Source organism: Colius striatus, chromosome 1, assembly GCF_028858725.1.
Source record: "Colius striatus isolate bColStr4 chromosome 1, bColStr4.1.hap1, whole genome shotgun sequence".
NCBI classification, from domain to species: Eukaryota; Metazoa; Chordata; class Aves; order Coliiformes; family Coliidae; genus Colius; species Colius striatus.
Genome location: NC_084759.1, coordinates 150,626,064 through 151,202,779, shown reverse-complemented (window position 1 = coordinate 151,202,779; position 576,716 = coordinate 150,626,064). Strand labels below are relative to the sequence as shown.

The 576,716-nt window shown below is 39.8% G+C and overlaps 1 protein-coding gene and 1 pseudogene across 2 annotated transcripts; one reads left to right on the top strand and one right to left on the bottom strand.

The window, feature by feature from the left end:
- The first annotated feature begins 245,916 nt into the window (after positions 1-245,916).
- On the top strand, positions 245,917-543,495 carry LARGE1 (LARGE xylosyl- and glucuronyltransferase 1). Of its 2 annotated transcripts, XM_062011860.1 has the most exons (16): positions 245,917-246,915; positions 248,934-249,020; positions 335,170-335,356; positions 393,599-393,900; positions 401,185-401,267; positions 411,465-411,588; positions 433,819-433,990; positions 476,779-476,883; positions 495,386-495,498; positions 496,955-497,080; positions 506,680-506,835; positions 518,554-518,717; positions 523,118-523,396; positions 530,854-531,000; positions 536,121-536,316; positions 540,324-543,495. In XM_062011860.1, the coding sequence occupies exons 3-16, from the start codon at positions 335,251-335,253 to the stop codon at positions 540,519-540,521; spliced, it is 2,271 nt and encodes a 756-aa protein (XP_061867844.1). In that variant the 5' UTR covers positions 245,917-246,915; positions 248,934-249,020; positions 335,170-335,250; the 3' UTR covers positions 540,522-543,495. The 2 variants fall into 2 exon arrangements, with proteins under 2 accessions (XP_061867844.1, XP_061867852.1); XM_062011868.1 differs by lacking the exon at positions 536,121-536,316 and having other exon boundaries at positions 540,324-540,442.
- On the bottom strand, positions 256,204-257,690 carry LOC104554106 (uncharacterized; annotated as a pseudogene).
- Positions 543,496-576,716: the final 33,221 nt, after the last annotated feature.

Below are 576,716 nucleotides of genomic sequence, written 5' to 3'. Positions count from 1 at the left end.
GTTCAATATTTGGTAATATAAATAGATGCTAAAAAACTGACCTAGTTATCAGATACTGTTACAAAGGTGTTTGAAGAAGAGTCAGCGTTTAAATGAAGACATGAAGGAATATATACAAATAAAGAACAGTTTAAGAAAAAAAGAGAAGATAGGTTTTCTGCTTTTGTGATTCATATGGGATTCTGACATAGCATGGCAGGAAGTAGAGATTGGAACAAAAGGCAAGCTTGTTCAGGCAAGAGACATGTTCCAGTCCTGGTATGAGAGCACCCGCTATGCATGCACACATACAGATCACCCATAGCATCACTCATTGCTTCCCCATGGTCCTACATGTACTCCTTCAATATTTTTCACTCCAATTCTGCTGCTTCATTTTCATGCAGCCTTCCAACTCTCCAGCTCCTCATCATGGAGCTCCCAGTTTCACCAGAGAAGTTAACACTACAAACAAGTATCTGTGACAGAATGACAGCAATTAGTTTATTAAAAAAAAACCAAAACAACTGAAAGCTATCTAATTAAAACATTGTACAGGTCAGCCCATGTGAAGCACAAATTTTAGCAAGCCAACAAAAATATTCCAAAATAACCCCGTATACTCATTATGCACCCTTTCTTTCTGTAGAGAATAAGAGCATAGCAAACTGCATGTCATGTCTTCTGGTGGGCCACCAGGAAGGATTTGGATATTACTGTTCAGAGGGATTTAAGAACTGTTTGAACTGGAAAGCAGCTGCCTAGTTTTCAGGAGATTCTATGTCCCTAGGGTTTGACCCCACTGATCTGCACTGTTCTTACTCCGCTGATTCATTATACAGAACTCCTGCTTCAGCCTGCTCCATCCAGGGTGTTAAGAGGGTGAATTTCTCTTTGCCCTCCCTTCCTCTCCCACGTAAAGCAAATCTACTTTCATGCTCCCTCTAGTTCTGGCTACTGGCTTTGAAGCCTTCTCTTCTCTCTTTCTTCCTTCCCTCTCCCTCCTCCTGAGTTTTACTGACAAGAAGAAAAGACGAGAAGAGGGATTTTGCAGTAAACAGCAAGAGAGTTTTGTGGCACTAATCAGCATTTGCAAATGAAGATTAACAAAAGTGCAAACAAGCCTTCGTGATAACTCCACAGCGTGACCTAATCTTAATGAAATCTACAAGATCTATTTATATAAATAATAATGAATTTTCTTGCTTTCAACATGGTGCAATTTGCGCATGTAGATTACAAGTGACACACACTATTGTTTGCCTGCCTAAGTTCCCCAACTTTAAAGAGCTTACTGACAGCTCCCTGCAAAGTGAAGACATGCAGCTGACAGAGTTGTCTCAACTTTATTCAGCTCCAGCGGGAGGGCTCTCTCTGATTTTCTTTAAAAAATACATTCCATTTAATTCTTTACTTCCCTGAGGACATCAGGCAAGACTGAATGCTGAGAGGAGGGGGAATCTCTGAAAGCTCTCCTAATGGGATGTGTTGGAATAAGGACAGAGAGGGATAATTTTGTCTGAAAAGCCTTGGGATTCTTCATAGGGAAGTGTGACTTAGGCTCACAATTTTTTTTTGTGTGACAGCTGAGAACCCTGCATATAGAAATACTTGACTTAAAAACAGGACAATCTAGCAAAGCACTAAACACCAGCCACACACTGGGTAGCAGGACCACAGGGGAGAAGCCTGTAGCTGAAACATGAGACATCAGCTCTAGGACAGGTTCAGTTGCTTTGTGGACAAAACAATTTCCATCTCACCTTGAGGGAAAACAAAAGTTGCAAACTGAGAACAAGGAGGTGTTTGAGTACCACAGCATGTATGTATCTGCAGAATTCTTTACATCACTCTTCCTCACAGTTCTTCCACAGCTATAGGATAGCCAGACTTCCGTGAGTACTCAATCTCTATTCCAAGTATTGTGTTACAACTTTAACTATAGCCTGCTTATCAGAGACAGGTGATAGTGTTAAAAGTGTTCTTTAAGGTCTACAGAAACAAAAAAAAAAAGGACTTTATCCTTTCTTCTGGCATATCACAGCTGACAGGTACCAGCAAATTAAGTAGGAAAGAGATTGAGGAGTAAATAAGGCTGTTGTAGCTTTCCTCAGCAGTTGTTCTTGGCTGCTGACACTTTAAAGTCTTATGAAGTGGCAAATGGAGGTCAAGGGGAAGGAGAGAGTTGTAAGAATACCAGGGAAGGCAATGATTTCACTGCAGACATTTTAGCGTCTTGCCTGCTTTTCTGCCTGCTCATACTCGGCAGACTTCCGCTAATTTGGTTTGACAATAAACTTTGAAAGCTGTCAAGTGCCGAGATACCCCTGCATATCTGCATTCATGTTTACTTATTGTAACCCGTCAGATAACTTTCCATCCCAGAGGTTAAGAAGAAAAGAAGTAGTGCTGGATAGTTTTCCGCCAGGTATTGCCCTTGCATCATTCATGATGGGCTTTCATGGCAAATTAATTTTTGAAGAGTCACAAGTCATTTACCACGGCATTTGCCCATCTTTCATAGACAGCTACTGCTTATTGCTGTGGGCTATCCATCTGTTTCTCTAGAGATTTGCCTGCCATATATTTTTGCCATAGCTACATCTGCAATATTTATGCTTACCATTTTTGTGCATTTGTTTATCTATTTCTATTCCCTCTGCCTTTTTTGTGTATATATGTTTATGTAAGGAAGCAGCAGTACGTTGCTATCTGTCTTCATGCATCAGCAGAACCAACTTAGTGACTTGAGATTAGAAACACCAGCACACATGAAGCCTCAGAAATCATAGATACACCCTAGTCACACAGCATATTCAGACACTCATTACAGAGACCAACTGTGGCCCTCAAGGAAAACCATGTGTCCAGGTGGTGTTGTGTTCCCATGAAAATATGTTGCAAGATCTCAGACTCTTGCTCTAGGGACACCGGGGGCCTTAAAGCCTCTATCAGTGAAGAGAAATGTGAGCACCCGCATGTGCTGCTCCACAAGACAGGAGAAGCAAAAGCGGTAGTTGGACAGGTGTACCCCAAGCACAACAAGGTGTGGAGAAGACACTTAGATTCATGTCTTTTGAGAGGGGTATTTCATCTATCTTTTGCCTATAGGGATTACAAAACAAGCAGAAAGTTGATTAACTGACAAGAGCTGCCTCTCAAAATCCAAAGTCAATGCTCAGACTCAAGTCAGCAGAAGGAACGGAACTGGAAAAAGCCACTGGCAAGGACTGAGCTGGTCACTAACAGCATGAAGGGAGTCTCAGCTACGATGAGCAGTACTATTTCAAGTTTATTTGTTGTGATGGCTTTAATCATGTGCTGACTGTTTACAGATATAGTGGGATTCTTGTTTCTGCCTGGAGGTGGATAGGACAAAATCAGTGAAAAGGAGAAACAGATTTTTATTCAAACATATTCCATAACAGAAGAAGACTTTAATGAGAGGAATTAGAAAGAGTGAGGCCATAGTCTTTTGGAAGAGTTAAAAGAAGATTTTGGATGTATTTTCCTCCTTGGAGAAAACAGAGAAGGACGCAAACTAGTGAGTACCAGAAGAAAAAGGAGGATACCTGAGCCTTCATGTTGTTTTTTTGGTTGCATCCTGGAGTAGTTTATATAAAGCTATTTAGACCTACAGATGGTACCTTCTACTCATCTGCTTCCTCAGAAACCATGGTTTTCAAACTGTGGATGTATGATCCCTAAATATGCTATATTGAATTTAGCTAACACCTCTGTACAGGGATGTAAGATTTGCTTATTCACCTAAAAATAGGCCAGACATCACAGACTACAGATTGAGAGCTACTGCACAAATACATACTTATGTATCCACCATCACTAGTTTGTAGAAATAAGTGTTAACCACTATCCCTGACAGCTCCACAGAGTGAAAAGAAAGCATTTAATTGTTGCTTCCAGGTTCTCAAGAAACGGAATGTAGATTTAGAAGACATAGTAAGCAGCTATTTCAGTGCAAAACCAGAAGAATTCTGTTATATGAAAACTGCAAGTTACTGCCCAGGGCTCGAGAATCTGACATATCAGCCTCCAGAAATAAAAACACACTCCTGAGAATTAAAGCTTTTTCTGAAACATATGTAGAGAAATCTCTCTATGTAGCTAGGATAACCAACATTTCTTTTAAGCTTAAGACATGACAGAAGTAATCACTTGCCTTGTAAAGAGAATTTACACTAATTCACTACAAGGCCACTTCTCAGTAATTCGCTACTATGGATGCCATTTTGTATCAGTCTACACTAAATGGAGTGAAAATATGTAACATCAATGTAAAATTAGTGATTAACTGCTCCAAATAGCACTTACTGGCAATTTCTGCAGAAAGTATTGGCTGTCTTTTCGCTCAACAATTGGTGTGTAATTTGAGGCTTTCAAAACATACCTTCACATCATCAGATTTGCAGAACCATTAAACAGGACAGAAAAAAACCAATCACCTTTCTTTCTTTTGCTGAAGAGTAGAAAAAAATAAATCCACTTTGGTTCATTTACTGTCTGTTTTCAGCATCTCCAGGTTGCTGAATGGAAGCATAAAAATGAGTAAGCGAAGGCTGATGATTTAAAGACAAAGTTCAAAACACACATCAAGAGAAAGGCTTTGGAAAACTTCTTTCTGCCTCCCATCTTCTCATCATTTGACTGAAGTTCATGAGGCTTGTATATATTCTGGAGTAGTCAGGAGATTCCTGTAAAAATGCAAAGCAAAAAATCCTCCTGTTTTTCATTAGGGAAAAAAAAAAGCCAAAGGCGAAAGCAGTTTGGCACAAACCCAAACTGCATGATTTGCTAATGCTTTTTTTGCCAAGTTACTTAGTTTAGGTCCCTGATCTTTCCAGCTTCTGTGTAGCAAGTTCATGTTCGGGACAACACCTCAGTATCCATTATCTAGTATCTGTAGTTGTGGAAGTGTAGGAGCTTTACTTATTCCACAAGCTTCTTTTGTGAATAATGTGATGACAAATGGAAACTAACTACAGCATGAAATATCACAGCAGACTATTCAGGCAAAATACGAGAGAAGTCAGATTTGAAGTATTTCATACACACACCTGGCACACTCCCGGAAGCAGAAGTAGGCATTCTTATAATTGGAGCGCCCATTTTTCTACTGAAAAAGCATTTTCAGATACAATTTTGACCATCAGTTTCAGACGTTGAGATGAGTCATTCCCTTCATACACAATGATCTATTTATATTTAAATATATAGGAGAATTTGAAATGTTAATGAGCTGAGATATATGTAACAAGCTTGTATTTACTTTTGAATGTGTAGACGACAGAAGAACAATGGAGACAAAACCATTATTGTTTGGGGAGCCCTAGCTTTATTTTTTTGCATTCTTCCTCTGTTTTTTCTGGTTTTTTTTGAGTGAGAATAGAATAAATTTTGCTTTAATACTATCCTCAACCCCAGGTATTTTTTTAAAAGCTTATACTCTTAAATTTTCAATGTACCTTCACAAATGTGTATGCAAATAAGTTTTCCTATTCCAATGTAATTAGTTTTAATGAACATTGTATGAAATTCACATGTGCAGCCCTGCAGCATAAAGCTTTGTAGTTATCTCACAGCCACTTTTCAAATTTTATTGCATAAACTCCTTGCTAAAGCTACAATCAGTTACTATCACTGCTATGCTCTTTGTTTTGTTGCAGTGAGTTTTTTAACCCTGGATGGCATCGGCAACAACATGATGACAGTAGAAGATACATCTTAAAGCAAAACTCCTTTGCTTCTCTCCTAAACGTTTCTTGAGAGCTCTCATGATGAGAGACTGGGAAATCAATAAGAATGAATGATAAAATGACAGTGTGTCTCAGGGCATGGTGGTTATGAAGCTAACAGAGGGGTCACAATGTTAGAAGCTCCATGAAAGTGTGCTGTTTGTGTGGGATGGTGATAGTGGTATTAATAATCCCTATGTAACCACAAATCGTCTCAAACTGTGTCCAGTTCTGGGCCCCTCACTACAAGAAGGACATGGAGGTGCTGGAACGTGTTCAGAGATGAGCAACAAAGCTGGTGAAGTCTCTAGAGAACAGGTCTTATTAGAAGTGGCTGAGGGAGTTGGGGATGTTTAACCTGGAGAAGAGAAAGCTGAGAGGAGATATGATCACTCTCTACAACAACCTGAGGTGGAGGTTGTAGTGAGGTAGGCATCAATGTCTTCTCTCCAGTAACAAATAATAGACCATGAGGAAATGGATTTAAGTTTCACCAGGGGAGATTTAGATTGGACATTAGGAAGAATTTCTTCACTGAGAGGGTCATTAAGCATTGGAATGAGCTGTTCAAGAAGGTGGTAGAGTCACCATCCCTAGAGATATTCAAAAGACGCATAGATTAAATACTGAGGGATATTGTTTAGTGTTGGGCTTTGCAGTGTGAGGTGACTGGTTGGACTCGATGATCTTAAAAAGGTCTTTTCCAACCATAACTATTCTACAATACTATGATATGGTTTACACCAATTTTTTCAAACTCCAGGTTTTATAAGCTGCTTCTCTGCTTTTATTTTAGAGTATCAACAAATGAATTATCCCCTTCTGCATACTACATACGTGACAAACTCTTCAAAATGTGACATGACTGAGACAAACTATAAATTCTCAGCTATTCTGCCAGTGAATACTACAGAGGAGCCTTCATCTTTTATCTAATTAACAGACTTTTACTTTTAAATTAAACTGTCTCAGAATAAATAAATTCTGTCTACAGTCTTAATTATGCAGAGGTTACTTCTTTCCACTAATCAAAATCTTGACTGAAGCCCAAGCCTTCACAATAGGTCATCATGATCTGAATTGGTGAGTTGTCACAGGTGGGATGCTAAATTGTCCTGCCTTCATTACATTTAATGAAAATGTGTACGCCAAGGAAATTGCTTTGAATAGAGATTAACAATTAACAGAACCAGAAGTATATAGGGAAGATGGGAGGGAAAATTGTTGCTACTGAATGTGTTAGATGTGTTTAGGCATGCTTCTCATTTCAAAGCAAAATTCCTCTGTCACCTTTTTTGTCTAGATTGCAACCCCAGCAATTCTGCTGAGATATAGACCTCCAGGGAGGAAAGGATAAGAAAGACATTTCCAAGAGAAAAATGGGAGTAGGAACAGGGAGAAAGAGATGCAAGCAATGAGTTGCAGGAAGTATGTAGGAGCTGTGAGACAAAGAATTAGAAGAGGGAGGCCAGCAAAGTATCACAAAGAGGAAGATGAGGGGAAAAAAAATGCTGGAGGACCATAAAGTGATTGCAGTTTCTGCTCTCTGAATTGGGAACTTCTTTGTTTTATTCTTTTTCCTTAGGTAGACAGTATGCTTATAGTCAGTCTGTTCATGTGACTTTGAATCCTTTCCCCACAACTACTGTTGAATTTATGTTCTGATTTCAATCCAATTTACTGGAAAGAGAAAAGATTTAGAAGATAATTAAACTCCTAATTTTTAATGCAAATAGCTGTCTAGAAAGAAGAGACTTTGAAAGCCACGAATGTAAGAAAAACTGCAAGAGGAGGCCACCTTTTACTTCAGACTATAGAATCCATGCAGAATCCATCCTGGATCGATACCCCAAACACAAGCAACACTTCAATCAAAAGCTATATTCCCCTGGAAACTGCAGTTGAGCACACTATACAAATCCATAAAAATCTGGGCTTCATTGATTCTGGTGTTCACTTCTTTGCTGTTGTCAACAAAGGCTCAAGTAACCTCACTGGGATTTCGAAATTATGTTAATGGGCTATGTTTTTCAGTGTCATGGGCACTGCAATGAATGTGTAGCCCCAGGAATACTCTCACAGATACAGAATTGGCTTCCTTACCTTTTGAATATGATTGCGACTGGCATCACACAAAGAAATTCCACATACCTGTGTTTAGGACTGTTAAAGCAAATATCTACTGAAAAATATAGAAAGTGTAGAAAATAAAATAGCCCCTGTAGCAACTGACATTTAAATGACTAGATATAAAGGAATATATAGCTTAACACAAAACCAGTCAGGTCTTTCTGTTCATACATATATATATACACTTCCATGTATACATACAACTTTAGTTGATTCCAACTGAATTACATTATACTTATTTGCAATAAACTTGTAAATTTTAGTCAACTGCTACCTGAGCATAACATGACATGAACTTTGCACTAGTTTGTTTAATGTTGTTAGAAGAGATTTAAGCACTCTGGATGAGATTCTGAGGTTGTGAAAGCCACTGATTCTCTGCTGATTTTCACTAATGTTGACAATTAACATTAGCAGAGAAGCTACCTCCTTTTGCTGATTCTCCATGTCCAGATGAGGGATTTCATTATCCCTTATCACAGCTCCTAGTATGGGTACATTCTATTAATTAGTATTTAGTTCATACAAAACAACAAGAAGAAACCTACATACCCACTAGCTGCTTTTCTTTCCCCCTACCCTCTATCCAGCTTTGCTTTCCTAAAAGCAAATAAACTATCAAACACTGGACAGTTTCTACAAAGAAAACACTGTTACAAGCATACTGTACAATGGCTAGATAATTCATTTAAACTTTCAAGGCCACAAAAGTATATTGGTCCTTTAGCTCCAGAAAAACATAGTTCATCATTCTCTCCTTCCTCAATTTACAATGCCCTTAATCCATTTTTCCCTCTATAGTTTTCAAAATATGCTTGTAATTACTATTCAAGTCCCTTTCCTATTTCTAGTATATTGTGTCTAGGGTTTCAAAGACATATGGGAGTTAGATGCATGACTCTATTAGGCTGCTTTGAAACTTCAACTTGTAACACTAAGATATTATTTATTATGCAGTGTGTGCATTCATCCTATATAGGCTCATAAACCGCATTGTTAAACACCAACTCCCATACATGAGCTGTCCCCGGATTATATAATCTACACTTTTCATAATACAAGTGGATTGATCACTCTGATCCTAAGAGCTAAACTATTGTTCTGCTTCACCACATAATACCGGTTCAAAACCTTATCATCCTTTGGAATAACCAAAATAATCCTGGGATTATAGTTTGTTTAGAGCCTTTTGCAGCATGTTTGAGAAACCTATATTAAACCTGCAATGTAAGCCCAGTGTTGTGTTTCTATCAAAACTAAACAAAGAGTAGAAGAAAGATTATGAGACAAATAAATGAAGAAACTGTGATGGTGAAAGATGCAGGATAATTTAGTAATGGAGAACATGTCGGCAGACTGTTAACTATTCATCTTCGGCAATTCCAACTTTTTTGAGTAGTAAAACTTTTATAAAGAAGTTAGAATAATGGCTTTCTGATCATTAGCTGGACTGTAGCAAAATGCATTTCAGCCATAACTCTCTACCAAAGAAGCTTTTTGTTTGGGAATAATGCAAATTATCCTCATTACAATCAGATAAGTTGGTTGTTAATATCTTTGCATAATTAGAAGCTATTTTCCTTAAATACAGTTTATGCATGAACTTTTCCAAGGAGATCTGTCTACTAGGGTAGCACTGAGTCATTTTCATCTGGAGAGACATCCTGAAGGTTACACAAGTCAAAATTTAAAATTAGTTTTAAGGATGAAACAATTCACACCCTACATATGGTAAGAATTCTGGTCCCATCCTAGGTATGTGCTAAAGGCACTTTGCTAAATTCAAGTGCATGAATGGTCTCAAGGACAAACATGCCTAAATGAATTTCAAGGCCATGAATGTTCAGCACCTAGCAGGAATTATGCTCCTTCACAGCAATAACAAGGTGCTTCCTATGTAAATGTGTTTGCATAACTAAGTATCGGATAGAGGCATTTTCTTATTTTGCAGATAACCTCCCTTTGCTTTCAGAATAAATCTCTCTTAGGACTAACTATGAAGAATAAGCACTTACTGATGAAAGAATATCTTAAGAGCTTTGATCTGACCTTGGCTAAAATATTCCTGTGTCATGTCATGTCCACTCTAGTCCCAGCAAAGCCAGTGACACTAAACTATTTTCAAGGATCTGTGAATTGTTTACTGCCCCTATTCTGCATTCAGGCAAGACCTAGGACCAGAATTTGCACGTCAACTCTCTGCCTCCCTGGCTTATGACCAGTTTCTATGATTTTTGAGCAGAAAAGCACAGTTCTGCCTGGAGCCCCAGAAATGCCAAGACCTAGGGAGGATGTCTACACCCAAGCAAGTATATTAACTTCAGTGATGTTTCTAAACATGAGATGGGAGTCGAAAAGAGATTTTTGATTGAAATGAAGGATGTGAGTTTAGTATAAAACAACAAATCCCCTGGCATAGGCTAGATGGAAAGAAAAAAAATTAAGATGAATACATGTTCTGAGTAAAAACCCAAGCAGTGAAATAGGCAAGACTGGGGACAAATTCCAATTGCCCCTACTACTGGTCTTAAATTATGAAATCAACAGTTCTCAGTTATACTAGTGAGTCACTTCACAGCCAGGACTAACAAGATGAGTGTGTTTTTCATTGGTTTTGCATTTGTTTTGTGGCTGGAGTGTTTTTTTTCTTTTCTCATACAAATGGTTTCAGCTTTCCATCAGACTGTGCTTATTGTTATTTTTCAGATCTGCACACAGCTTGTGCCTAAGTACTTTTAAGGACAAAAGAATGCCTACCATAAGGCAGGAAGATAAAACAAAACAGTGTTCATTGGTCTATGAAATAACAGAAAAAGCTTTAAATAGGGCTTGAGATTTGATGTGAAAGCAGCGACCTAAACTGTGAACCCTGCAGTGAAGTGTGCTCTTGATAAGGGTGGCTAACACAGTGTATGACTGTAAAGGAGGGCTGGTCTGCCTGCTTCCCACAGAGTGCCTCGGGTGGGTGAACATGCTGCTGCAGACAAGTAACAAACATTATTTGATATGTGACAACTGGCCATTTCTGGGAAATAAAATGTCCCAACTTGAGCCCCAGAGGAAAATACTTCCTTTTGTAGTGGACCAAGAACAGGCCAAGGAGCTTAGCTGAGGCACATTAATTCTTTGCACTCCATGATGAGCCATGCCAAGAAAAAAATTGCTCTTAACTTTCTTTTTTTTTTTTTTTTTACAATTTTTACTTTCTCAAGAGTTGAAAAAGATAAAAAAAAATAGGGAAATGACAGCAATTAAGAAGGTCATACAACTTCAGGAACATGAAAGGAGAGAATTAGCTGGAGGGGTTTAGGTAGCTACTGTGAGATCCTGAACATATTACCTACTTCAGGAATGTTTTTCCAGTCATTTTCTTGAGGTCATTGATATCCCTGGATATCCCTTGGCACCATAGTGTCAAGTAGCATATATGCTGCTTTCAAGTTTTAGGGAACGAGAATTTTTGCTACTACTTGGAGAAGGTGGATTTTGTCACTGGCAGTTTCCTCACAAGGGTCCTAGCAGGAGAGCTATGATGTGGGGATTTCTGCCACAGGGGACATGTCATGTCCCATCTCTTCCTCTGCAGGGATGCTGATGGGGATGAGACATTTTTTGGGAGCAAAGCCCCTGTTATGATATGACATGACTAGCAGGACTATAACATAACAGGACTATATACATAGCAGGACTAACCCTGTTATGATATGAAAGTGTTAGAAGCTCCTGCCTCCTCTTTAAGCTCTTGAAGGCACAAAGAAGACATCCAGAGGTGGGAGAGGAAAGGATTACTCTCACAAAGTTCACAAAGTGTAGTTTTCCCAGTGGCCCTAGAAGGATGTTTGAACCTCTGAGCTGGAGCATTAACTGTCAGAGCTGAGGTTGGATGAGATAACGAATTGGTACCATGTATTGAAGCCTGTCTTTTCATATTTCTCTGGACGTAATATAACTTCATATCATCATCCAATAAAGCATCTGAAGATGGCAACAGAAATAGTTTCCACAATGCTTGATAACCCTTTTGGTGATTTGGTTTTGTTACATTACCGCCAATCTGAACCTCCCACAACTTGAGACCATTTGCTCTTGTCATATTATCCATAATTTGGAAGAAGAGAACAGCACTCACCTTACCACAACCTCTTTTCAGGTAGCTGTAGGAAGCAAACGTGTAATTGGTCTGCTCTGTGAGTGGTAACAGTTAGATATAGCTTCCATGTGTCTGCAATAATGGGCAATTGTGTAATGTATATTGAAGGGAAAAACTGCTCTGTTCATGTTGTTTAAACTAGATCAGTACCAAAGCAGTCTATCATTTTACTTAATGACATGTAATTAACTGCCAGTCAACTATACATTCGGGATCAATATCAGCAATACAATGAATAAACCAAGAGACCAGAGAGTTAAAAACCACTACTGTACACAAACAGATTTTGCAATATCTTTTTCCCACTACTCTAAATTTCTGAATCCCATATTCAGAAGTAGGATCCCACATCACACAAGGGAAGTTGCTCTTCTGTGGGAGCTGTGAGTGCTTGGGGTTTAGGCGTACCCTTATGGCTTCCTGTCACCCACTAGTGCCCATGCTTGTGAGCAAGCCTCCCACAAAGTCACACACTTATGCACCCTGTACCAGGCTGCTCAGAGGTGCTGTGAGGCTGCAGCTCTTTCTGCCATGGGCTGAGGTCATGAGGCTACAGGGACAGCTGCCTGCAAAGTCAGTCCAATTTGTTTTCCTGTCAGCTACAGACTGTATTAGGTGTTTTGGTATGGTAAATATGTAACAAGTTTGCACTTAGTTGTTTTGCAGGGTCAACTGGAAAATTTAATAGAGAAAAGCTAATTTGGCTAGCACTTGTTTGTGTTCTCTCTTTGTGTCTTACTGGGTGTGCAGTGTCTGTGTGAAGGGAAGAATTCGTGTGGGAGAAAAAGCATGTTTCTCTTGCAACGGAGAGGGGATTTTGTAAATCATATTGTTGTATTTTCATTGCCTGCAAGAAAAGATGCTTCTTTCTGTTACAATTCTTCTTTCATATGAATTCATATGAATACTTAATTCCTCAAAAGCTCGGTAGCTGCCTTTTAAATGCTACTTTAATAAAAAGATATTTTCCTCCAAGTAGTTTGTTTAGTCTTTAGTAGGAAATTAAATGGATGAGATACAGAAAATAGTAGGATAATGATTTTAAAATAGCCCCATCAAACCAGTTATTGCCCTGAGGTGTCATAAATAAATGAAAATGGTCTGACTGTGTAATGATTATGTTTACTCTCATCTTACTATAACTGCTAAAGGTTCGTCTGACTCAAAATTACACTTGTATTTACCTGTGCTCTTCTTATAACCCACTTTGACCCCCAACTCAAGAAAACAAATAAAAGCATGTTTACAGAAAAGGAGGCACTTAAAAAGCCCAAAGCAATGAAATTGTATAAACAGGAGAAAAAGGGAAGGGTCTCTATTGACAATAGAGATAAAACACTGGGGGCAGTGACAGACTGCAGGGGAAACGTGCTGTTCCCCATATTTACAGGATCATGCTCCACAATGAAGTCCTACAGCAAAGTCCGTTTATCACACACATGTAGGGCTGAACGGAGAGGGAAAGAACACTATTAGAAGTACCATGTCTCCCAAGTCAATAAGCCAAAGCTGCCTTTTAGCTATCCAAGGAGAGAGTTACAGATGCAGTGTGTGGAGTGGTGTTAGGCTGCTTATGGTGCTATTTTGGGCACATGGGCTGGGGTTTGTGTTGAATGGTGCTTGCAATAGGCATCTCTGAAAGCCAAGATGCAATCACTTTGTTAAATTAAAGCTAATTTCCTCCACTGTTAAAGACAATGTACACGATCAGTGCCACCAAGTGATTATATTTAAAGTGAAAGGATGCAGAGGGAATGCCAATTCCTTTGGTCTATATTCAGTCACAGCTGTGAGGGATTAAGGGTTGTTTAAAAATCTCTTAAATGCCTGCCAAAAATTGCCAATCATTAGAACCAATAGGTGCTTATCATTCCAGGGCATTGTTTGAGATATTGGAAATTACACAGCCACAGGTGACCACATTCATCATACAAAAGGAGTGTGTGGGAAGTTTGGAGGAAAAGATTTGGGTTCCTTCCATGCACTTTCAATATATTCATTGCTGGAAGCCTCTTCATCTGCATCTTCAAGAATCTCAGCAGAAGTAAATTTCAACTCAAATCACTAAGTTGCTAGACCCTGCAATTACGCCACGTCGTAGAGTTTAACCTGGAGAAATCTATAAAGAAAGTAAAGAGCAGACATTAGAGTCACTTTCCCTTCATGCCTATACGTATATATATATATATGTATATTTTTGTGTGCCTGTGCATTGGGCTGCAGCGCTGTCGTATTTTCTTCTGAACTCATTTTCCAAAATGCATAATTTTGAGGCAGACCATCACTTATCTTTGAAAAACTATGTTTCAGTGGTAGAAATTAAATTTCTTCTTTTCGGCAAGATGAAGTGAAAATGGGTAGTTTTGCAAACTAGATTAGCTGAGTAAAGATACACAGCATCAGAGTATCTGGCACCACTGGGTAGAAATTACAGGGTTCATCTGAAGTCAATCACCAGACTCCAGGATTCAAAAGAGTTTCCATTTCACCTCTCTCTTTTCACTTGGTTAGTGCTTTCCATGACAAGCTGAGTTTTCAGGTGAAGATGCTTTTCCACTTCATTGTTAGCTGACAGGTGTGGTTTTGTGAGAATGTTTGAGGAAAATCTGTTCAATTTTTCTGTGCTCCAGGAGCAGAGCCCTATTTACTCATCTCACTGGATTTTGTGTCACTTCCTGCAGCAGGCTGAAAAGAAAATTCTCACAGTTCCTTACCCTCCCTAGACACAGATAATTAAAAAACTCCTAAATCTGCAACTCAGGGTGTCTGTTGTGAAGTTGCAGAATGCACATGTCTATGTTCAGCCTGCACAGAATGGGTTAGATAATGAAGTTTGAAAGACTTAAATGTCGCTCACAGTCAATCAGCATCAACCAGGAATTTCAGCAGACCTAATCGACCTTTTGTGACGCCACAATGAAGATATGCTCTGCCCAAAATAGCTGCCTCTGGGACAATTTGCATGAGAGATACAGATGTATTCACATCAATCTAAGCAGCTTCAGACACTGAAGCTTAAAAGCTCAAGTGGTGAAACTTTTAATAACTCAGCTCCCTGCCCCCAACTTTTCCATTAGTATTCCCACATTCTTTCCCCTTTAAATAGGAACATTAAGTGCAGATAAATAAAACATTAGGTTGATAAAATTACTTACATTGTGGTAGCAGCTGGAGGCCCTGATAAATACCTTGTGATTCTAGGTCTTGTACAAACGGGCAGCACTGAGACAGTGCCAGCTTCAGAGACAGAAAGATGAAGTTTCTGACAAGAGGCAATCAGACAATGAGAGTATGGTAGAGACAGATGTAACAAAACAGGCATTTGGTTTTGCTTCGATTAATAAAAATCAAATACTTCAGGAGTTCTCGGTTTATGTTCTTTATTTATATAAGTAGACACAAACTATTATATATTGCACTATATATTGTAATTGAAGGTTCTTTGAGCATGCTTGATGTTATGAAAAATTACTTTTCAGAATTACAGTGAGGATGCCAGAAGCTTGTTGCTACTTTGGACTCCTGTTTGTTGACAAGGGATGCTTATAAGTGTGACTATTCAGAAAGGCTGTTAAGATAACCTTTGGACTATGTTTTTAATTATCCAAGCAGAATTTGCATGAACAAGCTGGAGAGTCAGTGAAAGAATTGTCACAGTAACATAGGTCACAGCTTTGCAGCAAGATGCTATCCGGGGTGCTGGGATCACACAGGCAGCGTTGGTCACAAAGTCTGACAAATTGTATGTGTAACTCCAGGTTCTGTTGAAAACATGGAGCTAACAGAGAACATTTGGCTTTTATGCAAAAATAATGCTCCTGTTGCAAAAGAAGCCTTTGAATATACAAACACTGGAAAAAAAATGTATGTAGGAAGGTGATTGGACTAGAGAAGAATGTATCAGTCCTTCTGTGTAAGAGACACTTTTCTATAGACAATTGATACTTGACAATTGCTACTCCTATTTGTCCAATATTAACACTTGCATCAATCTTTGGCCTACTTTCTTAAATAAATCTCACTGATCACTCTGTTAGTCCACCTATGAGCAAATCTGCTATGTAAGCCTCATGCACCAAAGTATACCCTTAACCATGCCCTCCAGGGCAACAAAGGCTCCAGCGGGAGCTTTCATCTTGTTAAATTCCTGGAAATCTGGTCACGAGGCACAAATGAATGGAAACCCAGGCTCTGTTAGCCCTACTGATCACAGAGGCAACTTGATTTTTAATATGAGGATCAAAAAAGCTATTAAATGCCTAACTTCATACTCTGAAATTGGTTCTTTTCTGTGCTGCGTGAAAATTTGCATGTGGTTATGCTAATCTGGGCTTCCCAGTATGGGAGCTGACTATCCTGCTTAATGGTAACCATACTTAAGAATGAGACTCTGAATGGCATCTCCTCAGTGCTGAACTCTTCTGAAAAACAAACCCCACAGACATTTATTTTAGGAACCTAATAAAGACTTAGAAGCCTGACTACAGGCACTTCTTTGCGCAGATCTTTGTTTGTCATGTGTGAGTTGTAGCTGTGCTTGGGGGCTCTGTCCTGTGCTGTCAGGATATTATAGGTAGGCACTGCATGTGGCTTTTCATGCATGGTCCCCTTGATGTAATTTCTCCAGAAAGAATTTCAAGGCTTGGATAGAAGATAATACAGGTGCTCTAGAGCAACGCATCTGCCTGAGGGCAGTCTGCTGCAGTTTTGCTCCTCAGAGCTTAAAGAGTGATATTTGCAGGGACCCTGCCTCCCCGTGCTGTGAGGATTCAGCCTGGGAAATAGGGCACTGCATGAACTTGCTCAGCCCTTTCAGTTGGATTTCACTTTTGCCCACAGACGCTTCTGGACTGATCTCTCTGCGTTAGCATACTCCAAGCAGTGTATGACAGCTGAGCTACTGAACTACCATAAAAGGCCTCTTAGGGAAACTGGCCCCTCATTCCCTGTGCTCCTTTCTGACCAGAGACACTCATTAGTTCAAGTAATACTGTGAAGTTTGTCAGTTTAATATATTTCCTCCTCTTTAAGTTGCAGTAAGAGAAAATGATGGTATTATTATAAGTCTATCCATTAAAAGACCAGTGGAAAGGTCACTTTGGAAAAACTACAAAAAGAGGGGTTTTTTTTCTTTTTCAGATAAATTACATTGTGATTCTCAAATATCAATAGAAAGATGAGACTTAGATAAAGCATTAGAGCAGATCCATTCCCTTAGTTATTCCTGATTCTGTTATTCTTATTTCCTGATATTGGAAACACTTCTTCATGGCATAAAGCCTTTTGTAGGCTGAATCCCCTTTCTGTCTGCAAAACTAATCCTCTCTCTAACTAGATGCATGTTACAACAGCATTTTTTGTTTGTGGGGTGGCAGAACAGCTGGGATTAGCCAGCTGTTTTCTAAAGATCCTGTTGAAATCTTGTGGCATTGCTTATAGCAGACAAGTCACAAGTGAAGTGGTTTGGACCTCATCTAATTTACAAGCTCTCCTTTCAAGTAATGTAGTGACAAGGGGCAGGATGTTACAGCAGTCACAATGTGTTTGTGAAAGGTCATCTCACGACGTAAGGAGCAACCTGAATGCTTTGTGAATGAACTTAGCAGGCCTACAACATGTGAGTGAACTTTGCAGTCATGCAACAATGGTATAAAACAATGTAAGGATTTGTGCCATAGCAATAGATACTGATAAGTGTCATTTTAGAGATATTGCACCCAGAAGTGCCAAAGACTGCTACCCCGAAGAGGGAAAGCTCCAATTTTAAACCAGTACTGAGAAGCTTGCTCAGCCTTGAAAGTTGTCTGTGTCAGCAATAAGCTCAGAGAGAGGACAGAAAACATTGAGATATCTCCTACTTGCAATTCACTTATAAATAATGGGGAACAGGGAGAATGAAGTCCTGTCCTGGCAATAAATCTTAAACTGTGGATGAGTGAAAAAAATGGAAAGTAATAGGAAAAAGCAATATATGCAAGCATAGTATACTAAAGAAAAACCCCAACAACCCTGGTGGTAAAGGAAAGGAGAAAAAAAAAAGAAATTTTATTAAATCTAAATTAACTCCCAACTTTCGATCTGGTGGTTTTCCAAGTTCCTAATATGCCAAGACTTGATCTTTCTTGAACATCAGTACAGAAGGCCCCTCATTTGTTAAACATGACACGAAAGTAGACTGCAACAAGTGGCAAATTCACTGCCTTTTATACCTTGCTCAGGTATCCAGGCCAAATAATATTCATACTCCTTAGAATAAGGTTGTCCAACATGTTTTACCCTCACTAATGTGCTGCTAACAGGCTAACATGATAGGTCTTGAGAGCCTGATCAAGGGAGTTAATATGGTGCCTATGATATCAGGCAATGAGGCTCCCAATGATCCAAGGCTAAGGTCCGAATATTCTGGTGGTGATATCTCTTACTTCTTTCCCTCTCAATATTTAGGAAAACAGGAGGCATATCAGCTGACAAGAACACTTCCAAGAGATATTTTCCCTGAAATAGAGCTTCCACCTTGAAGGACTCAATACGTTAGCTGGAAGAGAGCACTTTGTATTGAAAATGATACTGAATTTCTGTTTCTGGTGGAGGGAAGCTGTAACTCAGCTGGCACATAAGAGATTACAGTATGTTGTTCCAGACTGTTCCAGCACTAAATTAGCTCTGTCTTTCACAGTAATTAATTTCCTTCCTAAAGGTGGTTTCAAGTTTCATCACATGTACTCTTCCCCATTACTGTCTCCATGGGAAAGACTGAGCTCTTCCTTGCTCACTCTGCTCAACAGGACACTCCGGGAAGTCCTTTCTCCATCACAATCTCAGTGAAACTGTCAACTGAAAGCAGATGAAGCTGAAGCAACAACTGCAAGTTTACAAAGCTAAATTACCACATTTTTTCTTCCCCTGCTCATCATTCATGTGAATGACTGTTTCAAGAAGTCAGAGAGGAAAAATAAATGATGCAAAGGCTGAGAGGATGAATCAGGGGAGTGAAGGGGACAAGATTTAAATTTTGGAAGGAAAATAGTTGTTATTCAAAGGAGCTGACTAGTTGAAATCTCCTCTCTGCCACATTTCACATTCATCTGCTGCTTTAAGAAAGATGTAAAGTGCATTTAAGCTATTTTACGAGCACTAAGCTGACAGCACTGGAGACCAAGGCCTTCTCTTTATCCCATCAGCGCAAAACAAGCTGTGGCTCTGCAGCTCGTCCCATGTTCTGTCAAATTGTCTTTCTGTGTCTCTCTCTTTCCTGTACCCCAAGTACCACCCATAATGTTTAGTGATGGCTTGAAAACGTTAGATTTGGCTGCTGTGGAATTTGTGCCTAGTCTCCTTTTCTTTTTTCTGGGCTTTTTCTATTGTAACAGTGGCTGTTATGACCATTTTTTAGTAAATAGAAAGCTTCAAAGGTATGAAATGTAGGCCTTTCCTTGACAGTTTTTCAATGAAAAACTTGTTTTCCAAAACTCAGCGTACTACCTCATGAATCATGTCTTCTGAAGAGGAGAAAGGAAAGTGTTGGTATTCCAAAGATTTTAAATTAAAACAGACTTTTTCAGCTTCAAAGCATCCACGTGGTGACATGAGGTAGATGTAGTCCAGGACCCTATGCTTTGCACTAGTCCTCTAGACTGGGCTCATGTGGGCCAATTTCCCATATTTCCACTAGGATAATGCAACTGACATGGGATCTCACCAGCCCCTACCAAAACAGAGATCATGATGCATTATATGAGATGTCATTCCTGTAGGAAGCTCAGTCTGAAGTGAGAATGGGGAAGCCAGGAAGTATCCAAACTACAACTTAAGTAATATTTTATAAAGCAAATGTTTGAATTTTCAAAATAAATACTTCATGTTTTGATTTATTGGCATGTGAAGTACTACATCTCTGTATACTTTTGACAAAGCAGACTTGTTTGTATTCATGCCAAAATTTTCTGCTCTGTGTTTTCCATTCAGGCCTGGTAAAAGACAGGCCATGATCTCTTCTCATGTAAGCTACTAAAAAAATCACAGAACCTCTCAAGAAGTAACTAGCATGTCAAACTAGCCAAAGCACACGGCTGATTTTTACTGTCCTTAAAAAAGTTGCCATTGAAATTGGAAGGAAATAATTATGATGCTTAATAAAAGGACATTTTTGGTTCAAAATGTTTCCTGCCATGGAAGAGATGCAAGAGACTTCATTGAGGAATGTCTATTTGGGCAATTTGCAGAGAACTTTTTGAGCAGAGAATGGCAATTCAAAACACTTCACTTTTGGCTTATCCTTCACTGTTTAATCCTTGCCCACATGCATATGTTCATATGCACACTCATAAACTTTCCTCAGATGTGGACGTGCTTTAATCTTGGGCCTGATTCACTTCTCAGCATGAAACTGATTAAAAAAACCCCAGGGATGTGGAGACTGTGAACGGAATGAGCAAGTCAAGCTTTTCTCACTGTTAAAGTGCCTTGGCTTCACTCTGTGACTCGTCTTTACTTTTAAGGAGTAGTGCCCAAGTCAGGAGCTCTGAAACAGGATTTCACTTTAGGCTCTTCCATGATCATGGAGCACAAGCTGTTATCTTGCTCTGGCTTAGACCTGAAGGAGTAGGGTCTTCCTCTAAAGAACAGAAAAAACAATCAGAACTTCCAGCTATGCCTTCATGGTTCCCTCTCATGGACATAATGCCATTAATCACATGGCTAGGGGCAAGAGGGGTCTTAGGACTCATTTTCAGAATGAGCTGGTTGTCCACTGTTCAACGACCGTGCAACTTTCCTTTTTTGGCCTGAGTGTGAAATAAGTGGAGGATCACACAAGGATGCAGCTATTTACAGAATCAGGATCTATGATGAAAGGTCATATCCCCAAAGTCCCCATGACACTTTGGAAAACTGATAAGAAAAAGACATGGAATGCCTCTCTGGAGCAGAAACTGGTGCATGAGATATCCCCTGCCCTAAGCATGTCCAAATCATTGGATTAGCATTCTTACTTTTGTTTCCTTACTTTATTCAGCTGCAGTGTGCCTCAACTGCCCATTGACTTGGCAATGGAAGAAGTGGTAAATCTATCACTTCCCTATCCATCTCAATCCAGAATAGCTTGAAGCTTAGAGACCTCTCAAGAAAGGTTCAATTCCCATCTCTGTTCAAGTTCCTTGCTCTAAGGGATCCAAAGATGAGTTTGGAATGGTAAGGAAAAGGTTACTTGCAGTGGAACAGGTGCAAAGAGAGGGGTAGACTTTAGGATGCACCAGTCCTAAGTATTACCTGTGACCTAAATCTAAGTCTGAGCAATGTGGGTTTAGCTGTCATCATGGCCAGCAAATAATTTTTTCTGTTTTGAATTGTCTCTTTTTCTAAATGTGCAGCTTTAGATCCAAGGCTTAGACACCTAGATGTTGGCCTTTTCTAGACTCTGCTTCGGTTTGTGTCCTTGAATCCTTCCATACAAAGTATGGGTAATAACATTCCTTTCTTCTTTCTTTTTTTGGTTTTTTTTTTCAAACCAAATACATGAGAAAACCTTGTTTCATCATTCATTTGGTGCACTGTAAATAGAGTGGAACATCACAAACCTTGAAACTCCAAATTCAGATGGCGGCTCTTCCAGATTCAGAACTGCACGGGTGGGCACTGAGTAGGCACTGAGCCAAGGGACAGCTCTATACCATGCCTTTGTTTATTCCTGGTATTTAGGACCCTTGAATAATTCACAGCAGAATTATGAGTCACCAGTGTAACACGACAATGCAGACATGGTCTGTGAGAAATTTCCTTGCTCTCTGGCAACCTGAATTAAACAATATGAAGCATTGGGGAGGCATTCTTGCTTTGTGGCTTTTGTTTAAAGTGAGATTACGCTGAGGAAAGTGGTGATAAAAATGGCACTTCATGCACTAGGTCTCCCTGCTTTAATGACAGCCCTTATTTTTACTGATGCAAATAAAATCTTACTAGTGTCAGCACTGTAGTCAGGCAAAAGTGAGCTCTGTTCCATGTTGCAACATCCATCATGAAAACACACCTTCCCTCCTCCTTTGTGACCCCAGAATCATTGTTGTTAGTGATGATGTATGAAACAGAAAGAACATAACTTGATTGTGAGAAATTGCTTTGAACTAGTGTTTGCTGGCAGGTGAAAGCCTCATTTTTGAGTTTTAAATGAAGTGTGTTTGGTATGGAAGTCACTGAGAGGGAATAAGTAGGGAATGCTAAGAATTCATTTTATAGACTCACTTTTCAGATCATAACCATACTTTAAAAATGAAAATGGGCTGGATTTAATCATTGATGAAGGGTCCTGGACTGACAGTTCTGTGGAAAAATGTTGTCAAGATGCTGTACTCATCGTTTCTGCTACAGTGGGATTTTCCTGCTAATTACCAGTCAGTCTGAGAGCTACGTATCCCCTCCCTTCAGGCTCCTCGCTCATGCCAGAACACCGTCCTCAGCATCATGAAGTCCAGAAGTGTTGGTAGGCAAGGCCAAATGACTGTAAGTGGGCATGTTAACCTATCTGTCATGTGCACCTATGGTGCAGTAACTTCGGGTAATAACAACAGCAATCTATGCCTCTCCAAAATGGCTGTTTGAGCTGACAGGTGTGCTCAGTGTTAATGTAACCACATGTCTGTCTTGCTCTGATCTGCAACCTGTGCTGGTCAGCTTGTTAGTCCAGCAACTATATGCTGGGAGAAGCAGAGCAATCATTGTATTTTCATCCTGTTTCATCTCTTTGTCCTGATTGCTTCCATCAGAGCACATGACAGGCTCTTACTCCCTCTTCTCTCTGTTTGTTTTTCTGAAACTTGGAGGTGATCTTTTTGAAACCTCTATCCCTCTCTCAAACGTAGTCAAGTCCACTGATGGGTCCAAAGTTTCAGAGGAGAAGCAGCAGCGCAGAGGCATGTCAAGTGGTCACATCAACCTTATTTCCATTGTAAATCAGACTAAAATGTGTTCCCAATACAGAGCATTCCCTCTACTCTGTGGACCACTGCAAGTCTCTGCCAGTTGCTTTAGTGGAAGAGAGTCAGTCAGCTGAAGACAGAGACATGCCTGAAATTCCACCAGGTCCATTTGCAGCTTCATTGTTCTGACTGCTATTAGATGAAATGGTGGTGGCACAGTATTCTCACACACATGCAGACACTTTTGTCAAAGTCTAAAAGGGGACAGGTTCCTGAGGGAGTTATCAAAGGTGTGAGGTATGTGGTTCTTCCAAGACAGGCAGGCAGCCAGTCCATCTGGGACTTAATCCTTCCAACCCTTCCAAGGTAATTATGTGTTGCTTCATAGTATTGCCCTTTTTACCTTCTTTCTGTTTTCCCCAAGGTTTAACAAATACTCTTTGTGACTTTTGGATGAGAGGTGTTTTGCTTATTCTCTGCTAGTCTGAGGAAGTGTAATTTGAATGCCTTTTCACATTTTGGATACCAGTGGGGGAAAAAATACCTCTTCCTTTCCCCTCTCCCCCTCACCCCTCCCATGATTTATATGACTTGTCTCCTCTGGGTTCTAGCTGTGCATTATGCCTCTCATTTTGCACTGCTGCTTTATGACCACTGAGTCTGTTTGGCAAGTGTACGCCTTACATTTGTATATTATAGCACACAGAGGTCTGCTAGCATTATGAATCTGCATGGAGATCTGTGGCATCCTACAGTCTTTTACAATGTTTAATAGGCTCTTCCCCAAAATTTGCATCTTTGTCTGCTGCCTGGGTGTCACAAGTGTTTTTCAGATTTCATAATATTCTGACCCGCTGTATAATGTTCTCATGGAAGTGGAAGGATAATGTCTCCTTTGAATGTAATCCTTGTTACTGCAGTCCAATGATCCCCAGGGATCAATTGCTCTGAGGCTTGTATGTGGCTTTGGAAGGTGAAAAATTAAGGCTAATAAGGAATAATAAAGTGCAGTGTTGTCTAGGATATGCTCAGAGTTGATGTAGCACCACCAGGCAGAGGGTCCTGCCCTAGAGCTTTGACTTAAAGAAAATATCTGTTGCTCTCCTTGATGCAGGAGCCCAAACATTTTTTTTCTTTCAAGATGTTCGGTATCTCAGGAGACTGAATCTGCTCAAAATGCAAGTGTCCCTGCAGTTTACCACTAGCTTGAAACTTCCTGGTGTTTTCACTGGGGATTTCAGAATACATAGGTTATTTTCCTCATAAAACCGCCAAGGTAAAAGCTTGGTCCCATTTGTAAACTGTGACTCAATTATCCTGATTTTCAACAGGGAGACAGAATGAATTCTCAGAAGGGTGATTTTACTTAAGAGCAAATGGCAGAAGCTTTGTTTTTAGGGCAAGAGCTGTTCGATGTTAAGTGAGCAAGTTCTTCATATCTAGATCCAAGAAATTTGAGTTGAAATTGCATGTTGATCTTAATTTTTTAATAAGCTTTTAGCTTTCAATTTTTATCTTCTTCTTATTATCTACTATTGCATTCAAGCAGTATCCCAGGTCTGTGTACTGGTTTGACTTTCTAGCAGAAACAGGGACCAGATGGAGCCTATTTAAGAAAGTTTGCGAAGGGGAAAATTATGTCTTCTTTTTTGTGGGAAGCTAGGGGGGATTAAAACCTTTGTTAATGTTATCTGTAAGGTGAAGGTGTTGTCCATGGTTTGTTTTTCAGGAAGGAAACTAATTTAGCTGTTATTAATTATGTTGTTAGTGGCCACAGACGGTTTCATCTTTTTTGGAGTAATAGTCTAGGGGAACATGTTTTTGAAGGAAAAGGACAGGATAGTCTGATCATGTAGCTATTAATACAAGAATCTACGCAATTACTTTGCTTGAGAGTATCTCTGCTTGCATATATTGGGTAAATTAGTCTGCCGCACTGTATTTCTGAAACATGTTAGGGCTGAAGGCTTAGAATAAATAAATTCTGTGTTTATTCAGACCCACGTTTCAAAAGCTCGTTTGAGATGTTGCCAACATCACATAATTTTCAGAGTTTTAATTTGTAGAAGTTGCCCTTTTGATCCTGTAATACATCAGTGGTGTCAATGAAGACATGACAGTCATTACCGGTCTTTTCAAGCTTACTCTTTTTCTTATGAAGCTAGATATTTTTCTTTCGTGTCAGGATTCTTGTTTCACAGGGGCCCTTCAATTATTCTGTCTTGATTTGACCATTCCGGATCTTTCCTCATATAAACTCTCCCCAGCTCATCTGAATTTGTGCTGCTGCAACAGGTAGAGTGTTGGTAGTTTGATAATATAGGATTGTATGTAATTACACTTTTGGAAAAGAAAAAAATTCAGGCAGAATATAATTGCTCAAAGTAGATTTAGAGAAAGTGTTAAGGTATTACTTTTCACTCACAAAACAGATATTCTCAGTAACAATGTATTTTTCATTGGAGGTACAGGAGTCACCAGGCTCTACTGAGGGAGAAACACTTTAAAAACAGGTGCAAAACCTGCTTTTTACACTTACATGTAATGATTTTTAAAGTTCCTGACTTGAACAAGATTAAAAGAGTGACAGAGGTTTTAAATAATCACAGAAATCTTTCAGGTGGGTGTGCAATTCTTTTGCTTGCTGTTTGAACTGGCAGATTGTTTTTACCTCCGAATGCATTTTTACCTCTCACTCAGCTTAATGAACAAAAGATCATAGTAACATTTGTTTTCTGCTTTGTGTAGTCCTTCAGACTGGCTCCTCTCTTTTGCTAGGAAGTTTCTTAAGCCTCGTGTTCTTCCTAATTTTCCTGTTTATAAAATTGTGCTGTGAGAAAACAACAAATGTGAGGAAAACACATTAAGGAATGACAGATGTGCAAACAAATGGTAAAGCAACACATTGTAAGCTGCTCTGACAACTATCTTCAACAGGTGTTTGAGAAAGAGATTTACAGCTTAGATTAATATTGCTCAAACAATGGTCCAAACAACAAATTTGGTGCTAAATAAGTCTCTCTGGATCATCATCTTTCTTTTCCTCTATCTTGCACTGATGTGTCCAAGCCAAGGTAGTGGTGGTGGTGGGAGTTTGCGTTCATGTAATTTCAGAATAACTCCTTAATCGAGAAACATGCACCTTAATTTTGAGCAACATGCTCAAAAATATTGTAAAGGACAGATCACAGGCAATTCCAGTGCACAAATCAACCAAAAGTTGCCTGTGTTCTTGCAGGAATCTGAGGGAGGTTCACACTGTCAGTAGGAATATTTGTAAGTTTTTGCTGACTTAGGATAATGATAAACTTGAAGATTTATTGCTCTATACATCTGCATGGGCCCATTGCTAGGTCTGCCAAGAATCTCCAGTAAAGAAAGCATAAAGGCCCTGGGAAATGCACATTAAAACACTGCTCAGCTTGTTTGCACGTCTGTGTGTTCAGAACTGCCAGAATAACCAGTTATTGCTTCTCATAGCCATCATGATGCAAATCCAGATTCTGAGTAAAATCTGAGAGGCCCCTGCTGTGACAAGATCCTACATTTGCTGAGGCTGCAGTTTACTTGTAGGCTGAAAAAAGCCTGGCCACACCAGGAAAATAAAGCTCAATTGACATTTTCCTGCTGGGACCATTTGCTACCCCTTTGGGCTGCTGAACTCAGGAGCTATTTCTCTTTGATCCTGTAATAGCCATCTGTTAATAGTGTATTTAGCACATTGCACTGGAAACAAGAGGGTGATGGGGTGGTAGCTGAACTGTATATATGAGGAACATGTGCTTCCTGCTCTCCAGAGCCTGATAACAAAACAAAACAAAAATGCCATTGAGAGCTGTTGTTGCAGTGGAACAAAGCGTAATAAAAGCTCTTCAAAGAGCCATCTGGACTGTGCTAAGGATGCTGCTCCATGCTAAATACCCATCCTTTGGCAAGCCTACCTTATGATCAACATCTAGGGTTCTTCGATCTATTCCAGCAGCCTCAGGCTTGAGAGCTGCATGAGTTGATGATAACTCTGACATCCTTGGAGGTTTGATTGTAGAACCATACTGACAGGCTTGGGCTTGCTGTGAGAGGAAAAAGTGTGTTCTTAATGCCTTTTTTTACTTATTTATTTTTGCTTTTTTTTGGGTTTTTTTTGTTTTTTTTTTTTTTTTTTTTCTGGAGGAAAAGCTGCAACATCTTTTTCTATCCACACAACTCATTTTCAAAATGAGGTATGGTCGTGAGGAGAGTTTTGCTAACTCCATTGGATGGCAGACTACTTCTGTTCAGCACGGCAGTGAAGGTCACACTGATGGCAGCGAATAAAAGGTTTTACCTCTATTTGTAAAGGTCATCAGAAAGACCAATAACAATAGAGAATAAATCATCCTACGGTTTTGTTTTTCTTTCAGTGGTGAAATCCAGTTACTCTATAATCCCTGTCTGCTGAAAAGTGACATTTAAAACATCATTATTCTTTCCCTGTCTTGAAATCAATTGTCTAAAGCATTTGTTGACTGTTCCTATTCCCAACAGCAAAAAGAATATATTAAATAATATCCAAAGTCATTACCCTTTTACTTTGGGCTAAACCATCTTCCTCTGTGTTTGATAGTAAGCATTCTACATTGTTCATGGAGTTCTCAGAGCTGTAGTATTAACCCTCTCATTCATGCAGCATGCCACATCACCATGAAGAACAAAGACAAAGCCAATGGGACTGGAGTGGCTGTAATATCCCTGCATCACAGCAGCTCTTGTCCTACATATGGATTTATTGGAGTTGCTGGCAGCCGATATAGACTGTAAGGCTGACCTAGAGTTTCCAAGAGAAGTTGGATATAGGGCAAAGAAAGCTCAGGATAAGGAAGACCTGGGAAAAAGTTTTTGCCTTTGAACAACTTATTCCTCAGATGATTCTTTATGTCTGCCAGGTCAGTACTAGTTCAAGTATAGGTGTGTTGCCTGGGAGGCAAGAGAAGATGATGGTGGGAATGGTTTACATTAAGTGTCCTGGATGTGTACAACTAGGAGTGAAGCATGCACAGTGTCAGTTGCCAAGTGTGAAAAAAAAGAGGACGCAGGTTGCCTCAAAGATCTCTTTCTTGAGTTTGTAACATTAAAAGAAAGAAAAATATTGTTTCTTTTATTCTCCTTTTGATTAAGTGAAGTTGGTTTACAAATCATGTAATTACTGGTTTGTTGTTTGGTTTTTTTTTTCACATAGAGCCTCCCTTAAAGGGAGACGTTTTATATGTGCATCTCTGAAAGCAAAATACTAGTTATGAAAAAAACCCAACAAATTAAAAACATTATTAGCGTGAGAATTAATGAGCCTAGAGCCTTTGTTAGGTCTCTCTGACATCCAGAAACCCAAAGGGTATTTGCACTGACAGGAGTCAATGACCTGAAAAGATTAGGCATTACCAACTAATCATGATGTCCTTATAGGAGGGATTCTTTGCATTAACACTGGCATTTAGTTTTTTAATATAGAACTTTTGTGGACCGTCAGCCCTACAATCAGTAAGCATATAGATAGTGGCTTTTCTGTTCGATGAGATATATTACATCCCTGTGCCAGTGGTAGTAATTGCCTGTATGGGAGAAGTACCATTACGAGAACACTTAAATGTATTTGTAACTATTTCTACCTCATCTGTAGCTGCTGGAAATGAAGAGAAGGAGCCAAAACCATGTAAGCAGGCAGCTGCTGTTGGCAACCAGTCCCACATGCTCTGTGGGACAGTCTGAGAACCTCTGTGTTGGAGCAGAAGACTAGGTTGCAGCTGCAGTCTATGTTAAAAAAATTGCCAGCAGAGCTTTCACAATGAGGTGTTGCCAGAGGAAAGTTACAAAAAGCTGTATGACTATTTTTTTTTATTATTATTACTCAGTTGTGCACCTTCAGATGCCTTGAAACTTTAGTCCAGGGCTTTCTTTTTATTACAGTTAAGTGATACCTTCTAAGTCACCTGTAATGAATCCACTCTGGAACAGATGGTGAATCTGATAATTAAAAGAACTGCTGTGTTGTAACAAACCAGGTAAAGATTTTTTTTGGCACAGGGTCCTATGTCCAATATTGCCCTATGATGGATGGAAATGATATGAGAAACAAGACACACAGAAGGCAATCCTTCCTCCTGACATACTCCTCACTCTTCCAGAGAAAGGCAGTTTGGGAACTTGAACGGTCAGCCATTAAAATCCACCAAAAATACACCTTTGGTTTGGGTTTGACTCCTCTGCTGTCAGCAGCAATTGCCTCTGTCATCATTCAATTATGCTGGAAAATGTCAATTTTTATTGAATCTCTTGTTGTATTCTACAAAGCTTTGCCCTGATCCCAGAAAATTTATTCAAGCTTCTGTGACGTTGCTGCTCCAGCCTGAATGTCACAACATTCTGTCACTGTGTTAGTCTGACATGCACGCTCACCTGCATTTCCCTTTCCAGCAGGACTTGCTAGGTTAGTCACACATCCTTGCCACAAGCACCAGGAAATCCTATCAGTACTTCTTTTACCAGTAGTTGTCAAAACTGCTAAATAGGGAGACTTTGAACCAAATAGAGTGTCCATTGTTTTTTAGTAGGAACTTCTCTGTAACAAGACAAATATAAGTGAACGTGTGCATCACAGAATGTGCACCTCACCCTCAGAAGCCCACTGGAATACCAAATGAGAGAGAAAAGCAGTAAGCTCAGTAATAAAAGTTACTTCCCAGCTCCAGAGACAGGAGAACATGATAATACAGACACAGTTAGGAAGATGTTCTTGTATATGCCTGGAACACCATCACAATACAAAACTAAAACAAATATGCAGCTTTTGTCAAACTAATCTTTTAACTTTGGCATAAGCAAAATCTTGCTCTGTAGCTCCCTGAAGATACCAGACTCACACAGGATTTTACATTTCTTTAACATGTATTGGTTCATTACATATTCAGTCATCCTGAAGCTACTTTACTGTTCCAAAGAGTTGTTATCACTCCACAGAAAGAGTATCTCATGGATGCAGTAACTCTGCAGTGGGTCTCACACCCCTAAGGCTTCTTCAGGGAGCAATGCAAAAGGTCAGAAAAATCAAGAAACCGTTAAAGAATAACCTTTTAAAAAGAAATGGCTCATATTAGGAGTGGATTAGAATTGTCTCATGAATGTACAACAACAGTTGCACCAAGTTACAGCAATGCAAGAACTGTTGTAAATGGTGGTCAGAAAACAGACTGTGTTTCCCAAAATCCCTTGAATGCCCCTTCTAATCATGGACTTTATCCGAGGATGTATGGAGCCTGGGATCTGGACCCCTTTTGGAAATGTTGGGCTTGTTCCTTGAAGGCATTAGCAGTCTGCACAAGGAGTGCTCATGTAAAATCTGTCTTGAAAATGGCCAGGATGGGGATATAGTGAGAGAGAGAATTCTCTTTCCATTAAGTTTCCTAGAAGCAGTACAAGGCAGTGTTGGGAAACAATGAGAACACTAACCAAGTAGAACAAGATTATAGATCAGTTGTCAGATTGGCAAGGAAATCTTCCCTTCTTTGGACAGATTGCTTGTTGAGGCTCATTAAACATTTAGGACATATATTTTGTTTTTCTTCCCTTAATTTTTTTTGTTGCCATTCCTTTCAGACCTAGTGGTATAAATATGAAACACCATTATGACAAAATAATATCCCATTTGTTTTCTGAAGCTAGTCTTTCAGTTCTGATTAGAGAGAAGAGGTGTCTTGTTGGAATTTAATATACTCAGTGACTGTGAGAGTAAACTACTCTGTAAAGGCATTTCAAGATCTCACTAAACAAGCAGAAATGTAAACAGTACTCCTACCACTTAAACTTTAAGATAATCTTACATTTCCAGGCAAGGATGTGCTCAGGTTTAGCAAAGGAATGAAAAGGAGAGAGGGATCCCTCTCTTCTCCAGTGAAATTTCTCCAAATCTTGGGGCTAGGCTTGGTCTGGTGAGTTCATTTATGTGCCCATTTCCTACTTGGTGCAGGCGCATGCCAAGTGGTCAAAATAGAGCTGTCATTTCCACCACCCATCTATTGACAAGCCCTGTATTCAGTGTCAGTAATGATTTAGTTCTTTTTGCTTGTGAATGCTATTTTTCTTCTACAATTGCTACAGTAACATAGTCCCTAGAATGAACAAGCCCACAATGAAACTCTGAAACAGAGTAGGATTATTTCCATCTGTACAAAGGGTGGACATCCTGAAATGGATTTCTCTGTATCACCATGAGAAAAGTAATATCATTGTGGTGACTTTGAGAAGGGGTTAAGTTGCCTAAACATGGACATTTGAAACTCTCAGGTATCTAAAATGGTATCTAGTATCCTTGCAAGGGGCTGGGAAATAAGCCAGCCATTCCCCATGACATTCGCAACTTTCTGGAGTCATGGTTAGAGAGCAAAGCTTGGGCAGCTTTGGAAACTTGAAGCAAAGCAATAACATCACAAGGCAAAGTCCCATCACTGAGGGGGGTCATTGGAGTAGGTGGTGTGAAATATGGGAGAAATGAAAGGATGAGAAGGGAAAAACTGGGAAAACAGAAGATCACTGTTGTTTTGAATGTAAAGAGAAGACTATGTGAAAGTCAATGAATCACAGGCATCAAGATGCAGGAGCAAGCATGAGAGCTGATTGGAAAATTGGTTTATTATCCATGTGTTTTCTGGTAGAAAATGAACAAACTTTGATGGGGGTCATTGTTTGAAACTTTAACTGGAAAATAAAGAAAGAAAAAAGGAACCATCTACCGTGCTGGCTGTCACCACTGACAATAAATAAAAACTGAAAAAGCATCTGCCTCCAGATTTGACAAGAAATGGACTTTTCCATGGAAATATTTGTGCTAACAGAAAAAACTAAGACAAGGGAACAGATCACAGAATCATAGAATCTTAAAGACTGGAAGGGACGTCAAAAGATCATCTAGTCTGACCCCTTGCCAGAGCAGGACCACCTAGAGTAACTGACGCAGGAACTCATCCAGGTGAGTTTTGAATATCTCCAGAGAAAGAGACTCCACAACCCATCTGGGCAGCCTGTGCCAGTGCTCTGTCACCCTCACTGTGAAGAGGTTTTACCTTATATTTTTTGAAAACTCATGTCCCAACTTGTACCTCTTGCTCTCTGTCCTATCACTAGACATCACTGAGAACAGCCCGGCTCCATCCTCCTGCCACTCATCGTTTACATACTTGTAAACATTCATGAGGTCACCCCTCAGTCTCTTCTCCAAGCTAAAGAGCCTCAGCTCCCTCAGCCTTTCATCATGAGGGAGATGCTTCACTCCATCATCTTTGTGGCCCTGTGCTGAACTGTCTCCAGCAGCTCCCTGTCCTTCTTGAACTGAGGGGTCCAGAACTGGACACAATATTCCAGATGTGGTCTCATGAGGTCAGAGTAGACGGGGAGGAGAATCTCTCTTGACATACTCACTACAGCCCTTCTAGTATACCCCAGGATGCCATTGGCCTTCTTGGCCATGAGGGCACATTGCTGGCTCATGCTCATCCTGCTGTCCTGGTTTTTTATTTTGCAATACTTCTTGGGACTGAGACCAGCTAGTCCCTAATCTTTGCTGACAACCATCCAGAGCACAGTCGGGACTTAACAAACAGCTCTAGTGATTTTTTTGTGCACCACTGATCACTTTTGTGCCCCTGCACTGGATGTGCACAACACATATGCTCCACAGGTATTGTGCAGGCACTTAGGAGTTTCATGGGCTCTCTGAAACCCACAGCACAATCAAAGGCGCCTCAAAGCTAAGGCAAAGCAAAGGTGCAATCCCAACATTTCACAATGATGATTTCAGTACCCAAGGGTCATATTTTGCCATTGTAAACCTTTCTCTTTCTCAAGCTAAGTGTTTTCTAGTGAGGGCCAGGCAGGTTATGTTCACTATTTTAAATGTATGTATTAGACAGTGCCCAGTTAACATATATAAACAAGTTATCTTTCCCAGTTCTCTCCATTTTCTCACCAATGAAGTGAGATGAGAACATCCAGAGGTGGCTTACAGCACGTGTGAACAAGCTTACAAAATGAGCAGAAGGAAAGCCCTGTTGAGAAGCCTTGACATAGTTTGCACTGCACATGTTTACATAGCAAAACCCTGCTGAGGTTAACCCCACAAGTAGTGCTGACTATGTCCTTGTGTTGTCACAGTTTGCGGTCTCCAGACTACCCTTCCCCATCTCTGCAGCTCCACCACATGCTTCATGATAGACTAACTCATTGGCCATCCCTGTAAATGGGTTGTCATCCCACTAACCCTGTGCTGAAGGGCCTGGTTCACCCATGTAGACTGGATTTGCAAATGCTCGTGCTCCTCTGCTGACTTCTTGCATCACAATTAACCTCCAGTTTTCTCAAAGAAGGCAGGTTAAGTGCTGCACTTGTTATACACACTTGATATGTGCTGCATTCTTGCTCCTCCTCTGCTTCCAAGTGCCCTTCTGACTTGGAAGGGCTTAGGTCTGAAACACATCCTCAGCAGCATACATCCTTCCTCACGAGGGTGAAAAGCCTACCCTATCGCCAACAGCAAGAAAGGTTATGTATCCTGCAAGCATCCGGTGTGCTGGGCAGAGCAAATGGGAAATAAAAACCCTTCATGCTCCCCACTCTTCCAGTACATCTGTGCCCAGCAGGCACGTGAAGCAAAAGAAGGCGTTGGACCCTAATTTTCCTCTCACAGCAACTATACAGGATGATGAAGTTATTCTTGGTCACAGTAAGCAAGCAATGTATTGGTCCTGGGGCTTGTGACTGAGGAGCACTCTGCAAGGATGCTTTTTTTTTAATCACTTCATTGTTAATGAGATGTGTTCAGACTATTCTTGTATACAGTGGCTGAAGTCTCATTATATATTTAAGTGCAATTACTGGCTTAGTTCCGTTTTCACACAATATCTCTCCTCAGCACTGCATTTTCTCCATTCTGTCTTCCTACATTTGTTGAGTGAAATCAGCAGAGGCCAAACTTGTTAATACAGTCCTTTACAGCTCAAGATTCCTGTAAATTTAGCTTGGTGAACCCCTGCCAGACACAAAATCTCTTGTTATCTCAGGTTGAGTACAACTCCTGGAGAATGGAGGGTAAAAAGAAACAGCCATGACAGACAGAGGAAAATAATGAGGGAGAAGGTGAAACATACTGATTGACACTTGGGAGCAGTTACGAGAAGAGCAAAGATAGATAGATATATTTATGTATTTCTTGCTGGGGGAATCTCATGACTTTAAGACAGTTCTTATGGACCATGCATGTAGGTGTGTTTCTAGAAGAGAGACACAGAAAGAAAAACAGTTTGAAAGTGTTACAAATGGTAAAAACCAGCAACTCTGCAGTCGACAAGAGAGAGATAACCCCATAATTTTTGCTTTATGTTTACTAATTGTCTTATGTAAAATGTATCCTTTAATTCCAAGAATTAAACTTTGAGCAATATAAAGTATGTAAGAGAACATGTTTTTCTCTGGTACACAACTGGAGAGACCCCAGCAATGTTTACCATACGTGTAATTCCCACATCTTTGGAATTGCAATGTTGCTATAACAACACCATACATTTATTCTTATGTAGCTTTCCTTTGCTTATTTTTTATCATCACTTTTTAGAATAGTAGTTGCCATAACAACAGAGCATGGTATCTTAAATGCCATTTTCCATGTACATTTATGTGATATAATTAAAGGTATTGGATGTGAAATTGGGGCTAAGTTTTGGATTGGATTAATTCACATCTCTCCCATGAAACATTCTAATGTTACCACTGGAAGCAAGACTGAATTCAGATAGGATCAGCTTTGTGGTGACACTGCTTCTTGCAACTGTAAATATACTTAATTTTGCAATGCTTCCGTTGTTAATTAATTGCTGATGAGTCTTCTAAGTTATAAGCTATCAGCATGGCTCACTCTTTGGATCTTTTTCTAAGCTGTGATTTCTATTAATTACAGTTGTGTTTCTATTCTTATTAGTTAAGCTGATCACTCTCAGAGGAATATGAGACTCTCCTGAGTGGAGCAGAGAGCTGAGCCATCCAGCCTGCTATCCTGCCTTTTGAAAGAGATTGGCAGGCAGGTTCTTGGCTCTGCATCCATCTTTTTCCACCGCTGTAGTGCTGTGACCTAAAATCAGCCTGCATCTTTTGGAGTGTGAAGTCATCAAGTCAGTAAGTGCTAATATTCAAATAGCATAACACAGCACTGATGTTCCCATTGATCCCTGTGCTCGTACTAATGCTCCTATATGCTTGTACGTCATTTCACTTGTTTCTTTGAAGTTTCTTTCCAGTTTTTAGCTGGGTACTAACTTCGCGGTCTGTGGTGTCTGCACTAGGCAGAGACTGTATCCCATCTCTGAAAAACAAGGGAAGCCTTACGGGCACAAAGATAGATAGTTATAGGAGGGCACTAAAAGCCCTGATATTCTCTGGAGAAAATGCTCATGACAAGACAGTTTATCGGGAAGAAAAACATGACATCTACCACTCTGTCTCAGAGAAGTTAGTGGTGCTAGATATACATCCTGATCCTTTACAAGAAATAGTTTAGGAATAAAATACACAAAATGTTTGCTTTCTGTAAGTACAGAGCTTGGGTTGTCCAAAGACCAGAAGCAGCAGAATCCCATGAGTCCGTTACGTGCCCAGTGACTGCCTTGCCAGGGCATTAGGGTCATACTAGGGAAGGATTCCAGGAGTGAGAACAGTCCTGAAGGTCACCAGTTAGTTTGCCTGACAGGAGAATTCTCCAGAGCCCATTGCAGGGCAGATCTAAAAAAAATATTCAGAAGGGGGAAGCAGGGGTAAGCAAGGAAGACACTGTGATAACTCTGTCTTTCATTATTACTGTGTGGACAGTCACTGCAGGAGCAAAGCAGGGATTTCTGGTTTATGGCCAGTAGCAATACATTTTTATGGAGAACATTGTGTGAACCAAGGTGTCTTAAGCTCTGATACAGGGCAAGAGCTATGTGAAAAATGGGGTATGGAAATGATCTCTCTGGCTTCGATGCTAACTGTTCATAAGAGCATGAAATTAACCATTGAGAAGAGGAACAGTAAAAGGTATAGGTACTGATACTTTAAATTTCAGTCTTTTAGCACTGATACAGAGTCATAAGGGTAAATTACTGCAATCACTGTTCTGAGTGACTAGGTCAGGTTGATGCCACACTATTCACATGTACTTCTTTAGAGAGAACTGTACTCTGGATGCTACAGATTACAAGGCATCACAGACTATCAGCTCTCTGCATGCTTATCAGAGAGATCCAGAGTACCTGCAAAAACCCAGCTGGAGTATTCTGTGATTATCAAATTGCAAAGGACCAGTCTCTATTATTCTTATGCTACTCTTACTCAATAAGCCAGTAGGGCTTCAGCACAGATAAGCCAGATATCCACTGCTGCCAGCCCTTCAATCCCTGCTTCAGTGATTTTCTGTGTTCTCCTTGACACCTCCAGGTTTCCCATGAAGCTGGAGTTCCAGTTGTTTAGCAAAGACGGTAGATGTGGTACACCCTCAGGAATACTCTCACCTTCATGAGTAAGACTTTCTTTAGTGTAGAGGACTCCATTTTAGCACCACAGCTGAACATCTGGCCATTTTGGGGGACTGTAGCTTCGTGAAGGAAGACTAGAAGAAATAAACTCATAACAAACCCGGGAAATACTGCAATCCCATAAAATGGATTAAATAAATGAAGAAAAATTTCTTCCTGATTCTGAGAGGTCATCAGTTGTATATGGATATGTGACCACTGTTTCTTAGGATATGACTTCTGGCAAGAAGGGTGAGGCATAAAAAATTGTTCATATGTTTGTGTGGTCTATATAGCCAATGAACTTCATACATTTATGTAGTTCATATATCTAAGGAGGATGTATATAATTCAATTTTAAGAGAATTCAGAAGGTCATCTGGTCTACATTTGAAGTAGGGGTTAACACTGAATTGTGAGCAGGTTGTAATATATATCCTCTGCTTTCTCTTCATGGGGTTGTCAGAAGTCTGGTAAAGATAGTTCACCTGATAGCTCTTTAAACTTTGCATTTCAAGCAACTGTTTGTTCAGTGCAACTCCTTGGTCACCTGTAGAGCCCCAAACAAACAACAGGGTAGTTGTTACACTTCAGAAAAGCAAAGTTAAACTCTCCTCAGCAGCAGAAGATTCTGCTGTAAAAACGTTATTTGTCATTCAACTTGTCCTCTCCTTCACAGCTTGAGAGAGGAAGGGAAAGTAAAGGTGGGGTGGACGATGCCAGGCTGTGCGTTGTAGCTGATGAGATGAAAATGACCTTGTCATCATCTGGATTCTGCTTTGAGCAATGCTATGTATCCCTTAGAGGTGGATTAGGTTTCCACTGACAGGTTCTGGGAGATAGAATTTCCATTAGAATTAGAGGAAGAATATCTATTAGATAGATACAGCTCCTTATCTGCGCCTTGTCTCCTTCTCAAACTGTCTGTGTGCTATCTCTCCTACTCCTCATCGGCTCTTACCATTTCTCTGCTCGTCAGATTTCTCTTGCTCTCTTCACCTCTCCCTGGGCTCTTCCTGCAAAGATAAAAAAGTTGCTTTTGCCAGACATGAAGTGCCATTGCTCGTCCTTCACTTTCTAACTTCAGCTTTCAAACAAGGGGCTGCTTCTATTGTGAAATGACTGGACCAAGTAGCACATACGCTGTGTAAACCCACCATGTGCCTCTGCTTCCAGCCAGCACAGCACACTGCTAATGAGACTCCTTGTCCTAAGATCATCCCTGCTCTCTATCCATCACCATTAATACTTCCTAGAATGAAGTGAGCAGGTAAATGCAGTGAATTTGTACTCTGCTATCACATAGAGCCTTGTCATAAAAAGGACACCTACTGATGCTTAAGCAGAAAAGGTTTTGAATCCTTTTAAAATGTAATTGAGAGCAATACTGGAATAACAAGAATGTCCACAAGTGAATATGTGGCCATCACACGAATCTGTATTCTTAATCCTTCAGTGTGTTTTTATTTTACCTGTGAGATAGGCGTTCAGTCTGCTGCACAGGTAGCTCTGGTACTACTTCTTTGAGAACCACTGTGCTTCCAAGCACCACTACTTAAAGACAACTGCATCGCAAAATGACACCTTCTTTGGGAGTCCGTTTCAACAGTCAATGCCTGAGGACTGATGCCCAGGATGATGGACATGTCATGACTATTTCAAAGACATTAACTGTTTTAGACTGCTATATCCCATCCTGATCTTAAAAAAATATTCTGTTTACATAGATATGCTTTTGCTAATTCAGGGGAAGAGGTGGTGATACATCCTTCCTACCCATGATGTATCTTATTTGTCTCATATATGTTATATGACCAGTAGCTAACAAAATAAAAAGCATTCACAGTATAATGGTGCATTTGCTAATACAGTTGATGATTAGTGGGAGGCAGTCTGTAAAAGGGAAAGAAAGGATATATAAGATTTAGTGGGAGGCAGAGCTTTGATGACCACCCATTTTATTTGATCTTATGCAGGCTTAAGAATAGAATGCAAAGCCTACAGAGAATACCACAACACATAATGGAAGCTTGAATCAGATCCACCCTTCCCGCTCAAGGAGACTTTTACCAAGGAGGAGAACGGAGACTCTACTCAGTTCAAAATGGTTTTTAAATCCTGGGAAAAATTAGAAATTGTCACACTAACCTGCATTGTTTGCAATGGCTTTTCCAAGCATGTCAGTAGATACCTCCGCAAATCATTGTCTATTTTAATCAGTTACTTATACTATTCATGCAGAGGGAAGCTGAGAGATTCGGGCTCTACACAGCACTGATATACCAGAGTTCAGATAGGACATCAGTGTTAGGCCTGCATAGTCATAAACATTTGCTTCCTTGTTGGACTCTTTTAGCTAGGAATGTTCTTCATGGATTGGATATTCTTTTCAAAGTCAGAGCATTGTGTTGGCACCAAACCCAGGAAAAACTGTGATTTTATAACAATACCCACACTTAACCCAAATGACTTAACCTTCAAAATTTCATTCAAATCAAAAAGTGTAATTTTTGCTTCACAGCAAGCAAAGTAGAAGTGAAAATTAAACCATTGCATTGCCTTTTAAAATGTGGTACTAAAATGCAAAAGAAAAAATTATATTAAATAGAAAAAATTAATCTTCATTCAGGAAAAGGCCAGGGGAACATTTCACACATATTTAAAAAATTAACTCTCCTCCAAATTGAACCTCTTTCTGAAACTTTTAGCTTTTGATCTGCAGCATTTCCAGAATTTAAAAAAAAAAAAAAAAAAATATATATAGTAGCACATTTGCCATGATTCCTCCTTTAAATTGTTCTTGTGAGCAGGGTGACAAACGCACTCATGTCCCCATGAAAGTAAAAGTGCACCTTCTGGCATCATCAAGTCACAGTGTGAATTTCAAGACCTTTTTGACAGACAGCACCATACTCCAGTTTGCACCTTCACCTCCTACACACATAGGACTCTCCAAAAGATCTGTTATGCTCAATAGAGCAGCGGGTAACAGAATAGCAAATAAGAGCAGTATTGCTTCAAAACACAACATGTTGTGAAGCTTCCCTGCTGGGATTGGGAACTGTAAGCATAGCAATATTTTTATAATGAATATCCACTCATGGATATTCATGCGTGGTGATTCTGACAAGCTGGACAGTTGTTTTGCATTTGTGTTCTCCAGCCACTCGCAAAACAACGTCTACTCTCTCTGACATTCATGTTTTCATGACTAAGATTCACTTCTGCTCAGCTGTAACAGTCCCTCAAGGCTCATTCCACACTGATCTCTCAGACTTGTTGTCTTTTGAGAAATGTGGGCTCTTTGAGAAAAAAGGTATTTTGAAGGAATATCGATGATGCAAAAGGTTGGAAACTTGAAGGCAAAAATAATTCCCTGTGAGAGAGAACATTGAGGAAGTTCTGTGATAAAAGTGGCTGCTGCATTAAACACATGGCATTGAAGCCTCCTTTCCAAATACAAGCCATATCATATTGCTTTCTCTTTTGTACATAGACATTCAAAATTCATCAAAGTTTTCACCTGGGAAACCTTTCTAACATCTTTCTCCTTTACATCCTTCCCTCCCTCCCCATTTCTCCCAAACAAGCATGGTAATACTGGGTTTGGTAATTGGCCCCTGTCTCCTGAGAGGCTTTTCTGTCAATAAGATACAATTAGGGATGTCTGTTAACCCCTCCTTGCAAAGGGAAACTAGCAACATCAGTGACAGCTTTACATGTCATGTTCTTAACAAGGCTTTGCATCATCAGCTGGGTGGACTGAAAAAAATTCTGCAGGGAAAAATATCCACCAGGTCATTTGTGCTGTCAACATTGTCAACATAGAGATAAGCTACAAGGGAGGGTATTTTATGATGTTTGCTTTAACTGTAATGTTATTTCTCTTGCCCCCTTCCCCCAGAGTCCTATTGGTAATACAAGTTAATGGCTTATTTGTGAGGGACAGAACAATGATACTGTTTTTTAAGCACATGTAAATTCCTTCTCAGAAATCTGTCAGATAAAGAACATAATTGAGCCATTATACAGATTTCAGGGGATACATCATGAAACTCACAGGTAGACTTTACAAATAAAGTAGAAGACTTACCTGTAACATGCTGAGAAGGCACATCTGTCTCAAGATGCATTTATTGATTTGCTACTGTGTTCAGAGGAGCAGGAAACTCCACTCTGCCTCTTGTCCATTTTCAGTGCCTCTATATCAAAGGGATGGAGTTTTTGCTTAAAGCTGTGCACCTGGAAAAGGAATGCAAGAGCATGTGGTGCTCATAAGATTTTAGTGGGCAATGCTAACAGCAAGGACATCTCTGGAGTATTTTGTACTTTTCAGCATTCCAGATCTCAAAGGTTGATGGGTCTCCCTGACAAGAAATTCCTTATGCATGGAAGAGTGACTCAATATTCATAGAGATCAGCATTCAGCATCTTCTTCTGCCACCTCTGAAGCCATGTGATGGAGTCGATGCATGTGGCATCCTGAATTTAATTTGCTGAACATTTCTTTCATTTGCAATAGACTACCAAAGCTTTCCAAGGCCATTAAAGAACAGGATGGTGTAATTTTTTCTTCCAATAGCAAGGGGAGAAAGGTGTGACCAGTCCTTTCAACTGCCTTAGGAAATGCCAGGCATGACAGAGTCTGGCTCAGTTACCTGATTAAAGTGCCAGTCTTTCAAATATATTCTTATCCTGCAGATTTCTCCCAGAATTTAAAGTATGTTACAGTAGGTAAAAGCCCAACAGTCCTGCAAGAGAGGATCTGTCACTTGTGAGAGATGGAAGTGCTCTACTAAAAAGCAATACCAAGAAATATGGCTTAACATTATGACCTCACCTACAGTTTAAAACAGAATCTAAATCAAGATTAGGAACATGTCTGTTCTCAAAGAAAGAGGCAAACAGAAGGACAAGATAAGTGCATTCTGTGTGAGAGCAAAAGGGAGCTGACAGGTATAACCTAGTCCTATGGGCAATCTCTAGCCTTGCTGATTTTGTTTAAGAGATTCAATTACTCATCCAGGAAAAATATATTTGAGAGCTGCTATTGTTTTATGATCTTGTTTATGTCTGTTTTAACATGCCTCTGAAAATGCAGAGTTATTTCCATTAGAATATACCATGAAGATGAGGAAGAGCTAAATGTTCTGCCCTCACTCACCAACTCCAGGTTTTAGCCATTAAGTAGTGAACTAAAACAGAATACCACAGTATCCTTGTCAGATATTTTATGTACATAAGATCTCCAGTCCATGAAGGGATAACCACTGAACCTGAACATCTCTATTTCTATATGTGTCCCTTAGAAGCATGCTTAGGAGAGCTTACTGATTCCATCATCATTAAAGGTTGATAATGTTGTGATGCTCTTCTCTCAGTATTTGTAAATCATTGTTCATATTAACTATGTCTTTCTGGCAGTGAAAAACTATAAATTTGTTTTAACTTCAGCTAAGGGCTTCTTGCCTTATAGAGACAGCACAAAGCAGCCGGAGGACACTAACAAATCTGGCCTTGTTTATTAACTGAAATAGATGATTTAAGGTCTGAGCCTAGCACAAACATGAGTGCTATTAGGTACATCTCTGCTACTTTAAGGTTAAAGATATTACTATTACAGATTTTGTCCATATCAGTCTCCTTGAGACCAGAGCCTCCCTTGCTGCTGGGTGAGTTCAACAGTTCTTGTCCAAATGCTAATATCAGATGAAGATTCAGCACAGAAAGCACTGAGGTCTCTGAGTTCCCATTAATGGTTTGTGAAAATGAACAGTGCAGTATGTAGACAAAATTAGCCCAGCAAAGCCTACACTACGTTCTCAAAATATAGATTAATATTCTTTTCCGTTAAGACATAAATCTCAGTTCAAGAAAGCATGAACTGTTTTCAAAATAGAGTTTAGCTCAGTTTAATTCAATTCAATCAACCTGGACTAAAACAGAGTGCTTTGTGTGGTAGCCTAGTGTGATGATTTATTTTCTCTACTGCAGCACTACAGACTGGAGTTTACACTTTGGCATCTGCTTGCTACCATCTTTGCGCACCCTGACCCAGGATGCGTATCAGGTTAATATCACATTAGTGTATATCAGCCTCAGGCTTAGTTAAGATTCATCTCTAACCTCAGGACAGCTTCAGACAGGAAATTGCATTCTCCTTCTCTTCTTTCTTACCATCACTCTTTATGCTCCTATATGCCCCCTGAAGGTGCTGGGGGAGGAAGAACCCCACCAGCTGTGCAGCAGTTGGTGGCTACAAGCTATGTCCTCAATGCCCAGGCTGACAGCAATGTACATTCTGCACTAGAGTCTTCACAAAGCCCCAAAAATATGATGCCAGGGTTTATAGAACGATCTAATGGAAAACAAAAGACTGAGATAAAAGTCACCCACTACCCGTCCTAAAAGAACTCACATTTCTGACTGTAGTCAGCCAACATCTACTGCCTGCCCTTTTATCCAGTTTCCATAGGCAGATAATTTTCTAGTAGATTTCTTTTTTTTTTTTAAAACTAACCATAGTCTGAACAATTCAGGTTATTTCAAGCATCAGAGTTTGAAGTCTGAAGATGAAAGATTTCATTGAGATCACATGGTATTTGTGAAAGCAAGGAAAAGTAAATCCTGTCTAATCCACCAATAATTCCAAGGACTTTACTTTGTTTCAAGAAGCTCTGTTGGTAAATTTCACTGCTAACAAATGCTGGGAAAGAATATAATTATCTGTACCACAAGGTATTTCACAAGGTTTTATGGTGTTTGTTTGCCTAAAGTTAAGGAAACCAAACAACATATGAAGTGCTACATAAAAAACCATTCAGGGCTTTTTGTTTAGTCAAAGCTTTTCTTGATATCATCAGAAGGTTTTTTTTGTTTTATGCTGAATATTTTTAAACTTGAATATAGCAAGCTCATTATTCATTTTTAAAATATAGCAATTCAATGATGTAGAGCTATTTTCTCACTATTACAGCCTAAATTCTTAACAAAAAAAATAAGCAAATTAAAAGAGGGTTCAAAATGAAACATTGAAATGTTACGTAAATATTTCTAAATAAGGGCGTTTTTTGCCTTACAGAAATGTCTTTTCATTCCCTATTTTTACCTCTCTCCCATCAGATGATGTTCAAATCTGCATTTTCTAATGAGAAAATGTTGGATCACAAAATTCCTTCTAGGCTCTTTTGATTAGACTTTCATGCATATAGTTCAGTTTTGTCATTTGAAAACTGAGATGTTTACACACCTCTGCTATTCAGTTTTATCTTGCTGGGGAGATTAAAGGAAGGTAATGAGTCAGACAGACAGCAGGAGGAGTGGAAATAATTAAATATAACCCTACCATTTTAACCATATTTGCAGTGGGTTTTAGAAATTCTGGCTCAGTATAGAATACCATGTATTTTAGGATCATGTGTTCCAATAAAAATGAGAATTAATTTTTCTACCCAGTCTGTGCTTCTCCCGTCTCTTTATTTTCATTTTGATCAAAGGAAAAACATAACTGTGGTACAAACCAGGAATAAAAACTGACAGATTAAAGCATGTCAAACAAAATACACAGCACAAAATATTAGTAGTGAGCTTACATGTGGCATTATTTCCATATTATACACCACAGCCTTTTGGAAATTAAGCCATCTTTTTGATATATGTCCTTAAGCAGTAGAGCAGGAAAATGTTATATTAACCAGCATTTGCAGAAGTGTGAAAGATTGCTGGGGCAGCTGGGGGCATCAGGCGATTGGTGATGTTGAGTTTTGCAGAATAAAGTTGTAGAAAAGTGGCTACACTACACGGAAGACTCCCGTGTAATCCCTTCTGACATCAGTTAACTTTTCCATTAGCATCACTTCCAAACATCCTTTCAGTCTCTTTCTTCTAGACATAGAACTTCCTTTTGTTTCCAATACATTGCAATTTCATGTCATGTTGCTTCAAACAAATGAGAAATCAATTCTGTGGTGTCCAGCTTGTAAGCTCCTTTTTGTTGGGTGTCAGCAAAACCAACTTCAATGTCAGTGTGAGTCACTCTCATTTAAAATCTGCACCGCTTAGAAATCATACCAAGCTCTGCAAAAGAGGTGGAGAATGTTAGTCTGGAAGTGGTAAACACATTGGTGTATCATCTGAGTGCAGTTAAGCAGGACTATTAATACTACAGAAGTCATTCCAGACCAGACCAGATCAGGAGAATTACTACAGTGAGCACCAGACATGCTCCAAAGTACCTTAAATTGTGCTATTAGACATAAAATAGATTAATGTATGGTGTGAAGAATAATGTGGTGTGAAGAATGTTTATTTATGGTTGATACTGTCCCTGGCAAATTAGCATGGCACTTGTCTTTGGTTTTTAGGCCCTTTCCTGGACATCATCATCCAGTTGATTGCACGGGAAAAGACTCAGCAACAACTGCCTTTCTAGTGACAACCAGAATGCAGGGCATCTTTACCTTAAGGTAAAGCTCATGCTTCCTAGGAGTCTAACTGAAATTTGGTTTATTAAGAGAAGACAAAGAGCGTGAAAAGATTGTGTGCAATATAACCAGAAGTCAGAAATATAAGTCAGAAATATTACATGTGGGAATGTCAGACTATTCAAGCACACCAGCTTTACAGGACAGGATGTCTTGCATCTCCCACAATAGAAGGAAGTAATCTTTTGGCTTTTTCCCCCTTTTAAGCCCTGTTTTTTCAGGGGAGGTAGGAAGTTTCTGTGAGGTTCAGGTCTTGAACCATTGGGTCTTCAGTTTTCTTTTTACTTTCTAAATTCATAGTTTCACTTTTGTTAACATAGAAAGCTGCGAGTGCTTGTTACCCTCTCCAAATACTCCCTTTGTCTAACACACATAAATACCTTTTTAATATACTTGGCTTTTCTACACTGACACTCCCATCACAAAGCAGGCAATACTGAGTTCCTCAGCTCAGCTTTGATTTCTATCACTTTTTTTTTTCTTCCTCCTTTTCTCCAACACTGGAAACCATTTCCTGAGAAGGCCACAGACTAAGGACTTTCCTAACTGTTCTCCAGCTGGGGAAATTACTGAATTTACCTCCACTCTTAAGAGATGGGTTTACACAGTTTTCAAATCTTCATTAACATTATTGTCCTTTATGCTAAGCACATGGTAGTGGAAAACATCATATCCATCATGTTTAATATAGAACAGTAGAAAAAGCAAAACCACTTTTCTCTGATTTACAGGATATTGAATATACCCAAAATTTAATCAAGAGCACATTTGTAATGAGGCTGAAAATGTCCTGACAAATACTGGCTGATGATTTCTTAATTAAAAACAATGATAAATCTTCTATATGAGAGGGTAAGAATATTTTTTTAATGTATCAGTGTGGGATTATGTAGAATACATAAGAAAATTAAAAAGCAACTTAAAAAATAAAAAAAACCCAACCATAAAAATTCTTATCTTCATTCTATTTTTAAAATGTGCATGAATACCAATCTAAAAGTGATAAATCAGCCATGACTAGTACATTGGAACGACTGTCCAATACATTGCTGAAAAAATATTACAATTCCTGAGCTGATGCTCATTGCTAGAGTTCAGCTTTTGTTTTTCTTGCTTTATGCCAGCAATATGCAAACTCAGTGATATCCTTCCTTTTGAAGCTATTGACTTAGTCCTTTTAAAAGTAAAATGTTCCTGAAATTCTCCCAAAGACCGAAAATCTCAGTAAAGTCCAAACTGCTTAATTCAGGAAAGAAAAAAGACTAGGTAGCTTGCACCAGTCTTTAACATTCTGCCCATGGGACTTATTACAGATTTGAACATTGTGTTTTAACCTCAGTAGGCAGCTAAGCCCCATACAGATACTGCCCCAGTGGGACAGGGAAGAAAATTGGAAAGGTAAGAGTCTGAAAACTTGTGGGTTGACATAAAGAAAGAGTACTAGGTAAAGCAAAAGCTGGGCACTGTAAGCAAAGCAAAATAAGGGATTTGTACTCTGCTTCCCATGGGCAGGCAGATATTCAGCCATCTCCAGGAAAGCAGAGCTCCATCATGCATAATGGTTACTTGGGAAGAGAAGCACCATCGCTCCAAGCGTCACCCCTCACTTCATGTTCACCCAGCTTTTATTGCTGAGCACAATGTCATATGGGATGCATCAAGAAGAATGTGGCCAGCAAGTCAAGGACGAGTTCTGCTCCACCTCTACTCTGCCATGGCGAGGTCTCATCTGGAGTCCTGTGTCCAGTTCTGGGCTCCTCAGCTCAAGAGGGACAGAGAACTTCTGGAGAGAGTCCAGCTCAGGATCACCAAGATGATCAGAGGACTGGAACATTGTACTTATGAGGAAAGGCTGCAGGAACCGGGGCTGTTCAGCCTGGAGAAGAGGAGATTGAGGAGGGATTTTATTAATATTTACAAATATCTAAATGATGGATGTCAGGAGGTTGGACCATCCCTTTTTTCTATTGTATCTAATGACAAGACCAAGGGTAATGGAATGAAGCTGGAAAACAAAAAAGTTCCATTTAAACATAAGAGAAAACTATTTTACTATGAAGATGATGGAGCTCTGGCACAGGCTGCCCAGGAAGTGTGTAGAGTCTCCTTCTCCGGAGGTTTCCAAAGCTACATGGATGTGTTCCTGTGTGACCTGATCTAGGTGGACCTGCTTTAGCAGGAGTGTTGGACTAGATGATCTACTATCCTTCCAACCCTTACCCATTCTATGATTCTATGATATGCTATCAAATTTCCCTCTGGTCAGTTGGGGTCAGCTGTCTTGGCTGTGTCTTTTTCCAACCTCTTATTCTCCCCTGGCCCACTCACCATCAGAGCAGTCTGAGAAGCAGAAAAGGCCTTGACACTGTGTACACATCACTCGGTAATAGGCAAAACATTACTATATTATAAATACTATTTTCTTCACAAATCCAGAGCATTGCACCACACAAGCTACTAAGAAATAAACTCTATCCCAACCAAAACCAGTACAATTAATTAGCTCTTTTCCTTGCACCCAATGAATTATGTTATTTATTTATCTTTCCCATAGATGTCTGCTGAAAGCAGGCACATTTTCCCAAAGGAAAAATGCTTAATCTTGACTATACTTCCCATACAAATCTAATCTAAGCCCCACTGGGGCTGTTCTGTTGCACAAGGGAAAACATAATATATAGGTAAGATTTGTCTTGCAGAGCTGATTCAAATTTACAGCTACCATATAACTCCCACAAGCATGAGCTGTGCATGTAGAAACAAAACTCCCCAGGCCCTAGCCTCCTCAGTCATACCCCTACACTCTTTGTATAGAGTGGGAATTGCTAGCTCCCATTTTGAGCAATCTTCTAAACTATAGCCTACCCTGCAAGACCCAGGAGTTCTTTCTGAGTATCTAGCCCCAGATGCCTCCAAACACCATAAATTAGTAAGACTGGGGACATAGACACCTCTTTACTTCTCTGTCCTTGTTTCTGTAAGAATGAAGAGTATCCACATTGTCTAAATGAGATTGATTTGTGGTACAAGTCAAACAGGTCTCCAAGCTATGTAACAGGGAGGTGGATTTTACGTGTCAGTCCTGAGTCTTCATTTAGAGCATTGTGTCCAGTTCTGGATCCCCTGTTGCAAGAGAGAGAGTGCAAACTAGAGCAAGTTTAGCAGAGTGTTATGAAGATGGCTATATGATTTGGTAATGTGCTGTACAAGGAGAGATGGATGTAACTGGGTTTCTTAAACCTGGAAAAGAGATAGTGGAAATGGATTTAATTTCTGCCTACTACAACTGAAAATGGATTTATGGGGAAGATAGAGCCCATCTCTGAGGGATACAGAAAAAATAAAAGAACCAATGGTCAAAAGTCTCACAAAAAGTAAGTCTGACTGGATATAAAGAAAAAAGTCTTCACCCTGAATGTGGTTAAACAGTGGGACACGGGGCCAGAGAGGCTATGGACTCTCCATAACCAAACCAGAAAGATATGGACCGGGTAAATGGTTGGTGAAAGGGTGGAAAATAGTTTGGTCTCACACAGTGACAATCAGCAGTAACAGGTCCAGTTGGCAGACTGTTACTAGAGCCAACCCTTAGGAACTAATATCCAGTATCATTTATCATGATTGTTAGCAGCCAGAGTGATGAGATTGAATTTACTCCTGGCAAGGCTGCAGATGATACCAAACCAGCTACCATGCTGGAGAGTACAACTGCTATTCAGAGGGTCCTAAACAGTCTACAGGACCATGAAGTTCTAGAGAGGCAAATGCCAAATTTCCCGCAAGGGACAGGATAACCCCATGCAACAGTGCAGGCAAGAGACTCCCTGTTTGGAAAGCAGTTTTGCACAGAAAGACTAAGAAATCCTAGTCAACGAGAATGAAACATGACTCAGCAGTGTTTCCTTGTAGCAAAGAAAGCCAACCATGCACTAGGCTGTATCAGTAAGAGGGCAGCCAGCAGGCTGAAGAAAGTGATTATTGTCCTCTGCCTGGCACTTCTGAGACTGCCTGTGGAGTACTGTGCTGAGTTTTGAATTCCCCAGTACAAGAAATTGACATACAGTAAAAATTAAGGACTCTACTGGGAAGGGCCCTGAGGAACCTGTATTGGCATTGTCTAAGAGGGAGATTGGACTAGGTTATTTCCAAAGGTCCCTTCCAATATGGATGGCTCATTGTTTCTACCTCTTGAAATACACAAAAATCTGATAAATGACCTGTGATCTGATCTAATTTTGAAGCTGCTCCTACTCTGAAACAGTGACTGGACTATTTCCAGAGGTTCTGCTCAACCAGTGTTAGCCTTTGACCCTTCATTCTAGTGAATGCTTTTGTTCATTCAACTGCACAAGCCCAGTGCCATTCAAAATAAGCCTGTTAACAGGATACAAAATCTAACTAGTGTATAAGCAAGTCTATTTGCTGCTGACTTCCAGTGGCTAACCCCATTTATACTGAAGAAAGGACAAAACACCTCCATACAACATTACTGTAATTTTGACTACTGTACAGTACTCTGAAAATCTTCCAGTTGTCCTTCCAGAAGGACCCAGATCTTCTGGATATTTTTTGCCATATCTCCCATCTCTGTGCAGATTTCTTGCATGACTGCAAGCACAATAACAGCACCGGAAACCTGAATTGAACTGAACTCCAAGTATCCTAAGTTTGAGAAGATGTCAAGCATCTCCCTGTTGACTTATTTGCTATTGAAAACCAGGCCAGTTACTGAGAGCCCACTACCTTGGGGAGAATCAATTTCAGCAAAAAGAAGTTTCCTTTTTATTTCCTCAGTTTCTGCTGGGCAAAATTTTCAGCAGCACTCTCCACCTATTTTCAGTTGGATGTACCTCCTTAAGCATCTTAAAGCATTCTGAAGCTGTTGCATTTGGAAAGAAATTCAGTAGCTCTGCAAGACAAGGCAGAACAGGTTGATGAGCTGGCAAAGATAATCCAACCAACATTATGTTAAATCACCTCCTTGACCGCCTGCTTCTTTAACAATGCTGAAAAAGATTCAGTATCCTCTTCAGATACACTGCTTGTGACCTTAGCAAGATCCTCTTGCTGACCAGGAATAATTCTCCTCTTATCATGGCCCTGCACAGGTAATTGGAAAGAGAAAGACAAGCAAAAAGACAAAAAAAAATCATCATGGAAGAAAATTTGAAGGTGAAATAGGGAGGGGAGATGGGAGACTAGGCTGAAAAGATGTGCAAAATTGTTTCAGATGGTTCCTGGTTTAACATGCACTTTATAAACCCCCAAAGGCTGCGCTAAATGGCACACTGGAATTGTTCTATCCTTTACTTGTGTTGCTTTCTCTTATGTACAGTAACTGTTTACCCACATTCTACATGCAGTCCTGACAAGCAAGTCTGAGGCATAATTTCCAAAGCCATGTGCTGCTTCCAAATAATTTATACAAAAAGACTTTATAAATATCCAGAAATGTCACTTCTCTGCTATGCACCAAGAACGTATTTGTTCAAAGAAACAATTAGGGTGCTCAGGAGAGACAAAGATACAGAAGTGCAATAAATCCTGAAGGCTGTCAATGCTTAACAAACTATATAATGAAATAATAATATATTAGGTAGGGAGTCCAAAACAATGACAGTAACAAAAAAAAAATAAGCTGCAAATAAACATTTTATTATAACATACATAAAAAAGAGACTGCCACATGGCTCACTGATGCTTTGTAATCCACCCCTCCTGGAAGTCCTGTGTGAGTCTGTGGTTTTTCTCCCATGAGCAACTCAAGCAAATAACACAGAAGGAAGGTCCCCATGCAATCTTTTTTAATATCAGTTATGGTTGTTGTCACCCTCTCTATAGAAGGATAACATATCACTCCTCAGAAGGCCAGTGCAAAGCTACCATGTCATTTCAGTACCTCTTAGGCCTGCAAGATAGGTATTGCTGCTCTCTGACTGGAGTCTGCTTGGGAGTAGTTGGAAGTCAACTGGAGTTTAGCTGAAACAGGAGCTCAAATCACCACTTTTCATTCTAGAGCAAGTCCCATAGCTGGCTCTTGAGGACAAGTTGTTTGGTTTCTGTGAGCCAGGCAGGGAGGCTTGGTGATAGGTCAAAGAGCAAAACAAGAGGTACAGTGAGAGGGACATACAAGAAGTGAGAAGCTGTGTGGAAATGCCAAACTGCATAACCCAATGTGCAAGTGTCCCAGATGGAAAGGCTTCCCCAGTAATGACTGCAGCCGAAAGTAACTGGGAAAGAAGCTTTGTTTGTCTTCAGTGTTTTTGCACCAAGTCCTTCCAGGGACTCAATGTCAGCCTTCATAACTGTGCAATAATTCCCATTTGATAACACAGTAGGACTGGATGGAAGTATGAAATAAGGGCAGAGGGATTGAGAAGCAGCAGAGAAGGCTTTTATTTTGTATCAAAGAATCTTTTCATGGGCAGTGTTGACCACTGATTCCCTGGGATATATACCTTTCAAAAGTCAGCCAAAAGATAAGTCCAAAGAGGAATTGTCAACAGTCCTGCCTCTCCTCTGAGCTGCAACAGGCAAAGGCTGAGTGAACTTCAGTGAGCCTCAACTACTCACCGCAAATGCAGGAAGTATAACAGAGCGGAAGGTAGGGGAGCCTGAGAACAGAGACAGGCAGCAATTCTTCCATGGACTAGAGACAGCCCTAGCTGAGTATCCACCCTGTGAACTGATGTCAATTCAGGAGATGATAAAAGAATGATTTCCTACAGGATGGTCAGGATGTTGCTGAATTTTCCTTACTGCTGTATCTTCCTCTAACTTCTTTTATGGTACGTGTGGACTCCACCCCAGCAAATGGGTAAACTCAGCTTATAAAGGATTAAGAGATTTAGCTCATCCTAGCCTTTAGACGGGGTTTTTTTAGGCCAGGGTGCATTTCCAGGTGCTACCAGCTTTTGAAGAGTATCCACAAGCAGGTGAATCTCAGCACCACTTGGTCTCTACCAGGATCCTACAGATGGGCTCTGTGTGATTGAGAGGACAGAAAGATCTGTCACCTAGACACAGGATGACTGTTGCACCGTGTGAGGGGGTCACATACTCCACTAAGCTGTGCTGTGAGAAGAGGATGTGGTCCTCCAGCTCCCCTGGGAAGTCTGTTTCCATGTTTACAGTGCTGTTACAAAGAGGAGCGACAAAGTACTGACACCACTAATGGCAGTATTACAGGAATAACAGACTCCATAGGTAGAAAAGTGAAAAATCTACCCTCTTTCATCTTTCCCCCTTCTCCCAAATAAACCTCAACACTCACTTTTTATTTTAGCTTGACCCCACTGTCACTGCTACCTTTCTTGGGGTAGGCACTCAGCCATAATACCGTCAGCTGATGCACATAGTGGAGATGCAAAAATGTCTTATATGTCTGATTCCCCCCACTCACCACTGCCTGTTGCTAGATTATCACAACTTGACATTATTGTAACAATGTTTTGGAAACAGAGGATGGGATGCATTTAATTATACACTATATTTGTAGGCTGTGAGACTGACAGCTTGTTTTTAATATCCAAACACTTGGTGATAATCAAACAAACCTTTCGAGTTGAGCTGAAAAAGTGCCAGCTGGGAAGAACGTTGCAATGCAAAAGATGTAGGGATTTGTGCAAGCATGGCAAAACCACCCAGCCACCAGCCTGACTCCAGGGCAAGGATCCCAGTGCTGCACTACCCAGCAAGCTCAATAGCCAAAGTGTATCTTTAAGCAGAGCTCTGCAACAGCTACCTACCAAAAGACTGTAAGGAAGATGTAGATTTGGAAACTATCTTGACAGATAACTGAGAGATAATAGCTCCTTTTCCTTGCTTTTGTAAGACCTCCCATGAGAGCCTTCTGTATTCCCCAGCATCCAAATGTTCTCAATGGTGTTTTTTACCTGGTAAAAACTGAGCAAGGACTGTCATCCACAATGATCGAAGGATTCTTTAAGATTATGACAGAAAGGCAACAGCTCTCTCTATAGTGATATTTCACCTTTATATGATCACCAATCTCAGATAAATCCCACACTAGGGTTTCTTTCCCAGACAGCTCTGAATTTACCCACCCCTCTTGCACTGCAGTGCTTGTAAAAGTAGTCTTTCCTTTTTCACAAACCCTGCATCCTTTCCAGAACACAAATCAAAACTTATCCATGTGTCCTAAGAACTTTCAGTGCATTCATGGTCCTTTTTGCAGCCCTCATAAACCTTATCCTCTCTGGTGACCAAACTACAGCTGCAAAACCCCAGGCTTTTCCATCAATACCCTTTTTCCTCCATTGACAGTCAAAGCTCCAGGTACAAACATCTTCAGTCTCTTGAGAAACACAGCCAAGTTTGCAGCACTGGAAAGTCTTTGGAAATAACTTTAATTCTGTGTACACATCTCCATTGGACAGGGAGGTTGTGGAGTCTCCTTCTCTGGAGGTCTTCAAAACCCTTCAAAATCCTGTGTGACCTGATCTAAGTGGACCTGCTTTAGCAGGGGGGCTGGACTAGATGATCTCTAAAGGTCCCTTCCAACCCCTACCAGTCTATGATTCTATGTCTAGTGACCTCTCTTATATGTCCTGGAGCAAAGATCTTCTGTGATACATCCCACATGGCTGGTACTAGTAGTACACTAGACAGTACGATTCCTGTGACTGCAGACTGTGATGACTGCTGGATTATTGCTTGAAAAGGATATTACTCACACAGAGAAGACTCATTTGAAAGCATTATGATCAGTTTCTCCCTGTTCCTGTCACCACCTACATAAGAAACTGGTTATTTCATTTCTAAGAAGGAAAGAGTGGCTCTGTGACTGCTAAACAAGAATAATAATCAGAACAATGAATGACAGAGAATGGTTTCTAAAGAGGGGGAGAACTGACAATATTACAAAATTATTTGTTCTTCTTTATGTAAAAAATAGATAAGATAAAATCCTCTACAGGAATTAAGACTCTTAAAATCCTCCCTGGACCTTCCAGCTCTCTAGAGTATCATTTCATTGTTCAGTCCAGATGGACCAGCTTTCCTGTGTCATTGAATTTCACTCTTTCCTTCTGACAGAGGACAACACTCCTGCATGACTTTTCACTGTGTATCTCCTGATAAACAGCCAAGTAACAGGTCATTAAACCTTGGTAGAAAGCCAGAGGATGTGAAGTCCAGCTCCATCTTTTTGCATCCTTTTCACCCATGTTACTCACAACTGGGCAAATCATCCCTCAGCCAGCTATTCCCAAATCCTCTTAGAGCAGAAAGTTCTTAAAAATTCTGGAGGGCTTTCCATACTCACTGCCTTGGCACCAGGCAGTGACGCAGACATGGACAGGCTGAGTAGTTTAGAAAGCTACAAGCACAGTCAATGTGAAGCTCCCCCACTCAAAGTCTCTGCATGCTCGTATTGTACAGTGCATGCAGTGCCTCTGATGAGTGGCCATGGTAGCCTTTCTTTGAGTCACCTTTCTTCTAGTCACAGGATGCTCAATGCTCAACCCTTTTACACAAAATTTGGATCACAGTCTCCAGTGGATGACTCATTGTGAAGTCATCTCTTTTTCCAGTTTTCCCACTATTCAGGCTTAGAGTTGTGATAAAGATGTAACTATAGCATGAAAAAAGTACAAATTTAGCAACAGTCCAAAAAAGTGTTCCCATGACAGTCCCACTTTCAGGGGAGAGGAAATAAGACTTAGGTACATGTCTTGCACTTACCTTGTAATTTGCCAGCTTAGGCCTCTTTGTAGTACAGCTGTGGCAATATTTAAATATAGTAAGTTTGCATCTGAATGATATTTTGTTCTTTAACACATCTTCATGGCTAAATATTTATCTTTTCCTCTTTCATGTGTCTCCTTTCATTGGCAAATTTCCAGTTCTCTCTACATTTCTTCTCTCTTTTCAAAATACTGCATTGAATAAGGATCTCTCTTCATCATAGCTTGGCTCTCTTTCACCTGGCTCCTGTGGTGAAAGTAATTAAGAGCAATTGGTTGCTATAGAAATATTAATATTTATTATTGGTACTGCAGTAATATCCTGAAGCTTCAGCAGCTGTAATACAAATCTGTATGAGATTAATAACTATGATAGTGCCAGCTGAGGATTACTACTTTGACCACAAGGTTAAGAACCCTACCATCATGCAGCTGTGTTCTGAAAAAAAAGTGAAGTAGGGAACCTTCCAGAAAAAAAGTGTAAAACACTATTGCAATCATTTGCATGCAATACAAACACAGTTATTTTAAGCCCTGTTTCTCTTGAGAGGATCTCTGGAAACTGGTGTCTGCAAATTGGTCTTTTGAGAAGCTGAAGAACATGGATTGAAAGAAAAAAATGTCTCCATTTAAACTTCTTTACGATGGGTCAGCTTACCTTCTGCAACTGTACTCTGTACTTCATTCTGCTGAAAGTTAACTGCAATAATCAGGAAAGGTTTTCATGACACAAGCACAGTAAAGGAGCTTTTTTATCTTGATGTGCCTAGCCTAACAAACCACTGTGCTGGAGTGGTAACTGCTAATATTTCTCACTAAGTGTATCATCCCCACAAAAGGCTAATATCTTCCTTTAGAGGCAGAATATAAAGGTGAGATTTGTGAAAGCAGACAGCATCCATTCCACCACGCTACCGTTGCTGACTGCAGTATCACTGATTTTGGCTAAGAGTAAAGCAATTTTAAATGCTTCCACTCCAACCTGTTATTTTGTCCTGAAAGAGAGCCAGCATGACAATCATGTCATTGCAGTAGGTTCCAGCTGATATACTTTCAAGATATCACAACAGAAAGGCTACAAATAGAATTCATACCTTTTAAAAAAATAATGGTTCAGGAGTGTCTGTTTTTTCAAATCACATTATAACATTCTGAAGATCATGAGACATTGTTTCATGGAAATTCCTTTGCCTTCAAAAGACTTTTATGCAAAAAGTATTTTCAAAGAAAATTTTCACCCACTTTAGTGCACTACCATATTCCTACTTAGGTACACACAGATTAAGAGAATACTCACACCGTGTATGTGCCTGAGTGAGTTTCCAACAGCTTTATGTATTTACCAATGAGTCAAGATGATTGCGGTGAGATCATGGGAAGGAAAGATAATGCACTTTAAATGTATAAAGGGATTTCATGAAAATGACAAGGGCTAATCATTCTAATTAACCAACAAAGAGAGAACAAGATGTAATAGGATTAAAGGGACCCTGTCAAGCTACATTTTAGAAACCATTTAACTGCAAAAATTACATATTCTGACAATTTACACTTTTGTCTAGCATGTCCCAGTTTTAAGATTATTTGAAATTCTCTTCAGAAGGAAATTTCAAATTTATGCTCATTTTTGGAAGAAACTAAGAAAAGTGAAAACTGGATTTTATACACAGAGATCATGTAAGAGATTATATGTCGAACTGTTAAAATATATTAGTCATTTAGCTTAAATAAAAATTACTTGCTCTGAATCAATCATTTAAGTATTAGCGTGCAGAAGTTACAGCACAATTTTGTGTGATTTGGTATACTGTTTCTTCAGCACTGCTTACTTAGCACAGCAGCTGGATTTGCTGAAGCCTTGGGCAGCAAGTTTCGAACTTATCATCTAGATATGCTGAACTTTTACCTCATTAAGCAAAAAAGGACCTTCAGAAGATACCAAAAGTATAAGAACCAGAAGATGAGGAGGCTTTGGCCATCAACAGAGGCTGCAATTCAGTAAGATAGGAATGGCCTGCCTGGAGACAGAGAAGGGATCCAATAAGGTGTTAGAAGATCCTAGACCAGAAATCAACATTGGACTAAAAGATGTACATCAAGTGAGCGTGAGGGGCAGGTGTATGTGTTGTAAGGGTATAATTGCCCAGGATTTTTTTTCGTTGGACTCTGTCTTTAGAAGAACCCAGTTCGAGCTGTTTCTACTGTTATACCATTCAAAATATTTCTTTTTAATATCTGGTGACTGAGACTCTGCTGTGAGAAACCTGGAGTCCAAACTGTGAGGATGACACCATCTGAACATGTTTGTGAGTTTGTGTCAAAGAGTCAACTGGAGCACCCACTAGTTCACTGGAACTCTGTGAAGGCGCTTAAGTTCTAGCAGTAAAGTCTCGGTGGAAAAGTAACTCACTGAGTCTGAACTGGACTCCTGACTGGTGCAAGTTGCCTTAACATTAATAATTAAGTGGGTTTTACACAAATAAACTAGACAAAAAGAACATCTTCTAGTCTTCTAGCTATACTCAAGTTTTCATTTTACTTCATTTCAAACATACAATTTTTTTTTAAACAGATGTGGTTATTTTTCAAATAAGAGAAATACGAGAGTACTGCTTATGCTGCATTGTACATACCATGCTACTGCCTGTTTCCCAGTGATACAATTTAGGACAAGTTTTCAAAAAGAAATGTTGGCTCTGGGTATCTCCTTTTGCAATCTCCAATTTGAGACAACTAAAAAAGCCCACTTTTCAAACTTGCACTACTTAGTTCTTTCTGAAAATGAGGTTCTAGCTCACTGTCTCAGAAAATGGAATGGTCATTTTGAAAAACTCTGTTAGTTTTTAAATTGCATAAGCTCTCCAGAAGTAACTTCAGGAAGTTAAGAAGAAATATTCCCTGTTTTGCTGTTTTCCTTCAAATCTATCATTTGGTCATGGTAATTTTTCTGAGGAATGATGGCCTGGCTATGGTATGCTAACACAATTGTAAAAATCCTCTTTTTTTAACCTGCATAGATACAAATCTAGTTTAAAAATTCTACTATGTATTAGCTAGTGTGCCCTGAAAAGGCAGTCTGAAGTGTCGAAATATTTTTCAGCTGCATCACACATTTTGTGGATTATTTCTTGTGTCTCTTTAATCATTTTGTTTCTTTTTTTTTTTAATAACACTGAAATATTTCACATTTTTAGTTAAGAACAAAGATAAAATATGAACCATTTTTTAATTGTTTTTCTCAAGAAAAATACCTGCTATTCTCTAACCAGCTGAAATGTTTTTCCTAGATTAGACTTGCTGTGGGATGCTGATAGTTTCTGATAAGAACGACTTTCCATTCCAGGCACTTCTATTAAAAAAAACCCCCAACTTATTGACAAATATGAAGCAGTGCAAATAAAAGCAATAGAAACCATTTATGCTTAGGGATGAGAGCAAAGGGTCATGTTAGGTAATTCAAGGACTAGGTGATCTGGCTTACAAAGAAAGATGACACAAGCTATGCATGACTAGGTTGTTTAAGCAAAATATATTGCCAATGGCAAAATTAACTATATGTATTCATAATAAAGAACAATTAGACATACTATTTATGATGACATAACTGGTCATGACTTGACAATTGTCAGAGCCTGAAGATTTTGACAACGTAAGAGGTGTTGCAATGAAAACTTCCCGACAATGAGATCTGCAGGTTGTTCAAAAGTACAAAGCAGGGGAAGGAAGTCTCGTTGCCTGAGGCTAGACTAGACAATAGTCCAACCTCCTCAGTACGTGTTTTATGGTTGCTTGAAATTCATATCAGAAAGTTCTAGGAAACATTGCAGATGTTAAAGCCAAGGTACAAAGATATGTACTTTAGTGTTAAAATTACTGTCCCTGTTCCACTACAGCTCTGCAGAGAATTTCCAGGAAAGGACTTTTCTCTCTCAACTCCTGTCACATGTACCAGTAGAGAGTGCAGGTATCATGCCATTGGAGATAAGATGAACTAGATGAGGCAATAGATCTTTTCCACCTCTAATTTTCATGAGTGAACAAACAAATATTCATGCCTGGGGACATTAATCACTATTGGGTAGAGATCTAAATCAAAGAAGCGAAATAATGGTTTGTGCATGCTCAGCACACAATGTTTTAATGTTTATAACTATGCAATTTCCAAACCAAATTTCTTCAAACAAGGCAATGCATCATTCAGGAATACATTCACTTTCAAGGGTGATGTTTAAAAATGAAGTTGGTTTGAGTTACTGGAGATGAAAAGCATATGAATAATACCTTAAATGGTGAAAATCACTTTTCACTCCTCCTGATTGGATAACTGTGAAAAAAATACAAACAGTTGGATTGATTTTTATGAAAGTTTCTAAAACCAATTCAGTCTCAGACAGAAATCGAGCATGAAAATGCAAGCCCCAAAGGTAATATTTTTTTAAGAAAGTTATAAATTTCTCTGATTTAGAATTGAAATGGCACTTTCAAGCTTGGTAATATCATCAAAACTACAATGCTACATTAACTTGTTTTGTGCAAAACTATAGTGCTAATAGAAAACCAAATTTTCCTGATTTCTACTGACCTGCAGCAAGTTACTCTCCCAGGGAATCTCTCAGACAAGTGGAAAATGGCGTGTAAGAGAAAGAAGATGGTGAGTAGGACTGGAGAAGAGAACGAGAAAAGGAACAGGAATTAATAATATCTTGGAGGCGGGGTGGGGGGGTGAGGTGTGAAAAACAAAAAGTAAGAGACAGACCAGTACAGTCTTTTCAAGTTCTCTGTTTCCCTATGGGAAGATGAGATATGTACAGTCAATGTTGTTATTTTTAAATTGGTTGTGAGCAACACAATACATGGAGATGGTAAAGAAGAGATCAAAAAGAAGTTAAAAAGTGGAGTGAACTTAGAAGGAATGGATAAATAGGGAGATTAAAAGAGAAATGATCAAGAAAAGTGATTTTGGTGTTATTGCTAGAATTTCTAGAAGGGTCCTGTAATAACTTTCTCAATTACCATTCAGTGAGAGCTCCACTTAAAACCATTTTTAGAAACCTGCAAACACAGGACTAAGCTACAAGTAAGTTGTGTTTTCTTTTCTTCTTGCCATCTAGAAGAAACCCTGGTTGGTGTTTGCCAGCAAGAATGCCCTTCTAAAGCCAAGACAGTTCCAGCTACAGTAGGCTGATGAAGCTCTGGTCTCGCTGAGATTGCCTCAGTGTGAATGGCCTCAGATTAAACAGATCTTGACAGATGAGTTATCCAAATTTACCAGTTTTCCTTAAATTAATTATCAGAGATTTTGCATAAACATACTCCTTTCTGAAGTTTCTGTACCTTCTCAAATCTACAGTGGTTGTTGTGGTTGCTGATCCTGCTCTGCAAGGTTAGGTCCTGCACTACAAGACCTAACTCAAAAACATTGCAGGCAACAATCTACAGTATAGATCTGGAGCCTTATCAATTGTTCTCTGCCACCATTTTCACTCCTCATTTTCACTGCTCTCAGATGCAAACCACATACCCAGTATTCCCCATTTTTTGCTTGTCCCCAGGTAGTATTCAATAAAGGATTTCTTCATGAGTTCCTGCCACAGGTCATTCTCTTACCTGTTTCCAAATCACCCCCAGAGGTTGAGCAATAATCCCATTTTTTCTGCATATAATCCAGTCACCACATTACGAACATAAATTCAGCTTCTGATTTGTCAAATTAAAGGTCAGCTGTTTGCTGGTTTATATCCATAACCTGACATGGACAGGCAATAGCAGGAAAAACAGCCTCTCTCCTTCTGATGACAGATATTTTCTCTCTTTTCCATACTCTTGTTTTAAACTAGCTATCCTTGCTCCCTAACCAACAGCAAAAAAAAAAAAACTTTAGTGACTCCTCTCATCTATTCTGGTTTTGCTGACATTTAGAGACAAATGTCTGGTTGATAGTTTATCTGGGAGATCAGAGAGGGGCAAGGTCTTCTGTTATTCAAAGAACCATGGTACAACATTCTTAACCTTTTTTTCAATGTTCTGCATATTACAACAATATCAAGTTTTACCTCTATTTTTAGCAAATCCTGAGTAGGTAGTAAAAGTACACGTGGTAGGCACATTAAGGGTATGGATAATAAAACTGCTAAGAGAGTGCTTTGATCCATAGTTTCCTTCCTCTCTGGGAATGTTTTTGTATGTTAGTATCAAGGCCATCTTAAACCACATACAAGGAGCTTCACTTAACCCTATATTTGCCTCATGCAATGAGCAAACCTTTGGTCAGTGTGAAGGTGACTAAAGGCAGGTAGTTGGCGGTACTGAGTCAAAATTCAGCTATTTGAAAAATATCCTTGGGGATTGTTCTCCAAAAGTAAATATCTTAGATCAATGTGTGCATATAAATATTTAAATCTGGAAAAGTGCTGATTCTGTAGAGAAACAAAGCTCTTTAAAGAAAACATATCTATAAATCTCAATCTCTATCTACGTCTAAATAGTCACAATTTTTGGTGCAGCCATACATCAAATCCATAAAAATGCATTGTGGGAAAGAGAGTTTGGTTGCTCGAAGTTCATATTCTGCATATTAGTTGAAGTTCCCTGGAGAAAATGTATCATTTTAAGTGGTGTAAGAGACTGTGATGCATTCTAAAGGCAAGTATCTATATTATACTTTATACTGCAGCAACTGTGATATGGCTCTGCTTAATGCATCTCCGAGCTGAACGTATTTTGCACTAAAATCATAGAATCGTAGAATGGTAGGGGTTGGAAGGGACCTTTAGAGATCATCTAGTCTAACCCCCTTGCAGAAGCAGGTTCACCTAGATCAGGTAATTTTTCACAAATACTTATCAACTTACTTCAGTGAGTAAGCATAATTTTCAGCTTAATTTTTTTAGAAAATACTAATGAGTCAGGCAATTGTATGCGAAAAAGCAAGAATAATCGGCAATAAGGATGCCTAGTATGAATGTTGGGCTGGGGAATACGCTGTACCACTAAAGACAAGGGGTAACAGGGCAGAAAACTTAGCCAGACTGTGGCACTCATTGCCTTCCTGGTATGAAGAAAGACTGAGAACCATATCTGAAGTGCAACTTGTAACATAGTTTTATTATTTTAAGGGGAGCAAAAAATTCTAAGCATGCTTTATACTGAGAGATATTTAAGGCTAGGATGGAATTTTACCTTGGGGGAAGCTTTTAGGGATCATTAAATCATCTCTGACATAATCTAGGTGAATGGCTTAGGCAGGCAATTAGAAATGTATCCCAAGCTCAACAGTTCCATGACAAAATATCCAAAGATAAAGTAGACTTAATTACTTGCTTTTTCCACATTAAAAATTCTACCAGAGATCAAGACTAAGAAACATTAAATACTTTGTCAAAAATGTCCACAAATTTGATGGAAACACAGGCACAATACCTGACATGGGTTCTATAAGAAAAATACTGTATGCAAAGAAAGTATATCTTCTGGGTATTGATCACAATGGCTCAAGTCTCCCTTGATCAAAGCTAGGGTCTGATCACAGAATCAGACCTGACAGCCTCATATTTAAAAGATTTGAAGACTGAGCAGTTAAAAGGTAAAATGGTTATCTACAGCAGTGGGATCTACATATCTTGGAATGAAAGCAAGGTCTGTAATGACATCTAGTCACTTCTGGTTTTAGTGAAAGCCAAAATAGCTAATCCTAGACTTTCTCTTCAAATGGGTGCATACACTTTTGATCACAATTAAAACAAAGAGGAAAAGAGAATGTAAAATACATTTTTTTTTTTTTAAATGCCATGCAATTTAAACTTCAATTTAGATTTGTGATAAATCACATGCCAATTATGGACTGTTTGCTAGTGAACAGTATTATATAGTGTCAGCTCACTTTGATGAGTGGTTTGGTACTATATAAAACCACTTTTTCTAAAGAGGTACAAAAAATCTAGGTGTTTTCGATCAACTAGTAAAAGAAAATGTTCTGGAAATACTCAGAGTAATGTTCCATGTGGCAGCCTTCAGCATGAAAGACTTTTTAAGATCTTTCTGCCCTTGACTTGTTTCCCTTCCTCCACCACCTCCCATGCTCTCCTGGTGCTTACCAGCCCCTTCTCAGTGCTCTATTCCATCTTGCATCTGCGAGTGTAAGCTTACTACAAGAAAGCAATTTCTTATTTGGAGTTTTAGAGTAAAAATATGTTTTTCTCTGTGTGTGTGTGTGTGTTAGATTGTTTTCCACATCTTGAGACCAAATCCACACAGATAGTAGAATGGATGGAAGTGAACAAGTACCTTTTGGCAGGATGTCTATCACTTAAACTAGCTCTGCCACCAAAGGATTCATATCGTGAAAAAGCATATTTGTAACACTGCTTACAAATAGATTAGCATTTTCCAGTCTTGCACAAAACATATGTCTTTCCATGCAGATTGATAGATTTTTATTGAATTTTCTGATTGTTCTATTTTATCACTACAGGCAAGCAACAAACCCATGAGCACTTTGTTTTAATTGTCTATCAGGTACAATTGCAGTCTTTCACATCCCTTTGTGCTACACCATTTTTAATTAATATGTTATGGATCTGCTTACACCCGTGAGAGTTTGTTAAATGCAGCTGCATGGTACATAATGCTTGCTGAATTCCAGCACAAAATGTTTGTCTGTAAATGCACCGTCTTAAGACAGGCTTCACGTCCAGTCAAAATTCAATGAAAAATTTAATGAAGCTTGTCAGCTTGTCTTATAAAGAATGCTACCACTCTATACAGAACTGGAAAGCACAGAAAATTTTGTCACAGTCCTTTTGTCAGACATCATGAGCACTGAAGCCCAAGCTAAAGTGTAGACTAGGAACAATTGCTTTTCATTTGATCTAGTTTTGTTGCTCTCTTAAAGAAATTGAGAAAGCAATGTGTAATAAATGCAGAGAAGGGAAAGCCAAGAGTCTGGTAGTAAAGTGGGAGAAAAAGGGAAGTGTTTGCATTTTGGAATAGACAGATCAGTATAAGGAAAAAAGTCCGTGAGTTGTGAGTGTTATCACACAAATACGTTATGGTGATCAGAGTTGGAAAGGCTGCTTTGTTAGAAACATCCTTCCATTCATAACTGGGTTCTTCTGCCCTGTCGGAAACAGTTGTGTTATGGGGTGCTCATTTAACTTCAGTTGTATGGTTTTCATTTCAGTTTGAGAGAGTCAGGTGTTAGAGTATTTCAAAATGTCTATTGTAGGATCCTTGACAATACTACAAACCTACAAAACTTGTTATTTTGCTCATTTTTTCTCTATTGTAATCTGATGCTATTTAATGCTATTTTTCACACGCAAGGTACTCTTTACAGTTGCTTGGTTTGTGAAAGAACATGTGGTTGTGTTGAAGGTTTTGAATGTGATTGCTGTAAAATGCATTTCATTTATAATGTTGACCATGATAACTGGAAAGTTATGAAATCCAGGGACAATTTAATGGACAAGTATCTGATAATAAATTGATGATGAATATTGCTATAAGGTTCTAAGGTTTTAGGTCAGATGAAGAAGTCATTCTCCTACAACATAGTTGTCCTACTATGTTCAACTCCTCATAATCCTCCTAAACCAAGATTTTCCTCTGATTATTATTCTTTCAAGAGTAACTGCTGATATTTGTGCATACGAAATGACGAAGGTACCGGGAATAAGAAATAAATGAACTATTTTACAGTATTCCTGGCTTTAAAATTGGAATGTTTCCACATTTGTCTAGGTAAGATGGTGATGGTATAGGAACTTGGTATAGTGGATGATGATACTTAGAATGATGACCAAATTGAGAAGTTTTTGAGGCACAGTTTGTCTCAGAGAAAAAATGCAAAAAATAATGTATTCTTAGTGGAAAGACAGTTTCTGTGTATCTTACTCTTATTAGAACCATGGTTGTATCTGATGATGTCTACCTGGGCTCCTGTAATCATCATTATTAGGAAATGTATAGAAAATTATAGGGAACATGGGTGGAAATAAGAGAGCTGGTAGTGCCGCTTTTTCTTGGGGTTCTCTGAGAAGATGAGATTTTGAGATTGAAGACAGAGAAGTGTATATCTTTTTTCCATGAGTTTTTTTTTTTTTGGTTCTATCAGAAAATCACATTTGTATTGCTTAGAGTCTCATTGTTTTCAATGAGAGGTAAAATACAACTTGAATGGAGATTATTGATTACTCTCATCCATCTACATGAAAATAAGGTCAGATTTGGGGCTTTCAGATGTGTGATTTACAAAGAAATCTAATTTAGAGCTTGAAAAGATGAAAAGGGTTTAAAACTAGAAAAGATTATTTTAGAGGAAGAAGATATTGATATAAAGATGGGAGAGTAGAATAAAATTTGTTTTACCATATAAGTCCCACCATTGAGACTGTCAGTCACACAGTATGAGGGTTATTAGGTCATCCAGCCTCATTTATTCCTTTCCTACCAGTAGCTGACTGCAGAGCAGGGATCATCTCAGATGAGATAGAGGCCACAGAGTTGGAGGAAATTCCCTATCTACCCAGCCTGTGTAAACAAAAGAAAATGTGACGGAGATGCAAGAACTAGAAGAAGAGAGATGGGATGGCCAGTTCCAGCTTCACAGGAAAAATAAAAGTCACTAGAAATAAGACAGAAAAGTGGAACATCATTGTTCAAGAGTAAACAGAGAAGAAAAAGAGGTTATGCAGAAGGGAAAAAATGGAACAGAAGGAGAATAAAGCAGCAAAAGAAATAGTGATATTTGTTTCACTGTGGTATGGTCTGGACATCTCACTTTATGTTTGTGTACTCTTCTTCTAGTCATTATTTCAAACATTACAGAAATATAGCCATTATCCTGTGAGTGTAAAAATAAACAAATCCTGCAAGAAACAGGAGAATCAGATTTACTATTGGAGCTCTGAAAATGCTGGTAGCAATAATACATGTTTTATGGGATGGGTTACATAAAAGAGGACTGTGCAGCTTCTTAGTGAAACCTACTTAGATTTCAACAACATTCAAGTCCTGCAAGATATCTTTCAACTACATCAAAAGCCAGGGAAAAGAATTGTCCTGATGGAAAATAACTTCTGATGGCACAGAAACTCTTCTAGAGATTGAGACTCAACATGCCAAAACATGATTACAGGACTGTCTAAGAGAGAAGAAGCTGGGTTACCCTGGCAAAAGTGTTTGACCATTGTAGGATGTGACAGCATGACAAAGTCAAAACCATGCAGCCTCTTTTGAACTAGCAAAATGAAAAAGATTTTGAAATAAATGCTCCTCCTTGAGATTTTCCCCCATCTCTTTGTTTTCTTGGCTCCTGATATGCAATACCCCGTGAATATGCATGTGCTGCTGGGGCAGAGATTTCATTCAGCAATATGCCAGCTTTGGGGGTAAAAGCAGGAGGAAGGACTGAACATCTGCCAGCAGCTGTGCAAGGATCACATCACAGACAATGCTTCGGTCTTTCCAAGCAGCTGGTCAGAGTTCAGCTCCACTCTGCTGACTCTTTGAAAAATGAGCATTGTGCTTGCTCACCGGAATTTTTAAGTGTCTTTCCAGGAACGTTTAGCTGTTATATGCAAACATGTTTATCTGAAAAGCTGCAGGAAACCTCTTATTTACTCAGAAAACTCTGGATGCAGCAGGCAAGAGCTTTTTAAATGCATCTGTTAGAGTCTCTAGGAAAGACAATTAGGGGGAGACTGAAAGAGCAAATAACAGATGAGTCTAAGGTTTAAGAAGTAACAGGAAAACCGATGCATGGTGCAGGTACTAATGTACCAATGCCCATGTAGTAAACAGTAATACAATCATCTAACAGACAGAGAGAGCAGTAATAATCGTTGCTAAAAGTTAAGTACCGGTTTCTGTCCTATGTCTGCATTTTCTTTTTTGTTTTTAGAATTTTACCAGACTCTATTCATGTAAAGTAATATACTTAATGACAGTTACATATTTCCTTTAATTGCAGGAAAATATATTTCAACTCTTTTATGGAAAGTGGTAAGGGAAAATAGTATTTTTTTCTTTTTTTCTTTTTTAGCAGATCATCTAATGGCTTTGCACTTTGCCACAGAGATATGACATTTGTTTGCTAGGAGGAGTTGGGGAAGAAAAATTCTTTGTTATGACTGGCAAAGTCTAGTACTTTTTGTACAACAGAGTTTTTATGTTTTCACTAGAAAATCTTTGTAGCAACCAAATGCTCTGTACACATTCCTTATGTGTTGTGAATATTTCTAGGCTCCCCTTAACTAAGTCTCCTGTGTTTTTTGATTGTACCATAACCATAAACCTTACTCCTTGTCAGAAATATGGAACAGCATCCAGAGGTCTGAATTCCCCCAGTGCAGAGACCTGGCCCTTCTGGCATAAAGTTTGAGTCCACAGCAGTGAAATGTGTGTTATGTTCCTCTCCTATATTTAGTTCACATAGACAATGAGAGTCTGCTGACAGTATCAGTTACTCCATTAGCTGAAACAACAGAGGCATGTGTTGGCACCCAGCCCCCCAGGGCAGGAAAGGGACTTGTTCCACATGAGACTGTTTTGATAGGGGAGTCAGGGTTCCAAGTCCAAGGAAAATGTGACATAATGTCAATATTAAAAGTTGCAAAGTCAAATTGTGAAGGTGTGGAAATATCAAAATTGTACTCAACAACCACACATTGCCTTCTCCCACAGGGTTCTTATCTTGTTCTGTACATGTGATTGGCAATGAATGAGGCAGAACCTAGCAAGAGCAGGAGTGTTCTCTGTTTTAAAAGCTGTTCTGGGACCTAGAAAGGTTGAATTTTGTTCCAAATTCGCTCGTCACCTTTCTACAGAACACTGGATGGAAGCGTAAAAATAATTAATGTAATATATACAGGAAAAATGGATTTTCCTGTACAATTCAGCTTAAATCTGTTATCTCTTGGTTGTTGTTTTGACCTTAACCTTCTCTCGATATACCTTTTTCTAAAAACATTTTGTTACATGTTGAAATGGGTCTGTTTCCCATACTCAAGAATGCTTTTTAGCAGGCTGTTCAGTCTTAAACTATAGTGTACAAGGGGCCCAGTTATCCCTTCTGCTGCAGCCCTGTCTCCAGGAGCCCTGTCATCTCAGTATCTCAGTCCTACACTTACACATATTCCAATGTGTCTTGATGACCATGTGGAGCTGTTCACAGGCAGGCAGAAACCAAGCAGGTTTTAAGTTACTGTAGCCTATGTGAAGATTTGAATCTGCTCCTGGGTGGCTCTTCATCAAAAGAACTATGAAAATCTTATAATATCCTCCTTAGCATTCATTTGAGACCTTGCATAAACAATTTTGTCAGGAGGATGTGCCACCAGGAGAGGTGTATGCATTGTTTAGTGGTCTAATATGTGTATGGATGATATATCACAGGCTCACGTCACAACCTGTTACATAAGAACACGCTGCTTGCAGTTGACTGCTTGCAGTTGGCTGGGTCTTGCTATTTTGTAGTATTAGCTAAGAGGAAAACACATTTTTCTTGCATTGTTTTTCCCCTCATGTTTGTGAGAAGGCTGGTATCCTCACTGACCTGTGCCTGATGGGAACCACTAGCCAGAATGCTACAGTTGAAGTAAACGACCTTTGCCAACACCAAGTTTGTCTTGCAGAAACCAATGGACAGGGAAAGAGCAAGAGAGGGAGAGACAGCTCCGACAGTAATGGGCTGTAATTGAGTTCTCAGCCTTGCTTTAACTGCCTTGGTGCGATTGCCTGTGAAAATTGCTCTGTTTTATGTTCTTTGTTAGGTTCTGTCAAGCCCCATTTAAAATAATGAGGCCTCTTCACTCACTTTCTCTCCATAGAGTTCGGAGCAGACAGGAGAACTTTCAAAGGAAGAACAAAAACTCATCTGTGGAGAAAAGGGGGATGTTGTAAATTACTGATACCCAGGATTCTTGCAGAGGCAGTTAGCCAGGTGTGACCTTGACAAAGGACAAATCAAATACATGTTATCCATCTCTTTCAGCCAGCGCCTTCTGTTCCTAGGAGATGCAAACTCATACTGGATGTGGGATAAAGCTGCTGCTCTCTAACAGCTGATCCATCCCTTTCATCAAGTGTATGAATCCACAAGACACATCACAGAAGCAGGATAGATACAAAGACTAATGAACAGATCTTAGAAGGCCCTTTACAAAAGTCATGTTTGAATCAGGAGCAAAGGCCACGTGTAGTGAGGTGCCAAGCACTCACAACTCTGCATTTCTACGGTGGAAGCCAAAATGCCTACAGATGTCCTTGCATGTGGGACAGGACTACCATGAAGTTATTGATCTTGTCACCAGGTGTGCTCTGTAACTATCCACAACTGTTTAGAGTGCAATAATCTACATGTCATACAATATCTATCAGCAAATCGTGCAACTACAGAGATTAATGAAAAGATATTTTGCCCTCATAGAACTCTTTTTAATCACCCTTGATAAAAAAAAATCCAAAATGTTAATGTTTTGGTTTACAGGAAAGCAGTCTTTAACCCCTTTTAATGAGGCAAAAGGGTTCAGAGCTATTTATTAATATCCAAGCGGTTTAGAGAAAGCTTTCACATGAATAAATTGTTTAAAAGTGCAAAATACTTTCCTTACTTAAAATACCAATACTTATCCTCTTAGTAAAAATATTGATTTAAAAAGAGTGTTTCCTTTACTGCATTTTTTCGTATTAAAACTGTCCCACTATCTGGTGCTGGACTAGGCACTGAGACAACCACTATTGGGGCAAAGCTATCTCTTGAACATGGGAGTTTCCATTGTGCTGTTGGAGGTAAAATGCATGCAAAAAGATAGTTTAATTTGAAAACATTGGAAATAGCTCCGAAAGAGTGTGGAGAAAACCATTTTTCTCATAAGTCTATCTGAGTCAAGATTTTGATCTTCTTGAATACAACCCATTTGTCAGTAGAGGAAGGAAGCTGGGAAAATGAAGTGAGATGAGTACATGTCTTTCCAACGTGTCAGTTTAAACTTCTTCAATTCCAGTTTCAAAACAAGTCTTGCATTGCTATGAGATGATCCACAAAACACACTGTGATTTATGGGAACGCCCTTAGGAACAAGGCTGATGAGGACAGACCAAGACACTCCCTGGTGAATGATTCCACAGAATTTGACTCAAGTCTTTTTTACCATGGGGAGGGGGGAAGGGAAAGAAGGTTATTTTTTTATAGAAACAGAAATGAGAAAAAGCAAATCTGAACACAGGAGCCCCCCAATGTCTGAGTTCCTTAATTGCCTTTGATAGATACTCCATGAAGCCTTATGCATGTGGTGTATTTCTCACTGGTGTGAAAAAATACATACTGTTGGAAATGCATTGGGATTTTTTTCCAGTAGTTTTTATATGGCTCAAACCCTTTGTTCTGAGACAAAGGTAGTCATAAGTTTAAACACTGCTTCCTTTCCTTGTACTAAGAGAATGGAAACAAAACATATGTCCAGTTGACATCAGTATCCTTGCTGATGAAAGTAGGAGCTCAGGGCTTAAGGTTGGAGTGGTCTGATACTTCTGGGCTGAGAAACAAAGGGCTGGTTGATTTGTCTCTATCACAGCAGCAACAAGTGTCTCTCACTTTATAACCCTGTTTTGAGAAAGGGATTGATACCTAAAACTCTGAGATACAAATTGCTTTTCTTCTCTGGAATGGGAACTCAAAAGAAATATGCTGATAGACTGAAAGCTTTGTAGAAAAGACCTAGATACCTGACAAAGAGAGGTCTGGAAGAATCCATGACATGACACCAATTCCAGCACCAGGCTTGCTTGCAATGTATTAACAAACCATTAGATGTCCCTTTGTGACTTGCAAAACTCCAGACAGGGCACAATCTTTGGGAAGAAACAAACAAACAAACAAAGCAAACCAAACAAAACAAAACTAAAGTTCAATCTGCAGAAACCTTTCTGCCTTTTTGCTTGCCCCTCTTGTGGTAGTGTTTAGTAAATTCCACCTATTTAGGAAGGAACACGGTTCTGCAGCTCATGATGTCAACAAACTACTGGCATTACACTCTCTGTGTTAGTATATCCTTCTGTGTATGTTGGCCAGAGTCATTAACCTTTGAGGCTGTCGGTGCAGTATGTGGTGTGGCTGGTAGACAGTGTGCACTTGCAAAGTTTAAATGAGAAGTCCATCTCTGGGATGAATTTTACCTTGCCCACACATGGTAGGAAAAGATATCCTAAAATGCTGAACCAGTAACAGCATATGAGGCTGCCAGAAAACATGACAGGTTGTATGTGTCTGGGAGGGTTTCACAGAGCTACCATGGTCAGAAGGAGGGACCCTCTGTAAAGTAGTGAATACCCTTTTCTCCCAGGGAGGAAGAAGCTGAGTTGTCTCTGTTCTGGATGCTTGCCTCTTAAGCCATCTTTGCCTGTGTTATCAGCAGTTTACCACATTCACCATTTCCCTTAGGTAGAAAGAAAGGAAGTGCAGTTTATTATTTAGTCATAAGTGGAGTTTTATGATCTCTTAATTGGTGAAGAGAGAAGAATTGTTTGCTATTCCAGCTCTGACCACATGCAGAGCTGCAGAAAGAGACACAAGGCTGAGTCTGCAAGAAACCTTGTGATAACTCATTGCTAACAATCCCCAGAGCTGCTGATTTTCTTCCATGCTATTGCTTTTCAGGATGCATTACACTTTCTTTCTTCCCCTTTGTACACTTTCCTTTTGCCTTTTCACAAAGATCCCATTACCAGTTTTCTCACCTTGCTCCTCACTATCTCAGAATCATGGTCATACATTTTTATGGTTTTTTCTGCCCTTCTGTCCATAAATTTGTTCTTCTGTGTGTGAGAAGGCATAGACAAAGCATTGTGGACTCCATCCTTTTAGTATAGTGTTTATTTCCTTCTGGATAGTTTTATCCTTACAGCTATTTATTATTGGCTGTTTTCTTTCCTTGGCATTTCTCAATGTTGGCACTCAGCTTCCTTTATTATACACACCAGTCAGTGAAATTTATATTCACTGTCCTCTTACAATAATAATAAAAAGGAGGGAAGATAGCTTATTGTGCTATGTGTCTTGTGCATTTATTAGCAGCTTGGAAGATCTCTTTGGCAGTGGTGTTGCTGATAGAGTTCCAGAGCCATCAGATTTGATGCAGAAAATGGCATTTGTCCTGCAATGACAAAGAATTTACATTCCTCATCTTACTGACTAGCTTATCGTCAATTGCTTGGTTGCTTTTTATTAAGACAATGTTTTGTGCTATTATTTTTTATTTCACTTATATTGCTCGTGTACATTTAGAACTGCTGTACATCTTGCTGCTCAGGGCTTTCTGCAGCACAAGATGTACATGAACTAGGACTTAAAGATGTGTATGGAAGAACTGGAGAGCTGAGAACTCTGTGTTCACATAGCTTCATCCATTAAATTTTAGGGACTTGGGTTGAATGGTACTGTAGAACTCTACAAAGATGATGTGCTAGTGGTACAGGCTGTGCACGTATTTGCTCGTCTCACAGAACAACACAACAGAGGCTGCCAGCCAAGCAGATAGCCCACGTTAAATTAGGAAAACCCATACAGAACAGTCAGAGGAAATTCTTGCAACATAGACTGCCACACAAGTCAGTTAAAAGTTACATTTAGCAAAAGCTCTCCGGGGACTGGGATGAGGCTGCCAATTCCATTTCACCTGAGCCGCACCCTAACTTGAGGCTTGTCTGAAAAGCTGGCAAAGTAATGTGCTCTGCCACGAGTCTCTGACATAATCTTCAGTGTGAGTGTTCACTGCAGTAGCCAGGCAGGAAATTAGAGGCTTAACATATCTGTTTGCTGCATCATCTCCTAGGGGAGAGATCCAATAGCACATTATTACTCTCGGACTTAACTTAAAAGCCACTTTCGTTTCTCCACAGTCAATTATTTCTCTGAGGTGGCTTGACTTTGTCCATGTAAGAGCCAGTCCATACAGGACTCATTAGCACTGTAACTGCAGACAGATTGAACCTTTGTCTTTGTTTGCTTAAAGATTTGTTCTGGGAAGAAGGAGGTTTGCATTTTAAAAACTCCGCAATCCTCCTTCATCTGGGATCATCATTTCTCCTTTATTCTAGCTAAGTCAGTAGCCAGAAAGCACAAATTAGGTGACCGGGCTATACTAGCAATTGAATGGCATTTGCAGAAATATGAAATGAGTGCTGAGCTCCACATCCCAGCCACTGAAACAAAGGAAGTCTCTGCTGATACTCTGCGATCTCAGTTATGGCTTGGGACCAGAGCCTCCAGATATGTAACCTGTTGCTCAAGCTGATTTTCTGACTCCTGAGCCAGTGCAACATTCAGACAGACCCAGAAGTCCAGGCAGAGCTCTGAGAAGAGAGAAGAACAAGGGCAAGAAATCTTTATAAGGAATACACTTTAACTGCAATTCGGATTTCAGTTTGTTTGACTTGGACATTTGGGGGAGACATGGAAAGAATGTTCTTCGGAAAGAACATTTTTGTTCCCACAGCAAAACCTTGGAAGCAGAAAGCATCTAGGGGAAAAGCTTTCTTATACTTTGCTACAAATCACTTGGCACAATCTTCTTTACATGCCAGCCTGAAAGAGCCTGTCTTTCACGCCTCTGATCCCAGTTTTAATTAAACTCTGCTCAAAACTCAGTCTCAGTAGTCCTCACGGGAAGCAATGCAGCAGCCTGCAAAAATGATTCAGGGGAGAGGTGAGGAGCGGGAGAATGATGGAAGTCTTGCTTCTATCTGGGTTATTTTTGTACTGCTCTCATCAGCACAGTACCAGCATGCCTTCCGCTAGCACAACAAGCTGCACAATTAGCATCTTGTAACTGTGCCTCTTTCTACTCCCTCCCACCCCCCATATGCACAGGGGGATTTTGTTTTTAGCTAAATACTCTATGCACGGAACTATAAGTTTATAGATCTTCAGTACGTGCTACTGAAGATGGTGTGTTGCTAGCGGCTAAGCCAGAAGCGTTCTGGCAACGTGAAACATTTTCACATGTAGCACTTATTTCTTCTTTGGAAAAAAAAAAAAAAAAAGAAGAAATACTGAAAGCTACCAGCATAGTCAGTGCCAGCAGGGAAGATACAGGAGCCATTTCCTAATGGTGCTGCAGGAAGAGCAAGTAGCCATGTCAGTACGATGGGTGAGAGGTAAAGGCCAGATAGGTGTGTTTGATGAGTGGTGGTGGCAAGTCTGCTCCCAAGGACCCAGTGTTCCCCACAGCAGTGTAGCAGATGGGGAAGTGAGGTCGAAATGTAGCAAAATGAGATGTGAGACTACAATGTACAACTAAGCAGAGCTTTTTTCCTGGGCTGTGAATAGGGGGAATACTGTAGGCCTTGCATGCCTGCCTCCTTTGGTGCCATTTGATCTCTAATTGCTGCAGCAGCTTTGATGGGCTATGATCCCCACTGTGGCTTTGAAACAAAGTAAAATACGGTCAAAGCAGGAACTCATCGATTCTGGTACATAATTCATAAAACTTCTGTATAAAAGATCCAGTTCATGAATTCCAACTTGATGAAATATTCAAAGGAAGATAAATATATTTGCAGGTATTAGACTTCCTGGCACTTAAAATCTCTCAGGACATTGTGCCAGAGAGTTCCCAGTCACGTTAATCATGCTGTTCTGCAAGTAACCCACTGCAGAGTGCATACTCTGACAGCTGAGGAGAGCTAGGCAAGCAGGCAGAGTGCCATGGACAGCACCAACACCACCACACCACAGCTACAAGGCTGGGGGCTAGCAATAGGATGCAAAGACTCTGAGTTAGACATGTTTTTCTTCTGAGGGTCTAGTTCCCAGTGTCACCAGGGTCCAAGGACAGCTTGGTACATCCTATGCACTGTTTTGTGAGAGGACATATGACAGACAGGGATGTCCAGGGAAAGTCCCTAGGAAATGGTTCCTCCCGAGGGGAGCTGCTTGCCTGTCCCAGGGGTATAGTGGAGTGTGTGATACATTGGAGATAAGGCAGAGAAGGCACTAGCAAGGTCCTGAGTGGGCAGGGCAACAGCCACCAAGTAGGCATTTTCTATGAGTGATCTCTCAGGTATATTCTCCCAGCTGTCATCAAAGGCCCTGCGAGGAAGCTCTCAGGAAATGTAGTGGTGTAATCTCTGCTCCTCGTGCACCAGAGATCTGGGTTGGCTGCGGTCACTATTGCTCTCTCTGTGCTCACATTTCCCAGACCAGGAGAGGTGCACCTAGGTCCCACTACCCTCAGCTCCCAAGGACATCACCCCTGACATTGCAGAGTCCCTTGTGGCATCAGCACCATGCTGCCCTCCCCCCCACCCCGTTCCCCCAAAGCATCATTATTGAAGACATAAATGCATACAGTTTCTCTTTTCAAGGAAACATAGTTTTTAAGGTACTGCCATGATAATCAAGTCCACTGTACCTCACTCACCAGGAGACTGTAGCAGGGTTTAGAAAGTGTCTACTTGCTGAAAAATGAGGGAAGTTTGAGCTGATAGTGCTTGCAATCATCTCTCTTTTGTGTTGGGCTAGGCAGTCTCGTTCTGTGAGCTGGGGAAGGAGTGCTGTGCCCTTTCCAAAACTCTTTTGGGACACCTGGCCAAACATCCTGTCTGGCAGGGTCTGAGAGATCTTTTGCATGCTGGACGGGAAAGACATCCAGATGCAAGATGAGAGGGAAGAGCTGCAGCCTTTGAGGAGCTAGAACACAACATGTCAGAAAAGTGCCAAGGTCCAATGATCCAAGGACTCCTTGGTGATGTTCAGTTTATGAACTATCCTACTCTCAGAGACGTATGGGAAGGAAAAATTTCGATCCTCCTTTGTCTGAAATAAAAATTCTTTCCTCTGTCCAATTTTTGTATTCTTTTCAGCCTTACAGTGCAAATTCTCAAGAATCAGAACAGCTTATAGCTGTTTTCAGATTGCTCATTTTGGATGGGAGTTGAAACTGAGGAATATATGATGTCAAAATGCAAGGACAAGCCCCTGCAGTGATGATCTCAATGCAGTAATATCCTAATGGTTATAATAAGCATGAACTTCGAGTCATTTAAAAAACAGGAGTAATAAAACAGAAACTATGGATATTCAGCAACACTACAGGAAAAAAACAGTTGAAGAAACTCTTAAAATAGTTTTGCAGGAAACATCACTGATTGGTAGCTTGTTTCAATAACATTTAAGGAATAGCTTCTTTGTGTGTTTCCTAACTGGTGCTGGAAATGGCTTTCCACTGGATTCTACCAAAGACTTGTAGAGGTGTCCATATGCTGACAAGCAATCATAGACCTATATATGTAACTATAAAGCTAAAACAACCACATTTGGTGAGCCAGGGAAGATGTGCTCTGCCTCTAACAGCCACCCAATGCTCAGAGTGATGAGAATCAGATCATTCTTTCTTCTCAAGTTCGGGGAAACTAAACCAGCTCTTTCTTGGTGTAGAAATAGGATGAATTTCCAATAAATTCACTGCGGATTGGGAAGATTATAAAATCTCTACAAACTTCATTTTCCACATTTGTTTCTTGAACTGTGTTTTTTAAAAGTTAAAATTTTCATTAATCTCATATTAAATATCAATCTTCCCCAATTTTCAGATTCCAGCCCTTGGGAGAGGAAAAGCTTTTACAAGGTCAAGAATCAGCTGTAACAGAATTGCAATCAATGTCTTCAGGAAGACAAAGACTGTCTTAGTTGCTGTTTTCTCTTTCATTATTAATGCAGCTGATGGGCCTAGGGTAAAGACAAATAGGAGCAGAAAATATTGTTGCCAAACATCTTAAAAGGTTTTCATCTGGAGTACGGAGAGTTATTACATTTCCAGAGAGCACAGAATAATTTGTTTATCTCTTCAGTAGTTAAACTATTTCATTTAGTGCAGTTGTAAGTTGTTTTATATTATTATACTAGTGCCAACAGATCCATAGAGAGACTATTTACTTTCCAAATGTAGTAACCTGCATGTGTATATTAAGATATTAACATGCAGACTGCGGGGTACTCCTAAAGGCTAATTTAGGTAAAAATAAAGGAAACCAGTCTGCTCAGCTTTTTTCCATATTCAATGAAGGGAGAGAGTTCCTCTAAGTAAGCCAGCTCAGGGCACTGAACATTAAGTATAACCATTTTCTCTCTACAGGCTGGCTGTAAAGAGAGCCTGGCCTGCCCCGTATTAGCATTATTCTTGTATATACCCCCATGACTAGACCATTTGCTGACTCTGTGACTTTGAGGAAGGTTAAATCCAGCTTTAACAACCAAGTGCATTTATAATGGATTAGTTAAACAGCCTTAAATCTTCGCACAGCTTCAGGAAAATGGAAGTGAGTAAGCTGAATTGAATAAATGCTACACTTGTTCTGAAGAAGTGCCCATCATCAAGTCTGAATGCAGTCAAATGGGCTTTAGAGACAAACACACATTTTAATTTTTTATTTTTGTGAATATCACTGTATGGACAGTACTCCTACAAGCATTAGCACAAGGAAAATAGCTTGCTGTTAAGTTTATACTCTGCATTGCTATGCACTACTTTTTCCACAGATAGATCTTGAAAGTCTAAAGCCTCCGCCTGGAATTGCTGATCTGATATCTACAAAGCCCTAGCTATTACAGTGAAAATTGCAGAGGGATCTTAGTTGCAGGACCTTGCTGAGTAACCTAGCAAAAGACAGAGAGGTAAATCAATTATGAGGACAAAGTGGTCAATTTTTTTACCTCTCTTACTATATTCAAAAGGAAACACGATATCCTTTTGTTTGGAAAACTGCACCAGGTTGTTTTTCTGCATTTGTCTCAAAAAATGGATTTCACTTTAGCAAAACTTATACTTTGTTGGTCTTCATATCTGGTCTGGAAACTTTTGTAAGGTGGAGACAACAGTTTATCTCAGTATTTCACTTGTGACTTTACAAGATCACTGTAGGTGGTGAGTGGAGAAAGCTATTTTAGAAACAGACCTAGCCTGGTATAACTGCAGAGGCTTTACCAGGTCAGAAATGTGGTGCATTATCAGAACTATAAGGCATTGTCGCAAACCTGGAGAAGGAAGTTAAGTGCTAGGCACTGCCAGATTATGGTCTCAGTTACTTGCTCATAGTCTGCTTGATGGTATTCATCATTGTCTTTCCTTTCTTTGGCAATCTGGCCATGGAGAAGCATACAGATGTTCACGGTAATATTTACAGAAGACTTGTGCTCATCTTAGTCTTCTTTGAAAGCTCTCTAAATTGTTGCCGAGAGAAGAAATAGTATTTTAATGGAAAAAGATTTAGAATTCTGAAAGTTAGACATTCTTCCTAGTGCATTCCACATCCCATTACCCATCAGAAAAATGTGGTCCATGGATAAAACACAAAATACTCCTGCTCACAGAGCAGAATTTGATAGAACGGATATATCTACACAAGATTTCAGGTAGTGAGGATATCTCCAGAGTTGAGAAGCAGCATTCAGGAAAGTCTTATAAAATTCAGTACTGTTGTCTGTCTGACACATGAACTGATCTTTGTGGCCAGCATCTCACCCACAGATGTGCAAAATGCAGCTCACAACTGTTCACTATCTGTTGCAGATCTGAACTTAACCTGAACAGAGAGAGACTTCCTGTTTCCCATCAAGTGCTTTAATTCTGTGACGGGCACAAACAAGGTTTAGGATAGAATTGTCAGTCTGACACAATAGGATATAATGGAGGATTGAAGCCAAGTATCTTGGGATTATCAGCTACAGCATCAAGGGTCCACACTGTGTGAAAGACCTGTTCTTGAAGGAGATTGTTTGAAATTATCTGAGTTTTACAAAACAGAGCACTGAACAGTTGCATGCAAATTAAAAAAAAAAAAAAAAAAACAACGATTTTTTTTAAAAAATAGATTGGTAACATGAAAAAATATTCAACAAGGCAAATATGAAAAGTTTTAAAGTGAAGGGGAAAGGCAAGTTATCACATGAATGTTGCTGCAACAGCTTAGCTCTTTCACTTTCACACCAGAGATGTCTGTCTCATTAGGAAAGGGCAGAGGAAAGTGTCTATACAGACTGGAGGAAAGAATATTTAATAGGAAGATAAGTAAGAAGAAAAAGTGTGACCAGATGAACTGTGTAGTTAGACAGGAAAATAATATTTCTGAGGAACACTCACATCAGTGGATCTAGTAGTTTAATATCTTCCCCCTCCCCATCCCCAAATGGCCCAGGTCTCTGTATCCTCTGTCTGACATCTTGTGGCACATTCACAAGTGTGGCTGTCCAGAAATAGCTAGATTCACAGACAAAGCAGAAATTACCCAAAAGGATCAAACAGGGCCTTAGTTTTTGTGCCAGCCCTGATGATGTGGTTTTGTTTTCAGAGTCGCTTTGTTATAACCTAGGGGAATGTCATGCTACTTCTAATTCCACACAGGATCGAGATGAGCTGTCAGTTTCTACCGCAAGACACCGTGAATACCTTTAAAGGGAAAAAGTTCACACTGCAAATTTGGAAAATCAACCAAGTACAAGATCTGATGTTTTATACTTAGATACTGGGGAAGGAGATGTTCTGGAAGAATCCATATCACCTAACTTTCATTTGACTACGGAGCAGTGCCTATGATGCAGTTGGATATATCTGACAATGACCTTGGCATCCCTTTGTAGCTAATCGAGACCTAGTCAACACAGCCAGTGGAGATTAGATAACAACTTTGCCTCTTCCCACTTTTTCCCAAAGTATTTTCCAAAAAAGTAGTCCCAAAAGCATCTTCTATGAGGTGCATTGGCTATTCCAAATAGATATGTTAAGAATCATTTCTTGTCCCAGAGAATTTCTAGTTCAGTTAATCAAGACAGAAAAAAGTGGGAGAAAGGCATTATTATCTTGTAGTACAACTGTGTTATTTCTTTCCCCTTGTTCCTAAGTGACGCAAACTGCATACAAATTAAATTCAAACCATGGAGCATCAGGAGGATGTGAAATAGCATTATTTGGAACAGAGCTCTGAAGGAAAGTGTGCAATGCATCACTAACTGTGGAGAAATACAGTAAGACCTTCATATCACCTTTCTTTCAGGAGTAAACTCACATCCAGCTTCTTCATGGAAAAACATGATGCCTTTCTTTCCAGCAGAACACATCAATGGTTCATGCAAATGGTCACTTTTACGCAGTGTAAAAAATACTGTGGCATGACAGGCATCATAAAAGTGTGTACTTAGTGTCACTTGTGTACTTAGTGTCACTTGTGTACTTAGTCTTATGGCTAATCCAATGAAAGTTGACTGAGCTCCATCATGGAGTTGCATTTTACATAAGGTAAGGACATACACAGTTACTGTGACCCTCAACTGACAACTGTCAGTAAACCAGCAGTAGTTGATCGTGTACCCGAAAATACGGATTTATGAGAAATCTCATTTTTCCACTCTTATTTGTGTTTCTTACTTTTACTTTGTGCAAAGTAGGTCTTATTCCATGAGTAATCAAATCAGGCTTAGGTGAAAATTTTGCTCCCATTAGAGCAATATATGCAAAATACAAGCAGAACAATAAAACCCTCCATGCTACTGGGCTCTTGTGGAGAAAGTAAAATTGCTTACACAGAAGGTAAGACAAGATGTCCTGACGATTCCTAATGGCCTTATAATCCATGAGACCTGAACATCTGAGAAGGATAAGAAAGATAAAAATCAAAAAGTAATATCAGTCTGCATTTCTCATCAGTCTTGACAAGTTTAATTAATTTTTAAGTTTGGATGACAATAAAGTCTGATGTCACCATCAGATAAATTCCACTAACACAGTATTTTTTGCTACAGTGAAGGTTGTTTGTAGCTTAGAGTATCTTGGCTGGACTCTGTCAGTAAAAGTGTCAAATTGACATTCTTTTTCAGCACTTTTAATACATCTTTCCTGAAAGTCACCAAACAGAAGCAGAAATAGAAGTAAAGATGGTAATCCCACCCTCTTTTGGCCACAGGTAAAACTAATCTTTCATGAGTTTCTTTCTGATGGAAATGAACTTAAAGAAAATATTTTTTACTATTTAATTTCACAGTAATAAGATAAAGTGCCAGACATCTAACAGGAAAAAAAAATGTTAAGAACAAGAAAAAATCTTACAGGTATGTACTTTAAGTATGTTTTTTGGTTTTTTTAACTGGAATTAGGGGTACAGGAGAGTGTAGCGTTAAACCAAAACACCATGCCCTTAGATGGTGTTTTTGAGATCAACTCTCTGCTTATTTCTAGGATAAGTCTTTGTTACGTTCAGATGAGCTATAGTTATCTAGAAGAAGGTATTAAAAGGCAGAGACCAGAGTTGTCTGACTTCACTCCATGAATTTATGCCTTATGAATCAACTAAAGGAAATCTTTTAAAAATAATCAAGTATGTCAGCACAAACATTATAACCTGAATGTCTTTACCAAGAGTATTCAGGAACCTCTGTTCCCTAGTAAAGCTGAATAAAGCTTGATTTCTTATGTGTTTGTTATTTTGAAAATGGGATCCTCAAAGATGTTTAGACCTGTAACTTCTATTCACTTGAATGGAAATACTTTTGAGGACATGAACTCTAAATCTAAGTGAGGACAGATGAAAATATTATTTTAAATATCTAGAATTATTGACATATCTATATCTGAGAGTTAATTCAGATTAAAGTAGCTTATATATCTGAAGTGTAGGAAGTATTCTGGAATAAATGTGTGAATGCAAGCACATAATCCACAACCTGTGATTGTTTAACAAGTCACTGGCTTTTGGTCAAGCCACATAAAACCTCTGCTGTAGCAGTTTGTGCTCTTGTTGCTTGCAAGGTACTGAGGCTTAACAGTGAGGATTCGTGATATGAAAATGACTGTTTTTCTGCCCATAATCTGTGTGAACATGCTTATTCAGCATCGACATAAAGTGCTTTAAGTAAATCCACTGTCCATGCAGGTTGCATTAAAGTGAATTGAGGCACTATTAATCCTGACTAGGTCTGTACCTAAATCAATCTTTCAGGTAAAACTAGGCAGTTCAGCTAAGCATCTAGGCTAACTAAAGTTTCTTCTATAGCCTGTAAAAGTGGTGGAGAGATATAGCCATGCCTAAAACCAAATTTGTACTACTCTAAGACAGCATCTAAGAGAGTCACTATTGGCTAGAGAGCAAATCTAGGCAATCAGAGTGCAGAAATTGCTTAATGTTTAAAAGGAAAACATAAGCAAGATTAATACTATCTTAAATGTCCAAATACAGCCCTATTCAGATATTGTGGGATAGGTTTTCCTGGGTAATTCCATGCATGGGTTAGCTTAAATCTTCATAAATTTACCACAGTGATATATGGAACACCAGGTATGACATCCAGTGTATTTTAAAGGAAAGGAAAGGAAAGGAAAGGAAAGGAAAGGAAAGGAAAGGAAAGGAAAGGAAAGGAAAGGAAAGGAAAGGAAAGGAAAGGAAAGGAAAGGAAAGGAAAGGAAAATGAACTAGTTCTGTGCTCTTGCCTATCATATAATATTTCAGGAATAAAAATGAAGTTTTAAAAAAATCAGCATTTCTGATTCTAGATAATGTAAATATTAGAATGAGGAAGGTGAGATATGCTAGGTTCATCTCTCTGTGGTTTTCTTGCATGATAAAACATTAAATGTTGGAATGGAGTTTCTGAAAAGGTGGTTGAAAATATCATTATATGAAATTATTTACTTATGATATTTTTTCATTTACACAGTGCTGTATCTCATGTTTCAGGCTATGAGCCTATAAATGGATTTTACTGAAATGTCTAGTTTGTGTCACGTTTTTATTCCAGGATGACATGCACATATTAGTTACTTAACTGAAAAGTGTGTCTTTCATTAACAGTTAAGAAAGGCTAAAAGCTCTAGAATTAAGATCTTTGTTTGAGAGGTCAAACAAATACTTAAACTAATCACCATTCATTACAGTCACTGTCTTTTTGCCATCATATGAAAACCAGAAGTCAATTCTTTTAAATTCTGCTCATCTACATGCAATGCAGAAGGGAATTTATCTTAATTTTATCACTAAAATATCATCACTGTGTAATGTAATGGGACTGCACTGAATTTCACAGTGACTCAGTAGCTTCTATCACACTGTCTTGGAGCAGTTAAGGAGCAATCTAATGCATTTGGCCACTTGCATTGTGCTGTGTATGAAAGGCCAAAACCCTTCCTGACCCAGAGCCAATGACATTCAACCTCCCTTTTATTGGGTTAATAAAACTATAAATATTGTCAAAGACTGTAAAAACATTCATTCCTTTTTAAGATCTACTCGCTGCATTTGGTTTGATGACCTTGTCTGGCGATAAACTAAATCTGCAGATTATTAATAATTACTGGGAAACATTTGTTTATGATTTCAAAGGTATGAATAACATCTCGCAGATAGGAAAAACACAAGGAGAGAGATTCTGGCCTCAGGATTTCTATTCTTTTTTTCTTTTCTCTCATACTATGCTGCAGGGAATACCTCACAGAGAGGGAGACGAAATCCATTTCCTCTTCAAAGTTTTGATACCCATAACGGTACCTTTGGGGAAACATATATCTCGGGGGGCATGTGTGAGGCACATGTGTGGGTCATCAATGCTGCAATGAGGCTGGTGGAGACTGTATGCTGGTAATATAAAGCTCTCTAGCTGATATCAAGGGGCAAGTGCTGGCTCATCATAACATCAGAGGTGAGTAAGTAGATATGAGATGCAGCTGGCTGGCCCAGCTGCTGAGGACCTTCTTTGAGTCAGGCTAAGTAAGAGGAACCCCAGGAGTAACAAGCTAGTAGTCTCACCTAGCAATCTTCACAGCATCATGGGATGGTAAGCTACCTTTGCTGGAGACTGTGTGGAAAATCCAGCCACTTTTACATGGGAAGGTGCAGCACATTAAAAGTCTGGGAATGTTTAAATCTACGTGTTACCTCCTGGCATTAAGTGACCTCCCTGTCACCCTGCAAGCTCTTCAGCATCTCCTGGGATCATGAGCTTTTCCCACTAACCAGACGTACAACAAGGATTCTCTGGGTTACTGGTGGTCGTATGGTCTCTGAGTGGTTTTTCTCCTTTATCTGCTCCCAAGCCAAGGTGAGGAAGCCCTTGGTGAAGGATCTGGCTAAGCTTCTGGTGTGCAAGGCTTTCCATTAGGCTTACTGGATACTCTGAGGTTGGGCAGGGAACCAGCCTATATGGATTACATCATCTCTTATGGTTCACATTAACAGACCACACTGATACTGTGAAGTTACCTTGAAGTCACTTTCAGCTCAAAGCAGGTCTCAAAGGCAAAAGCAAAAAAAATCCAAAATTATTTACAAAATCCAAAATAGACACAACAGTTACAAAGATTAATAAAGACACAGGTGACAAAATGGAAAAAAACCTACATTTAATCTATTTATCCCCAGATTAAATCTAAAGCTTCATCTCCTCCCTTGTATCTATCTGCCAAGCTGTTAGACAGTTATTTAACCTATGTGGTTATGGAATCAGTCCTTGGGGACAATCTATATCCTAACTTACATTTATAGGACATATCCTTGAGCTACAAAAGTATGTTAGGTTTTATATCTAATTATTCCCCTCAGGCTTTCTTAGAGCTACATGTAGATTCATAACTCTCTCTTAAATTCCTCTCCTCAAGGATTATTGATCCTGAATTTATTTTCTTTCATATAAATATGTTAAATGACATCTGCATTTTATACAAACAGACTTTTTTTGTTCCTTGTTGAGCCTAGTCATAAGGTTATGTAAGTACAGAGCAGTGGATAGTACCTCTGGCTGATTGATCTCCACCTCTGTTTTTTTGTAATAAGGAATAGACCCACTTCCCTTCTTCATGCAGCTTCTATTCTGCTAGTTGGGCTGGAATAGAAGCACTTTTTCTTTTAGTTCAGTTCATGGGAGCTTGAGCCTACTGTATTCCTGGTAACACAAACTACAAGTTTGTGGCCAATTCACTGCATACATTATGAGTGCTCACCACTCCTGCTCAACCCACAATTCCTTTCTAGTGCCTCTTTACCCTGGCTTTAGGCTAGACTAGTCCTCTACAACGAAGTTGAACTTAACACTGCAAATTACAACCTTGATTACAATATTTTTTTGCTTTGAATGGAGGTAGCTAAAGGCATATGCAAAAAGGAGAGCAGGAAGATAGAATAGTGTACATCAGTTCATTGTACAGAGGTTTCCAAACCAGCTTAAGGAGGAAAGGCTCCAGGACTCTGTTATTTTCTCTCACTGCTAGCATCTAAAACCATCTGGGATGCCCTGCTATATTCTGCCCAGCTTCCAGCTGCTGCTTCAGGGCGTCCCATAGGTCCTGTACCACGTCTGCCAGCTCTCTGTGAATGTTTCAGATACTCCTGGGGCATTTGAAATGTTCCTGAATGCTTATGCTCAGGAGGAGTGAGTTAAGTGTTTAATATCTATCATCATATGCACTCACCCAGAACAATGCCTTTTATTATCTATATGCCCCTCTCATCCCTGTTGTTTTGCTGTTATCCAAGGACCTTCACCAAGATCAGAGCCTGTGTGTGCCAGGAGCTCTGCACAAAGCTAATGAGAAATGGTCCCTAGTCCATAAGGATGGAGGAAACAAAAGGTGCTATATCTTACCCAAGCTTACTCAAGGGATCTCTTGCAAAAAAAAAGAGCCAAATTCACATCTTCTGAATCCAGACAACAGCTACCCAGTCCAGATTGCCCTTTTGTAAGCTGCCTTTTCTGTATCTGTGTTATCTTGTCTGCAAGAAATCTAACACCTTGTGACCCAGCAGGGTTGATGAAAGAGGGTTGAGTCTGGGTTTGTAAAATATAAGCTGAATTAAGACAAAATCAGTCCTGAAGTGCAGTTATCCCCTTTCTGTTCCTTGAAATATCTCTACTCTCCCTGCCTTTCCCTAGCTTCATTTCATGCCACTTGGAGTAAGATTTATTTTCAAGCAGAAGTAGTGAATTATGGTGACAATGCAGCAGCCTCTCAGACCATATATATCACAGAAAGCTCTTTACCAGCAATGTATTGCTAAGAATATTTTTGCAAAAACTTCAACTATACTATGGGGGTTTCTTTACACCACTACAATGCAAGGAGCCCTTCAATGTTATGGTGCTTGTGTAGCTGTGTGTCTCTTCTTGTTCCTGCTCACTATTAAGACTACAGAATGTATTTCGTGACCTAAAGATGTCAGAGTGGATTTCTTGGCAATGACACATAATCCCTGCCAAGAAGGAATTTTGAACAGATATTTTTTTTTCTACTTTGAGAACCATTTGAGCCCAATCTCAAATAACTTTAAAAAGTTCTTCTTGGACGCCTTTGCTGTATCTTTGTGCCTTGCTTGAGGCAGAACTCCTACCAATTAACTTCCCAGTTTCATAAGGGAAAAAATGATGTGCACATAAAATGATGTACACATAAGGTACTTCCCTGTTGGGCAGCCGTGACATTCAGGTCTAAAGCTGTTACTGTCAGGGTTGCTTACCTGCTGGCAACCACTTTGCCCTGAATCAACTGGCTTTTGTGGTGCGGATGGTGAAGCTCAAGGAAATGTTGGCCCTCTCCAAGGATCTTGTCTTGCCTCACATCACATCAGGTACTCAGATGAACTGGCAGCAGTAGCTGAGCACTGCAGACTAAGGGCCTTGCCCAGCAGAAACCTTCCCAACACCTAAACCCATCATATCCACAGCATGTAGTGTACTACACAGATGAACCATGTGACAGAGATATATCATCTTGGTCTGTTGACCCTTTCCCTTGACTGTTGAGGCTTCACGTGCTTCTGATCCCATTTCCTTCTCAAGCTATGGGCTTGGAGATGTGACCTTTGTCTTGCCACTCCTTCACAACTGGGAGATATTCACCCATAGGTCTGGCTACCCAGCACATCCGTGCAACCACTGCTGCCATAGTGAGAAAGAAAGGAGATGAAAAAGAGACAGAAGAGAGGCTATGGGGCAAATGTGGAGAAAATGCTTCAGAAAAACATAGAGGCAGGTAATAAAGGCTCGGGATTTTCAGGTGTGGGATACTTTTACCTTGTATTGTGCAAACCAAGACTTTTCTTACTTTTTGCAGGCTGTAGCAGAGTGATAAATCAATATCCCGAGTTTCTAGCTACTACCAACTAACAAAGCACTTTCTTTCACTTCAGTTTAATTAATAGCAGTTGATTTAATGTTCTCAGATATTACTTTTCTTCATATTGAGAAGAAACAGAGACAAGGAATAACCTGGGGAGTAGAAATATAATGTCAAACCTTTTACCTCCACTTTGTTTTGGTTTATCACCACTTTTAAGTAGCTCAGTACTGCAAGGCCTAGGAGTCAATGCCAATAGCTTGCATTGCCCCGGTCAAACTTGTAGCAGAAACCTTGTTACAAAAGACCGTGATGCAGGTTGCAATTCTTCTGGGTTCTCAGCAGAAAGAAGCTGTTTTTGTAGCCTACTGATTCTGAGAGATGGTCTGATCAATGAGACATTGCTGAGGCACGCTGACAAAGGGATTCTTGCTCTGCATAATGGAAAGGACTCTATGGACACAGCAATTAGCCTGACATCTTTACCAGCATGTGACTGCCTAGAAAGCACAATTCCAAAGGACTTTGGCTGGTTTTGCACTGCAGCTTTGTGAAGTTCTGGCTATTTGTTGTGGTATTTTAGTGGGAAGAAAAAAATCTGGTCCTATAGATTCAGCACTTTGAGTATTTGATTATATCTCTCAGAAATATATGTAAGAAAAAAAAAGAAAGGAAAAGAGATTGTCTGATGATGCTGCATAACTGGAGAATGTCCAGCAGTGAGTTACAGAAAGAGGCAGATCAGTTTCTTTAAAAAAAAAAAAAACAAGAAAAACCATTAAAAGAAAGATATTAATAATTGCAAACCAACCTTGAAAAGCCAAATTGAAAAATCAACCAGCTGCAAATCAGTTACACACAAACGGATAAAGCAGAGACAGAAAGATACTGGTCGGCTGGTTAGTTTGTTTTGCTTTACTGTCTCCTGCCGCAGTGGATATGACACACATTAGCCTCAGATGAATTCATAATGATCGAGACAGTCATTACATGACATGACAAATGAATTATTAATGACAGAGCACAAAGTAGAAAGCATCCCCTGAGCCAGCTGGTGAGTAAGGAGTTCAGCACGCTGCATTGCTAGGAAGAAACAGGATTCAGTTAGTGGTCCCAATCTCTTGCTCCCCAGAGATAATCAGAAAGAGGGACCCAACATTGTTTGGTTAGCATCTGCAAGAAAGTCAGCTCTTGCCACTGTATAGAAGAGCCCTCATGACTAACTGAAGACAAGCATTTTGTGACTTCAACTAGTATCTGCATCTTCATGATTCAGAAAAATCCCTTTGAGTTGTAGAGTGTCACATAAAGGAAAAAGATGGGACAGGATCTCTCAACTCATTCATACACTCAGACATATCAGTGGCTCTAGAGTTAGCTCAGGAAATGTCCCCAAGAACCATCAGGCAACAAAGACAGATACATTTTCAAAACAAGCAAGGACATGTAGAAGGCTGGTAGAGACATATTGAGGAGTTTTATTCTGTCCCAGCTGCTAGTGTGTTTTCCTCCTTGGATGAGACCTTCTTTCTTCCCAAAGGAAGAATTAGGGGTGTTTCAAGAACACTGAAGGAGGAGCTAAGCACTTCTTAGTTATTTATTTGTTGAAGAAGTTTCTGATGGGGCATCTCCTCTGCTTTCAGTAGTGCTTGTATAAGGTGAGGAAAGTAGAGTTCTCAGTAAGCAAATCAGTCTTTCGGGTTTTTCTCTTTTCCCATTAGATCAAGAAAAAAAAGATAAAACTCAGTGTGTCTGTAGTGCATGATTTTCAATAGGTAGCAAAGGCAGTCGATTGAATTTGCTTTATTAGCCACATACACACAAAAAAAAAAAAGGCAATAGGTGATGCTGTGCCAGGGGCGCTAGGATTGATTTTGGATAATGTAAAGGAAGGGAGAAGCTCAGAGGGCTTGGGAAGGGAAGGGGCAATCTGTGCCCACATAGTGAGGAAAACAGAAAAGCAATGGCAGGGCCTGGGGGTGGGGATGAAGACTGAGAACTGTGGGGGAGCACGGCTGCGTCTGTGGCTCAAAGTCCTAAATGAAGGGACTCACATGTTTCTCTTAAATTGGAGAGAACAGCAGTTCTGTTGCCATTTAACTCGATACAGACATACCGTCAAAGGAATATTTGTGCCCTGGTGACGACTGCAGCTGCGTTTTTAAACAGGGCTCTGTTTCATCGTAGTGAAGGCTGGACTCTTCATGGAGGGGTGGCATAGGCAGGGAGGATTCAGTTCAATGGCAGAGGTGCCTCCCACTCCCTTTCTGACTTGTGCCTGGCTTAACCTGTGCGCAACACTGTGGCCTGTGGTCACAGGCAGCTGCCTCATTCTTCCTCCATGCAAGAGTGCTGCACCCTGGAGAGTTACAGCTCAGCAAAGAACAGCTTTGCTTTGATTAATTTGCACCCCACTGGCACTAAGAGTGTATAATTTAGATAGAGAGTTTGCAGTAGCTGGCCTCCAAACCATCTCTGGGGCAGAGGAACATGATGTGCATGGGGTATCACATGACCCAAGGTGTCGGGATTGGACAGTGACACAGTCAGCCTAGGCAGCAGGTGAGCGAAATCGAAATGGGGCAAAAAGCAGCACTGTTCAAGCGGACACTTCTCTGATGTGGCTACCACTGCTGTTAGCTCAGAAGGATGGATCTATCAAGAGAGGAGAGGAGGGGTTGTGCAACTACTCCCTTGTCTCCACATTCCATGAGAAGAGGTGAGATGAATATGGGAGACAACTTAAAATCCTCACCTCCTCCTCCAAATCCAGACTGATGTATAGTGTCTTTTGCATTTTACAGCAACAGTCTAACTGCTGTGGTCTTTCCTGTGGCTTTTACACACCCCATGCATGGGCAATAAGAGTTACTAAATGGTGGGAAAGCATGCTCCAGCACTTAACTCTTCTGACTGTACTCCCACCTCCACACAGCAACAAGAAAGGCAGGTCTGGAGCAGGATTGACCTGGCAGATTTGAGGCCCAAAAGCTGAGAGTTTTCCTGGGAGCCACATGAGCATTTGCTCCTGTGATAGGGGTCTCATAGCTCAAATCTCACATACATACAATGTGTTTTCCAAGAAGGAAGACTCTGGACACAGGCACTTACAAGATGTACTGAGTGGCTCAGGACACTTCAGGACATGTGAAATGTTTCTTTTCCATTCTCTCTTTAGTTCTGCCACTGCTGTTCCTTGGTGTCCACCTTGCAAAGACCAGCTGTTTCTGGGTCAGTTGTTGAAGGAACGCAACAAGAAGATGCCAAAGACAAAACAGATTGGACTCCCTTAGTCTTCTCATGGCATCTAGAGCCTTTCCAAGTAAGGGAAGGTGAGACATGAGCTAGGTCAGGCTCACAACACTCCTGGGAAAGTTCAAGGGACAATCCTGTGTCATCTTGCTCTGTCCTCAGAGCTCCTGAGAAACTAGCTGCTGCTGCAACCATGTGTTCTGGCCAGACCTGGAGGAGTCTCCAGCTGGGCAGAGACAGGAGTCCTCTTAACAACAGCAGCCAGTCCTGCACAACAAGGTCAAAGAAGACACTCAAAATTACTGCCGTTTCATCTGCAGCTGTTTTGGTATTTGTATTTATTTCTTTACTTTCTTTATGTCTTTCTCCCTACTAAAAAAAAAAAAAAAAGAGAAAAAAGAAAAAGGGGAATAAAAAGGAACAGCTCTTCTATTACATTTGAAGGTAAGGGAATCAGGATGCAAATTAACACTAACACATCAAAACAGAAATTATGATAACATCTAGGTAAGACTCTTAAATTGCTCCTTCAGCTCTGGGGGTAAGAGAGGAGTGTGGTAGTTCAGGAGTCTGAAAAGGAGATAAGATTAGTATTTAACTTATAACTGAAAAATAGCAGAGATAAACAACCAGGAGATACTCAACTGCACCAGTGGAAACGTATAGTAAGCGCTTGAGCTTAGGAAGTGACAAGAGGGGCTGAGGGATGCCCCTCAGAGTGGACTTTCTGTGGGTACCCTCTCTTCTCCCTCAGCGAGAGACAGTGAAGAGAATGCAATTTTTTTACTGTTCAGACTTTCAACAGTAATGGGGAAAACTCATGGATCTAGGCAGGATATTTCACCCTGTCGTGAGCTTCAATTAAGGTTTCTGTCCCTCCATCTCTCTGTTGTTCACCCCGTGCAGTGTGCATTGATCTGGGCTTCAGGTGTCGACAAATGATCCCTCTGCCATCCCCAGCAGCTAGCTGCTGCTGGTGCCAGGGCTGTCTCATTATTGAACTCTCTTTCTAGGTGTTCAGAGACAGCTGAGTTGCCTACTGCACCATTATGAAAGCCACAGATCTTGAAAAATTATTGTGCTGAGTCATTTTTCCATCCGTTAAGACCTATTTTCTCTCTTTGTTTCTATCTGTCATTTACTTCAACTACTACTGAATTAGCAGTACATTGTCTCTTTCCTGTTGGAGATAATCTGCATTCTTATGGAACTGTCTGTTTCTTTCCGTTTCACATTTATCACTTTTACAGCTACACGGTCAGCAAGAGAAACGTTTCCATGGCCAATATCTAGAGCAGCAGTTTTCAACTATTTGCCTTACAGATCCATAGCAGTTCACCAGTAGCTGTACAAACTGCTTTATAAATTAAATTAACGTACAGTTCCTCCACATCTTTCTTTGAATGCCTCTGGAACAGTCTGCAGAAAAAGATTTTGCAAAACATAGTTGAAAATTGCCTCTCTAGAAAGGCCTAAATCTTCATCGGGCCTCTATGTTTCATGTGTTCCCTTTTTCTTCTCATATTTTCCTCCCTTTTCTTTTCTTCCTCCTTCCTCCACTTGGTTCTGTTTCTTTTCTCTCTTCCACACATTTTCTTTTCCACATCTACTGCTATCTATTTCCTCCTCTTAGATTCATTGTCAAAATGGTGGAAAAAGTCTGCAAAAGTGCTATTACTTTGTAGGTGAGCGTCTTTAGTCATTGCCATGTCAGTTCTCCTGCTGCTCTGAATACATGTTTTCCATGCTGTAGGGAGAGATTAGTAAAATCTGCTGAGCCTTGGTGCCTAAAGCAGCCCGGAACACACTAAGCACTGCTGATCTTGGAAGGTCAGCAACTCACACCATTCAGTCCCCTATGCAGAAACTGGCCAAGCAAAAGGGTTTCTCTTTGGGAGGCATTTTTAACAGGGAGATTGTTTTTCTTGGCCCAAATGACAACCATTTATGGGATTTAATTAAGCTCAAAAGCAAGACACAGATGTAAGAAGAAAGATTTAAAAGGAGAATCACAGAATCACAAAATGGTAGGACTTTGAAGGGACATCTAGAGATCATCCAGTCCAAACCCCTGCTAAAGCAGATTCCCCTCTATCAGGTCACACAGGAATGTGTGCAGGTGGGTTTTGAAAACCTCCACAGAAGGAGATTCCACAACCTCTCTGGGCTGCTTGTGTCTTGCCTCCCTCACTCTCACTGTAGTTTTTCCTCAATTTCAAGTGGAGCTTCCAGTGTTCCAGCTTGTGCCCATTACACTTTTTCCTTTCACTGGACACTAGAAAAAAAAAACACTGGCCTTATCCTCTTGACGCTTGCTCTTTAGATTTTTTATAAGCGTTGATAAGGTCCCCACTCCACCTTCTCTTTTCCAGGCTAAACAACCCCAGGTCTTACAGCCTTTCCTTCTAAGAGAGATGTTCCAGCCCCTTAATCAGATGTTCCCTGTCTCTCTTGAACTGTGGAGCCTGGAACTGGATGTAATACTCCAGATGTGGCCTTATTAGGGCAGAGTAGAAGAGGAGGATGACGTGATTTGAACGTGTTGTAACCATAAACACCACTCTCTCCGACGAGGAACGTGGCAGCAGCAAGATAGTTTTATAGCTGAGCACTAGATTGAGGCTAACAAGGGATTCCCAGAGCCAGGGATGACTGAAGAAGAGAGGAGAGCCCCATCAGCAGCTCTTGCAAGGGAGGCTGGCATGTCAGGAAGTGATGCTGGGACCACTGCAGAGGATTTAAATGGCCCCAGGGAGCGCCAGCAACCAAGACATAGTGTGGCAGCTTATGCTCAGAGGACTACAGACTGGGGAGTGCTCCAGGTTTCACTCTACCAAAATGATGGTTGCTTACCTAAGAGCTAAACCCAAGGTCTATGAGGAGAAAGCTCTGGAAAATTTGATACACTAACCCAGAGGCAACTGGATAGCAAGGATGTGTCAGTAGTGATTGTCCAAAATCATCTCCACGTGTAAATCAAGCAGTGTGCACACAGTTTGAGGAGCTGCAACTTCTGATTACTGCTGAAGTTTCCTGTGAAAGGCTTGTATGCATTACTATTGCACAGCTTTCAGTTTATCTTCCCGGGTAAATGTGGATCTGTATTGAGGTCCTGAGAGTTTTCAAGCTGGGAACTTCACAGTAAGAAAGGTTAATCTAGATGTAATGTTGCCAGTCCAAAGCATTTGGAAAAATCTCATCAGTCTCTGAAACTACAAGGTGAAGCTTAAAAAATTAACTTCCAAAACAATAATAATTTTCTGGGTTTTATTCTGTTGAATCACAAACAAGAAGTAGGAAGAAAGCCCAGACATCTGCCTATCAAGACCCAGTGTGAATAAGAGTTGCTCAACAAATCTGCAAATGAATTGCCTCTCATAGAAGAATGATGCAAAAAGGAATTTGGCACCCAAATCTCTACCACTGCACTCAACTGATGCCTCATGTCTCATCATCATCTCATAACCTGCGTACAGGTTAGGTCTGGAGAGGTAGATGTATACATGTATCCAGGATTATATCAGGTCAAGACCAGATCCTCATTAATACAGCTATGTAGTTTTGAAACTGAAGTTAGTCTGCGTCCACACCTTTGGACAGGACTATGTGATATGTTCTTGTGTACTTCACTCCCACCTTCTCACTCCTTTGTGTATTTCCTCTTCATCTCTGCTTTTTTGTCATCAGGTCAGAAGTGATTTTGTTTGTTTCAGGGGAGCTCTCCAAAGATCCAGAGATCCACAGCAAAGGGAATTTCACAAGGCTGTAGCAATTGGCCCATGACTTGTCAAAGACTTACCTGCATGTATTTAACTTCAGGCACTCTGAAGGCGTATTTTAGGCACTACTGAAGACAGCTGAACTGCTCACAGAACACAAAGTGCAGTGTATGCTGAATGCATTGCATGATTGGAGCCTTAGGCTATAGACACTCTGGGGCAGAACTTTTCTCCTTGCAGTTGTTTCTATCAGAATGATATCCCACTCCGACTCTATGTTTCCCCTGTCTCCAAATGTCTTTACAAAGGAAATGAGTACCAGTCACATTTTGCAACTGGAGAAGCTGAGAGTCAGGATGAGCATGAGGTACTTACTAGTTCTGTCATATATTTGTAATTTCTCCTGCTTTTGTCTGGGATGCAGTTAATTTTCCTCCTAGTAGCTGTTATGAGGCTGTGATTTAGAATTGTCCTGAAAACAGAGGAGTGTTTTGGTTATTGCTGAGCATTGCTTGCACAGCTTCAAGGACTTTGCCATTTCTCATCCTGCCTTGACAGCAAGTAGGCTGGGGGGGGGGGGCATAAGAATTTGGGAGGGACCATGGCCAGTACAGCTGACCTGAACTAGCCAAAGGGCTATTTCATACCACAGAACTTTGTGCCAGTATATAAACTGGGAGAAGGTGACAGGGAGGTGCAAATTGCTCCTCAGGCATTGGTCAGTGAGTAATGAGTAATTATAATGCACAACACTTGCCTTTTATTGGTTTTGTTTTTCCCTTTGTTTTTTAAATTATACTCTTTTTCATTAAAATCATTATTATATTTAAATATAATTGCTATTATATGTTATTTATTACATTGTTCTTAACCTATGAGTTCTGTTTTCTTCTCTAGTTCTCCTTCCCATCCTATGGAAGATGAGAGAAGTGAACTGGCTATGTGGGGCTTAGTTGCTGTCTGGGGTTAAACAAGGATGTGAGTTAGGCCTGTCCTTGCAAAGTACCTTGAATTTTGGAGGTACAAGGTGCTCTAAAAAGTTGTCATACTTCCAGTCTCTCTTTTTAATGTGATAGGTGCTCTAAAGCAAAACACGGTCTTTCAGGACAGTGGTTTATGCCACTAGTGATCCAGCTCAAGAAGCAGACCAGTGGTCTGGGATCTGGGCCTTCAATTTTGCCAACATTGCACACCGTGTCACTGCAAAATGGCATCTGTCACTGATAAAGCTTGGGAATGTCTGGGTAATTTTAAAAAATACCAATTATTAGACTAGATTTCATAGTCTGTCCAGGAGACAAATGTTACTTATCTCTTTTGGGTTTGTTTCTTTCTTGTTGGTGTGCCTCTTTTTTTTTTTCCCAGCAGAACAACCTTACAGCTGCATTGAGCAAAAGGTGATTAAATTCTCTTCTATGTTTTACTGCTATATAAATTGACAACCCCTTTTCTCCATATTCCATTCCCCCTGTGAATGAATTAAATAAAAAATAATAAATGCAGGAGGCAAAAGTCCTCCCTAGAGATACAGGAGTAGAGATAGGGGAGTAGAGCCTGCCTTTTCCTTTGCAAGTCCAAGCAGATGGTATTATCTGAACATACAAATCAGAATTATTATGCACTTTATAAAAAGGTACATCTAGTCTATGAATAAATTTAGCATAAAATTTTCTGTTCTCCTGTGACTTCAGGAATTAGTAAAAAAGCACTTGCTAACTCCAAACAAATAGTTATGATGGGTTTCTAAAGTGGAGACCACATTCTCTTGGTGAAGTGCCTGGTGAGAAAAATCCAACTTTTCTGTTCTGCTGATTGGAGTGATAATATTTCTACTTCACTAAAAACCTTTTTAGGAAGGAATTTGGATGAGAGTTAGACTCTAGGTATAATTTCATACACCTTCAAGAAAAATGTTTGTGACATTGTTATGAAGTTAATATTGCCAAATTCAGGTAACTTCAAGTCTCAGGAAGCCCCAAAATCATGGATCAGATTAAAAATACCCTGAGATTTTTAAAGATAAAAATAATTTTATATTTTGTTGCTTTCTTTTACTATCTGTTTCTTGAGCTCTTCAGGTTTCTTCTTTGAGATTTGTCTCAACATATATGACTTTTTTTGTATTACATCTAAGATTCACATGTAAAATGGCAGTTCAAGGAGATAGGATTTGATAGAAAACTGCAGGTTTACTCCAAAATTGCCACTGCCCTGTCATTTTACAAGCTTTGACAGCAGATTGAGGAAGATGATCCTTCTCTACTCAGTCCTGTGAGGCCACACCTGGAGTGCTGTCTACTGTTCTGTTAGAGCTGTCCAGTACAAGAGAGAGAATGATATATTAGAGAGAGTCCAATGAAGGGCTACTAGGATGGCTAAAGGACAGAAGTATCTCCCAGCTTTCACAGGGAGGTTGTGGAGTCTCCACTTTGGAGATAATCAAAAGTCATCTGAACACAGTCCATGGCAGCCTACTCTAACTGATCAGCACAGGTTGAGCAGCAGGGTTGGACCAGATGATCTCCAGAGATCACTTCCAACCTCCAACAATTTGTGATTTTATGACTCCCTTCTATTTTTTCAAGATTTGTTCAGTGGTAACCATGCAGTATGCTGAGTCTCTTTTCTCCGATATCTTTTATTCAGACAAGGCTCATTCTTATAGAGGCTAAAACTGAATAATTGTCTGTTGGTTCATGCTAGAGAAAACACTGATATATACAAAACTACTAACTCTTACAATCATAGAATCATAGAATGGCAGGAGTTGGAGGGGACCTCTAGAGATCATCTAGTCCAACCCCTCTGCCAAAGCACGTCCACCTACATTAGGTCGCATAGGAATGTATCCAGGCATGTCATGAAGACCTCCAAGGAAGTAGGTCTTCACACCCTTCTGGGCAGCCTGTGCCAGGGCTCCCTCACCTAACCAGTGAAATGGTTTTTCCTTATGTTTAAATGGAACTTTTTGTGTTCCAGCTTCATCCCATTACCCCTTGTCCTGTTGCTAGATACCATAGAAAAAAGGGATGTCCCAACCTTCAGACACCCACAATATTAATAAGATCTCCCCTCAGTCTCCTCTTCTCTAGACTAAACAGCCTCAGTTCCCACAGCCCTTCCTCATAAGAGAGATGAGGCCTCACCAGGGAAGAGTAGATGGGGAGAAGAACCTCCCTTGACCTGCTGGCCACACTCTTCTGATGCATCCCAGTATGCCATTGGGCTTCTTGACCACGAGGGCACATTACTGGCTCATGGTTAGTTTACTGTCAAGTAGGACTCCCAGTTCTCTCCCCACAGAGCTGCTCTCCAGCAGGTCAATCCCCAGCCTGTACTGGTGCATGGGGTTGTTCCTCCTCAGATGCAGGACTCTGCACTGGCTCTTGTTGAACTTCATGAGGTTCCTCTCTGCCCAACTCTCAAGCCGGTCGAGATCCCGCTGAATGGCAGCACAGCCTTCTGGGGACTCAGCCAGTCCTCCCAGTTTGGTGCCATCAAGAAACTTGCATAGAGTACACTCTGTCCCCTCATCCAGGTCGTTGATGAAGGTGTTGAACAAGACTGGCCCCAGAACCAATCCCTGTGGAACTCCACTGGCCACAGGCCTCCAACTCAATTCCGTGCCATTGATTACCATCGTCTGGTCATTCAGCCAGTTCATGATCCACCTCACTGTCCACTCATGCAGGTACAATTGTGCCAGGACAGAAACTTTGTAGGGGGTAGTTCTCCAGTTGCAATAAGAACAATACTTCATATCATAGTTTTTTAAATTCTCACTTCTCTGCCATTTATGCATAATGTTAAAAGGATATCATACACATTTATTGTTCCAAGTCATTCTGAATTCTCCCAGCACTGACAGCTTCAATTTCTTAATCAAAATGAATTCCAAACAGTTTTGAAGCAACTAGAATCAAGAGGAGAGAAATAGAAATACTGCATCATTAAAAAAAGGACAAAATTTCTGATAAATAAAAAAAGTAATACTGACTAAACAGTCTTGCACTGCGGGATCTAATAGCTGCAATCCCAAATTCAATCAAACAGCTCTGAGAGAGAGATCGATATAACAAAACCTTTTCTAGCTCTGGGTTGATGTCACTCATGACATATTCAGTGTCATGGTTTTGTGTGAAGCTGTTTCTGATAATGGGGAAGGGGCTGAAATGATGGTTTCTGTAAGAAGCTGATCAATACTTTCCCTGTATTCAAATTGGGCCCACCTCTGGGGCTCAGCCAATTGTGTGCCTGCACAATCAGTTTTTAAGGAGAAATAGCCAGAAGAAGAGGGCTGTTGCCCTTTCTGGGGGGTGGTAGGAGGAGTTGGATCAGAAAGAAGCAATCATGCAGACTCTAAGGTCAGTGAGGGAAGAGAGGAGGAGGTGTGGTGGAGCAGAGACCCATCTGCATCCCATGGTGAGACGACGGCTGTCCCTCTGCAACTCATGGAGGGCAACGGTGGAGATGAGATCTGTCAGCAGTTCACAGAAGACTCCACGGCAGAGGGGATGGCTGTGCCCAGGGGAGGCTGTAACTTTGTGAGAGGGAAATGTTGCAGCAGAATGTGCCTGGAGTTGTGCTGCTGTGGAGGAGTTCCACACTGGAGGAGTCTGTGAAGAGCTGCAGTCCTCTGGAAAGACTCATATGAGTGAGGTTCGTAAGGGACTATATCCCATGGGAGAGACTCGACGGAGCAGGGGAACAGTGGGAGGAGTCCTCTGAGAGGAAAGAAGTGGAAGAAGAAAGATGGTCACAGAGACCATCTGTGAGGGACTAACTGCAATCTCCGTTCCCTGTCCCTCTGCAGCACTGAGAGGGAGGAGGTAGTGACACTGGGAGCAGAGAGCTGAGCCCAAGAGGAAGGGAAGGGTGGGGAAGGGGATCTTAAAGTGCTAGTTGTATTTTCCTTATCACCCTGCTCTGGTTTTGGTTGTTTTGGGTTTTTTTTACTTTCTGTCCAGTTTCTTGTTGGTACTGTTCTTGTTTTCTTTCCTAGATCAAGTATTTAAGCCTGTTTTGCCTGGGACTATGTGGCAGCGAACCCTCCCTGCCTTTGTCTTAATTCACAAGGCCCTTGGTTATCTTTTCTCCTCCCATCTCTCTGGGGCCTCCACCATACTAAGGAGGGTGAAGGTAGAGGGGGAGGTGAGCAAGAGCCTGCATGATGCCTCATCACTAACTGGGCCCGAACCACAACACATGGCCACTCATAAAATGAAAATAACAGAATAATAAGGGGTTAGATTTGCTCTCAATCAGAGAGTAATTCAGGTTTACTTAAGATTTATGCTACTGGTGGGAAGTTGAATCTGTGTCCTAGAAAATAGGACTAATGAGAAATTCTATAATCCACGTGTTTGCTGTGTCAATGATCTTATAAAAAGCTCACTGCTTTCCTATGGACATACCTCTCACTGATGTCAGCAGACTGCAAGAGGATATCACTTTTGTGTGCTGTTCATCCACTTTTTATAACAGTAATTCTACCAGAGTCAACAAAGGTACCCAAGAGAATCCACAGAAGGATTCTGTAAAAATAGGACTTGCCTGTAACCTCTATATTACAGATCTGTTTATAATCTCTATCCTGCAGACTTTTCCAAGAATTATGAGGACAAGCATAACAATTACAGTATGTTGAGAAGAACTGGCAAGGGAAGACTAATTTTAGAGAGGAAACCTGAAGATAGGTTTAGAAATTCATGTTAATGCACAGACTGTGCACCGTCAGTGGAGTCCATTTATACACCACTTGCCATAAGGGGATATGGCTCAGAGGGCTTACTGGCTCTGGGAAATGGAACTAGAAAATAGATGCTATTCTTGCCTTTCCTGCTTTTCCCTTCCTTCCCTACTCCAGCTTGCAACATAACTGAAACTATCTTAATAGTGACAGAAAACTCATTGAGAAAAAAAAGTAAGTATCTTTCAGTTAGTGAGCTTGCTGATGGCTCAGGAGGAGAGGTCATGAGGGAAGGGAATGGGCAGGGATGAGTGGGACCATCCCTTTGGCATAAGCACAGCCCTTTTTGCCTGCTACATCTTCACTACAAATCACTTATCTGCAACCCTGGCTGCACTGATACCAAAGCACACTCAATGCATATTTCTAAGGAACCCATCAGTAACTTGTGGGTGGGATTACCTATTACCTAGGAATAGACAGACTCATCCTTTCACCTCTGCCACCATGCTTACTGGGAAATATTTACCACAAGTGTCACACTCAGTGAGCAACAAGCCTACTATTGTAGTTAGTTGGAAATTCCCTGCTTAGTTTACTTTTTCCTTTCTGCAGATTTCTGCCTATTTACTAAAAATAAAGTTCTTCTTTGAGACTGTTAATTACAATAAAACTGCTGTGAAGCAACAGATACGCTTCAAAATCTGCCTGAAAACTTCACCTAGCTTCCTACCAGCCCACCTTTCTACCTAGAAGTCAAGAAGCCCCACTTTTCAGACTCTCTTCTGCTTCACAGTTTGCTTTCCTAGCACACTGATGAGGGATAGAGAGCACAGACCCTGTCAGGATCTGAGCTTCCAAGCTTCAAATTCTTCAGGTCCTCAGCTTCTGCCTGTCACAAGGTGTTTAGGCTTTCATTGCTCCTGGGCTTCAGGCATGCTGGGTTACAGCTTAGCAGTGAAGCTGCCAAGGAACTGGGAATCTGTCAGTTTCCAAACTCTGGGGCTCCTTATTCAGCAAATGCTATGAATGATTTGTTGTTGCTTCTCCCCAGCAGAAGTCAGATTCCAGTCAAAGCAGGATCATTCTGCTTCCTAGTCCACTCACACACCTCATAAGTTTGAAAACCTTTGACATTCTACATTTAAAATGAAAGCAGCATCCAAACGCTGACGTATCATTTGTGTGTTGAGGTCTACCTATTAATATCCTATGTAACTAAACAATACGACAGTATAAACTCCCAGTGCCCTTCTCAGGTCTCCAATATGTCAGTGACTCTTTTTAGGAGTATTACAGTCTCCCAATAATAATAACAACAATAATCTTAATCATCTATTTAAAGAAGATAGAATTCCTTCCAGAACCCATAGTTATTTTCTCAATAACTGGCTCTTTTGGTGTTCCTCCATGATACTACTTTGCATTGATGTTTGTCTCAGTACAACACTGTTTATTGCAAGTGCATGACTTAGAAAAAAAAAGCCAAAACATGGCTTTTCCAGTTACTTATGGGCTTAATTTATCTTATTTTCTTTTTCTTTCATATCACTGTGCTGTTAACACAAATATAGTGTTATTGCAGCTTAAGTGAGACTCCTCTCCACAAGTTCAGTAAACAATAGCAGACACCTCAGATGTGTTTAGAGAATATTTTACCTAATTACTGAAAAGCTATCCTTTTATGAAAATCAAGAGGATCAGAGCTAAGCATGTGCAATCTGAGCACTCCCCAGAGGGTTCCCTTGCTTGAAAGATGTCATAGTATAATGCAGAAACGTGTTTCTTCTGTAATGGAAACTCCATTTTCAAGTCTTTAATGTATCCAGAGAAAATATCTGCACCTAGGAAAAGTGTAATCAGATCAACATACAATCCAAGTGCATACTCAGCAAAAGAGCTGAACCAATAAAGCCTTTGTTATTTCTATTCCTTCCCATGTCAATAGCCCCTAAGACATCTGGATTCATAGACAACTAGAGAATTCCAGCCTAGCCAATATCATTGCTTGCATGAGGTTGATTACTTAAGACATCTTGAGAGTCGGCTGCTGTGAATACCAATCAAGTAGTGACAACTGAGTTATGCTGCTGACAGCAAATGCTTCAATATAACAAGGACTGAAGCATAATGAAGCATTTTAGAAGACTGAGTTTGAACATAAGGCTGACACAAAAAATTTATAATGGAAGAAAATTGCAGATCAGACTCAACACATCAGAAAGGTTAATATAGTAAGAACAGAGAAGACTCAAAAAGTCCTTCTTCTGGGTCTGAGAACAATTTCACCTTTGCCGTAACTTCTTTTTGTAAAGAAAATTTCCCCTCCATTCAGACTTTGCACTGTGGGCCAGAGTAACAGGTTTTTCATTCTGATGCCTTAATTGTGCTGTTTCTCATCTTTATCTAAGCTTTGGTTTTCACTGCCACATCAACTTTATCATTTAAGAAGTAGGCCGTGTACTATGTAGAGAGTTACTGCCCTCTACTAAGACATATCCACATTGTGATATATTGTGTGATATATGTTAAGCATTCTTGGTCTGTTATACAGAAGGTAATACCAGAAGACAGTTGTGCTGCTTTTGGCACAACTTTTCTTCACAGTAGTTGTTATGGGGCCATATTTTAGATTTGTCCTGGAAACAGTATTGATAATAAAGGGATTTTCTAGTTACTGCTGAGTGGGGCTTGCACAGCATGAAGGACTTTTCTGCCTCTCCCTCTGCTCCATCAGCAAGTGGGCTGAGGCTGAACAAGAAGTTTGGAGGGGACACAGCCAGGACAGTTGACCCCAACTGACCAGAGGGATATCTCAGACCGTATGGCGTCATGCTCAACATACAAAGCTGAGGGAAGAAGAAGGAAGGGGAGGACATTCAGCATGATGGTGTTTGTCTCCCCAAGTACATATTACACACGATGGAGCCCTGTATTCCTGGAGAAGAATGAACACCTGCCTGCCCATAGGAAGCAGGGAATGAATTTTCTTTGCTTGTGTATGTAGCTGTTGCTTTACCTATTAAAGTCTTTATCTCAACTCACAGATTTTCTCATTTTAACCCTCCCAATTGTCTCCTTCATCTTACAAGGGGGGAGTGGGTCAGCACCTGTGTAAAGCGTAGTTGTTGGATGAGGTTAAACCACGAAAACTGCTGATGCAATTGACTGGAAAGGGTGGACAACAATCTGAGGGGCTGACAGTAGCCTCTGTAGCTAAGAGCTCAACATATGAGGTGTCTGAGATCTGGCTGCAATGTATTGGAAGTATGAATTAATGAGACAGGGGCATTGACCATGATGACTAGACAAATAAAACATGTTAGTACAGGGCAGTTTAGTACCATCAGAGACATCTAAAAGTATACCTAAACCATCAGGTGAATTGGTCAATCATGGGTGTGCACATTCAATTCCAGTGACACTTGCTTTTGTAACTTGACCCAAACTCAGCAAAATTTTCTATTTTCTTGAATAATGACAGTCTCACCTGAACCAACATGCAAATAACTATTTGAAAATACAGTTAACAGTGGAAAGTGGGTGGTAGTTTAGACATAAATCTTAATAGCTGAAGAAATATCTGCAACCTGGTGGCACCTGAGCCTGCCTTGCCTAACCACCAAATGACCGCATGTGGATCTGAGAGGCAGCAAAGACAGTTTACACCCATGGTATCTCTGGCCACTGAGCATGGATCAAGTAATGGAGAGAAGCACCATCTTTGCAAAATCCATTGATACTATGTCCATCAAAAAGGCTGGTAACCATTGAATAAAGATGAAGAATGGGAACCAATGGTGACAGAGAAATGAGACTGGATCATTTTCTGCATTTTCTCTATCAAGTTCTATACTTGCAGCTTGTCTCAAACTAACTGTTCTGCAGAAAAAAAAGTGAGGATTTGCAGAGGAAGAAAATAAAGAAGTAAATGTTGAAATAGAAATTTCCATTATAAAAACACCAGTGTTCCTATGAAAGTTTTATCAGGAAGGTTTCCTCAGTCCAGGGTAGGATTTTAGGTCAGAGCCAGGAACTGAGACAGAGACAAAAGCCAATAGTTGTGTCCTGAAGCAGGTGAGGAAATAAAATATGTATCTTTGATATTATATGATCTTTTATGACCAAGTTTCCAGTTCACTTTTCCTGATGCATTTTTAATATCTCCATAAAATATAACACAGGAAAAAAAAAAAAAAGAAAAGGAAACTGACTTCGTTCTGTCATTCCTATTTTGCTGGATTAGTCCAGATTCACGTCAATATTCTGAGCTGGGTAGGAGTAGAGGACTTTACTGTCAGTGTTCCGGTTGCTGGTGGCTTGGGGAAATTCTGTTTCTCAGAATGTTTTCTGAGGGGCAGACAAAACAGTCATGGACCACTTTGAGCATCAACACTTTCTCCTGGATAAAACTGGGACTGCACAAATAAGTTTTACAGACATGGTATTATTAATTGCAAATTAACTTTTTCCTGAGCACTTTGATCTCTGCACATCTCAAAGGTGAGCTATGAAGGCTCTGAGAAGCATGACAATAACATCAATTTTTAATTCCTTAGTGGAAAACTTGCTTCATAATCCCTGTAAATGTTAGGTAGTGACTATGTGAAAGAGCTATAATACTATTATTATTTTAAGAGAGGACACGATACTTCTTTGTTGTGTCCTATCACATAAGCTGTACTGCTGTGAGAGGCAGTCATGTTACCATTATCATCCAAATGTTGGAGGAGATCCTTTTTAAGAACACTGGTCAGGTCCTTAAGCTAAATCTGCTTAGCTTGACCCAAATCCTTGGCCATGAATCGTTTGCTCAGATACAGAAATCTGCATACTAAAAACAGAAGGTTTTTCCACTGCTTTGGCTTGTTAAACAAAGAATGAGAGAGAATAACTACTTCTCTGTCTCCAAGAAGAAAAGAATCAGATCCCTGTTGTCATCAAGGATTGGATATACTTGGTTCACATCATGATACCTTAGGAAGTCCATTCCAGCTCCTTCAGTGTGGTCCTCTGAAGACTGTAACCTGTTACACTAACACTGCCACTTCACTCTGTGGAGACTTGCTCACAAGCAAATGATTTACATTCTCACCTTCTCTTCAGCAGGTAGAGCTCATCATCCCTGCCATTTCATCCTCATTAGTATTACCTTTTGTTAACCTTGGAGATATAAATTTGATAAGGCTTCAGGAAGATGTTATGTCACAGATATGATTAAAACTTGGACAAAGCTATTAAAAATATTAAGTCTTCCTCATGCTACTTGCTATGCTCTGTGCATAAAATTTGCCCAGAGCCTGGCCCTTTGACTAGGAGAGAAGATGTTCTCTACTGACACCAGAGTCAACCTGTTCCGTTTCATAGCTGTGGTGGCTGCCAAGAATCCTTTTATTCAGAAGGGTATATTTCTCTCCCCTTTGATGCCTCTGGGCTGCATGTTCATAAACTATAGAAGTAAAATGTGTCTTGGTCCCTGGAAAAGGTTTAAAGGAGAGATTCATGAAGTGTTACTTGTGGCTTATCTCCATTTATCAAAAGAAAGCTGACTCCATGGCAAGCTATTGCAGCATGGGTCATAGCTGAGCAGAGGTATGTGAGACATATATAGCTCTTCTTGTGAGCATCCCTCTGCTCTCCAGGTGTAAGAAAGACTGGGGCATTACCAGAGCTGCCTCAGATTCTCTCATAAAGACCAAGGATGTCAGATGAGCACGTGGCTCTCCTCTCTCTGTTTCCTATGACAGGAGGAACTGACATGGGTCTCTTGGTCTCTTAGCTTCTATTCATGGGTCTCTTGGGTTTTAAGCACTGAATCTAGTTCCCTTGAAACTTAAGCCTTCACTTTTTTGGCAAAGCAAGTATTTCCAATGAAGATTACACTTACTGTCATGTTAGAATAATTAATGAGGTAAACAGTGGGAGATAAGTTATGCAAAGGGGATCATTGTATCAGTCTAAGGAAATCAAGGAAAACGTGTTGCTTCTTAGACTAATAAAACTTGAAGTATTTTCTGTTATTGTCTTTAAATGAATCTAATGAACTAATTTTTACCTGTCTTAAAGAGGCTTTCCTTTGAAAATCTGCACCCCTATATATATTCCAGGAAATGGGTAACCTATAATTCATAAGTTCTTTGTATCTTATAAATACTAATTTTGTGTGATATAATGAGGTCCTGACTGGGTATTTACATAAAGCCCAGTTCTGCCTTTTGGCACCTCTACATAGTAGTTTACATTAATGGTAATGTAAGCCCTTCACATACATTCAAGACCTTAATATAGCCCTAGGTAGTATCACATCATTTCATGGTAAATTATTTCTCTCTTTTAAGGCACAGAGCAAATTGCAGGTAAATTATTAATAATAATACTTAGATCTTATCTTCAAAGCACTTTACTAACATTAATTAATTCCTACACTCCTCTGAGGTAGATAGCTGCATTATTACTTACATTCTTTACAAAAGGGGACAATTAAGACAAAGGCAGGATAAGATTTGCTTGCAGCTGTTGCTGGCTGTGGCAGAGGCAGAGGAGCATCCAGGACCAGCTAAAATCCTTTGCCTTCAGCTATTTGCTGTCTTCTCCTACTGTAGGTCACTGTTTCTGTGGCAGACTGATAGGGTGCAAAGTGATACCCTGCTACAGCCCCTTCTTTTTCAAGTCTGGCACTTTTAGTTACACCTATCAGTGAAACATGTTGAAGAAGGGAATAAAGAGGTTAAGTTTGTTGAACATTGGTCTGAGAATAGTTATCTCCATCAGTAGAAAGAAGACAGCTGGGGCACTGCCGTTTTAAACCATTACGGCGAGATTTTTTGAAGGTTACTTACCTGCAGGCTCAATTTCAAATATGGAAGCAGGTTATCAGCCAAAAGAAGGAAAAAATAGACTTTCAAAACAAATTTATTTGGAATTTTTTTTAAACCTTCCAGCATTTATTATCTGACTTTCAAAAAGAATTCTGAATTTTATGTAGGTTTTAAAAAGTATTTATATTATTAACACCATATAACGTTTTTTGCTACTGCAATTGGTATATCAAAGTACGACAGCAATTAGACATTGAAATATCTTAGTATCTGTCTGTTTTCAATTATTAGGGGCAATTACATCAAGCTAATTAGAACCTTTTATTGTGATTCAGATTGTCTCCTAGTTTCACTGATATCCAACAGATTGCTTTGTTGTGCTAAAATTAGAATGTGAACATTTCAACAGTGATGTCATGAAAGAATACGTACACGAAACAGAAAAATGAAAAATATGTAGAAAAGTAGTACAGACACAAATTTTCAAGTTTCAAACTGAAATTTTGAAATAGGATCCTAAATCCCATTTTTTCTTAAAACTCTTTTTCTCCTGTACAAATTCCATAGAACTTGATATAATTTCACAAAAACTAAAAATGAGCTTAATACAAAGATCTTTTTTTCTAATGAGCTCCATCTGAGGAATGTTATTTAATGAGTCTGACTACAGATAGCTGCCAGGATTCTGCTCACACCTCTACAGAAAGCTTTGTTCTCCTTTGAAATTACATCACCTTGTATCACCTCCTCTCATAATGAAGCCTCTATTAAACAGCCTTAGGAAAGGAAATCTATGCAGCAGTGCCCTCAGAGAACTATAATATGCCCACAACTCAGAGCTAATCTACTGGTGGGGCTCTATTTATCCCCCCCAAATTCATCTAGCAACAGGCACAGAAGCAGAACTACTGCCTTCTGCAATCAGGAGTGCTGTTGCACCAACTGTCCTCCATAGTCCAGTCTGCCTGCATCCAAACCATGGATTGGAGGTATAGTGAAAGAAGCCTTGGACAACTTTAGTGGCCCAGTTAAGTGCTTAAAGCTGGGGCAGCTTCACTGTAGTAGCTGTACAACTGAAGCCGTTTGACTCTTGGCTGTGGCCATGGGGGGAATTTGGAAAGTCTTCAAGCTAGGAATGTGGCTGACCTGCCTAAAAGGCTCAGAAAAGTGTTCCAGAGACTCTAATTGCTGATAGATATCTGCTAATTAGTTATATTTTTGAAGGTCAGCAAACCCAGCCAAAATAAATGGAGAGGTTCCCACTGGAATAGGAACAATTAAGGATGTAGGGAGTAGCTTTCTTCAGGTATTATTGCTTTGTGGAGTGTGGTCTGCTAGTTTTTCCATCTCTAATTAGGGAAAGCACCAAGCATATGCTTAAATCTATCCCTCTCCCAGTCAGACTTCTGTCCAGGCCCCAAAAATAAAGAGCTATCTGATTGAAAGGAGGTGCAACAAGCAAATCAGTAACAGTTAGGGAGACATCCTTCACCTCCAGTGTCCCTGGTCCAGACAGCACCCCAGGACTGGAGACTCATTACTTTCAGCAGAGCAAATCCAGGGATCTGGGATCAGGCCAAACCATCCCCTATCCCATCTACCTGCAAGTCAAGAATGACCTAGTAGTGAAACTGAACTGTGCATGATCTATAAGCAATTCTTCCAGTCCCTATTTCACTGGAGTCCAGGCTGCTGTTATTCCACACATTTTATTTTATGGGTTTTTTTTTTCTGGTTTTGTGGGGGTTTTGTTTTCTATTTTAAAGTTTTTATGCACCAGGATATCTTCCCATACTTTTTATTCCCTCATTTCAAGAGGAGAGTATACGACTATGTGCTTGAATATACACTCAGTGCCTATAACTACCACTAGAAAAGAGATAGGAAGAAAAAAAAACCCAGCACCACAAAGTTTTAGTTTCCTCACACTCTGAAGCATACTTTAAGAAGTATTTTTATATTACAGGATTTAGGACTGTTTAAAGCCATCAGCTACAGACTGTCAAACAAGGGTAGTGAAATTTCATTTTCCTCATGTGTCCTGCTCAGGCCGCTGTTGTGGGAGGGCAGCCACCCACACAAGGCATTTTATGTCTATATCTGCATAGGTGATTCAGACATCAGATGAACATAGTTTTCACATTACTGCCTTTCACTAGTTCTAAAGTTTAGTTTCATTACATGCTTTTTGCTGCTGTCTACAGCCAATCACACTATTGTCACCCCTTCTCCTTTCCAACAGTTTTTAAGATGATGAATATGTGTTTTCTTGGTGATTGCACGAATGGGATGATTAAATGATTCTTCTAATATTGAAAGTGGATTGTTTAGCTCTGAGTTTCTCATAACACCAGCTGAAATGAAAATCAAGCTTGGTAATGTGTAGTCCAAATTTTCTTTTCATTTATTTGCCCAATAGCTTTAAGATTGTGCACAAAATCCATAGTGGATCATATTTACCTCTCTGCAGGTGCTGAGCCTCTGAGGAGTGTGACAGATCCCAGTCAGGCAATTCAAAAGCCTGACTAGCTGTCCACCTACATACTCTAAGATTTTTTAGAGAGAGGAATAAAGAAAAAAAAAGACATCCATCTATATTGAAGTTGAGGCTATGTAAAAGCTTTATGAATCTATGTAGCTATCCCTCAGAGTAACTTCAGATTTAGTAGTACCAAAGGTATTAAAAGCCAGATTGGTACTTCAAGTCTTAAACCAGGCAGCAAAATATAAATTGCCAAGATGTGAATCCATATAATCTCCATTTGATGCCCAGCATGTGGGCTGCTCTTGCATGGCATTGGAAAGAGAAATAACAGTCAGAGAGAAAGAGAAATAGAGGTACGTAGTATAAGGAAAGTAAAACATCATTCCAAACCATACTTCAGCTTTATGTTTATGTTTTGGGGGTCCATATGCATATGGGAGTAAGTCTGACTGCAAAAAGCCCTATTCTTGACCACCTCCTTCTGTGTAGCAGCTGCCAAAAAGAGTAGTACAGTGTCAGCTATCCTACATTGTAAGCTGTGGTCTGAACTCTAATTTGTCTCCTATTCCAAATCCCAGTCCAGGCTTGAGTGCTCTATCTCTTGCACAGACAACCTAAACCTCCCTGGTCAGCCCTGCTTTATCAAATGAAGGTGTGTGAGAGAGAAGAAAGGGAAGGAAGGCCAGGGTCCCACCACACTTAGGCAGGATGCTCTGAACTCCTTCCCAGTAGCTGCCAGCAGTTTGGGCAAAATAGCAGGATGTGTGGAGCCAAAGCACAGGGCTCAAGCCTAGGATGAAAATGCAATGTAAATATAACTGTTCAGAGCAGCTGAGCATCTGGTTTGATTGGGAAATGCCAATGGCACTGTACTGTGCACAAAATCTCTGAGTGCAAGTATTGGAAACACTTCAGGGACGTTAGCTGTGCTCATGCTGTAAAAGCAGGGGAAATTAGGTCAAGTAGAGCTCCTGTTAGAATGAATGTCAAAGTCAGTATAGGCATTTCTGAACTACACTGTGCTGTGCTACATGATGTTTTGCTGTCTTGTTGAAGATGCAGCCTCTTGCTAGCAGCCCATCAAACCTCAACAGAGCAGGGCAGCAAAGCATGAGAATCCCTGAAGGCATCATAGGAAGAATCCTTTTCTAGTGATCCTATAGTCTACAGGACTTTCAGCACTGGGTTTTAGAAAACATTCCTTCAAGTAATCTGGACAAAATGCAGCCAGTTAGTGTCTTATTGGCTTAGATACATTAAAATACATATTTGAATATATATGACCAGGCATCATGAATCCTTTCCACAAAAGCTTAAATCAAATATTTTTATCAAGGGTACTCAATACATGATAAAAAAAATAAAATAAAAAGGTACAATATTATTCCCACTAGCCCCACTTTAAGACAGGTAAATGAGACAAAGATTGATGACAGGACTTGGTCCAGGACACACTGCAGGCCAGTGACAAAGCTGAAAGCAAAGCTATGCTCTCCAAAGTCTCAGTTGCATCTGTCAAACCACAGCATTTGTCTTGCTTAAACTAGGAAGACGGTCTCAAGTAAAATGGCCAAATATTCTGTCTCAGCATTAAAGAAAAAAACAAGAAAAAAAGCTGCTCTGCAGCCTAGAAGAAGAGATTCACCCTATCATAAACAATGAACTTTCCCAGAAAGCTTGGCTTACCCAGAGTCACTGTTTCTCTCCAGTCTTTCCTATGCCTGATCAAGAATACAGCTTTCCCCCCCTCCTTTCTTCTCTTGCATTTCCATTTATATAAATATTCTTTTCAAATGTCTTGTGTAAGAACTTATATTTTAACTCAATCAAGGTCCTATTTTCAATCATATTTGGGTCCTTTCACCACCGTAAAACCGCTCCGATCAGAAAGATGTTAATAAAGCTGCCTTCCTTTGGTTTGCTTTTCTCTTCTGGCTCGACAGGGTGCATTGAGCTACATGATAAACACTTACAGCCAACATTAGAAAAGAAATGAGGACTGTAATAAAGTTTTGCTTTTGTCTTTCACTCACATTTAAGACTGTAGCAAATATAATCCTGTCAGCAGGAAAGAGAAACCAGAGTACTTTAGTGGCTTGAGTCCCCAGCTAATGTTTACTTGGTCTGTAGCTAAGGTCACTCCCATAGCGTACCTTCAGTGGTACAGAGACCCTGTAGGCAATGAGTAAAGTGAGGGGAGACATCCATTTCCCACCTCTTGTACACGTTACCTTTATTCTTCTGTTCAGTCTATCCACCTCTATTGCCACTTGGACTTCCATGACATTTCTCAAGTTTCTGAATTGCCCTCAGCTTCCAGGTTTTGTTGCACAGAAGCCTCAGATGTAAAAGGGAATCAATAATGAGACACCTGTGACATTCACAGCTGATATCAACACCTGTGTTGTAAACACCAGAGAGGACAAGCAATGACAGAAGGGAATGGTGGCAGGTACTGGCAGTGCTGTCTGCAGCTGGCAAAGAGTCAGTGATAGTTTTCCCAATGCTCAGCACCCATCATCACCTCCTTCTTCAGCTCCTGATGAGTGTGAAGGGTCAGGAAATGAAGGGAGGCAGGGGAGCACAGCCAGGAATCCCCTGTAAAAGCAGTTTCTGTAGCTTCACAGTAGATTCAGTTCTAAGATGACGAAGACTGTATCTAGCAGTTTATAAAGCTGTAAAAGGGAATTGAGTCATCTCTAAGCATGTCCCCTAAGCTTTCAGAAAGAAGCTTCATTTAAGGTGGTTTAACCTGCTTTTTTATTGCTGTGGGATATTGTGAGTCTCAGTATTTGGTGAAAAAGAATGAGGAATAGTCAAACAACAATACAATTAGCCCTAACAGGGAAACTCGGGTGATGATGGTAGGACAGAGAATCACCTGGAATGTTGAGAAAGTGGTGGAGAAAAGAAATAAGGGAAATAATAATGACAAGTGAAGCTTAACAGGGACAGGGGAGTGTGGGTGCCATTAGCATACTGAGGAGGGCTCTTAAAAGTGCTAAAGGACCAAAAGGTTTGCATTGGTGAAGTGGGAAAGGGCTCTGCAATGTGACCAACTCTACTGCTGTTAATAGGTGACTTTGATAGGACAGCTTCTCAGGTTAGCTGGGCAGGTTGCATCTCAGAAGATGATCTAGCATCTGTTCTGTTTAAAAAACTGCCTCTCAGTGATGGACACTACATTAATTTCCTTCATTCAACAGTAGAGTTGGAAAGTCTGTCCTAACTGTGAAAGAGCTGTATGATACTGTGAGAGTGGGAAAAAATTCCCACATCTTCCAAAGATCTTAAAAGTAGGAAATATCTGAGAAGAGATTAAAAATCCCACATAAAGCTCAAGGTTTCTCTGTCATTGTTGTACTCTAGCAGAAACTGAGAAGAAATTTCACCTGAACTGAAGACCAGAGACATTATATTATGACTCTTTTTGTTTATTTGTGTTTTTTAGTTATGAGGAAGTCATGAGGAAAATAGTAGAAACTCTATAATTCAGAACTACTTGAATAAGTATTAGTTAATGAACCTAGAACAATCCTGCATTAGGAAGATGTACTGGATAATTATTTAGTTTCTCATATCTGTCTTTTACAATCTCCTTGAACAGATCTGTTTTTTCTTTAACCTCTCTTGGCTCTACAGAATCAGCTCTCTACCTCTTTTAAGCTGCTGTATTATTATTGACTTCAGTGAAATTAGGACAGTTTTTGCCATCTCGATTACCCTGTGGTTTACTCTGTGGTTACTTTTGAAAAAGAACTTCTTGTCTTAAAGAAAAAAAAAAAAAAAAAAGAAATCCATCCCAGGATTAGTTTCCAAAAATAGTTTTTTGTCATCTGTGTGTTAGAATCATGTGTTGCTCTCACCTTGACAAAGAGCAAGGATGGGAAACAAGTCTGTATATGCACAGTTTAATCAGTGTTACAAAACCTACAGGGCAAAATCGGGAGTGTAATAGTAGCAGAATCCCATTCTGGCATAGGTAAAGACAGAAAGGGAACAAAGATACTCTTAGACCCATGTCTGTAACAGCTGCACAGTAAGAGGCTGCTCTCAGGCATACTTGCAGCTGTAGGTTATCAAATGGTGGGTGAAGTATGTCCATTAACTTGGTGTCTTGATCTTTAATTACAATCCATTGGCTATTCTCCACCTGTCCACTTGATTTCTTTTAAACCCCAGTGGAGGTGGAGTGATGGCCAGCATTGAGACAAGGATGTGCAGACTTCCGGCAGAGATAAGAGAAAGGGCTCTGCAGGGCACAATTTCTGTGACATCAGAGGCAGGTGTAAAGACAGACTGCTCAGCTGCTCCCTGTACAGGGGTTAAAGCTCATTAGACCTTTAGATAACATTAAATTTACATGATTTAGGAATATATCTTTCTTGGCACACAACATCAATGAGAAAATGAAATAAGGAGAGGCTAAAGGCACTCTTAAAGGACTATTTAAAGTCCTGAAGCCGGATCCCCTATGGAGAAAAACTCTTTAGTTCTTGCTCTGACATCTGTTCTAGAAATTCCCCTATATTTCCCAGTTTTCTGTAGTGAACTTGTCTTCATGGAAAGCCTTACTTCATGGAAAAGACAAGCTGCAAACAGTACAAACCAACCCCTGACAGGCCCAGAGAGTGCATAGGAGCCTGCACCATCAGTATGTAGCAAGGCATACTTTCAGTTAGTACATACCAATCCAGCTAGCACTATCTTCTCCTTCAGAAAGAAAAAGGAGGGGGAAATAAAAAGACAGGAAGAAGAAATAGCTCTCCTTACTGGAAAACAAACAAGCAAACAAGCCCATGGCATTTCAGAAGGTTTCAAAACCTCCTTAGAGGCACAAAAGAATTTCTTTGAAATTTCAAAGCAGAGATGACTCCAGGCTGTCACCTACTATTTACACGTAGTAAATAGTAGTAGTACCTGCACATCCCACCAATGCAGATAGTGAAAATTCAGCATATAGTGCTCTGTTATAAAGTAGAACAGGCAGCAGACTTCCCACTGTTGGGGAGCTCAATTTTGTTGGGATTTTCCATGAGTATAACACACAGCAAAGGGAACCTGCACACAGCACCAAATGCAGAAGGAATACAACATTTCAAAGGAACACTCTTCTCAGGGTCCTGTCTTCTCTAATTCACATCTTTCCTTCCTGTGTTATATCTTCCATATCATAAGAGCAGCAAAGAAAAAGCTATTATATCCACCCACAGAATTGATTCCTCTGGTTTGGGGCTTCTTAAATGCAATGAGAAAATATTTTTACTGTATTTACTTTAATAGAGAGGTCAGATATTACATGGCATACTGGGACTTTGTTTCCCACTTGCCCTCTGATGGGCAGTGGAATAAGAGAAGACATAGGAGATTTTACTAACCTCTTTAGGTAAACCATTCTCCAGTGTTATTAAGACAGTACATTTCACTGGAAACAAATTCAGGAGTTCATAAAGTCTAGGGTTTTATATCCAGCTTGTAGTCATCTTTGGAGACTTGTTTTGTATTTTCAAAAGAGAAGCCCTATTCAGTAAAGGTAACTTTCCAGCTTACCCTTCCCCAGCCTTTCAAATTCTGAACACACTACTAGCACCTCTTTGAAAGCAACAGTCCCAGGCATACCGTCATTTTCCTTTATCAGAGAATCATAGGAGCACTTAGGTTGCAAAAATATCATGGATTCTGACTGTAAACCTGAAATTGCCAAGCATCACTGCAATTTGAATGATTTAGACAATGCAGTCAGTTTTGGGAAGGTCTGACAATAATATTTGAGGAAGTTCATACCTGAGATCCCCACCTCTGGGGCAGTCGAAGAACTGGGACAGGGTGAGGAGTCTCACACAGGTGTCTCAGATGCCTGCACGTGCTCTTCAGGCCTTTAACTCTCCTCAGTCATGTGGAAGCAGACTAAATTTACCCTCCAAAAACTTTTAAACCTGTGCTACAAAACATAGTACAACTGTATCATTAGGTTTTCTCAACCCTCTGAGGTGCAAAAACTTCAATTCAGACCTGAGCTCTGATGCACTATGAGACACCTGTCCCAGGATTCATCATTTGTGTTTCTTTTCCAGGTTTTGCTGTGCAGGTTCAGACACACAAACCCACGGCAGGTCAGGCGTGTGAACTCAGCAATTGCTATAATTTCCACATTTCTTATTCTTCTGCCTCCATGGTTGAAAGTAATGCACTATTTAAAGTTTTCACTGAGCTTATGGCAAAACAGGCAGAGACAGACACATTATCAGATTTAGGAGATTCTTCTTGTTTTCCTTCTGGGTCATTGCAAGCAGGAAATTGAGCTGACAAGTAGATGCAGTCTTATAAATGGCTCCCTTACACTTTTCTTCCCTGCTGGCCAATTTTGGGTCTTTTCTGCATGGACTGAAATGTCTTCCCCCAAGTAGTCAAGACAACCTCTTGGAAGGTCATTTTGTAATTGTAGCTAACAGTGAATCAGGTTAAACAGACCAACAGGGAGGTGGCTGCATCTGACTGGGATTCTGAGGCAGAAACCAACACGGAAGTCTATCACAGGACTGAAATGATAATGTAATCTCTTTTAAGATGTTTTTAAACTGCTATTCTTTGAACTGATGGGCCTTTTGGCCAAGTTGAAATAGGTTATAAATTTATAGAGAGGGATATGCGGGGGAGAATGATTTATTTACTGCAATGCAACAAAAGAGACATATCTGCAGAGACTCGCCCCTCTGTCGTGTGGGAGTAGTGTCTACAAGATAATTCACTGGGAAAAAGAGCTCTTGGAAGTGGACAGAACAGAGTTGTCTCCACAATTTATGTACGACCTGGAAGAACAGATCACCATAGTACTGTAGGCACATATAGTGAACACTTGGGTGCATTTCACAGTGGGGTTTTGCACTGTGCAATCTCACTCTTGTTCATTTCTTTCTTGCCCTATTTTAATATACAGCCCTCTACCTCCTCTCAAAGAGCTGTCCATGAGGACTGAATTGGGATCTCCCATAATAAAAAATTGTGAGTGAATCTATTAGTGAATAGGAACTAGTGTGCCTCTAGTGTTAACATTAATCTCCTGTTTAGGTCACCAGAGAAGAAAGGGAAAGACCTTCCCTGTGTGGTAACACTTACTGCCTCAGGGACCCAATTCTTCAGGTTGCTTTATGCGCCTCTTGTATGCTTATTCAGTCTAATGGAAGTCACAAGTGCTGCCTGGGAAAGTGATGGACACTCATCCATGGAAAGGGCTGCAGTATCAACCTCTTTGCTGTTAATGCACTGTTGGAATCTGATGGACTTTTCTCTTTGCCCTGTTCACCATGAGATCACCACTTTCAAATGTTCCTCTCTAATCAAGAGAAACAATGCTGTAGCAGTTAACACATCAGTCTATAATTAGACCACTTTCAAAGCCTTGCTTTTCCTTCTGTTCCTTTCTCATCCCTTCCTGATAAACCCACTCTCTCCTTTCTCACTGAGGGGGACCAGAGCTGTCCTCCAGGCACGTATTACTCCCCATTAGTGTCAGTGGGAGGCACAACAGCTCATCAGGGGAGGAACAAACCCTTAAGGGAAAGAAACCTTTGACAGTATCCAGCCACTCCATGCTACAACTCAGTATGAATTCTAAGCAGTTGGATCTAAAGGAAATGAGGGCATATTTGCCCAAGAACTTCTCTGAAGTACAGAAATGTCTGTTTTACGTTATTGGTGTTGTATGTGATGAAAACTTCAGATAAAACTTGCTTATGAGCAGTAGCCAGAAAAAATGGCAACCTTATCCTACTCCTGTCAAAAACTGCAAAAACTGTAAAAGATACAATTTATCCTTTTCCTAGGATTTTGTTTTATTAACAAATTTAAGTAACAGTTGAACTTCTCATCTTGCAGTCTTACCTGTTCCTATGGTTACTCTAAAAAGTCCTCTGTGTACTAGACTATTTTTCTTCACCCAGACATTGATTCCCCTCTGCTATAGCCAGAATAAAGTTTCCTAGTCTCACCAAATCAGCAAGTAACAGGCTATGGCCTTTTCATGCTTTGGCTCCCCTGAAGGAGCTCAGGCCACAAAAGCCTGTGAAACATTAGTTCAAGCCAGCATTGAACTAATGGAGAAATATGTAAATAGTTATGGTCAAGGGAATAGTCCATTGAAATTTGTAATTAATCTTGGAATGGAAAAAAAAAAGTTATTTAAAATCAATGTATTGAGTGCATCCCCAGTAAGTCTGTAGATGACATCAAGTTGGGTGGGAGCGCTGATCTGTCTTTAGGACTGGAAGCCTCTTCAGAGAGACCTGGCCAGGCTGGATCAATGGACTGAGGCCGCTTGTATGAGATTCAACAAGGCCAAGTGCCACATACTACACTTGGACCATAACAATCCCATGTAATGCTACAGGCTTGGGAAACGGTAGCTGGAAAGCTGCCTGCTTGAAAAGGACCTGAGAGTGTTAATCAACAGCCATCTGCACATGAGACAGCAGTGTGCCCAGGTGGCCAAGAATGCCACTGGCATTGTGGCTTGGGTCAGAAATAGTGTGGCCACCCGGACCAGGGAAGTGATTGTCCCACTGTACTCAGCACTGATGAGGCCGCACCTTGAATACTGTGTCCAGTTTTGGGCCCCTCACTACAAGAAGGACACAGAGGTACTGGAGCATGTCCAGAGATGGGCAACGAAACTGGTGAAGGGTCTGTAGAACAAGTCGTAAGAGGAGTGGCTGAGGAAACTGGGATTGATTAACCTGGAAAGAAGGCTACCTGAAGAGTAGTACAGTAGTGCAGGTTGCATAGTGGTAAAACCTGAAAGATGTGGGGTGGGGTTTGTCAGTCTCTTTTTCCAAGTAATAAGAAATAAGACAAGAGGAAACTATCTCAACTTGTGCTACAGGAGGTTTAGATTAGGGTTTTGGTTTGGGGTTTTTTTTACCAGATGTGTTGTCAAACACTGTCACGGGCTGCCCAGAGAAGTAGTTTAGTCAGCATCACTGGAGATATGTAAAAGATGTGTAGATGAGGTACTGAGGGACAGTAGATTTGGCAATGTTAGTTTTATGGTTGGACTCAATGATCTTAAGGGTATTTTCCAACCTAAATGATTCCATGAATTAGCAAGCTGGCGTATGGATCCCAAGAAGCACCACTTAGGTGTCCATGAATTATTTTGCATCACCAAAATGATGCTTGAATTTTGAGTTGAGGTTTCAACATGTATTCTGACAGTACCAAAGAGGTGTCTGCAGCAGCATGAACATAAGGCAAGGGGGAAAGAATGGTTCTCAGTTTCAAAACAATGAGGAAAAATTATACAAGAGAAAAACTATGAGTCTTGAAACCTTGGAAGCAGGAATGTTCTCTTTTCATGTGCCATTTATTAAAAGGATAAATCCTGTCTTTTCCCTGTGGAAGACCAAGCCTAAGTTGGCCTAATGAGCAGGTGAAACAGAGTTTTGTAGGCAACAGCAGCCCAATTTACAGCCCAATTTGTGTCTAAGTGTAACATTCACTTCATTTATGTGTGTTACTAACTGAACACTGAAGTGATCCCATCCCCCTAATTATTTCTGGTTTCCCAATTAACAGAAGAGTAACATCCTCTGTAGCGAATGACATGGGAACAAGGGTCTCTTACTCAATACTCCACCAGGAAGGGGCAATGATGCAAGCAGGGGAACCTCATTAGCTAAACCACACATTCATGTCAAATACAGGGACCAAAAGGAACCAACCTCCTAGCCTCTCTCCTCCCAAGAGAGAGATCAGTCAGTACTTTCTGGGTTTCCTTACTGCATCATATCTCTGCCATTTTATGCTGGAGACTGGGCAAACCCCTTGACTTTGGGCTTCTTCCAGATTTACGCCACACAACTCTGGATCTCAGAGCTCATTTTCTGGATTAAATGGAACTCCACTTCTGATATTTGTTTGGTTCCTTCATTTAGAAAAGGATAGCTTTGTTGTGTAAGTAACATGCCAGTAATTAAGGATTCCAAGATGATGTACTAATTTCTCTCTCATGCACATACACTCTTTCAAAATGTTATCAGCAGTAATCACATTAACATCTTTTCTTTTCCTGTTCCCTATGGGAGTTTATTAGGCTTTTATTTAGTCTTTTTCCTCATTTCACAAATATACATACATTTCCTTTGCTTCTCTGAAAATTTGCTACAGACTTGGAAATTTTGAGCAGCTCGACCCTGTCTGTGTGAACACAGGGGAATCCTCAGTGCCCTTCATTTCTTCAAACTGTTTAAAATAGAAGATAAAAACTTGGAAGTAATCTCTATTGTTTTTCCATGGACGCAAATAGGTCTGGGTAATTCTTGTGACAGCAGGATCATTCATGTAGATATACCAAGTCAGCTGAAACTGTGGTGGATTTAGGACTGCGGATTACTACCATGGAACAATAAGAAAGTCTTAAATCATGGTAAGGACAATTTATTGCTTGCTGAGATCTTCTTTTTAGTGATCTCAGCTTAAACTGTAGAGGACTGTAAAATAACCAGTGAGTTTTTTTCCAATGCAATGAAATGCATAAAACAAGGTAAGTTAGGAGACAATGAAGGATGATTCATTTTAGTTTTTATTAATTTTCTGTCTATAATTTGCTTGGTTTTTTTAGAATATTTTGTTCCAAGACAAAAGTTTGAGCTCTGTGTCTGAAAGTTACCATGCAGAGCTTACTCTGAGTTGCCAGTGGCTTGAGAAGCTGAACCATAAGCCTGGGATTTTTGTATTCAACCTTACATCAGTAGTCCTCCAACCTTTGTGTCTATTCAGTAGCATTGCTGCAATGTTTATAAGTCAGAAACAACATAGTCTTTTGTTCTCATTGTTCACTTTATCTTTCTCTCTTTTCCAGCTGTAACACGTGCCTAGGACATCTATGTTAAACATCCTGGTGAATCCTGGGTAGGCAGTAGGGCACCTTCCTCTTATAAGATCAGTAAGATGTAGCCTCACTATGTTTATCACGGTTTTAATATCTGTTACTCATTTTTTAAATAGCCCTAGTTTCTAAGCTGAAAGATAACTATTTAGTGTTACCTTACTGTCCCTGGATTTTGGGGGATCAGCTGTGGAGATGGATGAAGAAACATGATGCAGACATGGAATCATAATTCTGATTCAGGTATTGACCTTGACCTGCAACTTCAGCTTGTCCAAAGACAATTCTCAGTTCCTGCCTGAGACTGAAAATAATAGCTACCTATTCATCACCAAACCCTGACAAGAGTACTCATTCTTTTTTCCTATACCTTCACTTTCTACTGCATTTTATCTTTCATCTGCATTTATTAGCCTGTCTCTCTTTCTCTGAGGAAAACAAATTTGCTGAAATCTATGACCATACTGGTAAAATCAGTGTGTTTGGTTGCAAGCCAGCTTGGTGCTGTTTAAATGATAAAAAGAGCTGAGAAAGAAACTAGGTTTGTAGCTCCCTTATGTGCCTAAGCTTAAAAAGGAGTAAATCTGCATTTTTCCTCCTCTGTGAGTTTAAATTGAGCCTGAGACCACAAAAATGATCACTGCTTGTGCTCTAGGCCAGAAGAAAGAAAGGAAGAGCATCTAAAGGCTGCTGTCACTGCCAGAGCAAACCCAGGATCCCGTTTCTGGGAAAACAGATTTTACTGTATAGCTGGAAGGACAAACTTGATGCAGCTGTGGCTTTAGATCTTTGCTGAGAATGCCTATCCTGTACAGTCTGGTGGAACATAGACATAGACAAGCTATTTCAGGGTTGGAAGTGGTCCAACTGTGGTAACACAGAGCTCCAGACAGGCTAATGCATGCTATACGTTGTCTCTGCGCTTGAGATAGGAAATAACTCATGCTGTGGTAAACTTGATTACAGAAATATTTATGCAAACTATTTCAAGTGCTTAGGCAGTAATAAATTGCTATCGTTTGGTCTGTTAGAGCCCGATGAACAGTCTGTTGTTTTGTCAGGCTAGATAACTGGTGCTGATGCAAACAAGAAAAATAAACCAAAACCTCTCCTTGCCCATACTGCCCGATGGTGATGAATCTTTCCACTTCCACTGACAGGATATAATGGGAACTACATGATAAGCTGATACTTAGTTGCTACTTTTTCACATCCAAAAGTTGCATCTTCAGGAGCAGACATGTCCTTGAGACAGTAGAAGGATGAGACATGTAGTGTCAAAATATGATCTTAACTGAGCTACACTAGGTACCTGTAACTAGAGGAGGAGATTAGTTCTGGGTCATGGTGAAACCCCAAAACTGGTATAAAAAAGCTGTATGCATCAAAGGAACACAGAGTTTGTAATAGAGGATTAAGCTATTAGTCCTGTGTTTTCTGTCATGTATTTTATGTTAGTTGTCGAGGTCTAAGACTCTTTATGGGGTTTAGTCAGTTTAAATAAACACTCAATGTAGAATAAGGGATCTCTCGGCTGAAGTAGAGAGGAGGAAGGGAGAGTAGTGAGGTCATATGGTTGTTCAGTGTGAACAGAAAAGGTAGCCCATTGTTTTTGCAGCAGCCTTATTTTGTTTACTTTTATGCAAAGCACAATGTGCCATCCGTTAATCTGATAGGCATTGGAGATTTCCATGGAAACAGCAGGACTCCATTTCATTTAAACTCTGATGCCTGATTTCCTTGTCAAGTGGAAATCAATGTGTTGGTAACAGGAGAAGCATTCAGAGTATGGTTTAGAGATGTTTCCTGCACAAAGGGAGGAGTGCAGTGATCTGCCCTATCCCATCACTGATCACGTAAGCATGATCCAGCACTCCACACCTCTTTCCTTCCTTTCTTCTGTTTAGTCAGTACTTGCCTTAGTTTCACTGCTCATTTTCTCAGCCTGACCTCACATGCAATTATTATTCTGCTTGTCTGTGGGGTTCTACACAGAGAATTGGTATTGCCTAGAGAAATGTTCCAGCTCTCCAACCAGAATCAGGGGCATTCATGCAATTAGGAATTGAGACCTATTAAAATATATATACATACATATATATATATATATTTTAAAAAAGTTCTAAAAAACTGTGAGATGCAGACAGAATTATTTAGAGAGATACTTTTTCATGTGCAGCCATTAAAAAACCCAAAAAATTAAAAAAGGACTACTAATTCCTTGCAGCACATCATAGCCCAGCTCTTTCCTCAGTTTGTGTTCTTGCATGCCTTAAGCAACCATCCTTTTTTGTCCAACAGGAACTGGTCAAGACCTTTAGGGGTATTTCTGTGGGGGCCACTAGGTAAAGGTGTACATGATCCCCTGTGTTCTCCCCACCAGTGCATAGATAGATTGAGAGAACACTGGTCCCACATCTCTCTTCTGTCCACCACCCAGTGAGGCATTGGAAGGTGGCCAGCTCTCTGCACTATGACTACCAACCTCCAGATGTCCAGGGTCAAACCCTACTAATGTTCTTTTGTTCCCAAGGTATCCTCCAAAGCTTGAAAGAGTAGGTGTCAGGAGGATGCAGCAAGGCTGTTCTCAGTGATGGCCAATGATAGGATCAGGGGAAATAGGTACAAACTGGAACATAAGAGGTTGCAAAGAAGTAAAAGGAAGAATTTCTTCACTGTGAGAGTGACAGAGTACTGGAATGAGCTGCCCAGATGGATTGTGGAGTCTCCTTCTCTGAGGACATTCAAAACCCACCTGGATGAGTTCCTATGTGACCTACCCTAGATGTTCCTGCTCTGGCAGGGGGATTGGACTAGATGATCTCTTGAGGTCTCTTCCAACCCTTAAGATTCTACAATTCCGTGATTCTGTGAAAGGGCCAGGGAAGCAACAGAGGCAGAATTAACTGTATATGTATAAGAATGGGAAGGGTCTGTGAGACAGGTCTGGTGAAGGTGTTAATATTCTACAGCATGAAAAATATCCCCTTAAGAAAGTCCCATAGATTTGTAAGAGGAGGTTCTGGGGAGAGTAACATTGTGGTGTTGCAAGAAAACCACCACCTCAAGTTTTCTCTCCTTGAAGTGTTCTCTCTGATGGCAGAAGCTGAGGACACAGACTTAGCATGGCTCTTCCTCCAAGGTGATGAGTCTTAGTGTCATATGGGGGCATAGCAGCCCCATTAGAGACTCATCTCAGTAGCTTCTGCACATGATGCTCTCCCTCCAGCTAGATGTTCCCCTGCTACCACCTCTACGTATGGCGTGAACTCAATCCTTTTCTCGTGCCCTCATATGTGCTCTTGACCCACACCCCTGTAATTCCAGAAGTAGCATAATACACATGTATATTTGTAAGCGACCTCTGGACTCTGCAAAGGTGATGCTGTACAAAACAGCACTTTTTGGCCTTCAAAGCCTGTGAGGACGAGGTTATTTACTTAGAATAGCTTCCAGAATGATACTGGGGTTTGATATTTGGAGTGTGAGCTTTTATAGTAATGTAGTTTGTCCAGACCTTGTCATTGGGTTTTTCTTTTTCTATTTTCTGAGCTTTTTCCAGTCTTTAATATATATTTTTAAGTGTGACCATCAGTGAAAGGTACAAGTAATTCAGACAACGGTGGCAGAAAGGGAATTGTTTTACTGGGAAAGGGAACATAAAAGGAGATAGATGTGTTAGGCTAAAGGATACACCTTAAATTAAAGTAATTCAATATAGATGAGTGTAGGACCCCGGAGTCTTGTATTCCTAGTTCCAGCGTTTATCCTAGTTCCGGGTGTGTATCCCTTCTTGTCTTAAACTTGAAACAAGTCTTAGACTACAGATAAAGGTTCCAAAGTAAGGTTTCAAAGTAATCATAAATTACTGTCTGTGCTTCCCCTTTGGCAGGGATAATGGCACAAGTCCACACATCCTAATCTTCCTAAAGGCTTCTTTTAAAAGGCACTTACAATTTAAAACCTTGTTAATCTTCTCCACATATGTATCTTACATCTTTCTTTGTCTGCTAGCTAGTGGAACCTCAGCTCTGATGGTGTACTGTGGGAAAACACAGAAGTCTTTCTTCTTGCATGGCTATACCAACGGAGAAGCCAGATCAATTTATCTTCTAACATAGTTGCAAAGCAAAAATCAAATTGCTAGTTTATTCCTGTCAATCTGGCTTAAACATTACAAATTACGCTTTCTGCCCAGCTGGTCAATCAGGAGCTGTAATGCATATAGAAAGATGCTTCCTCATGATGAACAAATATTTTCAGGATGGGAGAAAGTGGGAGGAACCTGACCAGCCCCACAATAGGACTTGGAAGGTTTTACCCTACCAGAAATTCATCACCTGAAGAAACTGCAGTGCCAAGGGCAGCCAGTGACAGAACAAACTGGAGGTAATGCTGGAGGTAACTCCAGGGAGCCTACTGCTAGAGTCCAGCTGTGCTTTGTACTGCAGAAGACCACTGCATTTGCTTACTGCAACCACTTGCAGCACTGCTAGGGAAAGCCCGATTGACCTTCACATACCCTGTCCTATCCACCCTAACCCCAACACCACTGCATGCAGCTCTCCAAGCTCATCCCAGCAGTGACACTTTCTCTGTTGAGAAACATGCCTCTCAATATTTTCCTGACACTTGATGTACCTCATTGAATCAAGTTGTAGAGAAGGGACCATTGTAGCCTCTCACATGAAACAACTAAGCTCTGCTCTGTCGCGAGTCAGTTTTATCTTCCTGATAAGGGGGGAAGGGAAGAGAGGGCTCTATGTAATGCAATAGGGCTCAGTGTGTCCCCAGTATCATTATTGAAGGCACCAGAACCTTTTGCTACTTGCAAAACTTTTCTCAAATAGTGCTATAAAGTCTGAGGTATTAATTAATTAATTACTAGGATTATAAATTTTTAATTTTTAATACACATTTTAATCTAGTTAAAGTAAGCTCCAAGTAAGAATCCAAGTGGAATCAGGCCTTTCTGTTCTGGAGACTGTGCTGGGAGTCAGAGACAGGTCTGTGCCAAAGGAACTTTTCTTAAAAAGCAAACTGTGTACAGGGAAACCCCCATGTTTCAGTGATGACAAAATATCATATTTTCTCTTAAATTTGTCTGGGTCAAATGCAAGCGGAAACAAGCAGTGAATGTCAAGAAAAACTTCTGTGGGTCTCTCTAGATTAGCATCAGACATGTAGAGTTGACAGAATTACTATCTTTAGCACTAGCGTTTTGTTAGCTTTGCACTTCCAAGTCATTTTTGAGCTGGAGCTTTTGTGGGATAGAATAAGCGTCTATCCATCCATTGAGCCAAGATCTGAAATATTGAAACATCTATAAATTCTCTGCCTGATGGAATGGATTTTTATTTCCCCTATGATTCTATGGTATTTTCTTTTACATGGAAAGGCAATGCTGGTGAATTCAGACCCATCCCTCTGAATTCTGAATTCCAACCCAATCTTAAGGGTTGGAAGAGACCTTGGCACACCTGCTAGTCAAGACTGGTTAGCAGGAATTATGAGGAAGTGGGATAAGCCACACTATCCCTTCTGAAAACCAAAAATCTTTTCTTCTCTTCCCTAGACACTGAAACTGGCTATGCCTGCTGCTACCATCACAGAACCATCACCCCTAAAGAAGTCTGTTTCCCCTGTCTTCACAGGCAATGAAAAAAGGTGGGCTGATGTGCTACAATACACAGGATTGTCAGACCTGACATCTCATTAGTCTGGTTAATTAGGTTATATTAAGAATATTAAACAGATGTTTCAAAGAAATCACTACATGATTTTCTGAACGTTGTGCTAGATTCCCAAAACTCTCAGAGGAGAGTCACAGAAAATGCTTTGAGGGGTTGTCTTTTTGTGATGCTTTCCTTGAGGGATGGTTCCAACATCAATCTCAATAAAGGATGACTTCCGACACTTGATGATCCTTTCTCTATGTGTGTGCACATATGTGTGTGCAGATAATCCAAAGATTTTCATATTAATGACAACCCACTGATAGACTCTGAACACCTAAGGCATCCCTAAACTAAATGGCCATTTTCCAGAACCATGATTGCATGAAACTTCAGATTGAGAATGTTGTGTGATTAATCTTGAAAGTATTTCTCTGCACATTTCCATTTGAATTTTGCATGTAACTGCTGTGTCATTTTGATACACACCAGGATGTTTTTATGTGACCTCTGTTGGCAAAGCAGAGATATTGGCTACCATCAGACCATCTGTAATTTGAACAGAATATCTTAATGAACACCAGTGTCACCTTTGATCTGGGAATGGCTGGCACCTTGCTATATCTGGCATTCAGATGAAATAAGATGTTTCAGCTGGTGCTGATAATGCTAGGTTGTGCTTATAGCTGGCAGCTAACTACTGCTTTCCAGTGTGTTAGATAAAGCTCATAAAGCTGATGATTTATTTATAATGGTTTAATTAACCTGATAATTAGATTGTTTTTATTTATATTGAAATAAATTAAAGTAAATTGGGTTAATATTTATTTTATGTTATGCTTTTGCTTAATTATTTGATTTAGCAATTAAAGTGCATAAAATTGGAAAACTGGAGGATGGTTTGTTTTTTTTTTTCTCTCTGGAAATCAGGACCAGTCTCTGAGGAGTTCTGGAGTAGATAAGATCAAGCAATTTTGTGCCCCAGTGACTGCAGATACATTGAATTTTTGGTTATTCTAACACTTGTGATACCCACCTACAGAGGAAAAATAGATCAGATTTGTAAAGGTGGTTTGGCATGTAACACTGCACAATGAAATTGATCTTTATTTTTCAAAACTATGTACACTTGTCTGCATCTTTAGACACATTTAAGGTGCCATACCTTTAGAACTCAGACCAAACAGCTTCCAAGAACAGTATATCTCAATTAGAGAAGGTAAAATTTGTCACATTCTCAATGACATTTTTAATTTTGAAAGAGGAAAAGGTTTTCCAGCTTTCGTAACCTGAAAGTTTTGGCAACTATCCTTTTTTCTTTATTCTTTATATCAGTTGCCAAATAGGCTGAATATTTGAAGTGTTGATACTTTGGGGGAAAAAGAAGACTGTTTATATTCTCAGCCAGCTTTGATGCAATCCCACTGGTACAAGGGTGCATGTCTGCTATATTTCATGTTTATAACTTCCTCCCTTGTACTGATAATGATTATCAATATGGGTTTATATATAGATATATATACATATATAGAGACTCTTTAGATGTATATGGATATACCTGCAGATGTCTAAAAATATATATGAATATGTTTCACAGTCTGCACAAGGGAAATGAAGAAACGCCCACAGAAATAAAGGAAGAACACTCACTCAGCAGCTCCACCACGGTTTGACATGACTACCTTTTCTGGTAAGGGGGAAGGGGCTGTAAAGATGGCTCCTGTAAGAAGTTGCTCACAACTCTCCCCAGCTCTGAGCCAGACTCACTTCTGGGGCTGAGCCAATTAGACTCCTCCATGATCACATTTTAAGAAGAAGCCAGAAGAGGAGGTTTCTTCCTCCATCTTCTTCCTTCTTCTCTGCCCCTTCTTTTTTTTCTGGCTGGTGGTGGTGCAAGGAGTAGGAACAGTGAGAGAAACAACCATGCAGACTCCAAGGTCAGTGATGAAAGAAAGGAGGGATGGGGGCGGGAGATCTTAAAGTGCTGGTTGTAACTTTCTCATCATCCTACTCCCTTTTTGCTTTTATTCCATTTTGTTTCTTGTAGAACAAACTTTCCTACTTTCCTCTCTAAGTCGAGTACTGGAGTCTGTTTTGCCAGGAACCGTAATTGGCAGTGAGCCCTCCCTGCCCTTGTCTTAATCCACAACAATCTTGCTTATCTTTTTACTCCCATTTCGCTGGGGCCTCTGCCATCCTAACGACGGTGGGGGTGAATGGGGGCACAGAGCGAGAGACTGTCATGGTGCTGCTGTGCTAGCTGGGCCAAACCACGGCAACATCTAACACAACACACCCACCAATGCGCTCACCTTCTCTGCTCCTCAACAGTCAGATAAACTACATTCTTGTCCAGCACCAGGGTGACCCAAGGAACTGGAGGAGCTGGTGGAAAGCTATTGACAGAGCTCATGACAGTGCCAAGAGCAGTACTTGGTCTCTTGGACCTGACAAGGCTGTTGTCCTCTCCCAAAGATGGATATAGTTCCACAACAAAATGAAAAAAAAGCTCATGCAAGTGGTAAATAAATGTTGTATGACCCTGCAGGTATATGCTTTGCCTACTTTCCAGATAGGTTTGAGTGATTTAGTTAGTAGAAATGTTCTGCCAGAAAGCTGCAAGGGGATATTACATAATGGTTATGAAAAGTGAATTTTGAGCTCTCTGGTGACCTTCATCCTCGAGTTATATTTGCCTAGCACAGGAACAGAAATACCCCTTCATTAACAACAAGACTAATAAGTGGTGGAATTAGTGTTTCTTTGGCTGATTTTAGACAAACAAGGAGGTGAAGGGAGGAATTGCATATGTACCTGGACAGCAACAGAGCTACAGTTGGGAAGGAGTTTGAGCACATGAGGCTGAAACCTGGGCAGATGTGTAGCATGCTGGGAACTCAAGCCAAAGGGTCCCAGCCCACATGGCCAGCAGCAGATGGAGGTGAAGGAGACAAACGATTTGGGACTCCTGGGAGGCACCAGGGTCCTGGCTTGCAGACTGGACTCCATGTAGCAAACACAGGGTGCATCTGGCACACAGCTTTGGTTTTGAATGGTCCCAAGGGAACTGCCTGAGCAAATATTCAGGGCATAGTCTATGGCTTTGAGGATTACTTGATTGGTTCTCAGTCTAAGATTATGGAGGAAAGGAGAAATATTGGTGAGCCATTCATCATAAAACACGTTCTCTCTTCCCCACCAACACACACCAGGATTTATCCAGAAGATGGCTATTGCATGTGCAAGAGAGATAGAGGCTCTAAGGCCTTTCATCAATGCCGGGCTGCCTTATTGAGTCATCCTGATGATGAACGCTCAAAGTCCGCATGAAAGTGCAGTGCAATTACTGCTGAGCAATAGCAGCGGGTGGAGCTTTTCAGCTCCAGCTGGAAAGCAAGAAGTGTTAGTGAATCAATCAGTATGGAAGGGACCTTGGTTTAGGAGGAAGGAGAAATATGGGGGAGAGTTTTTCCTTGAGTAGCCCCTGCATTTAGAGAAGAGAGAGCTTAAATCGGTTAAGAGTGTTATGGGTGACTGGAGTTCAATTTATTATTCACTAAAGCTGCTCGTGAAAGGAAATATATCCAAGCTCTTTGGAACAAAGTGGTAACTATATCTGATTAAACAAGCAGGGTATAAGAGCTCTGACAAGGCAAAGAGAAGAAGTGACAGTTTACCATAGATACTAAAATAACCCCATATAATTACAGCAAGTTCTGTCTGCTGATCTTTCCAAGAACTCTGGGACTTTTGGGAAGTCTACTTTGGGTGGTATGAACTCTGTCAAGCCACAGCAGCAGAGGAGGTGGAAGACTAGATCCTGATTTTGTTTCAGCCAGGGCAATATTGTATGCTGTGTGCTGTTTTCTTCTGCTTTTATGGAGAACATGCCTTAACAGTCTAGGCTCCAAAAGCATACTACTGCTCACAATGAGAAATTCTTGGATTTCAAGGCTTGACTGATTCTTTCATGATGAGGAACTCATGTAAGAACTGACTCACGCAGATGTACCAGGGAAGAAAGGAAATAAAAAATACTCTTGTTTGGGACAAGATGAGGGGATTTTTATTATACATTTGAGATAAGCACCGAGTTCAGGCAAGGTTGCACACAACCAAAGAGCAGGTGAAGCCCAGTCTGCAGAGACTGGTGTGTTGAGGTTGTCCTTGCTCCTTTCCCACCATGCAGCATCTGCTAGAGAACAGGAGCAGAGGTGAGCTAAAACTAGTGGGCAGAAATAACCCCTGAGCTGCTCTACCTTTCATATGCTGTGCCAGAGGAACAACCTGTCCCTCCTTTGCTGGTAGCTGACACACCATGTGTTGGACAGGCTACTCTGGAGAGTGACAGGAAGCTTGTCAAAGTCATGTACCAGGCTAAACGATAAAAACATATTCAAGGAGGGAAGCAGAGAGACTGTGGATAAAATTGATGCCAGACCCTGTCAGTCTTCTGCTTCAAAATGACAGGTGGTGCCTAAGAAACTTACTTAAAGTTCCTGTGTTTCATAGGGAATATTTTTCCAGAATCTTGAAAGAAATTGGACAATTACATATTTAAAACAGATTCCATTTCTGGTCACCTGTGTTTTAGATGTCTGAGCCATGAATGTTAGATGATATATCAAATTGAAACAGCAAATGGATTATTTATTTCCCAGACGGGAAAAAGTTTGACCAAAAGCAAAGGAAACAGAGACTTCCCACTGCCATGGTGCTGACTGGAAATGAGGAATTAAGTCCCACTTTTCTACTTTGCCTGTCGGTGGCTTTGTGGTGACTCTGTGCTCAAAGCACCAGTTTTAGAGCCTAGAGAGCTGTGTATTAGTCCTGAGTTATGCTGCAGGCTATGAACAACTTTGGGAAAGTTTCTTCAATGCTCTCCTACACTGCTTTTCTGTATGTAAAAAAGGAGGACTGATAAATACTTGCTTCAGAAGGTTATTCCAAGGTTAAACTAGTCCTAGTAAATCACTTCAGTACCTTATGATAAAAGTTATTATCATAACCTCAGTCTTCTTCAAAGATTAATACCGGCAGAACATAGGGAACTTACCATCAAGAATCATGCTGTTCAAAGCCTACTGAAAGATCAGGTTTGCATCTTGCATTAATTTTTCATGAATTTCCTTTTTTTTCCCCTTTTGTCAATAGGAAAGGAGTAAGAGATGGAGGAATGAAGAAAGAAAATCTCTTCTTTCTTCCCACTTCACTACCCTCTTCACTTTCTCCTCTCTCCACTTGCTCCTCTCTTCACTGTCAGTCTGATACGTTAAAAAAGATGTGCACAGTGATCTATTTTTGAGCATATTTTCTAACTCTGAGGAAAATACATAAGATAACAGGAATACAGGAGCTCTCCAAAGTAATTTCATGCAAGGCATGAAGATGTTTATAATGGTACAATTAATGCATGTGGAGGGAACCAGTTATTAATCACTAATGTTTCTCTGTCTCTCTAACATGTAAATAAGCCAGATATGCATTAATAAGGGGATAAGTGAGAGAACAGGCCAGATGGACAAACTGGAATTTTAATGATACACAGCACATCTGACTGTGGCTGACTGGAAAGACTCCTTAGACTTCATGCTGACACTGGAGGAATGTAAAGCAACTTTATTCCTAATAAAAATGTGCTAGAAAAAGCCCAGCAAATTCATGATAATGACAAAAGTTTGAATTGCATGGTCTCTCTTAAAGTGAACTGGGACCCTAAGTCACTGACCTTTACCTCCAAATTTGCTGGAAGGAGAAAGCTCATTCTGTCTGGCTACAGTCCCACACTCATGTGAAATTCCTTCTTGACTACTACCTTCCTGGGAAAAAACAGACCAGAATAACTCTGATATTCAGTGAAATGAAAAAAGAAGAAGAACAACAAAAAAAGTCCTACATAAGTTTGTGTATGTTTTGTTCCTATGTTAATACTCATTGTGGGAATGGATAGAAGAGGATTAACAATGGCTATCTTCCGCTCAATCAAATCCCCTATTGACTGAAAAATATCACATAGGGATGTCTTGCAGGAATTAACACAAATCCTTTTAAAAATCTTCAGTGTCTTCTCTCTTTCCCTCCCTCCTCCTCAGCCCCTTCTCTCTGTGCCTCTTCATGACAAATTTGTATCAGAGGATGTGGCCAAGGAGGATCATGGGTAATCAATTAAGATGCAGACTTTTACCATTTGAGATGCATTATCATGGTCCCACTGACACATCCCGAAACACAAACTCAATCTATCACATTACAAATGAATTCAAAGTGGAAGATTAAAGAGGCAGAGAGGCACACAGTCTCACCATAGAATTCAATTAAAAGAGAAAAAAAAAAAAAAAGAAAGAAAAAAAGCATGAAAGAAGGAACAACAAAGAGAAGGCTGACTCATCTTTAACCAAAATTTGTCCTCCATCCTATAATTCTTCCAATGGAGTCAGATCGGCAGGGATAGTTTGGAATAGTCTTGAGTGTAAGCAAAAACGGTTTTGTCAATTTGAGATGTGATGGAAGTACTTACACACAAAGACACTTCTTTACTTTCTCAGGAATGTCTCAGGATCAAATGGATTTAATATAGATGTATTTATTTGCTACCTGTGGTCATTCCAGGCCAGCAAAGCACTTCATCAACAGTCAGTCAGCCTTGAGCAGCAGGGAACTACTAATATTCAATGCACCTCATCTTTGGTGGTCATGAGTTTCAGAAGTATAAACCATCTAATCCTCTCCAAAGTGGGCTGGTGCTTGTTAGGACTCATGTTCCTGGCTTCAGAGAAGGTAAATCCACCACAGACTGAAAGCAGAGGTGTAACTCTTGTAATTTCTTAGAATTAGAATAGATGCTTTCTCTGCCTTGTTGCTTTTATTTTCATTGCCCCTTTGCCCTCCTAAAAAGATTGAGAGGGAGATCTTTCTCACTCTAGTCAGTACTCTTCACAAAGAATAGTAGAAATTAGCAGAAATTTTAGATTATGCAAGGCATTTCCTTCTCTCGATGTTTTCTGCAATTTTTCAAAAGTCTTTGTAGTTCTGATACCAATACAATAAAGGCACAAATCTATATGATGAAAACAGAATTCATTCAAATTAAAACGTAAATACAAGTAGGCCTGGTTAATATGTAGCCAGTCCACAAGTAAGAGCCCACTGATCACATTATATCCTTGCTCCCTGAGCCAGTCCCTAGGGCGACTCCAAATTCTGGTTGTGGAAATCAAAGGCCACATAAGATTGAAGGCAGAGAATCAAGCCGAAGTCATCTTCTGGACAAGCTTTTACCAACTCCAACAAGGACTTTGACTCCTACCCTGGAAAACCACTGTCTCCTGATACCTATCTGTCATTTCTAACTTTATAAGCAGCATAAGGAATGTTGGCGGGTCTGTCAAGGAGCTACACTAATTACACAACTGCCAGAAACATACGTGTCCTCTTTCTTTAAAATTAAATTGTCGTGTAAATCCCACTGTTGGGAGCTTCCATGTGTGAGAGCCTAGAGCAGTTGAGGCACCAGAGGGAAAGAGGACTGCTACATTTGCTTGCTTCCCATCTGTTTGCTCATAGAGAGCTAGTTAAGGAGCCCTTCTAACAGAGAGAGGAGACAGATGCACATAGAAGGTAACAAGGACAAGTTGTGGAATCTTTATCAGTCATGGTTCGATTTGAGATTTATTTTAGTGCTGGGATTAATTTAATGCTCGTGAAAGGGACAAGCTGTCAGCACTGACAAAAGCCTGCCTGACAGCCAGGAGGCATGGAGTGAATTTTATGTACACAGCATTTGCCTGCACCCGTTGTTCCTGATGTGCAGCATCACCTGCCCTGATTTCTACCCTGCTGCCATGCAGCTAGTGCGAGTCCTCACCACCATGCAGGGCAACAGGCTCTCTCCATGCAGTACTCTCACCCATTTCCATGCAGTGCTCTGACTAAGCTCACAGTGCCAACATAGCCTATGAGCTGGGATCAAATTACAGATATAGTTGAGGCACCTCAAAGAGAAAACAGTGTGGAGAAGTCAAAAGCTGAGCTGTATTATCAACTGGATTTTTTTTGTTGTTGGTTTCCTACCATTTTCAGGAACTTGCTTAACCTTTATTGATGGAAAGAGTGGAAGAGGGGGGAAATAAATAAAAGAAAAGGGCTATACAACCTGGAAATGAAAAGAAACAGTTCTTCTGAGCTGACAAGGAAGTTCAGCAGTCCCAATGCCTTTACCTAGGGTTCCCAGGTTATTGATTGGATGAGCTTTCAGTTATTTTGGGCAGTATAACACCATAACTCCAAATACTCTGTTTTGCTGGGGCTTTTCGCTTAGAAAATGACACTGACTTCCTGGCATGAGCTCTTCTGAAAGAAGGTGCTGAGGAAAGACATCTATGTACGTGCTGTCTGAACTACAAAGTTATTTGTGTTTCCTGCTTTCTCCTGCTTCTACTGTAAGTAAATATTTCTACACTGTACAGGGCAAAACATTTTTGTTGACTTTTTGTAAAAGTAATTTCTCATGTAATTCTATTTCAGAAAGCCTAAAACACTTTATCAGGTAGATCTAGTTTAACCATTTTAGAGTGAATTTAAAGAGCTTACAACCTTGCAAAGTAAATGCAGTGCTCAAAATTAGCCTGAAATATTGTGCTTCCTATAACCCACTTTGGAAAGCTCGCTTACTGCTACAAGAAATGGCAGTGCCTTTAGGGGCATATGCAAAATCTTAAACAATGTGCAGCATGTAATGACAAACGGCGATTTATAAAGACTCCAGTCAAAACATCAGTTCTTATTCTTCTCTAACATCCCCTCAAGGACTGATTTTACTACCTTTACTTGTGGAGAGGGCAGAAAATACTCTCCTAGTGACTAGTCTCATCAGTAGTGATTTATGGATTAGGGATCTGTGAGGAAAGAACAAGTGTCCTCACTTCTCTGTCTTCTCCCAGACTTTCTGATTCAGCCCCAGTAGATTAAAGAGAGGAATATGCAGTATTTTTCCACATTTTTCTTCCTAAATTTCACAATTATTACACAAATCTGTGGAAGATTGTCACCCACTGCATTTTTATTTTTAAACTTCTACCAAACATGACATTCTTTGTTTAATAGTTTAGTTGGTCAACAAGAACTATTATCAATTAAAACCTTAACTGTTTCTGTTAAGCATCTGTTGAGATCTTGGCTGTGAATCTTTGAGAGTAGGGGGGAAAGAGAAGAAAGGGGAGAGTATTTTCACCATGCCACAGCAAAGCAACAGAAAGGAAATCCTACTGCAAAAACCCAGGCATAATCCAGCTTTTTGCATTTGCAGTGATGCGTCTGAAAAATAAAGTGCCAACAAATGAATTTCTTTGAAATGGGAGCAATTCATAAGCCAGCCCAGATGCAGCCCTGATGTGGAGGCAGCGGCTGTGTGGCAGCGCGATACCTCTCCTGTCTCACCATCAGGAGCACACATATTTCATCAGGCAGCACTAATGAGCAAAGAGAGAGCTACATCCCATTTTTATTCTACTGCTGTGAATCTATTCCCAGGTATACTGATGACCATCCACAACCCTGAAACAAGCATCCTCTGGACAACAGAGAGGGGAATAAACATGCAGGAATGAGAAAAATAAAACCTTGAAAACAAACTTAAAAGCTTGAAATACATCAGATCCCTGCCACACTAGCACACAAGGACATCCTGACTGCAGAGCTCTGTTTTCCTGTGGTGGAAACTGTAGAGCACTGAAGTTTGGATTTCTACCTTCTGAATGCATTTCCATTTCAAAACCGGTACCCTGGTACTTTGTTTTGTTTTCTCAAGGAGACCTTCACACACCTCAAATCATTCCATCGTTCCACAAGTGGAGACAGAAGGAAAAGAGTTGCAGGATACATGTTTGGATCAATCCAGGCCCGAGCATGCAGATTTATAGTCAAATAGACACAGAACTACACAATACATAAAGCTGAACAGCACATACAGAGAACACAGTGATGTATTCCTTTACTTTCCTCCTCTTTTCCTCATACATGTGTCTCCTCCTAGTCATATATCACCTTCTGATGAAAGCAGATATGTAAGAAGGATCTTATCCCTATCAAAGCCTGTGATATTATGCTAAGTCATCCCCCAATTCTTTTTTTTTTTAAATATCCCATGCTGTCTCAATCTGTCATTTCTCTCAGCATGTAAAATGTTTTGTTTCTTGAATACCTGGCTGCATTCTTAACTCAGAAACCAGCCTTTAAATAAAAGAATATCAATAAATAAATTTAGAAAAAAAAAAAAAGAAAGAAAAAAGAAAGTTAGCTTGGAGATTCAAAACACTACAGAGGTTCAAGATGGGATTTTGAAGTAAAAAATACTGAGAAGTAGACTATTGGTTTCAGAAAGGCTGGGAATAATGCCAGCTGCATGCCGAAAACACACACATGCATGTGGAAGCATCATACTGAGACATTCAGTCATTGAGCTGTTTTGAAAAGCCTGCTTCTAATTTAATTTTTAACAGAAAATGCTTCAAACTAACTGACTTCTATAAAAAGTTGGAGCCACTGAGATGGATTAATTAATTTTCCTTCACAGATTTTAGATGTCAAGTGCCCTGCAGAGATGACTGGAAGGTCTGCTGTGACAGATAGGTAAATAACCATGAAAATGTACCCTTACACCTCGTCCCCAATCTCCTATTCTAACTAGTCCTCCTGCTATTCTTTCTTTCTTTTGACTTTCACACCTATACCTTTTACTAGCTGGCCAAAGACCCTTCCTTTAGAGTCAACTTGATATCCTCCTTGCTGCTGGACAAGTCAAGGTAGCAATAGTAACTTAAAAATAGCTACCAAGGGCCCATTTCAGACAGAAAAAAATCAATCACTTAAAAAAAAAAAACAACACAAAAGTTTTTAAAGCTAGAAGATTATCTATAACCTTCATAGTGCCAAGCAACTTTAACACTTTTGACAACATTGTAGTGGCCACTTCTCAAACCTGGTCTCTCTGAGATGCTGTGCTATCACATTTTAGATTTCTTTTTTTGCTGACTGAGGAGTCACAGAGAGCATCTCACAAAACCAGACATCTCTTGCTGATCAGAGGACTCATCCATTCTATTTACATCTGACAGCACAAACTCCTTTTTATGAAAAGGCTCTACCCTTTCCATTCTCCTGCTGTGAAGTTATCACCTCTCCATGGTGTTTAATGCTCCCCTTACAACATAACATTACCTCCCAGCCTCAGCAGCCAGTCCAAAGCATCAGAGTCTTGCAGGTGGTTGTTGTCAGGGAAAGAAACATTTGGATGATGGAGGCCCATGTCTTTGAACACAGTCTTGTAACTACAGTAGGATGCATAACAGTCCTGCTGCTTTAGAGACGAGAGGATGCAAACGCTGAGTTTATCTGCTTACTGCACTGCTGCCATTCAGCTATGCACTTTCTCTCAGCACATCCTGAGCTCTTTCCTTTTTCCCTTTCACTTTTCCTGTAGATACTTGTTCTTTAGACACATTTTTTTGTACCAAGAGACTGTGCTTGATCACTTCCTGTGAGTTTTCCTAAACTCTCCTTGAGCTGCTCCTCATAATTATTTGCCTGTACCTGCCCTCTCAGCAAAGCCCTTCAAATAAAAGAATTCAAAATTCCTCAGGAGTTTTGCATTTCCTCTGCTCTGGATAACAACGTGTGCTTGCCTTTCTGGCTTGGAGATTGGTATCATTGCCAATGCTCTCTGCTTTGACAAGAAGGTTTAGAGGTCCTCTCAAGCAAGTAATTAACCAGTTAGACAAAAGTTTGATAGATGAGCACTCAACCTGTGACAGTATTTTCCATTTTAAATTTCCAAAGGATTTAGTCATCCTAAATAGGTTTCTAATCCCCGTGCCTTTCATGATCTTAAATTGAGTAGAATGTATATTATGATGGAGAATTAATGAAACAAAAGGGACAGCAATTGTGTTCTGCTCAAAGCCTAGAAGGAATAATACCCATTTAATGGAACTTTTAAAGTTTCCACACAGGCACGTTTTAGAAATAAAAAAGAAATGAGACAAAGCACTACTGTTGAAGATATCTACAGAAAAAAAAAATATATATATTCAATTTTCAGAGTTAAAATTAAATGCATTTATAAAGAAACAGATATTTTATTTCGAGAAAGTTATATCCCCTTTTATCCTTCTGAAAAACAAGAAAAACTGCAACCTCGTTACATATCTCTTTTTTTTTTTTTTTTTTCCCTAATGAGGAAATTTATTCAAAAAGAAAAATCCTCTGGTTTGGTCCAAAAATCACTTCTCATTGGAAAAAGCTTCACAAAGAAAACCCACTAATCCCATTTACATTTTAAAACAAGTAATGCCACTATAAATCCATTATTAGTTACAGCAGACTTCTCAGGACAAGCCAGTTCTCAGGGTTGAATTTAACCCTATTATGAACCATGGAATTTAAAGAGGTGAACTAAAAATAAATGTGGAATTAGTATTTGCTTTGCAATTTTTTTTAGAAGCAAGACAAATGTCATGAATTTGTACCTGGCTGTCATTAAGAGATGCAGAAAGATTGGAAGTGTTTAATTTTATTTTTACTGTATTTTGTACTGAGGAGGCAAACTATTTTTAATCATAATTTCTCCCACAGTCCTTTTTTCCTATTTTAGGAAGGACTGACATTTTCCAGTGCAGCCCCTCTCTCGAGGTAGCCACAGGACACTTCAGACCAAGAGTTCAAACATGCCACAGCCTGTGCAGTGACCAGCTAAACGAATTCTCTCCTCCCACAGAGCCAACACCTTTAAAAGCATGTATGAAACCTCTGGCAACTCAGTGCTTCAGACTGTGAGCTTTCTTCAACATTTGCAGGGCTGGGACTGTCAAAGCACCTTTCAGAGTTTTTTCAAGTAGCCTATTGACCTTTTCCCAAATATTTTCCCAGCTTCCCTGGTGCTGTGTGAAATAAAACTGTGTCCTTGTAGATTCTGCAAGCCCAGGCTCAGAGGGGGTTAGAGAGCACACAGCTCCACTCCGGACACAGACCTGCACAGCACTAATGTGCCAACACAAGCTGTGATAACTTATGATTTTAGGTGCAGTGATTCCCTGGTTCAATTTGCAATGCGCTGAGCAAGATCTCAGTTGTCATGAGAGACAGGACTTCCCCTGGTGACACACTGATTTCAGGCAGCAACAGGCACCCAGGTTTCAGTCCCATAACAAACGCAGAATGATAACTTGCTAGGCAGCAGGAGAATATTGGAGATCAAGACTTACAGATTTACCCTGGACATGGGAGGGAAGTATAACGTAAAACTTATAGAGAAGATTGAGAACACCATGGTTGATTTGAAAGACAGAGACCAGTGTTAGCTAAAGCAATCTACAAGGTGAAGAATCTATGTTGGACTCCCAACACAGCCTGAAATTACATTATCCATAAAATGACTCCACAAGACAAAGGGTCTGCCTGCTGAGCAGGTTTGGAGATGCAAGGCTTTGCTCAACACAAAAGGCTGCAAAGGGCATGGAATTAAAAGGAGCAATACATGGAGGTATTAACCACTCAACACAAGACACGTTCATTACAGCATTCTGGATGGGAGCTCTCTCTCTGTTGTGATTGTAAAAGCACTACCAGCCTTACTGACGCTGTGGGATAAACAAGTTCATCAGTCAACCTGTGGTCCTTTGGGCAAAACACAGACACATGTGAGGGAGTTTGTCATTCAGACACTTTCCCAGCAGTTACAAGAGATTTATAAGAGCATTTGTATAGCTGACGTACTTCTATGTCTGCGTAATGTGAATTCACACACACTATGCTTACTCAATTGCAACATGCAGCTAAATTTGGTAAGTCCCTTGAAATCCAGAGTAATGCAGTGATGTCCCTTTAGCTAGCCTGTTTTTCTTTCCCATCACCTTTGTTCTATTTTCCGTTTCAAAATCCAACGGTCTACGATTTTATGTATGTACAGCCAGGCCTCAATCTGTTGTACTACTGCTAACAAACACAGGCATTTGGCTCCCACTGTGCCCAAGGGGTTCACTCTTGTGCTCTTTGAGGGAAAGAATCAGTAACTCCACTCATCTCACTCCCTGGAGAAAAGCAATAAGCTCTGAAAAAGCACCCAGAGCCATGGCAGCCTTACATTGCCTGGGCAGCAAGCCTCATACACAGGCTGTGAGGAAGCCCACTCCCATGAAGCACTAAATGCTTTAATTGACAGAAAGGCCCCATAAGACAATTTAGAAGTAATTTGGCTATCCTCAAAATGAGCAGTCTCTTCTCACACTTATGTGCAAAGCCTCAGGAAAAGCGATTGCAGAGAATTGAGTGCCAGTTCTGGGTACTGGTGTTAGGACTTTGGGGACCAGCTTCTACCTGGAAGACAGAGTTCAGATTTATAGAATCATAGAATCATGGAATGGTATGGGTTGGAAGGGATCTTTAGAGATCATCTAGTTTAAAAGGCATTGAAACTCAAGGACTTTTTCTATCCTTCTTTACCTGTAAATGAAAGGTATCAGGAAGGTCAGTCTTATTTTCTCCAAACTAGTTAACATAATATGCCTGGAATTTGACTTTGACGAGGAGTTCTAAAGAATTTGTGTGTTTAACACCAGCAAGCAGGTCCTGACTTTTCAGATGTGCAATTCTTACTCCTATTGCCGTTTTGCCATGGGGAAAATTTTATTTCCAATGAGTTTTACCCATTAGCTACCATTAGCCTAAAATATTCCCCTAACTATTCAGCTGACAGGCAGTTTGGACTGAAAGTACACAAAGCTATTCCCCTAAGATGCTGGGATTAAATACTCTGAGTATGCCTGTGTGCCAGGAACAGCAATGTGGCTCTATGAGGAAGGATAATTGAGAGGCCCACTCTGTGCACATGGTTTGTCAGAAAGGGGATCAACCCACCCATGTGCTCTAAGACAGCAGGGACATAGCTTCTCAAACTGCTATGCTTCTTGCTTCCCTTAGACCTTTTGAGATAAAATGGACACCGTAAGGCTGCTTATCTCACTTGCTTTTGGTCTGCAGAGAAAGGTACACCAACTTCTTTATACGTGACCAAATGATGGGGAGGATGATTTACACAGCTACAAGGCTACTTCTGCTTCCCTTGCACTGTTTCCCTTCAAGACATCTGCAGTATCATGCCTGTGAGGCTGTACTCAAGCTTGAGATCTAGCTCACAAGTGGGTTTTATTTTTCCGCTTCTCTCTGACAGCCCTCTGCTTTGTCACCAGTGTATGTGTGATTACACTGATGATTTTGTTTTCTGTCTTTAAATTCTTACAGCCAAGTGAGAATAATCCAGCAAAAGAAAAGTGGTATATAGTTTTTCAGCCCATACAAAACTGTGCTGACTCTAATCCATGGATTTTTTTTCTCTTTTTTTGGAAGTACTCAATGTGGGCTGTCTTTAAATTGACAGATATTTCTCATTCGCACGCCAGGTCTTTGTTTCTACAGTGGCACTGATTTTGAGCTCTGTATAAAGATATCTTTATCCCCTTTCCCGAATTTTCTGCTATGTAACTGCTTGTAGTTGTGTTTTGTTTTTCTGTGTGACCTTAGGAATCACGAGCCTGGTACACATATTCCACCTCTGCAAGCTGCCTCCTACACTGGTGAAACAAACAGGATATGTCTTGTCCTAGGCTCCTTATTCTAATAGCCATATTTATTTTCTCCAGGATTTCATCCTGAGCAGCAGGGTCAGCAATCACAGTCTGTCTTTCATCTGCCACCGAACTGATTTTAGTCTGAAAAAACAGCCGTGCTTACGTAATCACACTCTACATGTTGACGTGTTTATTCTCTGCATGTAGCTATCACACCTAACTTTTGCACTCTCTGGTTGACTTCAGATAAATTAATGGAGGATCACTCACCTGAAATATTTTAAGCTCATTTAAACTGCTGTTGAACTGCTTCTTGGAGAAAGATCCTGTAAGTATCTAGACAGGAGAGAAACAGGAAGGGTATCACCTTTAAAGAGGAAAAGATCAATTGACCTCACCTTTAGGACCCAAACCACAAGTTTTCATCGGTACCCAGACTCCCTCTCATTTGCTGCTCATGGAAAGACTTACTGAAAGGAGACGTGGCTTTACCTCCCCATGGAGCTATGGGATAATGCCACCAAACTTAAGTCTCCCTGTGTGCCCTTTACATTTACATCCTTAGTCTATTGTGAGAGCAGGGTTCTCAAACTGCAGATTCATGTAGCTATGCCAAAGATTAGTTTTCCCATGACAACTGACTCACCCAAGAGTCTTCCTAACTTTTTGGGCCTTGCAGGCTTGCAGGCAATGATTTCAAACCACCTGTATATCTCACTGCTTTAGCTTTCCTCTGAGGCTAGAGACTTACAGAAAGCTTCCCTCTTTTTTAGTTAATTTAGGCTTTTTTGAGAAGCTGTAGCCAGGAGCTCTGTCTCTCTCTGAAGTTGCCAAAGGCCCCTGGCCATACTTTTCTGCTCTTTCTCTTCAGATCTAAATGTTATCAGTGTGTAACAGATTTTATTGGAGAGTCTGTTTCTCAGGGAAATGCCCTGAGTGTCCAACACATGCCAGTTGTCACTTGGCCAAAACCATACCCTAAGGCAAGATTTAAATGTGGGCAAATGTAAGTGCCCTGAGAAATTCAGGCCAGAAACAGAGCTGATACAGCAAGCAGACAAGAAAATATTTGATGCAACCAAAGATGTGATGGGAAGTGTTTCCAGTTTAATGGAAACTTGGTTTATGTGCAGATGTAAATCCCAAAGAAGACACTTATTCCTCCCTTGGTGCTTCTGCTCAGCTGAGTTTAAAACCCTTCCAGGATTGTTTGGCTTTACAGGAGGAGAGAAAAGAGTCTAAAAAGCAATAATGGTGGGGCTTTTGGGATGCTTCAGCTCTAAGCTATGCTCAAACCTATACTCAGAACTTCTCTGTTCCCTGAAGACAACCTCATGTGTAACCATTCTGGCCTCCTGCCCTTGCCAGTATGATCACTCACACATTTACCCCTGCTATTAGATAATCACCATCTGGTATCTTAACAGGGACATCATTACTTCCTGGAAATTATAAAAATATCTCTCTAACCCTCAGTCTTCCAGAGATCTTTCACCTGTTTTTTTTTGTTTTGTTTTGTTTTTTATTTTATTTTTAGGTAAAAAATAGAATTACTCTTGCATTTTATTCTTAACATGAGAATATGCACGTCTATACTGCAGTCTCATAATTAACCAGCTCTTCAGTTCTAGAAGTGTTAAATGTTTGACAACAGACTATTGTCAAAAATACAGTAATCACGTATTTTTTATCAGTTTTTTGTCCATTGCTATATGTAAAGCAAAGCAGAAGCCAAACCTTTCATCTACATCAGTGCCTTTCATCTACAATCCCAGTATTTTAGCACTGTAGTGATTTTACCTGCTTCACTTCACAAAGAAGGACACATCTCTGTTTTGTTTCAGATGTGGTATTCAGAAATCTCTCAGCACTGAGCCTTTGGACAGTTCTGTCACTGTTCTGGGAAAGCTCTGTGAACTACGTACCTGTTTTTGAAGTTTAACAGATCAGCATGTCAGAACTTAAGCTCAAATGCACTTTTTCCCTGCCAAGGTCCTCTTAGAGACACAGTGCTCCCATCAGGGTCATCTTTTCTCATGCTTTTGCAAAAACTATGAAGCATTCCCCAAAAGTGATGTCTTTTAGTCTTTCTCCTACCAAGATAAAAGGAAGTCCTGGAAAAAGAAATCCACTGACTTCCTCCATTTTTTCACCTAGCTCAGTAGTCTTTAAACCCTGTATCTCAGCATTTCCAATTCACTGAATTAAAGATTTTCATACTATCTTTCAAAGTAGTGAGTAGGGAAACCTAAGGTTGTTGTCAGGTCTGGGTTGCAGTCTAAAGCAACTGAAGCGTGTTCCATCATACATTTTCCTGTCTCCCTGGACTAATTCTACCTTTTCCTTTGGTCTTTATCCACAATCTTCTTGAATCCTTTGACCATACACACTAACAAATCACATCTCAGAAAGGTAATTCTTTATCCCCAAGGTTTTATGTGTTCTTGGCCTCATAGCTCTTCTAGCACTGTCCATGGTTCCTATTTCAGGGGTGGATGTTCTGTTCACTAACCAACCTCACCAACAGCAGCCCACAGTCCTGTCTCTCAAAGATAGTTTCCATTTTCCCCAGCCCACCACTGCCTAGTACCACCCAGTTTTCTGCAAGGACAGGGATTTCTGTTGAAGCACCTCTCTCTTGTAGTTGTCTCTGTTCCCTCCACTGGATCAAATGCCTAGGGTAAGAAATCCCTCTAGGTACAGTCGGGCTATACCATTAGCTTCTGACAAGATTTTCAGTTACCACTCAGCTCCACAACTCACTTCAATATAATCCTGCAAATATCACTCCTTTTTTCACCATTTCAAAAATTCAAAAACACTCAGTCTAAGCAGATGGACCTGTGCACTGACACCAGTGAGCTGATCCTTGACCACCCTGCCAGCAAAGTTACCATTCTGCCATTATTAGCATTGAGCAGTGAGGAGGCACCCCCGGTTAAACACTGAAAAACTAATATTGGGCTTTCAGAAAACACTCCTTAATGATCTTTCACAACCCTCCAGAAAAATCTCATTAGCAGCAGCAGAAACCCTGGAGCTGTGCAGAACACATCTAGGATGTGTCGAAGGAGACCATTAGCATGTCTCCTGATAAAAGAGGCCCATGAGTCATAGTGCAGGAGTCACTTGGGGCCAGCAGAGATTTTGAGAATAGTGAGAAAGGACATCTAAGCAATCTAAGTGGAAACCCAGCAGCAACAGAGAAGTCACAGAAGGGGTAGCTGTAGACATTCTGAACTGAGAACAAATAAGATGAGTGTCAGATTTAATATTTTTCAGCTTTTGAGGCAGAATGCCAGTTTAAGTTAATTTGGACAAAATATCAGCATGCAGTGCAAAACGATTTTTGCTACATGAGACTTATTCACAGAGAAGAGTTCAGCACCTTTGGTATGAACTTGGCTAGAACTTGTTCAAAGTTATTCTCTTTTGCAAAAGCAATGATTTTACTTCTCCAGTGAACAAAGTTCAAGAAGGAGTCATTCTGCCCTTATCCCCTCAGTGGAAAACTAAAGCATCCAAATGAATAGATTTTAAAATATCTTCAGGATGTTGTAAATACTTTTGAAATTCTTCAATCTCAGACTATATCCAAATAATGTAGCTAGGGATCCTGCACCAAGAAATTGGCTTTTAGCTCTGCAAAATCCCTCCTGAAGTTCTAACCTCAGTGTCTTTTATGTTTACATTCCTCAGGCACCTTTTTTTTTAAATAATGGTCAGGAACATTTAAGAGATTCATCTGCTTGTATCTATCCATTCTCATCCTCTGCTTCTCTGTCAGAGTCAGCCTTCATCTTACCCAGGGAACCAATTCTTGCCAAGTGCCAGGTATGCTCAGTTGACATTTAACTGAAGAGAAATAGGGGCTGCTCAGCCTCCTGAAATATCTGCTCAGACCTTTTCAAGACTTGCCAGATGTACTGATCTATGATGTGTACTGATTGGAAATGAGACAAATCCTCACATTGATTTTGTTTGAGCTAAGCTGGAGCAAGAACTAAACTCTTCAGAGATGATGGCTATCCTGAGGGTCCTTGTTTCTGATTCTCTTGTCAGTCACATTTCTCCTGATATCTGGTTATACTTTTTTTTTTTTTTACCATAAAAGCTGCCTTATCCCCAGTCAAAAGAGTGAAGTTAGGTCTGAATATTGCACTGACCAGTGTCAGATTTTTATAAAAGTCTAGCATTCTGGGTTCTTGTCATCTTAGATTTCAAATAAGAGAAAAAAAAAAAAAAAAAAACCTTATGAAATCTAAATGCCAAAAAGGCAAATGAAAGTAAGCTCCACCTTATTTTTTTCCAAAATTCAGCTATTATGTTTATCACTGGTGATATCTGTCAGTCTTCCTTAGCTGTTTCATTGTTCAGTCTGTCTCCTGTAAGCAAGCAACTTTACTAGGGATTCACAGAAGTTGTCCGCAGTCATTTATAAAATGATGCTTACCTCCCAAATTTGCCTGTTTGCAGATGGATAAAGTGAAGGAAAAGGATGTGCACAACAGGCGCAGAATGTGTATCATCAACACCATGTCCTCTTCATCCAAAGAGAAGAGGGTAAGATACAAACTGGATGGGTACTCTCTCCTGTTTTCATTCTGATAACCTATTTGAAAGCCCAAAGGAGGGACTTAAATCTGCCAATGGTAATTAAACATCTTCTGACTCCATGTGCACCTCTCTCTATGCCTGGTGAGAAATATCCCTTACATTAAGATAGTCTTTCATATTACAATGTTGTTGTAAACATAAGCACAACTCACTCTTTCATGAATACACTGAGGCCATGACCTCAATGGGTCAGACTCCCCTGAATGCCATGAACACAGTTATGCACTTACCAAGATGTCAAGAGAAAAAGAGAAGACAGAGTAAATAATGGAGACAGAGTAAATAGCTATCTCTGCAGATGTCAGGGTTCCTTGGACACTTTGAATGCCTTACTCAAGCACGGCTGACATGACTTTCATGTGCTGATAAGGGCTGAGGGCTGTACAATGGCACTTTGTATCCACTCTGTAGGACACTTCTGCCAAACAGAATAGAGAATGTTTCACTGAAATGTGAATGATCACTGGTACTTCCTCCATGAACTCTCTCAAACTCTCTCTCCCTGGCATCCAAGCTCAGTTTCCAATGTAAAGCTTCTGACAGGATCATTTTACCTGATTGTCACAGTTTTGACTGAAGCTGTTTCTGGTAATGGGGCTGTATGATGGCTCCTGTAAGAAGCTGCTCAAAACTCTCCCCACTGTCTGAGAAGTGACAGTGCCATTAAGAGAATATCCTCTTTGTTGGAAGAAAGTGAAGTCTGGGGCCATTTGCCTGAAATGTCTTCTTCTGCTTCATTATGGAGTTTTCAATAGCTGCCTGTAACACAAAGCTTCAGAGTACAGAATGATTTTTCTTCAAATGAAAAAAATTAGCTAGGAACAGACTGAAAGTAAAAATAGAAAACTGAAATTCACAGAAGGAGCATGGAACTAGTTTAGAAATATTTCATTAGAAGTATGGGAAGTGTGTGGTACACATATCAGTAGACATGGGGAAAAACCTTATTAATAGTATGTGAACATATATGTAATATATGCATAAACATCTTCCAAAACCAAGACCAGACAGGGCTGGCAGAATCAATGAATGAAAATCACAGCCAGCATCAGGGGAAAGCATTGTGGTCTAGATATTACTCCTATGCTGTTATGAATACAGCCGTACCTAAGCACATATTTAAGTGTTTCAGCAAAACAAGATTAAAACCTTGTCATTTTCTGTTCAAAGACTTTCTGAAATTAGAACTGGACTCTCAGGATAGCTCATAAGCTTGGAAAATGCCCTACCTCTTCTTTTTGTTAACATTTCTCTTAAAATATTTACTCAGAAGAGTTTCATTTACATGCCACAGACAACCTCATCTATATTCAGAAAGAACATTATGTCCTCCTCCTCTGATGTCAAAATAATATTATTTCTCAATCTAAGTTGGGAGTCACTTATAAAGGATGCAATGCACGTGGCTCCCATTAAAGTGTTAATCTGTAACACCTGCAGCTCACAGAAGATTCTATACTTTGAAATAATCTGAAACTTTCCTTTCCTATTCCACTGGTGTGCAGTATTTACTTGCAAATTGTTTTTCTAACGTGCCTTCCCAGTTTGGGAAAAAAAAGCAATTTAGACTTGCTACTTAGGAAGCTTAGTTCAATTTCCTGCTCCATCACAAATTCCCTGTGTGTCTCTAAGGAAGCCATACAGGTTGAGATTTAAAAGATAGTTTGGAGCTTTGCTTCCATTGAAAATGCTTTATAGAATTGGTGTTAATGTCTACAATTATCTATAATCAGTCCCCTTGGAAGTAGCTTGTAGTGGATTAAGATTTTCCTGCCTATCAGCTATTCATTATGGGCCATCTCCTGTCTTTGTAACCAACCTGCATTGTATAAGCATTTATAGTCTGCTTCAGTACAAAATCAGCTAGTTTAGACTGAATTGTTGCTGAAGGTGATGTGGGCTATTGGCATAGCTCAGGAAGCTGAGGGACAAATAATACCTGAAAGAAGGTAAATTCAATAATAAACAGAAGGAAGAAAAGATGGGGCAGGTAATAGATTGATCAGTTACACTTCTACAAATATGCAGAGAACATCCCTGCCTTTTAGACATAGTTATGATCCTCAGTACCAAGAAGACATAAACAGGATGAGGATAGACAGGTTCAGAGTATGGTACTCTAGAACAAAATACAAGCAAGTTGATATCTGGCCAGGAGAAGATGAAGAAGTATCTATACAACAATATCAAGAAGAGTCACAGTTAGAAGTTACTCTGTGTGTCAGGGTGCAATATGGAAGAAGACAAGCATAAACCAAACTAAAGCGCATGGTAAGAAGATAGGCAAGGACTGGGACAAAGATGAATAAACAGTTGCAGTGATGAGAGGGAACCACAAGGACAAAAACCGTGGCTAAGAGTACATGTTGGGCAAGCAAGAGCAGATTAAGTGGCTTCATACAACCAGGCTTTTCCTTCAGTGGGTCTTTAGTCTCCTGGAAGCACAGTTACTACCAGGCACCAGCTGGAGAACTTGATGACCTCTGCAAGCTCTGTTAGAAGAGTAGCTCAGCACTACAGCAATGAAACCTACATAAACACTATGCTGGAAGAGCTGTTGCTTTCCTAAGAATGAAACACATTACTGGGAAAAAAATAACTTCTGCTGAGACTCTGCAAAATAAAGGACTGTATCTGAGAGATCTTCCTTCTGTTATCAGCAGCCAACTCTTTTACTAAGCTACTCAGAGCTATTTGATAAATATATGAGATTGTTAGATGGTGCAAAAAACGTCCTTTGTGGGATGTTGCGTCAACATGTTAATTTTCAAAGCAGCAACAAGTGCTCCAGAAGTGGAATCTGTGTTAGAAAATCAAACAGTAGATATTTCTCATCGTAATACATTGGGTACTAAATATTTTGGATATCAGGAACTCAATATTGTGTGTATCTAAGAGGCCTCTGACATGTTTCTGACATTTTAGTTAGTCTTCTCCCTCCACTCCAGAAGATAAGATGTGTTTAGGGTCCCCATATTACAAGCAGGTGGTCAGCTTTTGCTGACAAATCTGACATCCAATGAACTCTCATACTAGTAAGCTATGTTTTCTTGGATGAGGTCCTTACACTAAGCTTAGGGACTGCTTATGAAAAGGGCTTTTAATGGAGTAAGTATTATCACTTGACGCCTCGTTGATCCTGTGGAAATGTAAAAATGAGCTGTAGTGTTGCAACATTAGCAGACCTCTTGATACATGTCACAAGTGTCATGAAACCCGCTGTCTCACTTCATCCTGAGACATTTAATTTCCATTTAAAACAAACCGGTAATGGTAACAGGAGAACTAATAACTGGTTTTCTACCTACTTACACACCACAACTTCTTTCTCTCTGCTCCTACCACAATTATCTCAGCTACTCCTCTGCATATCCCCAATTCCCTTCCATGTCTCCTAACCTCATGGCTCTAACTGTGTGCTGTGAAACTACAGTGTGGTTAGTTTGGCCCGTGCTGATAGATCTTGTGCTTGTGCTGAAGCTTTTGCCTCAGCAACACTATTAATTTGATGTTTCCCCCTTTTTTTTTCTTTTTCCACAGTTGCTATTTTTGGTCAAACTTGTCAGACCTTTGTAACTTCGGGATCTTCTATGCTGACTGTGGTACAACCAGCCATCTTGTTCAGGAGAGTGAGGCAGGCAGAGACTGATGGGCAGTTTTCAGTCATACTTCCTTAAAAAGCCAAACCTTTAACAAGCCATTATGACCATCAAAGAATGCTCATAAGATCCCTAAAACTTAAAAATTAAGTTGCTAAACAAGCATCTCAAACTTATTTCATAATATGAAATTATTCTGTGGACAAGGTTAATTACATATTAATTAATATGTAATAACATGTAAGTTAATAAATATTAGTTACATATTCAATACTTGTGCAAATCTATGTGAATAATATGTTTTTCTGACCTCTTTTAGTCTTTAGGATGGCTAACTTTCTGCTGGCCCTTTTTTTTTTTTGAGAGACGTGGTTCTTGTCGGTGAAAGCTCATTCTTGTTAATTTGTTTCAAAATCATTCTCCTAGACCTGAGGAATTGTTTGGCTTTGTTCTCCCCATCACTTCCATTTATGCATTAGTGCTTGCGTTTGAAATAAAGAACTTGCTGTGAGAAAGGGCAGTTGACTTTTCCTATTGATACAGCTAGTATGATGTCACTCTTTACCCTGACTGCCTCTCATGTACTGGCACACATGTAAGAATACACACACAGCAGCTTATCCTGCTGTGGAGGATGTTTACAGCCATGCCAGGGATCATGTGAGTAGCTTGTCACTACTCCTCTGGGACAGATGAAAAGTAAGCCCAAGAATTTTGCTACCACTGGAAGAAGATTCTCCCTTAGAGTTACCTTCATAAATCCCACTAGGAAAGATGCAGTGTATGAGAGCCTTAGGGGCTGGTCTACACTGTCCTGGCGCTCACCCATATCCGCCCCTGCACACTACATATGAAACCATAGGTGTATATGAACCTATAGGTGTGCCTGCATAGAATATTTTATCTCAATTCTAGACTTAGTCACGTGTGAGTTGGAAGCAGCAGAGGAAGGCCAACAAGCTTGCAAGAAAAACCTTCTGCTCTTCCCTGTGACACCAGCCTGCAGCTTCACATCCCATTGCTGCCAGCCCAATCTCTGTGATTTCTTCAAGCTCCCTGCACCTCTTTTTTATGAATGAATTTCTTCTCCACACATTTACTCCTGGAATGATCACTGCCTACCAGGAAATTCAGCCCTGCAAACTAGCTCAAGGCTTTGTGCTCAGAGCCCCAGGAAAACTGCATTAGGACTCCTTGCCTGCCCAAACAAAACAGTGACTCTGCCTGTGCAAAATTCTGCCAGATACTCGCCAGACACAAACCAGAAACAGTGTATTCTCCTGCGTCTGTGAAATTAGTCAGTTTGAGTCTCATATGTTACCTCTGTCTAACACCAGCTGCCAGTCCCATAAATAAAAAAATCAAAACAACTCAAAACCGTACTAAAATGACACAATTACTTTATAAATCTTGATTTGCTTTTTACACATTTTGAGTCAATTTAGGTCTTAAAGTCTTTGCCATACACTGATACGTTTTCCAGCTTCTCCTCAAAAACTAAAATAATGAGAAAATCTGGGCTTGCCAGTGGCACCAAAAGGGCTGCCAAGGTTTCTGTTTTTGGTTGGCACAATGGACAGATGAGTTGCTGCTGTCATTTACAGGCACATGCCTGATATTTTATGGCAAAGCAAAAAACAAGCTATAAACTTCAATGGTTCAGGATAAGCTTCATGAGCACTTCAGCAGGAATGGGAGGTGGCAAGATGTAACCTCCTTGGCAGCAGCCTGAGGGAACTTGAGCAGACTTTCTGTTTCATTGTCTCTTATTTGACTAAAATTGGGGGGAAATCAAGTAATTGCAAAATTTAAGAGTTTGATATGAGGAGATGAAATAGCTTCAGACAGTTACATGGCTCTAAGATTCACAATACTCTTTAAATTTTGAATCTCTTGCTACAGTCATGCTCTCACCTCCCTGATGCATGAGAACCGCCTCTAGCCAGGAATCAGGATAGGGTTATTCAGACAACACAGTGTTTGAAGAGGCACACAATGCCAGTGCCTATTGAAGTTTTTTCCATGTGATGTCTATGCATAAACTTTCATCATTCATTTTGACCTGTGTATGTGATAGATATACCTTGAAAAACTAATAAAAAAAGAGGTGGGTTTTTTTTGTTGACCAAAAAAGAACATCAGGTGTCAGAAGCTGGTGGAAGAGTTGGTAACTTTTACAAAGCATTACCAAAAAAAAAAAAGGGTAAGGAAATTTAAAAGAAGAGTTCTACTGAAAAGCTAATAATGAGCAAGTTACTCCTCAAATTTCATATTCTCCAAAGTATTGTGTTTCAGCTACTTGGAGAAGATATGTCCCTTTTCCATTTTTAGTATCTTTTTTACCTAGGAGTAAAAAATAGAGCTGAATTGCCAGTTGCCCTGGAAATGGAAACGTTGTCCTCAGAAGGCATGGAAATGGTGTGTTTCCCTGAAAAGGCAGTAAACTCAAGGCAGAGTAGAGACCTTGCTGTATCTGAGTGTCCACAGTGATGTGGGGGACCAGCTCTCCCCTCCAGTCCATGGATCTGCTCATACAGATCCTGCTCTTCCCAGGTTTACCCTCCCTTATGCCTCTGAGCTGGGGAGTTCACAGGAAAACATGAACATGAACATGCTTGGCACTGGGGTTAAATTGCATGAGAGAGCACTGCCTTAGTCTGTATGTCTTAGGCTGAGCCAGTGGTGGGCTCACAGCTAAACACAAGAGCTGGTAAAGCTGGGGTTAAGGCTTTTCAGACATTACAGATTCTTGTAGAAGTCAAATACAGAAAAATCCAGAAAATTTACAATGTCCAAAACTTACATGTACTGCAAATACCTTCTACTATGCAGAGCCTGGCAACTTTTAACAAATGAAGTATGATCTAATGATCTATAACAAGACAACGTGTTCATATCTGAGGACAAAGTGGCAGGATGATGCTGCAGAAGGTTTCCACTACACTTTTCCTACGAGTTCGGTCTTTTTTCCACTTTCTACCTGCAAACACTTATGTGATATATTTCCTTGTCAAGCTCCGAGTTCCAGAGGTAATTAGGAAAACACTGCTTTATTCTACTGTCTATAAGATATATATTCATTTTTATTGTGCTACTCTGTATCATCACTTGATACTTACACCATGGCTGTCCCTATCTTCTTTACTTCATATGCTAAGAAGTCCAGGTTGACAGCAACTTAATGGGAGTTAAGCAAGTACTTAACTGATCCCTCAGGAATCGTATCTTTTAATGTTAAAGAAGAAAGAAATAGATCAATAATAATGATTTGAAGTTCCTCTGTTTCTCAGTGCCATTCTTGAAATACTTTAGATAGGCTTTATTTTTTTTTGCTGCAGTTTCAAACCACAAAGCAGAGATTAGCATATATGTAAATCCTCACAGAACTGGAACCTAAGTAGGTTACACAATGGATAAATGTTTTGTAGTAATTTAGAAATGTTTCATAAAAAATAATTAGAAATTAGCTAATATTCCATCGTGGCTTTCCTGCAACTGCTATTAGAATCTTTTAAACACAGCAGAATATGAGATAAATGTAAAAAAATAACTCAAATTGGAAGATGGCAATGAAAACTGAACAGGCTAATGCAATCCACCTGAGACAACAAGGTCAAATTTCTTGCTGACAATAATTCCATACAAGAAAAAAACCTATATGTGAAGGAAATACGGCAGTTGCAGCACAGGGCAGAGTGATTAGCAGCAGTGTAGCTGTCTCATGTTCAAAGCAGTCATTGGAATGATAGCTTCCAATAACTGTCTAGGCATACTCAAAGGAAATAGAGCATGTGGACCCAAGATCCAAGACTCAGCGGTGAGAATTTTCCTGATGAAGGCATAAAGCTGTGCTACTGTTACCTAGCATTTTACAGAAGATCATTTTATCTTGCAGATTAGAGAAGGAATGACTGCTGCTATTGCCGTCAGAGAGATTTTAGTTTACTGTGGAAATGGTCTTCTCATTCCTTGAAGTCAAGAGGAGTTTTAGAGTCTGTTGTAGTAGACTCTGGGCCAGATGCTAAAGCTTGCCAGAGTCTGATTGAATCCTTGTTTAGCAGAGCTGGGCAGAACATTAAAAAGTACTTGCAAAATATCTTGCCAAGGCCCACTTCCAAACAATGAAACCATAATTGTATTGTTATCATCATCATCATCATCATCACCATCATCATCAGTGTTACTATGAATATCCAATTTTTGCAAACACCCTACAAGCATCAGTATTAGAAAAAATGTTGCTGAAATTTAACATATTTTCAGTGGCTTTAGTAAATTCTTACCAGTGCAAATGTCAAGCATGTCTGTATCAAGAATTCAAGAGTATATTTTCAACATACAAACTTGTACTGTGTGTCTAATTTAAGACGTTTCAAAGGACACGATTTTCCAGATGACCAGGACTCAACTCTTCCTCAGAAATGCTTTAGGGTGTCTTACACTCACTACTCACTTTTGAAAATGCAGCCACAGATTCCAAGAGTTAGACTTGTTCAATCAGGGATTAGAAAGTATTTTTAAAGCATTTGCATTTCCAAATTCTCAATATCTAAAGTTAAAGGCCTGTTTTAAGTTAATATTTCAAAATCATTTTTGGCCACTCCACAAATTGCCTAGTTTACAAAGTCTTCCAGTAGATGTGGGATGCTTTGTCCTCAAAATGAATCCAGAGACCATCCTAGAAACAAGAACCTTCCAGTTTCTCTGTGTAAATTCAAGAGTGTATTTCACAGATGGAAATCAGAACAGAGATGTCATTTCAACTCTACAGACCTCAATGGATATTTTTGTTTTGTCTCCCCTCCTTCTATCTCTTCCACTCCTTTTCCTTATTCATTTTGCTTATTCCTTTCCTCATTCATTTTCCTTATTCCTTTCCTTTAATTCTCTCTCATTTTTCAGGATATGCTCTCAGTTGAAAAGCCGCTTTGTACTCTCTGAAATAATGGTAATATTTTAAAGGAGAAATATCAAGACCCTGAGGAATTTCTTAATGAATTAAACTTGAAACAGTATTTTGTCAGGCTAATTGCATGCTGTAAGAGATTTCAGGTTGAATCTGAAAATATATGTGTCTTGAGGTTGCAGTGTTATGGATAAAACCACTAAGAAGTTCGCTCTTCATTATAACGTGGCTTATTTCTTTGAGCAAATAATAATAGTCTAATCATTGCCCTTGGATATATTCATGCAAGTCACTCTGAAGACAACAGGGCTTTTGCATGGATATCCCAAGGCAAAGTTTTGCCCTATATTTTCAGTGATAAAGAGAATTTTAAGCCCATTTGTAATTAATAGTGCATAAACTGGTAAAAATGTCTAATGTAATAGTGGAATGTGTCATTTTGGCTAGCAGCAAGGCCAGTTTAGCAAAACTGACAAGCTGTTGTTCCATTTCTTATTTGTCATGAACGTGAGTCTGGGTGCCGTTCATACAGGCCTAGCTGTGTGGCATGGGCACAGTGTGATGATATCTTGTTGGAATAATTTTGTTCCTTGAGTATGTAACAAAAATGAAAGATTTAAATTGTGTGTAATGAATCTGTGCAATTTCTTCTTGTTGTGCAAAATAATTTCATAGTAATAAGAGATTCAAAACCCCTGTTAGTCATTTCCTCACCTGTCTATCCTTGAAGTATACTCCACAGTGCATTTGCTGAGGCTTTGATCAGCTTAACTTTAGATGTCCCAAGTTACAGGACATCAGCACTTCCCCTCTGCCATAACTGTTCTACAGTGTAAGCGATCCCAGTGTCAGGAACTTTCTCTGGTGCAAAACAATGTATTTTTTTATTTTCAATTGTTTAGTAATGTTACATGTAGATTCAGTCCCATAAAGCCCTACTGTCTGTGTCACTACTCTTCAAATGCTTCTAGGCTGTAACTGTACCATAACCCACCCTCAGACATAGCTTTGTATATCATTTGAATGCACACCCTGGCCCATGGCCCATCCCTGACTGTGGTTAATGTCTGATGCCTGGGTCTGGGACTGTCCCCAGTGCCCTATTCCCTGGTTGGAGCTGTGCGATGGCTCTTAGATGTGAGATCCTATCCTGCTTTATTGTCAACAGGTCTCTTCATCTCACAGGTTCAGTCTATCTCTGTATATTCTTGTCCTGCTATTGATGCTAAGTATAAGAGAATGGGATAGTTATTATATTGGAATGAGGCTCTTACACGGGTTTGTTGACTTGTTTTGATCTTCACATGAGATAATGAGGCGACAGTTGCTGTTGGACAGAGCCCTTCTGTGGGTCATAAATTACAGAAGCAAATCAGAAATCCTGGGTTGACAACATTGTCAGAAAATAGCAATACACAGAGAGACCAGGACTGCTGTAACTGCAGTCTGCTCCCTCACACTCACAGCCCAGAGGGATGTCTGCTCCTGGGGAGCAGAGCTGCTCCAGGGCTGTGCTGCTCTGAATTTCATGAAGACATTGCAGGAGCAACTCAATTAAGGGAGGAAATTAATTACAGCATTGCCCTGTAATTACACTTTCTGAGACAGCTGCACTCCCTTTAACACGGCTACAGCCATTCCTTCACTCTCTGAGGTGGCAGAAAAGATGGTTTTACTTCTCACACCACTTCCAAACAGGCCTTCAGATCAGGTGTTAATCAAGGAACACAGACAATGAATCGGTTCCACTATATTGTGTTAATATTAGATACTAGGAAAAGAGGCTGAACGAAACAAACTGCAGTATTGTCTAACGGAACAAAATATTCTAGTGGGTACAAGTTAAGAAATTTTGAGACCTATCAAACTGGAAAAATTGACATCACAAGGGCAGATTAGATTCATTTTAGACAAGTGCAAGGTAATGAACACTGGAAGGAACAGTTTAAACTATTGATATACACTTATGGCTTCAGAATTAGCTGTTACTTCTCAGGAAAAAAAAGTCTTAGACATCATTACAGATCATTCAGTGAAGACATCTACTCTGTGTGCACAAGCAGCAAATAAGATGTTTGGCTGCCTGGGAAAGGAGCTGGTGGGTAGTACAGACAAAATGACATAATGCTATTGTATAAAATCTACTGTAGATTATGTCCTTACTTCGAATGCTACATTTGCTTTTGGTCACCTCAGCTCAAAGAGGCTGTGAGAGAAACTGGAAAAGAAGTTGAGAAAGGCAAATGAGAATTATTAGAATCACAGGGGAATACTTCAAACAAGGACAAAATAGAAAAGAATCAGATCCATTAATCTGGTTAGGAGAAAAGTGAGGTACGGTAGGAGAGAGCTCTCTAAAATATTATATGGCATAGAAAGAAAGGCAGGCATATATCACTGCCTTCACTTTCCCATAATGTAGGTATACTCAAAGAATGGTGAAGAACAGTAGGTTCTGAAAGGACATGGTGAAATATCATTGTATACAGAGTAAAGTAGTCTGTAATGCCCTGGGATGGAGGATGAAATTGCAGTAAGAGGATTCAGGCCCTTATTAGCTGTTAATGATAGTGACTATCATTTACAGGAGGATCCCATAACCACTGAAGGAGTGCTCTGAAAGTGCCATGCTATGAATAAGAGTAAGTCCTTTATAAGAAAAGGTGAAGAGACAAATTGGGCTAAAATGTTCTAAAATCAGATAAAATATCAAGGTGTATAATGCCTCAGGCATTTGCACTAACCTATTGTTGTTGACAAAAGGGAGAAGATGATACTGTGATACATCAGCCCTTCTTGCTAGAGTAGCTTCTGGATCTATCCAGATGTCACCAAGAAGCCCATAGCACCTCTGCCCCTTCATGAACAGTACTCACTAATCTACTGATAATCTAAATAATACTGTGGAACATCCTTCCAATGGGAATCAGCTTCATGCACTGTACTTTAATCCACAACTTAATTTAGATAGTTCTCTCCCATTCCAAAAACTGGCAGAGGACAGTGGCTCTGCAGGATTGAGACAGAGAAGACAGAGAATGGGGAAAGAGAGGAATATCTGTGACTTCACAGAAATGGTGAAGAAGAAATACAGGAAGAGACACGTGCATGAGACAGGAAACAAAGAAGTGCAAGCAAAAATCCTCAAAGGAATGACATAGGAAGTAAAGGGTAAAACATTTGAGAGAGGGGAGGGTACAAGGAAACAAAAAAGAAGTTGAAGACAAAATGGAGTGGAAATAGAATGCAAGAAAAGTGGGATAGTAGAAAATATTATAGCATAGGTTAATCAGAGGCCACAAAGAACGGGGAATATAAAGATATACAAATAGAATGGAAAATGAAGATAAGATAGTACAACGAAGATGCAGAGAAAAGAGAAACAGAGAAAGGAAACTTGAAAAGAAAACAAGAACAATACCAAGAAAGAGATATGAAAGGACAACCTGAAAATTGCCACATAATAAGTAAGAAAGACTGTTTACATATAAATTAAAATTTCAGCAAAGGATGCTGAAAGGCATCTAAATGTTAGAATAATAGGTAGGTAGAATGGATTGAGGATGCATGGAAGGTGGAATGCGAGAGTTAAGCCCATGCAAATGCACTAACAATGTATTATCAATGTCTTCCAGTGTGGGACAGAGAATGAGCTCTGTACCAGCAGCTACCTCTGACTTCTGGGTTTTCTGTGCAGGGTCAAAGTCTAAGATAGATGAAAATACAACACAATGGAAATACATTGGTGGTATAAATGTTTGGTAATTCATAACACTGTGGAAAAGCAAATTCTGTTAACCATCTTAGAAGAAATAATATATTTTCTACATACTATTGCTAATTCCTGAGGAAAATGTATGCTTTGCAGAAATACTAGACAGTGTGGACCAACCTGTAATTTGTGTTTTTTCTCATACACAAAAAAAAGCTAATGGCCTTGTTAAAGTAGTTCCATCACACTGCTTTCTGGGAAGTAAATCTATCATTAATTAATTTTAAATAACTCTCTGAATTCTTTAAAACAGTTTTCTATACCTACAAGGAAATGCTGCCAGACCTGGGGCTGTTTAGCCTGGAGAAGAGAAGTCTGAGGGGTGATCTTATCAACATTTACAAATACCTAAATGTCAGATGTCAAAAGGATGGAGTCAGTCTTTCTTCTGTAATGCCCAGTGACAGGACAAGATAATAATCCCAAGCTGGAACACAGGAATTTCCAATTGAACACAAGGAACAACTTCTTTACTGTGTGTGGTCCTGTTCTGGAGGTTTTCCAAACCTGCCTAGACACATTCTTGTGTGACCTGATCAAGGTGAAACTACTTTAGCAGGGGATTGGACTGGATGATCTCTAGAGGTCCCTTCCAAGCCCTACCATTCTGTGATTCTGTAATAATGTTTTGTTACTCAGAGCATGAGAACAAATTCTGTAATCTCATTGGATTTCCACTCCTTCCCAACATGTTGTTTTACAATGCAGTTCACAAACTTGATGTCATTTACTTTGTCTCATACCCCTAGGAGAGTGAGATCTAAAGACAAATAAGCCTGATACCTGTCCTCCTACCATTTGCTTCAATAGGCAAGCAGGCTGGTAGGGCAGTAGGTCTTAAGCAGCAGGTCTTTGGATTTTGGCCACATTCTTAGGACATGTCACTGACTTTTGTGAGTTTTTACAATGATCACTATTGCTGTTTTCTCCTTGGCCTTTTGTTTGCTCATTTAGATAGAGAACAGTTTAATGCAAGGTATTCTATAGGATACAATGTACAGTGTATAAAGACTTCATGCTGTTCTATAAGCCAACTATAATACTCTACTAAACATAGTTACAGCACTGTCCTTGACTGTTTGCTTAGGTATTCATAGCTGTCACTACATATCCCTGTTCTGGTCCAATAGGAGTACAAATATGATAGGTTTGATATTTTCCTGTGCATTTAATCTAAAAGAGTAAGCATTTGTTTTTTTCTCCTGTCTTTTAGTGAGCTTTTGATGGAGACCAATATTGTAAATAGGATGTAGTTAGCAAGTTGCTATGAGTGTTTCAGCTTTTAACATTGTCTTTCAGGTTCTGTCACTGTTAAAACATCACTTTCTAGAGATTATTCTTTGTTTCCTTCATTTAAAATTTGTAAATAATTTTCAGACTGAAACAATGAATAAACTTAGGACTGGGAGTGATAATAAGGGTTAAGAGGCTTTTTTATTTCTATCAGATCTAATTTCTATTCAGATTCATTTTCAGAAGTAACAATCCCTCTTTGAATTTCTAATGTTGATGAAAAGGAGAAAAAAAAAGAATGGAAGAGACGAAAAGATAGAACAGTTGGTTTAAAGGACATATTAGGAATATCTATAATTCAATATTACTTAGTCTTTCTGCTAACAAGTTTGGAAGAGTGATTTGGTCTAGGCAATCATAAGCCTTTGCCTGCCACATCAGAGTCAGGATTTTACTAATGCTTATCCATTTCATCTGGGTCTGCCTTTTAATTCCCCACTTTTACATTCTGGACAGTAACTCTGCTTCCCCTATTCTCTTCCTTACCTTGGCAGAGCAGCATTTAATGCAAATAAAACTGATAATGAGATTTACCTCCCCTACAATGTTTATTTATCCATGAGACCTACAGCCAGACTCAATTCCTTGACCATCTGAATTGAACTGTTGGATTCCCATCATAGCAGTTCTGCATACTGTATTCAGCTTAGAAAGGGATTTCTGTTACTTCTTCCAGCACTGGGGTATCTGATGCCCCATGAGTCCCGAATCATGCTTACCAGTGGGGTGGGAAGCCCAAATCAAAGCAAATCCTCACTAAGAATAAATTCATATCCACTGAAGCTAGAAGAGCTGCATTCACACCTGTGACTTCCTATCCTTTATCTGCACTTCACTCTTACTGTTACATTATGACAACTGGGTTTGTAGCTCATTTTATATATGCTTGTTTATCATTCCCAGGAACAGTTTGATTTCATTCTTGTAAGACCACTCTCCCCTGGCATTTTCTCATTCAGATTAGCCATTTAGTCCTCATGGCTTCAGTTCAGCAAAGCACTTAAGCGTGTGCTGAAGCAAATGCATTTTAAATGTGTGGTGACGTTTGTTGCTGATATATCATTAGGAGTTAATATTTATACAGACATAGTGCCTAGCAACCTAGCTCTGTTCCAGGAGTTCTGCTCCTGCTGTGTGTTGCATTGCCACACAACAGAAAGACAAACATTGTTCCCAGAAGCTTCCAGTCCTGAGTTTTATATATTGTACATTCCCTGAATGTGCAATGAATATTAACCTGTGTAATCACTGCATTATGCTGAGGGTTAGATGAGCTAAGGTAGCTCCCGTTTGTTGACAGAGAAAATTAAGTAGCAAAACAATTGTCAGTGTCAGCTTATCCCATAATCCCTCATAGTCTTGGTACTAGTCTAGATGTCCTTCATATTCTTCCATTCTTCTGGATTTAGGTTTGGCAACTATACCAAAGCTCTGCTTCCAGGCTAGACATGTAAATCAAACAACTGGTCAATCAAGAAAAAAACACATGTCTATATGCTATATTGATTGTGTGAGCATAAAGGATTTGCAAGCTTTTAAATATGTGCACCAGCAGATAATGATCCAGTGTCAGAGACAAGACCAACCATTATATTAAAACATCCTTTTACATTGCAGCATAGTTTTGCTCTTGCATGGTTTGGTCTACAGATTTCTACCACCTTTTTGTCAGTTACTCAGTCTCTTCTGGGTTTGACAGTCTCTCTGGAAAGCTTTAATTTATTTCTGCTATGAGATGGGTTGAAAAAGTCACGTTTCTGTTTTGCAAATAGTCACAAACTGGGCTTTAGAAATGCAAAATTAAAATCAGTGTGTGTCATGTATGTTTCATTTTGTGCTCTCCTGACACTGAAACAGCAGAGAAATAATTTTAAATGCAAGATGAAGGGTGGATTCCTCCTCCCACTCTTCTTCCCAGGTTATAATTAATTATTGAATAGAAATGATTCTGCAGGGCCATTATTTTAGGACAACTCAGATCCTAATTCACAATGTCCAAATTGCCTGATACACTCCAGCATTAGGTCTGTCTGTAATGATTTGAAAGTAGGCTGATACCAAGAAGAAACTCTGCCCACTCTGGAGACCTCCACACATCTCTCTGAGGTCATTATTACAAGCAAATAAGGAAATTAGAAGGTTTATGGATTTAATCCATAAACCCCCATATTCAAGCACAGTGATTTGATTGTGCCCAATCTCATGTGACAATCTCCCATGGCCCATCTACTTGGACTATCAGGGTCTTTGCCTAATCATGTCATTCCTAATATACACTTCTCTAGTCCAGAAATCAAGGCAAATGTCCTTGTTTTAGCTTGACCTGCAGATATTTTTCCTTAGATGTCCTCAATATATTGCCTATGTCTCTGTGTATACTGTGACAATAAAAGGAGTATACCTCATGAGGATACTTAAGAAAAAGACATGCTCCTGTGCCTAACTGGAAGACAGTGTTGCAGTGTCTCTGCCTCACTTTGCTTCAGGTGCCAAGACAGTGACTGCTCCCAAATCTCTGTTTGCAGAACACCAAAAGCTTCTTGAAGATTCGGTAACTCTCCTGCATCAGTATTAGCACACACAATGAGCCATAACACTGGTTCTCACGCTAGCCCACATGTGCATGGGAAGCAGAAAGTCATAGAAGCATAGAATCATTTTGGTTGGAAAAAAACAAAGAAATTATGAATTCAAACCACTCACCTCACACTGACAAGTCCACCACTAAACCATGTCCCTCAGCACCTCAACTACACAGCTTTTAAATATCTCCAGGGATGGGGACTCCACCATCTCCCTGGGCAGCCTGGGACAGTGTCTGACAATCCTCCTGGTGAAAAAGTTCTTCATCTTCAATCTAAACCTCCCCTGGAACAACCTGAGGATGTTTCCTCTTGTCTTATCACTTGTTGCTTGGGAGAAGAGATCAACCCCCACCTCACTATAATCTTTCAGATAGTTGCAGAGCATGATAAGGTCTTCCCTCAGCCTCCTCTAGACTGAACATTCCCAGCTGCTCCTCTTAAGACTTGTTCTCTAGACCCTTCACCAGCTTCATTGCCCATTTCTGTATACGCTGCAGCACCTCAGTGTCTTTCTTGCAGTAAGGGGCTCAAAACTGAACACAGTATTGGAGCTGCAGCCTCATCAGCACCAAGTCCAGAGGCATAATCACTTCCTTGATCCTGTTAGTCACACTATTTCTGATATAAGCCAGGATGCCATTGGCCTTCTTGACCACCTGGGCAGACTACTGGCTCATGTTCAGCCAGCTGTTGATCAACATCCCCACATCATTTTCTACTATGCAGCTTTCCAGCCACTCTGCCCCAGGCCTATAGCGTTGGGTTGTATGGGCCTGGCACTTGGCTGGCTCATGTTCAGGCATCTGTCAAACAAAACCCCTGGGTCATTTTCCACCAGATAACTTTCCAGCCATTCTACCCCAAGCCTGTAGTGTTGCATGGGATTGTTACAACCCAAGTGCAGGATCTGGCACTTGGCCTTGTTGAACCTCAAGCAATTGGCCTTGGCTGCTCCACTCACCTGCCAGGGAGGCTGCTTTCTGTGCTGGCACCAGAGGCAGATGCTGTGTCCTTTGCATCACTCTTCCCAATCAGATCTGCTTTTGTAGACTCAGGTTATGTTTTACCAAATGCCTGAACTCCTAACCAACCTTTGGATCTCTGTAAGTACATGCTTCTGTGGCTAAAGTCAGAAGTTAAAGCAAGACAACCACTTAGGGCAAGTAACATTTAAAGTGTATAATTTTGTCATATCAACACTGTCTTTTCATGATACCTCATGGTTTGTTTCTTTTTTATACTTTAGAAAAGAGGACCAGATACTTTTTATAGTTTTTAATGCTGACATAAAGGTAAGAAACTGATGGTGTGTGAAAACAGTAAGCAGCTCTAAGAACAGAGTCTGGCATTGGATTCTGTCATGGTTTAAGCCCAGCAAGCAAAGAATACCACACTGCCACTTCCTGCCCCCTCCTCCATACCTTATGTAGAATGACAGAGGCCTCAGTAAGATGAGGAGGGGAAAAGATAACCAAAGGCTTTGTGGATTTAGAAAAGTACAGGGCTTGCTTGTCAGTTACGTTTCCAGGCAAAACAGACTCTACTACTCTACTTGACTGAGGCAAGAAAACAAAACCAGTTTAATCGACTACCAACTAGAAGTAGAACAGAAAACAAAAATAGAGTGGGATCTCTTCTTTTCCAGGCTCAGCTGCCTGCTCCCAATATCTCTACCTCCTCCCCCTCAGCTGTGCAGAGGGACAAGGAATGGGGGATGTGGTCAGTCCCTCACAGATAGTCTCTGCTGCTTCTTTCTCCTTAGAGGAGAAGGACTACCCACACTGTTTACCTGCCTCAACAAGGGGTCCCTCCCACAGGATACAGTCCCTAATGAACCTCTCTGGCTTGAGTCCTTCCCAAGGGCTGCAGCTCCTCACAAACTCCTCCCCATGGGTCTCCTCCATGGCAGCATAACTCCAGGCCTATTCTGCTCCAACACCACCTCCCCACAGAGTCACAGCCCCTCCAGGCACAGTCATCCCCTCTGCCACGGGGTCCTCCACGAGCAGCTGGCAGATCTCATCTCCACCATTGCCCTACGTGTGAAGCAGGGGGACAGCTGTCATCTCACCATGGGAGGCAGAAAGGTCTCTGCTCCAGTACATCTCCTTCTCTCTTCCTTCACCAACTTTGGGGACCTCATGGTCACTTCTCTCTCATCCAAGTCCTTCTACCATCAACCTCTCTTCTTCCCACTTCTTCTCACAGAATCACAAAATCTTAAGGGTTGGAATAGGCCTTGAAAGATTCCCCTCAAAAAGTGATTACAGAGGTGCCCAGTTGGCTTAGCTCCAGAAGTGGGTCTGACTTAGAGATGGAGAAAGTTTTGAGCAATTTCTTACAGGAGCCACCAGTGCAGGCAGCACTCACTGTTACCAGAAGCAGCACCACACAAACCCAACACAAAATAGAATGTGATATAAGAAGTGCAATAAGAGCATCCAATTCACCAAAAGACCTGTCCTTCAATTTTCCTTTAACTCAAGTAAAGCCAGAAAAGCAAAGAAGGCCCAGAGAAGTATACTGACTGCAGCAGCCAAGAATCCCAGGGAATATTTTTTCAGAAATGAAGATGAATTTAATGCCTCCTCTTTAGCCTTTCTTTACAAAGCCTGAGCCATGGGCATTTCTCAAATGGATAATTATCTGCTAACTAAAAATGCAGTTTGAAAATCACTCCAGCTGTTTGCAAATTCAGGTTGGCTTTGCAGACTGATTTACACAAAAGTAATAAAAGAAATACGTAGTGTGTTAAGCTGAAATGTTTCACTTCAACAATTTTCCCCCTCAAAAAAGAATTTGCTTTTTCAAAATCTTGAAGATTGCTTTGAGATCAAGTTATAAAAATTATTTCATTTCCCTAACTTCCTTTTAAGTTTTAAATAAAATGACAGCTATTGAACATTCTACCTGTGTGGAGAGGAAAACTAAGAGCATATTTTGACAATAATTTTTTTTTGTTAGTTTCAAGTTATCATCCTTAGTGAAGTAGTTTCCTTCCTTCTTTCAGCTACAATATCAAAAATTTGCACTAGGCCATGGGAGCAAACCACAAGATGTTTTTGTGCAATCAGCAACTTTGCTTGTCAGAGACAGAGGATTAGAATAGCAAATGTACAAGTGTTTACTGATAAAGTTCTCTGGGGCACAATGGTGTCTGGGATCTGAACTTTGGGAGCTTCGGAAACAGTGGTACACACAGGAGAGACAATACTGGTGTGACATAAGCAATTTATATCAGATAGGGAACACTAACAGTGCACTAAATCAGAAGCCAGTATAACAAAAGTCATTCTGGCAATCAGGATTATGATGCACTGACAAAGCTGAACCAGATCAGCTGGTGTAAAACACAGAGATAATCGAAAGTAGCTGTATATTGCCAAAAAAGCCTAACATGACAAGCCTAACACCACTTCTTTCAGACTTGATCAAGGACTATGAAGGTTTCATGCAATGTGGAACCAGTATCACCTGCCCCTTGTTTGCCTTGTACCAAAACAAGCTTACTTGCTCCCTGAAAACCAGAGGTGTTAGTTGTTTGGTCCAGAGCAACAGCCTCACTCCTTGTTGTACAGTCAATAACTCCTGTGACATCATGAATCAGGAGGTTGGGGCATCCCTTTTTTCTATTATATCTAGCAACAAGACAAAGAGTAATGGGATGAAGCTGGAACACAAAAAGTTCCATTTAAGCATAAGGAAAAAACATTTCACTCTTCGGGTGAGGGAGCCCTGGCACAGGCTGCCCAGGGAGGGTGTGGAGTCTCCTGCCTTGGAGGTCTTCAAGACCCGCCTGGACATGTTCCTGTATGACCTGATCTAGGTGGACCTGCTTCTGCAGGGGGGGTGGACTGGATGATCTCTAAAGGTCCCTTCCAACTCTTACCATTCTATGATTCTATGATTCCAAGATTAACTGTCAGTGCCATCAAGCAGTAGTGAAATCTGTGCCTGAGAACTGCTTTTGGAACAACTACTTGTCCCCTATCAGGAAAGGTTTCAGACTCCACACTTTGGAGCTTCTCTCATGCATTTTAGATTTTTAATATCTTCTCCATCTAATAGGATGTGTTTTTAAAGTCTTTGTGCCCTCTTCCAGGGCTTAGGGATGAGGAGATAGAAATGACAGAGGTAGGTATAGAAGTTAGAATAGAGGAAGAGAAACTCTGTGTGATACAGCAGAGAATGCTGAGGCACATATTTCCACACTTGCCAGCTGATGACCAGCACAGCTGGGGACAGTCTACTTGTTTGCATGCACACAGTACACCATGAGCAATATTAAGATTTCAGACGGTATAGACAATTTCAGCAGATAAACCTTTCCATGTCACTTCATGCTCAGTGGAATTTTAGGATAACTCTAGAGCTAACACTTCACAACTACCACAGCTTCTCTGTGTTCAGCACATGATTGGCTGTGCCCAGACCTGCACCCAGACAGGCATCTCAAGGCACAACTCTCCAGGTATAAGTGGGAGTGAATGCACTGCATATCCCTGCTCAGGAGCCTCAAGTCTTTGTAGGTTTTACTCCTAGTGATGACTTTTCCAGCTTAGGCAGAGGGGAACCTCTTACAGTTAAGTATTCATATGACTTGAGAGGGAAAACATTGTGGGTCTTTGCACACCTTAGACTCATCTTTTCGATAAAGAATGGAAAGAGAAATGCTCCAAAATACTAAATAACTTGCCTTAATACCTTTATCTGTGTTAACACATGCAGAACATGAAGATTCAAAGATTCATTGAGACTTTTTCAAAATATGTACAGATTGTTCCTGAGTTTCTGTAAGAAGGTCTACTCAAAGAAAACTGTATAACAACTCTGGTAGGAAGCCTGTATACTTAAAAAATAAAAAGTAAGAGAGAAACCTTATGGCTTCAGCTTAGCAGATTCTCTATGTTAACTATGTGGCTGCATTTAACACTGATATAAATTATGGTTTTACTTCAGACCCTTGTTGGGACACTGAAGATGAAAAAATGGGCTTCGCTTGAGAAACAAAACCCAGTTTCTGTATGCAGCTATGATCCTGTTGGATTTACCACAACCTGGAATATCACCTAGGTCTTTTAGCCTAAGCTTCTGAGATGGTGATATCCTAGTCCCAGGGGTCTTTCTGATCCTTCCAGGGAGACACAAGAAGGATCTTTTACATCAGCCAGCCTGTGAATTTCTCTAATTAGAAATAGTGTGAAAGGCATACCATGAGAGGGAGACAGAGTGCCATATGAAATGTGAGTAGTTTCAACTTATTTTTCTCACTTTTAATATGAACCCAAGGATTTCCCTGCATATTTGCCTACTGTTATTGTTCTGACTGCATACTGACATTCAGCTGACAGAGTTCTATTTCAAATTTAATAGGTGATGTTTCCTTTGTTGTTACCTTTCATCCTGCCAATAATAGGTCCAGATCAACTTGTCATTGAGAAAATGAGCTCCAGTATTTCACAACTTGTGAAACTGTTTCCCTTCCTTCTCCTTTTAGCTCTTTCTACAGCACCTCCACTCTTTTGCTTTTGCTTTTTCATTTTCATTTCTGACATATCCAGGAAGGATGAAGGAGCATAAAGGAGTTGGTGAAGATAAATTAATACGTGGTTGTGAGCCTGCCTGCATTTGATGATGATGAGATACCAGGAAAATCATCCACATACAGCAAATCTGACAGCAGTAGAAGTCAGCTAAGCTTCTCCAAAATCATCCAGGTCTGCATTTGGCCTATCAACATTATCTTTTGGCAAAGACGCATCGTTGCATTTAAATTAATTAGGTTGAAGAATGGAATATGAGTGGCATTTATCTGTACCACTGATGTTTAGTTAGTCAGTCTCAATGTTGGTTCATCCATGAGAGGCAAAGCCCAATTTGCATGATGCTCCCATCTGGCAAATGGCATCCAGGGACCTCTCTGTAGTATGAGGCTGTGATTGCTAGGGAGTATTGTTCAAATAGTCACTTAGCAGGCTGGTGATGGGACAACTGTAAGTTCATGAGCCCAAGGAGATGTGGGAGCGTTATTGCCTGCTGGTGCCTGCTGGATGAGAGCAGGAATAGTTTTGCAGTTCAGACTACAGTGTCATCCATCCTTGAGCTCTGCTTTGACTCTTTTCCTTCCCACGGGTGGTTTCCCACAGCCTACTAGGCTGACGTTTCTTCTCAGTGCCGCTGATGGCTGATTCCTTTGCTGTTTGGAAACCCCAACAGGCATTATGACTGAGCCACGTCAGTGTGATTGACAGGTTTGTACACACAGCATGCTGGGGCATCCAAGAAGCACTGGTGACAGCTCACAGACATGTGAAGGCAAGAGAACGAGTAGATTTGGAAGGCTGAGAAGCAAAAAACCAGGCCTTGGCTTCAGCCCACAAGTTTTGGGGAGGCAGTGGGGCCAGTCCAGAGTTTTAATTTGGTGCATGGAGTTACTGAGTTGCCTGAATGGGGCACAAATAAGATTGAACAGATCAACAATCACTGAAATAGAAGGACATTCGATAAGAGGGATGATATGATGGAACAGGAAGAAGAAAAAAACCCACTGAACAAAACCAGGAAACATTATATCTGTCTCATCCAAGAGATTTGCTGTGAGCCTTGTTCTCTTCTACTCTGCACTACCACAGAAGAGAAATTACATTTTTCTTTCAAGCTGTTACCACTAGTCTTCACATAAGGAAGAATAGCCCGTTGAGTTTTCAGATTTGTAGAGCAGGCCAAGTCTCTTTCCTGGCTCCATTAGGAGACTCATACCACTCTTGCTAATCTTCCAAACAGAACAGAAAATAACAGAACAGCTCTTATATAAGTCTTATATTTACTGCAAGTCTTTCTTTAAGCATAAACAGGAGGTCCTGCCCAGTCATCCAAGTGTTCACTGCCTTAATACTATCCTACCAAGTAAATGGACAACATAATTGACCCTCTAAAATCAGGAGGATGTGCTAAGTACTCAAGTCTGCCAAAGGCCGTATGAAAGCTATCGATTCTTTTTGTTTCCGTTCCCCACTGTAAAATGGAAAATAGTGACAGCTGTTTCCTTCCTTCGTTTGACGGGACCATGTGCACTGTTAGGCCCCAAAAATGCAGTTACTCCTCTTCCAGCTCTGAAACTGTGGAATGGAAACCAGAAATTTCAAAATGCCTGTTCAAGGGTAGCCATGAAACTAGCCCAGGCAAACGTTTAATCTCAGTGGGAGCAAATACTGAAGGAGCAGTTCAGGCAAAAGACTTTTCTTCCATCTTATGTCATTAGGCTGTAATTTCTTGGATGAAGGGAAAGGCTACTTGTAGATGCAGGCATGGGTAACTTTAAACTGATAAGTCAGCCCAGACAGAGACTCCCAAAGGGCTCAAATACTCTGTATCAACTTCAATGCCAGAATATGAGAAAATGATATGATGGACCAAATGACCAGAGAAGGTGTTCACAGCCAGGCTGGGAATGAAGGCATCACCATAGACTGGTTTATGTTGGTCTGTGGTGACATGAGAAAGGAAAACAAGGCAATGGCCACAGCACTGCACTGTACGTGCACAAAATGCTTGTTTGTCTGTGAGGAAGGGAAGCAGAAGCCACTCCCTTTATGGACTGTAATTGATCTAGCCCTGCTCTACCTTTGACACTAACTCTTCTTTGAGTATCTTCTGACCTAGGTTGTTTCCCGAGCCTCTGGTTACACCTGCCTTTCAGTGAGATTGGCTGTAACATGCAGAATATCAGGTAGCCCTCATTTGTTCTGCTACACTTTTCAACAGGAAAAGTCTAGGAGTTTCAAAAGTCCATGACCAAAGTTTGGCTTTTACATTACAGTCAATATATATAAATAGAACACAAACAACTAAACCATCTGTTACCGAAGCAGTGAATCAAGGCCTCTTATTTATATATTTCACTTTAAGCACCCATTTTGAAAATCTTAGTGTCTTTGAATACAAGTGCTGGAGACACAGCTGTTACTCTCTTGCTGTTGTCTCTCAAAGTTCTTTCAACCCGATACAACACCACAACACAGCTGAGGGCATTGCTGGCAGTAGTAACTAAGTCTTCTCAGCTCCCCTCTTTCTTCTCATGCTGTCAAGGTCCAGGTGATTGCTGTACATGGGTTTATGATGATGCCTGTTAAGGAACTATGGTAGGTAGATGCCCAAAGAGAGTAGATTCTACTTTAGGCTTCCTTATTTAAGATATGCACCGACTGCAGTTAATTTTGGACCTACATCCATATTGAAAACTCAACACACACCTTGAAAATTTATTCGGGTCCAGATATCTCCTTTTTAAGCCATTTGGATCCAAACTATACTTCCCCCCAAGTTTAACAGCTGTCTAGATTTACACACTAAATAGTGAGGGAGCGGGTATGTAGAGTCTGAGAGACTATAAAATGTGGAGACAGAATTCTAGTTCCAAATCGAATGTCTTTCATGGTTTAGTATGAGACAACTCAAGGGGTGATAAAGTTCAGATTTCTGTGTTCAAAGAGAGAAATACTTCACTGATACTACCAGTGACATTCCCCTTCTTCTTCCATACTGTATGCAGCAAACCTCCAGGATAAGGCATTCTGTTGTCCAACTGGAAAACTACCAATGGACATTTTAACACTAAGAAAGAAGAAAGTGCCAACCTAGACAACAGAAGATGAAGGAGGGAGACAGAGAGACAATGTAGTTTAAATTTTGCAATGAAAATTGAAATAAATATGTTTTAAAATACTTTTTTTTTTTTTAATGTTTAAAAAGCACTGGAACAGGTTTTTCTCTGTGCTCCTTGACATTTCCCTGTTCCTGCAGGAATTCCTATTTAGCCTAATTAGGCTTTGTTTCTCCTTTTTTTGGGCTCCATAACTCATTAACTTCCAGCTGGGCAACTCACGATTCTAGGATGTCTAATTACCTTCTTCTAGCAGATATCCTGATTGCCTCTGGTCAAAAAAAAATGCTGATCCAGTCCCTTCAGCTGATCTGCACTAATCTCAAAATAAGTTGTGTCATTAGCCCCTTCTAATTTCATTCATTCTTTCTACTTATTCCCCTTGGTCAAGATCAACATCATATGTGATCTGATATGACAGAGAACCAAGAATATAATACAGTCAGTATCTTAAAGGGGTATACTCACCAACATAATCGGTCTGCATTATTTTGGTAATATCAAGAAGTTTGGTTTGAAGTTCTTGAGGCACACAGATGGATAAGTATCTTCATCTATTTCAGTTCACCACAGAGGCCAACTCTTTTTCTGTTCTTTCCAAGGGTGACATTAAATCCATTTAATCAGGTATGAAACCCTAATTCAATTGTGACTCTTTTCTGGGACTGTATCCAAAGTTAATTTGTCACAGTCATGTTCAAGTTTAGCACAGTCAGATTCAAAGCAAAGTTTATAATTTTCCTGTGAATTCAGATAAATACATCAATGTAGCTCCAGATTTTAGTAAGAGGTTCATTCAACTCTTTTCTTTTTTTTTTGTGGTTCTTTAAATAAAAAACTTTTCACTTGCAAGCACTGACCGGGATTTAATGGTCTACACAGATCATATTTTTTGTGTATAATAAATACCCCAGTCACAACACATCTACTGTAGCAGGAAACAATTGCACAGTTAATACTGTTAAACAGATCAGAACTGAAGTATTTTGTTGGTTATTAATGAGAGAAAGTTAAAAGCGAGGCAGAAAAATGTACTTTCAGGATATAATGTCAACAGTACAGCAGATAAACTGTAAAACCAAACTCTTACAAAACGCCAGTTTACATCTAAAAATTTCTAAATAACCTTTTGCAACTAGTACAAAACTTCTAATCCCATAAATACACACACACTGAATTAATTTTCCAAATGTGGGCTGTGTGGGTATCTCCACACTCAACTATCAGAAAGCAACGAATTATTGTTAGGCGAGATACCCACAACCTGACCTCTGATATTTGTTCTAAATTGTACTGAACTGTGTACTCTCCTTCCAGTAGTCTCTTCCTGTCTCTCCCAAGCTTTATACTGTAATTTCACTTGAGCTGCAGAGAACTTTGAAGACACTCCATAGAGTCAATTCCTTATTTCTCATTGCTGACTACTGTTCCCAGACTAAAGACTTCACCTAAGTGTCATTTTTCTATGTGAAAACAAGAGATTTATCCTCTCCATAGAATAAGAGTGTCTGCCTATTGTCTGTCATCAATAAAGGCTTCTTTATTCCATTATACCCTCACTAAATTACAGAAAAGTTCTGTGCTGATATTCTGCCAATCACCAGCAGCATGCTACACACTCTGGTACTTCAGACACCTGTAAGTGATGGGGATTTGACTTCAGCTGTAATTGAGACAGTCCTTCTAAATTGCTGCTCGGTAGTAGGTCACTCTGAATACTGAACTGTTACCCTAAAATCCCTGTTCTGATTGAGATGCTTGTGGATGCAAGAGGCTGAGAATGTGGTTTGTGTTACTGTTACCAGAGCAGCATTAGTATTTCAGGCAAAGCTCTGTATTTATGTAGCACTGATATCTTCAGCATGCCAGGGACGTGAGCGTGAATTCAAGCTTGTGGTGTCACCTCAAGCACATCAAATCTGCTTTTCAGGTGTGGAAGTTGATACCTGGAAAGGAGACTTGCTCAAGGCCACAAAAAGTAGGTCAAATAAGGGATTAGACTCTAGAAAATGTGTTTAACCCAAGGGACTATGCTATTTTTCTCACCAGGATTCTGGGTTTCCAAACTGCAATACATTGAATAGATGAAGTTCTAATTAAAGTAGAGAGGCTGATGTTAATTTTTAAGGATTTCCACACTAAGGATAGTTTATTGACTTCATTTTCTCATTACTTCACCAAATATTTTGATATGCAGTTGTGAAATTGAGTTTCTTTTGAGCTGTAACATTTCCCCATGAAGTGACACTTTTTCATCTGTTGTTAAGTGTCATAAAGTCCCTGGCCACGAAATAGAAAGAAGATGCCATTCTGAGGATAAAGTCCTTTGCTTTTGCAGCAGCTGTGTTGTCAAAAATCAGTTTTCTCCCCTCATAACACTTTTGATGGAACATTTTTTTCTCTTTGTCTATAACTTCTGCCTTGGTTGTTTTTTGTTTTAATGGAGGTGGTTTACTGCCTGGATTAGGCATGGTGGCCACTTTATGTATGTGCACAAGAGTTTGTGAGGCATGCAATGTTATAAACTCTTTTTCCTGACATAGATATAATGTGATGCTTCTCTCTACAAAAACAATGATAGAATTTGCTCTTAAAAGGATCAGCTGATGCAATACATTTTATTATTTTAAAAGAATAATAACTTCATAAGAATAATTTTCTTTCCAGTAAGTTGCTGCTGCATATTTAGATGCACGTGCTCCCTCCCCCTCTCACTCAAAAACTGCATTAACTGATATTTACCCTGATGTGCTAACGATAGCATAATATGATAGATGAAACCAAGGCAGTCACAATTAATTTCTAAACAGTTCTAATTTAATTTTTCTTTAAAATAAACCAAATTTACTTCTGTGGAGGTGTCACATGTCTGATTATATACAGAGACACTGGGAGCAGCCATGGTTGGAGAGGTAGAGGGAGGGAGAGAGAGACAGGAGTGAGCTCTGTGCATGATGTGATAAGAGATCAAAGCTAACAGAGCTCCTCAATATTTCTATTAGCAATAATTCAAAAGAACCTGCATTTCTAATGTCCCTCTGTAACTGCTTTAATTGCAGAGATAATAACTCTGAATCCTGGTAAAGGAAAAGAGTCAGAGGTCAGTCCTCTAAGCAGCAGAAATTATGGAAATTAGAAAAGCTAGTTAAGGTAAATAATCCTCACAGCCTCCTGCTTCATCCTGGTTTCAGAGTACTTGGTTTTCAGCTCTTGTGAGAGTAGCTGAGAGTGAAAGGTGACGTGGGTTGGGCCTCTTGCAGGAATCAGAGGCAGGTTTTAGGATGTACTTCCATGAGGCTCACATTTTTCCTTCCTTTCATGACCTACTATAGCAACTCCAAGAGCAAACTTCCAAAGCTTATTAAAATTTTCCTTTCCCTTGCTAGTGTAGGCTTTTTTGAGCACTGATGTATGTTGATGCGCGTGTGTGTGTGTGTCCCTGTGAGAGCCCATTGCTTTGTAGTGATTTCTAATTCTTCAAAAGCTTATGGGCCACCTTCCCAAAGCACAGTCTGCTTAAATCATTTCACTCAACTGGAATTAAATATTTCAGAAAATTAGGAGATTTAGCAGCAATGGCTTCTTCTAAAGATTTTAATGTGTTTGAAGACAAGATCTTTATTTTTAACTAGGTTTACCCCACGTGAATTTTAAGCAGGTGGTAAAGCACAGCATACAGTCTGTTCCTTGGCTTTTAATGGCACCTCAGAGTGAGGGTTAGAAGGCAAGAGACTAATAGTCATATGAGGCTTTAACTGTCCAACATGCATAGCCAGTCCAAGGGCATGGCATTGTGAGAGACTTGTTGCTGGAAGGAGAAAAGGCTTGCACAGGAAAATAAGCACAAAAGTGACACCCAGGCAGGGATATGAAATCAGAAACCAAATGGGAAGGTTCATCAGTGCCAGCATCCTAACAGGTATGGGGAAACAACAACAATTTAAGATACTGAAGAATTTAGATCCAAAAATCAGACTTCCAGTCTGGCACTGTGCCTGCTCTTATATTCAGAGCTAAGCCTGTGTCACACTGCAGCCTTGTTCTCATCTGCACTAGGTGGCTTCAAATCCAACCACACTTTCTGACAAGTACCTTGAGTTATTTGAAGTGGTTTTGTCAGCCTGAATGCCAGGGAGAGAGGATGGCTTGCTATGCACTACAGCTTTTCTCTGTCTCATATTCTCTCTCTGGGAAGGAAGAGCAGCCACAGTACTGTTCCATCACAGAGCAGAGCCTCAGGGTGCCCCTAGGTAGTTTTAGGGGTATAGAGGAGAGCAAGTTATTTTGAAGACATCATCACCACATACCTTCCACCTTTTCTCCATATCTCACAACTGTAGGAAGGGAAAGCCCTATCATCTTATAGGTGCCTGATTCCCACTGAAGTGAGTGGGAATAAGGCACTTGAACACCTTGGGGAATCAGGCACTGATAATCTCTTTGCTTGTTTTCATCTGTGTGAAACATCTGTGTGCATTTCTTTGTCAAGGAGATTTCTAACACCCAGTTTACCAAGTTTAAAGCTAGCTCAAGCAGCATTACTCAGCACTCAAGTCAGTCTTGTGAGCACCATGTAGACAGTGTGAATGAAATCCCAATCCAATTAAAATCCATGCAGTGGCTCATACCATAGATTTTTAAAAGTCAACTGTCACTAGGACACAGTACAATGCTTTGAAAGATGTCAGACACCACCCCAGAAAACTTGTAGTACCTAATGACTACGGTCAGACTGTCCAGTTCCACGATCAGGGCCACAAGTAATGATTTGCTGGCTTTGAATTTGATCATTTCTGAATCCAGAAGCTTCACTTAATTCTTGTACTTCTCTTGTGCTTTTCATCTCTAAGCAGTAACCAGGACCAGATCAAATTAGGGATGAAACCTTGGGTCTATTTGGCAAAGATAGAAAGGTATAGTTGTTCTCTTTCCAGTTATCCCATAAAAATTTCTTGACATTTTAGAGATAATTGCACTGATCCTCAACTTTCTCCATCCAGACTCCCATGAATGCATAGTTCAGGTTGGATGGAGAAATCTTTGTCTCATTGATCCGATTTCTTTGACTCATGCTACTGATCTAGCTTAGATCAATTTTATTCTTAATAATAAAACTATTTTTTTTCTACAATGCTTTTTGGGTGGCTGTTGAGTATTAATTTGCCTGTTTTCTCACATATTTCATTTTTCTAGACACTAGGAAAAACCTGCCTTTGTTGCTTCTGTGCTAATCACCCCGCACTATGGTTTTGTTCATTCAGTTCCACCCTTTAAATGTGTTCTGAAAAGCTGAAGGTTGTGAGATACTTAATGCAGCTTTTCCTTGAAGCAGGGTACATGTTTTGGTTTTTCTTTAAAGGCTGCCTTCAAGAAGAATGCCAAATGTTTTATCACATTTGGATTTTGCTTCACTTTTGCTATTTCTATTGATGTCTCTTTGTTCAGGGAATAAGTTATTCTATCCTATTTCTGTGTCAGTAATGTCCATCCATCACACTTGACTGGCATTTATCACTCTTCTCTCTTAGAGCCTTGCAGTCATCTTATGCACCTCCTAAGCAAAGGAGAATTGGATTATCCTGAGACAAACAGAAAAGCAGTGATAAAAGCAGAGAAAAGAAAATGAAATACAGGGATGCCTACCCCATTCTACCTCCTTCGGGGCCATTTTTCAGAGCCTTGAAGATGTATGAAAGAATCTTCTTAGTGAATTATAACAGGCTGTAATGAAATAAGGTATTTAATTGGCTTAAGTACCTGAATTAACAGTTTGAACCCAGAACTCCAGTTCAGAAGGTCTCCTTCAAGTCACCTTTCAGAATCTTCAGAATCTTTGCTGACTGAATTGAAAGTTTAGAAATCCATTTGGACCATGAAAATTGTCCCCAGAAAGCAGACAACATCCTTTTTCAATATTGTGTTATTATGACATCCTGCCCTTTTCATTTAAGAAGGCCAAATTTTCTCGTGGATACTTTTGTAATGAATATTTTGCTTAACCAATGCCAACTTTCCTAAATTCTCCCAGTAATCCTTCCACTATGAGCATATGCAGGCACAGAATGGCCTCTTAATTCATTAATCCAAGGCTTGACTTTTCTTAATTCTGTGGCAAAATTCTGCAATTGAATTCTTGAGGAAATCCCAAGGGCTTTTTCTGTTCTTTTTAAGACCAGATGTAATATTTATGGCTCAAATCAATAGCATATGGCCTTCAATAGAAAGACAAATAAATGCAAAGTATATTCACAGCATTTGCATCCAGAATTCTGAATGGGAAATAAGAAACTTGAAGGTAATTAGTTGTAGGGTCCTATGCATCCTTCACTTTACAAGGCTTGGCTTTCTGTTCCTTTAATGAATTTGTTTGAAAGTTTAGAGAAACTGTACGTGTGTTTGCCTCATGCTACATAATGGGTAGCAGTGTTTAGTCACCAGCTCTTATGAGCAGAGTAAAGGGTACAATTTTTTACTGAGTATAGGAGCTTACTAATAGCAGGACCATCATGAATCTTAGGCTCAGAGACTGACCTCCCGTGAAGGTAACCAAGCTGGTGATTGGATGCTCTTAATTATAATAATTATTTCCCCATTAGACATTGGGACTCTGCTGCCTTCAACACTACACAGTAAGGCAACAAGGTGACCCTTGGCTCAAATAGCTGTCTAAGCTGTGAAACAAATGGCTGCAACATGCACAATAGGGAGCACAAGATCAAATACAGACTGCTGGGGCTGCGTGACCAGACATAAGCACAGGACTTTCACTCAGGTTTCTGATACTATCCAGTGCTGTCCAGGCTACCTCTATCCCCGCCTACTGAAAGTCTTTTAAGTATATGGAGATGGAGTTTCAGCATATCCCAGCACTGCTCAGCTCGTTTATTATTGCTGCCACACGTGGAGCTCCTGAGGAACACCAGAGAGAAACCGAGACGTGGTGCTGCACAGTGCAATATGCTCAGTCATCTTCTTTCCCAATCTCCAAGTACTCTTACTCCTCAGTAGTCACCAAAGAAGATTTTCCACTGGTACTGCAGAGCTGTGTCCATTTGGTGTTGTTACAACAGATTCAAGATGGGATAAAGAAGCTGACTCTCTTTTTCTACCGGAATTGGGACAGTCTCATGGAACGAACGGGAAGTTCGTAGGTGAGTATAGATATAAGAGCAAGAGAAACATCCCTTGGAGAGTAAGAACGAAAACTCTTCACTTAAACAGAGGCTGTTTAATGAGTAAAAACCTAAATAGGCAAAGCGCTAGCAGCTCCCAAACACCAAGTTTTTTGCTCCCTCTGGTGGCTCTGACGTTGCAGATCAGCAAGGAGAGAGGCTGCTGGTGGGGCTGGGGCACCGGTGTGCAGTCTCGGGATTAGCTGATGGCTAACACTGATGGTTGACACTGTAGCCTTCTCCCTTTCAGAGGAAGAAAGAAAAAAAAATAACAAAGTCACAAAAAGAACCCCTAATGAATATGGAGTTTTACAGTGTGCATCAGGCTTCAAAATCTAATCACTTCTCACTTCAAGGCAAAATTAGTAAAAAAAGACATTTACCCTCAGTTCACACAGAAAATATTGTTGTATGGCAAGAACACAAACCTAAGAATCTCAAGTAAATAAATACTACCACTAAAATAATTTCCCTCTTATGAGGAAATGCTGTGAGACCTGGAGCTGTTTAGCCTGGAGAAGGCTGAGGGGAGATCTTATCAACACTGATGAATACCTAAAGGATGAGTGTCAAGAGGAAGAGGCCAGTCTTTTTTCTACAGTTGGCAGTGACAGGACAAGGGGTAACAGGCACAAGCTGTAACACCAGAAGTTGTACTTGAACACAAGAAGCTTCTTTATTGTAAGGGTGAGGGAGCCCTGGCACAGAGAGGATGTGGAGTCTCCTGCTCGGGAGGTTTCCAAATCTGCCTGGACACGTTCCTGTGTGACCTGATGGAGGTGAAACTGCTTTAGCAGGGAGTTGGACTGGTTGATATCAAGAGGTCTCTTCCAACTCCTACCATTCTGAGATTCTGTGTGTCTTAGTTTGGAGATTTAGTCTATTCAAATTGCACCACGGCCATTTCTTTCACTGAGCAGTTACATCTCTGATCCAAAATAAAGAATCAGCTAGTTACATTCACAGGTGATACAAAATCAGGAGGTGTTGCAAATCCCAAAGAGAACAGAGAAGTAATGTAGAATGCATTTAATTCCATGTAGCTTCTTGTACTTGTCCCGTAACTGTCAAAGCTGAGAAAGGAATAGAGTTGGAAAATAAAATAAAATTAGATTCAGTCTGAGAGTATGCACACAGAGGAAAACTCATCTGAAACTAAATTTTTTTGGAGGAAAGGGAAATATCTGAAGAGCTGAGTAGTGAGAGATGGATGGTGAGAATGAATAAATGACTTAAGAGTCTGCAGTGCAATGTGCTGAAGGAAAAAGTCAATATGATTACAAGTTTCTTCCCTCTGAGGTTGTCCAGTCATGCCAGAAAGATTAAAAGATCTAATTTGGTCAAAATCAGGCTGTTGGTTTTGAAGAAGTCCATTTTGGCCCAAATGTGTGTCCCAGCATACAAAGTTTGGTTAAACTGTAGAGAAAGCAGCATCCATCAAACATGGACAACTCTCCTGTTCCTCTGCATCACACAAAGCTTTAGGTTGTCACTATCAGGAGGACATGTAATTTGTACCTTTCAGAGCATAGAGTGGGGAAGCACTGTGAATGGAACATGGACAGATAGTGATTGCTAGAGTTTTACCAGACATCTTATTGTGCCACTGCAAGACAGAGGATAAGTGTAGACCAGGCTCCCTGATCCAGAATGAGAGGTAAATTTGAAGTGCGTAAGACATGCAGGTTGACTACACATGGCTAACGTATCTCTAAGCAAAAATACACATTGAAAAGAGAGGGAGAGCTGGATACAAGGGATATGTGGCTTTAAAGAAATGACAGGTAGGCAAGCAGAGGTTTTGAAGAACAATTCATATAGTTAAAATGTCCTCATAATGAGTTCTAATAGACTGTTGAATAATCCCAAGGGAAGCAATAGAAACAGATATATAAAAATCTCCAGGTGAAAGTGTTAACAAACAGAAAATAAAGGACAATTCTGTGATAGCTGCAGATAGAAGACAGTGCAAGATGATACCATCTCTAACTCACATTATTCTATATCAAAACATCACTGAGCACTCAGGAAAAGGAGTGGGGCCAAATTTAGCCCTGGAAAAGCAGATTAATCTGTTTAGAAGACAGGAGATGGTATATCATGGTGATATACACTGAGCTCCTGATAAACATTATCTGCCAGTAATTCCTGAATCAGACACACATATTTTAGTTGCTTTTGAGTATTGACAGAGATGTTCAGAATGCAAGATGCCCCTCAGTTGGTGGAAAATGTGTTATATCTCTTGATAAGATAATTCAGCGGTTAATTATCCTGATTCTTTAAAACATGCACTTTGCTTCTAGTTTGAATTTTTTTTCTCTGTCTTCTAATGACTGGGCTTCATCATGCCTTTGCTAAAGAGCCTTCAAACGTTTTCCTCCCTGCATAGGCAATGCAGCCTGCAAGCTAATCTCCATGAAGTCAAATTAAGGCATTCAATCCCCAAGAGAGACGTGATTTAAAACTCATCCCTCCTGTTGTTTTCTCCTATTGGCTAATTTAAGTAGCTCTCTTCTCAGCATGCTGGCTCTAGTGAATTCTGTTCCTTAGCACCCAACCCTCCAAAGTGTCATTAAATCAGCAATGAAGGGTTTGAAAGCCAGGCACTGCAATGTTCAGTGTTGCAGTGGAAATACTTGTGAATCTGTGCCCCAGGCTTTGTAACTCTAAACAGAGCAAACCCTAACTGTACATATGGATCCTCCTACATGGATCATGGCATCTTCACATCAGTATTTCAGGAGTGCTGTATTACCTCTGCTACAACTTTCCTTTAAATCTGAAACTTTGGTCTACTCAACATCCCATTGCAAGCTTTATAGAGAGTATTTAAAACCACTTTTAACAGATGTTCTAAAAGATGAATAGAAGATGACCCATAGACAGAGGTTAATGGATTATGAAGAGAAGGTTATGAAGTGCATTCTGACATGTTATGAATGTTTGTAGTGGCATTTGTTTTGCAGAAATTCAGTTTTAAATCAGTAACAAGTTTGATTTCTGCATATTTAGTGGATGCCACTAAGATTTGCTGTTTTGCGAATCACCACAATGTGTAGTAAGCCACCAAAAATTGGACACGTCCTGCCATGGATCTGCCAGATGGGTCAAGAGTGTGTAATTAACTGAAGCAATATCATCTTCAAGTGAAAATACCTTAAGAGAATTATTTAACTGAAATCTACTAGGAGAACTAGTTCCTTCATGGCTTTTCTGGAGGATGAGGCAGACAGCTGCAAAACCTTACAAGTAAAATTAAAGAATTCATGGTATAGTATGCCAAGTCAAGTGGTTCACCAGCAAGCCAGTGAGCTTTGGGTTAGAGAAATGGCTAAGAGAAATGAGGGATTTTTTAGATAAGGTTTTGATTATCTGTGGGGATAACCAAGCTCAAAAGGAACTAGTTTGGATGCAGTTCAGAGGCGCTGCATTCTTAGGAAGACTTAGCCAAATAGTCAGATAGACAGACAGCTTCAGAGAGTGATTCAGCCCAGCTAAGATCTGATTCACCCTCTGAAAGTGACAAGCTTTTGATTTAGATCTTAGCTAAGACTAGCTCGCTCCCTGAAGGTGCCTTTTTTCAAAGGCTATAGAGGACCTGCAGCACAGCAGTGGGCTAAAAGCTGACTGGAAGAACTAGATCTGGCCACTACTACTTTTTGTTGCAATCTACCCCAAAGAGCTAAGCCCAAAGTCATCATCTGCATGATGTGACTCTGGGAAGGTGCATGTGCAGGTGATGAGCCAGAGAACGAGATGCTTTCCTGTGAGACAAAGCCATGGCAAGGGCAGAGAAGCTAGACTCCCAACAGAGGGAAGTATGTGATGCCAGTTTGCTGGTACCTAAACAAAACAGCCTGCTGAGAGTTCCACTAAGAGCAGATTACAAAGAATGCATGAATACCAAAATCTCTGTGTATGTTTAGCAATTTTATAGCTATTACTAAGCACATGTATTTCATCTGGCTCTGAGAAACCAACCTATAATAGGTTATAGTCCCAAAAAAATTAAAGACATTTCTTTTTTATTGAAGGAAATACTATTAAGTTGGTTTTAACTGTTTAAGAGATCAGCATTTTTTTCCTTTACATACCTTTCTCTCTTGATGCTAAGTTTTCGTGAGAGTTGTCAATTTAAGTACTGCAGGATGTGGAAACTGGATCTTCCTACTTCATCCTACTCTTACTACAGTCATGGTTATCTATTTCTTATTGCTGCTGTGAAATATGTTTTGTTATTGCTCATGATGTGCCACAAGACTTTTGGATGGATAACACAAAGACCTTGTAAAAATTATTGTTTTGATGATATCTAAAGTATACAGATGACAGTCGAGTCACAGGATTAAATATTGCCTTTTACCTGCTCCATGAGGAGGATAACCACACAAAAACTATTTCCTAATTATTTCTACAGATAAAACTCATTATGACTTTCTCAATTCTTAATCAATACTTTAAAGGCCTTCTGTTTTATAGAACAGTTCATCAATATTTTATTTATTTTAATAATTTATCCTTTAATACAGAATCAGATGGAGCCTGCGGCACACTTGTCCTCAAGAAACCAGAGTAAAGAGAAGGTGCCCAGATTCCACATCACCTGGGACTAAAGATCCACATTTTTATCTCTACTGTCCATATGTCTACTGTGTCTTGTGTTCATTCACAAGGGTTAACCATACCCAGTTACCCTGGAGCTGCACTGTAACCTTGGAATGGCAGGATTGTGGGTAGGATGCTGATTGCTAACTGTGAGAGATGTGATTCGTCTCTATTGATAGACCCACAGTTCTCAGGAGACCTTGACATCATTTGCCAGGATATTCCTCTGCGTGGTCTCCAGACACAGGGAAAAGGAGTTTAATGTTATAGTGAATGGGTCCATTGCATTCTTTTCTCTGGGAAGCAGAGTTGTGAGTGATAGGCATCTCTTTTTTTCCATTCTATCTAGTGACAGGACAAGGGGTAACAGAAAGAAGCTGGAACACAAAAAGTTCCATTTAAACCTAAGAGAAAACTATTTCACTGTAAGGTTGAAGGAGTCCTGGCACAGGCTTCCCGGGGAGGGTGTGGAGTCTCCTGCCCTGGAGGTTTTTAAAACCCACCTGGACACATTCCTGTGTGACCTGATCTAGGTGGCCCTCCTTTAGCTGAGCAATTGGACTAGATGATCTCTAAAGGTCCCTTCCAACCCCTACCATTCTGTGATTCTGTGTGATTCCGTGATTTCAGCTGAAGGGTCCTGAGTGCATGGCAATGCAAAACTGCCCTTTACCCTCCTTATTCACACATTTGTAAATATTTATGATCCCAGTCAAGAAAGGGAATTTTTTTATCCAAAGTGTAAATCTGAGTTGAGAAACAGGTACAACTGGTAAAGAAACTACTAAGGTGCTTTTACTGAGATATAATTTCATCTCATCAGATCCAGATGATATAAGATGGTATTTCCCAGATGTCTAGTCAGGACAGTAGTGGCATAAAGGTCACTTTACTAATACTAGTAGGTGGAATATCATTGCAGATAGCAGCTTGAGGAAAAGGTTTTTCAGGATCTAGAATAGATATCAATCACCTTTGTTCCCATTTTTTTGTACTGTTCTGGGAAAAACAAAGAGCACTTTTGGATTTACGATTATTGCTAAAAAACTCTGCTAGCAATGGTGCCTAGGAGCTCTTTCTTTCACTCAGTGCCTGGCTAAGAAATGTGGCCTTTCTCTCTGGAAGCAGTCTTTGCCTTGGCAATCTGTTCCTGCTTGCTTTCTAGACTGTCAGGTGATATAGGACATGCTGGGAAGCCTGTTTCATTGCTTCATCCATGGGACATGCATTACAACATTCATAGATGAGTCTATCTGAGGCTTAACACTTAATGCTCCTTTTCTATAACTATCGGCTTCCTTTTTACCCCCAGTTGCAGTTCAAGTCTTTGATTTTGTTTACCAATGTAGGCCTCTTGGTTTTGGCTGTTTGGGCGACCATCTTTCATCCTGTGATGTACCATGGTAGATAGTGTTAGCTAGTTACTCAGTCCCTATTTTTAAGTACAGATTGGGCTGGTGGCAGGATGTTATCAGCAAAAAACATCTGCTTATACAGTTCTTTCCCCTATTTTGGCTTGACAGAGCCTCCATTGTCCTTGAATATCAATAACAAAGACTACCTCTCTTCCTCCTACCCTAGAAAACCATGCTGATGGGAGAGAATTGTTCAATATATATTTTTACCATTGATAAAAAAAGTAAATTACTGTATGCATCAAGGGAATAAAAAGAAAAGGGATCCAGACCTCTCAGTATCTGGACATGTGTGTAGACAGGGAATTAAGTAGGAGAAAAGGTAAAGCAGAATAATAACGTAAAGAAGAGCAGGAAAGCAAGCAGAGATGATAGAAGAGTAAGAGGAACAAATGCAGAAGATTGTCCATGTAGGATAAACATGAAATGTAGAAAACCACTGAAGACAGAAGAGGAGAAAAGGATTAAACCTAAACAGAACAGCTGGAAATGGAAAGTGTAGAAGAAAACAAAACAAAACAAGACAGATTGCTAGAGGTAAGAAGTTGAAAGAAATATGTTCAAACAATTTTATATCACAGGGAAGTCAGATTAAATATAAAGACAGTAGGGTAAGGAAGAACTAGTGCAGTATATAATGGAAACAGACATAAAGAAGGAAAAAAAAGAGAAAAACCTAAAGCAACTGAGGCAGAATAAGAACATCACTTTTGATTGTTTTGCAATACAGAATAACTAATGTCAGTTCTTTGTAAAACACGCAGATAGGCAGACAAAAGGGTAAGGTTGGAAAGACAGTTTGTTTCCCTCTCAGGCTCAGATTCATCCCACTGGTAGTTAGATACCTGACTGTGCTCCCTAAAGGTTGGAATATCATTGCCTTAAAATCACCCTACAACCAATGGCTAGTGAGAGGATACCTGCAGGAGGGAATTTGAATTATCCATCTCCTGTTGTTGACTGAAAATTGTCCAAGGTGATGAGAAGCCAGGTCTTTGCAACATATCTACCTCTTAAGAAAAATTTCTTACTACTAGATAAGCCTTAACCTCCATGCCAGATTATTTGTGCACAGAGACCTAATCTGCACATGCACACCATTTTCTCATCCTCAGAGCAAAGGTCACTGTAGAGCCCTGTAGCAGAGCGAAATAGAGCTGCTCATGCTGTTGTTGCCGCTGTTGAACCTTTTTTGTGAAGAAAAATAAGGTTGCAGTAGGTGGATCTACTGATACATCTCAGTCTCAGCCTAAGAGGTTCCCCTGTTTGACCAATTCAAGGCTTCTCTAGAGCAGAGAAGGTCACATATACCCATCTCTGCTGTGGCAAGAGGGTTGTAATCAGGACTAGGAACAGCAAGTCAGCCCCTTGTGCTTTCTGAATTTGTTCAGGATTTAAGCAAATTCCAAAGGTGGAAAAATGTAGCTGCCACCAATCCCACTAAGATCGGCTATTTCACATATTACACATTTCCCCTTCAACAGCTCCATCCTTTTTGACAAATAGCTTCATTTGAGTTATTGAGCTTAGCGGAGCAACTCAGTTATTCTTTCACTTGTCCTTTCCCTATCCACTGCCTGAGCCTCATGGCGTTTTGAGTCACAACACATGAGACCAGTCAGATACTGACATGGTTTGACAAGCTTTGCTTCTGTGGCATCTCTTTTGTTTAAAACCCTGTCGATTACATTTTCTTTTAAAACAGAGGATGATTTCCAACTTTACACCCACAGAATGATTCATTTGACTTCTGAGCTGTCTGAAAGCTTATGAAGATCACTTCCCAGCATCCTTTCAAAGGGAAGAGGGTAAAAAGGGGGATGAACATCTTTATTTCTTTTGCTTCCAAAAGTTAAGGACATATTCAAGCTTGACAAAGGCTCTCCTTGTGCTTAGTGGAGAGTTATTTAAGATGGAGTAATTGAAGTCAATGTTCAATTTAGTCTTAATAATGCGGATGTCTTCCAGCTCCCTTGAGACCTGTCATACCAGATGCAGATGATAGCAGTGGTTTTCACAGCACTAAGGGTAAATATATGCAAATCCCTACAACATTCAGATTAGTCCAGTGCTGAGTGGAAGCCAGATGGGTTCTTCTAGGTCTAATTCTCATAGAATCAAAGAAAAGACCCATACAGACAAAGGTTCAGTTCTAATAAGAAAAAGGCCTGATGACCCAGTCAAGATTCACAGCCAACCACCTGTTCACCCAACTGTTCACCTATAGGTTTACCCATTATACATAGAAAGGATTCCTTTGCCTTAGAGAAGAAGAAGCTCAGAGGATGGAAAAGATTCATAGGCATAGAAAAGCTTGTGAAACAGAACTAGCTAGAGAATATCTGATGTTTACAAAAATAGTTGGCTAAGGACAGTACCCAGACAGAAAGGAAATTCCTGCCCCGAAGAGCCTACAGTCTAGTATTGGTACTTTCATGGCTAAATAATTTTTTAAAAAATCTCTATGGTAACAGAATTTCACAGCTTTAAAGAACACAGTGAAAGTGTAGTGCCTAAATCTATTTATAGAGATGTGTAGGAAACACAGTTAAGGAGAGAGACGGTATATTAATGGGAATGGCTTGGCTATTGAATTTCTGGAATTCAGCAGTGACGTGAAAGAGTCTTGAGGGAGAAAATAATCAGTAATGCAGTAACTACTGAAGAGTTCAGAGAGAGATGCAAATAGTACTTTTTCTTAAGGACAGATTTTATCCATGTTGAAACTCATCCATACTAAGACATATCCACTCCAAAATTTCCTTCCCTAACCTCACTGAGCTTCTGAAATAACACTTTATTCTCTTGTTTGGCAAGTTAAACACATAAAGTGAGGAAATAATACATGGCTGTTCTTCAAAGACCTGCTTGGAGAGATCATACAGGACAGGATCCTTGATGGTAAACGTGCCCATGACAACTATTCAATCTTCAAGCTCCACTTCCTCCAAGTAGAGGATCAGTGTGTCTCTACAAGTAGAAAAGCAGAAAAAGGAGGCAGGAGGCCTCCGTGGATAAACAAAGATCTGCTAGGACAATTCAGGGAGAAAACAGACATCTATGAGAGGTGGAAACACAGCTTGATTTCTTGGGAAGAGTATAAGAATGTTGACAGAGTATGCAGGGGCAAAAACCAGGAAGGCTAAAGCCATTTTACAATTAAACCTGGCCCAGAAATTCAAGGAAACCAGAAGGAGATTTTTAGGTATATCAGCAGCAAAAGGAAAATTATGGGGAATGTAGGCCTGCTGCTGAACACAGAGGATGCCCCGGTGACTGAGGGTGTATAGAAAGCTGAACTACTGAATGCCTTCTTTGCTTTGGTCTTTACAGACAAGGACGGCCCTTGGGAAGCCCAGTCCAGCAAGGATAGTAAGATGGTCTGGACATCAGAGGACTTGTCCTTGGTGGATGACGAAGGGGTTAAAGACTTGTTGGCCAAGCTTAAAAATCATAAATCAATGGGATCTGATGGGATGCATCCAAGAGTGCAGAGGGAGCTGGCTGATGTGGTTGCTAAGTCTCTCTCCATCATTTTTGAACATACATGGAAGACAAGCAAGGTGCCTGAGGACTGGAGCAAGGTCAATGTTACTCCAGTCTTCAAAAAGGGTAAGAAAGACAATCCAGAATACAACAGGCTGGTTAGTCTCACCTCCATCCCTGGAAAGGTGATGGAACAATTCATTTTGAATGTTGTTAATAAACATGAAGGAACAGATGGTTTTCAGGAGGTCTCAACATGGATTCACCAAGGGGAAATGCTGTTTGACCAACCTGACAACCTTCTATGAGTGCATAACCGGCTGGCTAGATGAGGGGAGAGCAGCAGATGTCATATACCTTGATGTCAGCAAGGATTTTGACACTTTCTCCCATTACATCCTCATGGAAAAGCTCAGACAGTGTGGCTTAGATGAGTAGAAAATGAGGTAGATCAAGAGCTGGCTAAATGGCAGAGCCCAGAGGGTGATGATGAATGGTATGCAATCGAGTTGGAGGCCCGTGGCCAGTGGATTGCACAGGGATCGGTTCTAGGGTCAGTCTTGTTCAATATCTTCATCTACAACTTGGATGAGGGGACAGAGCGTACCCTCAGCAAGTTCACTGATGACATCAAACTGGGAGGACTGGCTGATGCCCCAGAAGGCTGTGTTATCATTCAATGGGATCTCAAGTGTCTTGAGAGTTGGACGAAGAGCAATCTCATGAGGTTCAATAAGAGCAAGTGCAGAGTCCTGCACCTGGGAAGGAACAACCCCATGCACCAATACAGGCTGGGGATTAACCTGCTGGAGAGCAGCTCTACAGAGAGAGACCTGGGAGTCCTGGTTGATAATAAACAAAACATGAGCCAGCAATGTGCCCTCATGGCCAAGAAGGCCAATGGCATCCTGGGATGCATCAAGAAGGGTGTGGCCAGCAGGTCAAGGGAGGTTCTTCTCCCCCTCTACTCTGCCCTGCTGAGGCCTCATCTGGAGTCCTGTGTCCAGTTCTGGGCTCCTCAGCTCAAGAGGGACAGGGAAGTGCTGGAGAGAGTCCAGTGCAGGGCCACCAAGATGATCAGGGGACTGGAACATCTTTCATACGAGGAAAGGCTGCTGGAAGTGGAGCTGTTTAGTCTGGAGAAGAGGAGACTGAGGGGGGAATCTCATTAATATTTACGAATATCTAAATAGTGGATGTCAGGAAGTTGGGGCATCCCTTTTTTCTGTGGTATCCAGCAACAGGATAGGTAATGGGATGAAGCTGGAACACAAAAAGTTCCATTTAAACACAGTGAAAAACTATTTCACTGTGAAGGTGACTGCACACTGGAAGGGGATGTTGTGGAATCTCCTTCTATGGAGATTTTCAAAACCCACCTGGGTGCATTCCTGTGACCTGATCTAGGTGACCCTGCTTCTGCAGGGGGGTTGGACTAGATGGTCTCTAAAGGTCCTTTCCAACCTCTACCATTCTGTGATTCTACCATTCTATGATTCTATGATTCTATTATGTGGTTTGCTGATTTTCTGTATTTTTAGTACTGATAGCCATTTTCAGACTATGTGCTGTACATACATAACTTACACATTACAACTACCTAAGCATCATTTCAAAAAAGAACAGAACAATTCAGACTTGCTGTCATTACCCAGGGCTATTGAAACATGCCTTCCTAAAGACTCAAGGAAGTACAGAAATTCTAACATATAACTCAAGCCTTTTAAAAATCCAATCTGAGTGTGGCCCCAAGGTTCTGAGATGTTCTGAGCTCTCAGGGCTACCAAATGTTTAGCCCTCAGGGTGTCAGTGACTTTACTTATACTCTTAGGAAGATGACATAAAATCTGAATCAGAAGGAATTAAATCTATTGGCTCTAGAAGGAGGAAGATTTTCAGTCTATGAATACTCTGAACACAATTAAAAAAAAAACCCAACAAACAGATGACCTTCATGTTCTAGATGAAGATGACACCTATACAAGTTCATTCATGTGAGTTTTGGTCACAGTGATACCGCTCTCCTAAGATCTGACCTTCAGGTTCATCTTCAAGACACACAGTAGAAGTAACATCATATGAAAATTGGCCATAATCAGAATTTCCCAACCATCAAGCACAGATGTGGCAGTACCAGTCACATGTGATGGACTGTTTGATCTTGAGCAACATGTTGTTCACAAGTAGTTCAAACAGGTCTTTGTCAGGGCTATATAACTAACAGGGAGAGGCAGAAGAGAGAAGTACTGACTCTGGCTTGTGGATTATCTGAAAAAAGAATAGAGAAATGAAGCCGGTATCACTGGTCTACCTGGGATCCAGCTCACTACCCATAAAGAAATGGTGAGATGCCCTGTGAACCACCCACCTGTGGACTGCTTTTCATGTACCTTTCTAAGCCTCTCGGTCCTCTGTGAGCGGTAATGTGTATCAGGACTTAACAAATCCTTGTTTGCAAGATCAGTGAAGCTGGCCCATCTCTTGTGATCTGCTCCACAGAACATCCTCAGGCTCTAACCCCTCCTGTTTCCCTGGACATAATGCTCTTGTAGTTGGCAAAAGGAATTAAAATTAAGAGGATTTCAAGGAGAAGGTGCAAGTTGCACAAAGGTAAACATGATTTCAGGAGAAAAAGGGGAAAGACTAAAAGGTTATAAAAACAGGACCATGAGAGTCTAAGAGAAAGAAAAGTAGTATGTCTGTGGTGGAATTGGAAGAGGCTGCCACTGCCTGGAGCTCACTTCATACCCTCTTTGGGGTCTGGTTGTCTGGACTCAGGGCCAATTTTGATAAAGCATTTCTCTGGCCTTGAAGTTGTTAGAGAGCTGCTTGAGAATCCTTTCTGGGGACCTTCTATAGCCCAGTGTCATGTTCATTGTGGTCACAATCTTACTGATGAGGTTGGAAAAGTCACTTTACCGTTTCTTCTATAAAATGAGACAAATGATTGATTTAATGATTCATCTTCCAGGCTGGCAAAAATGATTTCTAAGTATTAGGTATGTATAGACAAGGGTAAATTTGTCATTGAAAAACCTTTGATGGAAAGTACTATTTTCATGGCAGTCAGAAAGCTTACCTAAAGAATCACTGATAATCAAATTCTCTTAAAAAGAAATATAAGTCAACAAGCTAATTTTTATTCATATAAACTCTCTTTTCCAGTGAAAAATGTGTTCCTTTTTTTCTAGAAAACTTTCATTTAGCTTGCTTCTGATTCATTGTTTCCAAATGATAAACTCCCTCTCCATAGCAGAAATTCTTATTAGAACCTAAGCACATGATGTTTTATTTCAGGGTAGTGACTGTAGTCCTTTTTCTATTATTTCAGCCCTTAAGGTTAGCCACTTCTCCCTATAGAATTGCTTTCTTCTGTATATTGACAATATATCCCAACTTCATATCATTGAGAATTTTCTCCTGTAAAACAGAAATTCATCACTCTGGAACAATGGAGAATGACAAAGACTAATGTGATAAACCAGTCACAAGGTAGCCATGCCTAACAAATGTGATCCTCTGGTACATTGGTTGCAGTTTGCCCAGTAAGGAGATGGAAAGACTTCTGCCATTGTACACGAAGGTGGTGAGACTCTGTTTATCATCTTCATTGTTTTGTAATGAGCTGTTAAAAAAAAGTTAAGAGACAGCAGAAGAGCTCTGCTGTTAAAAGGTGTAGTATTGAGTCTTCTTTATAAAAAATGACTAGAACCACATGAAAGAGGGCCAGTAAAACCAAAGGCATCAGATAGGGAAGGGAGGAGAGAAGATGTTTCCACAACCTGTGAAAAAAATATACGTAGGAAGGAAATAGATGTGATGGAAGAAAAATAGCAAAAGGGGAGAGAGAAATAGCAAGGGAACAGTAAGATTTTTGATGGTTTAGGACTGCATCTACTCTAACTTTTTTCTACAAGAAAGGGTTGTTTGGGAGTAGCATGGAAGAGGCAAAATGCTGCCTTGGGAGAAGAACACCTGGGGTGAGCTGGGCCTGCCAAGGAGGCTGCAGTCTACAGCTGGGTTGAGCAGTTTATAAGTAGAAAATATCTTCTACTTACATTGGGAGTAGGGCACAGAGATATTTTTCATTTGCAAGTTCTTTTGTTTTTCCCCACTGATTCAGTTGCACTTCAACGTTTCACAAAACCACTTCAGAAAGTAAATACAGAAGCAAAAAGTTGAAGCAGAGTGTCTTGGCATTTTGTGAACCAATTCTTTGAGTTTTTTTTATTAAATTCAAAAATCACTTTAAAAAAAAAAAACAAATTCATTTTATTTTTCCCTAAAAAGGAGAGAGATTTGTCTACCAAAGGCAACATGCAGCTCAATCTCAGATAAAATTTTGCAGGTCTTTTTTGGCACCAGTGGTAAGCCCGTATCTCATGCTGTCTCAGATTCACATGCTGTGTGGATAGCAACATAGCAGTGAGTGCTTACAGGGCTGCATGTCTTCTCAGAAGCAATAGTACATTTAGCAAAGAAGTGCATTAACAGCAGACAAGCCTTCTCTTCAGTGCCAGGAATATGGTCCCTCTACATGAAAGCAAGAGACAGAATTCTTAATAAGCCACTCTCCTCATCTAATCCCAGTTTCCTTTTTTATAAGCTCTTTCCATCTCAGCACTATCACAAGAGACTCGAGTCTTCACCTTCCTGAGACATTTCCTTGATGACACGTAATTTGACAGCTCAATTTTCTGTAGTCCCCTCACAAGTATCTTCTGAACCTGAGAAACTGTAGATAAGTGAGTGGAAAGACAAGGAAACAGCTTGAGTGGCACGGACAGAGGTGGTGAGTGGCTTCAAACATTTTCTAGTGCTCTTCAGGCAAATTTCAGGTTCAGGGGCTGTTAGACTTTTTGTGTGTGTTTTTCTCCCTCTGAGTGCTCTCCTTTCTCCTATGGTAGCAGATGCTTACTCTAGTGGGCACGTAAATTAGAAAGCTGTCAGGACACACTTAGACAGGTTAAACAGGCTCTGAAATCCAAAGGGGTTACAAATGGAGATATCAGGTGCATCTAGGCAGAAAGAAACTTTCTCCCAGGTCCCTGCACTCTCCCCTATCACATGGCATGCAGAGGGGCATTGTGTGTCCTACCCCTTAGCATGCAGACACCGTCTTTCCTGGGGAGGAGGTAGCTCCAAACATGTTGTGCTCACACCCCCAGGGTCTGGTTGGCAGAATAAAGCTGCACCCCATAGGTGCACCTCTTTTCCCTCCCTGCTCCTGCTGATGTTACCTTCACCCCAGGCCCTGGATTCTCAAGAGGGGAGACAAAATTGCCTTTTTGTTTGGTTTTTTTTTAAAGCCATGGGTGAATGATGTGGTCTATGCTAAAACCAGACTGTTCCTGCAAAGAAACTGAGCCTAGGGCAGAAGGTGAGATGAGACAGAAAGCCATGGAGAAACACGCTTGATTTCTCTGGCTGGAAGAAGTTAGGAGCAGTGGCTAAGTGGCCCTAGACTAGGTTGCTCCATCTTGCAATATAAACCCTTAGTCTTTCCTTTATGGCAACAGAAATGGCCAGATGAGATCTGCAGATCTCTGGACTTGCTAAAATACACAGAGGGACCATAGGCAATAACCATTATTGTCTGTGACTGGAAACCGTCCCGTGCCTTACTTTCTGACCACATCATACATGAACAAAGAAATTTTTCTGAACCTGGGATGCATCAAGAAGAGTGTGGCCAGCAAGTCCAGAGAAGTTCTCCTCTCCCTCTACTCTGCCCTGGTGAGGCCTCATCTGGAGTCTTGTGTTCAGTTCTGGGATCCCCAACTCAAGAAGGACAGGGAACTGCTAGACAGAGTCCAGCGCAGGGCCACAAAGATGAGCAGGGGAATGAAACATCTTTCTTATGAGGAAAGGCTGCAGGACCTGGGGCTGCTCAGCCTGGAAAAGAGGAGACTGAGAGGGGACCTTATGAATACTTACAAATATTTGAAAGTTGTATGTTAAGAGGATGAGGCAACTCCTTTTTCTGTAGTGTCTAGTGATAGAACTAGGGGTTATATACAAAAGCTGTAACACAAAAAGTTCCACTCAAACACAAGGGAAAACTAATTTACCATAAAGGTGAGGGAGCCCTCGCACAGGTTGCCCAGGGAGGATGTGAAATCTTCTCTGGAGGTTTTCAAAACCCCCCTGGACACGTTCCTGATCTAGGCAGACCTGCTTTAGTAGGGTAGTTGGACTAGATGATCTTTGAAGGTCGCCTTCCATTCTATGATTCTCTACACAACCCGTTCTGTGGACTTACCTAAGGGTCATAGAATCATAAAATGGTAGGGGTTGGAAGGGACCTTTAGAGATCATGTAGTCCAACACCCCTGCAGAAGCAGGGTCACCTAGATCAGGTTGCATAGGAACATGTCCAGGTGGGTCTTGAAGACCTCCAAGGAAGGAGATGCCACAGCCCCTCTGGGCAGCCTGTGCCAGGGCTCCCTCACCTGAAGAGTGGAATAGTTTTTTCTTATGTTTAAGTGGAACTTTTTGTGTTCCAGCTTCATCCCATTACCCCTTGTCCTGTTGCTAGCTACTATAGAAAAAAAGGATGTCTCAACCTCCTGACACCCACCCTTTAGACATTTATAAATGTTAATAAGATCTCCCCTCAGTCTCCTCCAGACGAAACAGCCCCAGTTCCTGCAGCCTTTGCTCATATGAAAGATGTTCCAGTCCCCTAATCATCTTGGTGGCCCTGCGCTGGACTCTCTCCAGAAGTTCTCTGTCCCTCTTGAGCTGAGGAGCCCAGAACTGGACACAGGACTCCAGATGAGGCCTCACCAGAGCAGAGTAGAAGGGGAGAAGAACCTCCCTTGACCTGCTGGCCACATTCTTCTTGATGCATCCCAGGATGCCATTGGCCTTCTTGGCCATGAGGGCACATTGCTGGCTCATGGTCAGTTTATTATCAACCAGGACTCCCAGGTCTCTCTCTGCAGAGCTTCTCTTCAGCAGTTCGACCCCCAGCCTGTACTGGTGCATGGGGACCCTTCCCAGGTGCAGGGTCGGATGTAATCCAGTCCTGACAATAAGGGAAGAGGTCTGTTCTCTCCTGACCCCAGTCTCTACCAAATGAGACCATCTTGTTTCCAGGGCAAGAGGTAGAAAACAGTTTGCACACACTTGAGGCCTCCAGAGTACTTTGTAGCATCCCGGTGCAGATTTTGCTAGGAATGCATATTTTTCAATAGATTAATTAATTTCATCTCTTCTAGGCAGAGGAGGTCACCATAGAAAGGATGTTGTCACTGTTGATGCAGACACACGAACACGTTTCAAAATGGGAGACAAAGTCACAAATGAACATAGGAGGAGATATGAGGGAGGAAGATACAGGATAATGGGCAGCCATGTGTGTAGAGTATGAACTAATGCAGAACACTGAACAGAAATACAACAGCTTTGTAGGAAAGAAGCTGAGAGTTATAGTAGATCACAAACTGAACATGAATCCACAGTATCCTGCTGTTGTGAAGAAAGGAAATATCCTGCCGAGCTGTATAAACAAAAGGATAGTTTGCCAAGCCCACGAAATAATCCTTCCACTTCGCTCATAGTTGTCAGCAAGCCAAATTCAAGAACCACAGCTATGTGTACCACCTTGGGTGGCAAATTCTAATAGAGCTTTTAGAAAATCTCCAGGACCATAGACTTTGTTTAGATACGATAACCTCCACTGAATGGCAGCTTAGTTGCAGTAATTACGTTCTTAATGCCAACAGCCTCCCCACTGATGATAAACGTATTTTTGCACTCTAACACTTTACATGTGCATTATGTATTTATTAGACAAAGGGAGAGTTTAATACAAGGCACCTAACAAATTATGTTCGCTGTTCAAAAGCACTATAATCACATAACATAATATTGTCTCTTGGTTAAAGCATGTAGATGCTTTAAAAATTGAGGATATATATTACAAGCAATATATTCATTCTTCTCTTCTTACTCTAAGTCTTTCCTGAAGTGACGATGAATATTTTTATCTTCCTCATGAATTTTATGGCCAGTGAAGGTTTAAAGCTAGCACATCTCTCAGGTATTGCATTCAAGTATACTCTCCTTATTATCAGAAAACAGAACTCTGTTAAATTTACTAAGCCCCAGAATTCCTGGAGGTGTTGGTGACCAGACTATCCAGCCCACATTCGTTAATATCAGTTGTTCCCCCCCAACTCACAGTACCGTGAACAATAAATTCAGAGTGCAGAGATCCTCATCAAAACAGAATCACAGAATCATAGAATGGTAGAGGTTGGAAGGGACCTATAATGATCACCCAGTCCAACTCCCTGCTAAAGCAGGTCCACCTAGATCAGGTTGCACTGGAAAACATCCAGATGGGTTTTTAAAAACCTCCAGAGAAGGAGGTTTTACATCCTTCCTCGGCAGTCTGTGTCAGCACTCTACCACCATTAAGTAAAGTAGTTTTACCTTATGTTTAAGTGGAACTTTTTGTGTAAAATCCTCCCTGAAGGTTTGCACACTGTGCATGCTGCATTTGTGCTGTATGGTGAAAGCTGAATTGAGTTCCATCTCTTTTGACACAAAAAGTCTGCTAATGGTACTCACAGACATCAGTAACTCTGTTTTTAAAGTCAGCAAGGCTCCCTGTCACTTCTGAAGAAACTGGGCACAAAGCTGCCATGCTTCTACAGTCTCAGGGGGAAAAAAAAAAATAAAAGTCCATTGTTTATCTTTGTTCTCTTCACATAAATACTAAGTGTCACAGATTCACCTTGCTTGCAAGTATACCAAAAATGTTGCTGCCTGGTTGGGAAATGCAGACCAGTCAGTGGTCTGTGTTTACAAGCCTTAAAGATTGATGCAGCTTTATCTGTGCAATTGAGTCTCATTCCAGTCTGTGTTCCACTTTTCCACTTCATTTTTTGAGGGAGACTGCTGTTACATCAAGTTAGTCCAGAGAATATCCATCTTCTGTACCAGTTAGAACTGGTTTGTACCTATCGTTTGAAGCAAAAATGAAATGAGAAGTTACATTTCTTCAACAGTAGATTGAAGGAATTTGGTTTATTTATTGTAAAGAAGAGAGGATTGAGCAAAAACGTAACTGTCTCCAGGTATATAGAAAACTGCTGCAAAGAAAGGAATCAAGTTTTGTCCATGGTAGCTAGGTTGAGAAATAGTGTGGGGAAAAAATAATGCAAGGTAATATCAAATTAAACATTAGGGAAGTTGCTAGCAGTAAGCATAGGAAAGCATTGCAATAGATTTCCTCCTTCACTGCAAATTTTCATAAAATTATTCTGTTCTCCAAGAGATGTGGAGAGGACTTTTCCAATCCTGGAACTTTATTGGAAGACTAAGAAAATTCATGGTTCAAAGTCTTTCTTAACAAGAGACTGAAGTTGGAAGACATGGTTTTGGCTTATTTATTTATTATGCATCAAGAAGGGTGTGGCCAGTAGGTCAAGGGAGGTTCTTCTTCCCCTCTACTCTGCTCTGGTGAGGCCTCATCTGGAGTACTGTGTCCAGTTCTGGGCTCCTCAGTTCAAGAGGGACAGAGAACTTCTGGAGAGAGTCCAGCGCAGGGCCACCAAGATGATCAGGGGACTGGAACATCTTTCATATGAGTAAAGGCTGTGGGAACTGGGGCTGTTTAGTCTGGAGGAGATTGAGAGGAGATCTTATTAACACTTATAAATATCTAAAGGGTGGGTATCAGGAGGTTGGGACATCCCTTTTTTCTATAGCAGCTAGCAACAGGACAAGGGGTAATGGGATGAAGCTGGAACACAAAAAGTTCCACTTAAATATAAGAAAAAACTATTTCACTGCTCAGGTGAGGGAGCCCTGGCACAGGCTGCCCAGAGGGGTTGTGGAGTCTCCTTCCTTGGAGGTCTTCAAGACCCACCTGGACATGTTCCTATGCGACCTGATCTAGATGACTCTGCTTCTGCAGTAGAGTTGAACTAGATGATCTCTAAAGGTCCCTTCCAACCCCTACCATTCTATGACTCTATTCTATGATTCTATTTGGAAGCCTTTCTCCTTTACGAAAGTAAGATTCCTCATTGATGCATTTTATTTGAATAATCACCTCCTAACTTGTCTCAGACAGCACTGAAGGCTACTTAGAGTGCTCTGTGCCTTTGAAAATTTCTTCCATGGACAAATGGTCCTGAGGTCCTTAGCAGAATTGAGGTGCTTAACTTGCTCAGTCTGAAATGAATGTGGCCTTCAGGCATGCAATCTCAATCGATGCCAAGTGACATTCATCTCCCAAAGTTCAAATTACTAAGGGCATGTAGGTTTTCTAACAGTTTTACACAATCCAAACGACTGAGGCACCTAATGCTTAATTATGAAATTAATTTAAAGTCCTAAATCTAAGGGACTTTGAAAGATCCTTTAGGCCTATTTCCTCCAAAATGAGATGCATTTAATCTCCAGTGATTTCACTGGAATGAGATGCTAAATGCCAATAACATCCTCTACCTGAATGTCTTTTCCAAATAATATTGTTTACTAAATTGCATATCTGCTTTTGAAAATACGTCTACTGAGCTTTGTTTCAATGCTTTCAAAATATCCTCAGAGTGTTTTATTTTTATCGGTCTACTCTGCTAAAAACTGTGGAGCTTGCACTATCCTGGGTAGTAACTCAGAACACAATACAAGATGTTTAGTGTTAGCTAGAGTTTTGGGCTTTTTTCTTAAGCTTTGTTTTTTCTCCAGGTTTTATAGAATATATCATGATTTATGTTCTTCTACTCGTAAATAAACACCCTGCTGCCATGGCAGTAGATGGTCTATAAATCAGGGAAATACATAAATACAATAGGCTTGATTTACCAGCATGAAGGCACCATATGAAGCTGCTGAATGTTTTCTCTAATTTCAGCATATCTTTTGGGAGCATCAGTTGAAGCATCTTGCGTTGCCTTAGACACTGAGTCTAAAGGGTTACAGCTACTCCTTTCTTTTTCTTTTCTTTTTTTTTATGTTCTGGTCTTTTCATAGCTTTGGAACATCCTCTTGGAATTATTTTGAAGCACTAAAACTTACAAGTGGCCTCGAAGCATTAGTGATGACATTCTTCACCTGAAGTATCAGTCACCAAGAACACAGGTGCAGGAGTAGAAGTGCAAAGGACCTCATAATTTTGCTGGTGCAGTAACTTCCAGCATGGGGTGTCCGGTGGCATCTCCATGAATGATGACATAAATTATCACAGTCTCAATTTCAAAAAGGTTATGATGATTTTCACCCACTGCATAACTATTTTCCTATTCACTTGTCTGTGTTCTGTCTAATCGAGGCTTCTTGCTACCTCCCAGAAGTTATTTGTTCCCATGTGATCCCTTGAACCTCAGCATCTCTTCCAAATGTGGGAAACCATCAGTGTGATTGTTCAGATACTCATGCTTGCACGAAAGCAGTTGTGAACCAAAAACCCGTTGTAGTGGTGGTTTTGTTTTCTGTTTGGTTGGTGTTGTTTTGGGCTTTCATTTTTTTTTAAAACAGATGTGATTATTAACTCTTGTGGAGGGCAGATCACGTAACTTGAATGTGGGAAGGGATTTACAGTTTCCATCTACTCATTACTGTAAAATGCTGACCTGCAAATTTTGCAGGCATTCCCATAATCTCTGAAGAACTGCTCCAGAAGGATATAAATACAGTTGTTCTCTATGCTGTCCGCTGTACTGGAGTAGCTTTTCAAGCTTACCAGCAAGGAAAGCAATGTACATACTGGGGCACTGGGAGAGATCTCCTATCTTCAAAATTATACACACTTGCATGAAAATAACCTAGATCAAGACTACAATTTAAGGCTTGTTTCCTAGTTGTGCTTCATCTATGTAATCCAAAGGTTTAAATGGGATTTTGCTGATTCTTTGGTGTAGAGAAACTTTCTGTGTGAATCACTTATCTCTGCTAGCAGGGGGTTTGTCCTCCAGATACTGAGATTTATCTTATCCATATTGTCTCAGGTAATGTGTCAGATTCATGAGATGCTGGTGTTAACATCCTCATAATGAGTCTTGACATAATAACAACATGCTTGAGCTAATCAGAGGAGCAAAACCCCCTTCAGCAGTAGCAGAGTTAAAGTCAGACGGGCGGCATGGTAACTGTCTCTGTTCTTTTAGTAACACTGGTTTTTTTCTGCCTATGTTATCATTTCTGGTAAACACCTTTGCACTTTTCACTGTATGGCAACCTTCAATAAGTTCCCATTAAAATCCACAGCTACTCTTACATTATTTTCCCTCAAAATCACATTAAGGCCATCAGTGCTGTGACACTCCCAAAATCCTTGACTCTGGCACAGCAGTTGCTGCATATGCTCCAGCTGTTGTTATTGAGCTCTTCATTGCTGTCTCACAACCCTGCACACTTGGGGTAAGAACCGTGGTTTTCTTTTGTGTTTTTGCAAGACTTAGCACAGTGGGGTCCTAGTTCAGAATTTGGTACGATGGATAGATCCTCCCACATTGCAAAAAACCCAAATAATAATGACATTGAAAAGAAGGAAAATGTACAGCAGAAATAGCTACATTACCAATTGATGTAAGTCAGAAGGATGGTATTAAATTTAACCTCCTACAACACTCTAGAGTTAATTTAGGGTCTGTGGGATTCTTAAGAAGAAACACGGCCTACTTTTCTGAATAATTAGACAAAAGCACTCTTGCTAAAATGTACTAAACATGAATAAAGAACAAAAAAATTCAAATATTAAAAGTTCTCAAAATTAAAAGCCTGATTAAGCATTTGGAGGGAGAGGACAGTTTCTCTGCTTCTCCTGAATTTGCATAAAATCTTTTAATTAGGCTTTTTAATTAAAGCCCCAAGGTAACTCCAAACATTTTCTTTGGGAGAATGGAAGAAGTTAAAGGCTAGATTCTGGCACTGTGGCCATCTTTACTGAAATTAATCCTGTTTTTTTATGACAGAGACAGCACACACATATACATAGTCGAGCACAAGGAAACCTGAAAGAGCTGAGAAAGACTAGACCTGTCATATCTGAGGGCACTTCAGGGATATACCCTGCACTGGACACTAGGGCAGCCCCTTCACTCATCCTTTGTGTCCTGGTAGGCCTTTCCAGATGCAAAGAGGAACAATTGGTTTTGCCCTGGGATCTTTTTTTCAGTTCTCCTTTCCTTTTCCCAGTGCCAATTTGAAAAGTCACAGAATCACAGAATCTTAAGGGTTGGAATGATCCTAGATGAGGGACAGAGTGTACCCTCAGCAAGTTGGCTGACACCAAACTGGGAGGACTGGCTGATTCCCCAGAAGGCTGTGCTACCATTCAGCGGGATCTCAACCAGCTTGAGAGTTGGGCAGAGAGGAACCTCATGAGGTTCAACAAGAACAAGTGCAGAGTCCTGCTCCTCAGGAGGAGCAACTTTATGCACCAGTACAGGCTGGGGATTGACCTGCTAAAGAACAGCTTTGCAGAGAGAGACCTGGGAGTTCTGGTTGATAATAAACTAAATATGAGCCAGCAATGTGCCCTCATGGCCAAGAAGGCCAACGGCGTCCTGGGATGCATCAAGAAGAGTGTGGCCAGCAGATCAAAGGAAGTTCTTCTTCCCGTCTACTCTGCTCTGGTGAGGCCTCATCTGGAGTCCTGTGTCCAGTTCTGGGCTCCTCAGCTCAAGAGGGACAGGGAAGTGCTGGAGAACTTCCAGTACAGGGCCACCAAGATGATCGGGGTACTGGAACATCTTCCTTATGAGGAAAGGCTGTGGGAAGTGGTGCTGTTTAGTCTAGAGAAGAGAAGATTGAGAGGAGATCTTAATAATATTTTTAAGTATATAAATGATGGATGTCAGGAGGTTGGGACATCCCTTTTTTCTACGGTATCTAGTAACAGGACAAGGGGTAATGGGATGAAGCTGGAACACAAAAAGTTCCATTTAAACATAAGAAAAACTATTTCACTGCTCAGGTGAGGGACCCCTGGCACAGGCTGCCCAGGGATGGTGTGGACTCTCCTTCCTTGGAAATCCTCAAGATCCACCTGCATGCATTCCTATGCAACCTGATCTAGGTGAACCTGCTTCTGCAGGAGTGTTGGACTAGATGATCTCTAAAGGTCCCTTCCAATCCTCACTATTCTATTATTCTATGAAGTCCTTGAGATGAAGAACCCTGTTTTGGCTTTTGGGGAGCCACCCTAACTAAACCTTGTGGATGAAACTGGAGTGAAAAGGACTTCTTCCATTCTTGTCCTCAAGTATCAGGCAGCAGTGGACAGCAGGATCTTCCCAGCAGTGTCTTCTCACCAGTACTGCGCTGGTGAGACAACACAGTACTCGCCAAAGGAGAGCTCTGAGCTTTGGCCTCTGTCTGAATTTGGCAGAGAGGTGGGGAAGCAGAAATTGTCTTGTAAAGATGCCACGTGGGCTTGTACTGTAGATCATGGGACTGATCTAATGACTCCTAGAGAGGCTGTTATTTACTGTTCCTATATATAGGCTGTGTTCAGGCTTTTCTGGGTTGTACTATGTTTTATTTTTCTATTACTTACCTGAGCTTTGTGTAAAAAACTCAATGAAGCAGAAACTGAAACTCCAAATGCTCCTGGCTTCCACAACAGAGAGTTATTCTTTTCCATTGAGTATTTGAATATATTTCCTTATAAAGGAAGCAGACTCAGAAGAGAGTCTGTGAGAGTAATTCGTGAATACTTTGTAGTCTTGGTAAAGGCTGGGCTGAACATCCTGATCCTGGGGATCAGAAAGTCTTGAACATTCTCCTGGGGATAGAGAACATCCCTGAAATGCATTTCCTTTAGGAATTTTCTATTCACTGAAGCGTGGAAGTGAACCTCCCTTCATGAATCCTGTTAGATTGACTCCATTTTGTAAGAAATTATATCAATAAATGGAGATTCAGAGCACATGTTCAGGCCTGGTGGAAGGAAGACATATTCTAGCCTTACAGCTGAAACAGCACATTTGCATGTCTAGCTTGGTGGCAAATCAAACCCATGTCACCAAAGTTTGTGGCTAGAAGCAGAATGTACACTGGCCATGGGTAGCACTCCTGCTGAACCTTCAAGAGATATACATGCTGTCCCAAGAGGCAACTATTAAATTTTCTGTGTCTCAAGACACAGAGCCCTAGCATCTGCTAGGTTAGGTCCTGAATTCTCTGCTACAAGAAATATGGTAAATGTGGTCCTAACTCTGTTTTCTGTGGCTAGACTTTTCTGTGACACAAGCTATCATCCCTATTAATGATCACTCTGCTATCTCTACCCAAAACCACCAGCACACCAGTATCGACAGTGTAAAGATAACTTCTGTAGCAATTCACTTGCAGAATCACATGCTATCCAAACATTAAATTCATCTTCCTTTAAGTACAGCTCTGTAGTGCCATACTTGTCTTCTTATGATAGCCCAAATTAGTTCCATCTCACACAGAGATAGATATGAGAACTGTGTTCACATCAGCTCAAGCCCATGCAGCAGGATAGCCAGATGCACCCAGCACCGTTCCCAGGCTGAGTGGCCAGTTTCTCAGCTGTCTCCAGCTCTCTCCTGCTGCTTCCAAATCCAATACTGGCTTGGAAAGTGCTTGCCCTGCACTCCACTAATTTGTGTACACATCTCCTATGAAACACTAGAAGAGAAAAAGGATCTAAGTATGCAAGAAGATGTTGTTTCTCAAATGAAGCTTTCACCACAGCAGAGACATCACTAACAGCTTTCTTCAGTAGATTTATTAAGAGCTAATAAGAGAGGATGGAGGATCCAGAACTGTTGCTCTTGTGTGGTTAAAAAAACAATCAACCTCTGATGGAGGAGAGAGCTGCTGACCAAGGCACAAGGAGACCTGTGACCAGCACAGAAGCATCACTAAACATGCAAGTGCTGAAACACAGCTACCATGTCTGTAAGTACACATCCAGGGCTATAAGAGACTCAGCACCTTCAGAATGGGATCCTTGGATTAATCTAGCATAGGGATTGCTGGTTTGTCCACCAAATAATGTGGGGAAATACCTTGTAATGCTTTGCCCCATTGCTCCAGCTGTGAGATATGCCACTAGAGCAGATTGGATGGAGGTTGGTAAGGCAGAGCATGGTGTTTGCCTGCAGAACACTAAATTACTGCAGTATAATCATCTGATAGAAATACAAAAAGATGCTCTTCTGTCACAGCAAAGGGGGAGGGCATAATTGCACCAGAGGGACACCTCTGGGATCCAGCCATTTGTAGTTAATCAGAATTACTCATTTATTTGGTAACCTTTATTTCTTTTATGACAAGAGGAAAAATTGGCTAAGAATGTGTCCAGGAAATACAGTAAACATATCAGCCTGGGAGGCCTGAGGACATAAGCTTAGGAGCATGCAAAGGAATTATTTAGCAAGCTTGTTTTCAGGTGGAAATGCTGAGTGCAGGAAGTTTGCTGCTGCTCTTAATGTTGAGACTGGTCAATGCATCTCTCACTATGTCCCTGAGATGGATTGTATTTTAATAGGCTTGGCTTCCATAGTGAGGAGCTTAATGCTCTACCTGACTGATGATTTTTCAGTGGAAGGCTGGCAGCTCCTGCCAGGGCAGCATCTTGCTAAGGTAGAAGTGTGGTGTCAGCATCAGGGAAGAGTCCAGCTTAAAGCAGCTCAAGATGTCCATCTCTCTTGTATACACACACACACACACAAAGCCTGTCTTCTGAAAGTGTTAGCGGAAAGGAGGAGGAAAAAACTACTTAACAGGCAGAAGTGGTGCTACAGATTTTGCACTTTGCAGCCTAGCTTCTACAGTTGGACTTTCAACTTTAACTAGGATCATGGTGGAAACTGGCTTCCTCTCTGTTCACACGGGCATTTGTAGGAGTGGCTCAAATCGGGACAAAGCCAAAAGTAGAAGGGGCCCTAGAGTCTCCAACTGCCCTGCAGGACATCACAGACAGTTACCCAGTTGGACCTATTCTCATTTGGAACACTTTTTCTGAACTGATGATGGAGCTCCCTCAGTGGTAACCTGCTGTATCACACCAGGAGAAATATTGTCTCATTACCACTGGAGAGAGTCTCCACAGACCAAAGGGAATAAGTCTCTGCTGAGAAAGGAGGAGAGGTTGTTGATCCATCATGTGGCGTGCATGACCTGCAGCGTGAATCACAGGTATATGAAAGACCATCACTCTCTCCTGCCTGCTGGGCAGCAAATACAGTGTTTATTTCCCCTCCCCAGAACTGAACTTCCTTGTTCCTGAGAGAAACAGCCTCCAAAGGCTGAAAGTAGCAAAGAGAAATCCAAGAGTTGTCAGGTGAGCTACTTTTTGTATTCTTATGATAGGTTTATGAAATACTTCGAGATATCTAAGAAGTCCAGAGCATGGCTCTTAACAATAAATGCTATTATTGGGGGGAGGAAAAAAGGTAAATTAATCTCATTCATATAATCAGAGACCTGCAGCCTGATTCTCAATTATTTATTTATTATCCTCATTTCCTAAGAACACGAGCCTTATGAATCTGTCCTTTCACCTGCTGCTTTCCCACTCCCTCCTCTACACAGCTTTGCCTAATTTCTGCCAACCTTTAAGGAGGCTTCAGAGGTATGAAACTCATACCCTTGTAAGAATTGGGGCTGAAGAGAAGAAAGAGATCCAAATCATTGTTACCATAAAAGGAAAGGTTTCAAAGGGAGCTCTACAATTATTTGCTGTTCATGCAGGTCTACTGCAGAGCAATTTTCCCTCTGCCTAGCAGCTGAATTTGGGACATGGGAGGGAAATGCAAGTCCCATGATGCAGCCAAGGAGGTGAGCAGGCTACAGAAAGCTCTGCAAACAATGACATTGTATAGGAATTGGGATGACAAGGAGTTGGCGAGGGATGTACAGCAGTGAGAGTAGAAATGCAGGTGAAACAGGGTTTTACTAACCCTCCTGCTCTCAGGGCATATTTGTGGTGGTGTTTGCAGCACTAGTTGCATCCCAACCATAGAAGCATATGCTGAAACACAATCTCTACCCCGAAAAACTGTGCACCAAAAGCTTGTCTGCCATTTTTGTGGAGTCATTTAGGACTTTTTCTACTGCAGGGCCCAAGTATGTCACCGATCAATATCATCTGAAGAAACCCATTGGCTGCAGCTGGGCTGTTTCCCAAATCAGGCACAAGGCTGCATATCTTGTTGAATTAAAGACCTGCAGAGTGAAGAGTGATGTGGTTTTGTGGTAATTACCCCGCACAGGCATAAGCGGCCATTAAACCTATTTGGACATCTTGGGTAGAGAAGCAAGACTGTGCAGTTAAATGGCATGTTGATAGTTCTAGTAACAATTTAGGGGAGTACAGGGCAATATTTTAGATAATGAGGCAATCTTATCTTTTTGTCAAAAGTAAAACCTGAAAATTTTAAGGACCCTATTGTGTTTTGCCTGAAAGAAAAAAAGGAGCTTGAAGAGACTTGATTGAGGTATTCATAATTATATGAGAAATAGTGAAAATTAATCAGTCTGTGCTTTTTATATTGTCACATCATGCAAGAACAAGGGGATTCTTAAAATGTAAATTAATAAGCAGTACATTTAGTGTTCAAATGCATTTAGTGAATCATGTTACAATTACAATATATATAAATAATCCACCAATTTCCATAAAACTATCTGATAAAATTCACCCATAACAATAGTTCATTTCCCAATTCACTTTTCATTATTCAAAATCCTTTAGAAACCCAAGGGAAGCTGTGGGCTGGGGATTGTAAAAGGCTGTATATTTAGAATAAATCTGAGGAGCGCACTGACTTGTGCAGCGTATATTCCCCTTCAGAAATTCACAGCCCTAGGAAGTTAAGGACAGTAATATAGAGGCTGGCTAAAAGGAAGGGGTGGGGAAAAAAAAAAAATAGCCCACTGAATAATTTTATGACCATTAGTAACATTTGTATCTATACAAGCTAAGACAATTATACTGGTAATCATATCTCATGCTTCAGAGACTAAAATGATTGCCTGCAGAGGCCAGGGGAGCCTCGGAGAATTTCCATTGAAAAGAAAATTAGAAATGCCTAAGATTATTTAATTTGGTCATATTGGACATAGCAGAAAGAAGATACTTATTTCTCTCTTTAAAAGCTTTTCCTTTTCCTTTCTGAATCAGTTTCTTCCCCGTTGGCTTGACCTGTAACCTCCTATCTCCATTGGCACCTTTTTTTGCCTTTCACATCTATGTTGTGCCTGAATCCTGCTGTTTTCCCCGGGTCTGTTGCCCAGTGTCTCAGCCCATTCCTCTCTTGTGCTTGTCTCAACTGCTTTCAAGGATATGACCCATCCAGTGCAACAAGGCTATCCTTGCATCCAACGTCCTTGACCAGACTTCATTAGCAATGCCAGATCTGACTTTGTTGCTCCTTGAGACCATCAGCCTGTTTCTTCTCTTTTGCTTTGTGAGCAACTCCTTCCATCATGGAAACTTTTCCAACCAAGTTCTTCAGGATATCACTATTTCTGTCTGCCAGTCTTTCCACTAAAACCCATATGAATAATATTACCAGTATCACAAAGGACAGTCTCATTTTACTGATTTTCCACTGCTTAAAAGCTGAAGGAAGTGAGTAAAGAATCAGAAATGCTTACATTGCCCTTTAAACACTGCAAAAGTTGCAGTGGGATCTGGTTAGCTGATCTCCTACCTTTTTACACCTTCATTGCACAATGATCCCGTGTGGGGCCAGATTCAGATAACCTCTTGCCAAGAATTTTAGCTGTCTCCCCAAAGTGAGGAGATTTCAGTGAACCAATATGTGTAATAACAGGTGTGAGATGATATCAGAAATCAGCCTCAGGTGAAGAAGACGTGGCCATTCTCCACACCTAGGAAGAAATGAGATAGGAAAGAAATGTTGTCCTTTTATTACTTGGTGCCACATGCTCACAACAACACAGTGAAGAATAATTGACAACAAAAGGCTGCTATTTTCCTCTTTTCATGCAATAAAGATGGAAGTATAGGCAGAGATTTTACTTTTTCCTGCTACACAATATCCAAATTCTCAGAGCATGTTGTAGAAAATGCTATTTGTAGGAAATGCCTGTCACTGGTTACTCCCTTGCTGAAAGTAACAATCAAGCTGTGACTTTCTGAGGTTTTGTGTGTATAGCAAGACAAAGGAGCAGGCCATGAGCACGCTCATCCATTTGAACTATTTGCTTTCTGCCTATGACATAGTTTTTAGCTAAAGTTTCATGTGAACTCAAAGGATCAACTGTGTTTCGGAGCAGAAGGGCTGTCAATGGGCTTGGATCATGCTTCATGCACTTAAATTTCCTGAAGAGAAGCCTGGGGACACACTGAGTTGCTGAGCATGTCTGGGGCTTCTCCTCTGCAAACTGTGGTGTCAGCCTCTTCATGCAGGTCTGCAGGTGTGGATGATCAGCAACGCTGGTCTGGAAAGAGAGCAGAGGTGACTGATAGCATATACATACCCTGGGATGTTGCCAAGCTCTTGGTTTGCTCCTGAATGCATCGTTCTTGATCTGGAGTTTATAACAAAGCTGTGTCTGAGTCCTGAGACCAGGTCTTTGGGAGAGCTCTGAGAAATCTATTTTACGTGTGAATGAGGTAGTTCACTTTAAGACACTTCAGAAGAAGGAAAACAACAGTTTGAGAACTAAGGATAGATACAATAAAGACATAGAGAATTATGAATGGTAAAATGAAGGCCGAGGAAACACTGCTAGTCAGACCTTTTGGTAATAAAATATAAATTGTTGGCCATTGAATGAAATTACGAAGCAACAGATTGTGAGTGGGTGAAAGGTAATGTTGTTTACAAAAGGTATAATTAAACCATGATACTCACTGCTCCAGAGATCGAGAGGGATGGCTCTCTAGGTTCAAGAAGTGATTCAGCATTTATATAAATAAAAAGAACATTTGCAAGGACAGTAGCTAAATACAATTACAAGGGCTATCAATCCTCATGCTTCAGGGCACGGTTACCTGCTGAGGTCAGGACAAAATTTCTTCGTGGTATCACACTAAGAAGTAAAATGCATTATTGGACATTAACGGGTATTGGATACCTTATTAGAATGGTCCTTTAATCTATTCCACTATGCAATTCTTTTGCTCCTCCATATCACAAATCAGTAAAGCATTTAGGTGTGTGCTTAAATTGCATTTTGAAATCAACAGGACTTACACATGTCCAAAATGTAAGTGCATGATTAAGCACTTTCCAGAATAGATATATCAAGCAGCTACCTAAATTTTTAGATGTATTGGGGTGGCTTTTGGGTTCTGGATTGATGTTGGAGTACCCAAATCACACAGGCAAAACCCAATAGAATGTACCCTATCTAATATATTGTCAACTGACTTTGCAAAATATTCCATACAGCGTGCTGCTGGTTCTAAGAAAGTCAACATTTCATCTCAAAAACCCATGAATTTGAGACTATAGCTGTATAGTTCATTTGTACAGATAATCCAATATGTATCTAGATATAATCACAGTGGTCTGGATAGTTAGTGTCTTCATCTTTGGGCTGTCTTCAGTGTGAATAAAATTACCTTTGCCACCTGCTATAGTCTCCTCCCTTATATTTGCACCCTACTGGTTCATCTTGTGGTTTTAGATAAGACAGCAGCCAGTGTTGAAGATTTAAGTTTCCCTTCAAACTTTGAAGCCTATCCCTTTTTATCCTCCTTCCTTCTTAGAGGAGATATCACTCAATCTAGACAGTCAGTGGCAGGGCTCTGAATACAGAGGAAACAAAGTGCCAATCTGATCTCTCTATAAAGTTGGGACAGAGTAGACAATCCCCGTGTGGAAAGGGGTTTCATCTGGGAAGGGTCATGTGAAGGTATACACAGTTATTCACAGTCCTTCTCAAATGTTGCTGCCAAGTGGTTAAAGATTTTTGCAGATACAGGAGATCAGAGCAACTGATATGCCTGAAGGATAGATGTTACCAAAAATCCAGGTTCTTGCAACCAATGGTGTTGCTCAGTTAAAAGGCTACTTTAAATATTGCCATAAGGGTGGGAGAGGTTCTTCTCCTGTGGGTCTATCTTCCCTGTTTTTCTCACAGGATCAATTGCTCCTTGCAGAGAGGCCACAGCAACTCACCAGGGGTGGCTGGGAGACCCTCAGCAGTGATTGCAGTAGGCAATAACCCTTTCTTCCAGAGGCTGAATGTTCAGCCTGAGCAGAGCTCGTAGGGACCTACACGCTGAAATCAAGGGAACATTTCCAAAGCCTTATGGAGGAGCTGGAACTAGGCCTTTACAGAATACTAAATAATTAAATCAGACCTCATGTAGAGGAGAAATGGATCTCTAACACTTAAGAATCAGCACTTAACAGCACGCAGAAAGGCATAATTTTCAGGCTATATGGGCAAATATTATAGATCTGTGCTAATAAGAAAAACCATAAATTGAGGGATTTTTCTTAAACATCTCTTTTCTTCCCCTGATTGTTAAACATAAAAGTAAAGATGTTGTCTGGTGTAGTCAGACTTATGTCTTGAATTGCTATTTGCTTCCAACTCCATTTAAAATGAAATTTAAACTGCTTAGTTTAAGTGCACTATCTTAGATACCTATAAAAGATTGACTTGCAGGAAGCGTCAAGCAGATGCTCTCTGCAAATCTGTTCTATTTAAGTAATTTCTTGTTCAGTGTTCATAAGGTACCCAGCCTAGTGCATGACCAACCTAAAAAACTTCAATGATGAAACAACTGCTTTGGTAGATGAGGAAAGGGTAGTGAGAATTTTCTACCTAGACTTCACTAAGACTTTCAATTCTGTCCTGGTGTGGCCACAACTGGAGTACTGTGTCCAGTCCCGGGTTCCTGAGTTCAAAAGTGATAGAGAATTTCTGGACTGAGTCCAGTGCAGGGCTAACAAGATGATGATGGGACTGGAGCACCTCTCTTACGAGGAAAGGCTGTGAGACCTGAGGCTGTTTAGCCTGGAGAGGAGAAGAGCGATCTTATCAATACTTATAAATACATAAAGGATGATGTCAGGAGGATAATGCAACACTTTTTTCTGTAGCACCCAGTGACATGACAAAGGGTAACAAGCACAAACTTGAACATGAGGAGAAACCCCTTTCCTATTCAGGTGATAGAGCCCTGGCACAGGCTGCCCAGGGAGGGTGTGGAGTCTCCTACTCTAGAGGTTTCCAAACCTGCCTGGACACATTCCTGTGTGGCCTGGTCAAGGTGAACCTGCTTTAGCAGGAGTGTAGTGGTTTTGCCTGGGCCAGGTTTTGGTAGCAGTGGGGGCTACAGGGGTGGCTTCTTTAAACAACGATCTGCCAGAAGCTTCCTCTGTAGCTGATAGGACTGGGGCCAGTCAGTTCTAAGCTGGACCCTGCGCCTGACGCAGACCTGGCCAATCAGTGATGGACGTAATACCTCTGTGAATAACGTATTTGAGAAGGAGAAGAAGTTGCTGCACAGTTGCTAAACTGCAGCAGCAACAGGGAGGGAGAATGTGAAAACATCTCCATAGGCACCAAGGTCAGTGGAGAAGGAGGGGGAGGAGGGTGCTTAGGCCCTGAAAGAAAGACTCCTCTGTGACGTGCAGTGAGGGCCATGGTGAGGCAGCTGTGCCCCTGCAGTCCATGGAGGCCACTGGGGAGCAGAGATCCACTCACAGCCCATGGAGTACCCCACACCAGAGCGGGTAGATGCCTGAAGGAGGTTGTGACTCCACGGGAAGCTCACCCTGGAGCAAGTTCCTGGCAGGACCTGGGAGCCCATGGGGAGAGAGGAGCCCAAGCCTGAGCAGGTTTGCTGTCAGGACTTGTGATCCTGTGAGGGACATAGGCTGGAGCAGTCAGTACCTGAAGGACTGTTCTTCTGCTGGATGACCCACGTTGGGGCAGGGTATGAGGAGCTGCCCCTGTGGGAGGCCCCATGCCAGAGCAGTTCATGAGGAACTGTAGCCCATGGGAAGGATCCATGCTGGAGAAGTTTGTGAGGGACTATCTCCCATGGGGAGGGACCCCACAGTGTAGCAGTGGGAAGTGTGAGGAGGCCTCCCCCTGAGAAGAAGCAAAGACAAAGTCCATCTGTAAGGAACTGACCAAAACTCCCATCTCCCATCCCCTGCGCCACTGGGGGAAAGGAAGGAGAGTCCTGGGAAGAGGGAGGGATGAGGGGAGGTGTTTTAAGATTTGATTTTATTTCTCATCTCCCTGTTCTGATGACTCATTAAGAAATCAAACCCTTTGCTCCCCAAGTTAAGTCTATTTTGCCCAGGATGCTAATTGCTGAGTGATCTCTCTGTCCTTATCTCGACTCACAAACCTGTTGTTATATTTCTCTGTCCCCTGTCCAGTTTAGGAGAGAGAGTGATAGAATGAATTGGTGGGCACCTGGCACCAAGCCAGGGCTAAACCACCACACAGGAGGTTGGACTGGATGATCTCTTGTGGTCCCTTCCAACCCTTGCCATTCTCTGAAAAGCCAGAGACACAATTGCCTGTCTTAGCCTAGGCCACCAAAGAGGTGATAACACCTTTTAAAATAAGTTTCCATGTACTTTGTCCTTTGGGAAGCTCTAGTAATACTACGCTGGGAGCTTCCTCACATATGTAATACTCTCTGTCATCTTAATAATGTGTTCTGACTCAGGATTTCCTGAACTTCTAAACTATTTGCATTTCCTATAGGATAGTATGTACACTTATTATTTCCTTTTAATATGGGGTTTATAAGACAGTATCAAAATGTGTACTCAGAGCTTCTACAGCCTTCATGTTTCCACATCTCTACTCTGCTTTAAGCAGACAGAGCTCCACACTCCTTTCCTCCTCAGATCTCAATTTGTAAGACAGCTGTAGAGGTTCATCACTCTCTGAGTTAACTCTCGATGCAAGTGAAAATCTTTATCTCACAGTGTGTGGGACAAATTGAACTTGAAACAGCTACAGAGGATCATCAATTCTTCAAATGGACATAGCATGAGTTTCCCATAAACTGAAACATAGCCAATGCTTCACAAATTCAGCTGGAGAGGTTTTTATCAGGAAACTGGGGGTGTTTTCAAATGCAGGGTTGTAATTTATCATGACTAGGTTTTGTTAGCAAGGAGTTTAGGCAGTTTCTGTTACTGCAACCTAATAAGTCATTTTATCAGCACATTTATTTCCTTGGTTGCAAACACCTCAGCAACCCTCATACCCTTTTAGCATCACATGGCAGGAAAACAACTGACAAATAAAGAGAAATCATTGGTTGTGAACTCACTGAAATTGCATATTGCATCTGGGAAGCTTGGATAATGCAGTTCAGTAATAAAGCAGAGTCTGTTAAAGGTATACAGGTCTCTTGCTCTCTCACTGTATCTCATATTTTATACAGAAGGAAGAATCTGTAAATTAAGGGAATACATCACAAAATCCTACACAGCTGCCTAGCCATAGAGGAAACTGGCAGCAATGTTTTTGGGCACAGAACAGGCAAGGGAGGAAGTCCAGGGTCAATGACAGCAGAGCTGGGCCTACCTGCTTTACTGTCTCCTCAAATACTGGAAAATTTGCACAGATATTTGCCTTACCCTAATTAGACCTCTGCTTAACCTGGGGTTGCAAGCAGCCGAATACTCAGAAAAATCACCTCCAATTAGTTCTTTGCAAGATCAGTTTCTCCTGGTTCAGCTCATCTCTGCTATTGCTAAATAATTAACCACTTATTTGGTGAGTTCAGTAGTTCTTCTCCCGTCCCTGCATGTCCAACCACACATACAAACAGAAGGGCAGTTAAAGGTGCATTTACCTATGACCCTCAGGGATTGCCACATGCTGTGTTAGTCAATGTATTCTCCTTCTATTAGACTAGCAGAGAAGCAAATCCCCAGGTTTAAGAACACCACAGAAAAATAATATGTCGCCAGAATAGACAGATTTCCAATCTGGAGACTATATGCAGAAAAGCCCAAGCTTTTTTTTCAATTCTTATAATGAACCAAAACAGTCTGAGGAAAGGAAACCACAGCCCACAGCTCGAAGGGCTTTGTAACTCAGAGACAGTTTCTCCAGTTGTTCCTAAAAGCTATGAAAAGACTGCACAAGTACAGAAGGGAACTTCGGTTTCCTCTGACAACCACAAAGGAGTTCACAGGCAACCATGCCCTGTCCCAGACAGAAACAGTTTGGCAGGTTAATCACAAGAGCAGAAAAGGGAGAATACCTGTTATAAACACAGTCTCAGATGTGTGAGGAGGTGGTACTAGGATATGTGTCAGACAACTATCCTTCCTGCCCCTCTCATCACTCCTCACATGCTGCAGATCCTGTCTGAAGATGTCAGCTCCTGTAGGACAAGGTGGAAAATTTCCACTTAAATATTTTTGTACTGGAAAAATCACGGTTTGCATTGGTTTGATTTAGTTTATTTTACTGAAACAAAGAGCATGGTTAGAAAGTGAATGCTTGCTTTGAGTTTTACATTTTATAGGTCAATCAAGCTCCAGGAAAAATAAAGCCTAGCAAGGAAGGAATTTTGTAACTCTGATTACTAAAATGGAGAGGAAAATATTGCCAAGGAGAAGAAGAGATTTATTTGTTTGTTTGAGTCCTAGGAAAATACTCATTTTTGGAAAACAGATCTTTGGAAAGATAACTAGAGGTACTTTTACAGCCTAGCACATCTGCACTACAGCTGTCTCACATTCTGTCAGATCACATACGCAGAAAACAAGAGGGACAAGCCCGTACAGCTGGGGAATACCCCTGAAGGTCACTGACAGAAATGATCAACTGCCTGAACCTTCCTTTGGTGCTTACAAGCAAAGAAGGAAAGGAGCTACTAAAGGACAGCACCTGTGCATTCTTGTCAGGATCACAACAGGATCTCAACAAATCAGTGTAGAAAAAAGATCTGCCACCTCTATTAAGAGACAATAAATCAAACAAATCAATGAGGTCTCAAGTCCTGAAAGCTATTTTGCAAAGGGGAAAAGATTTGCAGAACCTTGAACAGCACCCTGTCCCCTCCTTCCATCTCTTCCTTCATCTTTCCCACAGAGCAAAAAATCCAAGGGCTGAAGGGTATGCATATGGCGTCAGTATAGATATACTGTGAACAGTCTAATCTGCAGGCTACATCACTTTCCTATTGTCTAAAAACTTCAAAAGAAGACAGAAGGAAATTCAGCCTCAAGAAGAAATTAGATCTTTCTGCTTTTTCCAGAGACAGTCCTTTCATGCCCACTCTGAGGCTACATTTTCCAAGACTTACAACTGTATTAGAATAGTGTCTGTTTCTTAGAGGCAAGTTAAGTATTTCCACTGGTCAAAGTCTCACAGTGCTTATGGCCATCAAGGTGAAAAACTCTTCTTAGTCTTGAAACAGTCAAAATAGAATATTACCAAGCATTGCACCCAACCCCTTTCTTGATCTGAACATTGCTCTGTGGAACACAATGAATAGATGAGGAGCTCTTCTGGGTACCAGGCTCTCTTGATCAGCTGGAGAGATTCTGGTTAAACACCAGACTTAGTTTGTTCAACTTCGTTGACTACAGTGATCTTACTGCTGGTTTTACACCAGCAAAAGCAGAGTTGGAGGCAGTGTGAAAGAAATCAGCAATAATGGGAAGTGGCTGATCAATCTGCCATTCAGAGGGTATCTACCAACCAATGACAATTTTGTACACAGGAATGCTCTAATACAGTTAGCAACACCATTTACTACTAATCATACAGTAGTAGTTACACTGCAATATTAGGTATTCATAAATAAGAAATTATTTTGCTGTACTTTGAAGAAAGCTTCTTGCTTTTCCTTGCAGGTTGACTAATCAGAAATACTTATTTCTTATCATTAAGCTCTACTGGACACTCTTGGTGTTCTTTCAGTTTTAAGGAAAATATCTGTGCTAAGCTACATTGCTCAGGCTACAGAGCAATGTCAGAGAGAAGAGAAGAGAAGAGAAGAGAAGAGAAGAGAAGAGAAGAGAAGAGAAGAGAAGAGAAGAGAAGAGAAGAGAAGAGAAGAGAAGAGAAGAGAAGAGAAGAGAAGAGAAGAGAAGAGAAGAGAAGAGAAGAGAAGGAAACAAGTGGGCTGAATAGGTTATATCCATCTGCCAATGTAAAAACTAACCCTGAGCCAGCCTTACTTGTTTTTTCAAACCACTTTATGTCAGATGGCACGGCTGTGTCAGAGCACAGGACCCCTACAAGGAACAAACAACGGAAATAATATTCTCTGTGTGGCAGGGATGGAAAAGGGTGATGTGGTATTTGTGACAGCTTCCCCTTATCCCTGGGAATTCACAGCACAGGTTTATGTCGGTTCAAATGAAAACTAAGAACAGTAGGAAAGGTAGGGCTAAAAAGAAGCCTTGGCTTTGGGTGCCCATATCTGAAGCCAGGATATTGTCCTCTCAGAATATTTACCATGTACATAATTAAACCCCTAAGTGCCAGCTGAACTGGAAATCATGCTGTGTGGTGTCTCTCCTACTGTCTGAATGACTGTTAGACAGTTGGCTCTGTTTTGACACAAAATGCAGTCCATCATAGGTGCATTCATCTGTCATCTGTTGCCTTCTTGTCTCTTTTCCCATTTAGTTGTGTACAAAATGAAATGTTTTCCTCCTGCTGCTTGTCTGGTTTTTTTACACTTCATTTTCTTTGCTGTTTTTCATGTACCCACAATAAAGTAGTCACACAGAGTCACTTTGTCGGCCATAGTTGTGGATGGAAGCTCTATTAGCTTAAGAAATAAGCAACCATCTTCATATTTTTCCTTTCTTTCTCATTACAAAGCTGAAATTAACATATTATTAATTAGACTTCAGTCTCTGTCTCCCTCTCTTCATTTTAAATAACTCGTAGAAGAGCAGGGGAAAAGTTACCAGGCAGTTATATGTTCATTACTGTGACATATTAAGCACAGAGCCAAAGTAATGATAGAGTAATGCAGCCAAAGAAAATTACCTGTATTATGTTGTCAGAGGCGACTGAGACACAGTCAGTTACGTGTATACAAACCACAGGAATTGTTTAAAGAGCGAGTAATTACAGGGCCAGGGGACAGGGATTTTTAGATACATACTCTCATGATTTATGTACTGTAAGACTGTGGAAGATTTTTTTCCTGAAAGTAATTGCAAAAAATAGCCACAAATAAGGCTGTTTGCTGATCTGGTCTAAAGTAACAAATAAACACATATGTGTTTCTGTGCTGGACTACACCAGAGTTGTGTGATCCACTCTGGCAATGACAGAAATTCTCATGTTGTCTAGTTTTACTCCTCAGTGCTGAAGTTTATGAAGGAATTTAACCTCTATGTGACTCTTAATTTGCAAGGACAAACCTTGGAATATTGCCTTCTGCCCTCCTGGTGTGTTTTTACATACCACATGACAGCTCCTAAAGCCTGTCTCTTCCTATAAAACTTTCTTCTTTTCAGACAGCAAAAATTATGAAGAAACTTTTGAGGTCTCCTAGAGTACTCATGATTCATCATGAGTCATGGTGCCTTAATTTTGGAGTACGATAAATATGAAGGTTAAACTTATCTTTCGTTTCTTTAAGGAAATAGCAGGGACTGGATTCTCAAATATTTTTAGGCATAGGGAGATTCAAGAAAATGCTTAACAGGATTTTAAGAAGTTGTTGATGTGGTTAGGCACAGGATTCCTATCACAGACTTTTAAAAATTAGGCACCTAATTTAAGCACATCCTCCCGTTCATTCTGTCATAGATGGAAACAGAGGGCTCCCTTCTGAGGAAAATTCAGTTCATTAAATGAGAGGGGAGAAGAACGTTCCTGTCTCTCCAATAACTGGAGATACCCATATTTCTGTGAGATTAAGTGGGATGAGTCCCACCATGATGGCTGGCTCCCATGGGAAACTCTGCCCCAAGGCTACCCTGAAGCAGCCAGTGTTCCCACCCAGCTATAAATCAGACCCATGCACTCATCCTGTACGTATCACCCTGTGTGGGATTAGTCTTGGAAAGAAACGGGAAACATCCAGCAAATGTGTATTATGGGATGTCCTTCCTTTAAAATCACTCAGCATAGTTCCCATGCCTCGAGGACCCAGGCACAGCTGCAGTGCTGACAATGTGCAGCTCCCATCTGCATCGTGGATGAAGCCAGTCCTAAGCAAAGTATTTCTGCACAAACCAGTCTTTGCTATCTCTTGTTTCCTCCTCTCCAGAACTAATGGCATTAGAGACCTCCTTTGCGGTATCTGGGAGGCACTTGAGAGGTAGATCTCCGGCAGGCCTCAGTGAGCACCTTGATGGGCACCTCCTAGAACAGATTGGGTTGGGAGGGACCTTAAAGATCATCTAGATCGAATACCCCTCACATGGACAGGGACACCTTCCACTAGACCATGCTGCTCAAAGTCTCATCCAACCTGACCTTGAAATAGTTGAAATACATACTCTCTTCCCTCCAATCTCTCAATCTATCACTGAAATGATACTTCTGCAAAATAACCAGAGTATCCTCCGGACGAAAGTGAAGTAAATCAGTAAAAAGATGAATAATTGAGATTGGACACCAGTAACTCCTGCATGCTCAGTGTGCTACAGGCACTGACTTTCTGGGGAAAATCTGAACAAAAAGATGAAGGTGCTGTCTCTTTGAGATAGTGTGAGCAAGGTTCATCAAAGCTTGAAAAGCCACTATATTGCTACCAAAATTTATCAGACTGTATGCCAAACTCCCACTGGCTCTCACCCAGATTCCAAGCTACATAAGGAATTATTAGTTTAAAAGGTTCTTCAGATCTTGGCAGCTGCATCTAGCTCACCATGTATATAGATAAGATTCACAGTTCCTGACAAAGGAAATGGGAGCTGACTCCAGGGTTCCCTGTCCTACTTTAATAATGCAAATTGTTAATGGCTATAATGACGGTTAGTCAGGGATGAGGGGTTTTTGCTATTAAATATATTGAACTGAAAATTATCAGAAAATATCTTTTTATTTTTATAACAAAAGTGCAAGTTTAAAAAAACAATGTTTAAGAAGTTTTCAGTGGAGGAGTAGGGTCACAACACCAGGGCTACAAAAAAGATAGGGCCGTCAAATATTTCTTTCTCATTTGTACTAGTTTTTATGTGTTGGGAGAGTTTCTTGCTATGAATATTTTCAAGAGACTAATTTCTCTGTTTTTCCTGAGGTTAGGAAAAAATCTGAAATTTCAGAAAATATTTTGGGATTTGAAGGGTTTCTCACTCACAACATCAGAGATTTACTCATATGTAACATGAGCAATATAAACTTCAGATACGTCTGTCTGCACTGATCAGAACACTAAAAGAGTGATTTCACCTCTTCTGTGTATTATCACACAGTTTAAATTTACCCAAAATGGTGTTTAACACCCTACATGGGACCTTGCTGATTGTCTCGATTAGCTGTCCTCTGAGAGTTCCTTGCATTCACATTGACACTACCTGTGACACGACATTTCAGGCAGTCAAAATATGACTTTACGAGACAGTAAAAAGGAAATTCTGTGGCTATGTGAAAGAACAACAAGCTTTTAACTTTCACCGATTATGAGAAAGGGAGAAAAAAAAACAAAATAAAGGAAAAGCTCTCTAGGGTTTGTCTAACAAGCCTAATTCAACAGATAAAACAAGTGCTCTACAAAGGGAGCTGTGTTCATTACAGTGTTAGTTCATTAGAGGTGAGGTGGCAACGCCCCTGCCTCACGCAGCGGAATCACGCCCCACAGCCTCCACAGATAGCAGGCAATTGCTCACTCATCTGCCTCTTCACTGATGAAGCCGACAGGCTGACATTTGAGATTGAGCGTCTGGTAATGTAAAACAGGGCAGCTCTGCTCCACTTTGAGATGCTGAGCCTGTCTGCTGGTCATCTTCTTCTGCCATTTCACTCTTTCCCTGCCCAGCCCGTGTCACCACATTTCTGTGGTCACTCTGACCTGATCCCCTAATGGTTCACATTCTCCTGGGCTCATGGGATCTTGCAAGGGCTGCCTGGATGGTTGCACAGATGTTGATCTGGAGAGGCCACATTTCAGTGTCTTCAGTTTTGGGTCTCTCACTACAATAAAGACATTGAGGTACTGATGTCCAGAGACAGGAGGAAGAGCTTTTTCACCGAGTTTCACCATGTTGTTAAGCATTGGAATGGGCTTTCCAGGGAGGTGTTAGAATCCCCATCCCTGGAGATATTTAAAAGACACATAGCTGAGGTGCTGAGGGACATGGTTTAGTGGTGGTCTTGGCAGTGTTAGTGTAGTGGTTGAACTTGATGATCTTGGGGGTCTTTTACAACTGAAGCAATTCTATGAGTCTATGTTGGCGTTGTCCTGCTTCTCCCCCTCCTGACGGCTAAGTTGTCACAGAGGGTGTTCGTAGCTGCTTAAACACTCCTTAATCCATTAGGGACACTTGAAGCACAGGCTCATAATGCTGTTTCTTTCACAACTTCTGGTATTTTGCAAGCAGTGTTAGAAACATCCCTTACCAGAGATTTCCTGTCACTTCCCTTTCTAAGTCTTTAGTATCAACTTTTTATCACTTCAGCTGCACAGATGTTTCTCATGTGGGATTTTTATCTCAGAATGAGAATATACATTTTTTAAGTTTTAACAGAAATGGTTGAAAAATTCCCTCAAATGAGACTAGGGGAAAAGACAACACTATTTTGCCATGACAGCAAACAGGTAAAATTTTATTTTAGAAACTTTAGTGCCCCCATCCTTTGGAGGATGGACATAATATTTAGTAGAGGTGGCTCTTCCTCCTTCTACTGTTGCTACAGAAAACTGCTTTTGCTTGGCAAGGTTGAGAGTTTGAGACGTTTTATTCATGCTCATTACAGCCTTGTTTGAGAGGGTTGTAGGGGCTAGCTCAGTCCTTTAAGCACTGCCCTTGAGGAAGACCTGGCTAGGCTCCCTCCAGGGCAGGAAAAGCTGAACAGTGGTCCAGGCAGATGGGCATGAAAGCAGAGGGCTGGAAGCCTGATTTTCCTGCCTTCCCAGCATGGAGATTCCTCCATCAAGGAGAAGGAAGCAGTGTGGCACAGAGAGCTGGTTGTAGAGGAGTTTATGGGGCTCTAGGGGGAATAAATGCACAGAGGAGCCTGAAAGCCAAAGAGAGAAGAGATGGAAGTTAGGAAAGAAAATGGGAAAAAAAAGAGAAACCTCCCTGGTCCTCTTCTAGCTACTGTGAATGCTACTGTCTTTTGTAAACTCATCATGCTTTTCTTTAGGCTGTGGAGGAAAAGTTCCACAATAGCATAAGGTAAGGTCAAACACTTGCTCCAGGATAACAGTAATATCAAAAAACATATGGTGTGCTGTGTTATCACCAATTAGCAATTGCTTCCATTATGACAAATGGTCTCTGAATCACCACACTTTCAGGGTAAGGGATAGGTAGAGAGTAATTGTGAGTTACATACATTGGAAGTGTTTATGTAAATGCTTATTGTTAATAATAACAACAATAATGACAATAGAGAATCTCCTCTTTTGCATGGTTGTGGGTGCTCAGAACAGATGTTTTAATGAGACATCTGCCAGTGAAACAATTTAGCCTGAGGATAATGAATAACTGTTACTTAACTGAGACAGTATTAGCATAAACTCTGCTTAATGGAGACACATTTGGCCAGTGAATAGCGATTTCTTGGTACTTATCTAGGTGTTTAATAGTGAAAATTACGAGCTTGTGGCAAAAATAAATGAACGAATGAATAGTCATATAGTGTATACTGTGATTTTTCTGGCTGCTTTAGTTTGAAATACCTTAAAGAGATCTTAGCAGAGAGTGAACTTTGAAAACTTTGGGAACTTTTGTAATGGTGCTTGGAAATGCTGAACACCGATGATCATTGAGAATCTCAGTCTTTGTCTTTTACTACAGAAATTATTAAATTATGAAGACTTACTCATGTGTATCCCTATTTTATGGCATGGTTTTATCTCATCTGAATCTTTCCCTTTATCCATTATGCAGGTATAAGTGCATATGCATGTTTAACTCACCTTACTCTGAGTTGTTTCAAAGCTGCATAAACCAAACACCCAGAATGGCATTTCAGGTAGGGAATTCTGTTCTGATAGACTGAAAGAACTCTGATAGGATTGCTAAAGTTTTCTAGTTCTTATATTGTGTTCCTATATCCTAGATGTGTTGTGATCAAAGTTATAGACATCATTTTTGTAGGCTACTGATTGTCCATGAAAGAAGTGAAAGCTTGCTTGTAAGTGGTAATGTTATTTGCTTTCAAGGGAGATGGACTCTATGTGTGTCTCTCTCTGTGTATGGGCTGTTATCCCCTGGCTTAAAAAAAAAAAAGAAAATGTTAGCAAAGACTGTGTTCTTTATGAAGTAAACTAGAATAATGAGGTTAAGTGAGAGACCAGTGCAATGTGATTCAATTTATTTGGCCAGATCTATGAATAAAATGAATATGAACCATGGGACCTTTGAATGCCGCGAAAAGCTATCTGTTATTTCCCTTGAGGAAACTAAATGAATCCTTTCTCGGAGAAGTTAAGAGAAACTGTTGCCATATTAGTGAAAAAATTTACCAGATTTAGAAGAATGACAGATAGTCTTTCCTCTCATATTTACAGCTGTCTTTTCCTGGATATAAAATTGCATCTCCTACCATGTGGAGACTCTTAAGACAGAAGAGAGCCCTTGGGATCTGGAAGATGAAGAGGACTTTGGTCACCTATAAGTGACTGATGTCTGGAGGTCTCCAGAGAAATACACACTATTTGGTGGGCAATCCTAACACTTGCCTTCATTTTGGAACCCAGAAATTATGAAATTCCCATCTGGGAAATGTTATGAAAAAAATGACAATTATTTGGAACGTATTGAAATTTCTTGTTTCATTATATTTTTTACTTGATGTATTGAAATAGCAACATACATGTACTATTCCTATAGTGGATCTATTGTTCAAAATGTCTGGTGAGAATCATTCATAATACAGACACGTATGTTTGAGCAAGGCAAGTAGACTCACTTTTAAACATGAATTTTAGGCTGTGATTCATTTGACCTATTTTAGACACCTACACTAACACAAGATGAATCTGGAGATGTGAATCATACTCGTCGTGTCTATATTGCTCTGGACTCTTGTTGAAACTGCAGCAAAGTTTCTGGGAGCTGCTCTAATTTCCTCAAGTTAGAGCACCCTCTGTAAGGTTCTCCAACAAGTAACAAGAATCAGACACACTTTTGAAGTCTGTTAGAATAGCAATGTTGCTTGGAAAAGGAAATCTTGCTGCCAATAGTTTTTCTGACAGCAGTTTGGTAGGACAGTGATACTGATTTTGGAAAGTATGACAAACTTTACAGTTAAGAGACTTCATTTACAAGCACAAACCTTTTGTGTGTACACTTAGGGTCCATCATGACCAGGGAACCACTTGAGGTGGGACTGAGGAAGCTTTAAAATCTACAGGAAGGAGACGTTTTTATGTGGCTGAACTTAGACAACTGCTATTTCCCCAAGAGCAGAAATCAGCAGTCATAGAGGATAGTGTCTCCACTCCATAGCACTTCTTGTCAAACATTTGTGTGAGTGAGCTGGGGCAACATTCTTTGGTGGCCTGGCCATTTCTACCCCAGCTCTAAAGAATCAGGGCAGTCTGCTTTTATTCCACTTTACATTGTCCTCATTATCATGCTAGGTTTAAGAAAAATTGCAGGAAAGCTTAGATTGGAAGGAATATCAGTACTTCATGTAGTCCAACCCTCTTGCTCTAAATTGTCTTGAGGTTTACATTAGGTTTCTCAAAGCCTCGTCCAGTCAAATTTTCACTTTATCAGTGGATGGAGATTTCAAGCAACAGCTATATTCAGTATAGAGAGAGTGCTAACTTTGCTTACCTCCATGCAGCCACAGGCTGATTTCAGATAAAGGGCTGCTTCATGGCCTAGTGCAAAACTCACAGATGAAATATTCTGAGGTACTTTTAGCATGTTACATAGCAGTAGCAAAATGCTATACAACTAAAAGTTGGACAAATTAAGAGAAGGACAAATTAAGAGAAGGTGTTGCCCTGTGTAGAGAAAGCACTAGGGGAACTTGTACAATACATCTACTTGAGGGACTGTCATTGAATCAAACTCTTACTTGCTCCCACTTCACAAACTTATTCTTGGCCAGATATCTAAACCATTTGTCTCAACAGCATTCCAGAAACAGCCACATTTTCAAACTGGTGTCATAGGAAAATAAGTTGCCTCTATTATGTGAAAAGCAATGGGTGCCCAGCCTCTGAGAAAAAGGAATTTTGTGAGTAAGAGATTGAGTTTGTCTTGTAAAATTCAGAGATGAATAAATACAGGTGATTGTACCTGCATTAATCATACAGGCTTGTGCACAAAGTTATATACAGACCACGCAAGTATTTCATTACAGCTTGAGGATTCTTTTAAGAGTTTTGAATTTCTTACTGGAACTTAAAACCTAAAGCTATGCTGGCTGTCTCAAAGGACAGCAAGTCAGACATACATTGTCAGGGTTGGTATGAAATATTTTAGCTTTAATTATTTTAAGAACTAGAAACTATCATTTAATTGATTCCTCTTTTGCCTAACACCCCACAGCTCTTCTGGACCTTTCAGAAACACCAAAGAGAACTGATCTCGTCAAACATGTGATAGTTACTTTGTTGTGTCCTAAGGTATATGTGCTTGAGTCAGAGGGTTTGTACTAATAACTATCATCATCCTTGCCCTTGGAGGGACATCAGACTTTTGTGTATGCTTTTGTACATAAAGACTCTACAAAGGGGGCTGTGTTCTCAGAACCAAGCTTCCACCCATAAACCTCTTGCTCCAGTTGTAGAAAGATCATAGAGCTGGTCAAATTGTTTTGGCCCTCCCAACCTCTGGCTGACACAAGGCTCATGTACTTTGACCACACTACTGAAGACCATTAACAGCCTGCTTTTTCACATTCTCTCATCCCTGGGAGTAATAACCAGAGAGGTACTTTCTCTGTGACTCTTCCCACTTGAGCTCTCCCCAGAGCCAGAAGGACAGTGTTTATTCATATTCAGGAATTAAGATCAGCCCTTCATCCTCACACTGCATTTTCACAAGTATTGTTGGAGATAACAGGGAGAAACCTTCTTCATAAATTTAAAAGAAACATAAAACCTTTAGTGAGGGGTCAATGGTCTCTTATTCTATGTCCAGCCAAGGAATATACTCATTGTGTGATCCTCTTTGTAAATGAGAAAGGAATTTTTGGCCTGATGTTTGCTGTGCATGTTCTCCTGAAGAGCTGTAAGGTCTCCTACTAGGGGGCAGCATGGGATTATTTCTGACAATTGCTAAAAAAAAATGGGGTTCTGATCTAGGAGTGGGGGTCTCAAGTGTGCTCATGTTACTACTACAAACTATAAGAAAAGTCATATAGAAGGATTGCTGGAGGCATCTTAAAGGAGTTCTTTTTCCATGTCTCTGCTTATGAGAAGAAGGGTTTCACTTTCTAGATGCACACATACAATTTAGGGAGCATTTTCTTTTTCTTTTTTCTTTTTTTTTCCCCTGATTGAAGTAACCTTTCTGCTACATGTGCACTCTGTAAGTCAACAATCATTCCTCTGCTGCAGGAGCTCAATTCATTGCTTAAGGGAAGAATAAAAAAGAGACATGCATTAGATCAAAAAGAAACAAGACTGCAGGTCTGAGAGAGACTTGCCCTTGGCATTTCCTCCTGCCCTGCTCCCTCAGACAAGCAAGACTATAGGGGCCCTCTGTCAGTCTTATGGAAATACATTTCATCTGAAGTAAATGTTACCCTAGTCTACAGATGCCATAAAGAAAAATGTTGATCTTCTAAAGTTTAAAGGAGTGATCTCAATTGTGGAAAGGGCAGTGGCAAATTTGGAGAAGTTTTGCTTGACCTCTCTTGATCTGGACTTTGCTGATAAATGCACACGAAGTGGCCAAACAAAGAATCCAATTATAAAGCGATTAAGAATGCTGAACTCAACAGTCCCCTTGCCTGGACAAATGTGTGTGCCCTGGATGTGTGAAACAGAGGGGCTCTTGTGCACTCTGTGTTGCAGGTGAATGTAAAACAAGATTTTGGGGACTTCAGCTTACACTTCAGCAAACAAGAGGCTTCTGGTAAGAGTTATGGCCATTGTACAGTCAGTACATCACTCAAAGGAATCCATTTCAGAGATGAGTTTTAAACATGTCAACAAATTATAGCACCAACATGGGGTTTTTCTAACGTTGTTCATCAGTTTTTCACGCTCTATACATTGTCAGTACAGAGTGTTTTATGATAATGGGAAATCAGGATTGAATGTGCACCACTCATTCTTCAGCAACTCCGTCTCCAACTATGTGAGCTAAAGGAAAACCTGTGTAAACTACCAGTGAGACAAAATTAACACACATATGATCTGTGCACTGCTTAGGAAACTTATTGAAAACTACCTGTCCATTTACTATAGTCCATTCACTATTTATGTACAAATGCAAATTTCTCACAGGAGCCCTCATACCTCAGTTTATAATTTTTAAAGTGTTTTTAAAGTATTTTTAATGCAAAAGATTGACTTGGTTTTGACTTCTTTTTTTTCCTCTCAAATGTATATCTTCTTAAGCATCCTAGCTGGGGCATTTGTGACCCAAAATATCTAGGTCTAGGCTGTTGGCACTTCTAAGATTTTTCTGAAAGGATGAGAGAGTCTTGGAAAATAGGGAGAGCTATGAAAACTCCTGTCCATCTCTCCACAATAAAAACAGTGGAAAGAAAATATTTCAGTAAATATTTGCTGCCTTTCTCCTACTCTCCCTCTCATCAGTCATCACCACATGGGAAGGCCTTTCTATTCCACAGGCAAATATCTCTGAAAGGTAAAACACTGCAGAAATTCTGTATTTTAATGGACAAGACCCCAGATTCTCATACCTTAGACAATTACATACCTCTAAAATCCCATGAGATTACAAGAGCTCTCCAAAGTTCTATGTCAGAGTAGCCTGGACTTCAGCTATATACCAAGTACCCCAGATTCTCTGTGTTTGTTAACCCCACCAGGGCTCTGGAGCCTGTGGGCTGACAGAAGACTTCAATGGAGGCCCAGCTGGAGATGACTTGCATTCAGGGTGTGAAAGAAACAGGCTTAAACTGAACCTGAGGAAGCATGTTCTGTTGATAGCAATAAGCAAGAGATATACCCCGATGCTTCCATTGCACAGGAACAGTAGAGGCAGCTCTGCTTGCCAGAGACACTTACAGAAGCAACACAGGCTTGCTGGAACACAGGCTTCCAAGGAACAGGATGTTTAATGTAGTATCATCATCAGTATCCTGGGGCAGGAACTGTCAGCAAGATCTCTCCACAGGTAGAGGGATCAGTGCATGAAAAAAGGATAGTACTAAACAATGTCATTTGGAAAGCAATTTTATTGTGTGGTTTCCAAGGTGTTATTGCTCTTCCAGCTAAAGGAAAAAATATTCTAAATTGATAGCATCCTTTTAATCCTGTATCTTAATTGGTTGAGAAGACTATCTGCCAGTGTAGATAGAAGCAACAGGCTTTTAGAGTAATAATGAAATTACCTACCCCTACTGCGCTTTTGATCAGTAGATCTCAAAGTACTTTACAAGAGGAAGTCAACTTCACTAGTCCTATTTTATAGAAATAGCTTATGCGGTTGATATTACATTTGCTTTTTATGCCTCCATACACTACGAAAGACTTTTGTAATGGAACAAACTGTCTTTTGTAATGGGTAAATCACTAGCATTTAATTAAGGCAGCAATGGGATGGTGCTCATCAGCAGTTTTAAAATATTCCTGACTCCACACCTTTGGGAGTATCACTTTTATAGTCAAATAAGAAAATACACAAAACATAAGATTTGCATGGGAGCTTTATTCTCTCTTTTATTTCCATAACTACCACTAAAACCTCTCCTCCCGCACAAGGAAGAATAAATACATTCGATACAGAATGCGCAGAAGTTCAGTGAAGTGGCAAAATTATCTAATGGTTAATTTAGGGATGCACATAACCAGAGCAAAGAGGTAAGAGTTCTTTATACCAGCTGAAGTTGCATTTCCTGAATTTCTCTTCAGAAGCATGGGGGTGTGTGTCTTTGACCGTGGTATTTCTCTGAGTCTCTGATTCTACTGGGGCAATGATGTGTGGAAAGTCTGACATTTTCAAGCACAGAAGAAAAGCACATTGTTGTTAGTATTGCAGAATCACAGAATGGTAGGGATTGGAAGGAACTTTTAGAGATTATCCAATCCAATCCCCTGCTAAAGCAGGTTCACCTCCATCAGGTTACACAGGAATACATCCTCACCCCTGACAAGGTTTGAAAACCTTCAGAGATGGAGACTTCACATCCTCCCTGGGCAGCCTGTGCCAGGGCTCCCTCACCTAAACAGGAAAGAAGTTTCTCCGTATGTTCAAGTGGGACTTCCTGTGTTCCAGCTTTTGCCCATTACTCCTTGTCCTGTCACTTGGTGCTACAGAAAAAAAAGACTCCTCCCTGCTGACACCCATCCTTTAGGTATTTACAATTGTTGATAAGGTCTCCTCTCAGCCTTCTCTTCTTTAGGCTAAACAGCCTCAGGTGGCTCAGATCAGCCCCAGATCTCTCAAATTCCAAGTATTATCCACATTTGAGAACATAGGCTTGATTTGTACATGTGCCTGATACTGTATGGTATGTATGCACTCAGAGAATTTATTGATCCCCATGTGCAACTTCTTGGTTTTCAGAGAGCATATTTACAACAAGCATCTGGAATCTTCAATAGATAGCTCTTCTTCTTGTAGGATGGCAACAGCTTTCTCTTTCAGTTCACGTTGTTCAACATTAAACAAAACCCAAACCCAAAACCTGAAACAAATACCTACAGAAATCATCTGTGCTTTATTGTGAAACACTCTCCTTTGGCATTTCTAACATGTAAATATTGTAATTAAGAAACCTCCTGACATATATTTTACTGTAGGTAAAATCACACTTAAGGTAATCTCACAAGTAGTCACCACCTCTTCCGCTGTTCTCCTAGGCAGCCTCTCTAAACACAGCACATGGTTCTTTCCCCAACGTCCAAGGTTAATTCGTGCAAATCAAAGGGGAAAAAAAGAGAAAAAAAAAAAAGAAAAAAAACAGAGAGAAATAATAACTTGCTGGCTTCATTAATATAGTTATTAAATAATGTTTTTTAAAAAGCCCTACATTTGGTTTTCCCATCTTTTGAATGCACTGTTTCTCCTATTTAGAGAGTCTCAGAGAATGATTTGTTCCCCTTGAATGGTAAGATCTCATACAGGCATACCCATGCTATCTGTGGACTCTACCTCTCCAATACCCACGGCAGCACAGAACTCAGCCCTGAATAAATATTTGAGCATGTGGTATCTCAGACCAGTTTTACTGTCTGCTCTAAAGTTAGTGCTACTATCGCTACACTGATAAAAGTTTCAATGGATCTATGTGAGCTGTATTGTAAACTCTTACTTTTTATTTTTTCTCAAAACTTGTTTTGATGAATTGTGTTTTCTTATTTTTTACTTTTTCTCAAAACTTATTTTCATCCAGATATTTAGTTTTCCTTGATGAGGTTTTTATTTGAGATTTTCTTTCTGTATTGCTGGGGCAGAAACAGAGCAGAACTGCTTTACAAATCTGTATGACGTGTCTTCTAGAATATTTTATTCTCTAATTGCTGGTGCCACCACATCTTTGTGATTTCCATTGTGAGTCTATTAGTCACGAATGATGCTGCTGGGGAAGAAGCTCCAGATGAAAATGGCACAGAGTGGCATTCAAGGAGGACAGGACAAGAGAGGTTGCTTCAGCAGTCATGTAGCTCTCTTATTCCTCTGCCAAATCTGCTGAACTAATGCCAGCAAACTATTTCCTTTGGCATTGTCAGTAACCTCCAAAATGCCAAGAGAGCACGCAGGAGCTGTTCCACAGAGCCCTGTGATTGCCAGCCCAGAGAAATGTGTGATGGGATATGGGATCATGAGTCCACGGTGAGAAACTGCAAGGATGTATCATTCATTACCACCACCCACAGCATGCCTGCAGATGTGGGACCTGAGAACAGAGTGCTAGCGTGGAGAATGTCAGGATGCAGAAGCGTGGTAGGCTGCCGTATGTTGGCAAGCGCCAAGATTACCTAACCGATGGTTAGCATGCAGTGTAGGCAGGTTTTATTAGCGAAGTTCAGACCATGATGTGCTAATTAAAGAAGAGGTTGTCCTAGTTGCTAAGGAAATGAATGCTTTCTGTATTGCTGCTTCTACCCCAACAAAGTATGTTTTCAGCTGTCCCTCGGGTTGAGCTTGACAGAAAGAGGGGTCAGGACTTGATATTGTTACTTCAGTGATTACAGTGCTCCTGTGAGCTGACTTTCAGGTCAAGAGCTATAGGTGAAACGGGTTCCAGGGAAAAGTAGTTTAAAACACTCCTTTATTGGGTACTTCTCTAGTGACAAGCTCTTCTTAAAACTAGCATTTTCAGGGTATATTGTTTTGGTTTTTAAGCTCCGTTCTTTTGGGAAAGACGCAGTCCAGACTAGGAGATTTGTATACTTTAAAATCAGTCTAACTGACAGCTTTTCTGTAAGGCGGAGGCTGACTGAGTGTTGGAGTCAGTCCTAGAATGAAGGAGATGTAATGGTTTGAATTTTTTATTAGTAAAGAAGCTGGTTACTACCAGACAGGCATCCTGCTTAGCCAAGTCTCCTGAGAAAGCATTCTGTTTGTTATTCCTCTACTGTAATACATACAGTGCATAGGCAGGTGCAAGAAACAGGATACATCAACATCAACAGGACTGAAAACTGTGTATTGTGAAGTTAATGTGTAAGTGAAAAACTGTCTTCATGGGGTGGTCCATTGCTGGCTGTTAGTCCCACAGCAACTCTGTCATCCATCATTCTGCTTGCAAGATTTACGTTAGTCCCATCTTTAAACTTTAATGATTGTGTACAGTGTCTTCCAAACATTTTTTTCTTTCTCCTCTGCATCCTCCATGGAAACCCTGTCACCAGAATTACAAAACTTCCTCCTCTGTCACTCTCTGGGACAATGGTTGTCTGGCTGTAATTTAGTCTCTGTGAGATCCCAGAGCCACAATCCCTCTGTGTCACAGAGATGGGCAACAATAATAAAATTCTCATTAAAAGAAAATTGTCTTTGTCTTTGGGAGAAAATAGAGCTTTACATGAATGTCCAGTTTCCAGTACACTGGAGCACTGTGGTTTTTTCTTGTTATGCTTTTGTTTCCTGAAGTTATCTTCCTCTAGCTGTCTATTATACTGGAACACATTCCCTTTACTTCATCTACTTCCCTCCTACCTCAATGCAGATGCTGCAGCATCTGGCATCACCCCTCCCTTCCAGCTGGTTCATTGCTGCATTCTCCAAGGAATAAGTTGCCGTTTTCCAAAGACCCTTGAAATCACAGAGTTCCACTTCTAACTTTCTCTCTCTGAGGACTTTAACCCCAATATGACATTTATTTATCTTAAAAAGTCTCCCTCTGCAAATTTATCTGGTCTAATTTTGCATTGCAAACTCTGTAATAGCCTTTTGCTAATTCAAATGTTTCATCTGCATTGCATTCTGCAGAAAAGGTCTGTGAAAGCTTAATAACACAAAAATCTTTAGCTGAACTTCAACTTGGACTTAAACGATCAGGAAATCTCTTGCTGCCCCAGACTAACAGCAGAGATTGGAACCTGCCAGAATCTCCTGCTGCCTGCTGGAGGCAGATGTGTACCATTAAGACTTTGAATATTTGGGAAAAACTTTTATGAGAAAGCAAGCCAGCAACAGCTGAGCTTAAGTTCTTGCCCAGAGTTACTCTGCTTTGGTGTTTTGGTTGTTGATGTAGTTGAGGTTTTTTTTTGAACAAACTTTCTATTAATAAAGTCGGAAGCAGAAAAAATGAGACCTTGGTGATATGATGAAGACAGCATTTTCATTTTGGTAAGAGCTTCAACAATTTAGAGGAAAGGATAAAAGCAGCTGCAAATATTCTCTGTGGTGTTTGAAGAATTGTGAGTGCCTGTGTGGGAGAAACATTTGCCATAATTAGGTATTATTAGTCTCAGTGGTCAATGTTCATCAAAAGTTCATCCTGTCTGACACAGTCTTGATCTGTGACAAAGCTGAGTGCTCAGTCCTTGCCAAATTAACAGGAAACCAAGATAAACAGACATCTCTAAAGACTTTTGCTGCATGTAAAATGTACCACTCATTTAAAAATCTCCTGGAACAATCTGCTTGAATAAGATGTTAATGCATTTATTGAGATGCTGACATTTTGCAGAGGAATTTGCTTTCAGCATGATCCATATTGGATAGTAAAAGGTGACAGGAGTCCTTGAAAGATGCAAAATCTTAAAAAAAATAGAGATTGTTCTCTACACTGTATCTATAAATCAAATGTATCAGTTCTTGCTTAAATTCTAAGTTCATTTGTACTCAGTGTAGATATTCATAAAATGCCCTCTCCTTTTTATGAGATTAGATCAGGGATAGACTCAGCCCTTTCATCTTAACTTTTGCTTTGGTATGCAACATTTGGAGACTGACTGACTACATCTCTTTAGTGCACAAGTTCAGAGTGGGCAAGGGACAACATAGCTGCTTTATCATTCCCATTTAACTTCTATAGTATTATCATTATTTTACTCATTAATGCTCCACTGCCTGTCATTGCATTCACTGGTCTCTCTATTCAAGTTGGTTACTGATGGACCAGTTGTGCTCAATAGTTAATTACTTGACCAATTAATCAGTTTCCACTTATGAGACACATCTTTAGTGGGATAGAAAGTATATTTTATTTCCAGGAAGGAGTTTACAAAATCAACTGAAGGTATTTTGAATGTTCTCCAAATTGGATGAGGTTTGTTGAGCCAATCATTCAGTGGACTGTGAAATCTGTGGCCTGCAATTCAGAAGATGTTTTAAGTCTTCCCTGCTTCTTCTCTATGATTTTCTCTCAGAATTCATTTTAATGATTTCCTTCAGCAAAGTCACTTTTTCCTTTACACTTTGCATTTACTTTTGCATAGGTCTCAGCCTCCATTGTCCACCTCCACCTTTTCTTTCACCATGCTGCAATCTCGTCTGCCATAACCACACACACCCCCACCGTTTTCTTTTTCCATCCCATGTTTTTAATGCTTATTTACTCACTTTTGGAGACTTGCATTCAAAGATTATCTTCTTGCTCAGACACAATCAACATCCTCTGGAGGCCAGGTCAGTGTTCCTAATCCTCCACCAATCTGTCCCTGCTTATGGCTGAAGCACTAGTTTCTTGTAATAGATGCAGAGGAAGGAGCAACAGTGACTCTTACTGTTGACAGACATCCTTCTTTCACTCTCATGAGTTCCTTCTCACCTAGCAATATCCATCACTTCTGGATGACCCATAAAAAAGTCATCAGGCTGGCAATTTTACATTTTCTAGCATGTCATTACCACCAGTATTTTAGGAGTTTGAGTACAGAGTTTGATCCCAAAGATGTCAAATGTGTATTATGATTACAAAACGTTCTAATCAGGTTGTGTATTTTTTTGCTAAAGGCAAAGAACCTCTTACGGGTATTTCCTAAGGTTTTTTAGAACAGCAGCATTAAAAAAGGTTGCGAATTTTCAGTGCCTACAAAAATATGAGCATTTAAATGTACTTATTCCCAGATGAGAACCAGCATTAACAGTGAGTTAAAGCTTTTAAACTGTAAATCCCACCAACACAAGCCATAAAGGGGAAAAAAAACCAAACCAACAAACTCAAAACCAAACCAAGAAGTATGCAGCAAAGTTTTTCACTGTCTTGTTTGTGCTCCACACAATTGCTCTTTGTTCTGGCTACCTTTCACTCCCTCCCACTGCCCAGATGTTTTCACTTGCATCCATGAATTACTGCTTTAACAAATCAAGGGAATCTAGAAACATATGAAGTGAACAGATCACAAACTCTTTTGTTTCTTACAACTACAGAAGTACAGAAATCAGTCCAATTTCTTTTTTCCCCTCTGAAGAGAACATACATCAAACTGAAAAAATATCTCTGTATCACATAGAGATTACTACTTGAGAACTGATTTCCCAAAACAATGTTTTCATAACACCAGTAGTAGGTTCTGCTTAACTAGTTCTTCTTTACTACTGCATCTTTTGCTTCTCTCTGAAACACTTGTTTGATAATCAAATCAGACAGTTTAATTTTTTTTCTTTTCCAAACAGAGGGAGTGGTAAGCACAGGGGAACAGAGCACATTCCAACCAAAATCAGTGCCTGATGAAACACTTTATGTGTATTTTTAGTGGAGACCCTGTAGTTTTAGGAGAGGATTCTGCATCACTCATTCACTAAGCCTCATAGCTCAGAACACAGCAAGACCTTTATTTTCTGTTTATGTGAAGCCAAGGTCAGATTTTAAAGAAGTTATGGATTTGTCTACTTGGGAGGTAGGGTTTTTTGGACTGTTGCTTTAGAAAGGCAGCAAGTTTAGTTGTATGGAATGTGAACAATGCTGTAGGAAATTACTTATCTCACCCAAAACTACTAAGAGTAAGACCTTTAGGTAGTATTTGATAGAGAAAAATGTAGTAAACTTTCCTAGAATTAAAAACTAAAAAGCATTTAAGTGTACAAATCATGGAATCATAGAATGGTAGGGATTGGAAGAGATATCTAAAGATCATCTAGTCCAACTCCCCTGATCAAGCAGGTCCACCTAGGTCAGGTCACACAGGAATGTATCCTTGTGGGTTTTGAAAACCATCAGAGAAGGAGACTCCACATCTTCCCTGGGCAGCCTGTGCCAGGGCTCCCTCACCCTTACAGTAAAGAAGTTTTTCCTTAAGTAGAACTTTTTGTGTTCCAGCTTTTGTTCATTACTTCTAGTCCTATCACTTGACACTACAGAAAAAAGTGTTGCACCATCCTCTTGACATACACCTTTCAAATACTTGCAAGTATTAATGAGATCTCTCCTCAGACTCCTTCGGGCTGAACAGCCCCAGAAATATATGTAGAGATCCCACCTAATAATCTCTAATATTGATAAATGGTTCATGCGCATTTGATTTCCACTTGTCTTCCACTTCCATATTGTCCCAGATTGGGTCACATCTCTTAAGAAGCTGCCTTTCTTGTTTGTTTGGTTTCTGGTATACATGTAAATCCCAGTACTGCAAAGTAGAGCCAGATCAACACTTCTTACAATGTGTGTAAAATGCAATGTTTATGCCTCAAAGCAGAGGGACTAAGGATGGAGTTGCTGTTGCTATGGGAAAGGAATTGGAAGAAGACAAGCTGTAGGCCATGTGGAAAATGTTCACCTCCAGCAACTCTGAGAAAGTGGGTAGTGACACAGCACTGCTGAAGACGTCTCCAAAACCCAGCACTGGACATCACACCAGACAACCTACTTGATCTTTGACTAGTATCAGCTGCAGTCACAACAGCCAACCTGTTTTTCCACAGCTCTGACATAGACAAAGCAGTCTGTGCTGAACCACACTAGGGTTGGTCTGCTACAATGGTTTCCATATTCCATATTCCTTCAAATGCTTTATTGATTTCTCTGGGAAAACTGGAAGCATGCAGTGTTCAGCATGTCTGCATAGCTTTATTGGAGTTGTGGTCTCAGCACTCATATTCTGGTGAGGCTCAAAATGGGATATTTGTTCTTGTCCCAAAGAGTCTCAAACCTGCACAGAGCCACAGCACTTACAACAAGCTCTGGAAAAATCCTGAGCTCCTGCAGCTTGACATCTCAAAAACATGTAAATATAAAGAACTTATTTGAGATAATTTGCAGTCACTGCTAAAATTAACTTGTAATTTCCTCTCCGAGTCCTGTTCATTTGGACTCATGTTACACAGTATGTTCAGAATCCTATGTAATTTCCGTTTCTTTGGGGCATAGTTTTTAACGTGCACGCCAATTAGTAGCTATGTAATTTTTCTCATTAACAGGCTTAACCAGTCAAAAAGATATTTGTGCCCACATTTCCACCACTTACATTCAATCCCGATGGATTGTTGTGTTCATTTCACCTAAATTTTATAAGTACATGATTCAACTCTTTGGTTCCCTGCTCTTCGCTCGCTCCCCCTCATCCCTTGTACACTCTGTAGCGTTATTTATGGTGTCTGGTTTGCTTTGACACTGTCATTCCCAGGTTTAAATAGCCAATGTACTGCTGAAGATTTGGTGCTCAGTACCCTGGAGACAAAGTTTCGAAAGTTGAAGATGAACATTTCTTTTTTCTCTTCCCTGCTCAGAGAGGAGTAGGTGTGAATTTAAACTGGTGGGGACAGGATATTTTAAGTATTATATTTCTTAGTAATTTCTATTAACTACTTATCCTCCTGCATTTACTCTTCTTACTTCATCCAGTTTTAGAAAATAAGTCCATATGTTTCTGTGTCTGCTGAAATGACACACATCTAATGGAAGCATATATATTGCTTTCAGACTCCTAGAATTAGTAGCCTGCTCAGAAGCTGACACACTGTTTTGAGATAACCATCTTCAGTTTCCAGAGAAAGGCTGATGTCCTAGTGTCTGCAAACATTCTTTTCTGAGTTTTCAATTTTTGTTTACAAAAGTAAGGGAAGAAGACTACATCAAAAACAGAAAAGGTATCTGCATGCTTGCATCAAAATTAATTGGCAAGCACAGAGTTGTGGGATCACAGCCCTCGTTTTGTTACCCTCTCATTCAAGGGAAGAGAATCCAGTATGTGTTAAAATTCTAGTGTATAATGTGTCACTTTCTCACTAGACTTTGTGTGGAACTACACAAGTACCCTGTGGACAGGCTGGAGACTGGGTTTAGTGAAATCTTCTTCAAAGGATGCCTTTGAAGTAGCACGTTAGCATTGGTTATCTCAGAGATGTAGACTCTGCTGAAACTCCATTGCACTACATAATATCTGAGGGATAATTGTGAAGTCCCAAGTTCTTTGGCAACCACAAACATTTTGTGACAACTGGCTTCAAGCATGTCCTTCTTCTGAGGCTATTCTTTGCAGCAAAGGAAACTGAAAATTAGTATTTTCCCAGAGGCTATCTCCTTTCTTAGCAGAAGGCATGTAGGCCTAGAAAATCAACTGGAGCATGACGCTAATTCAGCTGGTGTAATTTCTCTTTTAAGTCAGCCTTCTAATTCTTAAGACAATATGCTCTGCATTCACCTCTGCTGGATATGACATTTTGTCAGATTATGGTTTAGATTTTGTCAGAGAAGTTAGTTATATGAACATTCTGCTTACTGCAGGAAGGGTGCAGGCCACAACTTTGTTCTGAGTCTAAATCTGCTCAACATCATCAAAAGAATCATTGTGTGCAACCGATTACTAGTATATAAAATGACTGATTTACTAAGTTAATGAGGCAAATGGATAGAAATCAAACAATGACAGCTGTATCTTCTAGCACACTATTTGTCATGCAAGTGTCACTTGCATCTAAGCCTTTAACATGTCTATGCTGGTGGGCAGCACTGTCTTCCTGTTCATGCCCTGTTACACTGATGCTGTCAAAATATTCTTCAAAAAATGTAACTCATTAGTGCCCCTGTTCCTTCAGAAATGCTCAGGATGTGGAACACCTGTTGGATTATCTTGGGGAGCAAACCCATATCTGATGGCAGAACCCTGTAGCCTAAACCAAATACAAATGGTATGGAGTGTCTTAACATTCTGACACCTTCAGTGCATAAAAAGACATCTAGGCATCTGACTCTTACTGGTGCCTGATAGGGCTTTTTCCTAGAAATGCCATCACTACCAAGAAACTGGGAAAAAAGCTTCCTGTTCATGTGGTCACTTGTTAGCAATGCAGTTAGCACAAGCTTGAAGTAACAAAACCTTCATTAAGACTCCATCTCCTCTATTCTTTTTCAGTAATATCCAGCTTTACACACACACACACACAAAAACCCCCATAATAGAATACCGTTATGGTTGCAAACTCAAGTACACAGTGTTAGGACTCAACAATTAAATTCTCATATACAAAGAGAATTTGATACCTCCTTTTTCAGATTATTATACCATTCCTAATTACATGATCCCAGATTTATTTTCTGCCAGACTCTTACTTTATGTACAAAAAAGTCAGTTGCACACTTCATGGCACTCTTTAGCATCCTCATCTCTCTTTGCAAGACCGGATTTGTTCATACAGACAATCCTGGTTTTCGTCTTGTATCCCAGCTTCCCATCAAATCTCTTTTGTTCTCTTTCCATCTCCTATAGAACAAATAAACTCCTTGTTGCCAATTCCAGTATCTATCCCTACCTGGACTTAAGTGGAGAAGGGTAATCAGTTTAGAAAAACTCAGTTTTCCTTCTGCAATGGTGGGTAGAAAAAAGGAATAACAAAAGCATTTGCTGTCAGGGATTGGCAGATGCAAAGCCTGGTAACAATTCAAAGGAGTGTGAGCTTGTTTAGCTGCTGTGTTAAACTAGTCAACAAAGAAGAGGTCTGAGCTCACTGTATGGGTATACATTAAAAATACAGTTTTTCCCTTTTATCAACTCTCTACTAGTCACATAAAGACTTTTAAAAACATATATAAAATCTTTTTTTTTGTATGACACACTAGTGGCACTGCTCACTAGGAGAGTTCTAAGAGGATTTCTTGATCTATCACCAGTTGGAGGTTCAAATTGCTGACTACTCAGTAATATGTGGCCCACTATCTCTCCAACTTGTCACAGATTACAGTACAGAAAGACGACTTGCAACTAGTCCTTTTCATTGAGATAACTGATAAAAATTGGACTCCTGTATTACAGACCAGTAATTGCCATAGCAAAGCTAACACTGTGTTTGTGACCTGATGGAGGTGAACCTGCTTTAGCAGTGTGGTTGGACTGGGTGATCTCTAGAGGTCCTTTCCAATCCCTGCCAATCTATGATTCTATGATTTGGTATAAAGATCATTCTCAAGGAGTGTCATCTTTTTCATCTTGATCTAGGAGAAAAAAAGTACAGTACCTCCTGCTGATGATCACTTGTCTTGGCTGCATCTATTTTGCATTTAGTTATGCTGGGTTCAAGAAGGTAGAAAAAAGTCTCAAAAAGCCATTGGCATGTCTGGTACAGGAAAAATCTCTCCAGTTATTGCCTCTCATTGGAGCTGCTGTAGTATCAAGCTGGCATAGAAACCATAAGGCAGCATATTTTGAAATACTGTCAACATGGGCAAAGGGCATTATGCCAGTATGATTTCAGATTCCAGCACTGAGATCTTGTGTGTTGTTTGGAGAGAAACGTTTAAAATTATTTTCACTCTCTGTAGATGAATTCTTCTTTTTAACTGACTTTATCACATAGTGATAACTGGAAACTTTGCATCGTCTGGTCATTTCTGTTAGGTGCTGCAGGAACTGTGAATTCTGATGCCATTCATCGTAGTAAAAGCTTATTCCTTTCCTGAGTACACAATCTGACACAGACTGCAATTTTAAAGTAAGCAGTGATGCCAGCACCTGTGCGGTTGCCAAGCTCAGAAATGCAAGTAGACACACAGAGTGTAAAATACTTATTGAATTGGTTGGGCTTTTTTCTATCTGTTGTTAGATTCTTTCAAAGTCACCTTCAGACTTTGAAGGGCTGTCCTTTTTCTAGGTCCAGCCTTGTTTGCTTGGCCTCTAGTATGTCTAATAGCTTTAGTTTCTCCTAAGAATCAATAGAAAAAAACTACTATATGTCAAGATACAGTCTGAAGCACAGAATATCAAAGTGTTAAAGTACTTCTCTGAAAAGAGGTGTTTAATGTTGACAGGTCCATTGGCACTAGTATTGGTCTGGCCTTGTTGTTTGATCTTAGCATCAACTTCCCTGCAACTGCTGCCGTGACTGAGAAGGATTATCCTTTGTTACTGACAGTTTCGCGGCTGAGATGAGGTGACCTTTCCTATTCTTTTGCCAACGCAGCAAGTCCAGATCATAGCTCACAACTTCTCAAATGCCAGCAAGAACATAGAAACTTCCTTTAGCATTGACAGTCTTGGCTAGAGAGCTGGATGCAGTTCACATGCACCTCGGCCCTGGCAAAGTAACATTTTAGTTTATACACAGTACACTTCTGAGATCTCTTTGGCCACTACATAAGTTCATATTTGTATGCTTGGCTGTTTGTTTATATTCAGAAGCATGTACATATATTTCTATTGTGCTTTTGTCTGATAAGGACATGAAAATGGACTTTCTTCTGTCAGTTTTGTTAAACTGCCAGAAAAGATTCATATTGCACAGTCTTATTGTTGCAACGGCTGAAAAACAAATAAGCTTGAGTCATTAGATGGGATCTGGGGTTTATTTGACCCTTCCTTCATTGGATAGTAGCAGCTATAAAGCAATTCTGCTTCATAGAGAAATCTTTTAGAAAATATTTAAAAGAATAGCCCACATTGGAGGGAAAAAAAGTTATCTGACTGATAACTATGGTCATTACCTTGTGGTAAAAAAAAAATCCTGTTTGACTCATTAGGTCAGAAGTCTTTCAAGTCAATTCGGGGTAATTTCCTTTCCCACAGAGTCTATTTTTAATTCAGGTATTTTTTAATACAGATTCTAAAGGACTGACCACTGATACAAAACTTACAATTATTTTAATAAATCTGGACACCATGTGTTAAATTGTAATAGGATTTATAATTTTATCATTCATCTGTCCAGTTTACTTTTGTTGACATTTTATATTTACACTTATTTTTAGTACTGTGTAGACTTTTTAGGTCAGACCCACAAGATATTTTATCTAAAATTACCATAAATGTGATGAAGGACATATGTGTTATGCTGTCACTCTGGCTGCCTAAGGAAGCAATCCAAGCATTCAGACCGCACTCTTCAAACATGCCTAACCCAATGAGTTGCAGACATCGGAGCTGACAAGTTGATGCTGGCCATAAAGGACAATCCTTTGACCTCATGGAACTTGATGGACATAGAATCATAGAATGGTAGGGGTTGGAAGGGACCTTTAGAGATCATCCGGTCCAAACCCCCTGCAGAAGCAGGGTCACCTAGATCAGGTCGCATAGGAACATGTCCAGGCAGGTCCTGAAGACCTCCAAGGAAGGAGACTCCACAACCCCTCTGGGCAGCCTGTGCCAGGGCTCCCTCACCTGAACAGTGAAATAGTTTTTTCTTATATTTAAGTAAAACTTTTTGTGTTCCAGCTTCATCCCATTACCCCTTGTCCTGTTGCTAGCTACTATAGAAAAAAGGGATGTCCCAACCTCCTGACACCCACCCTTTAGATATTTGTAAATGTTAATAAGATCTCCCCTCAGTCTCCTCTTTTCTAGACTAAACAGCCCCAGTTCCCTCAGCCTTTCCTTGTATGAAAGATGTTCCAGTCCCCTGATCATCTTGGTGGCCCTGCACTGGACTGTCTCCAGAAGTTCTCTGTCCCTCTTGAGCTGAGGAGCCCAGAACTGGACTCCAGATGAGGCCTCACCATTGTTTACTCAATCATTATTAAGCTTACTGGTGCTGTCCGTTTGAAGAGGCTATTAGACTGTGGGAGTAACTCATTTGTCACAGGTATTCTTTGAGTTCATGTAACTGTCAGTTATTCCTACTTTCTGGCAGAAACACTCTTGTCAATGACTGAATGAGCCTTCCTGCTCTCTTAAAGAAGACACAATTCTCTAGCTACTGTAAGGGCAGTTTTCCTTATAATTAGCATCCTGGTTCAGGGGAGGCCTGTACTGGTAACACTTTCAGAAGTTAATGAAACTATTCTGAAAACAATTAAACCTTCCATATATAAGATGGCTGATTCTAATGGAAACAAAAGGTCTTGTTTTGATCAGGTAGAGTATCCTCATTTTCACCAGTAAAAGGTGTGCTTAGATGAATGAAAATTTACATGTGTGTAAGGCTAAGAGCAGAGAAGTGATACATCTTGTGCTTTAATACTTCTAGAAAGGATAGCAGATAGTCATTGCACTGGTCTACAATTCATTCAAGGCTTTTCAAAGTCTTATTCAGTATTCATATTGCAGGGCCATAAATGGAGAAACATAATCAAAGAAACAGAGTAGAGACACTATGTCTACCATTTGCTTGGAAGCAAGGTGAAGCAGTCAAATAGAAACAATTACTAAAAAAGGACTTAATAAAAGTGTGTGTGTGTGTTTATGTATATATATATATTTTTTCCCCAACACAGACTGGGATAGAAAACAGTTTAGACTGAATACCACTGAAATCAGTGCAGTTGTGCCACTGACTTCAACATACCTTGAGTTAGGCTTAAGAGTACTTTGATCAGTTTCACCTTTGTAGACAGTGAAGTTTAAAATTATTTTAAAGTTTGTGGAATGTAGCTTTTCTCTCCCAGAAGATTCTGTAAATGGAATCATACATGTTAATACAGAACAATTATCTAGAATTCCACTGCAAACAGCATAGCTGTGAAGATTCCTTTGCGAAAACAAAACCAACAAAAAACCCATCTTCAAACACATAATTTTGTTACTTTTTTGAGGCTTCAAATAATGCATTACTTAGAGCTCTGGAAACATTGGTGTTGACTTTATGGAATAGGTAATCAAGTCTTTTCTGAGTTATATGAGTCATATTAGTAAAAGAGTACCAACTATTTCTGGAAGTAGACATACAGGACCAGCTTGTCCTTGGTAGGTCCAAATTTAAAGAATTACTTAATCGACCTGAAATCAGATTAACTTCATAATATTAAAGTTGCACCATATTTATTCTGCATATCTTCACCAACCTAACAACCAGTCCACAAAACACCAACTATTTTCTAACTGACTAAGTCTCAGCAAATGAAAATTAGTAATTGCCAGCAATGAAAGAAAAAGCTACAGAAAGATTTGTCAGAGATACAAAGTAAACAAATGGGAAAGTACCCCTTTCCTTCAAATTTTACTTTCTGTAAGGCATAACACTGCCTAAGACTCTAGTATGGACGTTTTACCTTTTTACATCTAGAAGTACAACTGAATTCTGGGAGAAATCTGTATAAAAATCAAAGTAAGTTAACAAAGAACAACTGGTTTATTGTCTGAAATCTGTTTTAGCATAAAAGAATTTGTTTCAATAACTAATTTCCTTTGCATTCTGAAAGTTTTAGGTTTTCATGATGTTTTCTAGTTTTATTTAAATACATTCAGATTACCTTTTTTGTTTTTCCAGTTCCTATAACCCCAGAGAATCTGGAATCTTGCTGACTTTCTTGGGTTTAGTTGATTTTTTTTCTTTTTTCTCTTACCTGCACAGGAAAATCCCCATTCAGTTTTAATTTACTGCCCATTGTGGACAGCATATGTAACAGAGCTTCCACTCTGCACTAGAACTGGAATTCACATTTCCAGAGTAGATTAAATTTCACTTATTTCTTGTCTGAAAGTCTTTTTCTACTATAAAAGAAGTTAGAGAGCTTGTTCTGCAGTAGTTTTATATTAGTTGCAGTGGCAGATGATAACAAGAATCTCAAGGGTTAGGACTTGCTTCAGACTTTTGGTCTTGCTTTTCATGCTCTGATACAACTAACAGTTGTTCAATTTAGCATCTATAAATTAAGAGCGAGTCACAGCCTTCTGTGTTGAAGTGGATCAGTTAACACAATCCAGCCTGCCTGATAAATCAAATTTGAATTTCTGTTCCCCACAAGAACACTATGAATGGCTGATTTTAGGCAAAGTAGCTCTTTCACCAACTCCACAGAAGAGCAGATCATGTAGAACTTAGCTTTATCCATGCATATCCCATACACATCTTGAGTGACACAGCAGCCTCACTAGGTATTTAAAATGTTGATTCAGCACAGAAGTGTGGATGGAGGAATGGGGACATAACACCTTCTGGTTTTTCAGGAATGTTTTAGCTGCCATTGCATATAATGCACTGTTATAGTAGTAAATCACTTTTCAGTCACCTCCTGAACAAAGCATTGTCTTTTTCCTCAAAAGACCTCATGGTGACTGAATGCAGTCAGAACAATGAAGCAACTGTAATAATGCAGAAAGGATCTCATGTTAAATGAGAGATGAACTTCATGCACTTTTACAAGTTTGCATACTTGTGGGCCTTACATCTCCCGTTCATGTAAAATGGTTATATTGGAACTGATTTTGTTCTTTTCATCAAAACTCAGATAATCTGTGTTTGGGGTCTTACAAACAGACATAATCCTATTGTAGTTACTGACGTTCTGGTGTAGTGAATTTAACATAACCTGATTGAAGTTGTACAGTTATACCTCTGTCTCTTGTTACAATAAGAAAAAAGTGAGAGCAAACATTTGCATGATCATTTTACATCAGTATAATAATAGGACTGTTAAATGCTTTGAGACTTTTCAACCTTATAAAATAGTCATTTTTTTTAAAACTATGAGGTTGACACTACTCTGAAGTTTTGCTTTGTTGTGTTTTAAAAAATGTAAATGGACACCTCGTTCCAGAAGTTGTGTAGCTTCTGGAGAAAGCTTCCTTCTGGCTGAACAAAATCAGAAGTGCAAAAATGTGCATCTAATTTTTTCTACCTGCCCTTAGCATAAAGATCCTTTTGCTCTGCTTGTTTACTCTACGTCCAAAGCAACTGTCACTTCAGGATTTTCAAGGACAAAGACCGATGGAGCAATTTTATGATGAATATGAAAGGATTATTTACTTATAGACACTATTTCTGGGAAAAAAATCTATCTTTGTAGGTAGTTTCTCCTTTTGTTCCTGTTAGTTTTTGTAATCTAGTGGTAATGATTTTCAGCTAGAGCCTTTGACAAACGCTGCTCTGGGTTTGGACAACTGTTGTCCGTTTTGTAAGCAGGTCACCAACCTGACGGATACAAAGAAATTTCATTTCAGTATGTAGTTCCATAATTTTTTATGTATGGTGGTTCATTAGATAATCCTAATAATCCATGCTCTTAAAAGCTAAGGCTTTTTGTGAGTGCCGAGAGTTCCCTGCCCTAGTAACAGATAAGAACATTAAGAACCTGCAGAAATTGTTCAATATTTTGCAGGATCGGACTGTGATAATTTATTGTTTTTTAAGGCACAGCATGAGACTACAAAAACCAAAACTGCAGAGAATTCCAGTAACAGACAGTAAGGCAGTAGACAATCTGTTTTTATTAATAATGAAGTCATATACACAACCCCGTTTCCTCCTTCATACATCCCCAGCAATTTATTCATTGGGACTGTCACCAAAGCAGTTACAATCCTTCAACGGTGCAAGAAAACATTATTACGCAAAGGATGATCCTTTAGCTTCACTGAAGTGAATGGACAGAATAAGTCACTTCAGTATAGCTCATTTCTAACTTTGATGTGCTCATGAAAATAGCTAGCACAACAGAGACCAATCTGTACGTTATTGTAGCTTCTACAGAAAATCATCCATATCAGAATTAAATTCTTTATATGGATAAGCAGAGGAGCTGGATTTTTTTTTCCCCAAAATGCTTTCCTAGTTGTCATAACATGTCAAAATTTACAGTTAGTAACGCTTGTATCACTGGCACATTCTACTTCATGATTTACTTCAGTTCATCCAATATCACTCTTGACCTGACTAAAGCATCAGGAAGTGGCTGCTGCTGGCAGCAGAAAACTAAGCTTGATGGACCAATGCCTTAATCAAGTCTGGCAAATACTGTCTTGCCATGAATAACTCATTCCAGAGTTCACACTATTTTGGTGCAGCACATTGCAAAACACAATTTCTGCCCACAATAAAGCAACTTCTGATTAAGTTGTAGGATTTAAGCAGTGGACATAGTAAGAAATTAGCATCTGTGGTATCTTTTGTAGAACAAGTTCTTTTTCTCTTAAATTATTGCCCTCAGGGAGAAGAATCACAGAATCTTAAAGGTTAGAAGATAGCAGTAAGTACTGAATAGTATCCCTATTATTTCTACTTCTGATTATTTACATTGTTACTCAAAGCACACGTATACTTTCCTTCCTCCTTCCATTCTAAGAAGGGATCAATACCTTTTAAAAATCGAATTTTATCACATTTCTCTTCTCTAATTTCTGTTCCCCTTGCACTCCTCTTGAAATTTCAGGCACCCTCTCCGCCCACACACGTAGTTTCTCATATGGTCTTCTTAGTATGCTAATGTATTGCAACAATTCACTTTACACCGTTAATGAAGTGAACGAAAGATGATGAATAAAAATAACAGCAACAAAAAAAGCGCTGATGCTTGTTCTATGCCCACGGCAAGGGGAAAGGGAAAAAATCCCCACAAAATAAAAAGAAAGATGCATGTATCACTTCAGTCTCAGCAGTTACCAGCAGGCAGGGAAACAAGGCAGGGACAGGCTCCTCCGCATCTAGGCGAAAAGACGTGGGTATTCATTTCTGACGCGACAGCGTTGGCAAAAAGCTGGACGTCCATCCTCCGGGAGCCCACGTTCGAAGGCTGGGCCGCCCTGAAGGGGCACCCCGCCGCCAGCGTCCGAGGCCACGGCCGGGCCGCGCCGGGCCACCGTGGCCGGGGTTGGGGCTGCCCCGCGCTCTTCCCTCACTTACCACAGCGCGCTCCGGCGGCTCTCTGGCCAGGACAGCGCGTCGGGCGCGGCGCTTGGGACGGCGTTAGGTAGGCGGGCAGGCGTCTGGCCGGCGGCCCCCCAAGCGCGGAGCCGGCTCTCCCCGCACAGCCCCCTCCCGCGGGACGCGCTCGCTGTCACAGCGGCGGCGGCGGGGCGCGGGCGGCGGTACGGCCCCCCTCCGTCCGTGCCCAGGTGTAGCGGCCCGGGCCGCCGCGCCGCGCCGCGCGGGCGGGCCGCGGTGGCGGCCGCTGCTGGTTGGGCGCTCGGCGCCTGTCGCTGGGCGGTGTGTCAGCGGGGCTGGCTCCGCCTCGGCCCCGCGCCTCCGCCCGCCCATGCACAGACATGACACAGACACACAGTCACTGCAGCTGCTGCTGAGCCCGGGGCAGAGCGGCGGCGGGCACTCCGCTCTCGGCACCCGCGGAACGGCAGTGGCGGCCACCCTCGTGTCCGCCTCCGCCTCGGTCCGCCGGGCGTATCGCCGGCGGCGGGCAGCCTCGGCACCGGGACCCGCAGGGGGCAGCCTGGCACCGGGCGCCAGAGGGACCCGGCGGGAGAAGGCTGGCAGCGGGGAAGGGGCGGGAGGCGAGGAAGGAAGGAAGGAAGGGGAAGGGGGCAGCCTGGCACTCAGGCTCGGAGGCGGCCGCCGGGCACCGACACAGAGCGAGCCCGGGCGGAGCGCGGCACCCAGCGGCCGCTGAGGCTGGGCCGGCAGCAGTAGCAGCGGCTGCGGCGGTGCCAGAGGGAGCCTCTCTGTGCTCGGCTCCACGGAGCTGGTGACCTTCTCGGGGCTCCTCGCCGCCCGCCAGGCCGGGGCAGGGCCTCCTCTCCCCGCGGAGAGCGTGCACCAGGCCCCGGGCAGAGAACAGGAGGCCGGGCCGGAATCCCCCGTCGCCCCCGGGTCCTTCTGGCCGCCGGCGGGGCCTGTGCGCCGCGCGGCTAGCCGCCGGGGAGGAGGGGCGGGGGAAGGCGAACGGGACGGACGGACGGGGCTGGGCTGCACCTCCGGACAGCGCGAAGCGAGGAGCGGGCAGGCCCCGGAGAGATAGAGCTGGGCGGAGGAGGAGACAGCCACCTCGGCGGCGCATCCCGGGAAGAGTGGGGACCTCCCCGCCGCCCTCCTCCCGCTCTTCCTCCTCCCACCATCAGCAGCTCCTCGTCCCGTGGAGTGGAGCCGCCGGCGCTACCCCGGCTGGGACCCGCCGGCTGACACCTCCGGAGCGCCGGGCTCGGAGGACGGAGCTGGAGCTGGAGCTGCCCGCCCGGAGCGAAGGAGGAGGAAGAAACGCTTGCCTGCGCGGAGAGGCGGGCGAGCGCCCGTCCCGACGGCCCGGGAGCCACCCGGGGAAGGTAAGTCCCTCGTCGGGTTACTGCTGCTTTTAGAGGCGGGGGGGGGGGGGGGGCGGGGGAGGGCGAGAAACAATCGGTGAGTGTCTTCCTTCCAGCAGCCCGAGGGAGGGGGGAATCCGAGCCCGGTAGAAAATGGGGTGGTGGTTTTAATCTCCTGGAATTTAATCTCCATCAGATCTGGAGTTGAAAAGATGCTGAGGCGGAGGGACGCCTGCCGCTCCCTTGCCACAAAGGGGTACATCCCTTCGCCTCTCCCCCGCCGAGGGAGTTACTCCGCCTGGCCCGCACTCCCTTTCCCTCCCGAGTCCGCACGGCCGCTTGTTTACACCGCACCTCACGTCCTCCTCCGGCCGGGATATGTTCCCGTTCGGCGGGGGGGCTCCAGCCGTGGGGCGGAAGGGGGGACGGGGCCGCCGTCCCGCCAAGTACCGCCGGCAGCGCGGAGGAGTGAGTTGGCGGCAGCTGCCGTGCGGGTAGAAGGGTGTCACGCCGTGGGGCGTGAGCGCCTTTGCCCCTCGGCGTGACTGCTCCGGGAGGGCAGCCTTCCCGCACGGCAACCTGCTCGCCGGCTCGTGGCTAAGCCGGAGTTTCGCTGGGACGCTGAGGCTGGTTTCCCCATCCCCCTCCAGCCTTCTCAAGCAAACCTTCAGCCCAGGAAGCTCTTCTTCGGGAAGGCTTCAGCTATCATCTCCTATCCGAGAATTGTGTCATTTAAATCATTACTCCCTGCTCACCAGGGGGGGAAAATAGCAACTTGCGGCCTCAGTGGAGGTGACGTGAAGTTTGACAATGCCTTATGTAACACTTTTTGGAGAGATTCCTAGCTCTTCCACTGTGCCCAGTTTTGTTTTTTTAGAAAGCAAGTGATTACCCTTCTTTGTAGAGCATCAGACACGCGATATTTATTTGTGTTTTCACCCGAGTACAATGTTTTCTGCACCGTTCAACTTGGAACAGGGGTACTGCTAGACAGCAAATAATACTGTTTTCTAATATGTAGTTTTTGAACCAAAAATTAGGCTGTGGAGGCATCTGAACACTTGTTATAAGGCCTCACCTTTTTGTGCATGTATTATACTTGGTTTGTATAGTGCTCTTAAAATTACTACAGGAAACATTTTCACAGCACTGATTGTCATTTATGTGTTCTGGAAGGTATGGATGCCAGAATGGAAATGACAGTGAATCAAACGTCTTTTAAACACTGTTAGCTTTTTTTTTTAAAAAAAAAAAAAAACAAAACAAAACAAATATATTTTCAGTGCTAGAGGGAAAAGAAAGCCCCCGGCTAAACAAAGTACCATGCTAAAACCTGACCTGGCAATTACCAACAGGTCAGCGCATTTTATTTAATGAAATCTTCTAGATACAAATTAATTTTCTTTGTAAAACGTTTATTTTTTTATTAACTTGTTCAGAAATAGCAAGAGTGGGAAAACAGATAAATTAATTGAGAGGTTGCCTAGTTTCCCTGTAGTTTCTCTAAGTGGTTATATCTTGGACTGAAAAACAAACCGCAAAAGGCTATCTTCACACACACAAAAAAACCCAGGGTAGTGATTTGGCACATATTCTTTAGACTCCTACTGCAAAGGTACACTAGGGGGACTAGTTTGCATTGTTTTTTTTTCCCTGTTCAGTGGGGAGAATACACAGACTGTTGTAGTGAAGACCTCTGATATGAAGATTTTTTTTTTCTCACCTTATGAATCTCCATCATTATACTGTAAGCTTAGAGGAAAAATCTCATGTATACACTCAGGTGATGAGGTCTGGGCAGGAGGTATCTTCAAACAAAGCCATCCAAAGAGATAGATTTTCAAAGATTAGTTTACTTAAAATGGAAAAAGTTAACAAAAAAAAATAATCCCCTAAATGTCTGCTCTGCCTTGCATTTTTCTCTTTTTTTTGTATAATGGAAAAATGACCATGGTGGAACAGGTATCCGTAAGCTTACCGAAAACTGGAAATTGCTGATAAGTGTTCCAAGTTTGACATGTGAAATTCTTATTGCTTAGGTGTCCTGTGACAGCCCTTGATCAGCAAAGCTGCAAGTCATGTAGAAGCTGCAGTGACTCCAGAGTCTCTGATGGATAATTGGATTGGTAGGTTGTTTTTTATTTGGATTTTTTTTTCTGTCTTTTAATTGCCTGCTGTGGTAGCAGGTTCCTTTTCTCCATGCTGTTGATGTTTAATTCTCACAGTTTTTGATTTATGTTGTGTGTTCCATCTTTCCTGTTCAAAGTACATGCCCCCTTCTCAGTTGCTGGTAAGGAAAGCATAGCTTGGAGGCATTTGGATGACACTATATAGCAACATATTTTATTTTTTAATATCTGAAAGATGCATTAAAACTTTTTTTTTCTTCTCTGTTTGGATTGGAAAAAAAGAAAAGTTTTCTCAGATCTGGAGAAATATGCACTGGTTTTCTTTGGAGGAGCACTGAAAATAGTGTTACTAATATGTTGAATTCCGTGTGCCAGCTATTCAGCTTACAGGAATTCCAAAATACAGTCCTCAGAAAGCCAAAGTGCAGTGCAGTGGTGAATGAATGCATGTCTGTTGGCAACAGTCAGATCTGTCAGAGGGCTTGATCTGCAATTTCAGTCTGTGGGACTTAATATTGACAGATGTAGTATTCCTTCTGAATGAATTATTGTAGAAAACTGGGAAAACTAGGCATTTCCTATGTGCACTTAAATTGCTGTAAGTGTTCTTAAATGTAACAATTCTTAAAGAACAATCCTCCCAACTATTCCGCATGTGACTGTTTCTTTCTCAAATATGTGTTTTTTCGTTTTACCTGGAATAAGCAGTCAGTTATCAATAGACTTACAGAAATACTCTCTTCTTTTATCCTCTGATTTTTTTGTGTCCTTGCCCTTATAAGAGTAATCTTAAAAAACAAGCACACATGTATACAAACCCAACAAAACCCAAGCCATTTTGCGTGATGTTTATAAACCACTTAGAAAGGTATATAGTTGTTTATAATGGGTAAAATTTATAGTCTGACTATAAAGTCTTTACATTATATGCTAAACTTGATCTACATGCAAACTCCTTTTGATACTGATGGGGGTGCTTGTCTAGCTCCAGAACAGCATTCTTTTATTTTTTGTCCCTCTTTGTTTTTTTTTCCTGATTCGTATGAAAGCCTATGTTAATCAGCTCTTGTCAGCTTTCATTGAAGACTTTTCATCATCTGCATTGGAATAAATTTTTAAAAAAACCCCTCAGTTTTAAGGACACAAGATTTCTGCTGTGTCTGTTTTTCCTATAACCTCTGTGTGTTGATAACATTAAGACTTGTGTGAGAAGAGAGCGTGATGGCCATTGCAAGTTTACAGCTGATTATTCTTCACGAGTTTGTCTCCATTCTCTCCAGAGTTAGATGTAACGGTTATTTGCCTAATTCTGTGGCTAAGGAACTTACTGAAAAGTGGGGTTTTTTGTAAGGACATGTACACACATGAGCACAGGCACTGTTTTTTCACTGTTAGTTGTCTAGGTCTGGCTCATCTTCCTGTTTGCTGTGATTGCTAGTTTAAAGAAAATATCATTGTTCATTATGCTACAATTGGTGTAATTGAAGAGCTGGAGAGTCAGAACAACCATCAAGGTAGTTAATTCTACTTTTACTTTCTTTTTCTTTTTAATTGGATCACTAATGTACTCTTCTTTGTGGTACACTTACCTGAAGGTAACGGCTACAAAATGAGCTTTGTATCTTTTAAGGATTCATGGCTCTCTTTGCTGCCACTTGACTCAGTATTTTAAGGTCTATCCTGTGTCTTGTCAAAGCTTGTTCAATGCATGACTGTAGAAGGGGGGTAGCAGATAGCAAATTCTATTTTATACGGAAGTTGGTGGCTCAAAAATCATGGAGAAAATTGCTAGAAAGGATTATCCTTGCCTTGGCACTGACTTTGAAGCAAAACTGCCAAGGTTGGAATCCTTGTTTAAGTTCTATCTGTGTCAGAAATAGAAGCAAACTGTGTAAAATAGTTTCATTACCTGTTTTAATTGGCAGATCAGACAAGGTCTGATCTAATAATGTGTACACTAATATCCACATCACTGTTCTTTCTAGGATATAGCTGCTATTTCCACAACCAGGAAGCTGACTGAGTAGAAGCTAGACTCAAAATTAGCAAGAGGAACCCCACCAATGTCTATCCAGTGCTGTAGCAAAAAGCCAGATCTAATCACATAAGCCTGATGATGGAGGAAGCTGGAGATCTCAGACGGTGCAGGCAGAATGCAGTCTTCCTCACTAACTGCCACATGAGATAGGTAGGCTTGAAAGTAATAAAAAGCTGACTTTTCAAGGATAGAGTTCATTGTCCTTACGCCTCTTGTCCAGTGCTACGAGGAGATAGATCCTACCACTTTTCTCATGCATTTTTGAGCACTGATGAGTCATTTCTGTTACTCCACATCTATACCAATTTTCTATCCTCAGGGAACAGTTGCACACGTTGATGCAGACCCTGAGCATGCTGCCTGAGGGGCAGCTAGTCAGGGGTCATATCAATTAGAAAGTGGTTAGTTTTACCATTTTTTTCAGGCATCTGTGGAAATGATAGAAATGGTAATAATTCTTGATACGCTGCTGTTGAGCAGAACTGCAAGTAGCAGTACTAACACCACAGCTATAACTTCCTTAAATCGGAAGGACAGCATGCGTTTCAGTTGAAACTTGTTTTCACATTCTGTCACTCATAACACTTTTACAAGAAAATGTATATTCAGGAAAAAAATAAAATCTTTTTAAGCACTCTCTGCTTTCACCAGAAATTTTCTGCTGCTTAAAACTTCTAGGAAAATTAAGTTGTCACTTTCAGTTACAGCTTTCAATAGTTCCTCTAAAATTTATCCCAGAATGTAATATTTACATGCAAAGTGCCATCATTTCTGTTGTATCATTAGCTTTTGGATTTTACCTCCTGGGAGACATTTGACAGCCAAGACTTAGGAGCAGGAGAAACTAGAAAACTGTGTTATTGAGCAGTCTTCATTTTAAATAAAGAGAAGAATAATGAAGAGTTTTGTTTTCAGGAGAAGGAAGAAGACAGAAAGGGCAGAGAAGTGAAGGAAAGGAATTGTGAAAATAGACTTAAATAAAAAAAAAAACAGCACTTTGGTTTCTTACAGTTTCCAGATGGACTTTTGTAAATGTTTAGAGGATCGGCAATTAATTTGTCTGTTTGGAGAAAAGAATGCTTCTCATCCTGGAATAAAAGGTGTTACTGAATGGTGAGATGGGGGTAGCAATAACATTTGTGAACTGCTCAAATGAGATGAAGTGTCCAGCTCAGGCTTCTCAACCCAGCTCCTCCTTGTCTAGGTTTCATCCCTCCCCTGCTGTGCCCGTGAACCTCAGTCACCTCAGTGCTAAATTTCCTTGGCAATTTGTTTTCTCTCCTGTCTTCAGTTAATGCTGCTGCTAATCAATACTGCAGATGAAATTTTATGTTCAGAAATTACTGGACTTCACTGTATGAATCTGCTTAATCCAAAATTTTTCAGGCTGGAGATACTAGAAAGATGTGTGCCAATGGATAGAAATAAGAAATGAAAACCAATTATTCTGGCATTGGTAAATCGCCAAATTTATGTTCCTTAGATCATGTTGTTCTTAATAACATTATCTTTTGTGTGCTTTCTAACACAAGAGAGAGAGAGTCGTAGGCTTCCTGGTTTTTTTTATAGAAAATGAGCTGACATCAACTCTGTGGCTCTGCAGGCAGCAGTTAAATTCTGTATATTTTTTCAACCCAAAGACTAGTTCTAGAGTGTGACGTAGATTTAAACAGAGAGGTTATCATTCATGTAAGACAAGTCTTCTGAGAATTCTTAAATAAGATAAAGACGATACCTACTGCTTTAAAAGGGTACGATTGTATTTTTTGATTCTTCAATGTTGATTGTACCATAGGACTAGATGCAGTTTTATCTAAGTACAGAATCAGAGCATTGAAGAATGACGTCCCTGTAAAGCTGGACATTTTCAGCTGTTACTGTTGGAATACTTTATAACTATTGTCCTTGATCTTGGTCTTCCAGAGCTCTTTAATACCAACTACATTTATGAGAAATCTGTTCCTCTTCAGTGACTGTTTCAAGTAGTTGAAATCAGTAGGTTATGATGTCGTAAACAATTTTTAGTACAAGGAAAGCTACACGTTGACATGAACTTCTGTTACAATCCCCTGTTGGTTTTAATTTGGCAGAAGTTAAACCCCCTTGCTTTCCAACCCACCTCAGACAATTCTAGGTGGCTGGGCTTAACTCCTGAATGATGTCCAATCAGATTATCGTGATCAGGTTTCGTATATTCTCGGGAACAGAATTAAGACTCAGAACAGAGTCAAGTGCTAAACTACTTTATTTTATCTGCAAAATCAACAATGAAAAGAGAAAGAGGCGAAGGAAAGAAAAGAGTGTGAGAGAGAAAAGCACAATAGTGACCATCGCGAGTCTACATAGAGCGCCCCCAGCAGTCGCTTGTCTGAAAGCTCTGAGAATCCGCCCGATCCAGTGAAGGGAAGAGGAAAAAAAGAAACCGCTGGTACTTGCCTCCCCTGGTCCCGCTCTTATATAGCTTCTCTCGCTGGTGCATGCCCAGTACGGTCTCTGGAGGGTCCTGGAAAGTTCTGGAGGGTCCAGGAGGGTCTTGGAAAGTCCCCACAAGTCTGGGAGGCTCACAGTCCCTTGACCCTGGCTTTAGCACATGCACAGAGGTGGTGTGTCCTGAGACAGCGTGACGTACAGTGCAAAGCAACAGCGCCTCTAACAGGCAGAATCCTTGGTGGCTGGAGCAATGTGGTTTCGGTGGTTAACTATGGTGCCAGCAATGTTGAGGTATTATTACTAGGACCTTACATTCCACCCCATGACTCAATGGTGGATGCAGAGATAATGAAAGAGGAAGGATAGATGAGAAAAGAGAGAATGAGAGAAAGGACAGAAAAAGGTTCATCCCCACAAACATTCCAGTTTCCATTTTCATTACAAAAACTTCATATCTAAACAAATGCTTACCCAAATAACACAACAACAGTATAACTATTTGCTGTTTAGAATTTAACATGAAAACAATAACAATTGAACTTTTAACTGTAACATATTTCAAGGGAGAACGTAATAGTCCACAAGGACAAGCAGTCCAAAAAGGAAAATCAAAAGGAAAAGCATTTTGCTCTCTTACAGCTCCGAAGCAGTTGTTGCATGGGCTCCTGGTTGGCGCCAATGGTGCCCTGGTCTGTTAGAGGGAAAGCTTCCTGTTCAGAGAGCACGTATAGTTTGGGTCTTTGGGTCTATGACAGTTAATGAAAACCTTAATCTATACCATCTGAACTGTGGATGAAATACATTTATGTACAGCTCATATCTGTTTAACTCCATCAGGTGAGACAGTCAACACCAACTGCGTATCTGTGACAACATGCTGGACCAACTGAATGAAACATGGAGTGATACATGGCAAAAATAGCAATGCAGCTAAACCACACAGCACATAAGATTTGGTTAACCCAAGGGCCCCCTGGAAGCCAGGAGAACATGTCAATATTCCAACCCTCCCAAGTTTGTACAGGGACATGGGCTAGTTTTCTAATATCTGTGGCCAGCTAAAAACCTGTTGTTTGTACCAGGCACAGGTGGTGGTGTTCATCCACTGACAGGTTTGATTACAAATTCAATTTCTGGACCATCAAAGTACAAAGGTTGCCATTTTGTTTGACCAAAACCCTTAAAACCTTGTGTTTTGCCCAGTTTCATCAAGCCACATCCATATGTAAACATCTCTCCATTAATCAGTTTGTGAGTGGTCATTGACACCTGCTTTTCCCCACATCAGCTCCTTCCCAGTGATAATTAAGCAACATTTTCCTACAGTAGGAAATTGAATTGGGCATTTTTCACTACCATCCCAAACAGTGTTATCAGTTTCTCTGTAATTACTTACAATTTGCGGTGGGGTGAAGGGTATGAAGGTCCAAGGCCAGCTAAATAACCTTAGAGGTCCTCCACAAACTCTGGCTCAGGTTAACGGTGTGGTTTACAACTCTTGCTAACAAAACAAATTCATTATTTTCAAAAGGATCATGTGGGTGGGGGGAAAGGGAAAAAGATTGGGAGTTTTTTTCATTCTTATAAATAAATCCCCAAACACTATGATAAAAAAAAAATAACATGCATTTTAACCAAATTACATTGAAATTCATGCGTGCTTTGTCCCTTCTGTGGGCATGTCTGGATTGCCCCTTTTCTCCTGAAAATAAACCAAATTTGTTTCTCGGGTTAAAAAGAGGGAACAATCCATCGAGTGTTAATTTTGTGTTCTCTTCCCCAAGCATCCTTAGCCTTCCAGGCACGTTAATTAAGGGATTCAGCAAGTAAGAGAGGGGCAGCCCCAATGGTTGGCATTTCTACCAACACTGGCTGTCCAGATGAGAATGTTTGCTTTCTGGGAGTGCTAGGAGTTTGAAGCCTTGAAATTAAAACCAGGAGTTTGGGATAGAAGGCATTTAATTGGGGCCACAAAGATGATGAAGGGACTGCAACATCTTTCATACGAGGAAAGGCTGTGGGAACTGGGGCTGTTTAGTCTGGAAAAGAGGAGACTGAGGGGGGATCTCATTAATATTTACAAATATCTAAATGGTGGGTGTCAGGAGGTTGGGACATCCCTTTTTTCTGTTGTATCTAGCAACAGGACAAGGGGTAATGGGATGAAGCTGCAACACAAAAACTTCCATTTAAATATAAGAAAAAAAAATTTTACTGTGAGGGTGAGGGAGCCCTTGCACAGGCTGCCCAAGGAGGGTGTGGAGTCTCCTTCCTTGTGGAGATCTTCCAGACCCGCCTGGACATGTTCCTGTGTGACCTGATCTAGGTGGACCTGCTTGTGCAGGGAGATTGGACTAGATAATCTCTAAAGGTCCCTTCCAACCCCTACCATTCTATGATTCTATTCCCCTTATGATGTTTCAAAGATCGTTTAAGAACCCATTAATATGTAGAATGGTTTTTAGCCCTGACCATTTCTGTACAAGTTTTTCCAATATCTGGGTTGGGAGTCCATCCATCACTTCCTGGGGAATGCCGTTCTGAAGTCTGAAATGCCACAACTCTTGTCGAGTTAGGGGTTTCAGCCTCCCAGGTTTATTCCTATGGGATGTCCTTAAATCTTGGCCCTTCACAACTGCCAACTGCCAATTGTTAATTTGCTCTGCAGCCCGTACAACCTTAGTTTCAGTTTTTTGGCTACCAACAAAGCCATTATTTTATCTCAAAATTAATTAATTCTTGTGCTACCTCCCCCCATGTCCATAATTTTCTCCGTGTCTGCTGATGGTCAGGGGTTACTATCCCCTCCAAAGCAGCCCAAATTTGTTCTCCATTAGGGGTGTTTTGAATCCTCCTTTGTAACCAAATCCCAATGGTTTTCGGGGAGTCAGGAAGTCCCCATGTGAGGGGAGTCATCCCCTCTGGGTCCACTGGCATTATCACTGGGGAGTCCTGGTTGGGCTTGAACTCCCAATCATGAATCATCTGCAGACAAGCTGCCTTTTTCACGCTTTCTATGAACTGATCCACCACACCTGTTATGGCAAGGGGATCTCCCATCTTCAAGGGGTTAAGTCCTGCAGCCCAGTACACAGGTCTCTGAGTTAAGGACCATGGGGCTCAGCGGTCGAAGGTAGTTAGAAACACACCTGGACCCCAATGCCTTGCTGCTTTCTCTGACAAAAAAATTCCATCCCCTCCTGACAGAGATACTCTCCACATATACTCTGTCTCTGATTCCTTTGCAGTCCTTGCAAAATGTTTTCTCAGTTTTGCTAATTCCGTTGCTGTAAATGGGATTTCTTTGGTGATAATCTGAAGATGGTTATCACCATCATTTTCATATACATACTCTTTTTCAACCAACGGATACATATTCAGTGGCCTTTCTACGGCTTCCTTTGCAATTCCTTCTGGGGATAGATTTGCCGTATCCCCTTCTCCACAAACCTTACTTCTATTTCTGACTGTGTATCCACTTCCATCAGAAACTGATTTCTCCTTTAATAACACATTTTGATTTCTTTCCTCTTCCATGTACCTTTCTTTAATTGTTCCTGCAAGGTTTTTATTACCATCTGCAAGGAGTCTACTAAAGTCTCATTTTTACAGGACTCCTGCTTTCTCTTAGTACATCTGCCAGACTCGCTCCCAACGCTGCACAAATTATAGCTTTTCCTTTCCCCCTCTTAACCTTCCTTCTGCAATACTTTTATCCTATCCACCACACTCTTGAGGTTGAAACCAGTGGGGTTTTGCCCAATCTTGTCCCTGGAGTGGGGGATGGGATTGGTGTGCTTCTGAAAGGTCAAACAATTTGTCAACTCCTTCAACCCATGAGGGCACATAATCACAAGAATCCTACAAAGGGATTATCATCCTGAGAGGGCCACACTTTAATGTCTAAATTGCCCCTATATGCTTCCAGGAGGTCACACTTTATAATAACAATAGTCTTAACAAAAGGGGTTATTGTCTTCAGAGGGTCACTCCTCAATGCTCAATGTCCACGTTTCCCCTACATACTCCCAGGAGACCACACCTTATAATAAAGCAAGAGATCCACAACAAGGTAATAGTCCTACAAAAGGGGTTATTGTCCCGGGAGGGTCAAACCTTAATATGCAGATTTCTCCAGTGCACTACTAGGAGGTCACCTCTTAACTGTGCACTTTCTGTTCTCTGAGAATCCTGTCCATGACGCCAATTTAATGTCACGATCCCCTATTGGGTTCAGTTTGGCAGAAGTTAAACCCCCTTGCTTTCCAACCCACCTCTGACAATTCTGAGTGGCTGGCGGCAGCTGGGGTGAACTCCTGAGTGATGTCCAAGCAAAGAAGTAGTCGTGATCAGGTTTCATATATTCTCGGGAACAGACTCAAAACAGAGTCAAGCGCTAAAGCACTTTATTTTATCCGCAAAATCAACAATGAAAAGAGAAGGGGAGAAGGAAAGAGTGAGAGAGAAAAGCACAATAGTGACCATCGCGAGTCTACATGGAGCGCCCCCAGCAGTCGCTTGTCTGAAAGCTCCGAGAATGCCTCATCCAGCAAAGGGAAGAGCAAAAAAAAGGGAGAGCGCGCCTCCTCGTCTCCCCGGTCCCGCTCTTACATACACTCCTGTCGCTGGTGCATGCCCAGTACCGTCTCTGGAGGGTCTTGGAAAGTCCCCATAAGTCCGGGAGACTCGCAGCCCCTTGACCCTGGCTCGAGCGCATGCACGGAGGCGGTGTGTCCTGAGACAGCGGGACGTGCAGTGCAAAGCAACAGCGCCTCTAACAGGCAGAATCCTTGGTGGCCGGAGCAATGTGGTTTCGGTGGTTAGCTATGGTGCCAGCAATGTTGAGGCATATTACTAGACCTTACAACTTCCACAAAACAAAAATTGATCAGTTTAAATAAATGATAGAAGCTTTTAGTTTGGGATGTCTTACTTCATTGAGATATATGTTGACAAAATGCAGGACGCTACAAACGGAGAAAGAAGGGAGAAAAATCAGATGAGACCTGCTAATGGCTAAATCAAACCATTTGGTGATGGGCAGGAGAGGGAGACTTTTATACTTGATATTGTTGCTTTTATACAGTTTTTCAGTCTACTGTCCAGAATGCAAGCAAACCAGTATTTTGGTCCATGCTGTTACTTCAGAGAGCAACAACAAAACGTAAGAACTGAGAACATTTGAGATGCAGCTGTCTTTAGCTCGTTGTCCAGCAACCATCTTCCAATTTAAATGACTTTAAGAAAGAAGCAATGCTTATGAAAATAAATTCACATCTTTCCATAGTTGCTCTTAGCCTCAAGTTCAGTCTCAGATTTAAAGAGGAGAGTATGCTAACAGGTGCTTAAGTTACTACATTTCTTTACAAACATTGCTGTCTGCCTCTCTTTTCTCTTATTCTCACTATAATGCTAGTGCAGCTTAAAGGCTGCTAGATTAAAATAGTGGCTTCTAGCAAGCTTCTGTGATCATTCAAACTCACATTGTATTGATTAGCAATGCCTCCTTTCCATATAAAGGCTTTTTTTTGGGGGGGGGAATAATTCTTCCATAGCCAAAATCAGATCACTTTCCAGATGGTTTGGACAGTGGAGAATCATGTGTAGTACTGCCTTGCAAATTGGTTATTAGTATTGGGATTTATATCTCTACTGTTGGTACCCAGATCTGTGCCCCTTGTTTTTGCATGCCCTGCTGGGGTAAGTGGACATAAAATCTCAACTTGTTCATAATGCCAGTGGCTACTGCTCTCGTGCTTGTGCTGACACCTGAGGCATACCGAACTGCATCATATACTTGGAAACATCTGAAACACTGTTCAGTAAGCTTAGATCTTGATTTGTGTTACAATCGCAACGTCAATAACTGTGCCTAGTCAGTGAAGAGCCTGAGAAGAAGGATGTTCCTAACTTTGGGTGGTTTTTTTTCATCAAGATTAGCAAAATTATAATACTGTGCTAGTACTATGTAAGGAACTGAAACTGATGACAACAACAGTATTTTTTGTGCATGGAATAACTTTGCCAATTCTTTAGCCTTAAGCAAATTGTGGAAATAAATCCATAAGTTCCTGAGTGCTTTACAGAGCAAGTTAGGGTGAGGAAAATGACACTGTAGAAAGATAAACTGGTGCACTGCAGGTGTTTTGAACAAAGTTGCCCAAGTGGTTAGACAAAAGGCAAGGAGCATGTGAAAACACCATTGCTTTTAGCAAGAACTATTCCTTAATGTAGTTGTGCCTTAGATGGTAAAACCAAGTCCTTGATGATACTGGGCATATAACAATTATTTTTATGTAATTGTTGCATAACTTTATGCATGAATTTATGCATCTTAAAACAAACAAACAAAAGTAATTGGCAACTGAATAAAGAATTCACAGATGCTCTGTAACCTGATGCCGTCACCAAAGGAAGAAGAGACTGTGTTTTACTTCTCAAAAATAAAAATAGTATAATACTAAGGGAGAAAGAAATAGGTTAATGCTTGAAGGAATAAGTAAATGCATCTTGATCTTTAAAGGTTGTGTAGGTTAGTCTTCTTTAAATATGTGGAGTTTTGTCTATGTCCAGGTGGTGTGAATGGCCTGGAGAAGCAAACTGGCACATGCCACTACCATTTAGCAGAAATCACTGTAAATGAACATGAAGAAGACTAGACTCTCCACTGAGTTATTGCTCATGCTAACTGGGTTAAAAATGCAGCACTTTTATTGATGACATCATTTAATATGATTTTATATCATTTACATCAGCAATAAGCAGGGACAGGCACAATATCTGTCTGAATAGAAGGCTACTGCCATGTTTGTATGGCATGTATCCCACTGTGCTGCTAGGCAAATTTGTTAAGAGTGAAGAAGTGGAAAGAAAGAGAGAGAGAGAGAGAGAGAAACAGCACCGAGGTAAATCCGTATTCCAACAGGTATCTGAAGGTGGTGTAGTGTTCTTTTTTCTTTTAGGCCTAAATCTAACAAAATTTTTAGTAGGTGAGATTCTTCTGTTCTCAGACTAAAAAATATTGTTTTATACATCAGTAATAAAGATTTCTGGACCTGCAGTTAATATCAAGAATTCTTTGAAATATTTAATTTTGCAGTATATTTCATTGGGGTTTTGTTCCTCAGTTTCATTTGTCCTGTGGTTGGACATTGGTATATTAAGAAAGCATCAAGTATTTTTTTCCTTCTTTCTTTTCCTTTTCTCTTAGACTTTCATATTTTAAGTTGCTATATGTGAAGGTAATATGATTTGGGAAAACATCTTTACTTTTCTGGTTGAAATAGTGGAATTGTGACTATAGTATAGAAGGCAATTCATGTTACTAAAATGCCTAGAGGCCTTGGTTGAGAGATGGTTCGCTTCACGGTGGGTGAAACATAAATACACATACTCTGTGTGTATCTTTATGGGTACTTTATGGAACAGAAAAGCGGATACAAAACAGCAATATAAACACTTGTGTGTGGCTGGAACTTTTCTGACACAGCAGTGCTTTCAGACAATCACAGAATGGTTGAGGTTGGAAGAGACCTGTGTCGGTCATCTGATCCACCCTGCTCCTTGCTCAAACCTAGCAAGAACCTCGCAGGTTCTGCAAGACCATGTCCAGATAGCTTTGCGTATCTACAAAGAGGGAGACTCCACACCTTTCTGGGCAACTCGTGCCATTACTCAGTCACCCTCACAGTGAAAAAGTGTTTCCCAACGTTCAGAGGGAGTCTCAAGTGTTTCAGTTTGTGCCCATTGCCTATGGTCGTGTCATGTCTCTGAACACCGAGAAGAATCTGGCTCTATGTTCTTTATGCCCTCCCTTCAGATACTTATTTTTGACATATCTCACCAGTTTCAACTCCAGGTGGGCTTTGGCATTCCTAACTACATTTCTACGTGCTCAGGCAGCATCTCTGTATTCCTCCCGGATTACCTGTCCCTGATTCCACTTTTTGTATACTTTCTTCTTGTGTTTGATTTTTGACAGGCTCTCCTTGTTCATCCAGGTACACCTCCTGGCATTTTTGCCTGACTTCTTGCTCATTGGGGTGAACAGTTCTTGAGCTTGGAAGAGATGGTCAATGAGTATCAACCATCTTTCTCAGACCCCTCTTCTCTCCAGGGGCCTATCCCATGGGATTCTTTCAAGCAGACCTCTGTTTTTTCCCCTGCTTCTTCCTCTCAGGATTCTGACACCACCATGGTCACTGTAACTTCAAGTTGCTTTTGATCTTCACGTCCCTAAGCAGCAGTTCGTTGTTTGAAAGTATAAGATCCAGAACAGCACATCTTACTGCAGATAAAAGGGTCGTTTAAGCTCCCAGTGAGGACCAGGACCTGTAAATGTGAGGTTGCTTCTACCTGTCTGTAGGGGGCCTCATCCACTTGTTCTTTATGGTCAGGTGGCTTAGAGCAGATGTTTACAATGTCACCCATACTGGTCTGCACTTTAATCCTTACCCATAAGCTCTCAGTTAGCTCATCATACCTGCCCAGGAAAAGCTCCATGCATTTCAGCTGCAAATGCACTTAAAGAGGGACTCTGCCTCTTTGTCTTTCCAATGTGTCCTTCATAAAGAGCCCATGTCTCTCCACTGCAGTACTCTAGTCATGCAAGCTATCCCACCATGACTTTGTCATCCCAACAAGATCATAGCTGTGAAACTGCACATAGATCTCTAGTCCCTTACATTTCCTTTATAGGTGTTTATTCATGAAAAAAAACATAAATCCACAGATGATGGAAGCAATTCAGATAAAAGCACCGTTTTTACCAATATAGCTGTGACTACTGTAGCAGCTTCTGCTAGCCAAGTTACGTCAGTCAGCTGGAGTGTCAGAAATTCCCAAAGAGAGAAACCATTCCTGCCCAAAAGAGGTTACAAAATACAAAAGGAAGAGTGTGCTGAAGTGTTTGAAAACTGGTACTTTATGCTTTCCTCTTTTTTTTAATTTTTTTTTTTTAATCATGCTTTTTATCTCAAACATTTATTTTTCAAATAATAGTGGCTTATTTGTGAATAGCTGTATTTCTTAAAATTGCTTTAGAAAAAAATCTGTATTCCTGTGAGATCTACTGAGAACAGCAACATGGGGAAAAAATCACCATAGTTGTGGGACACAGCTGGTTTTCTCTGTCAGATTACATTGTTTTTAATTGATGTGCTACTTTAAGTATATTCTTGTATTTGACTGAAAGTGCTAAAATAAAATCTTAAATAGTATATAACACCAATTTTTTTGACTAGACAAACAGAAAGCTTTAGCAGGATAGAGACAGATCCCACTGCACCTGCCATGTGATGGTAATTTATGAAGGTGAAATGCATCTAATGTGGCAGGAACTGAGTCATTCATCACAGATAGCAAGAAATCCAAGTTCCCTTGTGTTTTTGTGTCTTTCTTTACCTGTATTCAGTGTGCATATCTGGGTTTACGATATAGCTTTTTTGATCACCAAGAATTCATTCTGTTTTGTCTGTTTTGAGTCAGGTACAGCTATACTTTTTAAGACTTAGTATCTTTGATTAATCAGAGCCAAATGGAATTTCTGGTGAAGTTTTAGTGGAATGAACACTGGTGTTCTGTCAGCCCAGAGATAACATTATTGAGAGTGAGAGGCATTTGCAGGAACTGTTTGTAATGCCAACTTCAGTCTTTGTAGTGAGAAATCACTGTCCAATTGTTCAGGTTGTCTCTCATTCATTTTCTAATACTCTCTCCTTTTAGCCAAGGAGATCATTAGATGATACCCTCAAATGTTTTCAGATAGATATTGCTGTCAAATATTGACCTGGAAGCCAACTTTCATGCTTTCTTTTCCATGCTAACTCTTATCTGACTTGACTGTAGAAACCCAGTCCAAATCCTGGTGGTAACCAAGCCTGCTAAACAAGGCTAATCAATGGGAGGACAGGAAACCTGTGCTCCTTGCTCCTAACTTGCTTCTGTTTCTTTCTATATCAAGTTCAAGACCCTAATTTTTCAAGGCTCTAGTCAAAACCCTGATGGGAATGCTGCTGCCAAGTTTGCAGGGCTTCAAGCTGTGCGTTTAATGAGCTGAACATTAAATACCAAAGTGAAAAACTTTGCCATTCTTGCTTTAGTTTTCCTATGAGCTGTCTCACTGAAATCAGTGCTGCTAATAGTGGAGGGAGAGAGATACCAATATTGATGAGAATCTGTCAGAGTCCTGCTCTTCAAGATTGGCTTTCCATCCTTTGCCTACTGGTGTTTGTTGTGGAATACTGTCCATCATACAGTGATGCTTCTGAATGGCATGGAGTTTTCAGATCCCAGCATTGATCTACATTAGTAGTATTAGACACCCCAAATGAACATGAATGTAACAGATAATACCTTGTGATTAATATTTTTGCATAAATCTTTCCTGTTAGCTGTGTCTAAAGAGCCCCAAAGTCCCCTAAAAAGAGAAAATGGAATTCAGCAGGGTATGTAATAGATGAATTACAGCTTTGTATATAGTATCTTGACTGCACTGGGCATATGTGCCTTTGGAAATGCAGTAATGGGAACATCAAAGGAAAACCATGTTATTCTTACTAAGGATATAAAACCTTTTCTTACCATGGTATAGAATAAAAAAAATGTGCAGCCTTAATTTAAGAAAAGGAACAGAAATTTCAGTTGGAAAAGTATTAGTGTTGAAAGTAACCTAGGTCTACCAAGATCTCTCAATATACAGTAATGTAGTATTCCTTTGCTCCAGAACCTGTTTTGATGTTTGTTGAAAATGAGAATGAAACCATGGTATACAAAACTGAAGAATCAGCCCACTATCTGCCCATTTTGTTACTGAATTCTGCATCTTGTTTTCTTTCTTCCTTTGACTGAAACAATGGTTCTTTGATATCTTGGCACATTAATATTTCCAGAGTAGTTTTGAAAGAGGAAATGCACCAGAAAGGTGCTAAGTATTCCTGCTTTCATTTGGAACTAATTTTCATTCAAGATGTTCTTGTCATGGCTTATACGTGGTGTGAAAACTGGAAGGGATGCTGTGATTTTAAGAATTTTGGGCTTGCTTGTTTTGCTGGCAGAACACAAAATATAGAAATGTGAGGTTTTGCTCTAATTCTGTGGCTCAAGAGTAGCTGTTTGATGCAGGTGAGGACCTGTATTCTAGAAGCGGCTTTGCTAAGGGTGTAAAAGTGTACCTGAGATTACTTGTTATATGTAGAATGCAGATTGGGATGTGCTCTGTCCATTTAATTCATCTTTCTAAGCATCACTTGAATGTCCAAGGTGCTGTCATACTTGTAGGGTTTTTTTGTTTCCTCTCCCTGCATGCCTGTAGCTGAGAGGCAGACTGAAGTTTTGGATTCTTATATATTTATTTATTTATAAACACTGAAGTCTCTACCCAGACTTTGAACAGTTAGTGCAAAATTTCTTGCCATCAAACTCCAGACAGGAGTAAGAAGTTTTGTGAGAACCAAATTAAACTCTGGCTAGGAAATGCAGACTCATATATGTTATTGTTTCATCTGCGTCTGCTTATGCATCTGTAAAACATTAAGGGGTTCACAAACTGAAACCACTGATTTGAAATAAAGAGTAAAATGATACAGATCTAATTTCTGTAAATACAACTTATGAAATTGTATTAGGCACACTGCAAAGTCACTGAAGCTTGCTCCATCTATATAGGAATGTAATGGCATGATGCCCGTTGACATGGATTTTGGAACAGGACTTGAATACATGATCCTAAAATGCTCCAAGAACTATTTTCTTTGGCTGTGATTGGTATTCATTGCCTCTTAAGTTTTGCCTTCAATAGTTGTCTTTATACAAGTGCATATTTAGTTACCATAAGAAGTGATGGCTTAACTCACAGGACAAATGAAAGACTTAGATGATATTATATCTCTGTACATCTTTTCAGTATGATGGGAAATTTCATGTCATAAGAAGCACATTTCCCCGTGTACAAATGTGAAATTGTGTTGTAAATGAAATCTCTTAATTACTGCTCAGCTTTGCTAAGCTTTTTACTTGAGTAAGCAACTGCCTTGCTGAAAAGTACTGATTTTGAAGCAGAAATTTGAGACTGAAGATTTTAAACCAATTTCTTTCATCCTCATCATTAAGAGAATAGTGGCTTAGCAGTCAAGAAGAACAGCCTTCTGATTTTACAAACAGTGTTCAAGTTCTTGTATTAGTAGATGAGAACAGCGTGTTCATGTTTCTCCTCTTCACTGTCTCATGTGCTTCTGGTTTTGTTTGTAGTGTTTGGACCTCACCTTTCACTTTGGAACTGCATTTTTGTACTAATCAAGTTTTAGTCCACGTTTTAGATTAAGTATATGTATGCTTCTCTGGGAGGGAGGGATTGCCTTGATACCAAAAGTTGGCAGTTGCTGACTGTAAAAAAAAAAAAAAGAAAAGAAAAATAGTTGATGCTAATGTAGGTGCATGGGGAGTTTTTGTTTATGCATGAAAATGTATTCTGAAAAATATTCTTAGAAATTGAGAAGTGCCTGAATGTCTGTAGTGATGTCTGTAATTTCAATAGAGGTGAGGTGGCATGATGACCTGCATAAGATTTTTGGGCTACTTAGAGAAATCCCTTAATTGTCTGCTTAGGGTTGCCCAGAGCATCAGTTTCTCATTTTATCTGGAATCCAAGTGAAAATCCTTATTTGTACTATATGCAATCCTCATTTCCATAAACGGAACAATTTTCCTTAGCTCTAGTCTTCCTTTTGAGTTAGACTTACACACTGCAGTCTACAATGAATCTTCGGAATATTGTCAGCGAAACCAGTGGTGTTATTTGAAAGTGATTACTCCCTTGTTACTTCACTAGATGTGTAGTGGCTGCTTATTGCTATACTTGCCCAATTTCCTCTATGCTTCAGCTATATTTTCCTGTTTTAGCCACTCACTTTCTTTAATTGTACCTTTGGATTGTGTGAGTACCTTGGGACAGGCATAGTTACTTTGATAGGTATTTGCACCATAGTTAGCACAGCAAGGCTGTGGGGTCATTGGTGGTGCTTGGCAACCATAGTCCATAATGTCCAGTATAGTGCTCAATAATTAAAGCATTACACAGTAGGATGAGACTGGCAGGACTCATTAAAAACACTTATCCTAAGGTTGCTGAATGTACCTTTAAAGCATACCCTAGATTCTCTCTTAATAAGTGAGAAGGTTTTTCTATTTGCTGTTCATAACTACGGGAGACTCTAGTCTTTAGGTAGTACTGGTAATAATAGCTACAATAGTAAAATAAAGATGGAGGTACTAGAAGAAAAGAGCAAGGATGCAAAAAACAGTCTGTAATCCTCTGGGATAATGGCCTTAAGCTACATGTCCTTGTGATTTATGCGCTTGTTTTTATTTGTCCTCTTCGACAGAAAGATTTGTCACTAAAGAGATTTGATAATAGCCTGTTCAATATGATTGTGGTCTCTTGTATTTATGTAATAAATAATTTTGGACTATTTATGGGTTTATTCATTGTTGCTGAATGCATTTCACCTCTGATTTCACTTTTAGGAACTTAGATGGAGCTAGATAAAGACTTTCTGCTCACTTAGTTCTGTCCCATTGTGATACTACACAGAAATGTTTCCATTTTGTGCTTTGATATATCGAAAAACTAGTAAGATATACATGTACTATGGCTGCAATGTATATACATGTAGTTGATATGTGTAATTATAGGTTAGTAGAATTTACAACTGCTGTGTACTTTCAACAAAGATTGCAATCAGTAAAGGCATATATTAAGATAAGTAATGTAAAGTGGAGGAAAAAAACCAGAAATTGAATTTATTTATTTAACTTGTAAACTTTACTGCAGCTTCAGTTTTACAGTAGTAAATGTTGCAGTGTTAAAACCTATAAAGGATGGAAGTGAGTTTCATATTTAAGACAGGTAGCTTATTCTAAGAGCCATGTGCTCAAGTAGCTGAAGAGAGCATACATGGAGGAAAGGTAACATACTGGAGCAGTGAACTGAGGGGTTAAGCAATTGCTGACCTGTTTTGCTGGTTTTGAGGTGGAAAATCTGAGAGGAATTTTTCTGGAAAGGATTTTTTTCTGGAAAGAAACTTACATTAGTGCTTTTACAGTGGTTCTGTGACTGCGCATCTTCTCATTACATTAAAATGTTGTCTTTGTTTTTTATCCGTGACCTTATAATGAAAAAGTTGTTCTAGAGCTAGTCTTTTATCTCCCCTAAACCGAGTTGTCTTCTCTGCTGTGCCTTCAATAATGCATTATTTTGTTAAGTTCAGAGGATTTAATGTGTTTCATGTGAATTTGTGAGTTTCTGTTAGATGGTTAAAAGGAAAGTAGCTATAATGGATTGGATGCAAAGCTGCTTCCCCGGCTTCTTTTCCATCCCGCCCACTAACGTGCAGAAGCATCTGTCTCTCATCTCCTCTTTGCCTGGTGCTATGTGTGAGTGCATTTCAACAAACATCTATGAGCAGAGATCTTTGGAAAACCTATGAGACTAAATAACGGTGAGAAATGCAAGTAGTTCTGTCTTGCTAGATAGCTACGTGTGCAATAGAGGATGATACTGTAGCAAATAAAAATATTTCTGTAGTAAATGTTCCCACAGCAAATGAACCTGTCTTCTCTAGCTCTACTGAAATACAACATCTCTAAATTTATAACAGTTTCTTACAACTTAAAAAAAAATGCAGAGGATTTTGGCCTATATTCGTCATAGAATAGAAGTTAGAAGAGGCTTTTCTTTTTCTAAGTTTTCATGAGTATATATTTTGTCTTCTGAGCTATCTGAATGCTGCAAAGGAAGGGTTTTTTTCAGTTAAGACACTTTGAAGATTATGATCATGTTGTGACAACTTAAATGTCTTTATTTTCAAAATTTCAGACTTTGCATGTTTGCAGATAGGAATTATTATGGAAATCTTTTCCATATCTGAGGAAAGACTGAGGTTGTACAGAAATTCATTGTATCTTTGAGTAGTTTTCCACTTATGTGTGCAATACATGTATTGCTTCACTTCTTGGAACATGTGTCTATGTGGTGCTTCCAACACAAAGACAAAAAGAGTTTTAAACCCTACCTTTTAGTTTGTCATGTGAACTTGCTGCAATGAGTTTATTTGTTATTTACTCCACTGGTGTAAAGAGTTTTTTAGGTAATGTGCATGACTGGAGAGAATGAAATAGTGTGCTCTGAAAACACCCTAAAATTTTTATAAGTAATGCTACAATTTATAGCACAGATGAAGCCTTAAATGATTTTTCTAAAATTATGCAATTTGAAGATTGTACTCAGTTGAACTGGATCTAATAGCTGTCTGTGTCTGGTAAGAAACTAGCAAAAAGAAGAGCCAAGCAGTACTGGGGCATTCTGAAATGATATCCAAGTCGTAACTCAGCTTTCTGTTGGGTGCTTAGTTTACACAAGTGGTGAGAAATGCATCCCTGGCCCATACAGGGTAAACCAGTGTGAATTCTTACTTGTTTATTCTGTACACACTTGGTTTGCCCATCTGTCCACATTTTCATATTTTCAACATCTCATAAACAAAAAAGTTTGTGAATGCTGGGAATATTTTGTATAGGTTGTGGATATGTTCTGCAAGTTGCATGGTGCTTGCTTAAGAAGGGGTTTTTGGGCATGGAAAATAGTAAACCAGTAAAAGGAAGGCAGTCATGTTAAACCAAATGCACTTTTTTGTTCCTTGATGAGAGTCCTTTTGTATTTATATACCAGAAGTATATAGGTAATATAGGTATATAGGTATACCTATAGTATATAGGTATATAGTATTATTCTGTTTATATTTTAAACCAACTCTTTGCTTGTTTGTACTGTTAAAGTGCATCTTGAGGTTGGAGATGCTATGTGAATTCAATCACGCTTCAACCAAATGAAATAAGTTAACAGCAATAAAACTATCCTTTGTCAGGTACTTGGTAGTTTATTGTGAGAACTGTGTTAATTTCTTGGGAGGGTTCTCTCTGTAACAGAGCCTCCCATTCAGTAATTACAACAGGCAGTAGAGTTTCTAGTTGTATGGCTTCTGAGGAACCAAAAAGGGTCCAAATAGATAGGTGAGCTTCTTGAAGCTCAAACATTTCATTTGACTGGCTTGGAGATCTATCAGTTTTAAAAAACTTCATTTACAAATGTGTCCAACTCCTCTGTGGTTTAGTAAAGTGACTCTCCTTTGCTTCACTGATGTAATTGCAAGGTTCTGTAGTGTATACGTGAGTCCTGATAAGAAGAAACCTTGCAATGCTGCTGAACCCTGTGCAGAACATTTTGTGGACTTCTCTAAAACACTAGTACTGGTTTAGTTTAATTGGCTTCACACTTCTATGGTAAAAAAAAGAAGACAGTTGTCTAAAGATCTGACCACAGGAATGTGATTAAATTTTGATTGATTGAGGGCAACAATTTGGTAGGCTTCCTTGTTGATTTGTGATTTTTATTTTTTGCAAAGGTACCTCTTTACTATTGCACCCATGTAAGATGCTTTTTGGTTTTATTAATTTATTTTACTTATTTTCTTGCATACAGTGTTATACAAATTGATCCACTTCTGTTTTTTTTCTGCTTCTTTCAACTTTGATATTGGAACTGGCTTCTGTCCAGAGTTTTTTTCCTTTTATATTGCCCATTCTTCAAAATGTTAGCTTGACAGTAGATTGTGCAGTGTTTTGTTTTCCCTCTAGGGGTAGTTGCAGAGATTATCAGGATAATGAAATAGTATGAGAAAGCATCTGGAAAATAAGACTTTCCAGATGGATATCCTGTTGTGCTTGGTGTTTTTTGTTGTTTTGTTTTTGAAGATAATAGAGTGTAAAAATTTTGCTCTTAACTTCCTAGTCTTTCCTTTTCCTTTTCATATAATGAGGTGTTTGCTAATGCCGGAGGAATTAATCTGATCATCTAGACTGATGGAATCAGGCTGCAGAATTCCAGCAGCTATTCCTGGCTCCAGGAACTAGGAGTCCATATATAATGGTTAAGATATATCTAACACTGAGATTTTCAATCTTTATTTTTAAGATTTTGAACCATAAAGAAGCTACTGAATTTCATGGTTTGACCTACTGATTGTTTTATCTTGTATTGTCAGTTGCATTTCCTGGCTTCTTCCCAAGGTATTTCTGTAGGAAGCCAATTGATAAGCATGCACAGACCATTCAGAAAATAAAGTGCACAAATGCCTATCTGACCTTGAGAAAATATTTAAAGAGCATGAATCAAAACAGAAATGATGAGAGCTCAAAAAAGTGGATAATGATACCAATACTGAGGTTAGAAGTAGCAAATCTTGAATGGCACGAATGATCACAATTTTGCAAAGAAGCTGAAGAATATGGTAGGACGTTTTATAAGTAGCTCTCTGAATACGGTAGGTCAGTTTGAATAAGAAAAACTTTGCATTTCTTAACAAAACAAAAGATAACTATATCCAACAGGTGCTCGAAGAATGTGAACCAGCTAAATGTTTCAAATTATCTTCTCTTGTAAGATTAGAACCTACTTGGAACTCTTCTCCTGTCTGCACTTCTAAAATTCCTTGTTACTTTTTGTCTGGCACAAGATTCAGTATTGCCAGAAAATAAATGCTGTCTTCCAACAACAGATGACTTCTAATTGAAGGAAAACCACAGGTGATGTTTCAGTGAGGGTTGTTGAAGTCTCTTTTATCAAATGTTAAACTAAGCTGTCCTATCTCTGGAAGCAAGCAAATTATTTCCCCTGTAAGGCTAACTGATTTCTTCTCTCACCCAAGCAATAACCTGATATTTTGCTGAACAAAGTAGAAATTAATTATCAAACTCAGACAATCTGCTCCCTTGATAACTGCAGTGTCTACTGTAACTTCCCTGCATTGACAGCCTTAAGCTGCAATACAGGTCATTCTCTGGTTACTACAGAAGATCCTTTATAATTTCAAGTGAGTTTTCAGGGAGATCTTATGATAATTGTTCACTTCATCTATATGGTTGCCTGAATGATTTTTATAGAAACATGAGATTAATGAGGGGAGAGGAGAAAGAAGGAAGACTACAAGACTGGCTAGATCCCAAAGCATCTCAGACTTAAGTGTTCTGTTTTTGGAGTAGGCATCTGACTAGAGCCACCCCCAGCTGACATCTGTGGAGTGTGTAATCAGCTTTCAGCTATCCCTCAAACTCACTACTGAAGCATGGATCTCAGTCAGCGTCAATCTCAGAACATCATCAGTACTTGTCTTTTACCCTCAAGAGATTTAGTAGTAGGTAAGATTGCACTAACGTACTTTTCTGTGGAATTCTCTTCGGATCCACCAGTGCTGTTAACTACTTCCTAGCACTGTTAAAAACTGTAAAATATAGAGAATTGAAAAACCCCTTGAGTTCTTCATGGAGGGATGTATTATGAAGTCTTTTCTGTGTCCATCTTCCCAGCAAATGCATGATTTTTTGTGATATTTGTGAACCTTGTCTAAACAAGCTGTGTGTCTTCTGAGTGGCAGTGGATGGTACTCTCAGATGGAGATTTTTTTTTTCAAAAAACTGATCTCCCTCTGATCTAAATAGTTGCACTATTTGTGCTGTAAAAAATTTTGGTTAGATCTGTCTGTATGCAAACATAAAACATTGAAATGGTTTCTGTATTTAAAAATTTAAAGGACTGACAAAGGAATAAGTTTGTTTCAGAAATGGAATGACTCCTGCACCAAGCCAAAAAAACTCTGGCATATATCTCATCTTCATACATTGTGTGCTAGAGCCATTCCATGTATCATCTCTGTCATGAGAGATGGTACACTAACATACAGAACAAGGATTACTTTGCACTTTCTCTATTAAATATGCAAATGCAAACAAGAGGTTAGAGGGGGAAATTAGTCATCTCTTCTTAAAAGAAGTTTAGATCCTCAATGGCTGTAAGTTACTGCTTTTTCTTCTTCTTTTAACCTGATGTAGGCTTAAAAATCTTTACTTAGTTCAGACTTGTGAATTTAAGAACAGACTGCTGCATTAGCGTATTTGGCCATGTTTTGCTTTCTCTGCCAAGAGTTGTATTTCTGTCTATTAATGGGAGCTGATGCTGTGCATGCTAAACTAATAGTGATTTTTACATGCAGAACCAGCATACCAGTCAGTAATTGGCTGCAAGTTCAAAGTGCTACTCCCTAGTGTGTTAGTAAAGGCTCATGACTAAAGCACTGCCTTCATCTCATGGACTCTATTTCCATTTCAAGTTGATATTAGAAGGGGGAGATAATTCATTACTATAAATTCCCTTGCAAGTGGATATTAGACCCAAGTTAATAAGCATCATACCTTAAAGTGGTCTGTGGAGGTGACAGCTGGCTTGGACATAGAGTGTGTAGATGTTTCTTATGTTCCTGAATGAAAATGTCTAAAGGATCCTTGTAAAACATAAAAGAAAGAATATATTTAGTTAATTGTGCATTTTTGAACTACTGATAATATAAATGTCATAAAGATTATACCTGGTGCATCAAATTGTAGACTGAGTAGATTTTATGATACTCTCTGAATGACTGAAGTGTTGTCTTCTTGGACAAGCTGTCTTTAGTAATTTACTCAGGTCACTGGGATTGCTGCAGGTGAGAAGCAGCAGTTTACACATGTATTTATGTCCAGTGGAAATCTGAAGACAAAGCAAAATGGTTACAGAGTTTGTACACTTTAAATTACTTTAAAATCATGGCTAAGCTGCCTTTATGATGATTTCAGGGTTGTTAAAACCCTGGATCCATCTGTCAAGACTGATAATGTATCAGTGCACGTCCAAAAAGTGATAGGTAATGGCACCCTTAAACATACTTGATCACTGCTGGTGTAGAAGTAGAAATTTGTTAAAGAAATACTTGCATTTTATGCATGAATGGAAATGTATATGTGTGTAAGCACCAGAAAAAACAGTCGAATAAAGCAGAACAGTTGAAAACATGGTCTATGTTGGCAAATGACACCATTCTCAGGACAACAGTCCCAGCAGAGGAATTGAGGAATATTGTTTTTAAGACCAAAAGACCTGTCCTTTGATAGAGCCATCCATCCTAGCATAAGGAAGATGGGAAAAGGGTTTTGACATACCATGTATTCTCTTCATCTTCCTGTTAGATCACAAGGAAAAGAGACATTTCAATTGAGGAAAAAAACAGGCAGTGCGTAGGAACTGGCTTAATATTTTTTGAAATTGAGTTTTACATGACTTTGAGACTGAGAACCACCTCGTAACAGTCAATGATGCCTAAGCGGTGTAAAAGAGTCTATCTGAAAGCTGGCTTGTCAGTAAAGAAGAACCCCAGAGGCACAGTATGAGCTTGACAGTTGTGATCTCTTGTCTTCTCTATGCAGACTACTTGGGCACATATATCTTGGTGTTTGTGAGAATGTGGTCTTGAGCATGTAAATGAATTAAATTTGTGAGAGAATGAGTGTTAGTAGGTAAGCTCAATTCATTTAGAGACATTGTAAATAAATACCGCCTTCCCCTTGCATGAGTTCTTGCATTTTACAGTAATTTCCCTGTATAGAATGCATGGCTTACCATTTCTCAAAATTTCCATAATCATAGTGATTGTTTTGTACTGGTTTATTAGCTAAAATATGATGTGATAAGCCTGTGCCAATAGAAGAAGAAGAGTCTGGGGAACTTCTTATTTTGTAAAATAAGTACTACATTTGATAAAACTGGATTGGTTTTCAACGACAGAAGCAACCTACTTTGATGGATACTATTATTGTCTTGAAATTTGCTTTGGAAGCTTTTGCTGATTTCATCAGAATTTGTGTTTTTTTTAAAGTTGATTTCCTTTTCTCTTCAAGAAATTTAAGTTTTTGTTTATTTTCTCACTTTTGATCATTGTAATCAGTCCAACTATTTGTGAACTCGTGATGGTCCATAATATGCAAGGCAGAAAATACGGCAGGTAAGGGGTTGTTGTGTTTGAATAGCTTGCTTTTGTAAATTTTGTGTGTGTCACTCAATGTTTTTTATCTAATCTTTGGACTTTTCATACTGCCGGTCATTGTCATATGTAACCATTCTTCAGTGCATCTGTGTAATGAATCACACAGAATCACAGACTCTCAAGGGGTAGATGGAAGTACTTCTGAAATTTTTGTGCCTTGACCCTTCCTTAGTAGGATAAAGGGGTTTTGTTGTTTGGTGTTTGTGGTTTTTTTGGCTTTCATGTGTATGGTTTTACATGTACAGCCCCTTTTCAGGCATCTTGGGAAGTGTTATAAATGATACGGATCCTAATGGTGTGGAGTAAAGGCAAAACCCATGCAGTCTCCTTTGGATGCCTTAGTACAGAGCCGATTCCCATGAACTTGAGGATGTGTTTTACTCCTGGCTGTTGTTATCTAGGCTCTCTTTTTGAAATTTCCATTGGCTGGAGGAAATCCATTTTTTGGGGTAGACAGCTGGATAGCTCAAGGATGATGAAAACATTTACTGATGGAATTGTGTTTGCCCCCCTCACAGTCCTTCAGGGCCCCTGAGGTGAGGTTGGGGTGCTCTGTGAGACATTCCTGTGCACCTGGGCTGCAAACTGACAGCGGACAACTCTTTTGCAGGCAGGAAGGCTGCTATCTTATGCCAAGCTGGAACAGAGATTTTTGAGAAATTGCTTCCATTTTCTGACCTAATTACAGTCAATTACGATCATTCTGCCTGGAAGTGGTTGATGCAGGGATCAATGTGATGTGGCCATGTTCTCATTTGGGAGAAAAGGCTGACATTTCCTAGCACACTAGAAGTCGTAGAAAAGGTTTCTGACAGCTTCTGTGCTTGACTGGCACACTCTTTAGAAATTGTTACTGTTTCAGAACATGAGACCCCCTGCTCCAGATAGTAAGGGTTTTTTTTGCTAAATCTCATCTTATTTTGCAGTGGTTCTAGTATGTGCTTTATTGGAGTTTTCTTAGTTTATTCCTTCAGAAATGTAGACACAGGTGGTGGCAAAATACAGCTTTTTTTGTTTGTTTTTTTCCCTTTAGGCATTTTAAGAGAGGGCACCAGTTGAGCCACGGGACTAAATACAGCTTCAGGGTCTTTGTTACCTCACATTTCATGTTATGTGACAGTGATATACCCTTGTGTTGCAGAAGAAAATAGGTATTCCTCAGCTTTATATAGCAAATTTGATTCCCTCCAGATTCCCACATGGGACACACAGAGCTTGAGAGATTATGTAGATCCGTGTTATGGACCTCTGAGATTCGAGTGCTGTGGCTGACAGTCTAAGACAGCATTGTGCTTTACTGGTACAAACTGCTGTTGAAAAAATGCACCAACGTCAAGCTTTGAGAGAAGAAAAATCAGTTAAGTGAAAGAGGGAAATCAGTGTTGAAATTTCTTGGGTATTTTTCTGTTCTGTAATTTATTTATTTAATTGATATGTACTGAAATTTATACCAAATAGAGTAAAAATGACAGTCCCTTTTGTCTTGGAGTGCTTCTGTTGAGTTTAGCAAGGTGAAATTCTTATCTTTATTACAACACTTTGGTGCCACTAAAAGCAAATTAGAGACACGGTAAACATAGGTATTGAGGAATCAATTAGTAATAGAGGTAGTGCTGAGCTGTTAAGTTGCTCAAAGATGCATCACACAGAAATCATATAAGAAATCATAAAATTAAGAACAGAGCCCTCTAAGAAGTGCCAGAATTAAAGTTGCTTATGCAGCTGTTAGTTAAACTCGTTGTGCAGGCATTTCCTGGAGGAGATAACAAGCAGATATTTTACCTTACGATATTATTTGACTTGAGAGCTTGAAAATAGAATAGAACACATTGTTCTAAAGAATGTTTTAACATTTCAGAACCAACTTCTATGGTACTTCTCAGTTGGAAATCAAGTTTCCTATTTTACGCACTGAAGTATTTCATTTGGGGGATTTGGATGTCTGTGCCCCTAATCCATGTCTTCCCTTAAAACATCCTGAGACACCTGAAAGATAGGCGTGTTGATTGACCTCATTTTTTAGATTGCATGTTGTGTGATGTGAAGTGGTCACACAGAGGCTTGTTGCTTAAGGATTCATGACAGGAGATGAATAAAGCTCAGACAGTAGCAATGAAATAATAATAATAATAATCTTCTTGTGCTAGATTTCAAATTGCAAAGCATGGTGTAACAATTTGAACAAAATCAGTGAGCAAGGAGGCAGATAACACAGAAGGCTCCTCAGATATGGGCATTTTTGCAGAAATATAAATGAGTGGAAACAAGACCTTGTGTTAGAGGCTGTGTGATGCTTTCCAACCTAAGAGTCGCCATGTATGCTCTCTATAATTAGGTAAGAAAGTTTTTATTGCTGTCTTGCAAAAAAATGTTATTGTATTTATTGTGTTTTCTCCTCTTATTGTTTTAAACACTGTTTAAATGCATAACACTGCTTAAATACAGAATTAGAATACTATTTGGTCCTGACTGGCCTCAAGACTCAGGCCTCCTCATGGGTTTTATCTAAGCCATATAAATGACTGTAAACAGTGTGCAGAATATATTGCTAACACTGGGAAAGGGGTAAATAACCAGCTTGATAATTCCTACATAAAGAAAAAAAATTTCTTCTCTCAAAGATATGTAAAAGTTGTTCATAACTAAACTGAAATATTTTTTCATTGATGATAATGGTGGTAGGGTGAATAGGAAAAGAAGGAATAATGAAGGTGTGAAAATAGCAGTCAAGGTAGCTGTTTAGGAAGGGCTAAAGTTTGTGATCATCTTGATCTACAGGGCTGCACTTGACAGTTGAGCTTTTTTTCAGTATTAAATGTATATAGTATTTTGAGTTGTCCTGGAAGATGCATTGGTGACAGTGGGAGCCCATTTAGAAAGGAAAAGCTGAGTCAAGACTGTAAAACTTCAATGTATATATAGGGAAAAGTGGCCCCAAAACATCTAAAACTTTTAAAGATTTTGGGCTCTGTATAGTGGGGGTTTCTCTCAGCCACGTCAGTATCTAAGTGAGTTCTGATGCTAGCACTTGTGTTTTTCCAGTTAGTAGGAATCAGCAAGCATCATGCCATCTTTTTTCATAGGCAGTTGTAACAGGGATTCTTTGCAGTTTTTGACGGTGTTTCTTGTAAGAAGCGAATACACCAAAAGGTTTTAGCTTATGTCCTGGAGTAGCTTCTTACATCTCCAGCAGACTATTAAAGAATTATTGTTATAATTCCATTCAGTTTGGCCATTTTCTGGTTGGTGATAGCTGTTTTCAGTGAATAAGAAACACTGTTAAGTTGGGGATTTTTTTTTTTTTTACTGTCCCTAACTCTCTCAATGGACAGCTGCCAACTTCATCTATCCTTTAAGTAAGCTAATATGTAAGCTTTAAAATGAGTCTCTACGTAAGTGCTGAAAAGAAGCTATTTTCCTTAAAATAAGAAGTACAAAAGCCCATAGAATTGTAGAAGAAAATGTGATGGTGATAAACTTAGAGGACAACAAAATTGTTATTGCCTGAAACCCAAACACTGCCACACTGATGATATGAAAGTTAATCTGACTTGACTGAGTTTTGCTATCCACCTTCAGAGAGGAGCAAAGAGCAAGACATGGACTTTTAAGATACTTTAAAAAAAAAAATCTGTCTTATGAATTGGCCTTAGACTAAAAAATTTGTTTGCAACAGATGAGTAAGTCAACCTCATCATTTTAGTTAGACAAACAAGTCAGTAGTTGTGCTGATTCTGTTGTTCCTTTATGGCTTCCTGAGTATAAAAAAATACTGCTCTTAAAAAGTGAGAAAGAAACTATATACCACAATTTTGTGTCGTATTTGAATATACTAACCATTACCCATGTTTCCACTGTCTTTCCTGATGGCTGATTTTCATGACTTGAGGCTCATGTAAGTCTGTTCCCTTTCTCAATGAAATGTCTTTACCTTTGGTGGAATTTCAGAATCCCCTGAGTCTTTGCTCTGGGCTATAGAGTTGCTGTTATTATTCCTTCTTAATCACTGAGTAGAGCTAACTTCTCATACTTTGGTTCTTTTCTTGAGAAATACATGACCAGCAATGTATATCATGTCTTAAAAAATTTTAAGTATAGAACAAAAGTAGAAGGCAAAAAGTATTTTTAGAGTAGTCATCTGCAAGCCTATTTCTTGTTCCTCAGCATCATATCTAGATAGATACAGCTTTACCAAGCTATATCAATCATTCTGTCAATGTGGTGAGACTCCTGGAAGAGCTTCCTCAAAACTGCCTAGTCTTTTCTTGCTCCTGCAAAGCCATTTTGATATTGCTGTAGAAATGTTGATTGCCTTGTTCTCTCAGGTCTGTAGTTGTCCAGCAGCAAGTGTTATGACTCCCTGTCATTGAGTCATCAAATAATTTGGGTTGAAAGGAACCTCAAGAAGTCAACTAGTCCCACTTCTTGCTCACGGTGCGACTTATATTAATCCAGTCAGAAAAAAACAGTCTTTTTGCTAATTCACTGCTAAGTCATGAATGCATTAGAAATGAGGAACATTTTAACAACAAAATCCCTGTAAACTTTTAAAACATATCTTAAAAAGTGTTTTACTTTTCCTCTGTTGTATTTTATGTGCCTCTTTTTCTTCCCTTCCTTAATTTTCTCCACTTTTAAGCAGTGCTTTCTTGAGTGTTCTATTTCTGTGATGGATTACTCTGTTTGCAGCAATGGAAAGACATGCTTTTGCCTAAGGACTTACTATTAAGTTGCAGGGCAGCTGGAACCATGGCTGGCTTTCTCTGACAATATTGATGAACAGGGGAGGGAAGTGTGAGACATTGTGGAAAATGAAACAAAGGAGAAAGGAGATACTGAACTCACGTAACATCGTTGTGCATTGCAGTGCCTTAGACACAGAATCAAAGAATCATAGAATCATAGAATGGTAGGGGTTTGAAGGGACCTTTAGAGATCATCTAGTCTATTTGGAAGAAGTACAGTCAATAGTGGTTGCTGAGAGAGTGTTTAAAGAGCCTCTAAGATTAAAGATCTAGGCTTGTAGTACCACAAGTTGAAGAAGATAACTCTAGCAATGAGGGAATGGGGAGTGCTGCCAGCTACAGGACACGAAGCAGCTGTCTAAGAAGGTGGCACTAAATGAGCACTAAATGAGCACTAAAACTTGCTTGTGCTTTAGAGGAAACAAAGTGAGGTGTTTTAGTATTTCACTTAATAGGCAAAAAAAAAAAAAAAAAGTTCATAGTAAAGAAACAGCTCCCACAGTAGTTTAAAACGAAAAATAAGGAACTTGGATCATCATCTGTGCCATTGAAGTGATGTTTCTCAGTGAAATAGTTCTAAAAAATTCAGTATTTAGTCAGGTAAGCTGAAGTGAAAAGCAGTACCTGTTTATGTAGCACTATGAAGCTTTACAGTAAAGCAAATAGGAGCAGAAATAATTACTGATCTTGGGGTAATATGTGGCATATATAAAAGGAGTATTTAAATCATACTCTATGATTCATGGCAGTGGCAAAGGATGGAAAACTAAGGAAGTAATTGTGGGAAGCTTCCTAATTTAGTGGATTCTTACAGAAGCATTAAGTTTAACAAAAAAAAAATCCCAAAGAACTGTGTTTTCTGCTATTGGGGATGCTATGCAACCTTTCCTCTCACTGGGGCTAGGAGATATGAAATATTGATGCAGTGGGAGATATTTCTGTAACACCTTTGACAGAGTACCATGGGGTAGACACTTTCATCCCTTTTATGTCTGATGTGAGTTCTAAAGTTCTGACCTTCAGCCAGTCAAATTGAGTTCTCTTAGGAAATGGAAACTTCATCAAGTACTGATGGCCATTCTATTAAACATTCTTATCTAATTCAAGGGACCTGAAGTTTTGTGAAAGTTGTAGGCCTGTATCTGATTTGAAAAGGCAAAGCTAGGCTGCTTCAATAAACCAAAAAAAAATATCCCCATCTCTTTATATTATCTCAGGTTGCCTTTCTAGTTTCAGGGATTGACAGTCTTACAGTGAGGCTTAGAGTATCTTTGCAGCCTTATGATGTATGTAGATAGGTATGTAAATTAAAGTTTTAAGATTTACAGAAGGCAATAAATCTTGTGTCCATTTGCTTTGCAAAATTTCCTATCCACAGTTGGTGAGTGGGAGCGCGTATTTGTTACTGACAGAGCCTGTCAAATCTGTAATACACAATTGTTTTGAAGAAAGTGATATTGTAATCCAACTTTCTAGAATGTTTCCCAGTACTAGAAGTTTTAAAACAAATACACTTAGTTTAGACTGTAGATTATGCCAAGATCAGTTTTCCTGGCTGGGAGCTGGTGGGGTTATAGCTGTTTAGATATTCATTATACTGACAGTGTAATGCACAGTTCTTTCAGTCACTGAAACTATTTCTTCTGATCCCTTTATGTGGAAAATTTTGATCTGCCTTTCTATCTTGCCAGTCTTAGCAGTACATGATGTAGTATTTTTATTCAGATCAAAGACAACTTTCTGGATCTTTTCTTTTTATGTATATATATATATATATATTTATTTATTATTATCTTTATATTCAGTGTCAAATTAATTTGGGGAATGTGCGGTGATCCTTGTTTTCAGGATGAGCTGTTATTCTTCCCTCCTACCTTACACCTCCAGTATGTATGACTTGTGAGTAAGCTTCCAATTCTGCCCTCTCTTCTTTAAAGTTGGCAACCTTATCTCTGCTTCGTCCTATGCATATGTACGTAGCTGCTGTGTGTGTGTACTGAGAAGCTGTTTATCTCAACTTCTTCCAGGGGAAATTATTTATACAGATGATATACAAAACATCAAGGAATTGTCTCACAAACCAAAATTTCTTATCATATATACCTATCAAATATGATTGTCGCAGATAATCAGAGTCACGTGTTGCAATTCTTTTTCATTAATGTGATGATTTTGTGTTTATTCCTTGCTGGAGGAGGGCATCAGTGTATTTTCAGTAAGAAAACTTATCTCATTCCTGTACAGCCAGAAATGTTTAGAAATTATATATAATTTTACCATGCCATAGCCTTCAAAAACAAAAAGACATTTGTTCTTCTGAACTATGTTGACTCTGTTACATCTTGCTGAGTTTTATTATGACTAAGGCATAGTAGTCAGCAAGTAGATTGCCTCATTTTGACCTATTTCATTGATTCCTAGAGGAGGAAAATCTAGTCAGTAATTCTGCCTGACTCTCAGGATTTGGAAAGGTGCCTGGGAAAATAGTTGTATACTTTGGACTACTCATATGCCTTCATAAATGCTCATATGTTTTGGTTTTGCCTACTCTGCTCTGTTACTATTCCTTATCCTATTTAGTGAATAGGAAGTTTTACATAAATTGTATTTTTGTTTAAATAACAAAGAGCTCGCTTGAGTGTGTTTTCTTGTTTGTAAAGGCAGTATCAACATGTAATTTTGCTTCAGAATTTTCTTTTGATAGTGGTTTATTCCAAATGAATGCTCCTATTAATTCTTTGTCAATGAATCCAAGTTGCCCCATGGCCTTTTCTCTTCTCCCCCCAAAAAAAGGATGCCTTCATTATAGAAGGCCTGAGAGCAGCTGGAGAGGGAGGAGGAATTTGCTCTTACTCTGATAATACTCCAAAGGTCTGCACTCAGTTCAACAGGAAGAGGACAGATAAATTTAACTGTCCTTTTTCAGCCATGGGTGAATTTTTGAAGAAGGACTGCTGTTTTGAATAGTATCAGTCCTTTTGGCGATGTATGTAAATGCCACATTTTTAGTAAAATGTTGATAAGAGAATATTATGGGGACTGCTTAGGTGTTGGGGGAGTTTTCAGCCTTCATTTTATGTAATGCTCAAAAGGTACAAGTATCTCTTAACATAAGCTCCAAAACCGGGTTTAGACAGAAAGGATTCTTTTAGAAGGATGTTGGTATATGCATATATGCAAAATTCACTTCTTTAAGATGCTCTACCATATTTGGAACTGTGTGTGAATATGAAACAAATAAACAAATGCTGCCATGATTAACTTCTTGATGCAAATGGTGGATATGCCAACTAGGAGAGAAGCACTAGTGGATCGTGTACTCATGAGTAAGCAGGCTCTGGTTGAAAGAGTGAAGGTTGAGGGCAGCCTTGGCAACCATGAGATGGTGGAGTTCAGGATCTCATGCAGTAGGAACAGAATATCAAGCAGGATCACAACCCTGGACTTTAGCAGGGGCAACTTCAGCCTTTTCAAGCAATTACTAGGGCATATCCCATGAGACAGGGGATACACATCCCTGGTGACAGAAGATACAGAGAAGGCAGAGTTCTGTTCAAAGAATGCCTTCTTTTCCTCTGTCCATACTGCTAGAGACTGTCCTCAGGAGCCCCAGACTCCAGAGGAAGTCAGGTTAAAGGATCAATTTTGTTTGGTTGATGAGGACTGGGTTAAGGATCAGTTGAGCAGTCTGGATGTGCATAAATCCATGGGCCCTAATGGGATGCACCCGCAGGTACTGACAGAGCTGGTGAAGTCATTGCTAGACCATTCTCCATCATCTTTAGTAAGTCATGGAGAACAGGAGAGGTGCCTGAGGACTGCAGGAAAGCAAATGTAACTCCAGTCTTCAAAAAGAGCAAGAAGGAGGAGCCAGGTAACAACAGACCTGTCACAGCCTCACCTCTATCCCTGGAAAGGTGATGGAACGACTTATCCTGGGTGCATTAGGGTCATTAGAGCAGTCAGGTTGGTTTTACCGAAAGGAAGCAACGTTTGGCCAATCTGATAGCCTTTTATGAGGATGTAACCAGGTGGATAGATGGTAGTAGTGCAGTGGATGTGGTTTATCTTGATTTCAGTAAAGCGTTTGACACCGTCCCCACAACATCCTTGCAGCAAAACTGAGAAAGTGTGGGCTAGATGATCAGGTAGTGAGGTGGATTGTGAACTGGTTGAAGGAAAGAAGACGGAGAGTTATGATCAATGGGGCAGGGTCTAGTTGGAGGCCTGTGTCTAGTGGAGTCCCTCAGGGGTCTGTGCTGGGACTGGTACCATTCAGTATATTCATTAATAACCTTGATGACACTGTCAGAAAGTTTGCTGACGATACTAAACTGACACACCAGAAGGCTGTGCTGCCATTCAACGAGACTTGGACAGGCTGGAGGGTCGGGCAGAGAGAAATCTGATGAAATTCAACAAGGGCAAATGTAGAGTCTTGCATCTGAGAAAGAAAAATCCCATGTAGCAGTACAGGTTGGGAAATGAACAGTTAGAGAGTAGTGTATGAGAAAGGGATCTGGAGTTCCTGGTGGACAGCAGGATGAGCATGAGCCAGCAATGTGCCCTCGTGGCCAAGAAGGCCAATGGCATCCTGGGGTGTATTGGAAGAGATGTGTTAGCAGGTCAAGAGAGGTTCTCCTCCCCCTCTACTCTGCCCTTGTGAGACCACATCTGGAATATTGTGTCCAGTTCTGGGCCCCTCAGTTCAAGAAGGAGAGGGAGCTGCTGGAGAGAGTTCAGCACAGGGCCACAAAGGCGATGACAACTAAGTCACCAAGTACAGTCAGTGGTCCAAATATAACCCTTAATGCCTAGACTAACGCTGACTGAACTAGATCAGTGCTTAGACTAATGTTTTTCTAGGTTCTCGCTTAAAAATATTCACTGAAATTATGTAAAGATACGTACCACACACAGGAGACTATTTCCCAGTAATTTTCAGTAGTAGTTAAATTCCTGATTTATATCTGTGCATTTGAAAATTCCCTATGTTCAATCTTAAACATACAGTGTCCCATGGATGTGATTTTTTTAAAAACTACTGAATCTAATTAGAAAAAAGGATAAATCACTAAAATGGAAGTGATTTAAAATAGTGGAAGAGGATAATTAACAATCAAATAAGAAACTGTCATTGTGGTAGTTGGAAATAAGGAATAGTTGAAAGAATTTCCTTGTGCTTTTTATTAACATAGAGGAAGAAAAATCAAAGTTTTTGGGAGATAAATTTGATTAAGTCTGATTCTTTGCTCTCCCTTCCAATAATTGGCCTCATTTGTGAATCTTGGATATTCACAGAAATACAGGGTTCATTTATCATTTTGATCATATTGTGAGGCTTGTAATTTCTCTGGGAGGAAAAAAAATTATACAACTAAAGATGTGACTGTGATGCTATGCCTTTGATTATGTGTATACATACATAAATAGATAAAATCTAGGAGTGTACATATTTTCCAGTCTTTCACATTCAAGCCAACATATGAGAAGATATTTTGGCTCTTCTGGACACAAGCAAAAATTGCTGGGCAGAGCTTTAAAGAGTGTGAAACTTGTATAAGTAATTGCATGAGTGGAGTTATGCAAAGCCATGGCAGATATAAACTGAAGTTACATATGAGCTATTCCCTAACCTACAGTTAGGAGATGTGATCACAGCTTCTGCGAAGAAACAAAAACTATATTTAACTTAACTGATGTAGGAACTAACAGAAAGTAGTTCATAGGTCAGAAGTGATGGCACTGACTAGCCAGTGTACTTGGCCACTAAAACCTGAATGTGCATGTAGCTGATGAACTCAGCCTCTTTGCTACAAGTGTGTTCTATCTGTTTGCAGGACAGTTAAGGACTGTTGCAAACTACATTGACATTTTTTTGGTGCAATTTTTTTTTCTCCTGGTGATGCAGATCTTTTTTTTCAGCTAAGCATGGTGGCTGGGTATGAATTTTACTCCTATTTCATGAGTTCAAGTTCCAAGTCCTAAAGCAGTGAGCAGTAAAGGTTAGGCAATTAGCTTGTAAGTATCGAATCTCTCTCTCCCTCACAATTAGTTACTCACCTGAGAGTATCTTCATATAGTGGACTGCAATTTGTTTTAATTTCCAAGCAATGAGTGAGAACACTTCATTAGTTACTGGGGCTATAAATTAGAACTCTTAATACATGAATTTAACAAAAGGTATTCCCTTGAGCCACAACTTCTATACAAATTTTGTATATGAACTCAAGGATTACATACATGGAGACACTGGAAAGCTGAGCACTATTATTAAACATGTCAATTTTAAAGAAGTTAGTTTAATTTGAATGTCTTTTATGTGGATATTTTCTCTTCCCAGTTGAATTATATCAAGACAAGTAGAGCTCTCTTGATTCTGAGCAAGAGTGTTCACACAGCCTCTAAGTGTAATGTAACTAATGTACTTGAATTCCACATATGTAGTTAAGGTGGATTAATTTTCCCGAATGTACTCAGGTAAACAAACCAGTCTTACTGACTCTCATCTGCTCACTGCTAGCTCTGATTCTTGAATGCCTGCCTGACAAGTGCTGAGGAAAGTTAGTATTTCTTCTGTACTCTGTACCAGCTCTTGTTCACAGAAGTTAACCAAGTGAAAATGAGTTACCCTTTATCTTCTTGCAGCTGTCAAATTTGTCTTTAATGTGATGCTCAGCCAAGAATACTAAATTTGCTCCCATGCTCACTGACCTTTCCTCATCAATTTACCAGGATAAAAATGCATGGTGAAAGGCTAAATGGAAGATGCAAAGGAAAAATTATCCCAAAGTAAATGTACCTATCAGGTAACGATCTTCTTAATGGACTTCATATAAGTGTAGCACATGCTTTAAAAATAAATAGCATGAGCATGAGAGATTCTTTGAAGCACAAAGAGAAACAAAATCATGTTTGCTATATATTTACAGAAGTATGATTTGCAGCCTACACAATACCTGATTGCTCTGGGACTGAAGGCTTCCCATATGGAAGCAGGAGGGAAGAACAGCACAGACTCCTTTTTGCAAATGTTGCATTTATGTGTTTTATTAAACTGTGCCTTTTTTCTTTTCAATAATGGGCTTTTTCTTCTGCAGTAATTCTAGATTTTTATAGTGATATCAAGGGCAGAATCTATATATGAGCAGGAAAGAGGAGAGGATTTGAAAAAAAATGTTTTATTTATAAAGATCTTCTAAAATGGCCAGTTTTGGAAAAAACCCCACTATTTAGTATTTGCATCTTATACACTGAAGTTTGTCAGATTAACCCTTGGAAGATTGTGCTTTTGAGAAGGAGGAAGAAGTTCGGGATTTTCTTTTGTTATTATTATATTTTAATTTGTTTTTAATTCTTTTCAAGTGCTGAATGTAACTTTTTCTGGGCTTTGTTGCATTTCTGTGTTCTTTAACTGAAGGTTAGTTTTGGTTTTAAATTTAAAAAATTAAGACTACTATTTGTCTTCATCCAGTGAAGTCAAGATAAAAATTTGGACTTAGACTTGCACAAAATTATAACATGCAAACCAATTTATACTAAGCTTTGTTAAATAAAAGTTATGAGATGCTGAAAGCCAGAACTCTATAGCACTGGATATTGATGTCTGGAATTGGCAAGAGAACTACAAACACCGTCACTGTCCTTACTGGCCTTCATTTATAATGCTCTTCTCAGTAGTATAAAATAACTTTTCCCACTTTTTTTCACTTCAAATTGTGTCTTTTCCTCATTCATTTGACACTGTTTCTGACCCTTAAAGGTTTTATCTGGAATAGAACTTAATGTAGCATACAATGTGTTTATGTTTGCGTCTTTTATTTCCATGCGATAATTGCCAACTATCTCAGCAAAGATCTGGGAATAGTTTCTTAGCTGCAGCTGCAGAGGAAGTAAAGAGAAATGTATTTGCATGTATCCTATGTAAACGCACTTTAAAAAAAGTCCATTTCTCAGCATCTGTAATAACAGAAGAGAATTATTTTATTTTAAAAGCAGATTTCTGGAGTTTGGAAAATTTTCCCCACTGCAATTTTTTTCTAGCTCTTACTTACACCATTTAAAAGTGATGCTGTTTTAGCCAGTGCTTGCCATATTAGTTGTTAAAGGGAAAAATTAATCAGTGACAACTGTAACAAGCAGTGCTGTCTGATAAATACAACTGAGCACGAGTGAGCTGCAGACTTGTTGCAATTAAAGCATTGAACATCTGAACATGAACATTGAACACATCTTGACCAGCTTGAGAGTTGGGCAGAGAGGAATCATGAGGTTCAACAGGGCAAATGCAGAGTCCTGCATCTGGAAAGGAACAACCCCATGCACCAGTACAGACTGGAGGTGACTTAATGGAGAGCAGCTCTGTGGAGAGAGACCTGGGAGTCCTGGTTGATAACAAACTAACCATGAGCCAGCAATGTGCCCTCGTGGCCAAGAAGGCCAATGGCATGCTGGGATGCATCAAGAAGAGTGTGGGCAGCAGGTCAAGGGAGGTTCTCCTCCCCCTCTACTCTGCCTTGGTGAGGCCTCATCTGGAGTCCTGTGTCCAGTTCTGGGCTCCTCAGCTCAAGAGGGACAGAGAGCTTTTAGAGAGAGCCCAGTACAGGGCCACCAGGATGATCAGGGGACTGCAGCATCTTTCTTATGAGGAAAGGCTGTGGAACCTGGGGCTGTTCAGCCTGGAGGAGACTGAGGGGGACCTCGTTAATATTTACAAGTATTTGAAAGATGTATGTCAAGGGAATGGGGTGACACTTTTTTCCTGTAGTGTCCAGTGATAGGACAAGGGGTAATGGACAAAAACACAAGAAGTTCCACTTAAGGAAAATCTTCTTTGCTGTTCAGTTGAGGGAGCCCTAGCACAGACTGCCCAGGCAGAGTATGGAGTCTCCTTCTCTGGAGGTTTTTAAAACCCACCTGGACATGTTCCTGAGTGACCTGATGGAGGTGAACCTGCTTTAGCAGGAGGTCCCTTCCAATCTCTGCCATTCTGTGATTCTATGAATATGTTTTAGTTTTCATCTTAGTGATGGAGATGTAATATATTGCTAATTGAACTTTGCATTCTTCAAAGGACTGTATTCCCTTCATCCTACTGATAGATGTAGCAGTACTGGAATTATCTTGCTAGGTTGGAGAGGGAGCATCGGGTTGGTTTCATCACAAGTAGATGTTGATATCTGATTTTATTGAAGTATTTGAAATGTTCTTTCAAAGGTTTGAATTACCATTGAAAGAGTAATTTGATAGATCAACTTTTGTGTCTTCTAAAAATAATTGCATAGTTGAATAAGAAACGGTTATATATATAGCAATATATATAATATAAAGTATAAAACCATGTTGATCTCAGGTCTATGAAGTCAGCTTGTGGAAACCGTAATCAGGAGATTCTTCGAACTTTTTTGTTGAGGCAGAGACTCTCTAAACAAAATCGCATTTAAGTAGTGCCATGCTCTGTGCTGATCCCATTTTTAGACTGAAAATAGAAGAGGAAGGAGAGGGAGAACAAAATGGTAATAGCATAGATTGCTTCTCAGCTCCCTCTGTTATGATTGGTTTGCAGACAGATTGTCATTGTTCTCTCTGTAACATAGATGAAGCTTATTGATCAAAATCAGTTGTGATTATATGTGTGGTCACCCTTTCCTCTCAATTTCACTTCCAAGTAATATTTAGATTTTAGCAGCCCAGACTCTTTTGGATCATTAGGGCCACAGTCAACAATTTATTTTACTACCAGTCTTTTAACTGTGATACACAGCTTGAAACCTGCTGATCGTAACAATCTGAAATCCCAAACAAAATCTGCACTGTCCCTCTACAACCACGTTGTAAAATCAGTTGTTGCCTGGAAAAGTTCATGACCTAATAAAAATGGAAATTGGACCAAGAATTAGGAGAAAGCTACTTTTACCTCATTATATAGATGAGAATATGAAACAGTTGTGCTTTGACCAATATGTAGGTCTGATCATAACCCATTGCTTACTGTAGAACACCGTCACTGTTTCTGATCTTGATCTATCAGTTAAGAAAGTTAAAGAAGAATTTCTGTGCCACTGAAAGCTGCACTGAAGTGTAGTTGTAAACAGTATGGAAGATGAAACCAAAGAAGGAAGTGCCATTTTACAACTCTTACTTGAATTCGTTTCTTGATCATTGTAGAAATTTCTATACTTCAGTGCCCAAAGCCATGCTTGTTCATTCACCTGGTCAAGCGAGCATTTCTATAATCACCATTGTCCTATCTAAGTACTAGATCAAAGAGTAGCGGTGTAAACCTTTTAATGTTATGTTTGAAATTCATTTTGTCTTTTTTCATCAGAAATCCCTCCTGATTGATTACACATTTCTGAGTGTTTTAAAGCCATGTACTAACTTGTCTGTATAAATACTTCCCATTAGAAAGTGCTTTAAAAGTTCTGAATTATGTTTGTTGCCATAGCAATACTTGGTTAAACATTCATAGAGTGTCTTTTTATTTTCTTCCTACCACAGGAATTCACAAAGGAGATTCTAAATCTGTTTCAAATACAAGGGATTCGGCAGGACTATGTGCATGGCAAACTATGGGGAGAAAGAGAAGGGAAAAAAAATTATCCAGAGTTTAAATCTATTTCTGGAGCACTGAAGGGATCTCCAGTGATGAAAAGGCTTATGGCTTTTGGTTGTATCCTGTATTCGAGTTCCAGGTGGGCTTGTCTAAAAGCTAAAACTGATATGGAAAAGAAGTGCCTACAGAAGTCAGTTTTCTTTGTCCATGCTTGTTTTTCAATCTAAAATACTATGTGCATTTGTGTTTCTTCCTTTCATCTCTAAGAGGTTGAAATGGTGCCAGTCTTACGATTGTGAAAGCAGAAGGGGCAAAAACTTAGCCTTCACAGAATCACAGAATGATAGGGGTTGGAAGGGATCTCCAGAGATCATCTAGTCCAACTCCTTACTAAAGCTGGTTCACCTCGATCAGGTCACACAGGAACACAACCAAGAGGGTTTGAAAACTTCCAGAGAAGGACACTCCACACCCTTCCTGGGCAGCCTGTGACAGGGCTCCCTCACCCTTACAGGAAAAGTTTAATCTAAGGTGTCTTCCCAGTTTCCAGACTAGTAGGAAGGCTTGGAAAAATTTGTCTAGAGTGTGTTCACACTTTTTTGCTGAACATTCTGGACATGTTCCTATGTGACCTGATCTAGGTAAACCTGCTTCTGCAGGCGAGTTGGACTAGATGATCTCTAAAGGTCCCTTCCAACCCCTACCATTCTATGATTCTATGATTTCTAGATTTGGCTGGTCACAGTAAATTGCAGAAAAAATCTTGATTAACTGTGTGATATTTCATATTCTGTTATTGTAAACATAATTTGACAGGTGTAATAATTTGCAATGAAATCTGGGTATTTTTATTTCTTCCTTGGAGAACCCCACCTCTCAAAGCCTAAATGTGCTGTTTGAATTTCATGTGGTCACAAAAGCAGCTGTTCCCACATGGCCAATATACTGTAGGTGTGTAATGAAGTAGGGACAGTATTGGATTTAGTTGCTATATAGGGTAATGTATGCTTTCATTCTTTGATTATAAGCATAAAAAATGCTACCATAAACCACACTTCATTTTGCTCCTGTTCCAGCAGAGTATTTTTTTTTCTCCTTTTAATTGGAAAAAGAAATACAACTTCCCATTGTGCTAGGGAATTCTATTTAAGATTTTGTAATGTCATGTATATTTAAAGGGTTAATGGAGAAAATATTAAATGCTACACTTCATGGAAGTTCCCCAGCTGCTATCAGAATCCATGTACAAACTGAGAAATGAGATCAGTCCTTGCAGCATATTCTTGTGTCAGTTTTAAAATCAGAGTGTTGCTAAAAAAACACTGAATTTTTAAATAGATTTTTCTTATTTACATCTGGGGTTTTGAGCTGTTATGGTTCAATTCTTCAAGCTCTTAAAGCTCTTGTGATTTGGAAGAAGAAAAACAAATATCAGGCAACTTGTAGTAATTGCAAGAGCTGCAATACTGAGATAACAAAGTATTCCAAATGCAATTCCCCTTCACATAGGCCATAGTTCTGCAAACACGTAAACCATGCATTCACTTTAGTAAAGCAAGTAATCTTGTAGAAAATGTACTAGTGTTGATGATTAATTTGAGCATTTGAAAATGTGGTGCCAGGATTAAAGCTGTAGCTCTCTAGCCTTTGGTTTCAAGGACTTGTAGATATTTCTTGAAGATACCAACAATTTAGTGTACTCTGAACTGATGGAAGACCTGTTTTAATGTAGGAAATGTGAGGAATCTGGTATGTGGTTTGTTTCAAGAAAGTCCAGGAGGACCATTAAACAATATTCTCATCTAAGAATGTGTAAAAGAATTGTGAAGAATAAATGTTACAACGTGCAGGCAAATCTGGAAAATTACTGTAAAAGTGATATTAATGGGTTTATATTTTCCCCCTAAGGAGTTCTGAAACAAGTTTGTTGAGCTTGGTAGGTAGTCAGTGTAAAATGCAGAAAAACTCCAGGGTAGGATCTCAAAGCTCGAGCTGTGTTCTTCCTGATTCATGTATAACTAGGAATTCAAATTCTTATGGTTTCCTAAAGTCAACAGTTGGAACCAAAGCTCCTGTCCTAATATAAACACTCTGTGGTCAATTCCACAGTGCATGAATGGAGTCTTATTTATCGGTTTCCCTCTGCCTTGAGTTAGGCAAGAGTACAGTTTGCTACAAAATAATTATCCCTGTCACCTAAGTGGAGATTTAATTTTTACTGCAAGGCCGAAGTAGCCTTGATGAGCTGAAAGGTTGCATTTTTCTTTTTACAGTGTTACTGTCAGTTCCAGAATTGCAGATCAGAATTGCATCCCGCTTTCTCTCCAAAAAGCAAAGATGATATTCAAAACCAAGGAAATAAGTACTAGGCCTTTACTATTTGCACTGATTTTGTAATGGTTTAAGATTAAAATTTAAATTTTCTTTGCTACGGGAAAAGCTAGAAGTTACTTTTCAAAAGTTTAGGTCTTAATTCAGTGGTTTTGAGCAATGTTTGTTTGATTTATAGAAATTGAAGGTCAGGGTTGAGTTTCACCACCATCTAGAAAACTTAGGAATGGTATACATCCTTTTCTAAGTACAACACTGGAGATGTCAAATAGCAGTGTGACCTTTAAAATGTAGGTACTTCCTTGTTTCAATTGCAGCTCTTCCTTAAGATACCAGGAAGGATGTTTTTGATGTTTTCAAGGCCCATGCTTGAATCTGAGAACCTGAAGATAGAGAGGGAGGAAGAGACACTGTTGGGAAGGGAATAAACACCTATCTGGATTCTGGATGTTTCTGTTCTTGTCAAACCCCAGGAATAAGTTAAGTTTTGACTCTTCTCAGGAGTGAGAAAACACTGTTGCTTATTAAGTACTTCTAGCAGACTTGTGGACATAATCTTGGAATGGCTAGGGGAGGTCAGATGAAGGAAAAGATAGATGGGAGGGTGAAACAAGGAGGTAAAAACATGGCTATACTGGGCAGCAAATCAAAACAGGAAAGGAGAAGGATAGAGAAGGGCAAATAGAAGGCACTTTTAAGTTTAGCAAGTAATTTTCCTTCCTTCTGGTGTCCACAAATTATTTTTGAGAAAAATATGTGATCTGCAGACCTCTCTTGTTCTTTATTCTTTTAGTCCTTGGGGCGGCTGTCATGCATTTTTCCTACATTGAGCTGGCTTAGAGGTAACGTTGTTATTTTGCTAGGCTGTGTGAACTCCTTATCAGCTGTTCCTCATGCAGTGTCCTACACCAATAAACTGCAAAGGTAGAATTGGTCAGGAAGATGATGGATTTTAGTGTATTCAAGACTAGTGTATTCAAATTGTTTTAAAGAAATTTCTCCACTAACATGGCTTGTTGTGAGTTTGTGGTGTTGTTTTAAGGAGGTAGACAACACATGATGTTGGAATGGGATTCTATGTTTTATGTATCTCCATGTTCTAAACAGTAAAGGCTTGCTTAGTTATAGGTGCTGTGCAGTGTATAAATGCTTATGCTAATAAATGTTACATAGAAATTAAATTGCATCAATATCAATAAAGTAACCGTTTATATCTTGAAAAATAGTCTAAGTTGAAACAACATAATTTTAATGGGATAAAATGTGTGACATGGAACGTCATGGAACCTATTTTGAAAGCACAAGCAGAATAGGAAATACTTTTCAGTTTTAGAAAAGTTTTAAAAGACTATTAAATGGTCTCAATAGCTATACTACCTAATTGTTGTAAACTGAAGCTGAATATTCTTTGGATTCCACATAGTGTATGCAGGTACCTGTCTGTGTGTGTGCTTGTGCGTGCATGCATATAATGCTTGCTTGTATGTTTATGTGATTTTCTTTACTACATCTCAGTTGTTGAAAAATTTTATGATTGGATCATGGAAAATAAAGCTTGCTGTAACAGCTGCACAAAATTTATGCTGTGTCTGCTCGTGTATTTAACAAATGTGAATTCTAGAGCTATATCACTCATAGAAACAGGTAGACATTAATTGTTCTGTGTTTGATACAAACATTTTTTTAAAGTGTGAATGAGGAAGCATATCAAATTGAGCTGAGTTAATTTCAATTTTTATTACAGATACTAGAGAGAAAAATAACTTTGTCAAAAACAGACGAATAAAAGTGGTAAGAGAAATAACCACTTGCATTTGAGCCTTTAAAGCTGATTTATGACTAGTGTTTCTAAAAATCTGGATGCTCCTGTTTTAGAAGTTTGTCAGAGTATCCAGTAGGCGATGGTATAGTATGGCAAGGAGCTTTGACCTATTTGACCTCAAACTAAGTTGACTGAGTCTCAGCTTCCTCAATTGGTGACTGAGACAGCAGTTTGTTGGCAGTTGGTGGCAGCAACTTTGGATGCAACTTTGTCAATCAAATTGGTCCACCCATCTCTGTCATGTCATTTTCTTTTGAAGTGTACCATGCCAAACTTCTAAAAGGCATCCTTGCTTCCATTAACAGAAGTTTTGCAGAAATAGGAAACCTGAAGCAAGAAGGAAGGCAGTAATGCATTTCTTGTTGACACTTCAGTTTTAGATTGCCTTAAACTTATTAAAGATTGCAGATAGAATTACTGTGATAACTGCTACAGAGCAGATTGTTTCTCTTTGCTGTATCAAGAAGGGTAGAAGGTCCTATACCTTTGTATTTCTCCACAGTTTGTGTTGCTCTTTTCTGAGGTGGGATGCCTAGGTTTTATTTCCTACTTGAGTAGAAGATGAACTACATATGCAAAGAAAAACATCTTCTACGTGGAATACTCTGGTATATTAAATAGCTGTGTGCAACAGGAGCTGAATGGTCAGATTGCTTCAAGTGAAGGAGCAAACTGAGAGCGTCTGTAGCATCCTGTGTGAATGCACTGGGACACTGGACGAAAAGGCTCCTTTTTCTGATCTTCTACAAGTATTCAGAAGCCTCAAACTTACCTGCCATTCACTGTGACCATTTCATGTTTGTGGGTTTTTTTTTTTCTCAAGTGAACTTTTTTTCTGAAGCTCAGATACTTGACTAAGTATTAATTACTCACACAAATCTCAATACCAACACCATCTCCTGGGAACTTGTTCTGGGGAGTGCACATAATTTCTTTCTATGTTGCTGGCATGAGAATGTTATGTGTGCACAGAAGGGACCTTGGCAGTCTGATTCTCCATTGGTAACAATTGTTTTTAATTTTTTTTTGTGAGAAACAAAAAAGAATAATTCTTCAGCTTGTTTACAAATACAAGAAAAATGTGATGTTAAGAGTAGGAGAGATGGATAGAGAAATGACTATTTCATCACCTAAAACTTTCTTGAAAAGTTGGACAAATGAGCAAAATCTAAATTTTATCTTGTGCCTTGATGGTTTTGCATTTGAAAAAATGTATTTCAGGATAGAAGCTGATTCTGGGAAGCTACATGATTCTGGATAGCTAGGCAGGAAAATAAATGTCAAGCTATGTCAGGTCTTCCTTACTTAATATTTAGTTATAATACAGCAATACTTACATGGCACATTCAGTCCATCCAGGATTTCTGGGGAAATCTTTCACTTTTCTTAATGTAGGTATGGTTTTTATTTTAACCTTGGGAAAAACAGCTTTCTCTAGAAAGTCTTTTTGCTTGAATAGCTGTAAAACTAAATAGTACAGAGCTAATAAAAGACACTATTATGCAGAACAGCAACTAGGGGCCCAGCTATATCTTGGAGTGAGAAGCAGAATTATTTTGGGAATAAAAATTAGTGGACAAGGAAAGGACTTGTCTGGCTCATAAAATGATAATCAACATAGTCAGTAAAGTGGGAACTAAACCACTGTGGACATGCCCACAGTACTTTGTTTTGACATTCAGTAATTTGAAAAACAGAGCTTACTTATTTATCACCAATTCTGTCATACTGCATTCATTTAGCAAGAGAAGGCAATTTGACTTTCTCTTTTGCATTGAGTTTCCCTGCCAGATTCTGGATCCAGGAGTCCTACTTTCCTTTCAGGGGGATTTTCTGGTATGCTCTTAACTTGTTTGAAACCATTGAGCCAATTACTACTGTTGCTGTTTATTAGATCTGCTGTTTGTGTTTTTAATGAGGATAGTCAATGTAGTGCATTTTCTCCACGTTCAGCACATTATCCAAATTCTACTATAATGGGGATTGATTTTGAACCAAAAAGCTAGGCACGGGGATTTCTTGTTACTGTCAGTTTATCTAGTAATATTTTGTGATATTTAAGTTTATGATGTACTAGTTTATAAAGTCTCTAATAATTTGGTTTGTAAATATTATTGAATCCATTATAGCATTATCAGTAATGCATAAGATAATAAGGGAAGGAGAACATTTTAAACATTGCTCCCTGTGTTCAGTTACTCATACATTTTCAGGAAAACATGTTTTGTTCTAATTGCTTTTTATTGAGTGACAGTTCTTAAAATGTTTCAGTTTTGTGACTGTTTTAATGTGTTGTGAGTGGACAAGGTATTGGGTAACCTCATCTATGCCATCTATGCTCCCTTGGACAAGCTGATCTTTTGAGGTCCCTTCCAGTCTCGACTGTTCTATGACTCTGTAATGCTATGTAAGTCTTAATAAAAACATAGTTTTTTCTCCTTGTAAAAAAGCAGAGTAGAAAGTAGACAATATTTTCTTGTTTTCTGTATAGGTAACAAAGAGACGGTAGATATTGGCATGAAGTTAGTGCTTGTTGAGTTCTGTATACTATAACCAAATTTGGAAAGAAGAGATATAATAAAAGAATGAAAAAAAGGGAAAACATGAAATAAATATAGAATATTTTTAAAGTATCAATTTGGGGTTAAACATCTTTTTTTTCTTTTCCTTTATTCCATGAAGCATAAATACAGGCTGCAAAATATGTAGCATCCTCCAACTAAAGATTGTCAAGGTATTGGATTTAAGAGCCCAATTTAACCTTCCTTAAGAGCATGATCCTTTCAAAAAACAGCTCAAAAATTGTCTGCTCTGTGGCTTGTACGCCAAGAATTTTAGAACAAAACTGAGCTTTCCAGCAAAGATTGGACAGTGAGGTCTGGGAAAGCAGGAAAGAAAACTCCAAAGGGTGAGAAAGAAGATCCCCTTAGGGTGAAACATCCTACATATGCATCCTGGCTTGTGTGAATAAGTGCTCTTTAGGATAAGCAGAGGTTGATTATCTAGAACTTTGGCTTTTACCATCAGCAGGCAGGCAGGAGAAATATACTAAATTTGCTCAGAGGTTAAATTTCTGTCTGATCGTTGAGTCTGTTTTGTGTCACTTAAAGCAGTTTGATCCAAGTGGCAGCTCATGGGACAGATTTGGCCTATTTCATTCTTCCTCCCACCTTTTCCTCAGAGAAGATGGACAGTGACATTTTGGGGCCTGATGGCCAAATGACTGTCTTTGTATGTGGGCAGCTACTTGGAGCAAGGCCTGACACCACAGGTACTCTGCATAAGAAGTGATGGGAATTAAGCAATGGTGTGCCTCTCCCTATCCACATCTTGGTTGTTGCAGTTGCAAGTTTGCCACTGACATAGCTCCCAACTAGGGCATAGGAGTCCTGTAGCTGTGATCTGACTGTATAGTGACAGAATTTCGGTAGGGGGGATGTGTTGTCACAATTGGACATTTGACAGCAGTATTCCAGGATGCTGGCAATAGTCTTTGCCAGTAGCTTTAGTCTCTTTTCTCCCCGTCCCTGCATTGCAGATGCCTTGTAGGTTCTTGCTTATCTTCTTTTTTCATGCTGACCATTATGCCTAGAATTTCCTAATGGATCAGAAAGCCATTCTTATACATACCTGAAAACAGTAACCTGTTGGTTTTTTTCTTTACTGAATCCCTCCTTAAAGCACTCATCCTCTGGACCCATATCACTGTGTGCACAAAATAAAATATATGTTACATGTATAAAACTGAAATATATCGATTTCACTGCCTGTACTGAATACTTAATTCCTATTCCCTCATTTTATTTAATATTTTTAAATTTGCTTGGACAGCGATCATTTCTTTCAATGGTTTGCCAAATGGTTTGATTGTTCTTAGTAAATAGTAATGGAATCCCATTAAATTTTAGCTTTTGCCTTTAATGCTGTAACTGTCTTCAGACAGCAATCAACACAGCAATGTTCAGCTCCAAGAGGGGCTCCAAGTGAAAGAGTTAGGTATTTGTATCCTGATGAACCTCTTTTGTCAACCGTAATCTGCTATGCTGTCTGGCATAACTGAGGACACCTTTTCAAGGAGGATCTGTAACTGAAATGGAAGAGTTATTGCAGATCAGGACAGAGGTGGCTTGGCAAAAGATTAGCATACTGCAGGCTTTTTTTTTTTTTTCCAGCCAATGCTGTGGTTTCCTCATTTTGCATAATTCACAAATCAATTTAAAGATAAATAAAGGAAATCTTTAAGTCTTGGTGATTATGGCATTGTTTTTAGAATAATCTTGATGAGTACTTGCTGGGAATTTTGCACTTTTTTCAACCTGTTTTGCGAAATTTGGGTTGTATTAGCACTGCTGTATTTCTCACTGACAGTATTTCTCCTCAAACAAGTAACTTTTAAAAGGCAAACTTAAGCTTCTAGACAGTATGTCCATTATTTCCCATTAGTTTCTTTGAACTGCTTCAAATTAGTTCACATGTTCCAGGGGTGTCTGCTAGAAAGTATTTGGATGACAGTGTGAAAGGCAAAAGAATTTTTCTTAATGGTACTTTCTAGATTGTGAAAGATATTTTGGGAATTGGAAAAAAAAAAAGTTATACTGATTTTATATAGATTTTCTCTTGTTTTTTGGGATCCTCTTGAGTAATTATCCTGCTAAATAGGGCACCATTTTTTTTTATTTGCCAAGTGTAGAGTCCCAAAGACTATACGATTAGTGTATAAAGCTATTATGTAAATCTTCTTTGTCCCCGTTTAAGTTAATGCTCTACATATGGTGTTCCTGGTAGAGAGAAAATTCATGTACACTCCTTACCAAAGCGATGCATAGCAGTGCTGCTCATGGTGTACTGCTAGGATAGGAGAGCTGGTCAAGGGGTTTATAAAGTACTGAAGCAATCATTTTAGTTTTTCATGTGCAGGATGCAGATGACTCACTCCTTCTATGTTTTAGCACTGACATGAGACTGTTCTGTAAATAGCACATGTTCAGAAATAGGACACCTCCCACCCCCATTAACTATGAAATCAAGGTAATGTAGATATTTGGTTTTAAAACAAAAAGCAGGAGAAAATTTCAGCACTAGTAGCAATCTAGAATAGCATTCTGAGAAGGGATCAAATGTATTTCTGCTTCCTAACAATAGGCCAAATTACTAGTCATCATCTAGGAGATAAAGGGAAAATAAAGAAATAAGAATTGCTAAGATACAATGCCAAGAAGACTGCCTAGTAGATGGACAGAGGATTCTCTTTTTTTCTTTCTCCTTGAACAGCAATAAAATCTTGAGAGTTTCTGAAAGGGAAAAGTAAGATTAGTAAAAGTTGACTACAGGGCAGTGTGCTGATAGCTGAAGAGTTTGAAAGAAGTTATATTACACTGTATGCATTTTTTAATAAAATGATCATGTTTTGACTAAGAATTCCTTGATTATAAAGCTGAGAAAGGAAAGGGTCACACCTCAATCTCTCTGCTGGAAATTCTGGATTCCTACCATATTTACTTGTGGCTCACAATCTGGATGTGGAGTGGGAAATAAGAAAGAATCCAAAACAAGAAAGAATAAGGGAAAAATTAAAGGCAGAGTCACATGTCTGTCATGGAATTAACCCATGCAGTAAGTACAGGCTGGGGGCAAACTGGGTAGATAATAACTTTGTAGAAAAAGAGCTGGGGGCTTTGCTTGACAGCAAATTGAACATTAGTCAAGAATTTGTCCTTGAAGCACAGAAGGCCAAATGCATTCTGGGTTGTATTAGCAAGAGTTCAGCCAACAGGGTGGGGTAGGTGATTATTCCCCTCTATTCAGTGTTTCTGAGGCCACATGTACAGTACTGTGCCTGGTTTTAGTCTCCCTGGCACAAATAGGCCACACTTGCATGTGTCCAGAAGAGAGCAACCAAAATGGCTGGGGACAGGGGAAAATAAGCTTGTAGATTTAGAGGATTCTGATACTTAAGAAGATCAGTATGGAAAAGGAGATACCATATGCCAGCTGCCTGTGTTGATTGCCCACACAATCAATTCTTACCTGACTCCATCACAGAGTATCTGTGTGATGGCTCCTTCCTTTTTCAAACTGAGGGGTGAAATACATCACACCTACTGTGTTTTAGCATAGGATACAAACATGAATATTGGTTGTTTCTCAGCAGTTGATACAAGTTAACTTACCTGCCTCTTGATAGCCCATGCATACATCACAATTGAGAACCTGTTTATTTGCACCTTGCAGTGATACAGCTACTTTCTGAATCGTTCAAGTTAACCTTAGTATTTTCCTCATATAGTCACTGCAATGAAACAATGACAAAAAAAATCTGTTAAAAGCTGGCGATATGAAGGTACAGTTTCATGTGTGAAAACAGACAATGGATTTAAAAGCTCCACGGCTACTGCATGGACCTCCTTTGTTACTACTTTACACAAATTTGTACTAGATCTCCATAGCCCAATTTTCAGGCTGAAGGGTGTACCAGTTTCACAGGTTCTTAAAGTTTCTTCTCTTTTTTGGGGATTAATTCAGTCATTCCCACTGGTGAATGAAATTGTTCCTATTTATAGAATATCCTTCAGCACACATTCAGCGCTCAAGTTTGTCACCAATGCAGAAGAGCAGGTCTCTTTTTAAAGAAAGTCAAAACACATAGTAAACAGCTCTGTAGCACTAAATGTAATGAGAGGATGAGAAAGGAAAAATGAAAACACCGTACAGAAATGATTGGGTTGTGATTAAAGGTAATCTGCATCTGTCCTGAAAGCTAAATGAATGCTTTGCTGTTGTTTTCAGTAAAGATGATAATGTAGGGCGTGTAGGGAAGGCAGGATAGCTCTTGGGGAGAGGTATATATAGAAATGGAAATTACCATTTCTGAGGTGGAAGCAAACTGTGAAGAACTTAATGTGTTGAAACTTAACAGAGCTGATAATCCCTACCTTAGAATATTGAAGTAACCAGCACATGAAATTGTAAATCCACTGGTTAGGATTTTTTTTGTAGAATCTGTCAAATGGGAGGTTGTTTTACATGCTAGAAAAGGGTACCTGTGGTGTCTCTTTTTAAAAATGGGGCCTAAAATGAGACATGTGCCTGACTACAAATTTGTTAGTTTTATCTCAGTGCATTAGTTTAGAACATACTTTGAGGGACAGGATGCCTACTGGCATGGAGGTGAACAGTAAATGAAATGAAATGCATCCTGAGTTTACCAGAGAGAGGCTGCAATACACTAACCTTCTATCTAACATTACAACTAATATTTTAGAAAGGAGTAGGAATTCTTACTTATCTGGATTTCAGTAAAACACTTGATGCACCGTGACATGTGAAAATACTAGGCAAGATAAAATTAAGTTTAGGATAAGGAAAGGTAGGCAAGAGACTGCACCAAAACAATAAGTAAAGCTGAAGGGAATGCTATACAGGAGGGACAATAATGCTGGAGTACCTCAAAGATCAGATGTGAAAATATTTTAAGTCTTCCCTGTTAAGGAAGTTGGCATAAAAAATAAGAGATTAAAAGTTGCTGATGATGTGAAGCACTGGAATAGTGAACAGGAACGCTGGACAGAAAAATAAGGTGCATAATATGTAGTGAAAGGTCATACCCATAACATGCAATTGTTACACACTTATTGAAATGCTGCAAATGCTGTTGCTTAAGAATGACTGAGGGCAACATAAAGAATGGGTTATGACTGTCAACTGCAAGGTGATTATGAACTGTGACTGTAATATAATCCTAAAGGAAAGAAAATGTGATCTTAAAAAGAATCAGGAAAGGCAATTTTGCAAAATTGGGAAATACTAAAACCATTATACTTCTGTAGGGCAATATTTAACTATACATCCAGAACTCTAAATAATATGTTAGGAAAGGTGAATGTATTTTGTAAAATAAGCAAAGGGGAGGTACTGCTTTGGCTTGTCTCATTATTGAAATAGAGGCAGAGGAGTGGTACACTGCTTTCTGTGAAAATATTGTGGAGAGAATAGTCACAGCACTGGGAAGAACTTTGTATGTTGAAAGGAAGTACAGTGTCGTTGTTGAGGTTGTACTGGGTTTATGTGGTGGTGGAGGGGCTACAGGGGTGACTGCTGTGAGAAGCTGCTAGAAACTTCCCCAAGCTCAGCTCTGGACAAGGCTGAGCCAATAAACAATGCTAGTTCTGCCTCTGCAATAACGTATTTAAGAAAGGAGAACCTGCAGTGGAAGGAGGAGTGGGATACGAGAGAAACAACTATGCTTAAACAACTATGCAGATAATAAGGTCTGTAAAGAAGGAGGGGAGGAGATGTGCTGGAGCAGATTCACCTGCAGCCTGTGGTGAGATGACAGACTGTCCCCCTGCAACCCATGGAAGAAGTTAACAGTGGAGAAGAGATCCACCGACAGCCTGTGGATGACTCTGTGCCAGCTCAGGTTGCTATGCTCAAAGAATGCCATGACTCTGGGAATCCCATACTGGAGCCATCTGTTCCCAAAGGACTGCAGCCTGCTCATGCTGGAGCATATGGGAAGAACTGTAGCCCATGAGAAGGACTCACATTGGAGAAGTTTGTGGAGGACACTGAAGCAGAGGAAGAGGGTGAGGAGTCCTCTCCACCTTGAGGAAGAAGAAGAGGCAGAAGCAAAGTGATGAACTGACTGGAATCCCCATTCCCCATCTCCCTGAACTGCTGAGGGGAGGACGTAGAGGAATCAGGAGCAAAGCTGAGTCTTAGAAGAAAAGAAGGGTGGGGAGAAGGTGTTTTTAAGATGTAGTGTTATTTCTCATCATCCTTCACTGATTGATTTGCAACAGATTAAATTGATTTTGGTTTTCCCTAAGTCAGGTTTGTTTTTCCTGTGGCTGCAATTGCTGAGTGATTGCACCCTGTCCTTGTGTTGACCCACGAGTCTGTTGTTACATTTTCTCCTCCCTATCCCACTGTGGGGGAGGAGTGAGTGGCCATGTGGTGCTTTGTTGCCAGCTGGGTTTAAATCATGACAGAGGTTTAAAATATGTTGCGCAAAATATTTTTGTATACTATGAGACTATTATTTGATCCTTCCCATCAAGTCAACAAATTAATCTCTAAAAGAGTCAAGATCATATTTTTCAGGTCTGTTATAAAGACTTCTTTCACCTTAGAGAACTCAGGGGTAATGTTGCATGTTTTCCTAGAATGAATGAACATTGCCACTCTTGGAGAACAGGAAGTGTCTTACTTTTTTTTTTGCATTTGATGTGATAACAGGAAAAATTAAAGCTACAAAGTTATGATGGTACTTGGCTAGAAATGCAAAAAGTAGATGTTTAAAGCATTATCTGGATAGTTGGGTTATATAATTTGATGTGATTGAGCTCATTTTTGTAAAGGAAACATCATCTCCTAAGAAGGTATGAAGGAATCTGTTTTACATCCTAAACTGTAAACAGAACGAAAAGAGTTATTGAATCCCTTCTTCCTGACGTTCTGATTTGGTGCTTATTTGAGACACTGAGGAAGCTCTGATCTCCACTTTCATAATGACCTCCTCAACTAGTTGCTTTTCAGACTGCTGTCTGAGACCTCTTTACAGATCTTCTGGGTTTTATACCACTAAAGAGTTGTCATTCTGACTAAATTTTCTTCCTCTTTTTCAGTTTTCAATCTCTTCTAATGTCAAAATGCTATTTGTTCTGCTAACCAAAATGCTCAATAGCACACTGAGCATAGAATTTAAATGTAAAACAGGTTGTTTCATAAACAGCTGAACTAATGAGGACTGATTTTCTATTGAAATGTATCCTGTAATCCTAATTTACCTCTCTACAAAACATTCTCAGATCCCTCTTACGTCACCAATTTACTTGGCTGGAGAATTTACCACAGACAAGGTGGCTAGTACAAACCCATTCACATGCTAAAGTGATGGATAAAGATTGAGGTGTAATTACCTTCCTTCACTGGGAACTCTCACTTTTTTTCCTCTTCCTATGCCTTCTTAGTTGCTGATTTCCATGAAACTAGACAGAATTTCATCTATTGAAATTGCTGACACTCTGTCCAATTTAGATGAAATTAGCCTTTGCACAAGGATGAAGCTAAAGGCCTTTAGAAGAAACATACCTGCAGTCACTTAGGGTCTCAATCATACCTGATAGATAAGGTGAAAGCTTCTGTATTTTTCCATCACAAATAATTTTAAAACACCAGTTCTCAAACATCTCATGAGAAAAAAAGGTGATGCAGAAAGCTGTGTTGCAGGAGAGACAAGTCCTGATTATATTTCTCAAACTGAATCTACCTAAAGGTGGAACTGTCCTTTTGTCTGTGCTAGATATTTGCAGGGCAAAAAGAATTTTGTTGGAGACATTCAGGTGTGTCTACATTTGGATCTTCTTTCGTGGGATAGGAGTTGAGGACTGACAGACCTGTGGGTATTCCTAGACAATTTGAAAAACAAATGAGACTGGAGATATATGAAGATTTTTTTTTTCCTGAGTTGGAATTAAATAGTCAGGATCTGTATATTTTCTTACATTGCTACTAAAAACACTGATTTGATGGATTCCACTGGATTTACTCTGCAATTGGAGAAAACTAAGATAAGATGCAGGTACTGTGTCAGGATTCTGGTCAACAGAACATCAACTGATCTATCTTTCTCTAACCTAATAGTATGATAAAAGGAATGACAAAGGTTTATATAATTGTTCTCAGGAGGCTTGCTTTTTCTTTTACTGCCCCCACAGAATGGACAAGCTATTGATGTTCTCTTAAATGTGCTCATGATAACATAGAATACCTTTTTTTTTTTTGTATTGGGTTTATGTGGCAGGATTTTTGGTAACACGGAAGGAGCTGAAGGGGTGGCTCTTGTTAGAAGCTGCTAGAAGTGCCTCCAAGTGTCCCCTTGCTTACACTGGGGCAGTTTGTGAAGAACTGTAACTCATGGGAATGACTCATGATGGAGGAGTTTGTGGAGGCCGGTCTCCAATGGGAGGAACCCCACACTGGAGCAAGGGATGAGGGAAAGGAGTCCTCCCTACCTTTAGGAGAAAGAAGGGACAGAAATAACATGCAATGAACTGACTGCAGCCCCCATTCCCCCTCCCCTGCACAGCTGTGGCAAAGGAGGTAGAGAAATTAAGAGTAAAGCTGGGTCTGGGAAGAAGGGAGGGTTGGGAGGAAGGTGCTTTTAAGATCAGGTTTTATTTCTCATCATCCTTCTCTGATTGATTGGCAACAGATTAAATTGATTTTGGTTGTCCTCAGCTCAAGTTTGTTTTTCCTGTAACTGGTGAGTGATGGGTCCCTGTCCTTATGTTGACCCATGAGCTTTTTGTTATATTTTCTCTTCCCCATCCCCCTGAGGTGGAGGAGTTGAGTGGTGGTGTGGTGCTTTGTTGCCAGCTGGGCTTAAACTATGATAGTATTTTGGAATTATCCTAAAAACCTCACCATGTGGTTGGTTGGTGTGTATAGTGTGTATAATTTCAGATGCTAAGCCATTTATTGACATAAGGGTGAATACACTAAGCTTAAACATGTTTTATTTAATATGAATGCAAACTGTGTATACACAGAATATGAAGTGTGTATGTTTTTGTGTATCACTGTGCATAATTCAGTGATTCAGTAGGTGGAATGGATGGTGTTAGAGGCACTAATGCACAAACAAAACATTAATTTGTGTTATGCTCTCAAATAATGGGATGCTGTTTAAAAGATTCCTATTTCTGAAAGTGTGGACTATTTGGAAATGAAAATATTTAAGATGCACTTTGGTTACTTGATTTTTGTAGGCTATGCCGCTCAAAAATATTTTTCATATTAGTGGAAACCAGTTATAACAGCAACTAAACCCTTTTCCTGCATGTTTTTTACATATTGAAATTACCAAGTGATTTGTACTGATTTAGACAGTTTGAGGTTTGGTTTCTGGTTTTTTTTTGTTTTCAACTGTTGGTTCTGGCCAGAATCAGGAAACTAGGAAAGGAGAGGGAATATGAATAAACACAGTCCTCATCCTTTTGACTGGGTGGGAACTGGGTGCGAAACAATTGAACAAGGAGAGTCTGTGGTAGTCTTCCTGTACTTGCCTTTAGAATTCACATAATTAATGCTATTGGTAATGACAGTCTTATTGGCTATAAAGAAAATAGATGTGGTTTAAGTACAGTGTTCATAGGACACAATTCTTGTTCTCCTAAATTCGCATTCCACCTCTGCTATAGATTCACTGATGATCATACATGATCTCTGCCTTAGGTTTCACTTCTTTATGGAAGATGACACTGCTTTGAATATGTCACGAGCAGTAAACAGGGGAGGGTAAACAAAATGGTCTTGGTGGTAAGCAGAGGAACTGAAGCTTCATTTTTGAGGCTACATGTATTTTACAAGGAGAAAGAATCTGGGTTTTGTAGTCTTGTATAGAACAGCTGTTGCAGAAAATTAATCTTAAAAAAAATCACTTTTAAGATGCAGGCAAGACAATCTTGAATGTGAATAGCTCTAAACCAGTAGCTTTGGTTAAAATACAGACTTAAGATTTTTCTTCTGTTGACTTTGTTGATATATGGAGAAAAATCATAGACTTTGGTTCAAGACACTTTTTCTTTGGAAAAGAAAACCCCTTATTATGAAGGAGTTAAACGAAACAATATTTAAGTTTAAAATGTAAAGAATGTATATACTCATTGCACTGTGAATCTTATGTGCTTTTTCATATTTTCCCTTTAATTTAATGGACAGCTCTGAATGGATGATTCTAGGAGAAGGGCAGTTAAAGGGTTAAAGTTCTTAAAATAGTCATTGAACTAGGTATTTTATGTTTCTAATGGAGAACTTCAACTTGCAAATTAAGATTCAAAATGAAGTATGACTTTTGGAATAAAACTGAGAGCAAAATGTTCCTTTCAGAACAATAATTTTTAAGAGTTCTCATTATTCTGTTTCCCTCAAAGTCAATAGCAAAACTATCATCCTTTTCAGTGAGAAGAAAGCTGGGCTGGTACTGGGCATTTCTGAAGATCTTACTTTAAATGTTATCTTAAGAAATACTAGGGTGAAAAGGGGAGATTTTCATATAAGGGCAAAACAAACAAACCATCTCTTTATATATTTTGGGAAACTGGCCAAATACAATGAAGGCTACTTGGATAACCTTTACTCTATCAGTGCTGCCAGCTTCTCACATCCCTCTTAGCTGATATTTTGGACCTTGTTTTGAACAGCAGTTCTCCAATGGATGACTTTACAGAGCCTCAGATATTTTTTATAAAATTGCAGATTTCTGTGATTGGAAAAGTCACTGTAGTTTTTGTGCCCTGTAGGCAAGAATTTGTACCAAATATATATTAGTGATACATGCTTTTTGCTTTCACTGTGCTTCACTACCTGCTTCGTGGTGCTGTTTAATCTCTGTACCCTAAGAAGTGTGTAGAGACTTAGTAGGTACAGAGCAAAACCTTTCCTAGTATGATCTTATTAAAATCATAGAGTAGGTAGTCCAAAAATTAAAAAATAAATGGTGTGCTAGACCTTTTCATGACTTCCAAAAGCAGGCAAGACTCCCCATGTAGGGACATGCGTGTATCTTGGTACTTCTTGATTTTGAATGATATGAGAATGAGTGAAAGATAATGTTCTTTGAAATTTGATAGAAGTTGCCTAACAGGTGCAGTAAGTTATTAGAGGCAACAAAGAGTAATTGCACAGCTTTGTTTCTTTAGAAAAGCCAATTAAAAACACAGGTGAAGATTAGCTTTAACAAGATAGCACTGTGCATTTTGCTCATGGCATGTTTTTTTCTAAGAAGGATGAAAACATTGTATTACTTTCCTGAAAGTGATATTATAGTTGTGTTGTCTGTTTTGTTCTTTGAAAGTATTTTTTGTCTGTTTGTTTGTTGAACCTTACACTATGACTTTTTTTTTTTTTAACCCCCTGAGAATATCTTTACTGTTTTTATAATTAGCTAAATTTGGCTTCATTTGTGCTAGTTCATCTTTTATTGTCTTTGTGGACTGGAATGTGTGTTAAGCTTGTAAACCCTTTGGATTACACAGAGACCTAATTGTTTATGCAACCAGGCTTTTTAATCATGACACTCATTTGCAATGAATATGTAAAAATACACACTATATATAGTCTATTGCCAGAGGCAAGCTCATGCTGTAATGTGAAAGGTGGTTAATAACAAAATTATTTATGTGTACTTGTATACAAAGTATTTTCTCCTTGTTAATATTAATTCTTATTCTTTTGTGCTCTTAAACTGGTTAAAATTCTTATCTTCTGACAGACCAGAAAGTTGAGTGCTTTTGCTGTGAAATACGAGATTTTAAGTAGGCATTGATCATACCACTTTGATTAGATGTAAATAATATTATTGGATTTCCCAGCAACTTAAGATTTGAATAGGCACATGAACATAACTCAGTAATGATCAGATAAATGCAAACAACCTACTTGATTCCATTTAAAAACAAAAAAGAAGAAAGGCTAATAAGAATATGGATTGCATCCTCCCAGCTCCAGTACTGAGATTTATACTGTTGGCTTTAGAGGATTTTACCCCTTTCATATGTTACTTCATTGTTTGAAAAGCAGAGAAAGAAGGATTGAGAGCTAAGTATGCAGCCCTTTCATTCTCCACTTAAGCCTCAATATTTGTGTAACAAGTTTGGAGGACTAGACAGACATTTGGAGGGAAGACAGTAACTACACAGACATTCTTTTAAGCCTTTTAGTATAGTGTCTTTGAAGTACAGCAGCATCTCAAAGGACTCCTGATGCTTTTTATGCATGTATTAGCTTTGCTGAACCTTACTTTGTTACGGCTTTATGACTTACCAATATTCAAGCTACTGTGGTAGCAACTGATAATTGCTGTAATGAGCCATTGCTAGGAAGTATAGTAATACTGATAGGTTTAAAACCAAGTGACTGCAAGGGCAGTTGGATGGTCATTTATCTGGTCTTCAGACATGGTAAACAATCTCTTTTTACCCCCAAAATAACCCTGGGGCAGCTGCTGCTGTTTCAGTTGTTCATCTGGCTGCTACATGAGAAGCTCTGGGGTTTTTAGGGCGTGTTACTTTAACTTGCAGCACCAGGTACCTCCTACTTAGGCTTAAAACCACTGTATGTTAATTCTGTCAAAGACAGAATTTGCATGCCCGAAATCTGACTGTAGGGTAGAACAGGTTAAAATTAAACCTATCTTTAATTAGGACAAGGTGAAGAAGAAATAAGCACAGGAGTGTGCTGAAAGTAGCTGTTTTACACCTCTCCTCCTTCTGTTAGCAGTGGAGTAATATCATTTGAGTCAGGAAAGTTTATCTTTTTTCCTCCCCTGTTCTAGATGGTATCCTTTTGAAAGAGAATGCTCCCACCCCACCCCAAGCTCCTCAAAAATAATGTCTAGGAGCGTCTTGACTGTGGAGTGTGAGAAGGAACTCTTCTATTGTGGACAAAAATAAATTAAGGTTAATAGGTTTCCATATGTACATTATATGTATTTATTTTTAGAAAGTTTTGTAGAAACAATTGTAATTGGGTAAGTCATAGTCCTGAATGGATTTTGTGTCTTGCAGAAAAATTTACTGATATGAAGCCATGTTTTCTGACTGGAAAAAAATTTCCTGAAAATAAAACCTCAAAAATTAGTATTTTCTCTAAGAGGACTTCTGTTTTCCCACCACTAGCAATTGTGCTTTACTGACATCCTAGAATCATAGAATAGTAGGGGTTGGAAGGGACCTTTAGAGATCATCTAGTCCAACATGGTTATGAAACCTTAAGGAAACTTCTGCCCAGTGAGCTGTGGTTTTTCAGTCTTCTCAGACTGAATAAATGTATTAATTGATGATAGTTTGTATCCCATTTGATCTACTCTTTAGTCAGCGAACCAACTGTAGCAGTTATTCATGTAGATTCTTGGCTCTCTTTGTGGCCACATATAAATAATTATGACACGATTTCTATTCAGTACATCAGTTTGATCTTGGAGAGTGCATGATAGTTATTTATACTTTCTTGAAAACTGTAACAAACGTGTCATGAACTCTAGGTATATTATTTGTTTTTTGTGTCTAGGTGTGTTGATAATCTGGTCATGGCATCAGCAGCTTGTCTCTTCTGGTTTCAGCAGATCAAAACTTATTAAAAAAAGTAAAATTCTGTTACCTGCTGCAATTCTAAGATCCTGAAGGAAGGACTGAGTTTTTTCAAGGACTGGTCTAAGTCTATGGTTAGATTGTTGGAAAGTGTAGCTGTGTAGAGCCATATCTAGTGTACTTGCAGGCTTATTTTGATGATACATGGTGAGTTTTGCTCTCTTCTTTCAGAGCTGATGAAAATGGCTACATTGACAGTAGTTAATACTAAGCCTTTTATTTTAGGTAGCAAATGGAGAAGACACATGCACAGTTTTATTTGCAGGTTCAAGGCCATACTCTGAACTGTGTTAATAATGTTTGAGAGGTAGTTGCTCTTTCCACTGAAAGTTTCAACAGTAGTTGGTAAAAATTGCCGTAGGATACAGATTGGATCAATTCTAACAACAGAAGATTATGGACTTCATATGGATCAAAGACTCTGAAATAGAAATGTCTCTACTGTTACACTGCCTGTATTCTTGCATGTTGTGTTATCATCCCCATTCAGCACCCACCCATGATGCACCAACATGCCCCATAGTTTGCACTTTATGGTTCATGCCCCCTGTCTCAACACGGAATACAGAAACAAGATTTTCCTATGCTTAAAGGGCTTTGCATTTCAAATGCTGTTCTGTTCCCTTTAGATTAAGAAGGACAGACAGCTCCAGCCATGCCAGAAGTACTTTGTTGAATATATCATCTCTGCAAGACACATTTTGAAAGGGTGCAACCTTAAATACAGTGCTGTCAAGGAGAATTATGGCTCCAACATTTGTTACTGCTACTTGCAAGAGCAAAGAGATAAAGCACAGGAAACATGCAATAAAGAGGGACAAGAAGTTCTGCCATATGCTAGTGTAGCTGCAGCTACTGATTTTTATTACTAGAAGGTGCTGCTCAGAATATATAGATTTACCATAGTCAAAATCCTGTTGCAAGATACTTCCACTATTTTAAAGCATTGTTGAAAAAATACTCTTAAACGGGTGTTTGAAGTATGGCCAACTGAACTGAACTGGTAACGATCCATGATCTCCACGATCGTTGTACTGTCTGCTATCCCACTCAAAGCAGCAGACAATTTCTCCCAGAAGCTGCTAGCTGCAGAATGCACCATCTTCTTCTCAGCAGAGACTTTGTGCAGAGAAGTGGTAGGTGTCTTCTGCTCAATGCACAAACCTGCCTGCTGTTCTCAGTGCAGTTGACATAACAGGAGACGTGGTACTGCAAGTTGAAACAGTTGTCTCCATTATGCATTTCTCTTCCCACTGCTTTGAAAAGAATTTGAAATACATTGAAAATAACTGTCTGGAATTCTGTGATACTGTCTGGGGCTGTTTTAATCTCCGTGATAAACATGATGCAGCCAGCTTTCTAAAAATACAGATCGTGCAAGTTAACCACATAATATATAACTGCAATAGATAGTATTAGATGTGAATTTCCTAAATTTAAAAATTTGGTGTTAAGACTCTTACCACCACTGCAACACGATTTTTAAGTCTGCCCTTTGAGGTTGTTACCATATGACCATCTTGCGTCAGCATCATACAAATGCTGAACATCACCATAAGTGCTGTGAGACAGTATGTAATTTCTTTCTTTGCTTAGGCTAGACAGATCTGAAGGTTGAATAAGAAATGCAGGAGCTACATGTGACTGGATGGCATTCAGACACAGGCAACTTAGACTCCTAGGAGCTTACCAATACTAAATGCTGGGTGATACTGTTCTGTAATTTCTATAACATTAGTCTGCTGTGTGCTCCTGGTGCCAAAGATTTCACCACTTATATGAGACCTAGTTAATCCTTTAACTCACTGTGTAAAAGTAACAAATATGCTGGTCCATTCCAGTGTGTTCCTCCAAGGTGGAGGGCAACTATGCCCACTTCAGTGAAGGTGGCTAGAGTGGGATTGTTATGGCTCTGGTCTGTCAGTGCTTATTAATTCCCAAAGAGATGAGCTTTCTTTGATAATGATCTCTTATTTTCTGTGAGATCACAAAAGATGGACTGTTTGAAAACTCACTCTGTCAATGCTCTAGCTAGCTGCAGTGCTCATGTGTTATGTCTTAGGTGATCTTGCCCCCCAGTTTCTGTACCAAAGTGGGACTGCTAGTAAAAGACTTGTGCATCTGTCAAGCCCCTTTCAGTATGCTAGTCCAGTTCCTTCTCTCTTTTGCCTTATTGCTCTCTCACCCGTGTTTCCTTTGACTGCATGATAGGAATCGAGAGACTACAAATGTTTGATTATGTAAAAAAAGAAAAGTTAAAAAAAAAAAAAAGTGGGATTATTCTCAAGCAAATGACCAGGTGGTTACAGCTTTTTCTAGCCTGTAAATCACCTGATTCCTAGAGTACTTCATTTTCCTTCAAGTTTTCGTGCTGATTTCTCAGTGGTTGGTTGGAAAGAAACTTTGGCTCTTCTGTGTATTTTAATATCTGTATGCGTGATGTTCTGCAATAAAATGGATTGTGATATAAAAGAAAGCAGAAATCAAAACAGATACACAACGTACAGACTCAAAGTGATCAAGGATAGGGCTTAAGCTTAACATTTTGTGACCACAGTTCTGGTTTAGTGGCGTACCATGTTACAGGTGCCAGGCATCTTCTGTCATCAACAATGCAAGTGTTCTGCTTTGCACAGACCTCTAATTTTCTTGCACTTGTTTTTATCCTGTCAGGCATGAGAATTTAACTAAGCCTGATGTAGAGCTACAAATTTTATCAGTTAGATTTAATACCATGGTGTTTTGCTAGAGATTCACTGAGTGCTGTGATAGGTAATGAATTGATGCAGATTTTGGAGTTCATCTTTGAGACATACGGAAGTAATATCAGATCAGTTTTTAAACAACTGCATATGAGGCTTCTCAGGAAGCCTCTTATTCATGCAACTTCAGATTTGGACTAAATGCTGTTTCTCTAAGAACAAACATTTGAAATGTCTTTTGTCTTCACCGTGTCAAACTGTTGTCTCAAGCTGTATGGTGGAGCAACCTGTCTGGTGCATGTTTTCCTGTGAAAATCAAAGGCCCGTGTCAGCTTACTAGAGCTGGAAGTTGGCATCAGTCCCAGGTAGTAAGGGAGTAATGTCTGTTCTGATAGTGTTCTTCTGGGTCATGGAAGGAGACCTACGCCCTGTGTAGCACAGTATCCAGTTTTTGTTGCCTTTAGTAAAATGACAAATTAAAGGACGCTCAAACTGGTGATGTCTAGCACAAGTGGGAAGAGGCCAACTGCTATTCCACAAAAATGCCAAGAACTTTGAATAATTGTGGAAAGCTACTTAACATTATGAATCTGGTATTTATAAGATAAGCAGGTCTAGAAGAAGCATGAAAGAAGTCAAGACAACCTCATTTCCAGGTTGGCCTAAACTGGCTCATTTAGAAACAGAAATCTGTCTTAAACCCTTAAAAGAACTAATACTGCATCATAATATGCTTAAATGACCATTTCTCATCCAATCTGTGCTTCCTTCTCCCCCACCCAAAGTCATTGCTGCTAGGGAGCCTGAAAAGGGACTGCTTTTCATGGAATATTGAATTCTACATTATGAAAGCGGGACTTCCTGCTAGGGTGCCTCAAGTTAGATGCTTACAAGCAGTGACTCAAGGCTTGACACCTTAGGAACAGTATATCTCTTTACTATAGAATGAACTAGCAGAGAATAGTAAAGGCTAGACAGAGGTAAGGTAGTTGGTGTAATGTGTGAAGAAACACACAGAATTGCTGCTTACAGAGGATTTGTGCAATACCATTAATCACTACACTGCCACTTTCATGGATGTTAACAACCTAACCGTTATTTGAGATTAAGACAACACAAACAAATAGCCTTAAAAACACCAAGTATTATGAATAGGTGGAAGTTTGAAAAAATGATTAGTATTTGAAATGACTCAGTAAGTACTATCAGGAGAACTCTGGAATAATCACAGCATAAGAAGCAAACAGAAATTACTTATATTCATAGGCACTATTGCCGTGTAATTATCAAAAGGCTGAGTCAAAACCGAGCAAGTATGTAAAAATTCAGCATGTGTCAGGAAATATTTCCTAGCTAATAAATAATATGGCAAAAGTCTCCCCCGAAGAAATTACCAGCTCCTTTGCATATCTGAATGATATGTAATGGGAATAAATGAATACAGAGTCAGCAATTGTGTAAGGAAAGAAGCCACATTACTCCTTTTATTTTTGGCTATGCCTGAGGTCAGAAGTTCTTTGTTCTTTCTTTACTTCCCATTAGAGCAAACATAGTCTGATTCTTTTCTCTTAAGGCTCTTTTTTTTTTCCCTGTCTAACTTTTTTCTTGTTTAAATAAAATAAAAAATGTCTGTCTGTGTCGCAAACTGTGACTGTTGGCTTATTATTATTTTCAACACTTGCATGTTAATGAAATGTTGCCTTATCCTACATTGTAATACTTTTCTAAGAAAAAAACCCTCTTTAAAAAGGCAGAGTAGTGGAGCTATAATTAAGTTACAGCTTCAAACAGTAATACTTAGTGTGCATGCTGTTAAAATACTAACCATGCATTGAGTTATTTACAGTGTATAAGGCTACTAATGTAATAACACACTTTATTTATCAATGCATACACAATTTTGCATACTACTGCCTTTCAGATATGGAAAATTGACTCCCTTTGACTTTCAGCTTTCAAGCTCTTTGGGACCAGCAATACTATTCCATCAAGTGCGATGGAGAATGAATCCATTTGCTGTAGGTGCTTACAGGAGGAAAAAGTTAAATAATAACATTGAGAGTGTGTGTGATGTTATGTTTGTATGCATTGTTCCTTCTGTGGAGAGTATGAACTGGAAGGCTGAGCAGAAGTGTTTCTGAGATTGCTGTTAACCAGGGACCGAACTGTAACAAATCTGTGGCTGATTCATGGTTGTCACTCTATCGTTCACCATGACCATGTGGAATTTTACAGCAGCAGCAGGGGTGGGACTTGGATCTGCGTGCATCATAAATTTTAGCCTGTTGCCACTGGAGGAAGTATTCTGCCTGGCTTTGGTATTTACATATGGGGGTCTACTAGTGGAGACAACTGTCTGTCAGAAAAGGCAATTAAGTACTGCATTAGTACCAGTAATAACAGTAGAAGTGGTGGCTTTTATTATCTTTAGGGCATTAAGTTGCTTTATCTTTTCCTAGTGGTTCATTTTACAGAAAACAGAGCTTAAGAGGTTCCAAAGAAATATAAGGAAAATTTTCTTCACTGTGAAGGTGATGGAGCACTGGCACAGGCTGCCCAGATGGGTTGTGGAGTCTCCTTCTCAGTAGATATGCAAAACCCACCTGGATGAGTTCCTGTGTGACCCCACTCTAAGTGGTCCTGCTCTGGCAGAGGGTTGGACTAGATGATCTTTTGAGGTCCCTTCCAACCCTTAAGATTCTGTGATTCTGTGAAAAGGCTTGCATGACAAGGCTGTTGTTTGAGTGACACATAGGTCTTTCTTCCTGTTTATGAATAGATTTCCCCAATTATTAAAATCTCAGCATGTAAAATGCTTTAGGGGTAGTTGTTTGGTCATATGGAATATGTTTTCACATGAGACTATGCAGTAAGCATGTGTTTGTGAAGGAGGACAATACTAAGCTTATTGCTGCGAGCTGTGACTTTTTTACACTGCTGTGGCCTTGGATCACAAATATTCATAATTTTTTCAACTAGACTAACAACATTTTTAATCTGGAAGTCCTATAGAAGATGATTTTGCTTTCACAAAATGCATTTTTTTTATCTTATGCTTCTTCTTTCACTCTTACATATCCAGAAGCACCAAGGCATGTGGCCAAGTGATGGGGCTAGCTCTACTTGCAGTGGCAGGAATGGTAAAAGATACCAGTTAAGTCCTTATCATACCTGCTGTTCTTTTCTTGATTGGTGATCATGTGGTGCTTCTTTGACTGTACCTTTTGTACTCTTTAGGAGTTGGCAGTGATTGCAATCTTAGCCTTTTCATTCTCTACCATCTCTGTAAGTCAGTAGACAACATTTCTGATTTCCTCACTGTCCTTTTGCCACTTTGGCTGGGTGGTTTATAGCTCTAATCCTGTTCTTCATCTTCATGTCACCTTCTCTTAGGAATTTGATTTTGGCCTTTATTTTACAGATGCAGACCTCTCGAGAAACTATGTACAGAACCGCAATTGATAACTGATGTGTTTGAGGATTTCTGTCAACATATTATGTTTCTTATTCCTTCCTCGATTGTTTCTTTTGGGGCTTTCAAAACACATGCATTCCCTTTACTGCTTCATTCAAACTAGTCTTCATAGTCCTATTACAGATCCCTACTTGTTTAATTGATTGGCAGGATACAACAACATTCTTTGCCAAAATACAAGTGAGTTGCATAATCCTTTTGGATTCTCTAGTCCTTGAGAAGAAGAGATATAGCACACAGGCTGTAGGTACATGCTCACTTTTGTTGTATCTCAACCTGAGGAGTCACAACAGTGTTCTGTCCTCCCTCCGGTTAGAAAATACCACTTTAATTGTGCTTGTCATTGAATGAACTGATGAATCCATGTTGCCTTATAACAAGCACTGCCCTTTGATAAATTCCTGTGTTGTGCTTTGTATGTTTATCTTTACTGTTCTTTTTTTTTTTTTTTTTTTTAATTGGACTATTTGCCAGAAAAAATAGGACCTTTATGCTCCTTGTAAAAACATCATGAACTAAGAAAAAACTAGAAAACACTGACTTCATTAGCTTATATTGTAATTAAATGGTCTGGGAGACAGAGGTAGAGTGTATGTGTATGTATGCATAATAAGCTGGGTAAATAATGTATTGTATGGAAAAAAAAATGCTTTTTATTATAAAGATATTGGAGGATGCTTGTTTATTTTCCTAAGAGTCATTAGCAGTGCTAGAAATGTGAGTCTTAATACCTATTCTACAATAACAGCTCATCCTTTGAGAGCAGCTGGCTCACTCATTTACAGTGATGTGATTTTTTGACTTTTTGTTGGGGTTGTGGGTGTTCTGTTTCTTTGATTGATTTCTGTTAGCTGGTTGATTGTTTTCATAAAGAAATTTGTGATGTTGAAGTGAAATAAATTGAATTGCTGCATAATTTTTTTTAAAAAAGGAGAAGGGGAATAGTTTAAAGTTAAGTTTCTTTTCATAAAGGATTTTTTTTTTTGTTAATATATGTGAGTGATAGTAGATTTTTTTGTTCTATTTACAGAATCTTGTATATTGTGATTAGCCTTTGCTTTTCCAGGGCTGAGATCACAGCTAGCAAGTGATGAAGCAACCTTTATTTTATTAGAGTTCAGGGAAGGGAAAGGTCTTTCATTTCCTTTCCCAAACTCTTGATGTTTGCCAAAGAATACCAAGGTGATTGAAAATGGTTTGTAAAAAAAAAAAACAAAAAAAAAAAAAAACCAAAAAACGAACAGCCCACTAAAATTAAAATAAAATGGTAAAAGATTCTTTTAATACTTCTACAAGCACTGCCTTCTCTTTGTTGAGAGGAGTGGCTCGTTGGTAAGACCTTTCTTTCCCTTCTGGAGCCTATTTTTGCATTATAATTTAGGTCATAACTTCATAGGACCTACATATCTGAAGCTAGCTGCTAATTCTGGCTGTATTAATTTTAATTCTGAATATGAGACATTATAAGACCTTGTCTTTAAAAGTATTGAGTATGCATAACAGTCAAGGTTGGAAATGACCTCAAAAGTGGATTTATTACAGGTAGACATCCCACAATGGCAAAGCCAGTTTAAAAAAAAACCCAAATTTAAATTTGGGCTTCAGGCAGTACTTGCTTCTAGATTACAACCTTTAAAAAGTAGTAGTTCATTTTGCAGCTAAACTATATTACCAGCCAAAGAATGACAAAATGAATAGGCATTTTTTAAGGTGTTATATTTTAAGGATTTTATAAAAGATAGCTACAGTAATGTCTTCAATAAATAACTAATAGTCTCTCTTAGATAATTCGAACCTGCGTTTCCATCTGTCTTCTGTTTCTTATTTTGGACTTCAATTTTTCTGCTGGTTTCCTAAAAAACATTGAGGTATCTGTCAATCATTGTTTTCTCTCCGTGAAGGATTTGAAGGTAAATGATGCTCCCACTGGTTTGGATAACGCTTTCATGTGAGAATCATGGGGATCTAAACTAATAATCAGTAATATTATGGTCAGACTTAAATGTTAGTGAGGGAAAAGTACAAACTGAGTTACTGCGTAAGGACGTCTCTCAAATTTGCAGTTCTCAGTTACTAAGGAAAGCGGTGATTTTTAATATGTGGGCTGATGCCCACACAAAGGAAAGAAGATTATTATTGTAATATTAATTTTTAAATATTGTAAGAATGTGTGTCGTCAGTGGAAAGAATATGAATATAGGCCAGAAAAATCTAGGTCTGTATTGGCCTCTTACGTAACACTGAGTAGGGGTGGATAAGAAAGGGTCAGACCTCCATGATCCTTATGGCAGAGGCTGTCTAGCCTGTAGCCTTGCCTGTCTGCCAGTACAGAAAGAACATGTTTCTTTTACTTTTCAAATAACACCATGCAGAGCTGTTTTTTAGGTGTTTTTGATCCTAGAAGATTTTTGATTTATTTTTTACTTTTGTGTTTGAACTGCAAATATAAGATAGTGTTGCAGTTTCTTGTCTGGATGGACTTTGACCAGCTCGTTAAAGCTGAAATTTATCCCTGAGTACATCTGTAAACTGCTGTGAAAATTGTCATTTCTTTTGGAAATGATGTTTCGTTATTTCCCAGAGCTGTAATTCAGCACTGAGTACTGGGCACAAGCCAGATCCCAGGATTGTGAAATAGACTTTTGAAAATTACTTAGACCTTTCTGTGTTTTAAAATATTTGAAAGAAAAAAAAGCTATAGTGACTCTTTTAAGTGTGATACTGACAACTTCCAAAAAAATTCATCCCTAAATGGTCATCTCTTCAAAAAGTTAGATGCAAAAAGCAAAGGAGGATTAGGACAAGGTATCTTCTCAGTTGTTAACTTTTCACTCTGTGTGGTCTCTAACTCGCTAAAGAATGCCTCGATAAGAGAGAAGGCCAGAGCCTAGAGATTAGCTTGAGTGTTGAACTGGAAAAGAGGGTCTCATCATAGTATGAAGGGTTCTGTGACAATATTTCTTTTAAAGAATAACTTCCAGTTAAGGTGGTGGACTTTGTCTTTCAGACCATGGCTCATGTTTCAGATTGTGTTTTAGTCTGATTATAGGTAAGGCACATCAGTCTGCCTTGATACTCTCTGTACTACAGCAGATAAGAATAATTTTCTTTCTGAATAATTTTGGATTGCAAGGTCTATAGGGGCAAGAACTTCCTGTGTTTCCACACCGCTTATCAGACATGATCCTCCCATGTTAAGGCCCACAGGCATAACTGTGTAAGAAGTTTCTGCACTGCAAGGAGAAAAGAAGTAGAAATCTTGCCATTTCGACTGCAAGTGAGTTTTTGTTTGCACAGTATTACTGTACTTGCACTGTGTCATTAAGCCAGCCACTCCCTTCTAGGATTCAGTGGGACTTTTTTTCCACTGCCTGGCTATTGTATGCTTTTCTGCAGCTGGCAAATGTGTGCCATTACTTTTTATTACCTACTGTTGTTGGAGAAATTAATTCATTCTTGCTCACCTCTCCCCTTTTCTTGAGGGATCAGGGATGAGTCTCCTCTTGTAGTAATCTTGCTAAACAATGTGACATCTGCTGTCTGACTGTGGCATTGCAACACTTCAGTGTGCCTTGCTGAAAAATGTAAACGCTTTATGGAATTATATAGCTGACTTTAAAATGGAGCACCCTTGTCGTTGAAAGTCATTTATTTTCTTGGAAACATTTAGAAATACAGCATCAGGATGTCTAATTTCAGTGTGTCTAGTTAAAAAATGTCTCTAAAGCACTAACAGAGTACATGCAATTCCTTTCATTGCCACCTTTGAGGAAATAACTACTTAGAATTGTAGATTTGAGGAATAAAAAAGTATTGATGTTAAATAAGTAATTTATCTTTACCTCCTTTGCCTACTGTAAGTGCAAAAGCAGAAAAATGCCCCAAATAACCTACCTTTATCAAGTACCTAATTAGCTGAGTTCTTATGCTTCTACATAAGACAGATTATGAATGGGATGACAAAAAAGGAATTCTTTTATAGCCTAATTTTTAGATGAAGAAAAATCTTGCATTTGATCACAGCTGTTGATTTTCCTGACAGCCACAGCCTGTGAATTGTTTGTCATTAATAAAGCTATATGAAACTGGATGTTTTCAGTTCACGTCACTTTTTTTGTGTGGCTTTGGATTTTTCTGCAGCTTGATGTGGTACAGCAAATACTGAGGCACCCAGCAGGAGTGGATTTATAGAGTAAAATAGTTGGTGCTGAGGACCTGATATATGGGTGGCATTCATTCAAGGTTTTTTACAGTAGGCTGGTTACAGTCTTGTCCCGGCAGCAGAGTATCTGTAGCATCCTTTAACATACTTCCTGGAATGCGTCTTCTGGTTTTGTTTTATCCTAAGGGTATCCAGTTTTTGCCCTCTCAGACTCCTCAATCATATAGCTCTGCCTAGAGTAAGCAGGAGTGCTTGGAGAGATTGTGTCAAAAAGGATGAAGGTATTCCTCCTCTGAATTAAAACACTGATATGAACTCACTCATTGACTTCTCTCTCGGTTGCAGCTGAAGCTCCCTGTTTTCCTGGGTTATGTGTTTTTTTTTTTCCACATTGATTCACCAAAAGGAATGGAGATTGAATTTCTAGAACATGTCATGGTAGCTGTAGGGTTTCAGTTGATAATGCTACTGCCATTAATGTGCTGATTTAACTTTTTTCCCCATAAACTTTTGAATTGTTATATCTCCAAGTCTTTTGTATTACTCACATAGTGGCAAAAAAGAAAAAAAAGAGATGCCCCTACCCAAAATCTCTTAACCTCACAGATGGCACTAAAAACTAAACAGAAAATCCAGCATGTCATTATGGAAAAAAAGCCCCAACAACACAACAAAAAACAAAACCGCAAAATGTATAGATCTGATTCATTAATCTTTGTTAGTGGCACTTAGACAATATTATTGAGCTACTGTGGTAAAATATTAATGAGGTATTGCTTAGATTAGATATTTTCACTGCAGTTAGACTTTTTGGATGTATCTCCTAAGTTTATCATTGACTTGCTGTATAACTAGTAAATCTCCTTAAATTCTTGATGGGTTTGTTTTGCTTTAAAGAGACAGAGTCTGAAAGACATATAAATATGACATTTAATTTAGAAGTTTTGGTATCTTAATATCAGAGTACATTACAGGACTGTTAGAAATGCTAAAAAAAAACAAAACAAAACTGAGACCTTCCTTCTATATATAGCTACAACCCCACCCTTCCTGGTTTATCCTGCTAAAGTATTTTAGTATCACAAGTATAAAATTATATTCTCCCAAAGAGCTGTTTCAGGGTTTCATAATTTTTCAAGCCAGATAAAATCCTAGTTTCGTATCAGCACAGAAACCAGTTTTCCTCCAGAACTCTTTTGTGCAATTATTTGCCAGCATCACCTTAAGTATTAGAAGAATGACGCGTACAATGTTTGATCATATTATTGAACATAGCTTTGAAGATGACAAAGAATACTTCAAGATGTATTGCGCATTCAACATTACTTCTGAAGTGTTCTTAGACACTGAAAAGACACGATTCAACCTATAACATTCTGCTTTACTTTATACTACTGGTTTATAATATTAATCTGAGAAGGTTTTAACATGGATTCTTATTTCCATGGGAATACTTGGTATGGTCTTCTGAACAGTTAAAATTTTAAGGGACCTCTTCTTTGATTGAATACAAACTACTCCAGGCATCTGTTTATTAAAGCTTATAAACATTTTGTCACCACAATATATATTTGGAAGGCAGCAACAAAGCAGACCTAGACTCAGAGATTTCATGAGCTGCATGATAACAGCTGGAATTTGTGATTGATCCAGTATCCATTTTCAGTAATGCCCAGAGCAATAGTGCTAGTCCCTATGATTTTCTCAGGAGCCCTATGGAAGTGGCATTTTACGTCAAGTTTAGTTCTTGAAATCATATTAGAAATTCACCTTTCATTTAAAAAGAGAAAAGTTCCAGATTTTTGTCCTTGCAAGTATAATTTGAGATTTGAACTTTTAAAGCTTTCTGGTCTCAAGGTGATATGTAAGAAAACGAGAAGAGCAGTCCAGTCTTCCTCTCTCTCAGCTAGTGAGGCCTCTTTTTTCCAATTCTGAGACACCTGAGCTTGTCAGGCTGATAGTGCTTGTTAAAATGGCCACTTAGACAGAAATAAGACATATTACCATAGTTGAAGGGACGTTTTATGGGAACACTATTTTCTATAGCACATTTTTCACTCAACTATACATTTTTATAGTCTTCAGCTCTACTGTCCAATTACCTAAAGCTTCAGTTTGTTATTTAAAACAGTACTTATTGTTGCTTTCATTTTTTTTTCACTGTCTCTTTCTTTCAAAATCAGTTTGTACAAGTCTTTACCTGTAGAGATGAAATATAATTTTAAGGTCAGCTGTAACAATCAATATTAACAGGTTTCTTTATTAATGTCCATTTAAAAAATACTATAATCTATTTACTGTGTGTGAGCTAGAAACCAATATATTTCACAAGTTTTCAAATGTGGAACATTATTTTCTTATACTGTGCCAAAAGTGTGCGTAAACTTTACAAAACACAAACAATTAACGTCTACATTTAGCATTTTATCAAGTTGAAACCCTTCGGGAATAAATGTATTTTCTTTAAAAAATATATCTCATTTTGAAGAAATTGAATCAAATGCCGAAAATACAAAGTCAATGGAATACACTTTAAGGCTAATGCATATTAGTGGTATACACTTTAAAGCTAATGTATATTACTGAAACCCCTTAATGTGTTTTTCTGCTTTCACATGCGTAGACAGGAGATCAGAAATACAGTTACGGCAAAAATATTGGCTACTTAGGTCATGATTTACCCTGTAATTACAAAATTATGTCTAAGTATCAGCAAACGTAAGATCATGCTGTTCTTAAGATGGTATAAGATATTTTTTAGCATATTGTAGAAGAGGTATAAATAGACTTACACAGTGGCATAAGGCTGTTCCTTATGTCTTCATCTTTGTCATTCTTAACAAATTCAAAACATGCATTTGAGCTGTCTTCACCTGATGTACCAGAGAAACTTCTGATAACTGGAATACATTTAAGTTTCTTTTAATAGCATGGTATGGGAAATATAGTCACTACAAAATATATCTTGACATTTCCTTAAAACAAGACAGATGAAATAAGTCTTAAAATTTGAAACTTTTTGCACTCGCAAAGCAAAGTGATTAAAAACTTAACTTCAGAACTTTCAAAATCAAAATATAAGTTGCCTGTAAAATATATGTAATTTTTTAACTCCATCAATTAGCACTGAAAAAAGTACTTTAATTTTCTACTACCTTGAGTATCGCAAAGGCTGCAGTAGTACTAAGAACTGCGAATGGTGATGTATCATCAAAGTTCAAACCATTTCTTTTAAGCATATTCTCTGTATTTTCAAATATACCTAATGTGATTTCCCTGTTGCATGGGAAATAAAGGATTTACCTTCTCTTGCAACTGTGAAATAATAAGTAATAACTGCAAGGATTTTATATATCTATAGTTCTAAACCTCAGCAGCCAGGAAAAAAAAACCAAAACAACAATCTAGCCCTTTTCAGACTTTAAAAAAATCTTTCAGACAGTTGAAAAAGTAGTTAATACAATCTTGGCAGTAAACAAAACTTGTCCTACCAACATGTATCCTCATAGCTCTGCATGAATTTTGGAAAAACAATATTATGTAATTTGTTGTCAAAATCACCCAATTGGGGTGAATCACTGTAGCTAATAATAATAATAATAATAATAATATGGTGCATATTTGATAATACTTTGGACTACTTTTGCTGTCCTTTAAATAACTGCATTGTTATGTCCTATATTTTTGTATCTCCTAGCAACAACAAAAATGTTTTTAAAAGTTTTATTTTTAGAAATGTGTTAGAATTTCTTTCACAATCGTTTTATTTCCATATTGTCTTACCGGCAGTTTCCCAAGAACAACTGAGAATTCTTCTGCATAAAATGCAGTGATCTGTAGTGATTATTGCTATGTCTTGCAGTACATATTGTGGTATATCTTATCTTACGGATGAAACATTGACCCTGGGGTCATTATCGTGATCCCTGTCTCTGAACTGGTATAACTGATTTGATACTCTTTAGTTGGTGATCATTTTATCTGCTATGTCCTGCAGTTTGCATGACCTGTGGACTCTAAATATTGTGCCCCATATGGTTATGATAAAAAATAATGCTTATGATACAAGAACAGGGTAGACCATCTGTAAATAATAAAATAGACATTATAGCAATGACATTTATACTGCAAAAGCACTGCCTCCAGAGAGCACATCCTGATCTGCAAGCCAAGAGGTGGAGAATGGCCATCATCCACAGCACTTTGCCCTTGTAGAGCAGACTACCTGCATCAGTGTTGTATACCATGTTTTGCTTAATCCCAAAACATTCTTATTTTTCGTTCTTTATACAGTTCAGAAAAACTGCAACAGTTCACCCAAGTCATGAAAAGATGCAAAGGGTATATGTTGTATTTCTCAAGGCATCACATGATGGCAGGGCCCAAAGAGGCAGCGTGGCAGGGATTGTTACAGCACTCAAGAAGCAATCTCATCCATGCTGTCTGCATGGAATGTTTGCTGAAGTGAATCTTCTTCAAAATCTCCCCTGAGATTTTGTGTGTCAGAAAGACCTAGCTGGTTCACACTGTTAAAGAAAGCCCAGGGGCCAAGAGATGTGTGTAGAACCATAGCAGATCACAGATCTGACACAAGCAAGGGAGCAAAGTTGTTCAATGGTAGGGGACTTATGGAGAGAGTCCAGTGAATGGAGCATCTTCTTTATGAGGAAAGGCTGCAAGATCTCAGCCCGTTTAGTCTGGATAAGAGGAGACTGTGGGGAGACCCCATTAATATTTACAAATATCTAAATGGTGGATGTCAGGAGGTTGGGACATCACTTTTTTCAATTGTATCTAGTGACAGGATAGTGACAGAACAAGGGGTAAGGTAAGGAAGCTGGAACAAAAAAGTTCCATTTAAACACAAGGAATAACTGTTTTACTGTTCAGATGAGGGAGCCCTGGCACAGTCTGCCCAGGGAGGGTGTGTAATCTCCTTCTGTGGAGGTGTTCAAAACCCATCTGAATGCATTCCTGTGTGACATGATCTAGGTGGACCTGCTTTGGCAGGGAGGTTGGACTAGATTTCTAAAGGTCTCTTCCAACCGTTACTGTTCTATGATTCTGTGATCGGTACATGTTTGGGTTTTTTAACTACAACACTATTGGTTAGATTATCTTTTCTTTACAATGTATTTCAAATTTATTATTTTGTCTTTGGTATCAGTTGAAGTTATATTTGCAAGTTTGTATACATGTATTTGTATAAAGGATCTTTTGGGTTCAAACTATTATTAAGATCTAACATGCAGAATTGTTGTAGAAAAAGTTCTCAGTCTAGAGAGCTCAGGTGTCTTTCAGAGTTCCATTTAAAGATGTGAATATTCCTAATATGACTTTCAGTCATTCCTGATTGATTGTCTCACTCTGGTGAAGTACTTCCATCCAATCAACAACAATCTCAGACTAGAGAGTAAAAAACCTTAACTCTTCTCTGAGACTCTTACCTGTCATCCTACTCTCAGAAGACCCGATAAATTAGTAGAGATTAAAGTTAGTAGAGGTTAAATTTACTTCTACTCTGAATTTCTATTAATGATTCCTAGGTCAAATTGTCTTAAAAGATACTATAATATAGAAGCAGAGTTAGGAGAGACAGTAAGTGTTCCTCTTCTCTTTCCCTCTTCTAAACACACCAGCAAAGCATGCTCTTGTGTCTTCATGTCCGTGGCTGCACAATCCTGTACATCCTTTGATGATCCTCAGCATTATCATTATCCTCTTTTCCTTCTGTTAGAAAAGATCTGGCATCCTCCCCTCTGCCCTGAAAACAATGAATTATAAAATTTAAAGTGGAAATGTTAATTATGTGCATTTGAATAAGGTCATTCCTTTCAGTATATTCATTTACTATAAAAGGGACTTGCTAAATATTTTATATTTATTATTTCTGCACCTTCATCTAATTGCAGAATTACAAGAACTTCAGAGAACAATGATGATGATAATGAGATCACTAAGAGGTTACAGAGACTGAGGTTCTCATGCAGACGAACAATGAAACATTCAGTGAAAATCACTACAATTTGAGGAAATTGAGAGAACATAGAAACCCTTAGCCCACTGCCCTTTTTCTCTAGGCAGACCAGCCTCCCTCAGATAATAGTTCTTAAATGAAGAGTAAAAAGCGATCTGAATTACAGATCAGCTTGAAAGAACAGTATTCTATCTGCTTTGTGCAAAGGATTGGACTAGATTACCTCCAGAGATCTCTTCTAACATAAACTATTCAATGATTCTATTAAAATGCTACTTCCACACATGGAAAATTTGGATTCTTTAGCAAGTGCTTTTGCCAGTGTCTCCTCTTGAGGCTAGTTTCTACAGCATTGTTTGGCTTTGATAACACCTTTCATACTCCTTTTGTAATTGCATTGAACTCACGACGTTATTGTCTAATAGCCACATTAGTCTGAGTAGTGCCAAATAAGAAGCCGTCAGAAATCTGTATTTATAAATTCTAGTTTATAAAGAAACCCTTTTCTAGTGTTCTAATATTCAAGCAGAGTCCTAGGTGAAAAATCCTATATCTGTAACTGCCTTCCCTACTTGAAAAGGTGCTTGAGACTAAATTATTTGCCAAGAGCTTTGCTTCTATATCAAGTGAAAAAAAGTAGTATAGGAGGGAAGCACCTTTCTCATCAACTTGTATCAGCCTTGTATCATCAACCTGCTCAGTACTGGGAAAGCCTAGGGAAATGAGTAGTCCTTATAACTTTCCTGATTGGTATTGTATTTAAGAACAAATAAATACTGAACCTTGACACACAAGATATTCAGCAGGAAACAATTAAAATAGTAGCTCACAAGTATGATGCTCTTTGATGTTCTGTAGTAGCATTGAAGAACTATTGAGAATGTGTAATGTGCTTAGTAAAGTAGCACTGTAATCATAGCAAAGGATTTGTCAACTACTTTCATACATGGCCATATATATAGTGCTTTTTTCCTTTTTGTTGATTCCTTGATTGTTCAGATATGAAACAGCAATTTTCATAATTTTTGTTACATTATTTGTTTTAATTTTTTGTAAACTTGATAGAAATATTTGTGGAGTTTGTATTATTGAAGCAATATGTAGTGATGAGGTGCTCATATGAAAATTTAACTTGTTGTCCACTAATGTGAGAGACTTAGTCCATATTTCTTGTGAATTTATGCAGGTTAGAGCTTAGTGGAGCTATATTCATCGAACATAGAATGGTTTGGGTTGGAAGAGTTGTTAAAGATAATCTTGTCCCAACTCTTCTGCAATGGGCAGAGACAACTTCCAACTAGACCAGGCTGCAGCCTCATCCAACCTGTCCTTGAACACTTCCAGATATGGGGCACCCACAACCTCTCTGGGCAACCTGTTCCAGTGCCTCACCATCCTCATGGTGTAGAACCTTTTCCTTATATCTAATCTAAATCTCCTCTCTTTCAGTCTGAAGCCATTAACCCTTGTGCTATCACTACATGTTCTCTCCAGCTTTCTTGTAGGCCTCTTTTATGTTCTGGAAGTCTGCCGATGTATACTAGCTAAAAGTTGAACCTGGGATTCTCTGTGTGTTTAATTGTTTGTGTGTATTATTTTATGTGCATAGTAGAACAGATGTTAGAGTTTTGTAGGATTTAAATTGAATAGCCACTGTATATCTTTTGACTGAGTACAAAATTGTAGACTTGTGGAACTGAGTTTGGAAGGGATCTTTGGAGATCGTTTAGCTCAACCATCTGTTCAAAAGCAGAGTAAACTAAAGTAGGTTGCTCAGTGCCATGTCCAGTTGGGTTTTTAATGTGCAGGGCCACCAAGATCATCAAGGGACTGGAGCATCTTATGAGGAAAGGCTGTGGGAGCTGGAGCTGTTCAGTCTGGGGAAGAGAAGGCTGTGGGGGGAACTCATTAATACTTACAAGTATTTCAAAGGTGTGTGTCATGGGGATGGGGCAGCCCTCTTTTCTGCAGTGTCCAGTGACAGGGCTAGAGGTAATGGACATAAGCTAGAACACAAAAAGTTCCACTTAAACACAGGAAAAAACTTCTTTCCAGTTCAGGTGAGGGAGCCCTGGCACAGGCTGCTGAGGAAGAGTGTGGAATCTCCTGCTCTGGAGGTTTTCAGAACCTGTCTGAATGCCTTCCTGTGTGGCCTGATCAAGGTGAACCTGCTTTAAGGGGGTTGGACTGGATGATATTTAGAGGTCCCTTCCAACTTTTACTATTCTGTGATTCTACAGTATCTCCAAGGATGAAGGCTCAATCCCTTCTTTGGCTGTGTCTTTGTCCTGGGAAGCCCAGACCTGGACACAGTATTCCAGATGTTTCTCAACAATGATGACTAGAGTGGAAGGATCCCAAGGAGAGCTCCATGCATTTCTGTAGCTTTCATGTACAGAGCATTTCCTAAAGAGCCTGTGTACATCCATTACCTGATTGCTTCATATGGGTGTCTCTTGTCCACATCATTCAACATCCTTTGCTTACTGACTCAGTCCACTTCTTTCTCATTTCTTGGTGGAGTATCTTCTCCCTCTCTGATGCTTACAGTTTACTACTCACCAGTTTGGCCCCAGCCTATTGGAAAACATGCTTTCATCCCATGTGATCAGGTGGATCCTGTCTCTTCTTAGCAGTCCTCCATTCTCAGAGAGAATCCCATGGTTATAAAATAAAAATATCTCCTTTAATACCAACTGTGGAACTAATAGGATCCTTACACTCCTTCTCAGCTCCTTCCTTCTCACTGTCAGGGTTGAGGAGAGAGCCACCTGGGCCCATTTCTCTCTCTTTTTTTCTTAAGTTTAATACAAGTGTTTAATAAAAAGCAATTTGCAAGTATGATGACAACATCTATTTCCATCTGACAAGTAAATAGTTGCTGTGTGTTACAAATCCCTATGTAAAAATAACTTGTAATTTGAGATCTATGCAGTAAAACAAAGGATTCCTTTTTTTTTTTTAATAGTAGGACTTCTCATCGTAGAGGGATGTGAATTCTTTTGTCAGGGAAGAACACTTCAAGCAATAATTGTTTTCTCCTGGGCAAAACTTTCTTATGAATCTTTAATCATTTTCCTTGTTAGAGCAGCTTTGTACGTAGATGATTCTAATGAAGATAAATGCTGCTTTTAAACAAGCAACCAAGAACTTTAGTTGAGAAGAAAGGTATTAGCATCAAAGTTCTTGAGAGGTGTTATGGTATGTTTCATGTAGAGCCCTACTTGTGATTTAAAGAGCATTTTTTCTGTGTGGTTACACGCACATAAAACCTAAGAAAGGGAATTAATGAATGGACAAGCCCATGACTCTTAAATATTTGATTATGAAGGCGAAAGATGAACTCTTATAGAGGTAGAGAGAGCAATGATACAGCAATATACTGATATTTTCTTCAAGACAAGACCAGGTTACATGTTACTTTTTCCTCCTGTCATTGTTTTATGTGGAAAAGCCTGGATTTGGAAAATGTGGAGCATTGGCCTTTTTTTAAGCCTGAAATTCAGATACCTAATTATGGTGTGGTCTGAGTCTAAACTGTGATTCTGGAGCAGAATTGCTTTACTATGGAAATATTTTCTTTTTATCACAGTTATTTCTTCTGGTTGGCCATGGTGTCTAGTATATATATTGTCTTGTTACACTTCTGCCATACACAGGCAGAGTCAGGCTCTGTTTCACTTTCTTTGAACTATGCCGAGTCCTGAAATAAACTCAGGAGTCAGGAAATACCGGTGCTGTATGCCCATATAGGCAGTGGAGTAGAGTGAAGTAGAGTTTGGAGAACTCATTGAAAAACAGGCTGCTTTGAAAACAAGTATCCTTCTTTGGTTGCAAATGAATGTGCATAACAGGCAAAATTGATCTTTCTGTCATGACTGTGTTTAGTTGCTGCTATCTCTTCTCAACTGAGTCCTCCCCCCCATTAACAGTGACAAGAAAAGATACTTATCCTATTGATCTTAAATTATGTTATTCTTTGATAGTAATTTTTAAAGTTGCAGGCTTTATTTTTTTGAGCAGTCTACACTTGAAAGAAAAAAGGAATACCATTAAAAATATGCATATAAAAATACATACATATACATACCTATAAAAGAATACATGGAAATGAAAGAGGAAAAAATGTGAAAGCATATTATTTATTTACTTCTCTCCATCTTTGACTACTCTGCTCTCAGGACAGGTTCCCATTCCTGTGGTGGTGTGTTGCTTATAGCTGGAATCTCCTAGAAAACTTTAATTAACTGGATACTAATAGAATTTTCCTTGAGACATGGCACACACTGAGTGAAGATATAAAAGAAGATGTCAGTGCTGTGTACCTTCAGAACAGTTAGCACAGTTCCAAGGCAGAACACTTTTGTACTGTCAACTTACTGGCTATTTTCTCTCTTACAGATAGAACTATTTTCTTATAACTAGTTTCAAGAGTAAATTGGGTAGCATTTGGAAACTCCATTGTAATCTGTTCCTTTAAAGTGACTTCACAGAACTTCTAAGGTGTACGCCAAGTCTGAGTTTACTCCAAATCCTTCTTTAGAAGTCATGATACCATAGGCTTATGAAGTCCTTTTTTAGGGAGAAGATCTCCAGTGATAAGAAAATTCAGAGTTTGAGAGCAAAGGGAGTAGATTTGTTTCTGTAGCATGTTATTCCATGTGGGAGAAGAAGAGGAGCTTAATGGGAGAGGAGATGGCATTTTGCTTCGAAATGCTATTTCTGTTCTAAAAAGAAAAAGTAGAATAAATTAAAAAATAGATGTTTTTTTAAATAAAGTTTTACTATTTAATGATTTAATCTTTTATTTCATAATGTTGGGATTATTCCACACCGTGCCTTTATGGTACCAAACTTTTCTCTAATATAACAAAAAAAATCTATCACATGACAACTAACTTCCATAAAAGGAAGACCACAAAGCTGCAAGATAAAAAGCTAAGTATCAAGGAGTAAACTCACTATAACCCCAATTCTGCAAGATAAAAAGCTAAGTATCAAGGAGTAAACTCACTATAACCCCACATTAGCAACATTTTAAAGAAAAACAGAAAACTACGGGCTAAGATACTGCTGCTTTCTTTAGGTTATTTATATTTTGAGTCTGGCAAAAAACTGTGAAAAATCTCTCTTAAGGGATGGATGCTACATTGACACAGTGCCAAAGGAAAAGCTTTACAGTAGAAATTGTTCATTGCCTCTGTGACTGAAAGTGTGGAAATTCAGAAAGAATTAGATAACATTAATTCAAGAAACACAGCAAAGCCAAGAAACGGGATTGGTGTATAACAGCTTTAACTGTATATATTCATTTCAGTGGTTCTGAAAACAAGTGGAAGATTACTGGGATAAGATTAACTGTAACAAATGCAAGGAAATGTATGAAGCAGTTGGAAAAGCTTTTTATAGTAGAGCAGTTAAATCTAGTTAATTGTGTTTGATTTTTGTTTTCATAATTACTTCCATTGTTCCACTGAACTCCTGCTGAATGTCCGACATAGTTGAGCTGTCATGCCATAATTAAAAAAATAAATGAATAGAAACTGAATACCAATGTGATTAGTGTTGTGCTTCATGCTTTAATATGTGCTGCCTATCCTGTTTGAGAGCTGCTTCACACTTAGCTGAGTAGATAATCCTTGATTTAAAACAAAGCAATCTCTCTGATAAGGTAGTTGATGGAAGCATTTGAGCATATGAGAAGTTAACAGAGGTAATTCAGTTTACTGTTGCCATGTGCTATGAAGGTAAGGAGTAAGTCTTTGCAATGAGAAACCCAATTTATTTTAATTCCCACTGTGACTCCTCACACAGACATTGTCCAAACTTGTAGCCTTTTATAGCACCATTAACAGTAATAAAGGGTGAGCTGGCAGATTGCTGTATCAATGCCCGTTGATCTGTTCATGTACAGTAGGTTTTATAAATCTTGAACTGGGTGTTTTGTTGAACTGTAGAGCACCTGACTCACTGACAGCAAGACATATATGCATGATGTACATATAGGTATTTTCTGGCTATTAGTCCATCAGATTTCCATAATATAATTATAGGATGCTCTTGGAGCATATTCACAGAATCACAGAGTGGTAGGAGTTGGAAGGGACCACTAAAGGTCATCTAGTTCAACCCCCCTGCTAAAGCAGATCCACCTAGATCAGAACACACAGGAACACATCCAGACGGGCTTGAAAACCTCCAGAGGAGACTCCACACCCTCCCTGGGCAGCTCGGGCTAGGGCTCCCTCACCTTCACAGTAAATAAGTTTTTCCTTGTGTTTAAGTGGAACTTTTTTGTGTTCCAGCATCTTTCTTTTGCATTGTCTAGTTTGGAAAAGAACTCTCAACATATGTGGTGATTTTATACACTGAAAATGAATATTTTAAGACTCTGGGGAAGCTAATCACAACTTTGTGAAGGTGGGAGATAGTACAAACTTCCTTTAAAATAGTTCATGGCTCTTTTCTCTCTTAAAGCACCATGAATAGAAATTATCTTGACATTTCCCAGGCTGATCCATCACAAGCTGGTTTGTCTGTCTAGAACTTTCCCAGATGTCTTCCTAGTTAATAAAGCTGTGCATGAATGTGCAGAATAAGTTGTCTGTTTTGTCTGAACAATGACAGGTTATAGAAAACCAAATTTGCCATGTTCCTCACTTTCCTTTGTAGCTGAACTGGGAGTTCAGTGTTGCTCCTTACACTTGGTTACATTTTTTAAGGTACTTAACATTCATGGAGCAGAAAAGCTGCATTTATCTTCCATATTGACTTGTTCAGAAACTTAACTTGCATGGATAGTTGAAAGAATATATAGGGAAAAATTGATTATTTTAAAATGTGAGGCATCAGAATGAATTAATCCAGTATCAGCACTATAAACCTAGACTTCAGAGTGTGTGTGTCATCATCCCAAAAACTTCATCACTGTACTTAACAACAGTAGGATTTCAGAAACATGTTGCATTGGCTCTTACTTTTGCAACTTGTGTTTTACAGGTATCATTGATAGGAGCAATATGTATCCAGTGCATGTTGCATTACACAATATGAATGACTATATTCTATAGAATGACTCAGTTTGTGAGATTATTTTTCCAAAGATCTGTTTTTCCATGCACAAATTGCATGCATGTGCCATGCACCCACATGGCAATGGTAAAACATGGAAGCCAGGAAAAATATCTGTGTTTTTGAAGTAGACATGTAAAGGACCGTCTTCAGAGTACAAGCTGTATGATGTAAGGAAAAGAAATTAAATGTAATCATTAGCCAAATAAAGTGAATAAAGATAAGAGTTCTCCACAAATTATCTACCAAATGTGTGTGTCTAACACAGTGACTCTAATACCACAGTTGTTAATATTAAGTCTGTTCACATATTTTGTGCAAAATCTCTGTGGTGAGGCATTCATTGCATTGAAAAGCTGACACAATGGAATGCTTTTTATGCTGGCTCTGGACAAATTATAGTCCATTTTATCAGTTCCAAGGTCAGAGTACTACCGTGGTTCTTAAAGTGTAGCGTAGTAAAGTGGGCTCTTGAATGTTCCAGCAACAGCACTAAGTTTGCCTGATCACTGCAGCCAGGTATCTCCAGCAGCAGAGTTCCTTACCTGAACTCATTTCTCTTGTCTATAATTATCATTTTTGCTGTAATTTGATTTCGGAAATGACTTGCACTGCAATATCCATGGAGTTGTTGAGCTCAGACATATTTTCAAGACACGGTAGCAATTGTTAGTACGTCAGTGTAGAAGTGCTTTAATTGCTTATTTCAGCTCTAGTGCTAGTTTAAGCACAAGCCAAAGGGCACTGTTATGAAACACCTTGTACTGCCAGAGTCTGTTTCCTTCCCTATCATTCTAGTAGACCAAATCTTTTTTCTTATTAAGTTGGAAAAGTATAAAACCTTTCACACAAAACCTGAACTAGATTTGCATGGACTTAACACCTCTCTTTCCTTCTCCAACTTCTGTAGTGTAACACTAGTCTTTCCTCCCTTTAAAAAAGTAAAAAGCAAGCAATGTGAAACATTATTTTCATGGCCTTCATGACTGCACAGCTATGGGAATATGCTTTTTTCTGTGAATAAAAATCATCAGGTTATTTGACCATATTGACCTCTCTGAAATGCAGAACAACTATTTAAACAAATATCAGATTTTTTTTTCTCATAAAAACAACAGTACTCTCCAGAATCCCTTTCTTTTCTCATAGCATACAGTCTAAACCTCCTGTTATCCCCTTGTATGAGTAAAGAAGCTTCCTTGTCCATTTTGCTCTTTTTCTTCTCCCTACTTTTTGATTAGAAAAGTGCCATTTTAATAGCATTCCCTGTCTCACAAACTTTACCTTTCATTTTTCAGTTCACTCTCTTGGGTTCATGACCACTTGCAGCCATCTCCCTGATTCACTGGTGTGACGTTTGGGAGCAGGTGAAGGGATAGGGTGGCTTTTTCTTACCTGCCCAGGGACACCAGCACACATAGGCATCAAAGAACCCAGAGTTATTGTAGAATAAAAAGGTAGAAAAATACAAATAAAGGTTATATCTCTTTGTAAGATTACCTTAGTGGTTATTGAGATGATATGATGTGTTTTATTGATTTACTGACTCAGTCTGATTTCTAAAACTTACTTTATTATTACGCAGTCGTAGATAACTTTGAAATGGGATCTGCTTTGCAGTTGCAGTAACCCTATTTTTAGCCTTTAACTCTTTGCAAATACCGACATAGTCTAACTTTCTGTAGAGAGATAAGCTGTTAAAACATTTTTTCTTTCCTTTTCAGCAAGTAATATGTGGGAGGCTGTGGACTATTTGCTTCCAACATAGGAACAGCACTGGGTTGGGAATCTGCACTCCTGAGAGAATGCTGGGAATCTGCAGAGGGCGACGGAAATTCCTGGCTGCCTCTCTGACCGTCCTTTTTGTCCCAGCCGTTACGTGGATTTATCTGTTTGCTGGGAATTTTGAAGGTAGGAGGAGATTAATGGCTGAGGGTTGAGGGAGGGGTGTTGAATGGTTTGAATCAGGGTAGGCAAATGCAAATCAGCCAACATTGATTTTATTCAAATAAATCTGTTTTGGCTTGCATAGGAAATAGATCCCAAAATGCAGAGTTCAATGACAGTCCTTCCTTACCATGTTCTTGCTGTTAAGGAGGAGGTAATTGCTGACCCTGGTTATTTTATATTCCTCTCCTCTTTGAACTTTAAAAAAGTGAAACAAAAAAATGCTCCTTGTTCATATTTTATGTGTTTTCTAATTTTTTAAAGTTGATACCCAGTAATATTTTAGTTTTAATTAAAATTGACATCTCATTTAAAATCTGCCCTTCATATTGTTGAAAATTGTTTAAAGAGGCATCCATATGTATTCTGGGCACTCTTTACACAACTCTTGTCTTTATGGACCTGTGTATAAGACTTTACGTGTGTGGATAACATAGGCGACTGTGTCTGATTTTGGGACACGATTTAACTACAAGAGCTTAGAGGGCCTACAGTACAAGTCAGGGAAATGTGTGTCTGGCATGGTATGGCAAAGTAGGTTCTTCTAGGTCATGGTCACTCAGTTGCAAGCTTTCTGTTGTCCTGTAGTCTAGTGTGCTGCTGCTCACTGGACCCCAGGAAGCGCGCAGTGGTACCAGGTTTATGGGATGTTGGATGTTGGTGAAATGCTGCTGTATATGGTATCAATGTAGCAGCAAAGAAGTCTGTGAAATGTTTTATGGGCTCCTGATTTAGTTGTATCAATGCCTGCATGGACAAAACCTGCAAATGACATGAGGCTTTTTTAATACCTTACTGGTTCTGGCCACTCCCTCCATGCTTATTTTGCTGGAAATCTGAACGTAGAGTAACAATGAATGCCTATATAAAATCTCTTCATATAAAATAGAATTCATATCCCTCAGAGTAGTGGTGGATTGCTATAGTTGAAGTATCTTTGTGTCCTTTTCAGTGGAGATCCTCATGTTTATAGATACATTGACTTACAGCTATATAACTATCACTTTTTATAATCAGACTTGGAATATCCACTGCTTTGCCTTTTAAGCTGTCCATCTGATTAACTTTTTTTCCAGCCTTGAAAGGAGTTTCAGTAGTGATACTTCTGTTAGGTGAGGCTACAAGATGATATATCTCCTATTTTTTGTTACTTTGTAGCTTGCTTTTTTCTTTTTATTTTTGAGATGGAGCATTTTACGTTTGGCAATAGGTGTGTTATTTTGGCAAGAGTGAGAACATCTGTTCAGCCTTTGTAGTTATCTTAGCACGAAGGAAGGTGTTTCAACCTTTTAAAAACTGTTCAAACACTAGTTTACAGTCTGATAATTTTAAAAAGGCATTGTTTAAAATGTCAAGCTTCTTTCATGTAACCTTGGCTGACAGATTTGTGCTTTTGTTTCAAACTGAAATTGGATTCCTAGTGAAATTACAAATAAGAACATGTAAAGATTTTCAGTGTTTATTCTATACATTTCTGAATTAGTTATGGGCCAGGATCAAATATTTGCATATGCAAATTTATTTGGTTACTTAAAATTCTGCTTTAATTGTCAGTAGCTCCATGAGCTCATTCTAGAATGAAACACTTAAAGAATTCATGCTAAATTGGAAATATAAGGGGTGCTGGCTGCATATTTGAAAAACTAATGATCTGGCTGGCAGAATGGTACTGATTTTGTTTGATTTTTAAAAGCTGAGCAAATTCAGGCTTCAACTTTTTCATTTTAGGAGAATATTATGCTACCTTGTCATAATGACAATTTTAATTGTGTCCACAATTGATGATGGCATGCAGCTTTAAATTCCTCTGTGTGTAGAATCCTTTGTTTTTACAGAGAGCTCAATACAGATCTTGAAATTTGCTGCTACATGGTATTTGAAGTGACTTAAAGCACTCAGTTTGAATTAATCTTAAATGCAAACCAGGGAGAAAAGCCCATTACCTATTAAGAAGCCTTGCACTGGAAAAGGACTGGAGATGATATAAAGTTAGTTACTCTTTCTGTTATTTTTATGTATCTGTTTTATTTTCCTTTTAGTTTTTGGATAGGGTATGATTTCATCTTTGTTATTAAAACACTAAGATCAGTTAAAATATTTATTTAACCAAACAGTAGCTAGCATTTTCCTTAACTTATAGGTATTATGGGCAGAGTTAAAGCCATTTCATCATTTTGTCTGATTTCCTATTTTGTACTGCACTGTGATTGACACAATTTACTTATATTCTGAGATTTCTGTGTATGCCTGAGTAAAATGTGTCCCACAACAGCATTGTGCCTTGATTTGAAATCAGTGGGAGTGGAGAAATCTATCTTCTGGCACAGTTTTCTTTGATTAATCACAGTTTTCAGTTCATCTGGTTTTAGATTCAAGTAAACAGTTTGTGTTACGCTTTTCACCACTAAGTTAAAGAAATTGTCAGCAGCTGATACCTTCATAAACTCAATTACTGTGGGTGGAAAGGACTTCAGGAATTCTCTGGTTAAACTTCTGCTCATATCAGGGTGGGCTTTGAGCTCAGGCAAGACTTCTTAAGCCTTTATTGAGTTGTGTTGAAAACCTCGAAGGACAGAGACTCCATGGGCCCTCTGAGTAACTTGTGCCACTGCTGGAGGTGCATTTCTCCTTATATCTAGTTTGAAGCTTGTCTGATGTTACTCATCCCCTTACTATGTATCGCTGCAAAGAGCCTGGCTCTTTCTTCTTGCAGATTGCTTGTAGGTTCTGATGGCCTTCTGATGAATCCCATAGAAACTTCTTCAGGCTGAACAAGCCCCAAGCAAGCACTTCAGCCCTCGTAGAACTTGATAGCCCTACATTGAACTTAATCAATGTCATTCTTGTATTTGGGATTTCAAACTGGACACGGTGTTCCAGGCATGGTTTGACGAGTACCAAGTAAAGGGGAATAGTCACTTCCCTCGGTCTATTTGCTATATTCCTGTTGATAAAGCCTTCATCACTCTCCAAGCATGCTGCTGGCTCATGTTTAAAGTTCTGTCCACCAGGACTACAGGTCCTTCCCAGCAGGCCTAGTCCACATTGTGAGAGGATTAGTTCTGCCCAGATACAGGACTTTTTGTTCATTCCTCCAACCTGTCTAGGTTCCTCTGGGTGGCAGCCTTGCCTGTGAGTTTATTGACTGCAACCCCCAGGCTTGGTGTCATTTGCTGTCTCGATACAGCTGAATTCTGATTTCTCCAAGTCATTGATTTCACATATTGAAAAGGACTGGTTGCAGCATATATGCTGAGGAACTACACATGTAACTGACTTCCAAATAGAGCATCACCATCACCCTTTGAACCCAACATTCCATCTAGTTTTTCACCCATCTAGTAGTCCATCCATATAGACTGTAAAATCCCAACTGGGAGGTACAAGGATGCTGTGGGAGACCATATTGAAAGATGTTCGAAATTCAAGGTCACCTCTTATTCACAGATCTAATCATTTTATTACAGAAGACAGTCAAGTTGGTCAAGCTGGATTTACCTTTGGTGAATCCATGCTAAATATTCTTCTGTCAGGCCTGGCTATGTTTCTGTTTGAAGGTATTTGCGTGTAGTAGTCAAATCACCTCTCAGATTTTTTTTTTTCCCCTAAGATAAAAACATTGAGTTAGCTGAGTTGTCATAGCATAAAATATTGTGCTCTTTTTTTGTTGTTGTTTTGTTTTGTAAATTTTGTTTGTTTGTTTGTATGTTTCTGGGCTCTGTAATCAAATATCACTTTTCAGTACCTATATCTGCAGTGCTGTTTCCAAAATTTATATGTTCTTGATGTAATTAGGAATTACATTACTCATCCATGTGTTTAAGAAGTTATTCATTTGCTGTAGCATGGCAGTGGGAACACATTTAGAAATCCTTTATAAGCTTTCTGTTAGTGAATCTGTGATAGAAAATATGCCCTAATTTAGTCAGTTCCCATGTTCTTCTGTTTAAATAGTTTGCAATTCTTTAGGACAGAATTTTCTTTTGTTTTAGTGTTTTTTTTTCTCATCAGAAAGTACATTGCAGACAGCTACTTCACAGTTGTCACTTAAACACTGCCAGTAAGACCCTTCCCTTGGAATATTCATCAGAGGTGGCATTACCCAAGCTGTGACAGCAACAGCTACTGAAAGCCTCGTTAATCATGTATAAATGTCTCTTAAGGTTATGAACTAGAATATTAAAGAGGATTTTGAATATTGTATAGCCTTTGAACACACCTGGTTACTGTTGTTGTTTTTAATAATGCACAAGGACAGCATAATTTCAGTTATCAGTTACTTTGAATGAAAAAGCTAATTGTTCAACATTCTTAAATTACACTCAAAAGGCAAGGTAATAGCGTAGGAAGGGTGGAGTGCATTTAAAACAGGGAAGAGGAAATAATCAAATAATGTATAATGAATTTTCATTAGAAAGAAAATAGCAGTTTCACTAACCATCAGTAGATCCAGAAATAGCATCATTTTCCAAGCTATATGCAGCAGTTTTCTACCCCCTTTACCATGAAGGTCATGTAAAATGGAAATTTGGAACTGTGATTTGACACATGCTCTTTAGATTACTGAATCCTCAAAAAGTGACCACTATGTGGCCTCTACAGATGCGTAGACATCTTCATTTTAAGAGGATGAAAATGCATTTGAGTTATCAGTTTCTGCAAGTAGTGGATCCAATTGTGGTTGAAAGACTTAAAGCATCTATGTAGGGGTCCTGTGTAGAAAACGTTTCAGAGGAGAGGAGTCTGTAACATAACCGTGAGATGAGAACTTTGGAGGTTGTGTGAGATCATGTAGGGAGTCTGGGAGACAGCAGGAAACTGACTCTGTTTTTTCTTAACTGGCAGGGTAGCATTTTAGAACAAGATTCTTCCTTCTTTCCTGTGTCTTGCTTTCTTCAGTTGTCCTTCCTCTTTTCACTCCAGTGTTGGGAACTGTCATTCTCTGACCGTACATTTTAGTCCATGTAATCTGTAGAGACATGATTGGAGCCAGAGTTGGGCAAACACCTCATAAAATACAATAAAGTGAAATGAAGGAAAGCTGCAAATATTCATCTTAGTATTCAAATGGATCCACTTTGATGCTGTTCATACTCTTTTTGTGTATGCGTTCCATAAATATTCTACTGAATATGTTAATTGAGAAGACTGTCTACAGAAACAATGAATATCCAGTTTTAATATTCATAGGAAGCAGATTTTGAAATCATGTTTGTGGATGCTTGAATCAGAAAACTGATTCAGGGAGTTCAGCTTTATCCAGTTAAGTGCCAAAAGTTTATCACATGATCTACGTGTGTGATGAAAGCTGCCTGAATTTTTAATTCTAGAAATAAGTTGCTCATAGGAAGAGGCAAACAAATAATTAATTGCTAAAATGTCTATTACACACTTGCTACTGATGAACAAACATCAGAAAATAATTCCTTCACAGACAATGAAATTAGAAAGGGGCAAAATCTAAAACTGTGATTTTTTTAAAATGATTCACTCAGTTTGCCTGAATGTGTATCTCAATAGGATTAAATAAAAAACTGAATCCAGTATCCATTTAATGTAGAAGTTTCAACCTCTGTATTGATCCTGTCTTTTTAATAAAGTTCTGAGAAAAGAGGTCCTGAAAGGGTGCCTCCGCATATAATAAGGATGTTACTTTGATGAGTGCCTGAACAGATTTACAGGAGGTATATTTTAAAGAAAACTGGCTTTGTAACAACCCCTTCATACAAGTTGCCTCTGTGTACATTTTCATTCTGGAGTATATGATGATGTTCTATTCCTTGCTTGTTTGTTGAGGTATTTTTTAGGAGATATGCTGAGAATTGTCATTTAAGCGCCTCTATCTCAGCTGCAATCAAGATATTTTTTGGCTGCAGTTTTTACTTGAAGTTTCTACAAGAAAAAAATCAGTCATGATAAGTAAAGATCTCAGGCTTATGCCAAATTTTGTTGGTTTATCCTGTCAAACTTTTCTTTCTGCATATCTCTTATGATTTAGATATATAGAGTACATAAAAAAATTGGTCAAACCATAAGGAAAAAATTTTTCAATGTGAGGGTGATGGAGCACTGGAACTGCTGCCCATATAGGTTGTGGAGTCTTCTTCACTGGAGATATTCAAAATCTGCTTGGACAAGTTCCTGTGTGACCTACTCTATCTAGGTGGTCCTGCTCTGGCAGGGGGGTTGAACTTTCAAGGTCCCTTCCAACCCTTAAGATTCTGTGATTCTGTGAAGCATGCTGTTGACCAGAAGGACCCTGCTGTGAAAGCCAAGTCTGGTTCTCTGCTCATCACCTTTAGATTGTCTAAGTCAGTATCCCCACAATTAGATTTTTTCTTACATACATGAGAAACCTATCTGTCCATCATCTGAGAAAATACAATTAACAAATTAATATTAAAAAAAGAGTCTTAATTCTCATTATATACAGAAACAGTTAGCTTGTGAGCAGTGACTGGAAAGTTGAGGTAGTTTCTGTGGTGAAATGAGAATGGTCTTAGATATGAAGAATGTGAGCCAAAATAGAACATGGTCATGAGAAGCTTTTGCAGGTCAAACTGTGGAGTTAGTGAGGACTATGGTTATTATCTTCTTCTCAACCACTCTTTCAGTTAAATTACTTACAATCCTGCAGTACAATTTTATCCTTTACTAATATGATCCGCTGAGTAGCTCAACTCCCAAATCCCACATCCTCAAGATCTGCTACGAATCTTGCAACAGCCACTTCTTTTGTCACTGTGTTGTGCCAAATGAAAGCAAGTCAACACTGCTTGCTTCAATTCCAGCACAGGGCACACATACTCATTTTTCATACTCATTTTTTTAAGTACATGCTTATTTTTTTATAGAAGTACAGTAAGCTGTAGGCTTACTTTTTCCTCTCTGTACATCTTTTGAATGAGTGGAATGTTTTGTTTGTTTGTTTGTTTCTCAACGCAACTACCAATTTTATCTTGGATTTTTCTTTTTTCCAGTTGGCTTTTATTTTGTCATTTCTGGCAAAAACATAAAGGTCAGAATGAAAAGTGGGTTTTTTAGCAGGAATAAGTTGACGACTTCTTTGGAAAAGCAGCTTATTCTGAAAATAATCTGTGGGATTTCTCAAGGGTTTTGTTTCGTCTCTGTCATCCTCATTCTTTGAGCAAACTTCTGGGAAAAATGCAGTCTATCAAAGTTGTGTTATACAAAGGTGAGCAAATTCCTTCCAAGAAGGGACATCTGGATGCCTAAATTCTTTTAAGGATACATGGAGGATTAGCAGTAGGAGAGCTATTTCCTGATTATTCTTTCTCTGTTTCAAAAATAGGTACTTACTATCTTTATATTTAAAATATGTTATTTTCTGAAGAAAACCAAGATGAGATTAAATGTCTTGTTTGTTGGGGTTTTTTTTAAGCCAAACCCCTAGGAGGTAGTGCTTGACTTTTTGAAAGAAAATGTGCAGTTTTTAAGTACACCAAACTCTTCTTGGGTGCTGGAACTAATGCATCCTGACTTGCTATGAAAAATGTCATACAGCTGATTGGTGCTGAAGCTGCTTGTCCTACAGTTAGAGCATTTACAAAGTCCACCTCCCATGTCGGTCTCCTGGTAGCTAAATAAATCTTGAGCTCATGCTACCGTGTATTTTTTGGTGGTAAAATGTATAGCATGTTTGATTTCTCTATGACTGTTTCTGGCAACTGCAGAATGTTCATAACCTCTGACTTCATTCCCTCTAACGAAGTAATTTGAACTTAACCAATGAGCTTTGGCAAGCAGGTCAACAGATGTATAGTTCCAGGATGAAAAAAAAAAAAATTATGCTATGTTTTTAAAGATTGAAACAGTCTGCCCAGGGAAGGTGTGGAGTCTCTTTCCTTGGAGGTCTTCAAGACCTACATGCATTCTTGTGCGACCTAATCCAGGTGGACCTGCTTTGTCGGGGGGTTGGGCTAGATGATCTCTAAAGGTCCCTTACAACCTCTAACATTCTATGATTCTGTGATACTGGTGAATGCTTCAGGATCACTCAGAAGAATTAACTGACAAGAAATTATTTTTGTGGAGCTTTTGTGTTTAAAATTTGTGTGGTTTTTTTTAGATGAGGAAAAAGTTTGAAATCAGAATCTTTTGTGAAACAGTAAACTTCTTGTGTAGTGTTTTCCAATACTTTGGAAACTTATATTTTGAATATTTTTTTAAATATCTATAATACCAGAAAAAGAAGGAGTTAAGTTAGAAAGAAATTCAAATAAGTACTTCCCACATTACATATGGTCATTCTTATGTTTTGCAGATAATGCTCTGGCATGGTTTAGAAAAAACAACTGAGTATGAAGATTAATATCCTGATATTGAATTGATATGTTTTAGGTATGCTTAGCTTTAGAGTACCAGTATCTTCAACACATCTCTTTATTCCCTTTTTACTCCTTTCAAACATTTTTCAGTCGTGGCAACCATTGAATTGTTCAGTTGGGTAGTTATTTCAGTTGCTTGAAGTTTTTTATCTCTTGCATTGCTTTGCCTTTTGCAATTATTGTTTTGAAACTTGAATCTAAGAGATTTTTTTAAATCTATCTAGATATCCTTGGAGAAATTCAGTGAAATGCACAGTTAACTTCAAAAACATGGCCTGACAGCAGTCATCTTGATTCACTCAACTTCATAGATATCAACAATAGAAAGAAAAGTTGATGACCCAGAGAATCATCTGGGATTCTCTTCTAGTTTAACAATATTCAAGCCATTTGAGCTATCCTGCTCTAATCTTTTTTCCAACCAATAGCATGACTGTCCTTCTCCCTAGGTCTGTGAAACAGGAGTCAAAGTCCAGGTATAAACATAAAGATTTTCAATGTACTTTTCTTTAGAATTCTGTTATTAAATTAAAGCTATTAAATTGCTAAATGTCAAGACCTTCCAGAGTTCAGTAATTAGAGGGGAGAACGGAAAGTAGTGAAGTTAAAATGACAAAAAACATGTTGGGTTTATCACATTTTCCTAAGAAAAATTCACAATCCACAATAGAATGTGCTTCCATTTGGTACTGTGTCTGAAAAGTACAACACTGAATGTAACACTGGGCCTAGTCGAAATACTTTACTGTCTGGAAATGTTTCAAAATGTGATACTTTTCCACTGAGATTGTCATAACAGGTCTATACCAATTCTAAAGAAGAGATGCATGGTCTGCTCTCTGCACACTGATTCCTGAACTTCTCTAGATTCCCAATGAAATCACCATCATCAATATATATCTTCAGACACCTGGAGCAGCTTGCAAGATTTGATTTAACACATTAAGATCTTGAATTGGAAACCTCAAAAGGTGTATCTACAAAATAAAATGAAAGCCTGACAGTTTAACCTGAAAGTTTAGTCTACTAAACTACGGTACAATCCTGCTTGTGTTGGCTGTAATTGAATGGGCACAGATACTGTTAGGGGTTGAAATGAGCCACTAGGAGAAGTAGAAGAAACCTGGTACACTGTTTCTACACAGCTTGTACACTGTTTTCTAGGCAGCAAAGCTTAGTCTCCTACATCTTCAAAGTGCTTATTGTTCTTCTTAAGTAGATTAAAACCAGTGCATCTATGGCTGTTGGTGCTACAATAGAGTCTTTATTTGGGTCTCTGGACACAGGATTGAGGTTGTCATAGTGTAGTATGATATCAAAGAATGTTGCATAGCATTTGTGTAATACATAGAGGATTACTTTGGGAGCTGAAATAAAGCCATAGCTAATATGATAGAGATATTCTTATATACTGGAAAGGGCTTGAAGAAATTGCTGAACTAAAAAACATGAAAGAGCTATCTGTTATTATATGGTTATGTGGGGTGAAAAATGGAATACTCAAAAGTAGTTGTGTTTCTCCATAGAATTTTCTTCCTTTTCTGTTTTTCCTATTTTCTCATTCATATTTCCTTCTTTACATGTCAGTACATCTCTTCAGAATAGTTGCAGCAGTCTTTTGTTTAATTTGAATTTTGGAATGAGACTGGCAGAGAAATTTTTAGATTATTCCAAAAATCACACAGAACAGTTACTGATATTTTGTTGACTTGCAAAGATTTGTAGCTTTTTAACATCAGAGGTACTGTTAACATTCAATGTCTTGAATATCTTACATAGTGCAGGCTGTGTTATTGTACCTTTATAGTTGTGAAAAATAACCCTTCAGGAAGGATCAAATCAAACACAGTTTCACCTGCAAGTTAAGAACATTTGTTAAATTTAAGAAACAAGATTTATTTGAGCACTAATTTGGCAACCAATTATTCATGAGATCAAGCCTTATAGACATATTTTATTGATCTTGTAATCTCAGTTCTCCAAGTAAAACATAAAATTACCATATAGAGTTTACAAGTTACCTTTATAGCATTAAGAAATGGAAGATTTCCAATTTTTTCCGTAGCATTATGGTGTTCTGTATTCAGGAATCATACTGAACTAATGCCAGAGCTTTAATGTTTTGCAATCAGTAAATTTCCTGCCTGTTATTTGGCTTGATTTAACCTAACTCCATGATTTTGCTTGTTAACTTTAGCAGGAATAATATTTTCAGATGAATGAGTGCTATAAAAATCTGCTTTTTATTCTCTGCTAATCAAACTATTATAATGAGTATCTCAAGTGATCTGCTCTGACTTGTAACAGCGGTTTCTTTTGGTGTGAAAATGTAATACATGCAGAAAGTTTTTTAGAAGTATTAACTATAATAGATTTAGCTATTTCACCTCTTGCTTCACTGCATTGTGAACCCAAGAGTTTAAGGTAAAAATCTCAACAGAGAGGTTATGTTTTGTAGAGTATACTTATAGAAACCAAGTGTAAAAATCTGTCTGCACAGTTACATGTAATTATTGGTTTCCAAGAAACTCCAACTAACTCTCTTTAAAGCCTTGCCAATATACACAGAGGTAAGTAAATCTGAAAATAACAATTATCTAATGTATTTGAGTTGAGTGAAGATATTAGTTGCTTGCTCATGTACGCTTGAATGGAGATGTGATGAATTAAGCAGTCTTCCTGTAGCATGCAAATGCCTTTAACCAAACGATTGAAATCTAGTATTATTTCCTTTAAATTGTACAACTTTGCCCAAGAGCTGCTTCATAGTAACCTGACTTCAGAGCTGCTGATGGTGACTCTCAGCATCATTCTGAGTTTTCTTGCTTTAGGAGATTCAGGAGCAAAAGGCACCTCGGTTATTTTTGTCTTTTTTTCTTTTTTTCCTTAATTGTAAGCATTCTCATATATCCCCTTTCTCTTTAGCTACCATACTTGCACCTCTGTGACTTCATATTAATAGCAAAGATTAAGCAGTTTCAGCTCATCAGAGAAGTGATATTAATCATCATCAGTCCCAATGAGAAGTTTAATTTTCTTTTTTCACTAAGCTCTGGCAGCTGTCACTCGCACCGATGTCTGTGGGACACTTAATAATCTGCTTCTGAAGATGCATTTCAGTGGTTTCTCTCCTTTTATTTCCTCTGTCAATCTCAGTGAGTTTCATCATTGCAAGCTTTAATTGAAGACCACTGTCAGAAGATGGAGAGAAGAAAATTATTCCTTGAAAAAAGCAAGTTAAGGGACTCATGATTTTTATTATATTCAGGAGGAAGATGGGTTAAATCAAGATACTGAAAAGTGTGGAAATTGTTGTTTTGGTATGTGACTCACTACCTGTTCCCCTCAAAAATGTTATCTTCTTTCTGTCCTATTTGTCTGCATTTATTTATTTCCACCTCAGAAGTATGGTTAAGATTTGTGGTGCAATATGGATGTGGAGTACACAGAATCAGGGGATGACAAAAAAGAATCCACACAGAAAACTTCATAAATTGCACCCATACAGTTATAGTGGTTTATGTCATTGTCATAGATAGCATTATTGCAGTGTAGGAATGGTTTTCACCAACTTAGTTAAAACAGCTTCCGAAATGGCATATGTATCAATAAACACAGTAATGTCAAGTATTATGTTAGTTGACATAGCAATAGCTATTTAAAATGGCACATCATCTTAGATTGACATAAGCTTATCTTATAGAGAAGTCGTAAATGTAACAAAATTATTCTTTAAGATGATGCTACTATGTTATAGGCATTAATGTGCAATTTGCATATCACATCTGTTTGAAGGGTTGTTTTATCAGGTTCTAAGTAGTTTTGAAAGCAGAAGCTTGCCATTAAGACCAGCAGGTTACAGTTTTCTAAGTCAGAGAAGACTAGATCAGACTAAGACAAAGCAACACAGGGAGCTCAAAAGCAAAATGTTTAGTCTTCTGTATGCATCAGATAGCCCTCATTTATTAGATAGTAGATTTGATGGTTGAACAGTGATGTAGCTGATTAATTTGTACAACACATGCTGTGAAAGCACTTAAGTAGAATTTTAAGCTGTTTGGAATTGTGGATTCTACCATGTGTGCTTTACTGGCTGTAGATGTCTGAGTTTCAGTCAGTGCTTCCCCCATTTAAAAAATAAGCCACTTCAAATTTGAAGAGGCTTGAGTTGATCATATGAGAATTTTAATTCGGAATCAGTCATTACTTTTTAAAACCTTTGAAGTAAAGATGGATCTCCAGCCTGATACTTTGCTCTGTGGCAGGAATTGATTTATTCCCTCTTGACAGGAAGATTCTTGTATAACTGAGTTTTTTAGCTTCCAAAAAGTCTCTCTCTACACTGCTCACTTGGGATGAGCCTTGTAACTGCAGCAGGCCTCTAAGTTTTCTAGTCACAGAACCTTCCTGAGATTTATTAAAAATGACCTTTTAAAGAGAAGTCTTTTACTATCCATAGCCACGTTTCCACCTCGGGGACTGAAAACACAAGCCAGTAAATCAAGACAAAATGACATTAGTTTAGAAAAAATTGCTATTAGACATTGCAATTACTACCGCTAAAGAAAGAGCAGAGCTCTCTCTCACAACAAATCTATAACAATTAGTACTGTTCTTCTTTTAATTGGCATGATAATTTATTTTGCAGTTTGACTCAGGAGAGCCAAATCTAGAATAATGTTGTCAACCTGAAGGAAAACGTAATGGGATTTTTTGGGGGAAGAAAGTGTACTGGAATGCAATCTATGAACATATCTGAATAACAGAGGAGGATAAAACATGTCATTTTCTTTTGTTGTTGTTGTTGTACAGGTAAAGTATTGCCCTTGGAAGCAAATTGTTTGGGAAAACATTTGCCTATTTAAACAGACTGTTATGTTTTTAATAACTAAGTGATCGTTTACATTAAATATCCAGCAGTGAATGATAAAGAGTAGGAAGAATCTATATTGGATACAGCTTATACTTACTCCGCTAAAGTCCTAGCCTTTTTGCCCACTAAGATCCTAGCACTTTAGTCATAGTTTGACTGCAAATGAGTAAAGGAAAAATCTGAGCTATTTCTGATCAAGGAATGTTTGTGGTAATTGCAGCTTAGTTGCACAAAAGTGACATTTGATTTAGGAGCTCGGGTAGAATACTCTGCTAAGAGGAAGAAAGGAAATGGAAAGCTTCTGCTAGTAGAAAGATTATCCCTGGCAATTTTAAGTGGTACTTGTTGGAAGAACTAGTTTTTCAGCAAGTGAGACTAGGAATTAATGAAAGTCTGTTTTTAGTGGGTCTCACAGAAGAGATGTTCAAAGGGCAGGAGCACCTCTCCTGTGAAGACATGCTGAGAGACTAGGGTTGTTCAGCCCAGAGAAGAAAGGCCCCAGAGAGACTTTATAAAAACCTTCCAATACGTAAAGGAGGCCTACAAAAAGGCTGGAGGGGGACTTTTTACAAGGGCATGCAGTGATAGGACAAAGGGTAATAGCTTCAAACTGAAAGAGAGAAGATTTAAATTAGATATTAGGAAGAAGTTCTTTACTGTGAGGATGGTGAGCCATTGGCTCAGGTTTGCCCAGAGAGGCTGTGGGTGTGAGTGTGTGGCGGTGTTCAAGGCCAGGCTGGATGGGCCTGTGAACAACCTGGTCTCATGGAAGGTGTCCCTGCCCATGACAGAGGGGTGGAACTAGATCATCCTTAAGGTCCCCTTCAACCTAAATCACTCTGTGATTCTATGAATGATTTGATGAAAACTGAGGATGTGAGGGTATAACTAGGGATGGAGGAGCTAATGAGTATGAGCAAGGAAAGAATTGTGCTCAGGTGTTATTGTCACTTACCATAAACAATTTCTTGGTAGGAAGCTGAATTGAGTACTGAGGAAAAGTGTTTCTTTTTTCAATAATTTAGGTGGGAAGAGAAGACAAAGGAAAGGATATGCGTGCACTGCAAGTAAAGGGATGGAGTAAAAATAAAAATTCATATGGAAAAGGGAGTATTATCTTCAAGAGTCGGGAAGACACTAGATTCCATAAGAGCATCATTTGTAATGTTACTAAAAGCAGCCTCACCGTGCCTCACACTAACCTTGTTGTTGTATTTTAGCATCATATATGTGACAGGATTCAGCATCATGGAAACTTATGGTACAATAGCATTCTTTTAGGTTTAAACCTTTTCAAAATACTGAGAAATTTTTGTATCTGAAATTCATTCTAAACATTAAGGATACCAGTCAGACTTGCAAATAGTTAATTCATATTTGGTAGTCATCAAGTGTTTGTGGATTTAACTGAATCAATCTTGTAAACTTGAGGGGAATTGTTAAGAAAAAAATAGAAGGAATATAGGTTCTTGCCTATTTGGTCTTCTCAAGAGCAAATACAACATTAAATGAAGAATATACTGAAAAGGAAAGTAATCTGTAGATGAAGCATTTTTGGTGATGGTGGATAGTACAAGGATTATTTAAAGCTAATCACTAGACTTTCTAGCATTTTTTTTTACTATCAGTCTAGCTCAAGAGCAGGGGCTTTACATCATCAGTGCCCCAGTAAGACAGCCGATGGTTATGTGGTTAACACTAATATGAAGAATAAAATAACTGAAAAATGATTGAAACCTGGTAGGGAACTTCTATTCTACTTGTGTACTCAAATTGACAGTTCCAATGTATTAGATAATAATCAAGTAATTAGAACACTTAAATTTTGAGTAATTGTTCTGTATGCATATATAAAAGTACAAGTACACTTCTGGATACTGAAACTAAAGAAAAAGAAAAAAGGGAAGGGTCTGAACTGAAAGGGTCAACATTATCATTATTTCAAGGTGGCTGGTTGATTATGAACAAGAGATATGGCTGTGAGAATCCAGAATAGATGCAAAATCACGATAGTCTTGATTATTTATCCCAAAAAAACCCCAGCAGAATGTTGTTACCAAGTTAAGAGGTGTTAACCAAGGATATAGGAGAATAAAGTATGTCAAGAGGTCTTTGCTTCTTCAGAGAGCAAAAACAGGGTAACAAAGATCAGAACTTCACAAATGCAGTAACGTGAGATATTTGAAGTATTATTTCTGCAGATCTTTATCAAGAAGAAGTATCTTTTAGTACTGTCCTAAAGCATATGGTGGAAGGTCAAAGCTCTTCCCTGGAGGTTTAAAGAGAGAAAGGTTGGCAATAGTGAAATTGTTAGGAAGATGAGGACTGCATGTTCGTATTCAATGCAGCAAGTCAACTAGACTTTTCATTGCATACAGAAGTGGGCTTGATCTAAACATAACAAGTCACAGCCTTCAGCTGCAGCAATGGGACATTTAGGTAGGGTTTGACAGGAGAAAAAAGGGCTCTAAACATGTGTGAAGATCAGAAACAGTGGTTGTGGAATCTCCAGCGTGAGGTTTTTAAAAGCAGGACAGTACAACGACAAATTAAGTTCAGTGTTTGTAACTGTAAAGTAAGGTACCTTGAGAAAGAATAATCTTAATACTATATCATGAGCAATTAGGTGATTAACACTTTTCTGGAACTAGGTCTTGAACTTTTGAAAAACATCCCTATCCTCAGAAGGCTGAATTTGACACTAAAAGGTAATGCATATATGTCAGTAGCCATAGGCAAAATTTTGTAGACCTTGCTAGTTATTAAAATGGGGATTTTAATTGTATTTTTTTCCATTTCTTTACCAAATTGAGAAATTTTTAAATACACAAGGAAAGGCAGAGCTTTTCAGATGAACAGATACTGTTAATACCAAGACAAATGTGGTTTTTTTATCAGATCAACAGTACATTTAGGATAGAAATAGGAGGAAAATATCTGTTCATCAGATCAGTACACTTCTGGAACAGCCTCTCAGTGGGATTAATGAAAGGCACAAAGCTCTCACTAGTTCTAAGGCAAAACTTGAGGTGTTTAAGAAAGGGCTTATATGATAAATCAACATGGGACAACTGGGTCTTAGCTCAATAACTGAAAAGGTCCCTTCTAATCCTATGTGGTATCTTTGCAAACTTATTCCCTTTTTGCTTCCTGGAACCCTCTTGAGTTCCACTGAACAGTCAATAATCTCCTTTGCTAGAGAAGGTGTATTATTTGGAGATTATGTTTTGGCTTCTTCATGGTTTTAAAATACCATTTTTAAGGATTAAAGCAGCAGCAGAGCTGATTATTTAGTGGGTATTACTTGATGAGGTAATGACACTTGCCTTCTTCACTAAGTAGTTTTTGATGTGCTGATGAAAAACACTATATAGGCTAGGTAATATTATTGTTATTATAATGGAGTGTTGGGGACTAATTAGTCACAGCAGCCTTTTTAAGAAAAGGAAAAGAAGTGTTGGTGGAGAAAAAGAAATGCTGTTAAGCTTCAGGAGCACTGCTTGTAAGTCTTCTTTTGAGTGACAGTCTCTCTATGTAACCTGAACTACTCAAAGCGCTTGTGTGGGAAAGTGGATTTCTTTCAAGGTGGGTGGTTTAGGGAATGCAATTTGTAAAGAAACACACAGCATGTATTGAAAAAGCTCTGATCCACCTGTTATTCTTTGTCTGGCACATTGATTTTCCTCCTACTATACTTCCTGTCCTGAAGGATACAGAAGTGTTCTGCAAAATACAGACTTCATCCGGAGAGAACTTGTAGCTCCTAATGATTTGGATTTTATTTGTGGAGAGTTTGCATCCCTTAAAAGCATTGTACATGAGGAAAGGTTAGAATGTGGGGGAGTAACACTATAACACAGTGATACAGAAGGAGGAATTTTAAAGACAAGTACAGTTATTGTATTTATATTTGACCAAAATACAGGGGCAAACAGCCCCAAGTCCTGATAAAAATGCATTGAGATTGTTAATAAGCAGCTATGGTCTCTCTTCATAGTATGCCCAAAGCCTGTTCAGTTGTAGTGACTGTACATACTGTGGCTGTGTTTCTCACATAGTGCATACATCTTTTCTTAGATGGAATTATGCTCTGTTAGTCACAGATTGTGGATGTTGTCTACCTTGACTTTAATAAGGCATTTGACAGTTTCCGACAACATTCTCTTAGAGAAACTATTCTTGGCTTGGATGGGCGTGCACTTTCCTGGGTGAAAAACTGGTTAGATGATTAGGTCCAATGAGTCATGATCAATGGAGTTAAATCCAGTTGGTGGCTGGTCACAAGAGGTGTTCCCCAGGGCTCAGTACTGGGGCCACTCCTGTTTAACATATTTATTAATGATCTGGATGGGAGGATAGAGTGCACCCTTAGTAAGTTTGCACACGCACCAAGCTGGATGGAAGTGTCAATGTACTTGAGGATAGGGAAGATTTACAGAGAGATCTAGACAGGCTGGACGGCTGGGCCAAGACCAGTGCCATGAGTTTCAACAAGGCCAAGTGCCAGATCCTGCACTTGGGCCACAACAAACCCCAGCAACACTACAGGCTTGGGGAGGAGTGACAGGAAAGCTGCCAGGCAGAGAGGGATCTGGAAGTGTTGGTTGACAGCCATCTGATCACGAGCCAGCAGTGTGCCTGGGTGGCCAGTGGTGTCCTGGCCTGTATCAGGAACAGCGTTGTCAGCAGGAGAAGAGAGGTGATCATCCCCCTGTACTCAGCTTTGATGAGGCCACACCTCAAATACTGTGTCCAGTTTTGGGCTCCTCTCTAAAAGAAGGACAGATGCTGGAGAGGATACAGAGGCAGGCTACCAAGCTAGTAAAGGATGTGGAGCATGTCTCCTATGAGGAATGGCTGAGGGATCTGGGGCTGTTTAGCCTGGAGAAAGGAAGGCTCAGGGGAGACCTTATCACTCTGTACAACTACCTGAAAGAAGCGAAGAGGAGGTCGGTCTGTTCTCCCTAGTAACAAGCAATAAAACAAGAGGAAACGGCCTCAAGTTGCCCCAGCAGTGGTTCAGGCTGAATATGAGGAGGAATTTCTTTACTGAAAGGTTTGTCAGGCATTGTAACAGGCAGCCCAGGGAGGTGATGGAGTCACCATCCCTGGAGGTGTTTAAGGCATGGTTGGTGTTGTACTTAGGGAAATGGTCTAGTGGTTGATAGGACGAGGACAAATTCTGGACTTGATGATCTTAAAGGTCTCTTCCACATGAAACAATTCTATGATTCTATGAAACTGCATATATAAGATACAGGTGTCCTGACCACTGATGTAGTTTCCATACATTTTGGTGCGTATTCAAGTCAATTAGCTCTAAAGTCTAGTCCCAGGCCCATCTTGCATGCTTTTTGCTCTCGTAGTACTGATTTGATGTTGTCCAAATCTACAGATTTATAACACAATGTAGTCTCTTCAAAGTACAACTTTATATTATGTATTAGAGTGATTAGATGGAATCAAATTTCTTTTGCACTCATTTCCCTTTTCATATGCTTTTTCCCTTGCTAATCAAATGATTTTTATATAGCACTGCAAAGCTATTCCATGTATAGGAAAATGACTTGGAAACTATTCTGAATTGAATTATCAACAATTAATAGAAGCATTCTGATGAACAGCTCTTTATCATTGCTGGAAAAAAAAAAAGGATTCTTCTACTTTGTGATGCAGGTTGAGTTTTGAGTATTTCTAATTGCTGAAACTAGTTTGCATGTGAACCAAATTGTTGAAACAATAATTGAAGATCAAAAGACATTTATAAAAAAATGTTAAGCATGCATGTGTAAAATATGGAGACATATTTTATGACATATAGTATGTTCCCATTTGTCTAGCTGTCTGAAAGAAAAGATCACTCCTGCTTAAAATTGGGGTAAAGAAAAATTTTATTTTAAACATCTATGTCATTCTTAATATATTCTGTGTCTAGTTTATTAGAAAGCCATTAATGAAATCTAGTCCATGAGATCTGAATTTGGGGACAGATAAGCAAAAATAAGATATTTATTTACCACGTAGACCTTCAGCAATCTTCAAGATATGAATGAGTCTATAGGAATCTTTTACTATAGTCTTTCAAAATTATGACATAAGACAAATTGATTCTGTTATAAAAGAAATATGGCTGTAGAAAGGTTAAATCAATATTCTTATGAGTTTGAATGTTCAGAGGAAAGTTATCCAAACTTTCGGCTTTAATACTCTTACACTCAAATAAACTCAAGGCTGTCCTCAAAAAAACATAACAAGCCATTTCATTCTCATTAACCTCACAAAATGAAATAGTTCAGTCTTTCTTCTACTTGACATTTTATATAGGTGGAGATTGTCTTGAAGCTTTTGGAAAGAGTATTAGATTTAAAAAAAACCACAAACCCCATCCTGTAGTTTAGATATGAAAGAAGAGTACAAGAGATCCATCAAGGCTCTTTCTAGGATAATCAGATTAATTTGAGCACTGTAACTGTTGATATCCAGAGAACTATTTGAGTACCTGTGTTTCTTACAATTTTCTTTTACAGGAATGGAGAAATACTTTTCTGCTTTAAAATTTTTATGTAACTACAGCTGTGCAGTAGAGCTTTTATTTAGCCATCTCTTACTGGTAGTTGTGGCTAATGTCTGTAGTCCCTAATTACTCTGTAACTCCTTGATGAAGACTTGTTGTCATACTATACATATGTTTGTCTTTGCAGTAGAATGTGACGTGTTCATCACATAAGGGGGACTGGAACATCTTATGAGGGAAGGCTGTGGCAACTGGGGCTGTTTAGTCTAGAGAAGAGGAGACTGAGGGGGGATCTTGTTAATATTTACAAATACCTAAATGATGGCTGTCAGGAGGTTGAGGCATCCCTTTTTTCTATTGTATCTAGTGACAGCACAAGGAGTAATGGGATGAAGCTGGAACACAAAGTTCCATTTAAGTCTAAGAAAAAACTATTTTATTGTGAGGATGAGGGAGCCCTGACACAGGTTGCCCAGGGAGGGTGTGGAGTCTCCTTCCTTGGAGGTCTTCAAGACCTGCCTGGACACTTTCCTATGTGACCTGATCTAGGTGGACCTGCTTCTGCAGAGATTGGACTACGTGATCTCTAAAGGTCTCTTCCAACCTCTACCATTCTATAAAAACATTTAAATGCTCAGCTGCACTTTTGAAGTTACCAGTTCCCTTTTCTGCCAGTTTATTGTTTTCCGAAGGACACTCTGCATGGTCATTCTGGCCACCTCAGCTTGGTGGACATAATTGCAATTTCCAACTCTCATGTTTATGGAGAATTCTTAGTATGACTCTTGTATCTTTCTTATATTACTTGCTGGTCTGTGTTTGTGTAACAGTCTCTCCTGATAAAAGATGAAGGTAAAAGCAACTAAAAAAAAACCCAACAGAAATTCATCATTAAAACTCTTATCTGTTTTTCCTGCTTTTGCCATCTCTTACTGCGTCACAGCCTGTCACTCTGCTGTGCTCTATTGCTCACTCGTAGGCTCATTCGTACCCTTTTTCTTTCTTTCATGTTTATGCTTGGTTACCCTCTCTCACTTTCAGCCTCACTCAAAATCCTGTTTCTGTTTTCCTCTTGCACTGGTTCACACATCCTTCGCACTCTTACTCTTTCCTAAGTATTTTCACACCTTGAGCTCTTTTAAGCTTTTTGTGCTTTACTTTTTTTTCATGCTTCATTTCAGTCTGGCTCTCTGTCACACATGTTCAATTTTCTCTGGTTTATCACTGAATTCCTGAGGATATGGTTCCAGTGCTGCCTAGGGGGAATAAAGGCTGCTATTCCAGTATTTCTCTAATAGTCTTTATGTTCCTTGTTCAGCACCAATGATGATATGATCAGAGAATCCTAACCATGTTTCCTTCCACATGTACACAATTAATTTTTTCTCTCTTTTTAAAAAAATGTATATAATCCCATTTGCTTCCTCTTTTAAAAATTTATTTTCACTAGAAAAACAACTTTACTTTGGAGATGCAAACCCAAGCAATATTGTTCAACGAAGTTATAATGTGTTATAATGCAAGAGTCCCAAGGAGCCTGGCAATGGAGCTAGAGGAGAAGTGTGTTATATCTTCCCATTAAAACAGACAAGATCCAACATGGCTTAGATGTTCCCTTCTATGCAACAGTGACATTTCAGAATGGAGAAGTCATGCAAATCAGTTGCGCACAGTTCATTTGTGTATTGTGTTCATATGCTGTATATCTACTAAATACCTGCTTAGCTCTGCTTCATATAAAAAACCCTCTAACTACAGTTTCTGTTACTGTATTGGAACTCCTTAATTATATGATAATTTATTATCCTCTTTATGACTAAACTTCTAACCAAAGTAAACTTTCTCTTCTGTTTTTGTAACATACTCTTCAGCTGTTTAAGTTTCTTGCATAAGGTTTATTTGCACAAACTTAAATTCTGGTTAGAAGCATTTATGTTTAGGACCTTATTGTGATTTAACCTTAGCCAGCAACTACGTACCATGAGGCCCCTTGCTTACTCCTCCCCCCTGCCCCCATAGGATGGGGAGAAGAATCGGAAAAGAAAATAAAATACATAGGTTGGGATAAGAACAATGCAATAACTTAATTAGAATCTAATAACAAATACAACAGTAAAATATACTAATATTATTGTAATGAGAGATAAACAAAACCCAAGAAAAGACAAGTGATATCCAAAGCAATTGCTCACCATTCACTGACTGATGTCTGAGTAGCAATCTGCCTCTCTCTGCCAGTTTATATATAAAGTCCCTCCAGTTTATATACTGGGCATGACATTCTGATGTATGGAATAGCCCTTTGGCTAGTTCAAGTCAGCTGTCCTGGCCATTCTCCCTCCAAACTTCTTGTGTCCCACAAGCCACTCAACTGGCAGGGCAGGGTGAGAAGCAGAAAAGGCCTTGATGCTGTGCAAGCCCTGCTCAGCAATTACCTGTATCATCAACATTCGTTTCAGCATAAACCTAAAATACAGCCCTGTAGCAGCTACTAAGATGAAAATTAACTCCATCCCAGCTGAAACTAGGACAGACTTCTGCTGAAGAAAATTTGATTTGAAATCATACAGTCAGGTAAAAGTAAGCAGAAAAGTACAAGACTTTCAGATAATTGAAAATTGCTTCACAAATCCATATGCTGCTTCTTTCTGCCTAGTGTTTGTGACTTAGCATAGTTAGTGATGGTGGTGTTGGAGGGTGTTTGTGCTTACAGTTAGCTAGTTGCTGGATGGTTTTACTGTCATTTCACTGTAACTGATGCAAAGAGGAATAAATAAATAAGAGGCAAGATATGGTTTTCCTTTACAAAGAGGAGAAGCTCTGTCTCAAATTCAGTTGTTTGTGATAGCATCCTAAACTTGGGGAGGTCTGGGGAGAAAGAGGTGCTGGGATGGAGAAGAGATGTTTAGATGTTTTACAGAAATAAGCAAAGCAACTAATTCTGACAGGATAGGAAAAGTATGCATTTAAAAAGCACAGTTGGAACACTGCTGTTGCATATCTAGTAATTTCACTGCAGTTGGTACCATGGCAGCATTGTTATTTCAAGATTGTGTGTAGCCTGAGCTGATATAGCCTTACTGATGTCAGCGTCTGAACTTAAGTGAAAAACATTTCTGGTGTGTCTGCACGTCAGAGCTGCTATGACACACCACCAAAATTACAGACATAATGGTTGATATGATAGGAGCAAGGGCAAGAAGGGAGCTGGAGAGTAGAGACTGAATAAAACAGTGGAGGAGAGCAGAAGCTGCTGATCCATCAAGTCACGTCCTGTCTTTCAGCCAACACCTGCTTGCTTTCAGGGAGATTCGGATCTCCTGCTGGTAATCACAGAGAGGGTAATTTATCACCTGCCTTGTAGTTCAAGCTGTCAGAAGTTTGCAAAACCTTGGGACAAAAAGATTCAACTGAACTCTCAAATTATTAATTAGTAATTATTGAGGTAATAACTGTTAGTAATCATGGGGCATTCTTTTGGTATCTGTTTATAGTCAAAGCAGAGCTTTAAAAGTCCTAAAGGCAATTTGATTTAAAAGATACTTAACCAAGTCTTATCAGTGATGTACCTACAGATATATCCATTTTTCTACAGTGGCAAAAAGAATGTCTTTTTTGCATGATGGAGATTTAAATACATCATCAGTTTGAAGCACATTTTACTTTGGAAATAGGAGTTGAAAGGGGGGAAAAATATACTGTCTCTAATGTATTCCTTTGAGTCTTGGGTTGTTTGAATTGCAGATAAAGCTTGTGTGGCAAGTGTCTATCCAGAGCAGAAGTTCATGTTACCCGAGGAGTATTGAGCAATTCAGTCTTGACAAATGGCAAGCAACACTTTGCACATTTTATGCCACAGCTACAAATGGGGAGACACTATATACATGTAGGAAATGACCCTAAATGTTCTGTGTGTGAAATGGCAGAAGGATGTAGTCTGCTCCTAGCTTGAGATCTCATTTGGTTATAGTGAGAATTTTTCCTGCTGGCTGCTAGAGGGATGTGAAATGCATCTCTGCAAATCCAGAGCCTTGCTGCCTTTCCTGTGAGTCTCTTTCCAGGATGTTAAAGCCAAAAATAGACATATGATGAGACACTAGGTTGTAGAAAGTTACAAATACACAAATATTGATCATCTCTTTTCAACTAATATTTTCACAAGAGGATATCTGTAAAAATGTAACATTGTTTGTTGTTTATTTCCACGTCTGTAGCATCAAATGAGTGTAAAACTTTTGAAAGGGAGTGAGTTTGCTAGCAGCTCCCTAGAGACAAAGAAGGAAGGACAGTGAGATACCTTTTAGCATGTAAATCAAAGTGGACCTCTCAATTTTCTTGCAATTTATCAGAGAAGAAAATTGAGGCTTTTGTTTAAAAAAAAAAAAAAAGTTCCATTCATTTCTTTAATGAGTATTTAAAAAACTTTAACCTTCAAGGGTAATTATTCTCTAAGTCTTATGCATTCATTCCAATTTGTAGATATTTTTCTTCCTTTAAACAAGAAAAAACCTTGATTAATTATAAGAAGATGGATACTTAACTGAGCTTCAGGCTTCTTGGTGAATCCCAGCCTGAAGTTGACAAATGTTATCTCTGGCAATTTATTTTTTTTTTCTTTTAATTGAGTATATAAAAAATGGAGATGAGTTAAAAAATTGCAAGACAAGGTGCTACATAACTGTCACAAATGAGTTAAGCTCACACATTTTCAATATCTGAAAAATAAAGGTTATACCTACCTCTGTGTGAACAGTAAACTCTCTTTTCTTCCTCGGTAAAATAAGCAAATGTAATAGTAAAATCACAAAGATGGACAGGAAGAGAAAACTTTAAAATATCTTAAATGCTCTCCATTTTAAAAGATGTAATAGAATTAAATTTGACTGATGGTGTCTCTTTGGCTAGAAAAAAACATCATTTACAGTATTGCCAATCCCAAATGTCCTAATATCATGAGTTCTGGATCGCAAAAATCATGACATCGAATTTTTAGTTTTGTTTCTAAAGCAACTCTCCATCTGTTCTCCTAAAAATAAAAGTCCTCATTAGTTGCCATTTGGATTATGAATTGTTAGATCAGAATTTATAACTAGATAACAATTCTAAGCTTTGCATTCTATGGAACAAGAAATCTACTTGCTTTAAAAAAGAAAACCAAGACTCTTGGAGTAACAGTCTGCATGTATATTTACATTAACAGAGATTATGTAATCTAAGCAGTACTTGTAAGGCAGGTACATAGGCTTGTCATTTAAATTATCGTGAATTTTCTTCTTTAATGTATCATACAGACCTATGGAAGATTTATTGGAGGATTATGACATCTCATATTACCTGGGATATGCATCTGTTTTTCTTGTTCACTATCCTTACTACCTACAGTATAGAATCCCAAAATCATAGATTCACAGAATGATAGGGATTGGAAGGGACCTTTAGAGATCATCCTGTCCAACTCCCCTGCCAAAGCAGATCCACCTAGATCAGGTCACCCAGGAATGTGTTCAGGTGAGTTTTGAAGACCTCCAGAGAAGGAGACTCCACAACCTCCCTGGTCAGCCTGTGTCAAGACTCCCTCACCTGAACAGTAAAACAGTTATTCCTTATGTTTAAGTGGAACTTTTTGTGTTCCAGCTTTTGTCCATTACTCCTTGTCCTGTCACTAGATACAACAGAAATAAGGGATGCCCTGACCTCCTGGCATCCACCATTTAGATATTTATAAATAGTAATAAGATCTTCTTCTGCAGACTAAACAGCCCCAGTTCTCACAGCCTTTCCTTATAAGAAAGATGCTCCAGTCCCTTGATCATCTTGGTGGCCTCTTTCCAGAAGTTCTGCGTCCCTCTTGTGCTAGGTAGCCCAGAACTGGACACAGTACTCCAGATGAAGCCTCACCAGGGCAGAGTAGAGGGAGTGCAGAACCTCTCTCAACCTGCTGACCATACTCCTCTTGATGCATCCCAGGATGCCATTGGCCTTCTTGGCAATGAGGGCAAATTGCTGGCTCATGGTTAACCAGAACTCCTCATGTTCAGTTTATTGTCAACTAGGACTCCCAGGTCTCTCTCTGCAGAGCTGCTCTCCAGCCGGTCAATCCTCAGACTCTACTGGTGCATGTTTTTTTTCCTTCCCAGATGCAGGACTCTGCACTTGTCCTTGTTGAACCTCATGAGCTTCCTCTCTACCCACCTCTCAAACCAGTCGAGATCCCACTGAATGGCAGCACAGCCTTCTGGGGAATCAGCCAGTCCTCCCAGTTTGGTGTCATCAGGTAACTTACTGAGGGTACACTCTGTCCCCTCATCCAGGTCGTGGATGAAAGTATTGAAGACTGGCCCCAAAACTGATCCCTGAGGAACTCCACTGGCTACGGACTTCCAACTCGATTCTGTGCCATTGATCACCACCCTCTAGACTCTGTCATTCAAGCCAGTAATCAATCCACCTCACCATCCGCTCATCTAAGCCACACTGCCTGAGCTTTCTGATGAGGATGTTGTGAGACAGTGCCAAAAGCCTTGCTGAAGTCAGTATAGATGATATGCACTGCTGTCTCCTGATCATGATAGTTCTGAATGCTGCATCTCTCTCTAAATCCAAAATAGACTCTTAAGTTCTTTGACAGTCCACACCAATTTGCAGTGCAATGTGCAGTCACCAATGGTTACAATGACATCTGGCAGCTCAGTAGGCTATATGGAACATGGCCACGATGCTTGCAGCATTTGCCAGCTTGTTTACTTAACAAAAAGGTGGTGAAATATTTGCTTCCTCTTTTGATAGGTTGCCTTCCAGTTAAAATACGGCAAGAGAGACACTTGGGGATGGACAGCAGGGAATATGTTAGGTTAGACCTTGTGTGCAATGGTAGAGTAGGTAACGTAGGGCCTGATCCTGACAGCAGCAAAATCTTCTGTGAGAATTTTTGATGTGTACTTCTCAGGACCAATTATAAATCTTGAGTTCAAGGCCTTTAAGGACCTGTCAGTTGTCTGAGTTGGTTTTTGTATCACATCATTGTATTTTACCCCAAAGTTTATTGAAGTGATGCAGACTATTTAGGTTTTGCTACATTGTTACTTCTGTGAGGCTAAAGCCTATCCTTCAGAAATGTTGTAATAATTCAAAACATAGAATATTATCACTCCTCATGGGAAGCTTGTGCAATGATTATTCATGTTCAACAACAAAAATGTGTACCTCATTCTTAATTTTGGGTTGTCTTGACTATGGCTTCTAGTCACTCATTCTTCCTGTATCATTTTCCACCAGCTCTTTTCAAAACCTGTTATTTTCTCTCTATGAGGGAGTTTATACAATTTAATCAACTGACTTCTAATTTTCTTTTTTATAAGCTAAACAGAATGATCTCTTTCAATGTTAGGGCATTATCTCTAGTATGCAACTCATTTTCTATCTCTTCTCTGAGCACTGTCCAGATTTTCAACGTGCTTTTAAAAATACATGTGACAGAAGTCATGGGGGTATGCAGTATCATTCTTGTTAGTACTACATGCAGAGGTACTACATGTACTTATCTCCTGTGCTCTTTATACCCACAGTTATACTTCCAACAGCCTAATTATTTACACCCCTCTTGCTTTTATCGATTCATCTCTTGAGGCTCCTTTTCAATTGCTTGCTTATCTACTTTCACTTCTAAATCCCTTCCATGATCTTTGATTTCCAAAATACCTGATTTTATTTTATAGATATGGTCTATATTTTTTTTTCTGAAAAGCATAGCTTTGCAATTGGATGTACTGAGATGCATTTGTTTGAGTGGGACAGGATTGCTCTGTCTTTAACATGATTTATACTATTAACTTTGTCATATATTAAGTTATTTTTTTATTTCTAGAGCATCAATGAATAGTTAAATCGGAATCAGAGTACCAATTCCTTTGAGGTCCCAACAGATCTTTCTCTTTCAGTAATTGATACCTGTTGCTTGCAATCTGTTTAGCTATCCAGTTTTTCGTTCCTAAAATAGAATGATCTAGTATTTTTTTTCAAGATGAAGATTTGTTGCTAGATCAGATACTTTGCAGATGTTGTACTACATCTGTGCATAATGTTTATTTGCCAACTGTAAATCTCATCAAAAGATAAAATCAGTCTGATCAGATCAATAGCAAAAAGAAACCAAAACAAAAACTGTATCTTTAATTATATTTCTATTAATTAATTTTCTATCTACTGATTTCAGGATTAAATTTTTCATTACTTTAAGTGCACTTAGTGCTTTTGGCATCAGTGTAAGAGGCCTAAGAGTCATCCTGATCATTTTGTTTCCCCTTTTTGAGTATTGGCACAGAATAAACACTCGTCAATAAAACAGCCTACCTTTTCTGATAGGTATTATGTAGTGTTCTTAGCTATTCCCTGGTCAAATTATCTTCTTTATTCTTGAGCACACTGATTCCTCTGGTTATTTAGTATGGACCACTGTTCCTGTTAGCAAAAGTTAAGTCTTAAAATTGTCTGTGATGTAACTATTTATATTATGTCAAATCACAGTGTTACTGTGTTCAGAAATTACAGATAAAGATTTCTAAATAAAGAAGAAGGTCTCATTCAGTTTGATTTCAAATACATCTAGCTTGAATCATCTGGCTTCAAGACTCTGAAAATTTGCTGAAGCCCCATTTTAAGCCTCTGTTAGAGCATCATGGGCTGAGTTTACACAAAGGGGTATTGCACTGCAAAGAACTGAATGGGTACATCTTTGCACAATAATTTTGCTTTAGTGTGACGAAAATAGCACTTCCAACTATGGACCTCAATGAGCCTTCACAAGGGAAAAATTATGAACTCTTCCTAATCTTCTCTTCTTTGTCTTTCTAGCTCTCAATATGTCTATTTTGTTAATGTGTGCCTTTAAACCTTGTAGCTATCACTGAAAAATGATTTTTAATGTTTACAACTCTTAAAATAAGTAAAATACCCAAATTTAGAAAAGAAAACTGAAAAATCTTCAAGCTATGTTACGCAAACTGTTCTTCTTTCTACAGTATTGGAGTCAATACACCTGGCTTCTCTGCTCTCTATGTCATGAGAGTTCCACTTAAAAATTGAAATGGCATAACAAGAAACAGGTGCCACTTGTTGCAGTCAAGTCGCTCTTTGAACACCTCCACTAGTAGATGTGTTTTACTTTTCCTTGGGACTCTTTTTTTTTTTTTCCCCACTGGAATTTAGCTTATGAAGTCCCTTGTTCTTGTTCCCCATAGACAAACACCATCTGGACATTGTTATGTTGTAGTTGTGGTGAGCCTAATTTTTTTGTTTGTTAGGATTATGGGATTAGTCTGGCTTTTAAATAAAATGAAACTGACATCTTCTCATTAACATTTATATTGCTTCTTTCTTTGGCTGCAGCCAATAATATCAAAGTCTAAAGGTTGTATGATTTAGCAGATTTTTGAAACAAAACCTGGCCATTTTGGTGCCATGAGATACGTCAGCAGATGAATGCATAGTTTGGCTTTGGCTGGCTTCACAATGGAACTGTGATAGAACTGCATTAGTTTACACGACATAAATGTTTGAATTCTCACACTTTCCAATTCCTCTTTGAAATTTCAGAAGTGTGGTCCTTCAGGCCGCCCTCTACTCTGCCCTGGTGAGGCCTCACCTGGAGTGTTGTGTCCAGTTTTGGGCTCCTCAGCTCAAGAGGGACAGAGAACTTCTGGAGAGAGTCTAGTGCAGGATCACCAACGTGAACAGGGCACTGGAACATCTTCCTTATGAGAAAAGGCTGTGGGAACTGGGGCTCTTTAGTCCGGAGGAAACTGGAGAGGCATCTCATTAATATTTACAAATATCTAAACAGTAGATGTTAGGATGTTGGGGCATCCCTATTTCTGTTGTATCTAGTGACAGGACAAGGGGTAATGGAAAGAAAGAAGTTGGAACAAAAAAGTTCCATTTAAACATAAAAAAAACCCCTGTTTTACTGTGAGGGTGATGGAGCACTGGCACAGGCTGCCCAGAGAGGATGTGGATTCTCCTTCTCTGAGGATCTTTAAGACTCACCTGGATGGGTTCCTGTGTGACCTGCTTTGACAGAGGGTTTGGACTGGATGATCTCTAAAGGTCCCTTCCAACCCCTACCATTCTGTGATTCTGTGAAAGGTGCAGTGGAGATCACGGGGCTCTGGAGTCCACGTTCTTTAGGTCTGATAGTGCACTCACTCATTCACCAGAATCACTGATTGAGACGGGCCTTGTAATATACCAAGGAAAAAGACGTAGTTGCAGTCTTCTGTATGATACAGACCACAGAATTTCTTTTATTGTCTTTTGCAAAAATTTGTTCTTGATTTTAAAATTTACAGAAACAGAAGATTGGTCATGATTCTTGTTAGTTAGTTCAATGCTTAATTCAACTTTCTCTGCTCAAAATTTGTACCTGTTTCTGTCTTGCATTTTTAAAAATTCAATCATCAGACACTGGTTCTTGTACCTTTCTCTTAAAGTTGGAAGAGTCGTCTTGGAATAAATTTTAGTATTTGTCATAGGTATTTAAGGATATAAGCAAACGACTGTTATCCATACTTTTGTTTATCTGAATAGATTTCTGTCCTTCAGCAGTTCACTCTGAAATACATTTTCTAGCACTTAGGCCATTCTGCATCTCTTTGCATAATCCTTCATACAAAGTTACGTGTTTCATACGTGTTTCATTGTCAAAATGTTTCCATTCTCATGTCCTTTTTAAGAAGCTTAAAATTTTTGAAAGACTGTGACAGTTCGGGCTAAAATTTTACATGTTTGGTGCAGGCTCAATGCAAGATATTTTAATTATTTGAGAAAATTGGTTATCTTCCAGGACAAGGTAGTCTACCTTGTAAATATTAATCACTGTTTAACCGTAACAGGAAATACTTTGATTCTTTGTCCACATTTTTTCACATTCTGAGTTTATACATAATTGTGAACTGAATTGAATTTCCTGGTAGTCTTTGCTTATAAGTTTATTTAACAATGAGGAAGGGAAATATGTAAAGGAGTTGACTAGAATTCTGTGCAGATTGTCACAGGATAGAGGATAAACCAGTATGCTAACTGCTTTGTTCTGATGTTGTTTTCTGTGAGGGAATGATTTCAGAAAGGCCTAACTAGAAAACTTCACATATGCCCTTTCAGAAGGACAAGGGACCTAGATATTGGAAAAAAAAAAGACACACATTTGAGAAAATGTTAGGTATGAAAATCAGATGTTGTGCAGGAGCAGCCGTAAATGACCTGCCACTGTTATTTCAGAGTGTGCTGAGGAGAGCTATTTCAGCAGGAGATCAATAAGAGTGTTTTGGTTATATACTATTAAAAAATAATCTAGAATTGAATTTCAGTGCAAGGAAAGGCTTTAGTGTATTGTTATGACTGCTAATTTCAATGCACAGAAGCCAAGAACTTTAGAGTTACAACAGCTGTGGGAAACATAAGTTGGTAATGTTTTACATACACTTCAGGGCATAAATTTCTTAGCATAAACACCAATGCAAAACACTACATATGTGCCAGTGGAGAGAGTAATGGATGTTGTGGGAACCATAGGATGACTGAATTTCTGGACTTTGAATTCGGAACCCCAAGACTGCACTCAGTCACAGCTGGTTTCCTGCTGAATATCTAAGGTATAGAATGAATTATATCCTGTTCTAAAATACAAGGCCCTGATTCTGCATAAACTTAAGTGCTTACATAAATTCAAGCATCTAATCACACTGTCTGCTGTAACTTCTTTCTCATGTGGTTAACATGCATATAAGTTTTTACTGGGCTTAGTTACTGGCATCCTAAAAACACTCTAAACCAAGATTAATATAAATACCTCATAGAACCCTGTTGGCCCTAAATAGAGCAGAATGGCCTAACATTAAAGATTTTTGAAATTCTGATGCACAGAGAAGTTGTAACACTGGTATTTTATCTGGAACTTGGTAAATGTGTCTTGAGCTGTGTGCGTTCCCAGGATAACTAATGGAAGTAGCTCTGGTAGGCACTCTTTGATGCAAAATTGAAAGGCAAAGAGCATGCATCCCTGGTATGGTGAGAGAAGAGGGTTATAGCAATGTAACCATACAAGTCACCTCATGTATGGGTGGAAGGAAGGAAGATCCTATGGAATCCAAGACTATCTCTATGGTCATCATCAAGCTCTGTTTGTACTGCAAGGTGGAATGGTATACACTGTCTTCCCAGTCACTTTGAAAGGCACTATACATTTTCTTGAAAGATGTTAGCCATATCTCTTTCTCTCTGCCCCTGCTTCTCAAACCACATTTTCTGGCTCAAGGCAGCTAGATTAAAATTCTTGCTGGTTTGTCAGTTTGGCTTCAGCTTCCTGAATTGCCCATCTTAAGCAGCAGAGGAGATGAAGGGTTCTCTCTGACTGGAGATTTTTTGCTTTTAGCTAACAGTTAATACTGGCTGAGAATCGAGTTAGTTCATTCAATGCTGTCTAAGAGTCTTCACAGGCTTTGAATCGTCAAGTGCTGATGTCCCTACTATTGCACATACAAAGTGGTTGTTGGTTCTAGTCATGGTAGTTTATAATATAAGGTAGTAGGCCTTGTAGTTTTTGCTCTGTCCTGAACTGACACTCATACCTTTATTGCTTAAGGTGTGTGTATTTTATAATAATAAAATAATATGTGTCCACTTGATTGATTTATTCTCTGTTAAGTTTAAGGTCTACAGATTGTTGTGTTCATTTTTGATGTGTTTATTGTGCCAGTTCATAAATATACTGAATTGACTTCCATCTTCTTCTAATCCGTCATATCAGCCAAACCAGTAAGAAATGATTTCTCCTTTTTAATGTAGTCTGAGAACAAATCACTATTTCCTTCTGTCTTTTGTGACCTTATGTCTTTTGCTGATGCTTAGTTTGTTGTGAAACCTCCAAGAACACACCAGAGTAGCTAAATGTAGGGAACTTAGTCTGGCTTCTTTGCCTATATTTAGTAAACATGATGATTTAGGAAGCAGCTGTGACTGCATGTTGTGTTTTTCTGTATCTATTTTTGTGATTTAGCAAAGACTGAAAGAGATAGTAACAGAAAATTGGAAGTTTTACCATTGATATCTGTGGTTTTAGGCTTCTTTCAGAAATTTTGATGGATGACGAGGAGGGAGATTTAGTTATTCTCTTATTTTTAAAACTTTAGGGAACTACTTTTCAGTCTTCCTCTACCTTTAGTAGGACTAAAGTGTATTTTGTCACTCATTTAGAACCTGAGCTCCTACACAATTCCATTATGGAAATTGTGAGAGACTGCAGAACATCACCAAATATTTTGAAACTTAAGAGCTTCAAGTCAGTGCTTACAATGTCCCAGTGCTTCACCATTGTTTCTTGTTATGACAATTCATTATAATCTGGTTCTCCTCAATGATTGACAGTAGTTAGCACATGAACTGGTTATGTATCTTTCCACTCTTGACTACACTGCAAATTAAAATGTCGTGGATTTATTCCTGAAGAGGCTTTCAAGGGTCCTCTCAGCATACTTCAAAAAGTACTGATCAAAATCCTTATTAGAAACATGAGCTAAGTTGACATTAGCTGCCTAGACACCTAAATTGCAACACCTAAGTTAAAGAGGAAGAACAGCTCAGATCATCTTTTGCCTGAGCAGCCTGACCCCAGTGTGCCATATAGGTACAAGAAAGAGGAGATTCTGCAGATTGCAGCTGGCAACCAGAAAAAGCCTATGACTACCAGTAGCCTTTTTAGTACATCAACAAATGACAAATATCAGAAGGGAAGCTATGCCTACTGTGCGTACTATAGCACAGATTTTCTCTGCCTTCACAATGGCCAAGAGAAGTGGACAAAGCTAGGAGAGGGATGCTGCATGCTTGCCAGTATAGCCACAATTCTGGATGAGGTCTCCTGCTTCTGTGTGACCTCTTCCTTTCTTCTCTGACATGACGGTGGCACTTTGGCCATGATCTATCCTTTAGGGATTTGGGAGGAAGGAGCAATGAAGCTAGCTGTCTGTTTTAAAGCAGCTGTAACAGCTGTATGGCAATGTGCTTTTCTTTGGCAGCTGCCAGCAGCAATGCTATTAGTTGCCAAGACAATTGGCAGCAGATGGCTTTGTCCAATTGTGCCGTGAAATTCATTTATACTAAAAAGATGGAGTATTGTACTTGTAGCTGATTCATTACAAGAAAATGATACTCCTTTTACTCTGATTTTTCTAAGTTGTGAATTTCACAATTACAGCTGAGAATCCAAATATTATGTATCCCCTTCCCCTTCACAGTCCACCACCGTGACCATACAAAATTGAAAAAAGTCTGTTTTTTTGAGTAATAGCAAAGGAAGATTTTTTTTTTATATTTAGAATAATTTCTAAGAGAACTTTTTTAAGTGGATTGCAACCAAGGAAATTTTCAACCCATATTTCTTGGTTTGTTTTTCATCCCATTTCTTGCCCAAATCTTTATTTTGGCAGCTGACCCCATCATCAAAACAATATTACATAGCAATATATCTGTGATAACTTTTTAAGTTTAATATTTTCTGGAAAATAACATGTGCTAAATGTAGTCCTTCTTCCAGCTTTTCTTCTATAAAGTAACCAGAATTGTTGGATGAGTGTAAACTGCTGCTCTTCACTCTTGAGAAAGAAGACAATAGAAGGACAGTATAGAAAATGTCTAGTTTATACTACTTTGATGATGCTAACCTAAGCCTTATAGAATCATAAAATCATTTCAACTGGAAGAGACCTTTAAGATCATTGAGTCCAGCCTTTGTCCTTGCCCTATCAACCACTAGACCATTTCCCTAAGTGCAACATCCAATCGTCTCTTAAACACCTCTAGGGACGGTGACTCCACCACCTTACTGGGCAGCCCATTCCAATGCCTGACATAACTTCAGTAAAGAAATTCCTCCTCATATCCAGCCTGAACCTCCCCTGGTGCAATTTGAGGCCATTTCCTCTTGTTCTATTGCTCATTGCTAGGGAGAACAGACCAAACTCCACCTTGCTACAACTTTCTTTCAGGTAGTTGTACAGAGTGATAAGGTCTCCCCTGAACCTTCCTTTCTCCAGGCTAATCAGACCCAGATTCCTTAGCCATTTGTTGTAGGAGACGTGCTCCAAATCCTTTACTAGCTTGGTAGTCCACCTCTGTATCCTCTCCAGCACCTCCATATCCTTGTAGACAGGGGCCCAAGGCAAATCCAATATTTTGGTTATCTAATGATTTTCATAAGTACTTGGACTAAATGCTTTTAACATAAAAAGTAAATTTATTGGGTTTTTAAATGTTTAGAAAGCTAAACCAGCTAAAAAGAAATTAAATATATTTTAAATTCATGTCACAATGTAAATATTTACTTAAAAGCTTAATCTTGGCTCTCTCATTTGGAGGCTCTTGGAGACAATTTCTTTTGACTAGGAATATGTTTTTCAATTGTACCTAAGTGATCTAAGAGCTAGGGAAATAGGCCTGCATGACAGATTTAAAAGTAACCAAGAGATTTAGGAAGCTGAGCTATATTGTTCTTACAGCTAATGAATGCCACTCTCAAAATCCTACCCCACGTCATAGATTTCATATATATATATATGTGAAATTGCTGGCAACTAAAAAATCCTATTCATAGACTGGCTAAGGAAGAAAAATGGTAAAGGAATCACAAAATACAGCAGTGTCCTCACTGATGTCTTTTCTAAGAGCACTTCACCAGTATACAGTCATTTGTATGTTATACTGGTAAAGCATTTCTAGCTTGGAGGCCAACAGTGACGGTGTTCTAGTGTTGTCTGGGATAGAGTTAATTTTCTTTGTAGTAGCTAGTATGAGGTGATGTTTTTGGATTTGTGCTGGAAGCAGGGTTGATAACATGGGGATGTTTTGATTACTGCTGAGCAATACTTACACAAAGTTGAGTCTGTTTCTGCCTCTCACCCCACCCATGAGTGGGCTGGGGTCCACAAGAAGTTTGGAGGTGACACAGCTGGGACAGCTGACCCCAGCTGACCAGAGGAATACTCCAGACCGTATGGCATCATGCTCAACATATAAAGCTGAGTGAAAGAGGAGGAAGAGGGGGACATTTGAATTTTGTCTTCCCAAGTCACCATCCCACATGATGGAGCCCTACTTTACTTTGGCTAGCTGAACACCAACCTGCCTGCCCATGGGAAGTGGTGACTGGATTCCTTGTTTTGCTTTGCTTACATACCTGGCTTTTGCTTTACCTATTAAGCCATCTTTGACTCAACCCACAAGCTTTTTCCCTTTCACCTTTCTGATTCTCTCCCCCATCCAACTAGTGAGGAGTAAGTGAGCAGCTGTGTAGTGTTTAGTTGTTGGCTGAGGTTAAACGATGATCACCACTAAAAACTTCCATACTGAAATAATAAGCTGTTTTCCTACAATGAAACGTACTGCTGGTGAACATGAGTTTTTTGTGGTGTGATTGTATGTACTCACTGTGCTTCCAGAAGGATAACAGTTCAGTCAGTGATTAAACATTTTCATACCCTATTTCATGGCTCAAGAAGTCTCCTCGGAAGCTTAAATGTACTGCCTGAAAAATCCCCTGAAAAACTATTTGGTTGTTAATTTGTTACCAAAGTAAAAGAGCTGTTAATATAATAATATAAAATCATTAGAGATTGTTTTTTCGGGGGTTTGTTTGGTTTGATTTTTTCCTGATGTCTACTGGGAAAAAGATACTTTTAATACCTCCTATTGTATTTGGACTTGCTGAGGCAAATGAGAAATATTTTAATTAGTATGATCTTAATAAGAAATTAATAAGTTCTTCCAGAAATCTTTTAGATAATATTCCATATCCACATTACAAATCCACATAAAGATGTTTGATGGATACACATCTGTGAGGCTGCTTGATATTCTCTTGAATTTGGCTTAACTGCTGCATGGTGGCTTTGAATTGGTAACAGAAGCAGTTCTGTTCTGATTTTGCTGTTTCTGAGTACAGACAGCTTCAGAGTCACAGCGATGAACTGAGCAGCCTAAAACTAGGGTACATTTGTCAAAACTCATAGTTTTGAAATGACTGAAATGCTTTGTTCTATTACCTGCAGAAAGCTGATTATCACTATTTAGGATAAGGCAGTACCCTCTCTCATGTATTAAAATAGGAAGGAAAGTTCAAATTTCAATTTTGGCGGTGTTTTCATTATCAATATAATAAATGTAAACCAGAAGTTAATGACGTCTTCAAAGCCAAATTGTTGCAGTATAACATAGAAATTCAAACTGGACATGGTCAAAACCTTTGGTGGCAACTGTTGACATACAGAGAATGTTCCAGATTTGCAGGCTTTCTTCTCCATTAAACATCCCTTGCATTTCCTGACCCTTGTATGCTTACAGAGTGTTGTCAGGTACCTGGTTGTCTGAATGGATTTTATAATTAGTCTTGGGATAGCATTTTCAAAAGAATATTAAGTCTCACATTCAAGAGCAAACTTAGTTAGGACTTTCTTTGAGTAAGGATGGATGCCTAAAGGTGCACCTACCTGCATTGTAGGCACCTGCTTTTCTTTGAAAATGTGCCCCTCCATGACTATTTCTTTTAATGGAATGTGCCTCCGAATCATCCAAGTTATTTTTCTCAAAATGGTAGAAAGATATAAAAAAAATCCAGATGATAGAATTTCACTGAAAATTATCAATATAGGTGAGGTTTTAAATTAAATATTACTCATCTTCCTCATCACTTAAATGAAAACAATAATTATGAGTGCTTCTCTATCTCATTTTTCTTCCATCCCCCAGTCTACACTGGAAACGGGAATGAGAAACGGAGAAAAATGAAAATTAAAAAGTTTTTGATTGCTAGACTTTTCTCAACAGCTGGGGAATAAATTAATTTCAAATTAAGATTAAAAAATAGGTTTGGTAGAGCAAGCTGTTCTGGGAAAGAGTTCTCAATCAACTGTCTTAATAATTTTGGCCTGCTAGATGAGTGGTAGGATTCACTCTCATCCGAATTATAAAGGGAATTACCATTGCTTCTTTTATGGAAGTTAATTTTCTTTTTCTTTCAAAGAAAGTGCTGGTGGCTATGTGGCTTCTTAAAGAGATAATATCTTATCTAGATTTATCCCTTGGTTTAGATTTAGTTCTCATACCTCTGAGACAAATACTTTAGGTACTTGGAACTAGTTTACTAATTCTCTAGAATTTAATTGTTCCCTGAAACTAAGATAGGTGAATTTAGTTAAGAGTAATAACTGTGCTCTTTAGATATCACTAAAATGGCGTAATCTTAATTTAAGAGTATGTGACCCCTTTTTCTTCAACAGATTAGCCAAAAGTCTAGCAGATATGTTTTTCCTTCGTGAAATTTAAATAAGATCAGCCTCTGCTATGCTTGTCTTAAACTTGATAGACATTTTTGACATCTTCACCTTAACAGCTCTGTATCTGGGGTTTCATTATGCTTTTCTTTTTTTCTGGTTCATGTGTTCTCTATTCTAAATTGGCTTTATGCCTCTCTCTCTTTTACTATTTTCATTTTACAAAGCAATATATGAAATGTGACCTCAAGTTATTGATTTCCATGTTTCTTGGAGCATCACTTCACTGCTCTCTGCATACTCCATTGCCCTAATAGTTTAAGCTCTTTTTCCTGGAGACGTATATAAGCCCATCATTGTACTGTGCCCAGTTCTCCATGCATTGATGTTCAATCAGCAAGATGCACTCCTTTTGATTTATTGGCAACTTTAATTGATATGGTAGGAGTGGTCAAAAAGGGAACAATTTGCAATCTGCCCTTTATGCTAGCCATGTGGCATAGGATGAAAGTCCTTTTTATCTGGAAGACTTCAATAGACACGCGCATAATATGCATACACCATCCCATATGTACCTTAATGTCTTATATGTGACTGTAGCAGATCAGTTCCCCAGAGATGGGTAGGTCTTTTCATGATACATTTTTAATCAAGATCACTGACTGTATAAGCCTTCAGAGGCCTTGCAAGTTTTAGTCTCCTGAGCAGAAGATCTTTTCATTTCCAGATGAGACAACTGTGCTCAGTATGAGTAATAAAGAATAGGAAATAATACTGCCTTGGCAAGCAGAACTCTGTTCTCCACACCACAATCTTTTTGTTGAACTTACCTGTCCAGAAGAACTACATGAGTTAGTTTTGATTCTTGTTTCATCACAAGCTCATCTCAGTAGCTTCTTTTTGACCTCTCTTAAAAATTATTCAATAACAAATAAAAAACCTAGTGCATCAGAAAATCGTTCAAATTGTGTGTTTCAAAATACAATTGAAACCTTACTATTATCAGCACTGATCTGTGTCTTCCAGTGTCATAAATTACCTTTAAAAAACATGATCCATGAGAGGTAAGACTTCTGAGTGGCATCTCTTCTGTGGCCATACTCCAATCCTTCCTTCTCTTTCTTGAGCTGCATAAATTTCAATCTTTTGAATACATCTGCTTTTGATCCCAGTGAAACCTTCAGGAGCAACCCTGCTGAGGAAGTGTGTCTGCTACCATGACTAAAAGGATGCAAGTGAAGGTGGATTTCCCTGAGGCCCTGGATCAGCTTGTTTAGGAAGTTCATAATCCTTTCCTGTGCACTTCTAAGCAACTACTCATTCATGTTGTCCCCTTCTTGCATAAGTTTGCAGCCTTTGTGAGACTGTACTAAAACCAAGTTTTAAGCAGAATGCCCATTCTTTGTGGCAGTGGGAAAAGAAAATATGTATCAGACACCACAATTTGTCAGGCCATTACCTCTGCAATCTGGAGCCATTGTTAGTGTTTGGATCTCAGCTGCTAGTACATGCAGAAGTTCTTTTTCCTTTGTCTTGTCCTGTACACATATGAAGTAAATGAAGGCATAAATACTTCTGGTATTTCCTGACTTTTCAGTACTGATATTTAAAATCCTTGTATTCTTTTCATATAGTACTAGTAGGTATGGTACAGTCACCATATGTTCCTAGAGGCCCTTTCCCTCCCAGCATTTCTGTCCCCAGTGTGGGAACAAGAGATGCATACATGCTTAGGATTTAATTTGTTCACTTTCTAGCCAGGGATTTTGCCTGTAGCAGTAGCACCAACTACATCCTTGTTCTGCAAAGTGCTAGCTTTGTCTTTTCTTTCAACCAATTCTGAGCATTCCAGAACACAATGATATTTTCCTTACCATCTTTCTTCATCTACACTATCTTGACAATTTGGGTCCATATATTTGTTAAAGAGTGAACAGTATGCAGAGCAGTAACAAATTATAGTAATTAGTTTTATCCATAAGTGCATGATTCTTATCAATAAAAGATAGGCAGAAATAAGTTTTATTAAGTAAAATAGATTTCAGTAGGTATTCTTACATGTATCTTTTATAAGTAGATTGTCATTAGTAGATTAAAAATATTTTTTTGCCTGCTTTGCCACTGCTTCTAGAACCTGTAGCAGTAGCTCTCAGTCATGCCTGTAGCTCAGTGCCAACTTGTTTACACAGAATCACAGAATGGCAGGGGTTGGAAGAGATCTCTAAATATTGTCCAATCCAACCCTCTGCTAAAGCAGGTTCACTTTGATCAGGTCACACAGGAACGTGTCCAGGCAGGTTTGGAAACCTCCAGAGCAGGAGACTCCACACCCTCTCTGGGCAGCCTGGGCAAGGGCTCCCTCATCTGAACAGCAAAGAAGTTGTTCCCTGTGTTTAAGAGGAACTTTTTGTGTTCCAGCTTTTATCCATTACCCCTTGTCCTGTCACTGGACACTCCAGAAAAAAGGAATCTTTTAGAGCATCTTTCAAATACTTGTAAGTATTAATGAGGTCCCCTTTCAGTCTCCCCCAGGCTGAATAGCCCCAGGTCCCGCAACCTTTCTTTATAAGAAAGATGCTCCAGTCTCCTGATAGTTTTGGTGGCCCTGACACTGGATTCTCTTTAGATTTATTTCACCAAAGGAAAAGCAAATAGAGAAAGAAGAAAGAAATGTTATATAAACTGAGGGTTAACATGGCACCTTTCTGGTGTCTACTTTATGGGCTTTAAGGTAATTATATTTTTTTTCTGTGGTGGGCACAAAACAGCCAGGATTAAGAAAGAAAACAAGCATTCCTGAGATCACACAACAGCCAAAAAAACCATCCCACAACAGATAGAGGAACATTTGAACAATAACTGTTTCAGAATACATTTGGTGATTGCTAGTTCCAGCCCTTCCAGAATACAAAAACAACTCCCACCTTCTATAGAGCACTTTCACTGGGAATTGTGCCCACTTGAGTAAGTGCTGAATTTTGCACAATGTCTTAGAATATTTGAAAGTGAAGCCTCAAGCTGTTATGTTTTAGGCTGAATTTATAGATGAATTTCTATTTAATTTTTAGAATCCTCACCTATATTGGATGCTTTACATCTTGAATATTTGTGCCACTTCAACCCCTACTTAATTACTTTCATTCTTCCCTAATTGAGTTTAGGGTAATAACTTTGATAACTTAGAAACCATCTGGCACAGGAGTACAGATTTCACAAGAAGAAAGCAGTAGAATTACACTTGAAGTTCAGCTATATTTTTTCCTCTCTCTTTTTAAGAGAAATAATGAAAACCAGGCATGAAAATATTGTCCTTTCACAATTTTCAAAGCAACATGCACCATACCAAATCCAGTGATGTATAACTACAGAGTGTACCTTTGAATTCCTCACATATACTCATTCTGTTAAATAAAACAAATAATAGCTATGCAGTTGAGGCTTGAAATGAAGCTTATTTTCACATCTCTTGTGTGCAGCTGATAAAAGCCAGTCGGTTAGGTTAGAAATACCTGGGCAGTTTGGAAGGCATGAATTGGTGAAAATTCATTACGTAAGCATTTTACACTGGCTAATCCATACAGCAGGATCAGCATCAGCCTATTATGAGGGATTACGGTCTGCACAGCCACACAGAGGTGAATATAGAATTTGCAGAAATTTCAAAATAAAGAAGGGAATTGGGGAATGCTGAGCTCTCAAATTTAAGACATTAAGAATCATCAGGACCTGATTAAGAACCAAATCTAATATGCCTGAACAAAAGAAGCATAAAGGGGGGGGAGGAGGGGATCAAAATGGACATAAGGCATAGCTATGAATTAAATACATAGTAATCGATATCTAGATTTAGAGGTTTATATTCTTGGCAGACTTAAACTGCTTTGTAAGTGCAATAGTATGATAAAGTAAAATTGCTATATTTTATTTGGGCATTTTTTCCTGGGATCTGGCCACTTTTTGAGTGTCCAATATGGAAAAGGAGAAAACCCTGTTCTGTGTACTGGGGAGATACCAGTGAAAATACCATTTTTCTGGATACAAAACTTCGCCCGCAGAGCTCTCTGAAGGACAATTCCAACAAAAATAAATAGTAAACCAAGAATTCAAATGATTTATGATAACTACTTTGTGTATTTATTTATCTGGTATAATACTGTTATCTGAAAAGTCCTGCTGAAGATTACCACTGGCTATTTACTGCTCCTTTAAATGCCCAACAACATTTATGATTGTCTTAGTAAGAGATCTTCAGGCTGAATTTATGGCTTCACCATGGCCATGACAAGCTTGTTCACAGGTGCTGGCCCTTCCATTCACCCACCCTCAGTGATGTGTCTGCTGTTACAGAATGTACCCATCATACTATAGCACAAGTCATTTGAGCAGTTGTAATAAAATACTGGCATTGCTAGTTCAAAGTGTTCAAAAGTCATAATTCACTGTATCTAAAATTGTAAGTTTTTAAGGGTTTTGTCTCCTGATTTTTTTCATCATGACAGGTCATATTTTTTTTCATCTTTCTCCTGCACAGATGAAAGTGAGATCTTGCTGCAAAGGAAACAAACAAGCAGAAAGCACTGTTATTTGTTCATGTAACTTCAAGATTTCACTTTACAGTAAATCTAAAATATTACAAGACTTTAAATACAATTTTAAGAACTGGAAAAACTGAACATAGGCAGCCAATTCTTTTCTCATTCTCATACTTTGTGTGCTACTTAGTGTTCCAGGTTGGAACATTACTCATAAAAGAGTAGAGTAGAGTATACTTATACGATCTTTAAGCAAATGTGGAATTTTACTTGTTGACTGTATTCACTTAGATTCAGGAAAGAATCCTGTTCAGGAAAAGAAAGATTAACATTTTCTGACAGAATTTACAATAAATATTTTTGCTTATCAAATAAGACACTAAATAATTTCCAAAGCAGGTATTAGTGTAAGGTTCTAGTATAAATTTTAAATACATAACTGGTGAAGTTAGAGTTCCTCAAAAGAGGAAAGACTGTCTCTTAAAGCATAAGAAGTCAAATTAAAATTTCCTGCCAAGTGGAATTTCTCTATAAGAGACAAAATATTTATTATATACTGATGGAAATGTTGGATTTTCTTCAAAGCACATGAAGTCAGAGCTGGTATAACTCAAAATCTTTACTATTTCAATGATAATTAGGACCAGAAGAAGGCAGAATTTTAAAAGTAAACTTGATAGTAATACCACAATAAAGTATTGTTAGTCTGTTGTCTGCCTCAGTTCATCCAGGGCAGACATTAATAATTTAGAAGAGAGAAGCCCATGTTAAAGGGTCGGGAGGTTGGAGCATCACTTTTTTCTGTTGTGTGTGGTGACAGACCGAGGGTAAGGGAAAGAAGCTGGAACAAGTTCCACTTAAACATAAGGAAAATCAATTTTACTATAAGGGTGAGGGAGCCCTGGCACAGGCTGTCCAGGGAGGGTGTGGAGTCTCCTGCTCTGGAGGTTTTCAAACCCCACCTGGATGTCTTCCTGTGTGACTTAATCTAGGCAGACCTGCTTTAGCAGGTGTGTTGGACTAAATGATCCCTAAAGGTCCCTTCCAACCCCTACAATTCTATGATTCTGTGTCTATTGCAGCAGCTAGTTCTCAGAAGGAAAAGAAGGGTGAAGTACGCAATGACCTTCAAGCATTCACTTGTCAACCTTATCCTATGTCAGTTCTTAATAGCTGATTCCTGTGTCTAGATTAGTTCAAAATGATACAGAGTATGTAACTAAAAGTAATGATTAAGATCCTTTCCATTTCCTCAAACAAGATGGGAGTAAATAGGAAGGGAAGATACTTTTTTCTCTTTGCTTGTTTTGGTTTGAGTTGAGTTTTTTGGCTATTGTTGTTTCTCCTTTAACTTGACCTTTAACGGACTGCTAACATTCCAGAATTTGTGTAGATGACCTACTGCTTTTTAGCTTGTCTGGTTGTTATTTAGGCATAAGGTGTGTTGATTTGTTTTTTTTTTTATTAAGTATGAAACAACTTTAATCAAGTCTCCATCTAGCCTGCTTAGACTTTAAGATAACAAAAGATACCTCAAATTATAGAAATGAATAAATTTGTAAATACATTAACCAAAGAAGATGGATAGATATGTTAATGAAAATCTATCAACAGAAATAAAGGGAAACCGCAAGACTGACTGACCACTACACACAACTCATTTATTCCTAAACACAATACATGAATTTTTGTAAATGCTTTTACATTCATCTTTCCTTTATCCCAACACAAAAACTTGTCATAGACAACAATTAAGTTTATGGCATATATCATTGTAGAAAGCCTATGGCCATCAACCCTGTTCAAAGGCTACCTAACAAAAGCATCATTACAAGTGCCACACTGTAGTATTTCATTTGTACTTACTAAAGAGTTATCCAACAGTATATTCTACTTTTAAGAGAAATTTGTGGAGACAATGAAGACTTAGAAAGCAAGTGATCTAATTGAGGAAAAAAAAAAAAAAATTATTTATTAGAATACATACAGGTCCCATGAATATTAAGCATTGCTGCCCTGACTGAGCAAAGCAACTGTATTTTAGAACAGTAAGCAAGCATGTCATTGGGGCTTAACCTCTGTGTCTTATGCAGGAATAGGTATATTCTTCAGGATCATTATTTAAAATGCTAAACACACATTAAGGTATTTCTGTGCACTGGATCAGAAATATGAATTAGTCTCAAAGATTTACATCATCAATCACAAGATAATATCTTAGTAGGCAGAACATCTAAATCATACTATTAATCAATATTTAACCTTAATAAACTGTGGCTGCTCAAAAAATGAAAATTTTCGTTTACTTGCTGCATGGGAAGCTCTGCAGGTTTTTTGTGATGGGGCACAGGGGATATGGCCCACATTCTGACCTACCACAGTATAGCACCGTGTGCATTTATGGTACAACATAAAAATGACTAACACTACCTTGCTGTATGCATGCAGAATATCATGAGATATTAGATCTATGTCTGCTTTCATCAAAGTCACCGAGTTTTGCTTTTGACTCGCTTGAAGTAGGATTATGTTTCTGATACGCTGTCTTCACTTTTGTAACAAAAGAAGAACATTGTAAATAATTTCCTCATACTATATAGGAAAACTAGGTCACTGATTGAAATGAAATCTGTATCCACCTGAGACATCTGATATAAAATTAGTTCTGTACATACTTATTAAATCTTTTCAAAAAGCATCTTTAATATATTAACACTAAATATTTTATCTTAAGGTAAATGTTAAGTTAATGCAAATGAGAGATTCCATGTTGTTTGTTAATGGAGTCTGGTCACCAAAAAATAGATCGTAGTCCTGGGGTAGGTATCTGGCCACAATGAAGCAAATGCTGAAACCGCTGACTTCCATGGGATTTTGTGAGAATTAAGAGAATATATTCTTGTTTCTTCATTTTCATTTCATTATTCCCTCTCATGATTTAATCCCAGCTGGCAACAAATAATCCACCCCCAAAGTGGGAAAGGGAGGAGAATCAGAAGAAAAAGATAAAACCTCGTGTGCTGAGATAAGGACAATTTAATAGAACAACACAAGGAGAGAACAAACAGCCATAATGACAGCAAAGGAATACAGAAAATGAGGGCTGCCCGGTGTAACTGCTCACCACCTGCAGCCTGATGCTCCATCCCATCCTAACAATTGGAGTTCCCACCTGCCCCTCCCCACCATATACTTAGTATGATGTCAGCTTGGTATGGAATAGACTAGCCATACCAAGATACACCGTTTTGGGCATATTATGGGTATTGCAGATTTTTAAGTAGAACAGTATTATTTTTTCAAACACAATATATTGGCCAGCAGTGGCTTCCTAATTGGAAAATGTGGGGGAATGAGAAAATGTGAAAACCTATTTAGGATTCCACTGAACGGTGTGGACAACTCATTGCTGTTTAATGTAATTATAAGTTTTGCAAATAATCTTAACTAGTTGCCTTTAGCTAATTTGTGAACTGTTGGTTTAGGTTTGGGTTTTGGATTTGTTTTTTTCTTTGATATTGGGACTTATTTTTATGTCTACTATTTTAAATTGCTATGCATTTCATTTCTGATGTCATAGCCATTACATGTAACCTACCATCTGCATCACTGCTGTATGTTTTTATCTCTGCAAAGTGTGTTAGAAATTTTCCTCTATATAGTACATGACGATCTGTTATGACATTTTTCTTCACGAGGAGGATGGAAAAGTAACTCATGAGTTATTTTATCTCTTGTCATAAGCAAAGATAAATGTCATAACACTGATCAGTCTTCATGTGTTCTGAATGTGCAGTTATTTGCATTTTCCCCTCATTGTTCTTCAGGACTAAAGTGGCTGAAATGACAGGTGCAGCAAATGAGAATGTGTGGGGAAAATAGAAGATTCAATACTGAAAGGTATTACTAACTTATGCACTTCCATGTCATCACTGAAGTAACACTGATGGTATTCCATAACATCATATTAGACTAGAATTACAAAGTTGCAGTATTTCTGTCTGCATGTGTAATCTTCAAATACATTTAGAAAGAAAAAAAAACAATACTGGTTTGAAAATTTGTTGCTACTTGCCTTTATATATATGTACTCCTAGCTGCTGTTGGCTATTGCTCTGTAAGATTTGAAGGTTCGTACAGATCTGGTTCCTGCTAAGGAAGAAATAGTTTGGTGCAGAATTTGGATTTTTTTGTTTACTTACTTATTTATCCTTGAACAATCCTTGATGCTCAGTCAGTATTCAGACAATCTCCTTTTCCAGCAGCCTCAATCAAAATACCAGTGCATGGTTCTCTGATGGCATCTCTGTGCCAAGGGAGATTAAGGGATATAACAAGCTTTCCAGCAGGTTTCAGCAGCACCAACCAGCCTGAACTAATACTGCAGTGCTTCTGTAGATGTGTTGAAAATCAACTTCTGTGATTGTGTATGGCAGTTCTACCAGGTAACTTCTAGCAATACACATACATTTTGTTATAGCAACATTTTTAACTGTCACTTAAGAGCCTTTCAGAGAGGCCAACCACCTGCATTCACTTAGACCTTTTTTCAACCCATCTCCCACATTTAGCCAAAGCCACATTCAGTCATCTTTTGCTTTATTTTTTGTTGTTGACTGACAAAAAGCTGCTTGGGTCTGTTAGTAGTAAGCCTATGATGAACTCTTAAACAAAAGTGCTATGGTAGTGAGTGGAGGCAAGTAGTTGGTTATGCGTTACATTAAGCTATTCCCAATTCTCTTCCACATTGCCCTATCCCTGAAACAAATGTGCCTATGAATTCCTCTGGTATTAAGCTGATCTGAACATGCCTTATCTGTCATACAATTATGCAAACACAGAGAACTGCACACATAAATGTAATTTACAACATTGTGTATATTTATCTGTATTCTTGATAATACAGTTAACCTAGGCAGGGCATGGCTATGACTGATGACCAAGAATCACATTCAGGAAATGAACTTCTGATCTGAAGAAAATTAGATGAGAAAAGGCTAAACTGCATAATGACAGTATTCCTTTAGAAGAGGGGGACACATCTGGAGGTCCCTAGGAATTAATGGGCTGAATATGTTCACTGTGGTCTCTTGCCTGTCTTCTAAGCTGAGCAGTGTGTCTTGTCATAGAGCAGCTCTTACACATTTTTCAGGTTGTGAATTCAAGGAATATGCAAAACTTTTTCTTATTCTTATTAGAGGTGTTCTGGTTGAAATGAATGGTTGTTTTTGTTCTGTTATGCAGGATTAGGACTGTTTTTCACTCTAGCTTGTGGATGTCAGTGTGTGTAAGTGCATTTCTTCTGAATGCTTGGTCTGATGAGAGTAAGGAAGGATATGCAAAGCAGATGCTGTTGCCCAGGTTCCCCAAATCCAAGTGCTGTACAATCAGGAAATGCATTATAGCATCCATTGTTGCTTCAGCAGGGAAAGCGTGCCTTACATATGCAAATACTGCTCAGAAGTTTAACTTAATAATTATCAGCTGAGCTGGAGTCTATTGATGAACAGCTGAGGCTCATCATCAGCAACCGAATCTGAATTAACTACTACTAGCCTTTGAGTGAGCATACTTGTCTCATGCTTGTGATTATTGTGGCAATTGTAGAAACCTATAGGTATTTTTGTAATCTTCCCTAAGCTTATAGATACTTGTTTCTTGTACTTTCTGTACTAGTAAAATGCTGTATTTTAGACTGTTTCCCTTCCTATCCTTTCCACCCTGTTTTACTGAGTAGGAGCCAAACGTAGAAGAGTTTCAGTTTTTCATATCCCACTGCCATGAATAATAGTCATAGTACTATGTACAGATGCAGAGATGCATTTAGGCACATGCTTTACCTTAGCTGTAACGACTGCCTGATGTTAGTTACGTATTCTGCTATATCGGGGCTTCAGAAGTTACCTTAATACCAAGCTCACACCTGACCATAGAGGAATCTCTGGGCATAAAATAACCAAATGGTTAATGAAAAAGAGAGATGCAGCCCCTCCGTAGGAAGTCTTCAGACTAACAGATCCCATTGTCTTCCCTCCCACTCCTACCGTACACCAGGGAAATTCAGCTGGCTACAAATACTTAGCCTGCAGATATCATTCATGTGCCTTTTCCTAAGTATGCTTTATTATTCACATCACACTCCTACAATTCCTCCACAGCTTCCCTTGTAATTATTCCCTGCTTGCCCATTCCTATGAATAACCAGTGGCATTCACCCACATTCTGCCATTTAAGGCAGTTAGTAGTCCACCCTACTATGGATTGGATTTCTCATTTTCTGGGAGATGCCACAATTCATTTAAATTAATCTGGATTCTAGCTCTGAAAATTTATAATTGACTTGTAGAGTGTTTCACCTTCAGGGCACAGGCACCCACTAGACAGTGGTTTGTCTCTGCCCCCATAGTGGAGGTGGCAGAGGGGAATGCTTCAAGGCAGAGCCAATCAGGCTAGCTCGAACTGGCTCTGCATATCACTTAGAGTTGGATGCTTTGCACTGCAGGAGGTGAGAAGGATTGCGTGACCCTTCGGGTTCAGCTAAGCTGTGGGAATGCTGACCTCTGGCTGAATGGTGATTATGTCTGCAACCGATCAAAAAGGGGTCATTTATTTGTGCCCGCAAGTGACTACTGGTAATTGTGATGTGGTTGTTTATGGCAAAAAGTTAACTGCTAAGTGAAGGCTGGTCACAGGCTCCATAGAGAAGCATGTCTGCCAAAAATACTATAGGCAGCACCTCTGAGCCTGAACAGGATGGTCCAGGACAGAAGGGATATTGACACTCTTCTGTTATGGGATTCTCTCTGTGCAGTATACTTGCAGAGTGTTGTTGTAGGAGTTTTCCCTGCAACACCATTTGGTGCCTGAACATTTGAGTCTTCCAAGCTGTCACATTGGCAGTCTTTACCTGCATTCAATGCTTTCAAAAAGAAAGAGAATATCCCTCTAGCTTTGTGGAGAAAGAGCTGCCTTTCCTCCTCTTTCTTCTCTCCTTTCCCGACTGCTACAGAAGTGGCTTGCCAAAAAATCAGCATCTTTACAGGAGCGGGACTTGGAGAAAATAACAATTCATCAAGAGCACAGATGGCTTATTTAGAATCTAATAGGTATTAAAACATTATTTTCCCCAAGCTTTACTCCTGATATTGATAACATGTTATCTTTGCCAAGTTCCCCTCTTGATAGCATGTTATCTTTGTCAAGCCAAGTCTCTGATAAAATCTTATTTTCACTCAGCGCTTACTCTGATAAGACATTATTTGCTTACATCGCCACTCCCAATGGAAAGGCAACAAATGCTCTTTTTAGTCTTTTTCTTGGAGAGGCATATATTTTGCCAGGCAAAGCAAAGCAGGGAAAGGAAGAATGAGAAGACAAGACAAGAAAAAGAAAAAAAAAGCCATTGTAGTCTAGACAAGGAAGAGAGTAAAGTATTTTAAGACCTGTGGGCTCTTGTTTTACATTTACTCGTAAGCTAACATAACATTGGCTAATGAGCTAATATTTCATTTGAGAAAAAACCCAAACTATTAAAAAGAGTTATATCCGTTTTTGGGAGAGATGTACGATACTCTTAGATTCCACCTCCCCCCCCCCGGCTTTCTTCCTGCATTCTGTTGGTGTATGTTTTTTCTTTACCTAGAGCCTTATTGTTTACCATCTCTATTATGCCTGTTAGAAGTACTAGAATTACATTCACTCAGACAACACATAAACAGCTCTCTGCAGCTATGCAACGTGATGCTGTTGTTGACAGTATAGCTACTGACTCTTTCCAAGACATGACTCCTTCCTCATTCTATGTGTAGAGCAAATGCAGCAATGCAGTAATGCAGTGAGTGGTTCTTAGACTGCTCTGTGTTGTTAATTAAAGAGACTGGATGATGTGTCATGAACAAGGCAGGGGAGCATAGCAAGAAAATGGACAGCTTTGTAGTTTATGAAGTTGAATTTGCACTGGAAAATTGTTTCTGTCTCTACCACTGAGTTCATTACATGATGTTCATAAACCAAAGCTATTACAAGTGACTACTAACTGTTTTTTCCCCATTTTCTGGGTTTCCAGCTTGCAGTGGCTTGCATTACAGAAATGCTAAGCATATATTGTTGCATATGCAGGTGATGAGATCTGTCTTCTGAACAAATGAAGTGCAGAAAAGGTGCTTATTTGTTGAAAAACTACATCAGAACTATTTCCATTATACATCCAAAACTGATATTTTATTTTGGTGTTGATGAGACTGAGCTGAGCTGGAAAGCTTTGTGACAGAAATGGACCTGGGGGTGTTGATCAACAGCTGCCTGAGCATGAGCCAGCAGTGAGCCCAGGTGGCCAAGAAGGCCAATGGCATCCTGGCTTCTATCAGAAATAGTGTGGCCAGCAGGACCAGGAAAGTGATTGTCCCTCTGTACTTGTCACTGGTGAGGCCACACCTCAGATATTGTATTCAGTTCTGAGCCCCTCACTACAAGAAGGATGTTGAGCTGCTGGAGCGTGTCCCGAGATGAGCAACAAAGCTGGTGAAGGGTCTGGAGAATAAGTCTGATGAGGAGAAGGTGAGGGAGCTGGGGTTGTTTAGCCTGTAGAAGTCTGAGGGGAGACTTTATCACTACAACTACCTGAAAGTGAGTGTAGTGAGGTGGATATTGGTCTCTTCTCCCAAGTAACAAGTGACAGGACAAGAGTAAATGGCCTCAAGTTGTGCCAGGGAAGGTTTAGATTGGCAATTAGGAAAAAAATCTTCACAAAGAGGTTTGTTAGACACTGAAATGGGCTGACCAGGTAGATGATGGAGTCCCCATCCCTGGAGATACTTAAAAGCTGTGTAGCTGGTGGGCTTGGCAGTGTGAGGTTAGTGGTTGGACTCAATGATCTTGAAGGTCTTTTCCAACCAAAACAATTCTATGATTCTTGCCCTTCCCCTTACATCTTCCTTCTTCCTGAGCTCAACTTCACTCACAATTTCACTACCTCTTCCCGACCAGTGGCACAGGAGGACAGGGAATGGGAATTATGATCAGTTCATCACATGTTGTCTCTGCTGCTCCTTCCTCCATGCACACTTCTGCTCCAGTGTGGGAAGACAGTCCTCCACAAACTTCTCCATCATGAGTCCTTCCCATGGGCTGCAGTTCTTCACAAACTGCTCCAGCACGTGTCCTTCCACAGGCTGCAGTCCTTCAGAAATGAACTGCTCTAGTGAGTTCCCCATGAGGTCACAAGTCCTACCAGCAAACCTACTCCAGCATGGGTTCCTCATCATGGGTTCACAGGTCCCACAAGAAGCTGCTCCAGAGTGGGCTTCCCACGGGGTCACAGTCTTCTTTGGGTGCATCCACCTGCTCTGATGTGGGGTCCTCGCCAGGCTTCAGGTGGATCTCTGCTCCCCCGTGGTTTCCATGGCTGCAGGGGCAGGGCCTCAACACAGGCTGAACCACAGGCTGCAGGGAGATCTCTGCTCTGGCACCTGGATCACCTCCTCCCTTTCCTTCTGCACTGACCTTGGTGTCTGCAGTGCAGTTGGTATCACATATTCACATTCCAGCCTTCTGACTCCTGCTGGTGTTGTAAAATTGTTTCTTTTCCCCTTTCTAAAATTGTTAATGCAAACGTGTTATCACCATCAGTGATGGCTTCAGCCTTGGCCAACAGCTAGCTGGTCCATTTCAGATGGACTAGTATTGGCTGGTATTGACTGTCTCAGATATAGGGGAAGCTTCTCACAGAAGCCACCCCTATAGTCCCCTCACTACCAAAACCTTATCATGCCAACGCAATACATTTTGCAAACTTAATGTTCTGTGATGAGGGTTTTTGTGTATGATATGCTTAATGTACAAATCCACTGACTGTAGAGGGCTGTTTTGTTCAAGGAAAGGACGATGGAGAGAGGTCTCTCAGTATATGAGCAGCAGACAATAACATGATTCTTTAAACAAGGCTGGCCTGCAGTGGATTTGGGTGGTTCTGATTTGGAGTCAATAAAACATGTTAGCATGTGCTAAGGTAACATTAATAGCAGTGGAAGTAAACACAAACTTACTACTTAAAGGAGATGCTGAAGTGTGTAAGTGCAGTTGCTATTGCTTAAATCCATGGCTGATGGTTGATTGGTGTCTCGTGGAAACCTGTAATTTAGTACATATCTTGTCCATGCCAAATTTCAAGAAGGCTTTATGCTTAATGCTGTTGGAAGCAGCTTTTCTGTCGGAGCTGAGGAAGCTTTTTTGGCAGTGTGGAAAGGCTTAATTGCAATTTCTTTGCTGCCTCTATCTAGTGGGCATCAGCCTTCAGTGTTCTTCGTGTGGCATCTTTCAGTGGCACAACTTTCTACCATTGAAACTTCAAGCACAGGCTCATACTTGCTTCATGTCACATGAGAATGAAGAAGTTCTGTGCTCAGAGATCAGCAGTAAGTTACTTAGACTATATTCCACTATTAAGATGGTTATTTGGGCAAAGTTTTCTACTTCCATTTGAGATCCACAAAAAATGCATCAGAGAAAAAAATGCTGTGGTGAGTGTGAGAATAGGCACCTTGGAATGCCTTAGCACCTACTCTTGGAGGCATAAATTGTTAACAAAAAGGACTCCATCCTTAGCTGCCCATAAAACCAATACCTACCAGAGCATCCAACTGAGCAGAAGTGCGTAGAGTACTAAGGTGTTAGGTGATTAAAGCTGAGTTACAACTCCAAAAGAAAAGGGATAGTTTATCTGATTACACAGAGCTTTTATGTCTCCATAGTGCTGACTTCAGTCTTCTGATTTTTCTTTTCCCTTAGAGTCCATGGAGTTCTCTACAATGGTCTTTATGGGGAAAAAAAAATTGTAGAGTGAACTCAAATGATTTTGCTCATGGGCTTAACAGGAAAATTCATGAGTGTGGTTGCCTGCTACCCTAGTGCTTTCTGCAGAATATTGTCTTTTGGTTAAAATTGTTTTACCGCTAGTCCTCAAAGAATGATGTGGATTTTCAAATGTGAACAAATCTGAAGTGGTATTTTCATGTATTACAGTCAGACAGACTGAAATATTATCTGCGGTCAGCATAACTTCCTTCTATCTCAGAAGCAACCTAGACTTCACTGTCACCAGTTAATTCATTATAAAGCATTACACACTATTCGGCAGTGGATGAATAATAGCTAAAATGCACAGAAAACTCTAGACCTTGTAAAGATGCCAAAAAAACAAGTAGTTTGCACTTAAGACACCAAAAGAAATATAAAAAAATAAGCAAAAAAACTCCCACAACAGGCTTCATAAATTTGCCTGCCTAATAAAATTTTAAACATTTGAGTTAAGATCAGAGCTGTCTGAGAAACTCAGGATCCCTTCTTTTCTTTCCTACACTCTGCTTCTTTCTCCGTGATCCAGTCCTGCAGATAAAGTTTGACTAAATTTGGGTTTTTAGTGTGGTTCTTTCACCAGCAAGTTTCCAATGCTTCTGGGTCGTCATCAGGACTATTATCTCTCCAAGTCTGATAATTAAAAAAATTAGGAACTTGGTGTTAATGCTTATCCTTCAGGTTTTGTACGCAAGAAAATTCCACAGCTTCAGTCCCTCTCATTTCAAATAAGCTATGCTGGATGCTTTCCATAAGTTTTATTTCATTCAGTGTCTTAAGGTGCTTTGCTTAAGTACAGTTTAGTGAAATCTCTTGCTTTAGATACAGGTGACTTCACATATGTAGAAGCATTCAATAATACATAGAATTTATAACTTGTATGCTACCAAGTTTTCTGAATTGTTTGACTTACTATGATGATAAGTCATTTACTGCTGTCAACGTTGAAATAATTATTTAGGTTTGTGTTTGGGTTTTGTTTTCTGAACAGTGGGATTTTGTAGGCAATTTTTGTTTCTTGGTACAGATGTATTAGCACAGGAAGTCTGAAGAAAAAAGCTGGAGACAGATAAGAAAAAAAAAAATAATCTGAGGCTGCCAAGGCTCAACAATAGAACAATAACCCCAAATGAAGAATAAAAAGTAATGGCTTTATTATTATTTATTGCACCATTCAAAAGTCTACCACTTGCTTCAGAGCACAGCAACGTTCCTTGCAGTGTTCCCTGTGAGATCTTTTGTCCCAAAGTCACACAGACCCCATTATATGTTATTTTTTTTAAATTTAGATTAGATAAAAAGTGCCTAGACATCAGCTCAGAGCACTTTGCCAGTTACATAAAACTGTAAAATTTGAGTGCAGTGCCATCAGTTCAACTCTTCTACCAAAAGCACACAGTCAATCAAAATTGTCTCTTACATTAGTCCACTTACTCCTTCAAAGATGAGGTGAAACACAAAGCCCTTGCATTGCCTGGAAAACTGATAGGAAGCAGATCAGGGTAGTATGTGTTGGTGTTTACCTACTAGACAGTAGCTCCCAAGAGGCATTTTACCATGTCTCTGTGTTCACTGAAGTGAAAATACCTTCACAGGTCCGGTCTAGTTATAGGACTAAATCAGACGGTACCTTGCCATCAGCCCTGCAAAACTCACACGTGCAAAAATTATGAGCTAGACCATCTCAACATTAATGACAAAAATATTTGATTTCTGAGTCTTAAAATCAAACTCAATTCACTTTTTATTTTATATTCATATTTCAAATAGGTCCTGGAATTACACAGAATCACAGAATGGTTGGGATTGGAAGGGACCTCTAGAAATCATCCAGTCCAATCTCCTGCTAAAGGAGGTTCACCTCGATCAGATCGCACAGGAACAAATTGTCACATTACCATTTGCAGCATGGAGTTGGAGTGTTAGAAATATACCAAATACATCAAAATACATTGGAGAATAATCAGCAATGTCAGTAGCAAAACGTGACTTGTCCTGCTGTATGAACCTTGAAGAGATTATCCCAGAAAATGTCTTGCCTTTAGCAGTTTGTAGCCAAACATGGACGATTTTTATAATAAGTCATAGAATCACAGAATGATGGGGGTTGGAAGGGACCTCCAGCGATCATCTAGTCCAACCCCCTGCAGAAGCAGGTCCACCTACATCAGGTCACATAGGAATGTGTCTAGGTGGGTCCTGAAGACCTTCCAAGGAAGGAGACTCCACAACCAATACATTTCAACTAGTTACATATTTCAGAACAGGTAGCTATCTGATTGTATAATTCCTGATGTGATTTCCTTGCTGCCTTTTACAGACTGGTAGAAATACTTACTACTGAGAAGACAGTGGTTTACTGGCATTTAAAGCTAAGACTGTATAAGCACTGAGCTGGTCTCATTAGCTGCTGCAACTTCGAGTCTGAGGCAGCGAGGTGATATTTTCTTTCAGTCCCTTTCTCAGACTATGCTGTTTCTTCCAATTATCCTTAGAAATAGTTGTCATGAATATAGCTACAGTTGTACAAAATAGGAACTTTCTTGTTATTTTTTTAATATTGACAAAGCAATATTTATGACCTATTCATTTATGTCTGTAGAATAGCTAAAGATGGATAAATTTCACCATATTTTGAAGAATGAAGTTCTGAGATTTACTTCCATATCTTGTTACCTTTTCTGGTAGTTACCTGGGAAGCTATAAGAACCCAGTTACAAGAACAGGGAGTTAAGTAACATCTGTGTCGCATTGGATATACACCAAGTAGGGAGATACGATTTCCAGTGAAGTCTTTGGCTAGATTTGCATTGTAATTTTGTGTTTGATGATAACACAGGTTGGTGGCTGTGTGGGTGAGCAGGAGAGTGGTTTCTCTTTTCATCTGAAAGCGTCCACACAATATTGTCCAGCAATAGGAATGCAATATAATCACATCCAAATGAGTTTTAGTCTTCCTAGCTTGTTTATCAGCAGCTGAGAAATAACACAATTTCAGTTCCATGCCTTAAAATCTGGATGGAGAAGAATAACTCAGTAGTATATGGCACTTCTAATTCTAGTATGGCTGTCCTTAATGTTGCAATAGTGGGGCAATATTGCACCCATGATTACCAAGTTTTCCAAATCTGTCATTTAATTTTTAATAACTGTTTTCCTGAGTGTTCAAGTTACAGACTATAAGTGGCCAAACGTTAGAATCTGTCTTAAAACATTTTTCAAGCTCATGTTTATCCATAAGCTTTGTTTGTGGTAAGAACAATGCATTAGAATTTTTTTTTCAGGACAAAATCTGCAAGCAAATGCAAGATATTGTGTATTAAAACCAGGCTAGCTACTTATATACATAAGAGGAGCTGTATACACCTGTATAACTCAACAGTGGAAATTAGAATTGAGGTTTTTATTTCTGTAGCTGTTTTTTCATGAACTCGGTTTAGGGGACTGCTCACCATTCATGTAAATATGAAACAATGAAGAGAATAAGCCATGAAAAGTCTTCCTAGAAGAGAGATAAAGTTTTGAGTCAGGCAATGAGAAATGTACTTGTTAAGGACTTCTAAACAATAACTGCAGGATTTCATATTCTAAACCACTCAAGCTAGTGTTTGTTAAATCCAAAGGGATTCTGTGCCTTGGAAAAATTATTAAAAAGCAATATTATTTTTAATACATGCAAGAAGAAAGTTATTTCAGAGAAATATCTTACTGTAAGATACATATCTTCACTGTAAATTAATGTCTTGCTTATTATGACACTGGATAACTCACTGGTTTTTGCTTTGTTTCAATTTCATTTTGAATTAACCTTTTTTAACAGTAGTTTAGTTTAAGATTTATTTTTTCACCATCTCTCAAGCATTTGTATTCTCTGTATGTGTACATAGCTTTATTAAAGTTCTGTGAATGTATATCTCCTCTGAAAACACATCAGTTGCATCCCTATTTACTCTCTCGTAATTTGGTAGCAATAATGTTCTGGGAAGGGAGGGCAGAATGTGTTGCAATTGTTGTCTTTCATTATGGACTGGATTCAGGTAAGTTATCTTTTTTTAATACTTTGTAAGTCTCCCATTTTTTAATGTTACTTTGAACAAAGAAGATGTCTTTTGAAAATATGAGAAGAAGATGTTCCATGTTGCTGCAATTTAACTTTTCAGTGAAAGGTGTTGAATTGAACTGCTTGGCATTTTTCAAAATTCCCTTTTTTGGCCAAAATACTTTTCCAGAATTTGTACCCACATGTGTATTGAATGTTTCTGTCCTTCTGAACCTCATGTTTCTCAGCAAGCGCATAATACTGTGTTGCCGAATAAAAACCATCCCATCTGCTCCTCACAAGTGAATCAGCTGGGGCCACTGTTTGGCACAAAATTGTAAGCAAAACGCTGTGGCTTGACAGTGGAGGAAATGGGGAATAGGAAAATTCTTTTGTCTTGCATATGTTTCTAAAATATATTTAACTATATATTAATTGTCTTTTAATTAAATCCTTCTGTTCTTGACTGTCTTTCCAAACTAGAGACTGGCAGGCAGCCCTACCCAGAACAAAAGAAACACATGCTTATCTTTTTAGCGAGGTTTTTAAATTAGTAGGACCTGTATCTCATAGGACTTCAGCATTTGTCCAAGTTTACCATGCACTTATGCATGTCCCTGAAGTGCCAAGCCTGCGTAAAACATGTCTGTATTTGAAACGTATCTCTGCCTCACATTAAACGAGAACGCAACTTCAAGCATTCTGACAGAAGTGTTTTGTTTCCTGCTGTTGCAGATGGGAAGCCAGTGTCGCTGTCTCCACTTGAATCCCAGCCTCACAGTCCTCGGTACACAGCGTCAAGCCAGCGGGAGCGTGAGAGCTTGGAAGTGCGTATGCGGGAGGTGGAGGAGGAGAACCGTGTGCTCCGCAAGCAGCTCAGCCTGGCACAGAGCCGCAGCCCCGCGCACCACCGTGGCAATCACTCCAAAACCTACTCCATGGAGGAGGGGACAGGCGATAGTGAGAGCCTGCGGGCTGGCATTGTGGCAGGGAACAGCTCCGAGTGTGGGCAGCAACCAGCAGTGGAAAAATGTGAGGTAAATCACAGAATCATAGAATGGTACTGGTTGGAAGGGACCTTTAGAGATCATCTAATCCAACCCCCCTGCAGAAGCAGGTTCACCTAGATCAGGTCACATAGGAACATGTCCAGGCAGCTCTTGAAGACCTCCACAGAAGGAGACTCCACAACCCCTCTGGGCAGCCTGTGCCAGGGCTCCCTCGCCCTCACAGTGAAATAGTTTTTTCTTATATTTAAGTGGAACTTTCTGTGTTCCAGCTTCATCCCATTAACCCTTGTCCTGTTGCTAGCTACTATAGAAAAAAGGGATGTCCCAACCTCCTGACACCTACCATTTAGATATTTGTAAATGTTAAAAGATCTCCCCTCAGTCTCCTCTTCTCCAGACTAAATAGCCCCAGTTCCCCCAGCCTTTCCTCATAAGGAAGATGCTCCAGTCCCCTGATCATCTTGGTGGCCCTGCGCTGGACTCTCTCCAGCACTTCCCTGTCCCTCTTGAGCTGAGTAGCCCAGAACTGGACACAGGACTCCAGACGAGGCCTCACCAGGGCAGAGTAGAGTGGAAGAACCTCCCTTGACCTGCTGGTCACACTCTTCTTGATGCATCCCAGGATGCCATTGGCCTTCTTGGCCACGAGGGCACATTGCTGGCTCATGGTCAGTTTATTATCAATCAGGACTCCCAGGTGTCTCTCTGCAGAGCTGCTCTTCAGCAGTTCGACCCCCAGCCTGCCAGAAACAAAGGTGGATATATTTTACTCTTTAAGGACATTGCAGATCCTGCTTTCCTTCCCACTGAAACTTTCTGCTCAGAAACCAGCCTCTTAAAGGAGTCTTAAAGGACTACTGGGTGCAACTTTTTAGATACTTCTTTATTTATTTTTAAAAAAAACCATTTAATCATCATCATATCTTTTGAGTTATTATTTGATCAGGGTTTTTTTTTTCTTCTTCATTCGTGTATCTCCAAACCTGGTGTAAAAATCAAAGCCTTGTTTCAAGCTGACTTCAGTATAGCTATGCTGATAAAGACCTGTGACAAACTGATCCCGTGTGTTTCTAAATTAAACAAAAGCACCACAGTGCTTTGAAAAGCTTATTCCTGTTATTCCAATTGAACAGTTCTGGGTTTACCATTCATTCAGTTGTGGCTTATGGAGCTACACTGTGCTTCTGAGTTACGTTCAGGACCGTATCTGGATGTTTCGCGTGAGATGTGCACAAGAAATGTGGTTAGCGGCTGGGAACAGGAGCTCTGTTTCTAAGACACTTTTGAGGGAATTGCTTGGGTTTGCTTTTCCTCATTTTATGCCAGTAGTTTTGTGGATGTCATCCAGCTACTTAGTTGTCAGGTAACTGAATGATGGCAGTTCCAAATATGAATAGATCCAAACCAGAAAGTCTTGCTTAAAGGCCTTATGCCAATCCCAGCTGGTGAAGATATCAAAAATAACTTCCTCCATTTATTTCTACAAAGAGAGTAATACCATATCACCCTTTATCTTGCTTTCTGCCACTGGGAAGATAAAAGTTGAGAGAAAATAAGAGGAAGAGAAAAAGAAGTCCTAATTATCTCTTTAGATAAAGTCTATTTAATGGATAAGTAATAAATATCATTTAAAAATGAATTATTGCATTCCAGCTAGACATCTTTGTCCATCAGTGTGGAAAAAAAGGAACTACTCTTATTCTAAGGAGAGTGAAAAGACTGGGTCCATTTTTTATTTTCCCTCCTCCTGATAATGAGGATCTGGTTTTTCTTCCTGTGAGCATTTTGATGGTTCTTTTAATAAGTGAAGGTTCAGGCCGTCAATAAACAAACCTCACTTCTCCCTTATTATCATGACAAGGAATGATGAGCTGAATCTCAGTTCTTGGTTGTTCAGTATACCAACCAATTTGGGACACAAAAATAGCAGCCTAAAGGAGGAATAGTTTAAGTGGCCTTTCAGTTTATAATGTGTTTTGCCAATAAATTTACTTCCTCACTGGGGTTTAGCATTGTGCTGGAGGCAATAGTTATATAAAATATGAAACCTTGCTTTATTTGCCATCCCCCTATCTCACCACACACTATTTTGATAACGAAATAGCTTTTTCTTCTTTTTCTTAAGGAATTCACTCAGTAATTCAGTAGCAGCAATGGAAGTTAAAATTAAACTTGCTTATTATCAGATTTGCCAGGGGTCTCATCGTTTATCCTGTTACTGTAGATTCTAGGTCTGTGTTTATGTGAGTAGTATCTTGACCCTATTCACCCTCTGTTTTCAATGTTTTGTAAATGTAAACTGAATCTTTTTTAGGCTCTGAGCCTGGAATATATCACAGCAAGAGTCAACAACTCAGGTAGAAAAAAGACAAGGGTCCTGAGAAGAAGGCTAGGACTCTGGGAAAGACAAATAGAGCTAGGAATAGAATGCTTATTTCATAGAGATTTACTGAAGGTAATGTTTCAGAATCTGATTTGGTATAGTCTTTAATGATGATTAAATCATTTCAAAATGCAGTTATAAGGAATGAATATTAAATCTCTAATAAAGCATAGTCTGTGTGATGATAATAATTGTGATCTATACCAAACATGGGTGGGTTTGTTGCATTCCAGCCACTGCTTCCTACTCTGTTACTGTGAAATAGATCAACATTATATTGTAAGATAAAATCAAGGTTCTGGCCAAGGGCCTTCTCTCTGGCAGGAGCAGATTGCTGTCATGCCTTCCAATCAGGAGATAATTTTAACACAAACCGTGGAACTAGGTAAGAGTAGTCCTTACATAGATGTAGCAACAAACAGGCTTCAGAAGGAGAGCATAATACCAATAGAAGCTTATGGAATTATGTGACTCTTTCTTAAGATGTTATCCAAGTATCTTTTCAGCTTGTGCCTCCATCAGCTGGACATTTAGTTTGAATTAAGTGTGCATCTATAAATATTTTTAAATATATTAGAAAATTATTAATTATCTGTATAGCATTCACTAGGTTAGCAGAATACTTAACATCTGGAGCATTTTTACAGGGATATTTTATTGCTACTATTCTCAATGCTCAATAAGGTTAAGGTTAAGTGTGCAGTTCTCCAGAGTCAGGAAGCACAGGCCCCCTCCAACTTAGGCACTATAACACAGGAAAAGCAGATATTGCCTGACTCTGGGAACCATTGGTAGCATATTTACATTTTTGTAACATACTTTTCATATCTCTTAATCACATTCAACAATTATTTATGGAGGATTAAGTAACTGCAGTGGAAGGCCTGGATAGTATTACTGGAAAATTATTGAAGTATGAAATGCTTTACCAAAGATTATTTTTAGCTATAAGAACTAATTAGAGTTTGTTAAGCTCATTATTTTACCATCGCAAAAAGTAGCCTGAGGAGGTAAAAAAGGAACATCTGTTTATCTAGGCACCTTATACTCCTCATCAGCATGGCATCCAAGGCTCCATGTGGTTTTGGATTTTTTCTTTCCATTAATGTTACTTCAGAATGGATTTCTATGAAATAACACTTTCAGAAACATTTTTTTCCTGATCTGTAGTGGCTAAAATAATGGCTTCCATACTATGTTAGCATGCACCTTAGTGTTCTTTAAAATCCCTTTCCTGAAGAAGCTTAATTTCCTTAACTTGAAGTATCTGGGACTGAGTGTTCCCTAAACTATTTAAAATCAAAACCTAGCTCTCTTTGTGTAGGAAAGACATGTAGGAAGAGCAGCATGATTAACTTTCACAGTATTTTGTTTATTTATGCATATCTGTATTTATAAACAGAGGAAGAATTCACTGAGCCTGGAAAGCAAGATCTATCATCAGTTCATCTGTTGCTGCAATGAGTTCCATTGTTTAAAAGCAGCTCCAGTAAATGGCCTTCTTGCAACATTTACTAATAATCTACTAGTAATGAGCATGTCTATCATTCAGTTTAAAAGGATTATTTTAGGAGAATGGACACTTTCAAGAAGGTGTTTAGCCCTACAGTGCCTTCTGAATATCCAGGCTAAAGTTTGCCAACGAGAATTATAGCATCGTAGAACTATTTTGGTTGGAAAAGACTTTTAACATCATCATATCCAGCCATTAATCTAACACTGCCAAGCCCATCACTAAACCATGTTCCTAAACACCCTATCTGCATGTCTTTTAAATATCTCGAGGGATGGGGACCACCTCTCCAAGCAGCTTGGTCCAATACTTCACCACTGAGAGAGTTGTGAAAAAATTCTTCACTATTTTTTTGCTAATCTCCAACTTAAACCTCCCCTGGAACAACTTGAGGCCATTTTCTGTTGCCCTATTGCTTATAACTTGTGAGAAGAGACTGGACTCCCACCTCACTTCAACCTCCTTTCAGGTAGTTGTAGAGAGTGATCATGTCTCCCCTCAGCCTCCTTTCCTCCAAACTAAAATCCCTCAGTTCCCTCAGCCACTCCTCATCATACTTGCTCTCCAGACCCTTCACCAACTTTGTTGCTCATCTCTGGACATGCTCTAGCACCTCAGTGTCCCTCCTGTAGTGAGGGGCCCAAAACTGAACACAATAGTCAAGGTGCAGCCTCATCAGTGCTGAGTACAGGGGGACAACCATTTCCCTATCACAGATTGTAAACAGTGAGGAGTAAGTGTATCATACAGAGCTTTGATATGAGATGTTTGAAGTGACATGTTGAACCATGAGGCTGAAGTTGGAGCACTCTTTGCTAATGTGACTTCACTTCTGGGTGTTAGCTGCAGTCATTGAGTCCACCGACTGTTAGAATCACAGTGGCCAGTTCTGGTGATACAGGGATACAGTCTTCTAGATATACGTTCTTTCAAGTACTTCTTTCTTCCAGCCACTATTGCCTTGGCTTGCCAGGATTTGGCTACAGCCAGCTGCTCTCTATCCAAACTTGTATTTGGAACAAGCATGGAGGAAACAGAAAACTTTTGTTAGGGTGTAGACAGTTCAGGCAGAGGACCTCATGTTGACTTGCCTGTTTTCCCAGTGACTGTGTTTAACAGTTAAACAGTGAGTTGAGAGGAAAGTGAATCAAGAAAAGGAGAGGAGCAGGCTGAGTCTTTCAGCACGCTGCAGGCAAAAACTTTGGGAGGAAAGGACTAGGTTTCTGTTCTCTTTGAGGGTTATTGTTCTTTTCCCATAGGTGATTGCAGGAAGGAATAGAAGTGAAATGTGCTATCAAACACCACAGAAAGGCTGAGCAGTAGGTGTGTGGTTACCCGTGTCTCTGAACTGGAGAACATTCAGAAGAGCAGCAAGTGGTGTCTTCTCACTGCTCTGGCTGAAACAGCATGCAAGGCAACAGCACCTACTACAAGACAGCCAGGAAAGCGTGCTTTTAATTTTGAAACAAACTAATTTAGGAAAAGGAGAACAGATGTAGGCAAGTCCTTGACAGAATAAACTCTGATTTTGAGAGGTGTCATAAGGTGGAGAGGCTGTGATGAGAGCTTTTCTGGCAAGTAGAACTAGTATAAAATGATGTTGACAGTGATATGACAGTGCTATTCTGTCAAAACCCATAAAATATTTGTGTCTGGCCCAGTGTCTTCAGGTGAAGTGTTTAAAGCATGCATTAAACTATTCTCAGTTAATTTGATTTTAATTGTTATTGAAGGGAAGGATCTTAGGTCTCCCAAAAGCCTGAGAAAGACCAGGTGGCAACCAGAGAGGAAGCAGTGCATGCAGTAATAGGGATATGTGCACCCACAGGAACCATGCCCACAAGTATGGTATAAACCACTGCTGCAGTAAAAGTCGTTGATAAGCAGCCTTTCTTCTCCCCTATTGTTACCACAAGAGAGAAGAAACACAATTTTTGCAAAGTGCTGAGCCTGCTGAACTCCCATTGACTTTAACATAAATTTAAAGTGCTGAATACCTCACAGAGCTGTAGCCAAAATGTACTGCGGTATCTTTTCTTTCTCACACCTCTCTGGACAGACAGTTATCTTATTAATTCAAGTCCTCTTACAACCTCAGATCTTCAATGTACCTCAGCTTGTGAGGCACACTAGGGCAGGAGGCAGCTGCGGTGTTCATATGGGGGTTGCACAATGGCACAGGCACTTGGCAATTATATGATTCAAATTGTGCTCTGTGAATGGATAGGGCTATGGAGTCTTTAGACGTGCCCAACACATAACACCTCTTGTGTAAATCTGCTTCTGTTACAAGCCAGACTTTGGGAATCTATGAGTATGTGAGGAGGCCAAATTCCTCATTTGCTCTCTGCATAGTGGGCTTTCTGTGGAAAATGAGAGCTGTGTGTGTGAGAAACCAACTAACCAAGCTTCAAATGGAAGCCAAATGAGTCTTCCCTGCAGTTTCACAGCTGTGTACCAAATCACAGCTTTGTGCTGCCAGCACGGTAAACTCTCCTTCATTTCCATGACCAGTAAGAAACAGAAAAATAAGGAAGCTGGAGTCAGAACTTGCTAAGATTAATTTTCTTTTGTGCCCAGGAAATAGTAATGTCTAATCTTAAAACCAGAGAAGAGTAACTTAACAGCATTCTTTAAATTATTACTTTCTGCTTTAACAATGATGACTAGTAGTGCCTTTTCAATTTTCCCTCTTGAAAAGATGAGTAAACCTTTGCCGCATATTGAAAGGGAGGTAAGGAGGCACAGAAATAAGTGATAATTTACCAAGGTGCTAGGGTGGGGAGAATGTGTGTGTGGGGTATTTTATTTAACCTCACGTTAACACTACCCTGTACAGCTCATACTGGTAGTCACAAGCAGGGAAGTGCTTTCACAGCGTGTGTCCTTTATTATTGCTGGGATGCACCCAGCCCTGGGCAAACCAGTTGCCCCAGTCATGCTCATCCATCAGAGCTTGCTCTCCTTAGTAGCTGTCCTTAAGGTGGAAATAGTGCAAAATTTCTAAAAGCATGTCTGCTGCTAATTACCAGACATAATTTTAAACTTCAGTTCAGAAGGTTAAAGTGTCTGCATGTTTGCATCCTCAGAATCTGGTGTGCTGCTAGGTGGAAGGGAGTGTGTGTACACATATGCACACACATAGCTCTTAGTTAATAAATCCAGTTCTGTTCAGACATCTAATGTAATTTAGGGATAGTAATGACTTTGGAATGATGATGGTGTTTTAACTCAATTAAGACGTTTTTAACAAACTGCCTCAAGTGGGCTGCAAACAGCTGCAAAACACCCACTCAAATCTTTAACAATCTCCACACTAAATAATAGCAATGTCATGTATGTGCTCTGCTTAATGAATGACAGAACATAGAAGCAGGCTTTAATTTTTGTTCTTTCTGTTCCTTTTCTCCCACAGACCATCCACGTTGCCATTGTTTGTGCGGGATACAATGCCAGTCGGGATGTTGTCACGCTTGTCAAGTCTGTCTTATTTCACAGGTAAAGGTAGCTTTCTTTTCTTGTGTATTGTGTATCTGAATATGGCTACATTAGCCCTTTCTACGTTTATTCTCTTACTTCAAAAGACAGTTAGATTCTCTTCCTGGGTTGCTTTTTCTTTGGAAGGAAGGAAGCATGAAATTTATGACTGCCACAAATAGATTCACTTGTGTAAAGATTTTAGCGGTGAATTATGGGGATCAAGGATCCACCTGCTCCCCCTGTTGCTTTGTGGGAATGGGGACAGTATCTGTCTGTACTGTAAGGCATCTACACACTGCTGAATGTTGAAAAATAGTAATGATAATAATAGTAATAGTAGTAACAACATTGTATTCATTTACTCTAGTCATACTATCAATTTATGGCACAGGTGTTGATGGTAATTTAAAAGCCATACACATAAATATGCTTTGGTTACTTCACTATCCCAGCATCCCATTTAGACATTTCTTTTTAAAAGTAAACTTGTTACCATAGCCCATATGATTTCAATAAAGTCAGATTATTTATTCTGGCTTTAGAAAGGCTGCTTGCGGCCCCTCAGAAGGCTTTGCAACCTGAGTTTAGCACATGGAGCACAGTTAGAGCTCAAAATTGACAGACATTAATGTACCAGGAAGGTAAAATAACCAATTTCCGTAATAAACAGCAGCTCCACAAAGAGACCAATGGTATTGAAGTGTGTGTGGGCATAGGTGCTTATCCCTTATACAGTTTAGTACCGTGTCAGAGTTATTTTCCAACAGTGTTGCAAAAAGTGGATTAAAATGGGGAAGTAATCAGACTGTTTGACTCAAATGGGACAAACAGAACATGTGTAGAGTTTCAAGAGTTTACTAAGGAGGTAGTTTCAATACACAGCTTTATATATAGAATGATAATTGTATACCTGCCTTTGCAAGTCTTTTCAGAAAGAACATGTTCATGTTAGAGGAGGGCTAGGAGCAGAAAAATAAAATTAAAAAAAGCAAAACAACAGTAAAAAACTGTACCATGACGTTAAAGTCGTGTTAAATTTTAAAACTACAGCTATTTCCAATTATACTTCTGAATTATTCAGTGTAAACTGGCTTTATACTGCAAAGATGTGGAGCATTTTGTCTATTTTGATTGTTGTTGCTATGGGATTTATTACAAATACGAATTTTTATGGCTGAGTTATCCTAGTGGTTAGCTTCTAACCGTTGTTCTCTCCTAGTACTTGCAACCATTTTGAGAAGAGTCTAATCTGTATGTTTCCAAATGTTCTACACGTTATAGGAATCTCGCAGCTCAAGGTTTAAATAGTCTTTTTCTGCATTACTTAAAGGAAATGTCCCTGTCTTACATCAGCCACTGATCTGAGCAGTTTGAAAACTTGTAAATAATTCTGCCATATGACAGCAGAATTATTTAACTTGGAAATATATTTAGTTGAAAATATGAAACCAAAACAAAGGGAATTAACACCAGTGTTTCTAAGCCTGGCAGATTCTGCCCCCGTCAAGAACACATTTACTGTTTGGCTAGCATACTGCTCATCTCAGAGAATTTGTCTAGTTCAGCAGAGGTGATCAAGCTAAAGTTCAGTGTAGCTAATGAAAGTTTAGTACAGTTAGTTACATTCAAGATAACCTATCTTACTTGTTTGCTGGAAACATTCTTTAAAAGACAAATCTAAGTCCACTCCTTCCCAGAACTAGCTTTCCTCACTAGACATTACATTGTTTGATAGAAAGGGAAGATGTTCTTAAAGAGGAGACAGCTTCTTACAGACATTTCTTCCTTACCTTCTAGAAAAAACATGCTTCCTAAGCACCTCTTGATGCTATGGCTACATGAGCAGAGAGCCATGGGTCCGACATGCTTCTGTTTGGAGCTTTGTCTTTGGAATGGCGATGGTGAAGAAGGCTGGAGAACAAACAACAAACTGAGCTGAAAATTTATTTAGCATCACGAATTACTTGCATTGGTTGCTATGTGCAAACAATGTTATCTTGAAGTCTGGCATACACTTCAGAAGTTATGATGACCAGGAAGAAGGTTTCTTTTCATTTCTAGGATCTATTTCATTGTAGGAATGAAGAACGGAGACAGATCATGATACTGCATTAGGAGGAATGAGTTAGAACAGTTGGAGGTGATTGGTTCAGATAGTTAATGCTTCATGGCATCGCTAGCAAGTTCATCGTCTCACTGGAGGTTCATCAGTGAAAACAGGCATGGAGATATCTCTTCTTCTAACCTTAAAATGTGTACCAGGGAATGCATCCTAGCTGGCATTGTCTAATAAGCCAAGCAAAACAGACATTTGAATGGAATGTATGTTTCTGTCAGAGAAGAAGTTTGCTTTTTCTATCCTAATCTCTAAAGTTGGGCTACCAGCCCGTCATTTGTAGGATCACCACATTCAATCTCAAATATAGTCTTGCAAAAATCGGAACGAACATGCCTTGTCAAAAATGGATTTTTTCCTTTTTTGAAGTTTCTGGTGATCAATGTTCAACCAAACCTGATATAGCAGGTACAGAATGTGCCTGTATATACACAAAGAGTATATTGTATAATTGAAAGACGTTTCTGTAGAAATCATAGCTCTTGTCATGTAGCCAGGCATAGTGTTGGTTCTCCTTGGACAGCTGTAGCATTATGCCTCAATCCTGCACAACAACATCCTGAATACATTCTACTTTTTAAACAACTGGACCTTCAAAGCAACCACTCTTAATATCCTTTCCTATTCCTACTGCACTTCACTTGGTGTTTGTGGTAAAAGCACTGGTCTCAGTCTGTCTGGAACTCGTGGAGATGTTGTATGCTCTTAGTTAGCATTTCCATCTAGTTTAGCAATTAATTTTTGATACAAAAAGAGTTACCTAAGTTCCTTACTACTGTAGGGAATCCCTACTTCTCTGATAGAAAAAATATGAGAAAAGGAGGCTATGTCAGAGTAATTCACTCCGTGCATTAATATATTTGCTATACCCCCAACTTTGAGCTAGAGTGCTCGATGGAGAGACAGCAGGACTACTGAGTCATTAAGAATAAAAACTACAGGGGTTTCTATAAGTGGAGTGTGATGTCTTTTCTGTCTTGCATAAATGTGCAGCAAATCCTGCATACTGAATATTTCATCTCTCCCCAGGTCTACAGAACCAAGTTTCTGATTCTAATCATGCCATATACATCATGAAACTTAGGCAAGCTACTCGTTCAAACCATTTGAGAAAATGTATCTGCCTTCAGGTTCCAGAGAGCAGGAAGAGGAGAGTAAAGGGATGGTGTGGCTGGTTCCCTAAAAGAACATCATAGTTCAGAAATTCATTACATTCCTGATGGAAAAGTAGCTCACTTCCAGTTTTGCCTTTGGAAAACATATGCTCAAGCCACAGAGGCTTTTGACACCCAGTTTGACGTAACTGACAGTCTGTTCTCAAGAGGAGACTCAGCAGAGCTGGGATAGTGCAGGATTTGCAGAGCCTGGTAACTATGCATTGGCAGTGCTGCACAGAGGGGGGCTTATAGAATGAGAACTCGGTCTTAGTCTTCAATTTTCCTGCTTTCCTTTCTTGGGCATATAGTTCCTAATTATGACAGATTTTATAATTCTGTTGCAGGAGTAAAAAAAAATTTCTTTCTGAGCCAGTGTACAAGAGCCAAGCTCATATCAGGGTGTCATAAGTGCAACTTAACTTCAGTTTTTCCAAAGCAAAAGACTAAACACTAAAAGATATTGGGTCAAATAGGCAAAACGAAATGCAAGTAAATGAAAACAGTGCATATAGCGATATGCATTATGTATTCCTCTTTCAAAACTGAAGTAGTCTCCTGTGGATAATAACTCTCGTTGGAACTTTTGCAACTACTGGTCCAAGTTACATTAGTCATTTTCAATGTTTTACTCTGTCTCTGAAAATTGTCAAGCTTAGAGTGCCACAGAAACAGCCCATGAGTTATAGTTTCATATTGCAAAGATCATTTGTTCCTCTGCTTAGTTAAGTCTTGACTTGAATAAGAGCTAAAATGATTTTCATTGTACTCTTATCCTTTCCAAAGACATGATAAACACCGTGTTTCATTTGGGAAAAAAAGAAAGGGTGAAATTACACAATTACCACATGTTGCTGGCAGTTAGGTCAACCCATGAATCTGTGAGAAATTAACTTCTCTTTTGAGCCAGCTAGTACTGGCTTGAGTTTGGGGTTTTTTTGCCTAGGTTAGTCCTTCTTTGAAGAAATTGTGATTTCTTCTTCAGCTGTACACTCCATTTGTATTGCAGCAATAATGACATAGTAATGGTGGTGGAGTTTTGCAGTGTAAACAAAACCAGTTAATACTAACTTTCTAATATGAAATAGCCTCTTGGCTTTAAGAAAGCTGCTTATAACCTTGAAGTTAAGTAAACATCTAATCATTTTTAAGATTAGGATATAAAACTGTGTTATAGATTGCTGTATGAATAATAAACTTTTTTTCCCTTAGTACAAGTAGAATAAGGCAAATCAGATGAAAATGTAAATTAAATAAAAAGGATGATATGTAATTTCCAAGAGTCACAAGTCAACACTGGCTGGTAATTAAAGCTTATGTAATCTAATGGCTGTATTCCATAGAGACCATTTCACCTTAATGGAGTTAATTTGAGAATTTAAAACCTCTGTCATTGTTTCCAACTTTCCTAGTATATCTATTTCTTGGGGGATTCTTCTGGCAAAAACTATAAAGCATGAACTGGTTTCTCCAGTCTATATAGATGCACACCTTTTGTATTTTCCTGTTGTTCTAACAATGGAGGCGTAATGGAGAAAGCAATGTTTACAAAAAGTCTGCCCATGAAGTCTCTTATTATTTCCCAAAGTGCTTCTATAAGTTAACACAAAACAAAGAAGATCTATGAATGAGACAGCTAGTGAATCTTAAGATGTCTCCGATAGTTTGGGGAGCATTTTAATCAATACTGGATGTGACGGAGTATGAAAAATCTTAATGATTTTCACATTTAAATTCTCCTTGTATGAGAGAGGGATTGTCATATGGGCATTAGAAAAAAAAATAAAAATCCCTAAAGCTACCTTTTATAATTTCTGTTTGAAGTTCTTGTAACCATTTGTTACAGATATAAAAGGTATTACCTTGTTGTGCTTCCCTTAATAAAGTATAGGTTTTGGAAATAAACCCCCTGGGCTACTGACCTTTTTATATTCTTAGAAAATAAAATTCCTTTGTTGCAGAGAGAGAACCGTGCAACCAAGCAGCTGCTTTTTGAATTGCTAACAATTGAGCTATGAAATAATATGGAAGGGAAGAGTGAGTCTTGGTTCACTACTCCCTTTTTCAACTCTAGATTTTTGTATTTACCTCTATGACAGTGACTATTTGAAAAGAATGGACCACAAATGCTTGAGCAAGCAGACCAAAACTCTAATGAAGAATAAGAAGTTTTGAAATGTAAAAACAAGATGTCATGATTAAGAAAAAAAACTTCCATAGAAATGGGTAACTCAGGATAGGCTCCTAAATTCATAGGCTGACTTAAAATTACTGGCTTCTTTTCATTTTACTAACTTGATAGGACCTCAGCAATTCTGAAAATGAGAGCATTCATTTGAGCTGCTACATTTAGGCCTAAGAGTCTATATTTAAGCATCCATGCTTGAAAATCATGGCCAGAATCTCTTTTTATTCACTTTCGAGGGACGCAATTTAGGAAAAGAAATGCGTGCTCTTTATGTATGATTTACTTTATCAGCTAGTTTTCTGATATTAAGATAAGTGGAAGTCATTTAATATATAAAGAGTTGTGATTTTCTAAATAGAGTGATTATGACCTTGAGTTTCCCCTGATGGGAAATACCCATATTTTGAAACGGCATTCCTCTGCTTTAAGACATGAGCATGTCAGCATTTGCCATGTAGCAGAAACTGTGAAAAGTTGTATTTGATAAAAATCCAGATGTTCAAAATCTTTGAGGTAAATGAGATTAAGTATTTCTGGACCTTGGGAGAAATTCTCTTGTTGTTTCAACATCTGCTTCTGTAGCGAGAAGTCTGGAAGACTTGGAGCTCAGAATTCAAGGACTGTCTGTTCTGAAACCTGAGACACTAGAAACTTTGATTTCCAAACACAAATTCAAGGGAATGCCAGGAATTTTCCAAACCCTATTAATTTTGTAAGAGAAATTTGTCAAAATTGTCATATGTTGACCCATATTGTTTTGTGGTTGCACATACTATCACCATTTACAGTACAGTGCTTTCTACCAGTACAAGATATAACTGCCCTCTTGACATGTTCAGTGGAAAATGGGTTATGTGGGATAACATATACGTTAAAATGAAACCACACACAGCTGGGCTTTGAGTTGGTTAGAGAAACTGAAGTCAAAGGAAGTCCACCTTACATTTGGAGTGAGAGAAGAAGAGGTTTGTGTTGGTCATCACTTTCTCTGAGACTTGATTCCAAGTTCCCTTCAACCCAGGAAAAATATGTTGCACTGAAGTCCTGAGGTTCAGGGAGCTGGAAAGAACCTGTTGGGTTTTCTCATTAACATCCCCCTCCCCCCCCCCCTCCCCCCACTATCATAGGAAATGCTTTTCACAGCTTTATCTACCTTCACAACAGAAAGAAGTTGAGTTTTTCTCTAGCCAGAGCATTGTGCTTTTCCAGTTTCAGTCCACTCAACTTCCACTAGCAAACCAATTTCTTCAGCTGCTCATTAAACTTCTTCAAAAGCTGTGCCACTCTGTTACCCAAGTGAGAGACTCTTAAGCCTTCCTATGGAAGACCTGGGTATCTCCCCCAACCTCCTCCAAGCTTTTTAAATTATAGCTGCACGGTGCCAGTGAAGGATAGTTCTCTACATGGATAGACCTTAACCTATCATAGGAGCAATACAGTTTGATTTCAGTTTTATAAATCTTATTTCCCAAAATGTATCTGTCCTGGAAGAAGACCAGTCTGAAGAATGGAATAAATTTCACTGGTACCAAATGCTACAGGAGAACATATGAGTACTAAAATATAGCTTTCAGTTGAATCCTTCACAGTATTCTGATTGTTATCCTCAATTCCTACAGCCAGTGATTCAGTCATGTTGGCAAATAATGATAACATCTCTTTCTCATATCTCTGGAGAAAGATTGTTCATGTTACAGAATCTTTCCTGTATCTTTTACAATGGATGTTGGTTGATCTTTAAGCTTCTGAACTTGTTGCATGAACACTTTGAAGCAATCCATATCTTTTAGGATTTGCATATTGCAATCACCAGAAGTGGTAAAAGATGTCATCTGTGTGTATGCTACTACTGTTAGCCTCAGGAGGTCTTCCAGGTTTGGCTTCTAGCACCATGCGAAACCTCACATTTCACATAACTAAAGTCTCGTCTGGGATGAAATTTTCTGTGGCTGATGTGCATTTAGTTGTAGATGTCAGCAGGTCACTATACTGTTTTGGGGATATATTTTTGTAAGTGCTAATCTTCTGCTTTGCCTCTGACACATGCTTTCCTTCCAGCTGAATCTTTACCATGAGGCTAACAACTTGAAAGAGATTTCTGTGTAGGAGTACAACTACTCCTTTTTTCTTTTTCCCAGTAGGAGCTGAACTAAAGAAAATGTCACCCACTTGTTCACATTTAAGTTTCATACGCTTTGGGTCATTCAGACAAGTATAAACTGCTACTGAACATCTAAGAATCTTTGCATCAGATTTTTTCTTTTCAACTAGTGTGTTTCATGTTGAAATATTTTATATTAATTCCATTTAACTAAATGAAAGTGTGAAAGAAGATGTTACTTGTTTCTAAGTGGGGTTTTTTTTTTGCTTTTCTTGTTCTACGTTGGAATATATGTAGAAATAACTCTTAAAAAGGAAAATAAATTACTAAAGAACACTAGCTGGAAAATAGTCCTACTAGGTAACAGACTCAGGCCCTGTGAATCAGAGGGACCTATGTAGGATGTGTATGGTGACATTCAACACCTTTTTGCCTTGAGATTTTCCTTTGCCTATACCCAAAGCCACTGGTGTTGTATTTTGTTTCTCTTGACCTTTTCTCTGCTAATGAAATGTATTTCCTGATCATTGCTATTTCCTGATTTTTCTCTTGGCAAGGTGCCTGGTTGCTGCAGAATCTGCATGAGCCAGGATGTCCTCTTCTTCTCTCCTGCTGGGCTTGTGAAGCAGATATAATTGCTGTGATCCCATTAGCTTGGTAATGGGACTCAGCAGCTTGCAGCCTATACCTTTCCTTCTCCCCTTCCTCTCCAGAGCAAGCTGGAGATTGAAAGACCTCTGTGTTTTTGGAAAGCAGGTTGGGGCTTAGTGTTCTGGCTACTGTTAAATGAACATCAGCTGTAGATTTATTCTGCTATCATGATTATCTCGTCTATTGGACTTCTAACCAGCCCTTTTCTACTTTTCTTGTAAGCACATAAATTGATCCACAGTGCCCTTGAAGCTTCACTGACATCCCTCGGTATTGGATTGGATCTTAGGTGCAGTATTTCTAACACTGCAAAATCCGGCCATAAATTACAACAGTCTCTCGTTTCTGCTGAGAGGTGTGTTATGATACTCTGAACTTTTATACATATTTCTACATTTTCTTGTGGACTTTGTTCAGGGAGAAACAGTATTACTCATCAAAGCATGAGGAATAGCATTAAAGGAAAAGACACATATTGTTCATTAACGCAGGAAATGGAGAAAGAAAGAACGTTCATCTTTTGGGTTAAGCCCAAAAGTGTAATGGAAGTACATTGGCATAAGCTAACAGATTTCCTCACTTCTCATTCACCTAGCAAAATGTAGTAGCAGCAGTCTTCTTCCACTTTAACCAGCATCTGAAATGAAATGTTCTTTTTTAGATGAAAAGTATCAGTTAACAAGTATACCCATTTACCTTTATAATTTTCACAGAAATGAGACTCCACTATTCCACCCTAGGGATTGAAGAAAAGTTGAACCAATACTAAAGTTTCAATGAACCATCTGTCTTCTTAGGCTTTTTCAAACTCTGTCCTTCTCTTCTGACAGGGAGAGTTGCTAAGCTAGGGATAAACACGGAAGACTACAAATTGTGGCTAATTTCCACTGTCAGGTTTTCATACTACTACCACCAAAGCTAAGATCAGGCTTTGTTGCATTATGTCCATCAAAGAGAGAAGCAAGGTTAAGGGATTTAAAGATAGTGTATGTAATATCCAAGTCTACGTTACTGTAGAAAAATCCATACACTTCACCAGACCTTTATACTCTTACTGATACTGGCTTCGCTTGCTCACTCCCTCCCCTCTGGCAGGAAGAAAAAAGTAACTGGAAGCCTCATGGAAATCTCCAAGAACAGGGAGGGCTCACTCACTACTTACAGTCCTGGGCAAAACAGACAAGGCTACTTGACTTGGGTAGCGGGACTAGAGGTGGGTCCAACTCAGAGCCAGGGCAAGTTTCAAGAACTGCTTATGTGCCACCCCAGAGGTAGACTTCTCCCAATGTTACCAAGCAAAAGCAGCTACACACAAACTCAACTACAGAGGTGCGCCCAAATCTGGTGTTTTGAGGTAAAATATTTTATTTTTCCTGCTTTTCTTCATCCCTCCCTCCCTCTTAGGAACAAGGATGTGGGGAGATATTGAATCTCCATTAGCTAGAAGGCACTCACCTGAAACGTTGAATTTTGGGTTCCCGTAGGACAGCTATTGATACCTTAAGTTTGCTTTGTAGAAAAGATTTGTGTAAACTTGATGGTCCTGGAATTTCACCTCATTCAGATGATTATTTTTTAACCTTGCCTTCCACTACCACTTCTCCACAGACAACTGTTTTTACCACAAAGATAAATTACCAAGTTGACCTAGAAACTGAAAGCAATCTCTTTCACAGCTGAAGTCCCCAAAGGGGGATTAACTCTGCCTTCTTTTAAGGAGCCAGTAGAAGGGACAAGATCTTAGCTGTTATAAATCATCAAATCCCATTGAAGTAAACCAAAAGTATAGTTATTTACAGCCACACAGAAAGCAATCCAGTATTTCTACTCTTGTCACATTTATTCACATTGTGTCTCAGCACAGAGCAAGACTCCACTGAACATACTGTATGCATTACCTTGAGACTTTAAACATAGGTAAAGCTTTTTAAGTTCTGATGTCATCCTTTTACAACGGGAATTAGGAATCTTTTAAATAATGCATTTCTCTCCTTTTTCATATCAGGCGAAACCCACTTCACTTCCACCTCATCGCAGACGCAATTGCCAAACAGATCCTGGCAACTCTGTTCCAGACATGGATGGTCCCTGCAGTACGCATAGACTTCTATGATGCAGATGAGCTCAAGGTAAAGAAAGACAAACACAGATGTTAACTATACACTTCTGGTTTTATGTCATCCCTTTTTTACTAATCTCTCTGGATTGGTGACTTCTGGGAGAACTGATGGCTAAAATATTCTCCCTTGCTAAAACTAACACGTAAGTGGAAGACACTATATATGGCTAAAATCAATGCAATTTCTCAATTAATGGAATATGTTTGAATATTGCCTGCTGTCAAGAGGCAATATTCACCTGATCACCTTATGTTTTACTAAGGAAACTTCTTTCTAGTAGTAATGATGGATTCTTAAATATCTTGTTCAATAAGCCCAAGTGTGTAAGTGGAAATAATCAACTTCCCTGCATTCCTAAAGCATGAGTGTGTAATGTCTTAAGTATACACACTCTGATGAGGTATCAATATGGTATTTTGAGATAGCTATCTGGTTTTTATCTGAATGCCCTTTCAAAAGGAATGGATATGAAGCAAGGATAGTTCCAAGGGGAAAAAAAAAAATCACTCAAAGCATAAAGTAATTATTTTTTCATAGTTAGATCACAGAGGCACAGCATTGAGTTTGAGCTGCACGTTTTTTAGCTGTGGACGTAGAATGAAGTATTCGTATTTTAGCATTTGGAGATTGTGGCAATAATTTGTATGACTTATCTGTCAGGCTGTTCTGAAGAGGATCCTGAAACAACAAAAAAACCCAAATTGCCATGTTAATTAAGGAGTACATTCAAAGCATAACATGTTGTAGAATCTTGAGTACAAAAAGTTGTAGAAAGATAGGGAAAAGGGAAAAAAATTATCCTTGAGAAAAATATTTTGTTTCAAGCTGTTTTTTTAAATTTTATTGGTCCTTCTACATGAAGCTCTAGGCTGATATTAACCTAATTAGCTTGAGATCTCCCTTCTGTTCTTTATTACTTCATAGCAAGGAGAAGATTTGTTCTTGTAAATCTTGTACTTGTCTATATTATATGTGCTTTCCTGCAAATTGTACGATTTTACAGTGCTTAATTAGCTTCTCAACTGGGGAAGACAGACCTCTTAGTGTTTTCCTTCTGGTCATTTGGGTATGGTCCAATCTAGTTAAGTAAATAATAACCAAGGGAGTTTACCTCAGTGATCCCCAACTTGCAGATTTACAGGCAAAACACTTTGCAGATATGATGCTACAGAAGAAAGTATTTTTTTGCCCTTTTCTGTCAGTTTTAATTTTTATATTGCAGAACTGTGTTGCATGTAACCCATAGGCTTTAGGTTGGGGGGTACTTTCTTACTGGATGCAGGTATCAATGCATAAATACATCTTTACAGGTCTGCCACTCTTGCTCAGAGCTCATCATATCGCGTACTGAGCAATTTCCCTGATTTCAGTAGCCAAAAAAACGCAGTATAAAATAGTACTCCACATAGGTGAATGTGACAGATACTGCCAAAGGACAGCAAAGAGTTGTAAATATAAATTGAGTTTTAAAAAGCTGGGTATGGTGCTGGCTCACATCCAGATCATTCTGCAAGTTTTAGCAACGGAGACAGAGGAGCCGTTACAGACAGCTGTAGAAGCTGATCTCATTTGTTTCCTACATCACCTCTAGAGAGGGTTTAATGATTGTTTTGAGTTCATGTATTTGACCTGTACTCCTGGGAGCTATATTATGCCATCCAGTGTTAGGAAAACAGAGCTGATACTGGAATGTTTACTAGAAAGTATTCATTTCTCTGAAGTGATCTATGAATCCAGTGTTACTGTACTTACTATCTTTCAGTTTTCACGACCCTCCATAGCTCCTTTTTAGACCTGTAATCAATACCAATTGCTGACATTTTAAAGGGTTTAGACTGAACAATATCTTTAGAATTTTCTGCTTAGCTTTCATTCAGCAAAGTTTCATTGGTTTGGGATACATTTTAGCTGCTACAGAAAACATTTCATTTCGTGTTTGGTTTTTTCCCTTTGGGTATGTATGAGCTTCCAGCCTCTTCCTTCTAATGCAGCAGAAGCTAGCATGTTAGCTTAAACCCTGAAGTCCTGGGAAAAGTCCTGCTTCTGCTGCTGTTCCTGGTCAGTGGAAGGAAGCACACAATGTTAAAGCCTTCATAAATAGTACAAATGCTTTTTTGTTTTCAAGGACCTATTTAGAATTCAGGCAGTGGTTTCCACTAGAGTATTAATTTTTTAAAAGGTCGAATTTGGAGACTAAAATAGTTGGTAAAGTTTCTCAACATGTCTTGCAGTTCTTAAAATACATGCTATTTAGCTTAGAGTTTAGCAACCAGTGTCCCGAAGGAAGGTGTAGAAAACATAGCTCTGCAGTAGATGTTGGTTTCTCTCATGTTTTAGAGGAGAACTGGATGTTTCGTTGCAAGAAGGGAAGAGAAGCTGCCACTGATTGCCCCAGAATTTCCAGGGCTAGCAAACCAACATATCTACTTTGCTGCTGTGGATTAAGCGTGTCAGATATGACTTGTAAAATTTAGAGAAGACTTATTTTTCCTTTGGCAAGGTGACACAGCTGTTTGCGTTCATCCTGCACCACAAAGAGCCTATGCTCTTTGTCTCCCTAGAGGCAAGTGCTGCCAAACTAAGACCAGCCTGCTTAGAAGAGGGATGGAGCACAGGAAAGAGGTCTATCTTTGCTTGAGGCACATGATAGGGGATGGGGCAGAAGAAGAAGAGACTTGGCTGTGGAGCTGAGCCAAGCTAACAGCATTTCCAGGGAAAAGGTCAGATAGACAGAGTTGAGATGGGAGCTTGCTTTTCTTTTAAACAGATAGTTTGATGATTTTAAGAGTTCTACTAAGACACTTGTAACCTCCCCAAAATAACTTGACCTGTCTCTTCATTGACTTGCCAATAACTATAAGGGAGACCTGTGCTTAAAAGCTGTCCCTCGACTTAGAAGCTGTTCAGATTGTCAACTGTGCTGCCAGTACAACTCTATCCCATTAACTGAACTTGCTACATGCAGTTAGTAATCAACAATAAGCATCCTTGAAGTGTGGGCAGCTGATAACGTTTCTGGTAATTGAGCCATCCTATAGCTGCAGACTTCATTCTTGTTCTACTCAGTGTGGCCCACACATAACTCTTCCAAGTTTATGTGGTCACATATGGCTGTGATTACAAATTGTAAAGTTACTTGGCAATATTGATTCACTTTATGTGGTGATATTAGTTGTGTTATTCAGCTTTGGTCCTAATGCAGTATATGTAGCTATAAGAGCAATGCATCCCACAAAATAACTGGAAATTGAAAATTGTCTTCTTTGGACATTAAATAAAAGAAGAAGATCATAGTTGTGAAACGTTCTAAAAGACCCATTACAACTGTGGCTTGCAAATATCAGGGTGCAGGATATTGTGATTTTTTTTCAATTCAGTCTTACATGAAGAAACTCCAAAGCTAATTATTGAAGATGTGCAACATGAACACTTAGCTTCTACACTTCATTATTCAACATGGAATCTCACGTCAATTGACTCATAAGGAAGTAGGCATTAAACTCATTGTGATCTTCATTGGCCCACAGCAAAAGGAGCAGCTGATAAAGCAGTACTGTAGGTTTGATGTGTAGAATACAGATGAAATGAGTTTATTTTCCCAGATGTTGCCTGACAGACTGCTGACAACATCAGGTGAACTGAGGAAAACATAAGGTAGAATGAGCAGTTGTCTGCTCTGCTGTGTATAAATCTTGATGGCCCAGATAAATGTCTCTTCATCACTGGTAAAGCAGAAAAGCCGTGTTTTTTAAGTAGTTCAGCCCACAAACGTGCTTCAACTGATCTATGAACTTGAATATAGGATTGTGAATAGGTTTTTGCAGTAGATAAGGATCTGACCTGAAAATGAAGCGTGAAAAGCTCCGTACTATGCTGCATATATAGAAAAAATTACGGCTTTCGTTGTTTCCAGAAACAACAGACCACAAATCTCACTAAGTGCAACCTTAAGTGATGTCATATCAGAAATGTTGATGTAGTCTACACACTCAGTCAAAATCAGTGGTGTGATCCGGAGAGCAGAGCAAAACTGGGTTAATGCATGACATAAATATTACCTAACTTTAGGCATTTACTTAAGCATAAGATGAGTCACTCTCTAGCCACTTCCATCTGATCTGTGAAGCCAGTTCACTAGGTCAGACGTTGACATCATTTGGTCAGATAGATGGGCATGGGCTATGAGATTTAAATGGAAAAGTAGAGTTTAATTCTTGTATTCTAAGTGTGGAGTAGCTGGATCTCAGGGCTGTGCCTGTGTGTGCTCCCAGGGCACTTAAGTTACTAATACTCAGAGTAGTCCCGGAGCTCCCAGGCCTGACATCTGCATAAATGAGATAAAGGGCTGGTTTGAGACAGCAGACCAAGTTGAAACTAGGTGACTGACTGAACTGCTGGCCGTCTGTACAAGAAGTATTTGACAGATTATTACAGGAGCTGTCCAGTGGGAATTCCAGACAGTTCTTGAGATTTCCCAGGCAGTCCCTGCTGTGCCTAGACCAATTTGTGTGCTTAAATGTGTCAATTAGCATCCTGGATGGAAAATCTGGCTGTCCCAGAGATTCTCAGACAGTTCCTTCTGCAAAGTTAATCAATTGTACAAGGGTAAGGCAAGCCCTACATGTGTAGAAATGATCATGTAGGACAATCTCTTTTATGTACTTAAAACAGTTAAGAAATGTTTTATATGTAGGTTAAGGTAATTTCTAGTGATGGCTTGTTTTAGAGAGTCTAACCCAATCCAACTAAGGTGACCTTGCAAGGACCTTTACCAAGGAGACTCCCTTCGCCATCCAGACAGCAACCAAGTGTCCTGTGTGACAGATTGTATTGTCCGTGCAAGAGGTGCCCCTAAGCCAGTACCCCAATAACCTTTGCTGATGTAAAGAATGCTGTGTTTGAAAGTGTCTGTGCATCAAATGACACCAAAAGCAAATCAAATACCATGACATTTTTTGTAACCAGTGGAAGCTTTTACAAGGAATTGATAGCATTGATGGGACTGTATGTGTCATACATTGCCATATACCAATTTTGGAACCATGTTTAAGCACATACTTCCAACAGAACTGCAGATATCACCTGCTGAGCTTGGGAGAGAGGGACTAGATAGACAATTCAGAAGATGATATTTGATGAACAGATTATTAGAGTCGTGTTAGTCACATCAACTGCAGAAAGTAACAATGATAACAATGTTGATAAAGCCTTGAAAAACAAAACTGGCCAGCATTTTCTGTCAAACAGTTCCACTGGATGTTGCAGAAACAGCCATTTCTGCAACATAAATAACAATTTATTTTCACAGGACTGGACGAGTTCTAGGTGGTCCTGCTTTGGCAGGGGAGTTGGACTAGATGATGTTTCAGAGTCCCTTCCAATCCTTAAGATTCTGTGATTCTGTGACTAGTGACTGGCTACTGTCATAGGGTATAATAGTTAGACGATGTTTGCATTGCACTGCATGCAGATTATATATTGTTCAAGGGCAGTGCATGAATGTTTATCTGTTAAGTAGTTCACTGTATGCCTCAGAGGCAGACACACGGTTATAAAGCAGATGTACATTACTTTCCTTCCTTTCTTTTCCACTTCATATGCAAGATCTAATTGCTATTAATGCAGACAGGATGTGAAACACAGCATCTGTTAATGTTTACATTCATTTAAGTGGTGGTAGGTATTCAATTAGAGTGTTTCTACAGCACTGTGATTTTGACCAAATGCTGTCACATCTTATGGTGCGCTTGCAGTGCTCCTGCATTTCACCACCCTTCTCTCTTTCTGTAAACTGGCCTACTGCACATGCCAGTAAAATAACAGGCATAGACTGATGTTTATACCTGCCCATTTGATTTCTCTTTTAAAGATTTTTTTTTTAATGCATAGTTAAGATTTTGAAAACCAAAGTCTATAGTCAAAACATTGTACAGAATTTCATAACTTGCGTGGCCATTGTAGTTGAGATTTTGTGTATTTGCTAAGGAGCATATTGAATACTAGAGATGTGAAGTCCTGGGTTTTAAATATGCTTATGCTTGTGACAATGTTACCATCTTAAGAACAGGGACTTTTATCCACAGTTTTCAGTACAGACGTCTGGACATTTACAGACCAGGTTTAGTAAGCCAAGATATTTTCCTTCAGACTGCTTGGGAGGAAATGAGTATCCATCAAGAAACAGATAGCAATTCAAACTCCCCAGCACAGTGGCATCTTTGTGAAGTGGTCAGAATCGATTCATGCAGGCTGAGTAGCCTAAGCAGTACTTCCTCTGCCCTCCTGGTCCCTTTTCTGCACAAAAAGCCATGCCACATTACAAATTACTATTAGATGTGTTTTCCAATATAAACCACGTAATTTTACGTCAAATCATACTGGATCTTCCTTTTCTGCCTATTTAAAACAGAAGGTGATGAAAAAAGTGCTGAGGAAATCTGTGAGGCTGCACGGAAAGAAGTAGGAGAGAAGGAGTCTTAGTGATGTTACAGACTTCCAGCAGTTGTCACCTGCTTAGTGTCATCTAGCTTTCCTAAGCAGCCTCACCTCTGACCGTGCCTGGAGGGAAGCGAGATACCACAGGTGGAATAGCTTTTTTCAGCTTTTTGTGTAATTTCTCCTTAGATTTACAAATGTCATTTAATTTACGATTTGGAGCTGTAAGAATTTGGTATCCTGCGATGAAGCACAGTGTGATGCGAAAAAGTGCATTACATCCTGGGCCTCTTTCAAGGGTCTCAGTCTCCCTACTGTACTATATTGTGCAGTAGAAATATATTCTAGATTCTAGGAAAAAGGAGTACATTAACTATGTACTGCCCCTACCAGGAAGCCAGGATAGCTGCTCTTTGTAACATATGTGAAGTGAGGAATAAGACAACTATTTTCCACTGATATCACCTGCATTTATATCATACTAGTTGACTGTGACATTTCAATAGCAAGGATTTCTGTTTGGCGTTCAGCTTCTTAAACAATGCTCTTAATGCAGCAACATGTGCTGCACCTTGAGGGAAGGCTATTTTAGTAGAGAAGGGGAAAAAGATGAACAACTGCACGTGAGGTTTTCCAAAAAATAATTGACAAAAAGTTATCCAATGTGTCTTAGGAAGAAAAGAGTTAAAACCATACAATGTCTCTAACTGGCTGCTGCAACTGGTGTTTGTGCTATGTATCCCCATTACAGCAACAGCTTTTGCAGAACTTTTATAATCCATTCATGAAAAATGAAAGCATTTTGCTGTCCTAACCTTGGACATATGAAAATTATTTAACGGTTTGATCTGCACAAGGGGCATAGTTTGTATATCCTCTGTACTTGCTGGGGAGAGTTAATGGTCTTTCTGTGTTCCAGCACAATTTCTTTTCTTGGCACTAACAGATAAAAAGTTGAGAAGACATATAATGACTGTGGTCTTATATCTTAATGGCTTTTCACTTGCTCACAAGGACACCTCCCTGTCACAGGGCATTTGATTACTGATAGAAGAACAGCAGTGACTGTTCAAGGCATTCCTATTCAGGATTGGTATTGATGTGAGCATCTTATAAAAATGTTTAGTGATCCTTGCTTTTAGATTTACAAAGAACCGAAGTATATATATATTTCCATGTCTGACTGCTAAGCTGAAAAAAGATAGCAGGCTGGAAAGATGCCAAGAATACCCTTGACTAACCATCAGGGAAATGGAACTGTTAGAATTCATCATTTGTAAAGTACCTGGTGTTGGCTTTTTTCTGAGAAACAGCTGGTATTCTGGGAAGTGTTGCACAGCAGTTCAGATGTGAGTTCCTCCCCACAGAACGGTCCAGCAGACAGTGTAGGTAGAAAGCATTCTGAAGGGCTGGGGCTGAAATGGCCATTCTTGTGGTAAAAACTATGTTCATATTACCTAGACACACTTCTTTGTATGATACTTCCATAAAATCATAGAACCACAGAATTATTTAGGTTGGAAAAGACCTTTAAGGTCATTGACTTAACCACGTCTGTAAGTGCCACATCTACACACCTTTTTAACATCTCCAGGGATGGTGACTTAACCACTTCCCTGGGTAGCCCGTTCCAGTGCTTGACAAGCCTTTCAGTGAAGAATTTTTTCTTAATCTCCAATCTAAACCTTCCCTGTCACAATTTGAGGCCATTCTCTCATCCTATTGATTGTTCCTTGGGAGGAGAGACCAACATCCACCTCGCTAAGATCTCCTTTCAGGTAGTTATAGAGAGTGATCATGTCTGCCCTCAGACTCATCTTCTCCAGGCTGAACACCCCCAGCTCGCTCAGATGTTCCTCATCAGACTTGTTCTCCAGACCCTTCACCAGCTTTGTTGCCCATCTCCAGACGTGCTCCAGCACCTCGGTGTCCTTCTTGTAGTGAGAGGCCCAAAACTAAACACAGCACTTGAGATGTGGCCTCACCAGCACCATGTAAGGAAGACAATCACTTCCTCAACTCTTCTGAACATGCTATTTCTGAGACAAACTTTTTCACACCACTGGAAATTACAAGCCATACTGTGCATCTGGTGTAGCACAAGCACACACTGAGTGAAGTCCCTCTCCTCATAGACCTTCTGAGACCATCTCAGTCTGGGTAAGGGCATTCAGGATAATTGGGATTTTGAGTACCTGCTTCAAAAGGGACATATATAATAAGGTTATTAATTAGATGCCACTGAAGGTGCCTCTTTTTTAATGTGATATGAGAACATTTGTATTTCTAAACTGGGAAATTTTGTTTATGTTAGTGAAGATATCGATGTTCAGATCAAATGTAGTCCTGCAAAAGTTTCATTTATTGAAATACATTAAAAGGTTATTAATTAAATGCCACTGATGGTACCTCTTTTGAGTCAACTTGATTTGAAAACGTTTGGACTTCTGAATTGTGAAATTTCATTTGTTAGTAGAGATGTCACGTTCAGATCAAACTGACTTAATCCTATAAAAGTTTAAAATTTTGGGGCTGAGGTGATAGTGTCTAGGTCTCACCCTTTCAGCAACAAAGATGAAAACCCAGCAGTGTTTTGATCCCTTGATAATTTTCCCATATACTGTTCCATTACTTCAGGTTTGACCCCCTTCACAGTTGAATAGATTCCAGTTTTTAGCTGATACAGTTGAAAGCCTTTATAAAATGGTTCCAGCTGTATCATTTTAATTAGCCATTTAGGATCTTCGTTCACCTGTCTGTCTCACTGTATTTTTGTCTGATAGTCCTTAGGGTGAAACTCAAAATCACATGGAGATGACACTGTTGACCTTAGCCTTGCCACCAAAAGTTTCCAGAAGTGTAATGTCTGCTACGTAGACACTTCCTTTAACCACCACTCATGCAAATTTACTGGTTTCTGAAGTACTTGACCAATGTATAAGCAGAACCTAGGCAAGAACCTAGAATAGTATCATGAATATCAAGCTCAATATTTCTTGCTTTGGAGAAGCTTATCTTTCCCAGTAATGTCTATTTTCTTCAGATTGTTTCTCTAGTTAGTGCTGCATTGTTTGAGAGACATTTTGTCTCTTTCGAGTAACAAAGAAAAATAATACTCCCCCCCCCGCCCGTTGCATTCAATGCTTCTTACACTTGGTTATTGTTAGTATTGCTGGTTCATAATTGTAATACACTTTATTCTTTATTATCCTTTTTTATCCCAGATGTATTCCTGGAGCTTTTTAGTCTCCAGGAGTTTTGGTCTATTGTAATACTTATAACTGGTGAAAAGAACACTGTTCCCCATAATTTTTGTTCTCTTGAAGCAATAATTGTGATATAAGAAGTTCCCACTCACCTGGTCTCCAACTCTGCAAGATGGAAAATTATTTGTTTACCTACAAATTCTTCGCTTTTGCTGAGAATAACAGAACTAGTAGTTCTTTATGGGATATGGCATTTATTCCACCAATTGGAATAGATTAGGACTACCAAGATGATCAGGGAACTGAAGCATCTTTTGTGTGAGGAAAGCCTATGAGACCTGGAGCTGTTTAGCCTGGAGAAGAGAAGACTAAAGGAGAACCTCATCAACATTCATAAATACTTAAAGGGTTGATGTCAGCAGGATGGGGCAAAACTTTTTTTCTGTAGTGTCCAGCGACAGGACGGGGAGTAATGAACATAAGCTAGAACGCAAAAAGTTCCACTTAAACACAAGGGAAAATTTCTTTGCTGTTCAGGTGAGGGAACCCTGGCACAGGCTGCCTAGGGAGGGTGTGGAGTCTCGTGCTCTGGAGGTTTCCAAACCCTCCTGGACATGTTCCCGTGTGACCTGATTGAGGTGAACCTGCTTTAGCAGAGGGTTGGACTGGATAATGTCTAGAGATCCCTTCCAACCCCTACCATTCTATGATGCTAACTGGATGTGTTTTCCACCCACTACTGGCCTCTTTCTTGATACAGCATTTTCAGTTTCACCATTCTTGTTCTGAAGGTAGAAACAGTAAAAGTTCAGTCTGGAAGAAGATGATTTTACTGGTCAGATTCCAACTAGTAGCTAGTGATTTCCTTCAGTATCAAACAATGAATCTTTTTTTCTCCTATGCTTTTGCAATGTTTTGACATCATATTAGCATGTCAAAGGTCTGGTGGAAGTTGCATTCCCCCATCCTTTCAACAAATCATCATCTTGTGCAACTCTGGTTGTTGCACTGAAGTGCATTGTTTTGTATTGGATACAAAGAGGAACTTTCAGTATCAAAAGGGTGAAAAATCCTTCCTTCAACATTTTGGAGTTTTGATTTTGGATTTTTTTGCATAAGATAACTAATATTTTAGACCTGCAGTCTCTTGCTGGGTTAATAACAGTCACTGTAACTGTTCTGCTACCTTCTTTTATCAGCCTTAAAAAAAGGACTCTTGCATAAAATCCAGTAGGGAACAGAAATCCCACTTCAGGTACATTTGTGTCATTGTCTATCTAACATAACATGTATTTATGCAGGAGATGGTGTTGCTTTTTGTTCCGCACAGAATGACACCTGTTGATGACATCTGTAAAATATCCTGACATTATGCAGAATACATATTGGATGCCTCTGGTCTTTGACCCCAAGAGCTGCATGGAAATTTGCCAGAACATATAATGGCTACAGCTAATATTAATGTATTTGCATAGTTACTAAAAACAAAAAGCTGTCAATGATATTTTCATTAATTTGTTTCTTCCCTGATGGATTAGCACAAAAAGCTTGTTGATTGAGTTCACTAGCAATTAAAGTGTGCAGTTGATATTTCTTATCTTTCCATGCAGGTGGAGTGAGAAGGGCAGCTCTGAGTTGCTTTTGACCACTGTCCAAATTCTAGCCAGATCTACCTGTCAGTCAGCTTTTAGCAGAAAGCTTGGGCTTCCTGCCATTTTATCTGGTCCAACTTCTGTGTCTCTCTTCACTCATTCACTGATAGGAAGAAAAAAAATAAAAGGCTTTATCTTGTCTTTCAGGGAGGAATTACACTTTTGCCTCTACTGGAGAGGCAGAACTAGGAAGCTGGTTTCCTTTCACTGAATTCTCTCAGGATGCTCTGACTCTTGTAGGTCCTCCACCCTTGACTACCACACTGAAAACAGCTGGAGCTGAGGCCAAAGGCCTCAAGGAACAAGAAACAATGCTGAGACTGGCCAGACTTTTCTATTCTGCACTCTCATCTTGCACAAATGAATAGAGAAAAACAAAGAGGGCAATCAGCATTTTGGAGATAGCAAGAAACAGTGGAGGAAATTCAGAATATCTTAAATTAAAGGGACTCAGAATCAAATGGAAACTAGCCATTTGAATTTGATGGGGCTAAGCAAGGAGGGAAGAATGGAAACGTTGTGGAGGAAAGCCATCCTAAGACCTAAGGAGAAGGAGACAATTCTCAAAGATCACTGCAAGTGAATTACCTTTTCGTCTTTTCTTTTCTGAAGAAGCTGTGTGGCTGAATGTATTGTTACCTAAGTGGAAGAGACAAAAAACCCTATCCATTTTACTTTATATTACAGTCTGCAGTTTCATCTGCATAAAACATGTTGTTTCCAAACACGGAGCATGGCTTAACTCTTGGCACCTTCAGTTAATTTTGTTATTAAGGAAGTTGTTTTGAAGAAGCATTCTTAAATCAGGTTTTTCCCACTTGTCTGCCCTTTGTATATATTTGTATATTGGTGAGAGATTTGGAAAGAAAGAAAAAAAAAAAAGAAGTAAAGCAAGCATCAGCATCAGTCACACTGTGTTACTGACTTTGCTACAGAGATGAGAATTAATTTTCAGTTATTCTCCTTTGCTGTATGCTGATGTTGATTTGGGAGATTTTGTTTGTTCTGCCTTTTTAATATCTAATCTTCCTTTCCAGTTGTGGCTTGCCTTATGGTTTCTGCATTTGCTCTACATTATCCAGGACCCAGAGGTTCAGATAATCATCCATTTCTATCTCAACCTTTTTGCTCAGTGCTATTTGTATCCACACTTCTTGCATGTATGTGTGGAAGATATCATCTGTTCATAAAGCGAGAGATGAGGCAGAATTCTATTAAAGTCACCAGTGCTTCTGTGATGACTGAGAACAGCAGCAGCAAAGGCCAGCAGAGATATAAAAATAATTTTAGCAAAAATGTGTAAATTCCCATCTCCTTACAGTTGTTCCTCAGTGTGAATTATTATTATTATTTTTTTAAATACTCAGGCACCAGAAAATCTGAATCTAGAAAAGTTACACAGCTTTGCTAGATTCCTCGTTTCCTTGACAACCATTCATATAAATAGTAAGGACCTGTTATGAAGGGGGGGAAATCACCCAGGAAAAAAATTAAATTCAAGGTTGAATTAACAGGTTTTCCAACAAACATTAACAGAAGAGCCTGTTTTCGTTTAAATTAGGCTCTTCTGTTAATGTTTGTCAGATACCTGTCAAGGATGGAGCTAAGGCAGTGATTTTCTGAAGGTGAGAAGCAAGGAGATCCATTTGGGCACTCTTCTTGAGATGTCACCTTGTGGGTGACAGTCACCTTCTTCCTCCCAGGCCATTTGGTCACTTGGTATTGCTCTCTCTCTATTATTTTTTTGTTGTTATTCTCTTTTTTAAAGTACAGTGTGCTAAGGACAGGCATGAATGTTACTCATACTTAAATGTTAACCTGCTATTTCCCTCCTTTCTCAATAATTCAGTTAACCCAGTCTCAGCAACAAGATGTTGACATTGCTCTCCTGTAAGCAAGAGAGTCAGAAAGGGGATCAGCTAGAGGTCCCTGCAAAGAGTTTAGATATTGTGAGATATAGTCAATGTGAAATGGGAAACATTATCCTAAAACTAACCCTGATCTGTGCTAGAGCTTCTGGAATTGCAACTGAATTTTCATGAATGTGAGAAGAGGTACAGCAAAAAATCACAGCAAGATGAAATTCTCCCTGTGTGAAATTGAAAAACAGCGATGAGAAAAATTGTGCATCAAGAAGAGTTTTCTATCCTGTGTGTGCAATACAATATTGTTGGTTTTCCCCCTTTTTATGCTTTGTGTTGCAAAAAACTTAGTAATATAATTGTCGTTGGTGACAGTGTTTTCCTCCAGTTTAGATATGACATGAAAGCCCTAGTTCTGATACCTTTGTCTTAAAGAAAGGTCACATGATTTTATTTTTTTTTAGAAAAATAATTATCTTGCTACTTCTAGTGTTCATAGAAGCAGCAAAGCACTAAAAAAGTAATGAAAAAGCTGTGAAAACAAGTTGTCAGCTGTGTGCGGGAAGTTATTTATCCAATCTGAGGAAATAATGATTTTTATTGTTATCTGTTTCACACATCAGAATTTCCAGGGTTGTTTCCCATGCCTAGGCTCCCTGAAGCCAGCAGCTACCAAAGAATTTATCTGATCTTTCTTTACAGAGATCCCTCCCTGTAAGTTCTTGCACCATGTAAATTGCATTGTTTTTCAGATCAGTGATAGATCCAATTCAAAACAGTTCAGCTACAATCTGTGTAGGTCTACAACACTCTTTATGATTGTGCTGTGGCCTAGAAGTTCTGTTTTGTTTAGTTTTGCCTTGGTTGGTTTTTTTAAGCTCCTGAAGTTAATTAATATAATCTTCAGGAAGATGGTGTCTATGTTGAAGCCAGTGGGAGCAAGTAGATATTGAATACTTTTGGAAATTCAGGTTTCCATCAATTCATTCATTACAAAGTTTAATTCACACTTCTCTTTATTTCATAGAATCATAGAATGGTAGGGGTTGGAAGGGACCTTTACAGATCACCTAGTCCAACCCCCCTGCAGAAGCAGGTTCACCTAGATCAGGTCGCATAGGAACATGTCCAGGCGGGTCTTGAAGACCTCCAAGGAAGGAGACTCCACAACCCCTCTGGGCAGCCTGTGCCAGGGCTCCCTCACCTGAACAGTGAAATAGTTTTTTCTTATATGTAAGTGGAACTTTTTGTGTTCCAGCTTCATCCCATTACCCCTTGTCCTGTTGCTAGCTACTCTAGAAAAAAGGGATGTCCCGACCTCCTGATATCCACCCTTTAGATATTTGTAAATGTTAATAAGATCTCCCCTCAGTCTCCACTTCTCTAGACTAAACAGCCCCAGTTCCCGCAGCCAGTATATTCTAGATGCCAGACACTTTTTATTTGAAAGCTTGGCACGAAAGCTCTGTGGAGGGGGAATTAGCTACAAATTGCATTTTCAACTTCCCCCAGCCTTTTCTGCTTTCTGACTCCTTATAATTGCTGCTGGCTCTTTCCCACCACAGTGAATCCACAGCCATTCTTGGTGGTGGTGGCATTTGGTTCTATTTGATCCCATTTATTATCCCACCTCTGAGAGTGACGCAGGTGGCACTTCTGCTTCCAGGCTTTCTGTTTCTCAGCCTATGGTATCAACCCAGCCAATCTGACCCTCAGGCTTTTGCAAGATACTGGCCTTAGCGTGGCTTTTGTCAAGTCAGCTGAGTGGAAACCATGACTTTTATTTGGAGTGGGTGTAAGGATATTCCGTCATAGCTGAGGATTATTTTGATTGATGTTTTTTCCAAACATGTCTAGGAAGATGCAGTGATTGTATTAAGAAAATCAATACAGTATTCAAGGTTGCGTTTTTCCAGTGTGAAATGTTTAAGAACATGCTGCCAGGGAAAACACTTCATCAGCAAAACTGCCCTCATCTTACCACAGTGAACAAGAAGCACTTTCTGTACTTTGGGGTTCTATGGAGCTATGTACTATGTGGGACAGTGAAGAATTCTGTTCAGAAAATGGACAAACACTATCATGTAACAGACAAGAGCCTCTGACAGGAACCTCATGAAGTTCAACAAGGAGAAGTGCAAAGTCTCGCATCAGGAACTACCCCATGCACCTGTACATGCTGAGGACCAACTAACTGAAAAGCAGCTTGGCAGAAAGGACCTGCAAGTCCTCATGGCCACTAATTTGAACAGGAGCCAACAGTATGCCCTTGTGACAAAGAAGGCTAATGGTATCCTTGACTGCATTCAACAAGTATTGCCAGCAAGGTGAGGAAGATGACCTTCCCCTTCTACTCAGCACTGGTAAAGCCACACCTGGAGTGCTGAGTCCAATTTTGGACTCCTCAGTACAAGAGAGATGTGGACACACTGGAGAGAGTCCATCAAGGGAAACAAAGATGATGAAGGAACTGGAGCATCTGGCATATGAGGAATGGCTGAGAGAGCTATTGACTGTTCAGTCTGGAGAAGAGAAGGCTCAGGGGGGAACTCATCAATGTATATAAATTCCTGAAAGGAGGGTTCCAAGAGGAAAGAGTCAGGCTCTTTGCAGAGGTGCTGAGTGACAGAATGAGGAGTAATGGGCACAAACTGAAACACAGGAGATTTTCTCTGAACACTACAAAGCATTTTATTCCTGGGAAGTCAACTAAGCACTGGCACATGTTGCCCAGAGAGATTGTGGAGTCACCGTCCTTGGACATATTCAAAAGTCATCTGGACACAGTCCAGGGCATGCAGCTGTAGGTATCACTGCTTGAGCAGGGGAAGGTTGGACCAGATGACCTCCAGAGGTCCCTTCCAACTTCAGTCATTCTGTGATGCGGTGTGGACTGCAACCTATTCATCAAGAAAATCCAGGGTAGATTTTCTTCTAATTGAGTGATAATCAGATCTGGTTAAATGGGGAAAGACTGCATTTGGAAGGGAAAATCATTCTCAGGTTTATGTAGTTGTCCAGCTAAAGCTTGTGAGTGCTTTGTTTAATAGTACCGTTGTAGAGCCTCTCCCAAACCAAGAAGCACATAGCAAGCCAGGTGGTTCGGTTTTCTATCAACCTCTAGTACTTCAGTGAAGATGGTAAGTAATAGGAGAAACATGTGCAATCCCATAGAATCTTAATTTGGCTGTCCCTGCTTCTATGATGGCTACTATTTTTATGCCCTAGTATGTGTGTGTATAAACCAGCACTAAGGTAAGACAGCAAATACATTTTCTCCTTTCTTCTGATTCACCTTACTGCTGTGTTTATCACAATTTTAGTAAAGTAGCAAAGGAAAGGGTGAGCGCAGCAAAATCATATTTGCAAACAAAGCATCTTAGCCTGTAAGACTGATGACCTTTAAGAGCACATGGTTTAAATAGAAATAATAATAATTTAATGTAATTAATGGGCTTTTAGGAAATGCAAAACTATCTCATCCTGACATGTAACTTCAAAGGGCATTTTTCTCCTTGCTCAACTAGAGCACGTGACTGTTCTTTTCCACACTTGTGCTCATGACTGGCACCCATCCCTGAACCCTTCTTCCCATATTTGTCTTTCTTGGAGCTGTTTTCTATGTCTTTAACCCAGTGAGGATTGGGTGGCAGCTGTTAATAAATGCAGAGTAAGACATATGATAAAAGGGAGTCTTAGCTTTACATGTAGAGCGGTGGATTCTGAATTATCCCTGACTACTCAGGGAAAGGGGTTTGCTTTTCTGGTAGTTCTGTAAAAACAAAAGTGATCCAAATTATATAGCTTAATAGCTTGCTGCAAACAAATAGGAGTTCTCAGTAAGCTGTGGTACTCTTTGCTGCAGGATGCTGTGGTTGTTAAAAATATACAGGACTTCAAAAATTAACCAAATTCACAGATGAAAAATTCATCAAAAGCTGTTAACAAAAAAAAAAAAAAAAATACCATCTCTACCTCCTAAATTTAGTGTAAATTGCCAGAGGATGGAAGTATATATGGGAATGGTATTGCTTTCGAATATCTGTGGTTTTATAATCTTCAGTATGCACCTGCCACCATCCTCTTATCAGATGTCAGATACTGAGAACAACGGGCTTTTGATTTGACACCATACAGGCACCTATAAGTTGTTTGTCCTTTCCTGTTGGTGACTGTTCCTGCTGTCATCCTATTGATGTTGGTAGCATTTTCCAAATTTTGAGATCTGCAAAGTCTACAAAACCTAGGCTCCATCCCTTTCAAAAAGGCTCAAGATACTTGTCCATGTACAGATTTCACTTACAGCTACGGAACAGAAGCAGTATTCACCTGGGAAGCCTGGGCAAATTTACCCATTACCTTTTTGTGGGGAAAGAAGTAGTATACTTAGGGGGAGGGAAAAAAATAAATCGCTATGATTCCCTAAAGAAGTACAGTATAAGAGTTGAAGTTTATCTGAATATATTTGTGATAACTTGGTAGAAGAGTTATGCTCTTTGATCTCAATGCATGGGCAACAAGACTCAAGTGTTTTTAAAAATAAAAATAACTAAATACTTGGGAATGTGGTCACTCTACAATTCATGCATAAAGAGAGGAGCCACAGTTTTCCCTTCTCTCCATCATAGAAACAGGGAGGTTTGATTTTAAGCTGTATGTCTATATTGGGCTTCTCTCCTTAAAAATGACACTTCTGCTAACTCAAATGAACATTTCTACAGTGGTAGCAACTGTGAAAAAGCTGAGTTAGGCTGTGTACAGCCACTGTGTTTTAACCAGCTTTTCCCAGAGATAGAGCATAGTTAAGGAAGTCAGCTTTCTTGTAAAGTATTCACTGGAAGACTCATGGGCATATAATTTCTTTATTCATAGCCAAAGCACCAAATAATTTAGATAATTTAGTGTATTTTCAGTCTTCAATTATGTAAAGAATAAAGATGGTTCTGAAGAAAGATTTGTACTGAGAAGATACTATTTCACTTAGCTTACTTAAAAGGATCACTGTCAGCAGCAGCGAAATACTTTTATCTCCTCTCATCAATAAAAATCCAGGTCTTGAGAGCTAGAGATGCAAGGAGTGCTATTTCCAATGAACTGAGAATTATACAAATGGCAAAGTATGTCACATTATTTTGTTTCACTTTCTTTTTTTACTAACTCTTTTTTTTCCTATTCCTGCCATATCTTCTACGAATATTTGTTCTCTGAAGGCAACTCTAATCTAGCTTGTAAAGCACATAATTCGCAAATATTCCATATATGGACCATTTTAACCTATTAAGACTTACAGAAAATGTTTAGACAATATTTAGATAAATTAAATGGGTAAATGTTACCAGTTATGTCAAAGTGGACAGCTTGGAGGTTGCAGAATTTGTGCTTTGGGCACCTTTATCTCAAACTGGCACTTCTTATTCAACTATAGTGTTCTTGTATTTCCTTTAGTAAGACCATATGTAATACTCAAGAGTGAGCCTTCCCAGTGCTGTTGTGTATCATCAGGAGTTTTCCTTGGCATGAATTTGGAATGATTACATTATTCATAAATAGAAAAGCCATGAAGAAATTATGCTGTGGACTAATTAGGACCCCTGTTTCTGTTTTAACCAACTGTGCATCAGAGAAGAGAAAACTTAATATGTTGACCCAATTGACAGCTCAAGGTTCAATATATGCTAAAATCAAACACATTCTAGCCAGTTGTGATTGACCACTTGGACTAGTGACTGCTCCTTCCATTTTTAAAAGCAGTCCTTTCAGACATCAGGCTTCAAAATGGCAGGCTTTTGGCTTCTGTGTGCCAGACTAAGAGGAACTGCAGGGCAAGGATCTCCCCCCTGCAGTGACACATGGTAGTGGTGTTAGATATTGTGAATCCTGAGAGAAAAGATTGTAACAACTTTTGAAGGTGATTTACTTTCCATCAGCCTTTACCCTCGCAGCTTGTCTTAGGCTATTCATGCAACATCTGAACCCCTGCCTTATTAGGCTTATTTGAATAACCATATTAGGATTTATTCTGGAGCAATATATATTGTTTAGGAAAGACGGGCCAATGAAGCAAGGAGGTGGAGTTGCTCTCCATGCAAAAGAGCAATTAGAGTGCACTGAGCTCTGCCTGGGTGGGGATGAGGGACGAGTTGAATGTCTGTGGGTGAAAATTAAGGGCCGGGGTGATGCTGATGTGGGAGTTTGCTACAGGCCACCTGATCAGGAGAAGAAAGTGGATGAGGCCTTTACAAACAGCTGAGAGCTGCCTCACAATCACAATCCCTGGTCTTCATGTGGGACTTCAACCACCCTGATATCTGTGGGCAAAGCCACTCAGCCAAGTCCACACAGTCCAGGAAGTTCCTACAGAATGTTGATGACAAATTCCTGTCACAAGTGATCAAGTAACACTTTGGTTCTTCTCCCCTTCTACTCTGCCTTGGTGAGGCCTCATCTGGAGTCCGGTGCAGCTCTGGACTCACCAGCTCAAGAAAGACAAGGAACTGCTCGAGAGGGTCCAGTGCAGGGCCACCAAGATGATTAGGGGACTGGAGCATCTTTCTTATGAGGAAAGGCTGAGGGAACTGGCGCTGTTTAATCTGGAGAAGAGGGGACTGAAAGAGGGGATCTCTTTAATATTTAAAAATATGTAAAGGGTGGATGTCAGGAGATCGAGGCATCCCTTTTTTCTATGGTATCTAGCAACAGGATAAGGGGTAATGGGATGAAAAAAACCTCCAAAACCTGCCTGGATGTGTTTCTGTGTGACCTAATCTAGATGGACCTGTTTCAGCAGGAGGTTGGACTGGATGATCTCTAAAGGTCCCTTCCAACCCCTACCATTCTGTGATTCTGTGAATATTACTTTTGGACTAATAAACTGAAGGATATGCCACCCAAAATTAATAACATAGGAATTGATAATGATAAAAGCAAACTCAAATTGGTAAAATTACTTTAACTCTTTTTACTGTTTTAGTATCACTGAAGAGCTGACAAGCATATCAAGTGGCAGGTTTGAAATGGTATGCAGAGTCTGGGGGTAAATACTGCTTTGCTGAAACCTTGATGCAATGATCCATTCCTGGGGCCATCACGTGGCAAAACTAGGACAAGTAACTGGAGTTTTTATGGATTTGAAATTTTCTCTCTTACGCACATGGAAGACATTTTTGGGGAGCATCAAAGTTTATTTTATGTAACTAGAGACTTCATATTGGAATTCATCTGGGAGACAGAAAGGAGGTTTCTCTTCTAAGCACCATACAAATTACAGAGAGAGAAAGCAAGAAAGAATGAAATAAGAATGGTGGGTTTTTAGACCCCTTAGTTAAACCATACTGTGTTTTACTTCTCTCTTTGATTTCTTTCATAGTGGTTTATACCGAAGTCCTAGCAATTCTTGCTTGGATTACTTCAGGCATTCTACAGTGCGAATCCTACAGAAGGCATAAGTAAATAATACATAGACAGGTGTAGATGACATAGATATCAATGCCAGATAGATTGTATTTGCAAATGGTTACATGAGACTTATATGCTCACAAATGAGTTACTAGGATGAGGTGCCTTAAAAAAAAACAAACAAAAATGTCACACATCAGTTTGCACTTTCTGTTTCGAGGTTGTTTTAAGATAACCTTGGCTTCCTGCCTTTCCCCTTAAAACTTTGCCGTTCTCCTTAAAGATTTAATTTACTACCCTCAGTTTTTTTAGTGAACTTAGCAATGGGGTGAAGCTCTTCCCCCGCACATGAACCCTGAGAATACAGAAGAAAGTTGTGTGCCATTTTAAAGGGAAAAGAGCAGGTCAGCTTACATCATCAGGAGCCTCATTACTTTATATTAAGAAAAGAAATGTGCTCTAAACAGCTGTTATTAACCTTTCTTCAACCACTCTTCCAACTTCCAAATAAAGTTTAGGAATTCATTGTCTTACAGGAAGGTTTTCTTGAAGGGTTTTGGAGGAAATGAGCTCTTCTGTGAAAAAGCTTTTTCACATAATAAACTTTACAATGCCAGTAAATAGATATGAGACAGTTAAACAACAGAATAAATCTTCTCAGTTTTATGAATGCACTTAGTTTCTGCCTACTTTCTCCAAAGTATAATATGCCAGGACATATCCTGAAATCTGTCTCACTCAAGTCTTCTGTAGACAAAATACTAATTGAAGCTAATGGGAAAACTTAAAATCTGGGTGTTGTAGTGCATACCTTTTAAAACATTAAAGAAGAGGAGTTTAAGATGGGCCAATAGGAACTTCTAAGAAGTGTCTAAACTTTCTGAACTTTAAAAAAAAAATCCTTTTTCAGCAGTGTCTCAATATTTCGGAACTTGAGTCTCACAAAAAGAAAAATAAATGTAGCTTGTGGAACAGTAGCACATTGAAATACTGTTTATTCTCCCAACTTATTTTAGAAGCTGTAGAAATGTTTTGTGTAGCCCTTAACTGAAGAAATGTAAATGCTTGACATTCCTTCTTCAATATATAACAGAAAAATTGTGGGTAAAAAAGTTTGCACATGTTGAGCATGTCTGTGTGATGTCAATAGTTATAAGTTAAAGATTAAGGAAAATTTGCTTTGTAAGAAACCATTTTTTTTTTAATTTTCTGGCCCATTGTTCTAACTGACTTACCTTTTTAAATTAAAATTTAAATCAAAGTCTTTAAGAAATAAAAGGAAAAGAATTGTGTTTGTTACATCTACTTCAGAGTCAGAAAATTCTGAGAATGGTGAACACAAAAGTTTTTGTTTTTTGAAAACGAAAGCAGTGTACAATACACCCAAAGTTTAAATTTGTTTTCATTTTCTCAGGATACATGGATGTCTCAGAATGGATTGTACAAGGTTGGAAAGGCTCAAGTAATTTTAATTATATTGTGTAAAGTGGTTGCCTGAAAGAACTTTTTTTTCAAGCTTTTAGAAACTTTAGCATATTTCAGAGCTTCAGAAGTTAATTTAAAAGCAGGATTTTAGATGACTGTTTCCACCTCAGAGTTCTTCCACTATTACAGGAAACTAGTGTCAGGAAGAGTTTCTAATGAAGATTATCTTTTTCTCCCTCTTTCCCACTTCCCATTTCCTGTCAGTCGGAAGTGTCTTGGATCCCCAACAAACACTACTCTGGGATTTACGGGCTGATGAAGTTGGTTCTGACTAAGACTCTACCTTCCAATCTTGAGCGGGTCATTGTCTTGGACACAGACATAACATTTGCCACTGACATTGCTGAGCTATGGGCCGTCTTTCACAAGTTCAAAGGTATTCTACTGGGTTTTTTTACTGTCTTTATTGAGGGGGAGGGAGAACCATAAAGCAAATGGTATAGCAAGGGAAAAATGACTGAGATTTGATGAATGTTTTCACTTTTTTACTTTTCAGTATTTGAATATAATTGTTGTATTTGTGAGCTCTTTCCTCAATAATGTTTTGTATAGAATGATTGATGATGGTTATTATCTTATGTAGTTTGTTTTATTGGTCTAATTATTTGAGACATGCAAGAGCTAGACAATACAGTGGATGGTAAAGAATTATGTGAGATGTACTATTTATGTACCTGTTGATATGCAATACTTGGAAGAACTTCTTTTATATTACTTTATATTAATGAAACCTAATTATTACTTTCAATGTAACTTGTCCATGTTACCACTGAAAAGTAATGAAGTTAGGATCATACTTGGACCAGGGAGGAGGTAGAGTTATACATGTGAATAGACATGAGTCACTGCTTGCTTCTCTTAAGGAACTGATACAGATTCTGGATTTGAAGTATCCCCCTAAAGTAGTTTTCCCTACCTATCCCCGTTTCCCACAGTTAATTTAAAACTTCTTTGAGAGTCTGATCAAGAAAGGAGTCTGTCAGAGTCACTGTGCAAGGAGATGATCACAAAAAACGTTTCCTGCTACCTTATCACAAAGCAGAGCACTGTGCTGGCTAACAGACTGCTAAACCTGTTTAATTAAATGTTGCTAGATTTTCAGAGTAGAGACGTGCCCTCTTGTTCTCTTGTTGCCCTCAGAATAGGTATTGCAGTGCTTGTAAGTGAAGAGATATTACAGTATGCTGGTTTGAAGGTATACAGGCCTGTAAAAGTGTAACCTTGATGCATGTCATCATCTCTTTAAATCATCTCAAGTAAAATCAGCCTAAGAGAATGGGAGTATTTATTTACTGAAGCCAAAATACACCATTCCATTAGAAAGGAAACAGAAAAGAGAGCATATTTACTGTACTTATCCCATACTGAAATCCACAAGGCCTTTTTGCCTTTCCCAGTACCCAGTTAATGGGCAGGACCTATTATCTTCAGCTCTACAGTCAAGGACTGAGTTCTAGCGCTTTCCTCTCTGTTCATGTTTCCTGTCCCTTCATCAAGCCAAAAGCAATCACTTTCTTATTTAACAGAACTATTCACAAACTTGATTCATTAAGGAAATTAGTTTTTCTTCTTCTTCAGGTGTTGTTCAAACCTCTTCACTAAGCCTTTCCCTACACTGAATCTGAAGTTTCATGTAAACATATCCCTTGACAATCATAATTTACATAAATGTATGGATAAGGACTAATGCTCTGCTAGTACCCTATTAATAGTAATATTTTACTGAATATGGTGTATTAACATGATGTAGCAGGTAAAGAAATGTGTTTAAACTGAACTTAGGGATAGAGCACTACACAGTTAGAGATAGCAAAATCTGAATTGAGACACTGAAGGGGATCATCTCCTTGCTTATGTTTTCTGCCATAGTTTCAATGAGTCCCTTGCTTTTTACTGGGGAAACAAATCAAGCATAAGGACTGCTTGTAAAGAAAGGAATATGGCACAGAGGCAGGCCTGATTGAAAAAAATAGACAGAAAACAGTTTGCCTAAATTGCCAAGGCAGTCAATGGCATACAGGCTTGTATCAGAAATAGTGCAGTCAGCAGCACCAAGGAAGGGACTGACTCCCCATACTCAGCACTGGTGAGGCCACACCTTGAATACTGTGTCCAGTTTTGGGTCTCTCACTACAAGAAGGACATTGGGATGCTGGAGCATGTCCAGAGATGGACAATTAAGCTGGTGAAAGATTTGGAGAAAAAGTTTTATGGGGAGCATCTAAGGGAACTATGGTTGGTTAGTCTGGAGAAAAGGAGGCTGAGAGGAGACCTTATCACTCTACAACTGCCTGAAAGGAGACTATAGTGAAGTGGGTGTTGGTCTCTTCCCCCAAGTAACAGTCAATAGGGCAAAAGGAAATGGCCCCAAGTTTAACCAGGGGAGGTTTTGATTAGATATTGGGAAAAATTTATTCGCTGAAGGTGCTGTAAAACACTGGAATGGGCTTCCCATGTTGCTGGTGAAGTCACTGTCTCTGGAGATATTTCAAAGATATGTAGATGAGGCCCTTAGAGACCAGATTTTGTGGTGGCAGACGTGGTAGTGCTGGGTTAATGGTTGGACTCAAAGATCTTTAATGAAACCAAATGATTCTATGACTCAAAAAGGAAATAGATCATTCTGGAAAGCAAGCGCAAATAATTTAGAAAAAAACTTTAGCTCTTCTGCTACTTTGTAAAAGATTGGTTTAGATAATATGCTGATTCTCAATTTATCTTCAGTATCTTTTTATTTCTCCTGACAGTGTTACAAAAGAGTCAAAGAATGTCTCATGTCATTAGCTTCAACTTTAAAGAATCTGTTTTTAAACTAATGTTTTTATGCCCTCCTTGTTTCTCCCACAGAATCTTCAAGGAAATTTATGAGGAATTTTTGGGGACAATCTTGTGTGCTTTTTGAAATATTACTTAAACAAAAAGGACATAAAACTCCTGTGAAGGGAAATTCTGTTTTCCAAAGGAACCTGACACTGTACCCAACCCCAGCGTGGAGCCTTAGACCCACAGGTTGCTCTTCTAGAAATGTTCAAACAAACAATTGTTGACTAGAAGTGACCATTATAAATTTTTAAAGATTTTTTCACATTAGCATAGGAAAGACAAGAGCTTCCTTCTGCAGGGTAATGCAAGATAACCAGTAAGACAGACCAGCACAGACTCTTCCAAATTACAGCTACAAGTGAGAGAAAGTCCTAGAGTCTGCAATTCTTCCTGTGCCCATGAAGTCTTTTCTTCCCAACAAAAGTAGTTCCAGAGACACACCAGTAGCTCAGATTCCTTTTTTCTAGGACACCATACTTGGAAGAAACTCAGATTCAGGATTATCTTGCAGTTAAACCAAGTCCAATGTGCTGTGCAGAAAGGCCCCCATTATGTTTTAAATAGTACCTGCAATACCCGGTGTCCTTGTTCTTCAGAGTTTCTTACAGTCATTTTAAGAGTTTCTGAACTCTTACATAGTAACTTAATTTTTTTAATGGTAAAACTACTATAACACTCACTCTGTAGATGGAAAGAGGAAAGTAAGATTCCTTTGTAAATTATTCTCTTCTACCCTTTTCTCATAAGCTCATTGCATACACTCTCATAATAAGTGATCCAACTCTTTTGTAGCTGGGTGCACTAATTAGAGCTATACAGATGTGATTTTATTTGAAAATCTCTTCTTTGGTGGGGCAACCTATTAGGCTTTGGGAGAAATTCACACCTCTCTCTGGTAGCCTGAAACAGCACCACAAACAGTGTAACCTTTAAAAGTTTCATTTAGCAGTTACTAGGGCTTTTATACTTGTTATTTCTTTTATATGCAAGCTTCAATTTCTATGCAAAAATATGTCTTTGTGAACCAATAACTTAAATTTCAAGAGTCAAATCCAGCTTTTCATCTGGGATTTAGACATTTCTGCTTTAACCTCATTCTCTCTTGCCCTCTCAAAGATAAGCAGTCAGTTTCTCTAGGACAGACCTGTACCTCCAAAGTAGTGACTTCAAAGGTGTGACTCTGCAGCCAGCCTGCTGAAGATAACCTGTCATGCATGTTTTCTGTGACTTAGTCGACTCTGATTATGTTTTCTATTCATCTTTCAATGGTCTTGACAGTTCTAAACTTGAGAAAGCATCTAGCCTAAGGGCAGAAGAGTGGGACTGTAGATCATATGGTTTCATGGGTGGAGAGCTGCAGAGTGTTTCAGACAGCAAGGATTAGTGTAACTAATATGCTTTTATTGCAGAAATTGTGTGAATTCTTCTGATACACGAACCAGCCCAAACTTATGCTCTCTGCCATCAATCTTAAAGTTCTTTTAAAGGCCACATCAGCTGATTGTTTTATTATTCTTGGTCACCCAAACTTTTGGTACTGAAATGTGGGTTCTTTTTTTATAAACCTCTGATTTTTACTTTAACTGTGTGATAAATATGGATTATCAAGAGCATTCATTGTAAATGGTATTGCAAACTCTTTGGGGACCTGACTGTAATAGACATCATAATTATTTGTACTACAAGTTGCAGTTCTGGTCAGGACCACAGCTTCTTTGTGCCGAGTGCTGTACATAAGAAATCATCTTTGTGCTTTACTTAGTGTCAGGTGACAGTTCTTCTGTCTACCTTTTTCTGTTAGGTCATTGCTATGTATGAGTCACCAATGAGGCCCAGAAATGAGACCTCAGTGATCCCTGTAGATACCAGTGTGTTAAGTTTAATGCCACATCTAGGGGCATTGTGGTATTTCTAAGCAAATGTACTAACTCAAAGGCTATATTGAACAGAGATATCCTACTACATGTTAGTCTCATAATCCATCTAGCTAATATGACCAAGGCTTTTATAGAATCACAGAATGATTTGAGACCTTAAAGATTATCTAGTCCCAACCCCCTTACCTTGGATGGGGACACTTTCTGCTAGACCAGGTTTCTCAAAGCCCCACCCAACCTGTCCTTGAACACTTCCAGGAAGGGGGCATCCACAACCTCTCCGGGCAGCCTGTTCCAGTGCCTCACCACCCTCACAGTGGAGAATTTCTTCCTTATCTCTAATCTGAATTTCCCCTCTTTCAGTTTAAAGCCATTACCCTTTGTCGATCAGCACATGCCCTTGTAAAAAGTTCCCTCTCCAGTCTTCTTGTAGGCCCCAGCCAAGGCTGCCTTCAAGCTTCATATTCTCCACCAAGCTTTCCTTGTTTGTGAGAACAAGGTCCAGCACAGCACCTCTCTTCATTGGCTTCTCTGTCACTTGGAGAGGGAAATTATCAGTGGATTGTTTGTGCCCTGCTGTGTTGTCCCTCCAACAGACATTAGGGTGATCTAAGCCCCCCATGAGTATCTCCTGATGATAAGCATGCTCTTCATGAGCATCTGACCATTTCTTGCTGGCACTGGCATCAAACTGATAGCAGTGGGATAGACTGAGTTTCTCCTCCCCCAGCAACATTAGTTTAAAGCCCTCTTTGTCAGCTTGACAAGCCTGTGACTGAAGATGCTCTTGCCCTTCTCTAACAGATAGACTGCATCAACCCCCAGTAGACCAGGTTTCTCAAAGTGAGTCCCATGGTCTAACTAGCTGAACCCCTGGCTGCCGCCCCTGGGGCAGATGGTGCAGATGGCCTGGCCAGAGCAGCAGTCTTCGCTCTTGGATGAGTGCCCACCATTCAGCCTTGACCTGTGCAGATGGATACAGTGTGGTGCCCAGTTGCTGAGTTACGTGGACTTTATCTCTCCACTCAGCTAGTGGAATGTCCCATGCAAAGTGTTGTGCCACAACCTGTTTGCCCAGCCTAGTTGCTGACACTCCTTAGGGCTGCTTTTTGTGGGAGAAGCGGTGGCCACTATTACCCCTGGCCCTGACTGTGCCTCGTCATCTGCTCTCTCTCATGAGAGCTGATGGGTCTTTGTGCTCCTCTGGAAACCTCCCCTGCACGCCATGATCCCCCACTCCCTGTGAAACACATCTTCACCAGAGCTGATCGCCTCAGCAATATTAAATTCTTTTAAACAATAGAGACTGGATAGTATATAACTAGTGTATTTCAAATAACTCTACTTGGTACATTAAATCATCCAGAGAATATAAGCTACGATTAGATTTCATCTGTGCAAGTGAGTCTTTTCTGGAAAGCTAATGAAGGCAATAAGGCAGATTCACCTACCCTAACTAACCAAGAAGAAATGGCAAGCTGATAGAAAGACAGAGATTCCCATAATCATACATTGCATGAATAAAAACAAGTTATAGAAGCTGTTTGCTTTGTGTCAGGAGCTCAAACAATGATAAAAATCCATACTGACATCATAAATACCAGAAAAGGTCAACAGTGATTTTGGTCAGGATCAAGTGCCCACAGCTGAAGAGGGATTGGCACATAGTCAATCCCAAACTTAAAATTTGCAAACACTCAGTATGTGGATGCTTTGGCATACTGCTTTTCAACAATCTATGTTCATGCTATTTTTGCAGCTTCTTCAGGAAAAAGAACAAACAAAAAACTACAACCTTCTCAGTATTCAACATCTTGTGTAGGTGGTTTAGTAATGATATTCCTACAAGAACTATTATGTGTAAGGTTGTAATATCAAATGCATGCATAACATTTCATTTGTGTGTGAATTTAGCGTGCCAGAAAGTGAGATGCTGATGGCACCAGTGAGAGTCAGGAAGAGTCAGCAGGTGCTGTATAAATTTCCCTGAATTTAGTTCTGTCAATGAAGCTCCATTTTAATAGACTATACCTGTCAGAGACCTAGGATCTTCTTGTGCAAAGACTCTACTTTTTAATGAATGCTGTACTTGTGATGATGTTCAGTTGTTGCCAAGATTAAATTGTTTAATTCATTGTCACCTATGGCTGAAGCCAGGATTTGAGCCATAGAATTGATTCTGGGCAGGTTCTGTAGTTCAGTCTGTCAGTTTAGACTGAGTAAATCATTAAAGCTTCCGCGAATCATTTTGAGACAGGATCTCTGCAGGCTGACACATTGTTTGTGTTAAATCCTGCAGAGATCTTTCTGTTCCTTCTGGTCAGTACAATAGGGTTTATTTTCTTCCTAGTCGAGAGGAAGGCATTCGCAACATGCACCTTAGTGCATGTAAAAATCCATGGTATGAGTCAGTCTTTTTGTGAAGGAAACAGAATCACATTGTAGAAAAGTGCATTAATAAAATTGTCAGGCAGCTATTAAAATAGCTTAAAATTATCTGAATTTTTATAGGTGTCTAAAAAGGCCGAATGGCACTTGTCTTTGCTCGTAAAAGGAACATCTGTTAGTTTCTGAAAGACTTGTGTAAGTGTTTAATGGTCAGACTACAGTACATAGCTCATCCTAGGGTGATTCCACAAATGAAATACATTTTCTCTTTGAAACGGGCCCTGTGGAGACTCTATCTGCTTAAGATTTTCTATTCCTGATTGTTATATCACAGTGTTTTCTTCTTTTCTGCTGCAGAAGCTTTAAAGCTTCATTGATACAGAATCCTATTTGTTAGCTAAATCTGAGAGAAATGTTGGGGTGTGTCATGCTCCTCTGTCTCATGATACTGTTGTTATCATCTGTGTGTGAAACTACAGGAGTGAGTGCTGATTTGTCTTTATGAAGAGCCAAAAAAGCAATGATTTAGGATATTTGGGAAAAAAAAGAGAAGTTCCTAACAGTGATTTGAGGTTAATTTTGCTGATTTTTAATTAGGAAAGGACCTAACAAAGAGATAAGACTTAATAATTCTGTGTGTTTTATTTCTGTCCGCATTTGTTTGACTGTCTGGAAGTCCTTTTTTGTTTTTTTTTTTTTCTTACTAATTGCAGTTTGCTTTACTATGTATTACTTTATTGAGGAGGCAGTATGTAAGAAAGTTGACCTCAGTAAATGAGCTCCAGGGGAGAGAGTTTATTATATAGATCAGCATGTGCACATTCCAGTTTATGGGTTTTAATGTGACAAGGGGCATAATCAGAAAATTCTGATTATGAATTGCTGCCAAAATAGAATGGCTGCAGATTCTCAAACATCTGAAGTTCTTTTTGTAGCTGAATAGTTCTTTGTCTGTTTCTGCCACCAGGCAGAAATATTTAGAGGTGAAAGGCCAATAGTGCATAGAAATTGAGTATAACTCATGGTGGGGGAAATTCTAAAATAAAGTAAAATAAAATAAAAGATTTGAGTTCTTTATTTTCCCATTTTTATTTCCAAGGGATACCCTTTGGTCATGTTTTCAAGCTTTTTCCCATGGGAGCTAGGAATGCTTTAATTAAAAATGAAAGCTGATACTCTTTTGTCATCTTTTGATTCCACAACTGAAGTTTTCAGAATAAAAACCCACCACATACTGCAAGATTTGTAATAAAATCTTGTTGGCAACAATGCAATTTTGAGGGCTTTTTTTCTACCTTCTCAACATCAATCTAGTGCTTCTTCTGCATTATTTTTCCCTAGTCTTTGTTAACCTGTCACTCATTCTACAGCTTCTTGGCTTAGATGCTATGATGTATCAAACATCCAAACTAAACACTGTATGACTCACAGAGCCTTAAAGCAAAAAACAGTTTCTGTCTCCTCTGAGCTCTTTCTTCAGGATTTAAAAGGACTTTAATTCTATTAATCTTAAGTACTCCAACTGTGGAGGATGGACTTAAGCTGTTTTAATTGCTTTGCAAATATTTATTGAGAGAAATCTGGGCAGAGTACAGCATCGGAGGAGCAAAGTGCCCTTCTCCCTTGACTAGCAGAAACTGGCTTTCCAGAAGCTAGAAAATCCAGCTCCCAGAGGATACACACTGGGAGAAGGAGCAATTCTGCTTTGCATGTTTGTTCTTTGCAGAGGAGAAGTGTGTTTCTGGGAATGGGATTCCAGTAGGCTGTGGTGAAATGAAAACTTATGAGAACAGAGGATTGGAACAAACTGAGGAGGAAAATAATAAGGATCCCCTCATCTCAACTCAGAAGAAGAAATCAGTCAGGAGTTCCTATCCACTAACAAGTATTTTGAAGATTTTCTCCTCCATTCTATTGATCTTCTTGTGCAGTTATAGACATTCTTCTCCTCAGATACATTCAGCATTTCTGCCTCATCAATTCATGACTTGTTTATTTTTGGTTTGTGGTTGTTTTTTTAGACTATTAAAAAGACCCCTAGACCTAAATGGCTGCCAGTCTTGGGTGGAGCACACAAATTAAGCCCATGTACTCATCCCTCTGGCCAGTTGCTCTGTATTTCGCAGGTGACAGTAAAGCCAAGCAAGTGCATGAACAGGCAGTGAATATGGAGGGAGTGGCAACCTGTCCGTTATTCCAGTTAATAATGTGTAATGATGATTTTACTTCTGTGCGTGTGAAAAAGCCGAGCAGATGAGACATACGGGTCATTCACCTAGCCAATGAAGTTTACTGTAAGGTTTAATGGTTGTATTACTAGGACAAAAGAAAGAATGAAACTTAATAGATACATTTCCATGCCTAAGGCCTTCATTCTAATCACATGCAATCTATCAAGCACATAGGCCTTTCACAGTCCTCTGTGATATGTATTGTAATAACATGATACTCTGTTTTCTCCTCTGAACCATGCATAATCTCTGAGCCTACCTTGTTCTGCATTTGCAATCTGTATTTTTAAGGACTTATGGCCCCACTTCCAACTACAAAGCTCTTTTCCAGGGTTTCACCTTTTTGGTTTCATGCTGCAAATTATGTCTGTAATGCTGTCCTTGATAGCACATGGATTTGCATAAAGTGGCATATGGAAGCTGAAGCCAGAAGGTAGAATGTATTGCCCAGAGGTCAATGGTATGATTGTCCCATCAGCAGGATGAGTACATGGTATTGATCTCTGCACAAAAGTGTCCAAAATTCAACCAATTTATTGCATAACTGCACTGAAGTAATGTACAAATGCACCATGAGCAAAAACTGGGGACAGTTCCATGAACTAAAAGTCAGACATGTAAATGAAGTCAGTAATCAGTCCAATTTTGTAGAAGTACTATAAACCTCACACATTTCCTTCTTCCATGCAATCTAGAGAATCAGAGAAGTATGAACCCTCAACCTAAAAGAAAGAATTAGGTATGTTTTTAGTGGTTCTTCAGTGTAAGATGAGCCCTGTATCAGCTGCTTCAGGTTCCCATGGTTCTCTGATTCTGGAGCTGGGACTGAGCAGGTCAGCAGAAGAGCTTCTTGAGAGCCATCAACTACTCGCACAATTAAGTGAAACCTTGAAACTACTTACATGCTTAGTGCTTTTGTCCTTCCAAGACATGTAACTTTGGACAAGACCAAAGTCCTACTCTGAAGTGAGCCATCATACTTTTTCTCATACAAAGTCATCCTTGACTGACTTAATGCTACTGTTTTTCTATCGTGAACACAAAACATCTGCCAGTTTATGCTCACAGCAACTTACTGAAGTGCACATCACCTCTGAAATTGGCTCAAGATCATCTGGACTTGATTAATTAACGGCATTACCATATCTTCCTGCAAGTTATGTTTAATAGACAGTAGTAATGTTTCCTTCCTGCATGCTTTTGGATATGATCATTGCAGGTGCCAAGTGGCATTCTGTAGGGCTGTCTACAGGCCTTTTGCCAACATGCTTCAGAGTAATACTGGCACCAATTTTTACAATATTTGGAGACTGGGGCGCTTTCTCATACTACTAAGAAATTCTGACATGAATATTGTTACACTGGTGTCCTAAAATCCTGAGAGACCACATCTCAGCTGGTACAAACTAGCATTATAAAACTTTGGAATGAACAGGATGACACTGACATACATAATAAAGAAATCTACCTCCTATATTCCCTGATTTACATAAAGGTTCCTGCTTTGAACTTAACGGCTTCTTTTATAGGCTGACTAAAAAAAGATGTGAATAGATGGAGCTCTAAATATGCTCTCCTTTTAACTCCAGACCCCTGATATGGGTCACAAGTAGAAAGAGTTGGGTGACCTTAGCCAGGTCTGACATGCATGAAGGCTGAAGTATATAAGCAGGGCAGCAAAGGGACACACTGCTGGAGTAAAAGTTTTGAGGCACCTCTGCAGAACTAGAAGATGTATAATTCTTTTAAACAAAATAATTTGAAACAGGCAGAGCTGGTAGATAATTGAGAAGACAGTATGGAGATGGAAAGTGGGAGTGAATATATAGGATACCAAGCAGAAAGGAAAGAATAGGAAAAGGAAGAAGTGGCAACACATCCCAAGTTAGTACAGATTATTTATCTTGAAATCTATCTGAGATAAAAATGTCATGTATCACAGTAAATTTCTGTGAAGTTATATTGCAGCAAGTGTATGTATCTAGAAATTTTTTCTGCATTTCTTTGGCAGTAACATCTGACTTAAGAAAAATCTTGCCAAGGAAATAATGAAGTACAAAGTAGCTTTGAGGAGCTAACCCATCATTTAAATCAGTGCGATTTTGGACTGTCCCTCCTGTGAGATGGTTAGTGGAGGTATCATCCCCACTTGTTGCAGTCAGCAATTAGTTCTCCTTTAATTTTTACCACTTTTTAATTTGTTTTGTTCTGTGTTGCTAGAGCTCTGCTTGTGGACCAGCAGTTCTGGTACCAAGAAATTGGTACAAAAGGTCTGCACACCCATTGCCATGAAACCAAGTGGTTTTCTTCTTATAACACCCAGTCTAGCCTTTGTGTGGTGTAGGAGTGCAGATTTGTAAAATTGAGAATAGCAGTGCTGAAGCTCCATTTTTGTGATTTTTTTTTTTGCTTTGGTTTTATGCTATTGCATTTAAAGGTTTAGTTGCCATAACAACCCAAAGCAGCCCTCTATTACCATAGAAACATGCTGTTGTGGGTGACAGTTTTTATGATAAACTTTTTTTCTCTCTTCTCTTCATGTAGTATCTTTAACACCTGCCTTTTTGCAGGTATATCGCAGTACACTACAGGAGTTCTATAAAGTGTCAGAATGACATATTAAACAACAAAAATTAAGCATATGCTTAAATCAAGGAAGAAAATTTGGGTTCATGCTTGATTGAGAACAGCGTAAAAGTAAATTCCTGTTGATTAACTTGGAGGTCAGAAGTATTGAGCTTAGAGCAGGGCTGGCTAATCAGTCCACATGACTAAATGCTCAAACAAGAATAAATAACAAAACAGGAGTTAGGGTTTAGATTACCAAAAGACCGGACTCTGTTAATGTTCTCTGCTCCTTGAGACTATTCAGAGGCTAAAGTGAGAACTGCAAAATGAGGCAACCCTCTTATAAAGCAATGTTTCATGCTGAGAACCAGCTCCAGCTGCGTATTGATAGCCTACAAAGCTTCAGGGTAGTGGTTGTGACCTGGCAAGCCCTAAATTGTTTGGGACCTGTCTATATTTAGGACTTTCACTGTGTGGTATCTTTAACATCTGTGTTCTGCAAAGTCTCTTGGGTTCATAAAGAATGGTAATAGAACTTTTGCTTCCACAAATCTGCATCTCCGTCTACTAGTTACTTAGCTCTCCAAGACTACAATGGACCGCTGGAGCATATCAGCTCTCCTAACTTCTGATAGATTACTATGCATCTTTACTATCAAACTTCAAATTGCAGTTGTGGAGAAGTCACAGACCATTTACTCTGTCCCAGCAAACCGTTGTAGTACAGAGTACACTATTACAGGTTCAGAATGTTATGACAAGCCACATAACTTACCTGAAAAGAGCATAGACAAGCATAGTCAGTGCTGGAGATTGTTATTGATTAGTATTTTTATGGGGAGGCACAAGTCTATCAGTTTCCTGTAATCAGTTGCATCAGTGATGAAAAATACTTTTCAGTCCTGATATGCCTGTTTTAAAGAATGTTGAAGCTTCCAGCTAGGATCTTGCAAGAGTTCCCCTTGCCAGTGACAAGCAGGCTGCAGGGAGTAGCATGAAGTTCAGATGTTCAGAAGTATGGTTACTTACGCCTCTGCAAGCCTAGACAAGTCTACTGTTACTTCCTCTCATTTGACCCTCAGTTCTCAAAGCTCCATTCTGGATTTCTCAGCCTTACCTAGGAATCATGATTAGTGGGAAACAGGATTTCATTTGTACTTTCTGAATAACACTTTCTAACTTGTTCAGATATATGACATCCTAGGGAGTTATCCTTCTTGTTTATGGTACTGGAGATCTACTCCATGATCTTGAAGTTTCCAGATGAGGCTTCTTCTATCTAACCGAGTCAAGATTTGTTGGATACAATTCCTTCCTTGGTCTTGTTCAACTCCAGTCAACAAGTTTCAAATGATAAAGTCAAAAGTTGAAGTGAAATGTTGTTAATACTTGCTTCTCCTCTTCTTTTACGTCCTGATCACATATTGACTTGTACTCCATCAAAAAAAATGTACACAAACTTCAGAGGGACTTTTATATCACTTTGACATTAGTTCCTGTTTCAGTTAAATCACTGAAGACTGACCACCATGCAATGTGATTTCTACTCAATTAGTCTTACTAACTAGCTAAATTCAGTACATATTTATTCTCTGAACAGCCCTTTCGCCTCTAATGCAGAACAGGCTATCATAGTCATTTGACTGGGGCAAATCTTTTTCCTGTACCACTCAGTGTCAAGACAAGAGGTAATGGGCACAAGCTAGAACATAGGAAGTTCCATTTTAATGCAAGGAGAAACTTCTTTGCTGTTCAGGTGCGGGAGCCCTGGCACAGGCTGCCCAGGGAGGGTGTGGAGTCTCCTTCCGTGAAGGTTTCCAAACCCACCTGGACATGTTCCTGTGTGACCTGATCTAGGTGAACCTGCTTTAGCAGGGGATTGGACTATAGAGAATCTCTGGAGGTCCCCTCCAGCCATTACCATTCTGTGATTATGTGATGGCCTCTTCTTTTTGCCATTCTCACTGTAAACATTGTGGCTCATAGTTGGATTTTATGGCTGGATTAGAAGATTATAAGAGTTGGACTATGTGCCCATGCTCAAAGCTGCCATTTTTTCCACTTGTTTAATAATTAGAAAACTCACTGTTGAGCAGGACATATGCAAGTGTGGGCTTTTAAAGAGCAATAATATCAAACTAAATAGTACCTATACCCTAAGGTTTTTTAAATTGTTTCTACCTTACCCAGTACTAATTCTAAGGCAGCTGTTGCCCCTTATAAGGACTTCCCCTAAACGCACAAAATTATGAGGTGCAGAGACTTATTGATGAAGGCTGTTGTTTAGTGATAGAGTATATAAAAAACTTGAGATATTGATACTGGATCAAAATTTTGTAGACACATAGCACTAAGTAATAATCTGGTATAAATTTACTGATTCATTTCTATCTCAAAATATTAATGGATTAACTATTCTGAGAAACCTTACCCTGGATCAGATACCATCTGTCTTTCCATAGTAAGCTTAAAGTCAGTATAAACTCCAAATCATGTGTTCTGGCTAATGCAATAGAAATGTCATTCTGTGCCCACATTTGATTATGTATCAGATTTGCTCTGCTGGATGACTCAGTCATGAACAGATCCTGTACACTAATAAACATAGAACCATCATTGGAGTGAGGCTTTGACTAGCTTTGTTGAAATATATTGCTCTAGGGTACCTTGCCACGTAGCTCCCACTTTCATGTTGAAGGCAGATGAGAATGATAATTTCTTGGGATGAAGCTGAGAAAGCAGAATCTAAAGAAGAAGAAATTTTATTTCAGTGATCCCAAGATATGATTAGTCTTAATTTATCCCTTGGTAGAAGAGTAAGATGTTTAATCATTTCTCTAACAATATGTAAGGTCTCAAGGTTGCCAAAATTACAAACTAAAGATTGGAATAGAAATCTCTGGAAAGTATGTCGAGACCTGGAGAGCACCTTTCATTATGTTCATACCCTTGTGACCAATGCTTGAAAAAACAATGATAAACTCTGAAGGAAGTTGCAATTAGAATTCAAAGCAGAGACAGGAGACCTGTGATTTAAGGCTGTGAGCTTGGTGGGGGGCAGGGAGAGAAAGAAGTTATGCTAACATGTCCACCTCTGCAAAAATACGCTGAGGATACACTTCTTAAGAAATCCAAAATAGCTAGTACTTTTTGTTCTGTCCTCCAGAGATTGCCTCTTGTCTGGCCTAGCTGTCAAGCAAAACATGAGCTTATTCCTAGGAGCTTTGTAGATCTGATGCCTTAAGTCCATTGTCAAAGGGCAAAGAAGAGACAAACTCTTCCAGATAAATCAGGATAAAGTACTATTGCAACTGTATTATTAGGCCAAAAGCTTGAAGCACCTTTACTCATTACCAATGCTCATGTATTGCCTCACAAGTGAAATTAGGATCTCTCACAAATACATTGAAAGCAATTGAATATCATCCAGCGATTGCCATGAGTGAAGTTGTAAGTAATTAGTACTAATGATACTTAGGAGGGAAAACAGATGTGGTTGAATCACGCTTTCCCCTTATAGACTTAGAACATACACAAACTGAAACTTCTCATTTAATTATATGTCAGCGTTGTTGCAGAGTTTTGCTAGTATTTCTAGTGCCGTTGTGAGGAAGAATATTGAAGTAGCAGGACATTGTAACCGTTTCCCCTGAGACCTCACCAAAAGTTTTAATGTAATCATGTAGAATTAATGTGCTAAAAAAATAACATTTTTCCTCACCAACAGATCTTACAAGATTGTGGTGAATTCTTCACTAATAACTCAGAGTTACTAATGGAGACATTTATGAGCTTAGGCCAAGGTCCTTGTCTCCTTGATCGTAGACTGAATCCAGAATAACTATTGCTTTCAAGTTATCTTTGGATTTGAGTTTGTTGTAGGCGCCCGGAAGATCTTGGGCTGTAACATGAGAGTTGGAGAGTACAGAAGAGGTGGGCACAGGGTGGAGTGAAAGGAGGTGCTTGTGTTAGCAGATAAAAGCGCACAGCAATAAGCTGGAATAAAGCATCATCCATACTGAGTATGCAGTGATCTTGTCCCCTCAGCGGTTGGTGGGCTGAGTGATCCATGCGGGCGGCCTAGTGATGTTGCAAGTAGCGGTAACAGTGTTGATGAAAATGAGATAAGAATCTGTCTCTTAATATAGGAAATAGTTCATTTTTCCTAAGACAACAGACTTGGGTGAGCAGCAGAGGTCTCCCAGAAGTAGTAGTCTACTAGTACATAAAACCGGGAAAACAGTTGACCCAGGTATGGGGGTTTTTTCTGAAAAAATAAAACCCCATGAAGCTTTGTTAAAATTCAAAGGGAGGAAAAAAAGCAACCAAGCCTTTGGAGACTGTGAAATGTAGATAAATTTGGTGATCGTGAAAGAGAAGGTGGGATAGCTTTCCTTTAGCCGTGAATAGTATGGGATTTGTCTGCTGATTACTGACTTCTAGTTCAAGCATCTCCATTATTTATTCCATACGCTACAGCTCATGTTATAGTGGCACAGCCCTGTTCCTGAAATGCCATTGCAGTATCAACAGCTGTTAATTATGACTTGCCAAGCTGATGTGATACCTTGTGAATCACAAGATCTAGCTACAGGGTGGCAAGAGAAACAGCTACATTTGCCTGGCTATACAGCACTGTTACAAGAGCGATTTAGGTACTCAATACTGTATAGGTGCTCTACTGTGTCTGCTGTCAGCACTGACCAGAGCTGCTTCTTTCCACACACCTTAAAGTTCAAGCAAGTTTCAACATTAGGATAAGAAGGATCAAGAAGGGGCTCAGTCCCAGGGAGCCTCACAAGTGAGATGAGAACCAAGCAATTCCTGTCTCAGTTCCTGTGAAAAGTACAACAAATCATAGCTCTCCCTCTTTTATTTTCTATTATGCCGCTTTCCACCAATTTCCATCACATTCACTATTTCTCTCAGGTTTTATTTCTATTCCTCAAGCTTATTAACCTGCACGTTTTCCAGGATGGTTTTTACTGTTTCCCCACCCTCACTGTGATCCCGCCATGTTCCTCTGTAACATTCCTGTTCTGGTGGTGTGTCCAATAGTTGTCAATATAATGATACCCTGGTTATTGGGGGCTTTTTACCCCTCTTTCTGGACTATTAACATTCAGACAGCCTCAAGTGAAGAGAGCAGAGGAATTTTAATAGCCCAGTGTATCATGGGCCTGTATTTGTGGCTCTGGCCAGAGATACAAATGAGAAGCATGTATGGCATCAGCATGCACTTTTTGTATCTGTGAAATAACTGCAGAATTCTGGTTTTGTTTTATATGCCAGTCCTCCCTTTCCATTCTTTTTAATTTTAAGGTTTAATCCTCTCCTTAAAATTCTTCCCAGTCGTGAGTTATTGTTTTCATAGCCAGTTCAGCCATTCTATTATGAATGCTTCTGCTTTTATGCTGAACATCACTGCAAAGGATGTATCTCTGACCCACCTCCACTGCTCGCTAAGTCAACTGCCTTTGAAGTACATGTAATAAACGTTTCTCTGATGGTAGAGAAGTAAAGCCTCATTAGTTCCAGCCCATATTTGGAAGGCACCTCTAATCCATACTCGTCCTGCTTCTTTCTTTTGAATGTTTAGTTATTGATACACCTTACCTGACTCTGAATGAGTCTTACAGTGGTGAGATTTTTCCTGTATTTTCCCAACCACTCTTAACATTTTCACTCTTTCAGTCAAAGCCTGGGTCTTACATGAGCATCTGTGAAATGTCCAGCAAAGATCATAGGAAAGAAATCCATGTACAGTAGGTTGTGATGGCTGAACAGGGCAGGAATCTCTCCTTACTTCCAATAGAACCTATAGAAGGAGAAAGGTGGCATAGCTCCAAAGATTGGCAGCTGCTCACAGGGTGTTCTTGCGTGCATGTTAACACTGGCCAATCTCCCAAAGAGACCATACTGCAGTGAAACCCAAGTAAAACCAGGATGTCCAAGAGAGGGTTACTCCAATGCTCTCATCTGTTTTCTTTCTGGATACTCTCCCATCTAAAGTATTTAACATGACTTGGACCCCTTTGTATACCAGCCTCATTTATTCTGATTTGCGTATGCAAGTATTTCACCTTGCTCAAACTGGCAACTTAAGTAAAGTCTGGTCATCAGTACTTGATGTCACCCACCTGCAGTCTAAATGAGGTGAGCTGCAACTTGCATTTACTTGAAATCAGAGAGTTGTTTCACATGATGCCAGGCTAGCTTTGTGTTGTGCAGAGTTTATCATTGGTAGAGATATACTGTACTAATGGCTGGAATCTGGGGAGATCTTTAGAACATGCGTGTACTTTTAATGGGGTAGCTATCTTACCTTCTAAGAGCATTTGATATTTTTTCTTTTATTAAGCAGAAGGTAAGAGGAATTGGTTAAGTTACTCAATTGACAGAAACAACATTCAAGTTAAAGTAGTTACTAGTTTTGTTTCATTCACTGTATTTGAGTGGTTTTGGTTTGTGTGGTGTTTAATTTTTTTTACATGTCAGGTTGTACTAGGTCTGGCTAGAATAGGGTTAATTTTCTTTATAGCAGATCAAATGGTGCTGGGATTTAGGTTTTTTACCAAAATAGTACTGATAAAATACTAATGTCCTAGCTTTTGCTGAAGAGTGGCTGCACAGCATCAAGGCCTTGTCTGTTTCTCATTCTGCCTTACCCCTCGCAGTGAATAGATTGGTGAGTGCACAATAGTCTGGAGGAGGACACAACTGCTGTTCCATGCCATATTAGGGAACTTGCTACCTTTTGCTTGGAACTATTTGAGCATCAGTCCACCCACAGGAAGGGGCTTAGCATCACTTGTTTTATTTTCTTCCCTTACCTCTTCTACCACTTATCCTGCACTTACTAAACAATTGTTTGGTTGATTGTTTTAGTCTGATGCCCAAGTTTTCTTGCTTTTGTTCTTTATTTCCTCTTTTCCCATCCTACTGAAGGGGATTGAGCAGTGGACTGTGTGGTGCTTATCTGCCCATGGGGTTAGCACACAGCACAGGTATAAAAAGCTCTGCCACTTGGCTATCTAGTATGGGACTAATGTCTCTTTTATCTGTCTGGCTTAATGAATATTTGTTGGCTACCATGGAAATACCACTTCTGTTGTGAAACCTTGGCATCAGAAAAAGTACATATAGCGGTGCCAGAGAAAAGTGAAGTATCATCATATCCTTCTGCAAACCAGAGGAAAAAAAAGCCCTGTGAGAAGGAATATATGGACCCAAAATACTGACTTTGAGAGGTTAGTTCCTGAGATTTGCCTTACTGGGGATAGCCTACCATGGTAAAACCCTCAAAGATCAGGAGGTCTACTTAAAAATCATGATATTAAGAAAAAAGAAACATAAACTTTTTGTTTGTTGTCTGACTCGTTGTTACACTTCCTTGCTTTTCATAGCAGTCACAAGATCAAAAAGCTCTTTAAAAAAAAGGTGAAGAAGTTTTTCCCATTATTAAATACTTCTACAATATGCAATACTAATATACACACCCCAGTTGGTGGGGCTCCTGCTACCTGTTCCCACAGAGGAAGCAAGAAACACTTGTGAAAATTTGGAAAATTAAATTCCTGTAAATTAATTATGTTTCTACAGACCAATGTCAGGAGTGTTTCCAACCCCTTACCATAAAGCACAGGATGTTCAAGAAATTTTGCAATAGATTCAAAGTGCTTTGGCAGATATTGCAGGACATTTAATCATCTAAACTCAACTCTGTTTAGCAGGGTGCAAGTAAGGGCAGTAGGTACTGCAGATTTCAAATAGTACGGTTACAGTACTACTCTTTCCCCAACAAATGATAGGAATCAGGAAAAACCTAGGAAGTTATTTTTGCTTTTTACTTGGTAGTGCTCCAGAATCCTGTCCAGGACACACCTTATTGGAATAGGGGTTATGTCATTTTAGTATATGGGAATTGTGTGATAACGTAGCAAATACATGCCTTCATGTACAGAATCAGCTCAAAACCAGAGTAACTGATGTCTGGCATAATCAAGCTGCTGCTGCTGCTGTATTTTTTAAAGCTCGTGTTCCACATTCAAAACACTCCTTTCTCTTTTTTTGAATATTCTAAATAGTAAAAAACCCATACTAAATTCCATCCAATGCTGTTAGCAACTGATCTCTCTACTCAGTTGGAAGCACAGTGAAATTCTAAACCTGGGAGTTTAGCATGACCACAATAAGCTGAAGCTTCTCAGAAGTATGTTGACTAAAATCCCCCCAATTACGGTAGTATCTTTTATTGATAGTGTCTTCTGTCTCATTGTTCAAGGAAGCAACTTATCTCATCTGAAACCACCTTCTCCAACTTGCTCCGTTTTAAAAAAGAAGAGTTTGCCTCACCTTTAAGCTACTATGCAGCGGCATGTGGCATGAGGGTGGGTTAAACAGACAGATGTGCTTGGCAGGTAACTCTTGTTAACCTGCTAGCTGCCTAGCAGGAATGGGTAAGCTGCTGACTTTCCCTGGAAAGGGCTTGGGAAGCTACCGAGAAAAGCCAGAGATGTAACAAAAAGAAGTTGTGCAAAGAGAGCATCTCTTCTTCACAATGTTTCCTTTAGCTTTTACACGGTATGCTTTTATACTGGTAGATTCAGCACTCGGTTTGGGGCCCTAGGAAGAAAAGTCCTTTTTCTGATATCCTGTCAAATCCCTAAATAAAGACCCCTTGTCAGGGACAGGGAGTCAGTTTGATCAGTTTTTCAGAAGCACTCTTATTAAAATCAATATGAGCTCTGGGTGTTCTGGCTCCTTTGAGAATCCAAGTTCTCTGAACAGCGTTCACATTCTTTCGTCTTAGCAATTCTTATTTTTATTCTTTACCCTCTACTCACTCTTTCCCCAGCAATGTAACCCTCACAGTCCACATGCAGCTGAGGAAGAGGAAGAAGGGTGAAAGGTTCAAGGTAACCAGCTTGGGAGCCATTCTTCCTTTCCCACTCACTAGAAATGGGCAGAAAGAAGCCTGCCATTACCAGCCTGCCGAAGCTGTAGCTCCTGGTTCAAGACTAGATTGTGCTATGATTAATGAAATGTGTTTAGTAGTCTCATTTGAGCTTTTAATGGTCTGTTATCCGCATTGTGGCTTTAGCATACACTTCAGCGTGATTGATAGCCTGTTTGGGAGTAGGAGGCAGGGTAGAGGGCTGCTCTGAGGTGTACACACTGAGGGGAGAAGTGAAAATAGATTGATAGCTACTGAAAGTGCTGTGTGAGTCCCTTAGGATACATATTGGGGAGTGTAGGGAGGGACCAACACCTGCATGTGTACCCAAGCTAGTGAACTGCGCTAGAAAGTACCATGTTGAGCTCATTAGTCCTGCAGAGAAGTAGCAAAAATACACAGTGGCAAAACACTGCATTAACACAGTTGTAGGGCTTCTGCTGCTCAAACAAACTGAGAGATCTCTGCAAGACACTATGGTATGCCAGGTTCACATGTATTTGCTTTTCTGTATATCTCCTCTTCTTCTGAGAGCCATAACATGCTACTGTTCTTCCCTACATTAGCAGTAGGGTAAACACAGCTCCCTCCTGAATCAATCAATTTCTCCATCTTAAGTTTAGTGGGAGGATTGCTGACATGCAGATTGGGATATTATTTTGCCACTTGTTTTGCCAGCCATGAGCCTAAGAGGGAATATGTTGCAGGTGAGAGAACAACCTTCAGGACTACGTAGCAAGCATCTACAATTTAAATTTAATGACCTTATTTAGAGAAGTACTTAATCATAGGCTGAAGTGTAAAAGCTCATGAGTATTATCATTGACTTCAGCAAGATTGAAAATGATGGTGAACTGAGATAGAGCATTGACTTAAGGCTGATAATGTCTGAGCCTGTCCTAGCTAATAGATTCAGGGCCAAGTGTTGCTCTCTACCAGTATACTCTTTTATCCCCCTCATTGAACAGGAGACCAGATGTGGTCTTCCCAAGTACAGAGGAGAACATGTGATGTGCTAACTTCCTATGAGCCCTTTGATGCTGAAATTTAACCTGAAGTTTAAGACGATTGAGTTTAGTATTGGGAAAAAGATGGAGCAGTCAGCAAAATGTCACAAGTGACCGTGATGAACTGCTGCTCCCCTCTGGCATGTGCTGTGGCAGATGATGCATGCCTGAGGCTACAGAGCCAAATGATCCCTAGGAAGACAAGCTCTTGCCTACAACTCATAAATTCTTTAAAATAGTTTTGTAACTAAACTTCAGCAGGTTAAAATTGTTCCTAGCAAGAGGGTGAAGCCAATGGCAAACCTCCAGCTTCTGCAGAAAAAAGTTTTAATCTGGCCTCTTTTGCCTAATTTCTGAGCTTTTGCGTCATAAACTATTACTGTAATCATGCTAATCATTATTTTATGAGTGTCAGGAACACATCACCTCTGTGTCCATCTGAGCATGCACCTATCAATTTGGTTGTCACCTGCCTACCTATTTGTATCGTGTAAAAGATGTGAGCTTTGTCATCCATTTATTCATCTTCCTAGGCATGTTCATGAATTATTCTGGTCATTTAATGCATCCTAGCTTGGCATTTGTGGGTATCTGTTCTTGGTAGCAGTAAATCTGTCAGTTTAATTGCTTTCCCTTTAGCCTCAAACTTTTTCTCATTAAGTCAATGAGTAATCATATTATTAAGGATACTAGGGCAGAAAAGTTGTTACTGGTTCTCTTTGAGTTCTTTTATTTAGTAAAATGAACCATCTAAATAATAATCCCTCCCCACTGTTTCCAAAGTGGTGTTACTTCCTGTCAAGCACATTGAAGCTTCAGCCTGTTTGCTTTTTAATTAAAGTAAGTTTTCAGCTACCTCTTTCATCATCAGAATTTTCTGTCACCTTGAAATGAAGGCTCTGGCATTGTCTTTTAAATTATTGAGCACTGGTTGACTGGGGGAGTTGAGTTTAGAGTATACATTAATCTTCTTAACTACTTTCATCAAACTGACTGTCCAGCCTGCTGTTGTTTCAGTTCTCCTGTTTTCTGTCCCTCCTTCATTCGTCTACCACCTCAATACGTATAAAACATGAAAACAATCTTTATTCATGCCTGTTACTTACTGAATTATATATTCTTTCTGTTCTGACATGTTACAAAACGCTTCCCAAGGTCGTGTCTGGCATGAGTAGGTTGGTGTGGAGAGCTTTTCCTCTGCCGCGTGGTTAGCAGAACTTGGGAGCTGAAAGTGGCTTTTCTGGTGGAGTTACTTCACACCCTCTGGGAAAACACTATATATCTGTCTTTTTTTCTTTCTTTCTTTCAAATTCTCTGCTTTGCAAAAGATCTAAAAAATTAATCCTTTAAGCAGAGCTGAACTAATTACTATTTAGATTCTTCTGTGGAAAGAAGAAAAAAGGAAATAAGTTGTTAAAAGTCCATAGTGAGGTTGAGAACAAAAAGAGCAGTTGTGCCAGGCTAAACAGCGGGGATGTGGGCTCTGCATCCTGGCTCTGCCACAGGCGTATGTGGACACCTTACTGCCTCTGCAGACCATGTTTGTGATGTTCTTTCTCCTTCCCATTGTCTGCCTTGCCTAGTCGTTACAAGTGCCATATTTGTACAGCACCCAGCACTGCAGGGCACTGGATAAGCTCCTCTGTACGAAAAAAACTGTCCATAGGAATAAATATTTTCTACACTGAGCTCTTTCTATGCTGGGAATTTGCAGTTCCCTCTGATTTATCTCATGTTTAGTCTCAGTGGAATAATTGTGAAAGATTTACTGTGAATACGTGAAGTTGTAGCCGTCTGGTTTCATTGTGGTTGATCAGATGCTATTGCGTGTGCTCCTGAATGATAACTGTCAGACACTTTAGAGGGCAAATACTGTTTTTGAATTGTAACATTTAGTGCCAAACATGATTCTGGTACTTTCTTCTTGCAGAGTTTCTTCCGTGAAAACGTCAAATTAGATATACTCTCACAGCGATCAAGCAGCAATTTACACATACTACTGTGCCATCCCTATATCATTTCAAAACTAGTGGTTGGATCCCTTTGCATTTGGGAAAGTTGTTAGTTTTATTTAGCTTGCTCTTCTAAGGAACTAAACTTTGGCTGTTGTGGATTAGAATTCACGAAGCCCAGTTTCCCAAATGGCAAAACCTCTCTTACACAACTGTGTGCTCTATGGAGCGTGCCCTGGTCAGAGGATGGCTTGCCAGCAATCCTGTTCTTGGTCTGACAGCTTTCCTCACCAACTTGCCCAGGATGGGAAAGTGGGAGGTTGTTAATCAGAAGCAAAGCCAACAGCTGGTGGGTTTTTTAATGAGAAAATGTATGCAAAATGTTTTGATCTTCTTTCGTACAAATTTAGCCAGCCAAATTTTTACCTGCTACAAGTTGGAATGTCTGATTACCATATCTCTATATTGACTCCATCAAGTCAATGTATGTAGACAGTCTTTATTCACTGTTACACTGTCAAACACCACTTTATCTCAGTCCATTTTTTTCAGGAACCACAGCAGCTGCTGTTTCTGACATCTAAGACCACCCTGTTGAGTATATTTCATTCAGCCGCCCTTCAAAGCCAGCAGCTTTTGAGTTTCAGGGATTTGATGGTGCTGGTGTTCACTGAAGCACCCTTGACAGATAGCATCCAAGGACACAGGTGCCTGTGCAGCAGAACACATAAAATTTTAATCTAGACTGAGATACATGTGATACAGTTTCATTGCTCAAATATGATCCACAGTACAAATTGAGGTTGATAAATAGAAATAAATCTGAAGAGAGAGCAATTTCCTTGTGCAAAGGGACAAGGACCACAGATTTTGTAGTGTCAAGTTTAGACAAAACTTAGTGATGGACGCTGCTGCAACATGCCTATAAAGTGGCATATTCTGCAGAGCAGTCCACTGTAAACAAAATAAAGAAGCATTGAACCAAGTTGTGTACTGAACTAAGTCCAAAGTTATGAATCAAATTAGTCACACTACAAAAAAGTGATTGACATATCCCAAAAATCTCCGTTACCCATAAAAGTCTTAAAAACTTCTTAAGGTTATTGGCTGCTGAGAAAATTCAACTGTACTGTTTTGTACTTTTTTCTTAAAGTTCCTATTCCTTAATTACTGATTAAATTAATCAAAGCAAGTATATATAAAGGAGCATTGGGTTTTTTTCCCTCTCCTTTCCAGCCAAATATGACCCACTTACCAGTCTCATTCAGGAATGTATCTCAATCTGTCACCATGGAAATCATTTGATGTCACAAATGTGAGAATGTAGTTAATATGTCAGGCAGGTAGACTCAGACTAATTACAAAAGAGAAAAATTAAATTTCACACACACATTTATTGACAGTAGGTAATGATGGGAAAGGAAATTAAGCAGCAGCTCATGATTGCTAAGTGGTCCAGAAGAAATACATCAAACTTCTTATGAAAGCTGCTGTAGGTGTTTAAATCACTTTTGGATTATACCGTGGAAACATTTTAATATGTGCAGTATCATATACCTTAAAGCTTTCTTCAGACCTCCACTTTATAATCCCTATATAGAATTCAATTCATTTCCATTAGCAGTCCCACAGACTTCTTTCTGTGTTTTTTCCCTGCGCTGGTACAAGATACGATCACAGGCATATTTACGTTATTAGTTTCTCTCTCATTCACAGTGACTTGATCCTGCTCTGGCAGGAGGGTGGACTAGATGATCTTTCAAGGTCTCTTCCAACCCTTAAGATTCAGTGATTCAGTGACATTACTGGCATTATTAAAAGAAACTGCTTTCAGCAGTGTTCATCTAGCTTCTGCTACACATGTACCTGTGTGTGTGTGTTAGTTATGTGATCCAAAACTCACTGAAATTACTGAATATTAGGTCATGGTGTTTATTGCACATATATTCTTGTAGACTTTCCCTTTAATGACTTTCCACATAGAATATTCGTTACCTGCTTTTGCTGTTCCTGAGAACAAAAACCACATTCACTATTTCCCAAACAGAGTCAGGAGGAATCATAATAATAAAAAAAAGTATTTGTCTAACTTGCTTTCTTTTGCCTTTCAGAAGATTATTTATTTTACCTTCCATACAGCAGAGGGAATAATAAAGTTTAACTGAAGGTCGATTTTCCCTCTTAGCTGTCATTTAAAGGTACCTTGAGAAGTTTTATTAGATCTAAAAATCAGTTCACAGTACTTTCTTATTTGATGCATCTGTAATGATTTTGTACACATTGTTATTTTTCTACTTTTTGTTAAGGCCCAAAATTAAAAGAAAAAAATCCAAGAGGATTTATTTGCTTTCTGCAATAAGAAGTAGACATCCAGTATGAAAAATGGCAACACCTTTATCTTCTGAAGGGAGATAGTAAGGATTTGCATTAATAACCAACTCAGTTCTTCCCCACTGGGTTTTCTTCCAGCCAAGATACTAGGCCAAATAACAAGAAATAGCTTGAAGTCCTTCCATCCTAGCTGACAGTGGCTAAAGAATTAAGTCCAAATCCTTGCATTTTATCCACCAACTAGATTATTTCATCCAATTCTGCAGCCAAATGGAGGCAAACCAAGCTCAGATGTTCATTTCTCAGAACAGTTTGTGAAATGTGACTTTCAAAAGACATTTTCGTGGAAGCACAGAAGTTTCCCTCTGCTTCAGCTCAGACATGACTTCAGATGTTCTTTAGAATTGTCCATAAAAGTCTAGGGACATCTCACTCAATTCTCATGTCATAGGCTAGCTGTGTCGCACAGTTGCTGATGCAGGCAATAAGAGAGGCAGAAGGTATTTCAGACATACTAATCTTAACTGAGAAGCTCTATCTACGATATTAATTCCTCTTTCTGGTACTGCAGAAAATACATCTCGGGAGAAAGAGCTATGTCTTAAATTGGGGAGGTTTTCGCCTTTGTTGTTCTCAGGGGCCAAAAGTCACTTGGTTCTACACACAGTTCTTTTCTTAAATAGTAAACCCTTCTTTACTTCCCACTATTGTTTGTGTAAAACAAAAAATGTACAGTCCCTTTTCTCTCTCAGAGTCTAGTAAGAGCTCACTGAAATGACTAGCAACAAGGACAATTCCTGTGTGTAACCCACTGAGACTATGGAAGGACACTACTTTTTCTGGTCTGAAAGCTGTCTGTGTTCCAGTAATGCATTTGAATAACAATTGCAATCATCTTGGTTAGGGGAGAAGAGTATGCAAGGAGATAACTTTCAAGGTACGTTGATTTAACCTAATGCTGTTGCCAGTGAGTCACCGCTGTTTTGATAATTTTGTTTTTTGAACTGCAGACTCAATAATAGATTTCAAGAAGCAAACGAAGGGAAGTGGGTTTTTTTTCTCTCTTGCAGCAATTTAAAAAATAATGTTCATGTTTCATCTACACAAAGATGATTTAATTAAATACTTTAATCCTGACCACAAATAACTTATGTAGTGGTTCAGTGAGAGAAGCCTAGCATTGTCTTGTCATAGAGCATTTACTTAATCCTATCGTACCTGCTTGATAATTACTCCCTCAGATCTGTCCTTGCCTTAGCTGCAGAATTAGCTTAGACGACTTAGAGAAAAAAAGAGGAGGGGAAAATGCTTCAAATTAGTTAATAATTTATGATTGCTATTGAGTCAGACCTCAGTCTTTCTGAGGGGTGAACCTTCCCATTTGTTGTAAAATGAAATAACATTAGTACTTTTCAGTTTCTAGAGCTGCTCAGAATCTGATCATGGTATATAGAAGATCTTTTCACAACTTCCAAAACAGATAATGATCTCTTTTTAATGCCTTTGTGCCTTGACTCACGTCTTAGATAAATCTTCCTTTCCTTCAGTGCATACATACTCACACATTTCTCTTCTTGCAGCATTGATCTTATAAGCTTAAATGGGAATTTGTTTATTTTCCGTTCATGGAAAGGCAGGAGTTGAGTTCCTCTTCACGTGGTGATAACAAATGGAAGGCTGTCCCAGAATTTGATCTATGCCTTGGAGTTTGTTTTCTCATTCCACTTAGGTTGAGCCTAAGTGACAGAGTAAGAGCTTTAAATTCAGACAGAAAGTCACATTTTATTCTAGAAGGAGAGAAACTGGCATTTCACATGTTGTAGAGGGAGTGTTGTGTTCTTTTACTCTTTTTGTTTGTTTGTTTGTTTTGAGTATGATTGTACCATTGAAAATGAGCCCTACCTTTTGCCCATTTACAAAGCACTGTTGACAATCCATATTCTACAGCATTAAACACAGAGAGAAAAAAAAATCATACAAATTAGAAATGAAACAGTCTTGTGAAAAAGAAGTTCATTGCTGAAAACCCTTAGGGCATGATAAGGAACAAGTGTAGTCCAAACTAAAAGTAACACTGATGAAGTGAGGAATTAAGAAATGCCCCAGGGAGACCCATAAGTCACTGAAATAGAAGGAGGCTGGAAATGGATGCACTAAAACAAGAGTTAATTAGTGTGCACAGGTGATTTCATAAGAGTTATTCCAAGCCACCTATATTATCTTGTCTTTGTGAAGAGTAAACCCTAGACAGATCTGTCTGTTTGGGACTATGCAGTTGGATTTTTTGAGTGAGTACAGTATTTGTGCACCTCCAGGAAAGAATCCTAGTGAAAGAGTAACAATTTTGCCTTTCAGAAGGGCAGAGGTGAAAGCTAAAGTGAGAGACTGAAGGGAGATTTTCACAAATCTACCAGATGATAAAATCTGTCCTCAGTGCTAACAAAGGATTAACTTTTCTAGAGATTAGAACAGATTAACTGTAAATGTCCCATTTACTGGATGTTTTTGGAGGCATAAACTGATGTCCTGTCATTTTTGCTTGGAGTGATTTAAGAAATTATTGTCATCATCTCTTCATTGGTTTTACATGAGCTACATTAACAGATTTTATGAGGACTCACAGTCCATGTCACTCTCCATTATAAAGGGCCAGTAAAGAGGACTGCAGCTAATCCAGATGGCTGTACACTGAGATGAACTAGGTAGGCAGTAACTTCCGTTATAGAGTGGTAATTTCTCAAATTAGTGTGCTTGCTTATACAGCATTTGTGTGGCTAAGGTCTGAATTAATTCTTACAGTGTTTAATCCAATGGAAGGTAAGATTTCCTCTCTACATTTAACTGAGTCTTACTGATCTTCCCAATATGCAGCCAAAATTGTTGTCTACGTCACCCTTTTTTTGACTTACTGCCTTCCTGATCTGCAAATTCATATTAATTTGTTGCTATTTTTCAGTACGTGAGAGGCAAATCATTCTTAATTTGATAAAGTATTAAATGTGTTTCAATTGTAATTTGTATTTATTATGGTGCCAAGTAGATTTGCAGCCTGACTGACAAAAAGGTGACATCAGTTTCCACTATATGGAAGTATGAGCTGATAAAGGGTCTGTCTTGTGATCCTCTGATGGGTGAGAGATTTTTTTTCTCTTGCAGGAAGACAGAGTGAAAGCCTTTGTTTTATGATACCTTTTTTTTAATTTTGTGGAAAATAGATTTATCATACTGATAGGTTGCAAATAATTTTCTTTATCTTATTTATCTCATACATTTGTTCCCTTTTTAAGAGCAAGTACAATGTGTCATCTAGCATCTGTGATTATGAAGGAGTTAGCCAAGTCCATTTTAGAGCTTTCAATTTTTATATCGTTTTCAATCTTGTCCCTAGACATGAGAATAGGAAAATAAGTAAAGGGAAATGTACTCATATATGACTTGCTGTTCTTAGCCTTTTGATTACAAGATTCATTGAGATGCAAGATAGATTCAAAACTCATAACAGCGTTTTACTGCTTCATAAAAAAAATGTTTCTTACACTTCATGCATTAGTAGAGATTAAGGGAATTAACTGGTACCGTTACTTCCTGCCCTTTGCATGCTTTCCTGCAGTGGTTGCACAGCTGGTTTAATGCACTTTGACGTCCTCAGAATTCTTAATATTTTCATGCTTCTCTGTCATTTTATTGTGGAATTGGGGGTTATCTTATCTGTACATTTTCAGTATTTGAGCTGAGCATTTTGATTCTTCTCTTTACTGTTTTTTGAAGAAAAGCTTGTACTCTAAACCTTCTCTAAAATACACTTTTTAAATCAGGCAGTTAAATTAGGCTCAGATTAACAAAGGGACACTTCTTTATATTTAAATCTAGGTGGAGTTCATACATGTAAATTACAAAACAGTTCACAAAAGGTTTTCCAAGCTGCTGGTAGGCACCTCACTTATAACCACAGTACACAGCCACTTCAAGTTCTGCTGCTGTGCTTGCCTACAGATGGTCCAGACAGATAACTGCCAGCTAGTTTCTGCGTTAAATCCATTCTGCATCTTGATTCTCCTGCACGTAACCTTGTTCAGAAGGTTCGAAAAAGTTGACTTCATTACTCAGAAGCAGTTTGTGGGGTGCTAATGTATGGAAAGGAGCACATGGCCAGAAAGGGGAACCTTGCAGTTTCTTCTTTAGCCTTTAAGGGTTTGAACCTACTTATCCTATTGCTTAAAAAAAGTAGCTGTAACATATGGCTACAGGCAGCTTCTTAGTGAGATCGTGCTGCTATGCATCTGGAATTCAAAATCAACAAGACTAGAAACAGAGGGAGACTAAGCAGGAATAATCATAACCTATTCATTCACCTAAGAGGATACTTATCTAAGAGGGAAAGTTCTTGATTTTCTTCCAGAAATTGCTTTTGCTTTTTTGTGTTTTCCTTCTCTGTATCTTTCCAAAGAGAACAAGGTTTGGAGTGCTTTTAATCGTCAACACTGTTTTAGTATTCTCTTAGCCTCTACTAGGTGACTTTGGGAACAGACAGCTTATTTTGGGGTGGTTTTTGAACTCCCATACAGATTTGCATTTTCTTCTATCTCTTATTTGTGTTTTACGTACATTTAGTTCTGTGGCTAAAAGGAACTCTGAGCTTTTCTTTGTCTCTCAGTTGATGCAAGCAACTTGTAGCTATCGATTATCAGTAAACACACCTCCAAAGTTTCTCTGATGACATTTGCTACTGAGGCTAAAGTGAGGAAGAGTTGAATGCATGTATGGATGTCCTCTCTGCTTTGTAAGTAAAAAGCAAAATATTTCCTTAAAACTAGATGCCAGAAATTTTAATAGTTCACAGACTTCTTTTCTGATCTTCTCTCCTCCTAGAGCAGAAAACAGCAGTCAATAAAAATGTTGAATCCTAGGGGAAGAGAGCTTATCTCAAAGCACCTGCGGGAGAAGTTTGAGCAATGCTTTTGCACAGATGGAGACGACACGTGAGGCAGGCTGCAGTCTGACCAGGTGAAAGCCCTTCAGCTTCCCAAAAGAGAATCAAAGAGACTTTTCTAAACATTAGGACTGGTAGACTTTTGTGCTTTTTGCTTTTTACCTATATAATGTCAACTTTATCTGGAGAGCAGCTACAAGTAATGAAGTCTGATTCTCTCCCCAACTGTCTCGCTTAAATGCCAATTGGAACATGCGCCTCTCTATTTGACAATAAAATCAATGAATGAAATATTAGAGGCTTGAATGATATGATGTGCAGAATACATTATGGGAGTTGTTGAGTGTCAGTGGACAGCAAGTCTTGCCCTTTATCTCAACATATCTACTTCATGAAACTGGCACCTTCTGCCAGTCTTTCACCTCTTTGCTTTTAGACCTTAACTCTTTTGTAACACATCAAAGTCTCTATGGCTCAGGGCTTTGTAATGGCTTCTGCACTCTTTGTGTCATATTGGACTCATGTTTTTTTATCTGTTTGTCTTAACTAAAGCTGGACCTGCGCTAACTAATTAAGCAATAGAGAGGGAGAAACAGCTTAAGATGATTTTTTAACACTTTTTATATCTCTTTACTTGCTTGACACAGCCTTCTTCCTCTTTGCTCTGAGGTTCTTCAGAACAACAGGAATCACTCACTGCTGAGGCAATAAACAGGGGGAAAAGAGAAATGTCAGTGCTGAAGTGGATTTTAGTTAAACATCCTAAAATATCTGGAACTATCCACAAAGACTGATATACAAAAGACTGAAGAATGGGTGTTTTTAATTATTTTTCCAATCTTTAGTGGATTCCTCATGAGAAGTATTAACAACTTCACAGAATCACAGAATCTTAAGGGTTGGAAGGGACCTCAAAAGATCATCTAGTTCAACCCCTCTGCCAGAGCAGGACCACCTAGAATAGGTCACACAGGAACTCGTCCAGGTGAGTTTGAATGTCTCCAGAGAAGGAGACTCCACAACCCATCTGAGCAGCCTGTGGCAGTGCTCCCTCACCCTCACAGTGAAAAAGTTTTACCTTATGTTTCTTTGGAACCTCTTATGTTCCAGCTTGTACCCATTGCCCCTTGTCCTGTCATTGGCCACTGAGAAGAGTCTGGCTTCATCCTCCTGACACCTGCCCTTTACATATTTGTAAACATTAATGAGATCACCCCTCAGTCTCCTTTTCTCAAAGTGGAAGAGCCCCAACTCCTTCAGCCATTCATCATAAGGGAGATGCTCCACTCACTCCATCATCTTTGTGGCCCTGTGCTGAACTCTCTCCAGCAACTCCCTGTCCTTCTTGAACTGAAGGGCCCACAACTGGACACAATATTCCAGATGTGGTCTGACGAGGGCAGAGTAGAAGGGAAGGAGAGCCTCTCTCAACCTACTATCACAGCCCTTCTACTTTGTCATGCTAGCTATATAGTAAACAACTGTTAACTAGGAAAGTAAACAATAACTAATGCTTACTAGTAACCCATGAGACATGTCATACCTATCAACCATGGTGCTGAAGGTATTGTGTGAGTGGCAGCTTCATAATTCTATCTTTGTGCCAGTCTCGACTCTGAAGTATTGGACAGGGTTATTACATGCTGGCAAAACTGATTCAGTGCTATATATGATTTCAAGTTGAGTTTACAAGTAGATACATTTCCAGCAAGAGAACATCTCAACCACTTTGCCCTGTAAATCCAGATGTCTCCAGGGTATAGGTTAAAAGACAGAGAAGGACATGGAGGAAGAATGGTTGTGTTCAAATTTAAGAGCAATTCTCTTCAGGTTTATTAGGTATTTGCAGTGTTCTATTTCTTGCTGACAAAACAACTTCTAACAGTCAGGGTAAAATTTCCCATTGTTTTCTCCAGGTTGTTGTTTTTTTTCTTACATACACATCTGCTATTTAGCCTGACTGCAGAATCATGCCCTGTTTAGAAAGGCTGAAGCTCAATAAGATGACCTGCCAGTGATTGCAGAGCCGGTCAGCATTAGAACGAGGAACAGATCACAGGACTCTTGAGCTCATTGGTAAAGCATAGGGCTTCTGATACAGCATTTTATCATACCAAGCAGAAACATCTCTTCTTCTGTAGCTTCAAGGTGCAAAACAGCAAGTTGTTTGGTATCAGAGCATATTTCCCAATATAGGATACTCCCGATGCATAAATAACTCTTATCTGTGCTGTTTGTGAGCTCTAACCTGCCTTAAAGCCCATAATTAAAAGGATAAGGTGTTTACATAAACTGATTGTCAGTATAGTAAGTGCCATTAATAGTGTTGGCAAGAAGTGCCAGGCAGGTAGCAGAATCTCAGTGCAATCTGTGTCTGCCTAAGAGACAACTTCTGAATGTTTGTCTGGAAACATTTGCATAGGTTGGTAAAGCCATGTAGCCAAAGTGAAATGCAGAGTTTTTTTGTGTGTTTAGCAGAATGAACCCAACAAAGGGGAAAAATAATGTCAACATAGTTGAATTTCAACAGCACATACAATAACAAGGCAAAAATTTCACATTGAGTGCTTCCACCCTTTTCTACTAAATATGATCCTGGTTTTTTTTGTTTAGTTTGTTTGGGTTTTTTGACTTATCACCGGAAAACCAATCCTTTTCATTTTTATTTTTCTCCCACTGCTTCTACATTCTGGGACTTCTCTGATACTGAGAGAAAGTACTTATGATACATACCTACTGATTTCTTGCTTATAAACAGTCCTGGTGTGTCCATTGATTTAGAAGATTTATTCCTTTTAAATAAAAAGGGAGAGGGTTTAATATCTTGCTGTTTATATATGATAACTGCCAGAAAGGATATGAAGTAGGAAGCTGTGCACAGTTTCCATGAACAGTTGCTGGGATATTAGAAAGCTCTACCCTCTGTCTCTAATTCATAGCTAATAAACAGCAGTTTACTATTCCAACAACCTCAGATACCAATTACTGAAACCCGATGGAGTGTAGTGAAGCAGTGGTGTTACCCTCATTTTACAGAACGAAAGTGAGGAACAAGCAGGCAGCTGCTAACTTCTGTTACCCTGGTGTGAATCTGAGTTAAGTTTGCACAGCTAATGGAGGCAGCTTAAAGTTTACGTCGCTGCAGCTGAAATGAGCAGCTGTCTGAACATCAAGAGGAAAGTGAAAAAACATGCCTGGAATCTCAAGGCATCTACCCATAGTAAATCGATGGCAGAGCAGAACATAGCACTCAAAGATGTGGTGAGAACAGCTCAGCCTTCAGTGGACCCAGTAAGCTGACAGATGCTCAAAAGACTAGATGGGTGGGAATTTTTAAGTGATTACTGGCAGTGACAGTTTAGGCACCTGGCTACTGAAAAAGGACAGCATCTCTCAGTATCTAAAAGCAGTGCTCTGGATCTCACAAAGCCTGGCACATATTCACAGATCACCACTCATCTCCTCAGTGACCTTGGAAATATTACTGCATCACCATGTGCCTAAGTTTCTCCTGCTGTAAGGGGATATCTCTTTTCCTTCATAAAGTGTTACTAATGGAAGGCATTGCATAAGTGTTAGATTATTGATTACACGTCGCAGTCTGCTGCCCAGCTCCCCATTACTGAGATGCATTTCACAGATGGTGTTTGTGACAACAAAATTTGTGTATTAGGACCTTATCTACTGTAGAAAATTGATACAGTTAGGACAGACAGAGTCATGGTGCATGGACAGTTACTTTCCTGCTCTTTACAGGCTCTTCCAAGACAGTTTTATTGAATTATCTTTGGAGGAAAAAGAAAATAACAAACCATTTTTGTTTTCAGTGGTCATGTATTCCTGCATAACACAAATTCAAGCCATGGCTTTGATAGCTTGTATGTTTCTGAACCTCTGGGCATGGTCATTTAGAAATCTATTTTCTCTTAGACCAAACAATTAATATTAGAAGTAGTGGATTTGAATGGACTTTGTTCACAAGGATGTTTTGCTGCTTTCAGAGGAAATAAGCTTTTAATTTTGTAAGAGTGTGGGGTTTTATATTGAATTAATTAAAAAGGAAAATTCAAGACCACAGTGAGGAAAAAGCAATATCAGGGCACACAATCTTAAAGCTGCCATTGGTGTGAATAAAAAAGTGAGTTATGTGGTGAGAGCAATAAGCACATCTCACTGACCTCCTGCAGCCTGGTTAGGAGAGAATACTTATCACCTTAGAAAGGGTTCATGTCAAGTCTCCTATTGCTGTTAATTAGATGTCAGTTCTACTGCTGGGACATTTTGTGCTATGAACAGCGACATAAAAACAAGTGAGAAAGAACAGGCTCAGCAGCACATGAAGCTGGTGTGGGCATCATTTCTGGTCTAGCTTACAATTTCACTACTGTTTCGGTTGTCAGGCTCATTCTTCCCCAGGCTCCATGCTGGAGCACTTTTCATGGCAATATATTGGTAATATCCTTCCCTGCCAGGTAGAAAACAGACAAATCTGCTGTACATGTCCAAATCAGAAAATCTTTGAATTCTTAAGTTGCTAGGAACACAAGAGCCCTGTTGTCATGGGCACACAAAGCCTTGCCATTGTCACAGAAAAACTCAGAAAGTTTTGTTCCAAAGTGAAAGGTTTTTTGTACCCTTGCTCTCTTGTGCTCAGCTGCTGTGAATCCATCTCCTTAAAATTCTGCCATGAAAGCGTTGCAAATATTAATGATAGATTTGTCAGCTTTGCTCTAGTTTGCTGGACTCCTCTCTGTCCTCTTCATTTTTCTAACAAGCTCCTTGGAGGAGAGAAGATGCATAGACACCCAATATATTCTCTTCTTTTGTCTGACTTAATTCTTTCATCTTTCCTTATGAAGATGAATCACAGATTCAGCTCTTTACCCTAACCCTTCTCAATCCACTTCTATATACTTCATCCTCTTGATCAACTTTTCTGTATGATTGTGCCTTTTGAATCCTGCCTCCTACCACCTATGAAATGCTAGTCACTTTTCTTTCTGTAGTCTCTTGCTGAGTTGTTCTTCTCTTTTGTCCAAAGTTGCTAAAACTTCTTTTGCCCTGGCCACCTCACCGCCCCTGTGTACATCCAGAAGTAAGGTGATACCATTGCTTTAGATCTTCATTCCAATATTGCCAGTGTCTTCCTGTATCCTTTCACTAGCTCCTTTCTCCTTCAGAGTCAGCCTAGCCCATCTTGTCTTTCACTGCCCTTGATGCCTACCCTCCTTACTTATCAGGAATTCACTGCCTGTCTCTTTTCTTCCTCTTCTGGCACCAATGTGATATCAAATGTGATGCTCCTGTGGAGCCATCTTCTCCTTTCCTGAGCCAGTCCTGCAGTTAGCTAACATTTGGCCTCTTTCTCATCCAAGTTGCCCCTTACTAACTGTCCATGCAGGTTTCTTCCACAAGCAGTTAGTGCACTAAGAAAGGCTAGTGGCTGTTGGGAAACAGTAATGCACTTGATGCAAAAAAGGTATCAAATAAAAAAACTTGAAATTGTGTAGGAGGCATTTTTCCCTGAAACTTGACTTTTTCTCAAGTAAAAGGGAAGTTCTCCACACTAGAGACTGCCTTTTCCTATACCTGCCTAATATATACACCTATATATCTTTAAATATTTATGAGTTTATATATGCATGTGTGTGTATATATATTCACATGTGTAGAATTGCATACACATATCATGCATATGTCTGTTATGTGCGCACACAGCTGTGAAATAAATGCACCATGGAGGTTTAAGTACACTACAGTGTATCCTGTACTGTACAGGCATATGAGAAAACGTCACACTGTGTTTCTGGGGACAGGCAGACTTGTGTTACAGTGCACACAGAAGATTTCGTGTGTGTATTTTACACTGGATTCATGGTAAAATTTCTAAAAACTGTATAGAGGAAGGCACTGAGAGATTTTGTGCTCAAAATATTTTCGGAGGTAACTCAGGGTATTTGTTGCATGAGAAGACAGAATCTTTTTATAGGGATGAGAGAAGACATGGCAGTAGAAGAGAGGAGTGAGTTTGGGAGCAGGAAGAAACATGAATTGATACAGACAGCGCAAGAATTGCACAGGACATCAATAGTGAGGATGAAAAGCTTGAACCTGACAGTGATCTGGATGAGAGATGTGGCAGGAGAAGTGAAAGATTTTGGATTCAGAGTATTTGGTGTGAACCAGCGGAAGATCAGGGACTGGGAGGCCATAGAGAAGGAGTCAGTCACACAGGTAAGACTTTAAATGAAGTGCAACACATTCAGCTCGTATCAGTCAGTGTAAGTACATTGATTTCATGGAAGTCATGCAGATTTATGCCAGCTAAGGATGTGGCCTCACATGTTGCAGAAAGGAAAAGTGTCTTATGCAGATATTTAAAGGATAAAGAAAAAGAATTCTGTAGACAGAGAGAAGAGATAAAAGACATTAATGAAATATTTTAACTCCAAGTCGTGCAGAAAATAACTCAGCCTTGTTGTATCATTACAGATTCATCTACCCCTGACTATGTTCATCAGCATTGATACTGGCCAATTTAGAAATGTTTCAGTGCCCAGAATATGTACCTTTTTCCCAGTTTGCTTTGTAGTCTTTATTTCTGTGTCCCATTTTGGGAGCAGAACTCTGCAATTCCCTTGATACTCTCCAAGCTTGAATCCTAAATTCTTGCTGAGTCCTTCTCCTGTTCTCTCAGCTTACACTGAAGACATGCATTGCTCTAGCAGTGTTTGGCTGTGGTTACAACATTCACATCTGTATTACATTCGGAATGACCTAAAGCATGACTGTTCAAGTAGTTAGAAGTAGCAGGAGAGATTTCTACTCTCTTCTCCTTTAATGACCTCCACAGTGTGGAAATTACTTCTCATGTTTTCTAAAGACTGAAAAATACTTTGCACTTGCTTTTTGTTTTGGAGGCCTGTACTAAATACAAGTAAACTTTGAGTTTTACAAGCAGGAGAGCTGTGCTGAAACAGATCTCTCCTATGATATCAGCTCAGCCTTTGGCCATGGGCAGTCAAAAGAGGCCACCTCGTCCCTTCCACTCACGCCTTTTTATTTTGTCTTTCCAGAAACAGCCTGGTGTCCTGAGGACCAGAGAAAGTGCAACATACCCAAAGTATTTGCTATGGGACTGTTGCTGTTACTGTGGTTCCAGTGGAGTCATGTGAAAGCCACTGTAGCCTTTAAGACAATAGCAAAAGAAATAGAAGTGTTGAAAGGAGCTGTAATAACTGTAACTTTTTACTACTATTATTATTTTTTGTAATAGGAAAATATTTCAGTGCAAGACCTGAGTTTATGGTCCTTTGTACTAAAGACTTTAGAGAACATACAATTCTTTAAACTGGGAAAAAAATCAGGGCAGAATAAGAAGATTGTACCAGGCACCAAATGAAACTAGCAGATACCAAACTCAGCATAAATAAAACTGATACTTCTTTGTATGTGTTGTGTGCCACAAGTCACTGGAAGCCAAAGGACCGCTCTTAAGAACTGCCATCATGCAGCAGCACTGTTGTGCTCTTTATTGCACAGATGCTACTCCCTGCTGCTGGAGACACAATGCTGTGCTGGATGGAGCTTCCGCCTGGCCACATGCAGCTACTGTTATGCTTTCAGTAGAAACTATCACACAGTTATTACCTCAGAGGACTTATATTTGCAATATGTGAGACAGATGAAATGAGAGAGGAGTAAAAATCTGTTGTTCGCCCCATTTTTATTATGAGAGACTCAAGCAAGAGGCTGCTATGTGACTTGTCTAGTGTCACCAAGAAATCAGTATCAGAGCTAGGAGCAGAGATGAGATCTGGAGTCCCCTTCAATGCCTGAATTAGAGAACCATGCTTTCCCCTCCATTAGCCACCAAAAATCTATGAAGTAAAAACAGAATCGAAGTCATTGAGTTGACATGCTCAGAAGTATCTGTTTTTCCATGGAAACCTCTTCCCAGCAACAGCTAAGCTTTTGCAAGGAGAGAAGCACTTGTCATCATGCAAGAGCTGTCAGGGACCTGTACGGTGCACAGTGCTGTAGCTGTGCAGCTGCCTTCTGTCTTCGGCCCCATTCCCGACAGTCCAGCTGTAATTCTGCCTGCTCCGTAATTTTTCACCATGGTCATGCCATGATAGCAGCCTTGTTTTCTTTGTCTGGCTGTTAGTGGTGATGTATGAATAAGTAAGAAAGACAGCTTCATTTTCATAAGCTAACTTGTACCTAGAGCAACAGAGAGTGAGAGGAGTCCACTTAATCATAACCACAGGGCCCAAGAAGAAAACAATGACAGGGCTTTTTGCTGTTAGTGATGATATTTTATTATAACAGCTCATGTGAAGAAGAAATAGGCAGCTCAGAATGCTGAACAATTCAGATTCAGTATGGTAGCCACCATGTTCTCATCTACTGAAAGAATAACTCACATAGCTCTTTTATGCTTGCCTTTTGCAAAAGGCCATGGTGGGAAGGAACCCTTTCTCCTCAGAAAATCTGAATTCCATGTGTGGTGTGATCAGAGGGGAAATGTTACTGGTGAAAGTTTCTGCAGAGCTGCAGGCACCTTGCAGGGAAAGCATGAAGAATGGCAGAGGGATAGACTGGGGCCAAGGGGCAGTCAGAGAACTGCAGGCAAGGGGGAGCATTCATTGTGCCTGCTTGACACTGTGCGTTGCTTTGGCCAGTGACTCATTTCTATAGCATAATGTATTTGAAAAAAGTAAATAACCAAATGAAATAACTAGCAGTGCTCAGACACACTGGACTGGTATTCTCATTAAGAAAAAAGAAAACTAAGAAAACTGATGAAAGCTTGGAGTAAAATAGTTTTAGTTGTTGAAAACTGGAAAGGCAAACTTAACAATTATATTTTGCCTGAACTTTTAGATACATAGAATAATGCAGTATATATGGTACATATTATGCATCACACTGCTATTATTTAACGTGAGGACAATTGTACATTTAGATGTACATTGACGGTATTTTGATACCTTCATATCAAAATATTCGGGCAATTTTTTGTGAGAGAATATTTCTGATTTTATCTTTTCTATACTGATTCAGATTGATTTTTTTTTTTTAAAAACCATTGATATTTGCCACACAGCTGAAGTTCCTGATCACTTCTGCCCTAAGTCAATATCATGGAGACAACGTAAAAGGAAATAAAAATATATTCTCCTTCCACAGAGGCAGCAATGCAATTCCAGACTAAACAGAGATATAGCTAGATACAAAACATATCTTCATAACTTTCTCCAAGGTGGCTTGGGAGACAAGCCATCACATCTGCTTAGTAGTTTAAATTTTAGATACCAGTAAAGAGTTACAACAACCTGACAAGTTCCATAATGCTCTGCCCTAGGACAGTACGTGAACACATGTGCATTCCCAGGCTATTACAAAAGCAAGCTAAAGTGTGTTAGCTAACACAATTTGCTTTGTATTTGTGACAAGCTAAAAGGACGTATACAGGCAGTTATTCCAGCTCAGTTGATACACAGTAAGTCACATTATCTGGTCCATGTATCTCGACCCTAAAGCTTACATGATGTTAATGTCTGCCTTCATCCATGTCCTGTACTCCTCAGGGAGTACAAGGGAGAGTAAGATTTGTTCTGTTGTCTTCAAAAATTAAGAGAAAGAGGGGAAGGAAATGATACAGCTTCAGTAAAGACTTGTGAACATAATTTCCTGAGCCTTTTCAGTTTATCTTAGCATGAGAAATAATAACTGAGAAATAAGTATTTCAGGGGTACATTGACAGAACAGAGATTTTGGACTGGTAGGTGGGAAAGGAAAACCTTTAACAAGCAGTGAGATTTGTTCATTTTTTTATTATTCATCAGTTTGAAGGCTGAACTCTGTGGCTTGTTGGGAAATGCATGGGGCTAAAATAATGAAAGCAGATTGATGCTTCATAATAAGGAAGTTCAGTGTCTGCTTCTTGCAAATGGAATTCTAACATTGCTTTTGATGTTAGCAGTATTATCCTGAGAAGGATCTGTGGACTGCTGAGTTGTGAAATACGCCATTAGAATATGGGCAGGGTTACTCTCTTCCTACCAGCTGTGACAATCCATTCCAGCCCAACTGCACCTGCATTTTTTATTGGTAGCCATGATAGTTTCTTATTTTGATTTATTCTACCTCAGCTGTGAGGAAGTGGTTATAAGGAACAGGCAGTCTTCCATCACAGAATCAACAAGCATTGGGTTCAATTGTGCCCTTCAGCCTTTTTTGGCTAAGACTTGTTTCAGCCAATTGAGATCCCTTTCATATTTTCTCACAATACATGATTTGTGGCTCCTCATGCACTCTCTAGTCTGTTCCATGTGTCTCATGGATTGAGAGGTGCTACAGTTTATTTGTATGAACAAATCATCAGTTGTTTAGGATATATCTGCTTCTAACTTGTAATTTCCTTCATTCTCTTGTGCGTTGCACTCTGTTGATGTTACAAGTTTTCAGTAGCCTTAGTGGAGTGATATGTGTGGTGGTCTTTTATATGATCCTTTCTGCTCTCCCCCAGATTTTAAACCTTCTTAAAAATGAGTTGTAGAGTATAATATGGAAAACTAAGTTTATATATTCTGTATAATATATAACAGAAATATTAGAAAATGAGGACTGGCATGTTGTGATTAGGATAGAGTAGGATGGTCCTAAATAGTGGTGTGGGGTGGACTTGGTAACCTCTCCACGTTATTTCTAGACTTATTTCCATTCATTCCTTGAATGTTTTTGTGATGCTCTGATTTATTCCTTATATCCATTGGCCACTCACTGCTGCCCATACTCTTTGAAACAGCTTTCAATACATATGTGAGAGTTACTGATGTTCCACTGAATTAGAGATAATGCAGGAGACTATTGTGATCACCTAACTTACTCTAACATCTTCCTAGACAGTTATAAAATTGAAGTAATCTCTCCTGTCTTTATGTCTTGCCTCTCAGGCGAATCTTCCCTTGGGCCGTATGGAAATTTTAGTAATAAAGCTGTGGTCCTATATAAACAACATATAATGATCATTTAATGCTTTCAGTACACTGTGGTCACCATACTCACAGTTTTATGAGCATAGCTGGGATTTGAAAATGTACCTTCAGAACATGATGCTTAATTGGTTTCTCAAAAGGTTGCAAAGTAATTTCCAGTCCCAGTCTTCCTGCCCTCACTGAGTAGGTCCTGCTGTCAAAACCATTTCCTTTCCTTTCTTTGACTAGATCCAAATGCAGTTTCCCCATTCCCTCCATCCTCCATCACCAGAGCATCATTTCAATCACTTCTCTTATTTATACAGCACATTTCAGGATAGATAATTAAGTCCTTACCTATACAAACATTCACTTTTCAGTTGATTTTTAAGCAGTACAAGCCTTCTACACATTTGATTTAAAACACGCTTTACTCTAGCTGAAGCCAGCTGCTAATCAATGTAAACTAAACCAAAATAAGCCCATCTAGAACCAAAGTCATAATTTCTATCCAACATTTCACAAAGGCTTACAGAAATGACTTTTACATTACTCTCTTAAATTAAACAGTGCAACTTTCTTATGTGGGTAAACTTTTAGAATCCGATATTTTCCTGAGCAAAAGAGATTTCCTTTGTGACAGAAAAAAATCCCTGAAACTAGTGGAGGAGAGCATGGGAACAGAGTAATTTGTTATACTGAGCCTTGTTCTTCAATTATATTATCTCCATCAGAGTATGAACAGATCTTCATATTAGATGATCATTTTCCTAACACTCACTTCTCACTAGGAGAATTCTCCATCATTATATTCCAAAATCTAGCAGCATTGAGATTTGTCTGGATGATATATTTTTGTCAGTGTGACAAAGGTTCCCACAGTGTTTAATTACTCAGACTAGCCAGGGGAGAAGGGAAGAAATGAGCCGTGCTGAGTTCTCTGTGCCAGGCTTGCTATCTGTTACATAAGCAGGCATCTTCTGAATGCACCCGAACTTCGGTCTTCTGTTGACATTGTCTGCCCCTCTCCGGATTTCATGTTTGTTTTCCACTGATTATTGACAGTCTTTTGTCTCACAATCTTTTTTTTTTTTTTTTTCCCAATTTGCTCATTTCCAGGGCAACAGGTTCTTGGGTTGGTGGAGAACCAGAGTGATTGGTATTTGGGCAACCTTTGGAAGAATCATCGGCCCTGGCCAGCGCTTGGGAGGGGCTACAACACAGGTAGGTCCTGAAGGTTTTCTTTTAATTTACATTTGCCTTGAGCATGCAACCGGTCTCCTGGTACAAAGTAAGAGAGGTGGTAAGTTGCATCTCCCTTCCTAACTTACCGCAAAATTTGTCATGTAAAGCAGTAAAAATTATGCAATGTGATGCATTTTGGAGTTTCTAGTCCTGTGCTGCTCTGGGGAGAATATGTTCCTTTTCTAAATGGTCTTAAGAGAATTGATGTGGTGTCCTTTGACTGAGGACAGAGCTTTTCATCAGTCTAACACATTCTCAGCACATCTCCTACACGATTTCCCTCCATGATGAAGCGTATGTAGGCCCAGCAAGAGGGAAGGAATAGGAATCAAGGCTCATTCTCTGTAGAGAGGTAAATGGTATCACAAAATGTCAGCCAAATAAAGATATAACTCCTGCAGGACAGCAACAGAGTCATAATTGTCCCAATAAAACGCAAAATACTCGCCATCAATTTCTGCTGCCATGAGAAAGGAATAAAGGCACTAGATCACAGGATTTATTAGGTTACAAGAGACAGGTCTTCCCACTGATTTGTGTTTGGTATGTGAGAAAACATACCAGGTGCATAAAGAACACACACGTACATCTAAATCATTTCAATGCTAAGCTTTGCGTGCTGATGCACTGAGTTAGGTTCCCTCTCTATTTGTAATAAAAGGGCAGAACAGATGGTGAAGCCTTCATTTAGAAAAGATGAGTCGATTTAAATATCCCTGAGCTATCAGGAAATTATTCACCATAATAGTGGTTTTGCTTTGCAGAAATATACTGGATTGAATTAAACAGAGTAACTAGAAAAAAGATTGCACAAGATGTGGTTAGATCTTTCTATATTTCCATATTTGCTTGTATATTTGGGGGATTCATGCCAGTTTTTGTGAACTTGTGTTTGAGCCTCTGCAAAGCGTCTCTGTTTTGTGAAAATGTTCAAAAGAATAGCCCAACGGAGCACAGAGAGATATAGATACAAGATTTTGGCAAAAGAGGTTTGTCTCCTGGTTCTCCACTTGCCAGAGCAGATCTATAAAGGCTTGGGCTGCCCACCTCTCCTCACACCTCACCACACCACACACCCCCCACGCCCCTCAAAAAAGCATGAGACAGAAGCAAGTTTCATGGATTTGTCCTGAAACTTGAAAGTTTATGTTGCACACAACTAAACTTGCAGATGTCAATTCTATTCAGCATAACACCACAAAGCACTTATCTGTTCTTCTACTGAGAGATCACCACCTTTTACAGTTACTTTCTGTTCCATATTTACATTTTCTGTTCTGACATTTTAATGCTGTCAGAGATAAATGTGTCAAAATCACATAACATCAGAATAACCCAGAAGTTATGGTAGGTAGTGTCTAAAATGCAATTATGTAGATAAAAAAATACTGTAAAACTTTAATTTATGTTGTCTTAAACTTATTATTCCAAATGTTTTCTAGGGATACCAAATGTCAGTATATCAGAAGATTCTTCTACTGAAAGCAAAAATAATTTAATTTCTGCAGTCCTTCACATACATTGCCTGTATTAATTCTTGGAATGTGTTAATACATACCTACTAGGCCATGCATAATCCTTCCCATGATTTCAGTCAGCTCACAGTTTCTTTCTTCAGATAACTCACCTATAATTACAAAAACATTTCTTTTTCTTTTTTTAAGAAATAAAACTAGAAGGTAGATAATGAACAAAAGATTGACAAGTGATCATAAGAAGTGGAATGATGTTTTTTCAAGTACACAGAACAGGAGGTCACTGAGTGAAACAGTGCAGCCTTTGAGAAGTAGCAAACGATGTTATTGACAGAATCAGCATCATTTACTATCATTTTCTTAATTGAATACATTGTTTGCCTCAGTAATCTAGCAGAGATTGGAGGTATAAATCTCTCAAGGAAGATGAAATAGCAAGTGAAACCAGAGCTTGTTTGATGTGTTCAGTAAATTAAAATAATTGACACTGACTACAATACTGTGGCCAAGAAGAATTCAGAAAATTGAAGGATGGGGGATGGGGGAAGAAAGGCAATAACTCTAAGCAAAACACTCGCGAAAGACAGTGGGCCAGGAGAGTGAAAACTCAGATGTTCAGGTGCTTAGAATTGTACTTAGGAACAGTAACAGGGCTCCCAAATCCCTGAAACTTTAAAGAGCTAAACAAAGCTGGATCAGAGGGAAGCTCCCAGATAGACTTTGATCTTGCTTTTGGGACACTATTCACTCCAGTCCTAAGATACAATCCTAAGAAAAGAGGTTTTTATGTGAGCCTCTCCAGCCAGACCCACCTCTGCCAGATTTGATGCAGAAGCATCCCTCAAAGTCAAAATTCTTCCACTGCTTCCCTCTGATTTCTGAAGCAAATAATTTATATTTCAGTCTTCCTTTTCTGTGTCTGAGCCACTCTGGACAACATACAGGTTGAAAGAGTCCCAGAAGGCAGATACATTAAAGCCAAATGTGTGTTTGTTCCTTCTTCACTAGGTCTTTAAACCTAGTAAGCATGTGCGTTCTCCTATTCCTGTGAGCTCGGGCCAAATCTCCTGAAAGCCAATACAGATTTTCAAGGAAAAATTTTATTTGGTTGGTTTTGGTCTTTCTTCCTCATTTGCACAGGCAGATAGTGCAAGTCATCCTTTAGTCTATTATAATATAATCTTAGAAAAAAACAGACCAAAACTCCAAAGTCAGTTCAGCAACCATTGAATTGGTGTTTAAAATGTTCTTTGTTAGAACTATTCCTTGTTTTGCATAACATTCCCATCCTCAAGCCATTTTAAACACGGTTCCTTCTGTACCACAACAGTACACAAGTTTTTTTTCTGTACCTCATTGACCAAAGCTCAGTAAGCTTCTTAATCAAATAACTTTTTTAAGTATTACCCACTCCATTTTGCTTGTCTACACTGAGATTAACTCTTAAAAAGTTTCCTCATACATTACTTAAAGCATACTTGGCTCTCTGTATAATCTATATTGTCTTTCACTGACTATGCTTTCGAAAGTATTGTCTGTGTTGCACTATGATTTTTCTCTTTACAGATGTTAAACTGACAGCTCCAGAATTGCATTGTATGGTTTTATGTCCATTTCTGCAATAACAGTCATCTTAGTCCTCAGAAAAATATCTTGTCAAAGAAATTCTAAACATAAAAGCTTTTAGTACGTTGTCTGCCTTACGCTTTCCGTCATAGTGGAGAATAGCTTTTAAAAGCAGTTTCTAGTGACTGTTGTCATGATTTCAGGCCACTTCCTCAGATGGTGTGACTCACCCCTGGCTTCTCTGGCTTTAGTGCAGCAAGGCCAACTTGCATCAGATGAGAATAGACTCCATGCCTTTCAAATGTAGCTTTGAGTTGGATCCGTGCCTGTAATTTGAGTGCCACTGGGGCATTTGTAAAAACTTTGTCCATAGAGATTTCAGACTTCTAGGCTATGGAAGTCTCTCCTGAGGATTTGAGGCTCATCTGAAATACACTGCCTCACTGCCTCAGATACTGAAAGGAGGTGTCTCAACAGCTTGAGCTGAGGATTCATACTCCCACACTGCGAGATGTCGCATTACCAGATTTGTGGATTGGGAACAGAAGGGAATGGCTAGCACCTAACGATTACCAGACTACGTGTGCACCATGTGCACCGAGTGCGTTATTACTCCCATGTTTGTAATGACTACAAGAATTCTAGAATTAATCTCTTTCCTGTATTGTTTCCCGGACAGAAAGGGCCTGTGGAAGATTTGGAAGTGGGAAGAATATGTTATGTCATTTTTGCATAATGTTTAACGATTGTGAATAGAAAAGACAAGTGTAGGGCTGGTTGTTTATCTGAAATTAGACTGGATTACATCTCTTGCTTCTTTGTGATGGTACTGTGCATCTTCACATGACTAGTAAAGCAGTGCATGATGGTCACGGAACTGCCTGTGGTCTTGCTCTGGAAATGTGACAACAGCTTTCATCTAAACTCTACAGGCTTTTCTGCTCATGACATTGTGATAATGGATCTGATGTTAAGAGTTGCTGAGCACTTTTAATTTAATCAGACATTTCTGGTTTTCAGAAATCCTCACAGTTAATGCTTGAAATAGTTGCTGTTGCCTAATTCTGGATAGATCTCTTACCAAAATGCTTTCACTCCCCCCCACCCGGAGGAGTCAGAATTCCATCTATCTGAATATAGCAGTAATTTACAAACTATATTCCATAGATTCTGAGTAAAACTAGTGCTATTCTCCATACTATAAAGAAGAGAGAGTGATTACTTGAGAGAGATTTTTCTAAGTTGTCTCAGTGAACAAGGAAGTCACAAAACTCATGTTTTACAAAGCCTTTAAATATCCACCATCAGGCCTCACTCAGTTTAGCCATGCCCTCTCCAAAAGCCATTGAAATATTCCTACCTCCCATTATATAAAACATTAGTCATGTTTGTTACAGGAACTGATATTGTTAGATTTTGTTGTAAGAACAGGAGCCTTTGCAAACAGATTAAAAATACATTTTAATATATTTTTTTAGAAGGAAGAAAAGTGAAGTCCAATACCAACGTCAAAGCAAAAAGTAGCACTTTCTTCACCTAGTCAGATTCACATTGTACCTGTTTTTTGGATTAGATTGTTCGTTCTTTAAGATACCCGTGAGATCATTCAGCAAATGTTATCAGTGCAAAGCATGCGGATATACATGTGCTTTATAACACACAAAGATGCATCAGAGGGATAGGTATCATTCACGTTGTACAGGGAGTAGTTTAGGAAGTGCCAGCCCATTGTTGCTTTCAGGCTCAACGGGAAATGTCAGTCTGTTTATTTCAATAATAATAATAATTCTGCTTTTGATGACCACATCCCTATCTTTATTTGCTATAAACTGTAGCTTGCACTTAAAAATAAGCTATCTTAAAGCTGACTGTCCTCAAAGAATAGCTCCCTTTCCAGTCTTTCTCATGCAGTTTCTAAAGCATGTGATGTACTGAGAACTTGTTTACAGCACGCTTGACATTTCTGAAATGAAGGTCAATATGTATTTGATTTTGAAAATGGTGCCTCTAGTTTCAGAGGCCTATCCATGCAGTAATGACATTGCTGTGGCTGAATTAGTCCACTGTTCATTGCATTCTCAGAGATCCATCCTCTACTCCTTAGCAATTGAATCCGTCATACGCTGCAATAACTATCTTTTTTTAAAAAAAAAAGGAAAACACACCTGACTTTCTTTGAAATACTGATAACTTTCATCTCCTAAGAAACCTCTGGTAAAAATAGTGACATTCAGACAGCCTATACCAGATTCTGGTTTCCATTGTATTGGAGTAAATAAAAAGTATTTCTTTTTAGTTTATTACATTGTCCTAGTTTGAGGGGTTTTTACTAGCCTGACCTGAGTTCATAAGGTAAAGTTCTTCATGGAATGTGCAAAAATGGGACATATGTATGTAGTATTCCAATTTAATGATTTAAAGAATCATTCTGAAGTGTGGTATTTTTAGCTTGATCAAGACAGTTCTTTATGTGAACATAACATAGCTTGATGAGTAATTATGTTGTCCAGCACTCTGAAATGCCCTCTCTTTATTGTAGAGGGACCATCATTAGCAGGTTAAATTTAGATGAAAGACTTGCACATAAAAGCTTAATAGAGGCATCCAGGTGCCTAAACTGAGAACAAAAACTTCTATTATATGACAGGAGAACCCCAGACAAATGCATAGTAATAGTAAAGCTGGTGCTTTTTCTTCTGAAGTGCAAGTTCACTTTCCGATTTCCCATTGTGCTCCCAAAAGTGTGTGTAAAGACAGTTCCTTTTGGTAGATACAGAAACAGAGATTTTAGCCATAGTCCTAAAGCAAAGAAAGAAGCATCACAGTTGGACTCCATCTTTGGACTCTTAATAGGTAGCCTGATGCCTGTCACAGGAAGTAGCAGAGTAACTTATCTTTCTGCACTCTTGTGTGTCTAACCTATCACCTCTAAGAGAGTGCCAAGAAAAAAACCAGTTTAATTTTGTCATAGTCAGGTCACTCTTTTAGGTACTATTGGCTACAGAAATCATTATGCTTTAATCATTTCAGTATTAGGGGCAAACTAGGTTCAGGAAAAATGTTTCCCCTTTAAAAAAATATCCAAAGACTTCTGAGAAAGAAGAATCTGCAAAATTCAGTGGACACAGATCTCAGAAGCAGCAACTCAATTCTTTCTTTTCCTCATTTTATTTTTTCCATCTCTATGTTCAGCTACATTCTGACTTAAGTTGCTCCTGCCATAGCTTCTCAGTCCTCTCTCTTCCACCTGTCTTTGTCAAACTGAGCTCAGGAAGGACAGAAGCAATGCAATACCCTGTATATACATACAGGTGATACTTGGTTATTCTCAAAGGCCTTAGCAGAAATGGTGAAAAGAGAAGCTTTCCCTCAAAGGATCATACAATTCAGGCAATTTAGGTCAGAAAGGTTCTCCAGAGGTCTTCTCGTCCTCTTACCACTGAAAGCCAAGTCAAGGTGCTTGAAGCCTTTTCCAAGTGAGTTTATAGTATCTCCAAGGATACCTTTTAAGGCATCATATTCTATACTTGGCTATTGTCTTGATAAGAAAAGCAAAAAACAAAAGTACAAATTCCTAAGATGTTATTAGCATTTCCTTTGCTTCAATTTGTGTCAGCTTTCACTCTGTCTCTGTGCATCACTTAGAAGAGTTTCTCTGTTAAATAGTTTTAGACAGCAGTAAGAGGTCCCTTTAGCCTTCTCTTCTCCAGACAAAACAAGCCCAATATTCTCAGCTTCTCCACACACATGTTCTCCGAGCCTCTGTTCATTTTGGTTGCTCTCCATTGGACTTAGTCCATCATGTCAGTGTCTTTGTTTCACTGAGGAATCCCAAGCAGTACTTAAAAGGACTGAGTAAAGTGTAGTAATCTAAGGGGCTAATATAGTCCAGGTTGTGGTTGTCCTTTGCTGCAGTGTTGCACTGCTACTCAACTTGCTGTACACCAGGCCCCCCAGGACTAGCTCATTTCTATCTGTATGTCTTCCAGCCTGTACTGTCCATTCAGGAATAGTTCATTGGACATTATGAACTTTTTCTTAGCCCACTTGTCCAGCCTGTCAAGGTCTCTCCAAATAGCGGCCAATTTGGTGTCACGTGTGGTATTGCTGAGGATGTGTTCTCTCTCACCTCCAGCTCATTAGTCAGGGTATTAAATAGGATCAGCCCCAGTATCAACTTTTGCAAAATACCACTTCTAACTGCCATTTGAATGCTTATTACTGAACACAGGCCTTTGAGCTTGTCAGGAGTGACTGACACACCAGAATGCTGTGCTGCCATTCAACAAGACCTGGACAGGCAGAGAGAAATCTAACAAAATTCAACAAGGGCAAATGTAGAGTCTTACATCTGGGAAACAATAGCCCCATGTACCAGTACAGGTTGGGGAATGAAATGTTACAGAGTAGTGTAGGAGAAAGGGACCTGGGGGTCATGGCAGACAGCAGAATGACCATGAGCCAGCAATGTGCCCTCATGGCCAAGAAGGCCAATGGCATTGTGGGGTATATTAGAAGGGCTTTGGTTAGTAGGTCAAGAGAAGTTCTCCTCTCCCTCTACGCTCTACACATTAGACCACATCTGCAATATTGTGCCCAGTTCTGGGCACCTCAGTTCAAGGACAGGGAGCTGCTGGAGAGAGTTCAGCACAGGGCCACAAAGATGATGAAGTGAGTGGAGCATCTCCCTTATGATGAAAGGCTGAGGGAGCTGGAGCTCTTCAGCTTGGAGGAGACTGAGAGGTGATCTCATTAATGTTTAAAAATATGTAAAGGGTGGGTGTCAGGAGAATGAAGCCAAGCTCTTCTCAATGATGACCAATGATAGGAAAAGGGGAAACAGGTAAAAGCTGGAACATAAGAGCTTCCAAAGAAGTACAAGGAAGAATTTCTTCACAGTGAGGGTGACGGAGCACTGGAACAGGCTGCCCAGGTGAGTTGTGGACTTTCCTTCTCTGGACATGTTCCAAACCCACGTGGACGAGTTCCTATGTGACCTATTCTAGAAGGTCCTGCACTGGTGGGGAGGTGGGACTAGATGATCTTTCCAGGTCCCTTCCAACCCCTGAGATTCTGTGATTCTGTGATCTTGAGGTCCACTTACCTCAATTATACCTCAGCTAAACAGCTACACACACATTTTCTCCTTACACAAATGCATCTCGGTATTTCTGTTGGGAACTTAATCCCATCTCTATCTTACTAGAAGAGAAATGGCTGTGAAGGAAGGATTGACCTGCAGCAGACCTTTGAGTGAAATCATTTAATTAAAGCACATTGTGTTTCCTGTTTGTATTTTTCAAACGCTATGGTTAATTTTTAGGCTTGTTGATTCTGTGCTGCTGCTTTCCTTACCGTAAAGAATTTCTTGGAATGTTCTATTCCTCGTGAATTTCGTCCAGCTACTCATCAAGAGAGGGTAAAAAAAAGTTAAGTACAAAATGCAAAACCCCAAACCTCTTTGTTATCTAACTATAAAGAAATACCTGCGAGGCTCTTCAGCACGAGCCACATTTCTTCCTCTGTTGCTAGGGTATTGACTGAACACCAGACCAAGAAAAGCTGTGACGGGTTCTTGCTTATTCTACAATTAGCTTTCTGGGCTACTGTTAATATTAGAGGCCAGCCAAAATAATTATCACTTGTGCAGGGTGCATTTTTCCTCTTCACAGAGTCCAAAGTGGAAACCTTGAAAAACTGTTGACATTTTGACTTCTATTAAATATGATGTTTTTGAGAGAATCAAAACTAAAAAAAACCCCACATAATTTAAAGCAATGATCCCAGTTACCCTTCAATTTTTGCTGCTTTCTGAGGAATAAAAAAACCCATAGATAAGCATCATGGATAAGGTCCAGATCTGATATAAATGCTTGACTCTTGAGTTAAATAGATCTAAGCTGATTTACAGGAGCTAAGGATCAAGAAACAGATTTTTTTTTTTCCTTTAAAGATGGGTGATTCTTTGGTGACAAGTCCAAGATAAATTAGTTTTGGAAGATGCACTTGCTTTCATCAAGGCAAATATTCAGCAAATTCCATCAAACCTCCTCAACTTTTATCCATGGAAACAAGCTTTGTATGATCCCTTTTTCCAAACATGTCTGCACAGGGAGATTTAATGACTAGACCTCCCCCATGGCAACTCTGTACAGTCTGTACTAGTCTGTGATTCACCTTAGGACAGCTCACCCAAAGTCCAGTTACTCTGGCTTGATGTACAGTTGTAACACTTACTCACACTTCTGTGTTTTGGGACATTGACATGTAAAACTGTGCACTCAGAAAGAATGAAGAGATCCCTGAGAATTAGTCCAGGATGGATAATGAGATAAACATGAACTTCAGGTTTAATACAGTTGTCAAAATATTTTGTGTGATCATTGCATGTATATATGGTGATGTTTCATGTATGAGTACAAAAGATATGATTTGTTGATAGTTCACTCTGGGAAGTATTTTTAGAAGGTAGTATAGATAGGATGACAGTCTGTTTGACACTTCTTCAACGCTGCATCAGAAGATTTCACTCTTTCCAATGTTCCCACATGCCCTGATGACATTCTGCACTATGCATAGAACATAGACCCTCCATGTCATGCTAAAAAGTCTCAAATCTAGAAAATTGTAACATGGCTTTCTGGTAATGTTGGACATTGAGAAATGCAAAAAAAATATATATATTGTTATGTCTAAAACCTGAAGGAACACAACAAGTACTGTGTGCTATGAATGTGATCAGCCTGCTCACTAAAGTGCTAGATCCTGAACAGTGGGTGTACAGTCAATCTGTAGTCCTTGATCTGAATGCTAGAGATCAATTCTTGGAGTGGATATGTTTTAAAATGTAGATTTAACTGCTTGTCATGGTCTAATCTCTACAGGTCAAAGATGAGTACTTATAAATTAACAAAGTTCAAAGAAAATACTGGAAAATTTCCCATAAGTTAGGGAAAAATGGCTCCAGAAGCTTATCTAAGAGCAAATCAAGGGATAGTTTGATCATAGCTTATTAGTATCTGCAAGAGAAAATAACATTTCTTAATAGAGGGCTTGCCAATTTAGCAAAGGTTCAGCAAGCTCAAATGACTGCAAGTTCAAAGACATGTTCAAATTAGAAATAAGAGAAACGTCCTTCATCGGGGCAATTATACATTGGAATAACTTATCAAAGTTTGTGACAGATTGTCCATTACTGTAAATTTTTAAATCAAGACAGAATGTTTTTCTGGAAGTTATGCTCTAGTTAAAGTACAAATTTTGAAAATTCCTGTGGCCTCTGTTGTGCAAGAGCTAAAAATTATCCTTTTTAACTTTATCACTTAAATATGTATTTAACTGGGATTTTGTTTTCCTCTCGACTGAATTCACCTAAGCACATAGGCAAATGAAATCACATATAATACGCTATGTAAGAACTTACTACATTTTCAGTATAGAAGTGAGGAAAAGTTCTTTATTGTAGAAATTTTCCACACGTCCCTCATATCACTTTTCTTTTTAAGTCTGTCATGGTTTAGAGACCAAAGACCATGATTAGACTTAAGTACCACAGGTCACAGAACACCCAAAGGACAGGGAGGGCTTAATTGCCGCTTATGGTCCCAGAAAAACCCGACAAGGCTACTCAGCTTGGGGAAGAAAACAAAAATTTAATCCACCTCAAACTAAAACATAACAAACAGAAATATCTGATTAGAGCGAATGATAGAAGTGCAAACAGCCCTTTAAGATCACCTTTCTCCCACCTCTTCTGTCTTCCTGGGCTCAGAGCCCTGAGCCCGATATCATTACCTCCTTCCCCTCTAAGCAGTGCGGGCGGCAGGGAATGAAGGGTGCAGTCAGTCCTTTCCTGATGTCTCTTGCCGCTTATTGCACTCTGAGGAGAAGTGCTCCCCACTAGTCCTCTCTAGCTCCAGCTCGGAGTCTCCCACACACTGGTCAACCCTGCAGGGGCCACTTCGATGGGATGCTGCAAATCCAGTTCATCTTCTCCAGGTTGGGGTCTGAACTGTTTGCCCTCTCTGACCCGGAGTCTCCAGCTCTCACCCCTTCTCTCATGGGGTCTCTACTTCTTGTCATGGGCTACAAGGATGTCTTTGGTCTGGCATCACTCATTCTGTCTTTTCCTGGCTGTGGGGTCCGTATTGTTGCCTCCATCTTGACCTTCTCTTCCATCTCCTTCCATGTACTTCAAATTCCCATTCTTAAATAGTGATCGCAGAGGCGCCAGATTGGCTCAACAAGGCTGGAGGTGGGTCCGAACCTCAGAGCTGAGGGAAAGTTCAAGAATTCTTTACCAGGCCTGCACTGCAACCCCCTCCCTCTGTTACCAAGGAAAAGCAGCTCCTTGCAAAACCATGACAAGGTCTCACTTTTCAAAGTGCTTTATAGTAAGATGTATACCTGACCATCTTTCTATTAAGTGTCAACTTTTGGCACCTCAATCATGACTTCCAGACATGTACAGAGATGCACACTGAGTAACTGTTGTGTGATACTTTTGCGTAGCAATGATATGAGACGTACCTTTGAGACAGCTCTCTGCTCCATTTACACTGGTTATCGCCATTGTGCTACAGAATATGGAAGCTGAAACTTCTGTCTCCATTTTTCAGTCTGAAGTTAGACTTTTGAATTTCAGTCTTTTGAATTTCAAGAGAATTAGTCATTTGCCCCTTGTGGGTTTCTTTTCCCTCCTCTTGGAATCCATCTCCCTAGCCTAGCAGCTGAAATGTCCCTGGAATATTTGCTTTCCAGTGCCTTTAAAATGTATTCTGTGTATCCTATATGTTCACAAGAGTCACAGAGTACAAAAGCTGTAAGAAAACTGAGGAGCTTTTTAAAACTGAGGAGCTTCTTCATGTATAGTTTTCACCTCCTACAACTCTTTGTACAGGGTTCAGGAAACACAGGGATTTGAGAAAGGTTACTATTCTTACTGTCCTCCTTGACACCCAAAGCAAGTAGAGCAGCTGATAAAAACTCTTGACTACACTTCCTGATTTTGCTAACATTTTTCTTTTTTCCAACTATGTTGTTTTCCATTACAGGTCTTAGAAAAACTTTATCAGCAATTTGGGCAGGAAAGTGTATGACTTTTCACTGCTTGGGATCTCTGTAAGAGAAGACCAGTTCCTCCAGGTCTAGAGATGTTTTTTCTTTGCTTATCTCTGAGAGACCTGCAGAATTGTTGCTTCTCTTCAGGAGACTCTGAAAGATAGGAAGGGAGATAATTATCTCTTAGCAGGATTGTCTTTAAGTAGTAGAGGTTTTCATCCATACATTCCCTAAAAGTTTTATGGCTCATGTCTCCTCTCCTGCAGACCTTTTAGTCTTCTGAATCAAGATTTTCTGTAGCAGCCTTTGGGGTTCTAAGGAAGACAGAGAAATTCCACCAGAAATGGAAGTCATTAGAGGGGCAAAGTGTATACTGCTTTTTTTTCAGATTGCTCGGGAAGAATGACATCTAAACAATAAAGAAATAATTAGAAAACTAGGACATTCTGAGCTACAGTCAGTGGATCTATAAGAAGTTAGAACCCTGCTTGTCTGTATCTGTCTTAATTCTGCCTAAGGAGAAACAGCATACTGGGAGAACAAAGTAAATAAAAATGTTCCATTTCACTAAATGGTCATCAGGAAGTGTAAACAAAATGTGCATAATGTGTCAAGAGGAACCAGGCTCCCAACAGAGCGACTGCACTATTTTTCAAAGTGCACCATATCAGGGCTTCGCTTTCAATACCTGTGCAAGCAAGGCCTATTGCATTCTGTCACCATGTCCAGAGGGACACCCACTTTTCCACTTCAGGACAGCTTCTCAGCCCTGTTCAGTTTACTCAGAGAAAAGTTCAAATGTGGAGTAATTGTTTATTCTCAATTAACACATTGTGCATCCCTGCAAGTTTTTATTAGTAGCTCTGGGGTTTTTTTAACACGGTGAAAGGCTTTTTTGAGAAAAAAGCTGGTATATATAAGTTCATAGGTAAATAATTTATTGGGATACTCCAAAAATGTGTTAGAATGACAGTCCTTTTGTCATCCTGTGTTAAAAGCTATAGATGTAAGCTATGGTTTTCTTATGCTAATGGTACAGCTAGTCAAATTATGAGCAGCAGTTAGATAGATGGTCTATAAATCTAGTGAAATAAATGCAGTGATTTTCATCCACACAAAGACTTAAAATGAAGATTGAAAAGTGAATGCAGTGGTTTGTTGTGGAATTGCATCTTTTAATTTTTTCTTTTTAATCCCTAACAGCCATATACTTGTGGTTTTCTACTTGATCTTGATAGTAAGGGTGAAGAGTAGAGGCCATAGTCGTTAGTGCAGATGTGTGGCCTAGTGGATTCCAAATAGTCCTTGGCAAAACTAGTCATTTGGGCCCTGATGCAGCAAAGGCACAGTTGCATTCCTAGAATTACACACTGTGATCACTTCTATTGATTTCATGTAGAATAAATTGGAAGAAAACAACATGCATGAGTATTTACTAGAGTACTAAGCAGTCAGCACTGTCATGGCACTTCTCCTGGGATAGCAGAGCTACAAGCCCCCTCCAGGGCACCTAAAGTGAACTCAACTTTTTGTTGCCAAATCTGCTTCACAAAACATGGTAGCTTACAGTTGTTTGAGCTGCCTTATATCTCAATAATGTCAGCCCTATTTAACATTATTTCTTACAGCATCTAAGACTGTGGTTTGATGTATGATCTTTGGTATGCTGGTTAGGTATTGTAAAGTCTCAATATTTTTTTAAATTCACTATTATTTTATAATAGACGACTATGATTTTTTGAGGTCCCTTCCAGCTCTAGAGATTCTGTGATTCTGTGAAGTGTGTCTTGCATGTCTTTCTCAGATATTCTAATTGCAACCTGTTTTGATGGTTCACTGTTACAGGATTAGTTTTGAGAAGCATTTTCTAAAACATGGCCAAAAAGGCTGTGAGATGCTGCTCACATAGTATGGCATTCCCTCAAAAGCTCACAAAAGCATCCTGTTCCACTTGAAAGAAATAGACAAGGTAGTGCTTACAGAAAATGATCTCATAGTAACTACATTTTTTCCCCCCTCAGCACTGAATATTTTTTCAGTCACCTTAAAAAGGTCATTGTAATAAATTGATTGATTTTGAAAGCTTGTCCAGTTTCACCGTAAGTTCTCTAAATAATTCTGTTCTATCTTAAAATGTTGTTTATTACTTCCAGCTCTACTGTATATCCTCTCTAAATTTCAGGAAAAGACATAGTCTGTTCCTGAAGCAAGAAGTGGGGATGCCTGGTACCATTTCAAGGGAAATTGCTGATGTTTCTGAAAACTTCCAATTTACTGTTCAGAAAAATAAAATTAAATATTTTGTTCTGGAGCAAATTAAAAAAAAAACCTAAACAATCCAGACTATTTTGTTGAGATGTCTTGAAATTTCTACTCAAACCATTGCTTAGTCAAAACATTGGAAAGACAAAAAAAAAAATTATTTGCATGAAATAAAAAAATGGGAAAAAGACAAAAAAAATCAAGTTACCTCCAGAGTTTTGTTAGACCCAGAATGAAATATGTATTTTCTTTTTTAGGTTTTGTAACCGTTTTCAATAAGATTTTAAATCTGTATCAATTTCAAAGTGAAAAATATTATTTTAGAATAAGTTGATTTTTAAAGTATATCCTCACCCCAAAATAATTGCAGTGTTTCCCTGGTTAAATATTTAGTCCAAAGATGTTAATTCAGATTTTTGGGCATTTTCTCCAATTTATTCACCACAATCCATTTTGGGGGCTGGGGGGTTTTTGGACATGTCCTGAAATTATATTTTTATAAACTCTTTTATTTCTTTTACTTACTTCTTTCTTTCTTTCTTTCTATGAAAAATTCAGAATCTAACAGATTTTGGTAGTTCAATTAGTCTCATCAAGCAGGGAGAGAAAATGCCATTCAAGTAAAAACTAAAGTGGGATGTGTTCCACACATTTAGTAATAAAGCATTCTTTTTCCAGGAGCTCTTTGAGATATTATTGTGGATCCTGAGTGTGTCCCTTCCAGATATTTCTGTCTCTGTATATGCCTGAGCTATTTTCTCAGGATAAGGAAAATAAGGTGTCCTATGGCTGATCATAATTTGCTTAATACTCATGAGACATTTGGGTTGCCACTTTTTTTTCTTTTTGTTTATTTGCTGCCAAGCTTTTCCTTTGTTATTCCCAGGTAGGTTAGGGCAGGAAAATGCTGCACTCATCAAAAGATGAGAAGTCCCACTGCCTGGGGCCAGATGTTCATAAAATATTCCTTTGATTTTTTTTTTTTTTTGACTTCAAGTCTCTTCCTCCCCCAGCACAGCAACTGAGAGTAAGTCCCTTTTCCTCTTATGTTCAGCTGCGTGTCATCTTGAATTTAGTTTGAGATTTCAGCCAATTGGGTGCTGAGGGAAGGGGCTCCTGAGGCAAATATTTCCCTTTCCTTATTTCAGACACTTTGTCTGCAAACTAATTGCACAGATTGGAGTTAGTTCATTTGTTACATTTCCTTTTGGTAACTGAGCAACATAAAAATAAAAATGAAGTGCTTTTTTCTGAAAAAAAAAAAAACCAAACCAAAATACCAAACCAGGAACACACAGTTCGCAACACACAGGCTTTTTCTTTGCTTTTGCAGCAAATAACACTAATTAGGTGAATAGTATTAAGTTCTTCTCTTAGTAGAGATGTCTTATTCTCCCTAATACTAATGAGTAAATATTTAAACTTGCTGATAATATTCTCCAGTAGTTATTTTTACAGCAGCAGTAAATTAGGATTCTACACTTGGAGAAGCCCTGAATGCAGGCTGTACAAAGGTGTTAAACCCAAGTCTGTAGGTGAATTAAAATAGAAATCACATCAAAATTACTCTTGACGATGGAACATTAAAAGCTTGTGAGTATTTTCAGTAGCCATGATTGCATCATAATTCAATACATGCTTTCTTACAAATATTCAAAGTTTTTCCACCCAATCTGCCTCTCTTATTCTCTGTCACTAGCATGATAGCCCCTCAGGACTGCATAATCTCTTTAGCTGCAATGCCATAATCCGCTTCTAGATAAGAGTGAAAGACAAAAATATTGGAGAATACTGCACATATTAAAACCTTTCCTCATTTCCCCTTCAGACTGGAAGCTTAAAGAAATTAAGAAAAAGTGTTTTATTCTCTATAAATTGTAAAAAAGAATACATTACAGTTAACTGAATCTTACAATTAACCTTTACTTTTCTTAATAAACAATCTCCTCGGTCATATTTCTGTGCTGAAACAAAGCTGACAGTTCTTGCCAACTGGAAAAAATCCATGGCACAAAGGAGCTTATCCCACCCATTTTATTGCTGCAGCACTCCACATTGATCTAGAATTTCAGATGATGCACAATGGCTCTCTTAGAAGCTACTGCACGCACACCATACTCTCCAAAAAGGCCTCAGTTATGCTGGAAGATACACTGGCAGAAGTACGGTGTAGCATTTTGTGACAGTACGTCCCTTTCCAATCCAACAGCTGGAAGCAGAAAGGTTGACTGAAGATGAAAGGGGATCTCTCCAGTACAGGTTCCAGCATCCTTGGGAACCAGATGGACTGAAATGGAAAACAGAACTAAAATAGGCCACAAAATTCACTGCCAGAAGAGATTTTCTTTTTATTCATGGAAGCGCCAGGTTTTACTAGAAAGAGATTTGCCATGTCATAGAAACTGATTATAGGAATGAACTGGAACTGCCTTTATTCTCTCCCAACCAGAGCAGGATTGTTCTGGGTCTATTTTCTAATCTTTGTGTAGTCTGATTTTTAAAAAGTCATGAAATAAAACATTTTATCTGTCATTTTTAGGTTATTTCACCACAATGGTTTTAGAACAATTTTCTTAAGGATTCAGACTACATTTCCTTTCTTATTCTCATTAATTTTAGTTTTATCATCTTAGACTCCCTCGGGCAGCTTTTCCCAATGCCTCCTTTAGCCATTTCATATTCTTCTGTATAGCTGTTATTTTTCTCTACAGTTGCCATATTTTTTTTTTTTTGCCTAAGACTTCTTGTTTAATGTCATTACTATTCTGTCCACTTCCCCCTTCAACTAATAAACATGTGAAACAACAGCAAACTCATTGCTCTTACTAGGTACTTCCTGACAACATGCTAGGGTGCTGCTTATCAGTATTCTTCCTTTATGGTCCTTCAGTGCTCTTATCTAAGTCTTTACAAATAATTTTTTCAAGTACAATTTCTGAGACACTGTAGGAAAGGTTTTGCTGATGCTTCATTGCATCTGCTGTTTTCCCTTTTCCTACACTAGGGATTTTGTCCAGACAAAAAAACCAGCTGAGAACTAATAATGCATGTTAAGATGTCCCTTTTCCTGCTTTGAGTGTAACTTTCTGATCTGAGAATCCTGGTGTATAAACACTTGCTGCCTTAATGCCAGGCCTTCTGAAAGGATAGTTTGTAATGAGCACTGATAATCTGTTACTCAGAAGTGTTTCAAGGATTGTAATCAGATATGTCAGGTGATTAACTTCTTAATAGGTGCGATTGAGGGCTACAATTTCATCTTATGCAGCTTATGCATTGCATCCTATGCAGACAGTATTAAGGGCTAGATCCACCCCACACACACTGAATAAAATGTTTAATACGAGTGACAAAATTCTCTTGGTCTCAGCATAATCTTGACTTCAGGCCAGACAACAATCAATTTAAACAGTGGCATTCTGGAAGAAACAGATCTCTGAACAGTGTGAAAATGACAGAAACAGAGTCATACTAGGTAAATAAGGATTGTGTCTACCCTTTCCCTAGTAGACAGTGATTACACAGAATACCCTCTTGGAGCCTGTAGCTTTTCAGAATAAGGAGTGGGGAGGATCAGTTCTGAGTGTTAAGGTGTTCCATCTGTTTCGTCTTGTAGGATATTGTCTAATTCTTGTTGGAATGATAATGACTTTTGGATGGAGTTGATGTCCATCACATGAGTCACCTAGATTCATTCATTTTGTAAAGAATGTTCCTACTGCTAAGGATATCATAATGAAATCAAGCTTAATCAGTTAATGAGACTACTAGAAACACAACATCCTTCTCTTGCTTCTCTTATTTGTATTTTCACTCCCTTTTGGTTACTTTAGCCCTCCTGCAAGCCCATATAACCTAGCATTAGTCTATATGTCATCTCTCCATGTTCTGTCTGCAGCCTCAGGGAATCGGGACAACTTTTTCTTAGTGGCATCTTGAAACTTGAAACTTTTTTGTAGTCAACCTGTGTTAGCACAGAGTAGAGGCTGTAGTTTCCACTAAGAGATCTCAGCTCATGTTCTTGTTTTAATTGCAGAGTCAACACATAGACAGGATTGGCTTTGACTGGCATATGACATCATGGTTTCTCTTTTTCTCTGCCCTGTGTTTTCCTTCAGGGGTTATCTTGCTACTTCTTGATAAGTTACGGAAGATGAAATGGGAGCAGATGTGGAGACTCACGGCAGAGCGGGAGTTAATGAGCATGCTGTCCACTTCACTGGCTGACCAGGTGAGTAGGACATTGCAGATGAGTGGTACAACCACTACTCCATGGATTGAGGAAGGTAAGAAAGGGAAGAGATGAGTTGTGAGAAAAGGCAGAGGTAAGTATTGTGCCTGTAGTCACCCTTTGTTGAATGTTCTGGGGAAGATGAGGAATAGAGAAGTAGAGATGTACTCATGTGTTTTCTCTTACTACACTGACATTTTTACCTCCTCTGCACAGATGATTCATCAAACAAATAGGGTTTTCAAGCTTTAGTTTTCTGTCCTCTTTTCTTTAACATAAAACAGAAGTCCAAGTAAACTGTATATTTTCCTACTGGTTATTGTGTAAGCAGACTTCAGTTTTAAAAGTCTACAGATATTCCTTTACTGTTTCTGGTGGATGAGTCCCAGCAGTCTCCTTGCCACAACACCCCTGTGAAGACAAACATGCTACTGTCTCCCTGCCACAGATGGGGAAACTGAGACCAAGAGAAGAAATAGTGTACCTGTGTGCAGAAATGCATATTTAATCTCTTTGCACTTCCTGACAGCTCTGAGTTTTAAATCTAGAAGCCCCGTTAATGTAACACAGGACCTGAACCAATAAGTCTTGCTCAATAGCTTGAGTGTATTAGCTCAATATAGCATCATGTTTAGATATTTCTACTGAGCTACATCTGGCTTATGACCAGTCACCTCTAAGGAAGAATGCTGCTTACTGTGCACATAGAGGTATGCAACTGTGCACAGTATCCTTGCAGGTTGATCAAAAAGCTACAGAAGTTCACTAAAGTGATCCTTGCAACATCACTGTGTTTTCAATAGGGTCCTGAGTTGCTGTCTAATACCTGCATGGGATAGAATTTTGCAGAGTGGACCAAGGTTGCTTATGTCTTACCTTTACCACAAGGCTGTCCTTTCAACTTACTTCTTCAACTGGATGGCTGCATAGAGACAGAGTACGTCTTGTCCCTCGTGATGTGTATGCCTTTTCTATGAAATACCCAGAATGCAACAGTATAGAACAATAAAGTCCTAGCTAAAATCCCACACAGTAATTCACCTTGAAGCAGCGCAACTGCCAGTATCACCTTCATCCCCTTTATTGAAAAGTGATGCAGTACTTACTAACAGCAGGTAGTTTGTCATTTACTATGTATTATTGTTCCTGGTGAGTAGAAGAGGAACCACATCTCCTGCCAGCAGCACAAGATACATGATTTGAAAATTTTTCTGGAGTCCATTAGTTCTGCACGTCAGGAAAACCTGTTCCTTTTGTTCAGATCTACACATCACCCCTTAGATTGATAGCACTCTATGGAAACAGAATTACAAAGCAAAGTTTACAGAGTTCAGCTCACGTAACCATTTGCATTTCTACCTGTGAGGGGCAGAACGACAGTCAAGTCTGGGAGAGGTGGACGTCACCTCACTGTAGAAACAACTTATTCAACTGTTTCTCTGTTTTTGTCTGCTAGGATATCTTCAATGCGGTCATCAAACAAAATCCCTTCCTCGTATACCAGCTCCCATGTTTCTGGAATGTGCAGCTGTCTGATCACACCCGTTCTGAGCAGTGCTACAGAGATGTTTCTGACCTGAAGGTAAGTTTTACAGGAGGTTGGAAGGCTGGTATCCTTTGTGACAGGGAATACAGGACTCTGCTGTGACCCAAAGATCATGTCCCTTAAAGCAGAGGGGAAACTTAACGCATGCAGTTCAAGAGGACACCCAAGCAGGGGAAGGGTGATTTTGGCTTTGTGCATTTTGACTGCTAGGAAAGTCAAAGATGGATGCTGCTTTGGGGTTTGGCAAGGTGTTGGAGGAGTGCTTCATCTTCTGATATTCTGTTCCTGTCATCTATGCCACTGCATCTTCCTGCTGAGTTCCTATTGCTGGCCCAGTTCTTAGCTCTTCCTAGCCAAAGAATATGAAACTTTTTCTTTTTTTTTTCTTTTTTGTACTGGAAAGATTTGAAACTCTTTCAGTCCACTTCCTTTAGTGGAGTAAAATTCACAAAGAGTGTTGGGTGGACCCTAGCTAGAAATGCATTAGCCAAAATGTAAAGACATTGCACACTTTGTATTTAGCCTTTGTGTGCACCAAACCCAGCCACACTGCCACTCATTTTTACAGAATTTGCCCTAGAAAATAAAGCTGAGCAGAAACCTATTAATTTAATAAAATGAAGCCATAGTATCAGTTTAATAGCATATTTTTCAAGTAGAATATAAAAGCAGGGTGAATTAGAGCAGAGATGGGTAAATTAACATCAATTGTGCTGTGGTCACTTTGAAAGGCCAGACTCAAATTTAACATGCAGAGAGTTCAAAGTTGAAGCTGATTTCGCTTCTCTCAGGTGTAGAATAAGACTGACTGGATGAACTTCAGCAGATTCCATCAGAACAGACTAGTGGCATTAGAACACAGTAAATATTAGGTAGTTTTTGGTGATTAATATTAAAATTTAGTAAAGTTTCATATACTTAATTTATGTTTTGAGAATGCTTTAGTAAATGAGGTTAAAAAAAAACAAAAAGAAAAAACCTAACACAGAATCACAGAACAGGTTGCAAAAGACCTCTGGAAACCATCCAAACCACTCAAAGCAGGACCAAGTTAGATCAAGTTGCTTAGCACATTGTTGAAGTTGTCAAGTCTCCATAGACTGGGATTCCACAGCCTCTCTGGCTCCCTGTTCCAGAGTTTGACCACCCCATGGTGCGATATATTTCTTACATCTAACCAGATTTTCCCTTGTGACAATATGTATAGAGTCACAGCAGGAGTGTTCAATATGAACACCAGGTACTGGATGAATACAGAAAATCAATCACTCTCAAAACACTGATTTCAAAAGCTGAACTTCCCAAAAGGCAGACGTTCTATTCTGTGGGTTAACTGACCTGTCAAAGATGTCTAGTATTGTCTGAATTTCATACATAAAGTATTCACAACCAACCATTCAGGTAGGGTCCACAGAAGACAGCTTTTAAAGTTGGATCAGTATACTAGTCAGTACAGTGATCACTAAATGTTTTATAATAAACGTTTATAGGGCAGGATCAACACAGAGTCTTAAAAGCATCATGTTTTTGAGACTTTAGTTCTGTGCTCATGTTGGGAATCGTGTATGACAGCAATTGCAAGGTTTGAAACAAAGGGAGATATGTAATAGCAGGGAATATGTTTCCTAAAGATTAATTTCAGAACACACCTCCTTCCTGGGAGATACCACAGTGTTTTTCTGTGAATTAAAGGCTGACATTAATTCATATAATCCACTGAGACAGTCAGATTGGATTCAGTACAAGGTTAAGATGCATATATTTACATGAGAAAAAGATATTAAAGCTAATAACTGAGGATTCAGGGCTTGTTTCAATTGCCTAAACACAGTTTGAGTCACCATGGATACTCTCAGATATGCATATGGGACTGCCAGATACAACACAGACCTACAGGAGATGATACCCTTTTGGCAAGGCAGATCATAGGGAGGCAGGATGACCCTAAGGTGCTTTCAGTGTTGCTGTGCACCTGTATTTAGGCAGCTGAACTCTGATCCCCATGAGTGGTTTTGGAGACTGGTTAAGTTCACCTGAGAGCAGACATCTGACAACTAATCAGGCAAATCACTCTTTAGGTTCAATGACTGTATTGACTAGTCTGCTTCAGATGTGGGACATCTAGCTCATATGTGACACCTACAAGTAAGGATTTAATAGAAGTGTCTTGAATGGAACATTTTCTTCATTGTTGATTTATGTTTACAAGTATTACTTAGGTTTGCTTGTTTATTACCATATATTATATCCCACTGACAGTTCCATGACAGCATAGGCAGTGGGGTCTAAGATGCATAATATCCTCCACTGTCTTTCTGGTCTGAGGTACTTAACTCAACATGGGATGCAGGCATATAAGCAATTTCTTCGTCTGAACTTGACTTACTCACATTGCTAAAATTATCCCCTAAATACTGAATCAAGGCTGAAATTCTTTGCTTAGAAAGAAAGGCCAGAGCCTTATCTGGGGCACATAGGACTCCTGTTTTTAATAAAGCTCTTTTGATATTCAGTAGTTAAAGAACTGACCCTCAGGCAGCACCATTTAAAATTCTTCATACAATTAAAAAAAAAATAATAAACTAATTAAAGTTGTGAATTTGCATTAGGAAAATTAACAAAATTCTAGTTCTGAAAAGAAACCGTCTGTTTTGGTATGTGCTCCTCTCAAAAAAGCAACAAATGTTATTAACCTGAGTTAGAGATATACTCTTGAAATTACCAAAGTTAGTCAGTTCCATGGCATTTAATATAAATGGTATGACACAACATATTTGTCACATCCTGTATTTCATGGTAAGACTGGAATAAGAAACGAGGTAAAAAAAGCCTCCAGGGTAAGAGGGAGAGAAAGACAGATTGTGAAGTTTGTACTGGAAGATTAAGAAGGATAGTGTAGGAAAGAAGGAAATGTGGAGAGATATTTAAATTCCAAGGTAAAAATGGCCCAGAAGTATTCCTTAGTCAAATCAGACTGCATTCCTCATGTCATACTGAAAAGGCACTGATTTAATTCCACCTGACCTCCACAGGACTTGAGGATTTGTCAACTCTTTCACACAACATTGTGTCAAATAAACTTAGACCTCCAGGGCTGACTGTTGTTCAGGAGATGAGTGTGCGTATGTGCATAGGTATACACACATTTCTTTTCTGCTTAGTTCACATTCATGCAAACACAGGATGACCAGCACACTTTTTGCAGGTCTGTGGAGCACTTGAATATTGCATATTGCCTGAAGAGGGTTATAATCACTTTTTTCCTCATTACAGTCCTCATTAAGTTGCATCTCTATCCATTTTGTTGATTTTTTTTATTGTTGTACTGTCTTATGTTAGAGGAGGTCAGTTGTTTGACTGCTGCTGAATTCTACTTCCTTGCAGCACCTGAGCAGCATATACAAATTTGAAAGGACTTGAGTGTAGAGGTTTTTCAGAAAAGGCATGGGAAGAACAGCAATATTTATAACCAAGTTTTGTGTTGTTAGTGGCTAGTAATTTTATATCCATCGAAAGCAGCATCAAAATAAGACTACTTTATTATTTTCAGTCATCTAAATGCCTACTTTACCTCCTGGGCTGTGCTATATAGTGCCACACTGTACACAACTAGACTGAATTCTTGTGGACTTTTCTGCTGTCAGGGCCGTATGGAACCAAAACTTATGTAAACAGTTAGACGTACAGAAATCTTCCTTTCCCCACCCTGAGGGCACCTAAATTAAGGATGCTATTTATCAGTCAAGAATGTCTGTAAATGAACAATTTTAATAGAAAACAAAGAGTGAGCTAAGAGGAAGCAGATGCCCTTTAATTCTTTTTGCCAAGTGAGCCAACTGCAGTCTCTAAAGGCCAGAGGGGTTTATTTTTGCATGGCATTTGTTACACCTTAGAGAAACACTCAGGAATTGTTATTGAAGACTGGACAAAAGATGTGGAAGTGTTAACAGTTATTCTGTGTAGGCATCCACTGTCTATTTTGCTTATCTCAGCTGCTCACATGGTCCCCAGTAGCATATATTGTCAATGGACAAGCATGTGTGCTGTAGGACAATGCCTCTCTGGGCTTCAAAGCCTGTGGAGATCTGCCTGGAACTGAGGTTCATTTGCGCATTCCTTTTTCAGGGTTGGACTCTGTGTTTGCTTTCCTTTTTGGTTAATAGTTTGTTCCTGTCTGTAAGGAAGTCTCAATTACTACGTTTTGGCACAAACCAAATGGCAAGAAAAGTCCTGTGAAAGAAAGTAATGAATCGTGATGCCTCTGCAAATGAATCATGACCTCATTGAATGAGTCAATTGTGAAGAGAAGTCTGGTTGTCAAGGATACAGATGCTATTTACACACAAAGAATCTAATAATTCACAATCGTAGAAATCAGATGCTGGGCTTTTCAATGGGAATGTATCAAATTATTAGAGTTTACGCCCTGACCCAAAAGAAGAAAATGCTTTAAGACGTGTTATGGCTTTCAAACTGGTTTTGAACACAGTTGATACTAAATTAGCAGGTAGATAAATAATTAACCTCATGAATTCCCCATTCTGAAATTACGTTATGTGACTCTGTGTCCTTCCTGGAAATGTCTTCCACAGGACAATGACTTTCTGAGATTCCTTGGAAAAGTTTAAACGGCTTCTTGTCCATAACCCAAATCCATAATTTCAGATCTGCCTCAAACATGAGCTACTGTATCTCCTTCTATCCCAGTCTGTGAGCCACTCAGTGCTGTCCAAGCACGTCAGCACTAATCTGCAGCAGTTCTGGCATTCTGCTGTCTTGCACCTTTTAATGGCAACCAAGGAAGACCTACACTGAGAGGAGTAAAGGCTCAGGAGGGTTAAATGTACCCCTTCCTTGAGTGAACATCAGAAACAGTAAGAAACATTGGCACAGTAGTTAAAGGGAGAGCTGCAAATCCTTTTGAGGAAAAAAATAAGGACTTTAAAAACTTCAAGACAGGGACCGTCTGTCAACTTACTGCTACACAGCATAGGCAGTAAGCTGAGGAGTAAAGTAATCTCTGGGACCATAGGCAACAAATCAGCCAGAGTAGAGATTTGAATCCTACATCCAAAACCAGTGCTTGGACCTCAGGGTTGCTGGCTACTCAAGTGTGAATATCTTCCTCCCTGATGAAACTTTTGTGAAGTATTTGATGCTTTCTGAGGAAACTGATCCTTTTATTAAACTGATCGTTTCTGCTAAAATGCAGTTTAAAAATAAAGTCTCCAGACACCTCTAATCATGGCATAAGTTACACATGTGGTGTTTGTTTGCAGTGTGACTTGGGGCATATTTAAAATTTTCAATAACATGCCTGAAAAAAAAAGCCTATTAAGATGGCATTAAAGTGCCATATGTAGGTGGCTTTGCAGTGCAGATTTACCAAATGTTTAGCTCTTTCAGATTTCTGTAGGAACTCTCTGGTTGCCTAAACATGGACTCTGATTTTTTGGCAGGAAAGCTCCTCTTCTGCAAAATATCACTTATTTACCTGAATTGTAAAGTGCTGAGAGATCCAATTAAAAATATGTTTAGTGCTTTGAAAAATTAAACTTCTTTAGGATTAAATTTAAGCATGATTTATTTTTACTTGTTACTTCTTCAGCCTGGCAAGTAGGTGTATAGGTATAGAAGATATCCTGTATTCTTTGATTTCATAAGGGCTGAGGCAGAGTGAGAAATTATCAAAATGTGTCATTGGGTAAAAAAATGGAAGATATTGTGGTTAAGAAAACATTTGGCCAAATGCTTGAATATGCTGCAGGGGAAAAATGGTTCAAGGTACCCCTAGAAAAAAATGTTATGTTGTAGCTTATTATTTAGTGGTTTGAACATCAGATTTGAAATATTTAATCTCATCAGAGAAGACAAGGCACCTGGTAACCTAAGGAGAGTTGCTGGGACTCTTGGTTTTAATGTATTTCCATGAAAATAACTGACCTTAGAGCCCTTTCCTGCACTCCACCAACACATAACATCCACTGTTACCTTCTGTAGCAGATCGCATTGCGAGGCTCCAACTGTGTCATCATTTGAGTGCTTTAGGTCAGAACCTGGTGAATAATTGGAAACTAATGGTGCAGTTAGCCTGTTTCACAAGGTCACAAGTGTATGGAAGTATTCCAGGAGGCTGGCTGAGCATAATCAGTGAATGGTAACAGTTGCCGATTAACTAGGATGGTATTAACAGAAATGTAGACAGTGCCAAGTTGCTTAATGATGACTAACCAGGTGTTAAATAAATGTGGAATTCCAAGTTCTGATCTTTCAGTACTTAAATTGCTAAATGAAGATTAAGGAGTGTATTTTTCTTAGTTCTCAGGAGGCTTTGATCACGAGTGGGAAGGATCCATGGGACAACTGGAAGACTAGGACTATTCCTGAGGTGTCTTCCTGAGGTGTGAACCCAGATAATGGCACTGGAATCTCATATATTCTAGTTGCAGTTTCCTCTGTAAGCCAAGAGAGCTTCCGAGTAGCTTAGAACCTAGGAGGGAAAATGGAAGAAGAAATAAACACAGTATTATAGCACTATATGTCTTGGAAAGGGGATGTTGTAATAATGACATTTTTAATTTCTAAATTCACTTTCTCTTTTTAATGTTGCTCAGTCCGCAAATAAAGTGGATTCTAAGTTTGACCATTTTTTTTTTCCTTCTGATTTCCCTGTAGTCTCTTTCCAACTGATTTTTTTCTTCTCCAATCAACTCACTGTTGCCCACAGTAAGGTCTCTAACATAATGGTCATAGCTAACTCAGGCCTGTGAGAGGCTATACAAGAATGTCTTGACCTATGCAGCCTCCACTGTAGCTGATGATGTGTTACACCAAATCAGACAGCTACAGTCAGAACCAAAGGTGCATTTCTGGGCTGACAGCAAGAAAAGAATATGGTCTTTGCCTGTTAGTGGTCAAGAGACTTGTTGCTTTTTGAAGCCTGCTTTCTTTTTTATTATTTCATATATCATGTAATATTTATCTAATCATGTTATATTTTAAAAGCAGCCTGCTTTTTTGCTAGACCTGTTTTGTGGTTTTCCTACCTCGGGTCATCCAGATGGTTGCATAGTTCCTTGATGTTCTTTAACTGCATTGGCGTGTGCTGTCTTTCTTGATTAAAAAATCAGCTTTTCTGGATAGTCATCAGCTCCATTCAGCTTTCTTCAGTTCACTCCAGGCTCTCCTGACATCTGTATACATGCAACATCCTGACACATTTCAAATCTGATCAGATCAGAACCACCTGCTAGGCCCTTGACGCTTACCAGCTTTTACATACACAACAGATTTTGAAGCACAGCAGCAAAGAGCCTCTATACTGACAGCTGGCATTGACATCTACCCCCACACAACTGGGCAGAGGCATCATCACCAGTACTTGACTGCGATGTGACATAGTGTACATTGATGGGAAGTTCCTGCAGCATCAGTCACTGAGTTTATCATAATCATCAGCCATTTCTGTGCTCATGGTCCCCAGACTGAGTGGTCAGAGTGCTATCAGAGGGATGGGACACTCATGAAGACATCCCAAAGGAAGCTCACATGAAGTGTAGAAGTAGTGTAGAGAACACAAAGATTATTTTTCTCAGCAAGTGCTTTTTGTCCTATTTTCCATCTTCTCTGCTTTCTTTGATCCACTGTTAAATATATGCAAGGTAGCAGCAGATAGTTTCCATTCTATGCCTGATTGTAAAAATGCATACTAGTGCCTTGTAAAGCTGTTAAGCAGCCACTTGTGTTTCTTCAGCCCTATGCTTGTTACATGTGTCTGTTTCCCTGAGGCAGGATTCAATCACTGAGATTTTTTTGCATGCATTTAATGCCTTATGTTGCAGTTAAGCACAATATATTACTTTTAGTTGTTCAGCTCACGTCCTAACCTACCTATAGCTCCTTTTGTTTCCATGATGTTCGGTATTTTCAGCACATGTCACAGCAACATGTTATTGTACAGTTAAGGTACACTTCTGAACATATGGACAGATGTAAAAGCAATTAAGAGCATAGCACAACCTGGGAAACATATCTATGCCAGGTATTTTTGTCCACATCGTTTCTCAGATTTATACAGTGTGTTGATGCGTCATGGTCTTGATTTAAAATGTTTCTGTAACTGGAAAAAGTGATTTGCCAATTTCTGAAATGATCTTTTTTCCCTACAGTTGCTTTTCTGTAACTGCATGTTTGGTTTTCTGACATCTTAGTAGCCTTAGCAGTTGAATCCTGGGAAAAGGTAAAGATTTCCCTATCAGGAGATCTTTTCATGGATGTTGGATATGTAGAAGAGAGTGTTGTAGCTCTTTTGGAAGTATAAATACTCAGTGGAGAGACTAGTTGTTTGCTGAAGTTAGTACTGGAAGAATTCAGACTACATCCTGCTCTTTCATTCGGCCACAGACGGTGTGATTTCAGATAGCTCCCTGTTCCTGGGGGGTTGTGTGGCTGACACCAAGGAAAGTACATTCATCTGCTCTGAGCTGCTTCTGTTCTGTTTGTTGTGCTTCATCCCTGTGCATCCCTCCCACAAATGCAACGTTCAGAGTACAGCTTACCACACGCCTGGCTTGGCAGCTGGTGTTGCAGCTCTGTGGCCATGTGTGAGTGACACGGTGCCTTCACGCAATTAACTTCATGGATTCAGAGAACCTCCAGAATTCCTAGCTTGGAAATAACCCCAAGGGAGATTTTATTTAAAATCTCTTTAGAAGTCACAGGAATAAAACTGAATACAACGCATTTGGTAGGTTTTTTTTCTTATGCCTGAAATATAGCCTCTATAAAATGAAATCGTTGCTGCAAGCCACTTTTTTCTCCCTCTTAGTTTTTCCTTAGGGCCCTATTCTCGTTCATGCTGGTGGCACTGCAAAGTTGCCTTGATGTAAATGAGAATCAGGCCCTTTATGTCAGCATTAGAGTTGAATCTAGGCCAGTGTAAGAGTCATCTCCTATTAGTAGAGGCTAAATACTTGCTAGAAACTGGAATTCAAAGGGTGAAGCATTGTACTGCATCACTACATTGTGTAGAGCAACTGAGATCATTCTCGTTTGAAGGGAGCAATGGCGAAAAAGTAGTCAGATTAAATTCAGTCCTTTTTGAAGGATGTAAATGGGTATAGAAATTAATTTCAAGGGTTTTTTTCTCAATGCCTAACCAGAGAAGAGTCTGCCTGGCCTGAAACAGTGAATCAATTTCATTAGCTGAAACAGTCATGTGGAAACTAGAGATTAATGTTTAATTCCCATGTCCCTGTGTCCCTCATCCTGCCACCTTCTTCAACAGAGTCCATAACCTATCGGGTCCATGATTAGAGTTGCAGCACCATTTATGAGGTGCTGCATCACAAGTCAGAGCAGCACCCTAACTCAAATGTGCAGAAAATACCGTGGAGGAGTTTCAAAGCACATTGCCTATATAGAGTATGCAGTAACTTGTGAAAGACTTGGCAAAGCCTTCTCCTTATAAAAAGACAGAAGGAAATCTGTGTAGTTTGAGGTTGGGGTTTTTTTGTATTGTTTTGTTTTGTTTTTAAGAGGGCAAAGAACTGAACATATATAAAAAGAGCAGATAAAGTAAATCTGTGTTCTAACAGCAGGATGTGTTTTCTCTTTTTTTTTTTTTCCTCTCTGAGGTGATTCACTGGAACTCACCAAAGAAGCTGCGAGTGAAAAACAAGCATGTGGAGTTTTTCCGCAACCTCTACCTGACATTCCTGGAATACGATGGGAATTTACTGAGAAGGGAACTCTTTGGCTGCCCCAGTGAGACAGACATTAACAGCGAAAATGTAAGTGGGATGTGTAATGTAATGTAAGGGCTTGACAGTTTAAAGTGTGGACCAGACAAGGTACAGGCTACATGGAGGCCTGGAGAGTTGGCAATGCATTGTGCAGGGGCTCAGGAGAATTGACATCAGTGCTCACATTCCAGGAGAGACCCTGTGAAAATCATTTCATCTCTCTGTGCCTCAGTTCCTCTCCTGTAAAATTGTCTTATTAATCCTGCCTTTCCCTTGTTTTTTGTTACTTTTTTGTGCACTCTGCTTCTAAAAAGTAATATCCCAAACTGAAAACAGGATTTGGACTCTTAATTCTGTTAGGAAGTTTTTCAAGTCTCACCCTTAGACCTAAAACTTCCCAGAGGAAGGACTTGTTTCTTGTTCTCTGTTTGTTCAGCATGCAGTGATGTCATTTTTGCCTGGTATTTTGCCTGATGCACAAATGAAGAACAAATAAAAATATCAAAAGACTGCCTGATTTAGGTCTATGAGTTTTTGCCATGTTGCAAAGTATAGAATGAGTTAATACTTCAAGGTACACATAGGCTGTGAGACTGCAGGTGTTTTCTGCACTGCCCCTAACCGAACACAGCAGCATTATCTGCATAAAATTTGCAATCAGAACCTTTCAGGCAAAGCAAATCTTTTGAAAATGGTTGAAATCAAGGGTGTTTACATACAGATGTTCTTATGTGTGTGTATGCCTTCGTATATATAATTCTAACTGTTAACTGAAACATTTATACACAGATGTATATGAACTCTTAGTGTATAATGTGGTCTCTGGAGGTTTCTAGACCAAGTATCAATTTGGGCTGCATAGTCTGGAAGGAAATAAAAAGGAACCTGTAACATTTTGTGTTATCTCCATGAAAAAAAGTTCTAAAATATACAACATTCTCTCTATAAAAACCAATAAAGCAAAGCCAGTATCATGTACACATTAGCAGTTCAGAGGTAATTGGCACTCAACAGCATTGTTGAGGCTTGTAGTGTTTCCATTTGGTCTGTGGATAAAATGACCACAGGAGATGCCATTCCCAATTTTTTAGCTGTAGCACTCAGAGATTGGATAGATATATTTTAGCCCAAGGCATGGCTTCCCAGATACTTACTTGACTATCCCACTGTCTTCTGAAAGGAGTGGGTAACGATGAGAAACTGGAGATAAACATTCAGTGGGAGAGACTGAAGCAGGGATGAGAGAGAGGGAGAGAGAGAGAAAGTGAGTGCACAGTGAGAGCAAAAGCACAAGGAGAAAGAAAATCCTCTGCGAGAGCGAGAGGCTTTTAGACAATCAAGTGAACTGAATGGGATAAAAGACCACTAGAGTCTGACAGTCAGAGACACCAAGGTACAATATATGGAGTAAAGGGCAGGGTAGGAAGAGAAAAGGGGAGTGAGAAGTTAAAAAAAAAAAAAAAAAGAAGACAACAGAACAAAACACACGATCAGACTTCAAGAATGCAGGTTACAATTACACTGAATTCACAATACATTGTGTGGGTTCAAAGAGCTTGAGCACAGCCACAGATTTGTTTCTGTACTTTCCAGAGCTCTGTAAATCCTTAATAAACAGATTTATTCCAGGCGACAAGTTACTGGGGAGCAGTGCAGAGTGAATGCAAGTTCATGCTGCTGAAGATGGCAGTCCTGAAAGTTTAAAATGGCTCATTTTACTGAACTTGCATCTAGTTGACAGACAACTGGAAATGACTAACTGTTCAAGCCTGTTTCTTATTCAAGGCAAGTAGAACGCAATATGGTATATGGTATGGCTTGTGTCTGAAAAAGAAATGTAACTCATTCTTCCATTTATAAATTTAAAAAAAAAAGGAGATACTGAAAAAGAATGAGCTAGACATACAAAAATACATGAGTCCGAACTTGCCAAGAAACACCAAAAAGTTAACAGCCTTCTATCAAAACAATCAAATAAAGAAAAAAATCTAACTTCAGATAGCTTAAGAGCAGTCACTTTGAAGAAGACATTGTTTTTTATTAGTTACCCTTGATGTAAGTTTCACTCTAGACTTTGACTATGTTCTTTTTAGTGCAGAATACAAAAAGCAAGTTTCAGCTGTGGAGTTATGAGATCCTAAGAATAGGATTTTCACGAAAACCACTCTTTCTCTCATTCTATCTTCACTAGCATATATAGTGTCAGAGATGTCCTAGTAAAATACACTACATTCCCATGATCTATTGCAGGGTAATCTTCAGAATCAGAGCATCTTGTGAGCAAGGAACCACTATTTGTCATTCCTCCTAGTACAAAAACTGAGGGACATGAAGTGGAAATAGCAAGTAGCAGCTTCAAAACAAAGATAGATATTTCATTCAAGATGTAATGAAGCTTTGAGAGAGAAGTTGGGTTGCTAAAAATACACATATGCTCAAAAATTACTCTTCATGGAAAGAAAATCAATTGGGTATCTGTTAAGCTTTGTTGCAGAGAGTCCTTGATACATAAGTTCAGGACTAGGGGAGCATCTTGAGAAAGCACTGCTGTACACACTGCCTGCTTTTACACTCCTCTCTAGGCAGTCAGCTCACAGCTGGAGACAGAATGCTGGGCTAGATGAACCTTTAGTCTGACTAGATGCAGCCATATGTTTCCATTAGGATTCCTAAGCCTGTATCTTACATAAAAGGCTATAATTTCTGCAAAGTCAAGTATCTGTAAAGTAGGAATTGCTATTTGATTTATCTAAATACCTGTCATTTTTCCTTTCTTCTCTGAATTGAGACTAGCAGCCCCAAAACACAATTGGGCTTTATTATACTAAGCATTGTATATACGTAAAACGTGCTCCTTCAGCTGCCTGTGCTTCTCTGCAATGTGGACCAGTGGACAAAATATTAGTGTAGCTTTGCTGGTTTTATAATCAGAGAGGATTACTTGAGCACTAAATGCACCAAGCCTTGTTGAAAAAGAAACAGTGGCTTGGTATGAATCTGCTGCTGGCTGTACTAGAATCTACCCTTAAGATCTTGTTCGAACATGACAGTCATTGCCTCTCTACAGTTTAATATTTGTAATGATGTTTTATTTAGAATACAACATGTAATTAAAAAATATTAATTTATAAGGCAAATATCTGTAAAACATGAAAAGGAGGTTTGGCAGAGGATACTGTTGGGTGGGTTCCATTACTTTGAGGCCCATTTACACTTCTCATCAGTACTGAGATGGCCTTAAAATGGATATAAATCATGTATCTTCCCTTTTTTAAGGACTTTGCAGTGCCAGAGAGATGTAAAGGAGCATAAGTTTTAAAGGTAGTCAGACCTTACATTAATCTCTCTCTACCTTCCTCATGTATATGTGCACATTCATGTATGCTTAAATATGTATGTCTAGATGCATGTGAAATACCACAGACTGAATTTAAGAGGTCTAAAGGCAGTCTTTGGATCTTATAATGCATAGCACAGATCTAGTCAGTTGTTGATCTTCAGCTGCAACATACAGTGCTGGTTTTGGATTCCAAAACATTACAGATGGGAATTAACAGAACAGATAGGGCTCTGAAAATGAGATGTTGAAGGCAAAGAAATACAGACTGGGGGAATTTTTCTGCTTATATTAAAATCTTTATAATTATGTCTATGTGTTCATATATGTTTCATCCTTTCCTTGAAATATTCATGCTGAAAGACCTTGTGTGTGCACAGGAGCCTGTCACATGCTTCTTGCCATAGAGAGGTATTTAAGTCCCTTTTATTCAATATGTGCTAAAATGAGATTACACAGAGCAGACTCTTCTCTGCAAATTGGTATTACAATCACCTCTTTGCCTTTTCTACAAATTCTGGATGAGAAATTCAGAATATAAACCAAATCCTCCTGTAAATACAGCCACTGACTCAAGTGGCCTTTGAAGCATGTCCTTAGTCACTCCATCCTACTTATTCCATTCTGTTTCCCTCTTCTCACTCCTTTATTATTTTGATGCAACACAAAGATTTTAGGGAAACCCACAAAGGCAAAGCTCACAGTAATCTCAAATTTTACCATTTCCTATTGGCTTTTAACATTTATGTCCAGCATTTCATTCTAAAGGACCTACTATAAAGCCTAAAATATTTCAACAAAATCTTCTGTACTAGCCTGTCTCTACAGTTAAGCAACAAGATAGATATTGTAAACCTGCCTTCAGCACACAGGCACAGAGTCAACCTTTTAGCATTCTCATAAAACTTCTTTGCTGCAGACAGCTTCTCATCAGGTACTCCTGCCAAAGCATTAAATCTGAAGGTTGAATGGGGTGTCCCCTATTCGTGAAGCCTGTGTCCTAATCCAAAGCCCACAGCAAGATCAGTGGGAAGTCTATCACTGATTTCACACAGTTTAAAAAAAAGCAGTAGATTCCCATTAGAGAGCACTTTTGAAAAACAGAGGAAATAATTCTCCACATATTTTTATGTTCAAATTTTCAATCCACCAATACAAAAAAAGAACAGTGTAAAAAATCTAATTCTCCTTTTGCTTAGGTGTATACTTACTTAGTAAATGTGGGTTTAATCTTTGGGTTGTTTTTTTTTTGTGCAAATCCAGAAGTTCTTAACATTAGCAAAAGGCTGTGCATGCCAGCTTATAATATCCACCAGAAGAGCAGGAGATTCTAGCAATGTACCACGTAGTATAAACTAATAAGTTTAGCAATTTTTAAGTATCTGGAAATAAAATGCAAAGGGAGATTCTACATCAGCATCAGGGTGCTCAATTTGTAAATCTTGAACTCTACTTTTTTGCACTCAGACTGATGCTTTGAGTAACCTGCAGAATTTCAGAATACCACTTCATTTGCAGGACCAAGACTTAAATTTAGTATTTTATCATGACAGTCTTACTCTAGTAATAGCAGATGGTACATGGCAGTTTTGAGGTGAAATCCTGATTTCTCCAGCTGTGTTGTTTCTATTATTGTAATTGTTATTTTATTAAAAGCTGAGCTGGTAGTCTGTCCTATTAGTTGCCTGAAAGTTGCCATTATAGTGGTTTCAACTGCTTATAATATTGCTTGATGGAGGATCATCTAGGATTTCTTTTTTTTTTTGTCATGTTGGTATACCTATTTTTATCTTGTTTCTCATGTTTTAAAAGTGAAACACGAGGCAAAGATTGGGGGTTTGCCCACACTGCAATTTCTAATGACTTCTTCATGGATACATTCCATACTTCAAAAAAATGAGTTTTGGGTCAGGGTCACATCTTTTACCAAGGTGGTGAAACTTAGTCAAATTATAAAGCTGAAAAATCATAGTTTACACATCATCAGTAGTGTTTTCTTTGACTTTCAGGAGGCTCAGATCTCTGGAAACACTTAAGAATATGTATGGATACATCTGACAAGATTATGTATATCCCAGTGACACAGCAGAGTTGAGTATGCTGAAGGCAGGGCACCTGGACAAAGACTGGCATTTTCTGAATGCTCCATGCCAGGTTCTGGCTGTATAGTAGAACTTCTTGTCCCTGATAAGGGTTCTTCATCCAGTGTGCAAAACGCAATCCACACACTGAGTCAAGATGTTTGCTTTTATTGCTGTTCTGCTGAATAGAGTGCTAGGCATCTAACAAGAGCCAGCACTCCTTCCTGAAAACGAGTAGGGTCTTACACACAGGGTAACAACACAGAAGGAAATTCAGAAGAAAAAACATGATCAGTTACTTGTGCTTGTTTAATGAACATCTCTCTGTGCATCTAACTCATTATATTAAGGTGGTCCCATATTTACACATAAGGTCTCCTTCCAGAGATACGGGGCTTAGTGTTGTAGTTATTTAAGATAACTTGGCTGTCATACCTTCATTCTGTCAGCTACCACTAAATTCTTGCTCAACCTTATGTCTTGGTATAGATCTTGCTTAAGGCAATAGTTGATCATATCATCGATCTTTAACAGTACCTAATTTGGGGACTTTTCATTCTCTCAAGAACTTTCTCATTGCTATGCTTTCACATTAGATCATTATGATTGCTTAATTTGTAAGTCTTTAACTCTACCCTTTTGCCCTCAAACTGTGAACAGGAACCTGCTCCTCTCTGTTCTGAGGAATATCCATTACCTTCACAGACAGTATGGAGGAGAAAAAAATTACATATAAAAGGGATGAAAGCTAGATCAAAGGCAGAAAGGAAAAAGGGAATTGAGACAGGTTCTAGAGAAAGAGCATTTGAAGCAGGAAGAAAAAAGGACTAGTGAGTGCCTTTAGGTATAGGGAGTTGGCAGATTACTTGAATAGGGACCACGAGACTAGAAACAGGTTGGGACTTACTTGGACTGTGGAACTTGCCACAGAAGAAGGAACAGGGCTAGGAACAATCTTGGGTAACAAAAGCAAGGAGAGCAACCTGTCAAGGCACTGTGCTGCAAGGGGTGTTTGGGAACAGCTCAGCCAAGAAGATTTATCAGGGACGGGGGAAAGGATGTGCAAAGCTCTACTAAGATCTGATATCTGCAACAAAGATCAAGGGAAATGGTACTTCATACATGAAGAATTATCTAAGATGTTATGCATGCCTAAAACTTTGATTCTTAATTGTGTTGGTTATTTGTAGTCAAGATAAGGCATTACTTCCATTTAGCAAGAGTGTTAGCTGCTTTTCATATGCTGCAGCAAAGGTCTTTTTTCAAGGTAGGCCTGCTCAGACTCTTTGTCCTTAGCACAGCTTTGTTTCACAGAAGGCTCTATTTGACCCATAGCAAATGTACAAAATTTTATGGTATGGGAGGAATAAAGGTTTAATTGACATGGGATTAGTCTGGCTTTTATTACTAACCATTGGAGAAGCCAGAAGTACTTTATGTAGGTCATCTTTAACAAGACTCAATGAATGCTTTTTCGTGTCTACATCATCATCTGCTTTGATTATGCCATGCTAAAGGAAACAGTTAATTCACACACTTTGAAACTGCTAAATATTGCCATCCAGATTACCTGCTGGTGGGAACTGGGACAGGTACAAAGGAGGAAATGAAACTGCTTCTGTTTATAACCAGATTATAGTTTCATCCCGGGCTGGTGTTAGTTTTCATCTCAGTGGCTAAGCCGAACTGATTTTGTGCTGTGAATCTTAACTGTGCACACCCAGGAGAACTTGAGAAGGGATGTCCTGAAAGTTAAAAATTTTCATCTAAGCTACTTGGTTCCCATTGTGGTGGTGATATTGAGTGAGTGACTTAAGCTTAGTGTTATCTCACTTCACCTGAAATGCTTGATGAGAGATGCCTATATTAGGGTTTTCATCACCTTCCCCAAGATCTAAACAGCCTCTAGACACAAAATACTGTTGTTGGGGTTTTTTAAATATTGCTAATCCCTAAGAAAATTACTCTGATCCTGGTTTTTGGATTTATGTCATCAGAGATTAAATCCTGCAGGTTTTGGTGGAAAGTAGATTGTTTCTGTGACACGGCAGTTAAAAATAAAAACAAAGCCCATCACAAATTTGCTCATAAATAAGGGACCAACCTAAGAAAGGGAGATTTATGAGCAGACTACCCAGTTCACTGGTGAAAGGTACATGTAGTGTGCCATGTATCATATGGGTCTACCATCTATCACACAGATAGAAGACAACACCTCATCTCATACAAATGTATTAGTCAGACAAGTAGAACTAGAATCATGGCAATTTATGGTAGAGTTGAATGCCTTCTGGTCTGCCTGTGCCTCTCACACCAGCTTAGCTTCAAAGACAACTTCTCCTGAGATCTGATGACCTGCCACAGCTGGTTACCCAGACAAGTAACTTAGCTTTTTCTTTTCTTTTCTTTTTTTTTTTTTTTTTTGTTTGGATATATTTGGGTCTATATTTTGGCATTGTGTATGTCGAGGCTGCCATTTTTGTTTATGAAACAAGTAACATCATGGTGCTCATGAAAGCATCACTCTTTCCCACTACAGTATTTCCTAAGAGAAATCTACCACATACAATCTGGAAAGAATACAATTTTCAGCTGTGAGAGTGTTTCCTAGAGGTGACATTTCCCACATGCTCAGTGGCAAGTAGCCTTAGCATTGAAAATCTTGTAGGAACAGTGAGTCTTATGCTAAGCAGGTACTCACTTATGAGAATACATGCTGTCACTCTAAGGTTGAGAAGTCTGTGCTGTATTAGGCAGATTGTTGTAAGTATACTGGAGAGGTCTGTAATGAGGTTGCTGTCTTTTTATCAAATCCCTCTGATATTAAGGTCCTTGTTTTGATGGTGCACTGTGTTTTAAGTAAGCATCAGTTTGCACAGATCTGTCAGCATTCCCATTATAAACTCATCTTTTCAAGAGAATATGTGGGAGCAAAGCTTAGACCAAGCAATAGAGCCATATAATACGCATGCTGTAGATAAGATTACGTCATTGGACAAATGTTATATGATCATTTAACTGAAAAATAATATAAAATAGCTCAGAAAGAGGTACATTTAGGGATATACGTGTGTCTGTCTTAGGCAATTCCCTGTCTTTGGAATGTTGTGCGTCATTAACATTCTGCATTTTAAATATGTGTGTATAAAATGGCAGATGACTGTGTGCAATATCTATTTATAGGTTGTATGCATCGCTTCATGCTGAAGAAGAAGCAGGCTTTATACGTGTTATGTGATACTGGGGCATATGTGTCTGACTGTATATATGAATGAAGGCAACAAAGAAAGTGAGAGAGGGAAAAGGGCTTTTCAACTGCGTAAAGCTGTGCAGCACCCAGCTGTTGACTGATAAACTGTCCATATCACATCGTTAGCTTCAGTAAAATGGCCTGTGAGCTTATGGCTTTGACACATCCAAATTCAGAGTGCCTAGCCTGTCCAGCGTTGCTTCCAGTATCAGATGAGTCTTCATATGGGTGATCACATGTGATTGCATTCCAGTACTTGTTACCTCACCATTGCAGGATATTCCCATCCTTAATGCTCATAGTGACAAAGCTACAGGCCAAATCTCAGCCTGTCCTGTGCTGGTTGTCTTACCTGAAGGAGAACACTTTTAATAAAGCTCTGTTTGCCCAGCCTGTAGAGCATGGCTCCTGGGGCTGCCTGGCAGTTTAGGCTCATGATATGAGCAGGCAAGGATTGCAAAGGATTCCTGCAAAGTGCTAAATGCAGTTGCATGTCTGATCCTGCCAAGTGATTAGTCAGGGCTCTCAGGTAGCATGTGCATGGGCTTACACCTGGCAGCCAGCCTGCATCTGAGTGGAGGATACTGGGAGCAGAGGCTGGGGGCGTCAGAGTAAACCATGCCCACAGTCCTTCTAGGTACTGCTCTTCTCCAAGGGGTATGGACACAGCCATCTCATCTCTTCTAATGAGTCCCAACAATACATACAGTACTGAGTATGAGTCATGGGAGGTGCCAGGGAGAGCCTCACTGACTATCAGTATAGCTGCAGGCTAAGAAGAAGTCTTGTCAGTGTAGAGAGAAAATCCCGACCCTATGAAATACAATCAAAAGAGCAAGATTTCCATTTCCCTGTATGAGAAAGAATCTTTCCCTGTTTGCTGCTCTCCTTCAGCTCTATCACCAATTTTGTGACTTGGGGAGTTTCACCACCAAAATACTCAAGCCTCTAAGAAGCTGTGCCTCCTCCTTTTCCCCCACCCAGGGCTTTGTGGTGCTCTAAGCCATACTTTAGCCCCAAACATTACACTTTAACTTACAAAGCATTTATATCCTCTTAGCTTGCAACCTGAATGTAATCTGATAATCATTCAGTGACTGTCTGGTTAGTAGCTACTGTGCAATTATAAACTTCTAGGTTATTTTTACATACAGCAGGATAGTAAGGTACCACGGAATTGTGCTTTGCTATTTTTTAACAATTTAAATTTCAGTCATCTCCTTGATAATTCTGTTAAGGTAGTACTAATGTCACTTTTCAGGGAAGAAACAACAGATTTCTTTCTAGTCATTGTAAATATTTGGTTTAATTCAAATCTTGTATGAATGTGATTTGGAAAATAAAGTTCAAACTCAGCTGAATGATAATTTGTTAAGCTGAATGAATGAGACTCCAGATATCTGTAAAAGAACTCCCGACTACTATTCCACCGAAAGAGATCTTGATTTCAATTGTTTTACCTGAGTAAAGATTTGTCAAGATTCAGTTTCTCATCTTTCTGAAAGCATTCTCTCTTCAGGGATGTTTTAAGGTCTATGCAGAACAATAGCACAGAAAAATGAAATCAAAAGAGATATTTCCATTATTCAAAAAAAAAAGATTATGGAGTGATGTACAGGAAAATATCAGGAATTATTCCATCAGCCTTCACAAAAAAGCATTCAGCTGTAAGCATTATTGTTGATAACAACCATTATGCTTATAGTTCCAAAAACAACAGCTCTTCTTCTTAACACAGTATTAGAATAAGAAATACTTACATTTTCTATTTTGTTTCTTGAAGATGGTGAAGCTGCTCCTTTAAATCATTCTGCACAGTACAAAAAGAAGATATTTTTAAATCTAAATGAATGTGTATAATTCAATAATCTTTTGCATGAAACAGTATGAAGTGCATGGTGTTTTTTATAGAAACTTGTAAAATTCCTATTAAAAAAATATATTTTTCTTATGTACCAGTAAATATGCAACTTCATTCTTCTTATAGGATGCTTTTAAGAAATCAAATACAAAAATCCAAAAATAACCTACATTTTAGAGCAATACTAAGGGAACTCTGTTTCATATATCAAAACCGCATATAATTTTCAACTTCATTACAATTTTTAGTACATATTACAGCAGGTATGACTGAGTTTTCCTTTTAAAAGAATGCATTTTAAACAACCTAGCTACAATTGTGGCTTTAAAACAATATAGTTCAGGGATGAAATTGGTCAGCTACACAGAAGTTTTGTCAGTTTTTTTCTTCCTCTTTTCCCCAGAGCTAAACTTTTCTTCTTTTAAAGCTACATGTCTAAGTGACTCGGGATTGGATTGCTTTGAGATGCCCATTTTGACTTTGAAGGGGCTTGGTTTCCAAGGGAGCAAAAAAAATAACACATTCTTTGCTAATCTGCCATCCTTTGGATTTCTCAAACTAAGTGTCTGAAAGAATAAATCCTGTTAAAAGTGTGGGCTTAATTCTGGCACCTCTGCAGTTGAAAGAATATTTTCATTGTGAAATTGAATTGGTGCAGATAGGTAAATCTCAGGAGATGGAATAAAGATCAGTTAAACATGGTACTTTTCCAGCTGTCTGTCCATGCTGCTAGCAGCAGTTACTCTTCTCCAGCAGGAACAGCAGAATGGGAATTGCTCAGTCCAGCACGTACAAGCTTAATCAGCTGATGAGTCTTGTCTACTGGAGCTGTACGTCCACGAGTAGTTTGAAACACTGCTTCTAATAAGGAATGACATTATGTATCATGTTGGAGCATTAATTCTGAACCTTGGTGATTATTAAACTTCTTTCATTGCTAGCCTGGATGTTGAAAATATATCATATAGACAGTATATGCAATATAGAGACCATAATACAATGGTCTCTCTGCATTACTTACTTACAAGTGCTTTGTTTCATCTCTTGACCAGTAACTTGCAGGAGTGAAGCTTAGGAAAATCCTGCTATTCTGTGTGTTACACTTCCACTCCTCATTGCATCATCCTGAAAGTTCCCAATGTCCTCCTTCTCTCTGGTTTGCTAAAATAATTATAAACAACGTATCTTTATAACAAGATACCACTGTTTATGATAAAGCACTGCTCTTCCCTTACAGCTCCAGAAACAGCTATCTGAGCTGGACGAGGATGACTTATGCTATGAATTCCGTCGAGAACGTTTCACCGTCCATCGCACTCATTTGTATTTTTTACATTATGAATACGAGCCTGCGTCAGACAACACCGATGTAACACTAGTGGCTCAACTTTCAATGGACAGGTAGGGAAAAAGGTCTTATTCATCTGGAAACGTGAGACGGTGTTTTCTTACAGAGTAATCCAACTATGCAATACACTGGGGAGAGAAAAAACTCACTTTGGTAGAAACTTAGATGTCATACTCTAAGACCTCATTTGAATTAAGAGCAACACATGTAGACGACACACATGCATCCAGACTTCAGCTCTGCAGGTCACACATGAGTGTCAGTAGAGTTCATGAGAGACTGAATGCCAGAACAATAGGGGTTGTTACTTGTCAGGATTATCAGGCATTATTAGTTTGTGGAGTTTTGAAGCAACTTAGAAAAAATGGGAGATGTTTGCAGCAGACTTAGGCAAGCAGTGTAGTTGACCAAATTTTTACACATATTTCTTCATTAGACAATGTTAGTTTTGCTTTCATTGCAGAAAACTTCAATTAGTGATTTTTCTTATACCTGAAAATCAAAATTAATGTTTTCAAATTGGGAAGTTGAAAATAAAGCTTTCCTTTTAATGTACTGGTATCATATAAGAAAAAATCTCCTTTTGAGAGGAGTCATTGCAATTTGACACAAATGTAGACTTTCAGAATAACAATTCTAATTTAACTCTATACAACTTTCAGTTCTAATGTAAACTGGAATTTAACTGATACTTCATTTGGGGAAAAAAAACCCCATTCCATGACAAGTTCCACCTGCACCTGTCTGATTCTGACCGTTGCAGTCAGTTGTTGTTTTTCAGAAGCTCTAAAAATACAGTCTGCATCAGCCAATTGTGTGAAATTTTGAATTATCAATCTCCTTTTTGCTCCTGTTCCTCAGTTTGAAATCAGTCCAAACTTTGTAGTTACTGCTATCAGAGTGGGTTACAAAAGAGTTCAAAACTCCTTGAATATTAGCCGGAAACTGATATTTCATTTAGCGGAGCACATACAGAATACAACATGACCCGTGAATACCACCACTGCTACATCAGTGGAAGGTTAGCAGTACTTCAGGAGAGCCAGAGGAATTCAGATCAAGAATACATTCACATACTGTTTTAAAAATAAACACGAATGAATGAGGGCTATTCTGTTTTGCCAGTGCCTCAGCATTGCATCCTGCACATTGTCTTATGATTTGCCCTGCACATCAGTGTATGTTCTATTGATTTTTAATTGAGGAAACATTTCTTAAATGTTCACAAGCCTTTGAGTAAAAAACTAAAGAAATAAATTAAGCCAGACCCTGAGCGAGTGCTACAGTAAATTAGTAAAGCTGGTATGTGCACATGGTGTATTTTCCCCCCAGAATTTAATTCAAAAGAATGAGCTGAGACTCAGTGCTGATTCACTGGCACTGATGCGGAGTCTGAGCATCTGTTTCCCTTTCTGGATCCTCACTGGGGCACATGTTCTTATTGATAGACAGAACCACACATTTTTATTCAGGAAGAACAGCCCTCCTGATACTGTGCACGAAAAAATCTTCCCTACTTTGTTGGTGTGTTGCTATAAATTATTGATTTGAGTTGGAAGTACTTTCTTTCAGCTAAAATCAATAAATAATATCATACCAAAGAAGTGTTTAGCTGCTTTGTTTTCTTTCACATCCTTCAGTTAGTACCTCTTTTTTTTTTTTGTATCTTCTTTAAAGCACTTCTATTAAAGCGTAGCTGTTGAAATTTAAGAAGAGTGGCTCAGATGTAAGGTGACATGCACATAAACACTGCTATATACCACCTTCCTGCTTCGTTCTTTCAAATGATCATCCAAGATCAAGAAAGGCAAAAAAGCAACTCCTGGTGTCTCCAATTATAGTCTTGTTGGAGATGAGACTGATATGACTATCATGACAAGCTTGGGTTTGCCTGTACTGTAGGCTTGGGGAATGGAAGAGGGAGATGCAGTTTAAGAGGTAACATTAATGTCTTTAGATAGAAGCTTTGAGACACACTTTGTTCAGCATTGCTCTCTATTGTTTAATTGTCACCTTTTATACTGATGTGACATTTTCTTGGATAACTTCGTTGCATCACTGTCATTTTCATGCATGTGTTTTGGCTAGACAGCCTTTTTAAAGGCAGGGGTTCAGAAATTACAGTGGGAGTTAAATGTGAGAACAGGATGTGGACAAGGAAGGACACAATTAGCATTACAGGGCTTGAAGTCTGGGTGAGAATGATTTGTAAATTTGTTGAGTAGTCTTGAAAAGAAAAGTGAAACCAGGGAATCTCATAAAACTGTTGAATTTAAGCAAAAATCACTTGATTGAAATGGACCTTTGAAAAATTTACAAACTAAATTATGACCTCATTATTATGCAGTACAGCAGTACATTTATTTTCTCCAGAGTCCTTGAGAGAATGCATTCTTCGAGACTGCTAACCAAACCTAAGTAACTCGATCATGCTGTGCTTAGAAGCTTGTAATTCTAAGTGTTCTAGTCAGAGGAGACTATTGTAACAACCTACAAAGAGCATATTACGGAGCATCACCCAGCTGTCCGTGTTTTAAACTCGTGGAAGTGGAGGCTGTCAATGAGAACGATGCAACAAAATGGAGTATTCTGAAGGGCACTAAGCTGTCCAGCTGGAAATTTATACCAGCAAAACCCAGTTCCCACTTGACTGTTGTGAGAAGCATTGCAGGCAGTATCAGGTGTGGCATTTAAATAGGTTACATATGCCATTTGTCTGCTGTGTGAAGTCCTTGAAAGGCATTTTGCTGCATTTCTTGCTAGGTAAATACTCAATTTTTAAAAGGCAGCCCTAAATGTGAGTGTTGATGAGTTGGAGTCTCCTGATTAATAGGCTTCCACTGTGTTGGAAACAGGAAAAAGAAAAAAAAAAGTATTTTTTTTCTGTTTGTTATTTGTACAATCAAAAGCCTAAAGCCTTCACACACTTTTTAGATCATTTTTTATCGACTTGTGTTTCTAAATCAGCTGTATGTTTCAGGCTGATAACAACCTTTGTTTCAATAACAGATAAAAAGAAAATAATATACCAGGTATAGACTAGTAAAAGTCTATATCTCATGTCTAACAAAAAATTATTATATCATCTTGGATGTCATCACAATCATTCAGAAATGCAGAAAAAAGCTATTAATGTTAAATCAGAATGTGTGTTTGCTGGTATATCGTTCCTGTCTGCTGCAAAGCTTAGGGGGATAGTAGGAGGGGGAAATTATTTTCTCTGATTACATTGATGCAGAAAACTTTGTTTGTGTTCAGTATAAATATTAATAGGAAAAATCTAGTAATGTGGATTTGGAAGGGAGAGAAGATAATCATGTTGCATAGCCTGTTCTTCCTAATTTTTAGTAGAATATCTGGCTAGGCTGCATAGGTTCATTTCCCTTTGCATTAACTCAAGAGGCTTTGTAATCAGTCCTTGTTGTATTTTTGGGTGGCATCTCTTAATCTCTAGGCAGTTCTCTATAAATTACCCAAAGTGCTTAAATGATTTTGGCCAGACTGAGTTTGATTCATGTTTGTGTATGAGACCTTTCATTGTCGTTTTCATCAATAGTATTGTAACTGCTGGAAGTTTTAAAAACACACATTGTTACAGCCTGGTTTAAGAATTATTTAATGAGACTGGAGATCCTGCTAAAACATACACAAATTAGTACTTCGGTTGATGGGTTTGTGTGAAATGTTCTTTCTATATTCCACAGCACAGTCATGTATCTCCTTCCCTACATGTAGTATATCCCATTTCTATCGATATGTCGTCCTTTTGCCCTTTCCCTGACAGTGAGTTTTCTTCTAGTCAATGCAGGTGTTCATAGAAGTCAGTGTTCTCTTGGCCTGTGACTTTTAACAGTTTTAAGGTCTGACTAACTGCTTTGCAAACATTTGGGGAAGGTTTTCCTAAGCAGGCAGTAAAAAAAAATCTGTGGTTCTGTATGCCTTTGTCCTCCACAAGCTTCTTGAAGAGCACTGTAGTATGTTAGCATGTGAGAATAACTTCACCTGGAGTGTGAACTAGACACTATTTAAGATTACAAAACCCCTATCCTGTAAGCAGATCCCTACAAATACTCGAAGCTCCCATCAAATGAAGTCACATCATCCATGTGGGGTTTTTCTGCAGCTTTAGGTAGGAAGGATGGTGTTGATTTCACCTAGCTTTAGGTATGTTGAGTTGTGGGTGTATATATCTGATCTAGGGCTGTCTTAGGCTTCCTTGCATTCAGTGGAGAGAAGCAGGGATATCTAGAATGCAGTCCATCTGTCCAGAAGGAGACATCAACTTAGATAAGATGAATTGTGCTGTAGAAATATTTATTGCTTTCCACAGCATATAAAGTGACCCCAATCTGTCTCACTTAGAGACAGATATCTACATTTGATCAGATGAACCCAGGCAAGAAGCTGAAGACAGGGAGACAGCATTTTCTTATTCTCACCCTTCCTCTTTCAGGCTCCAGATGCTTGAAGCCATCTGCAAACACTGGGAAGGTCCAATCAGCCTGGCACTCTATCTGTCTGATGCAGAAGCCCAGCAATTCCTACGCTACGCCCAGGGCTCAGAAGTACTCATGAGCCGCCACAACGTCGGCTACCATATCGTGTACAAGGAGGGCCAGTTCTATCCTGTGAATCTGCTAAGGAATGTGGCCATGAAGCATATCAGCACACCATACATGTTTCTGTCTGACATTGACTTCTTGCCCATGTATGGACTCTACGAGTACCTCAGGTAAACGGACAGTGAAGGGATTCCCACTGTCACCCGTGTTTTCAGCACCTCCACATCCCACTTGACTCACATATTCCCAAAATGATGCAGTTTGAACAGATCTGGAAAAAGCAGTTTACAGATGTTTAAGGTGTGACAATGCCCATGAAGGTACAAGAGTTTTTAGGGTAGAGGAAGAGGCTGTAACTGGAATTAAAGCAATACAGTTATGAAAGAAAAGCCTCAGGTCTAAATGTGAGCCCTGTTAGATATCAGAATAATTCCCTCAGAGCCACAGAAGAATCAATTTTAAAATGGAACTGGACTAAGTATTATCAAATGCACAAGAACATCCTGAATTAGCAGAGATGTGAGCTGGACAATTTCCCTAAACATCCCTGGTTCTTAATGTCAGTGACAGAAAAAACATGCAAAGCATTACTGAACTTGTTCCTGTGACACACTCTTAATCCAGCTCCATATCTTGAAAAGAGTGTGATAGTCTAACCAGCTCAAATATGACTGCAACGCCAGCACCTGTCAAGGCAAAATTATTAGCATATGGAAACTGGGAAGAGTAACCTCAGCGTGTGTTGTATCATAATGAATGTGAGCAGATTGGGCTGAGCAAACTGCAGCCCTGTGATCCGTTAAGTGTGGGGCTTTTTTGCTGATGACCTTTTTCCCCTGCAGAGGCTGGTCATCTGAGGCCAAAGCATAGAGCAAGGAGGACACCCTGTGGCCACAGAGAAGGATTTCAAGACTTTGGTCCTGACCAGTTTTGGTTTTCATCTCTGTGCTAGTTTGGTAAAAGTTGATCAGACTGTTCTAGTGAGGCGTTGCCTGTAGATGATGCATTTCTCTCTGCAGACTCAGAGTTTCGGAGTGTAAAGGGAAATACACCTTCCAGTAGTGTAATCTCATGAAGGAATTCGTTTGTTTCAGACATAACAACTCAGTCAGTGTCATCTCACTTCTCTCTCATGTACAGAATTGACTCATTCAATTTCTGTGTCCTCATACAGGCCCAAATTCACTATTCAGAGAGACAGAACACCTTTTTAATGAGGAGAGGCTGAAAGAGTTGAGATTATTTAGCCTGGAGAAGCGAAGGCTCCAGGGAAACTCTGTTGCAGCCTTTCAGTACTTAAAGGAGCTTATAAGAAAGATGGGAACAAAGTTTTTAGCAAATCTTGTTGCAACAGGACAAGGAATAATGACTTTAAACTAAAAGAGGGTAGATTTAGACTAGATATAAGGAAAACATTGTTTACAGTGCAAGTGGTGAGGCATGGGAATGGGCTGCCTAGAAAAGTGGTAGGTGTGCCATCCCTGGAAACATTCAAGGTCGGGTTGAATGGGGCTTTGAGCAATCCAATCTAGTTGCAGATCTCCTTGCTCATCGGAGAGGGTTTGAACCAGATGACATTTAAAGGTCCTTTCTAACCCAAACTATTCTACAATACTCTGGATTTTGGGACACTGAATTTTAATAATATCATTGAAGTTTTATTGCACCGTGTCAGATCATTTCCCATTTATTTTATGGATTTTTCTTTTTGACTTGTGCTATGAGAACTCAGAAATAATTCTGTCCCTTGCACACGGTAGCCGTCTCAAGATAGAACTAACAACAGTTGTTAACGTCTCTGTTCTTTGTCATTAGTGTTGCATACTGTTAGATTTCTTCAGATAGATTCTGGGCACAGTAAGGATAGCAGCTGTTCATAGTGGTATGTACTATTAAAAAAGCAACTTTTTCTCCATGCTACTTCACAGTGTACTTATGGGAGCCAGCATTGAAAGGAAAAGGAGAGGAGAGAAGACAGAGGGATGTACTACAATATACTTGAGATATTACAATCATAGAAATAATTCTCGTATAGTGATAATCTGTTATAGAATTAAATGCACAGTGATGCCGCCTATTGGTGCTGTTTTAGAACAAAAAAAAACCAAGATTCACATGAAAGCCATTGCATCTGAGACCCTATGTTACTCTTACCAGCTTTTCCTGAGGCCTGTACCATCTTGTCTCTGACCATGAGGCCTGGCCTGGGAATATCAAAGTTGCTAATCTACCACTACCAGCTCTTTAAGAAGAGATTGGATTTTTTTGTCTGAGGACTAGAGGCTTTTGCTGCTTTTCCAATAATCATTTTTGTGGGCAAAATAGCAGGGAGATGCAGTGAGACTATTTTATAAATACGGATACCCTGTATTTTTCTGCATTGACTGTTCCCACCGCCTCTGCAAGTAGCTGATTAGTGCTATCTATCTGAATAGCAGCGATTGTTTGTTAGAGAGACGTACAAACATTTTCATTTCTTTAGATAAAACAGCCATAAGCAAATAGTGTGGTGTTTCAGGCATTGCTTTGCACAGGATGAGCCAGGCAAGTCCCTCTTAACGCTGATTTATGTTTATTGTGTCTCTACAGACTATATTCTCAGAAAGAAAAGAATTTTGAAAAATAATTTCAACATATTTTGAAGATGTTTTATGTGATGGGTTACAGCCAGTTTGAAGGAGAACCTGATAGAGCTGATGGGGCTGATGCTTTCCTGTCCCTCTAGATATCTGTTGCTAGCACTTAGACATGTGCCAACTGAGCTTTTTCACAGCTGCCAAATAGGAGCATTTCAGTGCTTTAAATCTCCATCAGCCCCCCTTTTTGAACTACCTTACCCTTCCATGAAGTGCAAAAGGAAAGAAACATTTAAAGATTTCCTGTTTACTCAGATGCTTTCATGGTCTCTGCTGAGTCAAAGTCTTTTCCCACCTTGCCTCGTTAGTGACTGAGGTCACCTTATCTTTGCCACAAAGGTAAAGGCTCTTTCTGCTTGCTACAAGTAAGGTGTGTGGGTCATCGTAAAGGTTCTTCTAACATAAAATAACTAGACAGGCTGCTTAGCTGCAGTTGTCACAGCTAACGTTAAAGTTGTTTCCTAACACAATTGTGTAAAATAGACCCTTTGCTTCAGTGACACATTTAGCATGAATTGGGACTTGGCATCCAGTCCCTCTATACAAGTTTTATACCTGCCCTCTGCAACACAAGTTGTCAAGTATTTCTGGTCGTTCCTCAGCACTTCAACAAGACACACATTTCATGTTATGACTACTGTATTTTATTTGTTGGATGCCCTTGTAGGCTATGCATTCATCACTTTTACAGAGAGGAAGAACGTTCTGATGAATTCAGCGGTAGACTGACAGCTCTCCAGTGGACTGACAGCTCTCCAGTTCTTACAACAAACTCTGTGCTAGCCATATTCATTGATGTCAAGCTAAACAATTACTGAGTGCTGATGGTGGAGGCTAATTTGAATGAAAGGACTCTCTGTTCCGCCCTCCCCACTCCCCCCACCCCCCTGAATTTAGTGCTTTAGGATTTGCTTGCTAGCCTTTCTGTGTCTCAGCTTTTCTATCCTCCAAAAATGAGAATGATTCTTCTGTCTGCCCACATGAGAATGAGAATTCTGTGTTAATTTTTGAAAGACACTATGGAGATTAAAAGATTGATATCAACAGGCTGGCATTCAATCTGTGAGAAGACTCCTGTAATTTAAGATTCATTTATTCTATGCTTTCCAAAAAATATTGTTGATTGACAGATTTAGAAATTTTACATAACTTTCATTGTATCAGAATAACATACACCAGGTCTGAAGACAAAGATGCCTGGTAAACAGTTTCCTGAACACTAGCAAAGAGAAAGATCTTCACAAAATCATATATCTTTGTTTTGGGGTTTGGGGAAAAAAGACAGGTAAAGGAAAATAGATACTAAATATATGTTAATATATCCAAAAGCCAACCTTCATTAAATAGTTTATCCAGTACTAGTTTACAAAATAACCAATTGTATTTATATTCCACATACCTTGAAACACCAGCAGTGAAAATCTTCCAAGTATCACAGAACCAGTCAAACAACAAATGGTACCTCCACTCAAAACAGAAAAAAAGTCACCCAACAGAAAAGGAAAAGTAGACTTGCTTCCAGCAGAAAGAGGTTAGATTTTCAGCTGTTAGACCAGCTTGACCGTCAGTCAAGTTATTGGGAGGGAATAGAAAATGATTTTTTCTCTACCAAATCCTCCTTGCCACTGTCACAATTTACATGGCCTCTGTTGCCCTTTGTCACTCAGGTTCAACACCTAAATGTCAGCACTGATTCCTTCTTCCTGTTACATTAGCCCTTTATCTCACCTGGTCCGTATCTAAGACAGAGTATTCTGCTCAGAGGTCAGTGCTGCTGGACTGCCTCACTGAGTTTGTCTCAACTCCAAGCTCGCTTTTGGTGAACCCCTCCACTTTGACCTTTCCGACGTGCCCCTGAGATGCTCACATATACCTTGAAAATATTTCTGCAGAGGCTATCTCACTATTTTATTTCGCTCTTCAAGCAACTCTACCAGTTCCCTGTGTTTGACTGTATTGATACACTACAAGCATCTTGTTTTCAAACCTCTACCTCTCTCCACTTAGCTTTTCATCCTGACTTTTGGCAGTGCAAGTGATTTCAGTCTCTTTGATCAGTTTGTTACCTCTTCCTTTTGATTTTCTTCAGGAAGGCACTGTCATCTATTCTTTCCAACAGTTCTGCTATTGACACATATATTGAATTTGCAGATGACAAGAGTAGGGAGTGCGCAGAAAGGATTCTTGATATCCACATCATTTTTTTGCTTGTATCCAATGTCTTACAAAATGAGTCACATTCAAAACAGGTTTCAATACATCCTGCTCTGTCTGTCAGTCTCTGCCGTTACCCTTGCTTGATGTCTATACCTACTTCAGCTCCGTTCAGCTTCAGACTGTGAACTTAGGTGGGCAGGATTGTCTGCTGCTTTTTGATGATGCTGAGCACAGCAGGGCCTTGATTTTTGGCTGGGACTTTCGACTCTCCATCAAACAAAGAGATAGTGACAGCCATAAATTGAAGCTGATGTTTCCTTGCAGAGCCCAAAGGGTGAGCATCACTGCAAATGTTGCCTGCTCCTTCCTAGAACTTAGTCATAGAATTATAGAATGATAGGGTTGGAAGGGACTAGTCCTCAAAGCTTTACTGCTCAAGGCTAATAGATTGCACAGGATCCAGAAAGCCTGACATGTGAGAAGAGAAGCTATGTTAGTGTTTCCTGCTCTTTGAGAAGGTGTGAAGGGGAGGACACATTAAGAGTGTCATAGGATGCTGGCACTGATCAATGATTCTGGATGGTCCTGGAAGCTGATTATAAAGGAGTCATCATTTCTATCCTGGCCAATAGTGATGGCAAGGGAGAAGCTAGTGAAAAAAGTACAAACAAGTTACAATAATATGCTGTAAAAATCTTTCAGTTGTAAAAAGTTCACTGGAATGTGGCAGAGGTTCTTTAACAATGCAAAGCTTGCAGTAAGGTGCTGAGAACAGATTTCTTTTTATAGAACGAGCCTATGTGGTGGTGTGAATTCTCTCATATTCAGGTTTTATTAAATAGGCCTGCTCCCCTCCTTTTTTCTCTGATGACAACATAAATGAATTCTAGGTGCTCTGAAACTAGAAAAGTGGTTTGTTTGGTCCTTCTGTTATTATAAAAGTGATCCAAATTCTTTCATCTTGTAAGGCTGTAGAGAGTTTGCTTCTTGTCAACATTGTCCTTGATTGCTTGTTGCAGTAACATAAAAGTCAGGACAGTGAATCCTGTTAAGGGGAACTGACTTTGACAGGGAGAGAAAAGCATATTTCTCACACGAAATATGAAGATAATGAAAGGAAAATAGAGATAGAGTTATTTCTAATGACAAGCATAGTAATATTCAGTTCAGGGATGGAAAAGAAACTTCTTTTTCTTTGGGTTCTAGTTTATTCGGAAAGAATACCTGTGGCAGGCTGCTAAGCTGTTGCTCTCCTGCAGTAGTTTTCCTATGGCCCCTGGCTGGAGAAGGACCCTTAATGCCCAAAAAGGGCACACACACAGACTCACACACCTCAATAGTCTCTGCACCGAACAACTTGCAGCAAAAGAAGAGGAAAAGGCAAAATATTTCCATGCATCCAGTGGACAGCTCCTCTCTGCAGGGAACAGCCTCTTTGGCCCATGTACAGAGGCAAGCACATGTGAGATCTGATCTCTGGGCACCACCATGCACGTAATGAACAATACTCAAAAAAATACTGCTGATGTTTTACTGAGTTGCACCATGTCCTGTTGTGGCAGATCTTTGCCTACATAGAATCATAGAGTCGTTTCAGCTGGGAAAGACCTTTAAGATCATCAAGTTCAGCCTTTGTCCCAGCCCTGTCAACCACTAGACCATTTCCCTAAATGCAACATCCAACCATCTCTTAAACCCCTCCAGGGACAATGACTCCACCATCTCCCTGGGCAGCCCGTTCCAATGCCTGACAACCCTTTCAGTAAGGAAATTCCTCCTCATATCCAGCCTGAACCTCCTCTGGTACAACTTGAGGCTGTTTCCTCTTGTTTTATGGCTTGTTACTAGGGAGAACAGAACAACCCCCACCTCGCTACAAATTCCTTTCAAAAACAGAGCGGCAAGGTGTCCCCTGAGCCTTCTTTTCTCCAGGCTAAACAGCCCCAAATACCTCAGCTGTTCCTCATATGAGACGTGCTCCAAAGCCTTTACTAGCTTGGTTGCCTGCCTCTGGATCCTCACCAGCGCCTCCATGTCCTTCTTGTAGAGAGTGACCCAAAACTTGACACAGTATTCGAGGTGTGGCCTCACCAAAGCTGAGTACAGGGGGATGATCACTTCCCTTCTCCTGCTGACAACGCTGTTCCTGATACAGGCAGGATGCCATTGTCCTTCGTGGCCACCTGGGCACACTGCTGGCTCATGTTCAGAAGGCTGTCAATCAACAATCCCAGGTCCAATTGCCTTGAACAAAGACCGACCATCATGGTAACAGTGTTCCTGAGAGTAAATATCTGGTCCATAGTGGTGTTAAGATAACACTCAACCTTGCAGGACGTATGGAGCCCTAAAGCAGAGGTAAAAAGCAAGTGTGATGGTACAGTGTAGATGAGAGAATAGCTAGGCTGAAGTGCAACCAAACTTTCCAGCTCCTAATCTTGTAAAGTCTGACTGAGTCCTGGATAAATGCCATTTTTTAGAACTACTTTTAGCTCCTTCTCATGTATGTAATAACATTCAAATAAGTTTCTCTTAAAGGGATGGTCAGTTGGCCATGCTCAGAGTGCTAGTTCAGCTCTGTGCATGCCTGAACATGCAGGACTGCATTGATCAGTTAAACAGGCAAGCTCTTTGGAACGGTATTGTTCCCCCTGTTCTTAGAGCAGCAGATCGAAGGTAGCAGAAATATGAAGCACTTCTGGGGAAAAAAAAATATGGGCCATAGTTACATTGACAGTATCAAGCTGCCCATTCTCTGCACTTTATGTTTAAAAGCCAAGTGATTTGCTCAGTTTAAAGTTCTCCTGCTTTTATTTGTTGTTTCTTTTTGCTAGGAAGTCTGTCATCCAGCTAGACCTGGCTAACACTAAGAAAGCTCTGATCGTACCTGCTTTTGAGACCCTACGCTACCGCCTCTCCTTCCCCAAGTCAAAAGCAGAGCTGCTATCTATGTTGGACATGGGAACCCTCTTCACATTCAGGTAATGGAAAGTGCTTTAGTTGAATGTGTGATCATTATCTCTGAAGATCTTTTTTGATGTTCTTGTGAATGTTTGATTTTTCTCTCTAGCTATCAGCCAGCTAGCTCCATTGAGAAACCTATTGGAATTCTTTTTCCCCTTTTTGTAAAGTGGTAATGAACAGAATCTTATGTGGATGTATTCTATCTGTAAGCTCAGCATTTTATCCAGTATCCTCTACTGAAGGACTTCAGTTGTTAAACTAAATTTGGTTTATTTTCATCATCTTTTATTGCACTACAAAATCAAGCACAACCATTACATTCATGTGAGTGTAATTTGCTTTTTGACTGCCACAATGCTATCCGAGTAGCTGTGTCCCTTATGTGAATAAAAAAATAATTTCTCCCTGCTCCTTGGTTCGCTTCCTCACTGACTTACTGGAAAAACAAATGCAGGCTTGTCATGCGCTCTTTTAAAAAGTGTGAAACAGCTGCTTAAATAGCTGGAGTTTCTCAATGTAGAGGTGAAAGCGTACTCTGACTAGAAGTTGAGAAGCGAAGAACACCTAAATTTAGAGCTCCTCTCAGAAGCAGATGCCTTTTGAGGCTGTGAACAAGTCACTGCTTTTGTCTGCCAGACTCTTTGGTTTTAAAATGCAACTACCAGGGGTTAACTGTCTCTTGGGTGTGTGTGGTAAGGTCTGATTAGCAGACATTTGTGAAGCATCGCAGTGATGGGAAGAGTACAATATGGTCTTATGATGTTGCACAGAGAGGGGGCTTAGGAGACCTGCATTCTCTTCCCAGCTCCACTGCTGCCCTGCTGGGAGGTGGTACGCGAATCAGTTCGATTTCTTACATCTCTGTTCTCCATCTCTGAAATGCAGGTAACAATGTTCACCTCTCATTTTTACAGTATTTTGGAGATCTAGAGATAAAAACTATGAAAATGCTAGGTATTATCCGTGGCCAGTGGAGCTTTGTATAACCTCTCCCGTCCTTCTCTTACTTCAGAGCTTTCCACACACTTCTTCCATTCCCTGTCTCACACACTTCTCGTTGCAGCAGCCGCCCTTCCTGCATGTGGCCGCATACATATGTCATAGCAGACAGACTGCGTGAGCCTGGAAAACATAATGCTGACATTACCTCTACTAGTGACTGCCTTGAAGTAGAAATTTGAGGGGACAGAGAGGCACACCTCTCTCCAGAAAATTACTTAAGGATACTGATGGAGCAAGTGCCTTTCATTCTCCCATCATTCTTTAGCAGTCAAAGGCATACAAATTAACAAGAGATTTGTTGACAGAAAATAATTGTTTGTCCCATAGTTGAAAGAAAAAATCCTTCCAGTGGAAAATAACACCCTCTGGATTTTCAGATGTTACATTCCACGAACAATCAAATTTTCAGACTGCACAGCAAGTGGCCTTCCACCACAGATTTCATCTCCAAGCTACACAGCCTGCTGGTGTGTTGCGTACACAGTTGGATTTGCAGATCTTTGCTCAAGTCTCACTCAGGCAAAAATTTCTTTGACATCAGTGGGAGTTTTGCCAGAGCAGGATTAAATACAAATTGAAGGACATGTGGTCTGTCCTACACACTAATGTAGGACACGTTTTACAAATGCTTCCCCAGTTTGCTGTGGCTCGTTTCATTCCTCAAATCTATCAACAGCCACAAAGCAGCTGTGATCTGGGCTGAGAATTTCCACCTCCACCTTCAAGGTGCTTTAATAACGCCTCAATTCGAGGCTGAGCAGGTGGGAGTGAGCTGGGGAGGACTGCTGTGACAGTGATTGCTGAGAGCTGCCTGCAGCATCCCAGTCCCTCACACCACGTGGTAGATTACAATCTTTCTCTCACTGAAATTGCTTTTGTCACCTCTTTTCCAAATGGTGACCTTTTCTACCTCTGGGCAGCTTAAGAAGTACAAAACAGCTCTCAATTACATCGCTCAGTCACCACCAGAGGAAAAGGTGTGCAGCATAGAAACCCTCCGCAGCAGCGGGTTGCTCTGTGCCAGCTCGCTGGCTTTGTTTGTTTGCAGGTGCTGGCTGTGACTGTGACTCACGAGGATGTGCCTGCTCAGTGCTTGGATAGTAGCTGATGAACCACAAATGTACTGCCCACACAGCTTTCAGGCACAAGGGGAACCACAGCTGGTAGAAGACACATCATATTGAGAAAACATAACCAGCAACAACTTATTAACTAATTACTGGATGCATTTACAGTCCAGCAAAAAGTTTAAGCAACTGAGAACAGAACAAGGAAAGTTTTTCTTTCACCAGGTCATCTTTCTCACTGAAACAGGAAGCTTTGAGGGACAAGGCAGAGAGGAGAAACACTCTGAGGAGAATAATGATTTCATTTTGCTAACTTTAAGCAACAGTTACTATAGTTCTGAAATTTTATTTTAAATAAAAGCAATCAATAATGCAAGTAAGATTAAACATTTGATCCAAATCGGGCAGGTGGGGGCTGTTTTCCAGTTGTTTTCCATGAACCGTGGGAAAGAAACTCATCAGCATTTTATGGAGATCAAGTGATTTGGGTTGGATTTGTCAAAATTGCCAGCGTAGGGAAAAATATGTTGTTCATGGTTTTCACAAAGTTCTCCTGGGAGTCGATGAGGTTGAGCATGGTCTTAAAGTTCAATGTGTGTTTAAATCTTGATTGAGAAGGGCCGGAGCAGGAAAATTAGGTTTATTCATTTGTCCCGTGTGATTAAAAACCAATACAGACAGTGAACTGCTTCTCATAACTGCTTCACTGAGAGTAAAGTCTGTTAGAATTGACTGACTCTTGTATGGTAGCTTCCTCTGTATGGACATCCACGTAATGATGTCTGCATATCTTATTTTGCAGCCATTGGCCAAGACCTATCTCCAGCAGATTATACATGTCTATGTGTGCGTATATGTAGATGTGTATATATGATATATCACATGTACAGATATGTATGTAACCCTGAACTCTCACAGTTCTTGCTTCCAGTTTAATTATTCCTTTACAATTAGTGTAAGCACACCTCATTTGAGTGTCCTGTGCTCATTTTCCTCTTCGTCCTGACCTTAACCATCCTTTTGTCTTCTTCCTTCCCTACACTCACATCAGGCACTCTAAAGAGGCAAGTAGATCACCTCTGGCATTATTTTGTTTGATACAATCAGATCTGTTCCTTCCTTTCTTCTCTGTTTTGTCTCTCCAATCTCATTTTTTTGTGTTTTCCCTTCAGTCTCTTCTCAATACTTTTTTCCCTGCTGGTCAGCTCTCCCAACTCACAGAGGCAATACTTGAGCTGTTGTAACTGCTTACACTGATATCCCAAAAAAAAAGGAGTGGAAATAAACTGATACTTTTATGGATAGTGTCCTGTTCCCTTCCTGTTTAAATAAGTGGGAGAATGTTACTAGAACAGCAGCAGCATTTGACTGCTGCTCTGCAGGAATCTCTCCATTATCCAAAGGTTATATGGGTCTTTGAAGATAAAAATCTCTTCATGAGTGTTTAGCAGTCATTATTATTATTATTATTATTACCATAATTAACTTTAAAATGCCAGAGGTAGGATTTTAAAATATATAGCATCTTCCACAATCACATATAGTTTTAAACCCCACATTGTGATTTTGTGCATTTTTATCCAGCGTAGGCAGCTGCTCATTAAGTGACTGGGCAGGTTATCCATTCATTTCCCAAAGAGACCAAGAAAAGGGACAGGCTTTTTGGAGATGTATTTTGGAGGGCATTAAGATTTAAGCACCTTTGTGAATCTGGCATTGGTTTTAAACAATCTCTAGAGAATTTTTTCATTCTCATTCTCAAGTTTGGGGTTTTTTTCCTACTACAGGAGGGCTTTGTTTTTCCAGGACCCCAAGATATATATCTGAAAGTGATGCAATCTGTTTGCAGTGTAGAAATACAGAGGATCATGCATTGCTTGGGATCCTGGTGCCATCCTAATAATTCTGTCCTCCTGCACTGCACCTGAATAAAGAGAGTCAGGAAAGCTGAACACCTTGCTGTTTTTCCTATCATAAGCCATACAAATAAACAGTCCAAGTGAAAACTCCTAGGTTGTGATTTTACATGCCTGGTTTTTAGCAATGGCTCATACTGTCATGAGAATTTCTGGGGTTGGAACATTACCTTAGGACCTAATTGTGCAAATATTTAATGCTCAAATTCCTTCACTTTAAGCACAAGCCCTCCCTGTGATTCAATGTACCTTATGCCACAAACTGTCAGGATGTTTGTTTTGTCCCTTCTTTTACACATCTTGGAGCATTGTAATACAGATGGCCTGCTATGCCTTTGTTTCGTCATTTAATCTATGAGTCTGCAGAAAGAGCCTGTCTCATTGATTTTTGGAAAGGTGTAAGAAAAATAAGTGGGCGAGAGAGTCACGGACCCTGGCACTAATGGGGTGGTTTCAAGCTGTGCTTGGAGGAGACCTGCTGTGACCTAAACAAGATTAACATAGCATAAAAGGATCTTTTTTCTGTAAATCAAATTGATTACCTTACTGAGGATCACATGGGTACTCCTCACAATGTAGAAAGTATAGCAGAAAGCCTTTATGTAATATTTTAGTTCTTAATTTAAGTATGCACTTTGGCTCCTGCTCTAGTAATAACAGTAGTTAATAAAATAGAACATCTATCCAGAGCTGCAGGTGTCTCTCATACAAATCACAAAATTGCATATAAAACAGATTGTGAATGTCACTGTGGTGTAGAAATAGCTAATTTTAGGGACCTTATCTGAGATACAGAATTTCACACCGATTTTAGAGCACGGATACAGCCGCTTGGTTGCTAGGAATGAGACACAGCACTTTGTAGTGCAGATGAACTATCTGTGTACTTTGTAATTGTTTCTCACATTTGCATTAGGTAGTGTTTTCACACTATCCTTCACCAGCTAGATGTGTTTAGAGCACTGAGCACACAGAGTCTCTGAGAAACGTGCTGGAAATAGTCCTAGAAATTGCCTGAAAATGATTATGTGAACTGTAAGCTAATGGCTTTATTTTTGAGCGTTTCATCTAACAAGTAGCATCTCATTGCCTCGCCAAGATGCATTCTATCTAATTGCCTCCCCACGTCCGTGCCGTTTATGTCTGTTTAAGGTATCACGTCTGGACGAAAGGGCACGCGCCAACAAACTTTGCCAAGTGGCGAACAGCCACCACTCCCTACCGCGTCGAGTGGGAAGCAGACTTTGAGCCATACGTTGTTGTGAGGAAGGACTGCCCGGAGTATGACAGGAGATTTGTTGGATTTGGCTGGAACAAAGTAGCTCACATCATGGAACTGGATGCACAGGTGAGGAGATGACACCTGCATATCTCACCCAGGGCTGGGCAGTAGGGATTCTGAAACAAAGTCTGTGTTCAGGCTTTGCATCACCAAAGTGCTCACCTGGCCTTAACTGAGATCCTTAATGAGTGCTTCTTGAGTTGAGAACACTGTGTTTAGTCCTTGTCAGGCATTAAAAGGAGAACCGAGTCTGAGTTAGTTGATTTGTCAGCGCTGAGAAAGCTGTTGTTTTGCAGAGGCACAGTCCCTGCAGTGCCTGCTTCCTGCCTAGCAGCGTGACCAAGCATCGCAGCGCTTGTTGCCAATTTCATCGCCTGCTAAGGGATCTATAGACCTAGCTGGAAGTTTGTCAGTTAAACAGAGGTTAGTGAGTCCCAAATGCTAATTTGGAATTGAAAACACAATCTTAATTTGAATCCAAGGCAAGCATCTTCAATTCCTGGCCCAGATTTACAGCATATCCCTGCAAAGCCAAGGAATTTGCATTTCCAACGGCTCTGGCTGTGGAGCAGACTCTAGAGGATTCAGGTACTTGATCCTTGGGATACCTCCATCTTGGATATGTGACTTGGGATGGAGCTACTGGGCAGAGTATATAAGATAAAGAATGCAGAGAAAGCTTGAGAGTCCCAGACTGGCAATAGAGCTCTTAAGAGTTGCCAAAGTCCCTGCCACCGACCTAGATCTTAGAGACTGGCAGTGACTATGGCTCTGTGGGACCCCAATGCTGCTACTCATCAAAATAGCAGGATGCAGTTCTTGGATGTGTAAATAACCACTGTGCTAATCAACAGAGACTAGGTCATGGCATTTCTTTTTAGTTTGGGTTTGTTGCTTGGTTTGGGGTTTTTGTTTAGTTTGGTTTCAGTCCCAGTTTTTGAACTAGTAGCATTTCATGCTAACCAAAAAACCATACTTTTAGGCCATCTGTGTCCTTCTGTGCTAGCTTGAGCTATGGATCTGGAATATAGCTGATTCTTTAGTGCTCAACTCTTACCAGTTAATATGAAGCAGTGCAGCACAAGGCATGGAGCATGTTAGTGGCAGATTGTGTCTCTGTGATGTGGGCTATAATGTATTTGTGTACAGGCACATATGCAGGAGTATTTTCTGCTTACAAAACCACACAGTCACCTTGGGCTAGCAGTGACTTACCCCCTACAAAGGGCATTCCCAACAAATTTGTACCTACTTGTATTGAGAAAAAATTACAACAGATTAGGAAAAAAAATGTCCCTTATATTATCATTATTAATAATACTTTACTCTGCTATAGCACAGTAATTTCCAGTGCACTTTCCAAACACTAATCAATTAACGGTCAGTTATGGAGAGTGCCAGGGTAATGATTTATTATTTGTTAATTTGGGTAACAAGGCTTGTGTTCCCACTGGCAGCTCTCATCTAGCACTCATGATTTAACTCTTCTGTTCAGAGGTGTTTACCCAGCGTACAGAATCACACATGGGAAATTGGAACATTTTTCATTGTTGATCATAGCACAGATATTTTAAATGGCCACTGGGTTGGAACTAACTATGGGGAATTGTTTTTCTCAACTCTTCCACCCTTAAAAACACCTTGAAAAGAAGTTTCATTTTCATCTGTAGAAAACATGGGTATTTTCCGGTTCTCCCAGAAAATAAGCCTGGAGGGGATGTAGGATCACACAGCTACTTTCTCCTGTGGCATTCCTCTGCTTTGGGGTGTCCACAGATCAGGTTGCTGCCAGCTGCTTGGCTAGGTTCATTATCAGCAGGGAAAACAGCTCCTCTATTGATTTATTTCACCACATCTCACAACTGCAGCATCTGTCAAGAGTCAGTTCAGACTCCTTACCAAGGGCCTGTGCCACTGCCATCCTTCAGAGCAGCACATAGTGTGGAAATAACCATTATTGTTATTCTGAGGACATGCAGATGTCCACTGAGCTGGATGCTGTACAAATGCATAGATAATGACAATCTGTGTCTAAAGAATTTGTAACCTGTGAGGTCAGGACAAAAGTTCCTGCAAGTGCTTTGCTTTTTCAACAGGTGTTTCATTATAGTAGAGGTGGGCCATTAGGAAACTTTTCTCTTCTCTTCCAGTGACAATGGAGCTAGACTGTGAGCAATCCTTTTTCCAGAACCCCAGCCCAGCATCTTTCAAAGGGGCTTATTAGCAACAGACTAGTAAGGTTTTTGAAGGCTTTATGTGCTTGAAGGCCTTTTGGAGGGATGGGAGCATCACTGTGCTGAACAGTTTATGCTGCAGAGCATAGATGGTCTCTGACCTGCAGGATTATAGGCTTGAGATGCAAACAGAAAATAAAGAAAAGATTGCATGAGGGAGATGTATCTGCAGCTTCAGCCTTTAGTTTTAAGGTCCCATAGAGACATATTTTGTAGTTTGTAGCTTATCAGCTCTCCTCACTCCATCATGCCAGCCTTTGTTTTTACATTTGCTTCCGCATTACTTCTAAGTCTCTTCCAGCTAAATGGCTTCTGCCTGTGAGCATCAGATTATTTTGCTCTTGCTCTACATTCATTACCTCATACAGAAGCTCAGAGGGGCCCATTCCCATATATGACAGCACTGTAATTTGGCACAAAGATTTACCACTTTAGCACTGTCTGGCAGGGAACAGGCATTCCCATAATGAGGAAGGAACAGCCATACAGCTGCATCTGCACCTAGCTGTCCAACACATACTACTGTTTCATAGGTGTCTGGGACAGCACTGCAGCCTTAGCTATACTTTGGGCTCACCACTGCTGCTGGCTGAGTCGGGAAATGGATTCACATTGCATTCTACTCACTTCTTTCCGTTTTGATAAGGCTTTGTTTTGGGCTTGGTTTCTGGCAGCATCATAACCCAGCAGTTTTGAGTCTTTTTCCAAGCTGATCATATTTTAGTGAGGAAAGATTTCTATGTGAAATATTCATGTTTATTAGCACAAATGTGTTCTCCCCCATAAAACTCTTTCCTTAGCAAAATGGTTTTGGAATAATCTGCCTCTGGTGCAGATACTCTGTCTTTCTGCACAGACTCCTAAATCTACAGGTGACTGCACTTTGCAAACCAGGAGAAGCTGTGCACCATTTCTTTAAAAAACACCATCCTCTGTGGCTATTCATTCCCTGACCACTGTCTTCCACAGGGATGGTTAACGAGTCAGCAAAGCAATAGATGTAAACAGAGACTGTGTGAGGACAATAGGCAATTTGCCTGTGCAGTCTTGGAAGTTTCTTTGTCATTTGCATTCCATACAAGTCATACTTTTGAAATTTCATTTGGAAAAAGACGTAGTGCCCTGGTAGTTCTCGTATCTTTCTTGGCTACAGGATACTGAGGTTCACATCCCTTTTCTGTCCAGTTCCTTGCAGGGGCAGATACTCAGTTCTTGTACATCCTGCACTGGTGACCTTCCAGCTGGTCTAACGATCAGTCTTTGTCAAGCTTTGCTCTAATGATCATATATTTAATTATAAAAATGGAACAAATCTAACAGGAATAACTGGGACTTAAATGAACCATCATTTTTTAACAACAAAAATTGTCAAAGAACTCGGTCAGATAGAAATAAAGATAATTAGTGCAGTCGTTGTAGGGAAGATGGAGAATTAGGACAGTATTTCATGCTTTGTGGAGAACTTAATTTGCGTAAAACCTTCTCAAAGCATATGGAATTAGCAGGTCCATTTTCATGCATTGCCCATAAAAGATATGGTATACTCCTCTCATTTCAGGTTTACAAATAGTTTTGGACAGTTTTGTCACTATATCTTAGTGTACAGGCAAAGCAACATATGTAGTGCAGCCCATGCCTTTGTAAATATGGCTTATTCCAGCATCTCAAGCAAGATAAATTGTAGGGGGCAAAAACGTCCTTTTGCACAGACAAAAGGTTTGTTGTTTCTGAGCCCCACAGTGCACTGTTTCACGATGGAGCATGTTTGTGGAGGCAGGGGAGAGCTGCATTACCAAAGGGCTCGGGAGCACCCTCACAGCCGGTGTCTTTCTTCCCCAGGAGTACGAGTTCACGGTGCTGCCCAACGCCTACATGATCCACATGCCGCACGCCCCCAGCTTCGACATCACCAAGTTCCGCTCCAACAAGCAATACCGCATCTGTCTCAAGACCCTGAAGGAGGAATTCCAACAGGATATGTCACGCCACTACGGCTTTGCAGCCCTCAAATATCTCACGGCAGAGAACAACAGCTAGCACAACGGAGCTCGTGTTCAGGAAACAGGGACATTGGAGGGGAGGAGCCACTCAGAAGTTTGAGGCCCAGTCTTCAAACTTCGAACTGAGAAACACTTTCTGTTTTTATATCATACTCGACAGTTCTAACAGTAGAAATTTGAAGTGACATGTCTTCGGACTATGCTCATTTGTCCCTTCCCTGACCACGCCAGGCCTTTCAGCTTTAGCATTCGTGAAGTGTCAGCGAGAGGGGCTGGCCATGTGCCTACCGTGCCTCCAGAGGTGGGGATTGGGCAGGGACTGGGAATGCACTCTGCTCTCTTAACTGCAGAGCAAAGACAGACCTTCAGAATATAGGATTTCATGTTGCTATTTAATAATTTGACATGCTTTTTATCTGTAAAGGAAGATCTTCGGGTCGCTGTCCTGTGAATTTCAAATCTGCACTACTTTAAAAGGGAACTTTCACCTGTGAACTTTCACAGGGGCCCTGTTAACATGGATGACCTTGTTAATGCAGGATGAGCCAAAGGTCTGAATTAGCCTTGAAAATGAAGGGGACGCTTAGACAATACTGCACTCCAGAGAAGTGTGTTACTGGTTTAGGTGTATACATGATATTGGTTGGTCTTCTGATCTCAAATTAGTTGTTTTATCACGAAAACCCCTTATACCCCACCCTGCCTTTTCCCCAGTCCTAAGTGCTGCTCCTTTCCTTGCCAAGGAATTGTCTCCCTTGTGTTTCTTTTCCATCTTCAGTTCTGGTGGTCCAGTAAAGAAGACCAGTAGCTCTACCAGAACGTGAACAAAACTTTTCAGTGTAAGGTCTGTTTTCACCAGAGCAATTTGTTTGTGTGTGTCTCGTAAAATAAAGGGCCTGGCTGTAACTCTTTATCTTCTTTAGGTAAGAATTGGATTTTGCCTATAAGGCTTGCTGTGTGGGGGAATATTGATCTGTAGGCTCATTTCAGTGAGTGCCCATCCATGAAGGCATTGGGCCTTGGGCTTTAAGTGGACTTCTTTGCTGAACAGGGAATATACACATAGCATCTAGTAGCCTTGGTGCTCTCCTGCTGCCTGCTGCAAGGTCTCAGAACTACTTCGTTAAAGGAGTTTATCATTAAAAGGAGCAGAACTGTTAGGAATAAACTCCCCATTCGAGGGAGAGGAAAGAATGCGTTGGGAATCTGAGTGTGAGTGTTTGCTTGAATGTGGGCTGGCCAAGTTCACAGCTTCTGTACACACAGGAGTATGCTGGAGGGCAGACAGGATACCTAACAAGCAAAATGCAGAAAACAAGACACTGGACTTTTTACCATTTTCTTTATTCTTCAGTATTAATGTTGTGTTTACATGGGATGAAGAGATGAGGTTTAATGCACTACCCCTTGCAGGGCTATTTGTAATTTCTGTTGCAATGTTAATAGAGAAAGCAGAAACAACTCAGTGAGAAACATGTCTGTCTCCCTACCGTAGGTCCCCATGCATACAACCACATGTACCGCTACCACTGCCTGAGTTGGGAAATGGATCCATATTGCTTTCTGCTCACTTTCCATTTTGTTTTTCAGCCACTGGACCTTCTAGTTTCCTCCCCACCTCATCCCTCCAGAGCTTGGTTTTATTTCTAACCTGACATTTTGTGAGAGCGTTCTGTTACGGTGGAAACCACATGGTTAAACCACACATTTAAACTACAAATATCAGTTCATCATGCTGTGTATATATAAAAAAAGCCAAAAAAGGCAACGTCTTTGACAAGAAATAAAAAGAGGCGGGAGGCTGTCTGTAATTTTCACTGTTTCCCCTGAGAGTGTTGGCTGTGTAAGAATACATCACTGCATAATTTTCCAAAGTGCTTTTCTTCTGTTCTTAATGGCTTTATGTAAAGATTTACATAAAAAGCTGGGACGAGCTGGGAAGACATTAAATAAGCGTTCTGTCCTCACTACGATATATTCTGTTAAAAAAACAAAAATCTTAGCTCTGCAAGTGTTACCATTAAGTCCCCAAGTCACTTGGGCCTAAGAATATGAAAAACCCTGCAGCACAGAGTCCTGTTGATTATCCAGTGTGCAGAAAGATATCAAAAGCTGATCCTAAGAGAGGATAACACTGGTTGTACCCACATAAAATCTCCAGTCAGAGCTTTAGAGTGCCCACCATTACATTTCATATATGTTAAAAACTTTCATTTCCAGGTGTACAATTCTCCTTGGCTCAGCAGCATTGCCCATGGATGGGCGACATCCTTGCCCTGCAACAGCATAATCTGTAGCACAGACCTGTATGTCGTTTGGATGTGCCATTATCAACATAAATGTTATTCTTTTCCTGGTAGTCGTGAGATGCAGCAGGAGGAGCAAGGAGGTGATCATTTGCTACTTGCCTGTCTGTACAGCAAGTCCTGGGAGCTCCTGAGTAGGCTTAGGGGTGCCAGCTGGTGTAACCAGCTCAAAGATTGGTAGTAGGTTCAAAGAGCCCCTTTTCTTTCTCTTGTAGACTCTGTATTGACTTTTGTCTGTCATTTCATGTTTGTCTATGTGCTTCATGATTTAGGAGGTGTGGGAGTTGAGTTTCTTTAACACATTTCAGCCAGTTTGCGTGATAGCAAATGATGATTGTGTATCTGTCTGTAACTGCCAGGGCTCCTCCGGCACCATGAAAAAAACACCACCAACAAAAAAAATCTCCAACTCAGTTATAAAACTGACTGTCTTCCAGTCTTTTGCTCTAGTAGGTATTTGCTAGCAACTTTATTACTTAATTCTCAGTTTTCTCCTGAAATCTTCAAGAAATATCAGATAAACCCGGTGACTTAATGCCTTTGATTTATTGATTTGTTCCGCCAGCTTCTCTCTTGAGGCTTCAGTCTACAACCTCTCCTTATCTTTGATATTTGAAAAGTGTGAGTCTCTCATTTAGATATCACTCCAGCACCCTCTCTGGTGAAAAATGATGCAAATAAATCATTTAGATTCTTGGCAATGACCTTATTGTCTTTGTTTCTTCTCCTTATTGTTTTGGATGGCCTAACGGTTGTCTCTGGTTTTCTGCTTTTGGTGTACTGAGTAAAAGTGTATTTTCAGTTTTAACTTCCTAATATTTGCTCTTCAAATTCCCTATTAGCTCACTCAACCTCCATCTTGACTATTACGTAACTTCCTTTCAGCTTTACAAAGTTTTGCTATCCATTCTCTGAAGGTTTCTAGTTTGGCCTAAATAACTTTAAAATTTCCAGTTTAGTCACACCAGCATTTCTTTGTCCTTGACTTCCATTTACCTAAGAGGATACCGTAATCAATGGCTATTTATAAGCCCTTTCCATTTTTTATCTGAGGATTTCAATTTTTCTTTTTATTTAGGACGATTTGTTCTTTCTCTAACAGGAGAAAGGGGGGAGGAAGGTGGTTTTAGATTTTTATATCAAATACCACCCTACAGGGTTTGGAGGGTTTGTATTTTCCTCTTTAGTCTTCCTAAATGCTTTTTCCTAGTAAAGAGATCAGAAATAAAATCTTTCAAAATTCTTTTGTTCTTCTAATTTGGGTTCTTATCTTGACACATTTTGTTCTCTGTCTCCCTTTTCCCCTTCCACTTCAAAACCTTGACACATGAGGCCCTGAAAAGTTTTCTGTGTCAGAATTGTGTATTTCCCAGCACCTTCAAACATCCCCCCCATATTTCAGACGTGACACCCAATCCTCCTATTTTTGTTTTCATGCTTCTCGCTTTGATACAACAGGCTTTGCCATTAAGTCTTGGATAAAGCACTTGCCTTTATTTAATGTGTCTTGTAGCCATCTCATATATTTCTATGATTTCTCTCTGGTGTCACAGTATCTAACTTCAAATGTTTGACTGAAGTTTCCATCCTATCATTTTCTGACTAAGGGTCATCTACCACTTGCCTACCTGACAGACCTAGAAAATGTATTTGTCCTTAATAGTCCAAGTCCTACTTTCAGTAACTCCTTCCAGCCTTGCTAGTTTCCTGTGTGAACAGTCTGATTCCACTTCATAATTTGTGATATCTTTTTTTTCTATTTGTAATCAGCATCTTGGACTCTGTGACCTAAAGGAATTAGCAACTATATTTGCAGTTCCATGGCTTTTGTTAGTCTGAATCTCACATATGCTCACGTTGTTCCTAAAGCAATGATTTTTTTTTTTTTTAAACCTGGTAAGCTTCATGTGATCTGTTATGTAAATCATAAACGGCTTTTTCCTTCTACTGCAACAAGCAGAGGCACTTTGTAGTGTTATTTGCAGTAGCTGTTGCAGTGGAGTTAGCCCTGTGTTAGAGGGAAAAGCACGAAAACCTTGTCAGAATTGTAGCTACTGTTTCTCTCTGCAGGGGAAAATAAGGCCCTAGCACAAAGAGTTTTATAAATGCCCTGAACAAAACACATTATTTTGTGGTAGGTGTAATCGTACATTGTCCAATTAAATATGAAAAATACATTTTTAATGTTCTCATATTTCCATGCAACACCATCCAGAAGATAATGCATTCCCTTCTGTGTCTTGCCAGTTTCCCCCATTACTCCAGGCTACCTAATAGCCCCATCTGTTTTTGGCTGAGAAAGATTAATGACCAGCAGCACTGGAAGTCCTGGCAAATCAGCAGAGATATTACTCTTAGGGATTGCTCAGGACATTCCTTCCTGCTCTGCCATATCCTGTTTTGGGTGTTCCTCAGGTTTCAGTGCAGCAACAGGAGAACGCACCAAGCTCAGCAAGTGGGGTGAGCATCATTATTTATGAACTTCAACAGTTCTAATACTTTAGGTTGTGGGAGTGCTAAAAAAAGAATGTGTCCTTGTTAGCTCAAAAGATATTTCAATTTTAGGAAAACAGAGCTGAAAAGTTTCTGCAACTCCAGTTAGTGAGACTGGAACAAATAAGTCTGTAGTAGACGATGACAGGCAATAACCTAGTATTTCCACTGCAGTATTGAAAATGCTGACGTATTGATAGCTAAATGAAACCGTCTTTACAGTGGTAATTCATAATGTATATTTAGACAGTGTGTATACATCCAAACACCTAGGTTCACTGAGGATTGTTTGAAGATTGTTGTTGCTTTGGTTCACAACGTAAAATTAAGTTTGGAAAAGCTTCTGGCTGAGAACAGCAAATTACAGCTCAGGAAATGCTCACAAACCTGGATTTAGAAATTGCTTTTATAGGAATTTGTTTTCATCACTAGTTATACATTGCCAAAACTAGACACAAAGCCCTTGAGAAGTTCAAAAAGAGATGTGTATGTGTCAGTTGGCTGAAAAATTTTCCACTTGCCACTACTTTGGATCTGGTGTTTGTTTGCTCTGCTGAGTAGAATTGTTACTATCAATTGAGAACGATAATCTGGAAATTAAATGTGGGAAAAGAAAAATCTGGGAAATCTGTGAAAGCCAGCCAAATGTTTATTTGTTTGATGGATCACGTGAATGTATTTGTCTAGACACGTTAATGGGTGCTGCAATGGGAAGTGTTTGGTCATTGGGAGTACCAGGACACGAAAGATCTGAAACCCAAGCTGAGATCTTAGTGTCATTTCAGTCATTCTGTGATATAGTTTCCCTTCATTAGGTTCAGAACAGCTTGCTGTCTCCCAGCTAACTACTGTTCCTGTAGGGTTTAAATGTCCTAAACCTCTGCAACATAGATTTATGGGAAGTCACTGTACAGGTGACAAAGTCTGCATGTGAGATCCATGGTCCATTGCCATGACATACAGGATTTCAACACAAAAGTAATGGTTCTGACCTGGGGGTAATTCTCAGCTCAGGTGTGTAGACGCCACTCTCACCAAATAAACTCAAGAAGAGGTCCCCAAACACATAAGAACACGTAATTCAAGCTAAGCTAAGCCTATTCCTCAGTATTATGGCAACATAATTCTCAAACAATGGATGTTTGAATTTTCAACATTAACCATTATATCACAAGAATCCTGTTAAGGCTACAAAATAAATCATGTGCAACTTAGAGGACCTGAACTTTCAAGTTGCTGGTGGAGCTAATGATTTGCTCAAACAACTTCTTTCTGTCCCCTGGCACATATGTAATAGGACATAGTCTCTACACAATCATTTACTGAGTGTTTTTTAGAGGACTCCTCTTTCATTCTATGCACAGAGTGGATGGTACTCAGGGAATGAAGCAGGTGGGTGATACTTCTTTTTACTTTTGCTATCTTTGAGCTTTTTGTAATATATTGTGATAGCTGCCTTGATTCTGAGCAAAGCCAGACTTTTTTCACCCTTTTTTTCCAAAGGATAGGTTTAAACTGTGATTTAGGAAAATCAATTATCCCCTGTGCTCTCAGGTTCTCTGAGCAGAACACCTGTAGTTCTGTTCTGCAGGCTTTTCTTGTGTGGAGACATCCTACAGAGCTGATGGAAATTACACACTCAGAGGCCTTGTAGCACTCACCTCCAACCTGTGAATGCTAACAGCTGAACATGCAGGAGTGATGAATCCCAGCTCTGTCCAAGCATGTCTGCTCCATCTTTGGGAAAACTCTAAAGGTTGTCAGCAGACTGTCAGGTAAGCAGTGAAAAGATGGATTAAATAATTGGGGAGTAGAACATGAGAGGTTTAGTTTAAGGAGCCAAATTTCCAGAGGAATGAGGAAGGCAAAAGGATTCAGAGGTCACTCAGCTCTGTTCATAGGATCTAAGTTCATTCTAGATCTGTGGCATTTCTTTTCCAACACTGGCCAATATGTCTCACCTGTTAGAAATCCAGTGGGTTGTAAAATTTATGAAAGTCAGCACTGAGACTAAACCATTCTCAGCTCAAAGATATTTAATTAGTTTCAATGCTGTGGATTCCTACATTGCTCCTTTGGTGCTCCTAAGATTAAAAAAAAAAACACAAAAAAAACCCAACAGCAGCTTGATAACAGTAGGGGTCTGATTACCCAATATTTTTTAAATTGTCAGCACTGAGGTCAATGGTTGGGGCAAAGCTGGAGTTAGGGAGGTTCGTAGAATTTCTTCTTTTGATCAGCGTGTGGATGTGTTGTTCCAGCAGTGCTCTCCAGCGATGCTGTAAGGAAAGGAAAAGCTATTCAATGCTAATTGATCCATGAACTCTCCATCCAGTCAGAACTAACACCCAGCAGCAGGAAAGAAGCTTCACTGCTGTCTGCTTTGAGGGTTTTTTTAGTTGTCAACAATGAGTTCAGTATGAAATCTATTATTCTGATGATGGACTTTGCTGAGCTTCTCTGCATTTTAGATGTATACTCGCTGTAAGTGAAAGAGCACCCCTGGGGTTTGGAATAGATGGGACTCAGCAGTTTGCTGGTTCAGAATGAAAACAAGAGATGTGTGTATTTTCCCTCGACACCTTGCCCAATACTTACTAATTATTTTAGCACCAATTAATCAAGCTGTCTCAAGACTCGGTATTCAGACTGAGCAGTAAGCTTCTGCTCTCTGTGTCGACAAGAGAACAGATAGATAAATAAAATCATGCTTTCTGTCCATAACGTCAATGAATATTACCATATGGGTTCAAGTGGCTTGTGGAGAGTTTGCATCTTTTACTTTTCATTGTTATAGTTTATTTTAAAAAAAAAGAAATTAAAAAAACAAAACCAAAACCAAACAAACAATGTGTTGTGTAAGGCTCCAGAAGGCTTAACATTCACCAAGAGTCATCAATGTGAAATATCCACCAAGTTAGCCTGACAACTTTTGTCATGAACACAGAGAATACAGGCACTCTCATCTTCTTTATTACACTTCATAGAGCAAAAACAGCTCTCTGAATTAGATCACCCAAGACCCAAATATTTTATAGTTTTTGTTGCTTTCATTTCCATTTTCATATGTGAAATTAACAATTTACAAAACTGTTTTAGTTTCTTAAGCTGATAATAACTTCTGCATCAATCTGGCTCATAAGCATTACAGTATTTTCTGGGGTGAAGAAGAGAACTGAAAGGTCATTGAGACGTCCTCAGTGCCACTTCAGGGCAGAGAGAGCCTTCCTGTAGCCTGGAGGATATTTGCTTTCATTTATGTCTTTTATTTCTGTCTTAACAGTGTCTCTTCCAGTAAGTATGACAGACTACTGGTTTCTGCGAGACCACTGCATGAGTTCATTACTAAAGCAATGTTCTGGCATGGCACCTGGGCCTCCACACAAATTTGTTCTGCAGGGTTTTTAATCTTCAAGCCCACACCTGAGAGAAAATTCAGCAATTGGAAGCCGTAAAATTGGAATCACTATGCTTTGGTTTATTTTTAGCATATTCATATTGGTCAAGCTATTCTGTCTACTACACCTGTGTATCTTCCAGAAAAATATTATTTTGAGAGGAAGAGAGTAATTGCAAGTGATCTGATGGGGCTGAAAGCAGCATTTATGAAGATAAGTAACCTACTCAAGCCATAAGTTTTAGCACAAGTTTCTACAATTTACAGATTTGCCACTGTTTCTGTAGGGCTTAATTTCAGTATCCCTCAGTCAGCCCATTCTTGGGTTTTCCACTTTTTTCCCACCTTCCCAATCTGCTGCACTCCTAAATCCATGTTTATACCAGCCACAAGTAGATGTTGGCACGTAGTTTAAAGACAGTACAGTTTCCACAGTACTGAGGTCTGGATATAACTACTACATAGAAAAAGGCACCTCTCTATTGCTGGCTCCCTTAAACCAGCAAGAACTCATTTTAAAAATAAGAGAAAATCAATACTTGGGCTGCTGGGGGAGAGGAGAGCAAAAGACTTAGGTCTTTAATACCATTACTGCCAAAACAAGGACCTGGCTACTACAGGCTGGTAGCCAGACATAAGATGACAATGGTGATTATGTGTGGCTCTAGAAGAAACAATGACCTTAGAAGACTTTACATAGACTATTTGGTCTGAGGCTACAGATTTTACTTTTCCTGTGCATTTGAATTGCCTGTCACAAAGCCATCTCCCGGTAGCATGGTTCCCAGTGGACAAGCATTAACTAGTGTTAACAAGCCTGTAAGCACTCCATTTCCTTCTAAACTCACTGTAAATCATGCTGGCATCACATACTCTCTTTCTCCACTCTACAGCAGAGGGTCTAAAACCTGAAAGGGAAAAAAAAAAAAGGTAGCACCAAAGTGATCTAAATACCAAATGTACCTTGCAGTGCCAGAATCCCTAGTTTTTTATGTGCCCAGCTGGAAGCATTTGGGCCCAGATTCAGCCCATGCAACTTGGCAGCTGTCTGAGACCCCACAGTTGTGGAGTTAGTCCCCCTTGTTGGAGTGAGCAGGACTTCTGCAGAGGACATTCCAGTCCTCTTTGACCAGCGCTGATAATCCCCACACAGGTGTCTAAGGTGTACACCCACCCAGAGTCACATGGGACAAATCTAGGCTGGGAAGCATCAGTTTTAGAGCTACCACCTACTCATTTAAGATTGCAGGTGTCAAAATCCCCTGGAAACTAAGCAGTAAGTGCTACACGGCCATATCCTTAATATCGGCTGACAAAATTGAAAACAACAATCTGTATGATGGAAAACGTGTGGGTGGATCAGCTAGGGGAGGGAAGTGATTTGTGGACTCCAGAGACTGTGATACACGTTGTGACAGACAGCTTGTGCTAACAGCCAGGAAAACACTCGTTTTCAGCACAAAGCTGTGGGCTTCATAATGGTGGTTAAAATATCCCCTGGCATTGCTGGCCAAGTTGTGCAACATTTGTTGCACTCTGTTATCGCTGTGCAGCTCTTCCAAGAAGCAGAAGCGGCATTTGCAATGTGTCAGCCAGCAGTGCTCGAAAAGTGTGGGCAAGAAAGAAGGTAATAAAAAAAAACCCAACAACAACCTTTCACATGTGCATCTTCTTAAGACTCAAACCTCTTTCCTTTTCTGTCATGACCAAGGTGATTAGACATTCTCTAGGGGAAAACTGGGATGTTGTGACCTTTAGGGTGAACCATGCATGAAACAAGGCTTGTAATTTTCTTGCAAGGCTTGTGGCATTGAAGGGTTTTGAATCTTCAACTCATCACTCTGTCAATACGTTACCTGACTGGTTGGCCTTCTGCTTGAACTAATACTCAACTCCTTTGTTTATCTCCCCAGCTCGGGGAAAGATCCTTAAGTAACATTACAGGAAGGGGGAGAAAAAAGAAAAGTATGTCTTCTTTCCTCCTGCTGCCCTGTCCCAAGCACCTTCCCCTCCAAGGTTAGGCCGAGGCAACTTGCATTTAACACAAACCACTTAGTTTACATCTATGCTTTCAGTCCACGTTTAAGTTTTCTAGGTGACAATTTTATCAGGGAAAATGCTGTTTAGATTGTGTGTGCAAAATAAATGGCCTGTAAATATTAACAAAAAAACAAAGGTTAATTTTCAGTTGTGCAATAAAATTGTGAAATATTCCTCTCAATTTCTTTCCAGTGTCTGACTTATGCTGGTTCAGGAGCACACTATCTGGTTTTTCTTCTAATGGAAACAAAGGTGATACTGGTTTACTTTTGTCTTTAAGCTTCATATTACTTTCTAGTTTTGCATTGCTATTCCCTTTAATCTGGTTTATTCATCCAACCCTGGTTTAATCAGATACATTAGCACAAGTTAGTTCCCACTAAAGACAGATGAGTAATTATCTGCTCAGAGTTAATCCTACCTTTGTCTGGTTCATTTGACCTTGACCTTCTTCTTGCTACTGTCTTTCTGCAATCAAAGATAACACTTTGGCAAAGATGTATATCCAGTCCAGGTATTTCAGCTCCCAATCCTGTGTGTGTTCCAGGCCAGGCTTTTACTCCCTATCTCATATGTGATCGTCCGGGATTTCTGACTCCTGATCGTGTGTTGATTCCAGTCTGGGTTTTCTAAATCCCGATCCCGTGTCAAATCCATTCGGGGTTTTCCGAACCACGATCATGTGTCCGATCCACTCAGGGTTTTTTACTCCCGATCCTGTGTTGAATCCAGTGCGGGTTTTCTGACTCCTGATCCTGTGTTGAATCCAGTCTGAGTTTTCTGAATCCCGATCCTGTGTTCTATGCAGTCCGGGTGTTCTGACTCCCTATACTGTGTCGAATTCAGTCGGGGTTTTCTGAATCCCGATCCTGTGTGTGATCCAGTCCGGGTTTTCTGAATCCCGATCCTGTGTAAAATCCTGTCCAGGTTTTCTGACTGCCGATCCTGTATTGAATCCAGTCCGGCTTTTCGAAATCCCGATCCTCTGTTGAATCCAGTCCGGGTTTTCTGAATCCCGATCCTGTGTCGAATCCAGTCCAGGTTTTCAAAATCCCGATCCTGGGTTGAATCCAGTCCAGGTTTTCCGAATCCTGATCCTGTGTCGAATCCAGTCTGGGTTTTTCTGAATCCCGATCCTGTGTGTGATCCAGTCCAGGTTTTCCGAATCCCGATCCTTTATCGAATCCAGTCCGGGTTTTCCAAATCCAGATCCTATGTTGAATCCAGTCCGGGTTTTCTGAATCCCGATCCTGTGTCGAATCCAGTCCGGGTTTTCCACTCCAGATCCTGTGTAGAATCCAGTCCGGGTTTTCCAAATCCCGATCCTGTGTGTGATCCAGTCCAGGTTTTCCGAATCCCGATCCTTTATCGAATCCAGTCCGGGTTTTCCAAATCCAGATCCTATGTTGAATCCAGTCCAGGTTTTCCAACTCCAGATCCTGTGTTGAATCCAGTCCGGGTTTTCCACTCCAGATCCTTTGTTGAATCCAGTCCAGGTTTTCCAACTCCAGATCCTGTGTTGAATCCAGTCCGGGTTTTCCGAATCCCGATCCTTTATCGAATCCAGTCCGGGTTTTCCAAATTCAGATCCTTTGTCGAATCCAGTCCGGGTTTTCCACTCCAGATCCTGTGTTGAATCCAGTCCGGGTTTTCTGAATCCTGATCCTGTGTCGAATCCAGTCTGGGTTTTCCAAATCCAGATCCTTTGTCGAATCCAGTCCGGGTTTTCCAAATCCAGATCCTGTGTTGAATCCAGTCCGGGTTTTCCAAATCCAGATCCTTTGTCGAATCCAGTCCGGGTTTTCCACTCCAGATCCTGTGTTGAATCCAGTCCGGGTTTTCCGAATCCCGATCCTGTGTCGAATCCAGTCCAGGTTTTCCAAATCCAGATCCTATGTTGAATCCAGTCCGGGTTTTCCAAATCCCGATCCTGTGTGTGATCCAGTCCAGGTTTTCCGAATCCCGATCCTTTATCGAATCCAGTCCGGGTTTTCTGAATCCCAATCCTTTGTCGAATCCAGTCCGGGTTTTCTGAATCCAGATCCTGTGTTGAATCCAGTCCAGGTTTTCCAACTCCAGATCCTGTGTCGAATCGAGTCCAGGTTTTCCGAATCCCGATCCTTTATCGAATCCAATCCGGGTTTTCCGAATCCCGATCCTTTATCGAATCCAGTCCGGGTTTTCCAAATCCAGATCCTGTGTTGAATCCAGTCCGGGTTTTCTGAATCCCGATCCTGTGTAGAATCCAGTCCGGGTTTTCCGACTCCAGATCCTGTGTTGAATCCAGTCCGGGTTTTCTGAATCCCGATCCTCTGTGTGATCCAGTCCAGGTTTTCCAAATCCCGATCCTTTATCGAATCCAATCCGGGTTTTCCGAATCCCGATCCTTTATCGAATCCAGTCCGGGTTTTCCAAATCCAGATCCTGTGTTGAATCCAGTCCGGGATTTCTGAATCCCGATCCTGTGTAGAATCCAGTCCGGGTTTTCCGACTCCAGATCCTGTGTCAAATCCAGTCCGGGTTTTCCGAATCCCGATCCTGTGTTGAATCCAGTCCGGGTTTTCTGAATCCTGTGCTGAATCCAGTCCGGATTTTCCGACTCCAGATCCTGTGTTGAATCCAGTCCGGGTTTTCCAAATCCAGATCCTGTGTCGAATCCAGTCCGGGTTTTCCAACTCCAGATCCTGTGTTGAATCCAGTCCAGGTTTTCCAACTCCAGATCCTGTGTCGAATCGAGTCCAGGTTTTCCGAATCCCGATCCTTTATCGAATCCAGTCCGGGTTTTCCGAATCCCGATCCTTTATCGAATCCAGTCCGGGTTTTCCACATCCAGATCCTGTGTTGAATCCAGTCCGGGTTTTCTGAATCCCGATCCTGTGTAGAATCCAGTCCGGGTTTTCCGAATCCCGATCCTTTATCGAATCCAGTCCGGGTTTTCCACATCCAGATCCTGTGTTGAATCCAGTCCGGGTTTTCTGAATCCCGATCCTGTGTAGAATCCAGTCCGGGTTTTCTGAATCCCGATCGTGTAGAATCCAGTCCGGGTTTTCCGAATCCTGATCCTGTGTTGAATCCAGTCCGGGTTTTCTGAATCCCGATCCTGTGTAGAATCCAGTCCGGGTTTTCTGAATCCCGATCCTGCGTAGAATCCAGTCCGGGTTTTCCAAATCCAGATCCCGTGTAGAATCCAGTCCGGGTTTTCCAACTCCAGATCCTGTGTTGAATCCAGTCCAGGTTTTCCAACTCCAGATCCTTTATCGAATCCAGTCCGGGTTTTCCAAATCCAGATCCTTTATCGAATCCAGTCCGGGTTTTCTGAATCCCGATCCTGTGTAGAATCCAGTCCGGGTTTTCCGACTCCAGATCCTGTGTTGAATCATCCGGGTTTTCTGAATCCCGATCCTGTGTAGAATCCAGTCCGGGTTTTCCAAATCTAGATCCTGTGTAGAATCCAGTCCGGGTTTTCTGAACCCCGATCCTGCGTAGAATCCAGTCCGGGTTTTCCAAATCCAGATCCTGTGTAGAATCCAGTCCGGGTTTTCCAACTCCAGATCCTGTGTTGAACACAGTCCGGGTTTTTTGAATCCAGATCCTGTGTTGAATCCAGTCCGGGTTTTCCAACTCCAGATCCTGTGTTGAATCCAATCCGGGTTTTCCAAATCCCGATCCTTTGTCGAATCCAGTCCGTGTTTTCCAAATCCAGATCCTTTGTCGAATCCAGTCCAGGTTTTCCAACTCCAGATCCTATGTTGAATCCAGTCCGGGTTTTCCAAATCCAGATCCTTTGTCGAATCCAGTCTGGGTTTTCCACTCCAGATCCTGTGTTGAATCCAGTCCGGGTTTTCCAAATCCCGATCCTTTGTCGAATCCAGTCCAGGTTTTCCAACTCCAGATCCTGTATTGAATCCAGTCCGGGTTTTTTGAATCCAGATCCTGTGTCGAATCCAGTCCGAGTTTTCCAACTCCAGATCCTGTGTTGAATCCAGTCCGGGTTTTCCAACTCCAGATCCTATGTTGAATCCAGTCCGGGTTTTCCAAATCCAGATCCTTTGTCGAATCCAGTCTGGGTTTTCCACTCCAGATCCTGTGTTGAATCCAGTCCGGGTTTTCCAAATCCCGATCTTTGTCGAATCCAGTCCGGGTTTTCCAAATCCAGATCTTGTGTTGAATCCAGTCCGGGATTTTTGAATCCAGATCCTGTGTAGAATCCAGTCCGGGTTTTCCAAATTCAGATCCTTTGTCGAATCCAGTCCGGGTTTTCCACTCCAGATCCTGTGTTGAATCCAGTCCGGGTTTTCTGAATCCTGATCCTGTGTCGAATCCAGTCTGGGTTTTCCAAATCCAGATCCTTTGTCGAATCCAGTCCGGGTTTTCCAACTCCAGATCCTGTATTGAATCCAGTCCGGGTTTTTTGAATCCAGATCCTGTGTCGAATCCAGTCCGGGTTTTCCACTCCAGATCCTATGTTGAATCCAGTCCGGGTTTTCCAACTCCAGATCCTGTGTTGAATCCAGTTCGGGTTTTCCACTCCAGATCCTGTGTTGAATCCAGTCCGGGTTTTCCAAATCCCGATCCTTTGTCGAATCCAGTCCGGGTTTTCCAAATCCAGATCTTGTGTTGAATCCAGTCCGGGATTTTTGAATCCAGATCCTCTGTAGAATCCAGTCCGGGTTTTCCAAATTCAGATCCTTTGTCGAATCCAGTCCGGGTTTTCTGAATCCCGATCCTGTGTCGAATCCAGTCCGGGTTTTCCGACTCCAGATCCTGTGTTGAATCATCCGGGTTTTCTGAATCCCGATCCTGTGTAGAATCCAGTCCGGGTTTTCCAAATCTAGATCCTGTGTAGAATCCAGTCCGGGTTTTCTGAACCCCGATCCTGCGTAGAATCCAGTCCGGGTTTTCCAAATCCAGATCCTGTGTAGAATCCAGTCCGGGTTTTCCAACTCCAGATCCTGTGTTGAACACAGTCCGGGTTTTTTGAATCCAGATCCTGTGTTGAATCCAGTCCGGGTTTTCCAACTCCAGATCCTGTGTTGAATCCAATCCGGGTTTTCCAAATCCCGATCCTTTGTCGAATCCAGTCCGTGTTTTCCAAATCCAGATCCTTTGTCGAATCCAGTCCAGGTTTTCCAACTCCAGATCCTATGTTGAATCCAGTCCGGGTTTTCCAAATCCAGATCCTTTGTCGAATCCAGTCTGGGTTTTCCACTCCAGATCCTGTGTTGAATCCAGTCCGGGTTTTCCAAATCCCGATCCTTTGTCGAATCCAGTCCAGGTTTTCCAACTCCAGATCCTGTATTGAATCCAGTCCGGGTTTTTTGAATCCAGATCCTGTGTCGAATCCAGTCCGAGTTTTCCAACTCCAGATCCTGTGTTGAATCCAGTCCGGGTTTTCCAACTCCAGATCCTATGTTGAATCCAGTCCGGGTTTTCCAAATCCAGATCCTTTGTCGAATCCAGTCTGGGTTTTCCACTCCAGATCCTGTGTTGAATCCAGTCCGGGTTTTCCAAATCCCGATCTTTGTCGAATCCAGTCCGGGTTTTCCAAATCCAGATCTTGTGTTGAATCCAGTCCGGGATTTTTGAATCCAGATCCTGTGTAGAATCCAGTCCGGGTTTTCCAAATTCAGATCCTTTGTCGAATCCAGTCCGGGTTTTCCACTCCAGATCCTGTGTTGAATCCAGTCCGGGTTTTCTGAATCCTGATCCTGTGTCGAATCCAGTCTGGGTTTTCCAAATCCAGATCCTTTGTCGAATCCAGTCCGGGTTTTCCAACTCCAGATCCTGTATTGAATCCAGTCCGGGTTTTTTGAATCCAGATCCTGTGTCGAATCCAGTCCGGGTTTTCCACTCCAGATCCTATGTTGAATCCAGTCCGGGTTTTCCAACTCCAGATCCTGTGTTGAATCCAGTTCGGGTTTTCCACTCCAGATCCTGTGTTGAATCCAGTCCGGGTTTTCCAAATCCCGATCCTTTGTCGAATCCAGTCCGGGTTTTCCAAATCCAGATCTTGTGTTGAATCCAGTCCGGGATTTTTGAATCCAGATCCTGTGTAGAATCCAGTCCGGGTTTTCCAAATTCAGATCCTTTGTCGAATCCAGTCCGGGTTTTCCACTCCAGATCCTGTGTTGAATCCAGTCCAGGTTTTCCAACTCCAGATCCTGTGTCGAATCGAGTCCAGGTTTTCCGAATCCCGATCCTTTATCGAATCCAATCCGGGTTTTCCGAATCCCGATCCTTTATCGAATCCAGTCCGGGTTTTCCAAATCCAGATCCTGTGTTGAATCCAGTCCGGGTTTTCTGAATCCCGATCCTGTGTAGAATCCAGTCCGGGTTTTACGGCTCCAGATCCTGTGTTGAATCCAGTCCGGGTTTTCTGAATCCCGATCCTCTGTGTGATCCAGTCCAGGTTTTCCAAATCCCGATCCTTTATCGAATCCAGTCCGGGTTTTCCAACTCCAGATCCTGTATCAAATCCAGTCCGGGTTTTCTGAATCCCGATCCTGTGTTGAATCCAGTCCGGGTTTTCCGACTCCAGATCCTGTGTTGAATCCAGTCCGGGTTTTCCAAATCCAGATCCTGTGTCGAATCCAGTCCGGGTTTTCCAACTCCAGATCCTGTGTTGAATCCAGTCCAGGTTTTCCAACTCCAGATCCTGTGTCGAATCGAGTCCAGGTTTTCCGAATCCCGATCCTTTATCGAATCCAGTCCGGGTTTTCCAAATCCAGATCCTGTGTTGAATCCATTCCAGGTTTTCTGAATCCCGATCCTGTGTAGAATCCAGTCCGGGTTTTCCAAATCCAGATCCCGTGTAGAATCCAGTCCGGGTTTTCCAACTCCAGATCCTGTGTTGAATCCAGTCCAGGTTTTCCAACTCCAGATCCTTTATCGAATCCAGTCCGGGTTTTCCAAATCCAGATCCTTTATCGAATCCAGTCCGGGTTTTCTGAATCCCGATCCTGTGTAGAATCCAGTCCGGGTTTTCCGACTCCAGATCCTGTGTTGAATCGTCCGGGTTTTCTGAATCCCGATCCTGTGTAGAATCCAGTCCGGGTTTTCCAACTCCAGATCCTGTGTAGAATCCAGTCCGGGTTTTCTGAACCCCGATCCTGCGTAGAATCCAGTCCGGGTTTTCCAAATCCAGATCCTGTGTAGAATCCAGTCCGGGTTTTCCAACTCCAGATCCTGTGTTGAACACAGTCCGGGTTTTTTGAATCCAGATCCTGTGTTGAATCCAGTCCGGGTTTTCCAACTCCAGATCCTGTGTTGAATCCAATCCGGGTTTTCCAAATCCCGATCCTTTGTCGAATCCAGTCCGGGTTTTCCACTCCAGATCCTATGTTGAATCCAGTCCAGGTTTTCCAACTCCAGATCCTGTATTGAATCCAGTCCGGGTTTTTTGAATCCAGATCCTGTGTTGAATCCAGTCCGGGTTTTCCAAATCCAGATCCTTTGTCGATTCCAGTCTGGGTTTTCCACTCCAGATCCTGTGTTGAATCCAGTCCGGGTTTTCCAAATCCCGATCCTTTGTCGAATCCAGTCCAGGTTTTCCAACTCCAGATCCTGTATTGAATCCAGTCCGGGTTTTTTGAATCCAGATCCTGTGTCGAATCCAGTCCGGGTTTTCCAACTCCAGATCCTGTGTTGAATCCAGTCCGGGTTTTCCAACTGCAGATCCTATGTTGAATCCAGTCCGGGTTTTCCAAATCCAGATCCTTTGTCGAATCCAGTCTGGGTTTTCCACTCCAGATCCTGTGTTGAATCCAGTCCGGGTTTTCCAAATCCAGATCTTGTGTTGAATCCAGTCCGGGATTTTTGAATCCAGATCCTGTGTAGAATCCAGTCCGGGTTTTCCAAATTCAGATCCTTTGTCGAATCCAGTCCGGGTTTTCCAAATCCAGATCCTGTGTTGAATCCAGTCCGGGTTTTCCAAATCCAGATCCCTTGTCGAATCCAGTCCGGGTTTTCCACTCCAGATCCTGTGTTGAATCCAGTCCGGGTTTTCCGAATCCCGATCCTGTGTCGAATCCAGTCCAGGTTTTCCAAATCCAGATCCTATGTTGAATCCAGTCCGGGTTTTCCAAATCCCGATCCTGTGTGTGATCCAGTCCAGGTTTTCCGAATCCCGATCCTTTATCGAATCCAGTCCGAGTTTTCCAAATCCAGATCCTATGTTGAATCCAGTCCAGGTTTTCCAACTCCAGATCCTATGTTGAATCCAGTCCGGGTTTTCCACTCCAGATCCTATGTTGAATCCAGTCCAGGTTTTCCAACTCCAGATCCTGTATTGAATCTAGTCCGGGTTTTTTGAATCCAGATCCTGTGTCGAATCCAGTCCGGGTTTTCCAAATCCAGATCCTATGTTGAATCCAGTCCGGGTTTTCCAACTCCAGATCCTGTGTTGAATCCAGTCCGGGTTTTCCGAATCCCGATCCTGTGTCGAATCCAGTCCGGGTTTTCCAAATCCAGATCCTATGTTGAATCCAGTCCGGGTTTTCTGAATCCCAATCCTTTGTCGAATCCAGTCCGGGTTTTCCAACTCCAGATCCTGTGTGTGATCTTGTCAGGATTTTCTGAATCCCGGTCCATTGTAAAATCACGTCCAGGTTTCCGACTCCCGATCCTGTATTGAATCCAGTCCTGGTTTTTTGAATCAGATCCTGTGTTGAATCCAGTCCGGGTTTTCTGAATCCCAATCCTTTGTCGAATCCAGTCCGGGTTTTCCAACTCCAGATCCTGTGTTGAATCCAGTCCAGGTTTTCCAACTCCAGATCCTGTGTCGAATCGAGTCCAGGTTTTCCGAATCCCTATCCTTTATCGAATCCAGTCCGGGTTTTCCGAATCCCGATCCTTTATCGAATCCAGTCCGGGTTTTCCAAATCCAGATCCTGTGTTGAATCCAGTCCGGGTTTTCTGAATCCCGATCCTGTGTAGAATCCAGTCCGGGTTTTCCGACTCCAGATCCTGTGTTGAATCCAGTCCGGGTTTTCTGAATCCCGATCCTGCGTAGAATCCAGTCCGGGTTTTCTGAATCCCGATCCTGCGTAGAATCCAGTCCGGGTTTTCCAAATCCAGATCCTGTGTAGAATCCAGTCCGGGTTTTCCAACTCCAGATCCTGTGTTGAATCCAGTCCAGGTTTTCCAACTCCAGATCCTTTATCGAATCCAGTCCGGGTTTTCCAAATCCAGATCCTTTATCGAATCCAGTCCGGGTTTTCTGAATCCCGATCCTGTGTAGAATCCAGTCCGGGTTTTCCAAATCCAGATCCTGTGTAGAATCCAGTCCGGGTTTTCTGAATCCCGATCCTGCGTAGAATCCAGTCCAGGTTTTCCAAATCCAGATCCTGTGTAGAATCCAGTCCGGGTTTTCCAACTCCAGATCCTGTGTAGAATCCAGTCCGGGTTTTCCAAATCCAGATCCTGTGTAGAATCCAGTCCGGGTTTTACGACTCCAGATCCTGTGTTGAATCCAGTCCGGGTTTTCTGAATCCCGATCCTCTGTGTGATCCAGTCCAGGTTTTCCAAATCCCGATCCTTTATCGAATCCAGTCCGGATTTTCCGACTCCAGATCCTGTGTTGAATCCAGTCCGGGTTTTCCGAATCCCGATCCTTTATCGAATCCAGTCCGGGTTTTCCAAATCCAGATCCTGTGTTGAATCCAGTCCGGATTTTCTGAATCCCGATCCTGTGTAGAATCCAGTCCGGGTTTTACGACTCCAGATCCTGTGTAGAATCCAGTCTGGGTTTTCTGAATCCCGATCCTGCGTAGAATCCAGTCCGGGTTTTCTGAATCCCGATCCTGCGTAGAATCCAGTCCGGGTTTTCCAAATCCAGATCCTGTGTAAAATCCAGTCCGGGTTTTCCAACTCCAGATCCTGTGTTGAATCCAGTCCAGGTTTTCCAACTCCAGATCCTTTATCGAATCCAGTCCGGGTTTTCCGACTCCAGATCCTGTGTTGAATCCAATCCGGGTTTTCTGAATCCCGATCCTGTGTAGAATCCAGTCCGGGTTTTCCAACTCCAGATCCTGTGTAGAATCCAGTCCGGGTTTTCTGAATCCCGATCCTGCGTAGAATCCAGTCCGGGTTTTCTGAATCCCGATCCTGCGTAGAATCCAGTCCGGGTTTTCCAACTCCAGATCCTGTGTAGAATCCAGTCCGGGTTTTCCAACTCCAGATGCTGTGTTGAACACAGTCCGGGTTTTTTTGAATCCAGATCCTGTGTTGAATCCAGTCCGGGTTTTCCAACTCCAGATCCTGTGTTGAATCCAATCCGGGTTTTCCAAATCCCGATCCTTTGTCGAATCCAGTCCGGGTTTTCCACTCCAGATCCTGTGTAGAATCCAGTCCGGGTTTTCCAAATCCAGATCCTGTGTAGTATCCAGTCCGGGTTTTCCAACTCCAGATCCTTTGTTGAATCCAGTCCGGGTTTTTTGAATCCAGATCCTGTGTTGAATCCAGTCCGGGTTTTCCAACTCCAGATCCTTTGTTGAATCCAGTCCGGGTTTTTTGAATCCAGATCCTTTGTCGAATCCAGTCCGGGTTTTCCACTCCAGATCCTGTGTTGAATCCAGTCCGGGTTTTCTGAATCCCGATCCTGTGTAGAATCTAGTCCGGGTTTTCCAAATCCAGATCCTGTGTAGTATCCAGTCCGGGTTTTTTGAATCCAGATCCTGTGTCGAATCCAGTCCGGGTTTTCCAACTCCAGATCCTTTGTTGAATCCAGTCCGGGTTTTTTGAATCCAGATCCTGTGTCGAATCCAGTCCGGGTTTTCCACTCCAGATCCTGTGTTGAATCCAGTCCGGGTTTTCCGAATCCCAATCCTGTGTCGAATCCAGTCCAGGTTTTCCAAATCCAGATCCTATGTTGAGTCCAGTCCGGGTTTTCCAACTCCAGATCCTGTGTTGAATCCAGTCCGGGTTTTCCAACTCCAGATCCTGTGTTGAATCCAGTCCGGGTTTTCTGAATCCCGATCCTTTGTCGAATCCAGTCCGGGTTTTCCAAATCCAGATCCTTTGTCGAATCCAGTCCGGGTTTTCCACTCCAGATCCTGTGTTGAATCCAGTCCGGGTTTTCTGAATCCCGATCCTGTGTAGAATCCAGTCCGGGTTTTCCAAATCCAGATCCTGTGTAGAATCCAGTCCGGGTTTTTTGAATCCAGATCCTGTGTCGAATCCTGTCCGGGTTTTCCAACTCCAGATCCTGTGTTGAATCCAGTCCGGGTTTTCCAAATCCAGATCCCGTGTAGAATCCAGTCCGGGTTTTCCACTCCAGATCCTGTGTTGACTCCAGTCCGGGTTTTCCGAATCCCAATCCTGTGTCGAATCCAGTCCAGGTTTTCCAAATCCAGATCCTTTATCGAATCCAGTCCGGGTTTTCCGACTCCAGATCCTTTATCGAATCCAGTCCGGGTTTTCTGAATCCCGTTCCTGTTTTGAATCCAGTCCGGGTTTTTTACTCCAGATCCTGTGTTGAATCCAGTCCAGATTTTCTGACTCCAGATCCTGTGTTGAATCCAGTCCAGGTTTTCCGAATCCCGATCCTGTGTCAAATCCAGTCCGGGTTTTCTGAATCCCGATCCTGTGTCAAATCCAGTCCGGGTTTTCCACTCCAGATCCTGTGTTGAATCCAGTCCGGGTTTTCCGAATCCCAATCCTGTGTCGAATCCAGTCCAGGTTTTCCAAATCCAGATCCTATGTTGAATCCAGTCCGGGTTTTCCAACTCCAGATCCTGTGTGGAATCCAGTCCGGGTTTTCCAAATCCCAATCCTGTGTCGAATCCAGTCCAGGTTTTCCGACTCCAGATCCTATGTTGAATCCAGTCCGGGTTTTCCAACTCCAGATCCTGTGTGGAATCCAGTCCGGGTTTTCCAAATCCCAATCCTGTGTCGAATCCAGTCCGGGTTTTCCGACTCCAGATCCTATGTTGAATCCAGTCCGGGTTTTCTGAATCTCAATCCTTTATCGAATCCAGTCCGGGTTTTCCAACTCCAGATCCTGTGTGTGATCTCGTCCGGATTTTATGAATCCCGGTCCATTGTAAAATCACGTCCAGGTTTTCCGACTCCCGATCCTGTGTTGAATCCAGTCCGGGTTTTCCGAATCCCGATCCTATGTCGAATCCCGCCCGTGTTTCCCGACTCCAGATCCTGTGTCCGATCCAGTCCAGGTTTTCTGACTCCAGTTCCTAAGTCGAATCCAATCTGACCCCATGTCTGACCCAGTCTGGGTTCTGAGTGGCTGACACAGCGGAAGGCTGTGTTGCCATTCAACGAGACCTGGACACTCTGGAGAGTTGTACAGAGAGAAATCTCATGAAATTCAACAAGGGCAAATGTAGAGTCTTGCATCTTGAAAAGAATCACCCCACGTGCCAGTACAGGTTGGGGAGTGAACTCTTAGAGAGTAGTGTAGGGGAAAGGGACCTGGGGGTCTTCGTGGACAGCAGGATGAGCATGAGCCAGCAATGTGCCCTCGTGGGCCAATGGCATCCGGGGGTGGATTAGAAGGACTGTGGTTATTAGGTTGAGAGAAATTACAAGCTAGGTACAAGGTGGAACAGAAGAGGTTCCAACTAAATAAAAAGGACGAATTTCTTCACTGTGAGGGTGATGGAGCACTGGAACAGGCTGCCCAGGTGGGTTGTGGAGTCTCCTTCTCTGGGGACATTCCAAACCCACCTGGATGAGTTCCTGTGGGACCTACTCTAGGAGGTCCTGCTCTGGCAGGGGGTTTGCACTAGATGATCTTTTGAGGTCCCTTCCAACCCTTAAGATTCTGTGACTCTCTGATTCTACAGTGAATGACACCTCACCAACACCATGGAAGCAAATCCAGCTAACAGGTTTGTATTGAAAATCCTTTCTCTGTGTCATGGTCTTGCCCAGCCGGAGCAAAGGGGAAAAAAACCAAAAACCGCGACTCTTCCCCCTCCCGGGGGAACACGGAGGGGATCGGGGGAAAAAAAAAAGAGCCTGCGTAAGTTGAAATAAGAGCAATTTACTAGGGGAGAGTTGAAGAGGAACAACTGTAACAAATATAAGGGGATATTACAAAGAAAAGTGCTGAGTGACACAGCTGCTCACCACTCAGGACCTAACCTAAGCAACCGCTCCAGACCAGCAACTGAGACACTGCGACCCCGGAAGAGAGCTCCTTCCATCTGGCTCCCTGCTCATACACTGGGCATGACGTTAGGATGGTATCGAATACCTGCTGGCCAGCCTGGGTCAGCTGTTCAGGCTGTGCCCTTTCCTGGTTCCTCACGGGAATTCACTCTATCCTGGCTCAAACCAGGACAATCTACGAGGTGGAAGCACAGATTTTTCCATTATACAGTTGCCCTTCTCTTCAGAATAGGAAAAAAACATCCCTCCAAAAACCCCGAAGCCTGCACTTTTATATCCAATAACCCTTGCTGGTAGGTTTTGCAGGTGCTCAGAGCTGTGATTGCACCTCCCACAGTCTCACAGCTGGTACATCCTTTAGCACTGACAAGTAGGACCACAACCCTATATAGCTCTCTCCTCGTCTCCTTCTTTTCCACTTGGTGGTCACAGGCTTCTCTGAAGGACTTTGTTATTAAGAAAGGAAATGGAGACAAGCATGGAAAGACAGGTCAGGTGTATAGTTGTTTGTGGTTTGTTTGAGGATTTTTAGAGTCTCCTATATCTAAAATTGTGTTTGCTGGGGTTCACAGCCTGGAATTTACATTTGCACGGACATCATAACGAATAGAATGTCCCTGGGTGTAGGGTATGGGGCCTTTCTCAAAGGTTGAATAAAATGTGATCAAAAAGTAGCATAAGTTCGAACGCTAGCTACATTTCTTGGTTTTCAGATGATGACAGACTCAAGTGGATCTTGGGTGGCGTAGGAACAGACTGGGAGTCCAACAAGAGTTAAGAGCAGCTTTGGATTCATTTTCAGCAACATAAATACTTGGAAAAGTATATATGCATATAAATAGGTAGAAAAAAGGATTTGCAGAAAAGGAAGATGAAGGTTTGAAAACGTGCAAGTGGGAGTTTTTTAAGCTGAACTCTGCAATCTCTGGAGAGAAAGAGAAAACCTGCAGGTGTAACTCCCTTCAATTCCCTGACTTTGCAGCAAAGCAAAGCTGGCTTGCACTGGGAAATGAATGATTGAGCAGGTGCAAGAAGTGAATGGCATGAACTGTGTAAATAGCAGCTGATTTTTAATAATCAGAGTCCCAGAAGGGATCTCCTGCCTATGCCATTGCCATTTTACCCACTACCCTTCATCCACCTCTGACAAATCAGTAATAAAGAACAGCATCCTTTAGGATTTATGTCAAATATTAATGCTCCAGGACAGATGTAGTAGGGCAGATTACAATATGTTTACCCTGGGGTCAGAAATTATGTTTCACCAAAAGGTGGTAACCTGAATTCCCAAGATTAAAGTAGTGATGAGGCATTACCTGCTTTTGTACCAAACCTCCACCAGGCTCTTTGCGTGATTCCCAGTGGTCTTTTTGAAACCACCTTCACCTTTAAGCTGCTTTAGAAGAAGAGTTAACTAGTTACCAGGTCATGCAGACAGAAGTGCTATGTGTGTGTGTGTTTGCTGCCTCAGGGTATGTTATGAGGCTCCAGAGCCAGGTGCTAGTCAGGCTGGTGATGCTGAGAGTTCTGCCACAGATTTAGCCATTAAAATGACATAAACAAGGATTATCTATTTCCTCATTTGCTTCTGGAGTTTCTGTCTAAGGTTTCCACAGACCATTCTGACTACAATTTCTTTACCTTCCTATCACACAAAAGCACAGTCTACAATTTCTGTTTTTTCCCCCCACCCAAATTATACCTCAAGAAAAGCTCTTGTGTGATGGTGATATGAATCCCAGGCCTGTATAATTAATGTGTGGTGGGTTGACCCTGGCTGTGATGTACTGTATGTACAATGAGTTAATCACTTTCCTGATCTTGCTGGTCACACTATTTCTGATACAAGCCAGGATGCCATTGGCCTTCTTGGCCACCTGAGCACACTGCTGGCTCATGTCCAGCCAGCTATTGATTAACACCCCCAGGCCCTTTTCCACTGGACACCTTTCCAGCCACTCTGCCCCAAGGCTGTAGCGTTGCATGGAGTTGTTGTGGCCCAAGTACAGGAGTCAGCACTTGGCCTTGTTGAACCTTATACAATTGTCCTTGGCCCATCAATTCAGCCTATCCAGTTCCCTTGAAGAGCCTTCCTGCCCTCAAGCAGATCAACACTCCCACCCAACTTGGTGTCACCTGCAAACTGACTGCAGGTGCACGTCGATCGAAAAAGCAAAACTCACTAGCTCTCTTTGGCAAAAGAGAGCCACCTCTGATGGTCACCAGGACCGAGCCCAGGACTCCTGAGCCAGAGACTTGCTCAAGTCTTGCACGGTCACCAACATGGCCCAGGCAGCTCCTGCTCACCTGGAAGAGCGTCCAGGGTGCAAAGCACAGCACAAAAGAGGAATTCTTTAGGCACATCACATCAGCTGGCCCCTTAACTTGAGGCACTGCCAAGTGCATTCTCACACTGGCCCTTACACCTTTGGAGCATTGGCTACCACTGGATCTGACCGTTAGCTGCTCAGCACACACAGGCACACACACACAGAGCCTGTGCCTTTGCAAACCAGCAAAGGCCCTCGGTTGTCATCACCCACCTGCTTCTTTCTTGATCTCAACACCCCTGGAATCAGTCTGGCTACAGCAGCTTCTGTGAGATGCCAGATCATGGTGACGTACTTTATAGAATGGAATTTTCCCTTAAGGACGACAAGGTGAGGATCTTGGGAAATAGGCTCTGGTGGTTAGAAGAAGAAGTCAATACACAGGCTAGAGTAACACTGTTTAGGTTTGGACGACCATGAATCAATAGCTGCTTTGTGTGAACTTTACTTTGTGTCTTTGAAGAGGGACTAGAGACTGGTAAGGAGGGAACCTGTTGCCTCAGAAGGTGCCAAGGGCTGTTTGGTTGCCTAATTAGAATGAAGTCAGCAAAAAAATGTGGTATCTGGGGGAAAGGTCAAGGTGGCAGGGGAAGATCATGACCACCAACTCAAGACAAAAAGACCAACACCACCCTCCATAAGGAGCATATGTGGTAATTTCCATGGCAAGTGAGACTGATAAAACTAACCGATAGCAGAAAGAATGGTAATTGCTAACTCATGCGTGTAAATTTAGGCTGGATTTTGCCAATCAAACACCAGGATAAATAAGTGAAAGGTTTTTTGTGTGGTGTGCTAGCTTTGTGAAATTATCACCTAGGACCCATTGGATTTATTGGACACAGGGGAAGCTTCTAGCAGCTTCTCACAGAGGTTCCTATAGACCCTCTGCGACCAAAACGTTGCTACACAAAGCCACTACACCAGTGTCTGAAGGGAGAAGAAAACCCAAAATCTAATTCACAGGTCAAAGTTGAGATTTCATAGCCCAGACAATGGGAAATTATGAAAACTTTAGTTTTAGTAATTTTATATTTAAACATAAATGAAAGCATAGCCTATTCATAGCAAAGCCAAAAAGGGGGTGGCAGTTGTAGTAACCCAAATACTGCCTGTGGTGAAACCTGTAGCATCAGCTGGTCACTACGTAGCCTTTGCACACCAGAGGAGAAATAGGATTTTGCTAATATCTAACCTGCACTCCTCCATCTGGCTCCAGAACTGGCAATTTCAGGTGGTAAACAGCAACAACCACTCAAATCTCTCATTATAGGCTTTTGCTGATACAGCATCTTCATTTATATTGTGTTCTGACTTTGAAGGTTAATTTTGCAATTCTAAGTGCTGTACACATTTTCTTTTTAAACAAAAGCCAGTATTTTGAACTGACCACCAGGGAGAATGATGAACAATTCTAATGGGTTCAAATTCATCTTCTGCTTCAGGGCATAACAACAGTTCTTAGAAGCAATTGTTCTCTTTCCTGAACTGCATAGGCAAGTGTGAGACATCCATATACATTTGTCTTTCCTTTATAATGCCCTTGGATTATTCTTTCACTTGAGGATTGCCGTGTATTTCTTGCTGAGAATAGCAATTTCATGGTGTTTTCAGGGAGCAGCCCACCTGCTACCACCCTGTTGGTCTCAGTGCTGCTCTAAGAGGGATCCCAGTCCCCGACCCATCTTCATCTAATTAAACTCTTCCTCAGTGCTTGGGTGCACATATGGACACCCACATACCTTCTCACCTTGAGCAATATCTGCAGCAAGTGGGAAAGTTTTACTTAGGTTGGTCATAAAGAAACTTGGAGATCTGTACTAGTACTGCTACCTTTTACTGATGTGTTGTTTTGTAATAATCCAGGAGGAGTTTTTAAAGTCCAATTTCTCCATCATAGTTACCTGGACAAACAATTAGGAAGCTTTAAGGAGCAAAGCAACATGCAGAGAGCCTCATTGGGAAACCTCTTGTTCAGACTGCGGATTTGTCTGTTAATTTCCCAGAACATTATTTGCCTTAGGTATTTGATAACAACACATCAGCAAGTTCAATATCCTGTAACTAATTCTTTGATTAATGTCATATTTCTCTAACTAGGGTACTTGCCTCCTGGCATGCATGAAATATTAGTTGCAAGGATTTTAGGAGCTGTCCATGTTAAGGCAGTTAAGGCTTTTTAGCAGTAATTCATCAGGCTTCTCAGTGTGGCTGTATCTCATGGGGCAGGGATGGGGATGTGTGGTGGCCTCCCAGAAGATCATGTAGGTGCTCATGGCAACACGTATGTCAGCTGTTACATGGGTTTTTTTTTTTCCTCTGGATCAAGAGTGCGGGGATTCTTTACATTTCAGTCTTTCCAGCAATCTCTTGCTGAGAAATCCTATGTAGCTTAGGATCCTAAATTTTGCTATGTCTCTTAGGGAATCACCTTGATGGTCCTATGTAGACATCTTCAGAGGCTTCTGCAAGGAAGTTCAGTCCTCAAAGGCTTGAGTAAAAGAAAGCAACACATGTCAGTTGGCTCGGTTCCAAAATGCCTTGAATAGAGGAATAAGCATCACAGCTCAGAAGGCAGACACACTGCTTTATAAAACAGCAGAGACAGCTTTCAAGGACCAGAAATGTCACTTCATAATGATGTTTATTTATTTAGCTATTTACATAATTTTTTAAAAACCAACAATGCCCGTTTTCAGTCCTTAAAGTAACATTCCTCCTTGGAGCTAAGTTCCTGTTTTGACGGTACTGTCTTCAGCCTCTCTTCACTCCCCATTGTATTTTTCCATTATGCAGTGGCTCTTCAAGTAGCAAGGCAGTGTGCTTTCATATAAGTAGGCTGGAAGCCTATAAACCACTTAAAGCATGGAGAGAGCTGCTGTGGCAAATTCCTCCTTGCTCTCTATGTGCTACTGCCCTCACAGAGATCATTTTTGCTCAGTGTTTCTCCGAGGTGCTGCAGGCTGGCAGAGTGTGGGATCAGTGAGGCTTAGTGGTTTCCTTTGTGTTACTCAGAAAGGAGAGAGCAGAGGCACAAGTCTTTTGCTATGTCCCCATGCAGTAAACCCATTAACATGGCATCATCATGCTTTCACTTTCCAGCATGGCAGGGGTGTTCGGTACTCTACATTGAAGCAGTTCACTGATCAGAGCTTTCTTCTCTGACGGGGAGTTGCCCTGCTATAGGAACGTCTGCCTATACATGGTCTGGTTTAATTGGTTGTGCTCCTCCTGCAGAGAGGGTAGGTTTATTGTGAGCAACAGAAACACCAGCTCTGCTCATTCCAGTTAAGCGTGAGGCATAAGACCTTAACTTTAAATGTCCCTTAAAATAACAACAGGATGTTTAATTTTCAGCTAGTGCCTGTAAAAGTCTTTCTGCCGCAGTGCTACACCTACTCCCCTCAGCTACAACAAAACACATTAGAGGCCTGGCAGCTTATCTGCCCTTCTCAATGCAGCAAGGAGAAATCGGAGCCCTAACCCTGAGCTGGGTGACTGCTCCCTTCACATCTCTGGCTGTCAGGAAAAGCAGGAACCATGAGCTGTGGGCCCATTTCAGCTCCGTGTCCCGAGTTTGGTGGTTATTTATTGCACCTGAATCGCTGTGAAATGATTATTTTATGAGAAACAGATTTAAGTTATATGGTTCATTGATTTGATTAAGAAAAGTGGTTAGTATGGCAGTGAAAAACTTGTTAGTCAAAGATTCTTAACCCAGCTGTTCCTGTGAAAAAAACAAATCAGATGGGATTTTACTGCTGATTCCAGCACTCAATGCAGTTTGCTTTACAAGCTGTTGCAAAGCTGAAGGTACAGGAGCTAGAGTGTTTGGTTGTTGAAAAGGAAAATATTTCAGGCTGTGTCACGTCTCTGCTGGACTTTCACTAGAAGAGAAAGGTTCAGAGTTATGTACGTGCATGTAATGAGACAGAGACGACAGGAGAAATGTGTGACTGGATCCTTCCTTTTGGGACAGAGCTATTGTGGCAAATTCTCTGCTGCTCTTTGATTGAGGGCAAATGGGGAAGCAGTGGTCTGCTGTCTGCCAGGATCACAGTACTGTGGGGCCTTTGTAGATACTTTCATTCCTGTACCTACCCCAGCTGTAGAGTTTAGGAAATGGGATCAAGATGAGAAGCAGATACTGAAGACCTACACCAAAGGCTGTAATAATTAATGTCTCGTGATGTAGTGAAAGGGACTTAGCTTCCTTTAGAACTGAGTTATCTAAAGTAGGTTAAAGTTAACTGGCTTGTAAAAGTGTCAATAACCAGAAAAAAAACCCCAAACAAACTAGCTGAAATGCCTCAGTTATACTAAAATCCATATCTGATGTGGGTGAAGGGTTCCTAAATGTTATAATCTCCAAGCTGTTCTACAGAAAAGAAACCAAACCAAACAGATTTTATGGATTACTAAGTTCCTTCAGCCTGGTTGCTTTCTCTTTACTGTACAGAAGAGACTGGGGAGAAAGGTAGGGGAATGGGAGGAAGGAAACCGGTAGGAGGTTTGTCACATATCCTCACCAGACATTCAGGGGTAGCAAATCCCTGTTCCTGTGTGCCATTCTCTGCTGAGAGTCTAGTACAATGAAACGGTTATTGGTTTGTACTTCATCTGGAGGCCAGAAACAAGTGGAATAATACAGGGGTCTTTCCTGACACTGCTCTGAATTTCTTCCCTATTGGCAGCTCAGCCCTGGAGCCAAACAAGCCCAGGCATTCTCCAGTTCCTCCATGCACACCAGCCCTCCTGCCCTCATCTCTCTTAGGTGTGATCTGCTTCGGTCACTACATGGATCAATCTGTATTGCCATGACCTGAAGTTTATGGTTATAGGCAGGCAGTATTTAATGCATGAAAACAACTGATGGGCGAAGCAATAGCCTGAAAGAATGACCCAGGACTCTAGCTCCTTGGTGGGTAAGTTAGCACTCATTTCTGTCCTGAGCACTGTTAGTCGTGACTGCAGTTCTGCTTGGTGTCTTTCAGAAGGTATTAGTGATGTCAAGCTGCACAGTCCAGTGCCAAAAGCTTAGCCAGGCACACTAAAATACAGAGAAATCATGCTGTACAAAGCTGTTTATCATTTACCTGCCTCGTAGCTGATAGGTGGTGGATAATAACTCAGACCATTATGCACAGCAAGGGATTGAGGAAAGCCAATTGCATGGGCTGCAAGATTGATGAAAAACAAAAAAAGTGTTTGTGTTGAGTGGGTCATACAGGTGCCTTACAAATCCCAGCTCCTCTACACCATGGCACATAGGGCTGTTTGGGGCTGTACCAGTGAAAGAAAGAGCACAATCAGGACTTGTGCGTCACAAGTCTGCAAACAGGAAATACTCAATTCAGTTCGCAGTTTTTGGCCAGAGTGGGGGCAGCGGGTGGCAAACAGGGCCACCTGGGTTGTTCTGGTGTGCATCTGGGCTGGCATTGCCCTCTGCCAGCTGACACAGAGGGTGGGTGGGTGAGTGGGCGGGTGGGTGTGTGGGGCTGCGCCAGATTTCTTGCCATACACATCATGGTCTCTTACCATGCACATCACAGCCTCTCCTTCCCTCTCTGCGACTCATAGCCTAACAGTAGTTCTGCCATCTTGCTCCTCTGGTGACAGCTGAGCAGGGGCCACTTCACTCAACGTTATTTTGTTCCACTTATTTTTCTCCTGTGAGTATGGTTTTGGCATTGTCCTCTCTCTCTCTCTCAGTACAAAAGTTATGTGTCCCTCTGCATAAGAGACGTCATTGCCTGCTGTGCTAGCAACTGGGTGGAAATGATAGCTAGTGTTTTTAACAAGTCAGATAGCAAATTTTAACCATTGCAGTGTAAAAGTGCTGAATAAACAAGGCAGGATCCGTTTGGAGGGAGTGAGGAAGCTGGAAGAGCTTACTCTCAGTTATATTTACTTTCAGTGTACTGGTTAATGACTTACTTTCTGCTCTTGCCTAAGTTTCTGGGGCACTATTCCCTCATGGAGACAGTCCTATTACTTTTAGTGGCATTGCATTGAAATAGACCAAGGCTCACAGCCACCACGCTAAGAAAAGTCTTTAGTGCTCTCCCTATGTTACATTACACACATTGCATTTTGCGGTCTTGTGCTTAGGGAGCTGGTATCTTCCCAGGAGAATATGGATCTCTCTGACAAGATGCAAGAGTGAAGAGAAGTGTAAGCCAAATTTCAGGCGTGCAGAATAGAAATGGAGAGACTTTTATGAGTTGTTCCTATCTCACACAACAACTACAGCCAAACTAGTCCCAGGGATTGAGTTTTTCTTTTGGCCTCGCCTGGCACTGTGTCCCTCCACCAGAAGGGTTTGTGCTGCTCTCTGAGGGTTGCACAAGGTTTTTTGCTGAAGATAATGAAATTAAGAAAGTGTACAGAGGAAAGACTGCTTGAAAATTTTTTCCTGCTATATTAGCAACTCAACTCAGGGACAGATAACACTGCTGGATACAGTGTTCCTTCTTTGATTTGACTTCCAAAGTGTCCCCAGTGAAACATTGCAGACGCCTCTGGCTGGCAGAGCAACCAAACTCTGGGAGAACGCAAGAGTAGCCAGGAAAACAGAGTGAGCATCACTCATCAAATGCTACCAATATAAATTTTTGTTACTTTAGAGTGCTCAGCTCCCAGTGGGGCTGGTGTAATAGACACTGCAATTAGCACCAAATAAACACACTGAGTGGTGGGAGCCTGCAAAACTGGGCCAAGAAGCAAAAACTTAGGAGAAGAGATGGAGATGTAAAGAAGATGAAAAAAGGTCTCAAGACACTGCTGGCAAAAGATTGCGAAGGATGCTCAGCAAGGGAAAGAAACAGTGTAGGTGAATGCTCTTGCTGTCTGGGGCTGAGAGTCTAGATCTAATCCAGATGGAGCCCACTGACAGATGGGCTGTATCTGTACAGTTCAGGATAATGGATTTGGACAGATACAGAGACAAAGCCACTGTTAAGTAGCCCACACTCAGGGGATTATCATAAAGAATTGAAGTGAGACTCAGGTCAATCACCTTAAATTCCCCCTGCATTCTCCAGTTGTAAGGAAAATCCTGCAAAGGAAGGCAGAAGCCCCTAATGTGAGCCTGAAACTACTCATCTTCCATATCTGGCACAGCAGTAGCCTTGGATAATCTGCTACATCCGTTAGTGTCTATGCTCAGCTATACAGAAAGTCAAGACACGCTCATAGCTCATTTACAATCTGATAAATTGTCTGTTACAGTGATATAGTGATTCTTGTTGTGATTGATGGTTTGCTCCTGCGGTAGAGCAAACTTCCAAACTAGTGTCATGGAGCAGAGCCTGCATTTGGACTTAATTTCATACAGTAATATTGCTTGTCAGCGGCTTGGATCCTGCTTCTGCCAGCTGAGCAGGAGAGATAGGATCAGTTGATCTCTTTCCCCGAGTATTTGTGACATTATCCTCTGCTGGACATAAGCTGATGTTCCTTGAAGACATAACAAATTCCTCAAGTTAAGATGCACTCCTCTTAGCTCAGCATCTCTCCTCCATGGATCTGTGTGTGACATAGGTGCCTGGAGAAACAGATGGAAGATCTCTCATGACTAATGTTGAATAAAATCAGTGGTTTCCTCAGTGTTATTTTGCATTCAAGGTGATTGGCAACAACAATGACAATACAGATCATAAATCATGTAGAACTTGAGAAGCTGCGGCCCTGAAACTTTACTCTGAAGGGTCAGCAGTAGGGTGATGCTAATCTAGTCTGAAAACAGCTGTTCCTTGGGGAGCAGAAAATAATTATGTTGGGGAAATAATGCGGATAATGATTTTTTTGGTTTTATCTGAAACATTATCAGCCTTTTTCCTGCTGCATTTTACGTTGGTTTTCGTTTTTGGTTTCAGCAAAGACTACAGTTTCATCTGGGGGGCCACCCACTTAGAATGTGCACCATTGCCTGCACACTGTGAGAGAAAGCGAGAGAGAGAAGGAGGGAAAACAACTTATGGTTAATTACAGCCACAGTTTTGCCACTAGAGACTCCCAGAAAATATCAGTCACTTTCCTGAGTACCTTATAGCAGTTACAAGAGGCTTAACAACCCAAACAAGGTGAAAGTCTGTATTGAGTAGAGAGAAATCTCTGAGGATGCATTGGAGACACTTGAAGGAGGATAAGTAATATGTCACACTGACATTATGGTTGGGGAAAAGGTTAACTGAGAGACACTCTTAGCAAAGGACCCAAGTATTGAACAGCTGGTTCCCTGGAAAAGTGGGCCTGCTTTCTGTCAGGTGACTTGTAACTTAGGAAGCCCAGTCTGGAGCATGGACATGGCAAAAAGAACTTCAGAACTTGTATGCTTTTGCCTCACAGTACACAGAGCATAGTACTTTGTCCACTTCTCATATACTCAGACCAGAGGATAAAATTTCTTCTGATGTTAATTAAGCCCTTTCTGAGAGTCATATCCACTAGGAGATAGCAGTCCTGTACCTGCCACCTTTGGAGAGTTCTATGCCAGGATGAGGAGGGTGTTTCTAGGACAAGGTACCCAGAGGAGTTGCACTGCTGCTTCTTGTGGTGGAAGCAAAGAGAAGACAAAGTTTTGTCAGCCACGTCCTTTGGGAATAACAAGCTCCTTTATGGAGCACTTAGGGAGGAACAGAGGTCAGGATGTGTTGAAATGTCTCAAGATGCAAGATCACTATTTACGGACTGGGCAAGTTTCACGGAAGCCTTTGCTTGGCCTTGTCTCGGTTTCCTCCCTCTGAAAAAGAAAAGTAGATTAGGCTCAGTCCCTCTGCCTATCAGTCTCTCTTACAAGCATCGTGACCCAGGGACAACACACCTCTTCAGATGAGGGTGTCTCAAGCTGTTTATATTATTTACCGCTACAGAGACTGGATTATCTGCAGGCACCATAAAGCTGCAGGTACTTTGAGCAGTGGCTGTAATATGTTTTACACAGGTTATTGTGGTAATGCTCTGAATCAGTCAGGACTTTCCACAAGACAAATTAACTAATTCCTGTCTGTATAGCCAGCCCAAAGAAAACTGTATGACAACACAGATGAGCTATCTGGTACTGTTGACAGAAATTTTACTTGTACTTGGAGTAAGAGTTCTGCAGTGGACTTGGCTGAAGGGCATAATAGCCCAGAAGAGTAAATATGCTTTGTGATACTCTCAGGTGACTTGTATGCTTTGAGTAAGTTGAGGTAAGACAGGCTGTGAATATAAATTGCAGTTGTCATTCCTGGATAATTCTGTGGGTGGCTCAATGTAGTCAATGTTTTATCTCAGATCCAGTCTGATTTCTCAGCCTGCAAAAAAGCCAATACTCTTCAATGACAGAAAAAACAAACAAAAAGAATGTTTAATTCTATGTGAAACAACCTGTTGTTTCTAACTCAGGTTTCCACTTCATCTATCAGAATGGGCTCTATCCCTCTATCCTGGGTTCCTTATACAAACTGATCTAGGTGGACCTGCTTCTGCAAGGGGGTTGGACTAGATGATCTCTAAACGTCTCTTCCAACCCCTACCATTCTATGATTCTGGGAATGTACATCATTTCAGGAAACCAAAGAACAAATTGTCTTAGGAAGCCACATCCTTTTGGTTCCAAATGTTACGGTTAGCTAAATGTCACTTCTAGAAACATTGTAATTCAAATTAGTGGCCTGTAAGGGAATATTTCTGAGAGTCTGATTTACTAAAATCTGTCCTTGTGCCCATAATCTCAGATTCTAACACTGCCCTTTCAAAATGCCAAATGCAACAGCTTGGATCATTAGCACACTTTGAATTCTGTTATTTGGGTCGTGCAAATGTGAGTCCTGTCCTTTAGACAGACGCTTTCATGCTGTAGGAAGAGCAGTGTGGGGAAGGGGGGATAATATTTAAACCACCATAGGACAATTCTGATGTCATGTACGGTGTTGTAACTCCAATGAAACCTAATAGACCTATCTCAGACTGAACTGACATGAAAAATTTGCCCAGATGTGAGAGGTTTGTCATTAACCCATTTATTGCTCTGAAATTTCATTTCCCCTGCAATATTTCTTATCAAGTTTGCTCACTACACTCGTCTGTGAATTATATTTCTTCTCTAAGAGTCTAACCTTATCCCAGGTGATTCCATACATAAATCCTATTGAGGAGGAAGAGACAAAGGTTTTTTCAGCCTCTTTCCAGTTCACCCAAGCTGCCACCTGACCATTCAGGCTGCACAACTACCAGGGCTGCAGGGATACGCTTCATTGAGCTCTGTGGTATTTGCAAACTTTCCTGGCTTTTGCTGTCTGTTGTTTTTTCTCTCATATTTTGGATCTCTTCTCAGTTCCACATTGCAGTTTGCAATCAAAGCAATGCCACAGTTCTTGCCAGAGAAACTGGTTTTTTTCTGAAGGCATTGGGCTGGGGAAGTGGAAAAGCATAAATGGGACTTTAGCAGGGATTACGGTAAGATGAGACAGTAAGATTTAATGCAAGGGAGGAAAAGAGGAGAAAGATTGGGTTTTGAGGAAGAACTGGATGTGTGTGTGAGGAAAAAGCAA

Excerpts from the sequence above, each read along its gene's own strand:
- LARGE1 (XM_062011860.1), top strand. The coding sequence starts at position 335,251 with ATGCTGGGAATCTGCAGAGGGCGACGGAAATTCCTGGCTGCCTCTCTG. Across the intron at positions 497,081-506,679 it reads GAGATGTTTCTGACCTGAAG|GTGATTCACTGGAACTCACC; the intron begins GTAAGTTTTACA and ends TTCCTCTCTGAG. Across the intron at positions 523,397-530,853 it reads GGACTCTACGAGTACCTCAG|GAAGTCTGTCATCCAGCTAG; the intron begins GTAAACGGACAG and ends TCTTTTTGCTAG.